At 41.6% G+C, this 485,297-nt stretch overlaps 4 protein-coding genes and 1 pseudogene across 6 annotated transcripts; 2 read left to right on the top strand and 3 right to left on the bottom strand.

The window, feature by feature from the left end:
- Positions 1-22,360: 22,360 nt before the first annotated feature.
- pcna (proliferating cell nuclear antigen) lies at positions 22,361-25,274 on the bottom strand. Its single transcript, XM_034170677.1, has 6 exons — positions 24,918-25,274; positions 23,734-23,831; positions 23,576-23,643; positions 23,296-23,490; positions 22,886-23,009; positions 22,361-22,804 (listed from the first exon to the last, which is right to left on the bottom strand). Exons 1-6 carry the CDS (start codon positions 25,136-25,138, stop codon positions 22,728-22,730), a joined length of 783 nt encoding a protein of 260 aa, XP_034026568.1. The 5' UTR covers positions 25,139-25,274; the 3' UTR covers positions 22,361-22,727.
- Positions 25,275-31,320: 6,046 nt separating this feature from the next.
- zgc:152830 (uncharacterized protein LOC767682 homolog) lies at positions 31,321-47,940 on the bottom strand. Of its 2 annotated transcripts, XM_034170675.1 has the most exons (16): positions 47,855-47,940; positions 40,416-40,457; positions 40,238-40,328; positions 37,290-37,438; positions 37,098-37,206; positions 36,358-36,485; positions 36,184-36,283; positions 36,023-36,098; positions 35,815-35,900; positions 33,581-33,685; positions 33,248-33,323; positions 32,937-33,055; positions 32,772-32,855; positions 32,629-32,686; positions 31,756-31,937; positions 31,321-31,643 (listed from the first exon to the last, which is right to left on the bottom strand). In XM_034170675.1, the coding sequence occupies exons 1-16, from the start codon at positions 47,872-47,874 to the stop codon at positions 31,509-31,511; spliced, it is 1,560 nt and encodes a 519-aa protein (XP_034026566.1). In that variant the 5' UTR covers positions 47,875-47,940; the 3' UTR covers positions 31,321-31,508. The 2 variants fall into 2 exon arrangements, with proteins under 2 accessions (XP_034026566.1, XP_034026565.1); XM_034170674.1 differs by lacking the exon at positions 47,855-47,940 and having other exon boundaries at positions 40,416-40,551.
- A 410-nt stretch (positions 47,941-48,350) lies between these two features.
- On the top strand, positions 48,351-115,420 carry fahd2a (fumarylacetoacetate hydrolase domain containing 2A). 2 transcript variants are annotated; one of them, XM_034170672.1, is made up of 8 exons: positions 48,351-48,469; positions 88,000-88,262; positions 96,768-96,984; positions 100,748-100,807; positions 100,881-101,043; positions 101,202-101,310; positions 114,766-114,853; positions 115,016-115,420. In XM_034170672.1, exons 2-8 carry the CDS (start codon positions 88,000-88,002, stop codon positions 115,076-115,078), a joined length of 963 nt encoding a protein of 320 aa, XP_034026563.1. In that variant the 5' UTR covers positions 48,351-48,469; the 3' UTR covers positions 115,079-115,420. The 2 variants fall into 2 exon arrangements, with proteins under 2 accessions (XP_034026563.1, XP_034026564.1); XM_034170673.1 differs by having other exon boundaries at positions 48,392-48,469; positions 88,054-88,262.
- Positions 115,421-115,974: 554 nt separating this feature from the next.
- gpat2 (glycerol-3-phosphate acyltransferase 2, mitochondrial) lies at positions 115,975-290,303 on the bottom strand. Its single transcript, XM_034170671.1, has 22 exons — positions 290,205-290,303; positions 289,329-289,421; positions 282,064-282,137; positions 281,836-281,946; positions 281,309-281,431; positions 272,537-272,642; positions 262,176-262,309; positions 260,775-260,874; positions 248,853-249,032; positions 247,537-247,635; positions 247,039-247,121; positions 245,602-245,729; positions 245,429-245,499; positions 245,023-245,183; positions 238,001-238,104; positions 234,055-234,239; positions 233,490-233,567; positions 180,316-180,444; positions 157,445-157,565; positions 149,178-149,246; positions 148,776-148,831; positions 115,975-116,459 (listed from the first exon to the last, which is right to left on the bottom strand). The coding sequence occupies exons 1-22, from the start codon at positions 290,274-290,276 to the stop codon at positions 116,343-116,345; spliced, it is 2,394 nt and encodes a 797-aa protein (XP_034026562.1). The 5' UTR covers positions 290,277-290,303; the 3' UTR covers positions 115,975-116,342.
- A 122,575-nt stretch (positions 290,304-412,878) lies between these two features.
- LOC117509971 lies at positions 412,879-466,081 on the top strand (annotated as a pseudogene).
- The last annotated feature ends 19,216 nt before the right edge of the window (positions 466,082-485,297 follow it).

The raw sequence follows: 485,297 nt of genomic DNA, 5'->3' as shown, positions 1-485,297 counted from the left end.
TTTTCCCAGTGAATACTGGCATTCATCAGGGATGTGTTCTGGGTTCTGCACCAGTGGCGCCCCCCCCCCCAATAATTCTGCCAATAATGTGAATAGTGACTGACATATTTATGGATCTCAACTGCAGTTTTGTGCTGAGAATGTCTCAATATTGCGTAACTGAGCAAAGTGATGAATGCAATCATTCTAAGTAACGTGTGTGTATTGATACCACATTTTAGAGGAGCACAGGTGACTAAAACATATACCTTGGTATTTATAAAGCAATTTACTATATATTGTTCATTTCAGCAACATTTTGTGGACCCCCTCTAACTTTTACCCCAGCTCCCCCTTATCCCCCCCAACAAAAATTTCCTGGCGCTGTCACTGTTCTACACTGATCAATAGTTTCAGTACTTCCAAGATCCGAGGTAGATGTGGATGGTGGTTTGGCCCAAGTTTTGCACTGGATGCCCTTTATGAGCAACTCCACACTGGAGAGCGGGCAGTGGTGGACTTGAACCGGCAACTTTCCACACTGGAAACAAGTTCACTTGGCCACCACCCCTAACATGTAAAAAAAAAAAAAAAAGTTTTTCCACATCATAATTTTATTGTTGTTAAGAGACCGAACAACTAAAATAATTTAGATAAATAAATAAATCTGAAAAAAAAACAAGTCACAAAACAGGTTGTCAGTTACAAAACAATACTATTTCATATTTTAACAGTTTTTCCCAATTGCTAAAACACATTTTTTGAAACCTCCACCCAATTTCTCAAACCCCTAAACACAATCCAAAAATTAAAACTACATTCACAAAACCCCAGACTCTTCTATCAAAATCAAATGATTACCTCACAATTAGTTATTCCGATTGTTTACACACAATTTGCAAAATTTGGCTCGCTGTGTCAAAAATCTACACACAAGCAAAATAAGACACAACACTAGTTGTAAAACACCTCACAGCTCTGTCAGAATGAAACCCTACAATAAAAACCAATCTCTTCTAAAAATGTCATTCTAGCAACAAATTGATGCACACGTGCACCATATTGAAACACTTTCTAATCAACAGCAACACACTGATGTGTTTTACACAAAACACTGAATCAATATTATTTTTATTTACTTTTTCAAACAACAGTTTAAAGTTAGTCGTTAGCAACAAAAGTGTCATTTCCCTGTTTTTTTTTTTTTTTTACAAAAAATAGAAATTTCTTTTAAATACCTAAAGAAAGACAGAGTACTGTACAGTTCAAATTCAAAACAATGAAAACAAGTGTTTACAGTGCTGTAGTTTACATACACTGTACAGTAACATCAGAATGATATTGCACTTGACAGTACTACTATACACTGTGTGGCGGCTGAGGTTTGAGTTGTTGACCCTTTGTCCACACTCTAAAAAATGAACCGCTGTCAATGAGAAAAAGTAATGTAACAATTTTCATAGATTTTCTTAAGTTATTTTACTGTAACTTAACTATGTCAAGTTATTTCAACTTACATAACTAGAGAAGTCTTGTGGCACTATGAAATAACTAACTAAATTGTTACATCAATTTTTCTCATTGAGACAGCACCTTTTTTAGAGTGCAGCTTCCCTCAGTGTGAGGCCGTGGATCATCACATGGTCCACCGAAGTTGCTTGAATTTTATTTGAAACATTTCTCCTTCTTGCTCTTCTTTATCCTTGTTCACATATCTCTCTTTGTCTTCCTTGTCTTCTTAAATAAATGATAAATGGACTGCATTTAAATAGGACTTTTCCATCTGCATCAGATGCTCAAAGCACATCAATGCCTCACATTCACCCCGATGTCAGGCTGCTGCCATGCAAGGTCCCTACTACACACCGGGCTGGGATTTGCACCAAGGATCCTCTGGTCTCAAGCCCAACGCTTTAACCACTAGACCATCACCTTCTTCCTCTTTCTGTCTTATCACCTTCATGATTGCAGATTTGATTAAATGTCTTACCTGAGCTCTATTTGTAGTGCCAAATGCCCTACTGATTGGTGGTGAGTTTTCTGTGTGAATGTTTTCAGATGTGTGCATAAGTGTTTGCAATTACCAGATGTGTTTTTCATTTTTATTAAAAGTGATTTCTTGTTTGCCTCTACTGGTGGTTGGCTGTCACTGCGGTATTGTATCACTTCCTGTTCTGGAGCACAGCGGTGTTTTGCTGTATCTGTTAGCTGTTTAATCTGCGCAGTTAGATTGATCTAGTTAACTAGATAACGATTTGTTTCACAGTGTAATCTTCACGTGCCTTAACTAAAACACTCCCTCTGCTGAATCACCTCTAAATTATTTACACATTATTCACTTTGTGTGTTTTTAGGAATCCGCTAGCTTAGCGCAGCTACTAGCTCTTAGCCGATTTAGCATGGCAGCTTCTCCTGTCTCTCCCGCACTTTTCTGCTCTGGGTGCGAAATGTTTAGTCATTCCTCGGCCTCCTTTAGCAGTAATGGTACTTGTAATAAGTGTAGCTTATTCGTAGCTTTGGAGGCCAGGCTGGGCGAATTGGAGACTCAGCTCCGCACCGTGGAAAATTCTACAGCTAGCCAGGCCCCTGTAGTCGGTGCGGACCAAGGTAGCTTAGCCGCTGTTAGTTTCCCTCTGGCAGATCCCGAGCAGCCGGGAAAGCAGGCCGACTGGGTGACTGTGAGGAGGAAGCGTAGTCCTAAACAGAAGCCCCCTGTACACCGCCAACCCGTTCACATCTCTAACCGTTTTTCCCCACTCAGCGACACACCCGCCGAGGATCAAACTCTGGTTATTGGCGACTCTGTTTTGAGAAATGTGAAGTTAGCGACACCAGCAACCATAGTCAATTGTCTTCCGGGGGCCAGAGCAGGCGACATTGAAGGAAATTTGAAACTGCTGGCTAAGGCTAAGCGTAAATTTGGTAAGATTGTAATTCACGTCGGCAGTAATGACACCCGGTTACGCCAATCGGAGGTCACTAAAATTAACATTGAATCGGTGTGTAACTTTGCAAAAACAATGTCGGACTCTGTAGTTTTCTCTGGGCCCCTCCCCAATCGGACCGGGAGTGACATGTTTAGCCGCATGTTCTCCTTGAATTGCTGGCTGTCTGAGTGGTGTCCAAAAAATGAAGTGGGCTTCATAGATAATTGGCAAAGCTTCTGGGGAAAACCTGGTCTTGTTAGGAGAGACGGCATCCATCCCACTTTGGATGGAGCAGCTCTCATTTCTAGAAATCTGGCCAATTTTCTTAAATCCTCCAAACCGTGACTATCCAGGGTTGGGACCAGGAAGCAGAGTTGTAGTTTTACACACCTCTCTGCAGCTTCTCTCCCCCTGCCATCCCCTCATTACCTCATCCCCGTAGAGACGGTGCCTGCTCCCAGACCACCAATAACCAGCAAAAATCTATTTAAGCATAAAAATTCAAAAATAAAAAATAATATAGCACCTTCAACTGCACCACAGACTAAAACAGTTAAATGTGGTCTATTAAACATTAGGTCTCTCTCTTCTAAGTCCCTGTTGGTAAATGATATAATAAATGATCAACATATTGATTTATTCTGCCTTACAGAAACCTGGTTACAGCAGGATGAATATGTTAGTTTAAATGAGTCAACACCCCCGAGTCACACTAACTGCCAGAATGCTCGTAGCACGGGCCGAGGCGGAGGATTAGCAGCAATCTTCCATTCCTGCTTATTAATTAATCAAAAACCCAGACAGAGCTTTAATTCATTTGAAAGCTTGACTCTTAGTCTTGTCCATCCAAATTGGAAGTCCCAAAAACCAGTTTTATTTGTTGTTATCTATCGTCCTCCTGGTCGTTACTGTGAGTTTCTCTGTGAATTTTCAGAACTTTTGTCTGACTTAGTGCTTAGCTCAGATAAGATAATTATAGTGGGCGATTTTAACATCCACACAGATGCTGAGAATGACAGCCTCAACACTGCATTTAATCTATTATTAGACTCAATTGGCTTTGCTCAAAATGTAAATGAGTCCACCCACCACTTTAATCATATCTTAGATCTTGTTCTGACTTATGGTATGGAAATTGAAGACTTAACAGTATTCCCTGAAAACTCCCTTCTGTCTGATCATTTCTTAATAACATTTACATTTACTCTGATGGACTACCCAGCAGTGGGGAATAAGTTTCATTACACTAGAAGTCTTTCAGAAAGCGCTGTAACTAGGTTTAAGGATATGATTCCTTCTTTATGTTCTCTAATGCCATATACCAACACAGTGCAGAGTAGCTACCTAAACTCTGTAAGTGAGATAGAGTATCTCGTCAGTAGTTTTACATCCTCATTGAAGACAACTTTGGATGCTGTAGCTCCTCTGAAAAAGAGAGCTTTAAATCAGAAGTGCCTGACTCTGTGGTATAACTCACAAACTCGCAGCTTAAAGCAGATAACCCGTAAGTTGGAGAGGAAATGGCGTCTCACTAATTTAGAAGATCTTCACTTAGCCTGGAAAAAGAGTCTGTTGCTCTATAAAAAGCCCTCCGTAAAGCTAGGACATCTTACTACTCATCACTAATTGAAGAAAATAAGAACAACCCCAGGTTTCTTTTCAGCACTGTAGCCAGGCTGACAAAGTGTCAGAGCTCTATTGAGCCGAGTATTCCTTTAACTTTAACTAGTAATGACTTCATGACTTTCTTTGCTAATAAAATTTTAACTATTAGAGAAAAAATTACTCATAACCATCCCAAAGACGTATCGTTATCTTTGGCTGCTTTCAGTGATGCCGGTATTTGGTTAGACTCTTTGTCTCAGATTGTTCTGAGTTATTTTCATTAGTTACTTCATCCAAACCATCAACATGTCTATTAGACCCCATTCCTACCAGGCTGCTCAAGGAAGCCCTGCCATTATTTAATGCTTCGATCTTAAATATGATCAATCTATCTTTATTAGTTGGCTATGTACCACAGGCTTTTAAGGTGGCAGTAATTAAACCATTACTTAAAAAGCCATCACTTGACCCAGCTATCTTAGCTAATTATAGACCAATCTCCAACCTTCCTTTTCTCTCAAAAATTCTTGAAAGGGTAGTTGTAAAACAGCTAACTGATCATCTGCAGAGGAATGGTCTATTTGAAGGGTTTCAGTCAGGTTTTAGAATTCATCATAGTACAGAAACAGCATTAGTGAAGGTTACAAATGATCTTCTTATGGCCTCAGACAGTGGACTCATCTCTGTGCTTGTTCTGTTAGACCTCAGTGCTGCTTTTGATACTGTTGACCATACAATTTTATTACAGAGATTAGAGCATGCCATAGGTATTAAAGGCACTGCGCTGCGGTGGTTTGAATCATATTTATCTAATAGATTACAATTTGTTCATGTAAATGGGGAATCTTCTTCACAGACTAAGGTTAATTATGGAGTTCCACAAGGTTCTGTGCTAGGACCAATTTTATTCACTTTATACATGCTTCCCTTAGGCAGTATTATTAGACGACATTGCTTAAACTTTCATTGTTACGCAGATGATACCCAGCTTTATCTATCCATGAAGCCAGAGGACACACACCAATTAGCTAAACTGTAGGATTGTCTTACAGACATAAAGACATGGATGACCTCTAATTTCCTGCTTTTAAACTCAGATAAAACTGAAGTTATTGTACTTGGCCCCACAAATCTTAGAAACATGGTGTCTAACCAGATCCTTACTCTGGATGGCATTACCCTGACCTCTAGTAATACTGTGAGAAATCTTGGAGTCATTTTTGATCATGATATGTCATTCAAAGCGCATATTAAACAAATATGTAGGACTGCTTTTTTGCATTTATGCAATATCTCTAAAATTAGAAAAGTCTTGTCTCAGAGTGATGCTGAAAAACTAATTCATGCATTTATTTCCTCTAGGCTGGACTATTGTAATTCATTATTATCAGGTTGTCCTAAAAGGTCCCTGAAAAGCCTTCAGTTAATTCAAAATGCTGCAGCTAGAGTAGTAACGGGGACTAGAAGGAGAGAGCATATCTCACCCATATTGGCCTCTCTTCATTGGCTTCCTGTTAATTCTAGAATAGAATTTAACATTCTTCTTCTTACTTATAAGGTTTTGAATAATCAGGTCCCATCTTATCTTAGGGACCTCATAGTACCATATCACCCCAATAGAGCGCTTCGCTCTCAGACTGCAGGCTTACTTGTAGTTCCTAGGGTTTGTAAGAGTAGAATGGGAGGCAGAGCCTTCAGCTTTCAGGCTCCTCTCCTGTGGAACCAGCTCCCAATTCAGATCAGGGAGACAGACACCCTCTCTACTTTTAAGATTAGGCTTAAAACTTTCCTTTTTGCTAAAGCTTATAGTTAGGGCTGGATCAGGTGACCCTGAACCATCCCTTAGTTATGCTGCTATAGACTTAGACTGCTGGGGGGGTTCCCATGATGCACTGAGTGTTTCTTTCTCTTTTTGCTCTGTATGCACCACTCTGCATTTAATCATTAGTGATTGATCTCTGCTCTCTTCCACAGCATGTCTTTTTCCTGGTTCTCTCCCTCAGCCCCAACCAGTCCCAGCAGAAGACTGCCCCTCCCTCAGCCTGGTTCTGCTGGAGGTTTCTTCCTGTTAAAAGGGAGTTTTTCCTTCCCACTGTCGCCAAGTGCTTGCTCACAGGGGGTCGTTTTGACCGTTGGGGTTTTTACGTAATTATTGTATGGCCTTGCCTTACAATATAAAGCGCCTTGGGGCAACTGTTTGTTGTGATTTGGCACTATATAAATAAAATTGATTGATTTCCCAATGATAACAAGGTATTTTATTTTTGATTTCAGTGTCTAATGTAGGAAACTGTGTGTAATGTTCTGCAACAACTGTGTTAAATAATTGCAAGCAAAGTGCAAAGCAGAAAATGTGTTTAAGATATTGTCACATTGTATTTTAGCTATTGTTACAAGAAGTTTTGGATTTGAAGTTTTAGTATTTGCTATCAGATATGATATGACTATGTGATATGATATACGATATGACTATGATTTCACACAAAGTGCAGCAACAGTGAAAATGAAACATTCTTAAACAAAACAGTAATAATATCACACTCATTTTGCACTCATCATAAGGTTAGGATACTTTGCCCTCCAAAAGTATTGGAACACTTGGTATTTCACACATTTTAATTTGTTTATGCCATTTAAAGACAAGAAACACAGAAAAATGTAAAGAATAAAAATTTCTAAAATTCTCGACCTCAAATTTCAAACTGAAAGCAAATCTCTACAACTTGATAAATCCTGTAAATAATAATAAGTTTTATTGCCAGTTTTCTTTAGATAAGTCAGGGGATGGAAACACAAACATGTCCAAGTCACTGAATATGTCTTGGACTTTATTTACATCAATTATTAAGAAATAGAAAAGTTTTTTTTTTCACCAAATATCAAATCTAGGCTTTCATCTCAAATGTACTTTCTGGCACCTTGTTACCTTTTGGTTCCTTAAAATGAGGGACCCTGCGTTCCTGCATAGTTCACCTCATTGGGATATATCATGAAATTAAATGTCAGAGTGTGAAAGGCTCCTTTCAGTTCCAACATGCTGTCACTGGGGGGGAAAAAAAAGCTTGTGAGTGTCCAAATATTTGTGGGCCTGAGTGTATATATTGACTCTAGCAGATCTGCTTCTCTGTTGAATGAGGTTACAGTGTGAATGAATGAGAGAGAGATACTGGTGCAGCAATCAGGCCGGGTGGAGCTTCCTCACACATCAGGCTGACTGCATAATAGCAGCCAGAAATGTAAATAATCCGCAGGCCGAAACAGAAAACAGCAAACTGTGTTACCTCAGCCAAACACACCTTTCCACGTAAGCATTACAGCATTTCAAATCCACTGAACGAGAGAGACAGGAGATCCTTTACCTGCCTTATCCACATAGCGAACAATGACAGAGAGTTGAGCATGGCAAGCTATATCAGTTGTTTCATCCACCTGCCATGCAAAAAAGGGAGCAGCCTGGATTTCATCCTTGATCTCATCAGAAACAGTGGCTGAAAGAGCAGAGATCAAGTCATTTTGGATTGCATGGGACATACCAGAAAACACAGCTGAAATTGTGTGGCCAGGACAGAGTCATATTTAGCTAATGTTTCATTAAACTCCCTGTAATTCCCCTTGTTGGATGATTCAACACTCTCATCATGCCCCCTAAATGACAGCCAAGCAAGGAAGTCACATCAATAAGGTGGTTTAGGAAAGCTCTCTTTTGTTTAACTGCTTCATTATGTTTTACCACTTGAATGCGAGCGCCTTCATTGATTGCATGCTCAACCCTGACTCTGCCCAGGCAACTTAACCTTGCACATGCACTCACATGTTCATTGCTTTTTTGATACTTTTTGTATGCCCTGTCAAAGTTGGACAGATCCCCAAAACCCACTTTTGACTAGACAACACATCCCTGAGATGGTTTCATCAAGAAGCATGGCCAACAGTACATTTTATTTGTTACAGCACTTCCAGTCAGCCAGCTCACTTTGTCATACCAGGACAGCTGAAAAGACGTTACTTTTCCCCAACTTTTGCACCAAATTAATCTGAGGAGTTGATCTGCCCTGCTGTTTAAGTTTTTCTTCGTAAGGAAGACTATCAAATGGCTTTGCCAAAATCCGGTCCACAACATTCAAATTGTCTACCATTATGTGCAGCTTGCTACCTAGCTAGCTCACTAGCTGGGACTGGCGCAAGGCTAGTGTGAAGTTTGTCCGCCTGTGAGTGCTTTGTGACGGTGGAGGGGCTCAGCAGCACCCGCTGCTCGGTAGGGACAGAAACTGCGATAGAAATCAGTCTCCAAACACAAGCAGCTACAAAAAACCCCCCACCAGAAATAGAAGCTTGATTTGTCGCTAGTCGTTTTTAACAAAGAAAATGCCGCTAAGAGTATTAAGAAAGTCTCTGGTTCAACTCAGAACAGAATGAAAATGCTCCCACGGATGTTTACACCAAAAGATCGCTGATTCGCTCATTTCGCTGTCAATCAAAAAGGGATTCAGCCTCAGACACATCATCGAATCATCATGCAGAAGCTGAGCGTCCGGGCCAGCCGAGGCCAGCCCACTGCCCCATAGACCCCCAGAGACGCTGAGCGTCCAATGGGCGGGACAAAGCCCAGCATTTATCCAATGACTCGTTTCGCTCCATGCTTTGTGTCGCTATTGAACTCTGTGGACACTCAGCGTTCACACTGTTTAAAGCACTGTGAAGCTGCGGGTTTGAGTGAGAGGAAAGCCGCGTCGTTACCAGTGATAAGAAGCTGATTCTGAACAAAAGTTGAGCGCGTTGTAGCGCATATTTAGTCAGTGACATGTACACACAACAGTATATATTTGATCACTTATTTTTTGACATTTTAGGGGAAGCTGAGCTTCCCTTGCAGTCTTAGAGCAATCACCTCTGGTGTGAATACTTATTGACATGTGATTTCTTAAATTAAACAAACAAACTTTTTAATGTTGTCATTATGAGATGCTGTGAGTAGAATTTTGAGAGAAAAAATACATTTTCTCCATTTTGGCAAAAAGGCTGTAACATAACAAAATGTGGAAAAGTGAAGTGCTATGAAAACTTTCCAGATGCACCGTACCTTAACGATTTTCCTGCCTGATGGGAATCACACCAAGGATGCTCTTTCACAAGCCCATCCCTCTAACCTCCAAGCTATTACCTCCCCAAATGTGGCTTATGTGGAATATGAAAACCTTGAAACCTTCAGGAAATCTTCCACTTTATAAAGATAATTAACCACTCGAAGACATAGAGATAACATTATGAATAAACTGCACGTTACCTGAGAATTTGTCAATCCCATATTTCCTTTTCCTGTCCAAGAAAATATAAAAGATTTTCAAATTATACCTAAAGTCTAGTATAACTCATCCAGCTATGAAACAGCTGAAGTAGCTTCAGGAAGGGAGTGCTCGTAGTGTGCATGTTGCAAAGATCGAGTGCATCCTGCGGTCGGTCTCTGGCAGCAGTAACTTTTACTCTACTTCATTTCAGATCAGAGTGTTGAAACCTTGCACGTGTCCTTGTGAAAGAAAATGGGAAACCCATTGAACAAACCTTGTTTTTTGAAAATGTATTCGTTATCTAATTGTGTCTTTGTTTCAGTGCAGCTGAAATGAGATACAGTTTCATAATATTTGTATCCTGATTATGTATCTCATTACATGCAACCTCATTGACACCCCCCCCCCCCATTTCCGATGTTTTTTTTTGTTTTTTTTTTTTACTATATTACACAAACTCAGAAACCTATTTATTTGAACACAGCATGGGAAAGAACCCACAACATTCTGGGAATGTTAATAAGGAGCAGATCCTGTATTGTATTTAAGAAGAATACGAATAACAATGTGACAGAGAAGTTTTTCTAGTTTGCCGTGTCTGACTTCAGCAGGGCACCGGTTTGCATCAGATTTTGAATAATCCTCTCAGCTGCAGGTTGTATCACATGGCCAGAAAACAATAATTATGTTCCGACACTCAGGTTGTGTGCGCAGCATCTCATTTTGCAACAGCTCACAGCTCGGCGAGGAAGTTATTATTTCAAGGACATATGAACAATCCAATTTATTTGTAATAATTCAGTGTTGGACAGGAAGGTTGAGAGATTTACAGAGAGTGATCTCTGAAGTAATTTTTAATGAAGTGGTGTTTTTAACCATCTCAAAACTCCTCCCAACATACCCTTCCTTGTCTCTCCTGTTCTCTCCATCAGAAAGTGAGTTTTTAAGTGCACATGAACATTTGGGATTTGTTTTCCTCGAGGGAGGACAGTCGTTATCAGAAGGAATGGCTCAGGGGAAATACAGTCTGAAGGCTCCTCCCTGATGGAAACAGCTGGCTAAAGACTGATCGGCTCCCTGATCTCACTGGATTTCAGTTGGATGTGCAGCTCGTTTGTTTCATGGATCTTGTTTGCTAAGAAAATGTCAGGCGGACATTCCACACTGTACTGTACAAGCCCACATAAGCAGAAAGGCTGCCTCATCACTCTGCACATACTGTGAGTGGCAACTTGTAGACACATTCACTGTTCTCAGCAGTGACGATCGTGTCTCCAGGTCCTCTGCCTTGCACAGGTCACTGGACAGGAGAACGAAGGTCCTAGTCTTCAGAGTTCTCCTTCCTGTCCAACTTGGATGCAAATGAATGTTGATTAAAGATCGTCATGTACATTTTGAAGGAACATCAACTACGAAATTTTGGCCACATGGTGCATTTCTTAGTAGATGATCCAACACATATGTGTCTTGGTGATGAGGACAACAGCTGGAGAAGACCAAGGGGATGCTCATGTTTAACCTGGCTCTTGCAGATGGTTATTTTGAAGGGTGGGGATGGACCATTTGCCTGCCTGGATGATTGCCATCTAGGACCCACACTGCAAATTATTTGGTTCTTTTTACCAAGTAAAAAAAACCCTTAAATTTAGAACTGTTAGATCATTTTTCTTGTTTTAAGCATTCATTTCTTAAGTGTTCGACATGCTTATTTCTAGATTTAACTATCTTAATTCAAGAATCTTGTCAAGTGAAATTATCTTGCTTCATGGACAAATAATTTCACTTGTTTTGAGCACGTTTTCACTCCGATTTAGGGTCTTTATCTTGTTTTAAGACACCCCCTTTTTTGAAGTACAGGGTGGTTCCATAGTGTGGTAGATGCAGCAACATGCGGTGCCAGTGCATGCTCCTAGACCTTACACTGAGTTTGTCCAATTACTTACAGCCTCTAAAAATGGATTGACTGTGTATGAAAATGGATGTAATTCTCAAATGATTAATGCTATTTTTTTGTTGTTGTTGTTACATCGCTTGAATTACATCTTTATCCTTTTGATACCTTTTTGGACAGTGTAGGCTCTTCCCTGGCTTATAAGGCTGACCACTCCATTAAAATATATTAATGTCCTTCTGAGATATCCTGCTGACAAATATCCAGACAAACACATAAACAAACACATTACCTCCTTAATGGAGGAAATAGTCTGTTAGAATAGAATCAGAAGATCTTTGCCATTTTTGGCAGTTTCTGTTGAGAAAAGCCAAAGTAAGAGTTTGAAGTTTCATGTTGTCTTCCCACATCATCTCTAGACAATGTTCTTCTCCCACAGCAGCAGATTAGCTGTGGAGTCACTGTGAACTAATGTGCACGAATCTGCACCAGCACGAATCTGTCGGATTTCATCTCATCAAGGTGACACATTGTGTGTGTGTGTGTGGGGGGGGCCTCACAGGCAGGATGATAATGATGATACGGACACTAATTCACCATGATGGGGAGCCAGAAGATTAAGATAAACACATGCACACAAACAAAATATTAATATAATATATAATTCAATGTATCTTCCTGTGGTTTCTTTTTTCCCCCCTTTTCTGGATGTCAGAGACCATGCATGAGTGACCGTGCACGTGAGAAATGTGCACACGCTGAAGACAGTGTAATGTGTCTCAGTGACATCACTTCTGAGGTGATCTCTGACACGCCGGACCAGGTGAAGAGGACCTGGCTGATGTCATGTCCCATGATCACACATAGAGCGAACATCCAGGAACATCACAAGCATCCGTCTGTCCACACGCAGTGCCACACCGCCCCTGTCCAACACGAGAACAATTTATTAAAGCTGTGGCTCATGTATGATACATTTACCAAACACGCTGAGCCATGAACATGCCACTCGCCTTTTGGAAGTGGACACAGTGGAGCCCAGGGACACTTTTTTGCAGAGGCGAGGTGGAGGTGGGGGTGGGGGGGGTGAGACAGGGAGCAATTTTGTAGCCATGGAAACAGTTGCTAAGTAGCACAGAAGGGATCCCTGGACAGAGAGGGGCGAAGGGTGCAGAGACAGATAGGTTATCCCAGCATGCACTAGAAGCGAGGTGGAGTACACACACACACACACACACACACGTACATGTGCAAATTTAAATGTACATTTATTACCTTTATATAGCACCAAATCACAACCAAGTTGCCTCAAGATGCTTCCCATATGGAAAAGTTTAATGGAAGAAGTATATAAATTTCATGTTTTAACTGATTTATATGTTGATCCTATATGGTGTAAAATATATCCCTATACAAACTACACAAGTTTTATGTATTTTAAAAATAACTTGTTTCATACATGTCAAAATAACATATATGACACGTATGTGTTTTATATATATAAAAGTCTATTGTACCCTTCATAGAGTATCAAATATATAGGGGTTCTCAAAGTTGTCAGACCGGGTCTCTTAAAATGTTCCTACAAACAAATGAATTGACCCCTACTGTGATTTCAAGTAAATATATTTTTGATTAGTGACCAGTTTCTACTTCTTTTGATAGGTAGAAAATAGTTCCTGGGTCAAAAGTCTACATTGACAAGCTGGTTTGGGCTGCGGCACAAAATGCCAACTCTGCTTCGTGCTATATAAGGACACTCCTTATGGCTGTCTTTCCCACTGAAGTGCTTCTTGTCAGCAATCTAGGAGGAACATCCAGAGAATGCTTGGGGCCATGTCGACAGGCGCTTGACAAAAATAAAGTGGATGCTGTCTACAATAAGTATTGTAACTGTTTACACATACTTAAGGGTTGTTTCCATGTACAGTTAAATTATTTTGTTAAAAAATAACATTTGATCTTCTTTTTTTTTTCTTCTTCCAGGAGCAACATTAGAAAAATGGCCTCACGTTGTATCATCGCACATTGGCGCTGTGACCAACTCAAAAGTTACAGAAATCAAGGGAAAGAATAAACAAAAAAAGCTGGTCACAGAAACAATCTTGTCAAAGAAAAAAAGTACAATCTTTTCAATTTTGAAAATTTTATAAATTTTAAGTATGTATGTTTCATTTATAAAGTGCTACATGGACTAGCCCCACCTCCAATGTCTACCTTGTTTAAACCTAAGATTTCATGTGGCCTGAGAACCAGGGCCTCCTCCAGAGGAGACTGTGAGGTCCCCCACAGGAGAACAACTTTTGGACAGAACACTCTCTCTGTGAGGGCCACTAACATCTGGAACAGTCTTCCTCTACACATACGGGAGAACCCTACATTGATCAGGTTTAGAGCTCAACTCAAACTATGGCTGAAAACAAACCAGTCATCTGACCACTAGACTTTTAACATTCCCTTGTGTTGTTTATTTTGTATATTATATTTTCTTTCTTATGTGTTTGCCTGCCTAGGGACTACGGATGAAAACTATCTTTGTAGCTATAATCCGGCATATTTACATTTGTTTTTATACTGATGTTCATTAATGTGCATTGTCCTTATTCAAATAAATAAATAAAATAAATAAATACATAAAACACTGATGCTGCTTGGATGTTCCAGATGTTTCTTAGTGAAGCTTGAATTGTCAACTGGACTAGATTTATGGAGTTGAGAATGTTTCACTTCCATCACAGAAGTGCTGTCAGCTTAGATTAGTCTTCAAATTAGTCTTTTGAAACTATTTGAAGTCGAGTCTGAGGTTGGTTTGTGCTCAAATGCCAAATGGCATTTGAGCACAAACCAACACAATGCAGTGCATTACAATGCAACATAAACATTGAAAACAGTCAAAAACACACACAACTGGGTATAATTTATCACTTTTGGGTGACAAACTGATAACGGCCTGTTTTAAAATGTCACAGAAAACATATCACAATGTTGTGCCATATCAATTATTTCTGCCACCTCTGCCAATTATGCTCAGGTGTGACTGCCATGTTAGTTCACTTCCCTGCAGCTGCACTCCTCCATCGCTGCTGTGAAACCACACACACACAAAACACAGGGACACCATTAAAATGCTAATCCATGCAGTCACGACTTTAACATGCTCGACACTGTCAGAAACACACGTGGTGAAGCCCGCCGTGGAAGATCAACACAAAGTGTGGAGGCTGATATTGTGAGACGTGTTGATGAGGCAGGGGAGGGAGTCCCTTTATCCTCACATCTCCAAAGCAATCAAACATTTGCAGCAGATGGAGCTGTGCTCCATATGTTCAGCACAGGATTATATATATAGTTAGGTTATTTCATTTATTTATTTGACACAGGAAGGCTGGTGAATCACTCACCATGTGTGACTATGTGTCTCTGTCAGCATCAATAATCCATGGAATCTGCTCATGTGGAGACACACCGGGGGTTTATGTAAGGAAGCAGGTCTGACTGCTGGGGTCGAGCCTCCAGAAGTGACAAGAAGAAGACAGCAAGGTATCCAATTATGCATGTAAACTCTGATTATAATGATGCAACTGTCTTTAGTTCATTCTGCAGTGTTCATGCATTCATATCTGCTCAGGAACAAGCATGCACAGAAAGTTTTTCCACACTCAGCCCAGCTCATCGCACTGGTGAAGATTCCAAATAGGTTTGAAAAACGTCACCCATGCCTCTGGGCTCCTCTGCCTCACTGACCCGAGGATAAGTGAGTACATCATGCTCTCCCTTCTTCATTGAATAAACCATGCTTATAGACTCAGCGTGCCTCGCACAGATAGACAGACTGTTTCAACCCATTCTTCTTATCTCCTAAACCCCCTGCCTCCAGAAAGCATTTTAAAGGCCAGAGACTGAAGACAAAGCAAAGATGCAGATTGCAGAACCCTGGTGATAATGGACTGAAGATCAGCTTCTCTTGAATACACAACAACAGGCTGCACCAACAGTAGCAGGACACTGAAAAAAAAGCATGAAAACATAAAGCACAATATTTTAAAGAAGCGACATGCTTTACTCTGCATTCATGACATGCCAGCAAGAGGGACATTACGAGCACCAACTCTGACAAAATTAACTGAACAATAAGTCTGGTTGGATTTTTTTGCTCTGAAACCGATGTAGAAATTCAGTGCTCCAGTTTATCCAGCTTGATGTCATAACAGCTGCAGTCAACCTCCATCATGACTGCTAAAATCAGTACCTCTGACGAGGAGGTAATTTCACTGGTGTGTGTTTGTTTGTCTGCCTTTTAACAGGATAACTCAAAAACTAATTAACAACTTTCAAAAAATGTAGTGAGCAGATACATATTGTTTCAGGAAATATGTGATTTAGAATTTTGGAGGTGATATGGAATATTTTCTATGACTGAAATTCAGAAGAATGTTTAGCATAAAGGAACATTTAACCAAGTAGTATGATTCAACGTCCCAAATGAGGTACTCTTGGAAGAACAAGTTGCAATTCCTTGACTGGCCTCTTGAGGCTGGCTCCAAAAGAGTCCATGTTAAAATGTGCAACTTTAGAGCAGGAATAAACATGTTTCTAGAGTGGTACAAAAACAGTTTTGGTCTCTATAGCTACAGTGTATCCGGAAAGTTTTCACAGCACTTCACTTTTTCTGCATTTTGTGATGTTACAGCCTTATTCACAAATGGAGTAAATTCTATTCACAACACCCCATAATGACGAGATGAAAAAGGTTTTTTTTTTTTTCTAAATTTATTAAAAATAAAAATCTAAGCTTGGTATGGCTATAAATTTATCTTTGAATACAGGGCCACTTTCCAAAAATACGAGGTCTGTGATAAAACTAACGTACCTTTTTATTTTTTTCAAAAACTATATGGATTTGAATCACGTGTGATTACATCAGACAAGCTTGAACCCTCGTCGGCATGTGAGAGTTTTTTCACGCCTGTCAGTTACATCATTTGCCTGTTAAAAATAAAAAGGTACGTTAGTTTTATCACAGACCTCGTATTCATTATGTGTGGATTATATACAATTTCAACTAAATGCACTGTACTTTATAGAAAATTTACATTGTAAATCTAAAGTGAAATTTCAACACAATAAAAGTTCAATTTAAATTTGATCAACTGTAAGTTTTTAATTCCAGAGAGCTTGTGAAAGAGCCATTCTAAAGAATCGGATCGGTCATGAAGGACACAGCACGATCACTCGCAAAGCCAGAGACAGATGGAAGGAGCTTTGCTGTGCTGCATCTCTGTTTATTTGTGCTTTACAGCTTAACTACTGTGAAATAAACAAAATAACGGTTTATTGCATCTGATTCACAGTTTTGCTTGACTTGAAGACAGTAACATTCTGTGTGCTGCAGGGACTCGATGCGTACCCACTCTGACGAGGGAAAAATGCAGCCAAAATCCAAAGCTCCACACGGTGACGGTGCTTTTGCAGTGATAGCAAAATCTATTACATGCCGTTGAAACTTCTAGTTAGGAGTACTTTGTTAACGCTGCTATTTATGGAGACTAAGATGAGGAGTATCACTTACATTGTGATGGAGCATCAGCTGGCTCCAGCCACCCTGTGACCCTTAATTGGAGTTAGTGGTTGAAGATGAGTAAGAAGTGAATTAATTTACCATGAAATTTAGTGAAAGAGAAATGGGAGGCACTCAAACACAAAACCAGTGAGCATAAAAACTTTGGCCAAAAATCCACTTCATATCACACATACACAAACAAAACAAAACAAACAAAACAAAACATACATTTAAGATATTTCTATGGAAGTTACTAAAGCAAATTACATCTCGTAGCAAATGCTCTTCACACTGCCATGAACACTGCCATCTACTGGCCATGCGTCAGGGGAGCATTAGCATGGCTGAAACCCTTCAGCTTCTGGGGGAGCTCTGCCCCCCCACACCCTCCCCCTGTTTGTAAGCATTTTTCTTTTTTTTTGCCTTTCAGCTGACCTCCCCTCCCCCCGCCAATATAGCCCTCTTAACCCCCCGCCACTTTAAGCATTTTTTTTATGTAGATGTAAATTAATATTAAAAGTTTTTAGCTAGTTGACAGTAAGACTGTACAATATGGGCAAATTATATCTTAATATTGTCATATCAGTACGATATGAAAATGGTTTCACACAAAGTGCAGAAACAGTGAAAATTAAATATTCTTAGACACAACACTAGCAATACACCACACTCATTTTGCACTCATCATAAGGTTAGGATACTGTGTCCTCCAAAAGTATTGGAACACTTGGTATTTCACACATTTAAATTTGTTTATGCCATTTCAAACACAAGAAATACCAAAAACAAAAATAAATAAAATAAATAAAAAATCTAAAATTATCTTCCTCAAACTCAAACTGAAAGCAAATCTAAAACTTGATAATACGTGTAAATAATAATCAGTTTTATTGCCAGTTTTCTTTAGACAAGTCAGGGGATGGAAACATGAACATTTCCAAGTCACTGATTATGTCTTGGAATTTATTTACATCAGTTATGAAGAAATACAAAAGTTTGTTTTACCAAAACATCAAATCTAGGCTTGCATCTCAGATGTACTGTTTGTATTGTACTGTACTATCTGAGACTGTGGCTACAATTTTGGCAATAAATAAATAAATAAATAAATAAATAAATAAAATACGCAAATTGTTGCAGACTGAATGCCCCCCCCCCCCAAAAAAATTGGTCTGCCCTGCCTTCATTGTGCATTATTTGGGATCACGGTAGCTTGTCTGAGAGTCTCTACACCCAAAGCAATCAAGGGGAATAATGTGATTATTAACCATAAGATGACAAATTAAAACCCCATTGAGTTAATAGGGTTTTGAAAAGAAATAATTTGCATCATATGTTAGTTATCAATATTACCACGTAACATTGATAACTAAGCATGACTAGTTATCAATGTTACGTGGTAACATATCCTCCGCACGTCTTTCATTACAAAATCTCCTGTAACAGTGGAATGTGCCGCAAAAATGCTATGTCCAGCTCTCTTGCCATTTCTGTGGTAGTCACATGATGTCCCGGATCAACACAGCGTTCAGTTTGGAAATGATCTGGTCGATCCAGCCTGTCGAATGGCCGCTCGCCGCGCCGCGCGCCCTCCACCGCTGTGGGCCATCTTTAAAAAGGTTTTAACAGTCCATAATCCGCATGACGCCGACAGAATCCTCACCGATATCCAACTGAATCTTTCGAATGGTTTCCAACTGCCTGTCTCTAACAGTTTCTGAAAAAAAATTCATGGAGCAAAGCGGCAGTCTCTTAGCAAGTTCTCAGACAAAAGAAATCCGACGGGAGGGGTGGACCAGTACTCACTCAAAGCCTGCCCACAGGTGAATGACTCAACTGACAGGCGTGGAAAAACTCACGCATGTGCACGAAGGTTCAAGCTTGGCTGATGTAATCACACGTGATTCAAATCCATATAGTTTTTGAAAAAAATTAAAAGGTATGATACTTTTTGGACAGACCTCGGAACATAGAATACTTTTCAATGTGATTGGAGCATTTTTAAATTTTGACCCCTGTCTAATTTTTCAATTGACCCCTACCTGGCCTTCTGCTTTTTCAAAAGAGTAATGTCTAAGGAGTATTTGTTCCTGTTTTGGTGCTTGCATCACCATTTGAAGGATTCCTCTGTAAATTTTCTCTTATCTGCTGCACTAAATCATTTAGTGCCGAGTAGACTGGTTTTTAACATTTTCAGACCCATTTTAAAATTAGTGTTACTGAACCAGTTTGAGCCAATTAAAATACTGGTTAATAATGATCCATTTAAGGCTGTGTAACATGACAATATGTATCTTAAAGTAGTAAATATATTTTGATATATGCTGCAGCTAACATGCTAGGCTACATTGTTTAGCCTAACAAGTTAGCTAAAGATTTCCAACATTATTCCTCTTTACATGTAAACTGTCCATCAAAAACTGAAGTTTATGTCAGCATTTATAAAATACAGGGCACAATATTTAACTCATTTGGTTATAAACAAAAAGACTACACCACATTTTATTTTACTGTTGCTGATCAATTTCTTTACAGCTTTCAAAAGTGTGCATAACATTCAAGACATGAAATGATCCAAGAAGAAATTTATTGCAACAGAAAAAATAAAAGAAAAGGGGGCACCTTATTAAGTGGCAAAATGTTTTTGTTCTGGAAATTTTAAAAAATATTAAGTTTCTGTTTTTAGTTGTTTTATTTGCAGTTTTTGTTCCGTAAACTGCTTCAAACATGTCATCTTAAAACCATTATTTATTGGCTGCTGATAGATGAAAATCAAGTTTGCAGTAATATTCTCAATTGTCATTATTAAGGGAAACTATTAACACTGACACTGTAATGACTTCTACTGTGAGGACATTGCTTGAAAGAGCGATGGAAGGTCTACTACACATTAATTAGCAGCTCCTTGAGTTTAGTAAAACAACTGACCACTAAAATGGAACAACATATATTGTATTACTGACCTGGATATGCCCAAAACTGTAATGTAATGCATTATGCATCAAAGAATGTTGCACTGTGAAGAAGTGGACAACTCAGTAGCAGAAACAAACCTCAGATTTAACTGTTTTTACTAGTTTGGGGAAAGTAATTCATCTTAACCCAGATGATCGAAGTTGATTAAATATTGAAGCATCTTAAATTGCTTTGGTGTCACTCTGCTACACCGGTCACTTGTAAAGGTGAAAGTCTTTTTGTGTATCTGAAAACCTGTGTCAAACTGTGGTGTTTTGTAAAAATTAAAAAAAAAAAGAACAGACTGCCACTGCTTTGTCAAGAGCCACATTCAGTATATGAAACTGGAAAGGTCTAAACACTTCGAAAGTACATACAGATTTTAGGAATCGCGTTAAGTATTGTATATATGCAAATCCACAATGTAGGGACGTGGGCTCATGAGTGCTGAAGCCTTTCAGATGATGAATTTTAATATCTCAGAGGAGTCTGGGATTACACTGACTGCAATAATCTGCTCAGATTTAGGATGCTTTAAACCTTTTGTTATTCAAACCGAAAGGTCAGTTGAGAACAAAGCTCTGGAAAATTAGGTCCTTTTTGATGCAAATGAGGTAGAAATAAATTAGGAGTTGATTGATGGATGGAGAAAATGATGGTACCAGAAAAGGAAATGTAGCTTCCCACTATGGTGTGTCTGTGGAGACTATTGCCAGAGGTGGTTGAGAGATTAAAGCTTTGTGAGGATTAAAATTCTTCAAATGCCACACATGGAAAAACAGTGAACGTCGTCCGCGGCTGACTGCTTGTTTTGTACAGGACAGCTTCATTCCAGTTCACTGCACGAGATTATAATTAGCGCAGTGTGAAAGCCCAACATAAAAGCAGATGATTTGCAGGTAGGTGTCGGCCCCTGGTGGAATACGAAGGTACTGCAGACGAGCAATGACAGTTCACAAAGTAAATAAAAACTCCCAATTTTATAACGAAGTTTTCTTTTTCTCAAAAAATTTATTAAGTTTTAAAATCAAAAATAATTAAAAGACAATAGGTTAAAATATTTGCCATTTATCTGATCTAGTTTAATCAACATTGATCAACTAGGTTTGGGTGGGCCCAAGAAAGTTTTTAGATTTGAAAGTGGGGCCCAACGTTCTTAAATTGACGATCAAAACTACGGTTTGCCAAATCAGTATCTAGTAGAATGATTAAGGTGCATCCAGATATCTACAGGTCATCTCTGGCTGTGTTCATATCTGAACAAAATTTGAATTTCTAAAACCACTCAGCTCAGATTTAAACTTTGTGACATCACAAAGTCCATCAGCTTTTCACTGTTCAGACAGAGCAGTGACTCAAGAGCACTTTCATTTGTGCAGAGGTTTTCGCATGTTTTACCTATTGCAATAAACAAAATGGACAATCTAATAAAACTTGGTCAACCTCTGTACATGCAATTTGCAGTCCAGTTACTCAGTTTTCTGAATGCAGTCAGTTCAATTAAACAGAATGACTCAAGACAGTAAAAATCTGGAAAATACCCTTCAACTCCAGAGGGCTAAGGGTCATGGCAGAACTGGAGCCTATCCCAGCTGTCTTTGGAAAACAGTGACCCTGGACACGATACCATGCTACACATGTACAAACTCATTCACATGCCCATCTATGGCCGCTTTAGAGGCAAGTCCATCTATCCCCCCATGAACACATCAGGTCAGAACCATTTTCCAAAATGCTCATCTCTCCAGTGTTCTATCATTAGATATTTCCAGCTGGCTTAGGAGGAACATCTGCCACAATTAATCAGTTGTTAGATAATCAAGGAACTTTTGTCACCCTAAAGTTCATGTCACGAGGCAGCAATTCAACCCATTTACAGCCACCTGAAAAGATCTGATCAGAATAAATTTGCTTAATGTACATGTTCATGTTGCACAATGAAGTTTCATTGAAACACCAGTTTGAAATGTTAGAATTCCTATACACCCCTAATTTCTGGTGTTTATTATGTTAAATGTTGTAAATACGTGTTACAATTTGAACTGATGAAGCAGTTTTGCAATGTCATTTGACATCACAACACTTAAAAAGAGGGAAGATCAATTGTTGTAGTAGACCAACAATTTAAAGACAGCACACCTGCACAAGTATTTTGGAAAAAACAAAACTGGATTTATTGTGGATTGCTGAACCCATGAATACAAAAAGAAGTGGGGTTGACCAACAATGCTACACCACACAAAGTATTTACAAATTCATATCTACAGTTGGATTCTTGAAATTGGCTTTTCCAAAATGGGCCCAAAGGAAACACCACACAGGAGGCGTGAACAGGAGAAGTGCTGAAGTTTGCCTTGAGCCACAGTCAACATCGATGAACACGTCTTTAGAGTCAGAGCTTCACCTCTATTAAGACAGACACTCAGGAGGGCAGGTGCCTCCAAGTGATGCCGTCAGCTCAGCTATTTCCTCACTCGACAAGTCCTGCATGCCGCTTCCCCCTTTTGGTCTGCTATGAACGAAGTTTAAGAAGCCTCTTCATCAATCTTCGGTGCCAAATAATATTTGATGTGTCCCATATCTGCAATCTTGTATTCAACCACTGTGGAAAGAAAATTCAAGTTGTCAAATTTGAGGAGACAGGTGTTCTATCCAAGAGCTGCAGTATGACCGGCATGCTTACCGAGGGGAATGTCTGCAGACATGCTGAGGGTGACAGTCTTGGACAGAGGAGTGGCCTTGGTGAAGAAGTTCAGGTAATTAAGGGCAAAGATGAGCTGAACAGGCTCATTCATTTCAATTGTGACCTAAAAAAAAACAAAAAACAACAAAAAAAAAACAGTCAGAAAAGATTAATTGCACGACAAAAACAACAGTTCCTCAGCAGCAGCAAACTTTGACCCAACATTGTAATTTTGTAGTTATCAAAGCCAAAGGCAATGCCCTAAAACCATTTACACAATGCAATCCACAGTCCAAAAACTGTCAGTGCTAGCAAAAGGTTTACTTCATACTGTGAGTAATGTATGCTGCAGTATATACCTTGGTGCTACAATGATCTGGCATTTGAACCTACATGAAACTCTTACTCACCGCCTCATCCTCTTTGTCCACGTTGCTGGTCTGGGACAACTTAATGTTTCCGGTGCCCAGCTCTCCTGAAGCAGAGAACTTGACCCCATCCTTGGCACAGGAGATCATGACAGCATCTCCAATCTGAGACAGGTCACGGCAAATGCGCGCAAACTCTCCAGAAGGCATTTTGACCACACAGCTGTACTCTTGCTCCTGGGAAATGATGCAGATAAGATAAACAATGTGCACGCCAAAGATCTTTGGTCCATGAAGGAAGGACCGTCTGTCAGCCACTTACTGGAATGCCAAGCTGCTCCACATCCAAATCCATCAACTTCATCTCATAATCTGAGACTTTCTCTTGGTCTGTGGATGATGATCATCAATAAAGACGGTGTTTAAACAGAGATGACCATTTAAAAAAAAAAAATCTGAATACAGGCAACACAAACTCACTCAGTGTCTCAAAGACGAGAGCGAGTGTGTCCGCATTGTCTTCAGCTCTGAGCGTGATGATGTCTTCATTCCCTGCACATTTCAGGATCTTTGACATACTAGCAAAAGAAAAAAAAAGCGTGAAATGAAAAACATGCAAGTTAATGCTACCATTGCTGATTATGCAAATCAATTTTGCATTTTACAGCTTGCATTGTGTAGTTCATTCAATCTGTGTTTAGCTAAATAACATTCAACACAACAGAAGGCATCCTCTGGGCTCTGAAAAACCTTTCATAAAAATGTAATTGACATTTTATGAACCCAAGAACAAAGAGTAATCTGTTGATTATCATCTTGACGAATCAATTATGGAACCTTAATTTCTCTGAAAGAGTCTTCCCAAGGGATCAAAGTTCCATCTAATCTAAAAATAGTTGTAGCCTTAACCATGAAATGTATGGATAACACATCTGTCTTAGTAATGAACAAAGACCAACAGCTGTCATACTGCCTCCTTACCACTGAAACTGAACTCTCTGGCTATTAATCAGATATGACATGGTAGTGCAGTTTTCCAGCATGCCTGAACAGCTAAAAATAATAAAAAAAAAAAACAGCACCCGTGAATCAGCTACAGAAATCCGTTACTCTGATGTGATTAAATGAATTAGCATCCGCTACATTCAATTCATTCAGAATTTAGTCCATGAAAGAAAAAAACGGATGTGACACACAATAGGAAGTGGAAGTTCCCGGGTTTAGAAAACTCCCGCCAATCCCCCACCTCAGGATTTGGCGCTCAATTGACGTCGCGGCTAATGTCAAATCAGCAGAGTAACTGTGACAAACGCCTCAACTGCATAATACTACGTTTTTACGTCTAATTTTTTTTTTTAGATGGCATACGCGTCTTAAGAAGAGTTAACCAAGACCACGTGATCTATCAGTAAAGGCATGCCCGGGCAACTGCACCAAAATGGCGCCCTTCTTTTTGTAGCTAAAAAGCTAACAAAGGTAGACGCCGAGCACAAACTAAAATTAAACTAACATCTAAGCTAAAAATATGAGTGCTTACATCGACTTCGCCACACCAGCGAAAAAGTCACCGCACAGCAGCTTTGCAGCTCGAGTCTTTCAGGCGGTGACGTCATATGATGAACAGTTTATTAATTTTTTTCCCCGCACGTTCCAGCGGTTTTTACCTGCTGAGGTTGACTCCCATAGCCAGGTTCCTGTCGCAGCGGTAGGAGTCGAAGCCGTCACTCCGCAGGGTGAGTTGCACCAGGGAGACGTGAGAGGAGTCCATACTCTGCAGGGAGATCCCGGAGGAGCTGACGTCCCAGCAGGCCTCCGTAATCAGATCCTTCAGCGCCTCCAGAACCTTCTTCAGAATGGAGCCTTGGACCAGCCGGGCCTCGAACATTGTTGCTGCTACGGAGCGAGCGGTTTGAGGAGAAGACGGAGTCCTAAAAACAGTTACAGCACCTCCGCTGTTGCATAAATGTACCACCGGCAGGACAGAAAAGATCTGATTCGTAAGCGCGCACTCGCGTCTCTTTTTAATAACTCGGTGACCTCACGTCTTTCCGGTACCGCCCACCCGCAAAGATGTCTGGGACTTGGAGGATAACAGCTGTTTTCGGTCTCCAACAAATACAAGCATTACCCTTTATCATACCGGTTCAGTTTGCACAGTCATACTACAGTAACTTATATTACATATGACTAAATTAGTTAATTTTGTTTTATCTTAAATGACTTACACATTTAGCATTCATTCATTTTCTGCTGACACCAGGGCCACCAGGTTGCAGTGCCAGCAGATCCTTGATTAATCCCGAGTTAGGGTTGATTGATTGATCCCGACATTCCTAAAACAGCTGGGAGATATCTATATTCTAGTCTATTCTATGTTAATAATTGTTAGTGTACACAGTGCATCCACAATGTATTCACCTTTTCCACATTTTGTTATGTTACAGCCTTATTCCAATGTGCAGTAAATTTGTTTTTTCCCCTCAAAATTCTACTCAAAACACTCCATAATGACATGAAAAGTTCTTTTTTTAAATTTTTGCAAATTTATTAAAAAACAAAAAACAAATCAAGACCAGACACCTAAGTGGCTCTACTCTTCTCTTTTCTACTCTATTTTACTCTTCCTTTTCAGATATTTAGATATACCTTTATATACTAGCATAGTTCCACCTTAGAATTGGAATATAATATATAAGATATACCTTACTGAATTTTCATATAAGTATTCACACCCTTTGTTCAATACAGTTAGTTGTCCACTTCTGGATCACTTTTTTGAAAGTCCCGCTATACGGAGCCATAATGCAACTGAATGTCCTTTATTGTGTATTGTTGTATTGGGTATGTGGATGTTATTTCGCTGAAAAAGTCTTGATGGAGCAGCCCTTCTACTTAAAGTGTGAATCCACATTATGTGTGGTGCAACTATTTGCCGGAAATGGATCACGACACTCTGTCACTTTGGGTTCATTCCTGGCATCTGGCTGGAGCCCTTCTAATGCAGAATGATACACACTGTGCCTGAGAATGTGTTTTGAACACAAAATGATATCAATTCTACTTATTAAATGAGAATTTACTTAGTTTCAAAAGGCACTGTTATACGTTTTAACGAGCAAAAAATTAAATGTGGAGGTGAGATTTCTCCTGAATTAAAAAGTAAAAGCCCCCACATTCATGCCCATTCGTGATGTTGAGATGAGCCCCAAAGTCCACATGACTCACTACAGACACGAGGCTGCTGCTTCAGTGATCCACCACCGGAAAATTTTTTGCGTCAGACATAAATGCGCGCAGCAATTAAACAGCAAGACATAACACACTGACATTTTCTACCCAAGTAAGTATGTATTTTCCCACTCTAGAACCAAAAACACAGAACGGCTAACTCACCTTTGCTACTTCTTAGAGATCGTCCACTTTCACACTTGCGCGCGCACCACGGAGACCAGATGTTTTGATTCCTCTGCTGATCACAAAGATGGCTGGATCCGGTCGAGCTTGTGGTCGTTTGTAGACAAAACAGTCTTTCCATTGGTACCAAGTATTATCTTATTCACGCTGATTATGAGAAACGGCGGCGCAAATACTACAGCAGTGATCCGGAACCGGTAATGATCCAGAACTGGGCAAGTGACTGCACATTGTTGATGCACCTTTTGCAGCAGTTACAGCCTCAATTCATTCATTCATTAAATTCTTCTTGAATATGATGCCACAACGTTGGTGCACTGCACATATCTTCGGGCAGTGTTGCCCATTCCTCTTTGCAGCACCTCTCAAGCTCCATCAAATTGGATGGAGAGCGTCGGTGCACAACCACTTTCAGATCTCTCCAGAGATGTTCAACCAGATTCAGGTCTGGGCTCTGGCTGGACCACTCAAGGACATTCACAGAGTTGTCCTGAAGCCACTCCTTTGATAGCTTGTTGAGGAGGAGTTGTAAATAAATAGAAAAAAAGACATCTGTATGATGCGTGGTCATTATTTCATTGGACCAGCGCAGCTACCGTTAGTTTAACAGAGGATACTACTAGTTGCATGTACATTAGCAAAAAATAGACATATTCATCTCATGTTTACAGTTTGAAACAGCAGACACATCCATATTTGTCATTTCTGCATCTTTTCAGGTTATGACTTATGTTTTGAGATGCCACTGATAAGTTTCCATGATTACAGTACAACCAAGATGCCGTTACATTATTCATTAAGAGCATTGATTGAAAACAACCTCTTTAAAATTAGGGAAACCAGCATTACTTTGAGTTTGTTCATTGTTCTGGCAACAGACAACTATTAAACCTCTCAAGAGGTGCAGTTTTTCCCCCCTCATGTACTTCCATTTTTTGGGCTTTGTTTGTATAAAATCCACTGTCCAGTATATTTTGACAAACATTACTTTAGGATTAATTAAGAACAAGAACACATGGGCAAACATTAATAAGGTTACCATTGACAAGTGACACTTTTCTGCAGAAGGCTTTTACAAAGTACAGTTCAGTGATTTTGACCTCAAATTCAATAGGCTTCTTAGGGTCATTATGCGTAATGCATACAGGAAGTGTGATGGCAAAGGGGCAGTACAACTGAAGTAATGGACTGTATTTACATAGTGTTTTCCCCATCGGAATCAGACACTCAAAGTGCTTTACAATGATTCCTTGGGTACGCACATGCATGACAGGGTGCTGCCATGCAAGGCACTCACATCAGGAGCAACTGGGGGATTAAGGACCTTGCCCAAGGGCCCTCAGTGATGTTTGATGCTGGTGGAGTTTGAACCAAAAGTCCTCTGCTCTCAAACCCATTGCATAACCTTTAGACCATCACTTTCCTGACATAATCTTGCTCAGAAGTGAAATGTCTCAACTGCATCATACAGACAATTCAAAGCGCCTCTCCACCCCTCCTGTAAAAACTCATCCCAAAAAAGGGGTGCACAGCAGCCCATTTTTTTCCCCCATTCTACCAATAACTAAAGGCTGCATGTACAACATGCAAACTAATGCAAATATAAGTTAAATGGAAAAAGCATATTCCACAGTAGGTGTTGAAAATGTGCTTTTATTTATTTTGAAGTTGCATTTCATTTGACTGCATCGTAGAACTGGTCCACCCCCGGTTTCTCACATACAGACATATACAGTAGTGTTCAGAATAATAGTGCTATGTGACTAAAAAGATTAATCCATGTTTTGAGTATACGAGGTCTATTAGAAAAGTATCCGACCTTATTTTTTTCAAAAACCATATGGATTTGAATCACGTGTGATTACATCAGACATGCTTAAACCCTCGTGGGCATGCAAGAGTTTTTTCACGCCTGTCGGTTACGTCATTCGCCTGTGGGCAGTCTTTGAGTGAGGAGTGGCCCACCCTCTCGATTTTTTCATTGTTTAGGAATGGCTCAGACTGCTGCTTTGTTTGATCAAAATTTTTTCAAAACTGTAAGGCACAACTGAGTGGACACCATTTGATAAATTCAGCTGGTTTTCGGTAAAAATTTTAATGGCTGATGAGAGATTTTGGTGTGCAAGTGTCGCTTTAAGGACGGCCCACGGCGCCTTACGGCGATCTGCGCTCCGAGGCGTCGTCGTCTCGCTGTTTCAAGCTGAAAACTTCCACATTTCAGGCTCTGTTCACCCAGGTCGTCGTCAGAGAACAGAGAAGTTTCAGAAGAAGTCGGCATGAGGAGTTTATGCGGACATTCCACTGTTAAAGGAGATTTTGTAATGAAAGAACGTGCGGGCAGATTTGCATGTCGGGCCGGACCCAACTGCGGGGGGTCGCGACAGGAAAAACACGTCCGTTGGAAACCTTAACGGACAAGTTGGAACATGCCCAAGCTGTTAAACAATTTCTCAGATACTCACTTGTTGAAAGCCATCAAAAGCCGCCTGAATTTTACAAATGGTTTTCAACACGGTTTTCCTGTCGCAGCGCAGACGGATTTGCGTCGTCGTCACGGAAACGACTCTGCGAATTTGTGACGTCACCCCACAACTTCTCAATTGGATTTAGGTCCGGGGGATTGGGCAGGCCACTCCAAAACATTAATTTTGTTGGTTTGGAACCAAGATTTTGCTCGTTTACTAGTGTGCTTGGGGTCATTGTCTTGTTGAAACACCCATTTCAAGGGCATGTCCTCTTCAGCATAAGGCAACATGACCTCTTCAAGTATTTTGACATATCCAAACTGATCCATGATACCTGGTATGCGATATATAGGCCCAACACCACAGTAGGTGAAACATGCCCATATCATAATGCTTGCACCACCATGCTTCACTGTCTTCACTGTGAACTGTGGCTTGAATTCAGAGTTTGGGGGTCGTCTCACAAACTGTGCGGCCCTTGGACCCAAAAACAACAATTTTATGCTCATCAGTCCACAAAATATTCCTCCATTACTCTTTAGGCAGTTGATGTGTTCTTCGGCAAATTGTAACCTCTTCTGCACGTCTTTTATTTAACAGAGGGACTTTGCGGGGGATTCTTGCAAATAAATTAGCTTCACACAGGCATCTTCTAACTGTCACAGCACTTACAGGGAACTCCAGACAGTCTTGAGCCTTTGCCATTCTGGTTATTCTTCAACACCCCCTTTTCTACTTTTTTTTTTTTTTTTTTTTTTTACTAACAGCCCAATTTCATAGCCTTAAGAGTGTGCATATCATGAATGCTTGGTCTTGTTGGATTTGTGAGAATCTACTGGTACCTTGTTTCCCATGTAACAATAAGAAATATACTCAAAACCTGGATTAATCTTTTTAGTCATGTAGCACTACTATTATTCTGAACACTACTGCACAGTGGCTTGCAAAAGTATTCAGCCCCTTGGTATTTCATACATTTTAATTTGGCATTTCAAATACAAAAAGTAAACCAGGCTTCTCAATATAAAAAATTCTAAAGTTATCTTTCTTAAATTCAAACTGAAAGTAAATCTCTACAACTTAACATAAATTAATTAAAAAATATATAAGCCAAGATAATGGGTTGCATAAGTAATCAGCCCCTTTGGTATAATATCTGTAAATAATCAGTTTAATTGCCAGTTTTCTTTCAGAAAAGTCAGGGGATGGATACATGAACATTTCCAAGTCACTGAATATGTCTTGGACTTTATTTACATCAGTTATGAAGAAATACCAACAGTATGGCACTCTATGGTAAATCTGTGTGGAGTAGACAGTTCTCAAAAACTGAGTGACTGTGCAAGAAGGAGAAGAGTGAGCAAAGCCACCACGACATCTAGACAACCCAGAAGAAGTTATAGGCTTCTGTGGCTGTGATAGGAGAAATTGTGCAGTGTAAGTTTCGGATTTTATATCCCCACTTATACAGCTTCATGATGAAGTGGAGCAGAGAAGGACTGTCTTGAAAAGAAGACCTGAAAGTTCACCTACAATTTGCCAGAAGGTACATCTGAGATGCAAGCCCAGATTTGATGTTTTAGTGACAGAAGACCCGCGTCTATACCACTTCATCATGAAGCTTTATAACTGGAGGCACAAAACGCAGAATTTGCACTGTGCACAATTTCTTCAATCACAGCCACAGAAGCCTAAAACTTTTTCTGGGTTGTCTGGGTAGCTTTCCTCACTGTTCTTCTTGTGCAGTCACTCAGTTTTTGAGAACTGTCTACTCCACACAGATTACCATAGAGTGCCATACTGTTTGTATTTCTTTATAACTGATGTAAATAATGTTCAAGACATTCAGTGACTTGGAAATGTTCATGTATCCATCCCCTGACTTGTCTGAAGAAAACTGGCAATTAAACTGATTATTTACAGGTATGATACCAAAGGGGCTGATTACTTATGCAACCCATCATCTTGGTTTTTATATTTTTAATTCATTTATATCAAGTTGTAGAGATTTACTTTCAATTTGAGTCTAAGGAAGATAATTTTAGAAATTTTTTATATTGAGAAGCCCGATTTACTTCTTGTATTTGAAACGCCATAAACAAATTAAAATGTGTGAAATACTAAGGAGCTGAATACTTTTGCAAGCCACTGTGTATATATATATATACTTAAAAACAGGGTCATTTAACCCGTGGAGAACATGGGACATGCTGTCGATGGTTCTTAGAAAAGCTAAGATACAGTACTTTCTTGCAGACTCTGAATCTGATTAAACATTTCATGTTTTGCATCATGTGTTGGCAATGTTAACATTTCTACACAAAGTAAAAACAATTTTGTTGAGATTGTGCAGAAACCAGAATCTGGATCATCTGATTAGGTGCTAAATGGGATGTAGTTCACAGCCATGGCCAGGATGGGTGCTCCTGTTGGCATGCCGGGGAACGGCCCACTGGACCCAGCAATGTCAATGTGGGAGTACGGCAAAGGCTTGTCAGAATCCACACCGTGCTGCAGTGGAAGGTCAGGTGGGAGAAGAAAAAAAAAAAAAAAAAAAAAAAGCAGAACGCATTAATCACTGCACCTCTGTCTGCAGGCAAACATTCTGAGAACATGCCGTTACCTTGTCTAGACCAGATGTCATGATGAGGAAAGCGGCTGGTGTCTGATGTCCTCGAGGAGTAGCCGAGGACGGCAGGTTATTGCACTGCAGAATGTCCTCGTACTCAGATTTGCCCTTATGGAACTCATAGTCCTCTCGACGAATCCTGGACACCTCAAACACATCACCCAACACGTCTCCAGCTGCATGACAAACAAATACCACATGGTGGCGCCATTTCTACATTTTAGTTATTCATTAAAAAAAATTAACAGGGGTGAGGGAGACAAGACAAATACCCTACAGAGGTTACTGAACCTCATAGTGAATCAAAGCATGTTTAGCTTCATGCAAACTGTTGTCATAAGGCAGCTGGAACAAGCAAATGGTTGGTTATTTACCAAAAAATGTTAAACCACAAATAATTTATTGTAAATCAAAAAAAAATTTGTCTCCACCTATTCTCTTCACTTCCAAAGACATGCAGGTTAGATGGATTGGAAACTTTAAGTAGTCCGTTGGTGTGACTGTGTTTATATGTGGCTCTGACAGACTGGCATCCCGTCCAGGTTGTACCCTACCTGACGCCCTATGACTGCTGGCTCCAGCACCCCCCACGCCAGACCCTTGATTCAATAAGCAGGTATAGAAGAATGAAAGAATTGCACAAATCTGTGTGTTTGGTTAAAGATTGGGTTAAACTTTACAGTACATTTAATCCTGTAAAAAATAAATAAAAGTAAATCAGTGCACACAGTAAAGTCAATAGCTATTCATTGGTGGACACAATTAATGGATGATGTATTTCAGTGTCAGGCTGTTTGAATATTGAACTAACATGTAAAAGGCATTTCAATTATGTTTCTTGTGATGGGTTACATTTTTAAGTCTTACCTTTCTGCCACTGAGCGGCGTTTCCGTTGCTGTGGGCCAGTCCATTATCCATAATGATCTACAAAAAGAAAGTGAAAAATTTTTAGTGTTTAAAGCACAATGCGTCCAAGTAAGTTGTAGTTTTGTGTTTCAGCGGGACTCACAGAGTACTCAGGTCCCATGGCCCTGATGGCATGACCGGTCAGAGTAGCAATAGTGAAGAGTTGAGGCGAAACTTCATGCACCGCCTGCACCGATAGAGGACACAGTCACAACGAGAAGGAGCGTGAAGACACATTAGTCAAGAGCTGGTAATAAGTTATTCTGACCTTCTCCTTCATTTCACAGAGCAAGTCGACCATCACCATGCGCCCCTCTGCATCAGTGTTTCCCACACGCACTCTGCGACCCGCACGAGAAACCAGCAGCTCATCGGCCACATAGCAGTCTGAAAATAAACACATGAAGGTCCAACCTTTAAAGCCAAGCCAAACCTAGGCACATCCCATCCTGCTTAGACATTTCTATTACAGAAAACAAAGCTACTATCAGTGTCTCATCACAGAACCAACACATTTTTACCCAAGAGAAGGCTCAGCATCAAAGGTTCCTGTAAAACCAAACACTGGACTACACTGACCTGCGCCCACGCTGTTCCTCACCATCGCCATTGAGCCGACAACTTTCAGATGTTTTGGTTTCAGCTTGGCTAAGATCTACACAGCAAGAAGGACACAGAGTCAGTGAAGCTTTCTTACTCTTGCAAAGTACGTGAACCTGAATATCTGACATCTTCTAAAGTTATCTGTAGATCTGATGTACCATTTACTATTTCCAGCTGCTGTGAGTCATAAAACAGGACAGAAGTCCTGACATAAATGTCACCGTACTTACAGAACCCTTGCTTGCGCTGCTTATTAAATCTTTCTGAGGTCTTATTACTCATCTGAAAGTTTATTTTTTTTCCCTCTACCTGGAAGAATCCAGCGACAGCAGCAGCTCCACACTTGTCTCTGTGCATCCCTGCCATGAACCCACCAGCCTTGATGTCCGCTCCGCCCGTGTCATACGTGATACCCTGGAAGTGGTGGAGACACACAAATATCAATCTTAAATTGAAGGGAGTCAGTTTTATGCAAATATTTATGCAGCAGAATGTCCAAAACAACACTGTTACTACAAACAATATTCTTGCATATTTAATATGCAACAATAACTATGAAAACTGCACAGTTACTTTCACAAACTTAAAGTATCCTATTGCATCTTAATTTAAAGTGGACTTCAAAGGCCCACTTCCCACAGATCTGTCTGGTCACTGTGATGTCCACTGGTCTGTGCAGCAGTCAGTACCATGAGGTCATTGGTGGTGGAGGTGGACATAACGGTGTTATACACTGTGGATCACTCATGCTGCCCGTGCCCTACTGACTCGAAATGGACGTGCTCCTGCAGCCTGCCGTGGTGACATTCCACCAAAAAACCATGACAAATGTCCTTTCTCTTTCAGTTGGGTGTAAATTGTGCCATTGATTTTTGTAAAAATGACGCACAGGGGTATTTAATGTGGTTCCCAGTCTTCATAAAATTACAAAATAATTGGGCAACAAGTAATATAGAATCATAAGAACCTGTAAACTGAACACACTGTGTAAAATGTACTACGCTCAAGTTTCTTGGTGTACAAAGAACCGCTCTAAAGAGTTCTCAATACACAGTGAAATAATGACTTACAATCAATATATGTGCTTTAGCCAATCCGTGGAAAGAGTTTTACTTTGGTATTTGGAAGATTTGCTGAAGGAATAGGCTGATATAAAAAAATGACACATCCTCTATATTCCCCTAAATGTGCATAATGTTTCCTCAAATAAATAAAAATTTCATATCCATCTGCCTTTATAGAACTCTACTGAATTGTTACATTAAAACACACACTCCTCACTACAGTATTAAATAAAAATTCTGGCTATCATATCATGTTATGACAACAGGTGCCCAGAGTTTGAGCCCCCTCGCCAGTTAAGAAAAATGAATCCACCAATTTTGCCATTATACAGGATTACATTTATTTCAGCCTTTAATAGGATCCAACAGCTAATGTTTTAAAAAAAACAGCTGGACTTCAGAGTCATGTGCATTTCGTACTGTTTACTATTTGTTGAGGCAGATTTAAGCTTGAACTTTGGGGATTCCTTCAGTAATTTTGTTTTTCCTACCAACAGAGGCAACCTGAAAACAAAGTCCCCTTTATAAACATTTCTACTCGTAAGTTACCAACAGATGTCTGGTGGCCTTTTCACATTTAAAGGAGGCATATAGTCTCTTCATTTATCACAAAATGGACAGCTTATTTTGTGTTAAACTCTAGTTATTATAAAGTAGCTTTATTTCTGCTGTATAACCACAAAAATACAGCCAATTATTGCTGGCATAATATTTATTTTGGGGGAAACAACCAAGGACATGAAAGAGGTGGCACGTGCAAAGATAAAAGCTCATGGTGCATTTGAATGAAATTTGGAACTCTGAATTTCAGTTTTCAGAGTAGGAAAAATACAGCTTATAATTCTCCTCACTGACTCAATTGGCAAACAAATTAAAAATTATTTCATATTGTCAGCTGCTACAGCAGATCTATACGAGCATCATCTTACCTGTCCAGTGAATAGCCAGCAAAACTTTCATGAGAAATCTGTCCATATTTTAACCGGTGTTCGTCCCAACAGATCTCTGGCGGCCTATGTTTATTAGTGGTGTCCATTGCTGTCTTTCTCTTTCCATTTTATTTTGTTCTTTGGCACTTTCAGTTCCAATTTAAGATATGCTGCATTTCTTCAGCTCCATGGAGGCTGAAGACATACTACACTCGCATATACTGCAAAGTACTGCCAGTGGAGGCCCAAACAGCATGCCATGTCATGAAGTCTGTTCACTGAATTTTAAATTCATGTAGGTCAAAATCAAATATAGTTAACAGAAAAGGTGAATTTTGATCATAGTGGTGATACAAGATTGTGAATCCTTTATTTACTAAGGAACAAAATGATAGTGGTGGAATGAGCTGAAGAAAATAATTTTTATGACTTAGATGGTTATAATCTTTAATGACATTTAGGAGTGGCTACATTAATTTTAATAAGTTGGGACTTCCTCTGGGTTTACAATAAGCTTCAACATAAAATGGATGGATTTTTTTCCCCTCACCTTGCCCACCAGCATGAGAGTTTTTTGGATCGGTCCCTCTCCAGAGTACTGCAGCTTGATAACTCTGGCCTGGTGACGAGGCACAACTACATGCAGACAAAAACGTAATTACATCTTTAAAATATCGACATTTAAGAAATTTAACACTATCTTGTGTAGCTCAAATACACATGATGCATGAGTAACTTTTAAAAAGACCTTCTCCTACCATTGGCACAACGGTTGACTGCAGACAAACAGGGATACTCCTTCTCCAGAACCTTCAGGTCGCTGATCACTTCAATCTAGTACAGAACACACACACACCTTAGTCTTTTAAAACTTTTGCTTTCTTTAAGAGATCAGATTAAGATGTGTAATTTTTCACACCGTCACAGGGCTGTCCTTGAACAGTTCCTGGACATAATCAGCCACACGAGGAGCAGCCATACGCTCGGGGTCTGAGCCGCCAATATCACGGCACGCCAGTCTGAGGGGAGGAGACAGGAACACTGAGGAGGAGCGACACGATGTGGGACATTTCAGATGAAGCTGTTGACTCACCTGCCACTCTCCAAAGCCTCTGCCAGTCGCACCAGTTTCTGTCCCTCTGAATCCTCTGCCACCCACAGACCCAGAACATGCACTTTGCAGTCATCAGGTTTCACTTTCAGCTCCCTCAGTTCCAGCGGCTTTTGAGGGTACAGAAATAACTAATGAGTTCATACTTTTCCATCCCCAGTGTCTAGTCATAAACAGTTTGTCTGAAATCTACATTAGGAATAAAATAAAAGCAGAGAAACCACACACACCCACAGCCAGTCTTAGTGCAGACGGTTCGGCATTGTTGCGTAATAACGCTGTTGAATTATCCATAATAGTAAAGCTGTAATACAGCATTTAGTATATCTTGTAATGTGCAAGCTTTGGAAGGACTGGATGATAGAAGGTTTGAACATAGAGGGATTCAACCAATCTACATGGGGCTGGTGTTTATCCCATACTGTAGTGGTGTCCAAAGTGTTCCAGAAAGGGCCGAGGGGGTGCAGGTTTTCTTTGCAGCCACTGACTCCAGCAGGTGATTTCACTGAACTCATCCCATCTGCTCAAAGTGATGTTCATCAGTGAAATCACCTGCTGGAGTCAGTGGCTGCAAAGAAAACCTGCACCCTCTCGGCCCTTTCTGGAATACTTTGGACACATTGCTGTAGTATATCCATCACAGGTTTACTTCCTCAGCCAAGACTAGTACACATTTTCTTGCATAGGACTTTCTTTTATTTAATGCAGCAAACCGTTCTCACCATGTACAGAGCATGTAGAGCCCCGAGAGCAGCCACCAGTGTACTCATCTCATAGGCCGGGTGAGGAGGGCAGATCAGCAGGGGGCGCTGCATGCCTGCTTTCAAAGCCCTGAAATCACACACACACACACACCTCAGAAAGCTGCTAAGAAACAGAAAAAAAAAAGCTACCATTAGTTACCACTTACGCACCGTTTGATGCCTTTTTCCGCTGCATCACTGAAACGCCTGACATCATCATAGTCTCTGTTTACTGGGCCGGTGGAAGCAAACACCAGTCTGTTACCAGATATGCCAGGCACCTTCAGGACCACCACCTCCTCCCCGAGACCGCTGTCCACCTACAGAGAATGAAGAGAGTTTTTTGTGAATGTCTGCTTTTGTATTTGGGAGTTTACCTTCAGTTGAGTTCCTCTCTGAGGTCTTCAAATACTGATTGAGGAGAACCACAATCACTACCACTGCAGAGAACATTGAAGCATTCGAGCAGCAGCACGGTGTGTGCAGCAATTACTGCGTTTTTGGTAAAAGCACTGTGTGCAACACAGTTCTACGCACCACGTGCATGCTCTGCAGTAGTCAGTTTCCCCACTTTTTGCAGCAAAGTTGCTTTAGATGCAAAATAAACATGCTCCCCCCCCAAAAAAAAAAAATTAAATAGACCAAATACTTGTACTCAACTGGGTATTTAGAGTTATGAAACTAACTTAAGTTACACTGTTTTAGTTCCTGAACCATATTACTCATTATACAACGGCTGAGTGGATCCTTGTCATTTGATTGGTGCTTTGTATGTCACATGACATGGATTATTCATCCCATTTGTGTTGCATTGCATTTAGAGTTTCTGTTAAAAATTCTTGAAAGGGTAGTTGTAAAACAGCTAACTGATCATCTGCAGAGGAATGGTCTAGTTGAAGAGTTTCAGTCCGGTTTTAGAATTCATCATAGTACAGAAACAGCATTAGTGAAGGTTACAAATGATCTTATGGCCTCAGACAGTGGACTCATCTCTGTGCTTGTTCTGTTAGACCTCAGTGCTGCTTTTGATACTGTTGACCATAAAATTTTATTACAGAGATTAGAGCATGCCATAGGTATTAAAGGCACTGCGCTGCGGTGGTTTGAATCATATTTAATAGATTACAATTTGTTCATGTAAATGGGGAATCTTCACAGACTAAGGTTAATTATGGAGTTCCACAAGGTTCTGTGCTAGGACCAATTTTATTCACTTTATACATGTTTCCCTTAGGCAGTATTATTAGACGGCATTGCTTAAATTTTCATTGTTACGCAGATGATACCCAGCTTTATCTATCTATCCATGAAGCCAGAGGACACACACCAATTAGCTAAACTGCAGGATTGTCTTACAAACAAAGACATGGATGACCTCTAATTTCCTGCTTTTAAACTCAGATAAAACTGAAGTTATTGTACTTGGCCCCACAAATCTTAGAGACATGGTGTCTAACCAGATCCTTACTCTGGATGGCATTACCCTGACCTCTAGTAATACTGTGAGAAATCTTGGAGTCATTTTTGATCAGGATATGTCATTCAATGCGCATATTAAACAAATATGTAGGACTGCTTTTTTGCATTTGCGCAATATCTCTAAAATTAGAAAGGTCTTGTCTCAGAGTGATGCTGAAAAACTAATTCATGCATTTATTTCCTCTAGGCTGGACTATTATAATTCATTATTATCAGGTTGTCCTAAAAGTTCCCTGAAAAGCCTTCAGTTAATTCAAAATGATCCAGCTAGAGTGCTGGCAGGGACTAGAAGGAGAGAGCATGTCTCACCCATATTGGCTTCATTGGCTTCCTGTTAATTCTAGAATAGAATTTAAAATTCTTCTTCTTACTTATAATGTTTTGAATAATCAGGTCCCATCTTATAATAGGGACCTCTTAGTACCATATCACCCCAATAGAGCGTTTCGCTCTCAGACTGCAGGCTTACTTGTAGTTCCTAGGGTTTGTAAGAGTAGAATGGGAGGCAGAGCCTTCAGCTTTCAGGCTCCTCTACTATGGAACCAGCTCCCAATTCAGATCAGGGAGACAGACACCCTCTCTACTTTTAAGATTAGGCTTAAAACTTTCCTTTTTGCTAAAGCTTATAGTTAGGGCTGAATCACGTGACCCTGAGCCATCCCTTAGTTATGCTGCTATAGACTTAGACTGCTGGGGGGTTCCCATGATGCACTGAGTGTTTTTCTCTTTTTGCTCTGTATGCACCACTCTGCATTTAATCATTAGTGATTGATCTCTGCTCCCCTCCACAGCATGTCTTTTTTCCTGGTTCTCTCCCTCAGTCCCAACCAGTCCCAGCAGAAGACTGCCCCTCCCTAAGCCTGGTTCTGCTGGAGGTTTCTTCCTGTTAAAAGGGAGTTTTTCCTTCCCACTGTTGCCAAGTGCTTGCTCACAGGGGGTCGTTTTGACCGTTGGGGTTTTTCCGTAATTATTGTATGGTCTTGCCTTACAATATAAAGCACCTTGGGGCAACTGTTTGTTGTGATCTGGCGCTATATAAATAAAATTGATTGATAGAGTGCATTTTGGTTCTATTTAGAGTGAAAATTTGGTTGCATACGTTTGGTACCATTGCACTCTGCGCGCGCACACACAGTAAACCGTCTGGATGCATGAAGAGCTGATCAGATGAAAAGCTGAAGTTATTTTTGGCTGGACTGAAGACCTACACAGTTTTTTTTTTTGTTTTTTTTAACAGAAGTACGAAGTCAGTGCACTGCAAGACCAGACTACACATTACAATTTAAAGTTCATGTTGGACCTTAGCAGCAGTGGAACACCAACTTTTCTGTTGTTTATAAATTAATAAAATATCAAATGACAAAGATCTATTTTAACTGTTATATAAAACAAATGATGAATGTTTTTACTTTTTTTTTTTTAAATGGAACAAGTAGTTAATTCAGTGAAAGCTGGAACAGCCCATTCAACGAGGTGAAGCCGAGTTTAATGGTCTGTTCCAGCGTTCACCTCTTGAAATATTCGTATCACTGAACTCAAACATTCATTATTTGTATTATAGAAGTCTGCTTTTTGACAGGCGTATTTCTGCGTGTGGATGCTTGCTGCAGCTGCAGGAAAGAATGCTGACAGACACGTACAGAGCTGTAGTCCTGCAGAGGACCTTTCAGACACTGCAGGTTGGAGGGCAGCGTCTCATGGCTCTGGGTCACCAACACAATGCCATCAAAACTAGAGGGAAGAGGAAATAATCATCTAAGTATTGGTGCCGGAGAAGGTGTAACTCAGCTGAAGATGAGAACTTGTCCTGATACTCACTTCTGATTACTGCAGTCAGTAGTATATTCAATTGGCTGGATGCTAGACAGACAAAAACAAAAGTAAATTCTTCTCATATCCAAGTTTACACTGTATCACAGGCTGAAATTACATTAAAGTAATTAAATGATAAAAAAAAATTGATTGATTGATTGATACAAGATCATATAAATAATGTAAAACATAATCCATGCAATGCTGACTCTGATGACATAATCGGTCAAAGTAACTAAATCTGTAAGACCTTTTTGAGTGCCGCTTCAAAGATTGATTGATTGATTAGAAATTAACGACACTACCAACACATAAGTGTCAAACAGTTGACAAATATTTACCTGGTACAATAAACACAAAATTCACCACAATGTCATGCATTACAGGTTAAACAGCAAGCTATCAGTAGTTTAGGAATGTGACTACTTCACCGGGATAAATCCCAACTCTTTACAACAAACGAAGCAGGTTTGTTAGCGCACAAAAGGTGAGTCTCCCTTACACGGGCCTGATGGCTGAAAGTCTCCTCCGAAAGACTAGGCAATAGGAACAAAGTACCTTGCCCAAAGGGAAAACTGTTGTGAATGGGACTCAAAACAAGTACCAACTTAAAATCTAATAAAAAGATTAAATCTCTAAGAAAACTTAATGCGGGAGCGTGAAACATCTCTAAACAATGTCCTAAGATCAGGAACGTCATAAAAATTCACCCGAATGTGAGCAAAATCAACACCTTCAAGCAGGATATGTTTCACTGTAAGTACGCAGTTACACAGTAAACAATAAAGCAGGGCGCCTGCTGCAAGTAAATATGCATGTGTCAAGTGTGAATGACTATACGAGCGCGGGTCAACACAATGTCTTCCTGTCGCTTAGCTAGCAGTAGAAGACTAAGCAATTTAATGAGCGGTTGATGTTAATTATTGGGATAGAGATCCCATAACGTTTGCCATATGTTTTTAAAATAATTGTTAATTTTTGGCTTTAGATCCATGTAGGGTAAGTTTATTTCTGTAACATCCATAGCAAGAGCTTCTTTTGCCAACGGTTTCATTCCCCTTAATGCCTGTATGACTAGGGATCCAAGCAAATATTACTTGCTTACCTAATGTACTGATGTTATACAAAGTTTCCAAAAGCTGAACAATAAACGAATGTTTATAAGTTTTGCCCTGCAAAGCTGTTACACTAGGCAGAGAGTCTGTATAAATAACAAAACGTCTGTGGGCAGTGTTCTCTATAACACCCAAAGCCATTTTCAGGGCAAACAACTCAGCTGTATAAATAGAAGAACTGTCTGGTAATCTTATTTGCCATTGAAGAAGGCCACTTGCAGAAGCTGCACCTACTTTATTCTGGTCTTTCGACCCATCTGTATAGATCTCACAATAATGTCTGTATTTATACCTCATTTCTCCAAACTTGGTCAAAAAGATTAAATCATTGGTGCAATTCTTTTTAAATGGCCGTAATGATAAATCAAGTACTGGGTCAACGAGCATCCAAGGTGGAATATTAGGAATGCGGAAAGAAGCTATAATAGTAGTACTGAGTATGCGCAATAGAGCTTCTTTATTACGTAAACCAAAAGATTTAATAGCCGACGGCTTCCAAGCAGCCGCTTCAAAGAAAAATGTTACCACTTCTTTTCTTTCAGTGCAGCACACTCTGCCAGACTTTGTACCGAACGTGCACTTTAAAGTGAGTGTTACATCATCTTGTTAATCTCTGTATGAGTAAAACATCTTTGTGCACCAGTGTAGTAGAAGTAACAAAACCACAATGGAGAAAAATGTCTGCTGCAATAACAGGATGCATGATTTTATTTTGCAGGCACATATCATTTAGCCTTATTCCAAAATGGAGTAACTTAATTTCCCCCCTCAAAATACCCCATAATGACAACATGAAAAAGTGTTTTTTTTTTTGTTTTTTTTTTTTTAACAGGGTGGATCCATAATTTTATTTTTCAGGCAGGTAACATTTAGATTGTCAAACACAAATATCTAATTTCATTTACACTGAATTTAAATATCTAAAGTCTATACTCATAAATGTGATTAACAGATTAAAAAAAAAAAAAAAAAGATACCAAAGCTGTGACCCTAAACTGGAGGAAGTTGGACTTTATTTTAAAATTCAATAAGCTAACCCACAAAAGGCATAACTTTAGAAAATGAGTCATTTTGGTCAGCTCCAAAACTTCAATTAGATTTTCAGGTTTTCCTGTTGACAAACCGTTTGTGTCATCACAGAATATTTGAAAAGAAGTGAAAGCATTTTAAAACTCAAAGCAGAGTAAAAACAGGTGTGGTTGAATAGCAGCCTTTATATAACACCTGAATAGCTCCTTGTCATTTGACTGGTGGCTTGCATGTTACGTGACATGGATTATTCATACCATTTGCCACTGTGTTCCATTTACCGTGCAATTTTGGTTCTCTACATTTTGTGCTATTGCACATCGCTATGCGCTCACACTAGTGGCGACGGCACTTAGCCTAAGAACAAACGGCGGCCCGACACAGTGCCCAGACTGCTGGGTAATGGATGGGAAGGCTGGATGCACTGAGGGAGCTGGAGTGTGAGTCGGGGGGGGGGGGGGGGGGGGTCCTGAGAAAGCAGTGTTTGCTGGAGGCAGAGCTGCACAGGCCGAGTTGGCTCCTCTGCAGCTCGACGCTTGCAGGGAGCCACTGGGGCACAGGAGGCTCCATGAGAGGGCACCTGGGTGAGACAAGGCATATCTGTCTTGCTACAGAGCTTTGGGGGACACTGCAGGACCAGGAAAGGCATAAGTCCTTTTTCTCTTGTTTATAAATTATTAAAATATCAAATGACAAGGATCTAGTTTAGAGGTTATATAAAACAATGTTTTTTTCATTCATTTAATGGAAAGATTCTTTCCATTGAACGAATGAAAAAAATATTCATTATTTGTATAATATAGGTCAAGCAGTGTGGGCCAATTAGTGCCGACAAGGTACAAAGGGTAGGCTTAAAACACTGCAACAATGGTTTTATTTTGAGGTGAGGTCAGAAACTATTTAAAAATCATCTACAAAATATCAGTTTCAATGATTAGGGAAAAATTCTTTGTACAGATTGACATGCTTATGTTTCTTTTCGAAAGCCACAAACGAAAACTTGTTTTGTGTGTCAAAATTAAGTCCATTTCAGACATCAAATTTTGAGGGTACTCTGATTTATAATTTCTTTTTTTTTTTTGCTCTGGGACACCATACTATATACTGTATGAGCCAAATGTTGCTTTGGCACAAGCTTTACACCGGATGCCCTTCCTGACACACCTCCAGATGTACACAGAGAATGAGGTGCAGGTGGGCTCAAACCCAGGACCTTCTATTTGTGAGGCACTAACTACAACCCCTGGCAATAATTATGGAATCACCGGCCTCGGAGGATGTTCATTCAGTTGTTTAATTTTGTAGGAAAAAAAAAAAAAAAAAAAAAAAGCAGATCACAGACATGACACAAAACTAAAGTCATTTCAAATGGCAACTTTCTGGCTTTAAGAAACACTATAAGAAATCAAGAAAAAAAGATTGTGGCAGTCAGTAACGTTTACTTTTTTAGACCAAGCAGAGGAAAAAAAAATATGGAATCACTCAATTCTGAGGAATAAATTATGGAATCACCCTGTAAATTTACATCCCCAAAACTAACACCTGCATCAAATCAGATCTGCTCATTAGTCTGCATCTAAAAAGGAGTGATCACACCTTGGAGAGCTGATGCACCAAGTGGACTGACATGAATCATGGCTCCAACAACAGAGATGTCAATTGAAACAAAGGAGAGGATTATCAAACTCTTAAAAGAGAGTAAATCATCACGCAATGTTGCAAAAGATGTTGGTTGTTCACAGTCAGCTGTGTCTAAACTCTGGACCAAATACAAACAACATGGGAAGGTTGTTAAAGGCAAACATACTGGTAGACCAAGGAAGACATCAAAGCATCAAGACAGAAAACTTAAAGCAATATGTCTCAAAAATCGAAAATGCACAAAACAAATGAGGAACGAATGGGAGGAAACTGGAGGAAACTGGAGTCAACGTCTGTGACCGAACTGTAAGAAACTGCCTAAAGGAAATGGGATTTACATACAGAAAAGCTAAAAGAAAGCCATCATTAACACCTAAACAGAAAAAAAAAAAACAAGGTTACAATGGGCTAAGGAAAAGCAATCGTGGACTGTGGATGAAAGTTATATTCAGTGATGAATCTCGAATCTGCATTGGGCAAGGTGATGATGCTGGAACTTTTGTTTGGTGCCTTTCCAATGAGATTTATAAAGATGACTGCCTGAAGAGAACATGTAAATTTCCACAGTCGATGATATGGGGCTGCATGTCAGGTAAAGGCACTGGGGAGATGGCTGTCATTACATCATCAATAAATGCACAAGTTTACGTTGATATTTTGGACACTTTTCTTATCCCATCAATTGAAAGGATGTTTGGGGATGATGAAATCATTTTTCAAGATGATAATGCATCTTGCCATAGAGCAAAAAATGTGAAAACATTCCTTGCAAAAAGACACATAGTGTCAATGTCATGGCCTGCAAATAGTCCGGATCTTAATCCAATTGAAAATCTTTGGTGGAAGTTGAATAAAATGGTCCATGACAAAGCTCCAACCTGCAAAGCTGATCTGGCAACAGCAATCAGAGAAAGTTGGAGCCAGATTGATGAAGAGTACTGTTTGTCACTCATTAAGTCCATGCCTCAGAGACTGCAAGCTGTTATAAAAGCCAGAGGTGGTGCAACAAAATACTAGCGATGTGTTGGAGCGTTCTTTTGTTTTTCATGATTCCATAATTTTTTTCCTCAGAATTGAGTGAGTCCATATTTTTTTTTCCATCTGCTTGGTCTAAAAAGTAACCATTACTGACTGCCACAATTTTTTTTTCCTGATTTCTTATAGTGTTTCTTAAAGCCAGAAAGTTGCCATTTGAAATGACTTTAGTTTTGTGTCATGTCTGTGATCTGCTTTTTTCTACAAAATTAAACAACTGAATGAACATCCTCCGAGGCCAGTGATTCCATAATTTTTGCCAGGGGTTGTAGTACAGGCTGAATAACTAGTTTCATTTCAATCCTTTATTTTAGTTATCAAACAGTATATATATATATATATATATATATATATATATATATATATATATATATATATATATATATATATGTGTGTGTGTGTGTGTGTGTGTGGCTTGCAGTCGACTGTCAGCAAGTTGAGCAACTGCTGAAATAACATGATCTTGGAAAGTTGGAGAAGTGTCATATGACTAGAAGTAAAAGCTCAGCTTAATTTGTAGGTCATAAAATGCAGAGGATGTGAAAGTGGAACTAAGCACATGCTTGTACAACCCCTGGCAAAAATTATGGAATCACCGGCCTCGGAGGATGTTCATTCAGTTGTTTAATTTTGTAGAAAAAAAAAGCAGATCACAGACATGACACAAAACTAAAGTCATTTCAAATGGCAACTTTCTGGCTTTAAGAAACACTATAAGAAATCAAGAAAAAAAAGATTGTGGCAGTCAGTAACGGTTACTTTTTTTAGACCAAGCAGAGGAAAAAAATATGGAATCACTCAATTCTGAGGAAAAAATTATGGAATCACCCTGTAAATTTTCATCCCCAAAACTAACACCTGCATCATATCAGATCTGCTCGTTAGTCTGCATCTAAAAAGGAGTGAACACACCTTGGAGAGCTGTTGCACCAAGTGGACTGACATGAATCATGGCTCCAACACGAGAGATGTCAATTGAAACAAAGGAGAGGATTATCAAACTCTAAAAAAAGAGAGTAAATCATCACACAATGTTGTGAAAGATGTTGGTTGTTCACAGTCAGCTGTGTCTAAACTCTGGACCAAATACAAACAACATGGGAAGGTTGTTAAAGGCAAACATACTGGTAGACCAAGGAAGACATCAAAGCATCAAGACAGAAAACTTAAAGCAATATGTCTCAAAAATCGAAAAATGTACAACAAAACAAATGAGGAACGAATGGGAGGAAACTGGAGTCAACGTCTGTGACCGAACTGTAAGAAACCGCCTAAAGGAAATGGGATTTGCATACAGAAAAGCTAGACGAAAGGCATCATTAACACCTAAACAGAAAAAAACAAGGCTACAATGGGCTAAGGAAAAGCAATTGTGGACTGTGGATGACTGGATGAAAGTCATATTCAGTGATGAATCTCGAATCTGCATTGGGCAAGGTGATGATGCTGGAACTTTTGTTTGGTGCCTTTCCAATGAGATTTATAAAGATGACTGCCTGAAGAGAACATGTAAATTTCCACAGTCATTGATGATATGGGGCTGCATGTCAGGTACTGGGGAGATGGCTGTCATTACATCATCAATAAATGCACAAGTTTATGTTGATATTTTGGACAACTGAAAGGATGTTTGGGGATGATGAAATCATTTTTCAAGATGATAATGCATCTTGCCATAGAGCAAAAACTGCAAAAACATTCCTTGCAAAAAGACACATAGGGTCAATGTCATGGCATAGGGTCAATGTGCAGATCTGATTTGATGCAGGTGTTAATTTGGGGGATGAAAATTTAGAGGGTGATTCCATAATTTTTTCCTCAGAATTGAGTGATTCCATATTTTTTTCTCTGCTTGGTCTAAAAAAGTAACCGTTACTGACTGCCACAATCTTTTTTTTCTTGATTTCTTATAGTGTTTCTTAAAGCCAGAAAGTTGCCATTTGAAATGACTTTAGTTTTGTGTCATGTCTGTGATCTGCTTTTTTTCTACAAAATTAAACAACTGAATGAACATCCTCCGAGGCCGGTGATTCCATAATTTTTGCCAGGGGTTGTATCAATAAGTGGGCAAAATACTGCAACACACAGATATGCGTTACAGAAGTGACAGAATAGCAATAAGTTAATCTTCTCAAAGGTGAAATACGTAAACATTGATATAGTAAAAACTGCAGGGATATATTTAAAAAACACACACAACCTCAAACACGATTTCCTCTTTAAAATGGACTGGATTGAATTTATTTTGGTAAAATTCATATCTCAGTAACAACAACAATAAGTCAAACAGAGGATAACACATTAAAGTATAAACACTTATTTCCATTGTGGTTCTCAAATAACACAACTCGTCCAGAAAGTATTCACAGCGAAAGCGTTATTCCAAAACAGATGAAATTCTTTTTTTTCTTCACAAAATTCTATACACAACACCCCACAATGGCAATGTTAAACCCCCCCCCCCCCCCCAAAAAAAACACAACTTTATATATATACGTATGTGTGTGTGTGTGTTAAAAAAAACTCAGCGTCCTGACAAATTCAGGTCACCCCATTTATAATTTACACAAAAATCACAGTTAAGAGTTTCACAAATACCGCACGAAGAGTAAAAATGAGTCTGACCAGGCGAACATCGTCGTCATCGTCTCCTCCTCAGCTAACAGGCTGCTACTCCTCAGAAAGCTCCTCTCCACACTGTATATATCTGCTTCTCCTGGTCACATGATTTACATCCGCTTGTGCTGCCTTCACATACTCCTCAAAGCTCGAAAAATTAAAGTTAATGGAAAATAAAACTCTTCTACGATCCATACGTTTTCAGGGTTAATATGATACTATCACTGAGAAGTAATTATATTATTTTCTGGTAAAAGATACCGATGATTTGACTAGTAGTTTGACAATTTGGTTTACGGATCGTATATAGCCAAATTCCAATAGTTTTGAACACAACGTGAGAGGCCGTTCCTGGGAAATGTAGTTTATAACGCACATTCCAAGTCAGGCGAAAACAGCATTAAGATCACCCTAACAATTTATTTTAGCAACAGCTTTTTTTCCCATTACATAATACCTGCAGCAGTCGCTACACTTTGGGGTTTGCGTTCGTTTAATTTATCTCATTTTTGATAGGACTGACTGACCACGCGGACTACAATCACCACCCCGGAAGTAGTGAAAAGTACCAAAGTCTAATTTAAAGAAGAAAGACGGTCCAAAGATCATCGAGAGGAACAAGTAAGCGTGACACTCTTACTGATATGACGTTAAATCAAGGTATTCTGCAGTGATCGGAATGCAGATGTTAAGCCGTTATCAGCGTTTTACTTTCTGTGCAGATGTTTCTTCTTATCTGTAATTTACAGCTCTGTTATCAAGTTACAGCAGAAATCAGTTTATGTGGCTGTTTACACTGCAGCTATCAAAGCTGACACCGTGCACACATCCACCACTACTATTACTTTTAGGTACAGACAGTTACCCAGTTCTGGATCACTTTTTTTGAAAGTCCCGCTATACGGAGCCATAATGCAACTGAATGTCCTTTATTGTGTATTGTTGTATTGGGTATGTGGATGTTATCTAGCTGAAAAAGTCAGGATGTGGTAGCCCTTCTACTTAAAGTGTGAATCCACATTATGTGTGGTGCAACTATTTGCCGGAAATGGATCACTTTGCCCGGTTCTGGATCACGACACTCTGTGTCACTTTGGGTTCATTCCTGGCATCTGGCTGGAGCCCTTCTAATGCAGAATGATACACACTGTGCTCGAGAATGTGTTTTGAACACAAAATGATATAAATTCTACTTATTAAATGGGAATTTACTTAGTTTCGAAAGGCACTGTTATGCGTTTTTACAAGCAAAAAATGAAATGTGGAGGTGAGATTTCTCCTGAATTAAAAAGTAAAAGCCCCCACATTCATGCCCATTCGTGATGTTGAGATGAGCCCCAAAGTACACGACTCACAAGTCCTGACACGAGGCTGCTGCTTCAGTGATCCACTACCGGAAAATTTTCACGTCAGAGATAAATGTGTGCAGCAGTTAAACAGCAAGACATAACACACTGACATTTTCTACCCAAGTAAGTAAGTATTTTCCCACTCTAGAACCAAAAAGACCGAATGGCTAACTCACCTTTGCTACGTCTTAGAGATCGTTACTTTCAAACTTGCAGGAATGAGTGAGTCAGAAAAAGCTCACACACCGCAGACACCGGGATGTTTTGATTCCTCTGCTGATCACAAGAATGGCTGGATCCGGTCGAGCTTGTGGTCATTTGTAGACAAAACATCAGTCTTTCCATTGGTACCAAGTATTAGCTTATTCGCACTGATTACGAGAAACGGTGGCGCAAATACTACAGCAATGATCCGGAGCTAGCAGTGATCCGGAACTGGGCAAGTGACTGTACCAAAAAGCCAGTTCAAAATTTTGAATGCACTTGTGCAGAACCCAAGCTCAAGGCACATTTATAAAAGCATGTGTGACAATGGCAACTAAAGGGTGAATTTAACAAGAACAATCCGAGATTTCTGACGTCCGCCAAGGGTGAGGAATCAAAATAACATCGTGACCCGGACTCTACCTGGATCCGGATTTCACAACACAATACAGACCCTAAACTGGAATAAGGTGGCTTTATGAAATTGATGGATGAAATATAGTCTAGTTGGACTTTATTTTATTATTACAAAAAAAGGCTCAAAGTATTTACATGACTAACATTAAACACGCTGACCTACAAAAGGCATAACTTTAGAAAATAATAGTTGTTTCGGTCAGCTTCAAAACTTTAAGTAGAGTTTCAGGTTTTCTTGTTGACAAACTATTTCTGTCATGTCATCACAGAACATTTGAGAAGAAGTGAAAGTATTTTAAAACTCAAAGCAGAGTCAAAACAAAACCTAATGCAAGATGCACCTAGATGAACCTAATGCAGTGTAGACAGGGTAACAAGGGGTGAGGTTAAAACACTGCAAACAATAGTTTTATTACATGTGCCAGTGAAGTTGGGTGGAGGTTGTGTTTTCACCCCTGTTTTTTGTTTGTCAGCCTATAATCCACAATTTTTCATATGTCATTATTAATTTTTTACAGTGGATTCATTTCCTGAAGGCAAGAACTGATTCAATTTACAAGGTGGTAGGTGAAAGTCAGGAAAAATCCTGGAAAATGGGAAGAATCCCTATGTTTTAACATTGAACGAATTTTGCAAACATTCATAAATGACAAAAAAAGATTGAATTTCTTTCATATTTGAGAGTGCTATGTAGGACATTATCCTATATCAACTGACAAAGTGTAATCTGGATCTGATCCAGATTGTGGTCATTTAAATTTAACATTGAAATCCCCATTTAATGTATATTTTACATTATATCTTAATCAAACATCAGGGATGTGACTTTTCTGGCCATTTGTGAGATCAATGTAAATCCGTTGAGTAAGATTTGGGGGGGGGGGGGGGGGTGTAGCGCGGGTCATCCGTGCAAATTAAATCTTTCTTCATATGCATGGGAACCATAATAGCGCTGCCGAAACTGCAAGATAAAACACACAACATCATTGGTTATTTTTTCTACAACAGCAAACTTTCAGCCAATCAGAATCTCTGTAATATCTAAAGTCACTGAAAGTACCTGGATGTGGACATTTTGAGTTTCTGCAAGTTTGGTCTGTCGAGCTGCGTCTTTAACACGGTCAAAATTACAGAGAGAGAGGACGAAGACCGTGTTAAAGACACCGATAGTGGTGTGAAAAAAAAGGTTTAAGTGGACATGTTTGGAGCGGGAGGTGGACGTGGACAAAGGCAAGACTTGGTGAATCTGTCCGCAAGGTTGAGCTCCCCGGTAAATCCCTCTGCACGCTATGTTCAGATTTCATCAACAAAACCTTGGCAGAACACTGCAAGATGAAGAAACGTGTCATCAGATTAATATTAAACGGACTAATCTTCCCAAGTCCAGAGTGCGGAAGAGGTACAGTGAGCCCCAAAGCCCACAGCACTCATACCGGTCAGTGACCGAACATCCAGTGCTCAGGTGCATGACCACTAATTCTATTCATGCAATTAAAATGTGTTTACAATCACAGTAATTTTTAAGTGTGGTGCAGTTACTGTGCACGTACTGAAGTGCAATTCAGTGCTGCAAAACCAGCATTTGTATATGGATTTTTTTGTCAAAATTTGTTTCCATGTTCCGTTTATTTTGTCATATAAAACCGCTAACTTAAAATATATGTATTTTATGGCTTTATTTTGACACAAAACAAAACCAACAAACCCTTCTTCTTTTGTGGCGTATAACAGCAGCCAGCATCCTTATTGTTACATTACTGCCACCTGCTGCATCAGTCCGTTATAGCAGTACTAAATCCTCTCGAGTCCAGTGTCTTTCAAGTATTTAAAAAGCAAACACTTCCCCTCTCACTTGACCTTATGGCTAAAATACTTCATACAGAAACTTCTTCAGGCCTTACAATTGATTTCCTTCTGTTTTTACTCTTTAATAGATAAACCATTCAAAGGTGTAATTCATAGACTGTGGTACAGCTGGTGCACAGGATGTGTGCTTTTTAATGATACTATGCTGTATGTGCCTGTGGGGTTTACCTGCTGACTGACATACAGTGAGGAAAATAAGTATTTGAACACCCTGCAGTTTTGCAAGTTCACCCACTTAGAAATCATGGAGGGGTCTGAAATTTTCATCTTAGGTGCATGTCCACTGTAAGAGACATAATCTAAAAAAAAAAAAAAAAAAATCCGGAAATCACAATGTATGATTTTTTAATAATTTATTTGTATGTTACTGCTGCAAATAAGCATTTGAACACCTACCAACCAGCAAAAATTCTGTCTCTCACAGACCTGTTAATTTTTCTTTAAGAAGCCCTCTTATTCTGCACTATTTACCTGTAATAATTGCACATGTTTGAACTTGTTACCTGTATAAAAGACACCTGTTCACACACTCAGTCAATCACACTCCAACCTGTCCACCATAGCCAAGACCAAAGAGCTGTCTAAGGACACCAGGGACAAAACTGTAGACCTGCACAAGGCTGGGATGGACTACAGGACAACAGGCAAGCAGCTTGGTAGAAGACAACAACTGTTATGATTATTTATTAGAAAGTGGAAGAAACACAAGATGACTGTCAGTCTCCATCGGTCTGGGATTCCATGCAAGATCTCACTTTGTGGGGTAACGATGATTCTGAGAAAGCTCAGAACTACACAGGAGGACCTGGTCAATGACCTGAAGAGAGCTGGGACCACAGTCACAAAGATTACATTAGTAACACATGATGCTGTCATGGTTTAAAATCCTGCAGGGCAGCAAGGTCCCCCTGCTCAAGCCAGCACATGTCCAGTCCCGTTTGAAGTTCACCAGTGACCATCTGGATGATCCAGAGGAGGCATGGGAGAAGGTCATGTGGTCAGATGAGACCAGAATAGAGCTTTCTGGAATCAACTCCACTTACCATGTTTAAAGGATGAGAACAACCCCAAGAAAACCATCCCAACCATGAAGCATGGGGGTGGAAACATCATACTCTGGGGGTGCTCTTCTGCAAAGGGGACAGGACAACTGCAGCGTATTGAAGGGAGGATGGATGGGGTCATGTATTGTGAGATTTTGGCAAACAACCTCCTTCCCTCAGTAAGAGCATTGAATATGGGTCATGGCTGGGTCTTCCAGCATGACAATGACCCCAAACACACAGCCAGGGCAACTAAGGAGGGGCTCTGTAAGAAGCACTTCAAGGTCCTGGAGTGGCCTGGCCAGTCTCCAGACCTGAACTTAATATAAAATCTTTGGAGGGAGCTGAAACTCCAAATCTGAAAGATTTGGAGAAGATCTGTATGGAGGAGTGGACCAAAATCCCTGCTGCAGTGTGTGCAAACTAGGTCAAGAACTACAGGAAATGTTTGACCTCTGTAATTGCAAACAAAGGCTAAATGTACCAAATATTAACATTGATTTTCACAGGTGTTCAAATACTTATTTGCAGCAGTAACATACAAATAAATTATTAAAAAATCATACATTGTGATTTCTGGATTTTTTTTTTTTTTTTATGTCTCTCACAATGGACATGCACCTAAGATGAAAATTTCAGACCCCTCCATGATTTCTAAGTGGGAGAACTTGCAAAATCGCAGGGTGTTCAAATACTTATTTTCCTTACTGTAAGTAGTCGGGGTGCAAACTCATGTGGTGTGATCTCAGAATTTATTATGGGGCAATAATTTGTAAGCATACATTTCACATGTAAATATTAATAAAGTCAGTTTTATACCACAAATGTTGTTTTTATAGGTTTAATCTCTTTAAATGATGTACACATACACTCAACAAAAATATAAATGCAACACTTTTGGTTTTGCTCCCATTTTGTATGAGATGAACTCAAAGATCTAAAACTTTTTCCACATACACAATATCACCATTTCCCTCAAATATTGTTCACAAACCAGTCTAAATCTGTGATAGTGAGCACTTCTCCTTTGCTGAGATAATCCATCCCACCTCACAGGTGTGCCATATCAAGATGCTGATTAGACACCATGATTAGTGCACAGGTGTGCCTTAGACTGCCCACAATAAAAGGCCACAGCAGGCTGACAGCAGGAATGTCAACCAGAGCTGTTGCTCGTGTATTGAATGTTCATTTCTCTACCATAAGCCGTCTCCAAAGGCATTTCAGAGAATTTGGCAGTACATCCAACCAGCCTCACAACCGCAGACCACGTGTAACCACACCAGCCCAGGACCTCCACATCCAGCATGTTCACCTCTAAGATCGTCTGAGACCAGCCACTCAGACAGCTGCTGAAACAATCAGTTTGCATAACCAAAGAATTTCTGCACAAACTGTCAGAAACCGTCTCAGGGAAGCTCATCTGCATGCTCGTCGTCCTCATCGGGGTCTCGACCTGACTCCAGTTCGTCGTCGTAACCGACTTGAGTGGGCAAATGCCCACATTCGCTGGCGTTTGGCACGTTGGAGAGGTGTTCTCTTCACGGATGAATCCCGGTTCACACTGTCCAGGGCAGATGGCAGACAGCGTGTGTGGCGTCATGTGGGTGAGCGGTTTTCTGATGTCAATGTTGTGGATCGAGTGGCCCATGGTGGCGGTGGGGTTATGGTATGGGCAGGCAGGCGTCTGTTATGGACGAAGAACACAGGTGCATTTTATTGATGGCATTTTGAATGCACAGAGATACCGTGACGAGATCCTGAGGCCCATTGTTGTACCATACATCCAAGAACATCACCTCATGTTGCAGCAGGATAATGCACGGCCCCATGTTGCAAGGATCTGTACACAATTCTTGGAAGCTGAAAATGTCCCAGTTCTTGTATGGCCGGCATACTCACCGGACATGTCACCCATTGAGCATGTTTGGGATGCTCTGGACCGGCGTATACGACAGCGTGTACCAGTTCCTGCCAATATCCAGCAACTTCGCACAGCCATTGAAGAGGAGTGGACCAACATTCCACAGGCCACAATTGACAACCTGATCAACTCTATGCAAAGGAGATGTGTTGCACTGCATGAGGCAAATGGTCACACCAGATACTGACTGGTATCCCCCCCCCCAATAAAACAAAACTGCACCTTTCAGAGTGGCCTTTTATTGTGGACAGTCTAAGGCACACCTGTGCACTAATCATGGTGTCTAATCAGCATCTTGATATGGCACACCTGTGAGGTGGGATGGATTATCTCAGCAAAGGAGAAGTGCTCACTATCACAGATTTAGACTGGTTTGTGAACAATATTTGAGGGAAATTGTGATATTGTGTATGTGGAAAAAGTTTTGGATCTTTGAGTTCATCTCATACAAAATGGGAGCAAAACCAAAAGTGTTGCATTTATATTTTTGTTGAGTGTACTTGCATGAAGTTTCAGTATATTTCAGAGCTCATTGCAAGTTAAGGAAGACACTTGAAGAATAGTTTTGGCAAGTTCAGTGATATCTGTCCAATGCTATGGCATTTATACTAAGTACATACAGTATGTTGTAGCACTAGGCATGTATCACTGAAAGAATTTCCACAATCTACATACTGTAGACAGATTCTTTTATTACAGTAAGGTTTCCACATACCCCAACATACAAAAAATATAAAATGGAAATTCACGAAATTAGATCTCTCTAGTGGCCCAGAAATGCACAAAACCTGTGGGCCCCCACCAGGGACGCTGCCCCTGGACCTTGCTGGGGGCCTATGGTGACCCCCAGGCCCCGCTGATTTTCAGAGTTTTTTTCTTTTCCCATTCTCATCCCTGAAACATGCTCCAATCACTCTCATATTTGAAAGTGAGGTGCAGACTGGCACTCACTATCACCTGACAAAATATGATTTGGATCTGATTGAAAAGCCCATTTAGTGTACATTTTGTATTATATCTCAATCAGAAGTTCCTCAGTCACTCTCATTCTTCTCTTATGGATTCACCTACACCACCAAAATTGGATGGAGGTTCCAATTTTTTGTCACTTCCAGTTATCAGTCAGAAACCCAGTGCCAAAAAGCAATGAGAAATTGTGCAATTCAAGTGCATGAACTAAATACATACTCCTGACATTTGATCACATCTAATTTAGCTTATGAAAAGTCACTTCTAACAGGACTTTGACCTTGAAAGTTTTTTCCATGGTATACTAATAAAATACATTGTGTCAAAATTAAGACATTGTGACCATCAGACCATCAGACATTGTGGGTAGTATAAGTCACAGTTGTTTTTCCCCCTTCAATTTCCTTTTGTCTAGTTTGGGAGATCCTGCAACTTATATACACAAAAGGGGTGGGGAATATATATATATATATATATATATATATATATATATATATCTTCACTGTTTCTGTTTGTTATGTTACATTCTTATTCCAAAATGGAGTAAATTCATTTTTCCCCTCAAAACTCTACTCACACCCCATTAAAAAAAAAAAAAAAATAGAAATCACATGTACATAAGTATTCACACCCTTTGCACAATGCTTTGTTGATGCACCTTTGGTAGCAATTACAGCTTCAAGTATCCTTGAGAACTAGTCTCCCAATTTTCCAGGAATCAAAGCACAAAAACAAAATAAACTAATAATAAAAGAATAAATGCCTATAATAAGAAAACTACAACAGTGAACACTGCATGTAAAAAAAAAAATCTCAAACAGCTGATAATACAGAAAAAAAGGTGAGAATTCAGTGCAGCTATACATCAGAAAATAAGGTAATTTATTTTACTTTCTCCTTTTATGTTTTGTTTTTTGCTCTGGGTTACCACAGCAGATCCTGCATAAATGTAAATGCTACATTGGCACTTTTTACACCAAATGCCCTTCTGGACACACCTTCAAATGCACACAGAATGGGGCACAGGTGCACTCAAACCCAGAACCTTCCGCCTGGGAAGCAACTCTACAGTACGAACCAGTACAAGCTGAATGACTAGTTTCATTCCAATCTTTTTCCCCTGTTATCATTAACAGTCTTGTTTCAGTCTTGTTGTTTTGACCGTTGGGGTTTTACATAATTATTGTATGGCCTTGCCTTACAATATAAAGCGCCTTGGGGCAACTGTTTGTTGTGATTTGGCGCTATATAAAAAAATTGATTGATTGATTGATTGATTGATTTCAGTTTCAGTTTATTTTCATTTATATAGTGCCAAATCACAACAAAGGTGCTTAACACAAGTAAGGTCTAACCTTACCAACCCTCCAACCCCTAGACCTCGTTCTGTATGCGCAGGTGTGCATGTGTTTGTGTTTCACTTCTTGCAGTCAGTCAGTAGTATATTCAACTGGTTGGATGTTGGACAGAGAAAAAACAAAGTAACTTTTCTAATATCAGTGAGTCAACACTGTATCACAGGCTGAAATGACATTAAAATAAATAAAAATGATGCAACACTGTGCTGCTAATCCATGCAGTGCAGACGGTGATAACACCATAGGACAAAGTAACAAAATCTTTTATTAGCAGTAACAAAATTTTTTTTTTGTTTCTGCTACAGCAAAGAATTCATGACCACATATTTTCTTTCAGTGTAGCACACAGTGGCAGGCTTTGTTCCAAACGTGCACTTTAGGGTCAGTGCAACATAATCTTGTTAATCTCTGCAAGACACTGTAGCAGGTTTTACATCAATTTGCTTTTTCTGACATTATTACAACATAACTACTTGAAAACTAAGTAAAACATTTTTGTGAACCAGTGCTGCAGAAACGGTGGTTACATGATTTTGCATCATTTAGATATTCACAAACACAAATATCCGATTTCATTTACACTGAATTACCGATTAATTTCGGTGTCTAAAGTCTTTACTCATAAATGTGATTAAATAGCTTAAATAAATAGATAGTACAGATAAATAGTTCTGTTTCTAATAAAAGCACCAGAGTATTATCCATTATCTCATTTTGCTTGAAATATGTTCAGGCAATTTCCAACCTCAGAGTGTTCCTCAATGTCCTGCTCAGATTTTTTTTTTTTTGTCTCCACACCTTCACAAAAAAAAAAAAAAAAAAAAAAAAAAAAAATCCCAGTAAACACCATACACAATTTGGGCCTTATATCTTTATTGGTTTTTGAGATATTGGGGTGTGACACTGATTTCATTTAGGGGAATAACCCTGTTGTGTCTGATGATTTGCGGACGTTCATGCTGGTTATACGGTCGCAAATTAAGGTTTACCGGCGAGAGCGGTAAAATGGCTATTTGCGGTCGTATAACAGCATGAACGTCTGCAAATCATCAGACACAAGGGTTTTTTCCCCATTCTAATTCAACTCCATTGTTTGCACGGTTTATTTTTCTGTAGCTAATTCGGTTGGCAAGGCTTACCGTCAAGCCGAGGCAGCATCGCTCCAACAGCAGTCAGGGCACGGAGTGATCCATGAAATGTGAAAATCCATCAAATGTAAAATGGTAATTCTGTATCAGAATCCACATCAATAATTTTGTATGGTAGCTTAAATTCACCCATTTCGGCGGAGGTACGTGTGTTTCTCTCGTTCTCAGCTAACAGCGCCAGTGGCTAGCAGCGTGCACAGCGGTGTTCTGTCAAATTGTGTGTCTTATCACATAAATCGACAGTTCCGCGTTGCACGGAGGACAGGAATGACATCTCTTGAGAACACTGGTAAGGGCGCGGAGTAATAGATCCAAATGTGAAACGGTTGAATATTTTGCCACCGTTACCCTGATATTATACGGTCTGAAATCTCACACGCTTAACCAATCAGATTCGCAGAATAAATGTAATTGGATTAGAATACAAAAAGAAGTGGTACAAAAAACATACTAAATTCAATAAGTCATTACTTTTTAACTGTTCATGCTAGATGGTTAAAATTTTCAGTTGTTCTAAGATCCGCAGTTGCATGTGTGTAGTATGTGTCACTTTTGAGGCCACCAGTGACTCCAATATCATCTAACCACTGGGATTGGCTCCAGGTCCCGAAACCCTAAACTGCAAAAGGGTTGTTTTACAAAATTAATGGATGTAATATAGTCTGGTTGGACTTTGTTTTATTACAAAAAAGGCTCAAAGTGTTTCCATGATTGGAATTCAACATGCCAACCCACAAAAAGCATAACTTTAGAAAACAAGAGTCATCAGGAGCTGACGCACCCCATCACAAATCAGTAATGGAAAGCGTTGGGGCATCTCCCAAGTACACTCTTACGCTACAAATTAATGAAATTGGCCAGCTGGTTCTTGAGATATCGCACTAATAAGGGTGGCAGTGACAATATCTTGAATAACTCACTGCAGCTTTAAAATTGACCCCATGGTCACTGTAATCAACTGGTGTCCAAATATTTGAAAAGAAGTGAAAGTAGTTTAAAACTCAAAGCAGAGTCAAAACAAAACTTAACTGTGTGATGTTGAATAGCATTGTCCTTGTCAGTTGTCATTTGATTGGTGATTTGTATGTCATGTGACTTGGTTATACCATTTGCCATTGTGTTTCAGTTACGGTGCAATAGTTTCAATTTCAGTTTTCAATTTATTTTCATTTATATAGCTCCAAATCACAACAGAGTTGCCTCAAGGCACTTCACACAAGTAAGGTCTAACCTTACCAGCCCCCAGAGCAACAGTGGTAAGGAAAAACTCCCTCTGAGGAAGAAACCTCAAGCAGACCAGACTCAAAGGGGTGATCCTCTGCTTGGGCCATGCTACGGACATAAATTACAGAACAATTCATAGAACAATTCAGAAAATGAATATACAGGAAATGCTGTTGGTGCACAGGACAGGAGGGTCTCCAGCACAAATACAACTCCCATCTCTGGATGGAGATGCACCTTAAACACAGAGAAAAAAACAGAATCAGGCATCAGAAAGATAAGAAATACAGTATAATTTGCCAGCATTAAACAACAAAAGAACAAAAGAAATACTAAGGTGATCGCCGGCCACTAGCGCTAAGCCTCACTAAAAGACACAGAATTTAGGTAAAGTTAAGGCCACGGCACGCTCAGTTTCCTAATAAAATGAATTAAAAGAGTAAAAAGCATAAAACAAAACTATACCAGTATGCTAGCCATACAAAAGGGAAAAGAAGTGTGTCTTAAGTCTGGACTTGAAAGTCTTCACAGAATCTGACTGTTTTATTGATGCAGGGAGATCATTCCACAGAACAGGGGCAGGATAAGAGAATAGTGCTATTTAGTGTGCAATTTTGGTGCTATACAATTCAGAACAAGAAATATGCAAGAAGAAGGTAGCACAGTCCACCACTGAGCAAGTCTTTCGCAGAGGAGGTCCCCATGGACATCTTGATTGATTGAATGCTGAATTGGGCAGCAAGGTGGATTAGTGATTAGCACTGTGCCTCACAACAAGAAGGTCATGAGATTGATTCCCACCTGTGGCCTTCTGTGTGGAGTTTGCATGTTCTCCTCATGTTTGCGTGGGTTTCCCCCACATTTACAGACATACAGGATAGGTGAACTGAAAACTTTATAATTGCCCTTGCAAAAGAGCTCTTGATCTGAATGGGACTAACCAGTGGTGGGCACACTTCTGATAATCCGATAGATAATTATCGAAGATAATGTTTTCATTATCGGATTATCTTTTTAGATAACTTTAAAAACCATCATCTGACTAATTATCTTCCAATGAATTGCCGACCGATAACTTTTAGACCGATAACGTAGTAAACCAAGCTGAACAGTGAAAAACATTTTTAAAACTTAAAAGCAGTTGAGACCTACCTGTTGAAAGTTTCCTAAAAGGTATATTGTTCTATCCTCTGCAAACAGAAGAGAGCTGTTTTCAGAAAAACTACGCTATCCTCTGTAGGCAAAGGAGAACTTTTTTTTTACAAATTAAGTTTAAAAACAAAACAACAACAAAAAACATTACAAGACAGCTCTGCGGTTGGATGCTTTGTAGCTCTTCAGCAGCAGGAGGTGGTCGTGAGATGTTAAAGCTTGTTACTCCACTACACGATGCAGGACGCGCGATTAACCTGAAAGTCGGTCCAAAAAATTCTCGCACGAATGAAAAATCATCTGAAAAATGACCTAAACACGCACAGTGTAAAGCCAACATTTATGTGTCAAGATAAGGCTTTTCAGAACTGACCAATTGTTAACCTTGTCCTTTGTTTTATCTATGTTTTTATTACTGCATTTTAACCTGTGAAGTGCTTTGTGACTTATGTCTGTGAAAGGCACTATATAAATAAATTTACTTACTTACTTACTAATATTGAGTGCACGTTTTACATCATAAAACGTGTGCACATCATCAAACATTCTCTCCACATGCAAAACATTTTGCGATGACACTTCCAGGGCTCCGTAAAAATGCCTGTTTTTACAAATAAAAATGGAATATTTTACAAAAGCACATTTATCTTTAAACCAACACACGACACACGTCACATTAACGTGTTGGTTTACATAATGAATGACTGAACCAATCAGTGTTTAGCAGAGGCACTTTTACCCAGAATGCTTTGCAGTCTGTGTTTGTTACAAAACCTCAGAATTAGTGCATTATTCAACATTAAAAGATATATGTTATATTTTAATTTTGTACAAATGACAGAATTGACATTAATGGAGTTATTCTATCAGTATTTTCACAAAACCATAAGTTAGTATGACTTTATTTTTCAAGACCTCCGCCTGACCGGAGCATTATGATTAGTAGAGAGCTCATTTTGTGGGTGCTCTCAGGGTTCTTCTGTGCAGCTTCCTACAGGGGGCAGCATGGTCAAACATGGAAATACTGGCTCATTCTTTGGGTCTTTTGTTGCTTTTGATGCTTTCAAAAGCGATCGTGTTAAAAGTAGTGATGGCAATTTCGAGGCCTCATGAACCAATGAGCCACTTCAACACAACTGGCTGAAAATCGACACACTGCTTCGAGGCGTTTGATACAGTTTGAAGGGTGACATTTGCTGGATTGTTTTGAGAATTACCATGAGCGAGTGCTGTGACAAATGTTTGCAGTAATTCATGACTGATGTGGTTTGTCCTTGAAAAATACTAATAAAAAAATGTCATCTTCATTATTGTAATAAATAGTCCCTACAGATGCACACATACTGGTTATGAAAGCCTTTATTGTAGACTATATGTAGATTTATCAGTCCTCAAACAATATTTGGATGGAATGTGACGGGAAAAGTGAGAAAGGCATGTGCTTCTGCAACTTGTGTGTTGGGAAGGTGTCGTAGCACGGACCCACAACAGGGGGCGCAAATGAACGGACAATGAGTAAGCCAAAAAGTAACAATTTAATGTTGTGATAATACACAACTAAATGTACAGAAATTTGCACAGTCAATAAACACCAGGTGACGTGTGGGCAGGCTCGAAGATAGAAGACCCCTGACGAGAGAGAAGCCGCGTCCCACACGGCTTCCACCACCAACGGTCTGAAGAACACCGGAGCTGCCAAGTCCCGAGTCCCCAGGTGGCCTCTGTCTTCGGCTGTCGACCCTGGTACTGCTGGCAGAAAGCAGAGATAAGATGTATGAGTGTGAGTCCGCACACTCAGTAATTCACAGTCCATACACAGTTAGGAGGGAGCACCTCCACCTCCAATCACACACTCGTACAGCTCCTGGTTCAACCACTTATCTGGGTTGGGGTGTGAGGCGAAGCCGTCGCTGTCACACCAAACGCCAATCCTCCAGATAAGGCAACACTCCAGGAAAACGGCTGCAATAGAAGTTCAGGTTATTACACACAAAGTGTCTGTCAGCAGAGAAATTACCTTTGTAATGGTAGTCGATTTCTCGGCGGGGAGGTGGAGTTGCAGTCCGGCTTAAGTAGTGGTGTAGATGAGTGACAGCTGGTGTGATGAGTGACAGCTGTCACTTCCTCTGGGTCTGGCGCCCTCTCGTGCTTGGAGCCCGCACTCCAAGCAGGGCGCCCTCTGGTGGTAGTGGGCCAGCAGTACCTCCTCTTCAGCGGCCCACATTACAGGACCCCCCCCCCAAAGGGCGCCTCCTGGCGCCCGACCTGGCTTGTCCGGGTGTCTTCTGACGGACAAGCCAGACGGACGTCCATGAGCCTGTGGACTGGCCAAGCAGGCTCCCCGTCGATGAGCCGGGCAGGAGGCGGCGTAGGTCCAGGTGCACAGAGGGGCGAGGTGTGGTGTGGCTTGATACGGGACACGTGGAATACAGGGTGGATCCACAGTGAAGCTGGGAGTTGGAGCTTCACTGCGGCCGGGTTGATGATTTTGAGGATTGTGAATGGTCCGATGTACCTGTCTCGCCCGGGCCTTCAACAGGGCAGAGCGGGCGGCCCGCCACACCCGGCGGCACCTCCTGAGGTGGGCCTGGACCGAGGGCACACCGACCTCTCCCTCCACCAGTGGGAACAATGGGGGCTGGTACCCCAAACATGTCTCAAAAGGTGAGAGGCCGGTAGCAGACGAAACTTGGCTGTTATGGGCATACTCAATCCAGGCCAGATGGTGACTCCAGGCCGCCGGGTGCGCGGAGGTGACGCATCAAAGGGCCTGCTCCAGCTCCTGGTTGGCCCGCTCTGCCTGGCCGTTTGTCTGGGGGTGGTACCCGGACGAGAGATTCACGGTGGCCCCCAGGTCCTTACAGAAACTCTTCCACACCTGCGAAGAGAACTGGGGACCACGATCTGAAACGATGTCCGATGGTATCCCATGCAGCCACATGACGTGGTGGACCAGGAGGTCTGCCGTCTCCTGGGCCGTCGGGAGCTTCGGGAGGGCCACGAAGTGGGCCGCCTTGGAGAACCGGTCCACTATCGTGAGAATTACGGTGTCGCCCTGGGACGGCGGGAGGCCCGTGATGAAGTCCAGGCCGATGTGAGACCAGGGGCGATGAGGCACCGGCAGGGGTTGGAGGAGTCCCGTAGTCCTCCGATGGTCTGCCTTGCCCCTGGCGCAGATGGTACAGGCCTGGACGTAGTCCCGGACGTCGGTCTCCAGGGACGCCCACCAGAAGCGCTGCTGGACTACTGCCACGGTCCTACGCACTCCGGGATGACAGGACAGCTTGGACTCGTGACAGAAGTCCAATACGGCAGCTCTTGCCTCTGGTGGGATGTACAGTCTGTTCTTGGGGCCGGTCCCCGGGTCCGGGCTCCTTGTCAGGGCCTCCCGGACGGTCTTCTCCACGTCCCAGGTGAGGGTGGCCACGACAGTGGACTCGGGGATGATGGTCTCGGTGGGGTTCGACAGCCCCGCTTTGGCTTCTTCTTCGTGCACCCGGGACAATGCATCTGATTTTTGGTTCTTGGTCCCGGGGCGGTACGTGATCTGGAAGTCAAAGCGCCCGAAGAACAGAGACCAGCGGGCTTGCCTGGGGTTCAGCCGCTTGGCGGTCCGGATGTACTCCAGGTTCCGATGGTCCGTGAAAACCGTGAAGGGCAACGATGCCCCCTCCAGCAGGTGTCTCCACTCTTCAAGAGTCTCCTTCACCGCGAGGAGCTCCCGATTGCCGACGTCATAGTTCCGTTCAGCTGGGGTCAACCTGCGGGAAAAAAAAGGCACAAGGATGGAGAACTTTATCAGCCTCCACGCTCTGGGACAGCACGGCTCCTATCCCTGAGTCAGAGGCGTCCACTTCTACTATGTACTGGCGATCAGGATCAGGCTGCAGTCGAGAACCGGCGTTTCAACTCCTGGAATGCGGCTTTGTACCGATCCGACCAGGCGAAGGGGACCTTGGTGGAGGTCAGGGGGCTAACTACCTGACTGTAACCTTTAATGAACCTCCTGTAGAAATTTGCAAAGCCGAGGAACTGCTGTAGTTTCCTGCGGCTTGTTGGTTGGGGCCAATCTCTCACCGCCGCAACCTTGGCCGGATCAGGGGCGACGGAGTTGGAGGAGATGATGAACCCCAGGAAGGACAAAGAAGTGCGGTGGAACTCGCACTTCTCGCCCTTCACAAACAGCCGGTTCTCCAACAACCGCTGTAGGACCTGACGTACATGCTGGACATGGGTCTCAGGGTCCGGGGAAAAGATGAGTATATCGTCCAGATATACGAAGATGAACCGATGCAGGAAGTCCCGCAAGACGTCATTTACCAAAGCTTGGAACGTCGCGGGGGCGTTAGTGAGGCCGAACGGCATGACCAGGTACTCATAGTGACCTAACGGGGTGTTAAATGCCGTCTTCCATTCGTCTCCCTTCTGGATCCGAACCAGGTGGTACGCGTTTCTAATATCCAATTTCGTGAAAATTTGGGCTCCATGCAGGGGCGTGAACACTGAATCCAACAGAGGTAACGGGTATCGGTTGCGAACCGTGATCTCGTTCAGCCCTCTGTAATCAATGCATGGACGGAGTCCGCCGTCTTTTTTACCCACAAAAAAGAAACCAGCACCCATCGGGGAGGTGGAGTTCCGGATCAGCCCGGCAGCTAAGGAGTCCCGGATGTAGGTCTCCATTGATTCGCGTTCCGGACGTGAGAGGTTGTACAACCTACTGGACGGGTACTCAGCGCCCAGGACCAAATCGATGGCACAATTGTACGGTCGGTGCGGGGGAAGAGTGAGCGCCAGATCTTTGCTGAAAACGTCAGCAAGATCATGGTACTCTTTTGGCACCGCCGATAGATTGGGGGGGACTTTGACCTCCTCATTAGCCGTCGTGCCGGGAGGAACCGAGGATCCTAAACACTCCCGGTGGCAGGTTTCGCTCCACTGCGTCACAACCCCGGACGGCCAATCTATCCGGGGATTGTGCTTCACCATCCATGGAAAGCCCAAAATCACTCGGGAGGTAGATGGTGTTACATGGAACACGATCTCCTCCCTGTGATTCCCAGACACAACCAAAGTCACTGGTTGTGTCTGATGTGTGATTAATGGAAGCAGGGTGCCATCTAGTGCTCGCACCTGCAATGGTGCCGGCAGAGCCACCAGGGGGAGCCCTACTTCCTTTGCCCATCTGCTATCCAGCAGATTCCCTTCCGACCCCGTGTCTACCAGTGCTGGGGCGTGAAGGGTTAAATTCCCACAAAGGATTGTTACTGGGATTCGTGCAGATTTGCGGGGTTTCCCCGCGTGCGTGTTATGGCCCACCCTTAGCCCAGTTTCTAAGGACGGGCGTTGTAGTTTGACCGTTTGGGGCAGTCCTTCTGCCGGTGCTCACAAGAGCCGCAGATAAAACACTCCCCGCGGGCCAGCCTCCTTTGTCTAATGTTTGTTTTCACTTTGGCCCTGCTCGTGTCCATAGCCTCCTCAGCAGGGGGAGCTGTAGCCACACGGAGCTCTCTGGCAGTGAAGCGTGGGGACGACGTCACCTTTTCGGAACCGGAAGGGGGAGGGACGGCTCGTGCCCGGTCACGCCCCCCGGCCTGCTCCCGACGATGCTCGTTTAAACGGTTGTTTAAGCGTATAACTAAATCGACAAGCCCGTCAAAATCCCGCGGTTCCTCCTTAGCCAGTAGGTGCTCCTTCAGGACCGGGGACAGTCCATTTACGAAGGCGGCGCGGACCTCGCTGCCGCGATGCGGAAGTTGACTGCATACTCGGCTGCGCTACGGAGCCCCTGTCTCATAGACAGCAGCACGTTCGAAGCGGTCTCACCTCTGTTGGGATGGTCAAACACTTGTTTGAACACCCGTACAAACCCAGTATAAGACGTTAGGAGCCGTGAATTCTGCTCCCAAAGCGCCGTAGCCCAGGCGCGTGCCTCTCCTCGAAGCAGATTTATAACATAAGCCACCCGGCTGGCGTCTGACACGTACATGACAGGGCGCTGTGAAAAGACGAGCGAACACTGCATGAGGAAGTCCGCGCACGTCTCAACACAGCCCCCGTATGGTTCCGGAGGGCTTATGTATGCTTCAGGGGACGGTGGGGGGGGTCGTTGAACGACCAGTGGAACGTCTGATACCGGCCCAGGACCAGCCAGAGGAGTGGCTGCAGCAGCGCCCTGATCGCGCGCTTCCACCCTGGCGGTGAGAGCCTCCACCCTCCGGTTAAGGAGGACATTCTGCTCGGTCACTAAATCTAACCGAGCTGTGAAGGCAGTTAAGATCTGCTGCAGCTCACTCAACACGCCTCCCGCTGACGCCTGCGCTCCTGGCTCTTCCATTGGCTGTTCAAGCTCGGGTTGACACCCCTCGGGATCCATGACGATGGCCGAGAAATCCTGTTGGGAAGGTGTCGTAGCACGGACCCACAACAGGGGGCGCAAATGAACGGACAATGAGTAAGCCAAAAAGTAACAATTTAATGTTGTGATAATACACAACTAAATGTACAGAAATTTGCAGTCAATAAACACCAGGTGACGTGTGGGCAGGCTCGAAGATAGAAGACCCCTGATGAGAGAGAAGCCGCGTCCCACACGGCTTCCACCACCAACGGTCTGAAGAACACCGGAGCCGCCAAGTCCCGAGTCCCCAGGTGGCCGCTGTCTTCGGCTGTCGACCCTGGTACTGCTGGCAGAAAGCAGAGATAAGATGTATGAGTGTGAGTCCGCACACTCAGTAATTCACAGTCCATACACAGTTAGGAGGGAGCACCTCCACCTCCAATCACACACTCGTACAGCTCCTGGTTCAACCACTTATCTGGGTTGGGGTGTGAGGCGAAGCCGTCGCTGTCACACCAAACGCCAATCCTCCAGATAAGGCAACACTCCAGGAAAACGGCTGCAATAGAAGTTCAGGTTATTACACACAAAGTGTCTGTCAGCAGAGAAATTACCTTTGTAATGGTAGTCGATTTCTCGGCGGGGAGGTGGAGTTGCAGTCCGGCTTAAGTAGTGGTGTAGATGAGTGACAGCTGGTGTGATGAGTGACAGCTGTCACTTCCTCTGGGTCTGGCGCCCTCTCGTGCTTGGAGCCGCACTCCAAGCAGGGCGCCCTCTGGTGGTAGTGGGCCAGCAGTACCTCCTCTTCAGCGGCCCACATAACATTGTGCTTATGATACTGTAATTTGTAAATTAGAATAGAGGGGATAGGAGACGGTGATTGTGCAACTATCAACAATTTTTATTCAAAAAAAGAATCATTTCAACAGTGCTGGGCTTTAATCAGCTCCTCTTCTGCCTCACCACCTCTGCAGCTTTGGAGAAGACCCGCTCGCAAGGCACTGATGTTGCTGGCATCAACAAATATTTTTTTGCCATTCTATGTAAATTGGGATAGACCGTGGCTCGTGTTGCCCAGTACTTGAGCGGGTCCTCTCCTCTGGAGAGGTAGGGCTCTGACAAGAAGCGTTGAACCTCCACTGTGGCATCTGCGGTCGCACTCTGTGTTCTTTGGGTTGCGCCTACAATAAAAAGGAACAATAAATTATCCTTTGAACATTTCTTGACATGTTTCTATCATTGAATGATACAAACCAACTCTGTTGTCCAGTAGTTCCCACAGGCTGTCTCCGCTCTCCTGCCTCTGCTCCTCCTGTGGTGCAGCCTGATAAAGTTGATCATATGTTAGATGGAAGTATACGTAACAAAATAATAGAGTTTATCAAATGACAGTCTACCTGTGATGTAGATGGCATCCTGTCATGTCGAACTGCAGAAGCACATTCAGCTGTTAGTCTGTTTACTGCATCCTGGGCATGTGATTGGTTTCCAAATGCCAACGTTTTGAAACGCGGATCGAGAATTGTTGAAAATGCAAGAACCCTCACTGTTTCCACATTGCATCTGGCAGCCAAGAGATGTTGCAAGTGATGAGTGAGTTCAGTAGCGGTGCAGTTAACCAGTCCTGCAGCCTTTGTTGCCAGTTTATGTTGAACCATTCGGATGAGAGGGATAACCTTTGAAGCTGATACAGTTTTTTTCCGCCGACAGCTCGGTTGTGGCCATATTAAATGGTGCCAGTACATCCAGGCAATCACTTATGGTGTCATACTCATTGAATGAGAGGGGAGGTATATCTGTGGTGAGGGATGCAAGGGCTGCTCTGACTGGTTCACACTGCTCATACAACCTCTGGAGCATGGAAAATGTTGAATTCCAGCGTGTGTCCACTTCTTGTATTAGTTTGTGTTGTGGCTTCTGTAGCTGTTTTTGAATGTCACTGAGTTTCTCTTTTGCTTTGACACTGGTTTTAAAATATGTCACAAGCCGACGAGCTTTTAGTCTTATGTCTGCAAGAACTGAAGTTGAATCCAGAGCTTTCTTGACAACAAGGTTGAAACTGTGTGCAAAGCATGGCACATTGCGCACGTTTAGCAATTGAGCACATCGAATCATATTTGCAGCGTTGTCTGTGATTATACAGTGGACTTTCTGTCTCAAGCTCCATTGATCAAGTTGCAGCTCCATGGCATCCCTTAAATGCTCTGCAGTGTGTGACAGGGTGAAATGTCCCACCCCCAGCAAAACACTTGCTAGCTCAGTGTTGTTTTCTTTTATGTAGTGGCAGGTGACCCCAAGATAGGCATCCATGTTCATCGATGTCCACATATCAGCAGTCAGACTTACTGACTCTGCCTTTTCCAGCTCAGCCATGGCCTTCTTTTTGTCCTCTTCGTATTTCTTCTCCACCATACATTTTAAAGTTTGGCGAGAAGGCAAGGCATATGTTGGGTCAAACCTTTGTAGTAAAGCCCTGAAGGCTTTGCTCTCCACTATACTGAACGGTTGTGCATCTTGCACAACATAGTCCACCAGTGCCTCATCCAAATCAGCTTGTCTGCTTTTAATGGAAATACAGTATGACATGCTGAGCTATTTTTGTTTATGAGTATGCTGTAATCTTAGATAAAGAATAAAATATAGCTTACATGGCCTGATTCCTGCTCCAGGAGCAGCAGGAGTGGCACCAGACGCAGCAGCCTCTGATGTCGCAGGATGTTTGGACCTCAGGTGTCGCAGCATTGTAGACGTATTGTTACTGTACGTCAACTCTTGTGCACAAATCAAGCACTTGACCTTTTTGGGGCTTATTAGATCAAAGTGCTCCCAAGCAATTGATCGTGCTCTTTTTGGCACTGGCTCCGCCATGTCCCTTCCTCACCACTACTCACACACACACACACACACACACACACACACACACACACACACACACACACACACACACACACACACACACACACACACACACACACACACCTTTCAAACACTTCGCCAAAATCACAGCTCTTCAGTCACTCAGCTCAGTCTCTGATCTGCCTATGAATATATAGTCTAACCTATAACCTATGTTGATGTACTGTGTGGATAAATGTTGTATATGAATGGATGCCTGTTGTGTGTGGTGTGTGTCTGTCTATGTTAGGTCCTATGTGTATGTAGCTAACTATACTAAATGAACTCTAAACTAAATATAAACTAATGCTGTCCCTGTCACGTGGTGATTGGCAGTAACACTGTCGCTAGCAGTCTCCTCCTCTCACAAACCCACAGTTTGTGCCGCGATTCAGATCTCATTTAAATACTTGGTGGGTCGTATTGACACGCCCAGATTATTCGACTTTCCCGCGAAGCTCGACACGTGGTGTGACGTAACGAGGCCTCGCTCGCAGTGGTCACGTGATGGGGGCGTGCTCGAAACGCTGCTCACCGACACTTCTGGTTCACAAAGCTCGATGCTGTGTCGAGCAGACTGACTCAAGCTTAACATCACTAGTTAAAAGTCAATTTCAGCTTCTTAGTAATTACAAATGTACCAGAGCCAATACTGGAATTTATCGGCTATCGATTATCTGTAACTTACAATACATTTTTGGGTGGTTTATCGGTTTATCTTTATCAAAGATAACTTTTCAGTTATCTGATTATCTGTTATCAAAGTTCATTTTTTGGTTATCTGTGCCCACCACTGGGACTAACCTGGTTAAATAAAGATTAAATTAAATTAAAAATTCAGAAATTCCATATAAGACGTACAATAAAATGACATACAATGAGATGAAGACCTCGGAATACACCGCTGCTCAGGGAGAAACATCTGGAGGCTCGCCTGGCCTTTGCTAGAGGTAATCTAAAGCTAGATCCCAGCTTTTGGTCAACCATCCTATGCTCTGATGAGACAAAGTTGGAGTTATTTGACCATATGGATGCTGAATACGTGTGGCGGAAGAAAGGAGAAGCATACAAGCTGAAGAACACTGTGCCCACCTTCAAGCATGGTGGGGGAAACATAATGCAATGGGGATGTTTCTCTTCCAGTGGCACAGGGAACCTAATCAAGGTCCAGGGAATCAAGAGAAAGTTGGATTGAATGAATGAATTTATTCAGCACACAGACTCAACAATAACAAAAAAAATCATAAATAAGACAAGTTAACAGTGAACGTGTGACCAAAAGAGTGTGGGCAGAAGCAAAGCTTATAAACGCCCGCCCCTTTTGTTTATATATATATATATATATATATATATATATATATATATATATATATATATATATATATATATATATATATTGTTGTGTAAAATGTAAATAAAAACAGAATACGATGATTTGCAATGATTTGCAAATCCTCTTCAACTTATATTCAGTTGAATACACCACAAAGACAAGATATTTAATGTTCAAACTGATAAACTTTATTGTTTTTGTGCATATATTTGCTCATTTTGAAATGGATGCCTGCAACACGTTTCAAAAAAGCTGGGACAAATACACTTAGATTTACCAAAAATTTGTTTGAATCGGGGGGCGCTAGTGAACACCTGATGGAGTAGACGTTTCTTGACAGAGCTCCTCTGACCCTTGCTGCATTTTGGTCACTATTCGATGTAATTGACTCAGTGTTTGATCCGACTGGTACGCACCTTTCATGTAACATCATCAAGATGACGAAACCAAGAAGTGAAAGAGGAAAGAAGCTTGAAAAACCTAACAATGAGAGCGATACTGAACCACCTGCGCTAGCCGAGGACCCTGAGCTAACTTCTGCTACAGCTAGCAAGTTGGACGATGAGGAACCGACAGACATCCTTTCGGCCATTCGCGGCTTACAAAATAGGATGGATGAGAGATTCAACACACTTGAGGCCTCTCCATCGGCTACCCGGGCGTCCGTGGTGAGTCTGGGTGCCTGGGTTCAAGATGTTGAGAAGGCTGGCTGTGACTACGAGCGACGTATAAAGCTGGTTGAGAATGCTCTTGACACGCTTCGAGCCGAAAACGAAAGGCTGGGTCATAAAGTGGTGGACTTAGAAGCTCGTTTCAGGAGACAAAATATCAAGATAGTGGGAATTCCTGAAAAAATGGAGAAAGGTCAGATGGAGTTCCTCCCTGAGCTGCTTGGTGCAGACAAGTTTGAAAAGCCAATAAAAGTAGACCGAGCGCACCGGCTGGGTGCTCGCGTACCTGGAGAGGGTGAGTGTCCGCGCATAATCATCGCTCGTCTGCATCACTATTTCATCAAGGAGAAGATATTGCGGCTGGCACGTGAGGCATTCCTGCTCTACTACAATGACAAGCCGATCTTCATCTTTCCAGATCTCCCAGCCGAGGTGGTGAGGCAGCGCCAGGTCTTTGGGGATGTGCGTAAGCGTCTAATGGCTCGCGGCGCAAGGTGTGGATTCATCTATCCAGCCCGTCTCCACGTGTCTTTTGGATCGAAGTATTCTCTTCGCTGCACGACGCGGAGGTCTACGTGGGCACTCGGGAAGAAGGCTGATCTGTTAAGCTTGGTGTTTCGGAGGTGTGTTCTCAGGATTAAAGGTGACTTTTTTGGTACTTTCTTTGGACATTCGTTCTTATCCAGATGGCTCGGAGGGGCTCTATAGCGCGGTTGTTCCATCTATCCCTACGTGAATATGTGGGCTATGCATTCTCACTTTGTTTGGGAAAGTGGGAAGGAGGGAGGGGGGTATATGTTTTTATGTGTTCTTTTATTTTTGTGCTTCTTTAATGCGTAGTTACACTGCAATTTTCTTTTTGTGGGTTTATCCCTGAGTCATTAACACAGCAAGGTGGTTTATCAGTTTATCAGTTTATCAGTTTGGAATGTGCATGGTCTGGGACATGTGTTGAAAAGAGCTAAAGTTTTTTCGCATTTAAAATCATTATCTGCTGACATAGTTTACCTTCAAGAAACGCACATTAGACCAGCTAAAGAGCAATTGCTTAAATGCAGCTGGGCTAACCAGATTTTCCAATCTACCTTTTCAAGCAACGCGAGAGGGGTGGCAATTTTGATTAAAAGGACTGTACCTTTCAGGCATATTTCCACTGTCAAAGACCCGAATGGTCGTTTCCTTTTGGTAACCGGCTATATTCACTCATTTCATGGCACACTTTTAAATGTTTATGGCCCTAACTATGACAATCCCTCTTTTTTTCGTAAATGATTCCCAATCTGTCTGAGACCCATGTGATATTTGGTGGGGACTTTAATTGTGTGCTAGATGCACATTTCTATAAATCCTCTCAAATTTCTCATGTGATGGCCTCGTTCAATTCAATTGAAAACTTTAATGAGTGCGAACAACTTGGTTGATCTATGGAGATTATGTAATCCTACAGTAAGGGACTATTCATATTTTTCACAAGTACACAAATCTTACTCTAGAATACACTATTTCTTGTTAGATTCCAAATTGTTACCCTATGTAATCTCCACTAAATATCACAATATTCTTATTTCAGATCACTCCCCAACTTCAATAGTTTTAGATTTACACTTTTCTAAGCAGGCATGTAACAGGCGGTTTAATCCACATCTTTTGACTGAAAAATCTTTTCCACAGTTTATTGCGGATAAAATCTTAGAATTTATAGAGTCCAATGATAAAAATGATGTGTCTGACTCGGTGCTGTGGGAGACTTTTAAAGTAGTGTTAAGGGGGCATATTATATCATTTGAAGCTTCTTTAAAGAAGAGACGTCGACAGCGTTTGCTAGATATAGAAGCTAAGTTAGCAGAGCTTGAACAAGCACATAAGGCCTCTCCCGGCTCAACTGTCCTGCAGGATATCCTGAAGTTAAAATATGAGTATAATTCCATTCTATCAACCAAAGTAAGTGAACAACTCATCAGAATTAAACAAAAGCATTTTGAGCTTGGTGAGAAACCCAATAATCTTCTTTCACGACAATTGAGAGGAATCCAATCTAACAGGGCAATACATAAAATAAAATCTAAATCTGGGGAAATTATAATAGACCCTAAAGCTATTAATGACAGATTTAAAGAGTATTATGAAGAACTCTACAGGTCAAAATCCAAAGGAGGCATTTCAGCCTGGCTAGACAAGTGGGATCTCCCAATTTTAAATGATGCATCACGTAATGCTTTGAATGCTGAAATCACCATTCAGGAAATAGTATCAGCAATTAAATCCATTCCCAATGCCAAGGCTGCAGGTCAGGATGGCTTTGGCATTGAAATTTACAAAAAGAAATGCTGAAAAAATTGCCCCTTTGTTACTTAGGATGTTTAAGCATTCATTTCAAACTAAGGAATTCCCAAGAACATTATATGATGCCAACATTTCATTATTACTGAAGGAAGGGAAGGATGAAATGGAACCTTCATCCTACCGCCCCATTTCCTTATTAAATACCGATTTGAAAATATTTACTAAGTTATTGGCAAATAGATTAAATAACCACATTAGCTCAATCATTCATCCTGATCAGACTGGGTTTGTACCTAATAGGTTTTCTTTTTTTAACATTAGGAGATTAATGAACATCATGTATCATCGACATTGGCAAACTCAAAAAGTCGCAGCTGTTATGTGTCGACGCGGGTTGAGGAGCGGACCTGCGTCAGACGGAACCCAGCGCTACAAATAACCAGAAAAGCGGTTCCAAAAACAATATATTTATTTCACCCGCTGTGCATAAAAAGTGTAAAAACAAAAATAGCGTCCTTCTGGTGGAGTGACTGTTGGCACGCTCTCCAGCGCCCACAAGGATCAAAGCCCGGCGCTCCTGGACCCACTACCACCGCCAAACACCCCCCAGGTGGACACGACAAACTGACTCTCTGTGAAGCAAAGAAGAGGTGAGGTAAGTCAGCAGTTACAACAATAACTTTCAAAAGACACACGCTATCAGCAACACATTCAGGTCTGTATCTTTTTTAACTTTATGCAAATGAGCAGCTTCTCACAACAGGTGTAGGATCACTTATCCGCACGCCACAGCAGTGAGAAGCAAGCTGCACAATTCTCATCACAATTCAAGTATACTGTGTAACAAAACACCAAGTTACTATCAACAATTAGTCAAACACTTAATCACCTTTGATGTGTGCTGACAGCATGTGTCCTCACCCTTCCTTGCTTCACGGGCTCGATGTGTCAAACCCAGGCGTGGTCCTCAGCGTCTCACAAACGAACATCACAAGGTTGAGTTCCCGGCAGTTCTGCTTGAATCACACATGACTTAAATGCAGAACGCCATCCAATTATCTGCTTCAGCTGAAAGTCTTTAAGGTTGAATGTGAGCACCAGTCACAGGTGCTGCACATGATGTTGATGAGGGTGAAGGATTCTTCAGCCAGCACCTTCTCCACAGACAAATCAGTTTCCATGCCACCTGAAGAGCAAAGAAAAGAAAAGAACACCAAAATATCCAGCCACACCCCCCAACACACAACAGTACCCCCCCATCAACGGGAAGCCTCCCGGCGACCGAACAGACCAGGCCCGAGAACAGCACCTCCCTCCGGGGTCCACGTCAGGAAGCAGACAGCACCACGCTCCCAAGGTCCACCACAGACAGCAGGACAGGCACCGCAGCTGGAAGGCCGGCTGGCATCAACAAAAGCCCCAAAACATTCCCCAGTACCATTCAACACATAGGAAAAAACACAAAACCCACCCAAAACCTCCCCAGGGGACCGTCCCATCAAACCCCGGGAAGAAAAGAAAAACACCCAAACGCAAAAACCCAACACAGCCCCACAAACACAATACAAACATAAATGCATAAAAGAAAAATAACAAACAACCCCCCCAGAACGACCTGCAGAGCCCAACCCCCCCCCAGAAGGCCTTTACCGCCAGTTCCAGGAGGAACAGCCAGAACCAGAATCCCACACAGGTCCCCAGGTATACATGGAGCAAACGGCGCCCCCCAGAGGACCGTACCATCAACCCCAGGAGGTACCCTCCCCACAACCCCGGAACCCCAGACCCGGTCACACTTGGCTAGTTGGCCCCAAGCCAATTCCCCCCCCCCCCCCCCCCCCCAGAGGACCGTCCCATCAACCCTGGAGGTGGAACCCGGAAGGAAACAGAACAAAATCAAAAATCAACCCCCGGAGGACTACCAAAAACAACCCCGGGGGGATATAAAACGACCGTAAACCCTGTTACCCTCCCGGCACCCCGAAAGACCCCGGGTCCCTCCCAGAGCCCCTCGGCGGCTCAACTTTGGCGAACGGCTCAAAACATTAAGCCGGAGAAGGGAATAGGAAAAAACTAACCCAGCTCCAACCCCAAGGCGCAGCGGAGAACCGGAAACACGTCCGGTGCCCCAACTCGACCATACCCCAGCCTCTCGGGAGGGGTGGAACTACCGAAATGGCGAACGGCAACAGATCGGCCCACCCCTCCGACTGAGGTAAGTCTCCGCTGCACCACACCCCGGCAACACCAATGACGAACGGTACAAAGGCTCACCGAGGCTGGAGTGGAACCGGGCCCTAACCAAACCAAGAAAAACGCCTCTAACACCCCCCCCCAGGTGCAGAGGTCTTCTGAGAATGCTCAGTGTGACCAACCTGCACCACCCCACAACCCACAAGACAAACGGTCTTGGGGCAAGTGAGGTTGGGGTTAGGGTTGTAGAGTAATAAAAAACAACAAAATAAAACGACCCAACAACCCAAACAGAAAATACCTAAAAACACATAAAAATTAACAATGACGTGAGCCCAGGCGGACTTCTAACCGCCTAACAGTCACTCCACCAGATACGCCTCTGACTCCCCATACAATTCTAACCCCTATTTAAAGAAAACAAAACATTTACCCGTGCTAGATTTTTTTTTTTTTTTTTTTTTTTTAATGTGTGTTATTTTGCCTGTCCCAGAACACTTGGAGATACGTCACCATTATTTCTCTTGACGCTTACATGTCGGGGCAATACAGTAATCTCTGCTCGTCCGAGCTGCATGGGCTCGTCAACAGGAGGAGCCAGAGGTCCCGTCGGAGGAGCTTCAGTGGGGCGAAGAAGAGGTGGCCCAGATCTGTGTCGGGGAAAGCCCCGAGACGAAAAAACCCGCTCTGATGGGCATCCTCTCTCGCGTCCATGCTCCTTCATCCGATCATCTAGACGAATCACCAACGATATTAGCTCATCGAAATCGTTTAGCTCGTCACGGACTGCCGGCTCGTCTTTTAATGACTCATTTAACCCATCTACAAACATTCCTCGTAAAGCTGCGGCGCTCCAACCTGACTGAGCAGAAACCAGAGAACATTGCATCACCGCACAAGGCTCCAGACGACAAACAATCGGTTCGGACGCCGAATCTCTGGGTGACGGAGTTATTTGCACTAGTATCGATGATGCCGCAATCATCGATACTAGTGCAGATCGTTCCGCTTCCTGGAGCAGCAGGAAGTGGAACGGCTTGCGCTGCAAGCTCCGTAACACGGGCATCTGTTTGTTTAATTTGGTTTGCGAGATGCTGTAATTGCTCCCATATTTTCTCCAAGTGTTCTTGAACTTTTTCGGCAAAAGGAACCGCTTCTGCCGCTGGGTCCATTATGGAATGGCCGGGAACTACTGTTATGTGTCGATGCGGGTTGAGGAGCGGACCTGCGTCAGACGGAACCCAGCGCTACAAATAACCAGAAAAGCAGTTCCAAAAACAATATATTTATTTCACCCGCTGTGCATAAAAAGTGTAAAAACAAAAATAGCGTCCTTCTGGTGGAGTGACTCTCCAGCGCCCGCAAGGATCAAAGCCCGGCGCTCCTGGACCCACTACCACCGCCAAACACCCCCCAGGTGGATACGACAAACTGACTCTCTGTGAAGCAAAGAAGAGGTGAGGTAAGTCAGCAGTTACAACAATAACTTTCAAAAGACACACGCTATCAGCAACACATTCAGGTCTGTATCTTTTTTAACTTTATGCAAATGAGCAGCTTCTCACAACAGGTGGAGGATCACTTATCCGCACGCCACAGCAGTGAGAAGCAAGCTGCACAATTCTCATCACAATTCAAGTATACTGTGTAACAAAACACCAAGTTACTATCAACAATTAGTCAAACACTTAATCACCTTTGATGTGTGCTGACAGCATGTGTCCTCACCCTTCCTTGCTTCATGGGCTCGATGTGTCAAACCCAGGCGCGGTCTTCAGCGTCTCACAAACGAACATCACAAGGTCGAGTTCCCGGCAGTTCTGCTTGAATCACACATGACTTAAATGCAGAACGCCATCCAATTATCTGCTTCAGCTGAAAGTCTTTAAGGTTGCATGTGAGCACCATTCACAGGTGCTGCACATGATGTTGATGAGGGTGAAGGATTCTTCAGCCAGCACCTTCTCCACAGACAAATCAGTTTCCATGCCACCTGAAGAGCAAAGAAAAGAAAAGAACACCAAAATATCCAGCCACACCCCCCAACACACAACAGCAGCTTTATGTTTAGACGCAGAAAAGGCGTTTGATCAGGTGGAATGGGCCTATATGGTGGTAGTATTAGAAAGATTTGGTCTGGGTGACCAGTTTATCTCCTGGGTGAAGTTATTATATAGGCATCCATCAGCTTCCATTTTTATCAATCAATCAATCAATTTTATTTATATAGTGCCAAATCACAACAAACAGTTGCCCCAAGGCGCTTTATATTGTAAGGCAAGGCCATACAATAATTACATAAAATCCCCAACGGTCAAAACGACCCCCTGTGAGCAAGCACTTGGCAACAGTGGGAAGGAAGAACTCCCTTTTAACAGGAAGAAACCTCCAGCAGAACCAGGCTCAGGGAGGGGCAGTCTTCTGCTGGGCCTGGTTGGGGCTGAGGGAGAGAACCAGGAAAAAGACATGCTGTGGAGGGGAGCAGAGATCAATCACTAATGATTAAATGCAGAGTGGTGCATACAGAGCAAAAAGAGAAAGAAACACTCAGTGCATCATGGGAACCCCCCAGCAGTCTAAGTCTATAGCAGCATAACTAAGGGATGGTTCAGGGTCACCTGATCCAGCCCTAACTATAAGCTTTCGCAAAAAGGAAAGTTTTAAGCCTAATCTTAAAAGTAGAGAGGGTGTCTGTCTCCCTGATCTGAATTGGGAGCTGGTTCCACAGGAGAGGAGCCTGAAAGCTGAAGGCTCTGCCTCCCATTCTACTCTTACAAACCTTAGGAACTACAAGTAAGCCTGCAGTCTGAGAGCGAAGCGCTCTATTGGGGTGATATGGTACTATGAGGTCCCTAAGATAAGATGGGACCTGATTATTCAAAACCTTATAAGTAAGAAGAAGAATTTTAAATTCTATTCTAGAATTAACAGGAAGCCAATGAAGAGCGGCCAATATGGGTAAGATATGCTCTCTCCTTCTAGTCCCCGTTAGTACTCTAGCTGCAGCATTTTGAATTAACTGAAGGCTTTTCAGGGAACTTTTAGGACAACCTGATAATAATGAATTACAATAGTCCAGCCTAGAGGAAATAAATGCATGAATTAGTTTTTCAGCATCACTCTGAGACAAGACCTTTCTAATTTTAGAGATATTGCGTAAATGCAAAAAAGCAGTCCTACATATTTGTTTAATATGCGCTTTGAATGACATATCCTGATCAAAAATGACTCCAAGATTTCTCACAGTATTACTAGAGGTCAGGGTAATGCCATCCAGAGTAAGGATCTGGTTAGACACCATGTTTCTAAGATTTGTGGGGCCAAGTACAATAACTTCAGTTTTATCTGAGTTTAAAAGCAGGAAATTAGAGGTCATCCATGTCTTTATGTCTGTAAGACAATCCTGCAGTTTAGCTAATTGGTGTGTGTCCTCTGGCTTCATGGATAGATAAAGCTGGGTATCAATCAATCAGTCAATCAACTTTTTTCTTATATAGCGCCAAATCACAACAAACAGTTGCCCCAAGGCGCTCCATATTGTAAGGCAAGGCCATACAATAATTATGAAAAACCCCAACGGTCAAAACGACCCCATAAAAACGACTCCATAATTAACCTTAGTCTGTGAAGATTCCCCATTTACATGAACAAATTGTAATCTATTAGATAAATATGATTCAAACCACCGCAGCGCAGTGCCTTTAATACCTATGGCACTTTACTAACCAAGAACAATCAGCACCTTTCCCTTTGCATCAGGGTACTCATCAGGGTTGTCCCCTAATCCCCCTGCTTTTTGTAATTGCAATTGAGCCCCCCATAGCGATTAGGAACAGTCCCTCCGTTAACCCAGTCCAGTTAGGTAGAGTTGATCATTCCATATCACTGTATGCTGATGATGTGGTTATCTTTTTATCTAATCCTGAAAGCTCAGTTCCAGCTTTATTAGAATTGGTAAAATCTTTTGGGGAAATTTCTGGCTATACCATTAATTGGCAGAAAAGTGAATTTATGGTTCTGGGGACTGATCTTGACGTAGATTTTTTAGAAAATCTCCCTTTTAAAAAAACGGACCAGTTAAAATATCTAGGTGTTACCTTGCCAAAAAATCCTAAGTTAATTTTTAAGTATAATTATCTTGATAAGATTGAAAAATTAAAGCAGGATATTGAGAAATGGAGAAGCCTTCCTATTTCTATGGTAGGTCGCATAAATGCAATAAAAATGGTCTCACTTCCAAAATTTTTGTACATTTTCCAAAACTTGCCCATTTACTTGACAAAGCAATTCTTTAAATCGATAGATTCAATAATTCTTCCTTTCATTTGGGGCTATAAAGCCCACAGAATAACTAAGGCTCATTTATGTAAGCCCAAATCAATGGGGGAGCTAGGTTTGCCCAACTTTCAACATTACTATTGGGCGGCACTCTGCCGCACGTTGGTCTACTGGCAAACGGAGTACACATTGGACTCAATGCCTGACATTCCTCCTTGGGTGGCCATTGAAAGTGAAGAGGTTGAAAATAGTTCTCTCCCTGCCCTCCTTTTTTTTGCCTCCTAGTCCAAATATTAAGGTGCACAATTTTGTTGTCTCAAACTGTATAAAAATGCTCAGTCAAATTAGGAAAAAATATTCCTTACCAAATACAAATATTCATACACCGATATCACGTAACCACACTTTCCCCCCATCCTTGTTAGATGCCTCGTTTGACAATTGGAAGGAAAATGGAATTGTTTCTCTTAGGGATTTATATGTTGCTAGACAGTTTGCCTCCTTTGCTCAACTAAAAGATAAGTTCTCTCTGCCTGCAACGCATTTTTTTCGATATCTGCAAGTTAAGAACTTTGTTCGCCAGAATATCCCTGAATTTGAGTCCTTACCTGAGGAGGTGCCAATTTATAAGCTTCTCTCGAGTTCACCTGAATCCAAAAGGTTGGTGTCTGGGTTTGTTAATCTCTTTTTAGTTCAGTGTAACTCTTTACCCTTGAAAAATGCATGGGAAGGGGAGCTGGGCTTACAGATAGAGGACGAGGAATGGGAGGAGAGCCTGAACAAAATCTGGTCCTGCTCTATAAATGCAAGGCATCAATTAATTCAGTTTAAAATTTTGCACAGGCTGCACTACTCTAAGACTACATTGCACAAAATTTTTCCTTCCACCTCTCCTTTATGTGACCGTTGTAAATGTGCGGAGGGCTCTCTGACCCATTTATTTTGGTCTTGCACAAAACTGCATAATTTTTGGCTAGAAGTTTTTCAGTGGTTTGAAGGTATGTATGAGTGCTGTTTAACCCCAGATCCCAAAGTAGCATTGTTTGGGTTATCTCGATCTCTTCTGTGCCTCAGCTCCTCTGAACGATACACAATTGAATATGGTATGATTATAGCAAAAAAGATTATATTAACTTTATGGAAAACTGATACGGTACCCCAATTCAAAATGTGGTTGTCTGAAATCATAAACATCTTGCATATGGAAAAGATCCGGTATTCCCTTCAGGATAAAGCGGGTAAATTTATCAAGATTTGGCAACCTTTTCTGGACTATTTAGGAAAACATAGAACTGTTTCATAGCAGCTGTTCAAGATGCCACCGAAAAATACGCATACATGTTCATATTTCTCTGTCTTAAGAGAAAAAACGTGTAGCAGTGTAACAATGTTGGTCCTTTTTTTTTTTTTTTTTTTTTTGTGTGTGTATGTGATTTGATTTCTGTCGCTTTGTTTGTTCGTTTGTTTGGTATACTTGACAGGAACATTTGGGGGTTCCTTACTGTTCAGTTGTTATTACTGTTTGTTCACCTTGTATATAAATTTGCAAAACTTTAATAAATACATTTGGTAAAAAAAAAAAAAATTGTTTGAATCAAACCATTGTTTAAATTTCTTTAATTCCTTCTCCATCATACCCAAAAGCTGTCCCAAATGACCCCCACTACAAAATAGTTGTATCATCAGCAAACAAAATCCAAGTCAGGGACTTAGAAACCAAACATATATCATAGATATACAAAAGAAAGCTTACATCAGGATCCGTGATGGAAATGTAAAGGTATCTACTGATAAACTCCAGCTCAGCCATAACTGGAAGTACCAGCAGAACAATGGATCCGAAACAAGGTAGTGAATAAATGGTTCAAGAATGTCAATGTCCTAGAATGGCCAAGAACTGACTCAGATTGAGGCTTTCACCAAGGAAGAGTGGGCCAACATTCCACAGGGGACATGCAGGAAGCTTGAACAAGAATAGTCTACAAGCAATTATTTAAAAAAAACAAAGGTTATGCTATTGGCTATTAAAGAAAGATACTGGACTTGGTAAACCTCGGGTATGAATAATTTTGAACATGGTATTTTTTTGAAGATCCATGAATAAAATACCCCTGAAATGAAGAATTTCTTGAATTGTGTATTATTTTTATTCTTTCACTTGTTGGTCACATGTAAGTCATAAGCAAACTTGCCAAAATGCATTCATTTAATCATAATAATGATTAAAAAAAAAAAAAAAATCACAAAGTTAGCAGGGGTATGAATAGTTTTTTCTGTGTGTATGTGTGTGTGTATATGTATCTCTCGCTCTCTCTCTCACACACACACACAAAAACTACCATTCTGTATGTTCTGTACATAGCTTTTTTAAGCGTTCCTTTTTGTTTTATTATAAAACAAAAGAATTCAGGAGTATAAAACTTTTATACTCCTGAATTCTTTTCTGATTATGCGGTTGTGACAAGTGAATTTCCCCAGCGTGGGATCAATAAAGTCTTATCTCTTATTCCGTAACTTGAACTTTAAGGATAATCATCAGCGTAAATGCTGAGTGGCGTGCATGCTATTTGTGTACCTTGAACAAATCTAGTATGCATGCTCACTCAAAACTACAGTGGCTTATTTCATAAGTTGACCATAAAAGCGTTGTTTGAATTTCAACACCTTTTGTGCATTTCAGATAAACCTCGATCCATTTAACAGAAAATGATTTACAAGGTCACTAAGCAGTGCGCTTACATATTGTAAATAAAGCCTGTTCTGCAAGCACAAAAAACTCTAATTTGGTTCAACTTTCCCATATTGCACACAATATTCAGCTGGAGGTCTTATCCACAGCAGACAGCAAGTGGTATGGATGTAAATTAGCATGAATCAACAGCTCGTACGCCTGCTCCATCTCCTGTAGTGACATCAGCAGGGAAGTGGAATATGGCTGAAATTACTGTACTGCTGATTTCATGGTTAAAAAAAGATATTCTAATTGTTTTCAATGAGAGGACACTAGTATGATCTGTGGAAAATTGAAAAAATAATACTTAAAATTTTGATTTCTGCAGTGGTAACCATAAAGCGGATGTTGATTTATCATTGACAATTAAGAACTTGGTTTTAGATCACGAACACTTGTGTGACATGACAAAGAAATTATACCGTAAAAAGTTAACTTTTTAAGAAACGAGAGGTAAGCGGTCAGTGTGCTTTCCATCTCGAACAGAAGGTCCTTGGTTCAAGGCCACCTGTGCCCCATTTTCCATGTACATCTGGAGTTGTGTCATGAAACCAGCCCAGTCTCATGCTTTTTCATGCCCCTCTCATGAAAAGTGCCCCACTTTCATGACTTTTTTTAAAAAAACTATTTATCATCCTCCCCCTTCTAACTCTAACCACAACCATAATGAAGTGTCTGCTTTCCCCTACTCCGCCCCATAGTTCTTGCCTCCCTCACAAAAAAATGGCCTATTTTTATGACGGTATCATGAACCCATAGGTTTACTTTTTGTAATGCCATCACAAACTGCCGGGTTACTGAAGTAAAACGACATGATGCTTGGGTTCCTTCACTGGGGATTGAGGTTTACTGACCTTGGCGCCACAGATGTTGTTGTCTTTGTGTAATCAACAAATGCCTGGATCAGAGGATCAGATGGTGCAGTTTGTCAACTAAGAACAAGAAACTGCGGCTTTAGTGTGGACACTAGCTCACCAGCAGTGATGCCGGTAACGCGTTACTCTAATCTGACCACTTTTTTTAGTAACGAGTAATCTAACGTGTTAATCTTTCCAAATCAGTAATCAGATTAAAGTTACTTCTCCACGTCACTGTGCGTTACTATTATTTTTGCATTGTGGGTCGATAGCAGCATTAAACTTGGTCCGTGGGCAGGAGGTCGGGGTTCGACTGAACTGCCCACTTTAAGCGAACTGTGAGCTTTTCATCTGCAGTTTTCTGCAGCAGCTATGACTCGTCTTCACCTCTTAAAGCACGGTGACAACAGCACACCTGTACTGAACTTTACAAAGACATTTTTATGCCTTTTTTCTCCTTTATTTAGAATTCTGAGCTGAGCTGCTCCGTATCTGCTGCTAAAAACAGCTGATCCTCTGCGACGTGTCAACAACTAACACTATTTTCCACTCAAATGCACCTAAACTCTCTTTCTGAGGACCACATGATGTGAAAATACAATAAAACTTTCTTACCTGTAAATCTGGTCATGTTTTCTGCATAAATAAATGTTATCCATTCTTTGTGCTCAAACGCCAAAGCAGGGGTGAATCCAGATGGAATGGGGGCGTGGGGCAAGGATGTGCCCCCCTCCCCCACAACACCCCTAGATTAAAGGTCCAGTTTTGAAGCCTTTTTTTTAACTACAACTACTAATATTACTTAAAATAATAATACTTTTGACAAGTAAAATGTTTAGAGAGAATTTAAATGTTAGAAAAATGTTAGAAAGAATTTAATAGTTACATTTATAAACAATGTAGGTTAGAAATTGCAAGTTTTACTGTTACAGTGCTGTCATCAGTTAACTATGAGGTCAAGAAAGAGGTCTTTATTTTACTTTTTAGAAAACAAGTATTTATTTTCATTGAAGTCAAGAAAGGGTGACTATAAAGTGAGTTTTGGCAAAACAAGTATCATTGTCATGTTGAGGTGGCAGAGGGTTGGTGTCGGCAGCTGGGGAAAGTAAAAAAGTAACTAGTAATCTATCTTAGTTACTTTTCCAATTGAGTAATCAGTAAAGCAACTAAGTTACTTTTTCAAGGAGTAATCAGTAATTGGATTACTTTTTCAAAGTAACTGTGGCAACATTGCTCACCAGAATTCTACAATGGAAAATGGTGCTTGGTCTGATGAGTTGCTGTTCCTGCTGTGACATTCAGATGGTCATAATTTGGCATAACGGTGATTCTTTAACTACGGCAGTATTGGCCTTGTAAATGTAATTTCCACCACACCATTGCCTTACAATATAAAGCGCCTTGGGGCAACTGTTTGTTGTGATTTGGCGCTATATACATGTGCTCTGATGTCACTGTTTATCTCCATAGAAACTACCCAAACAATCTTTCATACAAACTGTTTAAAGGGACATTACAGTGTTGTGGTGGAAATTACGGCAATAGTGTGGGACAACTACATTTTGTTTAAAAAAATCACAACAGTTGTATGACATTGAATACCCCAATTATGTTTTGATTATTTTACTGATATTTTATTCAGAGATATTTTAAAACATTAGAAAAAACATTTTTTTACCATTCATTTTTATCATTGAAGATCAAAAGTCTGGGTGTGGGACAAGCACAAAACTGCAATATTTGCATATAATGATGCTGAAAAAAGGTGAAAAAGTCATCATAGACTACTAGAACAAATTTCTTAAAACACTTTCGTTGTCAAGATAACTATAAAAGTGTGAAATTTCCCCTTTTTTTCTGTTTTTCATACAATATGATCAAAGGACATAAGTGCCCGTAGTCTAAGAATCACCCATAAACAGCACGAAGGCAACAATTCAGACTGCTGCTGGCGGTCTTATTGTGTGGCAACTGTGTGACAATATCAAGACCATATTGACCAAAACCTCTGAGGAACATTTCCAGCACCTTGTCAGCTCTATGCCATGAAGAAAAAGGGGGTTGCAACTCAAGACTGACGGTATACATTAGGCATGAAAACTTATTTGTTTGTCCCCCTGTTTTGCCATTAAGACATTGTGAGATGTCTGATTGTGTGGTGAGATTTTGGCAACTTCAGACATGATGCTGTAAACATGAGAATGCTGTGACATTTAAATAATCACCAGTTGAAGTATATCATAAAATTCCATGTCTTGATTTTAAAAGTAAGAATTTTCAAAATTCAGAATTACTTGTTCATGAAGTATGAGTGATCCTTCATTTACAAACTGAATCATGCAGCCTGCAATACTTCCTGTTAACAAGAAGAAAAATAATATTGAGCAATTACTTTCAGGAAAAGGAAAAAAATATAAAAAAAATTCAAAACATCCATTCTCCTAGCAACATAGGACTGCCTCTTAGTTGAACCCGACATTGTTTTTCAGTTCAGATCTGTACAGCTTTAGATTCTAATCTAATACATGACAGCATAAATGTTTGGACCGTAGGTTCATGGCAGAATGGCATTTTGGAAATACTGATTAGTCTCCTACAAAGTAACACAAACTAGTTCACAATTATCAGTTTTCTTTTAATAACCAAATTCCACATACAAAATTTCAAAAGTAAGAAAAGTAACAAGAATTTGGCAAACAAGTTGAACCTTATTTCTTTTTAAAGTTGTAAAAATGTGTTAATTTTTAAAGCATTAAGACTATTTTAAAAGCAATGGATGATTTTCAAGTTGCTGCTAGAGCATTGCCTACGCACAAACGAGATGACATCACAACTCTTTCTGGTAAGGAAGATGTGGTTTGCCGCTTTTCTTTATGTATGACAACATTGCTTTTCGTCCCACACATGGACAAGTCAGGTTCAGCTCATCGGATCTTTAGTTACTGATCCGTTCAGATATTGTCAATGTTCGTGCAAGAAGTCAGACTTGGGAGGTTGGACGAAGTTGGACTACAACAGAATGCTGACGGTACGGGAACTACGCAAACGACGAGGAACTGTCAAGACAGAAAGCAAAACGGAATACAGATGAATTGAGGTTGTCGTCGGGATTCGTTCACATTTTTCAACAGTTTGAAAATTCTGACAAAGCGCCAGCTGCAGGAACAAAGCTGGGCAATGGTTAAAAGATTTCTACGAAAGTCAACCCAAGTCCAGATTTCTTTTGTTGTTTTAGCTTCTGTGTTTTTCTTTAGTGCAGTGTGACTGCGGCTTTACATCAACATTCACACCACTGCAGCACTAATTCTCCTTCCTTGTAGGTTAACAACAACAAAATAATGTACCGTACGTTGTGGAATTTGCCTCCAGTGGCCACTTCACTCCCTGGAAATCTGACAGCTGAGCTGTTGTTTCTAATGATGCCTGACTCGCGAGCGAGCGGCTCCCTAACCAGAAGTCTCAGTTTCAAGATGCTAGCGCAACTTGAAAATTAACCATTAAACAATGACTGCATGATAGTTTGTTTGCTCCACGTTGTGGTTTGCACTGGTATGTCAGTTTTGACGCAATTGATTTCATGTGCTGCTGTGACTTTCTCGTGTCATTTGAAAATAAATATATCCAGCCTCCCTAGTACTGAAAAGTTTCAACAATGTAATCTGCACTTTTTGTTTTATGATTTTGTAAATTCCAAAGGGAAACAAAACCCATGAATCACACACTTGGACAAATTACATACCTCTTCAGATGTTCTTAAAGTTACAAAATTGCAATTGAAACAAAAGGACTGAAAACATGAATAATAATAAACACACACATTCTGTTAAATACTTGTTGCTAATCAGCCTGGTTATAAAATGACGACAGCAGTCACAAATGTATTATGTTTATTTTTGCTTCTTTTGTCCTGAGACAGATGAGAGTTCTTCTTCACTCCTTGCAAGTCGTCAGGAGTTTGTCTTATCGACAGCTGCCAAAACCGGCCTGGCGAGGTCTGTGTAGTGCAGTGATGCGCCTGGTGCAGTTTCATTGTCATGGCGACGAAGGATCAGTCAGAGTGGGAGTGGAGCACAGCGATGGGCTTGGCGTGGTGGATCTGACAGCGTTTGACCCCTCCATGCCCTCTACAATGAGAGGCCTTCTGGAGCTTGGAGACAAGGGCCTGGAATGTGCGCAGAGGTATCAAAGCCACATCACCCATCAGTCCATCATCTGCCAGTGTCTGTTTCTCTGCAGCTCTCATTTGCCTCAGGATTACACTCATCATCATTTCCTTATGGCCATTAACCCTCTAAACATCCTTTTTTCCCCACAGTGAATATCATCTTCTGGAAGATGAGGGTAGAAGATTGATGTCATGTGTTGAACATCATTGGTCATGTTTTAAAAAAACAAAACTTTATTTTAGTGACCTGAAATCATCAATCCATTTGACTGAATAATGTTGTTCATTCATAAACATAATTTCATTAACTTCCTCTTCTTGAAATACTTCTTTCTAATGCATCACTTTTTCAGAGATTAAAGTTTTCCAGTAATTTCTGGAATTCCTTTATTTAGTTATTTTATTGGCAGGTCAAGGTATTTTTCTGGAAAATAGAGAACAGTTCTCAGTTTACGACAGCGGTGTAACAGATTATAGCTGATCCGTGCACCCCCCCACCCCCCAGTTTATAATTGCCATAAGAGTTATTTGTGCCATGGCGACTTGTTTCTAAAGTGATAACTACAGTAATTTCGAGGCATTCGCGGTGGTGTGAGTGGAGGTTAAAGCAGTGGCGCGAGCATTTTGTTCAGTCGTGAACACAGTTGGCCAAAAACAGCCTCGTGCGGCACTTCAGTGATGTGATTCTGTGGAATGCAGGTTTTCTGCATACATTTCCCCTAAAGCCTCATTGATAAATCCGCTGTGCGTCCTTTTGACAAACAGATAAAAACTCTCACCAAATCCAATAAAGCAGGGTTAGAGAAATATTTTTTGCGCCTACTGGTCAGGACCAGTAGCACTAATTTTGTAACTGGTAGTGGCCCCAGGTATTTGGAAGCTCAGAGCCTCCGACGGCGAGCCTCAGTGTAGCATTAATCATCACATCAGGCGCATGTATTCAATCGATATTGTATTTGTAAATCTATAGCATAATAGAACGTAGGCAGGCATATTTGACTCTCCATTTTTTTTTTTTTTTTGAAAATGGAGCCCCTGTCACACATAGCAAGAATGTGCTGGAAGCACACCCGATACGGCAAATATTGCCATAACCCGACGCGGTTGGGAGGAAAAGAGGCGTGGTCTGCAGTGTTGGAGCGTAGACAGACCTGCCTTGTCCACACCTGTCAGATCACATCCAGAGCGTATGTAGACGACACAGACTGGTGTCAGATGGCCATAAAAGGTGCTGCAGACTATCCGATCTCCAAATTTCTGGATGGCAAACACAGACCGGAGCGCTGTACTCCTCCCTTTGCATAGGACCTGTACTGGACATCAAAGAACAACCAACGTGTGGGTGATTCTTAGACTACGGGCACTTATTATGTCCTTTGATCATATTGTATGAAAAACAGAAAAAAGGGGAAATTTCACACTTTTATAGTTATCTTTACAATGAAAGTGTTTTAAGAAATTTGTTCTAGTAGTCTATGATGACTTTTTCCACCTTTTTTCAGCATCATTATATGCAAATATTGCCATTTTGTGCTTGTCCCACACCCAGACTTTTGATCTTCAATGATAAAAATGAATGGTAAAAAACGTTTTTTCTAATGTTTTAAAATATCTCTGAATAAAATATCAGCAAAATAATCAAAACATAATTGGGGTATTCAATGTCATACAACTGTTGTGATTTTTTTTTTAAACAAAATGTAGTTGTCCCACACTATTGCCGTAATTTCCACAACACTGTAATGTCCCTTTAAACAGTTTGTATGAAAGATTGTTTGGGTAGTTTCTATGGAGATAAACAGTGACATCAGAGGACATGTATATAGCGCCAAATCACAACAAACAGTTGCCCCAAGGCGCTTTATATTGTAAGGCAGTGGTGTGGTGGAAATTACATTTACAAGGCCAATAGTGCCCGTAGTTAAAGAATCACCCATGCACTGGACTCACCATATATGTCCATCCCTGTGGTCACCCACTCCCATTCAATCACTCTTTCGCTCGTCCTCTTTTCCCCAGGCTCACTGACCTCATGTGTATGTGTGCGTAAAAGTGCTGACATGAGGAAATGACCGCTCAGTGTGTGTGTGTTTTCATAATAAGATGCTGCGTGTGCGCGCACATGCACGCATGTGCTCAGCTGGCAGTCAAAGGACACCTTTACTTAAAGTTTGCAGTGAGCTTTCCCACTATATTCGTGGCAGCAAACTTACTTTCTCCCCCCACAACGCAACTCTACATCTGGTTGGATTATCCGATGGGATTTATGTTTATCCTCATTTCCATTATTCTACCATAGGCTGTGTGGTCTTGGCTCCTGGCGCATTGCGCTGCAGAATGCTCCTGGACGCGAGATTCATGTTTCATATGTTGTCATGGCGACACAGTTCCACGTCCTATGTCCGACAGAATTAAATGTGATCAAGCAATAATTTGTTTATTACAGTGGTGAGATCTGTTCAGCTCTGAGCCTCTGACGTGAGGTGCGACAGCGTGCAAACTGCCCGCCAGCTGCTGTGGTGTCGCAGATCTGATGGGCACAATATTTCACATTATTTATGTTGCCCATGGGGAGGAATATTATCCGTACTGTAAGGTCTATTATGGATACAACAGCCTGTCCAGCTCTGCAGCGCCATGCGCTGCGTGACACATTGACCCACAGTGGATACGGTGCTTTTGGTTTGTTTGCACAGTGTTCATTTTAATGTGATGATGGAATTCATCCTGTTTTTTTCCTCCTCCTCAGTAATCTCCAGATGGCTCAGCTATTTAAGGCGCAAGTTTGAAAGAAAAACAAAAAAACAAAAAAAACAACAACATTGGACTTGTGAACACTTTTAATCACAAGACTGACAAGATTTTTAACTAGACATCAATCAATCAATCAATTTTTTTATATAGCGCCAAATCACAACAAACAGTTGCCCCAAGGCGCTTTATATTGTAAGGTAAGGCCATACAATAATTATGTAAAACCCCAACGGTCAAAACGACCCCCTGTGAGCAAGCACTTGGCTACAGTGGGAAGGAAAAACTCCCTTTTAACAGGAAGAAACCTCCAGCAGAACCAGGCTCAGGGAGGGGCAGTCTTCTGCTGGGACTGGTTGGGGCTGAGGGAGAGAACCAGGAAAAAGACATGCTGTGGAGGGGAGCAGAGATCGATCACTAATGATTAAATGCAGAGTGGTGCATACAGAGCAAAAAGAGAAAGAAACAATGCATCATGGGAACCCCCCAGCAGTCTACGTCTATAGCAGCATAACTAAGGGATGGTTCAGGGTCACCTGATCCAGCCCTAACTATAAGCTTTAGCAAAAAGGAAAGTTTTAAGCCTAATCTTAAAAGTAGAGAGGGTGTCTGTCTCCCTGATCTGAATTGGGAGCTGGTTCCACAGGAGAGGAGCCTGAAAGCTGAAGGCTCTGCCTCCCATTCTACTCTTACAAACCCTAGGAACTACAAGTAAGCCTGCAGTCTGAGAGCGAAGCGCTCTATTGGGGTGATATGGTACTACGAGGTCCCTAAGATAAGATGGGACCTGATTATTCAAAACCTTATAAGTAAGAAGAAGAATTTTAAATTCTATTCTAGAATTAACAGGAAGCCAATGAAGAGAGGCCAATATGGGTGAGATATGCTCTCTCCTTCTAGTCCCCGTCAGTACTCTAGCTGCAGCATTTTGAATTAACTGAAGGCTTTTTAGGGAACTTTTAGGACAACCTGATAATAATGAATTACAATAGTCCAGCCTAGAGGAAATAAATGCATGAATTCGTTTTTCAGCATCACTCTGAGACAAGACCTTTCTGATTTTAGAGATATTGCGTAAATGCAAAAAAGCAGTCCTACATATTTCTTTAATATGCGCTTTGAATGACATATCCTGATCAAAAATGACTCCAAGATTTCTCACAATATTACTAGAGCTCAGGGTAATGCCATCCAGAGTAAGGATCTGGTTAGACACCATGTTTCTAAGATTTGTGGGGCCAAGTACAATAACTTCAGTTTTATCTGAGTTTAAAAGCAGGAAATTAGAGGTCATCCATGTCTTTATGTCTGTAAGACAATCCTGCAGTTTAGCTAATTGGTGTGTGTCCTCTGGGTTCATGGATAGATAAAGCTGGGTATCATCTGCGTAACAATGAAAATTTAAGCAATACCGTCTAATAATGCTGCCTAAGGGAAGCATGTATAAAGTGAATAAAATTGGTCCTAGCACAGAACCTTGTGGAACTCCATAATTAACTTTAGTCTGTGAAGGAGATTCCCCATTTACATGAACAAATTGTAATCTATTAGACAAATATGATTCAAACCACCGCAACGCAGTGCCTTTAATACCTATGGCATGCTCTAATCTCTGTAATAAAATTTTATGGTCAACAGTATCAAAAGCAGCACTGAGGTCTAACAGAACAAGCACAGAGATGAGTCCACTGTCTGAGGCCATAAGAAGATCATTTGTAACCTTCACTAATGCTGTTTCTGTACTATGATGAATTCTAAAACCTGACTGAAACTCTTCAAATAGACCATTCCTCTGCAGATGATCAGTTAGCTGTTTTACAACTACCCTTTCAAGAATTTTTGAGAGAAAAGGAAGGTTGGAGATTGGCCTATAATTAGCTAAGATAGCTGGGTCAAGTGATGGCTTTTTAAGTAATGGTTTAATTACTGCCACCTTAAAAGCCTGTGGTACATAGCCAACTAACAAAGATAGATTGATCATATTTAAGATCGAAGCATTAAATAATGGTAGGGCTTCCTTGAGCAGCCTGGTAGGAATGGGGTCTAATAAACATGTTGATGGTTTGGATGAAGTAACTAATGAAAATAACTCAGACAGAACAATCGGAGAGAAAGAGTCTAACCAAAAACCGGCATCACTGAAAGCAGCCAAAGATAACGATACGTCTTTGGGATGGTTATGAGTAATTTTTTTCTCTAATAGTTAAAATTTTGTTAGCAAAGAAAGTCATGAAGTCATTACTAGTTAAAGTTAATGGAATACTCAGCTCAATAGAGCTCTGACTCTTTGTCAGCCTGGCTACAGTGCTGAAAAGAAACCTGGGGTTGTTCTTATTTTCTTCAATTAGTGATGAGTAGAAAGATGTCCTAGCTTTACGGAGGGCTTTTTTTATAGAGCAACAGACTCTTTTTCCAGGCTAAGTGAAGATCTTCTAAATTAGTGAGACGCCATTTCCTCTCCAGCTTACGGGTTATCTGCTTTAAGCTACGAGTTTGTGAGTTATACCACGGAGTCAGGCACTTCTGATTTAAAGCTCTCTTTTTCAGAGGAGCTACAGCATCCAAAGTTGTCTTCAATGAGGATGTAAAACTATTGACGAGATACTCTATCTCACTTACAGAGTTTAGGTAGCTACTCTGCACTGTGTTGGTATATGGCATTAGAGAACATAAAGAAGGAATCATATCCTTAAACCTAGTTACAGCGCTTTCTGAAAGACTTCTAGTGTAATGAAACTTATTCCCCACTGCTGGGTAGTCCATCAGAGTAAATGTAAATGTTATTAAGAAATGATCAGACAGAAGGGAGTTTTCAGGGAATACTGTTAATTCTTCTATTTCCATACCATAAGTCAGAACAAGATCTAAGATATGATTAAAGTGGTGGGTGGACTCATTTACTTTTTGAGCAAAGCCAATAGAGTCTAATAATAGATTAAATGCAGTGTTGAGGCTGTCATTCTCAGCATCTGTGTGGATGTTAAAATTGCCCACTATAATTATCTTATCTGAGCTAAGCACTAAGTCAGACAAAAGGTCTGAAAATTCACAGAGAAACTCACAGTAACGACCAGGTGGACGATAGATAATAACAAATAAAACTGGTTTTTGGGACTTCCAATTTGGATGGACAAGACTAAGAGTCAAGCTTCATCAGTCTAGCAGGGGAAATGATCTACTAGACATAGGCCAAAAATTACTGGTCTGTGACCTCGATACCAGTGGATTTGTCTACCCCTGAAAGGCAGGGTTTTTTTAGTCAGTTAAATTTGAATTACCAAAAAAGTGTGCCCTTCCTCAGTCTGCGAGGATCAGTGTTTTATCAACACACTGCTTCACTTCAGATACACAATTCGCCCTATCGAGGTTTCAAATCTCAAAATTTCAGAGTTCACCACTCTGCGAGATGTCAATAACTTTGACAGTGGCATTGAAGGGCGATTCTTTAACTACGGGCACTATTGGCCTTGTAAATGTAATTTCCACCACACCATTGCCTTACAATATAAAGCGCCTTGGGGCAACTGTTTGTTGTGATTTGGCGCTATATACATGTGCTCTGATGTCACTGTTTATCTCCATAGAAACTACCCAAACAATCTTTCACAGAAACTGTTTAAAGGGACATTACAGTGTTGTGGTGGAAATTACGGCAATAGTGTGGGACAACTACATTTTGTTTAAGAAAATCACAACAGTTGTATGACATTGAATACCCCAATTATGTTTTGATTATTTCACTGATATTTTATTCAGAGATATTTTAAAACATTAGAAAAAACGTTTTTTTACCATTCATTTTTATCATTGAAGAGCAAAAGTCTGGATGTGGGACAAGCACAAAAGGCAATATTTGCATATAATGATGCTGAAAAAAAGGTGAAAAAGTCATCATAGAGTACTAGAACAAATTTCTTAAAACACTTTCATTGTAAAGATAACTATAAAAATGTGAAATTTCCCCATTTTTGTTTTTCATACAATATGATCAAAGGACATAATAAGTGCCCGTAGTCTAAGAATCACCCTGAAAAACACTGATAAGGCTCCAATTTAATCACTGCACATGAACAACAGCATTAACATCGCAAGGTAAAAACCCTTTGTATATTGTGCTTAAAACGTTTGTGAATATATTATCTCGGTTTATAGATGTTATTACTGTGTTTGTTTTATGTAAACATGTGAGAAGCTCAGGTTGTTTATCTGTTATTTACAGTGGGAATTGCCGTGAGCCATGATCACTTCCTGTTCATGTCATTGTGGGGGAAAGTGAAGTTTGCTCTTTAATTCCCTGCTTATTGTCTTTTACAACACTGTTTGTCCTGTTTTTTCCAGAGTAGGTGTTAATCCCCAAAACTCTTGATCTTGATTGCAAACCCTATCACTGCAAAAAATGATTTTTTTTTTTAATTGTTTTATTTTTGGCGTGGGGGTGGGGATCACAACACCCAGCGAGATCTCGCTTCTGGTGTCAAGCGCCTGACCTCGCTGGGTGTGTCCCGCTCCAGGGACAGTGTCAGGTGAGGTGTTTGACTGGGACAGTCCACCTGTCAAACGGTAACAAAGGCATCAAACTCAGGGAGGAGAGAAACCTCTTCCTGTGGTAAACGGCTCAATAATCTTAAGAGAAACGTAGAAAAACAAACACTAGTTTCTAACCTCAGGAAGATAGACAACGATCTATAACCTTATTTTTATCCATATGAGTCATCCTCTGAGCTGGAAAAATATTTGCCTAAATGAGTAGACAGCGGAGACACGGAAGCTTAGGGACCATCTACAAAGTGCAAAAACAAGACATCAGAAAAATATTCAATAAACTCAGGTGTGGTGTCACCAAAATCACTGAACACATCAGTGGACTCCTGCTGGTTCATGTGGCTGTTCTGCAGCTCGCACTGGTAGTTTACCGTCTCAGTGGTTTTTGATTGAACTCTTACATAAAACCCTCTATAGAGGAACCTCCCTGTGCTGCTGGAGTTGGTTTTTGTTCAGCCAAAATTAAATCGCACCAAGAGCCGTCAGATATGATGTGCTGCACTGACTTTACCTGCCATAAAGACATTACAAATGAGCATGATGAAATAAGTTATATAATGAAGTCATTTTCTGTAATGATTAAAGATATGTAAGGTTAATAAGTGTTTACTTTCTGAAGACATCCTGTAAATTGTTGTGAAAGAGAGTAACTGACACACAGATGTTCTCATTCTGCTGTTCTTGTTTATACACATCTCACAAAGAATATGGTCAAATCCTTGTATTCATATCCGTCACAGATGTACCATTGTGTTGTAAAAGACAATAAGCGATGGCAAAAAAATTCAGTAAAGTTATAACCGTATTTCCTTGAGATTAATATATTTGAGCTACAGAATGACAACACCTGCATACTCAGTCCGTTGTTGTATGTGCATCTATGAGAGGTACAAATACTCAGAATTGATCAAACATTTGGCCCTATTTCTCTGAGGGTTTTATTTTTTCACTGATTTTGAACTGAACATGTTCACAAACATTTGCTGCCAAAGTGCACCAGAATGCACCACAGAGCATGCAGATTTAAAAAAAAAAAAAAAAAAAATCACACGGTCAAAGTGCATCTCCCACAAATATCTACAACAGAAAGTTTTGTTTTTCCAAACCTCATCACTGTTTATACAATAAATGCATTTTTGATCAACTTCTTTAATTTCCATCATCGTCGTCATATTCTATACCATCATCGTTCTTTACAAATGGTGAATTTCAGTGTTCCTCCTCAGAGCCTTGTCGTCTGGTCAGTGTGTGGTGCAGCAGTCGGACATCAGGTTGCTGTCTCCGGTGTTGTCTCCAGACAAGGTGGTATGTGTGGGGCTGAACTACCGCGACCACTGCTTGGAGCAGAACGCCCCAATCCCGAAAGAACCCATCATTTTCAGCAAGTTCCCCAGTGCCATCACAGGGCCGTATGATGACATCACTCTCCCGTCAGACAGCAAGGTGAGAGAGCCTGTGTAGCAGCTTGCTCTGCTGTGTTTGGCTCCTCCCACTCTCTCCCTACCATATGCGACTCTTTCTGGCCGCCATCACTCCTGCACTAATGCGTAAATATAGGAGGGAGTTTTGTTCTTATTATACGTGTATGTCAGTGTAGGAGTTCCAGAAAATTTGGAGTGTTGCAGCCTAGTCGGGTTCTGCACTGAATTAAAAAACAAATCAAAATGCGGAAACAAAGTCTCACACGCACTGACAAGTGAAGCATTTTGTGGATTACATCATCAGCACCAGGGCCAGTGCTAGCCATTTGGGTGCCCTAAACACAAATGCTTTGTGGTGCCCCCTCGGAATGAACAATAATTCAGAATTTGTTATTTCCAAAACAATGTCTCAATACTCAAATTAATACTGAGTTATTATTTTAATAATAATTTATCAGTGTTTTGAAAACGGCGCAAATAATTTTTGACCTCGCAGGGTCATTTCCTCGACCCTGCGAGGAAATGACAGTCGCACTTCCCCACGATCCTCAGCCGCTGGTTACCACCTGACTGCTGCAGTTCTCCGTGCGCCCTCCCAACATAATACCAGCCAAAACACAGCGCAATGACATCACCTCCAAAATGTTTGAAAGGGAAAGGGAAAATGCAATCCGATCCTCTTATTTATTTTTCTTAAATGTCAAAAGTTTAAGCAGTTTCCCTTAATGCAGGGAAAAACATGCAAGTCTCTTCGGTTTGTGCAAAAAGAGAGAGAGAGGGAGAGAGAGAGTGAAAGAAGTCTGAGGTAGAAGAGGTGCAGAGATCACCACTTTGTGAAGAATAAAAGTTAAACAGGCGCACTGGGAGACGTGTTTACCACAATCGCACTGACAGATCGAGTCCAGATTCAACAACAACAAAACAAACAAAAAAACCCTCTACTGCTTCTCTATTTCATTCACAGGAGATAACGGAGACAGGCGCACGTTTTTATCCATTTCTGATTATGCCGATCCAGAAGCTTGATTTTTTTTTGGTGTCCCCAGGCAGTTTGGTGCCCTATGCGCAGTGCATGATGCACGTGTGCAGAACAACGGCACTGATCAGCACTACAGTTACTGACAAAGGCAACATTTGCACGCTTGTCACTGTGGTCATGGAGCAGATTCCCTGACAGTTCCCAGTATTATCCAAAGATCACACAGATTTAACAGTAATTTATCCTCTGGTCAGTCCACTTTGTGATGACACTAAAAGAAAACCCACTAGATCTGCATGGGATATAGATCACCTTTTCTAAAGCAGTGGTCTCCAACTGATTCTAGAAAGAGTGCCAAGAGTTTACAGTAAATCAAACTCTTGACACAGACTCCTCCAGGTGAATTCACAGATTCATAGATCCTGTGTTCAAAAACTTGAATACAGTAGCTTTAATTTGTAAGCAGCAGAGCGCTCTGTCTGCCACCTTAACACTGTGAGACAGTATAAACTTTTTTCATTACGTTTTTTAATTGGATTATAGCTCGTCATTTACATTGGATGAATTTTCTCTGTAGTACATTTTTATTTTTGACTCATCCTACTACGTGTTGTGCCATACTGCCATCAGTATTTTGTCAATTTTAAGTTTTTGATTTTTTTTTTGCGTAAATAACAGCTTGTCATGAAGCATCACTGTGTACAGATTATAATCATGAGCAGCGTTGCTATTCTCCTGGGGCGAGTCACAGATTTGCAGTGGCCTTGCATTGCTCTGAGGGGGGGCACTTTTTTTAGGCCAGAAGTGTAAAATCCTATTTAATCGAGGGTTTCTCTCCCTGGATATTTAAAAAATTAAACTATTGAATATGCAATTGTAACATAGTTTTAGATGGAAAGAGCATATTGGGCTACTGATTAGGATTTTAAAAACTTAAAAACGTCCTTTATGCACCAAATGTATGTATAGGCTAAAAATTCTATAAAGTATTTATTATTGTTACCAGCAGGACAAACAACTCGTACCCAACGTGAGATATCTGCAAGTGAAATTCACCAGTTTTTCTCACTCTCTTCTAAGAGTGAAGTCTCCATGATCGTTCATTAAAGAAATGCCGTATATAAATCTTTTAGTTTAGCTTAGATTTTTTTCACTTCTCATTCTTTCACAGCTAGGTCCAGTAAACAAACTCTGCACCTATTATTTTCGTTTTATGTTTCCGTTTTACTCAGATCATTTCATGAACCAATCAAATTATTCACAATTCTTTTAGTAAAAAATACATAAAGCATGGTGTGTTTATCAATATAATTATCAATCATCTATATTGGAAATTTGTACAAATTGTAATCTGGCAGCTTCATTTTTTTTTTTTTTTTTGTGGTTGGTAGGTGAGTGACAGGCTCATTGGTCCAGGGTGGTCCCAACTGAGTGACTATTCAGCGAACATCCCATCTGAAATTTTACAGCAATTCATATATGATGTCAGATCTGTAATAAGTTGGTGTTGTCTTAAATGCAGCTGCAGCTTGGTCTGGTCTCATACGTGAACAGTGATTCAACACAAATGTGGATCTGTACAATTTAGCTTTTCGGTTCCTAATTTGGGATTAAAAAAGTAAGGCAACAAATTCTATTTATTTTCCTAAACTTTCTGGATGGAGTGATGCAGCTGTTGTACACCGTCCTCTCTAGTGCCCCTCACAGACAGAGCAGGCTGACTCTGCCTTCTGCAGAAAGGAGACGGGAACAAATGCAGCGACTCCCTGAAATGTTAGAGACTGGGTTTACTGCAGTGATGAGAAACAAGCAAAAACAGAGACAATGTTATTTTAAAAATCAATTGTTGAACATTTTGAATTGAATGTGAATCGTTAGTAAGAACCGGAACCCCTAGTGGACACCTCTGGTAATATACGGGTGGGGCACTTAGGGAATAACCCTAACGTGTAGCCTGTAAAACTCAATTTGCGACCGTAAAATCGAGCATAAACGTCCACAAATCATCACACACAACAGTTATTCCCATTCTAATCCAATTCCATTGTTTGCGTGGTTTATTTTTCTGTAAGTAATTCGGTCGGCGAATTGTTGTGATAGAGTGTGGTTGGCTCATCAAAGCTTACCGTATCAACAGCGCGTTCATGCCAAACTGGAAATTCTGTGAGCAGACCCACAGATTTCTCCATCTCGTCAGCTGCATTGAGTTAAATCCATTAAATCCACACATTGACATTGTTGTCGCTGCACTAGTTTCTGTCTGTCTCAGCTGGCAGCACCATCAAATGTGAAACTTTTAATTTTTTTCCCCCATCCACACGATATTTTTTATAGTCTGAAATCTCACATGATTAACTAATCAGATATGTGGAAAAAATGTATTTGGATTAGAATTAGCCTTATTTGGTATTTTTGGGGGCATTATTTACAGTACTTCATTCTTGACTGTGCGCTTATTTACAAACAAGCAGAATTCATCGCGTTTGCTGAATATGCTGTGGCACAATTGTACAAGAGGAAAAACTAAGACATTTGACATAATTTTACTCAAATATTCTTGCATGAGGCCCAGGGAGTATCAAGTTTACTTTAGAACATTGTAAATAGCCTGAAACAAAAAGTCAAAATCCGTTTCAGTTATTCTGGAAAATTCACGTTAAATTTATCATAAATGAGTAAAAACATTCAAACCCACTGGCAGGCTTACAGTTTTCAGTCAAATACAGATTTGATTTCTATATTTGTGTCATCTGTAGGTGTTGCTGAGATCTATCTGATGCCTTATTGTGATTTTATGTGTTTAAAGGAGGTGGACTGGGAGGTTGAGCTGGCCTTCGTGATTGGACGACGGGGAAAACACATCAAGGTACCATCACATCACACACACGTGAGGGGAGCTTCTGCAGTATTGTATCAGACTGTCACTTCACGTTGTTCAGGAGGAAGATGCTCTCTCCTACGTGGCAGGATTTACTGTGGCCAATGACGTCAGTGCGCGTGACTGGCAGTTGAACCGCAATGGGAAGCAGTGGCTGCTGGGAAAAACATTTGACAGCTTCTGTCCTCTTGGTCCCGCCTTAGTAACAACTGCAGCTGTGACAGGTGAAACAGAGAGCAACACTACAGGGAGGGTGACAGAGGAATGTGAATCATGCAGTCACCATGTGAACAAGCTGCAATTATCTGAAAAGAAAAAATGTAGTCTGAGCACCACAAACTGTCAACAAACAGGATTGTTTAAATATTTTTTCCTCCTGCAGATCCTCACAGCCTGGGGATCCGCTGTCTTGTTAACAGAGAGAGAGTCCAGAACAGCAACACTGATCAGATGATCTTCAAGACTGAGGCATTGGTTGCCTGGGTCTCAAAGTAAACACATCCAGATGTTGCTCATGATAATGGTGTTTTTGCATAAAGCAGTTTGCAGAGACACTGTCTCCCCTTACCAAAAAATAGTACTGATAAGTATAGAAAAGTAAACTAGAAGTATACTTGAAACATACTTGCATATACTACTTTTTGGTAAGGGTCCAGTTCACAGTTTCACATCAGGGCCCGGTTTCAAAAAGCAGTCTAATCTTGTTTAGTCAACTAAACTTAGTCGATTAATCTTTTGACGTTAGTCGTTGCACAAAGCGCTTAGTTGGCTAAAGTTTCACGTTAGCCGACTGAAGTGTTTAGCCTGGTACAGAGGAGGTTAATCTTATTTTAGTCAACAAAACGTCAGCATCGTACCACAAAAATGCCGGCTATCATGTACCACCACTTGAAGGACCAGAAAGGAAGGAGAGCCTTGCGGTGGGAGCGGGTGTTCGGGACTGGAATAATCCACTGGAGATGTTTACGGACGCCAAGGTTCAACAGTGATACTGCTTCCGCCCGCCTCGGCCATGGTTGTAGCAGATGATATTCTGGAAGTAAACAAAACTCTCTCGCATTGGAGGCGTTTCTTGGCAGCGGTACTCGTGAGGCTACTATGCGAGTGAAAATCGTAGACTATCATAAAATGACTAATCTACCAGTTTAGCCAAAACAGAGATTAGACAGCTAATGGTGGGCGACTAACCTTAGTTGACTAAAAGATTAGATTGCTTTATGAAACTGGTGCCGACTGAATGGTCCCCCCTAAAAATTGGTCCGCCCTGCCTTCACTGCGCATGTATTTAAGACTGACGCTCCCCACCCAAAGCGATCAAAGGGAATAATGTGATTATTAACCATCAGATGATAAAATAAAACCTCTTAAATCATTCTAAAATCAGTTTTATACAGAAACAAAGCCGTTTTAAGCAGAAACAAGGCGATAATTGGTGAATCACTACTAGCGCTCAGAAGCAGCATGTCAGACTCAGACGTGCTGTTGTGGTGCTCTGATATGTCCCCCGTATTTTGATGAATTATTTAACGGCTGAGTGGATCCTTGTCATCTGATTGATGCTTTGTATGTCACGTGACATGGATTATTCGTTCCATTTACTGTGCAAATTTTGTTCCATACGTTTTGTACCATTGCACACTGTGAACACTGCCCACGCACACACTAGTGGGGGCAGTGTATAGCTAAATATGGCAGAGTTTGTTTTGCTGATGGACGATTTGAACAAGCTAATTGACGGTGCCAATTATTTTAAAACAAACACACACAAATCCACTACGCCATAAGCCATCTGAAGGCATGAAGAGCTGTTAGGATGAAAATCTGGACTAATTTCTGACACGATCTTTTGCTGGACTGAGGAAGTACAGTCTTTTTTTTGGGAGGGGGGAGTATCACAGACTCATCACAATTATTTTTGAACCAACTGTTTTTGCAAGTTGACTGAGAACAGTTTTGTACTCCTATTTAAAGTTTGTGTTGGATTGTTGATGTCAAAGGACCAGAGTCCCTTTTTCTTGTTTATAAATTAATAAACTATTAAATGACAAGGATCTATTTTAGCCGTTATTGTTAGGGAAAAAACCCACGGGACAGTAGTTGGACCCAAAATGCAGAAAACAGGCCTAAGTACCAAAATATAATGATTTATTGAGAAGTATTGTAGATAGTTTAAACCTGGAAGCCAGGCGCTGGAGAAAGGAGAGACCGCTGGAGCACACAGGAGGCACGAACGTCACACCCCAACACAGTTCATCCAGAACCAGCTCAGAACAGGACCAGGTGGCAACAGAACCAGGAGCACTGGGAACACAAGAAACACTGAGTTAGTTCACAGCGTAGAAACCAGGACAAAAAAATGCTGCAGAGACGAGGCCGAGGAAACCTGGAGACAACTGTAGTTTCCAGCGTCTGAGAGTGTGAAGAGAAGCAGTATTTGTACAGGTGGATCCAATCAGTACCACAGGTGGCTCCAGCAGAGACAGGAAGGGAGGGGTAGTGAGGCAGATCCAGCAGCAAACAGCAGCCCCCCCCCCCCCCCCCCCCCCCTTCAACGGGAGCCTCCAGGCGACCTATCAGGCCGACCCGGACGAGCCCGATAGAATTCAGAGATGAGGGAAGGGTCCAAAATAAGGCCCTGTGAGACCCAGGAACGCTCCTCTGGGCCATACCCCTCCCAGTCCACCAGATACTGGAAGCCCCGGCGATGAACGTCGAGAATACGGCTCACCATCCAGGCAGGATGGCCATCCACCATCCGGGTGGCAGGAGGAGGAACGGCAGCTGGACACAAGGTGCTGGAACAGACCGGTTTAATATGAGACACGTGGAAGACATCCATCCATTTGATGGATCCTGAGGGTCCGAGGCAATTTGAGCTAACGGCTGCAGGGTTGACAATGTTCTCGATAATAAACGGACCCAGGAATTGAGGAGCCAGCTTCTTGGTAGTTGCCTTAAGATGCACATCCTTGGCAGATAACCAGACCTTCTGGCCAGGCCGGTAGTGGGGGGCCGGGGCACGATGCTGGTCTGCATGGTGAATAGTCTTCTCCCTCGTCCGGAGAAGGGCGGAGCGGGCGGTCTGCCAGACAACGCCGCAGATGGACCTGGACTGAAGGCACTGAGAGGTTTAATTCCTGAGCAGGGAATAGAGGAGGTTGATAACCCAAAGAACACTCAAACGGCGTCAGGCCGGTGGCTGAGCTCACCTGGGAATTATGTGCATACTCAACCCATGGCAGGTGAGTACTCCAGGAAGATGGGTGGGAGGATGTGACACAGCGAAGGGCGGCTGCCAATTCCTGGTTAGCCTGCTCCACCTGCCCGTTGGTCTGGGGATGGAATCCAGACGAGAGACTGACTGAAGCCCCCCAAGGCCGCGCAGAAGGCCTTCCAGACCTGAGATGTAAACTGGGGGCCTCGATCCGACACTATGTCCAGGGGGATGCCATGCAACTGGAACACATGGTGGACCAGGAGGTTTGCAGTCTCCAGCGCCGAGGGTAACTTGGGCAGGGCCAGGAAGTGTGCTGACTTTGAAAACCGGTCCAGGATGGTGAGGATAACTGTATTTCCATTTGAGGGAGGTAATCCAGTGACGAAATCCAGGCAGATGTGGGACCATGGTCGACCAGGTGTGGGAAGCGGATGAAGAAGACCAGATGGCTGTTGGTGAGAGGACTTATTTCGGGCGCAGATGGTGCAGGCGTTGACAAATTCACAGGTATCTGCTTGGAGAGTTGGCCACCAGAAATGCTGCTGAACAAGGTGTATGGTTCTATGAATACCGGGATGACAGGAGAATTTAGAGGAATGAACGAATTGTAGGACATCAGATCTGACTGAGGGAGGCAAAAACAGCCGGCCAGGAGGTCCCCCTCCAGGGTCAGGAAGAGTTCTCTGGGCCTCCTGGATGACTTGCTCAATGTCCCAGGAGAGAGCGCCTACAACCATGTGGCTGGGAAGGATGCAGTCTGGTGTAGGGGAATAGTTCTCAGGAGCAAACTGATGGGACAAGGCAATGGGTTTAACATTTTTGGAGCCAGGTCTGTAGGTGAGGGTGAAGTTAAATCAACCGAAAAATAAGGACCACCTGGCCTGTCTGGAATTGAGTCTCTTAGCATTTTGAATGTAAGCCAGGTTTTTATGGTCAGTCCAAACAACAAATGGAATTGACGTACCTTCCAGCCAGTGTCTCCACTCCTCCAGTGCCTCCTTCACGGCCAAGAGCTCCCGGTCACCAACATCGTAGTTGCACTCAGCAGGAGAGAGCCGCCGGGAGAAAAAAAGCACAAGGGTGCAATAGATTGTCGCCCTCAGTCCGCTGGGAGAGAACGGCCCTGATCCCGATGTCGGAGGCATCGGCCTCCACAACGAACTGGCGGTCCGGATCGGGTTGAATGAGGACAGGAGTAGTGGTAAACCTATGTTTAAGGGACTGAAAAGCTCGTTCGGCTGCAGTGGACCACTGAAAACTGGACTTGGAAGAAGTGAGTGTATGGAGAGGGGCAGCTACTTGACTAAAGTTACATATGAAGCGACGGTAAAAATGAGCAAATCCTAGGAACTGTTGAAGTTGTTTGCGATCGGAGGGAGTCGGCAATTTCACTACAGCAGAGACTTTGGCTGGATCTGGTCTAATCTGTGTTCAAATATGAATCCCAGGAAGGACACAGAGGTTTGATGGAAGGCACATTTCTCGGCTTTGACAAATAGACTGTTCTCTAAGAGACGTTCCAGAACTAGACGGACATGTTGAATGTGTTCAGGCAAGTTCTTAGAAAAAATGAGAATGTCATCTAAGTAGACAAAAACAAAACAATTAAGAAAGTCCCGGAGGACATCGTTAACCAAAGCTTGAAAGACGGCGGGAGCATAGTGAGACCGAAGGGCATAACGAGATATTCAAAATGCCCTAAGGGTGTGTCCGTATCTCCCTCCTTGATATGGACTAGGTGGTAGGCATTTCTAAGATCAAGTTTGGAAAAGATGGCTGCTCCCTGCAGAGAGTCGAATGCGGAGTTTAACAGAGGCAAAGGACACCGGTTACGAACAGTTATGGCATTTAACCCACGGAAATCAATACAGGGACGGAGGGTCCCGTCCTTCTTCCCCACAAAAAAGAGGCCTGCCCCTAAGGGTGAGGAGGAGGGACGAATAAGACCTGCTGCCAGGGAGTCTTGAATGTACTGCTCTATCGCTTCCCTCTCCGGGCGCAACAGATTGTACAGGCGGCTGGAAGGAAGCTCCGCACCCGGAAGCAAATCGATGGAGCAGTCATACGGTCGGTGAGGAAGCAATGATAGTGCACGGCTCTTACTAAAGACCTCTTGGAGGTCAAGGTACTCTTTAGGAACTAAAGAGAGGTCTATGGGAGGAATGATTGACTCCCTGGACTTCTGGGTGGGTGGAACAGACGAATGGACACAACGGAGGTGACAGGCTTCGCTCCACCGGGAAATGGACCCGGTCGGCCAATCAACATCCGGATTGTGTAATAATAACCAGGGGTGCCCTAAAACAATCGGTGGAGTGGATGTGTAAACAAAAAATTGATTAGACTCACAATGATTACCAGAAACTAGCAATGACACAGGAACTGTCTAATGAGTTATCGCGGGGAGCGGAGTGCCTTTAAGTGCTGAAACTTGGATGGGGAGGGTAATTCAACCACAGGAATGTGGGCCTGGATCCAAAAAATTGGCGTCAGCACCAGAATCTAAAAGGGCCTGGAGTTTTAATGACTGATTAGAAAAGAACAGTGTGACCGGGATCTGGGTACGTGAAGCATTGCCCACTACCAAACGAGTGAGGCTCACCAATAGCCTGGGGCCTATTGGCGATCGTTCTCTTTTGGCCAAACCGGGCATTCGCGAATAATATGTCCCCGGGCACTACAATACAGGCACTCCCCGGCTGACAAGCGCCGTCGACGCTCTTCAGGTGTCAAACGAGCCCTGCCGAGCTGCACTGGTTCCTTGGCAGGGGGCGCTGTGAGCGCGGGGAGTGCGTTCCTGGTGGAACGTGAGGAAGAAGGAACAGGATCTGCCTGCGGAGGGATCTGAGGGAAAGCCATGCGCGCCGCCCTTTGGCTTCTCTCCCACCGTCTTTCCCTTAAACGATTATCTATTTTAATGGTTAAAGAGATGAGGTCATCGAGGGATGAGGGAAGATCGCGGTCCGCCAGCTCATCTTTAAGCGTCTCGGATAATCCATTGACAAAAACGCTTCACAACGTGGCGGTGTTCCAGCCCGATTCAGCTGCCAAGATGCGGAACTCAATGGAGTATGCTGCCACACTACGGTTCTCCTGCTTGAGGGCCAACAATCACTGGGAGGTCACTTGCCCCCGCATCGGATGATTGAAGACCGTCTGGAACTCCTGCTTAAACTGGCAAAAAGAAGCTAACACTGGTGACTGCTGCTCCCATAATGCGGTTGCCACTCCAGGGCCTCCCCCCGAAGCAAGCCAACCAGGTAAGCTATCGTATCCTTATCTGTGGTGTACATGGATGGTCTTTGAGAAAAACAAGTGAACATTGAAGCAGGAATGAAGCACATTTGTCTACTGAACCGGTGTAAGGGTCGAAGTGACAAAGGAAAGGTTCTTGACGCTGAGGTGTTAACGCGACTGTGGTGACGCTAGCAGCAGCTGGCTCAGCTGACGGCGCTGTTGCTGGGGCGGCTAAAGCTAAGCTATCTGTTAAACGCTGAGAGAGTGCTGGTGCATAGCTGAGATACCTGTGATTCAAGGGATTGCTGTTGATTGGATAAGGCGGACAGAAGTTGCTGTTGTTGCCCGAGTAATTGTGCCTGCGATCTGAGGGCCAGGCGAAGTTGCTCTGCTTCCGCTGAGTCCATTTGGTGGCCGGAAACTCCTGTTAGGGGAAAAAAACCCACGGGACAGTAGTTGGACCCAAAATGCATAAAACAGGCCTAAGTACCAAATTATAATGATTTATTGAGAAGTTTTGTAGATAGTTTAAACCGGGAAGCCAGGTGCTGGAGAAAGGAGAGACCACTGGAGCACACAATCAATCAATTTTATTTATATAGCGCCAAATCACAACAAACAGTTGCCCCAAGGCGCTTTATATTGTAAGGCAAGGCCATACAATAATTACGTAAAAACCCCAACGGTCAAAACGACCCCCTGTGAGCAAGCACTTGGCAACAGTGGGAAGGAAAAACTCCCTTTTAACAGGAAGAAACCTCCAGCAGAACCAGGCTCAGGGAGGGGCAGTCTTCTGCTGGGACTGGTTGGGGCTGAGGGAGAGAACCGGGAAAAAAACCAAAAGAAGGAAAGAAGGAATCATATCCTTAAACCTAGTTACAGCGCTTTCTGAAAGACTTCTAGTCTAGCCTCTACTGGTGGTTGGCTCTCACTGCGGTATTGTATCACTTCCTCTTCCGGAGCACAGTGGTGTTTTGCTGTATCTGTTAGCTGTTTAATCTGCGCAATTAGATTGATCTAGTTACCTAGATAACGATTTGTTTCACAGTGTTATCTTCACGTGCCTTAACTAAAGCACTCCCTCTGCTGAATCACCTCTAAATTATTTACACGTTATTCACTTTGCGTGTTTTTAGGAATCCGCTAGCTTAGCGCAGCTACTAGCTCTTAGCCGGTTTAGCATGGCGGCTTCTCCTGTCTCTCCCGCATTTTTCTGCTCTGGGTGTGAAATGTTTAGTTATTCCTCGGCCTCTTTTAGCAGTAATGGTACTTGTAATAAGTGTAGCTTATTCGTAGCTTTGGAGGCCAGGCTGGGCGAATTGGAGACTCGGCTCCGCACCATGGAAAATTCTACAGCTAGCCAGGCCCCTGTAGTCGGTGCGGACCAAGGTAGCTTAGCCACCGTTAGTTACCCCCTGGCAGATCCCGAGCAGCCGGGAAAGCAGGCCGACTGGGTGACTGTGAGGAGGAAGCGTAGTTCTAAACAGAAGCCCCGTGTACACCGCCAACCCGTTCACATCTCTAACCGTTTTTCCCCACTCGACGACACACCCGCCGAGGATCAAACTCTGGTTATTGGCGACTGTTTTGAGAAATGTGAAGTTAGCGACACCAGCAACCATAGTCAATTGTCTTCCGGGGGCCAGAGCAGGCGACATTGAAGGAAATTTGAAACTGCTGGCTAAGGCTAAGCGTAAATTTGGTAAGATTGTAATTCACGTCAGCAGTAATGACACCCGGTTACGCCAATCGGAGGTCACTAAAATTAACATTGAATCGGTGTGTAACTTTGCAAAAACAATGTCGGACTCTGTAGTTTTCTCTGGGCCCCTCCCCAATCGGACCGGGAGTGACATGTTTAGCCGCAGGTTCTCCTTGAATTGCTGGCTGTCTGAGTGGTGTCCAAAAAATGAGGTGGGCTTCATAGATAATTGGCAAAGCTTCTGGGGAAAACCTGACCTCTTGTTAGGAGAGACGGCATCCATCCCACTTTGGATGGAGCAGCTCTCATTTCTAGAAATCTGGCCAATTTTCTTAAATCCTCCAAACTGTGACTATCCAGGGTTGGGACCAGGAAGCAGAGTTGTAGTCTTACACACCTCTCTGCAGCTTCTCCCCCCCGTAGAGACGGTGCCTGCTCCCAGACTACCAATAACCAGCAAAAATCTGTTTAAGCATAAAAATTCAAAAAGAAAAAAGATAGCACCTTCAACTGCACCACAGACTAAAACAGTTAAATGTGGTCTATTAAACATTAGGTCTCTCTCTTCTAAGTCCCTGTTAATAAATGATATAATAATTGATCAACATATTGATTTATTCTGCCTTACAGAAACCTGGTTACAGCAGGATGAATATGTTAGTTTAAATGAGTCAACACCCCCGAGTCACGCTAACTGCCAGAACGCTCGTAGCACGGGCCGAGGCGGAGGATTAGCAGCAATCTTCCATTCCAGCTTATTAATTAATCAAAAACCCAGACAGAGCTTTAATTCATTTGAAAGCTTGACTCTTAGTCTTGTCCATCCAAATTGGAAGTCCCAAAAACCAGTTTTATTTGTTGTTATCTATCGTCCTCCTGGTCGTTACTGTGAGTTTCTCTGTGAATTTTCAGAACTTTTGTCTGACTTAGTGCTTAGCTCAGATAAGATAATTATAGTGGGCGATTTTAACATCCACACAGATGCTGAGAATGACAGCCTCAACACTGCATTTAATCTATTATTAGACTCAATTGGCTTTGCTCAAAATGTAAATGAGTCCACCCACCACTTTAATCATATCTTAGATCTTGTTCTGACTTATGGTATGGAAATTGAAGACTTAACAGTATTCCCTGATAACTCCCTTCTGTCTGATCATTTCTTAATAACATTTACATTTACTCTGATGGACTACCCAGCAGTGGGGAATAACTTTCATTACACTAGAAGTCTTTCAGAAAGCGCTGTAACTAGGTTTAAGGATATGTTTCCTTCTTTATGTTCCCTAATGCCATATACCAACACAGTGCAGAGTAGCTACCTAAACTCTGTAAGTGAGATAGAGTATCTCGTCAGTAGTTTTACATCCTCATTGAAGACAACTTTGGATGCTGTAGCTCCTCTGAAAAAGAGAGTTTTAAATCAGAAGTGCCTGACTCCGTGGTATAACTCACAAACTCGCAGCTTAAAGCAGATAACCCGTAAGTTGGAGAGGAAATGGCATCTCACTAATTTAGAAGATCTTCACTTAGCCTGGAAAAAGAGTCTGTTGCTCTATAAAAAAAGCCCTCCGTAAAGCTAGGACATCTTACTACTCATCACTAATTGAAGAAAATAAGAACAACCCTAGGTTTCTTTTCAGCACTGTAGCCAGGCTGACAAAGAGTCAGAGCTCTATTGAGCCGAGTATTCCTTTAACTTTAACTAGTAATGACTTCATGACTTTCTTTGCTAATAAAATTTTAACTATTAGAGAAAAAAATTACTCATAACCATCCCAAAGACGTATCGTTATCTTTGGCTGCTTTCAGTGATGCCAGTATTTGGTTAGACTCTTTCTCTCAGATTGTTCTGTCTGAGTTATTTTCATTAGTTACTTCATCCAAACCATCAACATGTCTATTAGACCCCATTCCTACCAGGCTGCTCAAGGAAGCCCTACCATTATTTAATGCTTCGATCTTAAATATGATCAATCTATCTTTATTAGTTGGCTATGTACCACAGGCTTTTAAGGTGGCAGTAATTAAACCATTACTTAAAAAGCCATCACTTGACCCAGCTATCTTAGCTAATTATAGGCCAATCTCCAACCTTCCTTTTCTCTCAAAAATTCTTGAAAGGGTAGTTGTAAAACAGCTAACTGATCATCTGCAGAGGAATGGTCTATTTGAAGAGTTTCAGTCAGGTTTTAGAATTCATCATAGTACAGAAACAGCATTAGTGAAGGTTACAAATGATCTTCTTATGGCCTCAGACAGTGGACTCATCTCTGTGCTTGTTCTGTTAGACCTCAGTGCTGCTTTTGATACTGTTGACCATAAAATTTTATTACAGAGATTAGAGCATGCCATAGGTATTAAAGGCACTGCCCTGCGGTGGTTTGAATCATATTTATCTAATAGATTACAATTTGTTCATGTAAATGGGAATCTTCTTCACAGACTAAGGTTAATTATGGAGTTCTGTGCTAGGACCAATTTTATTCACTTTATACATGCTTCCCTTAGGCAGTATTATTAGACAGCATTGCTTAAATTGTCATTGTTACGCAGATGATACCCAGCTTTATCTATCCATGAAGCCAGAGGACACACAGCAATTAGCTAAACTGCAGGATTGTCTTACAGACATAAGGACATGGATGACCTCTAATTTCCTGCTTTTAAACTCAGATAAAACTGAAGTTATTCTACTTGGCCCCACAAATCTTAGAAACATGGTGTCTAACCAGATCCTTACTCTGGATGGCATTACCCTGACCTCTAGTAATACTGTGAGAAATCTTGAAGTCATTTTTGATCAGGATATGTCATTCAAAGCGCATATTAAACAAATATGTAAGACTGCTTTTTTGCATTTACGCAATATCTCTAAAATTAGAAAGGTCTTGTCTCAGAGTGATGCTGAAAAACTAATTCATGCATTTATTTCCTCTAGGCTGGACTATTGTAATTCATTATTATCAGGTTGTCCTAAAAGTTCCCTGAAAAGCCTTCAGTTAATTCAAAATGCTGCAGCTAGAGTACTGACGGGGACTAGAAGGAGAGAGCATATCTCACCCATATTGGCCTCTCTTCATTGGCTTCCTGTTAATTCTAGAATAGAATTTAAAATTCTTCTTCTTACTTATAAGGTTTTGAATAATCAGGTCCCTTCTTATCTTAGGGACCTCATAGTACCATATCACCCCAATAGAGCGCTTCGCTGTCAGACTGCAGGCTTACTTGTAGTTCCTAGGGTTTGTAAGAGTAGAATGGGAGGCAGAGCCTTCAGCTTTCAGGCTCCTCTCCTGTGGAACCAGCTCCCAATTCGGATCAGGGAGACAGAAACCCTCTCTACTTTTAAGATTAGGCTTAAAACTATCCTTTTTGCTAAAGCTTATAGTTAGGGCTGGATCGGGTGACCCTGAACCATCCCTTAGTTATGCTGCTATAGACTTAGACTGCTGGGGGGTTCCCATAATGCATTGAGTGTTTCTTTCTCTTTTTGCTCTGTATGCACCACTCTGCATTTAATCATTAGTGATTGATCTCTGCTCCCCTCCACAGCATGTCTTTTTCCCGGTTCTCTCCCTCAGCCCCAACCAGTCCCAGCAGAAGACTGCCCCTCCCTGAGTCTGGTTCTGCTGGAGGTTTCTTCCTGTTAAAAGGGAGTTTTTCCTTCCCACTGTTGCCAAGTGCTTGCTCACAGGGGGTCGTTTTGGCCGTTGGGGTTTTTCCGTAATTATTGTATGGCTTTGCCTTACAATATAAAGCGCCTTGGGGCAACTGTTTGTTGTGATTTGGCGCTATATAAATAAAATTGATTTGATTTAGATAATAACATGGATGGATGCCGCCTCTCCTAACAAGACCAGGTTAATCAATCAATCAATTTTTTTATATAGCCAGCAGTTTAAAATTTCCTTCAATGTCGCCTGCTCTGGCCCACGGAAGACAATTGACTATGGTTGCTGGTGTCGCTAACTTCACATTTCTCAAAACAGAGTCGCCAATAACCACAGTTTGATCCTTGGCGGGTGTGTCGTCGAGTGGGGAAAAACGGTTAGAGATGTGAACGGGTTGGCGGTGTACACGGGGCTTCTGTTTAGAACTACGCTTCCTCCTCACAGTCACCCAGTCGGCCTGCTTTCCCGGCTGCTCGGGATCTGCCAGAGACAAACTAACGGCGGCTAAGCTACCTTGGTCCGCACCGACTACAGGGGCCTGGCTAGCTGTAGAATTTTCCACAGTGCGGAGCCGAGTCTCCAATTTGCCCAGCCTGGCCTCCAAAGCTACGAATAAGCTACACTTATTACAAGTACCATTACTGCTAAAGGAGGCCGAGGAATAACTAAACATTTCACACCCAGAGCAGAAAAGTGCAGGAGAGACAGGAGAAGCCACCATGCTAAACCGGCTAAGAGCTAGTAGCTGCGCTAAGCTAGTGGATTCCTAAAAACACACAAAGTGAATAATGTGTAAATAATTTAGAGGTGATTCAGCAGAGGGAGTGCTTTAGTTAAGGCACGTGAAGATTACACTGTGAAACAAATCGTTATCTAGGTAACTAGATCAATCTAACTGCGCAGATTAAACAGCTAACAGATACAGCAAAACACCGCTGTGCTCCGGAACAGGAAGTGATACAATACCGCAGTGAGCCAACCACCAGTAGAGGCCACACAGGAGGCAGGAACGTCACACCCCAACACAGTTCATCCGGAACCAGCTCAGAACAGGACCAGGCTGACACTGAGTTCACAACATAGAAACCAGGACAGAAAATGCTGCAGCGACAAGGCCGTGGAAACCTGGAGACAACTGTAGTTTCCGGCGTCTGAGAGCGTGAAGAGAAGCAGTATTTGTACAGGTGGTTGATGAGTGTGAACAGGTGACTCCAATCAGTACCACAGGTGGCTCCAGCAGAGACAGGAAGGGAGGGGTAGTGAGGCAGATCGAGCAGCAAACAGCAGCCAACAAAGAAAGCACAACAGTTATATAAAACAAATAATTGTTTTTACATTCTTTCAATGGAACAAATATTTAATTCTGTGAAAGCTGGAACGTACCGTTCAACAAGGCGAACATACCATTTACCTCATGAAATATTTGTACCATTGAACTCAAACATTCATTATTTGTATAATAATGCTAAATTTACATGGAAATGATTGTTGTACAAAAGCTTCAGATATCTGTCGCTGACATAGATGATGACTGGAGTGCAGTTTTAAGCAGAAGCGAGGTGATAACCTGTCGACGCTCCGAAATGACTTATGCGCAGTGAAGGCAGGGTGGACAGATTTTTTTTTCCGGGGGGTTCATCTGTAACGCCAGGACCTGGGGTTGACACACCCTCCATGACTCAGGAATTCAAATAGAGTACACAAGCATTTCATTTAATTATGTAAATCTTGCCAGAAATATATACAAGTAATCATAAAAAAGCAGCCCAATGCCAGAAATTTCCACTAACGCTTTAGCAGAAATTACATGCTTCAGTTCTGACTCACCCACCACAGCTGGCACTCTTTTGGCTTAAGGTGTTCTGACAGACTGGAGTTCTCTTTGTTGTGGTACTGTGCATAAAAATAATCCCTCACTTCCCTGATGTGCTGGTGACACAGTCTCATTTAGCCATTCTGACTCTGCACAATTGTGTAGCTCCACTGGGATAATTAGGTGATAATTTGTGTGCACATACAGTAAAAAGGATTTATTCGTGTGCAGCAGTCATTTTGATGCTGTCATGTGCAGTTCATCTTTCCGAATCTGGGCTTTACATGTTTCTGCTCTTCATGCCAGGTTCGTGACATTAACTCCCGGTGATGTGTTCTTGACAGGAACCCCTCCTGGTGTGGGTGTGTTCAGAAAGCCACCAAAATTCCTGAAGGTGATTTAAGAAGCAGAAAACAGAACCAGTTTGCAGACCAGTTTCCCTTTCACTTCATACACCAGAATCTCTCAACGGCATAAATATGTGCATGTTTAGTGAAACTGAGGAAGACTGTACATATTGTACTGAAGTGTCTGCTGTCTTTGTTTCCCCCCTCAGAAAGGAGACGTGGTGGAATGCCAGATAGACCAGCTAGGATCTATAATCAACAGAGTGGTCTAAACTGTGGGACAAACTGCTCAGAACACCAATTTCTCACTGAATCATCAACTCATCTGTTAAAATACACCAACTAAAAATAATAAGTAGCTTTGATCACAAACTATTATTCAGAGAAAGCTTTCTGTCCTAATCACGGAGGACCAACTGAAGATATTTTAAGCAACGTGTTTCACATTTCTTCCATAATTGTATGGAGTGAGTGTGTGACGTTGTTACTCTTTGATGCAGTGTATAATTATGTGACTCAACAGGGTGTTTGTAAACTGTTGTTTACTCATCACCGGCTCTTAAACACCCTGTCAGGAACTACCCATTTACGTTCTATAGTAGAAACCTGCTGGTTAATTTTAAAATCAGTAACTGTGATTCAGAATTTGTGACTAATATGCAGGATTACAAATGGCAACTAATGGCATCTTGGCTACATTAGATTTAGATACTCTCAGGAAGTGATGCATACTGCAGTTGTGTTGTTTGAGGAGTCGATATTACATGTAATGCAGAAAGCTGTCACACAATGACTACAAATAAAACATATTAAATATGAAGTGAGGTGATTGTGTTGCTTGTATTGAGGATTCAGCAGTACCTGCAGTCCAACACTGGGCGGCACTAGAATTTCATGCTAATCTGCAACAGCTTTGACGCAAAACAGCCACGCTGACTGTACAAATTCATAACTGTGAACCTGAAAATGTTATGCCTGCCAGACAATGCTCAGTGCTTTTCAAAGTGAAGCACTGATTTGTATCTGCATCTTGAGAGTCAAGAGGTTTTTGTAGCTGAGGCCTGACTCAGACTAAATCCTGACTCAGGAGAGGCAGAATGAGCAAAATCCTGAATAATCGTCTTGGAGAGAGAGAAAAAGATTTGTACTTAGTTTTTAATGCAACCACTAAAGAACTACAGTATGTGTTGATCAACAAAAAGAACCTGATAACCTTGTGGAAAACTAAAACATGTTTAGACTCAAACACTTATTTCCAACATAAACACACAAACCCACATCCGAAAGCAAATCCTCACAACTGATTACAGGGACTTCAAAAGCCACATCTCCTGTGGCTTTATGCTAATGCCATTACTAAAGATAAACTTAATATCACTTTCTCATCAAAGATGAATCAAAATGTAATTAACCTAGAGGTGGAAGCGCCCCAACACAGCGAGCATGTTTTACACTTAACTGACAGGCAGGAAACAAGGTCATGTGCACCCTAACAGTGTAACGTGGAGGCCTTGCTGTTCACAGAAGCATGTAACTCTAATTGTAGAGGTATTGCGAGATAAATCGGTGCAGCTTCTGACGGTTTTCTGATAACTGGAACAAAGGGCTGACACCCAGGAAAATGCCTCCACTCTGCCGCTCCTCCAGAAGCACCTGAGTAAACACAAACAACATGGTTGCAATGTTTTCTACTTTGTAACCTTTATTCGAACAGAGCACTGCAATTGTCTCCTCAACTTGCACATTCCGAACAAGACCAAACAAATATCCTGCACAAAGAAAACAAAGATAAAAAAAACAAAACAGGAAAGGGTTTTAAAAAATGAAAATATATTGCATATATAACACAGAACTATTTGGCTGACACTGCGAGGTCTAAAATAATAAGGTGATGTTCAATATATTTGTTGTTTTCCACTTGCATGAACATTCCAAGCAAAATCCTAATTTGATAAGGAAACATAATAACCAAGAGTTTAACATCAAGGAATGGTAAATAAATGGACTGGATTTATATAGCGTTTTCCATCTGCATCAGATGCTCAAAGCACTTTCCAGTTATGCATCACATTCACACAAACATATCGATGTCAAGGTGCTGCCATGCAAGGTGCTCACTACACACCGGGAGCAACTCGGGGATTAAGGACCTTGCCCAAGGCCTTTAGTGATTTTCCGGTCAGGCTGGGGTTTGAACCGAGGATCCTCTGGTCTCAAGCCCAATGCTTAACCACTAGACCATCACCTCCCCTGGAATTAGTTATCAAATCCAACATAAAAGACGCCAGATTTTAAATGGTAACATTAATAAGAAAGTTCCTAATTGTCTCTTAAGCCCCTTGCTGATAAATGGGTCAACACTATTTTTAAGAAGAGATTTCCAACCCTCAGCCCGATGGAGATTGATGGGTGCACACTGCCTCATAACATGGAAGACAGAGCACTAAATTACCTGGAGTGCTTTAAAGGATCATTTCATGTTTTAGATTTCTGCCAACAGTCTTTCCACTTTTTCTTTTTCTAAAACCATTATTCCTTGCCGTTGTTTACACAGTGCATGTGTTGATAACATGTCTCATATTCCTGTCTGGAAGACAAACCACTTACTGCCTTGATTCCTGCAGTGTTTGGGGAAAAACAACTTTCATATACTTGAAAATCGCACCTGCTTGACAATACATCACAACAGTGCCAGTGACTCTTATCTGATGGAGTCAAAGCTTCTCTTTCAGTCCTAGTTTGCCTGATGCAAGTCATTTTATACCAGCTAACCAAAGAAAAATAAGTGCCTTTACAAACATTCAAATGATATAAAAAAATTTGGATTAATGGTCATTGTTAGTCTGAGCCGTACTTCAAAATGCAACAAATTTTAAGGCAGCCTTGTTTCAAGTTTGGGCCTTTCAAGGTACAACACAAATAAGCAATAATTTAGTGTAAATAATATTTAAGATTGAAAGCATTTAATAGGTTAGTCACTTTTTAAAATCCACACATTAGTCATGTGTCACATGCACTATAAAGTGAATGCGACACATGCATGGATGCCGAGGAGAAAAAAAAAGACAGCAATGTGATTGATCTATAATATTCAAGACAGCAAAAGTTACCCCGAACGCCGTAGGTGTTTGGAAACCTAAGGGGGGAGTTGCCCCCTCCTGGAAATTTTGATAATATAAGTGCCCTGTGGTGCATTCTTTGGACTAAATTTGGACCTGAAACAGCGTTAAATTTCTGTTGTGATCTAATGCAGGATGGCACAACGTGGCTTTTGAATGCATGTTGTGCCATCCTGTAGGAGCATGTACAGATTATAACAATAGTTTACAAATATAGCTAAATCTTGATGAAAACTTTAGTTACTTTGTTTTTGATTGGGCCCAAAGACTAGGCAATTAAAAATCATAACTCTCAACTAACATGCTATAAATAACTTCATAACTGCTTTCAGACTAGGTAAAGAGATATCATAATATCATATAATACTGAAGCCACTCAATTACGATTATTCATTCAATAATGCACAACAATAAAATGTTAAATTTGTTTAAATGACCCATCTCAGTCTAAGCCCAAACACCTCTAAGAATCTGAACCTGAAATTTTTTTTCGATTTTATACAGAAATTTATTGATTTTCTTTTTCAACAGGGGTTTACCCCCAGTGTGTGTAATTTGTTTCATGTTTTTCAATACAATATGTATTTCTTAAGGAAAGAGGCTAAATAGGAACTATTTAAGCTTGTATCAAAGAGTCCATCAATTTGGCAGGCGATTTAACAGTTTAACAACCAAAAATAAAAGACACGGCCACATACGAAAATGTGTGGTGGATGGTGCCATTGGTGGTAACAAACTTCTATGATTGCCGTGCTTTACTCCCTAAGCATTACATTTATCATAACAATACCAAAATATCACAGAATTTACTTGTTTAAATGATATCAGCGTTACATTATTGCCATACCTGTATTTATCTTGTCTAATATTGGAAATAAACAATGAGAAACTGACGAGGTAGAAAATTGGTTGAACGATGCTATGAGATTTGGCGCGGGAAGCAGGCAGGAAATTGCCTGGAACACTGAGACATTGTTGCACATTTATTACCTTCACAAGAGAGTACAATGAAAAGCGATTCCGCGTGGAGAGTCGCTGTCACCCCTCGCTCACACTGCCTCTGCAGAGAATCCAAGTCATTAAAAAGATACAAACCTCTCTCAGTGGCCACGGAGCTCTGTGGCTGCGGTTACTGAGACCCTGTGGCGCAGAGGATTTTTCCGCAAGAAGTCTATCCCTGCGGGCTGCCGGAGTGCTCCGCATCAAAACAGAGGTGTTTCCATGCCCGCTCGTGTAGAAATGTTCGAGCAGTCTCTGGACCTGTTGCTGGAGATGGCCGCAGCTCCGCACAGCAGACGGGAGCGTTGTGAGTGTCCCGCTGCGGCGCTTACTGAGTCCACAGACTCGGTAAGCACATTGGAGGCAGTGAGAGTGAGGCCTCATTTCTCCGGTAAACAAATCGCTTTATGATGATCGATTTCAAAGGCATTTGGGCATTTTACGGCAAAATATTAGTTTGTCGATTTGAAGAAATAAAAAATAATGTTACGCTATTTCTTTCAGACAGCAAAAATTTACAAAAAGACAGAAAACTGTACAAAGATGGCGAATAAACATCCCTGCACAAGCTTGTTCTGTAGTCACATTTTTGGAGACCAACATATTTTAGTTTGTGCCACATTATATTCAAAGAAAGATAAGGTCAAAGTGCAGATGTTTAGCTTTAAAGCTACAGTGTGTAGGATATGGTGTCACCTAGTGGTGAGGCTGCAGGTTACATAATGCTGTTGATTTGTTGTTGCAGGTAATTAAACAATAATGAACAGATGGTTATGAATGCCAACTAACAAATACCACTAAATCCTACACACTGCCTCTTTAATTTAGAGTCATTTGCATGCAAATCAGGCCACCAATGTAGGTATTACAATAGTTTGCGCACATCACTTCCCTTTTGAAAAGAGAAAAAGTCAGTCAGGGACTGCTTTAAGTCCTGAACCCAATCAGATGCTAGATTACTTCTTTGATGGTACTCTGGACATTTTGCCCTCAACACATAAAATACTCGTACATCATCCTTTCTCTTCATGCTGATGATGTGGCCATTACAGAATATCCCACTTTGCCTTAAAAAAAAAGCTTTGGCTAGCTTTCACAGTAATACCATTGATTATTGGCACTGAAATAACCACCGACAAGTTTTAGAGCACTTGGCTGAGTGTCAGCGGATAATGCAGTCTTAAAACACTTCAGAATTCAATCTGGTGCCTTTGTCAGGAGTCGCATCATCAATAAACACCAGGAAACCACTTCCACTGGCAGCCATCCACACCCACGCCGGAACACAACCACCATCATGCTTCACAGATGAATTAATATGCTCGTCAACTTATTCACTTCAACACACTCCTCTTTTCCCATCATTATGGAACAAGCTGACCTTTGTCTCAGCTGTGTGTAGGAAGGTTCCACAGACCTGTACGTGATTTTGAAGCTTACTCATTGTTAATATGTTGCAGTAAACTCTATTCTTGGTTACTTGGGTAAAATCTTCTCTTGATTGTTGATGGCGACACAGATATTCATACCTCCTGGGGATTGCTGTCAATCTACCTCACTGTATTTTTGTTTTTAATCACACTTGTTACCTGTATTCTGCTGAGCCAATTGGTGTTCCTGATTAATTCCGCATCATTTCTGTTCTACTTTGATTCTGCCACAAAAATCACAACTCTGATCCACCCACCTGATCTGTTCCTACATGTGCCTTGCTGATTGCAGATAATTACACTAGTCTACAGTCTAATTTCTGCTTAAAATATATAATTACACTTGATATAAGACATTATCACTAAAATAAGATCAAAATTCATTTCTCATTTTATTTTCGGGAAGTGTTAGGTAAAGGGTAAAGAGAAGGGTCTTGGGAGCATGACGAACCAGTCTACATGTGATTTGTGGACTTGGAAAAGGTGTATGACTGGGTCCCTCGAGGTAACCTGTGAGGGGTGGTGCAGGAGAATGGGGTACTGAATTCGCTGTATCGTACAATCCAGTCACTATATGACCAAAGAAGGAAGTCTGTCTGCATTTTCACCATTACAGCAGACCATTACAGAAACACCTCCGTGTTGATAGCCATTCGTAAAATTCAGGCGGCTTTCGATGGTTTTCAGTCGAGTGAGTATCCGAGAAACTGTTTAACAGCTGGGCATGTTCAAATTTGTCCCGTAACTCTTCCAATGGAGGTGTTTCTCTGTGGCGCCGGGCCATGAGCGGCTGCCTGCCGACGCGCGAATCCATCCGCACATCTTTCATTACAAAATCTCCTTTAACAGTGGAATGTCCGGATAAACTGCTGATCCCGACCTCTTCTGAAACTTCTCTGTTCCCTCACGACATCCTGGGTCAACAGAGGCTCAAATTTGGAAGTTTTCAGCTCAAAACAGGCTGACGACGGCGGCTTGGAGTGCGGCGCGCCCTCCGGCTCCGTGGGTTGTCCTTAAAGCGACAGTAACACTCCATAATCTCTCATCAGCCCTTAAAATTTTTACCGAAAACCAGCTGAATTTCTCGAATGGTGTCCACTCAGATGTGCCTTACAGTGTCTGAAAAAATTTTGATCAGGCAAAGCGGCAGTCTCTGAGCCATTCCTAAACAATGAAAAAATAGACGGGAGGGGTGGACCACTCCTCACTCAAAGCCTGCCCACAGGCGAATGACGCAACCGACAGGCGTGAAAAAACTCACGCATGCCCATGAGGGTTCAAGCTTGTCTGATGTAATCGCACGTGATTCAAATCCATATAGTTTTTGAAAAAAATAATAAGGTCGGATAGTTTTCTAATAGACCTCGTAGTTGTATAACCACAGTTTTTCATGATTTCTTCACATCTGCGAGGCATTAATTTTGTTGGTTTGGAACCAAGATTTTGCTCGTTTACTAGTGTGCTTGGGTCATTGTCTTGTTGAAACACCCATTTCAAGGGCATGACCTCTTCAAGTATTTTGACATATCCAAACATCCATGATACCTGGTATGCGATATATAGGCCCAATGCCATAGTAGGAGAAACATGCCCATATCATGATGCTTGCACCACCATGCTTCACTGTCTTCACTGTGAACTGTGGCTTGAATTCAGAGTTTGGGGGTTGTCTCACAAACTGTTTGCGGCCCTTGGACCCAAAAAGAACAATTTTACTCTCATCAGTCCACAAAATATCCCTCCATTTCTCTTTAGGCCAGTTGATGTGTTCTTTGGCAAATTGTAACCTCTTCTGCACGTCTTTTATTTAACAGAGGGACTTTGCGGGGGATTCTTGCAAATAAATTAGCTTCACACAGGCGTCTTCTAACTGTCACAGCACTTATAGGTAACTCCAGACTGTCTTTGATCATCCTGGAGCTGATCAATGGGTGAGCCTTTGCCATTCTGGTTATTCTTCTATCCATTTTGGTGGTTGGGGTCTGTTTTCTTCAGCATAAGGCAACATGACATCTTCAAGTATTTTGACATATCCAAACTGATCCATGATACCTGGTATGCGATATATAGGCCCAATGCCATAGTAGGAGAAACATGCCCATATCATGATGCTTGCACCACCATGCTTCACTGTCTTCACTGTGAACTGTGGCTTGAATTCAGAGTTTGGGGGTCGTCTCACAAACTGTTTGCGGCCCTTGGACCCAAAAAGAACAATTTTACTCTCATCAGTCCACAAAATATCCCTCCATTTCTCTTTAGGCCAGTTGATGTGTTCTTTGGCAAATTGTAACCTCTTCTGCATGTCTTTTATTTAACAGAGGGACTTTGCGGGGGATTCTTGCAAATAAATTAGCTTCAAACAGACGTCTTCTGTCACAGCACTTACAGGTAATTCCAGACTGTCTTTGATCATCCTGGAGCTGATCAATGGGTGAGCCTTTGCCATTCTGGTTATTCTTCTATCCATTTTGGTGGTTGGTGTCTGTTTTCTTCCACACGTCTGTTTTTTTTTTTTTTGTCCATTTTAAAGCATTGGAGATCATTGTAGATGAACAGCCTATAATTTTTTGCACCTGCATATAAGTTTTCCCCTCTCCAATCAACTTTTTAATCAAACTACGCTGTTCTTCTGAAAAATGTCTTGAACGTCCCATTTTCCTCAGGCTTTCAAAGAGAAAAGCATGTTCAACAGGTGCTGGCTTCATCTTTAAATAGGAGACACCTGATTCACACCTGTTTGTTCCACAAAATTGACGAACTCACTGACTGAATGCCACACTATTATTATTGTGAACACCCCCTTTTCTACATTTTTTTTTTTTACTAATAGCCCAATTTCATAGCCTTAAGAGTGTGCATATCATGAATGCTTGGTCTTGTTGGATTTGTGAGAATCTACTGAATCTACTGGTACCTTGTTTCCCATGTAACAATAAGAAATATACTCAAAACCTGGATTAAACTTTTTAGTCACATAGCACTACTATTATTCTGAACACTACTGTACAAGCAGTAGAAATAATATTTCTCCATTGGGTATCTGGGCTTACACTGCTGGACAGGGTGAGAAAGGGAGGTGTTCCAGCCACATCCAATTGGGAGGAGGTCCTAGGGAAGACCCAGGACACGCTGAAGGGATTATATTTTTCAGACGGCTTTGGAATGCCTCAGGATCCCCTCAGAAGAGTTACTCCACAGTCACATTAGCTACAAGCAACAGCAAAAAAAATTGAGGCAAAGCAACAAGCTGCCGTTTATTTCAGGGCTGTGAAATGAAAATTGTGAAATCTGAGGGCCCGTGGGCCCCAGAAACCAAACTAATTTTGTATTTAATGATACATTTTCAGCATCTCCTGGAAGAAAAAAAGTCAAAAGAAGTGCATATTTAAATTATCCTAGACTCAATCTTTCATTTGAACTGTCAATGTTAATGATGAAATAACAGAATATGACGTGGAAGTAGGACCTGGAATGATTTTCCTTTTAATCGTAAACCAAATTATGCATTAACTCAGAACATTAAACTACATGAAGACTGAAAAGACTGTTAAAGGATTTCAAAAACCACAGCTAAAGCTTGTAGAATATTTTAAAAATCAGGGTAAAATATCACTAACATACCTTATTTGTAAAAATGTGACATGTTGTGTAAATTCCTGTAAATCCACAATGTCTTTTTTCCCCATGAAAAAAGTCTACATTAATAAAAACTAATTTATATCCTTGTGCAAATTCCTTTAAATCCATTCAAAGCCACAATGTCTTTTTTCCAAATGAAAGAAAGTCTAGATTAATAATAAAAAAGTCACATCATCTAGTCTAAAATCCTGTTTGAACAGCACAATGTTTATTTTCCAGGGAGAGAAAAATTGTTACCGTGTTTCTTGATGGCACAGTTCGCTTTTCCCGTTTATCTTTCAGGTGTGTTTATGAAGCCAGCGACAATTCCACGGATTCTTGTCCTTATCAAACGGTCTTTCTCTCCATCTTCGCTCTGTCTGATGTCGCTCCGTGACACAGACATGCTGCAAAATTCTTCTTTTAAAAAGTTGAGAGCACAGATCAATATCTGCGGACTTAGAAAACTTGCACGATGTCATAAAAAAGTAAACACTTTGTGACAGGCATTTTAAAAACTCAGTGATGATCACAATTAGAGTACAACACTAACACCCCCCCCCCCCCCCATGATGAAATCTGTGGAATTCCTCGGATCCGCGGAGTTTTCACAGCCATGTTATTTTCAATCCGTGAATGCTTTGCAGCAACAAGAGACAAAGGTCCCTAACCCACCAGCTTGGTGGGGCCAAAATAGTTGAGAAAGAAGTCTATTTTTTTTGCAAATTCTGAGTGATGTGACACAGCGACTGGCAATCAGAGGAAAAATCTGCATGACATTAGCTGGTTGCTCACTCGTACAAAATAACTCAAGATGGCAGAATGTGCTCCGAAACAGCTGTATTTCTGTATAAATCTGTTTGCCATTTTTCTACCAAAAACTACCAAAAAATAAAACTAAAAACAGTGTATTTTTAACCACATAATATCTCTCAAGTGATATACAAGACATCTTGTGGCGATGTCAGCATGCTAACTAACGATACAGGAACCTTATTATGAACAAGAGTGCTTTGAGAGTGCAATATGCCCCGTTGACAAATTGGTAGAAGTGCTTGCTACATTCAGATAACATTTCAAAGACTTGAATGAATTTTCACAAAATTCATCTGAAATATGTGAGTTGATTTCAGAATGCAGGCACCAACTCATGAAACTGGCAGTGTCCATGTTTGTTAATCAAGGGCCATAACACTGCCAAAATGTGTCAATCTTGTACAATATTACAATATGCATATTAATCCTCTCCCTCCCAACTCTTCTGTACTTTTTCCATCTCAAAAAGTGTGGGAGGAGTTGATTTCAGAACAAAAGCACACAAGCATGAAACTGATGGAATCAAGCTTTGTTAATCAAGGTCCATAACTCTGGTAAAATGAGCCCAACTCGAATAATATGATGATATGTGTATTATCAACCTATAACAAGGACTTGTACCAAGTTTCATGAAATCCTTACTAAAGATGTGAGAGGAGTTGATTTCAGAAGACAGGCACCCACTCATGAAATTGATAGAGTCTAGATTTGTTAATCAAGGGCCATAACACTGTTAAAATAGGTCCAACTCAAACAATATGATATGCATATTACCAAGCTATAACAAGGACTTGTACCAGGTTTCACAAAATTCCTCCTAAAAGTGTGAGATCAGTTGATTTCAGAATGCAGGTACCAACTCACGAAACTGACGGGGTCTAGATTTGTTAATCAAGGGGCGTAACTCTGATAAAATGGGTCCAACCCCAACGATACGATACTATGCATATTACAAACCTATAACAAGGACTTGTATCGCATTTCACAATATTCCTGCTCAAAGTGTGCAAGGAGTTGATTTCAGAATGCAGGCATCCACTCATGAAACTGACAGTCTAGATTTGTTAATCAAGGGCCATAACTCTGGTAAAATGGACTAGTGTTAATTTCGTCAGACGAAACAAGATGAAATATGTTCATCAACAACCGTTTTCTCCATAACTAAGATGAGACGGTGCCAATGTTCTAAAAACACTGACTAAAACTGTGTAAATGTGTGTTATTGTTGACAAATAAAAACGAGATGAAAATGTTTTGCAAAAAATTAAAAAAATAAACAAAAACTCCTTCCTCATTTTTGTCTACTACACAGGAAGAAATGCAACATCCAGTCCAGCTGTCATGTTTGTGCCAGCAGTTCTTCCACTGTACTGTCAGCTACGTTACGTATCCTCACGCTGCATGATTCTGCGACGATCGTCCACCGCTTCACATGGACAGTTTTTTTTTTGTTATTAATGTGCCTTTTTTGTGGGGCAGCCAATGATGCGGATCTCTGCCGTGGAATGGAACATTAATATCTCCTGCCTCTCTGGTTCGTAAACTAAAGTTACTGTCCCTCATGAAAATAATAATAATAATAATAATGATAATATCACCCGCTCCGTGTCTGTGTGTTGTGGGAGGTGTAGGGTATGATGATTTTAGAGGTGTAGGGTATGATGATTTTAGAGGTGTAGGGTGTGATGATTTTTGAGGTGTAAGGTATTATGACTTTCGAGGTGTCGGGTATGATGATTTCAGGTGTAGGGTATGATGATTTCAGAGGTGTAGGGATTTAGAATTTTAAGGTAAGGTAATAAGATAATATCACCCGCTCCGTGTCTGTGTGTTGTGGGAGGTGTAAGGTATGAGAATTTTAGAGGTGTAGGGTATGATAATTTCAGAGGTGAAGGGTATGATAATTTTAAACATGTAGGGTATGATGAATTTTGAGGTGAGGGTATGATGATTCTTAAAGTGTAGGTGACTGTCAGGACTCATGGTGGGCTGAAACTGGAAGCAGTAGGAGACCAGTGCAGACTCACAGGCATGGTTGTTTTAGATGAATAAAAGGCTTTATCTTGAAACCAGGCATTGGGTTCAGTACACAGGTAGTCAGAAATGGGAGCAGAGGTATCAGACATGGTACAGGCTGGGACATGGTCCATAAACCAGGCAGGGTTCATTCACACGGCATTGAGGTATAAAGCAGGCAAAACAAAGGCAGAGTCAAAACACAGTTCAGGATACGGCAAGGCCAAGGTCGGAGCACAAAAACAAGGTCAAAACACACAAGAGCAAACTAGAAAAGAACGAGAAGTGAGAAAGTGATAGTAGTCAACAATTGGGCAGTAAGCTGTGGAACTGTGAGGGTTTTAATAGGAGCAAACTAATCGGGGTGATGTGAAGCAGGTGTGTGGAAGGTTCTGGAAAGAGGTGTGGCTTAGTGAATGAAGAAGACGGAAGAAAGGCAAGAGAGTGCGGGAGGGCAAAACAAAGTGGTGCAAAGCAAGATAAGTAGGTGACAGAAAAACTGAATAACGTGACGTGTTCTAGACAAACAATGCGTGAGCATAACAAAAAGGGGCAAAAGTAAGAAATGATGTGACTCGTCTAAAGAGGGGAAAAAAACAAGGAACTAGGACGAAACGGCTACTGGCTGAGACAAAAGAGAATACAATAACTGATGAAGGCAAAACAAACTATTGGTTAAACTGCAAATAAACAAAACCTGGTGAATACAGAATAATGCAATAAATAAAACAAGATAACATATGAACAGAAAATGCAATGAATAACAAATGGGACATAATCAGATAAGCAACACTGAAGATATAGTCCAGCGGATAAGGGAAAAATCGTTCAAAATGTGATAAAAGCACCAAAATGGGCAGAGATGTTCTTTAAGATATGGAGATTAATTTAAGCTAGGGACCCACATCAAAATCTACCTTGGTTAGTCAGACCAGAGAAAAACAATTTTAGGCCTAAAATAGCAAAATTGTGAAAATCGTGCAAATTCCAGGAGGTGGATAGGTTTCAACAATAACTTGTAACTGACTGTTACAACCAAATGAAGTGTCCAAATTAGCTATTTGTGTCAAAAATATCCAAATATACTAAAATATACCAACTAATTTTCCATTAAGCCTTGGATAAGCGGTTTGCTGGGTTTGATAAGGGGTACAGGAAAAGATCCCTAACAAATTTTATGATAGAGTGGATTGCATTTCAAAACTTCATGTTGTGACCAGATAATTGTGTGTAATCCCAGAAAGTACCTAATAAATTTTCTACCTCTTTTTACTGTAATAATAACAGCCATCTATAACAACTGTAAAACTACCTAAAAAGTGCCATGTGTCACTGTAATTAAGGGGTAGGGGTGATATAATCCTGTTCTGAATGAACATGTATAAATATTTCTGGACAAATGATATATCAAATAAATACTGAGATTATGTATGTTTATTACATAAATTATTAATGCTGATTTCTGAACTATTAAGTCAATTCTAACTGCTAAATTCAGCAAAAATAGGCTTATGGGCTTGTCAAGAAATAATACAAGGGGCACATATCCAAGTGACCACTCTGGTCATTCAAGCATTGAACTGGTTTTTCAAACAATTTTAACTCTTCCATTGAAAAACATCAGAGGATGATACCAACTCAGTTGTGGAGGGTCAACTGTCAAACAGCAATGGTGATATTATAGTAATTTAGCCCTGATGGCAGCTACCACTACAAAAGCAAAGAGCAGTGCATGGTAAACTTGCTCTATAGCATTTGCAGAGGCCCCTGCATGCTTTCTTGCATCCACATTTAATCAGCTCCTGGCAAGCTTTTGAAGCTTCTTGTAATGTGGTCCACTTTGGAGTCCATCTTTCATCAGTGAGTTGCCATCCCCAGTTTTGTGGGCTAGGTAGCTGCTGTAGTGATTGTAGGCACTGTCCCCAGATATGCCCACCTTGATATGCAGCTCTCTTAAGGTGTTCCTGAAGAGCATCTTGAGTTGGTGGTATGTTCTCAATGGTCCGGGCATCATGTGCAAATAATGTTTGTCGGGCCTTGTTTACACTGGTATCAGGGCTGGTCCTCTTGTACAGAAGGACTACAAATCTTTCCAGCAAAGATAGATCATCACCTTGTATTAACTCAGGACATGCTGACAGACCAGAGAAGACAGGAGTGACAGCTGGAAAGACTTTCCAGGTCTCGAAAACAGATTTCTTCCCTCTTCCAGCAAAAGATGAGACAGTGTCACACCCAGTGACTGCATGGAAAAATGGCAATGATAGACATGTTTTATGCCCAAGAATGCCAGCAATTGTGAGCTGGTATATACCGTTGGTGTTTTCCAACTCCAAATGCAACCCAAAGCTCCTGTACATGCAAGCGGTGCATATTTGCTATGACAAGAGATCAAGTGTAGACACTGGTGATATAATATTTTACCTCCTTGCCTTTAAAATGGCTTTTGGGCACCACAATCATGTGTATGAGCATGCTAGAAGTAACTATATTTGAGAAATGCGTTATAGTATTATGATATTTTGGCAAAAATTTGCGGTATATATTCAAATCCATATAATTGCCCTCACAAGCAAGATCCAGCTGGGGTCTTGATTTTATATGAAACCTAATACCCTAAGCTACTTCTGTACCAAATCTGGCACTTTTATCACAATGTGAACGATTTCGCCAAAACATGTCCCTTAACTGCTGGACTAATAAACAATGACAAAAACCTGTGACCAAGCATTATATAACCCCTGGCAAAAATTATGGAATCACCGGCTTCGGAGGATGTTCATTCAGTTGTTTAATTTTGTAGAAAAAAGCAGATCACAGACATGACACAAAACTAAAGTCATTTCAAATGGCAACTTTCTGGTTTTAAGAAACACTATAAGAAATCAGGAAAAAAAATTGTGGCAGTCAGGCAGTCAGTAACGGTTACTTTTTTAGACCAAGCAGAGGGAAAAAAATATGGAATCACTCAATTCTGAGTAAAAAATTATGGAATCATGAAAAACAAAAGAACGCTCCAACACATCACTAGTATTTTGTTGCACCACCGCTTGGCTTTTATAACAGCTTGCAGTCTCTGAGGCATGGACTTAATGAGTGACTAACAGTACTCTTCATCAATCTGGCTCCAACTTTCACTGATTGCTGTTGCCAGATCAGCTTTGCAGGTTGGAGCCTTGTCATGGACCATTTTCTTCAACTTCCACCAAAGATTTTCAATTGGATTAAGAGCCGGACTATATGCAGGCCATTTACATTGATCCTATGTGTCTTTTTGCAAGGAATGTTTTCACAGTTTTTGCTCTATGGCAAGATGCATTATCATCTTGAAAAATGATTTCATCATCCCCAAACATCCTTTCAATTGATGGGATAAGAAAAGTGTCCAAAATATCAACGTAAACTTGTGCATTTATTGATGATGTAATGACAGCCATCTCCCCAATGCCTTTACCTGACATGCAGCCCCATATCATCAATGACTGTGGAAATTTACATGTTCTCTTCAGGCAGTCATCTTTATAAATCTCATTGGAACGGCACCAAACAAAAGTTCCAGCATCATCACCTTGCCCAATGCAGATTCGAGATTCATCACTGAATATGACTTTCATCCAGTCATCCACAGTCCACGATTGCTTTTCCTTAGCCCATTGTAACCTTGTTTTTTTTCTGTTTAGGTGTTAATGATGGCTTTCGTTTAGCTTTTCTGTATGTAAATCCCATTTCCTTTAGGCGGTTTCTTGCAGTTCGGTCACAGACGCTGACTCCAGTTTCCTCCCATTCGTTCATTTGTTTTGTTGTGCATTTTCGATTTTTGAGACATATTGCTTTGGGTTTTCTGTCTTGACGCTTTGATGTCTTCCTTGGTCTACCAGTATGTTTGCCTTTAACAACCTTCCCATGTTGTTTGTATTTGGTCCAGAGTTTAGACACAGCTGACTGTGAACAACCAATATCTTTTGCAACATTGGGTGATGATTTACCCTCTTTTAAGAGTTTGATAATCCTCTCCTTTGTTTCAATTGACATCTCTCATGTTGGAGCCATGATTCATGTCAGTCCACTCCTTTTTAGATGCAGACTAACGAGCAGATCTGATTTGATGCAGGTGTTAGTTTTGGGGATGGAAATTTACAGGGTGATTCCATAATTTATTCCTCAGAATTGAATGAGTCCATATTTTTTTCCCTCTGCTTGGCCTAAAAAAGTAACCGTTACTGACTGCCACAATTATTTTTCCTGATTTCTTACAGTGTTTCTTAAAGCCAGAAAGTTGCCATTTGAAATGACTTTAGTTTTGTGTCATGTCTGTGATCTGCTTTTTTTTCTACAAAATTAAACAACTGAATGAACATCCTCCGAGGCCGGTGATTCCATAATTATTTCCATGGGTTGTATAATAAATGTGATAAACAGAACGAAACTAAGACTAAAGTAACTTAAAGGACCCAGAGTGAAGGAATACACTAACCAGCTACAAAATAGATGATAACCAAAGAATGTGGCAAAGGTGCAAAACAAAGAAAAGCAATAAACAGAACCAAACTAAGATGTACATGAGAAAGTATAAACATATGAAAACTAAAACCAGAAAACCATAGAGGACAAAGTCGAAAATCCGGACCTAAACCCCAAGCCAGGGTCAAGCATGACAGTGACACGATATGTAATGTTTAATTTGTCTGAAATGCTAAAAAAAAACCAACCAAACAAAAAAACAACAGTTTGAAATGAATGCTTTCCCAGTGTGCAGTTACTGAAGAGATAAATATTCAGTTTTTCAACTATGCGCCACTAAAAACCAGGAACTTCTAGGCAAGTCACGAGAAGGAGGAGGAAGTGACATCAGCGGGAGAACTATTGTCTTAGCAGTTCCATTTGTTTTGTTAGTGATCAAACGTATTTCTGTGTGTAAGTGTTTCATTTCTGGAGTTATGCCGGCTCGATGTATTGCAGGCTTTTGTTCGAACACCCGTGCAGACAGAGTCAGCTTATTTAAGTTTTCTAAGGATCACGTGTGTCGGAATGAGTGGATTAAAGAAGTTAAGTGGGTCACCGAGCGACTCGCCCGTCCTGTGCTCCGCACATTTTGACACTTTCCCATTGAGGAGGAAAGAGCTTGGTTTCATGTTCAGCATCCCAAAATACTGCTGCTGCCAGTAGTGCCGAGTATTTTTCCACCGGGGACTCAACAGGCTGAGACTTCAGCTGGAGCCAGAAGTTTGACAGCTGTGGACCAGCTGGCTAAACATGCAGTACGTATATCGCAAGATGGCCTTCTCATTAGACCCCATTTAAAAAAATAAACAAAACATTAGTTTATTATCCCTGCCCGTATACCAAAATCGGCCCGCATAATTTTTTTATTTTTATTTTTTCGAGAATTTCATCGACGGCAGAATCAATCAATCAATCAATCAATTTTTTTTTTATATAGCACCAAATCACAACAAACAGTTGCCCCAAGGCGCTTTATATTGTAAGGCAAGGCCATACAATAATTATGTAAAACCCCAACGGTCAAAACGACCCCCTGTGAGCAAGCACTTGGCTACAGTGGGAAGGAAAAACTCCCTTTTAACAGGAAGAAACCTCCAGCAGAACCAGGCTCAGGGAGGGGCAGTCTTCTGCTGGGACTGGTTGGGGCTGAGGGAGAGAACCAGGAAAAAGACATGCTGTGGAGGGGAGCAGAGATCGATCACTAATGATTAAATGCAGAGTGGTGCATACAGAGCAAAAAGAGAAAGAAACAGTGCATCATGGGAACCCCCCAGCAGTCTACGTCTATAGCAGCATAACTAAGGGATGGTTCAGGGTCACCTGATCCAGCCCTAACTATAAGCTTTAGCAAAAAGGAAAGTTTTAAGCCTAATCTTAAAAGTAGAGAGGGTGTCTGTCTCCCTGATCTGAATTGGGAGCTGATTCCACAGGAGAGGAGCCTGAAAGCTGAAGGCTCTGCCTCCCATTCTACTCTTACAAACCCTAGGAACTACAAGTAAGCCTGCAGTCTGAGAGCGAAGCGCTCTATTGGGGTGATATGGTACTACGAGGTCCCTAAGATAAGATGGGACCTGATTATTCAAAACCTTATAAGTAAGAAGAAGAATTTTAAATTCTATTCTAGAATTAACAGGAAGCCAATGAAGAGAGGCCAATATGGGTGAGATATGCTCTCTCCTTCTAGTCCCCGTTAGTACTCTAGCTGCAGCATTTTGAATTAACTGAAGGCTTTTTAGGGAACTTTTAGGACAACCTGATAATAATGAATTACAATAGTCCAGCCTAGAGGAAATAAATGCATGAATTAGTTTTTCAGCATCACTCTGAGACAAGACCTTTCTAATTTTAGAGATATTGCGTAAATGCAAAAAAGCAGTCCTACATATTTGTTTAATATGCGCTTTGAATGACATATCCTGATCAAAAATGACTCCAAGATTTCTCACAGTATTACTAGAGGTCAGGGTAATGCCATCCAGAGTAAGGATCTGGTTAGACACCATGTTTCTAAGATTTGTGGGGCCAAGTACAATAACTTCAGTTTTATCTGAGTTTAAAAGCAGGAAATTAGAGGTCAGCCATGTCTTTATGTCTGTAAGACAATCCTGCAGTTTAGCTAATTGGTGTGTGTCCTCTGGCTTCATGGATAGATAAAGCTGGGTATCATCTGCGTAACAATGAAAATTTAAGCAATGCCGTCTAATAATACTGCCTAAGGGAAGCATGTATAAAGTGAATAAAATTGGTCCTAGCACAGAACCTTGTGGAACTCCATAATTAACCTTAATCTGTGAAGAAGATTCCCCATTTACATGAACAAATTGTAATCTATTAGACAAATATGATTCAAACCACCACAGCGCAGTGCCTTTAATACCTATGGCATGCTCTAATCTCTGTAATAAAATTTTATGGTCAACAGTATCAAAAGCAGCACTGAGGTCTAACAGAACAAGCACAGAGATGAGTCCACTGTCCGAGGCCATAAGAAGATCATTTGTAACCTTCACTAATGCTGTTTCTGTACTATGATGAATTCTAAAACCTGACTGAAACTCTTCAAATAGACCATTCCTCTGCAGATGATCAGTTAGCTGTTTTACAACTACCCTTTCAAGAATTTTTGAGAGAAAAGGAAGGTTGGAGATTGGCCTATAATTAGCTAAGATAGCTGGGTCAAGTGATGGCTTTTTAAGTAATGGTTTAATTACTGCCACCTTAAAAGCCTGTGGTACATAGCCAACTAACAAAGATAGATTGATCATATTTAAGATCGAAGCATTAAATAATGGTAGGGCTTCCTTGAGCAGCCTGGTAGGAATGGGGTCTAATAAGCATGTTGATGGTTTGGATGAAGTAACTAATGAAAATAACTCAGACAGAACAATCGGAGAGAAAGAGTCTAACCAAATACCGGCATCACTGAAAGCAGCCAAAGATAACGATACGTCTTTGGGATGGTTATGAGTAATTTTTTCTCTAATACTTAAAATTTTGTTAGCAAAGAAAGTCATGAAGTCATTACTAGTTAAAGTTAATGGAATACTCAGCTCAATAGAGCTCTGACTCTTTGTCAGCCTGGCTACAGTGCTGAAAAGAAACCTGGGGTTGTTCTTATTTTCTTCAATTAGTGATGAGTAGAAAGATGTCCTAGCTTTACGGAGGGCTTTTTTTTTTATAGAGCAACAGACTCTTTTTCCAGGCTAAGTGAAGATCTTCTAAATTAGTGAGACGCCATTTCCTCTCCAACTTACGGGTTATCTGCTTTAAGCTACGAGTTTGTGAGTTATACCACGGAGTCAGGCACTTCTGATTTAAAGCTCTCTTTTTCAGAGGAGCTACAGCATCCAAAGTTGTCTTCAATGAGGATGTAAAACTATTGATGAGATACTCTATCTCACTTACAGAGTTTAGGTAGCTACTCTGCACTGTGTTGGTATATGGCATTAGAGAACATAAAGAAGGAATCATATCCTTAAACGTAGTTACAGCGCTTTCTGAAAGACTTCTAGTGTAATGAAACTTATTCCCCACTGCTGGGTAGTCCATCAGAGTAAATGTAAATGTTATTAAGAAATGATCAGACAGAAGGGAGTTTTCAGGGAATACTGTTAAGTCTTCTATTTCCATACCATAAGTCAGAACAAGATCTAAGATATGATTAAAGTGGTGGGTGGACTCATTTACATTTTGAGCAAAGCCAATAGAGTCTAATAATAGATTAAATGCAGTGTTGAGGCTGTCATTCTCAGCATCTATGTGGATGTTAAAATCGCCCACTATAATTATCTTATCTGAGCTAAGCCCTAAGTCAGACAAAAGGTCTGAAAATTCACAGAGAAACTCACAGTAACGACCAGGTGGACGATAGATAATAACAAATAAACAGAACAGCTGATGTTGCTGCGTTTCACTCACACAGCATGTTTATCACGCTACTAACGTACAGTACACTGACTGTATTCAAGAAGGAAACAAGCTTTATTATAAAAACAGCTGATATTTTCAGTCCCTCACAGGTGCTTGTGTGTCATTTTTCAGTTTTGAAATGCAAAACCTGTTTCTAAGAAAAAAAAAAAAAAAAAAAAATCAAATAAAAATCTGCACATCCTCATCACTTTTTCTGATGTCAAGGATGGTAAACTAACATTTTTTTAATGGGGCCTTTAATGGGGTTGATTATGACCAAATAGCTGGCAATAAAAAAAATAAAAATAAAGTTCATCACCCCCCCCCACCCCCCAATGCAGAAATCAGCCTGCATTGATTATTATTATTATTACTTTTTGTTATAATCACTATTCTGTGTTCTGAACGCTGCCAATATTGTCACTGTTGTCAGACTGAAGGTCTTCCTCCAAGGTTTCTTCTCCCTCATGGTCGTCTAAATAAGGCTCAAAATGATAAGGCTGTATCCCCACAACTTCTTCAGAGACATCTTCAGAATCACCTTCAGACTGGACTTCACAAAAGAAGTCAACAATCCACACTAGAAAAAATTGCCTGAAAACAGTTCAACCTCCGCCGTGTTTACAATCGATTTTAGTGCAGCGGATAACTGAAAAAAATGCTTCAAATGGTGATGCAAGCACTAAATTTGGCACACATACTCCTTAGACATTACTCTTTTAAAAATGCAGGGTACCCACGTGAACTTTCAATAAGCGGCCAAGAAGGGGTCAATTGAAGTATTACACAGGGGTCAAAATTTAAAAATGCTCCAATCATATTGAAAGGTATTTCATATTATTTGTCTGATCATAAAGATTCCAAAAAGGTATAGTTTGGACTATCTGTGAATGAATGGTCTGGAGTTATGGGGTAAAAACAGCAAGAACACTGAGAAAGGTCAATTTCAGTTTGTACAGGGGTCAAAAGTTAATGTTGCTCCAATTTTGGTAAAAAGTGGTGCAAATTACTGGTTGAGCTAATAGGATTAATAAATAGAATAGTTTTGACTGTGTTGCGTGCTTGGTTTGCAAAGTAAAGGTTAAACAATATCAGCATCCATTGGATTCTATGACATGTGACATATGCATATAGGCATTTTTAAAAGAGTAATGTCTAAGGAGTATGTGTGCCAAATTTGGTGCTTGCATCACAATTTGAAGGATCCCTCAGTAAATATTCACTTATCTGCTGCACTATTTGGGCTTAAATCAGCTGGTCATGTCTCTCCTGATGATGTAGCAACAACATGGCCACAGCTGACACCTGCAATAGAGCGCAGGCTTCAGACAGCTGTTATTAAGATTTACCTTTCACCAGCGCACTTATCAACTTTTATTGTTCAAGATTTTTTAAAAATATCAATATTTCATCATTTTTAGTAGTTATTTCTGCACATTTTTCTGTGTCACCTACTCTTTAAGGTGGGGGGTATGATTTTTGAGGTGAGGCTATGATGATTTTTGAGCAGTATGTTATGATTTTTGAGGTGTAGGTTATGATGATTTTTGAGGTGTAGGGTATGACGATTCTTGAGGTGAGGGTATGACGATTTTTCAGGTGTAGCTTATAATGAGTTTTGAGGTGTTGGATATGATGATTTTTCAAGTGGGGTATAATGATTTTTCAGGTGAGGATATGGCGATTTTTGAGGTGTTGGATATGATGAGTTTTGAGGTGTTGGATATGATGATTTTTCAGGTGAGGATATGGTGATTTCTGAGGTGTTGGATATGATGAGTTTTGAGGTGTTGGATATGATGATTTTTCAGGTGGGGGTCTATTGAGTTTTGAGGTGTCCGTTATGATTTTTCAGGTGGGGTATAATGATATTTGAGGTGGGAGAATGATGAGTTCTGAAGTGTCGGTATGATAAATTTTCAGGTGGAGGTATGATCATTTTTCAAGTGGAAGTATGATCATTTTTGAGGTGAGGGTATGATGAATTTTGAGGTGGAGGCATGATGATGATTTTTGAGGTGTAGGGTTATGAAGATTTCAAGTTAAAATTACTCAAATTGCTCAGACGTGGCACACAAAAAAGCAGGCCGCTCTGAAGAAAGACAGGGTGAGGTGTTATATTTACAGTATATTTGTCTGCTTGCAACTGCATAGGCTTCATTCTAATTTGGAACAATTGGAAAAAAGACGCTGGCATCATGACTCTATGGATACCAAGTATAGGTTGCCACATTATGTCATAATACACATGTAAAGTCAATTGGATTGTGGGATTTTCTTGCTGCTGTTAGACTTTTGCTGTAATTTCATTTCAATCATGTATTTAACTCATTAACCCACTTCTGTGTTGTGATCATTTAAATAAATCTTATTCTTACACTGCAAGAAAATGCATGATCTGTGCTCATGGATTTGACAAAATAATGTTGCCAAGTGCATGCTTTCTAAACAGAAAAAAGATAAAGTTGATACTGCCAGAAGAACTAATGTTTTTGTTCAGCCTCCAATGGGTCTGTTTAGGTTTTTCAGACTAGTACTGGCTTGCTTTACTGGCAGCAGCATCACTTTGGACTTCAGATTGTTGGTTAACAGCAATAATTTCCAAATGCTAATGCATCCCTTGAAATCAACTCTCACTGTTAATTTGTTTACTTGGAAATGAAATAATCAGTCCAGGCAACATTACAAAAAAATTACTGTGAGCTAATTATCAACATTTATGCAGAGCAGAGACCAGTAAGGGGTGTCTCCCCTTCTTAGATAAAACTAATAGAATGCAATGGTGTATTTTCTTTCTTTTTAATATTTATATTACATCATTCTGTTAAAAATGTTTTGCTAAATATGACAACATATAGTTAAAAAAATTTCAGCTGTGCATTTACTCACATCTTTTATATAGGCTTCAGCCATGCTCTGTTCTCAGCTTATTTACTTCAAGTTTCAGCTTCCAAACTGTAGAAAACCTCTGTGCTCACAAGCACTTCACGTCTACACATCTCGGCTGTACTTTGTCACACATGATGAAATGTATTACATATGTGCAATGTTTTTCACAAACATGACAAAACATATTAATACTGTTGACATCTTTTTAAGAATGTTTTGTCTCATTTTATATACAGTGGGGAAAATAAGTATTTGACCCCCTGTCAGTTTTGCAGGTTTTCCCACCTACAAAGAATGGAGAGGTCTGTAATTTTTTATCATAGGTACACTTCAACTGTGAGAGACAGAATCTAAAAAAAAAAAAAAAAAAAAAATCCAGAAAATCACATTGTATGATTTTTAAATAATTAATTTGCATTTTATTGCATAAAATAAGTATTTGATCCCCTACCGACCAGCAAGAATTCTGGCTCTTACAGACCTGTTCATTTTTCTTTAAGAAGCCCTCTTATTCTGCACTCTTTACCTGTATTAACTGCACCTGTTTGAACTTGTTACCTGTATAAAAGACACCAGTTCACACACACTCAATCAATCACACTCCAGCCTGTCCACCATAGCCAAGACCAAAAAGCTGTCTAAGGACACCAGGGACAAAACTGTAGACCTGCACAAGGCTGCAGTGAACTACAGGACAACAGGCAAGCAGCTTGGTAGAAGACAACAACTGTTATGACTATTTATTAGAAAGTGGAAGAAACGCAAGATGACCATCAATCTCCCTCGGTCTGGGATTCCATGCAAGATCTCACTTTGTGGGGTAAGGATGATTCTGAGAAAGATCAGAACTACACAGGAGGACCTGGTCAGTGACCTGAAGAGAGCTGGGACCACAGTCACAAAGATTACATTAGTAACACATGACGCTGTTATGGTTTAAAATCCTGCAGGGCAGCAAGGTCCCCCTGCTCAAGCCAGCACATGTCCAGGCCCGTTTGAAGTTCACCAGTGACCATCTGGATGATCCAGAGGAGGCATGGGAGAAGGTCATGTGGTCAGATGAGACCAAAATATAGCTTTTTGGAATCAACTCCACTTACCATGTATAGAGGATGACAACAACCCCAAGAAAACCATCCCAGCCGTGAAGCATGGGGGTGGAAACATCATACTCTGGGGGTGGTCTTCTGCAAAGGGGACAGGACGACTGCATCGTATTGAAGGGAGGATGGATGGGGTCATGTATTGCGAGATTTTGGCAAACCTCCTCCTTCCCTCAGTAAGAGCACTGAAGATGGGTCATGGCTGGGTCTTCCAGCATGACAATGACCCCAAACACACAGCCAGGGCAACTAAGTAGGGGCTCCGTAAGAAGCATTTCAAGGTCCTGGAGTGGCCTGGCCAGTCTCCAGACCTGAACTCAATAGAAAATCTTTGGAAAGAGCTGAAACTCCAAAGCTGAAAGATTTGGAGAAGATCTGTATGGAGGAGTGGACCAAAATCCCTGTTGCAGTGTGTGAAAACTTGGTCAAGAACTACAGGAAACGTCTGACCTCTGTAATGGCAGACAAATGTTTCTGTACCAATTGTTAAGCTCTGTTTTTCTAGGGGGTCAAATACTTATTTTATGCAATAAAATGCAAATTAATTATTTAAAAATCATACAATGTGATTTACTGGATTTTTCTTTAGATTCTGTCTCTCACAGTTGAAGTGTATCCACGATAAAAATTACAGACCTCTCCATTCTTTGTAGGTGGGAAAACCTGCAAAACTGACAGGGGGTCAAATACTTATTTTCCCCACTGTATTTCTCAATTTCACAATAAAAGAATTTAATCTGTAGTTGCTAGGTACACACAAAGGTGCTGTATTTCACCCTACCGCATATAGGAAAATGGTGACCCAGAATGCACTGCATCATCAACATTGTTTTTTGTTTGTTTTGCTGACAGAAACACTTCCTGCAGCACTGAAATGGAATGGTGAAGATTTTCGCTTAACCATGCCTGTCTGATTTACTGCATTATTTAAAATTTTTTTAGCGTTTGTTTACCATTACTTTCCACATGCATTAGCTAGAAGTTTGCGTGCATTAGCTAGAAGTCTGGCGCTATGGAGGAGCATGACAATGCAGGAATATGACAGGAGCACAGTTGAAAAAATTTCTTGCAATAAGTAGTATAATTTAAGCAATAAATGTTTTTATTTAAAATCCCTCAAAATCTTGTTTATCTATGACATACAAATACAAGCAAGCCCCCCCAAAAAACCTCAACAACTGGCTCTGTGGGTCTGACAGGGACGGGCTCTGCTTGTGCCTTCACAGGCGCCTCTGGTGTGGGCTCTGAACCAGCGAAGAGCACCCCAGAGTCTCCCGTGCGATCCAGATCTGTAGAGCAAGGTTATTTAATCCCAGCCTATCGAAAACTGCGTGGCGAGGCTATTTAATCCCAGTCGACTGAAAGCTGTATGGCGAGGTTATTTCCTCCCATCTGACCAGCAGCTGTGCGGTGGTGCCATTTCCTCCTGGCTGATCGACAGCTGTGTGGCGAGGTGATTTAATCACAAATGACCGAAATCTGTGTGGCTAGGTGATTTAATCACAGACGATCGAAATCTGTGCGGCGAGGTGATTTAATTCCGGTCAATTAAAAGTTGTGTGGCAAGGTTATTTCTTTCCAGCAGATCGACAGCTGTGCAGCAGCATGTCTTGGTCGCCCTTACGTTGCAGCAGCTTTTGCAGTCTTCAGGGAACTTTAACCAACTGACAAGCATGGGTATTTGGATGGGTTTTTCCTCTTCACATCATGTGACCAGCACAGGGAAGCCTCATGGCAGTAAACCATGACGCTAACTCATGAATAAAAATAACAGTAATCTGTCATCTTAAATCCAAAAATAAATGAACACAACATGTTTCTATACATTAGTGCTAGTTTCTTTTTTTAACATCGCAGGTTACAAAGGCAGTGGAGGCAAAAATGCGTTTGTCCTCAAACCTTGTAATATATATATATATATATATATATATATATATATATATAAACTGGCTGAATTCTTACACCATTCACGTGATTTATATGTACATTTTTCAAATTAAGCTGCAGTTCATACTTTTGAGCTCATGTTCTTTAGTTTTCACATTCATCTCAGTGTGCTGTGGTAGGTAATAATATTAAGGGTGTTATTGAACATGTAGCTGTGAAAAATGTTAGTATGGGCCTTTTGGTTTGGTACTGAATGAATACAGTTACTGCACGTGCAGACTTTATTCTGTGTGCAGAATTCACTTTCTCAATGTTTCCCCCAAGCAACTTCAGCAAAGAACCGTATGTTATTTCAGCCCATGCATGCAGCCTTGCTGTTTGGGAACACTGCAGTTCCTCATTTAATAATTATGACAATGGACAAAGACACGCTGATTTGGCAAAAGCTATTTTGCAGCATTGGTCTATAGTTGGATATGGAGTTGTTTGCACATCAAACATCAACCGAAGTAAACATGAGCAGTAGAAGAAAAAGGTGCCGCAGCCTGTGAAGGCAAAAACCTGGGCCTGTGAGGAGTTCGGGGAGGCCATGGAGTTGGACTATCGGTCGGCCTCAAAGAAATTCTGGCAAACCATCCAACGCCTCTGGAGGTGGAAGCAGCTCTCCACCAAAACTGTCTGAGCTGTTGACCCTAACTGGGGATGTTGTCGGGCGGTGGAAGGAATACTTCGAGGATCTCCTCAATCACATCGTCATGTCTTCCAAAGAGGAAGCAGAGACTGGGGACTCAGAGGCGGACTCATCCATCACCCAGACCGAGATCACCGAGGTGGTCAGAAAGCATCTCAGTGGCAAGGCTCCTGGGGTGGATGAAATCCGTCCGGAATACCTTAAATCTCAGGATGTTGTGGGACTGTCTTGGTTGACACATCTCTGCAACATCGCGTGGCGGTCGGGGACAGTGCCTCTGGATTGGCAGACCGGGGTGGTGGTCCCTCTGTTTAAGAAGGGGGACCGGAGGGTGTGTTCCAACTACAGGAGGATCACACTCCTCAGCCTCCCCGGTAAGGTCTATTCCAGAGTACTGGAGAGGAGAATTCGACCGATAGTCAAACCTCGGATTCAGGAGGAGCAGTGTGGTTTTCGTCCTGGTCGCGGCACACTGGACCAGCTCTACACCCTCCAATGGGTGGCTCGAGGGTTCATGGGAGTTCGCCCAACCAGTCCACATGTGCTTTGTGGATCTGGAGAAGGCGTTCGACCGTGTCCCTTGAGGTGCCCTGTGGGGGTGCTCCGGGAGTACGGGGTCCAGGGTCCTTTGTTAAGGGCTATCCAGTCCCTGTACGACCGCAGTAGGAGCTTGGTTCGCATTGCTGGTAGTAAGTCAAGCCTGTTTCCAGTGCACGTCGGCCTCTGTCAGGGCTGCCCTTTGTCACCGGTTCTGTTCCTTACCTTTATGGACAGAATTTCGTGGCGCAGTCAGAGTGTAGAGGGGGTCCGGTTTGGGAACCACAGAATCTTGTCTCTGCTGTTTGTGGATGATGTGGTTCTGTTGGCTACGTCAAATTGACCTTCAGCGTGCACTGGAGCGGTTTGCAGCCGAGTGTTAAGCATCCGGGATGAAAATCAGCACCTCCAAATCCGAGGCCATGGTTTTCGACCGGGAAAAAGGTGCTGTGCCCTCTTCAGGTCGGTGGAGTGTCCTTGCCTCAAATGGAGGAGTTTAAGTATCTCAGGGTCTTGTTCACGAGAGAGGGACGGATGGAGCATGAGATTGACTGACGGATCGGTGCAGCATTGGCAGTGATGCAGTTGCTGTATCGGACCGTTGTGGCAAAGAGAGAGCTGAGCAGGGGGTGCAAAGCTCTTGATTTAGGGATCGATCTACGTTCTCTCCCTCACCTATGGTCATGAGATTTGGCTCAGAACAAGATCGCGAGTACAAGCGGCCGAGATGAGTTTCCTCCGCAGGGTGCCTGGGCGCTCCCTTAGAGATAGGGTGAGGAGCTCGGTCACTTGGAGCTCAGAGTCGAGCTGCTGCTCCTCCATGTTGAAAGGAGCCAGCTGAGGTGGCTCTGGCATCTTTTTCGGATGCCTCCTGGACGCCTCGCTGGAGAGGTGTTCCGGGCATGTCCCATCGGGAGGAGGCCCCGGGGAAGACCCAGGACATGCTGGAGGGACTACGTCTCGCAGCTGGCTTGGGAATGCCTCGGGGTTCCCCCGGAGGAGCTGGTGTGTGTGGATCGGGAGATCTGGGCAGCTTTGCTCGAGCTGCTGCCCCCGCGACCTGACCTCGAATGAAGCGGAAGAAAATGGATAGATGGATTTGTGTTGCATTGCATTTAGAGTGCGATTTGGTTCCATTTAGAGTGCAAATTTAGTTCCATACATTTGGTACCATTGCACTCTGCATGCGCACACACACCCACACACGCACGCAAATGCGTGTGAGTGCGCACGCACACACACAAAACACGCACACACACCCACACAAAACAAATCCACTGCACTGTAAGCTGTCTGGAGGCTGTTAGCATGAAGTTAGAATGAAAAGCTGGACTCATTTCTCTAATTTTTTTGCGGCACTGAGGAAATACAGTAGTGTTCAGAATAACAGTAGTGCTATGTGACTAAAAAGTTTAATCCAGGTTTTGAATATATTTCTTATTGTTACATGGGAAACAAGGTACCAGTAGATTCAGTAGATTCTCACAAATCCAACAAGACCAAACATTCATGATATGCACACTCTTAATGCTATGAAATTGGGCTATTAGTAAAAAAAGTAGAAAAGGGGGTGTTCACAATAATAGTAGCATATGCTGTTGACACTACAAACTCAAAACAATTATGTTCAAACTGCTTTTTTAGCAATCCTGTGAATCACTAAAGTAGTATCTAGTTTTGTTTAGTTTTTTAGTATTTCAATTTTGTTGGTTTGGAACCAAGATTTTGCTCGTTTAATAGTGTGCTTGGGGTCATTGTGTCGTTGAAACACCCATTTCAAGGGCATGTCCTCTTCAGCATAAGGCAACATGACCTCTTCAAGTATTCTGACATACCCAAACTGATCCATGATACCTGGTATGCGATATATAGGCCCATATAGTACCTTTTGTTTCCACTGCAGTGACAACATATTCAAATCCACGGCACAGGCCAAACTGTGATATTTGTGTACCACTACACCCCTAAATATTACAAATGTCTGGGAATACTGGTCCATTGATAGACACAATTTGATTTTGTTTGCAGTTAATTTTATGCCATTTGGCATTGTGTACATTTATTTTCCTTCCATCTAATGGAGGAAATGCTGATGAGGCACTGATAATATTAACAAGAGTCATTGGGTACGTATATCGCAAGATGGCCTTCTCATTAGACCCCATTTAAAAAAATAAACAAAACATTAGTTTATTATCCCTGCCCGTATACCAAAATCGGCCCGCATAATTTTTTTATTTTTATTTTTTCGAGAATTTCATGGACGGCAGAACAGCTGATGTTGCTGCGTTTCACTCACACAGCATGTTTATCACGCTACTAACGTACAGTACACTGACTGTATTCAAGAAGGAAACAAGCTTTATTATAAAAACAGCTGATATTTTCAGTCCCTCACAGGTGCTTGTGTGTCATTTTTCAGTTTTGAAATGCAAAACCTGTTTCTAAGAAAAAAAAAAAAATCAAATAAAAATCTGCACATCCTCATCATTTTTTCTGATGTCAAGGATGGTAAACTAACATTTTTAAAATTAGGGGACACCTGATTCGCAAATTTAGTTCCATACATTTGGTACCATTGCACTCTGCATGCGCACACACACACGCACGCAAATGCGTGTGAGTGCGCACGCACACACACAAAACACGCACACACACCCACACAAAACAAATCCACTGCACTGTAAGCTGTCTGGAGGCTGTTAGGATGAAGTTAGAATGAAAAGCTGGACTAATTTCTCTAATTTTTTTGCGGCACTGAGGAAATACAGTAGTGTTCAGAATAATAGTAGTGCTATGTGACTAAAAAGTTTAATCCAGGTTTTGAATATATTTCTTATTGTTACATGGGAAACAAGGTACCAGTAGATTCAGTAGATTCTCACAAATCCAACAAGACCAAACATTCATGATATGCACACTCTTAATGCTATGAAATTGGGCTATTAGTAAAAAAAAGTAGAAAAGGGGGTGTTCACAATAATAGTAGCATATGCTGTTGACACTACAAACTCAAAACAATTATGTTCAAACTGCTTTTTTAGCAATCCTGTGAATCACTAAAGTAGTATTTAGTTTTGTTTAGTTTTTTAGTATTTCAATTTTGTTGGTTTGGAACCAAGATTTTGCTCGTTTAATAGTGTGCTTGGGGTCATTGTGTTGTTGAAACACCCATTTCAAGGGCATGTCCTCTTCAGCATAAGGCAACATGACCTCTTCAAGTATTCTGACATATCCAAACTGATCCATGATACCTGGTGTGCGATATATAGGCCCAACACCATAGTAGGAGAAACATGCCCATATCATGATGCTTGCACCACCATGCTTCACTGTCTTCACTGTGAACTGTGGCTTGAATTCAGAGTTTGGGGGTCGTCTCACAAACTGTCTGTGGCCCTTGGACCCAAAAAGAACAATTTTATTCTCATCAGTCCACAAAATATTCCTCCATTTCTCTTTAGGCCAATTGATGTGTTCTTTGGCAAATTGTAACCTCTTCTGTACGTCTTTTATTTAACAGAGGCACTTTGCGGGGGATTCTTGCAAATAAATTAGCTTCACACAGGCATCTTCTAACTGTCACAGCACTTACAGGTAACTCCAGACTGTCTTTGATCATCTTGGAGCTGATCAATGGGTGAGCCTTTGCCATTCTGGTTATTCTTCTATCCATTTTAATGGTTGTTTTCCATTTTCTTCCACGCATCTGTTTTTTTTGTCCATTTTAAAGCATTGGAGATCATTGTAGATGAACAGCCTATAATTTTTTTGCACCTGCGTATAAGTTTTCCCCTCTCCAATCAACTTTTTAATCAAACTACGCTGTTCTTCTGAACAATGTCTTGAACGTCCCATTTTCCTCAGGCTTTCAAAGAGAAAAGCATGTTCAGCAGGTGCTGGCTTCATCCTTAAATAGGGGACACCTGATTCACACCTGTTTGTTCCACAAAATTGACGAACTCACTGACTGAATGCCACACTACTATTATTGTGAACACCCCCTTTTCTACTTTTTTTTTTTTTTTTTTTACTAATAGCCCAATTTCATAGCCTTAAGAGTGTGCATATCATGAATTCTTGGCCTTGTTGGATTTGTGAGAATCTACTGAATCTACTGGTACCTTATTTCCCATGTAACAATAAGAAATACAAGTATACTCAAAATCTGGATTAATCTTTTTAGTCACATAGCACTACTATTATTCTGAACACTACTGTACCCAGTTCTTTCTTTGGTAGTACACGCATGCACAAGAGCATCCCTTTTGTGTGAGCGTGCTTGACAGAAGCAAGACCATTTAATTGAGCTAACTGACGGTGCTAGTTATTGTAACTAACACACACACACACACACACACACACACACACACACACACACACACACACACACACACACACACACACACACACACACACACACACACACACACACACACACACACTCCGGAGCTGATGTGATTTTTGGCTGGACTGAGGAACTACACACTTTTATGGAAGTCCAAAGTCAGTGCACAGCATCATGCACTACATGTCACAATTTGGACTTTAGCAGCAGTGGAACATCAAAATGTAAGTCCCTTTTCTGTTGTTTATAAATTAATAAAATATCAAATGACAAGAATCTATTTTAGCTGTTATATAAAACAAATAATGAATGTTTTTAAATTCTTTCAATGGAACGAATATTTAATTTGGTGAAAGCTGGAACATACCATTCAACTCAGCTTTGCTTGCTTGCTGAAAGTCGAGTCCCATTACGTGGAATAAAAAACAAAAAAACAACAACAAGCAATTTAATGTTGTACCTTTTGTTTCCACTGCAGTGACAACATATTCAAATCCACGGCACAGGCCAAACTGTGATATTTGTGTACCACTACACCCCTAAATATTACAGATGTCTGGGAATACTGGTCCATTGATAGACACAATTTGATTTTGTTTGCAGTTAATTTTATGCCATTTGGCATTGTGTACATTTATTTTCCTTCCATCTAATGGAGGAAATGCTGATGAGGCACTGATAATATTAACAAGAGTCATTGGGAGATGACATATCCCCCCGGTCCCCACAAAGCAGTAATACAAAGTGTCAGGGGATCACCCAAACACACCCTCATGCTAAACATGAATGAAATTGGTCAACTGGTTCTTGAGATATCACACTAACAAGGGTGGCAACAACAATATCATTTATATGTCACTGTGACCTTGAAATTGACCCCAAGATCACCATAATTGACTGGTGTCAGGGAATCACCCAAGTACATCCTTTTGCTAAACATGAATGAAATTGGTCAACTGGTTCTTGAGATATCGTGCTAACAAGTGAAAATGGATGAACCAGGGGGATAATAAAAGGGTTTTAAAGCCTGCCGCACACGGAGAGAAAGTGGCTGCATCCTAAGCCACTTATGGCTGGGGGCGCAGCCAATTCCTCTATGTGTGCAGCGGTGACGTTGCTGCACCATGATGTAGTGTGTTTGATTTTTTTCAGCCACGCCAGATCAGTGGAACAGTGTGTGCGCAGGTTGCACGTCCTCTGCCCTGTGCCGTCTGCGTAGCTGACCAATAGTGGCGGTTTCCAGAGGTACGTAATTTTAGCATGTCGTAACCTTATCAATTATAATCAGCTTGGTCAGTTTTCAGCATGTTGCACAACTGTGAATAACATAACATTTCTGTGAAATCACGTGCTTATACATGTGGTGCAACAACATCACCTCCGCACATGGACAGGAATTTGCTGCACCCCCGGCCATAAGTGGCCGAGGATGCAGATGATTTCTCTCTCGCATGCAGCAGGCTTTAGTCCGCATGACACACAAATTCTCTTGACAAACCAGACTTAACTTGTGCAGCACGGTGAGCATAGTGGTTAGCATTGTTGCCTCACAGCAGGAAGGCCATGGGTTCGATTCCCACCTGTGGTCTTTCTGTGTGGAGTTTCCATGTACTCCTCGTGTTTGCGTGGGTTTCCTCCAGGTGTTCCGGCTTCCTCCCACATCCAAAGACATACAGGTTAGGTGAACTGGAAACTTTGTAACTGTCCAGCTCTCCCTTGTAAAAGAGATCCCAATCTCAATGGGACTAACCCCGTTAAATAAAGGTTCAATTAATTAAATTAAACGTATCACATGAACAACTTCACTGTGGACAACAACTGTGGACAAAGAATAACTCTTCCCTTTTATGACTTTTAATAGATTTTGGCCCACTGAGTAATTGTTGTTGGCTTCCTGTTCACAGTGAGCCTGGGGCTCGAGTCTGTTATTAGCATTTGACCTTTTCAATTTTAGAATTTAGTTGGATTAAAGCCTCATTGGAACCAGACTGCTCTTGAAACAGAACTTTTCAGAGTGCTCAAATTTTCTGTCCTGAACTGCGGTTTCAATCTGCATTGGCTTTTCCATGGATTTAAATCACACACAGAGTCTGTCACTCACCCCCAGGTCTATTAGTGTTCTAACGGCGCTGTGTGCAGTCTCCTCAGAGCAGCTCTCTATAAGATGTGACACAAAGACACACACGCATCAAAAGAGACGGATATCCAATATAGAAAAACCAGGTCACCAGAAAAAGAGAACAAAGCCATTACCAGCGGGAGCATTGAATTCAATCTTTATACTGTCTTTTACTGAAAAGTGCCATTTGTGTAGTTTGACTGTCTTGAATGTTTCCAAGAAAAAAAACTGCATGTGATGTGAAAAAGGTAGCTGATCAGGGTTTTTTTTCCCCTCTGTACCTCTCACATGTACTGATTTAATGTGACAAATTACGTTTTTAATGCCACGGTGCAGAAAGAAATTAATCCTGTGTGTGGATGAGAGTACGTGTTGGTTGCTTACCGTACTGTTGTTTGTTCTTACTTGCTGTGTCACACAGATAGGAGTGTACTTTAGTTAGAAACTCAGCCTCTGCAGGAGGAAACATGAAAATGGGGACACGTATTATACTTTAAGAACAGTGGGGACAAAACCTACCAAGATGTTACATGGACTTCTCTTGGTTTAATGACAAACCAACAAATGTGTATAATTAAAGGTCCATTTAGGATGTCACTGTAAAAGGTTTAGGGTTAAAAATATACAAGAAAAAGAACAAATAAGTTGAAGAGGTATTCTTTTATTCTGAAGAAGAGCCTGGAGAACAATGCTTTTTATAAGGATCAAATTATAATGTAATCACATATAAGTTCAAGTCAAGAAACGTACAAATAACGCTAGAGATTTGTGATCATGCACACGAAATGATACTCTTCTCATTCACTGCTCTACCACTGAGTGTATCAGTGATTGTAAATTATCTGTGAATAACTGATGTGAACTAAAAATAAATAAATAAAATAAATAATATCATCCATCTAGGCTTCATGGTTGTTGAGCTATGCAAAAAAGTTTTTTGGATCACATTTTCCTTGCTTTTGACCTCTGACCTTTGATCAAACCACTCCAAAATCTAATTACCTCTAGATATCTATTCAAGTAATTGTTGCACCAAGTTCGATCCATCTAGACTTTTGGTTCTTGAGTTGCACACACACACAAAACTGTTTTTCAGACAATGTTGTCAGATTTAGGTCCTGTTTATGTTCCAGTCTATTTGTCCTCTTTTCTTTTCCCACTGTCTGCTCCGGTCTTGGATTAATAGTCATTTTATTTTTGTTACTTGTTAATTCTCATCCTTATTTGGTTCTCATTATTCTTTTTGTCCGTTGTTTTTATTGTCTTCTATGGTGTCAATTTTTGTATTATCCTCCATGTTGCCTTTTTTGCAACTTTATTTTCTTTATTACTTTTCATACTCTAGTCATTGTTCAGCCCTGTCTAGTTTTGTCCTGCCAACCTGTGTCTTCATTGTGTAATCATTAGTTTAGTCACTGGTTATCATATGTTGAATTATCTGTTTATTGACTTTTATCATTAGTGACTTCTGTTCTTGTTTGGTCTTAGCATTTATTTACTGGTTGTTTCCTTTTCGGTTTTTATCGTTGTTTCTTGGTGCAATTCGTTTCATATTAGTATTTTGTTCCGTCTTGGGTTTTTGATTTATCTTTGGTTGTCATGTCTCTTCATGGCTGTCATCGTGCACTTGCTCTGGTGACTTTGTGTCTTTCATCACTTTACTCTGGTTCTGTCTGCTTTGTGTTTTTCCCACCTCACCCTCTTTCACCTGCACTGCCCTGGCCCTCATCTTTCTGCCATGCCCCCTTTCTAGATCCTTTTCTCACAGGTGCGTTTCATTATCCAATCACTGCCTTCCTTTTTTAAGCTAAATGGTAAAATGAACTCAAAGCGATTTACAATAATGCCTCACATTCACCCCGATGTGAGGGGGCTGCCATACAAGGCGCTCACTACACACTGGGTGCAACTAGGTGATTAACCACCTTGCCCAATGGCCCTTAGTGATTTTCCGGTCAAGCTGAGATTTGAATCGAGGATCCTCTGGTCTCAAGCCCAACGCTTTAACCACTAGACCATCATCTCCCCCACAAGCTCTTTCAGTTCACTCTTTCCTTGCTCGTTTGTTGACCTTGTTCACCTACCAGGTCTTCATGTCAGTTCTGTTTTTGCCAAGCCGTGTCTTGATTCTGCTCTGCTTTTTGGATCTCACCTTTTGCCTCAGCGCTGATAACCCTGTTGGCTCATACTACCGAACTCTGCTTGTTTTTGACCGTGTCTTTTTGCCTCACCCCTGCCTGTTACCTTTGCCCCGTGGACTGCTTACCTATGTACCGTACCTTTGCATACATTAAAGATCCAGCTCTTTTTATCCACATGCCTCACCTGACAGTCTGCATATTGTGTCCAGCCTCTGTCTGTGCCTCACTTCCTCTCAGCCTGACAAATGTTTTCCTTAGTCTTATCACCTCTAGATATCTACGATCTATCTCGTATTTAAGTAATATTCCCCCTAAGTTTGAAGGATATGATTTGAGCTGTGTTTTTAAGTTATCTTGTCCATAGACACACGGACACACAGACACATGCCACTGAAACCAATACCCTCCTCACCACTTTACCAACACGCAGGGTAATAAAAATATAGCCGTGGCCAACTCATAAATGGGGAAAGAGGTGGAGGGGGGCAAAATCAACATGACCTGGGTGGGACAAATGAAGCCCAAATGCACCACCATCTCGTAGCTATCAAGAAAGCTAAGGCTAACAGGTTAACGTTTATTTGGGTGTTTTATTAACGCATATTTATGCAAGCTGAATGGTGATTTTCTTAACAGGTGGCTTGGGTACAGACATTAAAAACTGTGACTGGCATATTGCCTCAGCAATTGTGATACCATCAGTTGAGCTAATGACACAAAGGCATTGATATCTGCTAATGAAAGCAAATGGTGCTAACATACAAATTAATACTAAAACCGTACTCAAGGGAAATACCGGGGCACTAATATTTGAACTTCTCACCCTGTTCCTAAAGTCTAAGCCTGGATACCCCTCCTTAATGTGATGGAAGGATTTGTGAGCGCCAGTGATCCTGAGCGATCCTGAGTGTCTGGAGCATTGGCTCCTGGTGGGGGTTCCAATGCAAAGTGGTCCCAGGTGAGGAGACAGACTTAAGCCAGGCACCCATTGCTCAAATTTGACACCTGACTGTGTATGTTTTTGGCAAACAAACAACAAAAAAAGCTACTCAATCAGGTGAGACGGAAATTTTTTACATCTCGCTGGATCAGAATTGTTTTCCTTCATGCACTAATCCTATGGTGTTCCACTACTACATGACATTTTGTTGAAATCCATACACCAATGGAGTTGTGCTTACAAGACTCAAGGACAGACAGACAGGTGGATGCACACTGTGATCACTAAATACTCCCAAAACATCTACTTGGGAGAGGTATAAAAATACAGAGTTTAAACCCAACACAGACAGTGAATTAACTATCAACCAGTTCTGTTCCTACAATGGCTTGTTACTCTGATTTTGACTTATAGGCTGCTTCACATCAGTGTGCTACAGAGTAACTCCGTTTTCAGCATGGCTGTACATACAAATGTTACTCTGAGGTCTGTGGTTGTTGTTGGCACATCTGCTGTTAATGCTGTGATCTGTGATGAAGTAGTATAGAGGCAAGAACTGAACAAAATTGGAAAAATCTGAATTTTTAAAAATCTGCTCTGTTTCTCACTAAAATTGTAAACCTACAATTTCAAATAGCATTGCGTGAAATTAAGTTAATTTTGCACAATATGTAACATTCCAAAAATCAGGATGATTCTGTAAAAAAAAAAAAAAAAGAAAAAAAAAGTAATTCCTCATGCTGAAAACTGTTATACCCTCATCACGCATATGCCAATTGAGGCCAAATGGCATCAGAAAGACACATCCGGTCACAATGTGGAAATATTGAGGTGCAGTCTGAAGACCAATGGATGGCAGTCTGTGAACATCTACATATTTGGTCCCATTCGCTCGACTGTCCCGAGTGTGTTGCACATGATCAAAACATTCTTGGCACCACTGAGATGCAACGCACATCTGACGGCGGTCTACATACAGTTTTTGCATCATTTGATCGCAGTCTACGAGGTCTGTGAGAAAAGTAACTGACCTTTTTATTTTTTTCAAAAACTATATGGATTTGATTCATATGTTTTTACGTCAGCCAAGCTTGAACCTTCGTGCGCATGCGTGAGTTTTTCCACGCCTGTCGGTTGCGTCCTTTGCCTGTGGGCAGGCTTTGAGTGAGCACTGCTCCACCCCTCTCCTCGTTGTTTCATTGTGAGGAAATGGTGGAATGATTTGGGCTTTTTTCCATCAGAATTTTTTCAGAAACTATTAGAGACAAGCAGCTGGAAACCATTCGAAAAATTTATCTGGCTTTCAGTGAAAATTTTACGGGCTTCACAGAGAATAAGGACTGTTACTACAGCTTTAAGGACGCCCCACAACGGCGCACGGTGCGCCGCGCTCCGAGCCGCCATCGAGAGGCAGAAAACACCACAAATTATTAAAAAAATCATACATTGTGATTTCCTGATTTTTTTTTTAGATTATGTCTCTCACAGTGGACATGCACTAAGATGAAAATTTCAGACCCCTTCGTGATTTCTAAGTGGGAGAACTTGCAAAACCGCAGGGTATTCAAATACTTATTTTCCTCACTGTAAATCCCATGTGAAGTGCCGTTCCGCACCGATAATCCAACTGCAGTTGTGTTAAGATGCGTATCAAGTAAAATGACCACAAAAAAGAGTTAAAAAAAAAGAGAAGAAAAAGTCCACTGGCTGTGTCCAAAGAATGTTGCATACATTTGGGAAGTTGGCGCACTGCCAGCACAGTTCAGCAGCAGCTAGAGAGTCCAGCTGGACAAATAAAATCCAGCAATGCAAGTATATACTGATCAAACACGTAAAGGCACACGATCACTGACAGGTGTCAGCCTTTTTGTGCGCTCTCTGGATGGACAGCTCCTGTGCTTGCACACACACGCATGCACACGTGTGCCCCATGTGTGCACGCAGAGTGAATGGCACAGCCTTTATGAACACACTTACACACAGCTGAGCGAACATTTCAGCCACACACTCGCACACTGCTTTGATAACCTGTTCTACGCAGGCGGGCATGTGCGCATAGCGGCTCGTTCAGCCTTTATGAATACACACACACAGCTGAGCGAACTTTTCATCTGGCCACACTCAAATGCTGCTTGGATCACTTGTGCTATGCATGTACACACACGCACTCCATCATGTGAGAAACATACACTCCTGCCAGCGCACCCTCCTCCTGATGAGAGGTCAGTTTAGCGCTGGGAATGTGAGGATGAGCGAAGATTTGATTGAGTGGGTGAGTGAGTGGGTGGGTGGGTGAGTGACAGCTCCAATGTCTGTGCCATCTGACAGCAGTCTGTGCCATCTGATTGTTGTCTGAAATATATTTGGGCTGCATCCTGCAGGTGTGCACGAGGCAGTCTGGATGCGTTCTGACATGGTTGACCACGCCTCTTTTCCTCCCGACTGCATCCGGATTATGACCAGATTATGACCATATTTGCTGTGTTGGCCTGGTTCCTGCACATTCTTGCTATGTGTGACGGGGGCTTTAGTTAATGCAACTTAAGCTAGATGTAAGCAAGACCCTCTCTCCACCCGAGACACTTCTTTAAAACAACGACTGGTGTTGGTTTTTGTCTTTTTGACCATAATTACTTCAACAAAAATCTGATACAGAAGCAGAAGTAGTCAGTCCTCAGACTCAGACAACTTTATTGATCCCTGAAAGGGCAATTTATTTCACACCCAATTACCTCAGACAGCAATTAATCCACAGTTATTACAAGTTGAACGTAATAATGGCACACATTAGAATTGAAACAACCGCACATATACATTTAATTGTTTATGTATGCTAAACTGGGCAGAACGGTGGATTAGTGGTTACCACTGTTGCCTCACAGTGAGGAGGTCATGGGTTCGATTCCCGCCTGTGACCTTTCTGTGTAGAGTCTGCATGTTCTCCTCGTGTTTAAGTGGGTTTCCTCCCACATCCAAAGACATGCAGGTTAGGTGGATTGGGATCTTTAAATTGTCTGTAGGTGTGCGGGTGGGTGTGAATATGTTTGTTTGTGGCCCTGTGACAGACTGGCGTCCTGTCCTGGGTGTACCCCGCCTCGCGCTCTATGACTATTGGGATAGGCTCCAGCCCCCCGTGACCCTTAATTGGATTAAGTGGTTGAAGATGAGTGTGTGTGTGTGTGTATATATGCTAAACTTTGAAACAGTATGTCATCCGAATTGAAGAAATGTGGGGGGGGGGGGGCACAGCAATGCGTGGTAGCACATACAGCTTGGGGGGGGGGGGAGTTGCTGCAACTAAAGCCGCGCTGCGCCCCGGAGGGGGAAGGGAGTGGTTTGAGTCGGGGCCAGGATGGGGTGGGGGATGAGAACAGGAACACAAAGGAGGGGTAGGGGGTGGGAGCATGCGTATCAGTCACTGTCCATGTGTGAGTGGCAGATGAGTTAATTTTATGTCAGTTTCTGTCCGTGTGTGCTGGAGTTGCAAAGGATAAGAAGGCAGCTGAATGGATCACCAAGGCCGTAGAAATTCTTCTGGAGGAAAACAGCAGGGCATTTTGACCTTCAGAGGCTGATAAGCCTGCCATGCTTATGGTTGAGCAGAGAAAACACATCTGCAGCTCTCATGAAGAACCAAATCCAATTTGTGAGTATTCTCTGGTCTCCGACATTCTCCTTTGCAAGGCGTACATTTGCTCCGAGATGTTATCCAACTTACGTCTAAGTTCAAGGACTAACGCAGTCTGAGAATGTATCGCCTTGCCCAAATCATTAATCATGACGGACAAGTAAGGTGTCGTGGTTCTGGTGGCAGCCATCTTGCCAATTCTCCGGTAGGTCAGGGCACCACATAAACAAGAAGTACCAGCCCTCCTATGATAAAACCAAATATAAATAAATCTTCGACATCCTCCACAGAAAGTGGCACCAAGCATGCGACACTCCATTTCTCCCAAAGGTCAAGAACATAGCCCACAGGGTAGGTTCCATCTGGGCACGCAGGGCCCCCCATTCCTGATTTCCTTCTTGAAAAAATGGCATCAATAGCGTTCTGAAACCAGATGATCAATTCCATGGTTAATCCAATATAGTTTGAAGAATTCACAGTCCAGTGAAGTAGGGACTTTGAAGGTTGGAGGAGAGAGGAGGAGATGTGACCACCCTTACCGGAGTCTCAAGCACAAAAGGCTTGGGACACAAAAAGGCCTGTCTTGGCCCTGAAGTACACACCTGAACCTTAACCTCAGTCAATATCATGTGCTGGTAAGATGACAGAGCTAACTGCTCAGATACAAAAAATACAAACAAATATAAAATCTCTCCAGTCTTTTGTGAGATTTCACATTGTTATATAATACCCCATTCTCCCATCACAAGGCCCAGGGCTCTCCATGTGAAATTCTGCCTGAAGATGCACGAGCTTGGCCAGTATCATGTAAATCGGAATGCCAATTTCAATAAAATATCTAATTTCATCACAAATAAAAAATATATCACAAATAACTCACCTGATTGTGTCCATGTTTGTCCTTTTCCGTGTAATTATATCCACCAAGGACGTAATAAAATTATTGGTGTTTATTTATTTATTTGTCCGTGTGTCTGTTAGCAGGATTATGTCAAAACTACTGCACCGATTTGGACAAAATTTTCACCAGATAGATATTAGGGCAAGGAAGACTCCATTAAATTTTTTAGGTGGTTGAGATCCGGATCCAGATTCTGGATCAAGTTTCAATTTATATAGGCTTTGAAGGATTACTGTTAGCAGGATTACGTCACAACTATTTCACAGATTCTCAGCAAATTTGCACCACAGATAGATATTAGGGCATGGAAGACTGTACTGAATTTTGGAGGTGATCCAGATCCAGATTCTGGCTCAGGATTCCACTTTATAGGCTTTTAAGGATTACATCAAAACTACTTCACTGATTCTCACCGAATTTGCCCCACAGATAGCTATTAGGGCATGGAAGACTCCACTGAATTTTGGGGGTGATTTGGATCCAGACTGGCGGATGTCAGTAGTCAGGCTGCTCTTGTTTAATTTAATTTCAGGTGGGAGTTTAAACAACTTTCTGCAAAAAAAGGGGGCTGATGCTTGGCCCTGGGGCATATCCAATACTGAGACATGCTTTCAATATGTGTGCCATTTTAAATTCTTCAAGACTTGAAGAACCTGTCAAAACTCCGTTCATAGCTTATTGCCTATTCTTTCTTTAAACATTTCCTTAATATTCTCTATAAAATAAACTGAACAAAGTCAATGAGCTCTGCTGCCTCAGCTAAGGAACAGACTACTTTTTACAAATCCATCATCTCAGCATTGAAGGCGCCTCAGAATTTTTAAACTTTCACACAAATATTTCACACCAGTATTATGCATAACAGGCTTCAAGCAAACTAAAACCATTTTAGCATAAACACCTCACCTATTCATCTTTGCACTGTATTGAATAAGTTAGGTGTCAGTCACAGTATGCACAAATGAAGGAGTATCTAGAGGTTCCCTGTTCATGCTTTAACCACAACACTAATCAAAGATAGGCTCTCTGCCTTTCACATACTTGGCAGAGGTGTGTGTAGGAGGTCGAGGCAAGCGGTGGTGCGGCACAGTGCACTGAGATATCCAGCCAACATACTGCAGAGAAAGAAGAGCATCTCTGGACACTGACTTGGCTGGCTCAACTAGAAGAAAGTGCAAGAAAGAATAAGTGTAAAATATCATGAATAGGAATATAAAACTGTGCATGCATGCATGAACTACACCTTAGGCATTTCCTCAGTCAAATCATTAGAAACTTAGAATGTTAAATGGACTGCAGTTCTACAACACTTTCCCATTTGTTGCAGACACTATAAGTGCTTTACAATGGTGCCCCCCCTCACATCATCTACAAGAAACAACATTCTCTGTCCTTGGATCTACATAACCGATGAGACCTTCACAGACAGAAGTGTATTATTGCTGAAATGAGCTCAGTGTCCTTTTGTGGCTTAGAGCAGAAGGCCCGTGTCAACAAGAGGAGAGTACTGCCTGTCTCCTCGAAGATGAAGGCCAAGCATCAGCAACCCCTCCCTAACAGGGGTCAACGACCTTCCACTGGACAGATTTGACAGTTAAGACATGGTGGGAGGGAGAGCTGGAGTGAATATGAGGAAAGAGAATAGCATTTGGTGAAAGACACAACTGGGTAGGAAAAAAAAAACATTTTAATAAGCTGAAGGCATTAAAATAGTTTAATACAAGGTCTGTCAATAAAGTATAGGTCCTTTTTATTTTTTTCAAAAACTATATGGATTTCATTCATATGTTTTTACGTCAGGCATGCTTGAACCCTCGTGCGCATGCGTGAGTTTTTCCACGCCTGTCGGTGACGTCATTCGCCTGTGAGCACTCCTTGTGGGAGGAGTCATCCAGCCCCTCGTCGGAATTCCTTTGTCTGAGAAATTGCTCAGAGACTGGCGCTTTGTTTGATCTAAATTTTTTCTAAACCTGTGAGACACATCGAAGTGGACACGGTTCGAAAAATTAAGCTGGTTTTCGGTGAAAATTTTAACGGCTGATGAGAGATTTTGAGGTGATACTGTCGCTTTAAGGACTTCCCACGGTGCGAGACATCGCGCAGCGGTCCCAGGCGCCGTTGTCAGCCTGTTTCAAGCTGAAAACCTCCACATTTCAGGCTCTATTGATCCAGGACGTCGGGAGAGAACAGAGAAGTTTCAGAAGAAGTCGGTTTCAGCATTTTATCCGGATATTCCACTGTTAAAGGAGATTTTTTTTAATGAAAGACGTTCGGACGGATTGCAGCGTCGGCTCGCAGCCGCTGCGACGCTCCGCCACTGGAAAAACACCTCTGTTGGAAGCCTTAAGGACAAGTTGGAACATGTCCAGCTGTTAAACAATTTCTCATATACTCACTCCACTGAAAGCCATCAAAAGCCGCCTGGATTTTACAAATGGTTATCAACACGGAGGTGTTTTTCCTGTGCCGCCGCACCGCGCCGGCTGCGTCCCGACGCGCGGACCCGTCCGCACGTCTTTCATTAAAAAAAATCTCCTTTAACAGTGGAATATCCGGATAAAATGCTGAAACCGACTTCTTCTGAAACTTCTCTGTTCTCTCACGACGTCCTGGATCAATAGAGCCTGAAATGTGGAGGTTTTCACCTTGAAACAGGCTGACGACAGCGCCTGGGACCGCTGCGCGACGTCTCGCACCGTGGGAAGTCCTTAAAGCGACAGTATCACCTCAAAATCTCTCATCAGCTGTTAAAATTTTCACCGAAAACCAGCTTAATTTTTCAAACCGTGTCCACTTCGATGTGCCTCACAGGTTTAGAAAAAATTTTGATCAAACAAAACGCCAGTCTCTCAGCAACTTCTCAGACAAAGGAATTCCGACGAGGGGCTGGACGACTCCTCCCACAAGGAGTGCTCACAGGCGAATGACGTCACCGACAGGAGTGGAAAATCTCACGCATGCGCACGAGGGTTCAAGCATGTCTGACGTAAAAACATATGAATCCATATAGTTTTTGAAAAAAATAAAAAGGACCTATACTTTATTGACAGCCCTCGTATACTCTGGCAGCAGAGGCTCATGCATTATTAAGATAGCATAAATGAGAAGACGACATGTTTGAATCTCAGCATGCAGGGAATAATGACGACAGGCCAACCAATGTCATACAACACACTGGGTGCCGCATGCTATAGGTAGAAACAATGTCGTCTACACATGCAACATAATATCAATCAATCAATCAATCAACTTTTTTCTTGTATAGCGCCAAATCACAACAAACAGTTGCCCCAAGGCGCTCCACATTGCAAGGCAAGGCCATACAATAATTATGAAACACAGTCTACGTCTAAAGCAACATAACCAAGGGATGGTCCAGGGTCACCCGATCCAGCCCTAACTATAAGCCTTAGCGAAAAGGAAAGTTTTAAGCCTAATCTTAAAAGTAGAGAGGGTATCTGTCTCCCTGATCTGAATTGGGAGCTGGTTCCACAGGAGAGGAGCCTGAAAGCTGAAGGCTCTGCCTCCCATTCTACTCTTACAAACCCTAGGAACTACAAGTAAGCCCGCAGTCTGAGAGCGAAGCGCTCTAATGGGGTAATATGGTACTATGAGGTCCCTAAGATAAGATGGGACCTGATTATTCAAAACCTTATAAGTAAGAAGAAGAATTTTAAATTCTATTCTAGCATTAACAGGAAGCCAATGAAGGGAGGCCAACACGGGTGAGATATGCTCTCTCCTGCTAGTCCCCGTCAGTACTCTAGCTGCAGCATTCTGAACCAACTGAAGGCTTTTTAGGGAACTTTTAGGACAACCTGATAATAATGAATTACAATAGTCCAGCCTAGAGGAAACAAATGCATGAATTAGTTTTTCAGCATCACTCTGAGACAAGACCTTTCTGATTTTAGAGATATTGCGTAAATGCAAAAGGCAGTCCTACATATTTGTTTAATATGCGCTTTGAATGACATATCCTGATCAAAATAACTCCAAGATTTCTCACAGTATTACTAGAGATCAGGGAAATGCCATCCAGAGTAACGATCTGGTTAGACACCGTGCTTCTAAGATTTGTGGGGCCAAGTACAATAACTTCAGTTTTATCTGAGTTTAAAAGCAGGAAATTAGAGGTCATCCATGTCTTTATGTCTGTAAGACAATCCTGCAGTTTAGCTAATTGGTGCGTATCCTCTGGCTTCATGGATAGATAAAGCTGGGTATCATCTGCGTAACAATGAAAATTTAAACAATACCGTCTAATAATACTGCCCAAGGGAAGCATGTATAAAGTGAATAAAATTGGTCCTAGCACAGAACCTTGTGGAACTCCATAATTAACTTTAGTCTGTGAAGAAGATTCCCCATTTACATGAACAAACTGTAATCTATTAGACAAATATGATTCAAACCACCGCAGCGCAATGCCTTTAATACCTATGACATGCTCTAATCTCTGTAATAAAATTTTATGGTCAACAGTATCAAAAGCAGCACTGAGGTCCAACAGAACAAGCACAGAGATAAGTCCACTGTCCGAAGCCATAAGAAGATCATTTGTAACCTTCACTAATGCTGTTTCTGTACTATGATGAATTCTAAAACCTGACTGAAACTCTTCAAATAGACCATTCCTCTGCAGGTGATCAGTTAGCTGTTTTACAACTACCCTCTCAAGAATCTTTGAGAGAAAAGGAAGGTTGGAGATTGGCCTATAATTAGCTAAGATAGCTGGGTCAAGTGATGGCTTTTTAAGTAATGGTTTAATTACTGCCACCTTAAAGGCCTGTGGTACATAACCAACTAACAAAGATAGATTGATCATATTTAAGATTGAAGCATTAAATAATGGTAGGACTTCCTTGAGCAGCCTGGCAGGAATGGGGTCTAATAAGCATGTTGATGGTTTGGATGAAGTAACTAATGAAAATAACTCAGACAGAACAATCGGAGAGAAAGAGTCTAACCAAATACCGGCATCACTGAAAGCAGCCAAAGATAACGATACATCTTTGGGATGGTTATGAGTAATTTTTTCTCTAATAGTCAAAATTTTGTTAGCAAAGAAAGTCATGAAGTCATTACTAGTTAAAGTTAATGGAATACTCAGCTCAATAGAGCTCTGACTCTTTGTCAGCCTGGCTACAGTGCTGAAAAGAAACCTGGGGTTGTTCTTATTTTCTTCAATTAGTGATGAGTAGAAAGATGTCCTAGCTTCACGAAGGGCTTTCTTATAGAGCAACAAACTCTTTTTCCAGGCTAAGTGAAGATCTTCTAAATTAGTGAGACGCCATTTCCTCTCCAACTTACGGGTTATCTGCTTTAAGCTACGAGTTTGTGAGTTATACCACGGAGTCAGACACTTCTGATTTAAAGCTCTCTTTTTCAGAGGAGCTACAGCATCCAAAGTTGTCTTCAATGAGGATGTAAAACTATTGACAAGATACTCTAACTCCCTTACAGAGTTTAGGTAGCTACTCTGCTCTGTGTTGGTATATGACATTAGAGAACATAAAGAAGGAATCATATCCTTAAACCTAGTTACAGCGCTTTCTGAAAGACTTCTAGTGTAATGAAACTTATTCCCCACTGCAGGGTAGTCCATCAGGGTAAATGTAAATGTTATTAAAAAATGATCAGACAAAAGGGAGTTTTCAGGGAATACTGTTAAGTCTTCTATTTCCATACCATAAGTCAGAACAAGATCTAAAATATGATTAAAGTGGTGGGTGGACTCATTTACTTTTTGAGCAAAGCCGATAGAGTCTAATAATAGATTAAATGCAGTGTTGAGGCTGTCATTCTCAGCATCTGTGTGGATGTTAAAATCGCCCACTATAATTATCTTATCTGAGCTAAGCACTAAGTCAGACAAAAGGTCTGAAAATTCACAGAGAAACTCACAGTAACGACCAGGTGGACAATAGATAATAACAAATAAAACTGGTTTTTGGGACTTCCAATTTGGATGGACAAGACTAAGATACAAGCTTTCAAATGAATTAAAGCTCTGTCTAGGTTTTTGATTAATTAATAAGCTGGAATGGAAGATTGCTGCTAATCCTCCGCCCCGGCCCGTGCTACGAGCATTCTGACAGTTAGTGTGACTCGGGGGTGTTGACTCATTTAAACTAACATATTCATCCTGCTGTAACCAAGTTTCTGTTAGGCAGAATAAATCAATACGTTGATCAATTATTATATCATTTACCAACAGGGACTTAGAAGAAAGAGACCTAATGTTTAATAGACCACATTTAACTGTTTTAGTCTGTGGTGCAATTGAAGGTGCTATATTATTTTTTCTTTTTGAATTTTTATGCTTAAATAGATTTTTGCTAGTTATTGGTGGTCTGAGAGCAGGCACCGTCTCTACGGGGATGGGGTAATAGGGGGATGGCAGGGGGAGAGAAGCTGCAGAGAGGTGTATAAGACCACAGCTCTGCCTCCTGGTCCCAACGCTAGACAGTCACAGTTTGGAGGATCCCAAAAAATTGGCCAGATTTCTAGAAATGAGAGCTGCTCCCTCTAAAGTGGGATGGATGCCGTCTCTCCTAACAAGACCAGGTTTTCCCCAGAAGCTTTGCCAATTATCAATGAAGCCCACCTCATTTTTTGGACACCACTCAGACAGCCAGCAATTCAAGGAGAACATGCGGCTAAACATGTCACTCCCGGTCTGATTGGGGAGGGGCCCAGAGAAAACAACAGAGTCCGACATTGTTTTTGCAAAGTTACACACCGATTCAATGTTAATTTTAGTGACCTCCGATTGGCGTAACCGAGTGTCATTACTGCCGACGTGAATTACAATCTTACCAAATTTACGCTTAGCCTTAGCCAGCAATTTCAAATGTCCTTCGATGTCGCCTGCTCTGGCCCCCGGAAGACAATTGACAATGGTTGCTGGTGTCGCTAACTTCACATTTCTCAAAACAGAGTCGCCAATAACCAGAGTTTGATCCTCGGCGAGTGTATCGTCGAGTGGGGAAAAACGGTTAGAGATGTTGACGGTGTACACGGGGCTTCTGTTTAGGGCTACGCTTCCTCCTCACAGTCACCCAGTCAGCCTGCCTTCCCGACTGCACGGGGTCTGCCAGGGGGGAACTAACGGCAGCTAAGCTACCTTGGTCCGCACCGACTACAGGGGCCTGGCTAGCTGTAGAATTTTCCACGGTGCGGAGCCGAGCCTCCAATTCGCCCAGCCTGGCCTCCAAAGCTACGAATAAGCTGCACTTATTACATGTACCGTTACTGCTAAAAGAGGCAGAGGAATAACTAAACATTTCACACCCAGAGCAGAAAAGTACGGGAGAGACAGGAGAAGCCGCCATGCTAAAACGGCTAAGAGCTAGTAGCTACGCTAAGCTAGCGGATTCCCAAACAGGGAATCCGACACTAGACAGGCTGTGGAGCAGCACAGGTAACGCACGACAACAGTGCTAAAATAAAATAAAAATCCACTAGACAGGCTGTGGAGCAGCACAGGTAACGCACAACAACAGTGCTAAAAAATAAAATAAAATAAAAATAAAAATCCACTGGACAGGCTGTGGAGCAGCACAGGTAACGCACGACAACAGTGCTAAAATAAAATAAAAATCCACTAGACAGGCTGTGGAGCAGCACAGGTAACGCACAACAACAGTGCTAAAAAATAAAATAAAATAAAAATAAAAATCCACTGGACAGGCTGTGGAGCAGCACAGGTAACGCACAACAACAGTGCTAAAAAATAAAATAAAATAAAAATAAAAATCCACTGGACAGGCTGTGGAGCAGCACAGGTAACGCACGACAACAGTGCTAAAACAAAATAAAAATCCACTAGACAGGCTGTGGAGCAGCACAGGTAACGCACGACAACAGTGCTAAAACAAAATAAAAATCCACTAGACAGGCTGTGGAGCAGCACAGGTAACGCACGACAACAGTGCTAAAACAAAATAAAAATCCACTAGACAGGCTGTGGAGCAGCACAGGTAACGCACGACAACAGTGCTAAAACAAAATAGAAATCCACTAGACAGGCTGTGGAGCAGCACAGGTAACGCACGACAACAGTGCTAAAACAAAATAAAAATCCACTAGACAGGCTGTGGAGCAGCACAGGTAACGCACAACAACAGTGCTAAAACAAAATAAAAATCCACTAGACAGGCTGTGGAGCAGCACAGGTAACGCACGACAACAGTGCTAAAACAAAATAAAAATCCACTAGACAGGCTGTGGAGCAGCACATTTGAGGTAATATCTACCTCAAATGGTCAGATTTCTTAACGTTAAAAAAACAAATATAAACAACAACTGCAGATTATTTTAAAGTGACAATACAGATTCAGTGAATTTGTTACTGCGCATGCAACACAACAAGTAGGTATTTTCATGACAGTGAAATTCACCCTACACATCTGTTCACTATTTTTGGGGTTAATGTGGCATGCATAGGGTTGGGTATCAAGAACTGGTTCTTTTCTGGTATCGTCAATAAATGATTCGATCCACCGACATCAATAGCCTTTTTGCTTAACGATTCCCTTATCAGTGCTTCAGAGCAGCCTTTGGTTTTGGGGGTGTTTGTCGAGAAAATGATCATGTCTCTTTGTTGATTACAGAACCCCTGCAGGGTCTGTAATCAACTGTTTCTGCAGCGCGGTTCTTCTTTGAGGCTTGAAGCAATGAAACATTGATCCGATTCACTGCTTCGTTTTATTAGTTGGATGGATGGATGGATGGATGGATAGATAGATAGATAGATACTGTAGTGTTCAGAATAATAGATGTGCTGTGTGACTAAAAAGATTAATCCAGGTTTTGAGTATATTTCTTATTGTTACATGGGAAACAAGGTACCACTATATTCAGTAGATTCTCACAAATCCAACAAGACCAAGCATTCATGATATGCACACTCTTAAGGCTATGAAATTGGGCTATTGGTAAAAAAAAAAAGTAGAAAAGGGGGTGTTCACAATAATAGTAGCATCTGCTGTTGACACTACAAACTCAAAACTATTATGTTAAAACTGCTTTTTTAGCAATCCTTTGAATCACTAAACTAGTATTTAGTTGTATAACCACAGTTTTTCATGATTTCTTCACATCTGCGAGGCATGGAGTTAACCAACTTGTGGCACCTTTCAGCTGTTATTCCACTCCAAGATTCTTTAACAACATTCCACAATTCATTCACATTTCTTGGTTTTGCTTCAGAAACAGCTTTTTTGATGTCACCACACAAGTTCTCTATTGGATTTAGGTCTGGGGATTGGGCAGGCCACTCCAAAACATTAATTTTGTGTGCTTGGGGTCATTGTCTTGTTGAAACACCCATTTCAAGGGCATGTCCTCTTCAGCATAAGGCAACATGACCTCTTCAAGTATTTTGATATATCAAAACATCCATGATACTTGGTATGCGATATATAGGCCCAACACCATAGTAGGAGAAACATGCCAATATCATGATGCTTGCACCACCATGCTTCACTGTCTTCACTGTGAACTGTGGCTTGAATTCAGAGTTTGGGGGTCATCTCACAAACTGTCTGCGGCCCTTGGACCCAAAAAGAACAATTTTACTCTCATCAGTCCACAAAATATTCTTCCATTTCTCTTTAGGCCAGTTGATGTGTTCTTTGGTAAATTGTAACCTCTTCTGCACGTCTTTTATTTAACAGAGGGACTTTGCGGGGGATTCTTGCAAATAAATTAGCTTCACACAGGCGTCTTCTAACTGTCACAGCACTTACAGGTAACTCCAGACTGTCTTTGATCATCCTGGAGCTGATCAGTGGGTGAGCCTTTGCCATTCTGGTTGTTGTTCTATCCATTTTTGTGATTGATTTCCATTTTCTTCCACACGTCTCTGGTTTTTTTGTCCATTTTAAAGCATTGGAGATCATTGCAGATGAACGGCCTATAATTTTTTGCACCTGCGTATAAGTTTTCCCCTCTCCAATCAACTTTTTAATCAAACTACGCTGTTCTTCTGAACAATGTCTTGAACGTCCCATTTTCCTCAGGCTTTCAAAGAGAAAAGCATGTTCAACAGGTGCTGGCTTCATCCTTAAATAGGGGACACCTGATTCACACCTGTTTGTTCCACAAAATTGATGAACTCACTGACTGTGTTGGGAAAGTGTAGTGACACGGACCCACAACAGGGGGCGTAAATGAACGGACAATGAAAGAGTCGAATATGAACACTTTACTGCTGTGAATGAGCACAACCACAATACAGAGGAATGTGAAATTCTGCAAATAGTCAATCACAAGGGTGACGTGTGGGCAGGCTCGAGGATAGAAGACGTCTGTCCTGAGAAGAACCGGAACCACACGATTTCCTCCGCCACAGAACCCGGAGAATACTGGAGCCGCCAAGTCGAGTCCCCAGGTGGCCACCGTCTCCGAATGTCGGATCTGGTACTGCTGGCAAGGAGCAGAGACAATAAGATGTGGGTGTGTGCACACCCAGTAACAACAATGATGGAGAGTCCACCTCCACCTCTAACACACACTCGTGCAGCTCCTGTCTCAACACTTATCTGGTGGGGGTGTAAAGCAAAGCTGTCGCCGGTCACGCCAATCTCCAGATAAAACACTCCGCAGGAAAACAACTGCAAAAACGAGTTTACTAAACAAAGTCAGTACGGCACAGATCAAGGCTGAGAATGTTACCTTAACAGGTCGACGATATCTCGGCAATGAGGTGGAGATGACGTCCAGGTTTTATGGAGTGAGATGATGAAGCGTAGATGGGTGACAGCTGTCAAGAGATAATGAGTGACAGCTGTCACCCCCGGCTGTGTCCGTGGCGGAAGCGCCCTCTCTGCCTGAAGCCCGCACTTTAGGCAGGGCGCCCTCTGGTGGTGGGCCAGCAGTACCTCCTCTTCTGACGGCCCACACAACAGACTGAATGCCACACTACTATTATTGTGAACACCCCCTTTTCTACTTTTTTTTACTAATAGCCCAATTTCATAGCCTTAAGAGTGTGCATATCATGAATGCTTGGTCTTCTTGGATTTGTGAGAATCTACTGAATCTACTGGTACCTTGTTTCCCATGTAACAATAAGAAATTTGGATTAATCTTTTTAGTCACATAGCACTACTATTATTCTGAACACTACTGTAGATACTTTATTAATCCAGAAGGAAATTATGTGGCGGTCTGTTGCTCCCATTCACACAGATAAAACACACATATTAAAATTACATATAAAAGTAACAATATATAACACAGCACAATAAAATTCAAATAAAAAAGTAGAAGGAGTTTAAGGCCCTACATGGGACATTTACAGCATTTCCGACTCACATCTCCTGCTCCTGACTGAAATGGTTGCATTATACAGCCCAATAGCGCGAGGGACAAATGAGTTCTTCAGTCTCTCCATGGAGCATCTCACTGATAGGAATCTCACAGTGCTTCTCTGGTGAGAGAAGACCGAGTTCAGTGGGTGGTTCTGACTGGACAGGATCGCCCTGTTCGTGGAGAGCGTCCTGTACTCCACCACCTTCTCCACAGAGTCCAGACCCAGTCCAACCACAGAGCCCGCCTTCTTAATGAGCCGTTTCAGCCGGAAAATGTCTTTTTTTCTTAAAACTGCCCCCCAACACACAACACCATAAAAAAGGACACTGGACACAATGGACTGATAAAACATGTACAGAAGGTTCGGCCTGACACTAAAAGAAGCCAGCCTTCTACGAAAGTACATCCTGCTCTGCCCCATCTTGTACACAGCGTCCATGTTGGCTGTCCAGCTGCAGCCCCAGGTACTTGTAGGTGGAAACCACCTCCACCTCCAATCCATCAATAATGATGGGCTGCAGAGAGGCTGGCCTCCATCAGAAATCAAGTATCACCTCCTCCATCTTGGTGGTGTTCAGCAAGAGCTTATTCTGCTGACACCACCTCCCAAAATCCTCCACCAAGCCCCTGTACTCCCCCGTCACACTCCTTAATACATGCCACAATTGCAATGTCATCAGAGAACTTCTGCATGTGGCATGTACCTGAGTTGCACTGAAAATCAGCAGTATAGAGGGTGAAGAGAAGGGACGAAAGCACCGTGCCCTGAGGAGTTCCAGTGCTGCAGATCAATGTGGAGGACCTACAGCCTCCAGCACGAACAAACTGTGGCCTGTTTGTCAAATAATCCGAAATCCAGCGTACAAGGTGAGGGTCCACAGCCATGATGTTAAGTTTGTCCTGCAGGAGGCTGAGATGGATTGTATTAAAAGCACTGGTGAAGTCAAAGAACAACATCCTCACAATGCACCCCCCCCCCCCCCCCCCAACATCCAAGTACATAAGTGCACGGTGTAGGAGATAGAGAACTGTATCCACAACACCCACCTTCTCCTGGTAGGCGAATTGGAGGGGGTCCCTCCCCATCTGTACCTGAGGTAGTACGAGCTACAGGACCAGATGCTCCAGTACTTTCATCACGTGCGACATAAGAGCAACTTGCCTGTAGTCCTTCAGCTCCTGAGGCGGACCCTTCTTTGAGACTGGAACAATACGTTTTCCACAGTGAGGGAACACTCCCCAACCACAGACTCAGGTTGAAAATGTCCTGCAGAGGGTCTCCCAACTCAGCAGCACAGGCCCTCAGAAGCCGTGTACTGACCAGGTCTGGACCTGCGGCCTTCCTAAAATGGAGATGATGCAGCTCCTTAACCACCTGATCTGCCCTGATGGAGGGAGGAGTCGAGATGGGAGTGGCAGTCACTTGCAAGAGAGAGAAGCACATGAAGGAGGAGCAGGAAGACGATGATCAGAGGAGCCAGAGGGAGACTGTGGGGGCAAGCAGGTGGTCTGGGGGAACTGAACAGGTTAAAAAAAGTGTTCAGCTCCTCAGCTCCTAGCTTATTTTGCTTTATCTTAATTTTTCCTAGCTAAAACCCCAAGGAGAATATGTATGTGATTAATATTTACCTTTTTATGTTAAACTGACCTGTTATGGTCTTCTGAAACAGTTGATAGATGTATTTTATAACTTAAAAACGGGACCGATGCTGACCAGTTGAACATATCAGACAAAAATATAAACTTAATTGGGACTCAGAACAAATCAAATACTTAGGGATTTATCTGACAAGAGAAAACAAAACATTATTTGAGGCTAACTATGATAAAATAAATGAGGTAGTATACAGAGACCTGACAAAATGGACAAACTTAATTTTGGACATTAGTTCCAGAATTGAGGTAATTAAAATGAATGTTTTGCTCTGTCTATTATATCTTTTCATCTCTTTACCAATCCAAATACCAGATACACAATTTGTAAAATGGGACAAACAAGTGAGCAGTTTTATTTGGAAGGGAGCAAAACCTAGGGTGAGGTATAAAACACTCCAACTGGGTAAAAACAAAGGAGGACTCACCCTTCCAAATTTTAAAGAATATTTTTTAGGAGCCCAATTAAGATATATTGTTTTTTGGTGTTCTCCAGAATACTATTCTAAATGGAAAAGCATTGAAACTAATTATAACACACGCAAACCTCAATCAAGACTGGGTGACAAAGTCAGCCCACAGCCCAAAGAAAAGAATCAAATAATTGAATTCTCTATTAAGATTCGGTGGGACACAATAAACAAATTCAAATTAGAAGGAGACTGTAAATTATTGACATGGCCTTCTCTTTCTCCCAACTTCAGAAGTGGCCAAATGGATTGTACATTTAAAAGTCAGTGTGCAAACAGAGGGGCCGGGTGTGTTCAGGGGCTAACCGTCATCATACATGTGAAGTTTCAAGTCAATCAGGCAAAGCATGAAGGAGTTATCATGATTTGATGTTCCATTGCAAAGGGTCAAAATGGAGGCACCATAGCGGCCACAGCCTTCAACATAGAGAAAAGCTTACGATAACTTTTGGTCAGTATCATCTTTGGATGTTGTCAAAGAAATTTGAAGTGCATTGGTCAAAATCCCTAGGAGGAGTTAATTCAAATACAACGTGAGGAAATGATGGCAAAATGACAAGAAAATTAAAAATGGCTGACTTCCTGTTTGGAGTAGACAAATGGTGCAAGAGACTTTTTTGTAAGTCTATGCAAGGCAGACATGTGTACCAATTTTCATCTCCCTAGTACAAAAAACCCCTATGGGGAGGGGTTTTTGAAAGTTTTAAGGGGGCGCTATTGAGGCATTTTGCCCCGTCCACGGGCAACGCCCCTATGAATTGTAAGAGGTTGTCATGCTTGACCTGTGTATCAATTTTCATGATGATATGACAAAATTAAAGCCATCAAAAGGAAGAACGTAATTTCATGGCGAAAGGGCAATATTCGGTACGCCACCACACAGAAGCCGTTACTCGTAAGTTCATGGCGATCATCGCTTATGTTCACCAAGTTGTTCAGCATGTTTTAGAAGTGGAAGGAAGTTGATGGTGTTAAGTATGTGACATCAGGACCTGTTTAAGTATAATGTTCCATGGCGAAGGGTCAAAATGCCGGCGCCATACCGGCCACACCCTTAGACATAAAGAAAAGCTTTCACTAAGTTTTGGTCAGTATCGTCTGTGGGTGATGTGGAAGAAATTTGAAGTGCATTGGACAAAATCCCTAGGAGGAGTTCGTTCAAATACAACATGTGGAAATCACGCTAAAATGAGAAGAAAATTCAAAATGGCCGACTTCCTGTTTAGAGTAGACCCATGGTGCAAGAGACTTTTTTGTACGTCTATGCAAGTCACACATGTGTACCAATTTTCATCTCCCTACTCCAAAAAAACCCCTATGGGGAGGGGTTTTTGAAAGTTTCAAGGGGGCGCTATTGAGGCAATTTGCCCCGCCCATGGGCGACGCCCATATGAATTGTAAGAGGTTGTCGTGCTCGACCTGTGTATCAATTTTCATGATGATGTGACAAAATTAAAGCCGTCAAAAGGAAGAACGTAATTTCATGGCGAATGGGCAATATTCGGCACGCTGCCACACGGACGCCATTACTCGTAACTTCACAGCGTTCATCGCCTACGTTCACCAATTTGTTGTGCATGTTTTAGAAGTGGAATGAAGTTGATTGGGTTAAGCATGTGACATCAGGACCTCTTAAAGTAAAAATAGGACATTTCCCGCCACCACCGGGGGGGCGTTATGGTGCAGGTGGGAACTTAAGATATGTAGACGTTCAGGGTGGAGCCCTCATCATGTTCAGCAAGTTTGAAGGATCTACGATGAAGTATGTGGGCGTGACAGCCGTTCGAAGTGAAATGGCGTGCTCCGAAAAGGTCGCCAAAGTTTGACGACCCCTAGCAGCCACGCCTTTTGACTTAATTAGAATCTTTTGATAACTTTTGATCACCATTGTGTTGTGATGATTTTGACCAAATTTGAAGACAATCGGATGAAATCCCTAGGACTAGTTTGTTCAAATGTAAGTAGTGGAAATTTGGTGAGTTTTTGAGCATGGGAAGAGGCCGAAATTTCGATTTCAAAAGTGAGAATAATAATAATAATAATAATAATAAACAGCACAATTACAATAGGGTCCTCGTAGGACGTTGCCTACTTGGGCCCTAATAATAAATAATAATAATAATAATAATAATAAACAGCGCAATTACAATAGGGTCCTCGTAGGACATTGCCTACTTGGGCCCTAATAATAATAATAATAATAATAATAATAATAATAATAAACAGCGCAATTACAATAGGGTCCTCGTAGGACGTTGCCTACTCGGGCCCTAATAATAATAGCAACAACAATAATAATAATAGTAATAATAACTAATAATGTACAATACAATTTTAGAGAAAGAGAAAAAGAACCTGATTAAAAACACAACAGAAAATATAAAACCAACTAACAATGAACATAAATAAATAAATAAATAAATATAGAAATAAATAACTGTTTCCTGTGAACATCTAGTGACTCTTACACCTCCACTTCAACCCTGTTTTATTTTTTAATGACAATTTGTTTCGGTCAAACCATATTTGTGTTAATTTCCTCAGTGATTTCCTCCAGAACTTCCTCAGTGATTTCCTCCAGAACTATCTGTCAAGCTGGAAAACTGCTGCCTCTTAGTAAGAGCAGAATACTACTGGAATGAATTTTGAATAAAGAAAGTTGGGTTTTTTTTTCTCACCAAAATGGATGTTGCACTCGCTGCGCAGCTCTCTGCCGAGTCAAGTTAGAACGATAGAGTCCAGTCAGAATTAATAACTTCAAAGCAAAATGCCATTTAAATCAATTGACACCTCTTTCCAAACACTGTAATAAAAGCAAACTGCCTCTGCTGCATTTTTGTGGAAATTTGAATACTAAGGTCTGAGTTTTACTTCTGCGATTTTTGCATTCTGTCTTGACAACCATGCACAAAGATATACTCCAATACTGGAACTTCTTGTGGCACTTTAAGTACTTTGTTTCACCTCCAGTCATTTATCAGTATTTTTGCTCTATTTCTTCTCTGTATTTAGCTTCACTAAAGTTACCTGATTGCTCCATGCTCCCAAGCAAGAAGACCCAAAATGTCACTTATCAGCAAAGACTTTATTGATCTCACAGTGGAGAAATTTACATTACATTACAGTTACGTCAGCTCTTAATAAACACACAAGCAAAGTACTCCAGGAGTAATTAGTGTGACTACACCTTAACCACAAACAGACACAACCATGCTTTTCCAAGCACGGTCAATTTCCCAATAAAATGATGATTCTGTAAAGCTGTCAATATAAACTCTTGCTGGAATGTACAACAATTACCTAATGATTCTTTTAAAAGAAGAAAGATTCAAAATAAGAAGCATTCTTTACTGTGACTCTTCACTATGAAGCAACTCGGTGAACCATAATTGGCAATGCCATGTAAAAGCCACGACAACAGATGCCACTGTCTCAGATGATAATGATCATTCACCACACCCTCTGAATGATATTCATGTTCAGCCATATCATTTACATATTATGCCATTGCAACCATATCTCCCAAAATAGCAGGTATGCTTGGAGAGTCCTATATAATGACTTTCCCAATAAAACAAAGACACAGCACCCAAAAAATGTGTTTTGTTGAGAAACAGAAAGACACTATAAAAACTGCAGAGAGATGTGCAAACCCTAGACTGTACTACAAGTTGCACCAGAGTGACTACCTTAAACGTGAATGATTCCATGCACTGGCGCTGTTTGTGTACAATTTTCCTCCTCTTTTTCTACTCTGGGGTATATGTGTGTTTTGGGGGTTGGTGTGTTAAAGTATGAGCATTCATATGCAAAAACTTTTAAATATATTTTTGTGAAAAATGCATTAGTTCTAAGGTTGCAACCGATCCGATCCAGCATCGGGATCGGCTTCCGATAGTGATGTAATTCAGTACCGGGAAACACCGATCCAACCCACAACGTTTTCCGATACCGGAGAAGAGCCAATGTTAATCCTCTCGAGTGCTGTTGGTGGCTCTCTGCTTTGTGTGCTGTTGAGGCCGAGGAGAGGTTGAGGGGGAGGTTTCTGAAGCCAAGCTGTTAAGTTCATCAAGCACAGATTTTCTGAAAAATGAACTGAATTGTTGCTGAAAATGTGTCAAACGCAGAGCACATCTGAGGAGGACAGTTGAAAAGAGATTCTGTCCGCTGAAAGGGGGGTCCTTCCTTCAGTATTAATCCAGTGTTCGTTGCATAAGCGTCGCTGTTTTAGAAATTCGCGGTTTATTTTCCAGTTGAAAGGCTTCATATTTTCAAAAAGTTCAAAGTTTGCTCTTAGCAGGAAAACAGCAAGAGACAGAGAAAGAGCGAGTGAGAAAGAAAGCGAGAGAAAGAAAGCGAGAGAGAGCAAACGAGACAGAAAGGGAGACAGAGTGAGAAAGAAAGAGAGAGTGAACAAGACAGAGAATGAAAGGGAAAGAGAGGACTTAATTTTTACTCTTAACACTTGCTTTGACAATGTAAACATATGTCTCCCATGTCAATAAAGCTCCAATGAAATTGAGGAGAGAGAGATAGAGAGACAGAGAGGGAGGCAGGCAGACAGACAGGGAGAGAGACAGACAGGGAGAGAGAGAGACAGAGGGAGGGAGGGACAGACACAGAGAGGGAGAGACAGACAGACAAAGAGGGGACTTAATTTTTACTCTTAACACTTGCTTTGACAATGTAAACATGTCTCCCATATCAATAAAGCTCCATTTAAATTTAAAATTGAGGAGAGACAGATAGACAGACAGACAGACAGACAGAGAGACAGAGAGAGAGAGAGAGAGCGAGAGCGCTGTCTTTTCTCTGTAAGTCTGTAAAAATAAGGCAGAATAGTCTATAAAAAAAATAAAAGCACTCAATTCTTTCACCAAAACATTAAATCTAGGCTTTCATCTTAGATAAACCTTCTGGCAAATTGTAGCTGAACTTTCAGGTCTCCGGTTAAGAAAATCATCATATAAAATCAACAATAATGATGATAAAAATATTAAAGCAAACAGAACTCCGGTAATGGATCGGAAAAGTATTGGTATCGGCAAATATCCAAATTCAGGTATTGGGATAGGATCAGAAGTGAAAAATTACGGTGCATCCCTAATTAATTCTTACGACTTCAGCACCAAGTCCGAGTTGCAGGAACAAAAATGGCATTCCAGAGATGCCTGTAGCGCGGAAAGAAAATGTTGCACATTTCTCCTTCCAAAACAATCTGATATGTTCAGAAAAAGAAAAAAGAATGGTGTTCTTGATGGATATGAACAACTGACTATGTCCTAAAATAACTGATCCTACTGAAGAAAGGACCAAACAACATGGTTCAAATCAGATTTATGAATTATTTGAGAAGCCGGGTCACACTTTAAGCATATGTTTTAATTCAGCAGGAAAAAAAATTTCAATAGTTGATATGTGTGGATCAAAGACTCGTATACTAATAATCAGTCCTCAAAAGTGTCAGCCTAGTCCTTTCTCTGTGGGATTTGCAAGTTCTCATGTTCGTAAGGGTTCCCTCTGGGTGATCTGGCTTCCTCCCATTTCTAATGCTGCGTTTACACATAACGACGACAAGTCACGAATGCCACGAAGTACACATTCTTGGCCGCTGATCACGAATGTGATTATTCGGGGCAGAGGCGTCAGGTGTCCCCAGGAACTACTACAACCTGTTACCACACGTTACGATTAATGGCATGTGTTGCTGGAGAATTATCAGGAACCATTACGCACGGTCAAGAATAGTGTTCCGCGTTGTTGCACGCTATTGCGCATAACAGCGCATCGTTAAGTTCTGTCACGTTGTGAATGAGGTGAATTGTCTCCACACACACACACACCCATATTCATCCAACTGAATTCAGATCGCTCCAGTTTTTCAGAAGAACTTTGTGACTGCATGCATAGTTGGGCTCTGTGCCATGGAGTGGTGCAGAGAAGAGGAGGAGGACAGAGCCAGATGTGACTGGAGGAGATGCAGAGATGTCTGGCTGCATGTGACTCTCCTTTCGCTCCTCTGGTTCCTCTGGCTCAGACTTGTCCTCCCGCTCATTGGTTACAACAGCAGGTGGAACACCTGCAGGAGCGTCCTGAGGAGCTTCAGCAGGAACTGTGGAATGACACTTGGAGCTGAGTTTAATTGTGCGCAAGTGACAGAAAACTGATTCGTCCTGGCGCGCAGTGAAATGTGACGCCACGTTGCAAGTCGTGTCAAACGTGACAGTTTCTGTGTCACTTCGTAATAACGCATGACAGTTTGGGCTCCAAGAACCATCACAGGAACCACTACGAAAGTTGTCACGTTCTATTAAGGATCACTACTCATCAAGACGGATCAATACGCTCAGTTGCGACCTCCATGACGTGAGATGAAATGAGGGTGGTGTGTGACATTCGTGGAAAAATTTTTTGACAGTCAAAAACATGCTCCACGAATATCAAGAATATCACGCACCAACACGCACTATTAAGAAACCTATTCAGATGCGTTAAGTCACATTAAGAATGTTAGGAATGTGTCAGGAATGACAGAAAAATGACATTCATAATGCGTCTTGGTTATGTGCAAATGCACCTTAAAGAAATGTGGGCTAGGTGAATTGGAACTCTGAAATTGACTAATACATATATTTTCCTTTCACCTCTTTTATTTGTTTTATACAGTGGGGAAAATAAGTATTTGATCCACTGTCGATTTTGCAAGTTTTCCCACCTACAAAGAATGTTGAGGTCTAAGTTTTATCATAGGTTCACTTCACTGTGAGAGACAGAATCTAAAAACAAAATCAGCAAAATCACGTTGTATGATTTTAAAATAATTAATTTGCATTTTATTGCATGAAATAAGTATTTGATCACCTACCAACCAGCAAGAATTCTGTCTCTCACAGACCTGTTAGTTCTTCTTTAAGAAGCCTTCTTATTCTGCACTCTTTACCTGTATTAATTGCACCTGTTTGAACTGGTTACCTGTATAAAAGACACCTGTCCACACAATCAATCAGACTCCAACCTGTCCACCATGGCCAAGACCAAAGGCTGAGATGGACTACAGGACAACAGGCAAGCAGCTTGTTGAGAAGACAACAACTGTTGGCATCATTATTAGAAGATGGAAAAAACACAAGATGAATGTCAATCTCCCTCGGTCTGGGATTCCATGCAAGATCTCACCTGGTGGGGTAAGGATGATTCTGAGAAAGCTCAGAACTACACAGGAGGACCTGGTCAATGACCTGAAGAGAGCTGGGACCACAGTCACAAAGATTACATTAGTAACACATGACGCTGTCATGGTTTAAAATCCTGCAGGGCAGCAAGGTCCCACTGTTCACACCAGCCCATTTCCATGCACGTTTGAAGTTCACCAGTGACCATCTGGATGATCCAGAGGGGGCATGGGAGAAGGTCATGTGGTCAGATGAGACCAAAATAGAGCTTTTTGGAATCAACTCCACTTGCCATGTTTAGAGGATGAGAACAACCCCAAGAAAACCATCCCAACCGTGAAGCATGGGGGTGGAAACATCATACTCTGGGGGTGCTCTTCTGCAAAGGGGACAGGGGACTGCAACCGTATTGAAGGGAGGATGCATGGGATCATGTATGGTGAGATTTTGGCAAACAACCTCCTTCCCTCAGTAAGAGCATTGAAGATGAGTCGTGGCTGGGTCTTCAGCATGTCAATGACCCCAAACACACAGCCAGGACAACTAACAAGGGGCTCCGTAAGTAGCATTTCAAGGTGCTGGAGTGGCCTGGCCAGTCTCCAGACCTGAACTCAATAGAACATCTTTGGAGGGAGCTGAAACTCCAAACCTGAAAGATCTGGAGAAGATCTGTATGGAGGAGTGGACCAAAATCCCTGCTGCAGTGTGCAAACTTAGTCAACAACTACAGGAAATGTCTGACCTCTGTAATTGCAAATAAATGTTTTTGTACCAAATGTTAAGGTCTGTTTTTCTAGTGGATCAAATACTTATTTCATGCAATAAACTGCTAATTAATTATTTAAAAATCATACAATGTGATTTTGTTGATTTTGTTTTTAGATTCTGTCTCTCACAGTTGATGTGTACCTACGATAAAACTTACAGACCTCTCTATTCTCTGTAGGTGGGAAAACTTGCAAAATCAACAGTGAATCAAATACTTATTTTCTCCACTGCATACCAGCATGTGGCAAAGTCATCATCAAGAATGATTTATTGTTAAATTTGCTGATGATTTTGTCATTGTGCATCTTTTAAATTCAGATGACCAAAATCATGGCCCTGTGGTGCCAGATTTTTCAGATGGTGTAAGATAAGACTTTATTGATCTCACAGTGGAGAAATTCATGTTACGTCACCTCTTAATAAACACACAAGATGAGTGCGAGTGGAAGAAAATGTGCATCAAACAGCGTTTGCAAAGATAAGCAATAATAATAATACTTGTAACAATACAATAAAATAAGAAAATGAAGTAGAAATAAAATATATACATATATAAGTATATATGCATATATAAACATGATTGGAATTAAAAAATAGGAGCATCTTATTTACAATATGTGAAGTGGAGTTTAGATGTGATAAGGATTTGCCCTTTTCAGACATCAATGTGAACAAGACCAAAGACATGATAATTGATTTTAGGAAAAAACAGGATGTCATCTCCCCTGTAGTTATTGATGGTCTGGTTGTGGAAATTGTACAGAATTATAAATACTTTGGGACTGTTATTGACAACAGACTAACCTTCGAGCATCAGATTGACCAGGTATGTAAGAAAGCTCACCAACACGTATTTTTATCGCAAACCCAGGCATTTTAATGTGGACAGCACTTCAATTTTCAATTTAATTTCAATTTATTTTCATTTATATAGCGCCGAATCACAACAGAGTTGCCTCAAGGCGCTTCACACAAGTAAAGTCTAACCTTACCAACCTTTAAGAAACCTCATGCAGACCAGACTCAAAGGGGTGACCCTCTGCTTGCGCCATGCTACAGACATAAATTACAGAAAAATTCACAAAACGAATATACAGTAAATGCTGTTGGTGCACAGGACAGGAGGGTCTCCAGCAGAAATACGACACCCATGTCTGGATGGAGCTGCACCTTAAACGGAGAGAAATAAAAAAACAGAATCAGGCATCAAAAAGACAAGAAATACAGTATAATTTGTCAGCATTAAACAACAAGAAAAACAGGAAATACTACGGTGATCGCTGACCACTAGCCCTAAGCTTCCCTAAAAGACCAAGAATTTAGGTAAAGTTGAGGGCCGCAGCACACTCCGTTTCCTAATAAATGAATTAAAAGGGTAAAAAGCATAGAACTATACTATGCCAGTATGCTAGCCACATGAAAAGGAAAATAAGTGCGTTTATTGAAGCTGTTTTATTGTTTGTTTTATTGAATCTGTTCTTACATTTTCTTTTATCTGCTGGTATGGGTTTTTAACTTTAAAAAACAAAAAAACGTCTGCATTGTCTTACAAATGAGTGTAGCAAGACTGCTGGTGTTACTTTAAATGATGTGCCATCCATATATAAAAACAGAGTCATTAAGAAGGTGTGGTTGATCCTGGATGATCCCAGTCACCCCTTGTACCCAAGTTTAAACTGCTTCCGTCTAGCCATAGATTTGTGTCCAACGGGTGTAAGACCAATAGATAAAAGAACTCTTTCCTACCTACTGTCACACGTTTTATGAACACTATCACGTGAGTGTTTTTAACTATTGTGTTATGTTGTTTTTATTGTATCATGTTTTTATGTTGTATTATTGTCCACTGTCTGCTGACTTTCAGGTCATATTTAAGTCTATGTATGTATGAATGTGTTCTCTCTGCTGGCTGCACAACAAATTGCCCCATTGAGGATAATAAAGACACCTTGATACCTATACGTTTGACTGATTGTGCTTGTTAGCCTGTCCAGGGTTTACCCTGCATCTTTCCCAATGACTGCAGTAGGCATCAGTCCCCCATGACACTTAATAGGATTAAGTGGATTCAGAAAATTAATTAATGAATTAATTAAAAGTGCTAACTTACTGTTTACCAAAAAGAAACAGTACTTAAATGTAGGATTGTGGTCATGAAAAATACACATTAATAAAGATTTGAATAAAATTTAACAAAGTGCTAAATATAATGAGCCGTCTTTCCAGATATAAGTGGAGGTGGCTTGTCATGCCAATTTAATAAAAGCCATGAAAATTAGACCAATTTTAAAGATGACACATCACAGTAATTACCATTTAAGTTCCATGATTTATCCCTGCAGGTGCTTCTGTGATGGAGATAATATGACTTCAAAGTTCTTTTTCATGTAATTCACTTGTTTTTGCACATCATCTTGAGGCCCCTGGGATGCCATGTCGGGAAGGGCAACATGTTCCCTGCTAAAATAAGCTCCACTGCTGTCCTTAAACCCAGAATCTACATCGTGCAAATGAGAGATAGCGACACCATACCTTGTATTGCATGTGGTTTCCTGTCTTCACAGTCAGAGTCACTCTGATATGGGTCATCAGTGGTGGTCCATGACAGGACCCCTTCCTTTTTCCAGAAATCACACATGGGAACAGCTCTGGGAATCTACAAAGGACGGAGGTAAGAACAGACAGCAGCATGTCACCTTATAACGTAACAAGCTTCTGTAAGGGGAAATTTAAAAAAATTATGTCTACAATAAACTCAAAAAAGCCACATTTGTAGGAACACCTTCATCCAAATAAAGTTACAATAAAAACTCACACTCACAAAGTGTCAACATCATCAATTACATTGATTCAGTACAGTGACTTGTAAAAGTATTCAGCCACTTGGTATTTCACACAATCCTTGTCTATACCACTTCAATCATGAAGCTTTATAACTGGGGATACAAAACGCAAAACATGTCTGGGTGTCTTGGTGGCTTTCTTGCACACTCACTCAGTTTTTGAGAACTGTCTCCATGCAGACTGACCATAGAGTGCCATACTGTTTGTATTTCTTCATAACTGATATAAAGAGTCAGTAAAGAAGTAAAGTCCAAGACATATTCAGTAACTTGAAAATGTTTATATATCTATCCCGACTTGTCTGAAGAATACTGGCAATAAAATTGATTATTTACAGGTATTATACCAAAGGGGCCCATTACTTATGCAACCCGTTAATTTAATTTATATCAAGTGGTACAAATTTGCTTTGAGTTTGAATTTAAAGATAATTTTAGAAATGTTTTATATTGAGAAGCCTGATTTACTTTTTGCATTTGAAATGGCATAAATAAATTAAAATGTGTGAAATACCAAGGAGCCAAATACTTTTACAGTTCCTTCACTGTAAATATGTACATTTGTGAGGAATGCCTGTGTGCATCACACTTGAAGCTGGGAATAATTAATAGGTCCATTCTTGTTCTTTTTTCCTTTGCTTGTTTTCACCTCCAAATAGATCTGTAGTGTATTCTAAGTGCGTCAGTGCATCCATCTTTAGGTCTATATGACGCAGGCTGAGCAACACACATGCACAGAGCAAAGTGGACACAGCAGAAGCAGTGCGTAACAGCACATCATAAAGTTCTGTCACGCTGTGAATGAGCTGAACACGGAACATTATTCTTGACCATGTGAAATGGTTCCTGATAATTCTCTTACGATTAATGGCAACATCAATCAATCAATCAATTTTTTTATATAGCGCCAAATCACAACAAACAGTTGCCCCAAGGCGCTTTATATTGTAAGGTAAGGCCATACAATAATTATGTAAAACCCCAACGGTCAAAACGACCCCCTGTGAGCAAGCACTTGGCTACAGTGGGAAGGAAAAACTCCCTTTTAACAGGAAGAAAACCTCCAGCAGAACCAGGCTCAGGGAGGGGCAGTCTTCTGCTGGGACTGGTTGGGGGCTGAGGGACGAGAACCAGGAAAAAGACATGCTGTGGAGGGGAGCAGAGATCGATCACTAATGATTAAATGCAGAGTGGTGCATACAGAGCAAAAAGAGAAAGAAACAATGCATCATGGGAACCCCCCAGCAGTCTACGTCTATAGCAGCATAACTAAGGGATGGTTCAGGGTCACCTGATCCAGCCCTAACTATAAGCTTTAGCAAAAAGGAAAGTTTTAAGCCTAATCTTAAAGTAGAGAGGGTGTCTGTCCTCCCTGATCTGAATTGGGAGCTGGTTCCACAGGAGAGGAGCCTGAAAGCTGAAGGCTCTGCCTCCCATTCGACTCTTACAAACCCTAGGAACTACAAGTAAGCCTGCAGTCTGAGAGCGAAGCGCTCTATTGGGGTGATATGGTACTACGAGGTCCCTAAGATAAGATGGGACCTGATTATTCAAACCTTATAAGTAAGAAGAAGAATTTAAATTCTATTCTAGAATTAACAGGAAGCCAATGAAGAGAGGCCAATATGGGTGAGATATGCTCTCTCCTTCTAGTCCCCGTCAGTACTCTAGCTGCAGCATTTTGAATAACTGAAGGCTTTTTAGGGAACTTTAGGACAACTGATAATAATGAATTACAATAGTCCAGCCTAGAGGAAATAAATGCATGAATTAGTTTTTCAGCATCACTCTGAGACAAGACCTTTCTGATTTTAGAGATATTGCGTAAATGCAAAAAAGCAGTCCTACATATTTGTTTAATATGCGCTTTGAATGACATATCCTGATCAATAATGACTCCAAGATTTGTCACAGTATTACTAGGCTTGCCTCTACTGGTGGATGGCTCTCACTGCGGTATTGTATCACTTCCTGTTCCGGAGCACAGCGGTGTTTTTCTGTATCTGTTAGCTGTTTAATCTGCGCAGTTAGATTGATCTAGTTATCTAGATTACGATTTGTTTCCCAGTGTAATCTTTACGTGCCTTAACTAAAGCACTCCTGCTGAATCACCTCTAAATTATTTACACATTATTCACTTTGCGTGTTTTTAGGAATCCGCTAGCTTAGCGTAGCTACTAGCTCTTAGCCGATTTAGCATGGCAGCTTCTCCTGTCTCTCCCGCACTTTTCTGCTCTGGGTGTGAAATGTTTAGTTATTCCTCGGCCTCCTTTAGCAGTAACGGTACTTGTAATAAGTGTAGCTTATTCGTAGCTTTGGAGGCCAGGCTGGGCGAATTGGAGACTCGGCTCCGCACCGTGGAAAATTCTACAGTTAGCCAGGCCCCTGTAGTCGGTTGCGGACCAAGGTAGCTTAGCCGCCGTTAGTTCCCCCCTGCAGATCCCGAGCAGCCGGGAAAGCAGGCTGACTGGGTGACTGTGAGGAGGAAGCGTAGCCCTAAACAGAAGCCCCGTGTACACCGCCAACCCGTTCACATCTCTAACCGTTTTTCCCCACTCGGCGACACACCCGCCGAGGATCAAACTCTGGTTATTGGCGACTCTGTTTTGAGAAATGTGAAGTTAGCGACACCAGCAACCATTGTCAATTGTCTTCCGGGGGCCAGAGCAGGCGACATTGAAGGAAATTTGAAACTGCTAGGCTAAGGCTAAGCGTAATTTGGTAAGATTGTAATTCACGTCGGCAGTAATGACACCCGGTTACGCCAATCGGAGGTCACTAAAATTAACATTAAATCGGTTGTGTAACTTTGCAAAAACAATGTCGGACTCTGTAGTTTTCTCTGGGCCCCTCCCCAATCGGACCGGGAAGTGACATGTTTAGCCGCATGTTCTCCTTGAATTGCTGGCTGTCTGAGTGGTGTCCAAAAAATGAGGTGGGCTTCATAGATAATTGGCAAGCTTCTGGGGAAAAACCTGGTCTTGTTAGGAGAGACGGCATCCATCCCACTTTGGATGGAGCAGCTCTCATTTCTAGAAATCTGGCCAATTTTCTTAAATCCTCCAAACCGTGACTATCCAGGGTTGGGACCAGGAAGCAGAGTTGTAGTCTTACACACCTCTCTGCAGCTTCTCTCCCCTGCCATCCCTCATTACCCCATCCCCGTAGAGACGGTGCCTGCTCCCAGACCACCAATAACCAGCAAAAATCTATTTAAGCATAAAAATTCAAAAAGAAAAAATAATATAGCACCTTCAACTGCACCACAGACTAAAACAGTTAAATGTGGTCTATTAAACATTAGGTCTCTCTCTTCTAAGTCCCTGTTGGTAAATGATATAATAATTGATCAACATATGATTTATTCTGCCTAACAGAAACCTGGTTACAGCAGGATGAATATGTTAGTTTAAATGAGTCAACACCCCCGAGTCACACTAACTGTCAGAATGCTCGTAGCACGGGCCGGGGCGGAGGATTAGCAGCAATCTTCCATTCCAGCTTATTAATTAATCAAAACCCAGACAGAGCTTTAATTCATTTGAAAGCTTGTCTCTTAGTCTTGTCCATCCAAATTGGAAGTCCCAAAAACCAGGCTTTATTTGTTATTATCTATCGTCCACCTGGTCGTTACTGTGAGTTTCTCTGTGAATTTTCAGACCTTTTGTCTGACTTAGTGCTTAGCTCAGATAAGATAATTATAGTGGGTGATTTTAACATCCACACAGATGCTGAGAATGACAGCTCAACACTGCATTTAATCTATTATTAGACTCTATTGGCTTTGCTCAAAAGTAATGAGTCCACCCACACTTTAATCATATCTTAGATCTTGTTCTGACTTATGGTATGGAAATAGATACACTTAACAGTATTCCCTGAAAACTCCCTTCTGTCTGATCATTTCTTAATAACATTACATTTACTCTGATGGACTACCAGCAGTTTCATTACACTAGAGGTCTTTCAGAAAGCGCTGTAACTAGGTTTAAGGATATGATTCCTTCTTTATGTTCTCTAATGCCATATAACAACACAGTGCAGAGTAGCTACCTAAACTCTGTAAGGGAGATAGAGTATCTCGTCAATAGTTTTACATCCTCATTGAAGACAACTATGGATGCTGTAGCTCCTCTGAAAAAGAGAGCTTTAAATCAGAAGTGTCTGACTCCATGGTATAACTCACAAACTCGTAGCTTAAAGCAGATAACCCGTAAGTTGGAGAGGAAATGGCGTCTCACTAATTTAGAAGATCTTCACTTAGCCTGGAAAAAGAGTCTGTTGCTCTATAAAAAAAGCCCTCCGTAAAGCTAGGACATCTTTCTACTCATCACTAATTGAAGAAAATAAGAACAACCCCAGGTTTCTTTTCAGCACTGTAGCCAGGCTGACAAAGAGTCAGAGCTCTATTGAGCTGAGTATTCCATTAACTTTAACTAGTAATGACTTCATGACTTTCTTTGCTAACAAAATTTTAACTATTAGAGAAAAAATTACTCATAACCATCCCAAAGACGTATCGTTATCTTTGGCTGCTTTCAGTGATGCCGGTATTTGGTTAGACTCTTTCTCTCCGATTGTTCTGTCTGAGTTATTTTCATTAGTTACTTCATCCAAACCATCAACATGTTTATTAGACCCCATTCCTACCAGGCTGCTCAAGGAAGCCCTACCATTATTTAATGCTTCGATCTTAAATATGATCAATCTATCTTTGTTAGTTGGCTATGTACCACAGGCTTTTAAGGTGGCAGTAATTTAACCATTACTTAAAAAGCCATCACTTGACCCAGCTATCTTAGCTAATTATAGGCCAATCTCCAACCTTCCTTTTCTCTCAAAAATTCTTGAAAGGGTAGTTGTAAAACAGCTAACTGATCATCTGCAGAGGAATGGTCTATTTGAAGAGTTTCAGTCAGGTTTTAGAATTCATCATAGTACAGAAACAGCATTAGTGAAGGTTACAAATGATCTTCTTATGGCCTCGGACAGTGGACTCATCTCTGTGCTTGTTCTGTTAGACCTCAGTGCTGCTTTTGATACTGTTGACCATTAAAATTTATTACAGAGATTAGAGCATGCCATAGGTATTAAAGGCACTGCGCTGCGGTGGTTTGAATCATATTTGTCTAATAAATTACAATTTGTCATGTAAATGGGGAATCTTCTTCACAGACTAAAGTTAATTATGGAGTTCCACAAGGTTCTGTGCTAGGACCAATTTTATTCACTTTATATATGCTTCCCTTAGGCAGTATTATTAGACGGTATTGCTTAACTTTTCATTGTTACGAAGATGATACCCAGCTTTATCTATCCATGAAGCCAGAGGACACACACCAATTAGCTAAACTGCAGGATTGTCTTACAGACATAAAGACATGGATGACCTCTAATTTCCTGCTTTTAAACTCAGATAAAACTGAAGTTATTGTACTTGGCCCACAAATCTTAGAAACATGGTGTCTAACCCAGATCCTTACTCTGGATGGCATTACCCTGACCTCTAGTAATACTGTGAGAAATCTTGGAGTCATTTTTGATCAGGATATGTCATTCAAAGCGCAATATTAAACAATATGTAGGACTGCTTTTTTGCATTTACGCAATATCTCTAAAATCAGAAAGGTCTTGTCTCAGAGTGATGCTGAAAAACTAATTCATGCATTTATTCCTCTAGGCTGGACTATTGTAATTCATTATTATCAGGTTGTCCTAAAAGTTCCCTAAAAGCCTTCAGTTAATTCAAATGCTGCAGCTAGAGTACTGACGGGACTAGAAGGAGAGAGCATATCTCACCCATATTGGCCTGTCTTCATTGGCTTCCTGTTAATTCTAGAATAGAATTTAAAATTCTTCTTCTTACTTATAAGGTTTTGAATAATCAGGTCCCATCTTATCTTAGGGACCTCGTAGTACCATATCACCCCAATAGAGCGCTTCGCTCTCAGACTGCAGGCTTACTTGTAGTTCCTAGGGTTTGTAGAGTAGAATGGGAGGCAGAGCCTTCAGCTTTCAGGCTCCTCTCCTGTGGAACCAGCTCCCAATTCAGATCAGGGAGACAGACACCCTCTCTACTTTTAAGATTAGGCTTAAAACTTTCCTTTTTGCTAAAGCTTATAGTTAGGGCTGGATCAGGTGACCCTGAACCCATCCCTTAGTTATGCTGCTATAGACGTAGACTGCTGGGGGGTTCCCATGATGCACTGTTTCTTTCTCTTTTTTGCTCTGTATGCACCACTCTGCATTTAATCATTAGTGATCGATCTCTGCTCCCCTCCCACAGCATGTCTTTTTCCCTGGTTCTCTCCCTCAGCCCCAACCAGTCCCAGCAGAAGACTGCCCCTCCCTGAGCCTGGTTCGGCTGGAGGTTTCTTCCTGTTAAAAGGGAGTTTTTCCTTCCCACTGTAGCCAAGTGCTTGCTCACAGGGGGTCGTTTTGACCGTTGGGGGTTTTACATAATTATTGTATGGCCTTGCCTTACAATATAAAGCGCCTTGGGGCAACTGTTTGTTGTGATTTGGCGCTATATAAAAAAAAATTGATTGATTGATAGAGCTCAGGGTAATGCCATCCAGAGCAAGGATCTGGTTAGACACCATGTTTCTAAGATTTGTGGGGCCAAGTACAATAACTTCAGTTTTATCTGAGTTTAAAAGCAGGAAAATTAGAGGTCATCCATGTCTTTAGTCTGTAAGACAATCCGGCAGTTTAGCTAATTGGTGTGTGTCCTCTGGCTTCAGGGATAGATAAAGCTGGGTATCATCTGCGTAACAATGAAAATTTAAGCAATACCGTCTAATAATACTGCTAAGGGAAGCATGTATAAAGTGAATAAAATTGGTCCTAGCACAGAACCTTGTGGAACTCCCATAATTAACTTTAGTCTGTGAAGAAGATTCCCCATTTACATGAACAAATTGTAATCTATTAGACAAATATGATTCAAACCACCGCAACGCAGTGCTTTAATACCTATGGCATGCTCTAATCTCTGTAATAAAGTTTATGGTCAACAGTATCAAAAGCAGCCTGAGGTCTAACAGAACAAGCACAGAGATGAGTCCACTGTCCGAGGCCATAAGAAGATCATTTGTAACCTTCACTAATGCTGTTTCTGTACTATGATGAATTCTAAAACCTGACTGAAACTCTTCCAATAGACCATTCCTCTGCAGATGATCAGTTAGCTGTTTTACAACTACCCTTTCAAGAATTTTTGAGAGAAAAGGAAGGTTGGAGATTGGCCTATAATTAGCTAAGATAGCTGGGTCAAGTGATGGCTTTTTAAGTAATGGTTTAATACTGCCACCTTAAAAGCCTGTGGTACATAGCCAACTAACAAAGATAGATTGATCATATTTAAGATCGAAGCATTAAATAATGGTAGGGCTTCCTTGAGCAGCCTGGTAGGAATGGGGTCTAATAAACATGTTGATGGTTTGGATGAAGTAACTAATGAAAATAACTCAGACAGAACAATCGGAGAGAAAGAGTCTAACCAAAAACCGGCATCACTGAAAGCAGCCAAAGATAACGATACGTCTTGGGCTGGTTATGAGTCATTTTTTTCTCTAATAGTTAAAATTTTGTTAGCAAAGAAAGTCATGAAGTCATTACTAGTTAAAGTTAATGGAATACTCAGCTCACTAGAGCTCTGACTCTTTGTCAGCCTGGCTACAGTGCTGAAAAGAACCTGGGGTTGTTCTTATTTTCTTCAATAGTGATGAGTAGAAAGATGTCCTAGCTTTACGGAGGGCTTTTTTATTAGAGCAACAGACTCTTTTTCCAGGCTAAGTGAAGATCTTCTAAATTAGTGAGACGCCATTTCCTCTCCAACTTACGGGTTATCTGCTTTAAGCTACAAGTTTGTGAGTTATACCACGGAGTCAGGCACCTTCTGATTTAAAGCTCTCTTTTTCAGAGGAGCTACAGCATCCAAGTTGTCTTCAATGAGGATGTAAAACTATTGACGAGATACTCTATCTCACTTACAGAGTTTAGGTAGCTACTCTGCACGTGGTTGGTATATGGCATTAGAGAACATAAAGAAGGAATCATATCCTTAAACCTAGTTACAGCGCTTTCTGAAAGACTTCTAGTGTAATGAAACTTATTACCCACTGCTGGGTAGTCCATCAGAGTAAATGTAAATGTTATTAAGAAATGATCAGACAGAAGGGAGTTTTCAGGGAATACTGTTAAGTCTTCTATTTCCATACCATAAGTCAGAACAAGATCTAAGATATGATTAAAGTGGTGGGTGGACTCATTTACATTTTGAGCAAAGCCAATAGAGTCTAATAATAGATTAAATGCAGTGTTGAGGCTGTCATTCTCAGCATCTGTGTGGATGTTAAAATCGCCCACTATAATTATCTTATCTGAGCTAAGCACTAAATCAGACAAAAGGTCTGAAAATTCACAGAGAAACTCACAGTAACGACCAGGTGGACGATAGAAAATAACAAATAAAACTGGTTTTTGGGACTTCCAATTTGGATGGACAAGACTAAGAGTCAAGCTTTCAAATGAATTAAAGCTCTGTCTGGGTTTTTGATTAATTAATAAGCTGGAATGGAAGATTGCTGCTAATCCTCCGCCTCGGCCCGTGCTACGAGCATTCTGACAGTTAGTGTGACTCGGGGGTGTTGACTCATTTAAACTAACATATTCATCCTGCTGTAACCAGGTTTCTGTAAGGCAGAATAAATCAATATGTTGATCAATTATTATATCATTTACCAACAGGGACTTAGAAGAGAGAGACCTAATGGTTAATAGACCACATTTAACTGTTTTAGTCTGTGGTGCAGTTGAAGGTGCTATATTATTTTTTCTTTTTGAATTTTTATGCTTAAATAGATTTTTGCTGGTTATTGGTAGTCTGGGAGCAGGCACCGTCTCTACGGGGATGGGGTAATGAGGGGATGGCAGGGGGAGAGAAGCTGCAGAGAGGTGTGTAACACTACAACTCTGCTTCCTGGTCCCAACCCTGGATAGTCATGGTTTGGAGGATTTAAGAAAATTGTCCAGATTTCTAGAAATGAGAGCTGCTCCATCCAAAGTGGGATGGATGCCGTCTCTCCTAACAAGACCAGGTTTTCCCCAGAAGCTTTGCCAATTATCTATGAAGCCCACCTCATTTTTTGGACACCACTCAGACAGCCAGCAATTCAAGGAGAACATGCGGCTAAACATGTCACTCCCGGTCTGATTGGGGAGGGGCCCAGCGAAAACTACAGAGTCCGACACTGTTTTTGCAAAGTTACACACCGATTTAATGTTAATTTTAGTGACCTCCGATTGGCGTAACCGGGTGTCATTACTGCCGACGTGAATTACAATCTTACCAAATTTACGCTTAGCCTTAGCCAGCAGTTTCAAATTTCCTTCAATGTCGCCTGCTCTGGCCCCCGGAAGACAATTGACTATGGTTGCTGGTGTCGCTAACTTCACATTTCTCAAAACAGAGTCGCCAATAACCAGAGTTTGATCCTCGGCGGGTGTGTCGTCGAGTGGGGAAAAACGGTTAGAGATGTGAACGGGTTGGCGGTGTACACGGGGCTTCTGTTTAGAACTACGCTTCCTCCTCACAGTCACCCAGTCGGCCTGCTTTCCCGGCTGCTCGGGCATCTGCCAGGGGGATAACTAACGGCGGCTAAGCTACCTTGGTCCGCACCGAATACAGGGGCCTGGCTAGCTGTAGAATTTTCCACGGTGCGGAGCCGAGTCTCCAATTCGCCCAGCCTGGCCTCCAAAGCTACGAATAAGCTACACTTATTACAAGTACCGTTACTGCTAAAGGAGGCGAGCGGAATAAACTAAACATTTCACACCAGCGCAGAAAGTGCGGGAGAGACAGGAGAAGCGCCTGCTAAATGGCTAAGAGCTAGTAGCTACGCTAAGCTATGCGGTTCCTAAAACACGCAAAGTGAATAATGTGTAAATAATTTAGAGGTGATTCAGCAGAAGGATGTGCTTTAGTTAAGGCACGTAAAGATTACACTGGGAAACAAATCGTCATCTAGATAACTAGATCAATCTAACTGAGCAGATTAAACAGCTAACAGATACAGCAAAACACCGCTGTGCTCCGGAACAGGAAAGTGATACAATACCGCAGTGAGCCAACCACCAGTAGAGACAAACAGTAAATGTTGTGGTGATAAAACATGTGCCATTAATCGTAACGTGTGGTAACAGGTTGCAGCAGTTCCTGAAGACACTTGATGCCTCTGCCTCAAATCAGCAGCCAAGAATGTATACTTCGTGGCATTTGTGACGTGTCGTCGTTATGTGTAAAACGCAGCATTACAATTATGCCTCACATTCACCTATTCATACAAACACACTCACATATAATGCAAGATGCTCACTACACACCAGGAGCAACTTGGGGATTAAGGACCTTGCCCAAGGGTCTTTAGTGATTTTCTGGTCAGGCTGGGATTTGAACCGAGGATCCTCTGGTCTGAAGCCCAACGCTTAGCCACAAGACCAACACCTCCCCAAAGGTGGTGCAACCATGTCTATCTATGGTTTCAAATGTAACGGTGTGAAACAATTGGAACTACAACATTTTATTTATTATTTATTTTTTGTCTGACTCATTGCTGTTTTTCCCCTGTCAGTTTGACTGTTTAGCTCTTGCTCTCTTACTCACTGAGCTGAAGGGTTGGGCCAATCTTAAGGCCCAGTCACACGGCACTTAACGAAGGGCAACGAAGCTCAAACAAAACAAGAAATCTGGACTTTCATTGACTTTCCTTGGCATCGTTTAAACTTTGCTCAGCTTCGTTCCTGCAGCTGGCGCTTCATCAGGATTTTTCAACTGTTGAAAAATGCCACTGAAAACCTCAATTCATTCATGTTTCGTTTTGCTGTCGTTCTTGGCATTTTTTAATGGTTTGCTTAGTTTTTGTAATGGTAGGGTTTTGTTTGACTTCCTTCGACCAGCTGAACGTTTTCACACAGTACAGAAGCTGTTTCTGAGCACTGCTGCTGCTGCTGCGTTCATGTACGGTCGGAAATTACATGGGAAACCCAGCCTGTGTGCTTGGATTTTTTTTTATATGGGTGGGGGGTCAGCTTCACTGGGCTCAGGCACCTTATATAGGCCGGAATTAATCTTTTGTGTGGATACAATTAATTATTTTGCCACAAGCAACTGCTGAATTTGAAACAACAAAGAAGTTGTGTAATTTCCAATGGTACTTGAATGCAGCAGCTTCCTTCTGAGGAAGAAACCTCAAGCAGACCAGACTCAAAGTGGTGACCCTCTGCTTGGGCCATGCTACAGACAAAATTATAGAATTCACAACAACGAATATACAGGAAATGCCGTTGGTGCACAGGACAGGAGGGTCTCCAGCACAAATACCACACCCATCTCTGGATGAAGCTGCACCTTAAACACAGAGAAAAAACAGAATCAGGCATCAGAAAGACAAGAAATACAGTATAATTTGCCAGCATTAAACAACAGGAAAAAACAGGAAATACTAAGGTGATCGCGGCCATAGCCATAAGCTTCACTAAAAGACCCAGAATTTAGGTAACAGTTGAGGCCGTGGCATGCTCCGTTTCCTATAAAATGAATTAAAAGAGTAAAAAGCATAGAAATCTGATCTCACTGGGACAGGAAGCCAGTGAAGAGATGCCAAAATGGGGGTAATATGGTTGAACTTTCTGCTTCATGTCAAAAGTCTTGCTGCAGCATTTTGAACCAATTGGAGAGCCCTAATGCTGGTAACCAGAAAACAGAAAAATGCAGTAGTCCAATCTAGAAGAGATAAACGCATGGATCAGGGTCTCAGCATCAGCCATAGATGGGATGGGACGAATCATAGCTATATTTCGCAGGTGGACTTCAGACAACTTTATTGATCCCAAAAAGGGCAATTACATTTACCCAGAAAGCTGTCCTCGTAACATTTCTAATGTGGAGGTCAAGGACAACGTAGGACCAAAAATTACCTCGAGGTTCCTCACTTTGTCATTGTGATGTATGACACACACAAGCCTAGGCTAAGCGTTAACAGGTCAAATTGATGCCGATGTCTCACTGGACCAAGAACCATCATTTCAGTCTTACAGTTTAAAAGTAGGAAGTTTCAAGACATCCTGCTTCTCACTGATGAAAGGCAATCTTCTAAGGATTTTATATCAATGAGATTACCAGCAGTTATCGGCATGTACATATAACTGAGTATCATCAGCATAGCAGTTAAAGGTAATCCCAAAACGCCACAATATGTGCCCAAGGGGTGCTATATAAAGGGAGAAAAGCAGGGGGTCTAAGATGGCCCAAAGTGGAACCCCAAATTTCATGTCACTAAGGTTAGAGGTAGTGTTACTGTACAAAACACAGTGAGGACTCGTCAAGTATGACATCAACCATACAAGGGCACTCCCAGTAATCCCAAAATGATTTTCCAGCCTATCATGATGAATATAATGATCCATGGTATCAAATACAGCACTGAGATGGAACAGCACCAGAACTGTTGTGGTGTCTGACTCCATTGCAAGCAGAAGATCATTCACCACTTTAGTGAAAACCAGTTTTATTTGTTGTTATCTATCGTCCACCTGGTCATTACTGTGAGTTTCTCTGTGAATTTTCAGACATTTTGTCTGACTTAGTGCTTAGCTCAGATACGATAATTATAGTGGGCGATTTTAAACATCCACATAGATGCTGAGAATGACAGCCTCAACACTGCACTGAATCTATTATTAGACTCAACTGGCTTCGCTAAAAATGTAAATGAGTCCACCCACCAGTTTAACCATACTTTAGATCTTGTTCTGACTTATGGAATGGAAATTGAAGACTTAACAGTATTCCCTGAAAACCCCCTTCTGTCTGATCATTTCTTAATAACATTTACTTTAATGGACTACCCAGCAGTGGGGAATAAGTTTCATAAAGCAGATAACCCGTAAGTTGGAGAGGAAATGGCGTCTCACTAATTTAGAAGATCTTCACTTAGCCTGGAAAAAGAGTCTGTTGCTCTAGAAAAAAGCCCTCCGTAAAGCTAGGACATCTTACTATTCATCACTAATTGAAGAAAATAAGAACAACCCCAGGTTTCTTTTCAGCACTGTAGCCAGGCTGACAAAGAGTCAGAGCTCTATTGAGCCGAGTATTCCTTTAACGTTAACTAGTAATGACTTCATGACTTTCTTTGCTAATAAAATTTTAACTATTAGAGAAAAAATTACTTATAACCATCCCAAAGACATAACGTTATCTTTGGCTGCTTTCAGTAATGCTGGTATTTGGTTAGACTCTTTCTTTCCGATTGTTCTGTCTGAGTTATATTCATTAGTTACTTCCTTCAAACCATCAACATGTCTATTAGACCCCATTCCTACCAATCAATCAATCAATCAATCAATCAACTTTTTTCTTATATAGCGCCAAATCACAACAAACAGTTGCCCCAAGGCGCTCCACATTGTAAGGCAAGGCCATACAATAATTATGAAAAACCCCAACGGTCAAAACGACCCCCTATGAGCAAGCACTTGGCCACAGTGGGAAGGAAAAACTCCCTTTTAACAGGAAGAAACCTCCAGCAGAACCAGGCTCAGGGAGGGGCAGTCTTCTGCTGAGACTGGTTGGGGCTGAGGGAAAGAACCAGGAAAAAGACATGCCGAGAAGGGGGGCAGAGATCGATCACTAATGATTAAATGCAGAGTGATGCATACGGAGCAAAAAGAGAAAGAAACAGTGCATCATGGGAACCCCCCACAGTCTACGTCTAAAGCAACATAACCAAGGGATGGTCCAGGGTCACCCGATCCAGCCCTAACTATAAGCCTTAGCGAAAAGGAAAGTTTTAAGCCTAATCTTAAAAGTAGAGAGGGTATCTGTCTCCCTGATCTGAATTGGGAGCTGGTTCCACAGGAGAGGAGCCTGAAAGCTGAAGGCTCTGCCTCCCATTCTACTCTTACAAACCCTAGGAACCACAAGTAAGCCCGCAGTCTGAGAGCGAAGCGCTCTAATGGGGTAATATGGTACTACGAGGTCCCTAAGATAAGATGGGACCTGATTATTCAAAACCTTATAAGTAAGAAGAAGAATTTTAAATTCTATTCTAGAATTAACAGGAAGCCAATGAAGAGAGGCCAACACGGGTGAGATATGCTCTCTCCTGCTAGTCCCCGTCAGTACTCTAGCTGCAGCATTCTGAACCAACTGAAGGCTTTTTAGGGAACTTTTAGGACAACCTGATAATAATGAATTACAATAGTCCAGCCTAGAGGAAATAAATGCATGAATTAGTTTTTCAGCATCACTCTGAGACAAGACCTTTCTGATTTTAGAGATATTGCGTAAATGCAAAAAGGCAGTCCTACATATTTGTTTAATATGCGCTTTGAATGACATATCCTGATCAAAAATGACTCCAAGATTTCTCACAGTATTACTAGAGATCAGGGAAATGCCATCCAGAGTAACGATCTTAATCATCGGGTTAGACACCATGTCTTCTAAGATTGTGGGGCCAAGTACAATAACTTCAGTTTTATCTGAGTTTAAAAGCAGGAAATTAGAGGTCATCCATGTTCTTTATGTCTGTAAGACAATCCTGCAGGTTTAGCTAATTGGTGTGTATCCTCTGGGCTTATGGATAGATAAAGCTGGGTATCATCTGCGTAACAATGAAAATTTAAGCAATACCGTCTAATAATACTGCCCAAGGGAAGCATGTACAAAGTGAACAAAATTGGTCCTAGCACAGAACCTTGTGGAACGCCATATTAACTTCAGTCTGTGAAGAAGATTCCCCATTTACATGAACAAACTGTAATCTATTAGACAAATAATGATTCAAACCACCGCAGCGCAGTGCCCTTAATACCTATGACATGCTCTAATCTCTGTAATAAAATTTTATGGTCAACAGTATCAAAAGCAGCACTGAGGGTCCAACAGAACAAGCACAGAGATAAGGTCCACTGTCCGAAGCATAGAAGATCATTTGTAACCTTCACTATGCTGTTTCTGTACTATGATGAATTTAAAACCTGACTGAAACTCTTCAAATAGACCATTTCCTCTGCAGGTGATCATTAGCTGTTTACAACTACCCTCTCAAGAATCTTTGAGATTGGCCTATAATTAGCTAAGATAGCTGGGTCAAGTGATGGCTTTTTAAGTAATGGTTTAATTACTGCCACCTTACAAGGCCTGTGGTACATAACCAACTAACAAAGATAGATTGATCATATTTAAGATTGAAGCATTAAATAATGGTAGGACTTCCTTGAGCAGCCTGGCAGGAATGGGGTCTAATAAACATGTTGATGGTTTGGATGAAGTAACTAATGAAAATAACTCAGACAGAACATCGGAGAGAAAGAGCTAAACCAAATAACGGCATCACTGAAAGCAGCCCAAGATAACGATACATCTTTGGGATGGTTATGAGTAATTTTTTCTCTAATAGTCAAAATTTTGTTAGCAAAGGAAGTCATGAAGTCATTACTAGTTAAAGTTAATGGAATACTCAGCTCAATAGAGCTCTGACTCTTTGTCAGCCTGGCTACAGTGCTGAAAAGAAACCAGGCTGCTCAAGGAAGCCCTACCATTAATTAATGCTTTGATCTTAAATATGATCAATCTATCTTTATTAGTTGGCTATGTACCACAGGCTTTTAAGGTGGCAGTAATTAAACCATTACTTAAAAAGCCATCACTTGACCCAGCTATCTTAGCTAATTATAGGCCAATCTCCAACCTTCCACTTCTCTCAAAAATTCTTGAAAGGGTAGTTGTAAAACAGCTAACTGATCATCTGCAGAGGAATGGTCTATTTGAAGAGTTTCAGTCAGGTTTTAGAATTCATCATAGTACAGAAACAGCATTAGTGAAGGTTACAAATTATCTTCTTATGGCCTCAGACAGTGGACTCATCTCTGTGCTTGTCCTGTTAGACCTCAGTGCTGCTTTTGATACTGTTGACCATAAAATTTTATTACAGAGATTAGAGCATGCCATAGGTATTAAAGGCACTGCGCTGCGGTGGTTTGAATCATATTTATCTAATAGATTATAATTTGTTCATGTAAATGGGGAGTCTTCTTCACAGACTAAGGTTAATTATGGAATTCCACAAGGTTCTGTGCTAGGACCAATTTTATTCACTTTATACATGCTTCCCTTAGGCAGTATTATTAGAAAGCATTGCTTAAATTTTCATTGTTACGCAGATGATACCCAGCTTTATCTATCCATGAAGCCAGAGGACACACACCAATTAGTTAAACTGCAGGAATGTCTTAAGCCCCGTTTACACATAGACGGTTTTGTCGGCGGGTAGTACGTAGACTGAAGTTCGCAGTAGTTCCGGCTGTTTTCGCGGTGGAAAGGGGCAGAGCATTTCGCCGGCGTTTTGACCGCCGTACTAGCCGCAAATACAAGGATAAAACGCAGGCGTTTTGACCGCTGTACTAGCCGCAAATACGCGGATAAAACACCGCTAAATCCGCCGAATAAAGCGGCGTTTTGACGCCGTAGCATCCGGCACACGTCAGGCAACGGGGGTTAATACCCAGTTCTATCCTTTACAATTGTAGGTTAACGCGCGTGAGAACGGCGGTGTTCTGCTGCCGCCGATAATGCCCTGTGTACCGCTGGATTTATTCAGGCAAATCCTGCATTACTCCAGGAACTTTTGCATATAGGCTCCGCCCCCAGAGTATAATAGGCTGAAGCAGCAGGAATACATGCCTCTGTCACTGCAGGGGGAGGGAGCTCATACTCAGCCTTTTCTTCTCTTTCCTTTTTCCCCTCCTCAACGTGTTGCTCCGTCTCCACCACAGGGCTACCCTCTGCTTCTGAACCAGACCTCTTGGTAAGTCCTTACCGCTGCCAATTTTCTTTTAGGAGGCATACTGGAGCTTCTCTGCAAAAATATCTGCATGTAGAGCGCTAGCGTTTTTATATTGACTGCCGCCTATCGGCTGTTTGGAACGCTGTTAACCGGGAGGTGGCGTTTAGAACGGCGTACTGTCCGCAAGCACCGCCGTTTTGTCTGCCTCTGTCACCGGTTAAAACGCCCTTGATGACATCGATTGGCTCTATCGCAATTTTACACCCGTTGGTTAGGGATACAACGCCGGCCGCCAATTACGGCGGTGTATACTACAGGAAGGGGCAGGATGAAACGGTGATTAAAAAGTATCAACGCCGTTTGTTACGCAGGTGTCTCTGTTTTCACGCTATTCTCCGGGAGCGCTCCCGGAATATTCGACATGTTGAATAATTTTTTCGCTGAGTCCCGGTAAAGCCGGAACTAAGCCAACGCCCCCTAGTACCGGCGTTAACAACGGCGTGTGATCCTTAGACGGCCAAAAACTCTTCCGGGACGGTTCTGGGAGCTCTTACCGTCTATGTGTAACAGGGCCATACAGACATAAAGACATGGATGACCTCTATTTCCTGCTTTTAAATTCAGATAAACTGAAGTTATTGTACTTGGCCCACAAAAATTCTTAGAAACATGGTGTCTAACCAGATCCTTACTCTGGATGGCATTAGCCTGACCTCTAGTAATACTGTGAGAAATCTTGGAGTCATTTTGATCAGGATATGTCCTTCAATGCGCTATAAGTAAATAGGTAGGCTGCTTTTTTGCATTTTGCGCAATATCTCTAAAATTAGAAAGGTCTTGTCTCAGAGTGATGCTGAAAAACTAATTATGCATTTATTTCCTCGAGGCTGGACTATTGTAGTTCATTATTATCAGTTGTCCTAAAAAGTTCCCTGAAAAAGCCTTCATTTAATTCAAAATGCTGCAACTAGAGTACTGACAGGGACTAGAAGGAGAGAGCATATTCACCCATATTGGCCTCTCTTTATTGGCTTCCTGTTAATTCCTAGAATAGAATTTAAATTCTTGTTCTTACTTATAAGGTTTTGATAATCAGGTCCCATCTTCAGGACCTCATAGTACCATATCACCCCAAAGAGCGCTTCGCTCCTCAGACTGCAGGCTTACTGTAGTTCCTAGGGTTTGTAAGAGTAGATGTGGGAGGCAGAGCCTTCAGCTTTCAGGCTCCTCTCCTGTGGAACCAGCTCCCAATTCGGATCAGGGAGACAGACACCCTCTCTACTTTTAAGATTAGGCTTAAAACTTTCCTTTTTGCTAAAGCTTATAGTTAGGGCTGGATCAGGTGACCCTGGACCATCCCTTAGTTATGCTGCTATAGACTTAGACTGCTGGGGGCTTCCCATGATGCACTGTTTCTTTCTCTTTTTGCTCTGTATGCACCAATCTGCATTTAATCATTAGTGATTGATCTCTGCTCTCTTCCACAGCATGTCTTTTTCCTGATTCTCTCCCCTCAGCCCCAACCAGTCCCAGCAGAAGACTGCCCCTCCCTGAGCCTGGTTCTGCTGGAGGTTTCTTCCTGTTAAAAGGGAGTTTTTCCCTTCCCACTGTCGCCAAGTGCTTGCTCACAGGGGGTCGTTTTGACTGTTAGGGTTTTTCTGTAAGTATTGTATGGCTTTTGCCTTACAATATAAAGCGCATTGGGGCAAACTGTTTGTTGTGGATTTGGCGCTATAGAAATAAAATTGATTTGATCTGATTTGGATTAATGTTACCCTCCCTGTAGAGCTCTATCTATGTTCGCAGACAAAGATGCGGGGCCTACTCCAAGTATGGTGAGGCTGTCCGGCATCAGCAAGCCACAGTGGCCCCAGAACGAAGGCCAGTTATCATAAAGCTAAAGCCTTGCTGTCTCCAAAATGGGCTAGCCACCTATTTAACAATGTCAGCCTGCTAAACGCCTCATCAGTACCCCCGGGAGGGGAGGGACCATAGACTATTAATCGATGCACACATATTTCTGGCAAGGTCACAAGTCCTCTCTATGTCCATTTTTGTGACCTCTTAATGCTTCATCCTGACATCATTGATGCCGACGTGAATAACTATGTGACTATATCTCATGTCATGTTCCTTAGTCTGTCTTCTCTTCTGCAGCGTCAGCACCCTAAGATGGATGCAATGTTGGGAGCTCTGGCCCCAGGAATACATTTAATGCCAGCCGGCATCTATAACCTGACTTTGCGGGTGATACAATCCCCATCACTAAAGTCTGGCGTTTCGACTTGGAGACAGGAGTGGAAGTTACTCATGCGCTCAGAGAATTCACATCAGGCAAATCCAAGGGGGAGAACTGATTCAGTGGCGACTGTGATCGGGGTACCACAAATGGTCACCAAGCCCTACGGGGCTTCCTCCGCCTAGCCACAGTCCGAAAGCCGTCCTCCACATCCGGTGTTTTCTAGGCTGATGCTAATGGGCTCGCTAGCCCGGCCCAACACTAATGTCATCTGGAGTGCCCGGAACATCTAACTCCACTGGGCTAAGAAGCTGTTCTAACTTACGGACATGGCTCTCTAAAGAGCCACCCTATCTTCCAACATCACGTAGGATTTATGGAGCGTGTCAAGTAGTGTACTTTGTGCACTAGGAAATTCAAGAGCATAGCCAAGCAAGCACGAGCTAACCAATAATTGAATAAGCTAAACACTCCTAAGGCTCACAAGCTCGACCGGAATCCAGCCGTCCTTGTGACCAGCAGAGGAATCAAAACATCCCGGTGTGCTTGCTTTTTCTGACTCACTCATTCCTGCAAGTTTAAAGTAACGATCTCTAAAACGTAGCAAAGTGAGTTAGCCGTTCTGTGTTTTTGGTTCTAGAGTGGGAAAATACTTACTTACTTGGGTAGAAAATGTCAGTGTGTTATATCTTGCTGTTTAATTGCTGCACGCATTTATCTCTCCGATGCGAAAATTTGCCAGTTGCGGATCACTGAAGCAGCAGCCTCGTGTCTGTAGTTGTGGAGGCTTTTACTTTTTAATTCGGGAGAAATCTCACCTCCACACTTCATTTTTGCTCGTAAAAACGTATAACGGCGCTTTTCGAAACGAAGTAAATTCTCATTTAATAAATATTATTTCTATCATTTTGTGTTCAAAACACATTCTCGGCACAGTGTGTATCATTCTGCATTATAAGGGCTCCAGCCAGATGCCAGGAATGCCCCCAAAGTGACGCAGAGTGTCGTGATCCGGAACTGGCAAAAGTGATCCATTTCTGGCTAATGTTTGCGCCACACATAATGTGGCTTCACACTTTAAGTAGAAGCGCTACTTCCACCCAGATTTTTTCAGCTAAATAACATCCAAATACCCAATACAACAATACACAATAAAGGACATTCAGTTGCATTATGGCTCCATATAGCGGGACTTTAAAAAAGGTGATCAGGAACTGGGCAACCGTCTGTACTAAGCTAAAATTCACAACGTTACACTAAAAAACTAACAGAAGTATTAAGAAACGGGGGTGGGTGTTGACTAGCTAATGCAAGCTAACTGCTAACGGAAATGCTAGCCACTCCTAAGATTTACACAGGAGTAAAATAATGACACTAAAATTCACAGTAGTTACACTGAAAAACTAACAAAAGTATTAAACAGGTCCAAAAAGAAATAGCTATAAAAGTAACACCGGAGGTGGAAGTCGACCTAGCTAGCGAAAGCTAACCACTAGCGATTCACAACAGGACTGTAGTTAAATAAGATTCACAGTTAGGGTTGCCAACTCTCTGAAAAATAAATAAGGGACACCTCACTGGCAGGGCTGACCGGCCCATGGAAATATAGACTGGAATGGACAGGGCGCGCCTCTATCTATTAGCGTCACTCAGGACAGGAAGGCGCCATTACTAAGGGTGGAAATGTGCAGCTCATCAATAATAAACTGACTGCTTTTTTTGCACTAGCGTCACTATTTCTTAATGGATTTTAATAAATGTAGGCTTGTTTCAAAGCCCTTTGAAAGCTCTTTCCAATGCACCTATGCATGTGTGGGTGAAAAAAAAAAACTTTTATGTAAAATGCAGAAATCTGGGGAAATTACAACAAACTGTGCTGCTTTTCTCACTTTATTGTTGCTATTTGTTAACAGATTTTAATAAAAGTAGGCTTGTTTTAAAGCCTTTTAATTGTTCTTTCTAATGAACCCATACATGTCTAGGTAGAAAAAAATGTTTTATGTAAAGTGTGGAAATTTGTGGAAATATTCCATTCTGTTCATTTACTGTGATTTTTTTTTTTCCTGTCATCATAATTCTCGATGGATTTTTATAAATGACGCTTGTAAGGTTGTATTCATGCTAACGAACACATACATGTCTGGATAAAAAAATCCTTATGTATTAAAATATTAATCTGAAGTAGGCCTTGCCATTGTGCTCATTTACCTTGCTGCTTTTTCCACTGTAATATGACTGCTAGACTTTTAATGACAACAACATATAATGATTTTACTAACATTTATTACAAAGTAGATATAAAGCCATAAAGAATTTATGACTTTTGACCCTCAGTCAGGGTAAAAAGTACCTCCTCCATCCCCTCCAACCACACTGTTAAAATTTAAATGCCTCCTGTGACCACCATGTACATATCATATTAAACAACAGCTGCAAGTATATATATAGACATAAATATATTTAAACATTTTTGTTTCCGCATGTGAACGCAGCTTAATGAAAAGAACTTATGGCGTTGAGTTATAGTCTCAGTATACTGACATTAAATTGCGGCATAACGACTTTAAAATAGACATTTGTTTTACATAATTACATTAAGGCTCTTTACAGTTCATTTTAGTACTGGAGAATTTGTTTTTGTGGTTCGTGGCAGTTGATGGTGGAGCACTGGCTGCCTTTTTTCTCCTCATATCGCTTCTGTTTAACAGGATCAAGGTCTCTCTCCACCCTCAGTAATGGCCACCGTGGGGCACGCCGCTAGTCACGTGACGTCCATTCCAGGTCTCTATTTCCATGGACCGGCCAACTGACCATTGCCTTCACCCTTCCCAGCGTGTGTGTGAAATGATTTTTAACCATTTGACTATTGACTTGACCCTGAATTTAAGTAGATGCACACATGCATTTGTTATGATATGAATATGCAGAAAACAAATTATTATTTAGCAATTTATTTGTAGTGCAAAATAAATTTTCACTCACAATTTCAATATGAGCATCCTGTCCTGCTTCAAAATATAAAAAAAATTTCTTTAAAAATAAATCTTTCTCTGTCGTGTTATTGCTTAACTTAAAAGTGTATAAATTAACAAAAAAATATCATTACAAAACAATGTAACAGTGAAAGTCTGAAAAAGTAAACAATACTTACAATACTTATAGCTGTTGTCGCGCACCTTTTCCACCTAGCCATTTTCCTTTTCCCCATTTGCCCATGTAGTTTTGCTTTCGTTTTTCGAGGAGGAGTAACGACATTACAGACATTGCTGTTCGTTAGCGTATCTGCAGTGCCAGTGTCGGTGTCTGTGTCGGTATCAGCCAGGCTGATTTGTCATGGTCGTCCGACGACGGTCGTCGGCTCATGATTCTCGTCCGGGATCTTCTTGCGAGCAGATGTCCCCTCAACCAATGAGATAAGAGTGATTCTGTATCGTCAACTCGTGTCCTGTCAGCTCATTGGTGAAGAGCAGGAGAGAGGCTGGGGATCAAATTTACCGTAAGTTTCCAAATAAAGCGCAAGTCAATTCCATTGACATTTTACAGACTTTGATTCTCACAGAAATACGGGACAAAACTGCGTCCCGTTTCAGGTCATACGGAACGCACACTTTTATTTCCAATAAGGGATGATTCCCGTTTTTCAAGGGACGGTTGGCAACCCTATTCACAGTACATTACACTTAATCCAGAAGAGTGCTAAACAGCAATAAAAGAAACATATACAACCGTGTAAAGTTCGGAAGAGCGTCACAACAGCAAACAATCCACTGGAAGCCACTGGTACGGTGGCTGGGAATTGCCAAAAGGAGACAACTTTAGCTAAAGGACTTTAACCTGCTTTCTCCTGCAAATGTATTGGCATTGCCAAACACCTCTATCCAGTAAACTCTTGACTTCATAAGCTCTTCCAGGCATCACTTGATCTCAAAAGCAGAGAACCCAGAGAAATGAATGTCCTGCCGAGATAAAGGACTCTCTCTACAAGTTTGACACTTTCACTGTGTGCAGATGCACTGCTGATCACTGAGTCAGGGAAGTCAGTGAAAGCCTGGATCTTCAGGTGCCTTGACACATGTATGCATTTAACCCCTGCACTTCCATGCAGTTCGTTGTGACATTAGACAAATTCGTTGTGGTCCCAGCTGATGCAGCAACTTTGTGCTGCTGGATGGTGCGTATATAAAATAATTATTTTGTAGCAGATTAGTCATTTCTCTCAGAGTTTGACTGATTAAAACACCTCTAATTGCTTCTAGAATCACAGAGGTCTCTCTCTCTCTCTCTTCATAAGGTGGAGAACGCATTGGAATAGTCTAAAAAAGGGGTTTTCAAAGTGTGGGAGAGTGAGCCCCCCTCAGAGAGCAATCAATAGCTGCGCACCCCCCCACCATGACACACTTTCGACATCTTTTTGTGTTTCTTCTGCTGCAAGAGGCCTGCAACAACTCTCAGAAGCGCAAAGGATTATGGGATATCTCAATACTTAGGGCAAATACTGCCATGAACACTACCAGCCAGTAGATGGCAGTAGAGAACGTGGAAAACTTACCAAAACAAATATTCCAAATAATCCGCGTGCAACGTTTAATCTGCATGGAATTTAATAAACGTAACCGAATTTCAGACATCTTTTATATATATTACTCTGGAACAAAGATGACAAACAGCGCTGTAGGACAATAAGCAGAACGTTATGAAGCAAACAGGAATTGATTGCAACTCACAGTGATTCCAAATGAAAACAATGGAGAAGCAACCTGAGCTGCTTCTGGCATTTTACATAAAACAAACAATAACAATGTTTATAAACCCAGAGAATATATTCACAAGAGTTTTAGGCACAATATACAAAGAGTTTAATGCTGTTGTCTGTGTGGAGCCTGATCAGGGCGTCTCAAATGCATTTCTCCTGCCGTGACTGTACTGAGATTACCCATAATGCACCTGGACACTGCATGTCCACACTAAAACCTTCAAAATTAGTGCAATACTTTAAAACTACAACATATAGCTGATATTTTCACTTTATAAACTTCAGAAGTCCCGTTAATTAAATAACATGTCCGAAATTAGTTTGGTTAAAATTTTAACCGTAAGTTAAAACTGAATGCCTCTGGATGACTTGGGTGATACTGCCGGTGGTTTAGCATGGTGTCAAGAGCAATGATCTTGTGACCAGCTTTTCTCCAACTGCAGAGTATAGAGCAGTTTCTCCTGAAACCAGCTCTCCGCTGTTTACAGAGAATAGAGCTGTTTATCTGCTACAAAACATTTAACAGGTAGGTACTCAAATCTTTGATATCGGACTTCATAAATGTTTTTAACTGTTAAGCTTTATTCACTACACCTGCAAAAAGATGTTAACGATCTAAAAATTATCGGAGCAAAACTTATTGGAAGATAATTGGTCCGATGATGGTTTTCAAAGTTATCTGAAAAAGCTAATCCGATAATGAAAACATTAGCTTCAATAACTAGCAGTTAGCGGATTAGCAGAACTGTGCCCACCACTGGGCAGTGGGGCATCTTCTTAACTAGTCCACGAAAATCCTAACTTTAAATAATCATTGTCATTCTTCTTTTTTGGTCGACCCAGACTGTCTTCTCACTAGTAGATTTCTGCACTAAAAATGTATCCATTTTGCTCCTGGCATGTAGCTAACAATGTTTTCTTTTTTCCCCCCTTCTTTTGTTGGTTAACAGTATACACTTATCTTTTTGAGCTCCCCCGAAGAACTCTGCCCCCCCCCCTTGCCTCACAGTTTGAAAACCACTGGTGTAAAAGGTAATTATTTGTAATATTTATGTTGTAATGGCTGGTAAAACAGTTGCATGTTCATTCCTTCTTATGAGTATCTGTAAAATTATGTTTATGCTAGATTTAACATCTCGTCATAATCGTTCAGACGAGCTGCACTGTGGTGCGGTGTGCTGACACAATGTCTCACACTCACACTCAGTGTTTTTTAATTGTTTGTGCAATGTTCATGTGAGGTTCACATAATTAATCCATGACAGAGATTTTGAACATTTCAAAATTTTCCTCACGCACAGTTCCTATTCCTATTTTAAAATCAATATATTTTATTAAATAAAATAGCAAACACAAGAAATGAACAAAATCTAACCCCAAAAACCAAACCAAAGGAAAAAACAAAACCACAAAGATAAACACAAACACAGAAGACCAACAACTAAAAAAAAAACAAAAAAGCAACAACAGTGGCTTCTGCAACCTTGTGACTAGCAGACAGGCAGATGGCAAAGCACAACCAAGACCCCCAGAGCACGATTACCCCAATTTCACTCCGCTACATTACAGGAAGATTCCCCAGGTGAGAGATGCTTCACATAATATCACAGTGGCGGCAGAACGTATCAGAGGAGCCTCTGAGTGTATACATAATTTTTTTCCAGTTTCAAAGGGGGCAGCCACAAATAGCAATGTGCGGATAAGGACAGACTTTCAAATGCAAACATCTTTAAGACTGTATCAAAAAGGGACTTCCGTTATGGCGTTTAGAGATTACACTCATATGCCCATCGGGTTACTGCGAAGACTTTGCGTCCACCTGTCTTCGCTGAGCATAAAGTCACCACTTGCACAAATTTGAATCCCCGCACTGCTGCACAATTTGTCATGGCAATGCGACCCCGCTTTGTCCGGCTGGATGCCTCGCTGTGTCCCGTTCGTGCCACATATATAAGAGAGATCATTTCGTACCAATGACACATTTGCTCATCAGAAGTTGACTGATGAAAACCATCTACTCATCGCTCCCAGAATCACAGAGCATTTAGAAGTCTTATATTAATACCACACAGGAAACCATCTCTGTTTCTGCACCTATACATGGTGAGTTTAGTTGTCGCGGGACTTTAAGCCTTCTTTTGAAAGTTGTTGTCCAAGCTGGACAGTGTCCCATTCTGCGTGTGGTGACCACAGTTGACACAGTAAGTCTCTTGAATCCGCACAAATTTAATTTGGATCAGCGTTTGGACCAGCTCAAGGCCCAATACTCTGCACTCCAAAAAGACAACAGTGGTTAAAATCCAAGATGGCAGACGCGAAAAGGTCTGAAGGTGCAGCCCATTTCATTTGGGGAAGGGGACCAACAGGGGTGGTGGGGGTGTTCTGGCCTGAATGTGTGTTTGGGTATAGTTTTTTTAGTTTTTGTTTTATCTCTTTTCCCCCGATACTAATTTGTTTTTATTTGGTTTATTGTGTTTTTGTCTCTTTAATGCCCTTGATACTTAAGGTGACCCATGTTTGTATCGCCTTTTTTCTGTCAATATGTGACCCATAACCACACTGTAATACTACTGGGAAACGTGTGCATATGGCTGACTGTAGAACTATGGGTATCCTCAATTAGATTCTTATCCTGGAATGTGAAGGGTATAGATGGTCCTGTAAAGAGGTCGAAGGGTTTGTCTTAAACAGATGTGATTTTTCTCCAGAAAACTCATTTATGTACTGGAGATCATAACAGGCTACAAAAGCTGTGGACAGGCCACATCTATCACTCAAATTTTGACTCCAGAGCAAAAGGGGCTTCAATTTTAATTAGTAGAAAATACATTTCTTACGTTCTAAAAATGATCACAGACACAAATGGAAGATATGTTAATTATTGTAGGAACTATTGTGCACAATCAGGCTTTGTTATGGTGAATGTTTAATGGCCAAATTTTGATAATCCCAGTTTTGCTGATGACATTTGGGGATGATCCCAGATGTAAATACACACCTTCTGATTTTGGCGGTGATCTAAATTACCATTATTGATCTTTTACTTGATAGATCTGCCTCCAGCAGAAAAAAAAACCCCTCTGCTATATCCACATCTTTTTCAGACTTTATGACCCAAAGGGATACATTGATCCTTGGAGGTACATTCCTTCTTCTACTGACAACATTTTAGTTACAAATAAATCTGATGCTAACCTGCTACCTGAATACTTTATTAATGTAATACTTTATTGGGAGGACCATTTCTGGAAACAGGATGCACCTTAGCTCAATTCTGAGCTTCATGGCATAGAATAAGGCTGTAACATAATACAATGTGGACAAGAAGTGAGCGCTGGGAATACTTTCCAGATGCCCATAATAAGTGTTATAGATAAAATTCTAACAGACTTTCACAGACCTTAAGAGTTTAATGCCCAAATAAGGCAATAATAGTAATTGGAACTGAAAAAAAAACACAATTGTATGAGGTCTGTCAAAGTATAGGTCATTTTTATTTTTTTCAAAAACTATATGGATTTCATTCATATGTTTTTTACGTCAGACATGCTTGAACCCTCGTGCGCATGCGTGAGGTTTTCCACGCTTGTCGATGACGTCATTCGCCTGTGAGCACTCCTTGTGGAGGAGTCATCCAGCCCCTCGTGCGGAATTCCCTTTGTCTGAGAAGTTGCTGAGAGACTGGCAGCTTTGTTTGATCAAAATTTTTTCTAAACCTGTGAGACCATCGAAGTGGACACGGTCGAAAAATTAAGCTGGTTTTCGGTGAAAATTTTAAACGGCTGATGAGAGATTTTGAGGTGATACTGTCGCTTTAAAGGACTATCCCACGGTGCGAGACGTCGCGCAGCGCTCCCAGGCGCCGTCGTCAGCCTGTTTCAAGCTGAAAACCTCCACATTTCAGGCTCTATTGAGCCAGGACACATCGTGAGAGAACAGAGAAGTTGTCAGAAGAAGTCGGTTTTCAGCATTTTATCTGGATATTCCACTGTTAAAGGAGATTTTTTTAATGAAAGACGTGCGGACGGATTGCAGCGTCAGCTCGCAGCCGCCGCGACGCTCCGCCACAGGAAAACACCTCTGTTGGAAGCCTTAATGACAAGTTGGAACATGTCCAGCTGTTAAACAATTTTTCATATACTCACTCCACTGAAGCCATCAAAAAGCCGCCTGGATTTTACAAAGTGGTTATCAACGACGGAGGTTCGCACGTCTTTCATTAAAAAAATCTCCTTTAACAGTGGGAATATCTGGATAAAAGTGCTGAACCGACTTCTTCTGACACTTCTCTCTGCTTTCTCCTCACGACGTCCTGGATCAATAGAGCCTGAAATGTGGAGGTTTTCAGCTTGAAAATAGGCTGACGACTGGCGCCTGAGAGCATGCGCCGACGTCTCGCCCCGTGGGGAAGTCCTTAAAGCGACAGTATCACCTCAAAATCTCTCATCAGCCGTTAAAATTTTCACTGAAAAAACCAGCTTAATTTTTTGAACCGTGTCCACTTCGATGTGTCTCACAGGTTTTAGAAAAAATTTTGATCAACAAAGCGCCAGTCTCTCAGCAACTTCTCAGACAAAGGAATTCCGACGAGGGGCTGGACGACTCCTCCCCACAAGGATGCTCACAGGCGAATGACGTCACCGACAGCATGGAGAAAACTCCGCATGCGCACGAGGGTGTCAAGCATGTCCTGACGTAAAAACATATGAATGAAATCCATAGAGTTTTGAAAAAAATAAAAAGGACCTATACTTTATTGACAGCCCTCGTATATAGGGCATTAGAGTAAAAATTGGGTATGTTTGGGAAACAAGTAATGTTTTCATACTTCTTCCATGATCAGATGCCACAGCGTACCAGACTTGTCCAACCGCATCCAGAGCAAAGCTCAAGGATGAATGACAGGGCTGCAGAGAAAGAAAAGAACTTCAACAGTAAAGCAGGCTTAGATGCACAACCAGCTTCAACTCATCACATATCTTTCCGAACTGCAGAGGGAGACAGCTGACAGACAGCATAAGGTGTGCAGCAGAAATGTAGTGGAGATCAGAGACGGTGAATAAGAGACGGCCAGCAGGAGGATGAAAGAAGCAAAGACATTTTTCAGTGAGAAATACGGCAAAGAAATGAGAAAAAGCTGCTTGCTGAATTAAAAGGTGGGCAAACCCAGACAGAAATCGCATTTCTGGTGAGGATTTCAAGCCCTTGAAATCAGTCTCATGCAACATCCACATCCACAAACGCACACTAACATACGTTATATCACAATCCAGGATCTCTCACTCTTTGAAAGTAAAGGAGGCAGCACTGCATTATAAGTGGTTGTTCAGTCTCCATTAAACATCCATGAATGAGACTGTGGGTATGTGTGTGTTTGATATGAATGCAAACCTACGGGCTAAAGCCTGGAGGCAATAGATGGCAGAGGTCGCAGTGCTCTCTCAGTCAACTCTGATTGACAAAACACCACATCAAACTCCATGTCACCTCTGACCTTATCTCCATCCCTCCATCACCTGCGCACGCTGCTGCTGACACCACTGCCAGCCACCTCGCAAAGCATGGCTGACACAGCACAAGCTGATGGAGAGGGAAGTATAAGAAAAATACATTACAGGACAAAGTTTATCACCTCTGGTACCCATGCCTTACAACATTTAATGGTATTATTAAAAAAAAAATAAAGATAGAGCATCTGTGAAGCCAGACAGTGACTGCAAAAGGGTCTAGTTGTCAATCTGATTGTTTTACACTTCCCTCGCCTGACTGGAAAATCACTAAGGGCCCTTGGGCAAGGCCTTTAAATCCCCTATTGCTCCCTGTGTTAGTGAGCGCCTTGTATGGCAGCACCCTGACATCGGGGTGAATGTGAGTCATAATTGTAAAGCGCTTATGACGTCTGATGCAGATGGAAAGCGCTAGATAAATGCAGTTCATTTACCATTTACACTCTGTAAGGTGTCCAAACAGGTGTAATGTAAACAGTGTAACTTCTGTTACCTCATCAACATTAATGATGACGAACAGCGCTGTGGGCTACAGTGCGTCAAGTTATCTGTTTCAGCTTCCCAGCAAACCTTTCCTTACGTTTGTAAGGACATGGTGAAAACATCACTTTTTCATCACCCAAACCTTACATAACGGCTTTTGTCAGTGACATAATTGTGCAGACTGTGCTACATCGCACTATATCATGGAGTGCGTGTTGTGACCATTATACAATCAATGTTAATTTGGCACAAGTTTTACACCGGATTGCCCTTCCTGACGCCACACCACTAGAGTCCCTTTTTAGAGCACAGTCAACTGAACATGGCGCCATTTTGGAGCCAACTGTGCTGAACGACTGAACTTTTTATCAGTTAACCCACATACAGCAACACATCCAGGTACAAGTACTATCAAAATAAATATAAAAATATGTTAAGTTTTCAAATTTACATGAATGCACAATTTATGATGATTTATTTAATGAATTTAAAGCCTGATTTATGCTTCTGCAACTCTGTAACTGACGTTGACATACGTGACAGTTTTAAAGGTTTCCGTCGCTGCATTATGCTTTATTCTGGACTAATTTGTCCCTCAACAAGCTTTTCTTTCTATAATCATCACCTCCAATTCAAAGGTAAGGTGTACAATTTCCTCTTTTACTACTCTGTGTTGTAAATTTGCAGACTTTTCTGATCCATTTGTAATCAGTGTGGGCACTGAAAAAAGTATATAAAAAAGAGGGAAAGCAGAAAATGGTCAAATCACAACCTTTTGTGGTGTCTGATTTAACAGGTGCACATCCAGGCTGCAGGTCAGAGTCTGAGCAGGGGTTGAAAAAATAAACAGTCGGGCTTTTAAATCACGGAAATAACTCGGGTCCCACTTTCTGCAAATCTCTGAGTATCATCGCTGAACTTAATTCTGTACCGGCTGGTTACTGTCCACGTCCATACTGCTTCTGTCCGGTACATGTGAGGAGTTTTTAATGGATATACATTGTGATCAGACGGACATTTTAATCCGATGTGAACGAAAATCGATTAAACAAAATCTGTTATATACGGTGTTTATTAACATGGAAAACCATACAAAAGATATCCGTTTATACGATTGATGGTTTAGGTGAGTTTTATTGTACATGGGACTGAACAACAAATTTACCTCTCAAAACTTTGACTATGAGACGGGTGACTTTATTTTCCAAAATTTTCTTCTGTTTGGATCTGAAGGGAATCTCTACATCTTGAAACCCTTGTTGTGTCTATTTGTGCATCCAAATGCACAGCAACCCGCATTTTCAGCAAATAAAAAAATACCTGGATTTACATGCAGAAAGAATTATCAGCGAATGCTATTTTTGGCCTCAAGATGGCACCATGAGTCCGTGACCTTTTTTTTTTCCGGCTCATGTCGCTACCTCTGAATAAAAGGACTCTAACACACTACATTGTAAAAACCATCATGTATGAACTTCAATTACAAAAACAGACCCTGCCAGCTATCTACAATATTCCTGCAAACTGATTACTATTTTTTCCTTCAGGAACGATGCACTGTAAACCACAATTTCCCCATGCCCTATTATTTATTTGTTAACAAAAATACAGACCAACAACCAATATTTCTGTAAGATGCCATGTATGAATGTCACAGGATGCTCTACAAAATAACACCCAAATGATGTGGTAGCACAATGTCACTAGGATGTCCTGATTTGACTCAATTTGGCTATAAGGCTATACCAGCACTGCAGAGAGGACGCCAGTGGACCTCAGTCTGCAGTTCAATCTCCACCTTAAAGACACTAACCCACACGTCTGAGGACAAGGAAGTTAAAATATTAGCCAGAGAGAAGAAATGGTTTGAGAGAGGGGTCAAGGAGGCATTCTTTGTGAAAACGTTTGAAACCCAGCCTTAACCGGGGAGGGTGTCTGAGACAAACGCTTTAATCCCTGTTGTTCAATGGGGTACTCAGGTCAAAGCAGTTTCAGTCTTTTGTTCATGGTAATGAGGTCATTCACCGGTCATCAGCAGAGTCGTCAAGGGAGCCATCCATGAGAGGGTCCTTCCCATCATTAGAGCGACAGCTTGCCCTGTCATTAGGACGGTGCTAACTAGAGCACAATAGGTGCTAATTAGAGCTATTGTTTAGTCACTAGCTTAATAGCAGGTCCTGCCTCTCGGTAGGAGGGGTCTGGTTAGGTTTAAAACTTCAGCTTTGTGTGACTTCTTGAATTATTCTTCTCTACAAGAGTCAAGACAGAAGTCAGAACCACCATAGCAAAATTATTAGCTGAGGAAGCTTCTGCGATTTGAAGCGAAACGTCTTCGAAACCCAGTCCAGTCGAAGATTCAATCTTCTCTACTATCAATTTGTGACAAAACCTGATGTTACCTGACCGTCATACGTCTTTGTTGTGTTTATCCTAAGCACATGAGTGCGAGCAAGCACACAACTGAATGAGAGGAAATTAAAATGTTTGCAATTTGAATGTGCAAGATTAGATGTTGAAAATTCATCATGCTACTTTAAAGCTTTTGTTTGTTTTCAAAAGCACACACCTCATTGGTCCCCTAGATGCATGTCCTATACAGGCCAAAAACAACTCAAATAAATACATAAAACTCACTGATCAAAAATGACGAGTATGACTTCTAAAAGTTCAAATAAAGCATATCAAGAACTGTCACTCTAATGAACTCAACGTTATTATGATTAAAAGTAGAGTAAAAGTCTGAAAATAAGAGAGAATCAAAATGAGAACTCTGCCTAACACCTGTCCCACAAAACAAAATAAAACAAAAAAAAACCCACAAAGTTTCTATAGTAATTCCCATCTGTATTTAGAAACACAATGAAGAAAAATTAATGTAAATCATTTTTTTGGTTTACCGTTTCTATTATCAAAAACAAATCATGGAAAAAAAGGCGCCTTCCCCTTCCCCCCCTTTTTTTGTTTACGTACATAAGAAATAAAAAAAGAAAAAAAAAGGAAATTGTCCTCTTTTTTCCATTTTTGGTTTTCTCATTTCAAAAGTAAAACTGGAATCTAGCTGCACTCCAGTTGAATGCCTGGATGGGCTTGTGCGTACACTTTCTTCATTTGGTGCTGTGTGCAAAGTGAAATAAAATATAAAAACAAGCTCCCTTAAGGGCAAACACCCCGTAAATAACATGTAGGTGAACTTTGAAAACACATGGACCTGCAGTGTGAAGGAGGCAGTGAACAGATAAGCTACAAGACTACAGTATCCTAACAGTAGATGTATCAGCCAAAACCTCCAATGCAAAATATAGTGCTGAGAGAACACAGGGTCTCAAAATGACATTTAAACTTAATTGCTAACACAAAACATGTACAGTCACTCACCCACAACAGCCTCCATTATGAGAAGTATGTGTGACAATCTGGGCATTGAGAGTGAGGTGGAGTGTAGCAACAAGAGAAGGGGCGGGGAATAACAACAGGGTCTTTCCTGGAATGAAGGAGGGAAAAAGCAATGGGGAAGAAATTATAGTTATGAAAAATTCATATTTTAATGCCAGGGAAACAAACTGCAGTATTCCTTATGTAGTAAGACGTACTAATGGAGCTAAAGTCAACAAACTTGAAATCAAATTGCCACTAAAGCATCTTGGGGAGGGTGAGGAATCTTACACATGCAAAAGATGACAAATGTTTCAGATGTTTTGCAGTGTTTTTTTAAAAATATTTGAACCAAACAATCATAACACCATTAGCTGCCTCTTGTTCTGCTTAGAAAAAATTACACAAACTACAAGTGCCCTCGGGTGCTCTGCGCTCTATACCTGCCCCAGACATAGAGAGAATCACCATTTAAGACAAAACACAAGCAACTACTCAAACTAACATTACTAAAACCATAACAAAACTTATTTAGCCAATTTACTCACTCACTCATCTCAACCACTTATCCGGGTTCGGGTCGCGGGGGCAACAGCTCCAGCAAGGGACCCCAGACTTCCCTTTCCGGGCCACAGTGGACAACTCTGACTGGGGGATCACGAGGCGTTCCCAGGCTAGTGTGGAGATATAATCTCTCCACCTAGTCCTGGGTTCTCCCAGGGTCTCCTCCCAGATGGATGTGCCTGGACACCTCCCTAGGGAGGCATCCAGGGGGCATCCTTACCAAATGCCCGATCCACCTCAGCAGAGTCCTTTCAATTCAAAGGAGCAAGCGGCTCTACTCCGAGCTCCCCACGTGAGGTAGATAGATAGGGTGATACCCTATCTACCTTGTGAGGCTTCCTGATCTGTCTGTAAGATGGTGCCGTTGTATGTGGCCTGCTGTCGGCACTCGCTTCTTTTAGTGTCGTTTTTATTGTTTTTACACTTTGTTGCATGGAATGTGTCACCGCTCCTGGTGTATGATCGCCAGACTCTATCAGCGTTCGGGCTTCGCTGGAGAATTTCGCTGTTCCTGGCTCGGGTGGAACGGCCAGGGATGCGGCTGCCCCCGCCCGCCTGTCTTAGCGTCCGTACCCGACTTTCTACGCCGGCCGCTTGGCGTGTTACCCTCGGCGTCTGCATCGCAGAGGACGTGGGAAGAGAGGAGGAGTTCCTGTTTGGCTCAGAGTGTGCCTGGCTGTTTCCTGCAAACATGCTCCACGACAATTCATAGCTGGAGTCTTCACACCATATGACGGCTATGACGTGCGGCGTTCCCTGACTTTTCGCTATCGGTGGCTTCCGCCGGTTGTCCAGGGTGCCGGGTCTCCACTTCCGCGTCGCCGTCCTGTGAGGAGCTGCAGTCGTGGGGCTGCGTGCAGGAGAACCTGCGCCCGCTCAGTTGTGTCTCCCAGCAGACTGACGTGCGCTCGAAGTCCGTGTGGCGCTTCATCAACACAAGGTCACTCACAAGTAAGACTTTCATTTTTAATGACTTTTTCTCCAGTCGTGATCTGGACTTTCTCCTGTTAACGGAGACCTGGTTGAAACCAGGTGAAAATAGCGCCTTTTCTGAGCTCCTCCCCCCCGGCTGCTCGTTTTTCAGCTCCCTGCGAGCATCAGGTCGAGGCGGGGTGTGACCACGGTTTTTAAAGACAGTTTTAAATGCCGATTTTTATCTTCTAATGTCTACTCCACTTTTGAACTTCAGTTGTTTTGATGGAGTTCGACTGTCCTGTGCTCTGTGCTGTTGTTTACCGTCCACCAAAATTTAATAAGGATTTTATCAGGAGTTTTCTGAGTTTCTGGCAGATTTTATCCCAAAATATGACAAATTTTTGGTCTGTGGTGATTTTAATATTCATATCTGTTGTCCTTCTAATCAGCTGGCTGATGATTTTAAAAGCCTCCTGAACTCTTTTTGGTCTAACACAAGTTGTGGATGGACTAACACAATCTTGGACACACCTTGGACCTGGTTTATTTCTTTTGGGCTCTCAGTTTCACTTAAGGACATATCAGACATTGCTATTTCAGATCACTTTCCTGTTATTTTGAATTTATTGCTCCTCCATCTGCTAGTAAGCCACTTGTTCCTGTCTCTCGCCGCCGTTTGGTCACATCCTCGACAGCGGGGGACTTTGCTGCTGCCTTCATGGACTCTCAGTTTTATTGCCATGAATGGACTGGTTTCTCCATTACTCCCAGATAACATCTCTCTTCTTTCCACTCTACAGGCACAGTAATTTTGGACTCTGTTGCAAATCAAATCTCTGTTGCAATCAAATCAAATCAAATCAAAATCCGACCCCTGGTTAAATGCCACGACCCGTGCCCTCAGGCAACGCTGCAGACAGGCGAACAGAAAATGGAAAAAGGACAAACTACAGGTGTCTCTGGGTTTTCTGAGGGACAGTCTGACTATCAGAAGGCTGTGAAGGAGGCAAAAAGCACAATATCTGTCTCATATTATTTCGAGCAGTTGTCATCGTCCCAATGTGTTAGTTCAGACTATAACTCAGTTGTAAATCCACACACACCTTTGTTTTGATGGACGCTACAACCACAACCTTGAGGAGTTTCTTCAGTTTTTTATTGATAGGTTTCATCAGTCAGACAGAACGCTGATCAGAGCTGTAATGTTGAGTTGTCTGCTCCTCGTGCACATTCTGTTGTGCTCGAACAGTTTGAGCCCATTTCTTTTGCATCTCTCGCTGATGTTGTAAAACACATAAAATCTACAAGTTGTCCTTTTGATGTTGTTCCAGCTAAGATGCTGAAGGAGGGTTTTTAATACTGTTGGGGGCGGGTCTCCTAACTTTTATCAATGCTGTCTTAGATCAGGTCTGTTCCAGCTGCTTTTAAACATGCTGTGGTTCGACCTCTTGTTAAAGAACCTCACCTGGACTCATCAGTTTTATCCAATTTTAGACCTGTGTCTCATCTTGCCATTTCTATCTAAGGTTTTAGAAAAGGTTGTCTTTTTACAGTTACAATCATTTTTAGAAGACAATCTCATCCTTGAAAAATTCCAGTCTGGGTTTAGATCGCGACACAGCACTGAGTCAGCAATTTTAAAGTTCATAATGATATTACTCTGTCGGTGGATGCAGGGAATCCTGCTGTGCTGGTTCTGTTGGACCTCACAGCGCCTTTGATACTGTGGATCACACAGTACTTGTTTCCCGGTTGGAACATTTTATTGGCATTCATGGTACTGCACTTAAGTGGTTTAGATCATATTTGGCTGAAAGGAGCTTTTCTGTCATGATTGGGGACCTTTCCTCATCAACTGCTCCTCTGTGCTGTGGAGTGCCGCAGGGATCCTGTCCTTGGGCCGATTCTATTTTCTTTGTACATTCTGCCATTGGGGTCAATTATAACCCAGCACAACCTGTCCTTTCATTGTTATGCAGATGATCTGCAAATCTATCTGCCTGTGAGGACTAATGGGAGTGATGCTTTGTCATCATTATTTAATTGTAGTTGCAATGTAAAGCAGTGGCTGTCCCAAAACTTCCTTACCTGAATGATGGTAAAACTGAGATCATGGGTGTTTGAGCGCTCTGGCATACCAAATGTGGTAACACCAAATTTTGGTGCTTTGGCTAACTATGTAAAACCAGCTGTCAAGAATTTGGGAGTGATATTTGACAGCTGTTTGAGGTTCGATCAGCAGATAAATTCTGTTGTCAAAGCTAGTTTTTCCAACTTCGCCTTTTGGCTAAAATAAAGCACTTTCTCAGTAGACGTGAACTTGAGACGGCCATTCATGCTTTCATCAGCTCCAGACTTGATTATTGTAATGCACTTTATTCGGGCATTAATCAGTCGTCTCTTGCACGTCTCCAGTTGGTGCAGAATGCTGCTGCTCGTCTTTTGACAAACACTTTTAGACGTGAGCATATTACGCCCGTCCTGTACTCACTCCACTGGCTTCCAGTTCGTTTTAGAATTGATTTTAAAATTTTAATGTTTGTTTTTAAAGCTATTATGGCCTTGCACCTCCCTACTTGTCTGAAATTTTAACTTTGCGCACCTACAGTAGGACATTAAGGGCGTCTGGCCAGCTTTACTTAGATGTTCCAAGGTCAAGATATAAATGCTGGGGTGGTCATGCTTTCGCGGTAGCTGGCCCGAGACTGTGGAATGAGCTACCTCTTGAGTTACGTACTATTCCTGACCTAGCACTTTTTAAATCTAAGACTTATTTATTTAAACTGGCTTTTAACACTAGTGGGGAGGTGACATGTTCTGTTATTTTTATGTTCTTTTTTTATGTGTTGTTTTAAAATTTTTATTTTATATGTGTTTTATTTTTGTAAATTTGTGTTTTAATGTTAAGCACTTTGGACACCAGTCGGTGCTGTAAAGCGCTTTATAAATAAATGTTGATTGATTGATTGATTGATCTCTAAGGAGACACCAGCCACCCGCCTAAGGAAGCCAATTTGGCCAATTGTACCCGCGATCTAGTTCTTTCGGTCGTGACCCAACTCTCAGGAGCATAAGTGAGAGTACGAACAAGATTTACCAGTAGATCGAGAGCTTCGCCTTTTCGGTCAGCTCCTTTTCATCACAGCAGTACGGTAGAGCGAATGCACACCGCCCTGCTGCACTGATTCTCCAGCCAATCTCATGCTCTACTGTCATGAACAAGAACCCTGAGGTACTTGAACTCCTTCACTTGGGGGCAACACCGCAATTCCCTACCCGGAGTAAGCAATCCATCGGTTCCTGATGAGAACCACAGCCTCAGATTTAGAGGTGCTGATCCTCATCCCAGCCACTTCACACTCGGCTGAGAACCGATCCAGTGAGTGTTGGAGGTCACAGACTGATGAAGCCAACAGAACCATATCATCTGCAAAAAGCAGCGATGAAACACTGAGCCGTCCAAACTGGAACCCCCGACTACACCTCGATATCCTGTCCATGAATATCACAAACAACAAGGCGACAAGGCGCAGCCCTGGCAGAGGCCAACCTCCACCGGAAGTCTGACTTCCTGCCAAGAACCCGAACACAGTTCTCGCTTTGTGAGTACAGAGATTGGATGGCCCTGAGAAGGGATCCCCTCACGTCCATATCCCACAGCACCTCCCACAGTATCTCCCGGGGTGTACCCGATCATACGCCTTCTCTAAGTCCACAAAACACATGTAGACTGGATGGGCATACTCCCAGGCACCTTCAGGATCCTTGTGAGCGTGAAGAGCTGGTCGGATTGTTTCCACGACCAGAATGGACCTGCATTGTTCCTCTTCAATCAGAGGTTTGACTACTAGCCGAACCCTCCTTCCAGCACCCTGGAGGAGACTTTGAAAGGGAGGCCGAGCAGGTGATGGCCCCTGTAATTGGCACACACTCTGTTCCCCCTTTTTTGAAATATGGGGACCACCACCCAAGTTTACCGCTCCTTAGGCACTGTCCCAGACCTCAAGGCAATGTTGAAGGGATGTCTCATCCAAGACAGTCCCTCCACATCCAGAGCCTTCAGCATTCTGGAAGATCTCATCAACCCCCGGGGCCTTGTTTGACTACCTTAGGACTTCTACCAGGGAAATTCCAGCTTCCAGCTCTGGCCCCTACAATAGAGGGCCCTCCGGTCTGCTGTAGGAGTTCCTCAAAGTGTTCCTTCCAGCACCAGATTACATCCTCAGTTTGAGGTCAACAGAGTCCCATCCTTACTGTAGACAGCTTGGATGGTTCCCCATTTTCACCTCCTGAGGTGCCTCACAGTCTGCTGGAAGCGGCTTGGTGCCGACCGAAAGTCCCTCCATGGTTGCTCCGAAACTCCTCCCACACCCGCTGCTTTGCCTCCCAACAGCAGAGGCTGCTGCCCTTCAGGCCTGTTGGTACCTTGCAACTGCCTTCGGAGTCCTTCCGAGTTAACATATCCCGGAAGGACTCCTTCAGTCGGACGGCTTCCCTGACCACCGGTGTCCACCACAGTGTTCGAGGGTTGCCTCCCCTCGAGGCACTTAAGACCTTCAGGCCACAGCTTCCCACTGCAGCTTCAGCAATAGAATCTTTGAACATTGCCCATTCTGGTTCAATGCTGCCAACCTCCATAGGGATGCTAGAAGAGCTCTGCCGGAGGTGTGAGTTTAAGATCATTCCTCCAGATGCTGCCAGTTCACCCACACTATCCGTTTGGGCTTACCAGGTCTGTCCAAAGTCCTCCCCCCATCCTCTGATCCAACTCACCACCAGATGGTGATCAAGTTGACAGCTCTGCCCTTCTCTTCACCCAAGTGTCCAGAAAATTCAGCCTCAGATCAGATGATACAATCACAAAATTGATCATTGATCTTCGGCCTATGGTGCTCTGCTACCATGTACACTTATGAGCATCCTTATGTTTGAATATGGTGATTGTTATGGACAGTCCGTGACTAGCACAGAAGTCCAATAACAAATGAACATTCGGGTTGAGATCGGAGAGGCCGTTCCTCCCAATCACGCCTCTCGAGGTGTCTCTGTCATTGCCCGTGTGTGCGTTGAAGTCCCCCAGCAGAACAATGGAGTCCCCCACGGAGCCCCCATACAGGACTCCATTCAGGGACTCCAATAAGCCGAATACTCCAACTGCTGTTAGGTGCATACGCACAAACAACAGTTAGAGTTTTCCCCCGCACCACGGGGAGGCGATCTTCTCATCTACCGGGGTAAACTTCAATGTAGCGTGGCTCAGCCGGAAACTTGTGAGTATCCCCACACCTACCCGGCGCGTCACACCCTGGGCAACTCCATAGAAGAATAAGGTCCAACCTTATCAAAGAGAGTGGTTCCGGAGCCGAGGCCGTGCGTGAGGTGAGGCCCACCAGATCTAACTGGTAGCTAATTGGTCAATTTAGCCAATTTAAGAAAATAAAAATAAAAAACAGATCATAACTACTAAATGTTAAAAACTCCAATGAATAGCTGTGACACTCCGTATATGTTCTCACTTGTTGTATTTTAAATAAAAGAAAACCAACCTGGACGGCACTGCAGCTACGATGATATGAGGGGCGAGCAAAGACAGAGAATAGTGGATCACCTCTGCTAAACTTCCCCCAAAGCCAACGTCTTTGTTTCTGAACAAGAGCTCCTCTGTTAGCCAGTTCACATCCTGACACAGTGCAGACATAACACACCCTGTGGAGCAGGACAAAGAAGATCCATTCCAAAATCAGACACACACATTAATCATGTGATGCGACTGTCTAACAAACTACCTTGAAACTCAATGGTGCTTATAAGCTTATGATCTCAACCATCTCTATCCATTAATACTAATTAATGGATAGAAATGTTTGAATGGATTCTACGCTGACATCACTGAGTCCAAACCTGCTGATCAAACAATAGCATACAAAGCCGCTTACAGACAACAGATATACCTGACCGCCGTACTAGCCGCAAATACAAGGATAAAACGCGGCGTTTTGACCGCTGTACTAGCCGCAAATACTGCGGATAAAACACCGCTAAATCCCCGAATAAAGCGGCGTTTTGACGCCGTAGCATCCGCACACCAGCACGGGGGTTAATACCCAGTTCTATCCTTTACAATTGTAGGTTAACGCGCGTGAGAACGCGGTGTTCTGCTGCCGCCGATATGCCCTGTGTACCGCTGGATTTATTCAGGCAAATCCTGCATTACTCCAGGAACTTTTGCATATAGGCTCCGCCCCCAGGTATAATAGGCTGAAGCGCAGGAATACATGCCTCTGTCACTGCAGGGGAGGGAGCTCATACTCAGCCTTTCTTCTTCTCTTTCCTTTTTCCCCTCCTCACGTGTTGCTCCGTCTCCACCACAGGGCTACCCTCTCTTCTGACCAGACCTCTGGTAAGTCCTTACCGCTGCCAATTTTCTTTTAGGAGGCATACTGGAGCTTCTCTGCAAAATATCTGCATGTAGCGCTAGCGTTTTTATATTGACTGCCGCCTATGCTGGCTGTTTGGAACGCTGTTAACCGGGAGGTGGCGTTTAGAACGGCGTACTGTCCGCAAGCACCGCCGTTTTGTCTGCCTCTGTCACCGGTTAAAACGCCCTTGATGACATCGATGTGGGCTCTATCGCCATTTTACACGCCGTTGGTTAGGGATACAACGCCGGCCGCCAATTACGGCGGTGTATCTACAGGAAGGGGCAGGATGAAACGGTGATTAAAAAGTATCAAACGCCGTTGTTCGCGTTGTCTCTGTTGTCACGCGAATTCTCCGGGAGCGCTCCCGGAATTATTCGACATGTTGAATAATTTTTTCGATGATTCCCGGTAAAGCCGGAACTAAGCCACGCCCCCTAGTACCGGCGTTAACAACGGCGTGTGATCCTTAAGACGGCCAAAAACTCTTCCGGGACGGTTCTGGGAGCTCTTACCGTCTATGTGTAAACAGGGCCATACAGACATAAAGACATGGATGACCTCTAATTTCCTGCTTTTAAATTCAGATAAAACTGAAGTTATTGTACTTGGCCACAAAAATCTTAGAAACATGGTGTCTAACCAGATCCTTACTCTGGATGGCATTACCCTGACCTCTAGTAATACTGTGAGAAATCTTGGAGTCATTTATGATCAGGATATGTCCTTCAATGCGCATATTAAGTAAATAGGTAGGACTGCTTTTTTGCATTTGCGCAATATCTCTAAAATTAGAAAGGTCTTGTCTCAGAGTGATGCTGAAAAACTAATTAATGCATTTATTTCCTCTAGGCTGGACTATTGTAATTCATTATTATCAGGTTGTCCTAAAAGTTCCCTGAAAAGCCTTCAGTTAATTCAAAATGCTGCAACTAGAGTACTGACAGGGACTAGAAGGAGAGAGCATATTTCACCCATATTGGCCTCTCTTTATTGGCTTCCTGTTAATTCTAGAATAGAATTTAAAATTCTTGTTCTTACTTATAAGGTTTTGAATAATCAGGTCCCATCTTCAGGACCTCATAGTACCATATCACCCCAATAGAGCGCTTCGCTCTCAACTGCAGGCTTACTTGTAGTTCCTAGGGTTTGTAAGATAGTAATGGGAGGCAGAGCCTTCAGCTTTCAGCGCTCCTCTCCTGTGGAACCAGCTCCCAATTCGGATCAGGGAGACAGACACCCTCTCTACTTTTAAGATTAGGCTTAAAACTTTCCTTTTTGCTAAAGCTTATAGTTAGGCTGGATCAGGTGACCCTGGACCATCCCTTAGTTATGCTGCTATAGACTTAGACTGCTGGGGGCTTCCCATGATGCACTGTTCTTTCTCTCTTTTTGCTCTGTTGCCACCAATCTGCATTTAATCATTAGTGATTGATCTCTGCTCTCTTCCACAGCATGTCTTTTCCTGATTCTCTCCCCTCAGCCCCAACCAGTCCCAGCAGAAGACTGCCCCTCCCTGAGCCTGGTTCTGCTGGAGGTTTCTTCCTGTTAAAAGGGAGTTTTTCCCTTCCCACTGTCGCCAAGTGCTTGCTCACAGGGGGTCGTTTTGACTGTTAGGGTTTTTCTGTAAGTATTGTATGGCTTTTGCCTTACAATATAAAGCGCATTGGGGCAACTGTTTGTTGTGATTTGGCGCTATATAAATAAAATTGATTTGATCTGATTTGATTAATGTTACCCTCCCTGTAGAGCTCTATCTATGTTCGCAGACAAGATGGCGGGGCCTACTCCAGTAGGGTGGAGGCTGTCCGGCATCAGCAAGCCACAGTGGCCCCAGAACGAAGGCCAGTTATCAATAAAGCTAAAGCCTTGCTGTCTCCAAAATTGTGCTAGCCACCTATTTAACAATGTCAGCCTGCTAAACGCCTCATCAGTACCCCGGGAGGGGAGGGGACCATAGACTATTAATCGATGCGACACATATTTCTGGCAAGGTCACAAGTCCTCTCTATGTCCATTTTTGTGACCTCTTAATGCTTCATCCTGACATCATTGATGCCGACGTGAATAACTATGTGACTATATCTCATGTCATGTTCCTTAGTCTGTCTTCTCTTCTGCAGCGTCAGCACCCTAAGATGGGATGCAATGTTGGGAGCTCTGGCCCCAGGAATACATTTAATGCCAGCCGGCATCTATAACCTGACTTTGCGGGTGATACAATCCCCATCACTAAAGTCTGGCGTTTCGACTTGGAGACAGGAGTGGAAGTTACTCATGCGCTCAGAGAATTCACATCAGGCAAATCCAAGGGGAGAACTGATTCAGTGGCGACTGTGATCGGGGTACCACAAATGGTCACCAAGCCCTACGGGGCTTCCTCCGCCTAGCCACAGTCCGAAAGCCGTCCTCCACATCCGGTGTTTCTAGGCTGATGCTAATGGGCTCGCTAGCCGGCCCAACACTAATGTCATCTGGAGTGCCCGGAACATCTAACTCCACTGGGCTAAGAAGCTGTTCTAACTTACGGACATGGCTCTCTAAGAGAGCCACCCTATCTTCCAACATCACGTAGGATTTATGGAGCGTGTCAAGTAGTGTACTTTGTGCACTAGGAAATTCAAGAGCATAGCCAAGCAAGCACGAGCTAACCAATAATGAATAAGCTAAACACTCCTAAGGCTCACAAGCTCGACCGGATCCAGCCGTCCTTGTGACCAGCAGAGGAATCAAAACATCCCGGTGTGCGTGCTTTTTCTGACTCACTCATTCCTGCAAGTTTTAAAGTAACGATCTCTAAAACGTAGCAAAGGTGAGTTAGCCGTTCTGTGTTTTTGGTTCTAGAGTGGGAAAATACTTACTTACTTGGGTAGAAAATGTCAGTGTGTTATATCTTGCTGTTTAATTGCTGCACGCATTTATCTCCGATGCGAAAATTTGCCAGTTGCGGATCACTGAAGCAGCAGCCTCGTGTCTGTAGTTGTGGAGGCTTTTACTTTTTAATTCGGGAGAAATCTCACCTCCACACTTCATTTTTTGCTCGTAAAAACGTATAACGGCGCTTTTCGAAACGAAGTAAATTCTCATTTAATAAATATTATTTCTATCATTTTGTGTTCAAAACACATTCTCGGGCACAGTGTGTATCATTCTGCATTATAAGGGCTCCAGCCAGATGCCAGGAATGCCCCCAAAGTGACGCAGAGTGTCGTGATCCGGAACTGGCAAAAGTGATCCATTTCTGGCTAATGTTTGCGCCACACATAATGTGGCTTCACACTTTAAGTAGAAGCGCTACTCCACCCAGATTTTTTCAGCTAAATAACATCCAAATACCCAATACAACAATACACAATAAAGGACATTCAGTTGCATTATGGCTCCATATAGCGGGACTTTAAAAAAGGTGATCAGGAACTGGGCAACCGTCTGTACTAAGCTAAAATTCACAACAGTTACACTAAAAAACTAACAGAAGTATTAAAGAAACGGGGGTGGGTGTTGAACTAGCTAATGCAAGCTAACTGCTAACGGAAATGCTAGCCACTCCTAAGATTTACACAGGAGTAAAATAATGACCTAAAATTCACAGTAGTTACACTGAAAAACTAACAAAAGTATTAAACAGGTCAAAAAGAAATAGCTATAAAAGTAACACCGGAGTGGAAGTCGACCTAGCTAGCGAAAGCTAACCACTAGCGATTCACAACAGGACTGTAGTTAAATAAGATTCACAGTTAGGGTTGCCAACTCTCTGAAAAATAAATAAGGGACACCTCACTGGCAGGGCTGACCGGCCCATGGAAATATAGACTGGAATGGACATGCGCGCCTCTATCTATTAGCGTCACTCAGGACAGGAAGGCGCCATTACTAAGGGTGGAAATGTGCAGCTCATCAATAATAAACTGACTGCTTTTTTTGCACTAGCGTCACTATTTCTTAATGGATTTTAATAAATGTAGGCTTGTTTCAAAGCCCTTTGAAAGCTCTTTCCAATGCACCTATGCATGTGTGGGTGAAAAAAAAAACTTTTATGTAAAATGCAGAAATCTGGGGAAATTACAACAAACTGTGCTGCTTTTCTCACTTTATTGTTGCTATTTGTTAACAGATTTTAATAAAAGTAGGCTTGTTTTAAAGCCTTTTAATTGTTCTTTCTAATGAACCCATACATGTCTAGGTAGAAAAAAATGTTTTATGTAAAGTGTGGAAATTTGTGGAAAATATTCCATTCTGTTCATTTACTGTGATTTTTTTTTTTTCCTGTCATCATAATTCTCGATGGATTTTTATAAATGACGCTTGTAAGTTGTATTCATGCTAACGAACACATACATGTCTGGATAAAAAATCCTTATGTATTAAAATATTAATCTGAAGTATGCCTTGCCATTGTGCTCATTTACCTTGCTGCTTTTTCCACTGTAATATTACTGCTAGACTTTTAATGACAACAACATATATATGATTTTTACTAACATTTTATTACAAGTAGATATAAAGCCATAAAGAATTTATGACTTTTGACCCTCAGTCAGGGTAAAAAGTACCTCCTCCATCCCCTCCAACCACACTGTTAAAATTTAAATGCCTCCTGTGACCACCATGTACATATCATATTAAACAACAGCTGCAAGTATATATATAGACATAAATATATTTAAACATTTTTGTTTCCGCATGTGAACGCAGCTTAATGAAAAGAACTTATGGCGTTGAGTTATAGTCTCAGTATACTGACATTAAATTGCGGCATAACGACTTTAAAATAGACATTTGTTTTACATAATTACATTAAGGCTCTTTTACAGTTCATTTTAGTACTGGAGAATTTGTTTTTGTGGTTCGTGCAGTTGATGGTGGAGCACTGGCTGCCTTTTTTCTCCTCATATCGCTTCTGTTTAACAGGATCAAGGTCTCTCTCCACCCTCAGTAATGGCCACCGTGGGGCACGCCGCTAGTCACGTGACGTCCATTCCAGGTCTCTATTTCCATGGACCGGCCAACTGACCATTGCCTTCACCCTTCCCAGCGTGTGTGTGAAATGATTTTTAACCATTTGACTATTGACTTGACCCTGAATTTAAGTAGATGCACACATGCATTTGTTATGATATGAATATGCAGAAAACAAATTATTATTTAGCAATTTATTTTTAGTGCAAAATAAATTTTCACTCACAATTTCAATATGAGCATCCTGTCCTGCTTCAAAATATAAAAAAAATTTCTTTAAAAATAAATCTTTCTCTGTCGTGTTATTGCTTAACTTAAAAGTGTATAAATTAACAAAAAAATATCATTCAAAACAATGTAACAGTGAAAGTCTGAAAAAGTAAACAATACTTACAATACTTATAGCTGTTGTCGCGCACCTTTTCCACCTAGCCATTTTCCTTTTCCCATTTGCCCATGTATTTTTGCTTTCTTTTTTCGAGGAGGAGTAACGACATTACAGACATTGCTGTTCGTAGGCGTATCTGCAGTGCCAGTGTCGGTGTCTGTGTCGGTATCAGCCATGCTGATTTGTCATGGTCGTCCGACGACGGTCGTCGGCTCATGATTCTCGTCCGGGATCTTCTTGCGAGCAGATGTCCCTCAACCAATGAGATAAGAGTGATTCTGTATCGTCAACTCGTGTCTGTCAGCTCATTGGTGAAGAGCAGGAGAGAGGCTGGGATCAAATTTACCGTAAGTTTCCAAATAAAGCGCAAGTCAATTCCATTGACATTTTACAGACTTTGATTCTCACAGAAATACGGGACAAACTGCGTCCCGTTTCAGGTCAATACGGAACGCACACTTTTATTTCCAAATAAGGGATGATTCCGTTTTTCAAGGGACGGTTGGCAACCCTATTCACAGTACATACACTTAACCAGAAGAGTGCTAAACAGAAATAAAAGAAACATATACAACCGTGTAAAGTTCGGAAGAGCGTCACAACAGCAAACAATCCACTGGAAGCCACTGGTACGGTGGCTGGGAATTGCCAAAAGGAGACAACTTTAGCTAAAGGACTTTAACCTGCTTTCTCCTGCAAATGTATTGGCATTGCCAAACACCTCTATCCAGTAAACTCTTGACTTCATAAGCTCTTCCCAGGCATCACTTGATCTCAAAAGCAGAGAACCCAGAGAAATGAATGTCACTGCCGAGATAAAGGACTCTCTCTACAAGTTTGACACTTTCACTGTGTGCAGATGCACTGCTGATCACTGAGTCAGGGAAGTCAGTGAAAGCCTGGATCTTCAGGTGCCTTGACACATGTATGCATTTAACCCCTGCACTTCCATGCAGTTCGTTGTGACATTAGACAAATTCGTTGTGGTCCCAGCTGGATGCAGCACTTTGTGCTGCTGGATGGTGCGTATATAAAATAATTATTTTGTAGCAGATTAGTCATTTTCTCTCAGAGTTTGACTGATTAAAACACCTCTAATTGCTTCTAGAATCACAGAGGTCTCTCTCTCTCTCTCTTCATAAGGTGGAGAACGCATTTGGAATAGTCTAAAAAAGGGGTTTTCAAAGTGTGGGAGAGTGAGCCCCCCTCAGAGAGCAAATCAATAGCTGCGCACCCCCCCACCATGACACACTTTCGACATCTTTTTGTGTTTCTTCTGCTGCAAGAGGCTGCAACAACTCTCAGAAGCGCAAAGGATTATGGGATATCTCAATACTTAGGGCAAATACTGCCATGAACACTACCAGCCAGTAGATGGCAGTAGAGAACGTGAAAACTTACCAAAACAAATATTCCAAATAATCCGCGTGCAACGTTTAATCTGCATGGAATTTAATAAACGTAAACCAATTTCAGACATCTTTTATATATATTACTCTGGAACAAAGATGACAAACAGCGCTGTAGGACAATAAGCAGAACGTTATGAAGCAAACAGGAATTGATTGCAACTCACAGTGATTCCAAATGAAAACAATGGAGAAGCAACCTGAGCTGCTTCTGGCATTTTTACATAAAACAAACAATAACAATGTTTATAAACCCAGAGAATATATTCACAAGAGTTTTAGGCACAATATACAAAGAGTTTAATGCTGTTGTCTGTGTGGAGCCTGATCAGGGCGTCTCAAATGCATTTCTCCTGCCGTGACTGTACTGAGATTACCCATAATGCACCTGGACACTGCATGTCCACACTAAAACCTTCAAAATTAGTGCAATACTTTAAAACTACAACATATAGCTGATATTTTCACTTTATAAAACTTCAGAAGTCCCGTTAATTTAAATAACATGTCCGAAATTAGTTTGGTTAAAATTTTAACCGTAAGTTAAAACTGAATGCCTCTGGATGACTTGGGTGATACTGCCGGTGGTTTAGCATGGTGTCAAGAGCAATGATCTTGTGACCAGCTTTTCTCCAACTGCAGAGTATAGAGCAGTTTCTCCTGAAACCAGCTCTCCGCTGTTTACAGAGAATAGAGCTGTTTATCTGCTACAAAACATTTAACAGGTAGGTACTCAAATCTTTGATATCGGACTTCATAAATGTTTTTAACTGTTAAGCTTTATTCACTACACCTGCAAAAAGATGTTAACGATCTAAAAATTATCGGAGCAAAACTTATTGGAAGATAATTGGTCCGATGATGGTTTTCAAAGTTATCTGAAAAGCTAATCCGATAATGAAAACATTAGCTTCAATAACTAGCAGTTAGCGGATTAGCAGAACTGTGCCCACCACTGGGCAGTGGGGCATCTTCTTAACTAGTCCACGAAAATCCTAACTTTAAATAATCATTGTCATTCTTCTTTTTTGGTCGACCCAGACTGTCTTCTCACTAGTAGATTTCTGCACTAAAAATGTATCCATTTTGCTCCTGGCATGTAGCTAACAATGTTTTCTTTTTTCCCCCCTTCTTTTGTTGGTTAACAGTATACACTTATCTTTTTGAGCTCCCCCGAAGAACTCTGCCCCCCCCCCTTGCCTCACAGTTTGAAAACCACTGGTGTAAAAGGTAATTATTTGTAATATTTATGTTGTAATGGCTGGTAAAACAGTTGCATGTTCATTCCTTCTTATGAGTATCTGTAAAATTATGTTTATGCTAGATTTAACATCTCGTCATAATCGTTCAGACGAGCTGCACTGTGGTGCGGTGTGCTGACACAATGTCTCACACTCACACTCAGTGTTTTTTAATTGTTTGTGCAATGTTCATGTGAGGTTCACATAATTAATCCATGACAGAGATTTTGAACATTTCAAAATTTTCCTCACGCACAGTTCCTATTCCTATTTTAAAATCAATATATTTTATTAAATAAAATAGCAAACAACAAGAAATGAACAAAATCTAACCCCAAAACCAAACCAAAGGAAAAACAAAAACCACAAAGATAAACACAAACACAGAAGACCAAACAACTAAAAAAAAAACAAAAAAGCAACAACAGTGGCTTCTGCAACCTTGTGACTAGCAGACAGGCAGATGGCAAAGCACAACCAAGACCCCCAGAGCACGATTACCCCAATTTCACTCCGCTACATTACAGGAAGATTTCCCCAGGTGAGAGATGCTTCACATAATTAATCACAGTGGCGGCAGAACGTATCAGAGGAGCCTCTGAGTGTGTACATAATTTTTTTCCAGTTTCAAAGGGGGCAGCCACAAATAGCAATGTGCGGATAAGGACAGACTTTCAAATGCAAAATCTTTAAGACTGTATCAAAAAGGGACTTCCGTTATGGCGTTTAGAGATTACACTCATATGCCCATCGGGTACTGCGAAGACTTTGCGTCCACCTGTCTTCGCTGAGCATAAAGTCACCACTTGCACAAATTTGATCCCCGCACTGCTGCACAATTTGTCATGGCAATGCGACCCGCTTTGTCCGGCTGGATGCCTCGCTGTGTCCCGTTTCGTGCCACATTATATAAGATAATCATTTCGTAGCCAATGACACATTTGCTCATCAGAAGTTGACTGATGAAACCATCTCTCATCGCTCCCAGAATCACAGAGCATTTATAAGTCTTAATAATTAATAACAACACAGAGAAACATCTCTGTTTGCTGCACCTATAACTATGGTGGAGTTTAGTTGTCTGCGGACTTTAAGCCTTCTTTTGAAAGTTTGTTGTCCAAGCTGGACAGTGTCCATTCTGCAGTGTGTGACCACAGTTTACACAGTAATTCTCTTGAATCCGCACAAATTTAATTTGATCAGCGTTTGGACCAGCTCAAGGCCCAATACTCTGCACTCCAAAAAGACAACAAGTGGTTAAAATCCAAGATGGCAGACCGAAAAGGTCTGAGGTGCAGCCCATTTCATTTGGGGAAGGGGACCAACAGGGTGGTGGGGGTGTTCTGGCCTGAATGTGTGTTTGGTATAGTTTTTTAGTTTTTGTTTTTATCTCTTTTCCCCCGATACTATTTGTTTTTATTTGGTTTATTGTGTTTTGTCTCTTTAATGCCCTTGATACTTAAGGTGACCCAATGTTTGTATCGCCTTTTTCTGTCAATATGTGACCATAACCACACTGTAATACTACTGGAAACGTGTGCATATGGCTGACTGTAGAACTATGGGTAGTCTCATTAGATTCTTATCCTGGAATGTGAAGGGTATGAATGGTCCTGTAAAGAGGTCTAAGGTTTTGTCTTAAAACAGATGTGATTTTTCTCCAGAAAACTCATTTATGTACTGGAGATCATAACAGGCTTACAAAGCTGTGGACAGGCCACATCTATCACTCAAATTTTGACTCCAGAGCAAAAGGGGCTTCAATTTTTATTAGTAAGAAAATACATTTCTTACGTTCTAAAATGATCACAGACACAAATGGAAGATATTTAATTATTGTAGGAACTATTGTGCACAATCCTGTTGTTATGGTGAATGTTTATGGGCCAAATTTTGATAATGCCCAGTTTGCTGATGACATTTGGGGATGATCCCAGATGTAAATACACACCTTCTGATTTTTGGCGGTGATCTAAATTACATTATTGATCTTTTACTTGATAGATCTGCCTCCAGCATAAAAAAACCCCTCTGCTATATCCACATCTTTTTCAGACTTTATGACCCAAAATGGATACATTGATCCTTGGAGAGTACATTCCTTCTTCTACTGACAACATTTTAGTTACAAATAAATCTGATGCTACCTGCTACCTGAATACTTTATTAATGTAATACTTTATTGGGAGGACCTTTCTGGAAACAGGATGCACCTTAGCTCAATTCTGAGCTTCATGGCATAGAATAAGGCTGTAACATAATACAATGTGGAAAAAGTGAAGCGCTGGGAATACTTTCCAGATGCACCATAATAAGTGTTTATAGATAAAATTCTAACAGACTTCACAGACCTGAAGAGTTTAATGCCCAAATAAGGCAATAATAGTAATTGGAACTGAAAAAAAAACACATTGTATGAGGTCTGTCAAAGTATAGGTCATTTTTATTTTTTTCAAAAACTATATGGATTTCATTCATATGTTTTTACGTCAGACATGCTTGAACCCTCGTGCGCATGCGTGAGTTTTTCCACGCTTGTCGATGACGTCATTCGCCTGTGAGCACTCCTTGTGGGAGGAGTCATCCAGCCCCTCGTCGGAATTCCTTTGTCTGAGAAGTTGCTGAGAGACTGGCGCTTTGTTTGATCAAAATTTTTTCTAAACCTGTGAGACACATCGAAGTGGACACGGTTCGAAAAATTAAGCTGGTTTTCGGTGAAAATTTTAACGGCTGATGAGAGATTTTGAGGTGATACTGTCGCTTTAAGGACTTCCCACGGTGCGAGACGTCGCGCAGCGCTCCCAGGCGCCGTCGTCAGCCTGTTTCAAGCTGAAAACCTCCACATTTCAGGCTCTATTGATCCAGGACATCGTGAGAGAACAGAGAAGTTTCAGAAGAAGTCGGTTTCAGCATTTTATCTGGATATTCCACTGTTAAAGGAGATTTTTTTAATGAAAGACGTGCGGACGGATTGCAGCGTCAGCTCGCAGCCGCCGCGACGCTCCGCCACAGGAAAAACACCTCTGTTGGAAGCCTTAAGGACAAGTTGGAACATGTCCAGCTGTTAAACAATTTTTCATATACTCACTCCACTGAAAGCCATCAAAAGCCGCCTGGATTTTACAAATGGTTATCAACACGGAGGTTCGCACGTCTTTCATTAAAAAAAATCTCCTTTAACAGTGGAATATCTGGATAAAATGCTGAAACCGACTTCTTCTGAAACTTCTCTGTTCTCTCACGACGTCCTGGATCAATAGAGCCTGAAATGTGGAGGTTTTCAGCTTGAAATAGGCTGACGACGGCGCCTGAGAGCACTGCGCGACGTCTCGCCCCGTGGGAAGTCCTTAAAGCGACAGTATCACCTCAAAATCTCTCATCAGCCGTTAAAATTTTCACTGAAAACCAGCTTAATTTTTTGAAACCGTGTCCACTTCGATGTGTCTCACAGGTTTAGAAAAAATTTTGATCAAACAAAGCGCCAGTCTCTCAGCAACTTCTCAGACAAAGGAATTCCGACGAGGGGCTGGACGACTCCTCCCACAAGGAGTGCTCACAGGCGAATGACGTCACCGACAGGCATGGAAAAACTCACGCATGCGCACGAGGGTTCAAGCATGTCTGACGTAAAAACATATGAATGAAATCCATATAGTTTTTGAAAAAAATAAAAAGGACCTATACTTTATTGACAGCCCTCGTATATAGGGCATTAGAGTAAAATTGTGTATGTTTGGGAAACAAGTAATGTTTTCATACTTCTTCCATGATCAGGATGCCACAGCGTACCAGACTGTCAACCGCATCCAGAGCAAAGCTCAAGGATGAATGACAGGGCTGCAGAGAAAGAAAAAGAACTTCAACAGTAAAGCAGGCTTAGATGCACAACAGCTTCAACTCATCACATATCTTCGAACTGCAGAGGGAGACAGCTGACAGACAGCATAAGGTGTGCAGCAGAAATGTAGTGGAGATCAGAGACGGTGAATAAGAGACGGCCAGCAGGAGGATGAAAGAAGCAAAGACATTTTTCAGTGAGAAATACGGCAAAGAAATGAGAAAAAGCTGCTTGCTGAATTAAAAGGTGGGCAAACCCAGACAGAAATCGCATTTCTGGTGAGGATTTCAAGCCCTTGAAATCAGTCTCATGCAACATCCACATCCACAAACGCACACTAACATACGTTAGATACACAATCCAGGATCTCTCACTCTTTGAAATAAAGGAAGGCAGCACTGCATTATAAGTGGTTGTTCAGCTCCATTAAACATCCAGTGAATGAGACTGTGGGTATGTGTGTGTGTGATATGAATTCAAACCTACGGGCATAAAGCCTGGAGGCAATAGATGGCAGAGTCGCAGTGCTCTCTCAGTCAACTCTGATTGACAAAACACCACATCAAACTCCATGTCACCTCTGACCTTATCTCCATCCACTCCATCACTGCGCACGCTGCTGCTGACACCACTGCCAGCCACCTCGCAAAGCATGGCTGACACAGCACAAGCTGATGGTAGGGGAAGTATAAGAAAAATACATTACATGACAAAGTTTGATCAACTCTGGTACCCATGCACTTACAACATTTAAATGGTATTATTAAAAAAAAATAAAGATAGAGCATCTGTGAAAGCCAGACAGTGACTGCAAAAGGGTCTAGTTTGTCACTCTGATGTTTTACACTTCCCTCGCCTGACTGGAAAATCACTAAGGGCCCTTGGGCAAGGCCTTTAATCCCCTATTGCTCCCTGTGTGTAGTGAGCGCCTTGTATGGCAGCACCCTGACATCGGGGTGAATGTGAGGCATAATTGTAAAGCGCTTTGAGCGTCTGATGCAGATGGAAAAGCGCTATATAAATGCAGTTCATTTACCATTTACACTCTGTAAAGGTTTCCAAACAGGTGTAATGTAAACAGTGTAACTTCTGTTACCTCATCAACATTAATGATGACGAACAGCGCTGTGGGCTACAGTGCGTCAAGTTTCTGTTTCAGCTTCCCAGCAAACCTTTCTACGTTTGTATGACATTGTGAAAACATCACTTTTTCATCACCACAACCTTACATAACGGCTTTGTCATGACATAATTGTGCAGACTTGTGCTACATCGCAACTATATCATGGAGTGGCGTGTTGTGACCATTATACAATCAATGTTAATTTGGCACAAGTTTTACACCGGATGCCCTTCCTGACGCCACACCACTAGAGTCCCTTTTTAGAGCACAGTCAACTGAACATGGCGCCATTTTGGAGCCAACTGTGCTGAACGACTGAACTTTTTATCAGTTAACCACATACAGCAACACATCCAGGTACAAGTACTATCAAAATAAATATAAAAATAGTTAAGTTTTCAAATTTACATGAATGCACAATTTATGATGATTTATTTAATGAATTTAAAGCCTGATTTATGCTTCTGCAACTCTGTAACTGACGTTGACATACGTGACAGTTTTAAAGGTTTCCGTCGCTGCATTATGCTTTATTCTGGACTAATTTGTCCCTCAACAAGCTTTTCTTTCTATAATCATCACCTCCAATTCAAAGGTAAGGTGTACAATTTCCTCTTTTTACTACTCTGTGTTGTAAATTTGCAGACTTTTCTGATCCATTTGTAATCAGTGTGGGCACTGAAAAAAGTATATAAAAAAGAGGGAAAGCAGAAAATGGTCAAATCACAACCTTTTGTGGTGTCTGATTTAACAGGTGCACATCCAGGCTGCAGGTCAGAGTCTGAGCAGGGGTTGAAAAAATAAACAGTCGGGCTTTTAATCACGGAAATAACTCTGGTCCCACTTTCTGCAAATCTCTGAGTATCATCGCTGAACTTTAATTCTGTACCGCTGTTACTGTCCACGTCCATACTGCTCTGTCCGGTACATGTGAGGAGTTTTTAATGGAGATACATTGTGATCAGACAGGACATTTTATCCGATGTGAACGAAAATCGATTAAACAAAATCTGTTATATACGGTGTTTATTACATGGAAAACCATACAAAAATATCCGGTTTATACGATGATGGTTTAGGTGAGTTTTATTGTACATGGGACTGAACAACAAATTTACCTCTCAAAACTTTGACTATGAGACGGGTGACTTTATTTTCCAAAATTTTCTTCTGTTTGGATCTGAAGGGAATCTCTACATCTTGAAACCCTTGTTGTGTCTATTTGTGCATCCAAATGCACAGCAACCCGGCATTTTCAGCAAATAAAAAAAATACCTGGATTTACATGCAGAAAGATTATCAGCGAATGCTATTTTGGCCTCAAGATGGCACCATGAGTCACGTGACCTTTTTTTTCCGGCTCATGTCGCTACTCTGAATAAAAGGACTCTACACACTACATTGTAAAAACCATCATGTAATGAACTTCAATTACAAAAACAGACACCTGCCTAGCTATCTACAATATTCCTGCAAACTGATTACTATTTTTTCCTTCAGGAACGATGCACTGTAAACCACATTTCCCCATGCCCTATTATTTTATTTGTTAACAAAATACAAGACCAACAACCAATATTTCTGTAAGATGCCATGTATGAATGTCACAGGATGCTCTACAAAATAACACCCAAATGATGTTGTAGCACAATGTCACTAGGATGTCCTGATTTGACATCAATTTGGCTATAAGGCTATACCAGCACTGCAGAGAGGACGCCAGTGGACCTCAGTCTGCAGTTCATCTCCACCTTAAAGACACTAACCACACGTCTGAGGACAAGGAAGTTAAAATATTAGCCAGAGAGAAGAAATGGTTTGAGAGAGGGGTCAAGGAGGCATTCTTTGTGAAACGTTTGAAACCCAGCCTTAACCGGGGAGGGTGTCTGAGACACGCTTTATCCCCTGTTTTCAATGGGGTACTCAGGTCAAAGCAGTTTCAGTCTTTTGTTCATGGTAATGAGTCATTCACGTCATCAGCAGAGTCGTCAAGGGAGCCATCATGAGAGGGTCCTTCCCATCATTAGGAGCGACAGCTGCCCTGTCATTAGGACGGTGCTAACTAGAGCACAATAGGTGCTAATTAGAGCTATTGTTTAGTCACTAGCTTATAGCAGTCTGCCTCTCGGTAGGAGGGGTCTGGTTAGGTTTAAAACTTCAGCTTGTGTGACTTCTTGATTATTCTTCTCTACAAGAGTCAAGACAGAAGTCAGACCACCATAGCAAGAATTTTAGCTGAGGAAGCTTCTGCGATTTGAAGCGAAACGTCTTCGAAACCCAGTCCAGTCGAAGATTCAATCTTCTCTACTATCAATTTGTGACAAAACCTGATGTTACCTGACCGTCATACGTCTTTGTTGTGTTTATCCTAAGCACATGAGTGCGAGCAAGCACACAACTGAATGAGAGGAAATTAAATGTTGCAATTTGAATTGTCAAGATTAGATGTTGAAAATTTCATCATGCTACTTTAAAGCTTTTGTTTGTTTTCAAAAGCACACACCTCATTGGTCCCTAGATGCATGTCCTATACAGCCAAAAACAACTCAAATAAAATACATAAAACTCACTGATCAAAAAATGACGAGTATGACTTCTAAAAGTTCAAATAAAGCATATCAAGAACTGTCACTCTAATGACTCAACGTTATTATGATTAAAAATTAGAGTAAAAGTCTGAAAATAAGAGAGAATCAAAATGAGAACGCTGCCTAACACCTGTCCACAAAACAAAATAAAACAAAAAACCCACAAAGTTATCTATAGTAATTCCCAATCTGTATTTAGAAACACAATGAAGAAAATTAGATGGTAAATCATTTTTTTGGTTTACCGTTTTCTATTATCAAAACAAATCATGGAAAAAAGGCCGCTCCCCTTCCCCCCTTTTTTTGTTTACTTACATAAGAAATAAAAAAGAAAAAAAAAGGAAATTGTCTCTTTTTTCCATTTTTGGTTTTCTCATTTCAAAAGTAAAACTGTGAATCTAGCTGCACTCCAGTTGAATGCCTGGATGGGCTTGTGCGTACACTTTCTTCATTTGGTGCTGTGTGCAAAGTGAAATAAAATATAAAAAACAAGCTCCCTTAAGGGCAAACACCCCGTAAAATAACATGTAGGTGAACTTTGAAAACACATGGACCTGCAGTGTGAAGGAGGCAGTGAACAGATAAAGCTACAAGACTACAGTATCCTAACAGTAGATGTATCAGCCAAAACCTCCAATGCAAAATATAGTGCTGAGAGAACACAGGGTCTCAAAATGACATTTAAACTTAATTGCTAACACAAACATGTACAGTCACTCACCCCCAACAGCCTCCATTATGAAAGTATGTGTGACAATCTGGGCATTGAGAGTGAGGTGGAGTGTAGCAACAAGAGAAGGGCGGGGAATAACAACAGGGTCTTTCCTGGAATGAAGGAGGGAAAAAGCAATGGGAAGAAATTATAGTTATGAAAATTCATATTTTAATGCCAGGGAAACAAACTGCAGTATTCCTTATGTAGTAAGACGTACTAATGGAGCTAAAGTCAACAAACTTGAAATCAAATTGCCACTAAAGCATCTTGGGGAGGTGAGGAGATCTTACACATGCAAAAGATGACAAATGTTCAGATGTTTTGCAGTGTTTTTTTAAAATATTTGAACCAAACAATCATAACACCATTAGCTGCCTCTTGTTCTGCTTAGAAAAAATTAACACAAACTACAAGTGCCCTCGGGTGGCTCTGCGCTCTATACCTGCCCAGACATAGAGAGAATCACCATTTAAGACAAAACACAAGCAACTACTCAAACTAACATTACTAAAACCATAACAAAACTTATTTTAGCCAATTTACTCACTCACTCATCTTCAACCACTTATCCGGGTTCGGGTCGCGGGGGCAACAGCTCCAGCAAGGGACCCCAGACTTCCCTTTCCCGGGCCACAGTGACCAACTCTGACTGGGGGATCACGAGGCGTTCCCAGGCTAGTGTGGAGATATAATCTCTCCACCTAGTCCTGGGTCTTCCCCAGGGTCTCCTCCCAGATGGATGTGCCTGGGACACCTCCCTAGGGAGGCATCCAGGGGGCATCCTTACCAAATGCCCGATCCACCTCAGCAGAGTCCTTTCAATTCAAAGGAGCAGCGGCTCTACTCCGAGCTCCCCACGTGAGGTAGATAGATAGGGTGATACCCTATCTACCTTGTGAGGCTTCCTGATCTGTCTGTAAGATGGTGCCGTTGTATGTGGCCTGCTGTCGGCACTCGCTTCTTTTAGTGTCGTTTTTATTGTTTTTACACTTTGTTGCATGGAATGTGTCACCGCTCCTGGTGTATGATCGCCAGACTCTTATCAGCGTTCGGGCTTCGCTGGAGAATTTCGCTGTTCCTGGCTCGGGTGGACGGCCAGGGATGCGGCTGCCCCCGCCGCCTGTCTTAGCGTCCGTACCCGACTTTCTACGCCGGCCGCTTGGCGTGTTACCTCGGCGTCTGCATCGCAGAGGACGTGGGAAGAGAGGAGGAGTTCCTGTTTGGCTCAGAGTGTGCCTGGCTGTTTCCTGCAAACATGCTCCACGACAATTCATAGCTGGAGTCTTCACACCATATGACGGCTATGACGTGCGGCGTTCCCTGACTTTTCGCTATCGGTGGCTCCGGCCGGTTGTCCAGGGTGCCGGGTCTCCACTTCCGCGTCGCCGTCCTGTGAGGAGCTGCAGTCGTGGCTGCGTGCAGGAGAACCTGCGCCCGCTCAGTTGTGTCTCCCAGCAGACTGACGTGCGCTCAGTCCGTGTGGCGCTCATCAACACAAGGTCACTCACAAGTAAGACTTTCATTTTTAATGACTTTTTCTCCAGTCGTGATCTGGACTTTCTCCTGTTAACGGAGACCTGGTTGAAACCAGGTGAAAATAGCGCCTTTTCTGAGCTCCTCCCCCCCGGCTGCTCGTTTTTCAGCTCCCCTGCGAGCATCAGGTCGAGGCGGGGGTGTGACCACGGTTTTTAAAGACAGTTTTAAATGCCGATTTTTATCTTCTAATGTCTACTCCACTTTTGAACTTCAGTTGTTTGTGATGGAGTTCGACTGTCCTGTGCTCTGTGCTGTTGTTTACCGTCCACCAAAATTTAATAAGGATTTTATTCAGGAGTTTTCTGAGTTTCTGGCAGATTTTATCCCAAAATATGACAAATTTTTGGTCTGTGGTGATTTTAATATTCATATCTGTTGTCCTTCTAATCAGCTGGCTGATGATTTTAAAAGCCTCCTGAACTCTTTTGGTCTAACACAAGTTGTGGATGGACTAACACAATCTTGGACACACCTTGGACCTGGTTATTTCTTTTGGGCTCTCAGTTTCACTTAAGGACATATCAGACATTGCTATTTCAGATCACTTTCCTGTTATTTTTGAATTTATTGCTCCTCCATCTGCTAGTAAGCCACTTGTTCCTGTCTCTCGCCGCCGTTTGGTCACATCCTCGACAGCGGGGGACTTTGCTGCTGCCTTCATGGACTCTCAGTTTTATGCCATGAATGGACTGGTTTCTCCATTACTCCCAGATAACATTCTCTCTTCTTTCCACTCTACATGCACAGTAATTTTGGACTCTGTTGCAAATCAAATCTCTGTTGCAAATCAAATCAAATCAAATCAAAATCCGACCCCTGGTTAAATGCCACGACCCGTGCCCTCAGGCAACGCTGCAGACAGGCGAACAGAAAATGGAAAAAGGACAAACTACAGGTGTCTCTGGGTTTTCTGAGGGACAGTCTGACTATCAGAAGGCTGTGAAGGAGGCAAAAGCACAATATCTGTCTCATATTATTTCGAGCAGTTGTCATCGTCCCAATGTGTTATTTCAGACTATAAACTCAGTTGTAAATCCACACACCTTTGTTTTGATGGACGCTACAACCACAACCTGTGAGGAGTTTCTTCAGTTTTTTATTGATAAGGTTTCATCAGTCAGACAGAACGCTGATCAGAGCTGTAATGTTGAGTTGTCTGCTCCTCGTGCACATTCTGTTGTGCTCGAACAGTTTGAGCCCATTTCTTTTGCATCTCTCGCTGATGTTGTAAAACACATAAAATCTACAAGTTGTCCTTTTGATGTTGTTCCAGCTAAGATGCTGAAGGAGGTTTTTAATACTGTTGGGGCGGGTCTCCTAACTTTTATCAATGCTTGTCTTAGATCAGGGTCTGTTCCAGCTGCTTTTAAACATGCTGTGGTTCGACCTCTTGTTAAAGAACCTCACCTGGACTCATCAGTTTTATCCAATTTTAGACCTGTGTCTCATCTGCCATTTCTATCTAAGGTTTTAGAAAAGGTTGTCTTTTTACAGTTACAATCATTTTTAGAAGACAATCTCATCCTTGAAAAATTCCAGTCTGGGTTTAGATCGCGACACAGCACTGAGTCAGCAATTTTAAAAGTTCATAATGATATTACTCTGTCGGTGGATGCAGGGAATCCTGCTGTGCTGGTTCTGTTGGACCTCACAGCAGCCTTTGATACTGTGGATCACACAGTACTTGTTTCCCGGTTGGAACATTTTATTGGCATTCATGGTACTGCACTTAAGTGGTTTAGATCATATTTGGCTGAAAGGAGCTTTTCTGTCATGATTGGGGACCTTTCCTCATCAACTGCTCCTCTGTGCTGTGGAGTGCCGCAGGGATCTGTCCTTGGGCCGATTCTATTTTCTTTGTACATTCTGCCATTGGGGTCAATTATAACCCAGCACAACCTGTCCTTTCATTGTTATGCAGATGATCTGCAAATCTATCTGCCTGTGAGGACTAATGGGAGTGATGCTTTGTCATCATTATTTAATTGTATTTGCAATGTAAAGCAGTGGCTGTCCCAAAACTTCCTTTACCTGAATGATGGTAAAACTGAGATCATGGTGTTTGAGCGCTCTGGCATACCAAATGTGGTAACACCAAATTTTGGTGCTTTGGCTAACTATGTAAAACCAGCTGTCAAGAATTTGGGAGTGATATTTGACAGCTGTTTGAGGTTCGATCAGCAGATAAATTCTGTTGTCAAAGCTAGTTTTTTCCAACTTCGCCTTTTGGCTAAAATAAAGCACTTTCTCAGTAGACGTGAACTTGAGACGGCCATTCATGCTTTCATCAGCTCCAGACTTGATTATTGTAATGCACTTTATTCGGGCATTAATCAGTCGTCTCTTGCACGTCTCCAGTTGGTGCAGAATGCTGCTGCTCGTCTTTTGACAAACACTTTTAGACGTGAGCATATTACGCCCGTCCTGTACTCACTCCACTGGCTTCCAGTTCGTTTTAGAATTGATTTTAAAATTTTAATGTTTGTTTTTAAAGCTATTTATGGCCTTGCACCTCCCTACTTGTCTGAAATTTTAACTTTGCGCACCTACAGTAGGACATTAAGGGCGTCTGGCCAGCTTTACTTAGATGTTCCAAGGTCAAGATATAAATGCTGGGGTGGTCATGCTTTCGCGGTAGCTGGCCCGAGACTGTGGAATGAGCTACCTCTTGAGTTACGTACTATTCCTGACCTAGCACTTTTTAAATCTAAGACTTATTTATTTAAACTGGCTTTTAACACTTAGTGGGGAGGTGACATGTTCTGTTATTTTTATGTTCTTTTTTTTATGTGTTGTTTTAAAATTTTTATTTTATATGTGTTTTATTTTTGTAAATTTGTGTTTTTAATGTTAAGCACTTTGGACACCAGTCGGTGCTGTAAAGCGCTTTATAAATAAATGTTGATTGATTGATTGATTGATCTCTAAGGGAGACACCAGCCACCCTCCTAAGGAAGCCAATTTTGGCCAATTGTACCCGCGATCTAGTTCTTTCGGTCGTGACCCAACTCTCAGGAGCATAAGTGAGAGTACGAACAAAGATTTACCAGTAGATCGAGAGCTTCGCCTTTTCGGTCAGCTCCTTTTCATCACAGCAGTACGGTAGAGCGAATGCAACACCGCCCCTGCTGCACTGATTCTCCAGCCAATCTCATGCTCTACTGTCATGAACAAGACCCTGAGGTACTTGAACTCCTTCACTTGGGGCAACACCGCATTCCCTACCCGGAGTAAGCAATCCATCGGTTTCCTGATGAGAACCACAGCCTCAGATTTAGAGGTGCTGATCCTCATCCCAGCCACTTCACACTCGGCTGAGAACCGATCCAGTGAGTGTTGGAGGTCACAGACTGATGAAGCCAACAGAACCATATCATCTGCAAAAAGCAGCGATGAAACACTGAGCCGTCCAAACTGGAACCCCCGACTACACCTCGATATCCTGTCCATGAATATCACAAACAACAAGGCGACAAGGCGCAGCCCTGGCAGAGGCCAACCTCCACCGGAAGTCTGACTTCCTGCCAAGAACCCGAACACAGTTCTCGCTTTGTGAGTACAGAGATTGGATGGCCCTGAGAAGGGATCCCCTCACTCCATAATCCCACAGCACCTCCCACAGTATCTCCCGGGGTACCCGATCATACGCCTTCTCTAAGTCCACAAAACACATGTAGACTGGATGGGCATACTCCCAGGCACCTTCAGGATCCTTGTGAGCGTGAAGAGCTGGTCGGTTGTTCCACGACCAGAATGGACCCTGCATTGTTCCTCTTCAATCAGAGGTTTGACTACTAGCCGAACCCTCCTTTCCAGCACCCTGGAGGAGACTTTGAAAGGGAGGCCGAGCAGTGTGATGCCCCTGTAATTGGCACACACTCTGTTCCCCTTTTTGAAATATGGGGACCACCACCCAAGTTTACCGCTCCTTAGGCACTGTCCCAGACCTCAAGGCAATGTTGAAGGGATGTCTCATCCAAGACAGTCCCTCCACATCCAGAGCCTTCAGCATTTCTGGAAGGATCTCATCAACCCCCGGGGCCTTGTTTGACTACCTTAGTGACTTCTACCAGGGAAATTCCAGCTTCCAGCTCTGCCCCTACAATAGAGGGCCCTCCGGTCTGCTGTAGGAGTTCCTCAAAGTGTTCCTTCCAGCACCAGATTACATCCTCAGTTGAGGTCAACAGAGTCCCATCCTTACTGTAGACAGCTTGGATGGTTCCCCATTTTCACCTCCTGAGGTGCCTCACAGTCTGCTGGAAGCGGCTTGGTGCCGACCGAAAGTCCTCCATGGTTGCTCCGAACTCCTCCCACACCCGCTGCTTTGCCTCCCCAACAGCAGAGGCTGCTGCCCTTCAGGCCTGTTGGTACCTTGCAACTGCCTTCGGAGTCCTTCCGAGTTAACATATCCCGGAAGGACTCCTTCAGTCGGACGGCTTCCCTGACCACCGGTGTCCACCACAGTGTTCGAGGGTTGCCTCCCCTCGAGGCACTTAAGACCTTCAGGCCACAGCTTCCCACTGCAGCTTCAGCAATAGAATCTTTGAACATTGCCCATTCTGGTTCAATGCTGCCAACCTCCATAGGGATGCTAGAAGAGCTCTGCCGGAGGTGTGAGTTTAAGATCATTCCTCCAGATGCTGCCAGTTCACCCACACTATCCGTTTGGGCTTACCAGGTCTGTCCAAAGTCCTCCCCCATCCTCTGATCCAACTCACCACCAGATGGTGATCAGTTGACAGCTCTGCCCTTCTCTTCACCCAAGTGTCCAGAAAATTCAGCCTCAGATCAGATGATACAATCACAAAATTGATCATTGATCTTCGGCCTATGGTGCTCTGCTACCATGTACACTTATGAGCATCCTTATGTTTGAATATGGTGATTGTTATGGACAGTCCGTGACTAGCACAGAAGTCCAATAACAAATGAACATTCGGGTTGAGATCGGAGAGGCCGTTCCTCCCAATCACGCCTCTCGAGGTGTCTCTGTCATTGCCCGTGTGTGCGTTGAAGTCCCCCAGCAGAACAATGGAGTCCCCCACCGGAGCCCCATACAGGACTCCATTCAGGGACTCCAATAAGCCGAATACTCCAAACTGCTGTTAGGTGCATACGCACAAACAACAGTTAGAGTTTTCCTCCGCACCACGGGGAGGCGATCTTCTCATCTACCGGGGTAAACTTCAATGTAGCGTGGCTCAGCCGGAAACTTGTGAGTATCCCCACACCTACCCGGCGCGTCACACCCTGGGCAACTCCATAGAAGAATAAGGTCCAACCTCTATCAAAGAGAGTGGTTCCGGAGCCGAGGCCGTGCGTGGAGGTGAGGCCCACCAGATCTAACTGGTATCTAATTGGTCAATTTAGCCAATTTAAGAAAATAAAAATAAAAAACAGATCATAACTACTAAATGTTAAAACTCCAATGAATAGCTGTGACACTCCGTATATGTTCTCACTTGTTGTATTTTAAATAAAAGAAAACCAACCTGGACGGCACTGCAGCTACGATGATATGAGGGGCGAGCAAAGACAGAGAATAGTGGATCACCTCTGCTAAACTTCCCCCAAAGCCAACGTCTTTGTTTCTGAACAAGAGCTCCTCTGTTAGCCAGTTCACATCCTGACACAGTGCAGACATAAACACACCCTGTGGAGCAGGACAAAGAAGATCCATTCCAAAATCAGACACACACATTAATCATGTGATGCGACTGTCTAACAAACTACCTTGAAACTCAATGGTGCTTATAAGCTTATGATCTCAACCATCTCTATCCATTAATTAGTATTAATGGATAGAAATGTTTGAATGGATTCTACGCTGACATCACTGAGTCCAAACCTGCTGATCAAACAATAGCATACAAAGCCGCTTACAGACAACAGATATACCTTGCGGTGTCTATACAGCAAAAGACTGGACACCAGACTCGTGGACATCACAGCCATGCAGGAGGTGGCAGCTATAAAAAGGAACAGTTTCCAATACAGTTTGAAAAACTTTAAAACAAAGTCTGATACAGATTTATTTGTAATTCAGCAGAGGTACATAATGCTTGACATACAGAAGATAAGATGAAGGATGATGCCGATGCTGAGGTCTCTTTCTGCCTGAGGTTGCTTTCTGAGTTCACCAACAGATTGGGAAGGCAGAAGCCATGACATCATTCGCTGGCCGTACACACTGGCAGTTCTTCAGATAAGAAGACAAAAATACCAGGTTGAACTTGCGTGAATTATTCTGCTTCCTGTCAAATTGCGAAGGAGTGCATAACCAATGATATAAAGCACTCACTGATGCTGTTATGCTATTAGAAATATGCTGCAGTACATTAAAATTGCATTTAAATTACAATATAAGCAACATTTAGACTTCCTAAAAAAAAAATAATAAAAGAAGCTAATTCCATTATGGTATGTGAAATTTCTCCCAATTGATCAATTTACATTCATCACAAAATTTGTACAAAATGGCAAAAAATATCTCTAGCTGGATCTCAACACAACCCTTAATGACTATTATGAGGCCTCAGTGCAAGATTTAACAACATATTTGTCGTAAAAGATGAAAGAGTGTGACTGGAAAAACAAGATGAGATTGGGCACTGCGGATGAATGCAAAGCATATATAATTGCAGCTATATCAATGAACTGAAAATGTGTGTTGTATTTTGTCAAATGCTTATCTGAAGTTATGCTGAAGTGAAATTAGTTTTATCCACACAGCTTAGCTGTGCTAGCGTGAAATTAACTGTTGTGTAGCAGAAAGTGAAGTGTGAACTCCTGCCTGTGATAAAAGGAACTATAGAAAGAGATTGCTCATTTACATCAGGATTAAGACCTGAATACATGCACCTCTGTGAAATTATTGTAGGTGGCAATGGCACCTATGGCAACTTCAGAAACATTAGTACATGGTGCTACAATGCTATACACACATCTGAACAAAAACAAGGTTTTAAAAGATTAAAACATTAGTGGCAGAGGTCAAGAATGAGAATGGAAGAGACTAAGTGTTAAGTACTATTAAAGCATGTTAGTGATTTGGGCATGCACAGAACCCGATAATCCTTTCCATCATTTATCTTTTTTCATGTGCCTCTTGCCAGCTCTCTGAATTATGCTGTTTTAAATGGGCCTGCTCTCTCAAAAGAATAAAAAATGTGTAAGCAGAGGTTTTTCAGCTCATCAGAAACCATACTGAGGCTGAGTAAGGACGCCCCCCCCCCCCCCCCCCCCCCCCCCATCTTTTTCACTGGCAGACTGTGCAATGTTGACAGTAACTGGACCGAGTCTAACATGATGAGATCTCCTCAGGAACTGCGCCATATCTGTGTCAAACTTAAGGTTTACGTGTGAAATTAGCAGCACACTTACAACTAAAGTTTATAAGAAATTAATTAAATTTTTTTTTAAGAGATTACACTCATTATGGAAAGCTCACCAGGTGCAGTCACCCTGCTGCACACAGACATGCAAACATGCACAGGTGCTTTGCTTACCTTTTGTTGAGGATAACAGGCAGTAACAGGTCCTGTAGAGGGAGCCATCCATCCACCCTACACCTCCCTGTCTCACATGTCTCCTACACACAAAAGAATGGACATACATACTGCAAAATGTCATTTTTAAATAATGCTTTCATAACATTCTAAAAAACATTTGCTTTTAAACGTTTCACTTTGTACTGATTCATCAGTAGTCACTACATTCACAGATTTCTGGCTCTAAATAGCAATTACTGTTGAATGCCAATCATCTGTTATGATTGCCACAAGTTGACCTTTAGCCAACCTTCCTGTTGTCACTGAATGAATATAAAATTTAAAAAAGATCAATCCTGGCTAGGGTGAAGCTAAAACAATTTCTGATTTATATAAGCTAATTTGTGAATCAAATTCAAAAGGTCAGTGTGACATAGGACAAGGAGTAATCTTTGCCTTTGTACTTCTCAGAAGAGATAAGCAGGTCTTTGGTATTAAGCTTTTGCAGCTGTTCACCTTGAGAGAAAATGGCTTGGCGAAGTGAATCCTCACAGTTCCTTCTGATTTCTTCCAGAGACGAGACCACATCCACAGCAATAAAGAACTTAGGTCAGCCTGTGGAGATATGCAACATATACACACAAACTCGTAACAGTGCTACACACAATGAGTTTGTGATAACATCATAATGAGGCCTTGCCTTTAGGTGGGACATTACAATTGCAATACCACTAATGACCATAGTTTATGATGAAAACACTAAGATTAACAGGCAATCTGAGGGTGTAAGCGTGTGAGAACTGTGTGTACTGTACTCTGCATTGCAATGACAGAACAAAATGTTGAGGTGAGGACCCTATTATTGCACTTAACTATAAACAACGCCCACTCTCCAGTATTATCTCAAAGTGCAATACTAATGGAGACTAATAGCAATCATGATCGCCAAACAAAATACCGTATTTACTCTATTAAATGCCCCAGGTGCATACAACTTTGGAAAAGGGGGTGTTTATTAATGATCTTTTAAGTGCGCGTGCTTGCATGCATGCTGTACACAGTACAGCCTAACTGGCCTTACAGTCCGGCCTTATGGGCATGCATACTGCATGCCAGAGAAGCAGCGCATACTCAAATAGAATATTTTTCTGCATGCAGTAGCTGCCACACAATCACATAAAGTGGCTCTGTGCACACGTTAGTACTCAGCAGTGTTCAAACTAAAAGTTGTGAAAGAAGTGGAAGAAAAGGGGAAGCGCCATGCTGCTCGGATTTTCCTAGTCAATGGGAAATGCATCTGGGAGTGGTGTAGGAACAAGGATTAGCTTGCAACTCTGGCCAAACAGGAAAATGGCTGCCTGGTGGGGGAAGGGAAGTGCATTATCGGGACATTGAAGAGGAGCAGATAAAATGGTTCCATGGAAGGCGTCCGCATGACAGGTAAGAGTCTGAAATCTAAGACACTACAGCCGCAGCAGCAATGAGGTGGAACTATTTCATTTTACTCTGTTCTCTCAGGAATTCACAATTTCACTATGTGCAATTTGCTGAAAAAGCCGGGGAGGGGGTGTTTAATTGGGTGGAGGCCCTTAATGGAGTAAATACAGTAAAAACCAATTCTCACCTAATCAACTAACATCCAGCAACAATTTAGACAATAAAGTTGTGTGGTGAAATCCTCAAAGCTACAAACTGTGTCATCACTGGCAATTTAGATTTTCCTCTGAACCAAACCTGCTCACTTACCCCTGAGGACATCACAGTTACAGATGGCTCTTATTAAGTGGTGTTTGTGTGTTCTTGCCACTGTGTATGTGTCCATACGCATGCACCTGTATGTTAGACTTGGGAACACAATCATAAGAGATGCCCACAGGGACAAGACTGATGTCAGTCAAAGATCCCTCTTTGATGAGCTGTCTGAGGTGAGCCAGCCACTGGCCACCTTGGCCAGATGATGATAGCACACCCACACTGATGGCTTGGCCCTCGTGTAGCAGCTCCTGTACCAGCTGGAGACAAAGAGAGAGAAAAAACACTGTATTTAAAATCTTGGAAATATGGGAGGAAATTAATTATAATGCCTGGTGTGCATTTCAAAAATGAAAACAACTACCAGGCCAGACCATGTAGAAAAACCACAAACATGAAAACAGAGCACAGAGTCTGCTGGAAAAAAGAGTCAAAATACAGAAAGAGATAAGGATAAAGAATAGAGATAAAACGGACTGTGGGGGACAAACACTTCATGACATTCAGAGACACTTCCATTGCCCCAAGTACTGGTTTGCCAGGACAGACATGGTAGATTCAATTACTGTTGTGCAGCAGCTAAGCAGGCCTACACTCAAACAATAAAGATCTATTAACACTGAAAGATATCCACTAAAGAAGCCTGCTTTCTAAAATACATCCAATACACTCACTAATATAAATAGTCAATAAAAGGAAAAACAAACCCTACTTACTGTGTCACTCATAAACAACCTATTTATGTTGATGATTCATCTGAACTGTTCTTTTTCTGTTGCAGAATTATTGCACACGTACATTTTGAATAAATAAATAAGTGAACCTCTACCAAACCCCCAATAATCTGGTGCACCAGTTTCAATTAATTTTGGGCTTTCTCAAATTAAATCGTGAGGGGCTATGGGTGTACTTTTCCTTTGTTTCATAAACTTTCAACTAATACATTTTTCCAGTTTGCTCTGTGAATTCATTTTGGGTCAGTTTTTGGGTGCAAATTTCTCTGCAACATATGACACACAGTACAATGGAAAAGTCCAAGGAGCTCGTGCAGATGTGAGAATGAGATAATAGTCAGGAATGCCTCTTAAAAATGGTACTGATCAGAGTCTCACTAAGCAACAGTGTATTGAACACAAACTCATTTCCACAGTACCAAAGTATTCTCCAAAAACCTCTAGTACCAAAGACATCTAGTCATCACCTGAGGTCACTGGTTATAGTCTTTCAATCATCCAGTATGATAGGACGTACAAGGCCCTTAAAGACTTGGACGTTTGTTCCCCTACAAAGGCATCAACATCACCAATCATCTCTGTCCAGGGACGTCATGACTATATAAGTGCCTCTATGGTTTCTCTCAGTCTTAAAGGTAGATAACTACAAGTTTGGTTCCAAGCATCTCCATGTCAACCAGTGACATGTGGTCAGGGGAGGCTGCACCACACCTGTCATCATGGAAAGAAAAAAAATGTAAAATAAAAAAATTAAATTGTATTTATCCGGTGATTTGTACTATAAAGTTATTTACTTTTTAACTTCATCAGTTTAAGATTATTTTTATTCAAAATCGTTGAATTTTCACATTTACCATTCAAATACTGAGAAATACGAGCCAGCTGTGCCTCACAATGGATTGTGCAATCACTGGGCTAACTGCTGGCATGCTACACATTGAGACTGTCTTGCTGTTTCTCTGTATGGCGCTATTAAAACAGTCAAACACATTGGCTATATGCTAGCGGATTAGCTTTTCAGATAAGTTTTAAAACCATCATCGGACCAATTATCTTCCAATAAATTTATTTCCGATAACATTCAGTCCGATAACATTTTTTTTTGCTGGTAAAGTGAGCAAAGTTTAACGGTCAAAAACATTTGTAAACCCTAAAATCAAACATTTTAGTCCATCTGTTGTGTGTTTATAGCAGACTGGCTGTCACTTGCTGATGGCGTCATCATTAAATGCAAAACGTGATTGGCTGGTCGATGCAGAGAGCATTGCGGGTAGTGTAGTTCAGGTTCACTTTGGATGTTACAGTGTTTCCGTCCCTTGTCCCTTGGAAATCTGCTGCAAAACCAAATCTGCTGCAAAACCCATCACACATCGTGCAAAAAGAATTATTTAAATATCTAAATAACACTGGATTACTTCATCGCATCTAAACAAATGACTATGGCTGCCAGGAGTTAATGTTTTGTAAAATCTCAGCGATCAGTCACTCAGCGATCAGTCAATCAGTAGGTGGTGGTAAATACACCTTAAACTGGTGCTGTCCACCACTGGATCCGAAAGAAGAAGTCCACTCGACACAAACACAAAACGGACTAATTTTGACATTATTTTTATTTTATTTCTTTGTGGCTGACGGTATTGCCAAGACTCGTGGGAGAGAGGAGCTCTCACAGCTCAGCTGTGTACAGACTGGGACATTTCTTCACCATTTATACCATTTTGGATAATCTAAAGATGATGATTTCTTCAGATGAATCTCACTGAAATGAACAGGTAAGAATTTATATTTATTACATGTATTTTACTCTGCCAATCAATGCATTAAAAATGCATGGACGTATTTCGGTTGTTTAAGCCGCAGGGTTAAAACAGTGTGAAAAAAGCGGCAGTACTTAGCTCGTAAATAACGGTGTATCTAATGCCGAGATAAACTGTGACTTCTAATACTGTGTTTTACTGCTTTTGAAAGATGATGACAGTGTTTGGGGTTTTATTTTTTTATTCACTCATTTTTCGTGCATTCTTGTGTGTTTGTGATCCTTGAATTTGCCCAGCAACTCCTGCAGCGCTTAAAGTGAAACTGGTTTATCAGAAGCCGACAGTGTAATCTGATGTGCCCGCATCACAATACTAAAAGTTATCGGTTATCTGTAATAAAGATAAATTTTTTAGCGGTTTATCGTCATAAAAGATAACTTTTCAGTTACCTGATTAATGGCTATGGAAGCTAACTTTTTGGTTAGCTGAGCCCCCCACTGGTTTTTTTGTCAACAGCTGTATGTGTGTGTAACGTGTTTCATGTACTGAGTGATCATAGATTGGCTACAAAAGCACTAAGTGAGGCATGCAGTTCGCCTGCCTCATGTTAGGGGGCACTAGTGATCCCAGGGATTCTTCTTGCAGCAACTCCTCAGCTGCAGAATAAGTGACAGCAAGGTACAAGAGCAGCCATTCATTTATTTTTTCCTCTCGCCTGGCCTTTAGTTTCAGAATGGAGGATTACATATCCAAACAAACAATTTTTTAATCTGGACTTTTAATCGAAGAAGGAAGGAATAATTAAAGGAAGGAACACCGGAGCTAAAAGGTTTGATTCAGACTGCGGTACAGAAGACCCGCTCTTTTCAAAAGAAGCGATACACACGTAAAGTTTGACTGTGTGGATGTCCAGCAAGAAACTGCCTTTTCTGCTTTTCCTGCCTTCTTTTCTCAACTTATGACACTCAACTTATGACAATATCCTATCTGGACTCAGATAGGATATTGTGAGCTGAAAAATTTCCAATGAGTCATCAAACACGAGCGGTCGACCACTCACATTCAAAGCCAGAAAAGGCTCAAAACAGAGTCGGAACAGGACTGATCAAGGATGACTTTCTTCCCTGGCAGTGATCTCTGCTGAGACAGAGAGACTTTTAAAACTGAAGGAAGATAAGGAAGACTTCTACAAACAAGTCATTAATGCTTTTGTTCAGAAGGAGTGGCACATGGACTTCATTTATACAGTGGGGTAAAAAAGTATTTAGTCACTCTTTGATTGTGCAAGTTCTCCTACTTAGAAAGATGAGAGAGGTCTGTAATTTTCAACATATACTTCAACTGTGACAGACAAAATGAGAAAAAAAATCCAGGAAATCACATTATAGGATTTTTAAATAATTTATTTGTAAATTATGGTGGAAAATAAGTATTTGGTCCATAACAAAAGTTCAACTCAGTACTTTGTAACATAATCTTTGTTGGCAATCACAGAGGTCAAACATTTCCTGTAAGTCTTCACCAGGTTTGCACACACTGTAGCTGGTATTTTGGCCCATTCCTCCATGCAGATCTCCTCTAGAGCAGTGATGCTTTGGGGCTGTCACTGGGCAACATGGACTTTCAACTTCCTCAACAAATAATTATCAATTCCTCAATAATAAATATCAATTTTATTTATATAGCGCCAAATCACAACAAACAGTTGCCCCAAGGCACTTTATATTGTAAGGCAAAAGCCATACAATAATTACAGAAAAACCCCAACGGTCAAAACGACCCCCTATGAGCAAGCACTTAGCGACAGTGGGAAGGAAAAACTCCCTTTTAACAGGAAGAACCTCCACCTCCTCCAAACACAACGAGTTGAGTTTTTACCAAAATGTTCTATTTTGGTTCCATTTGACCACATGATATTCTCCCAATCCTCTTCTGGATCATCCATATGCTCTCTGGCAAACTTCAGACAGGCCTGGACAAGTACTGACTTAAGCAGGGGACACACCTGGCACTGCAGGATTTGAGTCCCTCTCTGCATAGTGTGTAGCCTTTGTTACTTTGGTCCCAGCTCTCTGCAGGTCATTCATCAGGTCCCTCCATGTAGTTCTGGGATTTTTGTTCACCGTTCTCATAATCATTTTGATCCCACGGGATGAGATCTTGCGTGGAGCCCCAAATCAAGAGAGATTATCAATGGTCTTGTATGTCTTCCATTTTCTTACAATTGCTTCCACAGTTGATTTATTCACATCAACCTGCTTGACTATTGTAGATTTACTCTTCCCAGCCTGTTGCACATCTATAATTTTCTTCCTGGTGTCCTTCAACAGCTCTTTAGTCTTGGCCATGGTTGAGTTTGGAGTCTGATTGTTTGAGGCTGTGGATAGGTGTCTTTTATACAGATAACGAGTTCCAACAGATGCCATTAATACAGGTAACAGGTGGAGGACAGAAGAGCTTCTTAAAGAAGAAGTTACAGGTCTGTGAGAGCCAGAAATCTTGTTTGTTTGTGGGTGACCAAATACTTATTTTTCCAGCATAATTTACAAATAAATTCTTTAAAAATCCTACAATGTGATTTTCTGTATTTTTTTTTTCTCATTTTGTCTCTCATAATTGAAGTGTACCTATGATGAAAATTACAGACCTCTCATCTTTCTAAGTAGGAGAACTTGCACAACCAGGGGCTGACTAAATACTTTTTGGCCCCACTGTAAGTAAAGGTAAGTTCATAATAATGCTTTTTGTGTATGCTACAGTTTGTGTGTGTAAAGAATGCTGATATGAGATTTTAAACATTATCCATTAACTGCTGCCAATCAAATGGAGAATAAGCTACTCTGTGGGGTTCATGTTTGTAAATCTGATTGTGATAAAGTCAGTGCCTCACCAGCCATCAACCTCACTGCACGTCACTGATGTCAACCCAATGTGACTTTTGTTTTGAGAAACAATAATGGGGTACACTGAAAGGTTACTAGGTGTAGCCCTATTCAGATGAGTTTAGTTTTATATAAGGAGGTCAAGCAATGTAATATTTGTTCTGACCAAATTGCATGGAATAAAGAAAGCTCAATATAAATGAAACACAGGTGTGGCTACTAAACAAACAGGGCAGATGCACTGCCGTCACTCCTCCAAAAAATAAAAGTCAAAAATTACCAAGCTTCTGTATTAACTTGCATGTAAAGCTGAGTGTCATCAGGAAAAGTAATTCCATATTACTGCATTGCAGTATCTGTCCAAGAGGTGCCATGTAAAGAGAAAATAGCAGAGGGCCTAATACAGAACCCCATGTACCCAATAAAGTTTTTTTTTAACCAGAGTGAGCTTCAAAGTAATGTTATTCACTGAATTCAGTTAGATAAACATGATGTCAACCATGACACAACCTGAGCTATAATACCAAAATAAGTCTATCCAACAATATACAGTGATAAACTCTATTGAACACTGCACTGGGATCGAGAACTCTACACTACACTGGTATCTGGTACCATTGCCAACAGAAGATCATTCACCACTTTAGTAAGGGCTGTCTTTATGGAGTGATACATAAGTGCTAAATACTGACTACAGTGCCTCAGAGAGATCATTATCAGCAAGATAAGCTTCAAGCTGTTGTGAAGTAAATTTTTCAAGAATCTTTGAGTAGAAATGTAGATTTGATACTGGTCTATACTAAGCCAGTGAACCTGCTTCTAGGTTGTTTTTTTGTGAATAATTTTCATCACTGCAGATTTAAAGCATGTAGGAACAGTACCGGCTGTAAGTGACAGATTAAAATTTTTTAGCTTCGTTGGTCCAAGTGAAGACCACAGGTCCTTAAACAATTTAACTGGCAATAGATCAAAGAGATGAGTAGTACTTGGTATGCAACAACACACCAAGCAAGATCATGTCAAAATTGGTAAATATCGGTTTTCGATCAGAGTTAATGAATACTTTATAGTGGGATCACTCAGTCTGACTAAAGTTTGCTGGAGTATTTTTTGACCCAATACCCTAGATTTCCTTTTCAAAGTAAGCCAAGGCCTTTGCAACTTGAGAAGATGAAATTTCACCATAAATGGAGCAATCAAATCTATTAGATGAGTAAGTGCTCTATTCAGGCTATATGCAATACTGCCACTGACTGAGCGTATTCAGAAAGAGACTCCAGAATCTCAGGTAATCCAACACTAAATTCAGTTATGGTAGAGGAACTAATGTGATGGGTAGACGATGTACAATCATCTAGTCTCATCGGCAGGACAGTAATAATTCAAAGACAACGAGTGAATAACCAAAAAATTTTCAGAATACTCAAAAACACTTCGCTGAGGGCATCCAAAGGCTTATTAACACGGATCTTAAAGTCAAATCAAGTCAAGTCTGGGAGCATGACCTGGTGCTACAATTTGCCACACTTTACCTTGGGCCCTGGATGGCAACCAGCCAGACAGACAACCGGTCCATTCCGACATCTCTAAAATAACCATACAACTAGGTGCAGCCAGGTGAAACGTGGGTGTCCCCTTGCCTTTATCTTAAAGTCACCAACAATAAAGAACTTATTAGCATGAGTCCATGAATCAGAAATTAAATCACGTAATTCATGTAAGAATTTGGAATAAGGTCCAGGAGGTTTGTATACAATGACAAAATAACATTACTAAAATCCAACAGGATCATCATAACTGTTCCTAGCAGCCTGAGAAGGGCAAAGAATTAAAGCTTTGAATGAGTTAAATTTTGCAACCCTGTGAGCCATTAAACTAAAAAGAGATTAAAAGAGTAAAGCAACACTTCCACCTTGTAGTATCACGGGTAAAATGAGTAAATGTGTACATGGGTGGACAAGCTTACTTAAAGGCAGGTGTACATTTGGCTTTAACCACATTTCACATAAATTAGGCAAAACTAACCCTTTCTCACAGATAAAGGCAGCAACGCTTCAGAACCCTACCCAAGACTCGGTCTATGCAAGCACAGAAGGGAGTAGGAGCTAGAACACATCCCTGATGAATGCCAGAATTCAATGCGAAAAAGTCAGAGATCAGGGGGCTCATATACAAAGACTGGTGTGGATTTCCAACTGAAACATGGCGTATGCTAAAACCCACTGGCATAAGCACAAAAATGTCCAGATGTATCAAAGTGGCATACGTAGATCGTGTGGCTCCACGTACGTGGATCTAAGCATGTTCCGTTTGTACAGCCCACTGAACGTGGAATTGAGCACACATGCAGACATACCAAACTGCTCCCTCTCCATACCCCTATTTAAATATGCAAATTCATGTAAGCAGGCCCTGGGACATGGGATTTCCCTCTGTTCGATCATTCCACATGAACAAAAAGAAATTACACAGTGTGTGCTAAAGATGACTGTAAATGACAGGGAAACACGCGGGGATAGTTTATTTGGGTCCCTGTCAAACGGAATAAACATGAAATGGAAATAAAGTTAGTGGGAGCGTGTGTGAGGCCGTAAATGCTGTGAGCTCAGAGCGGCACACACACAATAAAATTAAAACAAATAAGGTGCGCAGTGTCTAAAAGTATGTGACCATTCACAACTTTACACACGCAATTACTGACAAATACTGAACACAGGAAGACAATCGAGGGCCTTTATAGAGAAGCTTGAATCTTCGACTGGACTGGGTTGCTTGACGCGAGGACATTTTGCTTCAAATCGCAGAAGCTTCTTCAGCTAAAATTCTTGCTCTGGTAGTCTGACTTCTGTCTTGACTCTTGTAGAGAAGAATAAACAGAAGCCACAAAAGCTGGAGTTTTAAACCTAACCAGACCCCTCCTAAGGAGAGGCAGACTGTGTGTCTCCTTAGAAGGGGTCACTAGCCTATAGCAGTCTGCCTCTCGGTAAGAAGGGTCTGGTTAGGTTTAAAACTCCAGCTTTTGTGACTTCTTGATTATTCTTCTCTACAAGAGTCAAGACAGAAGTCAGACCACCAGAGCAAGAATTTTAGCTGAGGAAGCTTCTACGATATGAAGCGAAACGTCCTTGCGTCAAGCAACCCAGTCCAGTCGAAGATTCAAGCTTCTCTGCTATGGAAACCACCTGGACAACTGAGAGCCTACACAGAAAAATCGAGGGCCTGTTAAGAAGCACTGCAGCTCTAGTTTCACCATCAAGCAAAACAAAAAGACATTAATGCTAATGACAAAAAACATGTTTGAATGTGCATATGCCCAAATGTGCCCACGCTGATTTTTTGTACAGAACAATTACACGAATAAACTATATACTCACTAAGCAGCCACCGATCGTGCACCGTGCCAGCTCCTAGCCTGTTCCCAACCTAACACAGTGCATTTGCGCATCACATATGATATGTACATTGATGGAATGAAATTGTTTCATATTGTGTGTACAGCCAATAGCGCCGATTACATCAGGGAAACCGGCTCTCACTGCAAATTGTGCTCTAATGTTGGAATGTGATGTACCTGGAAGACATTCAGATGATTGCGTTCCACAAAGCTGGTATGGCTCGACTAAAGGTTGACTGGCACACTCCTGACCGATCGGCCAGCTCCCGCTGGAATGCCCCTGTTGCCAGGAACCCCAGCATGGTCAGGACCTGTGTGGGCACACACAACCCCTGGCGCCTTGCCGTATTGCGCTCTAGGGCCGACCGCAGTTCTGTGTGCAAATCCAGTAACTCCAGTAGTGGCCTTGGTAATTGAAATCGGCTTATGAGCCAATTATTGTCATTTGCAAGTAAATCCTTTCCTTCCCTCAATACACACTCATGTCAGATTGCACCATTTGCAAGATCCTCTAACAATGCTAATGCAGCCATTGCTGATGGCATTTTCCTCAACACTTTACACATGCTTTTATATCCAACCATATAACTGCAAACTTGTGGGTGTGTTAATTGCTCATAAGAGTGTCTCTGATGTGCACATCACTCCGATGACTTCATGTTTTCACACTATTAACAGTTTCCCAGCATCACCTTTACATGCCGCCGTTTAATGAGATGGTGTCATTGCACAAAATCAAAAAACTTTACAAGGCAGTCTGGTATGATGTTCAAAGGAGAGTAGCACCTATCGCCAAACACAGCATCTTTAACATATATTTACACTCTTATAATACCTTTATAATGAGGCAGTGAGCTAGATGTTCACACCAAAAATCACTCAGGCGGACTTACCATACAGCATTATCAATTTGTCAATGATGTAAGAGGGAGTTTTTCCTTACCATTGTCATCTGTGTAATTGCTCTAGGGGTTGAGTAAGGTGCTTCACATCAGTAAGGTTAGACCTTACTGATGTGAAGCGCCTTGAGGCAGCTTTGTTGTGATTGGTGCTATATAAAATGAAATCAGTGACGGAACGACACACAGACTTCATTCGACCACTTCCAAAAACTTCAGTGTCTAGCCTACTGTCTTAATTTCTGCTCTAGATCATCTTTGACTGACAGCCAATCCCGAAGACACTGTTAGATACAAACAACTTAACTACAGCAATTTAACTTATCCTTTATTTAACCAGGTTGATCCCACTGAGATCGAGACCTCTTTTGCAAGGGAGACCTGGGCAATTATAAACTTTCCAATTCACCTAACCTGCATGTCTTTAAATGTGAGAGGAAACCGGAGCACCTGGAGAAACCCCCCGCAAACATGGGGAGAACATGCAAACTCCACACAGAAAGGCAACAGGTGGAAATCAAACCCATTACCTTCTTTCTGTGAGGCAACAGTTCTAACCACTAAGCCACCATACTAATTAAGTCTGATCAAGTCATTGACTGTTTTGTAAGTAGCAATGAATGATTGTTCAACAGTATAGTTATTGTTAGCAGCTATATATCTGGGCTGAGGAAAAAATCTGTATTGCTGCTGTAAACGTATATGTAGCTATTTAATGTATTTAAATGGCTGTGAATTGCATTATACTATTTGTTTAACTTGCCTCATCTAACCTCATTGAGACAGTACAGATGAAATGAGTGCTAATTTGAAAAGTAGATTGTCTTTTCCATCTAAAGATAGAACATTAACCCAAATAGACTGACAGAAAGACAGATAGATGCCGTAGGTGATTTTGATACCCTTCTGGAAGTTCTTTATTTGAGAATAAGGATAAACTCTGGGAGATATTCATGATAAAAATAGAGCAATGGCCAATACCAGAGAGTACTAAGAGAAGTCCCAGGTGGATCTCATAAAGGATGTGAGCACACACCACTGGCATAATTAAAATCAAATTACAAAATACATTACAGAACATTGTGTGGGCATAAACCTAAGCACAGCTAATGCGTAATCTTATCACTCTGGCTCCATTCCCTCATTGCTTCATCTTTGTGATATAGTCCAAAGCAGCAATTTCTTTAGCAAAACTCAAGCTCTTTTGTACATTTGAGAATGAATAGGAAGTTAAGAATTAGAGAGCAGAAGGAGAAACAGGCTTTATTTTGACTGAAGAGCTGACTGTGGTAAGTCTGGTATGTATTCATTGCATGTACAGCAGCAATGAAAAGTGTGCTAAAAAAGTTGTGCTTATGCAAATCAATTTGATTTGAACTGAATACACTTATGTGACACCCAAAATACAAAATGGGCATCTTAGCTTCAGTGAAATTTTCTATAATGCTTTGGTCTCTATTAAAAAAAAAATCTTGCCTGCATAATCCATTACCTATACATTTCTGTGATTCATGACTATTGCTTCTTTTCCATACAGGTGAAGAAACAGTTTTACAAGCCACTCATGCAGTCCTCCAACTGCCATGTTGGATTAGTTTGTATTTGGATATATAAATGTGTGACAGGAGTGGGCCACACCATAAAATCTGATTTCAACTGATACCAAATAAAACTGGGCCAGAGTCACTGATATTGAGACAGATAGATTACTTTTATTATTAAACATGACATATGATCTTTCATGTAGGTTTAGAGCAGTGTCACGATTTACAGCCCTGTCCATAAGTATTTGGACAGTGGTTTGCGTGTGCAATTTTGCCTGTGCTTGTAGTGTAGACTTTTAGCTTAAATTTAAAAGGTTTAACAAAAAATACAGAATTAATCATTTAAGAATTATAGTTATTTTTAAACAGATTTTTGGAGGCTGTAAGCAATTAGACAATTAGTTTAATAGCAAACTAAAGCAAAGAAGGATTTTCACACAACAAAACAGGTCAAATCTAGATTTAGGTTTCCCATTTACCTTCTGGCAAACTTCAGCTGAAATTTAACATTTTATTTTCTTTGTACCATGAGGCAATGAAACTGTAAAGTGGTAATGCAACAGACAAAAGTTGCACTATGCAGTTTCTCCAGTCATAGCCACAGAAGCCTGTAACTCCTTCAGATGGAAAATTGCAATAATTGTGTTCCTCCTACTCAAATGCTTACTTCTGTAGCTATGCTGAAGTAACATAAATCTGGTTTCCCTTAAACTACCAAAATAATCAGAGATATTAAATGCATTCTACTCACTCTACCTCCCCACCACAAAACAACCAAAATGTGAGACTTACAGAAGCCATGACAGTTGAGTAAATGCTGTCCATCTCAGCATCCTCCTCTGTCAGTGCAGAGCGTGGCAGCAAGACCACGCCCACTTTCCTCAGGACTGACCTGGAATAAAGAATATTTAAAGGAAACGTATGGATGATACTGCATAATCAGCAGGCTAATACGAGGTCTGTTAGAAAAGTAATGGACCTTTTTATTTTTTGCAAAAACTATATGGATTTGAATCATGTGTGATTGCATTAGCCAAGCTTGAACCTTCGTGCGCATGCGTGAGTTTTTTCACACCTGTCGGTTGCTTCATTCGCCTGTGAGCACGCCTTGTGGGAGGAGTGGTCCAGCCCCCTCCTCGGATTTTCATTGTCAGGAAATTGGCTGATCGACTGCCGCTTTGCTTCATCAAAATTTTTTCAGAAAGTGTGAGAGACAGCCAAGTGGAAACCATTTGGAAAATTCAGATGGCTTTCGGTGAAGATCTTATGGGGATCACACAGATTAAGGGCAATTACAACTGGATTAAAGACTGCCCACAGCGGCGGATGGCGCGCAGCGCACCGAGCGGCGATCGACAGGCTCAAATGAGCAGATCATTTCCAAAGTGAACGCTTTGTTGATCCTGGACATCGTCTGACTACCAGAGAAATGGCAAGACAGCTGGACATAGCACTTTTTCAACACATTCCACTGTTACAGGAGTTTTTGTAATGGAAAGAGGAGCGGAGAAATTCGCCACGGAGCCGCTCATGGCGCGGGACGAAAGCACCTCCTTGTTGGTCTCACAGGACAAGCCCTAACATTCGCAGCTCTTGCACCATTCGGAAAATTCAGACGGCTTTCGGTGGCTTTTCAGTCGTGTGACTATCTGAGAAACTGTGGACGAGCTGGACATGCCACATGTCCTGTGAGGCTTCATCACGGCGTTGCTTTTTGTTCTGTGCCCTGCGCCTCCGTCCCGACGCGCGAATCCCCCTGTGATCCCCATAAGATCTTCACCGAAAGCCATCTGAATTTTCCAAATGGTTTCCACTTGGCTGTCTCTCACACTTTCTGAAAAAAATTTGATGAAGCAAAGCGGCAGTCGATCAGCCAATTTCCTGACAATGAAAATCCGACGAGGGGGCTGGACCACTCCTCCCACAAGGCGTGCTCACAGGTGACTGACGCAACCGACAGGCGTGAAAAAACTCACGCATGCGCACGAAGGTTCAAGCTTGGCTGATGCATCACACGATTCAAATCCATATAGTTTTTGCAAAAAATAAAAAGGTCCGTTACTTTTCTAACAGACCTCGTATCAGATGATACCTGCAGTGATGACGTGTCACTATCGCAGAAATAAGAATTCAGCATTTTGTTCAGCTCAGATTGAGCATTTACATTATTACAGTTTGTTTGCGTACACGTACCGGAGTAATGAGCTGCTAATCTGAAAAGGACAGAAGGTGTACGGGACTCTCAGGTTGTGACAGAAAAGAACCAGGGGGATGAGTGCACAGTCCATGATGCTCTGACGCACATGCACATAAACCAGCAGAGAGCCCTGAATTTAAGAAGACAGATTCATGGAAAAATTCGTCACACTGTAATTAATGAAAGCAACAACAGTTAAATGATGATCATGTTATGGATACTGCTCCTTTAAAACCATGCAGTGTCTCATTATCCCATGGCAGAAACCTAATGCATTTATGCATGTAGACATGGTAAAAAGGACCTGATAGATTTCAAACCAAGTAACAGAATGAGGAAGAAAATTGATTTAAAAGACTCACAACATGGCATGGTCGTTAGCATCAGATGGACTGGTTTGAGTGTTTCCATAACTACTAAGCTATTGAAATTTTTATCATTACCATGAACAAAAGACAAACTGCTTTGACCTGAGTACCCCATTGTAAACAGGGGACAAAGCATGTCTCAGACCCCCTCCCCGGTTAAGGCTGGGTTTCAACTGTTTCACATAGAATGCCTCTTTGACCCCTCTCTCAAACCATTTCTTCTCTCTGGCTAAGTTTTTAACTTCATTGTCCTCAAACGTGTGGTTATGTCTTTAAGGTGGAGATGAACTGCAGACTGAGGTACACTGGCGCCCTCTCTGCGGTGCTGGTATAGCCTTTTGTGTAAAGGTTGCTTAGTCTCACCTATGTAGTGTTTGTTGCAGTTTTCCTGACATCTGATAGAATAAACTACATTGCTCTGTTTGTAACTAGGGATCCTGTCCTTAGGGTGAACTAATTTCTGTCTTAAGGTGTTAACCGGTTTAAACTGGGATTTTGTGCTGCCTGAAGATCCTCTGTAGTTTTTCCCCTACTCCTGCTAAATAAGGGAGAGACACTCTTCTTCTTGTCTCCGTTTCCTGTCTATCTGGTCTCTTTGTTCTCTGGGACTTCTGCACTTTGTCCAGGGACCATCGTGGGTATCCACATACTGTGAGGGCTTTCCGGACAAGTTGTTGTTCTTTAGCCCTTCCCTCTGCAGTTGTGGGCACCTGTAGGGCTCTGTGCTGAAGAGTCGTGATCACCCCGAGCTTGTGTTCAAAGGGGTAGTTTGAGCCAAGATGAGATATTTGTCAGTGTGAGTGGGTTTTCTGTAAACCCCTGTCTGGAGCTGCCTGTTCTCTACATTCGTAACATCACAGTCCAAGAAGGCTAAATGGTTGTTTCTGGCATCCTCATGTGTGAACTTGATATTGGAGTCCACCGAGTTGATGTGTTCTGTAAAGTCCTCAACCTCCTGTTGCTTGATTTTAACCCATGTGTCATTGACATATCTGAACCAGTGACTAGGAGGGATGCCCGTGAAAGATGTCAAGGCTGTCTTCACTCGCTCCATGTACTGATTGGCCACAATGGGGGATACCGGAGACCCCATCGCACAACCATGGATCTGCCTGTAGTAATTCCCCCTAAACAGGAAATACGTGGTGTTGAGACAGATCTCTAAGAGTTGGCAGATGTGGTCTGGTGTGAGTTTGGTCCTTTCAAGTAGAGACACATCCTCCAGCAGTCTCTGCCTGACAGCTGAGACGGCCTCAGCGGTGGGGATGCAGGTGAACAACGATGCCACATCAAATGACACCATAGTTTCATCTGCCTCCAGGTGCAGGTCCTTGATCTTGTTCACAAAATCTTGCGTGTTCTCCACATAGTGGTCTGAGTTACCCACTAGAGGAGCCAAAATCCACTTGAGGTGCTTGGCCAAATTGTACGTGATGGAATCTGTGCTACATACAATAGGCCTGAATGGCACATCCTGTTTGTGGATTTTGGGCAGTCCATAGATGCATGGAGTGGCGCCCCCAGGGTACAGTCTGTAGTATGCCTGCCTGTCGATGAGTCTCTCTTTCTCCAGGTTTTGGAGGTAGCTAATGATTTTCTTCTTTTTGTCGCTCTTGGGGTCTCTCTTCAGACGTTCGTATGTATTGGAGTCACTGAGCAAGTTGTTGATCTTGGCCTCGTAGTCCGATGTTTCAGGACCACCGTGCATCTGCCTTTATCCGCTGGCAGGATGATGATACTTTGGTCCTTCTGCAGTCCTTCACTGGTTCAGATATGTCGATGACACATGGGTTAAAATCAAGCAACAGGAGGTTGAGGACTTTACAGAACACATCAACTCGGTGGACTCCAATATCAAGTTCACACATGAGGATGCCAGAAACAACCATTTAGCCTTCTTGGACTGTGATGTTACGATTGGAGAGAACAGGCAGCTTCAGACAGGGGTTTACAGAAAACCCACTCACACTGACAAATATCTGCTCTTTGGCTCAAACCACCCCCTTGAACACAAGCTCGGGGTGATCAGTACTCTTCAACACAGAGTCCTACAGGTGCCCACAACTGCAAAGGGAAGGGCTAAAGAACAACAACTTGTCCGGAAAGCCGTCACGGTATGTGGGTACCCACGATGGTCCCTGGACAAAGTGCAGAAGTTCCAGAGAACAAAGAGACCAGATAGACAGGAAACGGACACAAGAAGAAGAGGAGTGTCTCTCCCTTATTTAGCAGGAGTAGCGGAAAAACTACAGAGGATCTTCAGACAGCACAAAATCCCAGTTTACTTTAAACCGGTTAACACCTTGAGACAGAAATTAGTTCACCCTAAGGACAGGATCCCTTGTTATGTGAAACAGTTGAAACCCAGCCTTAACCAGGGAGGGGGTCTGAGACACGCTTTGTCCCCTGTTTACAATGGAGTACTAAGGTCTTTTGTTCATGGTAATGAGTCACTCACGTCATCAGGAGAGTCGTCAAGGGAGCCATCAGGAGAGGCGTCCGTCGCATCATTAGGAGGAACAGCTGCCCTGTCATTAGGAGGGTGCTAACTAGAGCACAACAGTTGCTAATTAGAGCTATTGTTTAGTCACTAGCCTATAGGAGTCTGCCTCTCGGTAGGAGGGGTCTGGTTAGGTTTAAAACTCCAGCTTTTGTGGCTTCTGTTTATTCTTCTCTACAAGAGTCAAGACAGAAGTCAGAGTACCAGAGCAAGAATTTTAGCTGAGGAAGCTTCTGCGATTTGAAGCGAAACATCCTTGCGTCAAGCAACCCAGTCCAGTCGAAGATTCAAGCTTCTCTACTATGGAAACCACCTGGACAACTGAGAGCCTACACAGAAACATGCTCCTGACCGTCTTGTCCTCTACAGTGTATGGACAAGTTTTGAATTATGGTTTTGAATACAGAATAGACTGTGCAGGTAACAACATGGAGTTAGATAATGCCAACAAATGACCAGCTACCAGCACAACACAGATCCCAATGAACACTGAACAAACAAAAGGTCTTATCTGCTGAAGGCTGCCAAGTTAAATGGGAATCTGGTCAACATAGACATGGCATTGAAAAACAGACAACTAGTTTTGGAGAGCAAAACAGACCCCAAGCTGGCTTTCATCCTACTGGACAGGTAAGCTAACCTAAGTGAAAAGCATGAATATCGTGTGTTTTTATGTTTTTGTCATCACAAGTTCTGCAAAATTAGCTTGCCTGCTAATCAGACAGCCAGTGAAATTGTGAGTACAAAGGGGTGACCCCATCTTAAAGAACAGATCAGACAATTTTAGTCCACAATTCTTTATTCAGTAACAGTTAAACAGTCCAAGGTTATTCAGAGATAGACCGTTAATACTGAGATGCTGCTACCCAAACAAGTTGCTGGACATCATGTCCAGCCTGGACACAGGTACTGAGGACTGTACAGCACAGTGGGCGGAGCCTCGGCCTTCAAGTTACCCATGGTATTCATCAGAGATATGTTCTGGTTCCTACTGTGTTCAGTCCCTGCATGGACCAGGTGTGAACTTTGCAGACTCAATGGATACCCTGACTCCAGTGCTTGAATTACAGTGTCTGGGTTTGTGATTGTTTTGGATCCAGACTAAGATCCAGGCTTTCAGTGACTTCCAGTGAAAGTGTTGAACTTGTAGAGACCTTCACTTATCTCAGAAGTGACATACATGTCTCTCGGTACTTGTCGTCGACATCCAGAGATGCCTGGAAAGAATTTATGGGGTCACGAGGTCAAAGGTCAGAGGTCTTTGGCGATGCTAATGTCTTTGCAGGCAAACAGATGTCCAAGTCTTTAGGGTCCTGGTGCTTCCCATCAGACTGTATGGTCATTAGTCATGGACTCTAATTAGTGACCTAAGGTGACACATGGCTGTCTCTGGTACGTACCAGGTCTCTGTAGAGGATCTTTGAGTATCACTGGAATGACTGTGTCAAAGGAGAGGTTACTTAGAGACATTGTGAGGAAACATCAGCTTAGGCATTTTGTCTGTGTGGTGTGTTTTCTGGTCATGATCCAGAGAAACGCAGTTAGGAGGTGATGGTCGAGTGGTTAAGCAGTGGGCTTGAGACCAAAGAATCCTGGGTTCAAACCCCCGTTTGGCCGGAAAATCACTAAGGGCCCTTGGGTAAGGTCTTTATTCCCATAGCTTGTCGTGGTGTGTAGTGAGCGCCTTTCATGGCAGCACCCTGACATCGGTGTGCGAGTGTGTGTGTGTATGTGTGTGTGTGAATGGGTGAATGTGAAGCATCACTGTAATGCGCTTTGAGCTTCTGAAATAGATGGGAAAAGCACTATATAAATACAGTCCATTTACTATGATCCAGCATGCAGGTGCTCCAGTGTTGAGGACCCCAGTGGCTGGTGAAGGTCAAGGACACGCTAAAGTTTCACCTGGCTACAGCAGAGAGATTGTTACTTTGACAGGTGGTGATGAACCAGTGGTCTATCTAGGTGGTTGCCATCCAGGATCCAAGACAATTCTGTGTTGTGGTGGATGCTAGTTAGCATGCTAACATCTCCGTACGATGTCTTGCATATCACTTCGGAGGTGTTATCTGGTTTAGATTTAGAGGTGTTTATATCTCATCAATTTTTACAAAATATCAAATGCAGCTGTTTCGGAACATTTTCCTCCATCTTGGCTTATTTTATTTGATTGAGCAGCCAGTTGACGTCACACTGGCTTTTTTATTCGGACTGCCAGTCACCATGTCACGTCACTCAGCTTTCATATGAAAATAGGATTCTCATCTACTTTGGCCCCATCTAGCTGGCTGCATAACAACAGGTGTCTCTTGTCACTGCAAAGTGCCTACTCTGATTGAAATGAATGGCAAGTCGGCCCTTTACCTGTAGCTTGTAACTATTGAGGCTGTAAAGTAAGAGATGGCGTGGATGCTTAATAACATCCGTGCAGATTGGAATGCTAGCCATGTTAGTGATAACTGAGGTGCTGAGAGGTGTTGCAGCTGTAATGAATATCTGGGGATGTGCTGCACAGATGGTTGAGACACTGAAGGGTGCCATTTACACTGAGGCGTCGCTAAGAGCAGCAAAAGAAAGTTGGTGCTAAAGGCTGCAGAAACGATAGAGGCCCTGCTGAAGGTGGCAATTACGTCCTAAAGCCTAGGTTACACAGAGACGGTTTTGTCGGCGGGTCGTACGCAGACCGACGTTCGCGGTAGTTCCGGCTGTTTTCACGGTTGAAATGGGCGGAGCATTTCGCCAGCGTCTTGCCCGCTGTACCAGCCACAAATACATGGATAAAACGCCACTAAATCCGTCGAATAACGTGGCGTTTTGATGCCGTAGCATCCGGCACACGTCAGGCAACGGGGGTTAATACCCAGTTCTATCCCTTACAATTGCAGGTTAAGACGCGGGTGAGAACGGCGGTATTCTGCAGCCGCCGATAATGCCCTGTGTACCACTGGTTGTTACCCAGGTTTTAACAGGCAAACAGGGAAAATCCCGCGTCACGCCAGGATCATTGGAATATTGGGCACCGCCCCCAGAGTATCCTGTATAATGAGCTGGTTCTACACACATTTTCATCATTCTGGAGTTGCTAGCGTAGCTGTAGAAGGAGCACCATGGACTTCAACTTCGACATGGACATGCCCATGGACATAGATGAAGCTGAGGCCTTGCATGAGGCAACAGGCACCATGCTGGAACTTGGTCGAGGTGTACTCCACATCGTACAATTATACAGAGAGCTAATAAATCAGCATCAGCTGGATAGGCAGGCAGCAGCTGAGGAGAGGAGGAGGACAAGGAGAAGGCAGAGGAGATGGTAGGTCAAAACTTGGCTGGCACGAAGGGTGGACCAGGGACATTATGACAATTTGATGAAGGAGCTTGAGCTGGAGGATACTGCGGCATTCAAGAACTTTATGAGAATGGAGCCTGCAATGTTCCACGAGATTCTGCAGAGGATCACACCTAGGATAGAGAAGCAAGACACCTGGAGGAAAGCACTGGAACCTGGAGTCAAATTGGCTGTCACCATCCGCTTCCTGGCAACAGGCGACTCGTACAAGTCCTTGATGTAGAACTTTCGAGTGCACGCCTCCACCAACTGCAAATTCATCCAGCCAGTCTGTGAGGCCATCATAGCTGAGTATAGCAGCGAACTGGTGTCTTGTCCTCTAGGCTGGACTATTGTAATTCATTATTATCAGGTTGTCCTAAAAGTTCCCTAAAAAGCCTTCAGCTAATTCAAAATGCTGCAGCTAGAGTACTAACGGGGACTAGAAGGAGAGAGCATATCTCACCCATATTGGCCTCTCTTCATTGGCTTCCTGTTAATTCTAGAATAGAATTTAAAATTCTTCTTCTTACTTATAAGGTTTTGAATAATCAGGTCCCATCTTATCTTAGGGACCTCGTAGTACCATATCACCCCAATAGAGCGCTTCGCTCTCAGACTGCAGGCTTTTTTTTCCTTGAGAATGTTGTGTAATTTTTGCAATTTAGTTTACACATGTTATCTGGTGATGTTAATGTGTAAATAAAGTATATAAATACAGTATGTTCAATGTACATTTCATACAGCTGTGTGTGTGTGTGTGTGTGTGTGAGAGAGAGAGAGAGAGAGAGAGTTTGTGTGTGTGTGTGTGTGTGTGTGTGAGATGGGGATGACACTTTTCGCAGTATTTCACTGGGCATGACAGCATTTCAGAATGTTTTTCCCTCTACTTTTTCACTTGGGATGACACTTTTTCATCAATAATTTTTGTCACAATCTCTTAACATTGATTACTACATATACTTTAATAAGTTTTCAAAAATATTTTAATAAATAATCAAGAAAAAAGCAATTACATATAACATAAATAGCCCATAACCCCCCCCCCCCCCAAAAAAAAAAACAGCAATCACAATTTACAAACAATAACAATGAACAAATGACAAAAGTGTAGAAATGTCACTGGGAAGTGGAACTGAGATTCAGCCCCTTGCCGATATCCTTCAACATGTTTTCCACGCCGGAGGTGGAAAACTCAGGAATGTCAAGGCTGTCATTCTACGCGCTGGTGGATGCAGCCGACTGGTTCGATGTGCCGGGCTGGGGCTGGGACAGTGTGGGCCGGTGTGTAGACGCCACATTGTGGAGGGTATGGTACTGGGAGTGGTGCTGCTGGCCGTGGGTGGGTGGTGGTCCGGCGTTCCAATAGCCCTTGTAAGGGCTGGAGTACCTGTATGTTGGGCCCCCTTGACTCGCGTAGTACTGCGGGTACGGGTGTGGTGCAGTGAGTGGGGGGTGGGGTGCTATGGGTGACGCCGGTGGTGCTGGCTGTGGAAGCTGCTGCATCGCCTGCCACCTGCGGAACTTGTGCAGCTCAGCATTCACCACCGCCTCCAAATCCAGGAACTGTATGTCGTCCATGGTTAAGGACTGCTCGTACCAGGACTTGAAGATGGCCCACCTCATCCGCGACCTTTGGTCCACTGGGTTCTGGGGTCCAACTCGGGCATGGGCAGCCTTCAGGGACTCCATTCTGCCCATCATGTGGTCAGTCAGCTGTAATAACACAACGAGAAAGTAATATTAGTATAATATAGAGATTTGTGTGTGTTTGTGAGAGAGAGAGAGAGAGAGAGAGAGAGAGAGAGAGAGAGAGAGAGAGAGAGAGAGAGAGAGAGAGAGAGTGTGTTGGTGTTTGTTTTGTGTGTGTGTGTTTGTTTTTGTGTGTGTTTTTGTTTGTGTGTGTTTGTTTTTGTGTGTGTGTGTGTGTGTGTGTGAGTGAAAGATGTGTGTGTGTCCACAAAGGGAAAGTGGAAAATGCATTATCGAATTGAAAATGCAACAAGCGGAAACCCAGGTGGCAAGTGGAGGAAGGAAATGAAGGAATGTTTGATACTTACTTTGCCCAGTAGCTCCTCAGTGTCCGACACCCTCTTCCTTGACTTGAAGGGCCCTCCCTTGCTGGTCCTCTTTGGGGTGGATGCATCCGACACCTCGTCGTCTTGGAAGACCTGCAATGGTGCAGACTCATCATCGCTGTGATGGGCGAAGGTGGGGCGGCGCGCTTCCTGGAGGTCGAGCCAGAAGCAGAGGGTAAATCCTGCAACAGAAGACCAATTGGCATGTAAAAGCTGCAACAACATAGTAATAACATATGGCAGATGTACAAGGCAAATTTGTCGCAAATATTTACCCCAACCTTCCTCCCTTGGCGTTTGATCTGCTTCCCACAGCAGCTGAAGTTCCTCAATATCCATGCCTCCTTCTCCTTGACAGCTTTCCTTTGGGCGCCGGAGGGAGGGGGCTTGGACAGCTTCCCAAATGCTGTCCTCATGGACTCAAGCCAGGTCTTCAGCTGCTGGGCCGTGCAGGTGGTGGCGAGGGTCCCGGCGAGGTCTCCCAGCATGCGACCTTTCTGCTGGGTGTCCCTGTTTAACAGAAATCAGAAAATGCATTACTGAAAAGTGAAAGTGCAGTGGAGAGACATGATAGTAACAAGATATGAAAAATATGCTGAAATGTGCTCAGACACTCACTTGTAGTCTTTGTGGGCTTTGTCCCAGAACACGGGATGGCTGTTGAAGAAGTCTGCAACCAACTGTTCGTCCTCCTTCATCAGCTGCAGTTTCTCCTTCTTGGCCCGGACGTGGACTTCCTCCCCAGCAGGCTGCTCTGTGGATTCACCTGGCTTTACAGCAGGAGCAGCTGGAGCAGCAGGAATACAGGCCTCTGGAGGGGGAGGGAGATCATCCACAGCCTCTTCCTCCCTTTCCACCTCCTCAACATGTTGCTCCACTGCTTGTGAAACAAACCTCTTGGTTCCCTTCTTCAACTCCTTGCCGCTGCAAACTTTCTTTGGAGCCATCTCAGAAAAAATCAATTGGAGCCTCGTTCTCTGCAAATTTATCTGTAGCGTCGGTCTTTTTTCTGCCTAAAAAAACTGGAGCGTCGTTTTTTCTCTGCCGAAATATCTGTAGCGTCGTTCTTTTCTCGGTCTAAATAACTGGGACCTCGTTCTTTCCTCTGCAAAAATATATCTGGAGCGTTGTTTATCGATGCAAAAATACCTGGAGCGTCGTCCTTCTTCCGTCTTCTTCAGCGCGCTTCCGTTTATATACTGACCGCCGCCTGGCGAACCGGGGGGGTGGCGTTTAGAACGGCGTAATGTCCGCTAGCGCTGCTGTTTGGTCTGGCTGTGTCGCCGGCTGAAACACCGTTGTGTACACCGATGTGGGCTCTATCACCGTTTTATACGCCGTTGGTTAGGGATACACCGCCGGCCGCCGATAACGGCGGTTGAAACTGCGGAACTACAGGAAGGGGCAGGATGAAACGGCGATTAAAAAGTATCAAACGCCGTTGTTCGCGTTGTCTCCGTCGTCACGCCAATTCTCCGGGAGCACTCCCGGAATTATTCGACATGTTGTATAATTTTTTCGACGATTCCTGGTGAAGCCAGAACCAAATCACGCCCCTGTGCGCCAGCGTTAACAACGGCGTTTGATCGCTAAAACGGCCCGCAGGGGCCAAAATCTCTGCCGGGACGCTTCCGGGAGAGCTTATCGTCTATGTGTAAACGGGGCTTAAGTGTGAAAGGCGGCAGAGGAGACTGAGATGTTGGCACTTCAGGAAACTCTGGAGAGGATGCAGTTACTGCATCTGCAGGTCCCAATCTGACCACTGAAGCTTGAAGCACTCCTGCCCGGGCAGAAGGTCAGCCCACCAGCCTGACTAAATAAATCATTTTTTTTTCAGAATATGCTGTTTTAATTTTAAAAGGTGTTGTAATAGATGTGAAGAAACAGTATAACTCTGTACACTTTCACAGTACAGAGAAGTACAACCTTACTTTGCATCCTCAATTGCATCACACCAAAAAAAAAAAAAAAATCACAAGTGATGCTTCCTGAAAAGATAGCCTTAATCTTCTAGGAAATGCTGACACTGTATGGGGTTGCATATATGAGCATTGTTTTGTGTATGAGTGAGTCAGTATGTGGTCACCTGTACCTCTTTTGAGGCACTGTGCAGCGCTGACAAATGGCTGAGGTTAACTTGAATACTTCCAAGTATGGAGGAAAATATCTTCAGCATTACCCAGCCCATGAACCTAGACAGGAGTGGATAGTAGGTGACGACAGAACAGAAGAATGAAAGACAAAATATAATTAATGGAATGACAGAGGAGAACCTTACAGTGGAAAGAAGCTAGGAATGTCCTGGTGACCTGGTCAGTTTTTTTTTTTTCCAATTCCATGCCAATCTAAATCATTTTCCTAGATGTTGCACTTGCACAGATCACACTGCAAGCACTAAGCCATCAATTCCGACAGTATTGCATTAATAAGATTAATGCTGCATACACATCGATGGAAGAAAAACTCTCATTGGGGATTATAGCAGAATTCCTGTAGGTGATGGCATGAGGCACAGTCATTTTTCAATGCTAACAACACATACAATAATTTACTTAATTGAAAGCTACATGCTGGAGGGACTACGTCTCTCAGCTGGCTTGGGAACGCCTTGGGGTTCCCCCGGAGGAGCTGGGGGAGGTGTGGGTGGATCGGGAGGTCTGGGCGGCTTTGCTTGAGCTGCTGCCCCCGCGACCCGACTCCAGATAAAGCGGAAGAAAATGGATGGATGGATGAATGAAAGCTACAGAGTTTTTGCATTTTGCACAACTTTATAATTAAAACAGGAAGCATTTGCTCTGATGACAGCTGATTCCTCCCTGTAATGCCACACAAATTATTCACCTTTAACCTGTTTAAAATCGAGTGACTCTCTGCACTTAAATTATATCTCTTGCAGTCTGTTTGTCCTCCTTGTTAAAGATAATAAAAGATTATTAACTGAGCAAGTGAGGTTAATAATTTATTTACTATATGGGCATTATATATGAAGAGTTCAGATGCAAAACCCAGTATTTTTTTTAAATGGAGAAAAATGCAGTTGAAAATGGAGATTTAAAGGAAACCATATTTGGAAATGCACAGACTTTCATCAATAAAATGAAAACAGCTTGTTCAAATTCTTTCTTATTTTGCACACTGATGGTCCCCTTGACAGCCAAATACATGTCGGCTTCAACTAAAAATTTATGGTTTTGGACATACTGGGTTTTTCATCTGAACTCTTCATATATAAACATGCAAACTTACGGTATCACCGGAATATGAAAGCTGCTTTGGGTCGTAGTCAGACCTGTTCGCTTTCTTCACCTCCGTGAGGAACTTGCTTAAAAGGTGGTCAGGACAGCATGTAAGCTTTCAATCTGTGTGTTTTTTTTATGCTGTTTAGATATTTATGGAGTATGTCCATGTCTGACTTGGTTTTTCTAATTGTGTATTTAGCTTTCTGGTTTGTAACAAATGTGATACTCGATCTGGACCGACTGTCATGGTCACAGTCTGATATGGGAAAATATCAGACTGGAAATAAGCCAATCAGAGCTCGCATAGCGTCATAGCCATATAATAAGATAGCATCCAATTTGTCCTTGTCCCTGTGGCAAGTGGCAAAAGATGAAAATCTTTAACTTTTGATGGCATGTGTCATTGCTGTGCACAGCTGCTGTGGTCATAGCCACAGGTGGAGAATTTGTTTCTGTCGACGTTTCACTGAAACAATGTGCAGCAAGGTGAAGTCCGGATTGGAAAGATGTTTCCGCTAGCTTGGCTAACGAGGAATTCCCCTTTGGCTGACCTCACCGACATATGAGCTAAATATTGCTTTATTTAATTTTTGTTCTCTGTATCTGCAAGAAATATATGCATTTTATATCTGTTTTTAAATAAATTTTTGCATTAATATGCACAACATCTTGTCATTTTGAAACTTTTTGGAGTGTAAAACCATGCAGCAACCAACCAGCAAGTTGTTGCTTTGAGATGTGTGTGATTTACAATGTGATCAATGTGCGATCACTCCAACACTGGAAACAATGTGACACCTGCCAGTTGAAACCATGGACAATGAATGTTGTCAGTCTCAGTATATAGGCACTCTAGGTCTGATTTACAGGTGGGTGAACTGGGACAATGCAAATGAAACATCTGGTCCTAAAACACAGACAGTCTGAAGTACGAGGTCTATTAGAAAAGTATCCGACCTTATTATTTTTTTCAAAAACCATATGGATTTGAATCACGTGTGATTGCATCAGCCAAGCTTGAACCTTAGTGCGCATGCCTGAGTTTTTTCACGCCTGTCGGTTGCGTCATTCGCCTGTGAGCAGGCTTTGAGTGAGGAGTGGTCCACCCCTCTCGTCGTTTTTTTCATTGTTTAGGAATGGCTCAGAGACTGCCGCTTTGCTTGACCAAAATTCTTTCAGAAACTGTGAGGGACATCAAAGTGGACACCATTTGAGAAATTCAGATGGTTTTTGGTGAAAATTTTATGGGCTTCAAAGAGATTATGGAGTGTTACTGTTGCTTTAAGGATGGCCCAGAGCGACTAGTGGTGCACCGCGCTCCGAAGCCGCCATCGACAGGCTGAGCGACCATTTCATTTCTAAACAGATGGCTGTATGGATCCATGACCATCGTGTGCAATTTCTCTGGTTATCACAAGAGCTGGACATCAACCATTTTCCGGCAGATTTCACTTTTAACAAGAGATTTTGTCATGGAAAGCCGAGCGGAGGCTTTGCGCGTCACGATGGATTCGCTACTGGAACGAGACAAAACCACCTCCGTTTTGGTCTCACAGGACAGCTTTGAGATGGCGTTCAGACAGCTGTCGGTGGTTTTTCCATCGAGTGATTATCCGAGAAATTGTGGATGTGCCTGGACATACCAGAACATGTCCTGTGAGGCTTCATCACGATGTTGCTTTTAGCCATGCAGCACCGCCGCGACGCGCGAAATTCCTCTGCACGTCTGTCTCAATGTGCCGAAAAAGTGCTGATGTCCACGTCTTTTCACAATTCCTGTGCTAGTCAGATGACATCCCGGATAAAACACAGCATCCAGCTTGGAAATGAACGGCACATTCCACTGTTACAGGAGTTTTTGTCATGGAAAGAGGAGAGGAGGCTTCGCGCGTCGCGGCGGTGCCGCATGGCGCAAAGCAACGCGTGATGAAGCCTCACAGGACATGTTCTGGCATGTCCAGGCACATACACAATTTCTCGGATAATCACTCGATGGAAAAACCACCGACAGCTGTCTGAACGCCATCTCAAAGCCATCCTGTGAGACCAAAACGGAGGTGGTTTTGTCTCGTTCCAGTAGCGAATCCATCGTGACGTGCGAAGCCTCCGCTCGGCTTTCCATGACAAAATCTCTTGTTAAAAGTGAAATCTGACGGAAAATGGTTGATGTCCAGCTCTTGTGATAACCAGAGAAATTGCACACGATGGTCACGGATCCATACAGCCATCCGTTTAGAAATGAAATGGTCGCTCAGCCTGTCGATGGCGGCTTCGGAGCGCAGCTCGCCACCAGTCGTTCTGGGCCATCCTTACAGCGACAGTAACACTCCGTAATCTCTTTGAAGCCCATAAAATTTTCACCAAAAACCATCTGAATTTCTCAAATGGTGTCCACTTTGATGTCCCTCACAGTTTCTGAAAAGATTTTGATCAAGCAAAGCGGCAGTCTCTGAAGCATTCCTAAACAATGAAAAAAACGACGAGAGGGGTGGACCACTCCTCACTCAAAGCCTGCTCACAGGCGAATGACGCAACCGACAGGCGTGAAAAAACTCAGGCATGCGCACGAAGGTTCAAGCTTGGCTGACGCAATCACACGTGATTCAAATCCATATGGTTTTTGAAAAAAATAATAAGGTCGGATACTTTTCTAATAGACCTCGTATACACACCTGGAATCATACCCTGGTCTATATAATTATACATTATTATTTATTATCTATTTATACATTACTGTACATACCCATCTCCTATTTGTCTACCTCACTCCTAATTGTACGTATTTGAGTGCATTTGGCATTTAATGCTTTTCTGCACTTCTGGTACCTGTATTCTGCACAATGACAAAGTTGAATCTAATCTATTCTAATTTTGTCAGTCCAACTCCTATTCCAGAGAACCACTTGGTCTGCAAAAAGCCAAGTGTTCTACAAAATATGTGTCTATGCATGCTGACAAGGAGGAGATATTAACTACAAAGCTAATATACAGTAGGCTGTCAATCACACACTAGATTTTTTTTGTGCCGTCTTGCGTGGCGTGATGCTATCTTATGGTCCAGTCACACGGCACACGATGATTCCTGAACTAAGGGAAAAAGTAAAAAACGTCACAATTTGTTGAGAAAAGGTGGACGAAAGAGCTTTTATCACAGAACAGTCTGTGAAACAAGAGCGCAAAAGGGACGAAAGAGGAACTTAACAAAACCAAAGCTCACAATCTCGACGCTTTAACGAAACGCGCCTGGAGCCACAGCTGGAGCAGAGTGTGTGTGTGTCTCTGCGTTCCAGGACTCGGCGCTGGGACGGAGCTCACAGCGCCTGATTCCTGGAGAAACTGCAAACAGAAGCTGTGAAAATCTGTGTGCACGTCGGTGGACCACCTGCTCTGGTTCCTCGTCCAGAACAAAAGAGGGATCATCTCCAACATTATCAGAATCCTCACTGTCTGTTGACACGCTGCGCACTCCGTCTTCCTCCAATAAAAAAAAAAAAAAAAAGTGCAGTGGTCACTGCTGTATCCCTGTATGATGTTCTAAGCCATATATATTGATTTATAACAGAAAACTGTCAAAAGGGAGAATAAATATAAATATAATTGTAAAGATGATTGACTATATCAGAGCAGTAAATTAATCAGTGCGTGTGAACACACGCATTGACACGTGCGGTTATTCCACCAGCTGATCACTGATCCACAACGTGAATTCTTCCTTCCAGAACAGCTCTTTATATCATCATTTTGATTCATCTACCTGTTGCCACATGTACAGAAGGAATGGATTGTTATTCCTACACTCATATTGTTATATTTAATACAAAATAATAAGCGCACGCAGCAGCTTCTGCTGCCGCTGATGCTGCATTCAAGTACAGTCAAAAATTACACAACTTTTTTGTTGTTTCAAATTCAACAGTTGCTTGTGGCAAAATAATTAATTATATCCACACAAAAGATTAATTCTGTCTTATGTAAGGTGCCTTTAGCCCACTGAAGCTGTCAACCCCCCCCCCCACACACACACAGACACACAGATAAAAAAATCCAAACAAGCAGGCTGAGTTTGCATTGTAATTTCCAACGGTACATGAAGCAGCAGCAGCCTCAGTGCTCACAAACCGGCTTCTGCACGGTGTGAAAACGTTCAGCTGCTCCAACAAAGTCAAATTAAACAATAACGTTACAAAAACTACACAAACAATTAAAAAACATCAAGAACAGCAGCAAAACGAGACACAGACGAATTGAGGTTTTCCCTGCCCTTCGTTCAAATTTTTCAACAGTTTAAAAATCCTGACATAGCGCCAGCTGCAGGTACGAGGCTGCGCGAAGGTTAAACGATGCCAACGACAGTCAACAAAAGTCCAGATTTCTTGTTTCGTCAGGGCTGCGTCACCCTTCGTTAAGTGCCGTGTGACTGGGCCTTTAGACTATAATAAGCAAGCATTACTGGCAACAAAGTGGACCTATTACTCTGATTTGATCAACAAAAACAAGCATAACTCTAAGTTCTTGTTTGACATGGCAGCAACACTTATTCATGGACAACCACCTGTTGTTTGCTCTCCTTTTGCAGCACAAGATTTCCTGGATTACTTTGAGACCAAAATAGAAGACATTAGGTTAAACATATCCCAGCATGCCTTAACCCAGCCACTACACCCTACTACTGAGGTAGGTGCCATTACTGAGGTATTACCTAGATTTATAGAATTTGATAGTATCTCTCTAGGCATGCTGACAAAACCCGTAACGTCAACACAAAGCACAACCTGTTTAACTGATCCTATACCAACAAAACTATTTAAGGACCTGTGGCCCACTCTTGGGCAGACTGTGCTAGAAATTATTCATCTTTCTTTAACTTCTGGATCTGTTCCTAAATGTTTCAAATCTGCAGTGATTAAACCATTACTTAAGAAACCTAATATTGACACTTGTGTATTGAAAAACTATCGGCCGATATCAAATCTATCATTTTGCTCTAAAATTCTGGAAAAAGTGGTTTCACTGCAGCTCGTAGACTATCTCACTGAGAATAATCTCTTTAGCAGACTGCAGTCTGCTTTTAGAAAATACACTCCACAGAGACGGCTCTCACTAAAGTGGTGAATGATCTTCTGCTTGCAATGGATTTGGACACCACTATAGTTCTTGTGCTGTTAGATCTCAGTGCTGCATTTGATACCGTGAAATGGTAAATGGTAAATGGACTGCATTTATATAGCGCTTTTCCATCTGCATTAGACGCTCAAAGCGCTTTACAATTATGCCTCACATTCACCCCGATGTCAGGGTGCTGCCATACAAGGCGCTCACTACACACCGGGAGCAATAGGGGATTAAAGACCTTGCCCAAGGGCCCTTAGTGATTTTCCAGTCAGGCAGGGATTTGAACCCATGATCTTCTGATCAAGCCCAACACCTTAAACACTAGACCATCACCTCCCCTCACCGTGGATCATCATATTCTACTTGACAGGCTGGAAAATCATTTTGGGATTACTGGGAGTGCCCTTGCATGGCTGACGTCATACTTGACCAGTCGTTCTCACTGTGTTTTGTATAGTAACACTACCTCTAACCTTAGTGACATGAAATTTGGGGTTCCACAGGGGTCTGTCTTAGGCCCCCTGCTTTTCTCCCTTTACATAGCACCCCTTGGGCACTTACTGTAACGCTTTGGGATTACCTTTCACTGCTATGCTGATGATACTCAGTTATACATGCTGATAACTGCTGGTAATCTCATTCACATAAAATCCTTAGAAGACTGCCCTGCATCAGTGAGAAGTTGGTTGTCTAGAAACTTCCTCTTTTAAACTCTGATAAGACTGAAATGATGGTTCTTGGTCCAGTGAGACATCTGCATCAATTTGACCAGTTAACGCTTAGCCTAGGCTCATGTTCAATGACAAACTGAGGAATCTTGGGGTAATTTTTGATCCTACATTGTCCTTTGACCTCCACATTAGAAATATTACGAGGACTGCTTTCTTCCACCTGCGAAATATAGCAAAGATTCATCCCATCCTGTCTATGGCTGATGCTGAGACCTTGATCCATGTGTTTATCTCTTCTAGATTGGACTACTGCAATGTTCTATTTTCTGGTTTACCGCAGTCCAGCATTAGGGCTCTCCAACTGGTTCAAAATGCTGCAGTCAGACTTTTGACACGAAGCAGAAAGTTCGACCACATTACACCCATTTTGCATTTGATACCATGGATCATCATATTCTCCTTGATCTTCACTGGCTTCCTGTCCCAGTGAGATCAGATTTTAAGGTTCTGCTGCTAGTCTATAAAATTGTTCACAGACTGGCACCTCCCTACCGAGCTGACCTAATTAAACCTTACATATTGGTCCGGGCTTTGCATTCTCAGGGTGCAGGACTACTTTGTGTCCCTAGGGTGAATAAGAAGTCTGCAGGTCATAGAGCTTTCTTTTATCCTGCCCCTGTTCTGCGGAATGATCTCCCTGCGCTAATAAAACAGTCAGATTCTGTGGAGATTTTTATGTCCAGACTTAAGGCGCACTTTTCACTTTCGTATAGCTAGCATACTGGCATAGTGTCATTCTATGCTTTTTACTCTTTTAATTCATTTTATTAGGGAACAGAGCATGTCATGGCCTCAACTTTATCTATATTCTGGGTCTTTTAGTGAAGCTTAAAGCTAGTGGCTGGCGATCACCTTAGTATTTCCTGTTTTTCTTGTTGTTTAATGCTGACAAATTATACTGTATTTCTTGTCTTTCTGATGCGTGATTCTGTTTTTTTCTCCCTGTTTAAGGTGCAGCACCATCCAGAGATGGGTGTGGTATTTGTGCTGGAGACCCTCCTGTCCTGTGCACCAACAGCATTTCCTGTATATTTGTTTTGTGAATTGTTCTGTAATTTATGTGGCCCAAGCAGAGGGTCACCCCTTTGAGTCTGGTCTGCTTGAGGTTTCTTCCTCAGAGGGAGTTTTTCCTTACCAATGCTGCTCTGGAGATTAGTAAGGTTAGACCTTGAGGCAACTCTGTTGTGATTTGGCGCTATATAAATGAAAATAAATTGAAATTGCAGGCTGCATTCTAGTAATATTACAATCAACCAGTTCTAGCATAGTGAAGGTCTTGCTACATGCTAAAGCAGTACAAAATTAAATAGCCATTGATTAGTTCTAAGCAAAGAATTTCTGTATCTACATCAAGAAACAAACCAATTCTATCTGGTGGGGACTATTTATAAAGATCAAAGATAAAATTTACAGAGCACAAAAGACATTTGACTGGCAAAGGAAATAGTACAATTTAAGGTAGGTGAACAAGTTACCAAAAACTTTTGTGATGAAACTGCGTATCTGGATCATGGGTTATGAGCTGCAAGAACTTTTAAATTTAATCAATCATACAGTTGTTTCATAGCTCTGTAGCTCCGTAAAGCTCTGTAGTCTAACACTAGGCTTCTGCCATCGAACACTTTATTTATTCTTACCTGTAAAACGAAAGACTGCATATTACAGATTTACACAGTCTTCTGTTGCTTTAAATAATAAATACACACGCACACACACAAATCATTGACTGCCAATTAGAATTTCACCTTAACCCATCAAACACACACAGGCACACACCTTACAAGGCCAGGAGAGATACAGGTGTTAATGAGTTGGTGGAATGGTGAGAGGAGATTGAGCTGGCCTTGGCCGTCTCCCCCTTCTGGTGCTTTTTGTACTGCTGTGAGAGCCTCCTTCACCCTGAGAGACAGTCAGAGAACAGCAGGTGTTTTTTTTCACACAACACAAAGCTTCTTTTTTGCTGCATACAGATGATCACACACCTTCCAGAAAGGCAACATTTTTGAGTAATGACATTATGAAAAGGTTAAACTCAATTATACCCAAGGAAGAAATACAACTAATATAAACAAAACACTTGGGGGAGGGAGAGAAAGTGTGGTAACAGTCCCACATTCCTCATTCACTCTGCAGACTCCACAATAGCTTTCATTTTCGGCACATTTGCGCCCTTTATCTCCTCTTGTCTTTTCTCTTTCCCTTCATCCAGAACAGCAGAAACCCATTTCATTTTCAGTATCTCTGCCCTTCATTTATTTACTCTCCTCTTGCATAATTTCCATCCCTCCTCCACCCTTAGGTACCTATTGCTCTGACAGACTCTCTCCAGTCTCTTGCCAGCAGGACTTGCATAAACCTTCCGTCCACTCACAAACAGCACACAGCATATCCTCCTGACGAGCCATCCTCGGTACCTAAAATACAAAACACACAGTGCACACAGGTGGAAAAAGTAAACAGCTTCTTCTGTCGTACTGCTGGGTACATGACTATAATGAGATCATTTGAAGGTGTTAGTGTGGATTCTGCACCTGGTGTGAGTCTCACTGACTCTCAAAAGATTCTGGAAGCCAACACAAGCGGAGTTATGTCCAAGTTTCTTTCTCTGCGTGAAAAATAGACAATCACAGACAATCAGTGTTATCTCCAGCTGACATGGGCATTAATGTAAATGGAAATTGAACTCTTCTGAATGTACAAGGGCAGGAGGGTACTGAGTGTGTAACAATTAATTGATATAGACTGAAAATTTATGTTACAGTAACAGGTATGACCACAACCATACACAGACTGGTGAATCGATATAAATGTACTGTGAACCTGTCAATGACTCAATTGTAATCAATCAATCAATCAATCAATTTTTTTATATAGCGCCAAATCACAACAAACAGTTGCCCCAAGGCGCTTTATATTGTAAGGCAAGGCCATACAATAATTATGTAAAACCCCAACGGTCAAAACGACCCCCTGTGAGCAAGCACTTGGCTACAGTGGGAAGGAAAAACTCCCTTTTAACAGGAAGAAACCTCCAGCAGAACCAGGCTCAGGGAGGGGCAGTCTTCTGCTGGGACTGGTTGGGGCTGAGGGAGAGAACCAGGAAAAAGACATGCTGTGGAGGGGAGCAGAGATCGATCACTAATGATTAAATGCAGAGTGGTGCATACAGAGCAAAAAGAGAAAGAAACAGTGCATCATGGGAACCCCCCAGCAGTCTACGTCTATAGCAGCATAACTAAGGGATGGTTCAGGGTCACCTGATCCAGCCCTAACTATAAGCTTTAGCAAAAAGGAAAGTTTTAAGCCTAATCTTAAAAGTAGAGAGGGTGTCTGTCTCCCTGATCTGAATTGGGAGCTTGTTCCACAGGAGAGGAGCCTGAAAGCTGAAGGCTCTGCCTCCCATTCTACTCTTACAAACCCTAGGAACTACAAGTAAGCCTGCAGTCTGAGAGCGAAGCGCTCTATTGGGGTGATATGGTACTACGAGGTCCCTAAGATAAGATGGGACCTGATTATTCAAAACCTTATAAGTAAGAAGAAGAATTTTAAATTCTATTCTAGAATTAACAGGAAGCCAATGAAGAGAGGCCAATATGGGTGAGATATGCTCTCTCCTTCCAGTCCCCGTCAGTACTCTAGCTGCAGCATTTTGAATTAACTGAAGGCTTTTTAGGGAACTTTTAGGACAACCTGATAATAATGAATTACAATAGTCCAGCCTAGAGGAAATAAATGCATGAATTAGTTTTTCAGCATCACTCTGAGACAAGACCTTTCTAATTTTAGAGATATTGTGTAAATGCAAAAAAGCAGTCCTACATATTTGTTTAATATGCGCTTTGAATTACATATCCTGATCAAAAATGACTCCAAGATTTCTCACAGTATTACTAGAGGTCAGGGTAATGCCATCCAGAGTAAGGATCTGGTTAGACACCATGTTTCTAAGATTTGTGGGGCCAAGTACAATAACTTCAGTTTTATCTGAGTTTAAAAGCAGGAAATTAGAGGTCATCCATGTCTTTATATCTGTAACACAATCCTGCAGTTTAGCTAATTGGTGTGTGTCCTCTGGCTTCATGGATAGATAAAGCTGGGTATCATCTGCGTAACAATGAAAATTTAAGCAATACCGTCTAATAATACTGCCTAAGGGAAGCATGTATAAAGTGAATAAAATTGGTCCTAGCACAGAACCTTGTGGAACTCCATAATTAACTTTAGTCTGTGAAGAAGATTCCCCATTTACATGAACAAATTGTAATCTATTAGACAAATATGATTCAAACCACCGCAGCGCAGTGCCTTTAATACCTATGGCATGCTCTAATCTCTGTAATAAAATTTTATGGTCAACAGTATCAAAAGCAGCACTGAGGTCTAACAGAACAAGCACAGAGATGAGTCCACTGTCCGAGGCCATAAGATCATTTGTAACCTTCACTAATGCTGTTTCTGTACTATGATGAATTCTAAAACCTGACTGAAACTCTTCAAATAGACCATTCCTCTGCAGATGATCAGTTAGCTGTTTTACAACTACCCTTTCAAGAATTTTTGAGAGAAAAGGAAGGTTGGAGATTGGCCTATAATTAGCTAAGATAGCTGGGTCAAGTGATGGCTTTTTAAGTAATGGTTTAATTACTGCCACCTTAAAAGCCTGTGGTACATAGCCAACTAACAAAGATAGATTGATCATATTTAAGATCGAAGCATTAAATAATGGTAGGGCTTCCTTGAGCAGCCTGGTAGGAATGGGGTCTAATAAACATGTTGATGGTTTGGATGAAGTAACTAATGAAAATAACTCAGACAGAACAATCTGAGAGAAAGAGTCTAACCAAATACCGGCATCACTGAAAGCAGCCAAAGATAACGATACGTCTTTGGGATGGTTATGAGTAATTTTTTCTCTAATAGTTAAAATTTTGTTAGCAGAGAAAGTCATGAAGTCGTTACTAGTTAAAGTTAATGGAATACTCAGCTCAATAGAGCTCTGACTCTTTGTCAGCCTGGCTACAGTGCTGAAAAGAAACCTGGGGTTGTTCTTATTTACTTCAATTAGTGATGAGTAGAAAGATGTCCTAGCTTTACGGAGGGCTTTTTTATAGAGCAACAGACTTTTTCCAGGCTAAGTGAAGATCTTCTAAATTAGTGAGACGCCATTTCCTCTCCAACTTACGGGTTATCTGCTTTAAGCTACGAGTTTGAGAGTTATACCACGGAGTCAGACACTTCTGATTTAAAGCTCTCTTTTTCAGAGGAGCTACAGCATCCAAAGTTGTCTTCAATGAGGATGTAAAACTATTGACGAGATACTCTATCTCCCTTACAGAGTTTAGGTAGCTACTCTGCACTGTGTTGTTATATGGCATTAGAGAACATAAAGAAGGAATCATATCCTTAAACCTAGTTACAGCGCTTTCTGAAAGACCTCTAGTGTAATGAAACTTATTCCCTACTGCTGGGTAGTCCATCAGAGTAAATGTAAATGTTATTAAGAAATGATCAGACAGAAGGGAGTTTTCAGGGAATACTGTTAAGTGTTCTATTTCCATACCATAAGTCAGAACAAGATCTAAGATATGATTAAAGTGGTGGGTGGACTCATTTACTTTTTGAGCAAAGCCAATAGAGTCTAATAATAGATTAAATGCAGTGTTGAGGCTGTCATTCTCAGCATCTGTGTGGATGTTAAAATCGCCCACTATAATTATCTTATCTGAGCTAAGCACTAAGTCAGACAAAAGGTCTGAAAATTCACAGAGAAACTCACAGTAACGACCAGGTGGACGATAGATAATAACAAATAAAACTGGTTTTTGGGACTTCCCTATTTGGATGGACAAGACTAAGAGACAAGCTTTCAAATGAATTAAAGCTCTGTCTGTGTTTTTGATTAATTAATAAGCTGGAATGGAAGATTGCTGCTAATCCTCCGCCCCGGCCCGTGCTACGAGCATTCTGACAGTTAGTGTGACTCGGGGGTGTTGACTCATTTAAACTAACATATTCATCCTGCTGTAACCAGGTTTCTGTTAGGCAGAATAAATCAATATGTTGATCAATTATTATATCATTTACCAACAGGGACTTAGAAGAGAGAGACCTAATGTTTAATAGACCACATTTAACTGTTTTAGTCTGTGGTGCAGTTGAAGGTGCTATATTATTTTTTCTTTTTGAATTTTTATGCTTAAATAGATTTTTGCTGGTTATTGGTAGTCTGGGAGCAGGCACCGTCTCTACGGGGATGGGGTAATGAGGGGATGGCAGGGGGAGAGAAGCTGCAGAGAGGTGTGTAAGACTACAACTCTGCTTCCTGGTCCCAACCCTGGATAGTCACGGTTTGGAGGATTTAAGAAAATTGGCCAGATTTCTAGAAATGAGAGCTGCTCCATCCAAAGTGGGATGGACGCCGTCTCTCCTAACAATACCAGGTTTTCCCCAGAAGCTTTGCCAATTATCTATGAAGCCCACCTCATTTTTTGGACACCACTCAGACAGCCAGCAATTCAAGGAGAACATGCGGCTAAACATGTCACTCCCGGTCTGATTGGGGAGGGGCCCAGAGAAAACTACAGAGTCCGACATTGTTTTTGCAAAGTTACACACCGATTTAATGTTAATTTTAGTGACCTCCGATTGGCGTAACCGGGTGTCATTACTGCCGACGTGAATTACAATCTTACCAAATTTACGCTTAGCCTTAGCCAGCAGTTTCAAATTTCCTTCAATGTCGCCTGCTCTGGCCCCCGGAAGACAATTGACTATGGTTGCTGGTGTCGCTAACTTCACATTTCTCAAAACAGAGTCGCCAATAACCAGAGTTTGATCCTCGGCGGGTGTGTCGTCGAGTGGGGAAAAAACGGTTAGAGATGTGAACGGGTTGGCGGTGTACACGGGGCTTCTGTTTAGGGCTACGCTTCCTCCTCACAGTCACCCAGTCGGCCTGCTTTCCCGGCTGCTCGGGATCTGCCAGGGGGGAACTAACGGCGGCTAAGCTACCTTGGTCCGCACCGACTACAGGGGCCTGGCTAACTGTAGAATTTTCCACGGTGCGGAGCCGAGTCTCCAATTCGCCCAGCCTGGCCTCCAAAGCTACGAATAAGCTACACTTATTACAAGTACCGTTACTGCTAAAGGAGGCCGAGGAATAACTAAACATTTCACACCCAGAGCAGAAAAGTGCGGGAGAGACAGGAGAAGCCGCCATGCTAATCGGCTAAGAGCTAGTAGCTACGCTAAGCTAGCGGATTCCTAAAAACACGCAAAGTGAATAATGTGTAAATAATTTAGAGGTGATTCAGCAGAAGGAGTGCTTTAGTTAAGGCACGTAAAGATTACACTGGGAAACAAATCGTAATCTAGATAACTAGATCAATCTAACTGCGCAGATTAAACAGCTAACAGATACAGAAAAACACCGCTGTGCTCCGGAACAGGAAGTGATACAATACCGCAGTGAGAGCCAACCACCAGTAGAGGCAAGCAATGTAATGTTACAAATCAACTGAGTTAAACTTGTTTCACTGTTAGTTCCGCGACGCGATAAAGCTCAAAGCTTAGCACAAGATTCTTGTAAGACTGGTCACAAGAATGTTTAACTTGGTGGGGTAACAACAAATTCAATGTGAGATAGTTGACTACATTTATCAGTTATACCATCGACCACTATGCCAAATGGATAAATATATTCGTTTGAACTTTGTGTTCGGGTCACAATCTGTGAGTACTATCATAGTGGTGCAGAACAGGAAAGATATGCTATACTATTTATGAAATGCTAACAGCTGGCTTCTTCTTCTAGGCTTCTTTTATGCTGCAGTTTCTGATACTGTGTGCAGTGATGCCCCCATTGGTGAACAAAAGGTGAACAGAGGCAGTGCCAGTGTGCTCCAGCACAGAAACAAACACCAGTAGAAGCTAGCTCTGGTTTTTCATGAACTATGTATTTGAAAGGAAGTGATGCTATTCTTTGTCTTCTAATTTATCATGTGAATCAATGTTTATATTAAACAAAGAGAGTAACACATTGCACTGAGTAGAATTACTCTATATCGAACCATAATGAAAAGTACTGTATAAATCACATCATAGCCATATAGATGGATCAAATTAAAATGAAATAGAATCATATAACTATTGATAAACAGGAGAAAATAAACAGGATTTAAGGATTAGCCTTCAAAGCTTGAGTCAAAGTGGACTTTCAAATGTCACAGGAGCACAGCAGAGAAAGGCTCTGATGTCTGCTGACTTCTTTTTAACTCTGAGGACACAGAGGAAGTCAACACATAAGGCTTAATTAAATCAACAAGATAGGTGGGTGAATGTTTATTGAAAGCCTCATCTGTTTGTTAAGTGGTGACGTCACGCTGCCTATGAATTTACGCTCCAGATCCAAACAAACACACATGCTAAATGCGATCACAGCAATGACTGAGCAGCAACTCTGTAAACTCTCTGCAGTCAAACAGGGTCTTCCCCCCACCCCCCAAGGCAGATGGAATATTTTCATGTGTCCTGTTCAGATCTGCACATTTAAGTGAAACACCCGATTATTACTTTTTATAGCAGCTTGATCTAATAACCATCATAGAAATATGTAAAGTGTGGTGGTGGTGGGGTGTTGTTTGTTTTTTTTTGTTTTTTGGTGTGTGCACCAGACTTTGTGCTTAAATGCTTATTAGACCTAAAATCATGCTTAACTGAAGAGCCGTGGATGTCCTTAATGTGAAAAAAACATCTGTGTGGAAAAATTCATGTGAGAGAAGGAAGGAAGAGAGGAGAGTGGGACGCACAAACACAATGGGATGGAGAGACAGAGTTTAATGTGATTTTTGCCATCCTGTAAAGTTGTTTTTTTATTTGATAGATGAAAACAATAGAATAAAAGTTGAGCTCATGTTTCAGATCTTCTCTTACAGTCAGAAACAACATTCAGGCATTTCCACTTGCTGTATTCACACAATCTATAACAAATATAATAACAAATCACCATCAAAACAATGGGAAACAAAGCATGCAAACTGTTCTTTGTCCTCACACTCAACAATTTAACACTTAAGTAGATATTTCAGCAGCAAAACCTTGTTATCTTCTCTTACAGCCAAGCCAGATGAGGTGTGATGTAATTAAATCTTCTGATTTTAGTCTAAGCTCTTGCAGCAGTATTCTGAACTGTCTGCAGACATATCACACACTTTAGTGGTAATCCAGAAAACCCATGCATCACAAAAATCAAAGTGGAAGACATAAAAGCATGAACCACCATGATCTACCATAGACATGATCGGCCTAATCACTGCAATGTTACAAAATAAAAATTGGCCATCCTAACCACCTCCCTAATTTGCAAATCAAAAGACAAAAATATATCAAAAGAGTTTTAACTTTTTGTCCTGTCCATGCAACCAGACACGTGTCTTTGAGCTTTTAAAGTCACCTCATAGGCCTATACTAGGCCTACACTGTAAACACTGTTACTGTAGTATTGTTACATTTAGCCCTCAACGGTGCTAGTGTCCCAACTCAATGCCGAAACAATTGCCATAGTTTTTGTTCCAAGTAAAAGGTTTAACCTAAAAACAACTAAAAATGTGGCCCAGACTGAAAAATTCCAGCGTTTCCCCTTTAACTCAAGAATTTCAGATTCTTGAAAAGGACACATTTGGTGGATGTTGTACAGCCTGACTGTGGTTTTTTTTGCCGTCTTTGTTCTATTTTCTTTCTGATCCTTCCATCTCTGCAGTGACACTCTCAGACCTGATCTGTGTCTGCAATGCAAACTCACCAGACTGTCTGGGGTACACTGATGGCAGCACTGACCCACGCTGGGCCTGAACTTGCCCAGACAGGGTGGCACTTTCTTCAGCATTTTCTTCAGCTTCAATGCCCAAAATAGTCACAAACAGAAAGAAGATCCACAATATTATTCTGGTATTAGTACAACAGGTTTAAAATGGGTTAAGCAATAACTTTGATAATAATGTCAGAGAGGGACTATGCAGTAAATATTAAAACAGACCTGCATGAGACCCAGAATTATTCAATTAGAGGATACCAAGGATGACATGACTACAGGACAATCCAGACAGCGCATTCTATATTCATCACCTTGTTGCAAGGTGAGCGGCACTTAATCCTATAAAAGTGCAATGATTATAAACAGTAATAATATCTGTGACTTATTAAGATAACGGGTGTTACTTTGTTCATTCGGTGGTAATTAAAAATTCAGATGAAATTGGCCATTTCAAAGAAATACTTGCTGACAGATTTTCTAAAAATCAATGACCCTTTATCTATGTTAAATGATGATAATGGATTTGAGCAAGATCTGAAAACTAATTACATAAATTTTTACCATAATGACAAAAAACTCTGATTACAATATCGATAAATGAAATTACTATAGTCAACAAAACAAAGTCCAAAAGAAATGAGAGACAGAAGGTCACTTAAATGTGCAAAAATTTAATAAACCCAGATTATAGAATATGTAAATAAAGACATATTCCAGACACACTGTAAAAAAAAAAAAACGTGAGTCCAGTTAAAAATGTAACACAACCAGCTGCGGGGTCATGGGCAGAGGTATTCTGCTGGATGTCAAAGCAGGGCAGAGTGGGACGAGTGAAGGAAAGAATGACATGAGCAGTGTTCTTACACCAAGTCTTTTTTGCTGTTCTGGTGGAAAGGCCATCTTTTTGTTTTGGCTGTCATTCTTCTCTGGCATCATAGTGAGCCCTCTGTAGATTTCTATCAACAGACCTGCTAAAGAAAAGATGGGACTTAATAGCATACAACAAAGATAAAAACAATACACATTTGGTGTGCAGCACACACTGTGCCCAGCCCACACTGTGCACACAAATGGAAATGGAGGTGGGTGGATTGTAATCTCTTTAGTCGCTTCAAGACCACGATACAAGCCCAATTTTGTGCCTTCAGAAAACACTATATTACCAGTTACAGAAAAGAACACATTCACACTCAAACTCACAGTATCTTTCATTTCTACCTAGAGTCCCCAGCAAGGGAAGCTTGGCAGCACTCACTAATCCATCACAGGGTGCCCACAGCTACAATTTTACCCATTTAACGAGTGCATCTTACCCTCTACTCTCACAGTTCCTCTCAACCTTTTAACCTTACTTTTACATTTTCCAAGTAAAGAGGAAAAATTGTCACTTTTTGCTGCCAGTGTGCCTTTGTTTTCTCACAATGGTGGAAAACTTCAGCGTGAAAGTTTTGTGCTTATTGTCTGTATACAGGACTGAATAAAACATGTGCAAAATACCATTAAGAAGTTTGAGACAGGCAGAGACAAACGTGATGGTGTCTGCATATAGGTGAAGCAGAGAAGATTCTCATTTGTAAGTTGTAGAAATCACTACCGTGTTGCCCATGGGGATCCACAGGCTCTAGATTGGGTAGTGTTTATAACATAGGTAGACAACATTTTTCAAGGGTGGTAATAAATTGTGCAAAGTTTCTATAATGAGTTGGAATGGCGTGTGAGTCCAGAATGTTTTTAGAACATTAGACCTCAACAGTTTTTAGAAGAAGATCATCATCATCATTATTACCATTATTATTATTTTATTATTACTTCTATTTTGTCATTTGATTTTTTAAATGGACTACAATGGAAATAAAGAGTTTTCACTTTCTTGTGTCATCTATGTATTTTTAATGTATTTACAATTAGCTGGACAACAATAAAAAAAATTTAATTGCGATTAATTGCATGATTTCCTCAATTAATCATGATTAATCACATCGTTATACGCAAAATCCAAAAATGAATTAAAAAGTAGTGTATAGCACAACGTTATTTTAAATGTTCTGCCATATGAATGAAAGCATGGGAGATGCCATGGGGGTGCTAGACCTCCCCCTGGATTTGTCATAGCACCCCCAAGAAAATAATTCCTCATTTATTATTTGAATTTAATTTCAGCCCTTGTTTTTAAGGCCTTGTCTACACTGAAACTGAACTTCTCCTATACAGTCTTTTTCTTTGTCATTTTCAAAAAGGGTTCCATTCAAGAAATGTCTCTGTTATCACAGATCCACTGAAACCGCATGAAAATGCTGTAGTACATATGTAACGCTTCTACAAAAAATGGAGAAGACGATGTGGGGCTAGCAACAAAAGCTAAAACTTTAGAAGCCGGCTCACGGATTAAATAAAGTCTTTTAATCTGACCTGTTCCCAGGATTCATCATCACAGATGAAAACTGTTCTCCACGACACCCTTGTTTTGGAAGATGACGTCTGGAAATGCGTTAATTCCTTATGATGGAAGTTACTTGTTATGGGTTTTTAAAATGGATTTTTAAGAAGTTCCTCAGTGTCTGTCTGCTCTGGGTGAGTTTATCAACTTGCTTTGTCCCACCACCAAGAAAAAACAAAACAAAACAAACAATACACTGTAAAATTACGTAGTGATATCCAGTAGTCCCCAGTGAGAGCAACAGCAGGTGCACGTTGTAAAGTTGTGGCTTTTGCAGTCCTCTCCTTTATGGTGTAATTTGCTGTGATTCTCAGAATGTCTCTCAGACCGACGTCTTCCACAACATTAATTAGCCTGCAATCTGTAGCAATTCATTTCGCTGTCGCATTTGCGAGCTTCTCTTGCCTTTGTTCATCAATAGTTGTCCCATACGCTGCAGCTAACGTAGTCTGCTGAAGCCTTGCGCTGCAGTGTGCTTCGTTGAATGATTTGCTGGTATCAGCTGTGTGTGCTGCATTTAGGTGATATTTAAGACTTGAAGTACTCCGCTGCTAAAAAACCCCAACTGCATTAACATGCGATAAACAAAAATAGTCAGCGCTAATTAGTTAATGCTTCAATGAGATAATAAAGCGTTAACTTGCCCAGCCTTAAAGTAGACCTGCATTGAAATAAATGTGGTCAGATTTCAGAAAGAAATAGCTGATATGTATTTATAAGACCCTTGTGAATGCAGTAAAGTAAATCTGTAAGCCCAAATTTGTAATTCAGCGGAGAAATCTTCGTTGAAAAATGACAAATTTGCAGCTAAAATTTAGCCCTCTGTGAAAACAGTTTGTACAGCCGTATCATTTCCATGACGTCAGGGACAAGACGATGCGCTCCCGCCTTCAGTCCGATCCCGCACTGAAATTGATTTTATCTGTTAGTAATGTTACTTATACACGTCCTGGTTTCAACATCCAAAAGTAAGCTGCAATGAATGTGAGATACAGATCTGTGTGCTCAGATCAGCAACGACATCGATAAAAGAAATGTGTACTCACCAAACGTGCCGCAAGACAATATGAAGTTTTAAAAAAAGTAGATCCTTCTGTATAAGACAAGAAAAAGGTGCAGATGCAAACTGACGTAAATCCACAAATTACAATTGGCGTAATGCATGCTGGGAGAGGGTCTTGTCCATGACGTCTCGGCAGCGTCCATGATGAGAGGGACAGTTTTGCGGAGGGCTAAATGTTAGCTGTAAATTTGTAATTTTCAAATGAAGATTTCTCAGTTGAATGACAGATCTGGGCTTGCAGATTTACTTTACTACATTCAGAAGGATCTCGTGTAAATGCAAGTAATTTTTTGTTCAAAAAATCTGACTGCATTTTTTTCAATGCAGGTCTCCTTTAACAATTACCTTATGTACTTAACATTGAATTTCAATTTATTTAATTTATATAGCACTAAATTACAAGCGCTTCACACAAGTAAGGTCGAACTTTACCAACCCCTAGACCCCTAATGCCAACTAGAGTGCCGCATAAGCATCATGAGGATGTTTTCTCCTCTTGTATGCTGGTGCTTCGAGCCAAGTTTGGACACAAACACTTCAGTTCCCATCAGCTGGTGGCCAAAGAAAGTGACCATGAAGACCCAAAAATAGAAGCCGACTTCCCAGACTTTGGCCCTATTGGCGCTCTATAACCTTGACAACAATGAGACAACAATACGGCTATCAATCAGCTGTGAGTTGACTCCACCCATCAGTCAACTCAGGGTCACCAGCTAGTCCGAGTGTAGCACAAGTTTCAGTGACACCATTTTTTTTTTAGATTCTTCTTTCTCAGATATAAAACGAGTGTTATCTTTAAATTATCTGTTGGTTATTATGTTTGTTTATAGTAAACCAGTGTGACAAAAATGCGAAAAAAAAAAGTATTTCAAGAGTGTCTTGGTTACCATGTTCCATCCATCCATTTTCTATACTCTCTTACTTCCATTAAGGGTCACGGGGGGCTGGAGCCTATACCAGCAGACACAGGATGTGAGGCTGGGTACCGGTTTTCTGTACTCCTACTATAATTCTACATCCTCTGTGGCTATGCTGCCCCTGCTGTCGAGGAGGATACTGTTGCTTGAGTTGCATGAAATTTTAGAGGATGCCGCAAAGAATGTAAATGAGGATGACACAAATGGAAAAAACACAAACACAGAAACCGTGTGTATCAATCCTACAGCACAGAGCTGCACAAGAAAGTCGTAAATTGACAAAATGGTCACAAACACAAACACATTTAACTGGCAGCACGCCTAACATTTGAATGTGGCAATGTGTCAGCAGTGAAGGCAAGGAACATACACAAAAACAGACTCACTGCAAAAGAAAGACAATGGAAGTGTGACCGACACAGAAAGACTCACTGACGGACGAGTCAACAAATCACAAATACCATCCAAAATAAAATGAAACGTATAGTGCAAAATAATCAACAAGGCAAATAAATAAACTTACTGAGCTCGGCCATCCACGTGCACGCTGCAGCCCGGTGATGATGAAGTGCCGTCATGGACTGAACAGTTCATTGGTAAAAGTCCTCCGGGCAGAAAACCCTTTTGTGTTATTTGAGATTCTCTCACTTTGAGACTATGTGTAACATGTTTCTTGTAAAAAAAAAAAAAAGGTACATGTTCAAAAACGCTGGGTGTGGCTGGGAGTCAAGAAAAATGGTGCAAATGTGCCAATGTTATCAGTTGGAACCTGTGCTGCTCGAGTCTTCTCATGTGTAGTGAGGGTATGTCCGCATCAACATTTTGGCCATATGGTGTGTTTCACTGTGCATAATGCACATTGTGACCAGATGTGGGCCACATCCAAAAGAACTGCTCACCTGATTGAGTTGACTGTACCATGGGAGGATAGAAGCGCATGAAAGAAAGAGTGCAAAATACTCTGACCTGGTCGTGGAATGCAGGGAGAGTGGATGGAGTACAAGACCCTTTCCAGTGGAGACTGGAACAAGGGGGTTGTGGGTACATCTACAACCTATCTGCTGAAGGAACTGGGACTGAGGGGTAAGGAGCTACACAAAGCTATCAGGGAGCTTTCAGTGGAGGCAGAGAAAGCAAGAAAGCAAGCTTTTGGCTCTCGTTGAGGTGACGGGACAAGTTATGGGGAGCCAGCAATTCCTGAGACAGGGTAGCTGTAGGAAGTGACTGGGAGACGTCCTTGTTCACTGCCCCGCCACCAGGCGATGTTCCGGGTTAAGGGGCGAAAGATCTGTGAATGGTGGCCCCCCGACTGATGACCCCACAGCTAGCCTACTGGGCACTGTTGGAGGTGTGGCAGGCCTACTGTAGAGCCTAGCAGTTTATGGGAGTAGGTCTCTTGGTGGGTGAGTGTGTGTGTGTGTGTCCATGGGTCTTTGCAGTATGTATGGCCCAGGGTAAGAAGCTGTTTGTCAGCCTGCTGTTGACCTGTAGCGTCTCCTGGAGGGCAATGGGTCAAACAGGGTGTAGGCAGAGTGTGATAGTCTTAGTTCTCCTAAGAGAACAGCAGGATGTGGCGATGTTTCCCAGGTTGGGCAGAGGACAGCCTCTTTAGGGCAGTGTTCATGACCATCTGCACCGCCTTTCTGTCCCTGGCTGTGGCCTGCATACCACACACCCAGGCAGTATGTCAGTACACTCTCCACCGAGGAGTGATAGAAGGCCAGCAGCAGCTTTGTGTCCAGGTTGTTCTTCCTGAGGACACACAGGAAGTGTAGTGACTGCGGAGCTTTCTTAACCAGAGCCCTGATGTTGGAGGTCCAGTTGTGGTCTGCAGAGATGTGGGTGCCCAGAAACCTGAAGGTGGTGACAGTTTCCACGTGGTCTCCATTTATTGGGGAGGTGGGGGGTGGGGAAGTGGTAAATGGTAAATGAACTGCATTTATATAGCGCTCTTCCATCTGCATCAGACGCTCAAAGCGCTTTACAAATAATGTCTCACATTCACCCCGATGTGAGGGTGCTGCCATACAAGTTGCTCACTAAACACCGGGAGCAATAGGGATTAAGACCTTGCCCAAGGGGAGGTCTTAGTCAGGCTGGGATTTGAACAGAGGATCTTCTGGTCTCAAGCCCAACACCTTAATGACTAGACCATCACCTCCCATGGTACTGTTTGTTTTTCCTGAAGTCCATGATGAGTTCTTTTGTCTTATGAACTTTAGGGTCAGGTTGTTCTCTGAACACCAGAGCGATAGTTCCTGCACCAAGTGGCCCTGTACATCGTCTCTTTCCCGTTGCAGAGCAATCCAACCACTGCAATATCATCTATTTATTTTATAATTTGGTTGGTTGGGTGGGTTGGAGGTGTACAAGGCATACAGTCAAGCACTCAGAACATAGCCTTGAGTGGAACCAGTGCTGAGTGCGAGTGTGGAGAAGTGGTGGAGGCCGAGTCTCACAGACTGTGGGCGGCTCATCAGAAGGTTTTTAATCCAGTTACAGTTGGGGAGGGGTATCTGTAATTTCAGCAGTTTGGTGATGAGAATGCCCAGTAAGATGGTGTTATACACTGAGCTGTAGCCCCCGAAGAGCATCCTCACATAGCACTTCTTGTTCTCTAGGTGGCTCAGCACTGTGTGCAGAGTAAGGGCGATGACGTCCTCCATAGACCGGTTTGCCCTGTAAGCAACCGGTAGGGGTTGAAGGAGGAAGTCTCTGATGTGCTGGTCATGCCAGGCACTTCATGATTACAGACATCACGGCAATGGGTCTGTAATCATTCAGGCTGTTTACGGCAGGTTTTTTGGGAATGGGGATGATGGTGCAGGCCTTCAGAGATGTGGGGGAGAGGTTGAAGAGTTCAGTGAGGATACCTGCCAATTGGTCTGCACATGCTTTAGTCGATAAATCTTAAGTGTTCAGTGATGCACAAATGTCATGTTTTATTTTACAAATTACTCATGCACCTTAGACAAATTTGTAGGTCTATTGGTCAAACTGGGTGTGGGTGTATATGTCCAAAACTGAACAATTTTGGACTGAGTGCATCAATCACACTGGCTGCTTGGGCTCTGTGGCTGGGCTGGCCAGAGAGTCTGCACGGCCTCAATGAGGAACAGTTGCCGAAAAAAGCTCGTCCCAGTAGGGTGACGTTCGTCACTCGTTCTGCTTTTTGCAGCTAACCTTGTAGTTATGAGTCGCAGACTATGTGCTTCGCTTTTTACTTAATTCTTTTTCGGGAGCACACAAGTCTACACAAAATGGTGACTTTCAGACTTGTTGAACCTCGGGCACAGAAACAACAGTGATGTAGAACACTTTGCCTCTAAGTGTATTCTGCGCATGTGGACATGGAAACTTGCGTGTGCAATGTAAAGGCTGTTAATTCTGTAACTGTTCTGAGCATTGCTTTCCTGATTGCGAGTGGCCGATTAGTAAAAATAAGTAAATCCCTGTTTTCACTTGGATGCACCCATGGTAAATGTGGCAATGGTTTGGCTAGGCCACATTGATACCACAAAAGACTACGGGACAGAAAGATCTCATGGGCTGAGTTATGGAAAGCTGAGCCTTATCGCATCAGGCTTTTTTATCCAGTCAGTATATGACATGCTGCCAAGTTAATCTAACCTCTTCTGTTGGTGCAAGACAGGGACACCAACATGCACCGTGTGCCAAGGAAGAGGAACCCTGGAACATATATTTAACAACTGCCCAAAGCAAACAGAGAAGGCCGCTACCGTTGCCGTCATGACCAGGTACTGAAGGCAATTGCTGAAGCCATCTGCAATGCCAACTACAAGAGTAAATACCTCCACCAGCAAGACAATGGGTAGCATTCATCCGAGTAGGAAAACCACCCAAGTCCCAAGCAACAGCTCAAGCAGGCCTCCTGGGAACAGCTTGTGACTAGCAGATAAGGATGGATCTTGGGAAGCAACTTGAATTCCCAGAAACCATCATTGAGACAAGCTGCAGACCAGACATCATGCTGTTCTTGGAGAGGTCCAAACAGGTGGTCATGCTTGAAGTTATAGTGCCCTGGGAAGAGAGGATGGAGGAGGCCAGTGGAAGGAAGATGGAGAATTATGCAGATTTGGTGGAGGATTTCCGCAGTCGGGGTGGCATGCACAGTGTATGTTCATCAACATGGAGAGCAGGGGCTTTGTGGGAAGATCATTATGCAAGGCCTACAGGCTCCTGGTAATCACTGGGGCTTGCAAAAGGAAAGCCATCAGCGAGGCCTCAGAAGCTACAGAAAAGGCCTCAAGGTGGTTGTGGATCAAGCAAGACGAGAAGTGGCCAAATGCGGCTTGATCACTCCTGTCGAGTCACCTGGGTGAGGGGGTCTGAAGTTGAAAAACCTGAAACCCCCTACAACCCCAGGTACTTCACTGACGATGTGTCCAAGTGCATCAAAAGATGTATCTCTCAGTAATAATCAGATTAAGATTGCATTTGATAAAATATGAGATTGATGCAAATAACACTGATGGGTGAAGATGTCTACATAAATAGGTAAACAGCTGAAGAAAAAAAAAGTCAAATTTGATCAAAAAAGTAAATAAATGGCAGGTGTTTTTCAGGCAAATCTATCCTTGGTGTGATAAGCATCATCTTTTAAAGTGTTCTAAAATATTGATAACCCGGAAAGTGCACAAATGAGTCATTTGTGGTATGGTAAAGGTCATGACTCTACAGCAGGGGTGGCCAAGTTCGGTCCTTGAGAGCCACATTCCTGACACTCAGTCTCCCTGCTCCAACACACCTGAATCCAAGAAAGGCTCATTAAGTCTGCTAAAGAGTCTTTCATTGGATTCAGGTGTGTTGGAGCAGGGAGACGAGAGTGTCAGGAATGTGGCTCTCGAGGACCGAACTTGGCCACCCCTGCTCTACAGGTATCAAAACTATGCCTCTCTCTCAAACTAGTTTCATACATTAAACACAAAATATAAAGTAACAGAAATGAGACAGTTATTGAAATCTGGATGTTTCACCATGCTAAGTTCTTCATTTTGTCTGCATTTAATTGATCATTACAGCCTTTAATCAAATCTTCGATTATGTTCCATAACTTGCTGATGTGGTAGCCCAGTCGTTATAAATCAGAAGCCATTAGTATAGCTGCCATGTCAGATTACACTGAAGATAATTTTATCAACTAAACTGATGTTGATTGCACATCTTAATCTATTCCACAAGTGGTGTGATTAGTGAGGCTGTCCAACAATGGATTGTATTTAGAAAGAAAAGAAGAAAGAAAGAAAGAAGAAAGAAAGAAAGAAAGAAAGAAAGAGAAGAAAGAAAGAAAGAAAGAAAGAAAGAACGAAGAGAGAGAGAGAGAGAGAGAGAGAGAGAGAGAGAGAAGAGAGAGAGAGAGAGAGAGAGAGAGAGAGAGAGGAGAGAGAGAGAGAGAGAGAGAGAGAGAGAGAGAGAGATTTCCGGCTGGATATGATTTGTTTTCAGCGGTTCAGCCCATCAACATGCACATGCAATATTAAATAGTGTCTCACAGTAATGAGAACACATATTTTGCATCATATTGTATTAGGCATGAATTTATGATATTATTGTCTGAACCAATGTCAAAAATATGACCAATATAGTGGACATGACACTTCAGATGTGGATGATTTAGTTTTATTTATCTTCTTTTTGCAGCCATATCATTATTATAGTTACACTGATAAAAGTAAATATTGTTATTATTTCCATCAAACAACAAAGAAGTGTGATTATGTGACCACCGCTGACTGTTTGTGGATGCTGATAGACAGTTTGTGAAATTTTGAGGGGATGATCTTGCCTTCATAAAAAAAGTTAAATTTTGCTGGTGCTGATGATGCAAACTGAGGCAGTGGTGTCAGACACGCCTATCAACGAGCACATTATGAGGCTCAGACTTGTGCATTCTTTGGGTCTTTTGTATGCTGTCTCAGTCTGTGCTCTGAATCCGGTGGGGGATGTCTCAGTGACTGAGACTTTTAAATTTCATCTGCACATGGTGACTGACACCTGCCCCAAAGATGACACTCTCCTGGTCATGGGTGATTTCAATGCGACCACGGGCTCCGATAGAGCTGGCTACGAGTCCTGCATTGGCCCTCGACTGTGAAAAAGTTAGGGATTAAGACTTTTGGAGCCTGGTCTCAACATCCAGAGGCCACACCTCTGGATATTCATTCATTTGTTGCCACATATCCAGGTCTTGGTCATTGTGGAAGTAGATCAAACAGCTCATCCCACATTTCCCTATTCATGGCCATATCCTCTGACACTTCCCAAGCCACCAAGGAAATATATTCCCCCCAGCTTGTCCTGGGACTTCCCCATGGCCTTGTACCAGATGGATGTGCCTGGAAGACCTTCCAAGGGACATGACTAGTAGTGCAACAGATAACAGAGTATTTACAGAGGAATCATTGAAATGGTGATGTAAGCGCCAAACTGGGCACAAATACTCCTTAAGCCCCTTTCACACTGGGCCTGCATACAGTTGCATATGACATATGACAGTTACATAGACTTTTTTAATACAATCATAAGAGAACTCATGAGGAGGTGCAGCCAGGCTGTGTGATTTATAGCTCGGCAACAATGGAGCACAGCAGGAATCATAAATTGATGTCTAGTAGCGTTATATTGCGTGGATATGGCATCCAGTCACGTTAAGTCGGCTGCCGCGCATAGAGCGGCCAGCGCACAAACTGTTTAAAACAAAACAAAAACAAACAAACAAACAGACTGCTTTGCTTTAAATGCACAGTAAGCTATTTCAGATGATCACCGTGGACCGTCTTTTTCCTAAAAGGTTTTATTTCCCTCTGTTTGTCGCGTTGGAAAGCTGTAGCTTTTGTGCTAATTTGATTAGCGCTTGCTGTAGTCTTCTTCTGTTTGTTTTTCTGGGGACATTACAGTGCCACACACAGGCCTGGCATATGTACTACAACGTTAAACGAAGCTTCGAGGCACAGAATTTGCCCCGAACATTTTTTGTAATCGAATTATTTGAATTACTCGACTAATCGTTTCAACCCAGTTGCATACTGGTTTCTCCATACAGGAGGTGTCTTGAAGCTGTCATTACCAACAAAGGCTTTTGTACGAAGTATTAAATAAATTTCAGTAAGTGTGTTCAATTTTTTTCCTTCACATAATTAACTTCTGTACTTATTTGTTTTGGTACTTTGGAGAACACATCACCATTTCTGATGGTGATGTGTTCAATAATTATTCTTCCTGCTGTACCTGTCCAAGGAATCTCATTTCCACTGCTTGTATTCACAACCTTGTTTTCTCATTATCCAAAGCTCATAACCATAGGGGAGGATGGAAGTGTAAACTGGTAAATTGAGAATTTTGCCTTCTGGCTCAGCTATTTCTATACCACAACAGTCTGGTATAGTAATCGTAGGACCTCAGACACAGCCCTAATCAGTCTGTTGATTTCATGCTCCATCTTACCCCACTTGTGACCAAGATACCGTAAAACATGGAATTCTAATACTGGCGGTGTTGCCAAGGACACTGACCAGGTCCTTAAGGGGAAAACACTGGAGAATTCTGCCTATATTGTAAATTCACAGCACAGACATGTTATGGCGTGAATGACTTGATGAAAATTCTAGGATGTGCAGGGAGCTAAGAAAGTGGGCTGTGATGGCTGCTTGAATAGACAAGGATGGGTCTGTTAGATGGACTTGTGTGATCAGGTGACTCACCATCTGTGGACTTGTGACCTTCAGGCTGATTAGAGAGAATCAAATCACTTAGTTCCTTGCCAATTCTCCTGTCAACTGTGCTGTGAATGATCTGATGACGAGGAAAGCTTCAGGGATCTGTAGTGGACACACTCTACACCTGGAATTGATAGCTATCATCCCAACAGACCAAAAAAAAAAGTACTTGTTGCCCCACTCTGAAAAGAAAAGCACAATTGCCTGGACTGCAGTAACTATAGGGGTATTATACTGCTCGCAAGGAATATTCTGTACAGGATTCAGTTAAAGTTATTTGCCAACCGGAACAGGCTTCATGTCCAAGAAGTCAAACCATCGACTGTATCAGAGTTCTGCGAGTACTCACTGAATGCAAGTACCAATATTGGCGGTGTTTCTTTTCAGCCTATATTGATTTTCACACGTTTGGTTCAATTGACTGGGCTGCTCTCTGGGACATCCTGAGAATTTCAGAGATCCCAAAAAGTTGCTGGACATCACAGCCAAGCTAAACAGAATTACTCTGTGTCAGCAGAATGCTTTTTTTTTTTTTCTGTTACTTTTCCCCCTGTTGTTTTCTTTCCTGCAATCATTATGCCAGTACATGTAGCAATACACCTACACAAAGCTCTTGCTTTTTTGTTTTTCAACAGTCCTACTTTTAGCTTGACATCGTTATACAGCATGTGACATAAAATTCTGGCATGCTGTCAACAACCCAATTAAAAAATGCTATCAATAGACAGACATACATATGGTTTTGAAAGTATATAGACTGCAAACCTCCAGCCTGCAATGAAGCTGAGTAAAGACTTCTCACTTTTATGCCGCTGCACAGAGAAAATGGCTACTTACACATATGGAGCAGATGGTCCATTCAGTTTTGCATTCAGCTACTATGACGTTGCAAAGTGACATTTGGATTTTGATAATTACTTTATTGCTTATTATGTGAATGACAGAATACTACAAGTGCTACTACTACTAATGCAACTAATACTCATTCATTTTCTGCTGTTTATCCAGGTCGTGGTGGCATCAGATTAAGCAGCTCCTCCCACACTTCCCTATCCACAGCCAAGCCTTGTAACTCTAATCAGGGGATCCCAAGGCACTTCCAAGCCAGCTGGGAAATATAATCCCTCCCGTGTGTCCTGGGTGTTCCCCGGGGCCTCCTCCTAGTTGGATGTGCCTGGAAGACCTCCCGATGGAGACAACCAGGGGGCATCCTCACCAGATGCCCAAACCTCAATCAGCTGGCTTCTTTCGATGTGAAAAAGCAGTGTCTCTATTCCAAGTCCCTCCCGGATAGTTGAACTTGTCACCCTGTCCAGGAGTGTAAGCCTAGATACCTGATGGAGGAATTTCATTTCTACTGCTTGTATCCGCAATCTTATTCTTTCAGTCATTACCTGAATTTCATGACCACTGGTGTGGACAGGAGTATAAATCAAATGGAAAATTGAGAGCCTTGCCTTCAATCAGCCATGCCTGCTTCACCACGACAGCCCGGTACAGTGTCCGTAAAACTTCAGTTGCACTTCCAATCTTTCTATCAATCTCACTGTCACAGCCCCCTGCGGTTGTCCTAATGTGTTTGTTGTGTGTTCTGAGGTCCTGGCCACCAGGAGGCACTGGTGTTGTCTTCTGCCTTGGGCTATAAAAGGAGGGGCTTTCGTCTTCTCTGTGTGCGCACTGCTTCCTCCTCCTCTGGATTGCGGCTTGGAGAGCGGCCGTGGGCGTTTGGTCCTGGTTTGTTCTTCTGGCTGGTTCATCTCGCTACGCCTTCCTTTTCTTTTTATACTTTTAATAATAAATATTTGTTATAGGTTTTAAAAGCCTGTCTGTTCCCGTGGGTGCCTCATGTTTTGTTGCGGCTTTTGAGCCGGGCCGTAACAAATGGGGGCTCGTACGGTAACAAATGGGGTTTGTCCAAACAGCTTTGTTGTTTTGCTTTCCCTAGACTCGTGCAGTGACACGAGGTAAAGTTTGAGGGTTTTGCGCGTTTTATTTTTTGCAGCTGGTGCTCATTTAGCTGTGATCTACTGTTGAGAGGAGCAGGTGTGGCCGGTGTGGGCTGTGGATGCTCGCCGTAGGCTGCAGTGAGGATGCACGGGAGCATGTTTGGCGTTCTTTTTTTTTTTTGGATGGCGTGTTGTGTTTTGGTGGACACAACTAAGGAAATATAGGTGAGTGAAGTGTTGCGGCTTGTGCACGAGTGTTGGGCTCTGTTTTGTGGCTGTGTCTCTTGGTAAGGAGAGAGGCTTCACTGCTTAGTAGGTATAGAATAGAGAGGACACGGTTGCATTGGGCATTGTGCTGTGCACATGTTGGTACTTCAATTTGCAGTGTATTGACTCGGTTTGTGTGTGATCACGTGGTGCAGTGTGTGCGCGTAATTTCGGCTAGTCATGGACGCGGAGTTGGAGAGTTTTGTGGCTAATCCCACAAGGGAGAAGTTTAATGTTTTCGTCAAAGATAATCTGCCGGCAACTGCGGCTCATTCCAGTTGCAAAATGGGATAAAGAAAAAGTTATTAAACAACAAATTGTTAACCCGTTGGTCGCAAAGGGTGTGTTTTCTGCTGCTGCGTCAGTGGTAACTCAGGTCGCAGCTGGGATGGCTGACGCTGATTTGCACAAATTAGAGCTGCAATTGGAAATGAAACGTTTGGAGATGAATCTGCGAGAGCAGGAAATTCAGTCTAATCTTAGGGAGAAAGACATTCAGTTATAACAACGTAAATTGGATATAGAAGAGGATGTGAGGCGGTGCATCTGTCTGCCGTGTAGACTGTTAATCCTGTGGAAACAGACTTGATGTAACAAGTGTAATCGATTTATTCCACCGTTTACCGAGAGGGACGTGGATAAATATTTTGTTTTGTTTGAGTGCCTGGCGTCGATGTTAAAGAGGCTGAGGGAAGTTTGGCCATTGCTGATGCAATGTGTGCTTACAGGCAAAGCTCAGGAAGTGTATGCTTCGTTGTCACTTGAAGATAGTTTGGTTTATGACAAAGTGAAAAGCGCTGTGGAGACAGCATATGAGCTTGTGCCAGAGGTATATAGACAGATATTTTGGCATTACAAAAAACTTGATCATCAAAATTATGTGGAGTTTGGATGTGATAAAACTGCGTTGTTTGACCGTTGGTGTGCTGCACAAAATGTTAAAAAACTTTGATCAATTGTGAGATCTGATTTTGATGGAAGAGTTCAAGATCTGTGTACCAGAGAGGATTGCATCTTATATTAATGAGCAAAAGGCTGCAAATGTTTCGGATGCTGCTCTTTTGGCGGATGAGGTCTTTTTCACAAAACTCCAAACCTGTCTTGGTTTCATTGTGCCAAGAGAGGGGTGCTCTGAGGGCCTTGGTCGGTCCAGTTGGGTGAAACAGGGGGAAGTAAAGAATTGTTTTGTGTGCTAGTGATCGGGTGTGTCACTATTGTCACAGGCGTGGGCACATTAAAGCAGATTGTGTTCTGCTAAAGTCAAGGACGTCTCCTGTTAAGCCCAAAGAAGTAGGATTGGTTGCGCCGGTGCGTAACGCTGTGGAACTTAAGGCGGAAAACAAGAGCTCTAAACCATGTGACTCGTACTTGCCTTTCATTCATGAGGGGTTTGTATCATTGGTGGGAGTTGATAAAAGGTGCGTGTCAAAATTTTGCGTGACACAGGGGCATTTGACTCGTTTATCTGAGCTGATGTGTTGCAGCTGTCTGTGGAGTTGGAGACAGGCATGCGGGTTGCAGTTTGAGGTATGGGTCTTAACGTGCTCTTTGTGCCTTACCATAAAGTGTCACTTGAGTGTGAACTGTTCAGCGGGGAAGCAGTTTTGACTGTTCGTCCTGCATTGCCAGTGGAAGGTGTATCCGTTATCTTGGGCAATGGTTTGGCTGGTCCGCGTTTGTGGAAAGACGTGGGTCAGTCAGCAGGACAGAAGGAGGCGGAGCCAGTTTCTTCCTTACTTCCTCAGACTGATGAGAGCAGTAAACAGTTCCCCCAGGTGTTTACTGCGTGTGCTGTTACTCGGGCTATGGCATGGAATGTTAAGAAGGAGCAATGTGAAAAAAATGTTCATGTACCTCTGTCTCATTTTCCTGTGTCCTTGTCTCGCAGTGAGCTGGTGGCGGAGCAACATGCTGACCTGTCTTCAAAAAGGCCTCTTTGATCAGGTGTGCCCAGTGAGTGATGTTTTGGATTGCGCGTGTGGGTACTTTCTTCAGGATTCACTGTTGGTGAGAAAATGGTTGTGGGCATTGTCGGTGATCTGGTTGTCGGTATTGTCGGTGATCCTGTATTTCAAATGGTGGTGCCCAGTAAATTTCGCGCTGCTGTGTTGAAAGTCGCACATGATGAGTCTGGACATTCCGGAGTGACTAAAACGTATGACCGGGTCCCGAGACATTTTTTTTGGCAGCATCTAAAAAGGGACATTTCTGCATATATTAAGACATGTCATGTGTGCCAGCTTACTGCTAAGCCTAATCAAGTGTTGAAGGCAGTTCCATTGAGTCCAATCGCAGTTGCATCCGAACCATTTGAGCATTTGATAATTTATTGTGTTGGGCCTTTGCCTTGTTCAAGGTCTGGATCATCATATTTACTCACAGTGATGTGTCAAGCTACACAGTATCCGGTAGCTTATCCCTTACGGACAATAACTGCTAGGGCAGTGGTGCGGGTGCTTACTCAGTTTATTTCTGTGTTTGGCATTTCAAAAGTCATACAATCGGATCAGGGCAGTAACTTTACATCTCATCTGTTTGGCCAGGCTGAAGCAGCTCAGAGTGCGGCATAGCAAAGCGACGGCTTCCATCCTGAGGTCGCAAGGCGCTTTGGAATGTTCCACCAGTCCTTGAAGTCACTGTTGCATGCTTACTGTACTGAGTTGGGTTGCGACTGGGAAGAAGGTTTTGCCTTGGTTTATGCTGGCTGCTCGTGAGGTTACTCAAGAGAGTACTGGATTCAGCCCAAAATTAGTTGGTCTTTGCACATACAGTGAAAGGTCCTTTGGCTGTAATGGCAGAGAGTTTAAAGGAGCCAAATCCATCTAAAAATCTGACAGATTACATCAATGGGTTTAGATGGCGCTTGTATGTTGCAAAGATTTGGTCAAGTTGAAAATGGCTGCTGCAGCAGAATAAAATTAAGTCTCTGTTGACAGGCATTGGAAGTGCGTTTGTTTTTGCCTGGTGATCAAGTGGTTGGCCCCTTTGTCCGGTTATCACGTCACCTTTTCAAGCAAAAGTTCAATGGTCCTTACACTGTGCTTGAACAACTTTCTGATCAGAATTATTTAATCTCAATGCCCGACGTAGGAAAAAGCAACAAATGTGTCATGTTAATTTGTTACAACCTTACTATTCCTGGGAAGTGTCACAGCAAATGGAGGATGCTGAGGCTTCTGCGTATGTATGGCAAGTAGACACTTGACAGTTCTGGTACATTGGACAGCTCACTGCCGCCGGTCAGGGGAGCGACAGCGAAGCTGGTACTTTGGGACAGTGCTCTTACACAGGGGCGTCTTAAGAACTCAGACGTTTTGTCAAATTTGGATGTGTTGTTTGGTCATTTGCCTAGGTGTCATGCTGAACAGTTGCGTGATCTACTACATCACTTTTCACGTTTGTTTTCAGATGTACCGGGGTGTACACATCTCATTGAGCATGATATTGATGTGGGAGATGCTAGGCCGATTAAGCAGCACTTTTACAGAATCAGTTTGGATAAACGCAAGCATCTGGATGCGGAGGTAAAATACATGTTGGAGAATGGCATTGCGGAGCCAAGTGCGTCGAGTTGGGCGTCTCCATGTATTTTAGCTCCTAAATCAGATAATACCTCACGTTTTTGTTCTGATTTTTGTAAGTTTAATGTGGTTACAAAACCAGACTGTTTTCCTTTGCCGAGAATGGATGATTGCGTGGACCAGGTGGGTTCTGCTAAATTTGTGAGTAAATTTGATCTCTTGAAGGGCTACTGGCAAGTGCCATTGTCTAAGCCTGCACGTGAAGTGTCTGTGTTTATTACTCCGTCAGGTTTGGTTTCTTACACAGTGATGCCGTTTGGACTTAGAAATCGCCCGCTACGTTCCAAAGGTTGATGAATGCTGTTGTGGGCGATATGTCTGGTTGCACGGTGTACTTGGATGATGTGGTGGTTTATTCTGACACCTGGGAAGAGCATTTGGAGCACATGGAGGAGCTTTCCACTCGTCTGGCAGGGGCGAGGCTGACTGTCGATCTTGCAAAGTGTGAGCTTGCGAGGGCAACTGTTACCTACTTGGGTCATGGAGTTGGTCTGGGGGAACTCCGCCCTGTTGCAGCTAAAGTTCAAGCTGTTGAAGAATTTCTGGTTCCTAGTACTAAAAAAGAACTTATGCGTTTTCAGGGACTGGTTGGTTATATCTGTGTTTTTGCAAGAACTTCTCCTCAGTTGTTGCGCCATTAACTAATTTGTTGCGCAAAGATGCTAAATGTCTGGTCTTCATTGTCAGCAGGCATTTGAGACCGTGAAGAAGCTCCTCTGTGCGGATCTGGTGTTGGCTGCCCCACGTTTAAACAAACCATTTCAGCTGTATGTGGACGCAAGTCACGTGAGGGCTGGAGTGGTCCTGATGCAATCGGATAATATTGGTTTGGATAGACAAAGAAAGATCAAGAAAGATCAAAGAAATTTGATAAACATCAGCTAAATTATTCAACTGTTGAAAAAGAGACACTTGTGTTGATTTTGGCCTTAAAACATTTTGAAGTTTATTTATGTGGCGGTGCCAAAATTACCGTTCATACTGACCATAATCCATTAATGTTTTTGGCCTCTGTTAAAGTGGCTAACCAGCGTTTGGTTCGGTGGTCTTTGTACTTCCAAACACATAATTTGAACATAAAACATATTAAGGGAGCAGGAAATCTGGTAGCGGATGCGTTGTTGTGTGCCCCTCTATAGGAGCCACACGGCACAGGGTCCTGGGGGGACCTGTGTTTTGTATGGGGGTGAGACGGCCTCCTGCGGCCATTCTAATGTGTTTGTTCTGTCATTGTCTAAATATGTGTGTTTGTGTTCTCAGGTCCTTTCCACAAGGAGGCGCTGGTGTTGTCTTTTGCCTTGGGCTATAAAAGGAAGGGCTTTCGCCTTCTCTGTGTGCGCTCTGCTTCCTCCTCCTCTGGATTGCGGCTTGGAGAGCGGCCGTTTGGTCCTGGTTGGTTCTTCTGGCTGGTTCATCTCCCTAGGCCTTCCTTTGGTCCTGGTTTGGTCTTCTGGCTAGTTCACCTCACTACGCCTTCCTTTTCTTTTTCTTTTTATACTTTTAATAATAACTAATAAATATTTGTTATAGGTTTTAAAAGCCTGTCTACTCTCGTGTGTGCCTCATGTTTTGTTGCAGCTTTTGAGCCGGGCCGTAACACTTACTCTCCAACTTACCCCCACTTGTGAACACACCCTGAGATATTTAAACTCCTCCACTTGAGGCAATAACTCTCCTCTGAACCAGAGGGGACAATCGAAAGTTTTCTAACAAAGAACCATGATCTCAGACTTGGAGGTGCTGATTCTCATCCCAGTTGCTTCACACTATGCCTCACACTTGCTCAGTGTGTATCAGAGGTCACTACCTAATGAAGCCAACAGAAGCACATCATCCTTGAAAAGTAGAGATGCAACTCTGAGATCACCAAACTGGACACCCGCCGGTACCTGATTGAGCCTTAAAATCCGATCCATGAACATCACGGACAGGACAGAAGCCCAAAATCCACTGGGAGCAGGTCCGATGTAATGTCAAGAATGTGGGCACAGCTTCTAATTTGATCATACAGAGACCTGCTTGCATGTTGCAGCGAATCCAGTACCCCATTCTCCCACTGCACCCTCCCACAGGATACCTCAAGGGACCTGGTCATTTTCCAAGTCCAAAAACACATGTAGACTGGTTGACATACTCCAAAGACTCTTCTAATATCCTTGCAAGGGTAAAGAACTGGTCCACCTGCATTGCTCCTACCGAATCTGAGGTTCAATAAACTGTCTAAGTCTCTTTTCTAGTACCCTGACATAGGCTTTCCCAGGGAGGCTGAGAAATGTGATTCTATTACATCTGTGATGGTGACTTGGACTGAAATGAACAGGTCAGATTTACTCCGCGTGTGAATGAAACAGTTTGTCCGCATGAGGACTGCAACTTTCAGCCAATCAGTGGCCAGCATTAATGGACGGATTTAGACTTCTGAGTAAATTACAAGAAACTTGTGCCTGGTCAATTATGATTGGTGTTTCCCAACTCTTGATTGGCTGAACACACATGACTGAGGTGCCCTCCAGGAGCAGGATTGGAAAGTCCTGCCTTAGACCTTCAATCTTCTGTTTTCCTAAGCTAGTCTACATCCTTGTAACTTGTACTTCCTTTCCTTCTAGTGATGCACAACATTTGCAAAAAGTATACACCAATAGGACTCATTAATTCCAAAGCCTGACATCATAAAAAGATAAAAAATAAAGAAAAAAGTTCAAAGATTGTGGGAGAGAGCTATCATCCATATAGACTAGCAAGGACTTAAAGAAGACCTCTAGTGCAGAACCTTTCAAGCTTCTCTGTCGGGGTTGGTGGGTGCCACAATGTAATTTACCACCAGAACAGTAGAGGGGACCAAAATCTTTCATGAAGACTGGCCTGCTATCCCTTGAATGTCACTGATTGTGAAACTGGAAATGTGAGATACCATAAATGATGTAGTTCGCAAACCAATCACAACCCATGTGGTCTCAATTATCTGTGGGAAATCAGTTACAAATTTTGGGAGGTGCACCTCAGGCTAGGGGTTCGCAATGATGCAGAGGGTCCTGTGTGTTTGCAGAGTTGCAGATACGGAGTAGCATAATCTGGGCTTCATGTTTCTGAGCCAGAATCAGTGTATTCTCATACTACTTCTAACATGATAGCCCCTTCTCCGTCATGCACCATCAAACCCATTGACACAGCAGAATATTTAATACTTATTAAGATAAATAAAAAACATATGCATGTGGTTCCCCAATGGCCTGGCACAACAATGTTGGTTTGGGCTTTCTTTCTACATTCCTCTACAGATCATAATTATGTGTGATATCAACTTGATCCCTTGATACAGGTCCAAAGTCCTTAAACGTCTTTCTCCTTACAGATATGCACAATCACTTTGTTCTCCATTCCTCTGGCATTTTCTCCTGCTCACAAATCTTCTGCATCAAATCCCAAAAAATATTTTTCCCTCTTGTCCTACACATTTCCACCCTTCCACTAATATTTCAAAAGTTCCAGATTACAACTTATTGAATGAGTCATTTCCTTCTTCCAAAATATTTTTGTCAATGCTTCACTTAAGATTCCATCTTCTAATACCATCTTTATATTTTCATCATTCAGGCAGGGGTGGTGGCCAAGTGGTTAGTGCACTTGGTTTTGGTGTGGCAGGTTCCTGGTTTGAGTACCCTCTCTGCCACATTTCTCGATGTAATGTGGAGTTGTGTCAGGAAGAGCATCCGGCATAAAATGTGTGCCAGTCCAACATGCAGATCCACCTTGGATTTGCTGTGGTGACCCTGAGTGAAAACAAGGGAGCAGTCAAAGGGACTTATATTTTCATCAATCAAGATTCAAAGGTCTCACTGGCATTTGTACATGTACATGACAGGACAGGTACCCTGGAAAACTAATATATCAGTTACAAATGGCAAGGCTTATAAAGCTGACCCCTTTTTAATTTTACGCAATGTTATGGGCATGAAATCAATCAATTTGTAGTGCATCCAGAAAGTATTCACAGCACTTTTGTCACATTTTATGTTACAGCCTGATTCCAAAATGGAGTAAATTCATTTCTCGACTCAAAGTTCTACTCAACACTCCATAATGACAACATGAAATGTTTTTGTTTATTTTTTTGCAAATTTGTTAAAAACAAAAGTCCTGGGGATCTGAACTTTTTCCATGTACGGCTGATGGAGGCCACTGTGCTCAGTGGGACCTTCAAAGCAGAAGAAATGTTTCTGTACCCTTCCCCAGATTTGTGACTCAAGATAATCCTGTCTCAGAGGTCTACAGGCTATTCCTTTGACTTCATACTTGGTCTGTGCTCTGACATGCACTGTCAACTGTAGGATGTTACATATAGACAGGTGTGTGTCTTTTCAAATCATGTCCAATCAAATAAATTTACCCCAGGTGGACTCAATTAAGCTGCAGAAACATCTCAAGGATGATCAGTGGAAACAGGATGCACCTGAACTCAATGTGAATACTTAGGTACATGCAATTTATTTGGTTTTTAAAATTTTTAATAAGTCTGAAAAAAAAAAAAAAAAAAAATTTCTTCACATTGTCATTATGGGGCGTTGTGTGTAGAATTTTGTGGCAAAATAGATTTCATCCATTTTGGAATAACATAATGTAATGTAATATTAAAAAAATGTGGGAAAAGTGAAGTGCTGTGAATAGTTTCTGGATGCATTGTATATTATGTAAAAGCTACTGAGGAATAGACACTTCTAAATCTAAAAACAATGTTCTTGTAACAAGACAACACCTCTGAAGTGATTTACAAGACATTTCACGGACATCAGTGTGCACGCTACATGTGTGCGCATCACCCAACTTCCATTCTTTTCAAAAACACATGCAACACATGAGCAAACACATGAGCTGTAATTTTACAAGACATTTCTAAAAATAAACTGACATTATAATGCTTGGATTTTAGTAGAAACTAAATTTTGTCAGTTTTGTGAAATTTGGGTGGCCTTCTAGCTTTAACGAGTAATGAAAATAAGGAACTTTTGTCTGTGGTCCAGAAAGAAAACACGATGTCCAGTGTTTTACAGAATACTTCAAAATACTTTTAAAATAATTGTTAGATTAAATTGTAACATGAAAAATATCAGTGAATACAAAAATGATCTGAGATTATAATTAACTTTTTCTTTATTTTTAACAAGAGATGAGGATGTCCAAAGGCAGGGGTGGTGACCAAGTGGTTAGTGCACTTGGTTTCAGTGCGGAAGGTTCCCAGTTCAAACCCCACCCCCGCCACATTTCTCCATGTAATGTGGAGTTGCATCAGAAAGGGCATCCAGTATATAACATGCCAATTCAACATGCAGATCCATCTCGGTTCTGCTGTGGCGACCCAGAGTATAAACAAGGGAGCAGCCAAAGGGACTATTTTTTTAGATGAGGATGTCCACATGGTCTGGTGAGAAGGTGACAATACAAAGCTGATTTACAACCCTTTCTGGATAAATACAGTCACCCTACTCACTGAACAGAATTCATTCAGATCAGAGGTCTTGACGAGCAGATGCTTGGAAACAGTTGGGAAAACTTTGTATTTTCTAGGGTTATAGCTTTTCCAGCCAGTTTGGCTTATACATGCACTTTGAGTGTGATGCTCAGTTCACTGGGTTCACAGCGGCACAGGGAAGAGACGACAGTCACTGTTTCCTTAACATTAACAGGTATTTTTTTTGTGCTGTATTCAGAAGTGTTGAGGCAGCTGATCTGCTCTGTGTAAGCCTGATCTCGTCAGATCTCAGGCGCTAAGCAGTGCGGGACCTGGTTAGTACTTGGATGGGAGACCTCTTTGGAACACCAGCGGCTGTGTGTGTGTTTCTCCAGGTAACACTGGAGTTGCGTCAGAAAGGGCATCCGGCGTAAAACATGTGCCAAATATCAATGCAGATCTGCTTGTATACTGTGGTGACCCCGAACACAAAACGAGTGCAGCCGAATGGACAACAACATTCAGAATTGTTGAGCCTGTTGTTTATGTGGAGCTTTTTAAGCAAGGTGTGCAAGTGCAGAGCAGTGGCATTTCCACTACTAAGTGCCTTCACTCATGATCACCACAGCAGATCCAATGTTGATCTGCATGCTGATTTGGCATAGGTTTTACACCGGTTACCCTTCTTGACACACTCCACATTACATGGAGAAATGTGACAGGGGCTGGAATCGGAATTAAGAAAACAATCATGATAAATCTTAAACTTGAATTTTAATGAAGTTGTTGCTCTATTTATAAAGAAGTCGTAGTCAGAACCATAAAGGCCATATAGGATTTGTGGCATCAAGTGGATAAGACTATGATTCCCTGTGGATGGGATGCCACACTGATGTAGATTACTTCCCCAGCAGAGACCAGAAGTAATTTGCAACAAGACAGACAGGCAGCATGAACTGGGATCGAATCCAGGTCTACAGGCTGGGATGCCAGGTCCTTATCCACTCAGCTCTCTGCTAATAAATCCACTTGATTATTTTCCCATTTCATATGTAATTTGTCTGCAGGCACAAGTCCATGCAGCAACAAATACAGAAATGAATGAATGAATGAATGAATAAATGCATAAATAAATAAACGCAGAACCCTTTATTTTTAAGTTTGACACCATAAAAGCAGGGGTCGAAATACATTTTTTAACCTACTTGCACTGGTGCTAGTAACAAAAAAATTACTTGCACCAAAAAAAGTTACTTGCACAACCAAAAGTCAGTCTTATATCAACCTTAAAACTCCTCCTCTGATGTGTCAGACTGTTCCTCTCTGGGGAGAGTTTGAGGGGAGATCAGCAACAGCAGCGGCAGAGTTTTTTTTTTTTCCACATGCGTGAACAAATCATCCGTGAAGATTATTTTATTTATTAACTACACAGATGTATAATAAAACAAATGGTGACTGGTTTATAACACAATTATGACAGAGTTTGAGGTGAGAGAGAGCGAGGAACTACGGCGCCCTGGAAATATCATCGCAAAATGTTTTGCATGTGGAGAGAATGTGCACACGTTTTATTATATTGTATGCTCATTTTGTTATATTGTGCGCATGTTTTAAGCACTGTTTGAGTAAAACAAGGGCACAATCTTAAACGTGGCCACAATTGGTAAAACATGCACTCAATTATTCAATATTGTCTTGACACATAAGTGTTGACTATTAGTCAACAAACCAGCAGACAGTGTAATACATTTCCCCATTAGAAATGGATCTGGTCAGGGTATAACATGGTTTGGGCACACAAGGACATACAGAGAACTCCAGCTGCCCAGCATGGCATCATCTGGAGTTTAAGCACATTAAAAAGGATGCTGAGGGCGAAGCGTCTCCCCATCGGGAGGATGACAGTTTAGCTCATATTATGGAGTTCATTCTGAACAAAAGGAAAACGTGCGCATGTTTTATTAATTTGAGGGCTCAATTAAAGGAAAACATGGGCTCATTTTATTAATTTGAGGGCTCAATAAAAGGAAAATGTGCACACGAATTATCACGGCCAGGAAAACGTGCACACGTTTTATTAATTTGAGAGCACATTTTATTAATTTGTGGGCTCAATTAAAGGAAAACATGCGCACAAATGATCATGGCCAGAAAAAATTATCACTAAGTGACATCTCCCGGGTTCCGTAAGGAACCGCAGCAGCAGCCATTTTTTTTTCACGTGCGCACGCGAACTAATCGTCCGTGAAGATAATTGTATTAACTACACAGATGTATAAGAAAACAAATGGTGACTGGTTTATAACACAATGATGACAGAGTTTGAGGGGAGAGAGAGCAAGGAACCACAACAGCAGCCAGTTTTTTTTTCTTTTGCTTACATGCTTGTAAGCCTCTTGCTTGCCTCTACTGGTGGTTGGCTCTCACTGCGGTATTGTATCACTTCCTGTTCCGGAGCACAGCGGTGTTTTTCTGTATCTGTTAGCTGTTTAATCTGCGCAGTTAGATTGATCTAGTTATCTAGATTACGATTTGTTTCCCAGTGTAATCTTTACGTGCCTTAACTAAAGCACTCCTTCTGCTGAATCACCTCTAAATTATTTACACATTATTTACTTTGCGTGTTTTTAGGAATCCGCTAGCTTAGCGCAGCTACTAGCTCTTAGCCGATTTAGCATGGCGGCTTCTCCTGTCTCTCCCGCACTTTTCTGCTCTGGGTGTGAAATGTTTAGTTATTCCTCGGCCTCCTTTAGCAGTAACGGTACTTGTAATAAGTGTAGCTTATTCGTAGCTTTGGAGGCCAGGCTGGGCGAATTGGAGACTCGGCTCCGCACCGTGGAAAATTCTACAGTTAGCCAGGCCCCTGTAGTCGGTGCGGACCAAGGTAGCTTAGCCACCGTTAGTTCCCCTCTGGCAGATCCCGAGCAGCCGGGAAAGCAGGCTGACTGGGTGACTGTGAGGAGGAAGCGTAGCCCTAAACAGAAGCCCCGTGTACACCGCCAACCCGTTCACATCTCTAACCGTTTTTTCCCCACTCGACGACACACCCGCCGAGGATCAAAACTCTGGTTATTGGCGACTCTGTTTTGAGAAATGTGAAGTTAGCGACACCAGCAACCATAGTCAATTGTCTTCCGGGGGCCAGAGCAGGCGACACTGAAGGAAATTTGAAACTGCTGGCTAAGGCTAAGCGTAAATTTGGTAAGATTGTAATTCACGTCGGCAGTAATGACACCCGGTTACGCCAATCGGAGGTCACTAAAATTAACATTAAATCGGTGTGTAACTTTGCAAAAACAATGTCGGACTCTGTAGTTTTCTCTGGGCCCCTCCCCAATCAGACCGGGAGTTACATGTTTAGCCGCATGTTCTCCTTGAATTGCTGGCTGTCTGAGTGGTGTCCAAAAAATGAGGTGGGCTTCATAGATAATTGGCAAAGCTTCTGGGGAAAACCTGGTCTTGTTAGGAGAGACGGCATCCATCCCACTTTGGATGGAGCAGCTCTCATTTCTAGAAATCTGGCCAATTTTCTTAAATCCTCCAAACCGTGACTATCCAGGGTTGGGACCAGGAAGCAGAGTTGTAGTCTTACACACCTCTCTGCAGCTTCTCTCCCCCTGCCATCCCCTCATTACCCCATCCCCGTAGAGACGGTGCCTGCTCCCAGACCACCAATAACCAGCAAAAATCTATTTAAGCATAAAAATTCAAAAAGAAAAAATAATATAGCACCTTCAACTGCACCACAGACTAAAACAGTTAAATGTGGTCTATTAAACATTAGGTCTCTCTCTTCTAAGTCCCTGTTGGTAAATGATATAATAATTGATCAACATATTGATTTATTCTGCCTAACAGAAACCTGGTTACAGCAGGATGAATATGTTAGTTTAAATGAGTCAACACCCCCGAGTCACACTAACTGTCAGAATGCTCGTAGCACGGGCCGGGGCGGAGGATTAGCAGCAATCTTCCATTCCAGCTTATTAATTAATCAAAAACCCAGACAGAGCTTTAATTCATTTGAAAGCTTGTCTCTTAGTCTTGTCCATCCAAATTGGAAGTCAACACTGCATTTAATCTATTATTAGACTCTATTGGCTTTGCTCAAAAAGTAAATGAGTCCACCCACCACTTTAATCATATCTTAGATCTTGTTCTGAATAATGGTATGGAAATAGAAGACTTAACAGTATTCCCTGAAAACTCCCTTCTGTCTGATCATTTCTTAATAACATTTACATTTACTCTGATGGACTACCCAGCAGTGGGGAATAAGTTTCATTACACTAGAAGTCTTTCAGAAAGCGCTGTAACTAGGTTTAAGGATATGATTCCTTCTTTATGTTCTCTAATGCCATATACCAACACAGTGCAGAGTAGCTACCTAAACTCTGTAAGGGAGATAGAGTATCTCGTCAATAGTTTTACATCCTCATTGAAGACAACTTTGGATGCTGTAGCTCCTCTGAAAAAGAGAGCTTTAAATCAGAAGTGTCTGACTCCGTGGTATAACTCACAAACTCGTAGCTTAAAGCAGATAACCCGTAAGTTGGAGAGGAAATGGCGTCTCACTAATTTAGAAGATCTTCACTTAGCCTGGAAAAAGTCTGTTGCTCTATAAAAAAGCCCTCCGTAAAGCTAGGACATCTTTCTACTCATCACTAATTGAAGTAAATAAGAACAACCCCAGGTTTCTTTTCAGCACTGTAGCCAGGCTGACAAAGAGTCAGAGCTCTATTGAGCTGAGTATTCCATTAACTTTAACTAGTAACGACTTCATGACTTTCTCTGCTAACAAAATTTTAACTATTAGAGAAAAAATTACTCATAACCATCCCAAGACGTATCGTTATCTTTGGCTGCTTTCAGTGATGCCGGTATTTGGTTAGACTCTTTCTCTCAGATTGTTCTGTCTGAGTTATTTTCATTAGTTACTTCATCCAAACCATCAACATGTTTATTAGACCCCATTCCTACCAGGCTGCTCAAGGAAGCCCTACCATTATTTAATGCTTCGATCTTAAATATGATCAATCTATCTTTGTTAGTTGGCTATGTACCACAGGCTTTTAAGGTGGCAGTAATTAAACCATTACTTAAAAAGCCATCACTTGACCCAGCTATCTTAGCTAATTATAGGCCAATCTCCAACCTTCCTTTTCTCTCAAAAATTCTTGAAAGGGTAGTTGTAAAACAGCTAACTGATCATCTGCAGAGGAATGGTCTATTTGAAGAGTTTCAGTCAGGTTTTAGAATTCATCATAGTACAGAAACAGCATTAGTGAAGGTTACAAATGATCTTATGGCCTCGGACAGTGGACTCATCTCTGTGCTTGTTCTGTTAGACCTCAGTGCTGCTTTTGATACTGTTGACCATAAAATTTTATTACAGAGATTAGAGCATGCCATAGGTATTAAAGGCACTGCGCTGCGGTGGTTTGAATCATATTTGTCTAATAGATTACAATTTGTTCATGTAAATGGGGAATCTTCTTCACAGACTAAAGTTAATTATGGAGTTCCACAAGGTTCTGTGCTGGGACCAATTTTATTCACTTTATACATGCTTCCCTTAGGCAGTATTATTAGACGGTATTGCTTAAATTTTCATTGTTACGCAGATGATACCCAGCTTTATCTATCCATGAAGCCAGAGGACACACACCAATTAGCTAAACTGCAGGATTGTGTTACAGATATAAAGACATGGATGACCTCTAATTTCCTGCTTTTAAACTCAGATAAAACTGAAGTTATTGTACTTGGCCCCACAAATCTTAGAAACATGGTGTCTAACCAGATCCTTACTCTGGATGGCATTACCCTGACCTCTAGTAATACTGTGAGAAATCTTGGAGTCATTTTTGATCAGGATATGTCATTCAAAGCGCATATTAAACAAATATGTAGGACTGCTTTTTTGCATTTACGCAATATCTCTAAAATCAGAAAGGTCTTGTCTCAGAGTGATGCTGAAAAACTAATTCATGCATTTATTTCCTCTAGGCTGGACTATTGTAATTCATTATTATCAGGTTGTCCTAAAAGTTCCCTAAAAAGCCTTCAGTTAATTCAAAATGCTGCAGCTAGAGTACTGACAGGGACTAGAAGGAGAGAGCATATCTCACCCATATTTGCCTCTCTTCATTGGCTTCCTGTTAATTCTAGAATAGAATTTAAAATTCTTCTTCTTACTTATAAGGTTTTGAATAATCAGGTCCCATCTTATCTTAGGGACCTCGTAGTACCATATCACCCCAATAGAGCGCTTCGCTCTCAGACTGCAGGCTTACTTGTAGTTCCTAGGGTTTGTAAGAGTAGAATGGGAGGCAGAGCCTTCAGCTTTCAGGCTCCTCTCCTGTGGAACCAGCTCCCAATTCAGATCAGGGAGACAGACACCCTCTCTACTTTTAAGATTAGGCTTAAAACTTTCCTTTTTGCTAAAGCTTATAGTTAGGGCTGGATCAGGTGACCCTGAATCATCCCTTAGTTATGCTGCTATAGACGTAGACTGCTGCGGGGTTCCCATGATGCACTGTTTCTTTCTCTTTTTGCTCTGTATGCACCACTCTGCATTTAATCATTAGTGATCGATCTCTGCTCCCCTCCACAGCATGTCTTTTTCCTGGTTCTCTCCCTCAGCCCCAACCAGTCCCAGCAGAAGACTGCCCCTCCCTGAGCCTGGTTCTGCTGGAGGTTTCTTCCTGTTAAAAGGGAGTTTTTCCTTCCCACTGTAGCCAAGTGCTTGCTCACAGGGGGTCGTTTTGACCGTTGGGGTTTTACATAATTATTGTATGGCCTTGCCTTACAATATAAAGCGCCTTGGGGCAACTGTTTGTTGTGATTTGGCGCTATATAAAAAAATTGATTGATTCAATCAATCAATCAATCAATTTTTTTGATTGATTGATTGATGTGTGCGTGCGAACGGGACAGGAGGTCCTTAAACTGGAACTCCTGCAGCTCCAGTTATTTGCTGCAGCTACTGAAGCAAATAATGAAAGTCCCCGAATTGGGAACATCTCATGAGGATGTTGTGAACCCAGGGACGGCGCCACTGACGACGTTTGTCAACTTTCCACAACAAATAGAGCACAGCAACTCGCTCCGTGTGTGAGAGTCATAAATCACAGGGAAGACGAAGACAACACACTGGAAATTGTTTTTTTCCTTATTTAATCCTTTACTGGTTTATTCCACTGGTGCTTATAGTTGATAAAACTTGGATAAAGTTATTGCACCAGTGCTAGTGCAGTATAAAATTACGTGCACAGCTCTAATAATACATGCACAAACTAGTACATGCACGTACTGATTTGACCCCTGATAAAAGTCAAACTTTTCATAGATAACTTTCATCTTGTTCAAACCAGATCACTTTTAGACCAAAACAAAGTTATACTCTAATTCATTCCACTAAATTAAAAAATTTTGTTCAGAGGTAAAATATTTAAAAATGTGCATGCAATGAAATGAATGTTTAAATATCGCCCTTTGTTTGGGAAATTAGATAATCTACAATGAAAATTAATCGTGATCACGTAACTTGTATGCTGATCATTTGTTGCATGAAGCTGAATTAATACTGGAACTCGGCAGTTGGAGCTTGTGCACGGAACTGTTGGCACTGCACACAAAACAAAGAGATATGTTATACAAAAGCATCACTGCTCAGTGAGTTGCTGCGATTATGGTTAAGAATTTAGCTTTAGGCAAGCAAAAGAAGTCCAAAAATAAATAAATAAAAATACTTTTGATTGGCTAATCAAAACTGTGCTGCCAAGGATCTTTTCTTACACAGTATCAGAGTTTTTATTTATTTAGCCACCATACAGCAAACACTGAAAATTATGTTTGTGGGACAAGGTGTCTTTTTAATAATATTTAATTTGTAAAAGTGATTTGATGTTCTGCAAACATCTAGTCTCAACATATACTTCTTGGTCCATGTTCACATGGTTACCAAGTGCAGGTGACACCTATACTCTGTAGTGGGATATGCCTCATACTATCTCAATCAGGACTTTTTCTTTTTTCCCCACTATGGCATTGTAATTTGCTGCATTTAATTTTCCATAAAGATCAGACATCCGTATGTACATGCAAGTTTGTTTGTTTTTTTTTGGGTGTGGTGGGTCATCACTGAGTAATGTGACTGCTCTCCTCTATTGTTTGACAGATATAACACCAGGATTGGACATTATTTCTCTGTTGTAGTGTTACAGACTATGAATGGTGTTCTACTTAATAACTGCACATCTCAAGCCATGCGATATTTAATTTAACTTCATTTATGACTTTAAAACCAATATGTTTATTACTCGATTCACTTTACTGTTGTAATATCTGATGTGGTTGGGTCTCATTGCCCTGTGTATGAACCTACCTAACTTCAGTAGTTGGAAAAGACCAAGCTTAGACAGGAAAGTTTCTGACAGATGGGGAGAATCAGGCACAGAAAAATAGAAACAGAATTTCTGAAGCTTCTGATGTTCTTTTATGACAGCATTAAAGGCTGGGGAAAATGTATGAGATAAAATAAAGGGAAAGCAGGTGGATAAGTGATGAGTGGAAGACTGGTAAAAAGAACAGATTGTTTCCAGCTAATAGGATCTGATGATAATTACAAAGATCATCATGTTTCTGATTCGCAGAAAGAGATAATTACACTGATCACTGAGTCATTTTGTCAGAAAATTGCTTTCTTTGACTTCATGCAATCATAAAAATTGGATTATAAAGTATACTTCAAGATTTTGTTTATTTGTTCCCCCTCCGTCTCCACATTTCTCCCTCTCATCTAATGTAAAGCAGACATAATGTTTTATTAATTACTATGGGATAAAAACATGTTAGCCAGCCTTCATGTTGGAACAGACTGAGGCAAGAGCAAGAAGCATGATACAGTACATCTACCGCTGACTTCTTTCACCTAATTTGGGACTGCAACACTCTGCATATTCTGTGCTATTGTGCTTCTCTAAGCACACCTGATCTTGTGAGAACTCAGAAGTGATTCAGATTAGGTCTTGATTAGTAGATCTCTGGGAGACTGAGACTAGGGTCTGTGTGTGTTTCTCTATGTACAACTAGAGTTGAGTGAGGAAGTACACCGAGTCTGAAACTTGTGCCAAATCCCAATGCAGATCTCTCCTGGATCCACTGTCATGACCCTTAAAAACTGGATGCAGGCAAAAGAACAACTGTATTCTGCAATAGGCATATAGTGCAAGATTTATAATGAACAAACATTTGATCAGATCCAAGTGCAGAATTATTGAATTCCCAGAAAACATAGGACAATCCAGGGGTTTAGAGAGGAAAAAAAACAAACAAAAAACTAAAAGCAATGGCAAATTGGTCTCATATGGTAGCCTATAAAAAATGATGAGTGGTGTAATGGACACAGTTGATCCATGATCCTTACCGACAGCCCCTACATGGTTCAGATGCATGTGAACCACGGGTTAATTGCAAAGTTTACGTAAGGGTGAGTTTGTGGACATATTTTGTAGCAAGAAGACAGAAGTAATTTATTCCCTGTGATTAGCAAAGCAACTATAGGAGTGGGTCTGCAAAATTTCCATTAATAGCTCCATTAAAAATATTAAATAGTCAACTCTGAAAATTTGAGTACATCTAGATACAGGTGAGCACCAGTGATCCATGTTGGCTTTTTTTTTTAACATGCACAATCATCAGAACATAAGATAAAGACAGGCATGGTATCATGTTGCTTGTGAAGCCTCGCTAATCACAGGATCCTGGTAGCCAAGAAGGCTAATATATCTGAGACTATTTTTTTTTTTTTTTTTTTGGACAGAAGGTGAAGGTGGATATCTTGTGTGGCCAGCCAGACTCACTGACCAGGGTGGAACAGATATGCAGGTCTATGGTAACAATCTGTGTTGGACAGGATGCTCAACAATGTTCAGACTACCACAGGACAAACATTTTTCTGCAAGTATCTCATTTACTCTGCATAGAATATCAGGGCACAACAGAGTTGCAGTGGTTCCAACTGTTCTTGTGATGACCTTGTGGCAGTTTGTCAAAATCTTGGCTGAACAGGAATTAATATAATTTAACTGGGCAACCTGGACGTAGCTTTCAATAGTCTTAGATTCTTCTTGGCAGGTTATTTCCCACTGCAGGAATGGGTGGAGTGAGCCTGCTGGTATGCCAGAAATAAAGCAGGCTCACTCCACCCATTCCTGGGAGCAAGAATGTGGAAATCAGTCACATAGTCCATATGCATTGTGCCATCTCCAATAGGCAGCTTCCCACATCTTGACCGGCTATTCGCTGTTTCACAGTTGTGAATCTTGCGCCATTTCACGGTCTGTGACTTTAGGGCACAATGTAAACACACCTAGAAGTATGGACAACAACATAACATTGGGGTACAGCAGAAGTTCATCACAGGTGCTACACCTCCTCTAGATAATCCTCTTAACTTGAGAGAACGTCTCCTCATTATAACAGCTTTTAAACTCATTGAATCGGTGCCATCCACATAGTCACTAGCCATTGGTTACATGGCTTTGAAACACCGGAACTTTGCTGGTGCCGCGGTGCATTCTGGGAAGTGCAGGGGGATTATGGGAAATGTTAACTTACCAAATTAGATAATCAAACATGGAGGTAAACACTGCACAAAACCCGTTAAAACAAGACAAAAACAATAAATTTTCTGACTATATAAAGCAATTGCTGATAATCTGACTTGGCCATGAGTACAAAAAAATATAGTTTAGCATTATCGGAGTCAAAATGTGGGTGATAAATGCAGATAAAACTACACCTGGCAGCACTCCTCCGCAGATCCATCATAATGCTCTGCCGGTGAAAAATTCTCTGAGACAGAATTCCCCAGAGCAGATGTGGGGGCAGGAGCTGTCGTTAAATGTGTGAATAAAGTGTACAGAGTATGCAACACTTCGGCCATATCCTATGCAAGGGGCCTGTTCGTGTCACCTCCAACTGCTCCCATAGCAGAAAGGGCCACATTATTTCACTCCAGGGAGGATGTGATGGTTTCTGCTGGATTCATTATCAAGTGAGCTGTTCAGTAATAAAAATGGCTTTCATCCAAGTCCAGAATTAGTTCCTTCAAACCAAACACAGGGGCAATCCAAAGACCTCTGGCATATAGGTCAGAAGCAAAAGAGATTATAAACCAGGCAGACAAAGCAGACATGGATAAGGCAAAGACAAAAAAAAAAAAAAAAAAAAATACAAAATGAGAAGCAAGATTAGGTCACCAGAAATAATGACTACAGGAAAAGGTTCTTAGGCAGTGGGCAAAGGCAGATTTGATCAACAACAGACATAGAACTGAATAACTGTCAGGAAAAAATAATGTCCAAGGAGGTACATCTAATATTCTGCTGATTGAGACCAGTGGGAAAGACTGCTAGAGTGGAGTAGGAGGTGTAATTGGAGTCACTTACATTATTCATTCATTCATTCTGCAGTCCAGACCTGTTGCCCATTGAAAATGTGTGGTGCATTATTAAGTGCAAAATACGACAACGGAGACCCCGGACTGTTGAACAACTGAAGTCATACATCAAGCAAGAATAGGAAAGAATTCCACCTACAAAGCTTCAACATTTGGTGTCCTCAGTTCCAGTGGTGGGCACACTTCCGATAACATAATTATCGAAGATAATGTTTTCTTTATCGGATTATCTTTTTAGATAACTTTAAAAACCATTATCGGACCAATTATCTCCCGATTAATCTTTGTCCGATAACTTTTAAACCAATAAACAAAATAAACAAAGCTTAACAGCGACAAGCATTTTTAAAATTAGTTTAGCACTCACCTGTTAAAGGTTTGTAACAGATGCACAGCTATAACCTTTGCAAACAGAAGAGAGCCAATTATATAAAAAGCATCTCAATCCTCTGCAGACAAAGGAGAAACAGCCCAAAAGAAAAAAAAAAACATGTCCTTTAACACCATACTGATATGCTGGCGATATCACCTAAGTCATCCAGAGGCATACATTTTTAACTTATGGTTCAAATTTTAACCAAACTAATTTTGGACAAGTTATTTAAAATTACTGTCATGTCTGAAGTTTTATTAAGTGAAAATATCAGATATATGTTTTAGTTTTAAAGTAATGTGCTAATTTTTAAGGTTTTGTGAGCACATCCTGTGACCCGCAATGCATTTTGGGTAGGATGATGTAATCTCAGTACGTCACGACAGGACAAATGCATTTCAGACACTCTATTCAGGCTCCACGGACAACAGCATTAAACTCTAGTGCCTAAAACTCTCTTGAATATATTCTCTGCGTTTATAGATGTTGGTTTTATTTGCGTTTGTTAAATTCCACGCATTTTAAATGTAGCTGACAGGGATTACTGTATCTGGAATTTTGTTTTCAAGGCCTCTACTGCCATCTACTGGTCAGTAGTGTTCACTAAGCGTGTGGGAACCAGTAGATAGCAGTGTTCTATTTATTTTGACCCCGGTTATGTCAGATGATTGTCAAATCAACTTTTTGGCTTTGCAAATAGCTTTTTTTGTGTGCAATGAATGTATACATTATACAAGTTTCACTTTTTTAATGGAATTACAACCTTATTTCTTTTTCAAATTCTCCCATTTTTTGCATCCAGCCTTATTTCCTTTAGAAATTTCCTTGACAAATAATAGTCTATTAGGACGTCAGGTTATGTTACACATATACATGTGTGTGTATATATTTTCCAACTTATTCCCATTGATGAAACTTTTCATTTTCTGCCTGAAAGCTTATAAGATGAGTGTGTTCAGGGCTCTGTTTGTTTACAAAATACACACACGTTACACACCTTGAAATCCAACAGCAGGGATTGATATTATCCAAAGATTTATGAACATACAAATTAACGTGCTTACACTTGATCATGATTTTCTCCGTTGTAAGATATAAAAGTGTCTTATCGTATCATTCGTGTGTATATGCATTATAACGCAGCACACGAGCGACGTTACGATATTCTTCAGAATGACAACATACGCAACATGCATACAGCAGCATACACGTTGCTGTCATAGACAACTGCCTGTAAAGTTTTTTGGCAAGTTATAACTTTCTAAACAGCGTAATTTGTAATGAAAGCCGCTTCATTTGTACGGCTCTTTCGGCGCCATGTTTGTTTTTTCAGAGACAGCAGTAGGTTCCTCCTACCCCTCCAAACGGAGGGATTTGTAGCCCTTCGCCTTCTCCTCGGCCTCGCTCCAAAAAGAGAGACTCAACCAGTGTTTAGCAGAGGCACTTTTACCCAGAATCCTTTGCGATCTGTCTGTCTGTTACAAAACCTCAGAATTAGTGCATTATTCAACATTAAAAGAAATATATTATATTTTAACTTTGTACAAATGACATAATTGACATTAATGGAGTTATTCTATCGGTATTAATGTTATTTATAATCAAAATCATAAGTCAGCATGACTATTTTTCAAGACCTCCGCCTGACCGGAGCGTTGTAATTGATAGAGAGCTGGCTTTATGGCTGCTCTCGGGGTGCCTCTGTGCTGGGAGCGCTGTAGTAAACAAGAGCTTCCAGCAGGGGCCAAATGTTGAAAGAAAAGTGTGGTCTCATTGTTGGAGTCTGTTGTTATTTTTAATATTATTATAAGCTATTAAATTTGTTTTATTAGTAGTTGTAGATGGGTCAGAGGTAATATTGGAATTTATTTGTTATCGGTTATCTGTAACTTCCGATACATTTTTGGGTGGTTTACTGTTTTATCTTTATCGAAGATAACTTTTCAGTTATTTGATTATCTGTTATCGAAGTTAATTTTTTGGTTATCTGTGCCCACCACTGCTCAGTTCCCAAACGCTTACTGAGTGTTGTTAGAAGGAAAGGTGATGTAACGCAGTGGTAAACATACCACTGTCCCAGCTTTTTTGAAACGTGTTGCAGGCATCCATTTCAAAATGAGCAAATATCTGCACAAAAACAATAAAGTTTATCAGTTTGAACAATAAATATCTTGTCTTTGTGGTGTATTCAATTGAATATAGGTTGAAGAGGATTTGCAAATCATTGTATTCTGTTTTTGTTTACATTTTACACAACATCCCAACTTCACTGGAATTGGGCTTGTAAAAAATAAAAAGTGTATGCAGGAGGCATTCAAGTACTGTGGGAAATTACACAACTTTATTTGTTTCAAATTCAGCAGTTGCTTGTAGCAGGAGTGTGGTTTTAATTTTCATTTTATTTTTGGTAAAATAATTCATTATATCCACACAAAAGATAAATTCTGGCCTACATAAGGTGCCTGAGCCCAGTGAAGCTGACCCCCACCCAGATAAAAAAAAAAAATCCAAGCAAACAGGCTGAGTTTGCCCTGTAGTTTCCGAAGGTACATGAACGCAGTGGCAGGAGTAGCGCTCACAAACCGGCTTCTTCTGTATGAAAACATTCAGCTGGTTGAACGAAGTTGAACTAAACACTGTCACAAAAACTAAGCAAATGATGATAAAAAAAAAAACCATCAAGAACTACAGCAAAACAAAATACGGATGAATTGAGGTTTTCTGCAGCATTTGTTCAAATTTTTCAATAGTTTAACAATCCTGACAAAGCGCCAGCTGCAGGAACGAAGCTGCACGAATGTTAAACAATGCCAACGAAAGTCTAGATTTCTTGTTTTGTTTGGGCTTCATTGCCCTTCATCAAGTGCCGTGTGACCGGGCCTTTAAATTTTTGGAAAGTCCCAACACCCCAGGACTTTCCAGATATGAGTCATGGCACTTTCCCAATGCAGGGCATTTCTGTACATTTTTTAAAAATAATTAAAAACATCTAATTTTTTTTTTTTTTTTAACAAATCACCCTTGCTTTTTTCCACTCTTATTGCCATGATTGGTTCTGTGGGGGTTTATTGTTTACTGTTTTGGGTATGCTGTTAGTTTTTGCACTGGAGTTTGGTGGCTGGATTTCTTTGGTGTTGTGCGCTTCCCTCCTGTCTGCCCTTCCTGTGGGCCACGCCTCTTTGTTTCCTCACACACCTGCGGTGCATTTACCCTGATCACATCCCCTGTATTAGTCACACCTTCCTCTCTCACTTGCGAGATTGTTGTGCCTTGTGCCTCTTTCGAGCGTTTGTCTTCAGAGTTTTCACAGTCCTGTTTTTGCTTGACCATGTATTGACCTGTCTGCCTGTTTCTGGAACCTGTCTCTGGCAAATACTTTGGTTACTGTTGCTATTTTTGGACTGTCTTTTTGTGTACTGACTCACGCAAGTCCTGACATTAAACTCTGTAAAGCTGAGACCTGAATCCTGCATTTGTGTCCGACCACTTGGTGCCGACTGGCCTGTCACTTATGTTTGGTTTTGTTCTAGGGGAGGTGATGGTCTAGGGGAGGTGATGGTTTAGTGGTTAAGGTGTTGGGCTTGAGTCCAGAAGATCATGGGTTCAAATCCCCGCCTGACTGGAAAATCATTAAGGGCCCTTGGCCTTTAATGGGCCTTTAATTAATTAAAGGGCCTTTAATCCCCTATTGCTCCCGGCGTGTAGTGAGTGCCTTGTATGGCAGCACACTGACATCGGGGTGAATGTGAGGCATAATTGTAAAGCGCTTTGAGCATCTGATGCAGATGGAAAAGTGCTATATAAATGCAGTCCATTTTACCATTCTAATTCTATTTTTTAAATTTCGTCTCAATTTTTCCCCTTTGTTTCTGAATTCTTTTGTGTGGTATTTTTTTAAAATACTGTATTTCTTCGCCTCAGCTCTGAATTTTTTTTTTTTACCATCATGACAAACAGAACTTTTATTTCCAATATTTACAATGTAGAAAACATACAGTATTTTCCAGGGTATAAGTCACCTTGGTCAAAAAATGGCTCTTTAAGGGGAAAAAAGTATATAAGTCGCACTGGACTGAGTATAAGTCGCATTTATTACTTCATGCAAGAACAAACAAAATGGATTAAATTGCTGGAATATTCATTGATAATGGCACAGACGTTGTAAAGGAGCATAGCTAGCAAGCTAATTAATGTCAGCATAAGGGCACAAAATGCGAGTAATCTGCTTCTTTCAGCCACTGAACAGACAAAATCATATGTCAGCTGTTTAGGATTTTTCGTCTTCCTTGTTTAACAACAGCTTATCAAACGAACTTTTTGAGCCTAGTGCTGGCCTCTTGTGGATTACTTTCCACTTGGAAGATTTCCCAAATTGACAGAGCGGTCCAACACAAACTTATGGTAAATTCAGTTTAAAATCATCTCACAGCAGCAATTATCTGTTTACTGTTCACGTTGTTGCTCTGCTGTGGAAATGAATGTATTTTCATTTGCACCATAACAACACACACAGACATGAACGTTTTGCTTGTTTGTGCTGCAACAGCACACCGCACACGCACAGACACTAATATCTGTTCCTGTGCCTTTTTACATAAGCCTAAAGTGCATTGAAATGATGCCTCGCAATTGTACACACACACACACACACACACACACACCAATGCCGGGGTGTTGCCCTAGATGCAAAACTGCACACTGGAAGCAATTGAGTGATGGGGCCCTAAGTGATTTTCCAATCTGGTCAGTCAGTACTATGATGTATCAGTTCTATGAATTCAAAATGAATTTCAACAGCACTTTTGACAAGCATGCATAGATACACAGATGCACAGGAGAAAAAAAAGAAAAATGCATTAATGTAGCATATGTGATGCAATGTAGCTGGACCTGCTGTGAGTACTGTGCTTTGTTTTTTGTCTCTGATATTGGAAAGTAAGTCAAGGTCACTCAACAAACTCACCTAATACTAATGTGTGCAGAAATGTCCTTACTCGCTGCATAAAATAAGTGTGTGATCAAACTCAACGCCAGACTCATGTCATGTGCAGACCAGACAATTTTGCTCTCATGCGTACATTTGTGAATCAGAATCATTATAAACCGACAGGGACCTTGCACATGGGATGCAATCTACATATTGCCATGACTGTTTCTCTATATAAGGACATTACTTTGGGATGCCATGAAGAACAGCACTGTATGGAAAAAAGGTGAAACAAGTTGGCGATGAATAAGTAACGGCCCCAAAAGTTCATAAAACATAAGAATTTCAGCGGAAAGTGAAATAACTGTGGTTATATGCTGTATAAAACTTTTTATTGTTTACCCTATTTAATTTACTTTTTCAAGCAGCAATGCTATTTTCAGTGCATATACAAGAAATTACAAATATTATCTTCATAATTACAAATTGCCTCTAGGTGACCTTTCTTGAGATACTGTCACTCTCTCAGTCACGCCAACAAATGCCACTTAATGACGCAACCTCCTGTTTATAGTTATTCTGGTCTGTGATTCATCTATTGTCAGTAACTTTGTCAACGCTGTTGGAACCTCAGGGGACAGAACATTCAGCTTTTCTTGCGTCAGTTTGGGCTTCTCTCTTTTTTCTTTTTTTTTTAAATAAAATCACTGGACAAAACACTATGGAAAGAGTGCCTTTGTTTGCCTCCACCTACAACAACTTCAGTTGTTCAACAGTTCGGGGTATCCGTTGTCGTATGTTGCTCTTCATAATGCACCACACATTTTCAATGGGAGACAGGTCTGGACTGCAGGCAGGCCAGTCTAGTACCTGCACTCTTTTACTACGAAGCCATGCTGTTGTAACACGTGCAGAATGTGGATTGGCATTGTCTTGCTGAAATAATCAGGGACATCCCTGAAAAAGACATTGCTTGGATGGCAGTATGTGTTGCTCCAAAACCTGGATGTACCTTTCAGCATTTATGGTGCCATCACAGATGTGTAAGTTGCCCATGCCATGGGCACTAACCCACCCCCATACCATCACAGATGCTGGCTTTCGAGCTTTGCGCTGGTAACAATCTGGATGGTCTATTTCCTCTTTTGTCCGGAGGACATGACGTCCATGATTTCCAAAAACAATTTGAAATTTGGACTTATCAGACCACAGCACACTTTTCCACTTTGCGTGTGTGCATTTCAAATGAGCTCAGACCCAGAGAAGGAGGCGGCGTTTCTGGATGTTGTTGATGTATGGCTTTTGCTTTGCATGGTAGAGTTTTAACTTGCACTTGTAGATGTAGTGACGAACTGTGTTAACTGACAATGGTTTTCTGAAGTGTTCCTGAGCCCATGTGGTAAGATCCTTTACACAATGATGTCGCTTTTTAATGCAATACCACCTGAGAGATCGAAGGTCATGGGCATTCAATATTGGTTTTCGGCCTTGCCGCTTACGTGTAGAAAGTTCTCCAGATTCTCTGAATCTTCTGATTATATTATGGACTATAGATGATGGAATCTCTAAATTCCTTGCAATTGAATGTTGTTCTTAATCTGTTGGACAATTTTTTCAAGCAGTTGTTCACAAAGTGGTGATGCTCACCCCATTTTTGCTTGTGAACGGATGAGCCTTTTGGGGATGTTCCTTTTACACTAGGACTGCAGCTATCGAATATTTTTGGAATAGAGTATTCTATCGATTATTTTATCGATTAATCGAGCTCTCCCTAAGCAATGGCACAATGCCGCTGTGCTATCCTGCAGATTTTTAAGTTTATGATGTTCCCTCTCCCTCTGTTTTCACAGGTAATTATTTATTTTTTTCACATTATTAAGTTTTGGAGCTTTGCCAAACCATACGCCCAGGCGCTCTGTGAAATCTTCAGTTTGTGGACAGGGCATTCTTTTTTTTTCCTTATTGCACATTTCATTTGCACTTTTTATTACTGTGATTTATTCAGTGTTTAGTGTATATTTCTACATGCCGTACAGAGCAGCTCAAACAGAAGTCAAATTCCTTGTTCTCTGTGGATACTTGGCGAATAACAAAGCCTTTGAAAAAACGGCTGTGGAGTGCAACGTTTCCACAACAGCTGCACTGATAAATTAACTCTACAGCCTGTTGATAAAAACTCTTATCAAATCTGAAAACTTTTTTTTTTGAATAGTTAAACATGATTAATTTAAAGTACGCTTCCTTTCGCTTCATCTGCGGAGGTGGAGAGCAGCCAGTGGAGCAAACCACGTTTAAAAAAAATATATATATATATATTAGGGACTATAAGTCGCACCTGAGTATAAGTCGCACCAGCCACTTTATCCATTATAAAGAAAAATAAACCATAAATAAGTCGCACTGGACTATAAGTCACATGGACATACATGTATTTTAACTTAACATGAAAAGTTCAGATGATAATATTGTGACGGCTACCATTTTCGGATGCATATTTCACCAGTCGCAACTTGTAATCTGCACAGTATTATTTTCTTTTTGGTGGCATTTTTTCGGGCCTTCTCCATTGTCTTGTTAAGTTAACAGTAATGTTGAAGTTTTTATTTTTCTATGGTAGTCAGAAGTCGCAGGAACAGTCACACAAGCCTTGAGTGCCCTCTTGTGAGCTGCATTTTACCTACGGATATGTTTGTATTTTGCGGACCACACTGTGAGCCGAACCATAACCTGCACCATCGCTGAACGGTTCTTTTCTAACATATAACCCGCTATGGACCACAATGCACACCAGGTGTCAGCTGCCAATGTTCATGTAGCACCTACCTGCACAGCTCATGACCTCCCCGTGGTGTCGACGCCAGCTCCTTCAAAGTGCAGACGCTAATCCTCCGCCGTCACTCACCCAGTGCTCCCATGCAGCTCTTAGCGTCAACTTAACTGATATCCAAGGGCTGAAGCTGTTTTGTTAGCCCTCCCGGAATAACAGCAAGCACCGTGTTCGTCTGCTTCACACGCTGTTTCACAATCATTGTCTGGGTGAGGTGAGGAATATGCGTCCAATGTTCTGTTCTCTGATTGGTTATCACGACCAGCGTGACCTATAGGGCGGCTGCCATACTACAGTGCCCATGATGCATTGCATTTCCGTTTCCGGTGGCCATTTTAAAACATACAGCGACTCTGTCATGTAAAATTGTTTTATTACGGTAAATTAATTGAGAATCTGCCGGTATATTTTTCATTTATAAGTCGCTCTGGAGTATAGGTCGCACCCCCAGCCAAAAAATGTAAAAAGTGCGACTTATAGTCCTAAAAGTACGGTATATAAACACACTGCTTCACTTTAAATGCATAAGTCTGTTTCAGATGATCAGCACAGACCCTTTCTCTTAAAAGGCTTTATTTTATTCAGTATGTGGCTTTGTAAACTTGTAGCATCGCCTGCTACATTGATTAGCGCTTACATTAGTTATGGGCATGCTCTACGGTCTTCGTCTCGGTTTTTTGTGGGAGCGTTACAGTACCACCTACAGGACTGGCATATGTACTACAGCTTTAAACGAAGCTTCGAGGCAAATTCTTTGCCTCGAACATTTTTTGTAATCGAATTATTTGAATTACTCGATTAATCATTTCAGCCCTACCAATTATGACACTCACCTGTTTCCAATTAGGTGTTCTTTGGGCATTCTTCAACTTTCCGATTCTTTTTTTTTGCCTGTCCCAACTTTTTTGAAATGTGTTGCAGGCATCCATTTCAAAATGAGCAAACATTTGCACAAAAACAAAAAAGTCTATCAGTTTGAACATTAAATATGTTGGCTTTGTGGTGTATTCAACTGAATATAGGTTGAAGAGGATTTGCAAATCATTGTATTCTGTTTTTAATTTACATTTTACACAACGTCCCAACTTCAATGGAACTGGGGTTTTGTACAATCTGTGTGGAATGTCTCAAACCTAAACCTACTTCCAGGCATCTTATATACAATAGTGTTCAGAATAATAGTAGTGCTATGTGACTAAAAAGATTAATCTAGGTTTTGAGTATATTTCTTATTGTTACACAAGGTACCAGTAGATTCAGTAGATTCTCACAAATCCAACAAGACCAAGCATTCATGATATGCACACTCTTAAGGCTATGAAATTGGGCTATTAGTAAAAAAAAAAAGGAGAAAAGGGGGTGTTCACAATAATAGTAGCATCTGCTGTTGACGCTACAAACTCAAAACTATTATGTTCAAACTGCTTTTTTAGCAATCCTGTGAATCACTAAACTAGTATTAAGTTGTATATGTTTTTCATGATTTCTTCACATCTGCGAGGCATGGAGTTAACCAACTTGTGGCACCTTTCAGCTGTTATTCCACTCCAAGATTCTTTAACAACATTCTACAATTCATTCACATTTCTTGGTTTTGCTTCAGAAACAGCGTTTTTGATGTCACCCCACAAGTTCTCAATTGGATTTAGGTCTGGGGATTGGGCAGGCCACTCCAAAACATTAATTTTGTTGGTTTGGAACCAAGATTTTGCTCGTTTACTAGTGTGCTTGGGGTCATTGTCTTGTTGAAACACCCATTTCAAGGGCATGTCCTCTTCAGCATAAAGCAACATGACCTCTTCAAGTATTTTGACATATCCAAACTGATCCATGGTATCTGGTATGCGATATATAGGCCCAACACGATAGTAGGAGAAACATGCCCATATCATCACCACCATGCTTCACTGTTTTCACTGTGAACTGTGGCTTGAATTCAGAGTTTGGGGGTCATCTCACAAACTGTCTGCGGCGCCTTGTACCCAAAAAGAACAATTTTACTCTCATCAGTCCACAAAATATTCCTCCATTTCTCTTCAGGCCAGTTGATGTCTTCTTTGGCAAATTGTAACCTCTTCTGCACGTCTTATTTTTAACAGAGGGACTTTTCGGGGGATTCTTGCAAATAAATTAGCTTCACACAGGCGTCTTCTAACTGTCACAGCACTTACAGGTAACTACAGACTGTCTTTGATCATCCTGGAGCTGATCAATGGGTGAGCCTTTGCCATTCTGGTTATTCTTCTACCCATTTTGATGGTTGTTTTCCATTTTCTTCCACGCGTCTCTGGTTTTTTTGTCCATTTTAAAGCATTGGAGATCATTGTAGATGAACAGCCTATAATTTTTTTGCACCTGCGTATAAGTTTTCCCCTCTCCAATCAACTTCTTAATCAAACTACGCTGTTCTTCTGAACAATATCTTGAATGTCCCATTTTCCTCAGGCTTTCAAAGAGAAAAGCATGTTCAACAGGTGCTGGCTTCATCCTTACATAGGGGACACCTGATTCACACGTTTGTTCCACAAAATTGACGAACTCACTGACTGAATGCCACACTACTATTATTGTGAACACCCCATTTTCTACTTTTTTTTTTACTAATAGCCCAATTTCATAGCCTTAAGAGTGTGCATTTCATGAATGCTTGGTCTTGTTGGATTTGTGAGAATCTACTGAATCTACTGGTACCTTGTTTCCCATGTAACAATAAGAAATATACTCAAAACCTGGATTAATCTTAGCATGGAGTGGTGAGTACCTGTCTTCGACGTGGAGGAGCTCCTCCTCGTCGAAAGGAGTCAGTTGAGGTGGTTTGGGCATCTTTTCTGGATACCTCCTGGATGCCTCGCTGGAGAGGTGTTCCGGGCACGTCCCATTGGGAGGAGGCCCCGGGGAAGACCCAGGACATGCTGGAGGGACTACATCTCGGCTGGCTTGAGAACGCCTTGGGGTTCCCCCGGAGGAGCTGGGGGAGTGTGGATCGGGAGGTCTGGGCGGCGTTGCTTGAGATGCTGCCCCCACGACCCGACTCCGGATAAAGAGGAAGAAAATGAATGGATGGATTAATCTTTTTAGTCACATAGCACTACTATTATTCTGAACACTACTGTATGCTACTCTGCAAACACCCCTAAATCCAAACAGTCCAACTGTCAACCCCACTGAGGTCCTTAGTCTGGGTCTCATTAACCCCGTCTAAGCCTGTATATGCCATCGATGAGAAATTTCACTTTATATTTGTGAGATACTAAGCCAAAATGAGGTGGGTGGTAGGGGGTTAACATAAGATCACTATCCTCAAAATCGCTGTTGATTAATAATCTAATTACGGATCATCACTTAGATATGATCAAGTTATGTGAAACCTGGCTTAAACCTACAGCCGTCCTCCCCTTAAATGAGGCCTGCCCACCAGCATACACATTTAGTCACGTCCCTCGTAATGCAAAGTAAGGCGGGGGTGTTGCTCTTATTAATTAATCTAGGTTTACTTTATTAGCTGTTGGGGTCACAAATGTAACTCGTTTCAACATCTGATTCTCCGCTCTGCCCACGATGCTAGATATCAGCCGTATTAGTTTGTCACTGTATATAGGCCCCCAGGCCCATACTCTGAATTCTTAGATGAATTTGGTGCATTCATCACTAACTTGCCGGCTAGTACAGATAACATTCTGATTATTGGTGACTTTAACATTCATATAAATGTTCCCCTCTGCAAATTATTTATGGAAATTGCAGATGCATTAGGATTTCAGCAATGCATTCAGGATTCAACGCACATTACTGGAAATACCCTGGATTTGGTTCTTGCACGTGGTACTGCTGTCACAAATATTGACATCATGCCTCTTGCATCAGTGGTCTCTGATCACTCACTTATTAGGTTTACAGTTTCGCTGCCGTGCTTAGTGGAACAACAACCTCATTTATCACTGTGGCGATGCATCAACGCAGTCTTGTGGATAGTTTACTCAGCGCTCAAAACTGTACTTGGCATGGTTGAGCCACCTAAATTAAAACCACGCCTCCCCAAAACACAGTCACCTTGGTTCAATGATTACTTGCGTGACCTCAAACATAAGGCTAGAGGTTTAGAACAAAAATGCCGTAGTTCAAAATGATAAGTATTCCACTTTGCATGGGGTGATGCTATCTTAGACTATAAGCATGCATTACTGGCTACAAAGCGGACTTACTACTCTGATTTGATCAACAAAAACAAGCATAACTCAAAGTTCTTGTTCGACATGGTGGCAACAGTTTTGCATGGACAACCACCTGTAGTTCGCTCTCCTTTTACAGCACAAGATTTCCTGGATTACTTTGGGAAGAAAATAGAAGACATCAGGTTAAACATATCCCGGCATGCCTAAATCCAGCCACTACACCCTGCTACTGATGTGGGCCCCACTACTGAGGTATTACCTACATTTACAGAATTTGACAGTATCTCACTAGCCATGCTGACAAAACTCGTAATGTCAACAAAAAGCATAACCTATTTATTTGATCCTATACCAACAAAACTGTTTAAGGACCTGTGGCCCACTCTTGGGCCGACTGTGCTGGAAATTATTAATCTTTCTTTAACTTGTGGATCTGTTCCTAAATGTTTCAAATCTGCAGTGATTAAACTATTACTTAGGAAACCTAATCTTGACCCTAGTGTATTGACAACCTATCAGCCGATATCAAATCTATCATTTTTCTCTAAAATTCTGGAAAAAGTGGTTTCACGGTAGCTCGTAGACTATCTTACTGAGAATAATCTCTTTGAGCAACTGCAGTCTGCTTTTAGAAAATATCATTCCACAGAGACGGCTCTCACTAAAGTGGTGAATGATCTTCTGCTTACAGTGGATTCGGACACCACTACGGTTCTGTTGCTGTTAGATCTCAGTGCTGCATTTGATACAGTGGATCATCATATTCTACTTGAGAGGATGGAAAATCATTTTGGGATTACTGGGAGTGCCCTTGCATGGCTGACGTCATACTTGACCAGTCGTTCTCACTGTGTTTTGTACAGTAACACTACCTCTAACCTTAGTGACATGAAATTTGGGGTTCCACAGGGGTCTGTCTTAGGCCCCCTGCTTTTCTCCCTTTATATAGCACCCCTTGGGCACATACTGCGGCGTTGTGTGATTACCTTTCACTGCTATACAGATGACACTCAGTTATACATGACGATAACTGCTGGTAATCTCGTTCACATAAAATCCTTAGAAGATTGCCTTGCAGCAGTGAGAAGTTGTATGTCTAGAAATGTCCTACTTTTAAACTCTGATAAGACTGAAATGATGGTCTTGGTCCAGTGAGACATCGGCATCAATTTGACCAGTTAACACTCAGCCTCGGCTCGTGTGTCATACATCACACTGACAAACTGAGGAACCTTGGGGTAATTTTTGATCCTTCGTTGTCCTTTGGCCTCCACATTAAAAATATTACTCGGACTGCTTTCTTCCACCTGCGAAATATAGTGAAGATTCGTCCCATCCTGTCTATGGCTGATGCTGAGACCCTGATCTATGCATTTATCTCTTCTAGATTGGACTACTGCAATGTTCTATTTTCTGGTTTACTGCAGTCCAGCATTAGGGGTCTCCAATTGGTTCAAAATGCTGCAGCCAGACTTTTGACACGAAGTAGAAAGTTCGGCCACATTACACCCATTTTGGCATCCCTTCACTGGCTTCCTGTCCCAGTGATATCAGATTTTAAGGTTCTGCTACTAACCTATAAAATTATTCATGGATGGCACCTCCCTACCTAGCTGACCTAATTAAACCTTACATACCGGCCCAGGCTTTACGTTCTCAGGGTGCAGGACTACTTTGTGTCCCTAAGGTGAATAAGAAGTCTGCGGGTCACAGAGCTTTCTCTTATCGTGCCCCTGTTCTGTGGAATGATCTCCCTGCGTCAATAAAACAGTCAGATTCTGTGGAGACTTTCAAGTCCAGACTTAAGATGCACTTATTTTCCCTTTCATATGGCTAGCATACTAGTACAGTTTTGTTTTACGCTTTTTACTCTTTTAATTCGTTTATTAGTAATTGGAGCGGGCCGCAGCCTCAACTTTACCTAAATTCTGGGTCTGTTAGTGAAGTTGTAGAGCTAGTGGCCGGCGATCACCTTAGTATTTCTCTGTTTTTCTTGTTGTTTAATGCTGGCAAATTATACAGTATTTTTTTGTCTTTCTGATGCCTGATTCTGTTTTTTTCTCTGTTTAAGGTGCAGCTCCATCCAGAGATGGGAGTTGTATTCGTGTTGGCGATCCTCCTGTCCTGTGCGCCAATAGCATTTCTTGTATATTCGTCCGTGAATTGTTCTGTGAATTGTTCTGTAATTTATGTTTGTAGCATGGCCCAAGCAGAGGGTAACCCCTTTGAGTCTGTTCTGCTTGAGGTTTCTTCCTCAGAGGGAGTTTTTCCTTACCACTGTTGCTCTGGGGGTTGGTAAGGTTAGACCTTACCTGTGTGAAGTGCTTTGAGGCAACTCTGTTGTGATTTGGCACTATATAAATGAAAATAAATTGAAATTGAAAATCATCAGAGGGAGTTTTTCCTTACCACTGTCACCTGTGTGCTTGCTCTAGGGGTTGATAAGGTTAGACCTTACATGTGTGAAGCGCCTTGAGGCAACTTTTTTGTGATGTGGCTCTATATAAATAAAAATATATTGACATTTAGTTAAAAGGGTGTGTTTTTATACTTTCTAAGGCAACTGTGCTTTCATTATTTGTGTGTACGCATGGTCTGAGGATGTTCGAAATGTGTTTGCAGAGTGTGAAAAATTTAGCTAAGAACTTAATGAATCCCAGATTTGTGTGCCAAACGTGTGCATACATTTTGAGCACAGATTTGTACATACACACTGTTTGTGAATGAGGCTCATTATGAATACTGTGTTTTTCTTTTTTCTTGTTCTGTCAAGAGGTGTATTTGGTGTAAATCTGGTGTCCCTATACTCAGCCTGTGGAAAGTTATTGTGAGTAGTGCATTTCAGTTTTTTTGCTCAGTGACTTTGAAAATTAGATCAAGGTCACTCATTATCGAACTGAACAAAGGTACTCAAGAAGTACATACAGCAGGTCAAATAAATTTTGAACATGCCACCATTTTTCTCAGTAATTACATTTCTAAAGGTGTCATTGTCATGAAATTTTCAGCAGATGTCAGCAACAACTCACGTAATCCATACATGCAAAGAAACCAAAACAAATACGAGGTCTGTTAGAAAAGTATCCGGCCTTTTTTTTTTTTTTTTTTTTTTTTTTGCGAAAACCTGATGGATTTGAATCAAGCGTGCTTGTATGAGCCAACCTTGTGAACCTTTATGCGCATTCGTGAATTTTTTCACGCCTGTCGAATGCGTCAGTTGCTGGCAAGCAGCATTTGTGTGAGGCCATGTGTTGTGCTCTCGGCAGTTTTTCATTGCAAGGAAAATGACGGAACGACTGGAGCAGTGCTACTATATCTAATTTTGCCAGAAACTGGGTGACAGCCAGGTGGAAACCATTCGGAAGATTCAGACGGCTTTCGGTGACGATGTTATGGGCATCACACAGATTAAGGAGTGGTACAATCGGTTTAAAGACGTCCGCACAACGGTGGAGAGCGAGCCACGCTCCGGTCGGCCATCAACATGCTGAAATGACCAGGTCATTGGTCATTGGTCAACGTTCATAAAGTGAACGTTGTGGTGATGCGAGACCGCCGCGTGACTATCCGAGAAATTGCGGAAGAGGTGGACATCAACGCTTTTTCGGCACATTCCACTGTGACAGAAGATTTGGCCATGAAAAGAGTGGCGGAAAAAATGCAATTCAGGCAACTTATTATTTTTTGATTTCAAGTTAGTTCCTTTGTCAACTTAAAAATTATCGCAACAGATTTTGTTGTTCAATTATTTGTTTCATTCTTTCATATCTGTTTTTCTAATTTTATTTCCTCATGAGCCTACATTTGCCTGCTTCTTTGTCTCATGCAGGTTATTTCTCCTCCAGGAGCCAATCTAGCTGTGATTGATCAACTCATCTCTTCTGCATTAGTGCACCAGAGGAAGAAAGCACAGAAGTAACAACACAAATAAAACTGATGATGGTAATAAAGAACCACACTGGCATTATCATAACTACTGCATAATGAGAGAGAAATCTTGAATGGATCTCTCTGTGTAAAATGCTCCTTCAGATACACTGCTGAAATAGGCACATTGCAATATATTTAAGAAGTTAATTTATGTGATAATATGGTCACGAATTTCTAATTCACAAAGCTTCCTTCAACAGAGAGCCAATCAAAGCATCTTGAATGACTGCAGCTATCCAGTGTCAGCAAGATTCCAAAGAACTTGCTTGGTCTTAGAAAAAAGCTGACTGGCAGCAAAACAGATGGTCATAAGTAGGGTTGGGTCTCGAAAACTGGTTCTTTTTGGGTATCATTAAGAAATGATTCGATCCACCGATAAATAGTCTTTTTGCTTAACGATTCCCTTATCGGCCCTTCAGAGCGGCCGTTGTTTTTAAGGGTGTTTGTCGGGAAAATGATAATTTCTCTATGCTGATTACAGAACCTGCAGCGGCTCTGTAATCGACTGCTTCTGCAGCACGACTCCACTTTGAAGCGTGAACCAATGAAGCAGTGCTTCGATCAGCTAGCTCGTTGGTACTTTGATTCGCTGCTCTTCAGAAGCGGAAAGTACACTTCTTAACCCCCTCTCAAAGTGATTAAAATGTCCTGAGTAACTTTTGTGTGGATTCAAGTCACTAACTGGGACTCATGTCTTGTTCCAATCAAGAAATGAGAATTGTCCTCCCTTCCGTTGGCACAGCTCCAAATGCTGCACGGCTCTCTGCTGAGACAGAATCAGGTCAGAATTAACTTCAAAAGGAATTGCCGCTTTAAATAAAATGACACCTCTTTCCAAACGCTGTTATACAGACAATGAACTACAATTGACTAAAACTTTTTTCCTCCCAAAATGAGACATCCTGCATTCTTTATGAATTACATCCTGACAAGCAGCACAGCCGACTGCAAGAGCTCAGCTCAGATTAATGCCAATAGCCAATAATGTCTGAAAGGAAATGCATTTGATAAAAACTACAGATTTTGTTCATTTCTATTCATGTCCAGAGATCAAGGATCCACCATGTCGAGTTTATTATTTGCACACTTATCAAAAATCTGCTGCTACAAACTGGACTGTCTGCACTATCTCACTTTTACTACATCAGACACTACACTGCAAATACTTGTGCACTTTACTGTTCTTACTGTCGAAATGTCTTCTCCTGTCATCACTGAGGGAGGTGAGAAATGCAACTTCGATTCCTTATATGTCTAGTACATGTGAAGAATTGACAATAAAGCCGACTTTGACTTTATGTCCAGAGTTTAAGGATCCAGTGACCAATTTCATGTACGAGGTCTATTAGATAATAAACCGACCCTTTTATTTATTTATTTTTTAACTATATGGATTTGAATGACGTGTGATTACACCAATCATGCTGGACCCTCATGCGCAAGTTTTTTCATGCGTGTCGGTGACGTCATTTCCCTGTGGGCAGGCCTTGAGTGAGATGTGGTCCCGCCCTCTCGGCTGAATTCCTTTGTTTCACACGCTGCTCGAGACGGCGCGCGTTGCTTTATCAAAATTTTTTCTGGACCTGTGAGGAATAGCCGAGTGGACACTATTTGAGAAATTAAGCTGGTTTTCGGTGAAAAGTTTAACGGCTGATGAGAGATTAAGGGGGGTTTCTGTCGGTCTAAGGACTTCCCACGCAGCGGGACGTCGCGCAGCGCTTCCAGGCGCTGTCGTCAGCCTGTTTCGACCTGAAAACATCCTAATTTAAGGTTTAATTCACCCAGGACGTCGTGAGAGAACAGAGAAGATTCAGAAGAGGCCGGCATGAGGACTTTATGCGGACATTCCACTGTTTAAGGACATTTTGTAATGAAAGACGTGCGCGCAAATTCGCCGAGTCGTTTTTGTGACGACTCGGCGAATCTGTGTGCGCCGCGACAGGAAAAACACCTCCGTGTTGAAAACAGAGCCTGAAATGTGGAAGTTTTCAACTTGAAATGGCCTCGCAGTGCAGATCGCCGTGGGCCGTCCTTACGGCGACACTACCAGACCAAAATCTCTCATCAGCCGTTAAAATTTTTACCGAAAACCAGCTGAATTTATCGAATGGTGTCCACAGTTTTGAAAAAAATTTGATCAAACAAAGCAGCAGTCTCTGAGCCATTCCTAAACAATGAAAAAAAATCGACGAGAGGGTGGGCGATTCCTCACTCAAAGATTGCCGACAGGCGAATGACGTAACCGACAGGCGTGAAAAAACTCTTGCATGCCCACGAGGGTTCAAGCATGTCTGATGTAATCACACGTGATTCAAATCCATATGGTTTTTGAAAAAAATAATAAGGTCGGATACTTTTCTAATAGACCTCGTATATTTACTTTAAGAATCAAAAGAATTTTGTTGACATAGAAAACCTGTAAAGCCTACTTTTAGTACACAGAAAATTCACAAGAGGTATTGCTAAGGGAACTGATAAGGAATCGGATCGATAAGTGGAATCAATAGATAAAATCTTATAACTACTCGTTCCAAGTCATCAGTATCATTGAAAGGTGTCAGGACTTGTGGTGGCTTGACACAGGCAGCAGTTGGAGACACATGCAGACTCATATGCATGATTGGTTGAGATAAATAAAAGGCTTTATCTCATAACCACGCATTGGGTTCAGTACACAGGTAGTCAAGTATAGAGGCAGATGTATCAGACATGGTACAGGTTGGGACGTGGTCCAAAAAAACGAGGTGAGGTCATGCAGGTGACAAAGACCATGGAAAACTGACAGAAAACCACAAAAGATGCCCATGAAGCTGGTAACGGTATGGCGGAGGACCCCCAACAAAAATATGGGGGACAGGAGACACGGGCCTAAATGAGCAACAAGAATCAGGAAGCTCACCAGACAGATGACTGTATGGCAGACCGAGGGGCAAGGGAACACCAGGGGACTGGTCTGGGGGTCTAATGTGGCCCATGGGAGTCAGGAGGATGACCACTAGGCCAATCAGGATGCAACGGTATATCAGGAGGTCTACCAGCAAAATGGGTTGAAACCGAGGTGGGACAGGGATCAGGAACCAGACAGGACAAGCTAGAAGTACAAAATCAAGAACATCTTGATATGGACAGGGCAAATATGACCTAATGACCCACGCAAGGAACAGAGTAAGGCGTAGGCCTGCTTGGCCACCACACGCACAAAATGGGGGACACAAGGAGCAGCCAGCAAAACGCAAACAAACCCAAAAAAGAATGGAGGGACTGACGACAGACACAGAAAATAGAAACCAAATAGTGCCAAGAACAATTAACCAAGACCCAAAATGCCCACGGTTACCAAAAGAGAAGAACCAAAAAATAACTAAAGAAAATTGAGGAACAAAATAAAAAAGTCCAGAAACTGACTAAGCTTATGCAGAGGCCAATCATCCATCGAAAGTTCAAAATTGTATCTGGAGGAGACAATCATGGCCTGAGGACTTGGAGAGACAATTTGGTCGAAACATGCACTGTGTGGGGGACAGGGACCCAAAACTACCCAAAACCAGCATAACAATGACATAAGCACCACTAACAGGAGGGCATATGTATGAGGGAACCAAGCCGGGCTGAGATATAGAACTCCAACGAGTTTAAATTGCTGGCACTTCCTGAGGAGCAGAATTTGCCAGCCGAAGGCGTATATAGACTGGGGAATTTTACTACGATGTGCAATGTCCAAACTATGAAAAACAGATAGAGTGGCAGTAGAGTTACATGAGGGACTAACCAAATCCACTGGCCTCTTATGGACCCACATGCCAGTGCCATGTGATGCTGAGTAAAACTGCACAACACAGCTCCCCCGACGGACATGGAAAATAATGCAACAAAGAAATAAAATAAAAAATTCAGTCTTGCTGATCATGGCTGAAACAGTTCTTGATGGGTGGAACCCTGGTGATCGGGTGAGTGGTGGATGAGATGAGGAGAATTTCGGCGTTGGGCATTTCATTGATGTTTCATCTGGCGGTGCTGAGAACTGAGGAGCAGCACTCGCTGGGGCTGTCTCAGCTGGTTCAGCAGACGATCGTGGAGGGGCGTGCACAGTGTCAGAATCCACTGGCTTGGCTATAGACGGAGGCGTTTGGCGCGCTGCTGCAGAATGTGGCTTGATGTGCTCAGTGTCGGTAATACAGTGAGGAAAATAAGTATTTGAACACTCTGCAGTTTTGCAGGTTCTCCCACTTAGAAATCATGGAGAGGTCTGAAATTTTCATCTTAGGTGCATGTCCACTGTGAGAGAAAAAAATCCGGAAATCACAATGTACGATTTTTATAATAATTTATTTTTATGTTACTGCTGCAAATAAGTATTTGAACCCCTACCAACCAGCAAGAATTCTGGCTCACACAGACCTGTTAATTTTTCTTTAAGAAGCCCTCTTATTCTGCACTATTTACCTGTAATAATTGCACCTGTTTGAACTTGTTACCTGTATAAAAGACACCTGTTTACACACTCAATCAATCACACTCCAACCTGTCCACTATAGCCAAGACCAAAGAGCTGTCTAAGGACACCAGGGACAAAACTGTAGACCTGCACAAGGCTGGGATAGATTACAGGACAACAGGCAAGCAGCTTGGTAGAAGACAACAACTGTTATGATTATTTATTAGAAAGTAGAAGAAACACAAGGTGACTGTCAATCTCCCTCGGTCTGGGATTCCATGCAAGATCTCACTTTGTGGGGTAAGGATGATTCTAAGAAAGCTCAGAATTACACAGGAGGACCTGGTCAATGACCTGAAGAGAGCTGGGACCACAGTCACAAAGATTACATTCGTAACACGTGATGCTGTCATGGTTTAAAATCCTGCAGGGCAGCAAGGTCCCCCTGCTCAAGCCAGCACATGCCCAGGCCCGTTTGAAGTTCACCAGTGACCAGCTGGATGATCCAGAGGAGGCATGGGAGAAGGTCATGTGGTCAGATGAGACCAGAATAGAGCTTTTTTGAATCAATTCCACTTACCATGTTTAGAGGATGAGAACAACCCCAAGAAAACCATCCCAACCGTGAAGCATGGGGGTGGAAACATCATACTCTGGGGGTGCTCTTCTGCAAAGGGGACAGGACGACTGCACCGTATTGAAGGGAGGATGGATGGGGTCATGTATTGCGAGATTTTGGCAAACAACCTCCTTCCCTCAGTAAGAGCATTGAAGATGGGTCATGGCTGGGTGTTCCAGCATGACAATGACCCCAAAGACACAGCCAGGGCAACTAAGAAGGGGCTACGTAAGAAGCATTTCAAGGTCCTGTAGTGGCCTGGCCAGTCTCCAGACCTGAACTCAATAGAAAATCTTTGGAGGGAGCTGAAACTCTAAACCTGAAAGATCTAGAGAAGATCTGTATGGAGACTCATGATGTAGGTGCAGGAGACGAAGCTTGAGGTGAGACAAGTAGTGACGTTATGAGCTGTTCCGCTTGTTTCTGTGGTATGAGCGCCATAGAAGTCTCAGCAGGTGCAGCAGTGTGCTGAGGAGGTGTGATCTTTCCCGATGACCCTGCGAGGCCTTAGTCCACACAGAGGGGTTTGGACAACATGGGGACTTTGGTTCCCGTGAGATTGAGGTGGCTGCAGGTTGGCACCACCAGAGAGCAGCACTGGTGCCTGACAAGATGGGACTGGTTTTGTAGTAGGATCCAGTCATGGATGCGATTCCCCGGATTTATTTTGCTCCATCAGCTTTCTTGAGGATGACCTTTTATACTGGATAGCTCAGGGAAGGCAGTGACCATTTTGACCATTTCAGGCATGGCGAGAAGAAGCTGTTCCAGCGTATAAAAAATGCAGCGCTTGCTTTGTTTGCCTGGACTGCCTCTGAACTCAAAAATAAGTCCTGTACCTTAAGTCCTGGGGTGATGACTCCTCCGACTCTGAAGAAGAATCATCGTCCAGGTCGATTCACTCAGTGTCATTGTCTAGTGGCAGGCGAGTGGTTTGCAGACTTAACTCAGGGTGCTTCACCCAGTCGGGCAGCCTCTCTGCAGCAAAAAAAAATCGTCCAGCTCTTCTAGGTCTGGGAAAAGGCTGTAAAGCCAGGTGTTTGCTTGAAACCACCTCCCAAGCCTGATCTAGCTGGTCAAATTGCTCTCTCGGACAGTAGGCATGGTGGAAACAGGTAAAAAAAGAAGTTTATACCTCTTTAATTACTGACATGTTCAGTTCTTGATCTGAGTCCGCGGCCTCCTGGTACTTACCCAATTCTTTCATCAGGACTTGTGGTGGCTTGACACAGACAGCAGTTGGAGACACATGCAGACTCATACGCATGGTTGGTTGAGATAAATAAAAGGCTTTATCTAGTAACCAGGCATTGGATTCTGTACACAGGTAGTCAGGTATAGAAGCAGAGGTATCAGACATGGTACAGGCTGGAACATGGTCCAAAAAATGAGCTGAGGTCATGCAGGCGGCGTCAAGGAATATAGCAGGCACAAATAAAGGCAGAGTAAAAACAAGCTGAGTTCAGGATAAAGGTGAGGCGGTGGTCGGAGCAAACAAGCAAGTTCAAAAAACACTATAGAGCCAATAGGACGAAAATGAGAGGTGAGAGAGTGAACAAGGTCAACAATCAGGTGGTGAGCAGTGGAACTGTGAGGGCTTAAATAAGGGGCAGACTAATCAAGGTGTAATGAGGTGCAGATGTGTGGAAGGCTCTGGAAGGGGGAGTGACCGGGGGAGACAAAGGTAAGTGCAAGAGAGTGTGGTGAGAGAAAAACAAATTAGACCTAACCAAGAGAAGAAGGAGACAGAAAAATACCAATGGTGAGGAACACGATGTGAAGAAAACAATAATTAACGTGAACAAAAAAAGGGGCAAAACTAAGAAATAAAGTGATGAATTAAAAAGTGGAAAACAAGAAAACTAATGATTATAACCAAAACTCAAACGGAGCTGATACTGACTGATACAGAAAAGTGAATACAATAAAAGTGGCAAAACAAACTATTGGTTAAACAGTGAAAAAATGAACAGAAAACAAAACCGATGACTACAGAATAATGCAATGAATAACTGAACTCACAGCAAATAAAATAAAACCCATGACTAACAGAACACAACCTGACAATAAGACACTGACGATAAATAAGAAGTAAGTACCCACGTTTACTGAAAGCAACATCATGTGAGGGCTGATTGCTCTGCTGTCACTCACAATTTCACACCCCTCTCAATCGAAGCCACGCCCTCCCACGCCAGAACGGGGCCAAAAGTTTGAAACTGAAAAAATAAGATCTGAAAGTGAAAAAAAGATCTGAAGGTGAAAAAAAGAAATATGAATGAAAATAAATTATTTGATTAAAAAAATTAGAGCTGAATCAAAAATTTATTTAAACTGAAAAATATATATCTTACACTTATTTTTATTTTGATAATACTTTTTAAATTATAAAATTCAAGAATAAACATTAAATTTTCAGTTTCAAAATTTATTTTTCAATCTTTTTTTTTATTTTCAGATTACAAAACTCTAATTTTCAGTTTCAAAATTTATTTTTTCAATCTTTTTTTATTTTCAGATTACAAAACTTTTGGCCTTGATTTAGCTCCATAAATCTAAACCCCGAGCCGGGGGAAGAACCTGACAAGAGGCAGCTCAGTCACCTCAGCTGTGCAGATTTCATCCAACAGGTTCAAATCAGTAAAGTTCAGGTCATGACCAGTTTTGGCCGCACCTCATCAATTTGTCTACCTAAAATAATAATTTCTTCCCACTGCTGGCAGTCACAACAAAGTCTTCATATAATTATCTACTGCACACTTAAGATTGCTGAAATGAAGCAGCAAAGATGCGTTATGTGAAGCAAAGGCAGCACATTTGCATTTCTACTATTGGTTCATAAGATTCAAAAATTCATTATCAAATTCTGTCTCCAACATTTCTTTAGCAGTGATACTCAAACTAAAACACATACAGTACTACTAAACCTACCCAGTGGTGATTATAAGAGGTGTTAAAAAGTAAGTCCTACATATACATCCCGAGTTTCAAAAACTCAGCACTCATTACTAGCAGGCGTGGGGAGTAACGGAATACATGTAACGGCTTTACGTAATTAGGATACAAAAAAAGGTAACTGTATTCCACTACAGTTACAGAAAAAAAAGATGTATTCAGATTACAGGTATATTTAGTAAAAATGGGGATTACGTCGCAGGATTACAATTTTAATGCATTTTATAATATTATCCAGGGTTCTTGCTAGCTGCAAGAGCTCAACTCATAGGAATGGAAATACATTCATGCCAATAATAATGTCTGAAAGGAAATGCTTTTGACAAAAACTAACAGATTTTATTTCTGTTTATGTCCAGAGATCAAAGATCCACCATGTAGAGTTTATTATGTCCAGAGTTTAAGGATCCAGTAAATAATTTCATATTTATTTACTTTAAGACTCAAAATGTTGTTCAATTTCAATTTAATCAGCTTATAAAGCGCCAAATTACAACAAAAGCCGTCTCAAGGTGGCTCACACAGAAGAGTTCAACATAAAAAATGTAAAAAATGTAAAAAAAAAAAAAAAAAAAATACCTAATTAAAAACAGAAGTAAAAGAATAAAACATAAAATAAAAACTACGCATAAGAAAGAGAATAAAAATAGGTTTTAAGTCTTGACTTAAAAATGTCTACGGACTCCGACTGCCTCACTGAGGGCCATGTACTGGCTAACCCAGAATGAGACTGCCCACTCAACAAACTTGCCCAGCCTTTTGGACATGATGAAGGGACTTGGGCTGTCGTACCTGGCTTTTCCCATTTGGGTACCCCTAGAATGGCCAATTTTTAGCTTCAATTTTCAAAAGCTGCGCCCCTTCCGCACCCCCCCGGTCGCTTTGCTCCCTCGACATTACCACTACGCTTCATGAACAGCGACATGACAGCTCCTAACCGGGCAAAATATTGATGAAGTACACGTATGTTAATGCATTTTCAATGGAGATCTGCAACTGAACACACTCAGAAAAATGCTCGCAAAATACGTGTTAAAGAATGCCATTTTGACCTGGATATTGAGCCAGTAAAATTAAATTACATTAAATTATGTCAGGAAAGTATTAAACTTACTCTGACACACACATTCCCAAATATTAGTGTTGAGAGTTACACGGATCTGCGCTATGCAAGGTGCTGAGCTGAGGCATCCTGATGCTGCTATTCAACGCAGCTCCTAAAACCATTACAATACATTTATATACATATTATATTTTTACACAATTATCCTTTATTGACCGAGTTTCATTCATGAAGTCAGTGGTGTGTGTACACATCTCTATGTGTGGGTGTAACTGTGAGCGGCACAGTGCGCGGGTCATTACAATCTCATTATTTTAAGGTGCAAATTAAAAAAAAAATCCTCAGTCTCGAACAATTTTAATCACTAACGACAAGTATTTTAACTAGACATTGGTCTAGCAGTGGAAAATATCAACTAGACATAAGTGAAGATTTAATGGTCCGTGTCATTGGGCGACACAGGTACGGCAGGAGACATACAGCTGTTTATCATCCAATATCACGGACAAAGTGACAAGAATAACCAAAACCACTTACTTATGGAAGGAAATATTGTCTCCCTTGTTCCTCCGTTTGTGGCTTTGCCAACATGCACAGCTTTCCGGCATATTCCACCTGTTTCTTGAACTTCTATGCACACAAATCACTAACTTGCTCAGAATTAAAATGGTGACCACGCCTCCTTACTGACAGGATTTACTTAATGGTTTTCATTATGCTTTTGTTCTTATTTTGAAAGTTCAATAAGTGGACTGATATGTTAAACATGGTGCAAATTTACTGAACAAGTAGTAGACTTTTTTTTGTTTTGTATATTGTTCTGCAAGCCACTTTTAATTACAAATTCATCTGCACACGCCTGAGTTTTCATTATCATTCATTTGTTTGGCATTTTTTTGTTGAAAATTTAGCAGGTGAACACTGGGTGTGTTTAAAACAATATTGTGGCGCTCTTAATTCATAATGTGAAGTAAAACAGAGCATGCCATGTAAAAGAAAGTTTTATTTTTGCTTAATAAACTGTAATATGTAGTCAAGACTATTTCTATTTAGTTTCTTTTGTCTGTATTCGCATATTTGATATTGGAGTAATCCAGAAGTAATTGAAAGTAATCAAATTACATTACTTTAATATTATGGTACTTGGATTACGTTACTGATTACATTTTTCAACAGGTAACTAGTAACTGTATCGGAATACATTTTTAAAGTAACCCTCCCAACCCTGATTACTAGAGACCACAGCAATGGGAGAAGAGTGAATGCTAATGAAGCGTCTTGATTCAGGATGAGGATACATCAGGAAAATATCAGGATCGGTTGATAAATGATTTTTCAATTTTAATTCATTTTCATTTATATAGCACCAAATCACAACAGAGTTGCCTCAAAGCGCTTCACACAGGTAAGGTCTAACCTTACCAACCCCCAGAGCAACAGTGGTAAGGAAAAACTCCCTCTGAGGAAGAAACCTCAAGCAGACCAGACTCAAAGGGGTGACCCTCTGATTGGGCCATGCTACAAACAAATTACAGAACAATTCACGGACGAATATACAAGAAATGTTGCTGGCGCACAAGACAGGAGGGTCGCCAACACAAATACAACTCCCATCTCTGGATGGAGCTGCACCTTAAACAGAGAGAAAAAACAGAATCAGGCATCAGAAAGGACAAAAAATACTGTATAATTTGCCAGCATTGAAATGCTTAAAGATTTAATCACTGGTATCTATAAATATGAAAATTTGTGCCATCAAAACTGTCCGATAATGTAACGCACAGAAGAGTAGGTATAATGTCGAAGGGTTGTCATTATTTTCAAGACACAAAACCAGCAAACTGCATTGTGATAGCAGGGGAAACAATACAGTGGGGCAAAAAAGTATTTAGTCAGTCCCTGATTGTGCAAGTTCTCCTACTTAGAAAGGTGAGAGAGGTCTGTAATTTTCAACATAGGTACACTTCAACTGTGAGAGACAAAATGAGAAAAAAAATGCAGAGAATCACATTGTAGGATTTTTAAAGAATTTATTTGTAAATTATGGTGGAAAATAAGTATTTGGTCACCCACAAACAAGCAAGATTTCTGGCTCTCACAGACCTGTAACTTCTTCTTTAAGAAGCTCTTCTGTCCTCCACCTGTTACCTGTATTAATGGCACCTGCTGGAACTCGTTATCTGTATAAAAGACAACTATCCACAGCCTCAAATAGTCAGCCTCCAAACTCAACCATGGCCAAGACTAAAGAGCTGTCGAAGGACACCAGGAAGAACATTGTAGACCTGCACCAGGCTGGGAAGAGTGAATCTACAATAGTCAAGCAGGTTGGTGTAAATAAATCAACTGTGGGAGCAATTGTAAGAAAATGGGAGACATACAAAACCATTGATAATCTCTGGGGCTCCACGAAAGATCTCATCCCGTGGGGTCAAAATGATCATGAGAACATTGAACAAAAATCCCAGATCTACACGGAGGGACCTGATGGATGACCTGTAGATAGCTGGGACCAAAGTAACAAAGGCTACACACTACGCAGAGAGGGACTCAAATCCTGCAGTGCCAGACATGTCCCCCTGCTTAATCCAGTACGTGTCCAGGCCCGTCTGAAGTTTGCCAGAGAGCATATGGATGATCCGGAAGAGGATTGGGAGAATATCATGTGGTCCAATGAAACCAAAAGGGAACTTTTTGGTAAAAACTCAACTCATTGTGTTTGGAGGAAGAAGAATGCTGAGTTGCATTCCAAGAACACCATACCTACTGTGAAGCATGGGGGTGGAAACATCATGCTTTAGGGCTGTTTTTCTGCAAAGGGGACAGAACGACTGATCCGTATTAAAGGAAGAATGAATGTGGCCGTGTATCGTGAGATTTTAAGCCAAAACCTCCTTCCATCAGTGACAGCATTGAAGATGCAACGTGGCTGGGTCTTCCAGCATGACAATGATCCCAAACACAGTGCTCGGCAACAAAGGAGTGGCTTGGTAAAAAGCATTTCAAGGTCCTGGAGTGGCCGAGCCAGTCTATATGTCAACCCCATAGAAAATTTGCTGAGGGAGTTGAAAGTCTGTGTTGCCCAGTGACAGCCCCAAAACATCACTCCTCTAGAGGAGATCTGGGTGGAGGAATGGGCCAAAATACCAGCTACAGTGTGTGCAAACCTGGTGAAGACTTACAGGAAACATTTGACCTCTGTCATTGCCAACAAAGATCATGTTACAAAGCATTGAGTTGAACTTTTGTTATTGACCAAATACTTATTTTCCACCATAAGTTACAAATAAATTCTTTAAAAATCCTACAATGTGATTTCCTGGATTTTTTTTTCTCATTTTGTCTCTCACAGTTGAAGTGTACCTATGTTGAAAATTACAGACCTGTCATCTTTCTAAGTAGGAGAACTTGCACAATCAGGGACTGACAAAATACTTTTTTGCCCCACTGTACATGGTAAAAGTGTGGGAAATTATGGAAATGCAGTTTTAGAAATGCAGTGTTATGGGGGAGCCGGGTCCCCACGCCCCCTTTCCGTCTGGATTCACCCATGGTTTGCCCTTTGAAGAAGAAGATGGATAATTTGTATTTACGCAGAAAACACGACCAGATTGACAGGAAAGGAAGTTTTACTAGCTTTTTTTTAATGACATGTCGTCCTAAGAAAGAGAAATTAGGTGCATTTTGGTGGTGAAACAAAAAACCTTAGTGTTCAGTGTTTGCAGGTCTTCAGCTGTTTGTAGCAAAGAGACAAACACAGAGGGGCACAGAATTTTAAAGAAAAAAGAAAAACCGTAAAAATGTCTTTGTAAAGCTCAGTGCAGGTGTGCTGCCGTATTGCACAAAACAGCAGATGAACAGCTCGCAGGATCAAATACAAAGGAACGTTACAGCAGCCGAATCCCCGACCTCCCCCTGCCCAGCCATTTTTAATGCTGCGACAGACCCACAATAAAAAAATAATAGTAACGCACAGTGACTTGGAGAACTAACTGTAATCTGTTTACTGATTGGAAATGCTTTAGATTGCTCGATACTGAAAAAAATGGTCAAATTAGAGCAGGCGTGTCCAAAGTATTCCAGAAAGGGCCAAGAGGGTGCAGGTTCTTTGAAGTCACTGACTCCAGCAGGTGATTTCACTGATTAACATCACTTTGAGCAGTAGATGAGTTCATCAGTGAAATCAGTGGCTGCAAAGAAAACCTGCACCCTCTTGGCCCTGTCTGGAATCATTTGGACACCCCTGGATTAGAGTAACACATTACTGCCATCGCCGGGAATGAAGGACGAGTCTTGTTTCTTTCTCGCAACAAGACAAGAGCCCCAGTTAGTGACTTTAATCAGCACAAAGGTGACGACTGACATTTTTAAATTACTGAGGAGGGTTAATGAAGAAATTGTGGACCTGCTGCTTCTGAAAACTGTGAAGCAGAGAACCAGCGAAGCAGCGAGTCACAGCGCTGCTTCGTTGCGTCAAACTTCAAGCAGACCCACTGAAGTGACACATCTAAAAGCTGCAGTACACCGGCCATCAAGGACTGGAGTTGAAGACCCCTGTGCCAGGTTTCATAAAGCAACCTAATCTTTCAGTCTACTAAACCTTCTAAGTAGACTACAGTTTTCATCATCCGTCTAATCACTGTTTCGCATTGATGGCTAAACTTGTAGATCAGGTGTCTTACCTTTGTCGACTGTTTTCATAGGCATAAAGGCCTCGCGCGTACCACTGCTGAGAGACGGCTCCATGCCCAACAGTTTTGTTTACTTACGGGTTGGTCGGTGTCATTAACTATCCAGCCTTCGTTTCGTTAAATGGCTTTATTAACATTTACGGACCCATACGAACAGCAGAACGACATGCTTAGCACTTAGCCTAGCAGTTTCACTCTTCAGTGTCTTCTTCTACATTTCAGCCAAGCCTTTTTGTGCCCACAACACTGCTTAGTGTAATAACGATGCTCCGTGGCTAATGTGAGAACTGCCACAAACACACCATGACAGCTGTCTGCTACAACCATGGCCAAAAGCAGAGGAAGCTCTCTCCTTTTGAAAGAATACCAGCGATGTAGGGGTGCTTTTGAGTGTTCCATCAAGTGATGGTACATGGTAGCTGCCATTGAGGTAAGACACTGAAGTTTTATAGACTAAAATTTTGCATTTACGCAATATCTCTAAAATCAGAAAGGTCTTGTCTCAGAGTGATGCTGAAAAACTAATTCATGCATTTATTTCCTCTAGGCTGGACTATTGTAATTCATTGTTATCAGGTTGTCCTAAAAGTTCCCCAAAAAGCCTTCAGTTGGTTCAGAATGCTGCAGCTAGAGTACTGACGGGGACTAGCAGGAGAGAGCATATCTCACCCGTGTTGGCCTCTCTTCATTGGCTTCCTGTTAATTCTAGAATAGAATTTAAAATTCTTCTTCTTACTTATAAGGTTTTGAATAATCAGGTCCCATCTTATCTTAGGGACCTCGTAGTACCATATTACCCCATTAGAGCGCTTCGCTCTCAGACTGCGGGCTTACTTGTAGTTCCTAGGGTTTGTAAGAGTAGAATGGGAGGCAGAGCCTTCAGCTTTCAGGCTCCTCTCCTGTGGAACCAGCTCCCAATTCAGATCAGGGTGACAGATACCCTCTCTACTTTTAAGATTAGGCTTAAAACTTTCCTTTTCGCTAAGGCTTATAGTTAGGGCTGGATCGGGTGACCCTGGACCATCCCTTGGTTATGTTGCTTTAGACGTAGACTGTGGGGGGGTTCCCATGATGCACTGTTTCTTTTTGCTCCGTATGCATCACTCTGCATTTAATCATTAGTGATCGATCTCTGCCCCCCTTCTCGGCATGTCTTTTTTCTGGTTCTTTCCCTCAGCCCCAACCAGTCTCAGCAGAAGACTGCCCCTCCCTGAGCCTGGTTCTGCTGGAGGTTTCTTCCTGTTAAAAGGGAGTTTTTCCTTCCCACTGTGGCCAAGTGCTTGCTCATAGGGGGTCGTTTTGACCGTTGGGGTTTTTCATAATTATTGTATGGCCTTGCCTTACAATATGGAGCGCCATTGTGGCAACTGTTTGTTGTGATTTGGCGCTATATAAGAAAAAAGTTGATTGATTGATTGATAAAATAAGATTAGCCTCCTCTGAACCATGCTAAAAACTTTAGTCAGGTAACATGAAACTTCAGCCAACTAAGCGCTTTGTGCAACAACTAATGTAAAAAAAACTAGTCAACTAAGTGAGGTTATTCGACTAAACAAGATTAGACTGCTTTATGAAACTGGGCCCAGGACTACACATTGCTACCTTCTACTATGCCAATCTGTGGGACAGCAGCCTTCAGTACTGATAGGCTGAACTTCTCTAACAAATCAAGGAGAGTTGTGGGCGGGACTTTGCTATAAACTAGAAAGCAATGATTCATATTTTAAAAGAGTGTTCTTTTTCTTTCAGCTGCTCCTGTCAGGGGTCACCACAACAGATCAATTGTTTCCATCTCACCCTGTCCTCTGTAACTTCTTCTGTCACACCAACCACCTGCATGTCCACCCTCAGCACATCCATAAACCTCCTCTTTGGCCTCCCTCTTCTCCTCCTGCCTGGTGTCTCCATCCTCAGCATCATTCTCCATAAATACCCTGGGTCCCTCCTCGGCACATGTCCAAACCATGTTAATCTCGCCTCCCTGACTTTGTCTTCAAGCTGTCCCACCTGAGCTGTCCCTCTGATATGTTTGTTCCAAATCCTATCCATTGTCATCACTCCCAAAGAGAATCACAACATCTTCAGCTCTGCCTCCTGTCTATTTGCTAGTGCCACCGTCTCTAAGCCGTACAATATAGTTGGTCTCACTACTGTCTTGTAAACTTTTCCCTTCACTCTTGTTGATATTCTTTGGTCACAAATCACTCCTGCCACCTTTCTCAACACACTCCACCCTGCCTGCACTCTCTTCGTCACCTCTCCCACACGCTGCATTACTGTGGACAGTTGACCCAAGTATTTCAACTCATCTACTTTCACCACTTCTACTCCTTGTAACCGCACTAAGTGACAAAGTGACAAAGTTTTTATTCGGTACACAAAATAGTCAAATAGAAAAAAATGAACAATTCCACAAACGCATAAACAAAACTAGTGAGTCCGAAAGGGTGTGGGCTGAAACAAAGCTTATTAGCGCCCACCCCTGCTAGTAAAAGTCCATCAATTTTAATCAGTCATATTTACACAAATACAAATTCACTACTACATGTCGACACACAGACATACACATCAATATACTATTCACTTAATTATATTTATATAGTACCAGATCACAAGAAAGTCAAATCAAGGCACTTTACGCAAGTAAGGACTAACCTTACCAACCAACCCCCAGAGCAAGCACTAGGCAACTGTGGTGAGGAAAAACTCCCTATAAGGAAGAAACCTCAAGCAGACCAGGCTCTTGGGGGTGACCCTCTGCTTGGAATGTGCCATATATACCTATATACATACGTATATACTTTACATACATAAATATATACATATTATATACATACATATACACGGTCACTTATATACATACAAGGTCTGTTAGAAAAGTATCTGACCTTTTTATTTTTTCAAAAACTATATGGATTTGAATCATGTGAACTTGCATCAGACAAGCTTGAACCTTCGTGCGCATGCATGAGTTTTTTCACGCTTGTCGGTTGCGTCATTCGCCTGTGGGCAGGCTTTGCGTCATTCGCCTGTGGGCAGGCTTTGAGTGAGCACTGGTCCACCCCCCTCGTCGGATTTTTATTGTTTAAGAATGGCAGAGCGACTGCCGCTTTGTTCCATGAAAATTATTTCAGAAACTCTGCCAGACAGCAAGATGGAAACCATTTGGAAGATTCAGATGGCTTTCAGTAAAGATTCTATCGGTATCACGCGGATTAAGGACCATTAAAACTGGATTAAAAATGGCCCACGGTGGCAGAGGGCGCACCGCGCGGCCATCGACAGGCTGGAACTAGCAGATAACTTCCAAATTTAAGGCTCTGTTGATGCAGGACGTTATGTGACTAGCAGAGAAGTTTCAGAAGAGGTTGGGATCAGCACTTTATCGGCACATTCCACTGTTAAAGTTGATTTTGTAATGAAAGACGTGCGGACGGATTCGCGGGTCGCGACGCAGCCGCTCATGGCACGGGACAAACAACACCTCCGTGTTGGAAGTCTCACAGGACAAGTTGGAACATGCCCAGCTGTTGTACAATTTCTCGGATACTCACTCGACTGAAAAGCCACCGAAAGCCGTCTGAATCTTACGAATGGTTTCCAACACGGAGGTGTTGTTTGTCCCGCACCATGAGCGGCAGCGTCACAACGTGCGAAACCGTCCGCATGTCTTTCATTACAAAATCTCCTTTAACAGTGGAATGTGCCGATAAAGTGCTGATCCCGACCTCTTCTGAAACTTCTCTGCTAGTCACACGACGTCCTGCATCAACAGAGCCTTAAATTTGGAAGTGATCCGTTTGTTCCAGCCTGTCAATGGCCGCTCGGGGCGCGGTGCACCCTCCGCCACCGTGGGCTGTTTTTAATCCAGTTTTAATGGTCCTTAATCCATGTGATACTGATAGAATCTTCACCGAAAGCCATCTGAATCTTCCAAATGGTTTCCATCTGGCTGTCTGGCAGAGTTTCTGAAAAAATTTTAATGGAATAAAGCGGCATTCGCTCTGCCATTCCTAAACAATAAAAATCCGACGAGGGGGGTGGACCAGTGCTCACTCAAAGCCTGCCCACAGGCGAATGACGCAACCGACAGGCGTGAAAAAACTCACGCATGCGCACGAAGGTTCAAGCTTGTCTGATGCAAGCGCACATGATTCAAATCCATATAGTTTTTGAAAAAAATAAAAAGGTCGGATAGTTTTCCCAGAGACCTCGTATATACATATACACCTACCCATATCTATATATCTACATAGGCATATACATACCCACACATTCAAATATACAATAAATCCCACTTATAAATTGAACATTCCCTATAAATCAAATTATATTTGCTTCTTTATGATATTTAGACATGATGTTCTTTTTGAGTAGTTTCTTAAATCTTACTAAGGTACCACTCATTCTAACCTCTGTTGAACATTCGTTCCATTTCTTCAACCCAACCACAGACACACAAAAACCCTTTACATTTGTTCTTACTGGTGGTTTCATAAAAATTGCAAAACCTCTTAAACTATATCTGGATTCCCTCAATCTGAACAGACTCTGGACATGTCTCGGTAAGGCTTGGTTTTTCGCTCGAAACAAAGTTTGAATTGTAATGTAATCGACCAAATCTATGAATTTTAATAAATTTAAAAGACAAATAGAGAATGAGTTGGTTCACGATAATGTTTATTGCAGATGATTCGTATGGCTCATTTTTGCAAAAGGAATATTGGATTGGTGTTTGATTTGTAAGTGTTTCCCCATGACTCAACACAATATGTCATATATGGTACCATCAGAGAATGATATAAAGTAAGTAACCCTTCTTGTGGCAGTACGTCTTTGGCTTTATACAAAATGACTATAGTTTTTGAGAATTTTGATTTCACATAATTTATATGTGGTTTCCAGCTAAGTTTATTATCAATTATAACACCTAAAAATGCATTCTCTCTTACTAACTCAATTTCCTTATTGTTTATAGTTAAATTTTTACATTTGGGTGCCTGTTTATTTCCAAATGTAATACATTTGGTTTTCCCAAGGTTGAGTGACAACTTATTAGCATCAAACCAAACATTAAATTTTTCCAGTTCTTTCTCCACTATGTCCAGAAGCTGTTCAAGATTTTCACCGCTACAGAACACAGTTGTATCATCCGCAAGAAGGACATCTCAGTGAACTTGACACCCAACTTATATAATTTATATAGATTATAAACAACAAAGGACCCAGCACTGAGCCCTGCGGCACCCCACATGTGACTTCCCTGAGTTCAGAATTTGTATTATTGAATTGAACATACTGAAATCTGCCTTGTAAATAACTAGTTATCCATTCATATGCCAGACCTCTGATTCCATATTTCTGCAGTTTAGTTAATAGTATTCCATGGTTAATTGTGTCAAACGCTTTCTGTAAAAAAAAAAAAAAAAAAAAAAAACACCTACTGTATATTGTTTATTGTCAGTTGCAGTTGCTATACTTTCCACAAAGTCCATCAAAGCCTGTGATGTAGGTCGAGAGCTTCTGAATCCATACTGTTCTTCACAAATGATGTTATGCTTCAGTAAATAATCATTTAATCTGTTAGCAAATATTTTTTCCAAAATTTTGGAAAATTGTGGCAGGAGTGATATAGGTCTATAATCAGAAAATGTGTGTTTGTCACCAGTTTTAAACAGAGGAATTACTTTGGCTATTTTCATGTGAGAAGGAAATTTACCAGTACTTAGTGACATATTGCAAATGTAACTGAACGGTTTTACTATACAATCAATAACTTTTTTTTAAGAAAGCCATATCCAAATTATTAAAATCAGTCGATTTCTTACTTTTTGAACCATGAACCAGATCAAGTATTTCCCTTTCGTGAGTACCACCAATGAACATTGAAACAGATTTGTTAAACATTGAATTATTTACCCAGAAGTTATTAGTTGATGAGTCAGTTTTACTGGCAAGATTTTTATTATATTCCACAGAGCTCCCTCTCATTCACACACATGTACTCAGTGTTGGTCCTATTGACTTTTCCAGGCTAGACTTAACCTGTTGTCAACTCTCATTGCAGATCACAATGTCATCTGCAAACATCACAGTCCATGGAGACTCCTGTCTGATCTCTGTCAACCTGTCCATCACCACTGCAAACAATAAAAGACTCAGAGCTGATCCTTGGTGTAATCCCACCTCCACACTGAATGAGTCTGTCATTCCTACTGCACATCTCACTGCTGTCACACTATCCTTGTACATGTCCTGCACTATACACACATACTTCTCTGCCACTCCAGACTTCCTCATACAATACCGCATCTCTTCTCTTGGCACTCTGTCAAAAGCTTTCTCTAAATCCACAAACACAGAGTATAACTCCTTCTGGCCTTCTCTATACTTCATCAGTATTGTCTGAGCAAACACTGCATCTGTAGTGCTATTTCTTGGAATGAAACCATATTGCTGCTCACCTGTTTTCTAAGCCTAACTTCGACTACTCTTTCCCACAACTTCATGTTGTGGCTGATCAACTTTATGCGTCTGTAGTTACTGCAGCTCTGCACATTACTCTTGTTCTTAAAAATAGGATCCAGAACAATTAGTCTCCACTCCTCAGGTACCCTCTCACTTTGAACGATTTTATTAAACAATCTGTTTAGAAACTCCACTGCCATCTCTCCGATACATTTTTTTATTATACTGATGGACATAGCATTTGCTCCCTTCTTAAAAATAGTGTCAGTGTTAAATTGTCTGATAGAGCTCTCTGCCTCACTAGATAAAAGTCAGTGTGTCAGAGTGTGAATGTAAATTTACACATAGCAGCCTTAATTCAGTGATGCAGAGAGCTGTGCCAGATGATTCAACACCACAAGATAGAGTGTAAATGTAAACACAGTAGCCTTTATCTAGTGAGGCAGAGTTGTGTCAGGCAGAGTTTTTCTGTCATCTTGAGAGTTTATATTATATATATATATATATATATATATATATATATATATATATATATATACGAGGTCTATTAGAAAAGAAACTGACAGTTTTATTTAAAAAAAAAAAAACTATATGGATTTGAATCACGTGTGATTACTTCAGCCAAGCTTGAACCCTCGTGCGCATGCGTGAGTTTTTTCACGCCTGTCGGTGACGTCATTCGCCTGTGAGCACGCCTTGTGGAAGGAGTGGTCCAGCCCCCTCGTCGGATTTTCATTGTGTGAGAAGTTGCTGAGAGACTGGCGCTGTGCTTGATTGCAGCTGGTTTTCGTGTAAATTTTAACGGCTGATTAGAGATTTTGGATTGTTTCTATCGCTGTAAGGACTTCCCACGGAGCAGGACGTCGCGCAGCGCTCCGAGGCGACGTCGTCATCCTGTTTCAAGCTGAAAACCTCCAAATTTAAATCTCTGTTGACCCAGGAAGTCATGAGAGAACGGAGAACTTTCAGAAGAGGTCGGAATGAGCAGTTTATCCGGACATTCCACTGTTAAAGGAGATTTTTTTTAATGAAGGACATGTGGACGGATTGGCGTGTTGGCTCGCAGCCGGTGCGGCGCGCCCGCCACAGGAAAAACACCTCCGTGTTGATAACCATTGGTAAAATCCAGGCGGCTTTTGGTGGCTTTCAGTTGAGTGAGTATGTGAGAAATTGTTTAACAGCAGGGCATGTTCCAACTTGTCCTTAAGGCTTCCAACGGAGGTGTTTTTCCTGTGGCGGGCGCGCGGTACCGGCTGTGAGCCGACGCGCCAATCCGTCCGCACGTCTTTCATTAAAAAAAATCTCCTTTAACAGTGGAATGTCCGGATAAACTGCTGATTCCGACCTCTTCTGAAAGTTCTCTGTTCTCTCATGACGTCCTGGGTCAAATTAGGCTTAAATTTGGTGGTTTTCAGCTTGAAACAGGATGACGACTTCGCCTCGGAGCGCTGCGCGACATCCCGCTCCGTGGGAAGTCCTTACAGCGATAGAAACAATCCAAAATCTCTCATCAGCCGTTAAAATTTTCACTGAAAACCAGCTGAATTTCTCGAATGGTGTCCACTCGGATGTGCCTCACAGTTTTTGAAAAAATTTTGATCAAGCACAGCGCCAGTCTCTCAGCAACTTCTCAGACAAAGGAATTCCGACGAGGGGGCTGGACCACTCCTTCCACAAGGCGTGCTCACAGGCGAATGACGTCACCGACAGGCGTGAAAAAACTCTTGCATGCCCACGAGGGTTCAAGCTTGGCTGATGTAATCACACGTAACTCAAATCCATATGGTTTTTTAAAAAAAATAATAAGGTCGGATACTTTTCTCACAGACCTCGTATATATATATATATATATATTATTTTTGAGTGGGATTGCATTACTTTTTTTTTTAACAATATAACCCCTTATACAATAGCTGAGTGGATCCATGTCATTTGATTGATGGGTTGTATGTCACATAACATGTATTATTCGTACCATTTGCCGTTGTGTTTCATTTACCGTGCAATATTTCTTTTTTAGTGTGCAATTTTGGTGCTATAAGAAATGTGCTATTGCATGCCCCGACCACCGTGGACGCTCACACTACCGGGGGCGGCGTTTAGCTAAACATGAAGGCTTTTGTTTTGTTGGCGGATGACGATTTTAAGGAGCTAATTGAAAGGTGCTAATTCTTCTAACACACACACGCAAAAACAAATCCACTATGATTTAAGCCATCTGTAGGCATGAACAGCCGTTAGAATGAAAAGCTCAACAAATTTCTGACATGATTTTTCGCTGAGTTAAGGAACAACACAAAGTTTTTTTTGGAAATACACAAAGTCAGTGGACAGCATCACGGACTACATCGTCAGAATTTTAGACTCCACTGTATTAAAGTTCCTGTTGGACTGTTAAGCACCAATGGAATACCAAAATGTAAGTCCCTTTTCTCACTCACTCACTCACTCACCTTCAACCGCTTATCTGAGATTGGGTCACGGGGGGCAACAATATCAAATGACAAGGATCTATTTTAGCTGTTATATAAAACAAATAATGATTTTTTTTTTTACATTTTATATAAAACAAATATTTAATTTGGTGAAAGCTGGAATGTACCATTCAATTCCCTTCCATCTTTTACCTCATGAAAATGTTGTACCATTGAACTCAAACATTCATTATTTGGATAATAATAATTGTGTTATTTGAACAAGAGCTGAACCTGGACTAATTTCATTTCATTATAAACCTGCTCTTTAAATGATACAATGTGGATGAAAACTTTCTGAATCATAGTTTTTTCACACTTTCCTGTTTGACTAAGTGAGTCTGTGAGCTGAAGACTAAATGCACCTTGACACTTGCATGAATATATTCCCCGCAGTGGCACCCAATCTTGCATGCGAATGAGTAAACGTGTCACAAACTGCTGGAAACTATGCATGAACTGTGCACGGCTGCATGCCAGTGTGCAAAGAAAATTTTGAAATGCTCAAAATTTGACACATTAATGCCATTCCACTTGCTTGAACTAGTCATGAACACTGCACAACCTACTCGAAAACACTGTGTGTCATTGCGCGCAGGGCATCTGAACAATTATGACAAGATGTTCCATCTATAATAAACACAACTTTACAGATACATTAGCCAAGTCATGACAAGTAACGAAAATGCAACTGTTTTACCAATCCATTACAATATATATATTATAAACTAGTGTGTTGTCGTGATGATCCATGGCTCTTAAGTGGGTCATGTTTATGACAAACATTTATCCTATCAACTACCCATTTTTGCAGGTTTCATTCTTGACCCAAAATACGAGGTCTATTAGAAAAGTATCCGACCTTATTATTTTTTTCAAAAACCATATGGATTTGAATCACGTGTGATTGCGTCAGACAAGCTTGAACCCTCGTGCGCATGCGTGAGTTTTTCCACGCCTGACGGTTGCATCATTCGCCTGTGAGCAGGCTTTGAGTGAGGAGTGGTCCAGCCCCCTCGTCAATGTTTCATTGCCAGGAAATGGCGGAATGATTTGGGCTTTTTTTTCCATCAGAATTTTTTCAGAAACTGTTAGAGACAGGCAGCTGGAAACCATTAGAAAAATTTATCTGGCTTTCGGTGAAAATGTTACGGGCTTGGTAGAGAATAAAGAGTGTTACTGTCGCTTTAAGGACGGTCTCCAGCGGCTGTGGGGTGCGCCGCGCTCCGAAGCCGCCATCGACAGGCTGAACGACCATTTCATTTCTAAACGGATGGCTGTCTGGATCCGTGACCATCGTGTGCCATTTCTGTGGTTATCACAAGAGCTGGACATCAACCATTTTCCGGCAGATTTCACTTTTAACAAGAGATTTTGTCATGGAAAGCCGAGCGGAGGCTTCGCACGTCACGATGGATTCGCTACTGGAGCGAGAAAACCACCTCCGTTTTGGTATCACAGGACGGCTTTGAGATGGCGTTCAGACAGCTGTCGGTGGTTTTTCCATCGAGTGATTATCCGAGAAATTGTGGATGTGCCTGGACATGCCAGAACATGTCCCGTGAGGCTTCATCACGGCGTTGCTGTGCACCATGCGGCACCGCCGTGACGCACGAAGCCTCCGCTCCTCTTTCCATGACAAAAACTCCTGTAACAGTGGAATGTGCCATTCATTTCCAAACTGGACGCTGCATTTTATCCGGAACGGCGTCTGACTAGCACAGGAATTGTGAAAAGACGTGGACATCAGCACTTTTTCGGCACATTGAGACAGACATGCGGAGGAATTCCGCGCGTTGCGGCAGTGCCACATGGCACAAAGCAACGCCGTGATGAAGCCTCACAGGACATGTTCTGGCATGTCCAGGCACATACACAATTTCTCGGATAATCACTCGATGGAAAAACCACTGACAGCTGTCTGAACGCCATCTCAAAGCCGTCCTGTGAGACCAAAACGGGTGTGGTTTTGTCTCGCTCCAGTAGCGAATCCATCGTGACGCGCGAAGCCTCCGCTCGGCTTTCCATGACAAAATCTCTTGTTAAAAGTGAAATCTGCCGGAAACTGGTTGATGTCCAGCTCTTGTGATAACCAGAGAAATGGCACACGATGGTCACGGATCCAGACAGCCATCCGTTTAGAAATGAAATGGTTGTTCAGCCTGTCAATGGCGGCTTCGGAGCGTGGCGCGCCCCACAGCCGGTGGGGGCCGTCCTGAAAGCGACAGAAATACTCCTTATTCTCTACCAAGCCAGTAACATTTTCACCGAAAGCCAGGTAAATTTTTCTAATGGTTTCCAGCTACCAGTCTCTAACAGTTTCTGAAAAAATTCTGATGGAAAAAAAGCCCAAATCATTCCGCCATTTCCTGGCAATGAAACAACGAGAGGGGTGGACCACTCCTCACTCAAAGCCTGCTCACAGGCGAATGATGCAACCGACAGGCGTGGAAAAACTCACGCATGCACACGATTGTTCAAGCTTGTCTGACGCAATCACACGCGATTCAAATCCATATGGTTTTTGAAAAAAATAATAATGTCGGATACTTTTCTAATAGACCTCGTACATAAGCATACAAAACGGCAAATATCAACTCTCCACGGTTTCTGCATGATCTAAGCCATACACACAAACTCGGGTGGTCCCCTACAGTATGCCAAAAATAAAAATGTGTCTTTCTTAAGGTGCTACCTGACTAAATTTTTCATCTTGATGAGAAAATGTTTTGTGCAAAATTTTATTTATTTTGATATGGCTATTCTAACTAATGCCGCACGCGGGGTGGAAATTTCAATGGTTGAGCATATTTGTGCAAACCAGCAATAGTAATGTACTTGTTCACAAATGAAATACAAATTGAAACAACAATCCTTTGTCCTTTAACTGGTCATTAAAGAGAGATAAAAGAAGTAGTACTCAACTACTCAACTTGCAGCAGGTATTGGTGCTGCTGTTCATCCCTCGTTAATGGGCCAGTCACACGGCACATGACGATTCCTGAACGAAGGGAAAAAGTAATGGCCCAGTCACACGGCACTTAAAGGGTGACGAAGCCCTGACGAAACAAGAAATCTGGACTTTCGTTGACTGTTGTTGACATTGTTTAACCTTCGCGCAGCTTCGTTCCTGCAGCAGGTGCTTTGCCAGGATTTTTAAACTGTTGAAAAATTTGAACGAAGGACAACGAAAACCTCAGTTCGTCTGTGTTTCGTTTTGCTGTCGTTCTTGACATTTTTTTAATCGTTTGTGTAGTTTTTGTAACGTTATTGTTTAATTTTACTTCATTGGAGCAGCTGAACGTTTTCACACAGTGCAGAAGCCGGTTTGTGAGCGCTGAGGCAGCTGAACGTTTTCACACAGTGCAGAAGCCGGTTTGTGAGCGCTGAGGCTGCTGCTGCTTTCATGTACCGTCGGAAATTACAGGGCAAACTCAGCCTGCTTGCTTGGATTTTTTTTTATCTGTGTGTGTGTGGGGGGGGGCAGCTTCAATGGGCTCAGGCACATTACATAGGCCAGAATTAATCTTTTGTGTGGATATAATTAATTATTTTGCCACAAGCAACTGTTGAATTTGAAACAACGAAAAAGTTGTGTAATTTCCGACGGTACTTGAATGCAGCATCAGTGGCAGTAGGAGCTCCTGCGTGCGCTTATTATTTTGTATTAAATATAACAATATGAGAGTAGGAATGACAGTCCAGTCCTTCTGTACATGTGTCAACAGGCAGATGAATCAAAATGATATAAAGAGCTGTTCTGGAAGGCAGAATTCACGTTGTGGATCAGTGATCAGCTGGTGAAAATAACCGCACGAGTCAATGTGCGCGTTCACACGCACTGATTAATTTACTGCTCTGATATATTCAATCATCTTTACACTTATATTTATTCTCCCTTTTGACAGTTTTCTGTTATAAATCAATATATGGGTGATTCTTAGACTACTGGAACTTATGTCCTTTGATCATATTGTATGAAAAACAGAAAAAAGGGGAAATTTCACACTTTTATAGTTATCTTTACAATGAAAGTGTGTTAAGAAATTTGTTCTAGTAGTCTATGATGACTTTCACCTTTTTTCAGCATCATTATATGCAAATATTGCCGTATTGCCAGACTTTTGATCTTCAATGATAAAAATGAATGGTAAAGAAACATTTTCCTAATGTTTTAAAATATCTCTGAATAAAATATCAGTAAAATAATCAACATATAATTGGGGTATTCAATGTCATACAACTGTGATTTTTTTAAACAAAATGTAGTTGTCCCACACTATTGCCGTAATTTCCACCACAACACTGTAATGTCCCTAAACAGTTTGTATGAAAGATTGTTTGGGTAGTTTCTATGGAGATAAACAGTGACATCAGAGCACATGTATATAGCGCCAAATCATAAACAGTTGCCCCAAGGTGCTTTATATTGTAAGGAAATGGTATGGTGGAAATTACAAGGTCAATAGTGCCTGTAGTTAAAGAATCACCCATATATATGTCTTGCAACATAATACTGTGATACAGCAGTGACCACGGTTCACTTTTTTTTTTTTTTTAAATTGGAGCACGACGGAGCGCGCATCGTGTCGACAGACAGTGTGGATTCTGATGATGATGGAGACGATCCCTCTTTTTTTCTGGACAAGGAACCAGAGCAGGTGGTCCATTGATATCTCCACAGATTCTGTTTGCAGTTTCTCCAGGACTCAGGAGCTATGAGCTCCGTTCCAGCGCCAAGTGCTGGAGCAGACACGCTCTGCTCCAGCTGTGGCTCCAGGCGCGTTTCGTTGAGATCGTGAGCTTCGGTTTTGTTAAGTTCCTCTTTCGTCCCTTTTGCACTCTTGCTTCGCAGACTGTTCGGTGATAAAAGCTCTTTCGTCCACCTTTTCTCAACGAATTGTAACTTTTTTACTTTTTCCCTTCGTTCAGGAATCGCCGTGTGCCGTGTGAGTGGGCCATAAGATCTGATTGTAATCCTGAATAAGTGCAATGTCTTGCTCAGCAAAATCATTAATAGCAGCAATGTTATCCAGGACCCGCTGTAACAACTGAACCGATGGGTTGTCCTCCCACTCTGAGGGGTCCTTGATGAGGAAGTCCATGTTGATGTTGAATGCCTCTTAAATGTGACCTGAGGCAGATGCAACAAAATCTGCCACTAATGAACTAATGTGTCCAGTCCATAACTCAAAATGTCATTCGCACATCACAAAAACAGGCGCCGGGCAGCAGTGGTTAATATTTTTCAAATCTCATGAAATATCACCAAATTTATTTTTCCCCTAAAGGCACCAAAAAATGAAGAAGCACCTTGAAAAAGTTAAAGTTTGTTTGTCTGGACCACCCTAACACGAATGAACCCATGCACACAGAGGCCACTTGGCTATAATATAATTACCTTTGAGATAACATTCCAAATGCATTCTCCACCATACGATGTGCAGGGGACAACCTGTAGCTGTAGAAAATTTCTCTGTGATTATGATGAGAGAATGGTTTCATCAGCAAAGTTCTGAAAGCAAATGCGTCATCAGCTACAAAATGATTATTTTATATAGAGCGGCATGAAGCAGGACATGATTTACCTTACAATATGATGCATCAAGTGAAAATAAAAATTTAATTATGTTTCCTTGAGAATATCAGACCATAATTATTTTCCAAATGATATGGTGTGATCATCCTTCATATGGTTTGTTATGGCAGCACAGTGACTAGTGGTTAGCACTGTTGCCTCATAGCAAGAAGGTCATGGGATCACTTGCCGCCTGGTCCTTTCTGTGGGGAGTTTGCACGTTCTCCCCATAGTTGCGTGGGTTCCATCTGGGTGCAGGTGAGGTGAATAAGTGACTCGACATTGACAGTAGGTGAGCGTGCAGGTGTGAATGTGTTTGTCTGTATGAGCCACTGCAACAAACTGCTGTCTTGTTCAGGGTGCAGCCCGCCTCATACCCTCTGACTACTGGCATAGACTCCAGCTCCCCCGTGACCCTGGTTTGGAGTAAGGGGGTATGGAAAATGAATGAATGAATAAGATAAACTTTATTGATCTCACAGAGGAGAAATTCAAGTTACGTCAGCTCTTAAAAAAACACACAAGATGGGTGCAAGTAGAGAAAAATGTTCAAACAGCGTGTACAAAGATAAGCAATAATAATAGTACTTGTAACAGTACAAGACATAAGAAAATGAGGTAGAAATGGAATATAGACACACACACACACACACATATATATATATATATATATATATATATACACAGACACATATGTATATATATATATATATATACCAATAACCAGACTACCAATAACCAGCAAAAATCTATTTAAGCATAAAAATTCAAAAAGAAAAAATAATATAGCACCTTCAACTGCACCACAGACTAAAACAGTTAAATGTGGTCTATTAAACATTAGGTCTCTCTCTTCTAAGTCCCTGTTGGTAAATGATATAATAATTGATCAACATATTGATTTATTCTGCCTAACAGAAACCTGGTTACAGCAGGATGAATTTGTTTGTTTAAATGAGTCAACACCCCCGAGTCACACTAACTGTCAGAAAGCTCGTAGCACGGGCCGGGGCGGAGGATTAGCAGCAATCTTCCATTCCAGCTTATTAATTAATCAAAAACCCAGACAGAGCTTTAATTCATTTGAAAGCTTGTCTCTTAGTCTTGTCCATCCAAATTGGAAGTCCCAAAAACCAGTTTTATTTGTTATTATCTATCGTCCACCTGGTCGTTACTGTGAGTTTCTCTGTGAATTTTCAGACCTTTTGTCTGACTTAGTGCTTAGCTCAGATAAGATAATTATAGTGGGCGATTTTAACATCCACACAGATGCTGAGAATGACAGCCTCAACACTGCATTTAATCTATTATTAGACTCTATTGGCTTTGCTCAAAAAGTAAATGAGTCCACCCACCACTTTAATCATATCTTAGATCTTGTTCTGACTTATGGTATGGAAATAGAAGACTTAACAGTATTCCCTGAAAACTCCCTTCTGTCTGATCATTTCTTAATAACATTTACATTTACTCTGATGGACTACCCAGCAGTAGGGAATAAGTTTCATTACACTAGAAGTCTTTCAGAAAGCGCTGTAACTAGGTTTAAGGATATGATTCCTTCTTTATGTTCTCTAATGCCATATAACAACACAGTGCAGAGTAGCTACCTAAACTCTGTAAGGGAGATAGAGTATCTCGTCAATAGTTTTACATCCTCATTGAAGACAACTTTGGATGCTGTAGCTCCTCTGAAAAAGAGAGCTTTAAATCAGAAGTGTCTGACTCCGTGGTATAACTCACAAACTCGTAGCTTAAAGCAGATAACCCGTAAGTTGGAGAGGAAATGGCGTCTCACTAATTTAGAAGATCTTCACTTAGCCTGGAAAAAGAGTCTGTTGCTCTATAAAAAAGCCCTCCGTAAAGCTAGGACATCTTTCTACTCATCACTAATTGAAGAAAATAAGAACAACCCCAGGTTTCTTTTCAGCACTGTAGCCAGGCTGACAAAGAGTCAGAGCTCTATTGAGCTGAGTATTCCATTAACTTTAACTAGTAATGACTTCATGACTTTCTTTGCTAACAAAATTTTAACTATTAGAGAAAAAATTACTCATAACCATCCCAAAGACGTATCGTTATCTTTGGCTGCTTTCAGTGATGCCGGTATTTGGTTAGACTCTTTCTCTCCGATTGTTCTGTCTGAGTTATTTTCATTAGTTACTTCATCCAAACCATCAACATGTTTATTAGACCCCATTCCTACCAGGCTGCTCAAGGAAGCCCTACCATTATTTAATGCTTCGATCTTAAATATGATCAATCTATCTTTGTTAGTTGGCTATGTACCACAGGCTTTTAAGGTGGCAGTAATTAAACCATTACTTAAAAAGCCATCACTTGACCCAGCTATCTTAGCTAATTATAGGCCAATCTCCAACCTTCCTTTTCTCTCAAAAATTCTTGAAAGGGTAGTTGTAAAACAGCTAACTGATCATCTGCAGAGGAATGGTCTATTTGAAGAGTTTCAGTCAGGTTTTAGAATTCATCATAGTACAGAAACAGCATTAGTGAAGGTTACAAATGATCTTCTTATGGCCTCGGACAGTGGACTCATCTCTGTGCTTGTTCTGTTAGACCTCAGTGCTGCTTTTGATACTGTTGACCATAAAATTTTATTACAGAGATTAGAGCATGCCATAGGTATTAAAGGCACTGCGCTGCGGTGGTTTGAATCATATTTGTCTAATAGATTACAATTTGTTCATGTAAATGGGGAATCTTCTTCACAGACTAAAGTTAATTATGGAGTTCCACAAGGTTCTGTGCTAGGACCAATTTTATTCACTTTATATATGCTTCCCTTAGGCAGTATTATTAGACGGTATTGCTTAAATTTTCATTGTTATGCAGATGATACCCAGCTTTATCTATCCATGAAGCCAGAGGACACACACCAATTAGCTAAACTGCAGGATTGTCTTACAGACATAAAGACATGGATGACCTCTAATTTCCTGCTTTTAAACTCAGATAAAACTGAAGTTATTGTACTTGGCCCCACAAATCTTAGAAACATGGTGTCTAACCAGATCCTTACTCTGGATGGCATTACCCTGACCTCTAGTAATACTGTGAGAAATCTTGGAGTCATTTTTGATCAGGATATGTCATTCAAAGCGCATATTAAACAAATATGTAGGACTGCTTTTTTGCATTTACGCAATATCTCTAAAATTAGAAAGGTCTTGTCTCAGAGTGATGCTGAAAAACTAATTCATGCATTTATTTCCTCTAGGCTGGACTATTGTAATTCATTATTATCAGGTTGTCCTAAAAGTTCCCTAAAAAGCCTTCAGTTAATTCAAAATGCTGCAGCTAGAGTACTGACGGGGACTGGAAGGAGAGAGCATATCTCACCCATATTGGCCTCTCTTCATTGGCTTCCTGTTAATTCTAGAATAGAATTTAAAATTCTTCTTCTTACTTATAAGGTTTTGAATAATCAGGTCCCATCTTATCTTAGGGACCTCGTAGTACCATATCACCCCAATAGAGCGCTTCGCTCTCAGACTGCAGGCTTACTTGTAGTTCCTAGGGTTTGTAAGAGTAGAATGGGAGGCAGAGCCTTCAGCTTTCAGGCTCCTCTCCTGTGGAACCAGCTCCCAATTCAGATCAGGGAGGGACAGACACCCTCTCTACTTTTAAGATTAGGCTTAAAACTTTCCTTTTTGCTAAAGCTTATAGTTAGGGCTGGATCAGGTGACCCTGAACCATCCCTTAGTTATGCTGCTATAGACGTAGACTGCTGGGGGGTTCCCATGATGCACTGTTTCTTTCTCTTTTTGCTCTGTATGCACCACTCTGCATTTAATCATTAGTGATCGATCTCTGCTCCCCTCCACAGCATGTCTTTTTCCTGGTTCTCTCCCTCAGCCCCAACCAGTCCCAGCATAAGACTGCCCCTCCCTGAGCCTGGTTCTGCTGGAGGTTTCTTCCTGTTAAAAGGGAGTTTTTCCTTCCCACTGTAGCCAAGTGCTTGCTCACAGGGGGTCCTTTTGACCGTTGGGGTTTTACATAATTATTGTATGGCCTTGCCTTACAATATAAAGCGCCTTGGGGCAACTGTTTGTTGTGATTTGGCGCTATATAAAAAAAAATTGATTGATTGATTGATATACACACATATATGTATGTATATACATATATATACATACATACATACACATATATACATATACATATATATACATATATATACATACATATATATACATATATATACACATACATATATATACATATATATACACATACATATATATACATATATATACATATACATATATACATATATATACACATACATATATACATATATATACATACATACATATACATACATATATATACATACATATATATACATACATATACATACATATATATACATACATATATATACATACATATATATACATACATATACATACATACATATATATACATACATATACATACATACATATATATATATATATATATATATATATACATATATACACACACACAGACACACACATATACATACAGTAGAGTTCAGAATAATAGTAGTGCTATGTGACGAAAAAGATTAATCCAGGTTTTAAGTACAACCCCTGGCAAAAATTATGGAATCACCGGCCTCGGAGGATGTTCATTCAGTTGTTTAATTTTGTAGAAAAAAAGCAGATCACAGACATGACACAAAACTAAAGTCATTTCAAATGGCAACTTTCTGGCTTTGAGAAACACTATAAGAAATCAGGAAAAATAATTGTGGCAGTCAGTAACGGTTACTTTTTTAGACCAAGCAGAGGGAAAAAAAAATATGGAATCACTCAATTCTGAGGAAAAAAATTATGGAATCATGAAAAACAAAAGAACGCTCCAACACATCACTAGTATTTTGTTGCACCACCTCTGGCTTTTATAACAGCTTGCAGTCTCTGAGGCATGGACTTAATGAGTGACAAACAGTACTCTTCATCAATCTGGCTCCAAGTTTCTCTGATTACTGTTGCCAGATCAGCTTTGCAGGTTGGAGCCTTGTCATGGACCATTTTGTTCAACTTCCAAAGATTTTCAATTGGATTAAGATCCGGACTATTTGCAGGCCATGACATTGACCCTATGTGGCTTTTTGCAAGGAATGTTTTCACAGTTTTTGCTCTATGGCAAGATGCATTATCATCTTGAAAAATGATTTCATCATCCCCAAACATCCTTTCAATTGATGGGATAAGTGTCCAAAATATCAACGTAAACTTGTGCATTTATTGATGATGTAATGACAGCCATCTCCCCAGTGCCTTTACCTGACATGCAGCCCCATATCATCAATGACTGTGGAAATTTACATGTTCTCTTCAGGCAGTCATCTTTATAAATCTCATTGGAACGGCACCAAACAAAAGTTCCAACATCATCACCTTGCCCAATGCAGATTCGAGATTCATCACTGAATATGACTTTTATCCAGTCATCCACAGTCCACGATTGCTTTTCCTTAGCCCATTGTAACCTTGTTTTTTTCTGTTTAGGTGTTAATGATGGCTTTCGTTTAGCTTTTCTGTATGTAAATCCCATTTCCTTTAGGCGGTTTCTTACAGTTCAGTCACAGACGTTGACTCCAGTTTCCTCCCATTCGTTCCTCATTTGTTTTGTTGTGCATTTTCGATTTCTGAGACATATTGCTTTAAGTTTTCTGTCTTGACGCTTTGATGTCTTCCTTGGTCTACCAGTATGTTTGCCTTTAACAACCTTCCCATGTTGTTTGTATTTGGTCCAGAGTTTAGACACAGCTGACTGTGAACAACCAATATCTTTTGTAACATTGCGTGATGATTTACCCTCTTTTGAGAGTTTGATAATCCTCTCCTTTGTTTCAATTGACATCTCTCATGTTGGAGCATTGATTCATGTCAGTCCACTTGGTGCAACAGCTCTCCAAGGTGCGATCACTCCTTTTTAGATGCAGACTAACAAGCAGATCTGATTTGATGCAGGTGTTAGTTTTGGGGATGAAAATTTACAGGGTGATTCCATAATTTATTCCTCAGAATTGAGTGATTCCATATTTTTTTCCCTCTGCTTGGTCTAAAAAAGTAACTGTTACTGACTGCCACAATTATTTTTCCTGATTTCTTATAGCGTTTCTTAAAGCCAGAAAGTTGCCATTTGAAATGACTTTAGTTTTGTGTCATGTCTGTGATCTGCTTTTTTTCTATAAAATTAAACAACTGAATGAACATCCTCCAAGGCCGGTGATTCCATAATTACTGCCAGGGGTTGTATATTTCTTATTGTTACATGGGAAACAAGGTACCAGTAGATTCAGTAGATTCTCACAAATCCAACAAGACCAAGCATTCATGATATGCACACTCTTAAGGCTATGAAATTGGGCTATTAGTAAAAAAAAAAAAAAAGTAAAAAAGGGGGTGTTCACAATAATAGTAGCATCTGCTGTTGATGCTACAAACTCAAAACTATTATGTTCAAACTGCTTTTTTAGCAATCCTGTGAATCACTAAACTAGTATTTAGTTGTAAAACCACAGTTTTTCATGATTTCTTCATATCTGCGAGGCATTAATTTTGTTGGTTTGGAACCAAGATTCACATTTTTTGGTTTTGCTTCAGAAACAGCATTTTTGATGTCACCCCACAAGTTCTCAATTGGATTTAGGTCTGGGGATTGGGCAGGCCACTCCAAAACATTAATTTTGTTGGTTTGGAACCAAGATTTTGCTCATTTACTAGTGTGCTTGGGGTCATTGTCTTGTTGAAACACCCATTTCAAGGGCATGTCCTCTTTAGGATAAGGCAACATGACCTCTTCAAGAATTCTGACATATCCAAACTGATCCATGATACCTGGTATGTGATATATAGGCCCAACACCATAGTAGGAGAAACATGCCCATATCATGATGCTTGCACCACCATGCTTCACTGTCTTCACTGTGAACTGTGGCTTGAATTCAGAGTATGGGGGTCGTCTCACAAACTGTCTGCGGCCCTTGGACCCAAAAATAACAATTTTACTCTCATCAGTCCACATAATATTCCTCCATTTCTCTTTAGGCCAGTTGATGTGTTCTTTGGCAAATTGTAACCTCTTCTGCACATGTCTTTTATTTAACAGGTGGACTTTGCGGGGGATTCTTGCAAATAAATTAGCTTCACACAGGCGTCTTCTAACTGCCACAGCACTTACAGGTAACTCCAGACTGTCTTTGATCATCCGGGAGCTGATCAATGGGTGAGCCTTTGCCATTCTGGTTATTCTTCTATCCATTTTGATGGTTGTTTTACATTTTCTTCCACGCGTCTGTTTTTTGTCCATTTTAAAGCATTGGAGATCATTGTAGATGAACAGCCTATAATTTTTTGCACCTGCGTATACGTTTTCCCCTCTCCAATCAGCTTTTTAATCAAACTACGCTGTTCTTCTGAACAATGTCTTGAACGTCCCATTTTCCTCAGGCTTTCAAAGAGAAAAGCATGTTCAACAGGTGCTGGCTTCATCCTTAAATAGGGGACACCAGATTCACACCTGTTTGTTCCACAAAATTGACGAACTCACTGACCTGAATGCCACACTACTATTATTGTGAACACCCCCTTTTCTACTTTTTTTCTAATAGCCCAATTTCATAGCCTTAAGAGTGTGCATATCATGAATGCTTGGTCTTGTTGGATTTGTGAGAATCTACTGAATCTACTGGTACCATGTTTCCCATGTAACAATAAGAAATACAAGGGCTGTCAAAGTATAGGTCCTTTTTATTTTTTTCAAAAACTTTATGGATTTCATTCATATGTTTTTACGTCAGACATGCTTGAACCCTCATGCGCATGCGTGAGTTTTTCCACGCCTGTCGGTGACGTCATTTGCCTGTGAGCACTCCTTGTGGGAGGAGTCGTGCAGCCCCTCGTCGGAATTCCTTTGTCTGAGAAGTTGCTGAGAGACTGGCGCTTTGTTTGATCAAAATTGTTTCTAAACCTGTGAGGCACATCGAAGTGGACATGGTTCGAAAAATTAAGCTGGTTTTCGGTGAAAATTTTAACGGCTGATGAGAGATTTTGAGATGATACTGTCGCTTTAAGGACTTCCCACGGTGCGAGACATCGCGCAGCGGTCCCAGGCGCCGTCGTCAGCCTGTTTCAAGCTGAAAACTTCCACATTTCAGGCTCTATTGATCCAGGACGTCGTGAGAGAACAGATAAGTTTCAGAAGAAGTCGGTTTCAGCGTGTTATCCGGATATTCCACTGTTAAAGGAGATTTACCCGTCCGCACGTCGGGACGCAGCCAGCGCGGTGCGGCGGCACAGGAAAAACACCTCCGTGTTGATAACCATTTGTAAAATCCAGGCGGCTTTTGATGGCTTTCAGTGGAGTGAGTATATGAGAAATTGTTTAACAGCTGGACATGTTCCAACTTGTCCTTAAGGCTTCCAACAGAGATGTTTTTCCAGTGGCGGAGTGTCGCAGCGGCTGCGAGCCGACGCTGCAATCTGTCCGCACGTGTTTCATTAAATAAATCTCCTTTAACAGTGGAATATCCGGATAAAATGCTGAAACCGACTTCTTCTGAAACTTCTCTGTTCTCTCACGACGTACTGATCAAACAAAGCTCCAGTCTCTCAGCAACTTCTTAGACAAAGGAATTCTGACGAGGGGCTGGACGACTCCTCCCACAAGGAGTGCTCACAGGCGAATGACGTCACCGACAGGCGTGGAAAAACTCACGCATGCGCACGAGGGTTCAAGCATGTCTGACGAAAAACATATGAATGAAATCCATATAGTTTTTGAAAAAATAAAAAGGACCTATACTTTATTGACAGACCTCGTATACTCAAAACCTGGATTAATCTTTTTAGTCACATAGCACTACTATTATTCTGAACACTACTGTACATACACGCATACACACATGCACACACATACCTATACACCTACACTAGGGTTATGACTACAAAACGTTTTTCAAAACTTTAATTTTCCTGATGCTGCATTTGTTGAACTTTTACCCATAGTTCACTTTTTGAATTTTATTTCATTGGATCATGAGAAAACCTCCCACACCTAGCACCACATCACTTTTAAAAAACACGAGTTTACACAATACTATTTAAAATAACGTAACAAGAAAAGAATTAAAAAGTATCAAGAAATAAGAAAATATACACAAATAAAATATATACAAAAAAAATTTGTCTGCAATTTGATGGTAAGAAAATTGACAATAAGGAGTACCAAGTTGTGTGCTTGAAAAATGAGATTTTGGAACAGTATGATGATTTGCAAAATGCATACATGGGCACAGAAGGCATTTTCAGAGTATGAGAACCTTGGCTGGAGAGATGATTTTAAATTCCTTTTTGAGCTTTGTGAAGCATACAAGTTTTACAAAACGGAGGAAAAATGGTCTCGCATCAAATGGCACAAGCTGCCATCACTTCACAGGGCCAGGTAGAACTCACGAGGAATTTTTGACCTGTTGCATTTTTCCTTCTTCCAAATTGCCGAGAACAGCTGAGGGTAACTTGCGATTTCATTGCAACAACAATGGTCGCGGGCCTGGTTTTATAACCAACACTATTCAGAGACGGATTATGAATACCTGCTGTCAGCAATATCCAAACTTAAGTGTCCCAAAGCTGTGAAATGCTTCTCTACTCACTGGAAAAAGAAACCATCTACTTGCAAAACAGACAAATATCTTAACAGCAAATTTATATTTATATATTATTTACACTGATACACAAATCTGAAACACTATTAAAAACACTACAAATGCTATATGTACTCATTTTCATGTATTCCTCATGTGTATTGTATGTAAAATTGACATGTTATAATAAAGAGTGTTTGAGCCTCGAGGTGTTTTAATGTGAAATATGAAACTGTCTTAGGTGCGGGAGGTTTTTTCAAGATGTGGCAAAACCAAAGTCATTTTTGTGAATTTTAGGTAAAAGTTCATCATTTATAACCCCAGGCTAATAAATTTGAGATTTGTCATAACCCTAACCTACACATATACATATGCATATATATAAACATGATTGGGATTGAAAAAGAGATAGGAGCATCTTATTTACAATATGTGAAATGGAGTTTAGGTGTGGTAAGGTGACAGTGCAGGGATTTGAAAACGAGTTATTGCACATGATTTGTGGACATATTAATATTGGACGTAATTGTGGACATATTATTGCATGTGGTCATTTCACAGTGTTATTGTACAGTCTGACAGCAGCAGGGAGGAACGACCTGCAGTATCGTTCCTTCTTGCACTGAGGGTGCCTCAGCCTGTCACTGAACGAGCTGTTCAGCTCCACTACAGTCTGGTGCAGAAGGTGAGAGGAGTTGTTCATGATGGATTTGAACTTGGTTAACACCCTCCTCTCAACCACCTCCTCCAGAGAGTCCAGAGGACAGCCCAGGACAGAGCTGGACTTCCTGACCAGCTTATTCAGTCTCTTTCTCTCCAGCTCTGTGCTGCCCGTGGCCCAACAGACGACAGCATAGAGGAGAGCAGAGGCTACAACAGAATCATAGAAGGTCTTGGAGTTGTAAGTCTAGTCCAGTTTGCTGTTAAGGTGAACAACCAGGTATTTGAAAATGTCCACAGTCTTTATGTCCTCCCCCTGGATGTTCACCGGTGGGTGAGGTGGTGGTTTCTTCCTGAAGTCGATCACCATCTCCTTTGTCTTACTGTTGTTGGGACACAAGTGGTTGCGCTCACACCAGTCCACAAAGTCTGTGATGACTGACTGGTACTCCAGCTCGTTCCCCTCAGACACGTGATCCACAATGGCAGAGTCATCAAAGAACGTCTGGAGGTGGCAGCTGTCCGTGTTGTAGGTGAAGTCCGAGGTGTAGAGAGTGAAGAGGAAAGGTGGACGCTGCCCTGGGGGGCCCCGGCGCTGCACCTTACCACCTCAGACTGACAGCCATGCAGCCGCACGTAGTGCGGGCGGTCAGTAAGGTAGTTGATGGTCCAGGCGGCGAGGTGTCCATCCACACTTGCATCCTCCAGCTCCCCCTGCAGCAGCGCCGGTCTGATGGTGCTGAAAGCGCTGGAGAAATCAAAGAACGTGACTCACAGCGCTCCCGCCGTTCTCCAGGTGGGTGAGTACTCGCTGCAGTAGGTAGATGATGCTGTCATCTACCCCGATGTTGGGCCTGTAGGTGAACTGAAATGGGTCCAGGATGTCGCTCACCACGGTGCGGAGGTGAGACAGGACAAGCCGTTCCACGGTCTTCATGAGGTGGGAGGTCAGGGCAAATGGTCTGTAGTGGGCTGGTTCCTTGGCGTATGGTGTTTTGGGAACCGGGACCACACAGGAGGTCTTCCACAGGATGTGGACCACCCCCAGGCTGAGGCGCATGTTGAAGATGTAGCTGAGGACCTCACAGAGCTCATCTGCACAGGTTCTCAGCAGCCTCGGGGAGATCCATCAGGTCCTGTTGCTTTCCTCTGCTTCACCTGCGGGAGCTGGCCTCTCACCTTGGTTGGAGTTACAGTGAGGGGGGAGGGAGGGGGAAGCTGAGGTGTGAGCTGAGGTGGGCTGGTGATGAATACAGCCCCAGGGGAGGAGGGACAAGGTCAGGGGTGCAGTGGAGGTGACTGGGGGGTAGAAGTTGTGGGGTCAGAGGGACTGGAGGGCTGACCGCTGGAGACATGTGGAGAGCCGGGAGCAGGCAGGGGGGAAGGTGTGGAAGAGCCACAACGGTTAAAGTAGCTGTTTAGCTCCTCTGCGAACCGAGAATCTCCATCTGCAGTCCTGCTGGCACTCTGCCCAAATCCGGAGGCGGTCTTGAGGCATCTCCACACGTCTTGTTCCGGGCCTGCTGCTCCTCCATCTTCCCTCCATACACCTTCTTGGCTGCACAGATCTTCCACTGGAGCTCCCGTTGGACTCTACGCTGCTCCTCTCTGTCTCCCGAGTTGAAAGTCCTCTTCTTCTGGTTCATCAGAACCTTCAGCTCGGGGGTCACCCAAGGGTGGTTGTTGGGAAAGCACCGTACCCTCCGGGTGGGCACAGTGCTCTCCACACAGAAGTTCATGTAGTCAGTGACACACTGGGTCAGGCCGTTGATGTCTTCACCATAAGAGTTTTGAAACATGTTCCAGTCTGTGGTTCTGAAACAGTCCCTCAGCTTCTCAGTGGCCTCTTCAGTCCAGAGTTTCAATGACCTTTTGTGTATTGGTTCTCTTTTCACCCTGGGTGTGTATTGGGGGAGCAGATAGACGAGATTGTGATCCGAGCGTCCCAGCGGGGGGAGGGGGGTGGAGTTGTAAGCGTCCTCCACATTGGCGTAAAAAAGGTCCAGTATTCTATTGTCCCTGGTTTTACACGTGACGCACTGGGTGAATGTGGGGAGGGTGGCGTGGTTAAAGTCCCCGGTGATGAGGAGGAGCGCGCGTGGATGTTGTCTCTGTAGCCGCGTGACTGTACTCTGGATCCGCTCACAGGCAGCGGCGGCATCTGCAGAGGGAGGAATATACGCGCAGAGCGTAATCACACTTCCAAACTCCCGTGGGAGATAGTACAGCCTCATGCTCACCGCGAGTAGCTCCACGTCCGAGGAGCAGATCTGATCTTTGACGTGAACATGAGCTTCGCTGCACCATCTCTCACTCACATAAACGGCGAGCCCCCCTCCTGTCTTTTTTCCACTCTCTGCCAGCGTCCTGTCCGCGTGGATGAGTGTAAAGCCATCCATGTTAATGACAGAGTCCGGTACATGTTCACCCAACCACATCTCCGTGAAGCACGTGTTTCAAACGTGAAACGTTTCAAACACATGTGAACACATGTAAACATGAAACGTGTTAGCGCTGCTAGCTCCGTGGTCTTGTTGTGGAGAGACCTTACAATCCCCATGACCACAGACGGAATATAAGTCCTTCTCTGCTTTGTCCGTCTGCCCCTGCAGCCTCTCCGTCTCTTCCGTATGTCTGCAGGTATGTCCAGGTGCTCAGCATAGCGGGAACCCGGCCCACTGTACATTGAGTCTCTTAGTCCAAGCAGCTGATCTCGGCTATAAACAATGGGACGTCCGGAGCTGGAAACAAAGGGATTTCCCCGCGCTGCCTCAAACAGTGACAAGAGCAGCATGAAAATAATTACAAGAGTAACAAAAGTGGGTTTCCCATGTGCATACATGCACAGGGTACCATCCACTGCAAATAAAGACAAATAAGCACTATTAAAAAGTATTAAAAATAGCAAAAGTAGGAAAGGAGGGGGTAGAGCTGAAAAAACAGGCAGCTGCTTCGGCAGCACCATCTTGGAAAAAAAAATGAATGAATGAATGGTGTGGTAGCACTGGGTGTACTTTCACTGAACTCTACCAACCAGTTTAGGAGGAGTTGCGCATACAAGACTCATGGACAGTCAGAGGTTGAGTCTAGTATTTTTCCACACGTTTGCTTGCAGGGTATAAAGTTTCAGTGTCATAGTCTTCTGGTTAACAAAAAAGAAAAAAAGAAAAAAAAAAGTATAAAAGAAAAAGAAAAAAAAAAATCATATAGGTCATGTTGGTCCACACATTGTCAAAATTGTATTAAAAAAGCACACAGAAAATATACACTCTCTTCATCTACAGAATCAATATTTCTCAACGCAATGTAACTTCATGGTCCTTATTTGCATGTATGTGTCATTTTTAAGGCTTAACAGTTAAAACACACTGTTGAAAGTTAAAGCTTTCATTTAAAATAAAGTATTTTTAAGGACACTTGAAGGATCCTCAGCCCATTGTATAAAACTCTTTTTCGTGCATGTGTTTGTTCATTTCAGTCTATCACTGGGTTAACAATATCATAAAACTCCCGCTTCTTCCCTGCAGATAAACAGTCACTGGCACTCAGATTGATTGGGCCAATAATTCTAGAAACAGCTCATTTGGATTAGACGGGACTCTATGCTTCCCGTCTGTCACCCAGCCTCTCACCTTCAGTCGTTCTGTGAATCTAATTTCATTTCTTTGTAAGTCTGGGAAAAGTCAGAATGGAAGAATGGCATGAATGCATCACATCAAATTCACACAATGATGGGTCAAACAACTGACGATGGATTTGATGAGAAGCACAGGGTACACCCATCAATTGTATGTCATTTAGCTTCCCCATTGTTGCATATTGACAAAAAAAAAAACATGATTCAATCATGTGATGAGTTTGGCATCACACCCATGCTGACCTAACATACAAAACCACTGTAAATGTACTATACAGGTAGGTCCATAAGTATGTGGACAGTGACAATCTATATTATAACAGCCAAGTGGCCTCTGTGTGCGTGCATGTGTTTATAGCTTTGATCACAGAGAAACTGGGAAGACGGGGTTCTCCCCATAAATTTTTAGTATAGCAGAGCTGTTGGCAACTATCACCTGAAGCGGCACGCAACGTTTCCACTCGGGGTCTCATCCAACCTTGTCCTAAAACAAAAATGACAATCTTTTAGTACTCTTTTGGTCTTTGCAGCTGGTTTTACATAAGTAGCCAGAGGATCAAAGCTTGATGTTACCGCATTCGGCATGCCAGAACGTCGAAACACAATTGTCTCAGTTTTACCACCATTCAGGTAAAGGAAGTTTTGGGACAACCACTGTTTTAGATTAAGAATACAATTAATCTCCCATCTCTTCTGTACTTTGCTGCATGGTGAAACTGTCTGATAAGACCGATGATTAAGTTGTGCACATATCATTCATCACAGAACCTACTGTGGACGAACTGTATCTGCATGAATTACTGACCAATTCCCATTTAAATCAAAATGGGAGCCTTCCTACTGTCAAGACATGAAGTTTGTAAAATGTGTAAAAAAAGATTATAATTTTGCCTGGGCTGAAGAAGATTAAATAATGATGACAAAGCATGACTCCCATTATGTCCCATATCGGTGCGACATGTCCTTTAAAACAAAGAAGAATGTAAATCATGCACGCCACTATCCACCACCAAAATCGCCAAGAATTTCAATTTCTGTTCTGCCGTTTTCATCAGAAAGGCCTCCTTGTTCCCTGTCACAGTGGCCGCAACATTCTTGTTAGCCTTCAATCTGGATGATCCTGCGGTAGATTGAGTCAGCTGTGCATCGGCCTCAGCCTCCGTGTTGCTTCTCCCTGGACGGACCATCGATCGCAGCGCTCTGAACGTTGGGACATTCTTCTGGCTGCTCCTCCTCGGCTACACAAGCTGTGGTCACCACCAAAACAAAACAAAAAATGCAAAGATCATCCTCTGATCGTCAGGCTTCATGTAACACTTGCATTTTGTCATGGTTTGTATCCTCTGGATGTGAACAGGATAAAATAAAAAGCTGAAGTTGTTTATGTAAAATTTCCCTGCAAAAATGGGTTTGCACGCAGTCAGATTCCCACCAAGTCTCGCGCTAAAACATTGTGAGATGATATTACAGTATAGCGGTGCTGCAGTGGCAGTATAACTGCACAGTACTGTTATACCATTGTCTGGGGAGAATCCTGGAAGAGCAGACATTTGCCGTTTGGTATGCTTATGTATTTAGCGTCAAGGAAGAACGCTGCAAAAATAGAAAGTTGATAGCAGTATATTTTTGGAGAAATTAGCAATACCTGCTAACAACAGCGATGAATGGACATTGTGCAGCAATGCACCATGGGAGTTCAGGATTTTAAATGTTATTGTGGTTCATGTCAATTTATCAGTGTTGTTAGTGTTATTGATTTGTGTTTTTGAGTCCAGTTGGTTACGTCAGTTTAATTAAGTGTCATGTTGCTGTTACCATGAGTGAGTTGTGTCATGTTGTCGTTACCATGAGTGAGATGAATATAAGATAGTGTGTTTGTTGAACACTGAACAATAGCCATTGATATTTACATTCTGGACTCACCACAGATATAGCAGGGGTGGTAAATCATCTATATATTAAAAGCGTGCATGCATGATTTTATTTAGTAAGTTCAATGTAAGTAAATAATATAATTGTAAATACATTAAAAATACATGGATGACAAGAAAGTGAAAACAGCTATTTCCATTGTGGTCCATTTAAAAATCAAATGACAAAACAGAAGTAACAATAAAATAAAATAAAAATAATAATAGTGTGTATATGATAAGAACCTAAACAATTTATAAATACATTAAGATAGTAAATTACCATAACAAATTATGTTTTTAACAGGAAATAAAAGGGTTGAGTTCTTCCTCTCAGCTTTGTTAAAAACCTCATAATTATTAGCATAGCCTAAACAGTGGGTCACCCCTCTGAGTCTGGTCTGCTTGAGGTTTCTTCCTCAATATCATCAGAGGGAGTTTTTCTTTACCACTGTCGCCTGTGTGCTTGCTCTAGCGGTTGGTAAGGTTAGACCTTACTTGTGTGAAGCACCTTGAGGCAGCTTTGTTGTGATTTTGCTGCTATGTAAATGAAATAAATTGAATAAATTAAATTGAATTTAAAAAGCTTCCTTTTTACATTGTGTGAACCATCAAACATGACATCTAATGTTACTCGCTTTTCTAAAGTTAGAAAACATATTCTTATGCGTAATGATGTACAGTCAGTAGGACTCTATATCATTTCTCAAAATGACAATATATATCATTCGACTTCCGATACGCGATATGTATCATGATACCGATGTTTTAATGTTATTGGTAAAAGACTGACTTAAATGTTGCTTTGAGTTGGTTTACTGTGATGTCTTCTATACCTGCAAAAGAAGGAATATTACAATGTTTCAGATTTTGTCTCAATATACAGTATTTTCTTTTCAGTTAAAGTAAGTCCCTTTGGCTACTCCCTTGATTTCACTCGGGGTCACCACAGCAAATCCAAGGTGGATTTGCATTTGATTTGGCACAGGATTTACACCAGATGCCCTTACTGACGCAACTCCACATTACATGGAGAAATGTGGCAGGGTTGGGGTTTGAACCAAACGCACTAACCACTTGGCAACCACCCCCTTGTTTTCTTTTCAGTGAAAAGCATAAATGCTGATTCCTGTGAAAATGTCAAAAAAGTAGGTTGCTTTTTTAATGTAAAAAAATGTCAATTTTTATGAAAGCATAAAATGCCCCCAAAAGTACCAGAATGCACCAAAACCTATTTTGAAAAGTTTTCCAAGGCAGCTTGGGCAACTATTTGGGGTAACTCAAACCTCTCACAGATTAAGAAAGCAACACTCTTTACAACACTTCCTGATATTTTCAAGATATGTGATTGTGAAAACTGAAATCATGCATGTGTCTAGCCAAAAAGATGTAATCATTTGGGACTAATTAGCGATTTATACTGCATCTTTGTCCATACATACTTTCAATGAGCTTCTGCAGATGGTATCAGTCAGTAGTCTCCTGCTGTAATTAAAGACTTGACAAAAAACAGATAGCAACCAAACACCCCTGACACACAACACACAGGGAAGGTGACACAGGGACGGTGACTGTGCTCGGGAGGAAGAGTGAGTTGTCCAAGAATTTGCTTCTACTCCTGTTTGTGTGGCAAAGTGACCTTTTTTATCATACTGGTTGGAAACAGCCTCCCAAACAAATGTGTGGACAATTTATATCTATCTATCTATCTATCTATCTATCTATCTATATAATGCTCAACATTCAGACACATTTACTTAAGGTGTAACTGCAATTCTAACCTTTTTGTGTCACAGTCAGACTAAATTTCCAAGTTACTCAAAAGCTGTGGCCAGCCAAAGTTAAAACACCAGCAACACTGAAGGACAGGCACACACAGACAAAGAAAGAATTCAAAGTTTTAACAAACATTTCTGCTTACAGCTCACAAAATTCAGATGTGGAGTAGATGCTGGTATTAACTCGCATTCATTCAATTGCTTTCTGTGATCTTACATTTTCCAGTAGTGTGCAGAGTCTGTATAAAAAGCTGACATGGCCAGATACTAGAGGAAACTAAATTAGCTTGGCTCACAGGCAATACTGAGTCACTTTATATATATACTCAACAAAAATATAAACGCAACACTTTTGGTTTTGCTCCCATTTTGTATGAGATTAACTCAACGATCTAAAACTTTTTCCACATACACAATATCACCATTTCCCTCAAATACTGTGCACAAACCAGTCTAAATCTGTGATAGTGAGCACTTCTCCTTTGCTGAGATAATCCATCCCACCTCACAGGTGTGCCATATCAAGATGCTGATTAGACACCATGATTAGTGCACAGGTGTGCCTTAGACTGCCCACAATAAAAGGCCACTCTGAAAGGTGCAGTTTTGTTTTATTGGGGGGGGAGATACCAGTCAGTATCTGGTGTGACCACCATTTGCCTCATGCAGTGCAACACATCTCCTTCGCATCATCCGTGAAGAGAACACCTCTCCAACGTGCCAAATGGCAGCAAATGTGAGCATTTGCCCACTCAAATCGGTTACAACGACGAACTGGAGTCAGGTCAAGACCCCGATGAGGACGACGAGCATGCAGATGAGCTTCCCTGAGACAGTTTCTGACAGTTTGTGCAGAAATTCTTTGGTTATGCAAACCGATTGTTCCAGCAGCTGTCCGAGTGGCTGGTCTCAGACGATCTTGGAGGTGAACATGCTGGATGTGGAGGTCCTGGGCTGGTGTGGTTACACGTGGTCTGCGGTTGTGAGGCTGGTTGGATGTACTGCCAAATTCTCTGAAACGCCTTTGGAGACGGCTTATGGTAGAGAAATGAACATTCAATACACGAGCAACAGTTCTGGTTGACATTCCTGCTGTCAGCATGCCAATTGCACGCTCCCTCAAATCTTGCAACATCTGTGGCATTGTGCTGTGTGATACAACTGCACCTTTCAGAGTGGCCTTTTATTGTGGGCAGTCTAAGGCACACCTGTGCACTAATCATGGTGTCTAATCAGCATCTTGATATGGCACACCTGTGAGGTGGGATGGATTATCTCAACAAAGGAGAAGTGCTCACTATCACAGATTTCGACTGGTTTGTGAACAATATTTGAGAGAAATGGTGATATTGTATATGTGGAAAAAGTTTTAGATCTTTGAGTTCATCTCATACAAAATGGGAGCAAAACCAAAAGTGTTGCGTTTATATTTTTGTTGAGTATAGATCATGTACAAGGTATTGAAGTCTAACTCACCCACTCACTTGCTCACTCACTACTCAAGCAAAGAGTCTATTTTTCTTTCTTGATGTGCTGACAGACTGTGGCAGGATTACAGCTTTATTCCATGCTATCTTCAATGCAGGAAGTTGTTCATGTGTTTGCTGTGGCCTCTTGGTTGTGCATGGCACTAGTTCTGGTGCAGTGCATGGCACTAGTTCTGGTGCAGTGCATGCAATCTCCAACGTCGACACTCTATGCCACGTGGTGCTTGCCATAGTCTTCGTATAGCCCCTTGTCACAACTCCAGTTTTGGTGCTCGGTGGCATTCATGCAACTCCTCACAATCATTCATGTTATGGCAGATCTCATTACGTCTATCAGACATAGAATTATTCCGTTCACTCACAAGTACACACATATACATTCATTTAGTGCTGCAACAAATGTTTATATTCATAATCTACAATAAACAAGTAAAGGCTCTGTCACACCTTGACGATTTAGCCAGCGTTTGCCGACCGTATCAAAAACGCTGGCATACGCTGGCGTACGTCTAATATGTTATGGGTATCCAACACAGGGTTTAAGGCAGCCAGCCGTCCAGCTGTCATTTGGACGGTCAATTTTCTAAAAAGACGGTCGAAAAATAGCGGGAGACTTGCCCAAAGCCGTCTAAAATTAGGACTGGGGCCATTAGTGGGAGCCGTCTGTGTGTGTATGAGTCGGCTGGCTGATAGGAGATGAGGGTGAGGGGTATGAGCCATTTCAGTCAGTGCAGAGAAACAGAATGCGCTGAGCAGAGAGATTGAAGCAACATCTTAAGAAAATACAACTTTGGCGCTGCCTTTATTTCTGCCTGCACGGGTCTGACAGTACGTCCTGTTCACACCGGGTGCGCGTCGATAACAGTTATACTGAATTTATGAGATAAATCAAAAGGTCAAAATTCCTAAAAAGATATTTATGAGCTTCATGTAGTTGTTTCATGTTCAAGGACAAAATGTGACAGGAAAAAAAAACGGGAAATGAATTTGAGCCAGAAAAAAAATACAAGCTGCTGATTTTTATGTTATTTTTCAAAGTTATTAGGCTGCAGCTATACATTTTATTTATTTCAAACTAAGTTACCTCTTATTTATTATTATTCTCAGAAAACATGGGAGTCAAATCAACTTGCACTGTTCAGTTTTTCCTGCACGTCTGTGTATTTTTTCCTTCTTTATAAGAGTTTGGTGTTTGCGTTTGTTCTACCAAGTTTTAAAAAACAATAAAATGTTAACACTTTCCTTTATACCAGTTCTGTAATTTCAGTAATGCAACAGAAACAACCACAAATCATAAAAAGTTGTGACTATGTGTAAAATGAAGATAAAAATAAAAATGTTGCACTATTCCCAGTTTCTCCACTCACACCCACAGAAGCCAACAATTCTTCCAGAGCAGGCCAAGCGTGCCGCAGCCCGTGCGGTCGCAGAGGCAAAAACTCGGGTTTGGGAGGAGTTCGGGGAGGCCATGGAGGAGGACTATCGGTCGGCGTCGAAGAGATTCTGGCAAACCATCCGACGCCTCAGGAGGCGGAAGCAGCTCTCCATCAACACTGTTTATGGTGCGTGCGGGGAGCTGTTGACCCTGACTGGGGATGTTGTCGGGCGGTGGAAGGAGTACTTCGAGGATCTCCTCAATCCCATCGTCACGTCTAACGAAGAGGATGCAGAGACTGGGGACTCAGAGGCGGACTCATCCATTACCCAGGCCGAAGTCACCGAGGTGGTTAGAAAGCTCCTCGGTGGCAAGGCTCCTGGGGTGGATGAAGTCCGTCCTGAGTACCTTAAGTCTCTGAATGTTGTGGGACTGTCTTGGCTGACACGCCTCTGCAACATCGCATGACGATCGGGGACAGTGCCTCTGGATTGGCAGACTGGGGTGGTGGTCCCTCTGTTTAAGAAGGGGGACCGGAGGGTGTGTTCCAACTATAGGGGGATCACACTCCTCAGCCTCCCCGGTAAGGTCTATTCCAGAGTACTGCAGAGGAGAATTCGACCGATGGTCGAACCTCGGATTCAGGAGTAGCAGTGTGGTTTTCGTCCTGGTCGCGGCACACTGGACCAGCTCTACATGCTCCATCGGGTGCTCGAGGGTTCATGGGAGTTCGCCCAACCAGTTCACATGTGTTTTGTGGATCTGGAGAAGGTGTTCGACCGAGTCCCTCGGGGCACCCTGTGGGGAGTGCTCCGGGAGTACGGGGTCCGGGGTCCTTTGCTAAGGGCTATCTGGTCCCTGTACGACCGCAGCAGGAGCTTGGTTCGCATTGCCGGTAGTCAAACCTGTTTCCAGTGCACGTTGGCCTCCGCCAGGGCTGCCCTTTGTCACCGGTTCGGTTCATTATTTTTATGGACAGAATTTCTAGGCACAGTCAGGGTGTAGAGTGGGTCTGGTTTGGGAACCACAGAATCTCGTCTCTGCTGTTTGCGGACGATGTGGTTCTGTTGGCTTCGTCAAATCAGGACCTTCAGCGTGCACTGGGGCGGTTTGCAGCCGAGTGTGAAGCATCCGGGATGAAAATCAGCACCTCCAAATCTGAGGCCATGGTTCTCGACCGGAAAAAGGTGCTTTGCCCTCTTGAGGTCGGTGGAGTGTCCTTGCCTCAAGTGAAGGAGTTTAAGTATCTTGGGATCTTGTTCACGAGTGAGGGACGGATGGAGCGTGAGATCGATAGACGGATCGGTGCAGCATCTGCAGTGATGCGGTTGCTGTATCGGACCGTCGTGATGAAGAGAGAGCTGAGTAGGGGGGCAAAGCTCTCGATTTACCGATCGATCTACGGTCCGATCCTCACCTATGGTCATGAGATTTGGCTCATGACAGAAAGAACGAGATCGCGAGTACAAGCGGCCGAGATGAGTTTCCTCCGCAGGGTGGCTGGGCACTCCCTTAGAGATAAGGTGAGGAACTCGGTCACTCGAGAGGAGCTCAGAGTCGAGCCGCTGCTCCTCCACGTTGAAAGGAGTCAACTGAGGTGGCTCGGGCATCTTTTCCGGATGCCCCCTGGACGCCTCGCTGGAGAGGTGTTCCGGGCACGTCCCATTGGGAGGAGGCCCCGGGGGACGACCCAGGACACGCTGGAGGGACTACATCTCTCGGCTGGTTGGGAACGTCTTGGGGTTCCCCCGGAGGAGCTGGGGGAGGTGTGTGTGGATCGGGAGGTCTGGGTGGCTTTGCTTGAGCTGCTGCCCCCGCGACCCGACTCCGGATGAAGCGGAAGAAAATGGATGGATGGATATATATATATATATATATATATATATATATAGTTGAACTGCATATAGTACCGGCTGACACCTGCTGGACCGACTTCGTAGAGGGAGTCGACAACCAGATCACTGGTCAGACACTCCTCCAAATCACTCATCCTCTTCCACTCACACCCCGACCGACTCATCTCTGCAATGAAGAACCCACGCAGCTGGGATGCACACATCTGTCCCCAACGGAGTGACGGCGCCGCCGTGAGGACGGACTCTGCTACTACTGTGGACAATTAGGACATTTGATTTCGAATTGTCAGGCCAGGTGTGCCACCGTGCGGTAGAGGCCGGAGTTACGGGTGAATCTCAATTCCATCTCTTCTGTCTTGGCTCAAAATATAATCCCAGCTAAATTATTTTCTGATCACTCCACCATAGCCATATCGGCTTGTGTTGATTCTGGTTCTGATGCCAACTTGATTTTCTCTTCTTTTGCCAGGTCCCTATGCCTTAAGATGTATAAGCTTTCGCATCCTCTGGTGGCGCATCCTGTGGATGGCCATGAATTAGGTCAAATCACCCACCGCACTCAGTCTGTTAAAATGATTATTTCCAAGACTCATTCAGAATATGTAAACTTCCACGTTTTGGATAATATGACTCACCTGATGATTCTAGGGCACACCTGGCTACAACAACATGGGCCAAATTTAGATTAGACGAAGGTCGAAATTATTTCCTGGGACCTCACTTGCAATAATGTATGTTTATCTAAATCTGAATGCACGCCACTGGGTTTGAATCCGCATCTCGTAGGGGTGTTACCATGATCTCGCAGCCGTTTCCAGCAAAGCTAAAGCTAAATCTTTATGACCGCATCGAGAATACGACTGCGCTATTGAGCTCCTCCCCGGTGTGAGTCTGCCGTGGACAAGACTTTTTTCATTGTCGGCTCCTGAACGCAGCGCGATGAATGAATACATACAAGAGTCACTTGCAGTTGGTTTGATTAGACCATCGTCATCGCCCGCAGTGGCGGGGGTTCTTTTTTGTTGAAAAAAGGATCAGTCCCTCCATCCCAGCATTGATTACCGTGGCTTAAACGACATCATGGTAAAGAACCGTTATCTGCTGCCACTTATCTTTTCTGCATTTGAGTTGTTAGAGGGAGCCAATTTTTTTTTTTTTTTTTTTACAAAACTCGACCTATGCAATGCTTATCACTTGGTCTGGATAAAACAGGGAGATGAATGGAAAACGGCCTTAAATACGCCTACTGGACATTATAAGTATCTGGTAATGCCGTTTGGAATCACAAATGCACCAGCCATATTCCAGAATTTAGTCAATGATGTGTTTCTGTGATGGCTCTCAGTTGTCCAGGTGGTTTACATAGTAGAGAAGCTTGAATATTCAAATGAACTGGAAAAATCCACAAACAGGACATGCCACTCAGGCCTATTGTATGTAGCACAGATTCCATCACGTACAATTTGGCCAAACACCTCAAGTGGATTTTGGCTCCTCTAGTGGGTAACTCAGACCACCATGTGGAGAACACACAAGATTTTGTGAACAAGATCAAGGGCCTTCAGCTGGAGGCAGATGAAGCTATGGTGTCATTTGATGTGACATCGTTGTTCACCTGCATCCCCACCGCTGAGGCTGTCTCAGCTGTGAGGCAGAGAGTGCTGAAGGATGCATCTCTACTTGAAAGGACACTCACAATATGTGGGTACCCACAATGGTCGCTGCATAAACTGCAGATGTCTCAGAGAACAAAGAGACCAGACAGACAGGAGACGGAGACAAGAAGAAGAGTGTCTCTCCCTTATTTAGCAGGAGTAGGGGAAAAAACTACAGAGAATCTTCAGACAGCACAAAATCCCAGTTTACTTTAAACCCGTTAACACCTTAAGACAGAAATTAGTTCACCCTAAGGACAGGATCCCTAGTTACAAACAGAGCAATGTAGTGTATTCTATCAGATGTCAGGAAAACTGTAACGAACACTACATAGGTGAGACTAAGCAGCCGTTACACAAAAGGCTATACAAGCACCACAGAGGTGGCACCAGTGGACCTCAGTCTGCAGTTCATCTCAACCTTAAAGACACTAACCACACGCTTGAGGACAAGGAAGTTAAAATCTTAGCCAGAGAGAAGAAATGGTTTGAGAGAGGGGTGAAGCAGGCATTGTATGTGAAACAGTTGAAACCCAGCCTTAACCGGGGAGGGGGTCTCAGACACGCTTTGTCCCCTGTTTACAATGGGGTACTCAGGTCAAAGCAGTTTCAGTGTTTTGTTCACGTAATGAGTCATTTACGTCATCAGGAGAGCCATAAGGAGAGGTGTCAGTCCCATCGTTAGGAGGGACAGCTGCCCTGTCATTAGGAGGGTGTTAACTAGAGCACAATAGTTGCTAATTAAAGCTATTGTTTAGTCACTAGCCTATAGAAGTCTGTCTCTCGGTAGGAGGGGTCTGGTTAGGTTTAAAACTCCAGCTTTGTGGCTTCTGTTTGTTCTTCTCTACAAGGGTCAAGACAGAAGTCAGACTACCAGAGCAAGAATTTTAGCTGAGGAAGCTTCTGTGATTTGAAGCGAAATGTCCTCGTGTCAAGCAACCCAGTCCAGTCGAAGATTCAAGCTTCTCTATTACTTCAATGATGTGTTGTGGGAGTTCCTTAATAAGTTTGTCGTTGTTTACCTAGATGGCATCTTCATCTTTTCCCCCGATCTGGCGACTCACACCCGTCACATACATACTGTACTGCAAACCTTACTGCAAAATGATATCTTTATAAAAGCTGAGAAGTACGAATTCCACAGAGCCACGGTGTCCTTCCTGGGCTTTGTCATTGCAGAAGGGGAAATTAAGATGGATCCTGAGAAGGTTGTGGCAGTGTGGTACTGGGCCATTCCCACTTCTTGTAAAGAAATACAACGATTCCTGGGTTTTGCAAACTTTTATCAGAAATTCATATGTAGTCACAGCTCCTCTATATCAATCAATCAATTTTATTTATATAGCGCCAAATCACAACAAACAGTTGCCCCAAGGCGCTTTATATTGTAAGGCAAGGCCATACAATAATTACGTAAAAACCCCAACGATCAAAATGACCCCCTGTGAGCAAGCACTTGGCGACAGTGGAAAGGAAAAACTCCCTTTTAACAGGAAGAAACCTCCAGCAGAACCAGGCTCAGGGAGGGGCAGTCTTCTGCTGGGACTGGTTGGGGCTAAGGGAGAGAACCAGGAAAAAGACATGCTGTGGAGGGGAGCAGAGATCAATCACTAATGATTAAATGCAGAGTGGTGCATACAGAGCAAAAGGAAAAAGAAACACTCAGTGCATCATGGGAACCCCCCAGCAGTCTAAGTCTATAGCAGCATAACTAAGGGATGGTTCAGGGTCACCTGATCCAGCCCTAACTATAAGCTTTAGCAAAAAGGAAAGTTTTAAGCCTAATCTTAAAAGTAGAGAGGGTGTCTGTCTCCCTGATCTGAATTGGGAGCTGGTTCCACAGGAGAGGAGCCTGAAAGCTGAAGGCTCTGCCTCCCATTCTACTCTTACAAACCCTAGGAACTACAAGTAAGCCTGCAGTCTGGGAGCGAAGCGCTCTATTGGGGTGATATGGTACTATGAGGTCCCTAAGATAAGATGGGACCTGATTATTCAAAACCTTATAAGTAAGAAGAAGAATTTTAAATTCTATTCTAGAATTAACAGGAAGCCAATGAAGAGAGGCCAATATGGGTGAGATATGCTCTCTCCTTCTAGTCCCCGTTAGTACTCTAGCTGCAGCATTTTGAATTAACTGAAGGCTTTTCAGGGAACTTTTAGGACAACCTGACAATAATGAATTACAATAGTCCAGCCTAGAGGAAATAAATGCATTAATTAGTTTTTCAGCATCACTCTGAGACAAGACCTTTCTAATTTTAGAGATATTGCGTAAATGCAAAAAAGCAGTCCTACATATTTGTTTAATATGCGCTTTGAATGACATATCCTGATCAAAAATGACTCCAAGATTTCTCACAGTATTACTAGAGGTCAGGGTAATGCCATCCAGAGTAAGGATCTGGTTAGACACCATGTTTCTAAGATTTGTGGGGCCAAGTACAATAACTTCAGTGTTATCTGAGTTTAAAAGCAGGAAATTAGAGGTCATCCCTGTCTTTATGTCTGTAAGACAATCCTGCAGTTTAGCTAATTGGTGTGTGTCCTCTGGCTTCATGGATAGATAAAGCTGGGTATCATCTGTGTAACAATGAAAATTTAAGCAATGCCGTCTAATAATACTGCCTAAGGGAAGCATGTATAAAGTGAATAAAATTGGTCCTAGCACAGAACCTTGTGGAACTCCATAATTAACCTTAGTCTGTGAAGAGGATTCCCCATTTACATGAACAAATTGTAATCTATTAGATAAATATGATTCAAACCACCGCAGCGCAGTGCCTTTAATACCTATGGCATGCTCTAATCTCTGTAATAAAATTTTATGGTCAACAGTATCAAAAGCAGCACTGAGGTCTAACAGAACAAGCACAGAGATGAGTCCACTGTCTGAGGCCATAAGATCATTTGTAACCTTCACTAATGCTGTTTCTGTACTATGATGAATTCTAAAACCTGACTGAAACTCTTCAAATAGACCATTCCTCTGCAGATGATCAGTTAGCTGTTTTACAACTACCCTTTCTTTCAAGAATTTTTGAGAGAAAAGGAAGGTTGGAGATTGGCCTATAATTAGCTAAGATAGCTGGGTCAAGTGATGGCTTTTTAAGTAATGGTTTAATTACTGCCACCTTAAAAGCCTGTGGGAAGTCACCTCGTCCCTCCGTCCGTTCATCTGGACGTCAGAGTGCGACGAGTCGTTCAGAGTCCTAAAACATCAATTTAATGTGGCCCCCGTGCTGCTCCTTCCTGACCCCGCTCGTCAGTTCATGGTCGATGCTTCTAATGTTGGAGTAGGAGTGGTCCTATCACAGAGAAATCCTTCAGACAACAGGCTGCTGCATCCGTGCGCCTTCCTGTCAAAGAAACTGACTGCTGCAGAGCGCAATTATGGCATTGGGGATCGTGAGCTGTTGGCTGTTAAAGTGGCCTTGGAGGAGTCGTGGCACTGGTTGGAGGGGGCACAAATTCCGTTCAGTGTCTATACTGACCACAAAACCCTTGACTATCTACGCACTGCAAAATGTTTAAATTGCCACCAGGACAGATGGGCCATATTCTTTAGCCGATACAACTTCACACTGTCCCACTGACTGGGCGCTAAAAATGGTAAACCAGATGCATTGTCTCCTCAGGGACAACCGTTTGACACGCCTGTGGATCCGGGGACCATCTTGCCCGCGTCTTATCATCATCTTATAATGCTCCAAATCACAACAAAAGCCATCTCAAGGCGCCTCACACAGAACAATATAAAAATTAAATAAATTATTAAAAATGAATAAAAAATTCAAATACATAATTAAAAACAGAAGTAAAAGAATAAAATGGATAAAAGAAATAAAAACTATTAATAAGAAAGAGAATATGAACGGGCTTTAAGTGTTGACTTAAAACTGCCTCACAGTCACAGGAAGACCGTTCCACAGGGTGGGTGCACAATGAGAAAAAGCTCTTTGAACCACTGGCATCATGCTTTGCGTCAGCATTAACCTGGGATATTGAGTCAAGGGTTAAATCGGCTTTGGTGAATGCACTAGTTCCCGCTGGTTATCTGTGGGGCAAACTCTTCGTCCCTTTAACTCTCAGGGGGAATGTGATCTGCTGGTGCCATGAGAGCCACATGTCGTGTCACCCAGGGATTAAAAACACCTTATTTGTTGTACAGCAACGATTCTGGTGGCCAGAGATTAAAAACACTATTTGTTCTACAGCAAAGATTCTGGTGGCCAGGGATAAATAAGAATGTGATGTTAATGCCTGTCATGTTTGAGCAATGCATAAACCGTCTAACTGCTGCCTGCGGGCTCCTTGTTACCGCTGGCAATACCTACTTGTTCGTGATCTCACATCTCCATGGACTTTGGATCCAGTTTGACTGTTGTTGACTGTCACTTAAGATGATTCATTTCATACCTTTACCAAGCCTTCTGTCGGCGAAAGAAACAGCAAAAGTAGTAATGATATCACAAGTTGTCAATCTGCAAAGGTTACAGCAGGATATTGTATCCGACAGGGGACCACAATTTGTGTCAACTTTTTACAGGGAGTTCTGCCATCTCCTCGGTTTCATGTCAAGTTTAACCTGGGGCTACCTTCCACAGGCCAATGGGCAGACAGAACGGTTAAATCAAGAGATAGAGAAAGGTCTCCGGGTTCTCACCTCACAACACCCAGCATCATGGTCAGCACAACTCCCGTGGATAGAACTTGTACATAATAGTTTACCCTCAGCATGCTCTGGATTCTCCCCTTTCCATGTAGTATATGGTCATCAGCCTTTTGTTTTTCTTTCTGTTAATCTCAACTCCTCTGTTCCCTCAGCCTCATCCTCATCCTCCAATGCCAACGAACCTGGGAGCGGGTGAGAAAGGCTCTGTTGCATGCCTCGGTCTACAAGACTGCCACTGACTGTAGGAGGTCCACCGCACCACCGTACACCCCCGGACAAAATGTTTGGCTTTCCATACACCACCTTGGGCTCAGAGGACAGCCCAGAAAATTGGCTCCCAGGTTCGTTGGCCCCTTTCCGGTGTCCAAAATTATTAACCGTGTTTCTGATCGTCTCTGTCTCCCCAGGTCCATGCACATTCATCCTCGTGCTTTGTGCCCTGCGGCTGTTCTCCTGCCACCCGCCCGGTGTGTGGGTGGTGGCCCAGTTTTGTACTGTGCGGAGGCTCCTGGACTCTTGCCACTGTGGCTGTGGTATCCAGTACCTGGTCAATTGGGAGGGTTATGGCTCCAAGGAGCGGTTGTGGATTCCCTCCCGCTTTCTGTTGGATCCCAGTCTTTTTCGCGACTTCCATGCCATTCATTCTGGTTCCTCTGGGCCATCTGGGGTTGGTCGTAGGGGGTACAAACTGTCAGGCTTCGAGATTTTGTTTGCTTGTCTGTTTTATTTTCATTTGGTCTGTTTTGGTATTTTCTTTTATTCATTGGTTTATGTGTGTTTATTCTCTTGCCGGGTTTTTCTGCTTGAGTCTGTCTGTTTCTATCTATGGACATGCCTTTGCTCTGGTGCTTTCTACGCAGACCTGTTCCTTATTTGCAGCACATCACCTGGGGTTATGTAAGCTCCCTGGGTATTGTTGTTCCATGCCAGATCGATGCGCCTTGTGCCTTCTCTCCAGCTCTCATCCTCGTGTTCCATAGTTCTGCCTGCCTCAGTGTGTTTCTCGGCCTCCTGCCCATTTTTCTGACCTTGCCAAAGCCTGATGATTTTTGTACTTCTGCTGTGTATTTTGGACAGCCTTTTTGTGTGCCAACCTCTGCTATCCTCTTCGCTAAAGCCTAAGCCTTTAGCAACCAGAGCTGTTTGTGTGAGCATCGCATTTGTGTCCAAACGTTTTTGACCAACCTGCCTGTCAAATGCAGGTCGACTATAAGTCCTCACATACGAATAACCAGCCAGAGAACATGTCCAGGTCCATTATAAGTCCTCACACATGGATTACCAGCCAGAGAACATGTCCAAGTGATTGTAAGTCCTCATGCATGGATCGCATGTGCGATTCCCGGCCAGAAAATAATGTTTGACTGCAGCTCTGCCATCAGCTTCTCAAGTTCTCTCATGACCCTGTCATGTTAGATAGAAAGTCCATTATCTCCTGAAAATAATGTATTCTGACTTTTTCCAAAGTAAGAAATATATCTGCGTGCCCAGGCAGCCTGTGAAAAACAGCATAGTGGTGACATTCCACGTCCATGTAAACCATTGTCCTGTGACACAAACAGCGAGTCACAACACGTTAGGTTCCACAATTCGACAGAGTTTAAAACAGTTAAGAGTTTTGGGGTGAAGTTAACCAGATCCTTACTGTGGATGGCATTACCCTGACCTCTAGTAATACTGTGAGAAATCTTGGAGTCATTTTTGATCAGGATATGTCATTCAAAGCGCATATTAAACAAATATGTAGGACTGCTTTTTTGCATTTACGCAATATCTCTAAAATCAGAAAGGTCTTGTCTCAGAGTGATGCTGAAAAACTAATTCATGCATTTATTTCCTCTAGGCTGGACTATTGTAATTCATTATTATCAGGTTGTCCTAAAAGTTCCCTAAAAAGCCTTCAGTTAATTCAAAATGCTGCAGCTAGAGTACTGACGGGGACTAGAAGGAGAGAGCATATCTCACCCATATTGGCCTCTCTTCATTGGCTTCCTGTTAATTCTAGAATAGAATTTAAAATTCTTCTTCTTACTTATAAGGTTTTGAATAATCAGGTCCCATCTTATCTTAGGGACCTCGTAGTACCATATCACCCCAATAGAGCGCTTCGCTCTCAGACTGCAGGCTTACTTGTAGTTCCTAGGGTTTGTAAGAGTAGAATGGGAGGCAGAGCCTTCAGCTTTCAGGCTCCTCTCCTGTGGAACCAGCTCCCAATTCAGATCAGGGAGACAGACACCCTCTCTACTTTTAAGATTAGGCTTAAAACTTTCCTTTTTGCTAAAGCTTATAGTTAGGGCTGGATCAGGTGACCCTGAACCATCCCTTAGTTATGCTGCTATAGACGTAGACTGCTGGGGGGTTCCCATGATGCACTGTTTCTTTCTCTTTTTGCTCTGTATGCACCACTCTGCATTTAATCATTAGTGATCGATCTCTGCTCCCCTCCACAGCATGTCTTTTTCCTGGTTCTCTCCCTCAGCCCCAACCAGTCCCAGCAGAAGACTGCCCCTCCCTGAGCCTGGTTCTGCTGGAGGTTTCTTCCTGTTAAAAGGGAGTTTTTCCTTCCCACTGTAGCCAAGTGCTTGCTCACAGGGGGTCGTTTTGACCGTTGGGGTTTTACATAATTATTGTATGGCCTTGCCTTACAATATAAAGCGCCTTGGGGCAACTGTTTGTTGTGATTTGGCGCTATATAAAAAAATTGATTGATTGATTGATTGAAGTGTGTCGTCTCCTGTCTGTATATCCTCTGTAAATACTCGTACAAGCAATCACTTGCGAATGAAAGCTCAGGAGCTTTGTTATCAGATGCAGCAGGTTCATTTCACTTTGTCAGTCATCAGGATGTTTCTACTTTTACTAAAATGTATGTCACACGCCGAGAAATGCTGAGAATTGCCAACTAAGACATTTTCCAGAAATGCACCTGCAAACACTCAGAGTGAGAGGAATAATTAGCAATAAAATACATGTGACCACTAATTATTAGCGCATGTGCATGGAGAGAATTACAATTTTGAGTACTTTTATATTGTTTTGCTAATTGTGATGTTAAATAATGTGCGACATGTCCTTTAAATAGTCTGAAGAAGTAGTTTAGAAGTCTTTAGTGTAAATGGCATAGCAGAAGTCTTTCATCTTGCATGGCGTGATGGTATTCTGGACTGCAATTGACTACAAAATTGGCCTACTACTACAATTTGATGAAAAAAAAAATGAGCATAATTCAAAGTTCTTGTTCGACACTGTGGCAACATTGTTCAAGGACAGCCATCTGCAAGCCACTCTCCATTTACTGCTCAGGACCTCTGAGATTATTTTGAAGAGAAATAGAGGATAATAAGTTAAATATATCCCAGCATGCTCTAGTTCCACCCCTGGATCCTGCTACTGACGTGAGCATCATCTCTGACAGGATGCAGAGACTTAACTCATTTTTAATTGCTCAAAACAATTAAGCAATTATCAATACAGTTGTCATGTAACATACCTTATGTTAAACTACATTTTTCTGTGATTACTGCTATTTTTACAAGCACCTCCAAGTTTTTTGTGTTTTCTTTCTTTGTTCTTCCTCACCATCTTCATTGGCATCCTCATTGTTACAAACATTGTTCTGTCGCTATTTGACATTGTCATCTTTAGTTTGTCAAATAGTTCTTCTGTGTATTACCCCCTTAATTTATATATACAGTGCACCCGGAAAGTATTCCCTTTGCATCTTTTCCACATTTTGTTACATAACAGACTTATTCAACAAAGCATAAAATTCATTTTTTCCTCAAACCTCTACACACAATACCCCATAATGGCAATGTGAATGAAGTTTTTTATATTTATTTTTTGCAAATGTATTAAAAATAAAAAATAAACTAAGAAATCGCATGTACGCAAGTATTCATAGCCTTTGCCATGAAGCTCAAACTTGAGGTGCATCCTGAGAAGCTGCATCCTTTTTCCACTGATCATCCTTAAGATATTTCTACAGCTTAATTGGAATCCACCTGGGGTAAATTCAGTTGATTGGATATGAGTTGGAAAGACACACACCTGTGTAAGTATAAGGTCCCACAGCTGACAGTGCATGTCAAAGCACAATTCAAAGGAATTGTCTGCAGAGGCTGCCTCAAGGCACAAATTTGGGTACAGAAACATTTCTGCTGCTTTGAAAGTCCCAATGAGCATCTCATCTCATCCCACCTCCATCATCCATACATGGAAGATGTTTGAATCCACCAGGACTCTTCCTAGAAGACTCTTCCTAGAGCTGGCTGCACGTCTAAATTGAGTGATAAATGGTAAATGGACTGCATTTATATAGCACTATTCCATCTGCATCAGATGCTCAAAGCCTCTGAAGCGCTTTATTATGCCTCACATTCACCCCGATGTCAGGGTGCTGCCATACAAGGCGCTCACTACAATACACTACAATAGGGGATTAAGGCCATTAGTGATGTTCCAGTCAGACGGGGATTTGAACCGAGGATCTTCTGGTCTCAAGCCCAACACCTTAACCACTAGACCATCACCTCTAACTGCACAGCTCCAAATGCGGCTCGGCTCTCTGCCAAGTAAAGTTGGAGATTTCAGTCAGAATTAATAACTTCAAAGCGAATCGCCCTTTTAAATCAAATGACACCTCTTTCCAAACGTTGTAATACAGACAATAAACTACGACTGACCAAAACTGTTTTTTATTTCTCCCAAATTGAAACGTCCTCAGTTCTTTGTGAATTACATTCATGTTGACTTGCAGCGCAGCCGGCTGCAAGAGCTCAGCTCAGGGCTATGGAGTTAAATTTGTCTCATTTATACATGAAAGGAAATGCGTTTGACAAATACTATAGATTTTATTTATTTGTATTTATGTCCAGAGATCAAGGATCCAGTGACCAATTTCATATTAATTTACTTTAAGACTCAAAAAATGTTGACATAGAAAACCTATAGTGCCTACTTTTAGTACACAGAAAATTCACAAGAGGTATCGACAAGGGAATCGATAAAGAATTGGATCATTAAGTGGAATCGATAATGGCATGAATATCAATAAAATCTTATCAATACCCATCCCTAGTCAGGATTGAGGGAAAGATGAATGCAGCAAAGTACAGAGACATTCTGTATGAAAACCTACTCCAGAGTGCTCTTGAGCTCAGACTGCAGCGACAGTTCATCTTTCAGCAGGACAATGACCCAAAGCACACAGCCAAGATATTAAAGGAGTGGCTTCAGCACAACTCTCTGTGAATGTCCTTGAGTGGTTCACCCAGAGCCCAGACCTGAATCCGATTGAACATCTCGGAGCGAGTCAGAGAGCGAGTCAGCGACCAGCAGTGAGCAAGAAAGCGAGCAGCAGAGCAGACAGTCGGTGTTTGTGCAGACGCCTGTACCACTTGCTACAGCCTGTGGCCACGTTCCGAGACCGCCAGCCAAGCCTGCAGCTGCGTCGGTGCCCCCATCCAGGCCCGTGGCTCATTGGTGTATGCCAGCTGGACCCGCGGCTCATCAGAGGCCGCTAGCCGGACCTGTGACTCGGAGGCCGCCAGCCAGACCCGTGACTCTGCAGCGGCGGAGGGCGCGACCACACTGGCAGTCAGCTTGTCATCCCTGCAGGGAAATTGCGACGCCACAGGCGAAGCTAAGCTTATCAGCTGGCATCAGGCCGAGACCGGCCTTCAGTGTCGGCCTCGTCGGAGGTTGCTCCAGCGACAGCTAACGATTCTACACGCTAGCGGGTAGCTTCCGCTGGCGGCTAGCTAGCAGTTAACTGCATTCAGCTTGGTTGACATTCTCACCCCCCCCCACCCCCGCCATTTTCCTTTATTACTGTTTTTACTAGTCTGATACTTCTGTTGGCTTTTCAGTGTATCAGCTGTGAAATTTAGGTTATTATTTTACTCCAGTGTGGATCTTGGGAGTGGCTGGCATTTTTGCTAGCGGTTAGCTTGCATTAGCTAGATCGACTCCCCCACCCCGTTTCTTTTATATTTGTTAGTTTTTTGGCGTAACTGTTGTGATTTTTAACTTATTGTTTCAATCTTGTGTCAATTTTAGAGATGGTTTACCTTTATGAGTTGTAGGAGTCTTAGGAGTTTTTACGTAAATCCTGCATGATGCTGGCAGAAAGGGTGGCTTTTTAGAGAGCCGTGTCCATAAGCTAGAGCTTATTACTTCAGTGGAGATAGATGCTATGGGCACTGCAGACTAGGTTGGTGTTGGGACGGCTGGTGTGCCCGCTGGCATCAGCCTAGAAATGCCGGCTGTGGAGGATGGTTTTCGGACTGTGGTTAGACGGAGCAAGTCACGTGGGGCTCGGCGCCCGGTTGTGGCACCCAAATGACTCTTGCCTTTGCAAACCGGTTTTCTCCACTGGATATGCTTGATGTGAGTTCTTTGAGCCCACGGATGACTTTCACTCCTATCTCCAGGACGAAACGCCAGGCTTTAGTAATAGAGGATTCTATCACCTGCAAAATCAGGTTACAGATGCCGGCTGACGTTAAATGTATTCCTGGGGCTAGAGCTCCTGTCATTGCCTGCCACCTCAGGGTGCTGACACTGCAGAAGGGTAGACAAACTAAGGAACATGACACGAGATACAGTCACATAGTTATTCACAACGGCACCAATGATGTCAGGATGAAGCACTCAGAGGTCACAAAAATGGGCACAGAAAGGACTTGTGAGCTTGCCAGAAAGATGTGTCGGCATTGATTAATAGTCTATGGTCCCTCCTCTCCTGGGGCAATGATGAGGCATTTAGCAGGCTGACATTGTTTAATAGGTGGCTGGCACAGTTTTGTAGACAGCAAGCAAGCTTTAGATTTATTGATAATGAGCCTTCGTTTTGGGGCCGCCGTGACTTGCTGATGCTGTACAGCCTTCACCCAACTGGGGAAGTTGCCACCATTCTGTCTGCAAACATAGATGGAGCTCTACAAAGAGGGCAACATTAGGATTTTACAGCAGGCTACGGAGCAGGGGATTAGAGACCCTGCAAGGCTTATGACAAATGTGGAGGTGGAATCCACTATCTTAGCAGGGAAAATAATGCAGAAAACCCACTGTGATGATGAAGGATTTTCAGGGAGGGAAATTTATCAAGTTGAGACTGTGGCCTGCTTCCGTGGACGTGTCCATAAAAATCATAAAGGTTATGTTTTGCAAACTTAATACCCATTACTACACTGGATGACAATGAAATTGAGGATGGCCCGCTGTCTGTTCCAGCAATATTAAATATTTTGTGCCTGCTACCTACAATCCGCATGGAATGTCTCAAACCTAAACCTACTTCCAGGCACCTTATATATACTACTCTGGAACCACAACTAAATCCGAACAGTCCAACTGTCAACCTCACCGAGGTCCATTATTTAGGTATCATTAATATAATATCACTGTTCTCAAAATCACTGTTGATTAATGATCTAATTATGGATCATCACTTAGATATGACTGGGTTATGTAAAACCTGGCTTAAACGTACAGTTGTCTCTACCTTAAATGAGGCCTGCCCACTGGAATACACATTTAGTCACGCCCCTCATGATGTGAAGCAAGGCAGGGGTCTTGCTCTTATTTATAAATCTAGGTTTACCTTATTAGCTGTTGGGGGGTCACAAATATAATTCCTTTGAGCATCTGATTCTCCGCTCTGCCCACGATGCTACATATTGCCAGGGTCAGAAGAATGGAAACCAGCCGTGTTATTTTGTCACGGTATATAGGCTCCCTGGCCCATACTTTGAATTCTTAGATGAATTTGGTGCATTCATCTCTAACTTCTCAACTAGTGCACATAACATTCTGATTATTGGTGACTTTAACATTCATATAAATAAGCCTTCTAATCCCCTCTGCAAATCATTTATGGAAATTGTGGATGCATTAGGATTCCTGCAATGCATTAACGCATTAACTCCTCAACTATGACTGAACTCAAAGCTAGACTGGTAGTTTAGCTTCACATTTGGAGAATGCCCAATCAGTAGACAGTCTTGTGGATAGTTTAAACAGCGCTCCAAACTACACTTGACAAGAGTGCGCCACCCCTATTAAAACCACGCCTTCCCAAAACACAGTTGCCTTACTTGCGTGACCTCGAGCAGAAGGCTAGAGGTTTAAAAAGGAAATGGCGTAGCTCCAAAGTAGAAGTATTCAACCTTGTGTGGCGTGATGCTATTTTAGACAATAACCATGCACTACTGGCTACAAAGTGGGCCTATTACTCTGATCTGATCAACAAAAACAAGTATAACTCAAAGTACTTGTTCGACACGGTCGCAAAACTTATTCATGGACAACCACCTGTAAGTCGCTCTCATTTTTCAGCACAGGACTTCTTGGATTACTTTGAGAATAAAATAGAAGACATTAGGATAAACATATCCCAACATGCCTTAACCCAGCCACTACACCATGTTATTGAGGTGGATGCTACCACTGAGGTGTTACCTAGATTTACAGAATTTGATAGTATCTCAGTCTACAAAAAGCACAACCTGCTTATTTTATCCTGTACCAGCAAAACTGTTTAACCCATTTTCTATTCACAATAAAATAATCTCAAATGTACTAATGCAATTTTTTTCACTCATAAAAATAAAATTTGGGCATAAACGGGTTAAGGACCTGTGTTTGATACTGTAGATCATCATGTTTTACTCAATAGGCTGGAGAATCATTTTGGGATTACTGGAAGTGCCCTTGCGTGGCTGACGTCATACCCGTCCAGTTGTTCTCACTGTGTTTTGTACACTAACACTATCTCTAACCCTTAGTGACATGAAATTTGGGGTTCCACAGGGATCTGTCTTAGGGCCCCCTCTTTTCTCCCTTTATATAGCACCCGTTGAGCATATACTGCGGCGTTTTGGGATTTCCTTACACTGCTATGCTGATGACACTCAATTGTACGTGCCGATAACTGCTGGTAATCTCATCCACATAAAATCCTTAGAAGATTGCCTTGCATCAGTGAGAAGCTGGATGTCGAGTAAATTCCTACTTTTAAACTCTGATAAGACTGAAATGATGGTTGATCCAGTGAGACATCGGCATCAATTTGATCAGCTAGCGTTTAGCCTAGGCTCTTGAAAATATAACATATCTTTTCATTTTTAAATAATGCACTAATTTTGTTTATATGTGTTATATTTTCACTTTGTACAAATGGCAGACTTGACATTAATGTAGTTAAACTATTCGGATTAATTTGGTTTATAAATCAAAACCATAAGTTAAACCTGCTTTCCTTTTGAGGACTTTGGCCTCACAGGTGGGCCACTGTATGGTGTAAAGGGTAATGACTTTTGTTTTAGTTTTTTTTTTTGTTGATGTTGTTGTAACAGCCTGGCAGCCAGGCCTCTTCTGCTGGGGTACAGCTGAGCTCAGCCCCTCTTAGCTGCCTCAATGCTGCATAATATATAGCAGACAGGAGCCAACAGGGTTTATAAATGTTTTTCACCATTAATAACTGTGTTAAAATAACGTTGGCCCTCTAAAAGTTATCGGAACTCAATTTATCGGAATCTAATTGGTAGGGATGTGAATCGTTTAACAACTCACGATTCAATTCGATTCCGATTCTTGGGGTGACGATTCGATTCAGAATCGATTTTCGATTCAAAAAGCACTGAGAAATAGTTATATTACTTAAAAAAATGTTTATTTTTAAGAAAATGCAGCTTTACAAGGTTAATCAAGTGATTCTAGATGTAAATTTACTTATCTGCTTTGCTCGTTCGGAGTTGGCTGGCAGTTTAGCGAAGTGCTGGTCAGTAGTTGGCAGATAACACTGCTCCCCTCTTTTAGCTCCGGGTGATGACGTAGCATGTGGGCTTGCGGATTTGAAGTGTTTCCGAAGTACTTGACTTTCATTTTGCAGATTCTGCACACTGCATAAGTCATGTCATGCTCCTTCTTACGCAGCAAATAATAAAATCCAAAATGTGCCCAAACATTTGCCTTCAGCAAAGACGGTGCTGGCTGAATTAGCTTTTGTCCGCCATGCTAGGCTACAGCCACTGAACTCTGCAGCTCATGAGTGTTTGAAGCACACCAGACCACCCCCCCGCCTCGCGGGGACACTGTAGTACGGAAGCCGTTGCCTGACAAACAGTACAAGCAGTGAGTAAGCAAGAAAATGTTTTAAAAAAATGCTTTTTAAAAATTGATTCTTGGACATTTTGGATCGATTCAGAATCATAATAAATAAGAAAAGTGAATCGGACGTGAATCGATTTTTTTCCGACACCCCTACTAATTGGTCCGCTGATGGTTTCTGAAGTCAGCTGAAAAGATAATCTGCTAACAAAAAAGTTAGCTTCGATAAATAGTGGTTAATGGATTAGCGGAACTGCGCCCACCACTGTCTAAAAGCAAAGAAAAGGTGAAAATGTGCAAAAGAAAATACTAATACAACACACATTAAGCAGTATAAGCAAACTATTAAAAAGCTGGGTTACATACAAACACCACATGCTGCAATTCATGCAGTCATTCAAATAGCCTTTATATAAGCAGTATTAAGCACAAAAATGTAACCATATCGTGATGCATATTCATCATCATCATCATCATCAAACTTTATTTCAGACACAAGGTCCATAATAACACAAAAGAACATACAAAAAAAAAAAAAAACAACAACAATAAAAAGACCAATTTCGTCCATGGCCATATAAACTGATACGCCAATGTTTCCACAGCCTAGAAGAAAACCTGACCGAGCTCTGTACAGGACTGGTCAGGATATGAATGATACTGTTTACACAATCTGTAAATCTGCACATACATCTGTACATGAAGTTTCTGAGCACAGCAGCACAAGTTGGAACACTAACATTTACAAACATCTGACTGGCACTACTCCATCTCGGCACCTTAAGCAGTATTCTCATGCCATCATTGTATGCAACCTGAAGTTTGTGCATACTGCTTTGTTTGAAATGCCGCCACAAATGGGCAGTGTACATTGAAGTGCAATATGCTTTAAAGAGTGAAATTTTAACAGATACAGAGCACATAGAGAACTTATGAGCAAGCATATTTGCTTGTGCATATTGAATACACCGCTGCCTGTACATATCTCTATCATCAGACAGGTCAGCAGTTATGTAATGTCCCAAGTATTTTACTTCATCACACACTTGGAGAATGCTGCCTGACAGAAAGAAAGCAGGAAAACACGATTTCGAGTCCTCCTTACTTCTGACAATCATGATGTTGCTCTTTTTTGCATTATATTTAATGTCAAAATCCAAACCATACTGTGAGCAAACCTTCAACAACTGCTGCAGCCCAGCACTACACGGGGAGAAAATTACAAGATCATCAGCGTACATTAGGTGGTTTATGGTTGTATGGCCAACCCCACAGCCCGTCCTACACTGATTCAGCAGATTAGATAGATCATCCATATACACATTAAAAAGGCAAGGTGAAAGAATACTACCTTGTCTTACCCCATTCCTCACATGAAAGGGGGAAGATACATAATTTCCCCATTTCACATACAGACTGGTGAGCATACCAATACACTAAAATTCTCAATAAATACTTCGGAACTCCTCTATTATACAATTTATAAAACAATTTATCATGATTTACATGATCAAATGCTTTTGAGGCATCAATAAAACACATAAAAATAGTAGTATTGCACCGATTATAAAAGTCTAAAATCTCCTTAAGAGCAAAAATGCACATATCAGTGCCAAGTTTTGACTTAAAACCAAATTGATTATCAGATGTCACCAAATACTTCTCCATTCTCTTAAGTATAGCCCTTTCCAAGACTTTGGATACAGTACTGGCTAAAGCAATAGGCCGATAGTTATCTTTATTATTTATTTTACCACACTTATCCTTAACAACAGGCACTAAGAATACAGAGAGTATAGAATTAGGTAAAATACCATGAATTAAAAACCCAGTGAAACAGATAGCCAACAAGGAAAACAATTTCCTGCTTGCCAATTTTAAATGCTCAGCCGATATTTTATCCACACCGCATGACTTATTACTCAAATTCATAACAATATCACTAATTTCTTGTGTAGAAATAACCACTTCCTCATGTTTATCTATACTGTTCATCACAAATGAATTACTTTTAATACAATTAAACAATTCATAATAATGATTCCGCCATAATTGAATAATTTCATCAAGACCATTTGCACAATCTATATTAGTTGGCAAGGATGTTTTTAAATTGTTCATTGTTTTTATTTCTTTCCAGAATTCGGTGGGACTATTCTGCAGAAGTTTCCTTGCAAGCGACTCAGATTTCAAGAGGTTTTCATTTCTCTTAATAAAACGCAAGGCATATTTAAAATGAGCATTTGCCCGTTTCTTATGTTCAAACACAGGACCATGTCTAGGTTTGCCAAATTTAACCCATGATTTAAAAGCCCTTCTAGCTTCAGCATGAAGCTCTTCTGCATACACATTCCACCCCGGCTTGGCTTGGAACTTTTTAGTTTTATACAAGGACCTACTAGAAATAAGAAGAGAATCTATAATTTTCTCATACAGTATGCACAATTCTGCGCCATGTTGTGCATTTTTACAATTCATGTCAGAACAAACCACTGCGCTTTTGGTAACTCAATATTACTTAACCCTAAATCAGACTGGATGTGATACAAGTTTAAATCCTGCGCGTTCAGCTTGTCCCAATAAATTTTTCCTTCTTGCGTCTCATTATTCATGGGCAAATAAGACAAGGAGAAAGGGACATGATCTGATATAGCAAATTCATAATTTATCCTCATAGCCTCTAAAGAGTCATGTGCATCCTCAGAGCAGATACAGTGATCTAGCCATGATGTTGTGTGCCACATTTCACTGATATAAGTATAGCTGTCCACTGGCAAAAGCATTTCACTAGAAAGAATCAAATCATTATTGGAGCAGAACTGCCTTAAGTGGTTACCAAATAAGGATTTACAGTCACTCACATCAGCATTCATATCTCCCAAGATATAAACACAAGTAGAAGGATTGTCTTGAATAAATGACCCAATGCAGGCTAACCTATTAAGGTATTCATCCTCATTATAAGGGCTTTCATAGGGTGTATATATATTCAGTATAATGAACTTTTTATTTCCACAACTGAACTCAATTCCTATGGCCCAGTCAACATCCAATCTTATCACTTTAATCAGCCGGTCCAATCTCTTATGCCACAACACTGCAACACCTCCAGAGATTCTACCCCGCACCAACTTGGTGCTGCAGTCAGTGGTAGATTCCCCTGCTCCATAAAAATCTGCATGCATAGAGTTAAGTCCTTCTAAGTCCTGCTTTGCCAAAAACGTCTCTTGAACGCACAGTACATCACACTTTTCTAACAATTTGTCCACCACAAGACGGCGTGATTTGTCAGTCTCAGTATGTCCCATGCGCAGTCCACGCACATTATATGACACAATATTAACAATCATTTATTTGAGGGTAGTTTTTTTTTTTTTTTCTTCTCTTCTTTTTTTCCTGTGCCGGGACACGGCTGCTCTCCTGAAACGCCAGGTCCGATCACAGATACAGGGCGCTGCAATTCCGCCTCACTTCCTGATCCAAGTGCCATGCTCCCAGCATTCACTCTGGGTTTGCGTGGCTCAAAGTATCGACGTACATAGGTCCCCGCTGGCCAAAGTTGTGGATCGTAAAGTTCAGACACTTCATTACACTCTGTCGTGACCTGAAATGAGCTAAATCGATTGCGACTGGAGACAATCTTCCGACACGTAACACACTTCCCCAGCTTCCCAGACAAATAAGAAGATAGGGTGTCAGCTTCCAGCTCAGGAGAAAACCGAGTGGCAAACACACTCACCAGTTTAGTTCTAATCACTGGGATGTCGTCCTCGGCTCCTGTACCAATTATACCAATATTCCTGCGCTGCTCCTTCTTAGGGCGTGCGTCCACTCTCACACCATTACACAGCGTCACTGCAATTGGAGACCTCGTGCGCTTGCGGGGCGCTTTCTTCACCACTGTGCTCCATGTTTGCGACGCCAGCAGCGCGTCCTCACTTTCTCCCGATGGCTCAGGTGCAAGAGACGGTATTTCCGCCTCCGCCGACGCTCCGTCCGACCACTCGGGCAAACCGCAGATACTCTCGACAGCCGCCAGCCAGCAATTCAAAGCCACTGTGCTCGCACCAAGGTTCTCATTAACATTGGCTTGAGTCTCCATAGCCGTTCTCAAACTCGACAATTCCCTGCTCAACCGCTCCACTCGACTGAGCAGAGCGGAAGCATCCAAACTGTCGAATCCGACAGGGGGTAACTCATCCAAAAAATGAGAAATGAACCTAGGAATATCCTCTCCACATTCGTTAAGCACCTTTAGGCAGTCTTTGATGTTATTTGCGTCCTTTTGGGGGCCTTTATTCCTGATGTAGCGTACTGAAGACGCGCACATTTCAAACAGCAGACGTTTAGACTCTTCAATCCACTCAAAAGAAAAATTGCTTGAGACTAGCAATACAATTTTGTCCTGCGTCAAAGTTCTCATTTTAATTACAATAAAATTTAAAAGTTCATCCTCTATAATCACTCTCCCATCTGCAGTTTCATACACAAAAATCTCAGATTTTGCTTGAGGGCCGCCAGCTCCTCCAGCACGCACTGCTACTCCTGCCGCCATCTTGAGTTATTATTATTATTATTATATTGAGTAAGGGACATCCAATTATACTTATCCAATTGTATCGACTTTTGAGAGACAATATAGAGCCTTAACATGTACACAGTGAAAACTGAGCTGAAGGTTAATTTTCAAGAATTATATCACAATATCTGTCATTAAAAAAATGCAATTAGATATTTTCAAAAATTGTTTAGCCCTAGTGCAGTGCACACAATGAGGTGGACGTCCAACTTTCTTTTATGTCGTTCAACTGAAGTCCAAATTTCACTTTTTTAACTTGCCAAAATTTGTGGAGTACATGTCAGAGTCTGAGGTCTGACATCTTCCACTGAAAGCTCTGGCTGTATCGATGTGGACAGCAGCAGGAGTTTTAATGCTGTGCTGCTGTCAGGTGATGCAAGATTATGATGCAGAAATGAGGGAAGGGCACGATGATTGAGCAAAATGGCATATGCAATAGACTGAATTTTGGAGCAGTGAGCAGAGAGTGGAGCAGCAAGCGAGTTGTAGCTGGCAGCAGGGCCAAGTCCGCCATCCAAGTCCGTGTCAAACTCACAGGCACATCCCGGCCCACGGTCCCTCGGTGGCCGGCGAACCAGCAACCCAGCCGACGATAGCCGTGACAGCGCCGGAGGCCCAGTTCGGCCTTGCAGCAGCGGCGTAGCAGATACGTCCCGCCTGCGGCAACCAAAGGCAGCCCCGCAAGTGTAGGAGGCCCAGCTCAGCCACGCGGCAGATTCGCGGATACATCGCGGTCCACAGCAGTGTAACAGACCACCTCGCATGCAGCACCTCAATTCGATGCCGAATCGAAGTCCCATTCCAGCCCAGGTGGAGTCAGAGGACCAGTACAGCGCTATGGCGGAGCAGGGGGTCGACCAGAAGGAAGCTCGCCGTCAGAAGTCGCCAACAGCCCGCAGCCCAGCAAAGACCATGAGCCGAGCCTGCGACTCGCCGGAGGCCGCAAGCCGAGCCAGCGGGCTGAGCGATGGCCGCAAGCCAAGCCCGCGGTCAAGCGAAGACTTTAAGCCGAGCCCACAACACTCCGGAAGCCAAACCGTGACTCGCTGCAGTGTCGGAGGACGGCACCAGCATCGGCAGCCGGTGTCCCGTCGAGATGAGGTGCATCGCGCTACTGCGGATGCGTGCGCATGCGCACATCGCTCTACCCCAGACTTGAAGATGTCACCCGTCGAGATGAGGTGCCTCGCGCAAGTGCATATGGGGAGATGATGTAACTCGCTCGACGTGCAACTGTGCATGCGCATTTTGTTTTTTTGTTTGTTTTTTGTTTTTTCCATCAAAGTTTTTTTATTTATTAATTGTATTCAATGTATTTATAGCCTAGTAAGTAAAACATTTTCTGTATTTTACGTTAGGAGCATAAATGTATGTATATGTATATTTTGCCTGTCGAAATAAGCTAACTCCAGGTTAAAAATACTTATCATTTTATAGTTAGTAGATTTTATACATTACTACATTGGGATGAACAAGTTATACATTTACTTGCCCATCAAAATAAGCTAACTTCGTCAAGTAATTTTTTCAGTGCACACGTGCAGTTACACGAGGCACCTCATCTCGACGACGCACCTCATCTCGACAGAACACCGGCTTCGAGTTCCTGCGGAGAAGTTGGGAAGGCACAAGCTAATCTAGGCTAGCTTAGCCTAGCCTACCATCCGTAAATCACCAGGCTGCCCACTGTCCATCATGCCACCTAAAAAGATAATAAGCGGAGAAGAACTAGAGGAGATACAACAGTCATTGAATTTTATGTTGGAAGAACTGAGTGTCATGGTCAGAAAACAGAACGAATTGCTGGGTCTGTTGAAGGAGGTTTGTAAAATGAGAAAATTGATGCAGTTAAAGTTGCTCCAATTTTGGTAAAAAGTGGTGCAAATTACTGGTTGAGCTAATAGGATTAATAAATGGAATAATTTTGAATGTGCTGCATGCTTGGTTTGCAAAGTAAAGGTTAAACAATGTCGGCATCCATTGGATTCTATGACATGTGACATATGCTACTCTGTAACATGATAACTAAGCATGATACATGATGCAAACTATTACTTTTTAAACCATATTCACTCAACTAATAATTTGCATTATTTTTTACCAAAATTGAAGCAACTTTAACTATTGACCCCTGTACAAATTGAAAGTGATCTTTGTCAACATTCTTGCTGTTTTTACCCCATAACGCCAGAACATTAATTCACAGATACTCCAAACTATACCTTTTTGGAATCGTTATGATCAGACAAATAATATGGAATACCTTTCAATATGACTGGAGCATTTTTAAATTTTGACCCCTGTGTAATTCTTCAACTGACCCCTTCTTAGCCGCCTACTGAAAGTTCGTGTGGCCACTCGGCATTTTTAAAAGAGTAATGCCTAAGGAGTATGTGTGCCAAATTTGGTGCTTGCATCACCCTTTGAAGCATTTTTCGGTTATCCGCTGCACTAGCAGGAATTACAACCTTTTCAGTACATTGAACATCATATACAAGATTTGGAATATGAGATAGACCCAGATAATCATTTTTTTCTTCTGTGAATAGTAAATGTCAGTATTATACTGAGGAGCAATACAATAAGTATACAATAAGTATAATAAGTACAATAATACAATAAGTGATGGGAAGTTCTCAATAATCCAATTTAACAGTAGGAGTTTGAACAAGAATTTTGGGATTATTAAAGATTACTTAAAACAATTCTGGCAACCTTTCAGTATAATTGCTAAAACGGAAATTTGGCTTGCTGACGATGATTTAAATTATGAATTGGAGGGTTATGAATTTAATTATCTGAATAGACATAGCAGAATAGGTAGAGTAGCATTGTATGTTGATAAAAGGCTTAAATACAAAATTAAAGATCAAGTGACAATATGTGTACGAGATATATATATATATATATATATATATCTATATATATATATGGCACGGCCCAAGCAGAGGGTCACCCCCTAGAGCCTGGTCTGCTTGAGGTTTCTTCCTAAGAGGGAGTTTCACCTCACCACAGTTGCCTAGTGGTTGCTGTGGGGGTTGGCAAGGTTGGTCCTTATTTGAGTGGAGTGACTTGGGCCAAGTTTGTTGTGATTTGGCGCTTTATATATACACTCAACAAAAATATAAACGCAACACTTTTGGTTTTGCTCCCATTTTGTATGAGATGAACTCAAAGATCTAAAACTTTTTCCACATACACAATATCACCATTTCCCTCAAATATTGTTCACAAACCAGTCTAAATCTGTGATAGTGAGCACTTCTCCTTTGCTGAGATAATCCATCCCACCTCACAGGTGTGCCATATCAAGATGCTGATTAGACACCATGATTAGTGCACAGGTGTGCATTAGACTGCCCACAATAAAAAGCCACTCTGAAAGGTGCAGTTTTATCACACAGCACAATGCCACAGATGTCGCAAGATTTGAGGGAGCGTGCAATTGGCATGCTGACAGCAGGAATGTCAACCAGAGCTGTTGCTCGTGTATTGAATGTTCATTTCTCTACCATAAGCCATCTCCAAAGGCGTTTCAGAGAATTTGGCAATACATCCAACCAGCCTCACAACCGCAGACCACGTGTAACCACACCAGCCCAGGACCTCCACATCCAGCATGTTTACCTCCAAGATCGTCTGAGACCAGCCACTCGGACAGCTGCTGAAACAATCGGTTTGCATAACCAAAGAATTTCTGCACAAACTGTCAGAAACGTCTCAGGGAAGCTCATCTGCATGCTCGTCATCATCATCGGGGTCTCGACCTGACTCCAGTTCGTCATCGTAACCGACTTGAGTGGGCAAATGCTCACATTCGCTGGCGTTTGGCACGTTGGAGAGGTGTTCTCTTCATGGATGAATCCCGGTTCACACTGTCCAGGGCAGATGGCAGACAGCGTGTGTGGCGTCGTGTGGGTGAGCGGTTTTCTGATGTCAATGTTGTGGATCGAGTGGCCCATGGTGGCGGTGGGGTTATGGTATGGGCAGGTGTCTGTTATGGACGAAGAACACAGGTGCATTTTATTGATGGCATTTTGAATGCACAGAGATACCGTGACGAGATCCTGAGGCCCATTGTTGTGCCATAATCCAAGAACATCACCTCATGTTGCAGCAGGATAATGCACGGCCCCATTTTGCAAGGATCTGTACACAATTCTTGGAAGCTGAAAATGTCCCAGTTCTTGCATGGCCGGCATATTCACCGGACATGTCACCCATTGAGCATGTTTGGGATGCTCTGGACCGGCGTATACGACAGCGTGTACCAGTTCCTGCCAATATCCAGCAACTTCGCACAGCCATTGAAGAGGAGTGGACCAACATTCCACAGGCCACAATTGACAACCTGATCAACTCTATGCGAAGGAGATGTGTTGCACTGCATAAGGCAAATGGTGGTCACACCAGATACTGACTGGTATCCCCCCCCAATAAAACAAAACTGCACCTTTCAGAGTGGCCTTTTATTGTGGACAGTCTAAGGCACACCTGTGCACTAATCATGGTGTCTAATCAGCATCTTGATATGGCACACCTGTGAGGTGGGATGGATTATCTCAGCAAAGGAGAAGTGCTCACTATCACAGATTTAGACTGGTTTGTGAACAATATTTGAGGGAAATGGTGATATTGTGTATGTGAAAAAGTTTTAGATCTTTGAGTTCATCTCATACAAAATGGGAGCAAAACCAAAAGTGTTGCGTTTATATTTTTGTTGAGTGTATATACATAATATACTTATACATGAATTGAAGTGTAATTGAATATTGAAGTGTATGTCTGTGTGTTATGTAGTGTGTTGCGAATTTGTGTTTATGTTATGACTGTTATAATTGTTGGACTTGTACTAGCAGGGGTGGGCATTGATAAGCTTTGCTTCTGCCCACACCCTTTTGGACTCACAGGCTTTGTTTATATAACATTCATGTTATTTGTATGTTTCTGTTCTTTCGGATTTGTGTGTGTGTGTGTGCTGAATAAATCCATTCATTCATTCACAATGGCCGTAGAAAATCTTCCGGAATGTATTACAAATGAAATATGTATGGGGAAAGGTAAAAATATGATTGTTAGCTGCACATAGAGGTCCGGGATCAAATATTGAAGAATTTCAAAATTGGATTGAGAAATATTTTTCACAGAGGGGTAATAAAAAGAGTATTTGTCTGTGGCGATATAAATATTGATCTCTTAAATCCATATCAACATAAAGGGACAGAGGATTTCATTAATACCTTGTACAGCTTAAATTTCCAAAAATTACTGGACCTTCAAGAATAACTTCTCAGTCAGTTACCCTCATTGATAATATACGAGGTCTGTCCATAAAGTATAGGACCTTCGTGTTGATAACCATTTGTAAAATCCAGGCGGCTTTTGATGGCTTTCAGTGGAGTGAGTATATGAGAAATTGTTTAACAGTTGGACATGTTCCAACTTGTCCTTAAGGCTTCCAACAGAGGTGTTTTTCCTGTGGCGGAGCGTCGCGGCGGCTGCGAGCCGACGCTGCAATCCGCCCGCACGTCTTTCATTAAAAAAATCTCCTTTAACAGTGGAATATCCGGATAAAATGCTGAAACCGACTTCTTCTGAAACTTCTCTGTTCTTTCACGACGTCCTGGATCAATAGAGCCTGAAATGTGGAGGTTTTAAGCTTGAAACAGGCTGACGATGGCGCCTGAGAGCGTTGCGCGACGTCTCGCACCGTGGGAAGTCCTTAAAGCGACAGTATCACCTCAAAATCTCTCATCAGCTGTTAAAAGTTTTACCGAAAACCAGCTTAATTTTTCGAACCATGTCCACTTCGATGTGTCTCACAGGTTTAGAAAAAATTTTGATCAAACAAAGCGCCAGTCTCTCAGCAACTTCTCAGACAAAGGAATTCCGACGAGGGGCTGGACGACTCCTCCCACAAGGAGTGCTCACAGGCGAATGACATCACTGACAGGCGTGGAAAAACTCACGCATGCGCACGAGGGTTCAAGCATGTCTGACGTAAAAACATATGAATGAAATCCATATAGTTTTTGAAAAAAATAAAAAGGACCTATACTTTATGGACAGCCCTCGTACTTACAAATGATACCGATACCAAAATAATAAGTGGTTTATTAATAAATTATATTAGTGACAACTTACCAATTTTTATGGTAACTGATTAAAATTTAAATAAAAAATGCAATGAGAAAATACAATATCGAAAACGTCTGCAATCTGAAGAAGCTATTATTGCCTTAAAAATTATTTACGTTTGCAGGAATGGAATTCCATTTATATGGGGAATGATGCTAATTTAGCACATGCCAAATTTGAAAAAAAAAATTCTTGATATATAGAACAAAAATTGTCCAATTACACCTTGCAGTGCAAATAATAAATATAAGGCTCATCCATGGATAAGAAAAGGGCTGTAAAAGGCGTGTAAGATGAAAAAGTAATTCAAGAGAGGCAGAGATTAAATTTAAGCACTATAAAAATAAATTACCAACCATTATGCATAACTGTACAAAAAAAAAAAAAAAAACTCACTTTGGAAAAATACTAAACAATAATAAAAATAAAGGAAACATGGAAAATATTGAATAGTATTTTAACAAATAAATCCAAAGCAAAGAACTACCCAACATAGTTTACTTATAATAACAAAGATGAATGAATATGACATGAACCAAGTGGTGAACAGTTTTAATACATTTTTTGCTGATGTTGGACCAGATTTGGCAGCTGACATTCCCCACATTACTTGGGTAAACCACCAATTAATTGATAGAAATCCATACACAATGTTTCTTGGCTCAGTTGATGATAGGGAAATTATTATGGTAGTCAGCACATGTAAAAGCAAACAGTCAACAGATCATAATGATGTACATATGGACTTAGTACAGCAAATAATTACAGAAATCGCTAAACCATTAACTTATATATTTAATAAATCATTTCAAACTGGAATTGTCCCAAATGGTATGAAAGTGGCAAAAGTGATACCTCTATTCAAATCTGGGGACAAACATCTTTTTACTAACTACAGGCACGTGTCTATATTGTCACAATTTTCTAAGATATTGGAAAAACTTTATAACAGATTGTATAAATTTATTGAACGACAACTTGCTTGAGGACAGTCAATATGGGTTCAGAGCGAAAAGGTCCACTGCATTGAAGATAAAACTTTATATGATTTCATTTACGACTGTTCAATTGATGTATAAAGCAAAAAATAAGCAATTACCAGTTAAAATTCAGGAATATTTTACGCAAAGAGAAGGAATGCATAATTTAAGGGGTTAGTATCATTTTAAAATTGCTAGCGCTAGGACAACCAGGAAATATTTCTGTGTCTCCATTTGTGGTCCTAAAAAAATGGAATAATCATCTCGAGAAACTCAAGTGATGTCCAGATATCAACCGGTTCAAATATTTATACAAAGAAATTGTATTCTCCAAATATGTATTAGAGGAAAGTAATTGAGTTGTGTTGTATGAAGGTGTTATACTTGAACTTTTTCTACTGAAATATGTAGATGGTAACCATCTTGTATTGGGAGATATTGGGATATTGTTAAATTTCTCTTGTGATCTGTACATGCTCCTGTAGGAGCATGTACAGACTATAACAACACAACAGTTTACAAATACAACCCCTGGCAAAAATTATGGAATCACCAGCCTCGGAGGATTCAAATAAATTAAATTAAATTTAAATTATCCATCTCAGTCTGAGCCCAAACGCCTCTAAGAATCTGAACCTGAATTTATTTTTTATTTTATACAGAAATTATTGATTGATTGACATACCTTGATTAACATAGCTTATAGTAAAAAAGCAACATATTCTTGTGTAAATTCATTTAAAGCCACTGTGTCTTTTTCCCATGAAAAACGTCTACATTAATAAAAACTCATTTACATTCTTGTGTAAATTCATGCAGCCTAAATCCATTCAAAGCCAGTCTTTTTTCCCCAATGAAAGAAAGTCTAGATTAATGAAAAAAGTCACAATCTTTTCTAAAATCCTGTTTGAACAGCACAATGTTTATTTTCCAGAGAAAGAAAAATTCTTACCGTGTTTTCTGAGGGCACAGTTCACTTTTCCCGTTTCTTTTATCTTTCAGGTGTGTTGATGAAGCCAGCGACAATTCCACAGATTCTTGTCCTTAGACTTTTTCAAACAATCTTTCTTGCCATCTTCTCTCTGTCCGTCGTTGGTCCGTGACAGAGACGTGCTGCACAAGTCTTCTTTTAAAAACTTTAGGGCTCTAAAGGTTTGAGATGTCCACATGCTACCTTTAGCTAAAGCTTTATGAAGGAGACACACAGCGTCGCCGCAGCAACCAACCAGTCTCACTTTACAACTGTCGCAACAGCCAGGCTTTTTTTTCCTCAGAGGACACTGATTTGTATCAGTGTCCGTGGACTGCCCAAGTGTTATAAAATTTGCACGATGTCGTTAAAAAAAAGAACACTTTGCGATAGACATTTTAAAAACTCAGTGACGCGGGTGTAACTGGTCGCACACCTGTGTCTCTCCGCCGAAATTGAACAAAAAGTATCATTATTCCCAAAAAAAAGGAAAATAAAGGGACGACACTTATTGTGGTATGGCAAGCTTGAGGAAGTCTGAAAGCGAAAACTTCAATGACATTCAGGCAGCCTAAACTGATGGACTCCAGCCTCCGAGAGAAGTTAGCCCCACAAGCTAACGTTAACATGACGGAGCCTATGTCTCCACACAGTGGACTCACGAATGAGGGTCCTCCTGCATCCGAGCTTGTGGCTGGGGAAGAGGCGACGAAAGATACGGCGCTGGACAAAATCATGGCTATGCTGGTTGAGGTCAAGGCAGAAATGGTGTCCATCAAAGCTGAACTAAAGACAGAATACAATGCGAGATTTGACCAAATTAACGCGGAGCTAAAAGAGCTAAAAGGAGACCTGGGCAGGTGTGATCAGCGCGTACCCGAGACGGAGCAATGTATTTCGGACAACACAGACAGGCTGACTGAGTTGAAAGCCGAGGTGAAATCTCTGCAGGCTGAAAACAATATCATGAAGAGGAAACTTCTGGATCTTGAATCGAGAGGACGCAGGGGGAATCTAATACTTCATGGGATCCCAAAATCTGAAGAAAGGGGAGAGGATACTGAAGATTTTCTCAAGCGCATTATCCCGAAGATTCTGATGGGGCTCCGAGTTACGCCCCCCACTTTCACGATAGAGAGAGCGCACAGATTTGGGCAAAAAAGAAGAGAAACAGGCCCACCCAGGCCACTGATTATGCGTTTCCTGAATCATCGGGACAGGGAACAAAAGACCTCTTTTACGGAAATGGGAGAGTTTTCTTCACGCCAGACCTGGCAGATGGAGTGCGCCAGAAACGCGCAGAATTTCGTCACGTCTGTGAGGAGTTTAAGAGAAGGAACCTCCAATTTGGCTTTGCATTTCCTGCTACTCTTTTGGTAACATTTGAAGGTAAAAAAATACTCCCTTAAAACACCGAAGGAAGCTGAGGAACTCGCTAAGAAGATACGGAGTTCAGAGAAGTAGAATGTGACTTTACAACCCAGCAAAGCGCACACATGGGCTCAGTTTGCTGACAAATTTGAAACTTGTGCCTGTTTTTTATATGGATAAGGTTACCTATGTAACATTTTTCTTTCTCAACTAAGTTACATTCTATGAGAGACTTAAAATATTTTCAATGTTACGCATAATTATATAGTGTTCAGCTCTTAAAAGTCTTTCTTTTAAACTGTCAGTTCAATTTAAGAGCTCCATGTTAATATCTAGAGACTAACCTAATAATAACTTGTTTCTGACCACTTTACACCAGTTCAAATGCTATATAAATTGGTTTGGGAATATATGAATGAAGTTAAGCGGTAATAGGCGGGAGAGCATAGCAGCTTAACATGTCTATCTCGGCTTTCAACGCTTACCAGTCCAGTAAGTATCAGTGAAATTGTGGAGAGCTGGACATGTCCAAACTTGTCCTCTGACACGCCAAAACGGAGGTGTTCCTTTGTCTCGCTTCCAAAGCGAATCGGTCGTGACGCGCAAAGCCTCCGCACAGCTTTCCATGACAAAATCTCTTGTTAAAAGTGAAATCTGCCGGAAAATGGCTGATGTCCAGCTCTTGTGATAACCAGAGAAAGAGCACACAATGGTCTTGTATCCACAGAGCCATCCGTTTAGAAATGGTCCGGTGGCTTGTGCTGCGTCGTCGCAGCTCGGAGCGTGGTGCGCCGAGCGTCCTTAAAGCTGCCCGTAAAATTTTCACCGAAAGCCAGATAAATTTTTCGAATGGTTTCCAGGTGCCAGTCTCTAACAGCTTCTGAAAAATTCTGATGGAAAAAAAGTCCTTTTCATTCCGCCATTTCCAGACAATGAAAATCCGACGAGGGGGCGGGACCACTCCTTCCCAAGGCGTGCTCACAGGCGAATGACGTCACCGACAGGCGTGGAAAAACTCACGCATGCGCACGAGGGTTCAAGCATGTCTGACGTAAAAACATATGAATGAAATCCATATAGTTTTTGAAAAAAATAAAAAGGGCTGTTACTTTATTGACAGACCTCGTACAATCTACTTTCGAAGATTATTATAAAAAACTTTTTTCCAAGATCTCTGCAGGTAAAGAAGACAAAATAAAAACCTTTTTGGATGGTCTCAATTTACCCTCCATGTCTGAGGAACAGAATAAAAAATTAGGAGCCGAAATAACAATATTGGAAATACAAAATGCGATTAAAATGTTAAAGAACAACAAGTCCCCAGGGAGTGATGGATTCACCTCAGAGTGGTACAAGGCATTAAAAGAACCACTTATACCACTGCTTTTAAAAACATTTAATTGGGAACTCAAAAAAATTCAAATCCCTCCTAACTGGAAAGAAGCCATCATCTCACTTATACCTAAAGAAGGGAAAGATCCACTAGACTGTGCTTCATATAGGCCAATTTCAGTTTTAAATGTGGACTATCGTATATACACCTCAATTATGTCCAAGAGAATGGAAAGGATACTGCCAAATTTAATTCATAATGACCAAACAGGATTCATTTATAAACGACAGACCCAAGACAATATAAGACGAACCCTGCACATAATGAATCACATACAAAAACAAAGAAATAAAGCAGTAATAATTACTTTAGACACCGAAAAGGCATTTGATTCAGTAAGCTGGCCATACTTATTCCAAGTGTTAAAGAAAATTCAAATAGAAGAAGCCCTATACGATAGTCCAACCTCAAGAATCAAAATTAATGGCTATTTGACAAACACACTGACTCTGGAACGAGGAGTGAGACAGGGTTGTGCCTGGTCCCCACTTCTATTCGCTTTATAATTGGAACCATTAGCCCAATATATTAGACAAATACAATCAATGGTATAGTAATTAAAAGTATAGAACATAAAATTGCATGTTATGCAGATGACGTCCTACTATTCCTGACCAATCCTAACACGTCTATACCCAATGTAATAGATTTCTTTCATAAAACTGGCCCACTATCTGGATACAAACGGAATATACAGAAAACTGAAATTCTTTCCTATTGGCAACCCCCTCCAGACTTCAGAAAAACATACCCCTTTAAATGGCAAACCACATCCCTTAAATATCTAGGTGTGGTGCTCCTTAAGGATCTAAATACAATGTTAACAAAAAACTATACTCCTCTTTTTAACAACATTAAGAAAGTTTTGGAAAAATGGAATCTTATCCCTTACTTGAGTCTAAGCCAAAGGATTGAAATTATAAAAATGAACGTCCTCCCCAGATTTCTCTACCTGTTCCAGACCCTTCCAATTTCTATTCCAAATCAGTTATTCGATGAGTGGGACAAAACAATTTCAAGATTCATTTGGCAGGGTAAAAAACCCTGTATTCGATTTAAAACTCTACAATTAACAAAAAATAAAGGTGGCTGGGGTTTACCCTGTTTAAAGAATTACTTCATCTCAGCCCAAATCAGAGCTCTGATATATTGGTGTGACTCAAAATACGAAGCTCAATGGAAAAACATTGAATGTAATATATTACCGGATGTTCATGTGCAGGCTCTGATGGCAGATGAAAAACAACTGGGCCAGATTGAACAGATTGAGAATCCCTGGATATATTCAGTACTTCATACTTGGAAAAAACTAATCAGAACACACAAACTTAACAAGGATGTGAAAATCATAAGCTGGTTTGCTTATGATAAAAGTTTTGTGCCAAATAAAACAGATTCAAGATTTAAGTTCTGGATAAGGAAAGGCCTAAAAATGTTTTATCAAATTGTTAAAGAAAATTACATAGAAAGCTTTGAAAAGATAAAAGAATCCTTTGGCTTAGAAAATAATGATTTTTACAGGTACTTACAAATAAGAAACTACTATAACCTAGAAATTAAACAAAGCAACAAGGACCGTAATCCCCTAATTGATCTTTTTATTAAGGCATATAAGTCAGAACTTTCTAGGGGGATAATATCTGAATTATATAACTCCATAAATAAACTGGACAATCATTATACTATCTACATTAAAAAATAAATGGGAAAATGAAGGTAATTTTGCTTTAACAAATGAGGAATGGGAAATGATATGTACATCTCAATGGAGGACCACCAACTCTCATACTTGGAAGGAATTTGGCTGGAAAAGTGTATCACGCTTTTTTTTAACACCATGTCAAAGTATTCACTACTCACAAGGAAACAGTCAGTGCTGGAGAGGATGTGGATGCCAAATGGCTCACCACTATCATGTGTTTTGGGAATGTCCTGTAATTCAAAAATACTGGATGGAGATTAATAATGCACTACAACGTATCTATAACACCACCATTCCGCGAGACTTCAAAACTATGTACCTGGGCCTGAACACTCAGACAATGAACAAAATAAACAAATATTTATGGAATATACTGTTGACAGCGGGAAAGAAAGCTATCACGAAGAAATGGATGACCCAAACGGCTCCGACTATCAAAGACTGGACTGAGTCATTGGAATCAGGCAGATGGAAAAAATAACTTTTGGGCTCAACCTAATCTTGGACATTTTCCATAAACTCTGGAACAAATGGGACCTGTACACATGATCACCTGGATGCCTTATTCTTTTATTTTTTCTTGTATGTTATTTATTTATTTTTTCATCTACATTCCACTCTGTCAAAATGTTCGTTATGTGATCTGTTTTGTTGTGTTTTGCTGTAAAAAAAAAAAACAAAACAAAACAGTGACAATCATGATTACAGAGTAAAACACTAACACCTCCCCCCCATGATGAAATCCGCGGAATTTCGCGGATCCACAGATTTTTCACAGCCCTGCATTTCTTTTAGATGGCAAGAATATACAAAAAGACGTAAAATCGTCCAAAGACGGCGAATAAGCATCCTTGCACACAACTGCAGGTATTTCAGGAACCCTGATTTAAATCTCCCATCACATCAACAGGATCTAATGTTAAATAACATTCTATGTTTTTCTATGCATCCAAAACATCACACACAGGCCAGCCTCACACAGTGAATCAATTTGGAGTAAATTCACATAATAAATCCATCAGAATCATCTAAAAATGAAATACAGACAATATCTGAAAAGATAAAACTTTACTTTTGTTTCCCCTGAAGATACTAGTCTGCCCTGTGTCGTTCATGACTATGTTTTATTTTGCTCTGCTTAACATTAAACATTAACAATATTTGTAGCACTCTGTGTGCACAATTATGCGTGCCAATAAGCATTATTGTGGGCCGTTTTAAAATAGCGGATTCTCTAATCATTAAAGTAAATTATCAACGCAAACACCCAGATATCAATACACACATCTACAATAAATAATAGCTCATTTCTATTCTGATAGAGAACATAATGTGTTCAGATGAGTGGATTATTCAACTGTAAAAGCTTCTCTCATCATTATGGCAGACCCCACACAATCTTCAATCATTACTCGAGAAATGTTTCATTTTACGATCTGTTATTTCTGTCATTAACTTTTATTATGGATGCAGTTAAAGTCAACGAGAGTAAAAGTCTGACTGTCGCGTTATATGTAATTTATCACCATTTCTTTCAGGGACAAGAACATTGAACTTTATAAATAATTTCTAGCGTTCAAAACACATCACAAACAAATTTTCTTCTTTAATACATTACTGAGTGACTGCTACTTTTTTTGTTTAGTTATTTTGCCGACAGTGACAACAATATGCCATTGAACTAATATTACACTGCTGCAGGTGACTGGTGACAATATGTGCAGGCAGAGTTTATGTGTTCTCTGAAGCTGCTTAGGTCAGGCATTTTTGATTGTCACGCTCTTTGTACCATGCTGTGTTCTGTGACACTTTTATAATATCCTCCTCCATTACTTTAATGCAACACTATGTAGAGCCCTGCTCCCAACCTGGGGCATGAGCCCCCCTTCAAGGGACACCAATGATCACGGGGTGCCCGAGGTTTTGTCTTGCATGATATCATCAAAATTAAGGGTACACATATTAAATAAAGTGATAATAACAGAAGTAGAGCGATGGAATGCCAACTTCTGATCTTGAGGGCTGAGGTTGTGCTGCACATGCGCGAGAGGACTTGGGGTTCTTCACTTCCGACCTTTTGCTCTGCAGCCAGTGCTTCATTCACAGGTATGGGATGGGATACCGTTATCGATTCGCTTATCGATCCAATTCCTTATCGATACCTCTTGTGAATTTTCTGTGTACCAAAAGTAGGCTTTACAGGTTTTCTATGTCAGCATTTTATTGAGTCTTAAAGTAAATAAATATGAAATCGGTCACTGGATCTTTAAAGTTTAATCATAAATAAACTCTACATGGTGGATCCTTGATCTCTGGACACAAATAGAAATAAACAAAATCTGTAATTTTTGTCAAACGCATTTCCTTTCAGAAATTATTGGCATGACTATCACTCCATTCTTCTGAGCCGAGCTCTTGCAGCGGGCTGTGTTGCACATCAGCATAAATGTAATTAATAAAGAACGCAGGGCATTTTATTTTGGGAGGAAAAAACATTTTAGTTGATTGTAGTTTGTTGTACGTTTGGAAAGAGGTGTCATTTTATTTAAAGTGGCGATTCCCTTTGAAGTTATTAATTCCGACCGGGGTCTAACTTGACTCGGCAGAGAGCGGTGCAGCGTTTGGAGCTCTGCAAACAGAACGGAGGACGATTCTTGTTTCTTGACTGCAACAAGACAAGAGTCCCAGTTAGTCACTTTAATCCACACAAAAGTGACTCACAATTGACATATTTTAATGGCTTTGAGAGGGGTTAAGAAGCGGACTTGTCGCTTCTGAAGAGCAGCAAATCAAAGAACCAACGAAGCAGCGGATCGAAGCACTGCTTCATTGGTTCAGGCAGACGTGGTTGATTACAGTGTCTGTAATCAACGTAGAGAAATTATCATTTTTCCGGCAAACACCCTCAAAAACAATGGCCACTCTGAAGGACCAATAAGGGAATCGTTAAAGCAAAAGGCTATTGATGTCAGTGAATTGAAATTTTTTTTAACGATACCCGAAAAAAAAACTGGTGTTTGATGACTTTTACATGTTTGATTACTATTTACATGCTTTATAGTGTTATATTTATGGGTTTTACTATGACGAATGATGTGTGGTTTTATTGTATTTTTATACACGTTTTATGAATAATTATTGATTATTGATCGTGATTTTCCTCCACAGTTGCTGACAGTCTGCATGCTCTTATCAATAATAGTAGCAAGTTTTGTCCTGAATTTGATTTAAAATCAACAAGAACTTCATTCACGTTACACTTTGAACATACTATGAGGAGATAACTTGCTGAAGATAGGGCAGAAAACACACAGACATGGTCCTTTACAAGCGCATCTGGTGTAACTGTTGGTAGCCATAAGTAAATTACCCTAACTCTTGAGGCTGAGTGGCTGAAATGAGGAAAGCCACCAAGACAACCCAGAAGACGTTATAGGCTTCTGCGGCTGTGATTTCAGAAATTATGCATAGTGCATGTTTTGCATTTTGTATCACCAGTTTCATGATGATTTCAGAATGCAGACACCAACTCATAAAACTGGCAGTGTGTAGGTTTGTTAATCAACAGCCATAAATCAATCTTGCACAATATTACAATATGTGTATAACCAACCTATAACAAAGAATTGTTTCAAATTTCCCAAAATTCCAACAAAAAATGTGAGAGGAGTTCATTTCAGAATGCAGGCACCCACTCATGAAACTGACAGAGTCTAGATTTGTTAATCAAGGGCCATAACTGGGGTAATGTGGCCCAACTTGAATGATATGATAATATGCAACTTATAACAAGGACTTGCACCAGGTTTCACAAAATTCCTCCTAAAACTGTGAGAAGAGTTTATTTCAGAACACTTGTACCCTTTTTGTGATGGATGGATGGACAGATCGATGGAAATTGCCACGGCATAATCTCCCTTCAGGCCTTCGAGCAGCAGGGGATAAAAACCGCAAATCTATAGGCCTAAAGGTCATTTGTTGTTATACATTTCTAGAAGCTATAAAAGCACATTAGTTTCTCATCTAATACAGCACAAGACTTTTTCCAAAACCATGGCTGGATAAATTTCTTCTTTCTCACATCTTCAATAATGTTTTGGACTGGCACATGGTGTACTTGGTCCTTTTCTTTCAAATCATTTTATTCCTTTGCTTTCATTTACCTTCTAAATATAAATCTCTACCAAGAAGTCAGGAAAGCTCACTGAAGTGCAGTAGTGCATGTACCATATTAACTAATTTTTAACAGACCATAAATTAACATCAAAATATATTCAACCAGACAGTCATAAATTTCACACGGCCACATACGTTCTTGCAACTTTCTGCTGTTAGAATGACACGCTCCCACGTAAAACATGCTCAATAACTAAATTCTTTGCTCATGTGCCAACAACAGCCTAACTGTTGACCACTGACTCATCACTATATTGAATGCAAATATATACAGTTCACATTTGATGTAAAACAGGAACCTTCACAACAATGGAAAAACAGTGTGTGCAGAGGTATGGTGTAATTCACACACGACCCCATTTAACACAGTTCGAACAAGCATCACAGTCCCTGAGCTTCTATTCCATTTGTTCAGAGACCTCCTCTGACCCTTTCTATTCAAAACAAACAAAAATGCAAATGGAGGAAAAAAAACTGCTGTTTACTTTTTCTATATTAAAATACGTGTTGCACAATAATGCACCATGGAGTGCTTTGTCCTACAAAATAAGTTTATCTGGTTGTGAAAATGAATTTGATTGGCTATGTTAAGAGCCCTCTTCAACACAGAACAGTATGTTCTTGTTAGCAGTGAAACTGAACAATGCAATCCTGTAATAGTCTTTGTAATAGGCACCCAGTCATCCATAATTAGGACAAGAATAATTATAAGTTCATGGTATTTTATGTAATTGAGTCTAAAATTTTAACAAATAAATGATCGACATTCAATTAACACAATATCCATGACACAACTGGAAAGCCCAAAATATGATGCAGCGGAACAGATCTCTTTTTACTTACTGTGTTAAAACAGCAGGTTATGACAAAGACCCCAGAACGGCCACCGCTGTCATGAATCCAGCAAGCCACTGACAAAATAAATACACTTGAATCATTAAAGTAAATAAAAATCAAAAACCTGTTTCTTCAATACGTATGCAAATAACATTATTTTAGACTAAACAGCTGAAAACACGTGTTGTATGCATTTGGTTGTTCAGTGACAGAGAAGCTACCATTTAATTGAATATAAGGAGTTAAAGCTGTCAAAGTTTCACTTGTGCCAGCTTATGGCTTTCATCAAGCTGTCATTTTGAGGCTACATCTGAACAAATTGAGTGGAGCTTACACTATTTTAAGTACTCCAGTGTTAAGCCTGACATCTTATTAAGGGGGCAGCCTTTTGTCCATTTTTAATATGCAATAAAATGCCTTTTTTGCAGCATATTTATGGACATGTCAAAACTGTAGGGAGGTGCTTCACTAGCTCACTCACACACACACACACACACACACACACACACACACACACACACACACACACACACACACACACACACACACACACACACACACACACACACACACACACACACACACAAAAGGGACCCATTTCGTCCTGGACCCATTTCCATCTGTGCTCGCGGTCGGCTGCATGACGTCTGACATGCCAGAGTGGTCCATGTCATATGGTAAGGTTCTGTACTCTTGTCTTGGCCCAACACACCAGCCACAGTAGTGATTGGATATTTAGCTGTGATCCGGGCCTCTGTGTGTGGATGGTTGCGTGTTTGTGGCCATCACCACAATTCGGTTTTTGAGTGCTCTTAAGGGGATTAACACTATGGTGTTCTAGATTAGGGTATGGATGCTCACTAATTAGACAAGAGACTGTTGCTGTCACTGTTTGTGCATGTGTGGTTGTTTGTCCTGGTATGTTGTATGAATGGGGTCCCGTCTCCTCTGTGTCTCTGTGCCATGTGAGTCTTCTCAAAACTGGAGAGAAGAGGAACAGAATCAAGCCTAACACTGCTGAAATATCTTGGTTTTAAATAAAAACCTTTGAAGCCCCAAAATCCCCTTCATTTTGTCATTTCATTATATATAGTATTTTAGGGTGACACAATCACACAAGTATATTATTAATGTTTTTAAATGAAAACAGTCAGTTTCATGATGCACACAGAACCTTTATTATTTAACATACATAACAGTGCCTGACTGTTTCACTGTTCCATGCAACTGCTATGTTAAATATCGGCCAGCAGAAAACAATTTTAAATTGTATAAAATGCTTTGAAACACAACCATATCAACTGCTTCACACTGATTCAGTGGTTCAAAATGCTTTGGTTTCTCCGTCACTTATATTAGCAATAAAATACATCAGCGACCACACATTTTTAGAGCATGTGCATGGATAGACTTACAATCATGAATACAGTTGAATGCAAAAGTTTGGGCACCCCTGATAATTTTCATGATTTTCCTTTATAAATTATTGGTTGTCTGGATCAGAAATTTCAGTTAAATATATCATATTACAGATGAACACACTAATATTTGAGAAGTGAAATGAACTTTCTAGCATTTATAGAAAGTGTGCAATAATTATTTAAACAAAATTAGGCAGCTGCATAAATTTGGGTATTGATTTGAATACATTTAGTACTAATTAGTGGAACACAAAATTGGTTTGGTAAAGTCACTGACCCTTGACCTCCTTACACAGGTGAATACAATCATGAGAAAGGGTATTTAAGTTGGCTATTTTCAAATGTTTCTCCTCTTTGCATTTCTTCTAATAAGTAGCAACATGGGAGCCTCTAAACAACTCTCAAAAGACCTGAAAAAGATTGTTCAACATCATCGTTAAGGAGAAGGATAGAAAAAGCGATCTCAGAGATTTCCACTGTCAGTTTCCACTGTGAGGAACATAGTGAGGAAATGGAAGCCCACAGGCACAGTACTAGTTAAGGCCCAAAGTGGCAGGACAAGAAAAATCTCAGATAAACTGATGTGAAGGATGGTAAGAACAGTCAGTCAACCCACAGACCTGCTCCAAAGACCTACAACATGATGTTGCTGCAGATTAGGGATGGAAGATATATCGGTGCCACCGATATTATTGGCCAATATATGTCATTTTAAAAAATATCTGTATCGGTCCGATGAGTAAAAATGTTCGCAGATGTTTTGTCTTGTTTGTAGCATCGCGTGACTCCAGTGTTCTGTGATTCCAAACACTCCTTGAATGCAACTGAAGAGATGCCCCATCACACATGCGCAGTCGACTCTCAGACAGGTCAATGGTAGAGTCAACATGTCTGCGATCTGGACATACTTTACTGTGTCCGAAGACAACAGCCACAAAGCAATAAGCAATTTGTGCAAAGTGAAGTCTTGCGAGGTGGAGCAAGCGCTTTACCACCTCAGACTGACAGCCGCGCAGCCGCACGTACTGCGGGCGGTCAGTGAGGTAGTCGATGGTCCAGGCATGTTTGATGAGATTTTGGAGGAAAGGCAGCGCTCAGAGCAGCACACACTCCAAATAAGCCCAGCAGCTGGTCAGGTAAGTCTTTTACATAAAGTACGTAATATAATTGTATTTTTAGTGATGCAATTTCGTTAATATAAGTACGTAGTGCACCCTTGTGCCGAGTCAATTTCATCTCTCCAGACCACTAAAGACAGTGATTTAAAATTAAACTACCAATGTAAAAGTTTGCAGTCCTTTTAATGTGTAAACAAAAAAAGAAGTAGCTTTAATTAGCATACTGCTTCTGTTTTAAGAGGTACACAACTATCTGACTGAACCATGCATATCCAGATCAGAAGATCCTCTCCTCTTATGGCAGAACAACTGTTCTTGCTTCCAGGCACTTGCCCAAGTTGCAAACAAGTACCTTTCAGCTCCCCCTAACAGAGTCGATAGTGAACGTCTCTTTTCAGCAGCATCACTCATTGTTGATGAAAAAGGAAAACACATTCATTGTGAAAAAGCAGAAATGCTTCTCTTTGTAAAAACAAAAACAGACTTTGTCAGGAATTAGTTAGTTTTCGGCCATTTAACAAATGATTGTTTCACTGAGTTAAGTTATTATTGTTTCAATTAGTTAAGTTTGAACTGAAACTCAAAGCTTGGTAGCAGATCCTATTAAATAAGTTTACAGACTGTCAGATAAGCTTTGTAAACAAATGAGGAACAAATGGGAGGAAACTGGAGTCAACGTCTGTGACCGAACTGTAAGAAACCGCCTAAAGGAAATGGGACTTACATACAGAAAAGATAAACAAAAGCCATCATTAACACCTAAACAGAAAAAAACAAGGTTACAATGGGCTAAGGAAAAGCAATCGTGGACTGTGGATGACTGGATGAAAGTCCTATTCAGTGATGAATCTCAAATCTGCATTGGGCAAGGTGATAATGCTGGAACTTTTGTTTGGTGCCATTCCAATGAGATTTATAAAGATGACTGCCTGAAGAGAACATGTAAATTTCCACAGTCATTGATAATATGGGGCTGCATGTCAGGTAAAGGCACTGGGAGATGGTTGTCATTACATCATCAATAAATGCACAAGTTTACGTTGATATTTTGGACACTTTTCTTATCCCATCAATTGAAAGGATGTTTGGGGATGATGATCATTTTTCAAGATGATAATGCATCTTGCCATAGAGCAAAAACTGTGAAAACATTCCTTGCAAAAAGACACATAGGGTCAATGTCATGGCCTGCAAATAGTCCGGATCTTAATCCAACTGAAAATCTTTGGTGGAAGTTGAAGAAAATGGTCCATGACAAGGTTCCAACCTGCAAAGCTATTCTGGCAACAGCAATCAGAGAAAGTTGGAGCCAGATTGATGAAGAGTACTGTGTGTCACTCATTAAGTCCATGCCTCAGAGACTGCAAGCTGTTATAAAAGCCAGAGGTGGTGCAACAAAATACTAGTGATGTGTTGGAACATTCTTTTGTTTTCATGATTCCATAATTTTTTCCTCAGAATTGAGTGATTCCATATTTTTTCCCCTCTGCTTGGTCTAAAAAAGTAACTGTTACTGACTGCCACAATTTTTTTTCCTGATTTCTTACAGTGTTTCTTAAAGGCAGAAAGTTGCCATTTGAAATGACTTTAGTTCTGTGTCATGTCTGTGATCTGCTTTTTTTCTACAAAATTAAACAACTGAATGAACATCCTCAGAGGCCGGTGATTCCATAATTTTTGCCAGGGGTTGTATTATAAGCATTTGTTCATGTTACTATTACATCCTTGCCTACATGTTTGTAAGCAAGGCTAGTGTGACTATTAAAATCTGAAATTTTCTATTAATTTTCATATCAGCAAATATCGGATATCGGCCACAACAGCAATACAAATATCGGATATCTGTATTGGCAGGAAAATTTCATATCAGACCATCCCTACTGCAGATAGTGTCTCTGTGCATCTTACAACTATACAGTGCACTTTGCACAAGCAGATTCTGTATGGGAGAGAAATGCAGAGGAAGCCTTTTCTGCGTACACGCCACAAACAGAGTCGCTTGAGGTATCCTAAAACACATTTAGACAAGCCAGCTTCATTTTAGAATAAGGTGGTGCGGACTGATGAAACTAAAATTGAGTTATATGGACATAACAAGGGGCGGTATGAATGGCTGAAAAAGAACACAGGATTCGAAGAAAAACACTCGCTACCTACAGTAAAATTTGGTGGTGGTTCCATCATGTTGTGGGGCTGTGTGGCCAGTGTAGGTACTGGGAATCTTGTTCAAGCTGAGGGTCACATGGATTCCAGTCAATATCAGCATATTTTTGAGAACAAGTTCATGAATCAGTGACAAAGTTGAAGTTGCACCAGGGCTGGATCTTTCAACAAGACAACGACCCTAAACACTGCTCAAAATCTACTAAGGCATTCATGCAGAGAAACAAGTACAATGTTCTGGAATGGCCATCTCAGTCCCCATGACCTGAATATTACTGAAAATCTGTGGTGGCAAGCGGGCTGTCCATGCTCAGAAACAAACCTGACTGAACTGGAGATGTTTTGTAAAGAAAAATGGTCCAAAATACCTTCAACCAGAATCCAGACTCTTATTGGAAGCTATAGGAAGTGTTTAGAGGTTGTTATTTCTGCAAAAGGATTATCTACTAAATATTGATCTATTTTTTCTGTTGGGGAGCTCAAATTTCTGCACCTGCCTAATTTTGTTTAAAGAATTATTTCACACTTTCTGTAAATCCTATGAACTTCATTTTACTTAAATATCATTGTGTTTGTCTGCTATATGATATATTTAACTGAAACTGCTGATCAAAACAACCAATAATTTATAAAGGAAAATCATGGAAATCATCAGGGGTGCCGAAACTTTTACATACAACTGTACTTGCCAAGCAGGCCATTAAATAATGTACGAGGTGCCCTTTAAATTACCTAGCCCCTACATATCACACGCCAGACGTTTCCAAATAGTTGAAGTCTGTAGCCTACTGTCTCAACACACAATTAGACTGATTACATTATGTCTGGAGTGACAAGGGACTAGGGCTGGGTACTGAACTTCGTTTCTTTTATGGCACTGACCGAAATGCTTCGGTAGTACAGAGTATCGAAACATGCCTCGTCTTTCAGTGCCAGGTTTCGGTACCTAGAGGTTATTCAAGTGCAAGAAGAGCGGTCCACAGCCGTCGTCCTCTCAGCATTATAGTCCGCCTGTCGATGTTACAGAGCACAAGCAGCTTGATACAAAATCTCCACCACCGGACTCCGCTTCATCTGAGAGTACCAACGACGTGCATCGCTTTGAAGCTTGAAGCACTGGTCCGACCTGCTGTTTCGGATCTTTGCTTCGCTGCCTTTCAGAAGCGGCAAATCCACTTCTTAAGCCCTCTCAGAGCCATTAAAATATGTCAATCATGAGTCACTTTTGTGGAGATGAAAGTCACTAACTGGGACTCCTGTCTTGTTGCTAGAAAGAAACGAGAATCATCCTCTGTTCCGTTCAAACAGCTCCAAACCCATGCATCTCTCTGCTGAGTCACGTTAGAAAGTTAGAATAGTCCGGTCGGAATTAATAACTTTAAAGCGAAAAAAAAAAGTGAATGTGGTGTTAACTCAAAATCAGCTTGTTAGTAGTTGGAAGTCTACCGGAGACAATACTGGAAGTTATCGGTTATCGGTCATCTGTAGCTTCCGATAAATTTTTGGGTGGTTTATCGGTTTAGCGTTATAAAATAACTTTTCAGTTAGCTAATCAGCTAACTTTTTTGGTTAGCTGTGCCCACCACTGGCTGTGGTTTAGTTTACTCTAATCTAGTCATCAACAGAAAATTAACAAGAGAAATTTTTATCTGGGTGTGACATTTCTTGTTTATGTGTGACAATGTGAGATTGATGCCGAAAGCAAGAGTGTCAGGCCAAATGCATGAGAGCTGGCAACCCTGTACTTGCTGGCACTCGTTTCATAATGGATTTTGAGTGACTGAACAATTTAATGCTTTCCAGCCTCTCAAAGAGGGTGGGTGTGGCGTGTTATTGACGTAAAGGGATGACTACACAATGAGTGAAGTTACATAGAGACTGTTCTGAACATGACCAAATCACTTGCCACACTGTGGCAAGTTCCAACAGCCCCATGGTGTTGAGTGAGGAGTTTGTGGCGCATAGTAGCGAGTTGGGAGGCTTTACAGTCAGGTCAGGGCTCAATAAGACTTGCCCAATTGCCCAGAGAAAGTAAAAGTGTTAAAAAACAAAAAGGATTACAGGGCATCGGGCAAGTTATAAGGCACTTCACTTTTTCCACATTTTGTTGTGTTACATTCCGCCTTATTCCAAAATGGGGTAAATGCTGCTATACAATGCCACTGGAACCTCAAATTCCTTTTTCCCTTTTTTTTTTTAATTTTTGCAAATTTATTAAAAATAAAAAAACTATGAAATCACATGTACAAAAGTATTAACAATACTTGTGCTCAATGTTTTGTTGATGCACCGTTGCCAGCAATTACAGCCTTAAGTCTTCTTGATTATGATGCCACAAACTTGGCACACTTATCTTTGGCCAGTTCTGCCCATTCCTCTTTGCAACACCTCTCCAGCTCTATCAGGTTGGATGGGGAGCATTGGTGCACAGCCATTTTCAGATCTCTCCAGAGATGTTCACTGTCCTGCTGAAAGATGAACCGTAACCCCAGTCTGGGGTCAAGAGTACTCTGGAGCAGGTTTTCATCCAGGATGTGTCTGTACATTGCTGCATTCATCTTTCCCTCAATCCTGACTAGCCTGCCGATGAAAAACACATGATGCTGTCACCACCATGCTTCACTGTAGGGATGGTACCTGGTTTCCTCCAAACATGATACCTGGCATTCACGCCAAGGAGTTCGATCGTTGTCTCATAAGACCAGAGAATTTTGTTTCTTATGGTCTGAGAGTCCTTCAGGTGCCTTTTGGCAAACTCCAGGTGGGATGCCATGTGCCACTGACTAAGGAGTCGCTTCCTTCTGGCCACTCTACCGTACAGGCCTGCTGGTGGATTAATGCAGAGATGTCTGTCCTTTTGGAAGGTTCTCCTCTCTCCACAGAGGAATGCTGGAGCTCTGACATGCCGGAGTGGTCCATGTCATATGGTAAGGTTCTGTACTTACCATATGACACTTGGTCACCTCCCGGACTAAGGCCCTTCTCCTCAATCACTCAGTTTAGACGGGCATCCAGCTCTAGAAAGAGTCCTGGTGGATCGGAACTTCTTCCATTTACAGATGATGGAGGCCACTGTGCTCATTGGGACCTTCAAAGCAGCAAAAATGTTTCTGTACCCTTCCACAGATTTGTGCCTCGAGGCAATCCTGTCTCAGAGGTCTACAGACAATTCCTTTGACTTCATGCTTGGTTTGTGCTCTAACATGTACTATCAGCTGTGGGACCTTATATGTAGACAGGTGTGTGTCTTTCCACATCATGTCTAAGCAACTGAATTTACCCCAGGTGGACTCCAATTAAACTGTAAAAGCATCTCAAGGATGATCAGTGGAAACAGGATGCACGTGAGCTCAATTTTGAGCTTCATGGCAAAGACTGAATACTTACGTACATCAGGCATAGGCTGGTATGAGATTTGGACGGTATGATAACCAGTTTCACTGTATTATGTACGTATTGCTTTAAAATGTGCTTTAACAACATTATGGCTATTTGCATATGAAGTGCGTGTGATTCAGGCAATATAATTGACACAATGTCTACCGCTACGAGTACTATACCACTAATAACTTTAGAGAAAATACCAAAATGATAGCCTCTCTCTTAGACATGTAGCATCTGCCCCGTGGGAAACATGAATTACTTGCTAAGGGAGAAACGTGGCTGGAATAAGGTCCGGAACTCAGGATGCTCAATGCTTGGCCCAGCTTCACCAACAAAGTGCTTGGAATAGATGTATTTGTCCTTCTTGACATGTTTGTGTGAGAAATTTGGTCGACCACAAGCCCAACTCGAGTCCACCACTTGTACTTCTCAGTGGTTTCAAAGATGGGATAAAGTTTACTAATTCCATGTAATCCTTTGCGGGTATCTTGAATCACTCCGGTTTCAACACAGGCCATAGCTACTGTGCTTTGTTGCCACCATTTTTGGTTTGAAGGGCTGTTCCACGGAAAATAAAACGAAAAAGCCGGTAACTTTTTCTATTAAATCGGTAGCCAAAGTAATCCCATACAGCCAACTTGATCCTTTAAGACAGAGGGAAATGTTTAGTGCAGGCTTCGCCTCCTTCAGCCATGATGTAGAGCTAGCTAACGTTAGCTGCCTGTTTGTAGACAGAGGTGCACGCCAGGGGGAAGGGCGGCAGTGGCCGCCTCCACTCTGCCTGTCAAGAATTCTCAACCTGCTCATACCGTAGGGACGGTATCAAAGAAAATTTTACGAAAAAAGTGAAGTGCTGTGAATACATTCCAAATGCAGTGTAAGCTGATGAAAATAAGTAACAGTGACACATCTCACTTCCTTGTCATCTTTGTGCACATGCGCAGTTCTATGTAGGTAAAGAAAAATGCTGATTTCTAAATGTATGAAGAGGTCTAAGTTGTATGGGTGGGAACCTTTTAATATCACATGATTCGATTCCATTTCATGGGGTCCTGATTCAATTCATAATCGATTTGCAATTCAAATCATTTTTGATTTTTGTGCAAATACAGCATGTCATAAAAATTATTGCGTGCAGCATCTCTATTTGGTGAACATTGTGTCCATGACATTTGACACCAAATCATATAAAATTTAAAATATGTAATAGGCTGGTGATGTTGTCTTCCTAAACTCAGATGCAGCGTGGTCTTCTCATACGAGGACAGTGATTCAACACAAATGTGGATTGGTACACACTGGGTTTTAGGTTCCTAAAATCCATTTCATTTTCCAAATGTTCTGGATGGAGTGATGCAGGCTGGTTCGCTGTTGTTGGCTGTCCACTCTAAGCGCCCTCACACACAGAGCAGGCTGACCCTGCCTCCTGCAGAAAGCAGTAAAGAGGGACATAAGCAGTGACTTGAAATGCTGGTGTTTACAGCAGTGAGGAGGAAAGAAAATGGAGACAATGTCATTTTAAAAATCTATTTTTGAATGTTTTGAATTGGTTGTGATTTGTGAAGGATTACAATCATGATTCAGATGTAAATCAATTTTTTTTTTCATCACCCCTAGTTAGCTGTGTTGAGGTAGAGGATGTGCACAAAAAGCTGACTATGTTTTAAGCAGTGTGTCCCAGGTTTGTGGATAAAACAGTCTGCAAAACAAGCACATCTTGATTGCTTATTTCAATTACATTGGTGTACGGAGGCAAAATCACAAAAAAATTATGTGAATGTCCAAGTACTTATGGGCCTGACGGTAGGTACCTCATGTTGAGGATCCGAGTAGCAGAACCAGATCAAAGGGAAACACAAAACTACAGTAAACAGATTGCTGTTTTTGGCCGACAAGAATGGATTGTAGGTCTGCTTGGGTGATTGCCAGAAGAGATCCAAAGTACTTCACGAGGTGGAGGATGCAGCAATAGCCCACGCTCCCAAATCTAACTTGTCAGAGATTGTATTTTAGCCATATTTAGGTAAAAATTTGTATTTTTAACAAGTTAAGCATTTCAATGGACAGCAGATAAGAGGATTATATCCCACAAGTCATCTTAGACAGTCAGAACTCTTTTTTCCAGCACAGCCAAATCACATCCATCATGTTTCTTGGCACATCATTGCAAAGTAAAATGGACTTTGAACTCATCCTGCCAAGCTGAAAAAAATTAAACATCATGTTTAATTTCTTCTGTCCTACGTGCGTAGGCCTCAGCATACTGCTGCGCAGGAAGCAAAAAACTCGGCGTAGAGCTGCTCAACTCGATTTAGACGGTACGCCACAAAACGCAGCTCTACGTTTGTGCTGGTGTGAAAGGGGCTTTACCATGCCGCTCTCACTCAATGTCTGCCTCATGTGACTCTACTGGTGGTTGGCTCTCACTGCGGTATTGTATCACTTCCTGTTCCGGAGCACAGCGGTGTTTTTCTGTATGTTAGCTGTTTAATCTGCGCAGTTAGATTGATCTAGTTATCTAGATTACGATTTGTTTCACAGTGTAATCTTTACGTGCCTTAACTAAAGCACTCCCTCTGCTGAATCACCTCTAAATTATTTACACATTATTCACTTTGCGTGTTTTTAGGAATCCGCTAGCTTAGCGTAGCTACTAGCTCTTAGCCGATTTAGCATGGCGGCTTCTCCCGTCTCTCCCACACTTTTCTGCTCTGGGTGTGAAATGTTTAGTTATTCCTCGGCCTCCTTTAGCAGTAATGGTACTTGTAATAAGTGTAGCTTATTCATAGCTTTGGAGGCCAGGCTGGGCGAATTGGAGACTCGGCTCCGCACCGTGGAAAATTCTACAGCTAGCCAGGCCCCTGTAGTCGGTGCAGACCAAGGTAGCTTAGCCGCCGTTAGTTACCCCCTGGCAGATCCCGAGCAGCCGAGAAAGCAGGCCGACTGGGTGACTGTGAGGAGGAAGTGTAGTTCTAAACAGAAGCCCCGTGTACACCGCCAACCCGTTCACATTTCTAACCGTTTTTCCCCACTCGACGACACACCCGCCGAGGATCAAACTCTGGTTATTGGCGACTCTGTTTTGAGAAATGTGAAGTTAGCGACACCAGCAACCATAGTCAATTGTCTTCCGGGGGCCAGAGCAGGCGACATTGAAGGAAATTTGAAACTGCTGGCTAAGGCTAAGCGTAAATTTGGTAAGATTGTAATTCACGTCAGCAGTAATGGCACCCGGTTACGCCAATCGGAGGTCACTAAAATAAACATTAAATCGGTGTGTAACTTTGCAAAAACAATGTCGGACTCTGTAGTTTTCTCTGGGCCCCTCCCCAATCGGACCAGGAGTGACATGTTTAGCCGCATGTTCTCCTTGAATTGCTGGCTGTCTGAGTTAAATGTGGTCTATTAAACATTAGGTCTATCTCTTCTAAGTCCCTGTTAGTAAATGATATAATAATTGATCAACATATTGATTTATTCTGCCTTACAGAAACCTGGTTACAGCAGGATGAATATGTTAGTTTAAATGAGTCAACACCCCCGAGTCACACTAACTGTCAGAATGCTCGTAGCACGGGCCGGGGCGGAGGATTAGCAGCAATCTTCCATTCCAGCTTATTAATTAATCAAAAACCCAGACAGAGCTTTAATTCATTTGAAAGCTTGTCTCTTAGTCTTGTCCATCCAAATTGGAAGTCCCAAAAACCAGTTTTATTTGTTATTATCTATCGTCCACCTGGTCGTTACTGTGAGTTTCTCTGTGAATTTTCAGACCTTTTGTCTGACTTAGTGCTTAGCTCAGATAAGATAATTATAGTGGGCGATTTTAACATCCACACAGATGCTGAGAATGACAGCCTCAACACTGCATTTAATCTATTATTAGACTCTATTGGCTTTGCTCAAAAAGTAAATGAGTCCACCCACCACTTTAATCATATCTTAGATCTTGTTCTGACTTATGGTATGGAAATAGAAGACTTAACAGTATTCCCTGAAAACTCCCTTCTACCTGATCATTTCTTAATAACATCTACATTTACTCTGATGGACTACCCAGCAGTGGGGAATAAGTTTCATTATACTAGAAGTCTTTCAGAAAGCTCTGTAACTAGGTTTAAGGATATGATTCCTTCTTTATGTTCTCTAATGCCATATACCAACACAGTGCAGAGTAGCTACCTAAACTCTGTAAGTGAGATAGAGTATCTCGTCAATAGTTTTACATCCTCATTGAAGACAACTTTGGATGCTGTAGCTCCTCTGAAAAAGAGAGCTTTAAATCAGAAGTGCCTGACTCCGTGGTATAACTCACAAACTCGTAGCTTAAAGCAGATAACCCGTAAGTTGGAGAGGAAATGGCGTCTCACTAATTTAGAAGATCTTCACTTAGCCTGGAAAAAGAGTCTGTTGCTCTATAAAAAAGCCCTCCGTAAAGCTAGGACATCTTTCTACTCATCACTAATTGAAGAAAATAAGAACAACCCCAGGTTTCTTTTCAGCACTGTAGCCAGGCTGACAAAGAGTCAGAGCTCTATTGAGGGGAGTATTCCATTAACTTTAACTAGTAATGACTTCATGACTTTCTTTGCTAACAAAATTTTAACTATTAGAGAAAAAATTACTCATAACCATCCCAAAGACGTATCGTTATCTTTGGCTGCTTTCACTGATGCCGGTATTTGGTTAGACTCTTTCTCTCCGATTGTTCTGTCTGAGTTATTTTCATTAGTTACTTCATCCAAACCATCAACATGTTTATTAGACCCCATTCCTACCAGGCTGCTCAAGGAAGCCCTACCATTATTTAATGCTTCGATCTTAAATATGATCAATCTATCTTTGTTAGTTGGCTATGTACCACAGGCTTTTAAGGTGGCAGTAATTAAACCATTACTTAAAAAGCCATCACTTGACCCAGCTATCTTAGCTAATTATAGGCCAATCTCCAACCTTCCTTTTCTCTCAAAAATTCTTGAAAGGGTAGTTGTAAAACAGCTAACTGATCATCTGCAGAGGAATGGTCTATTTGAAGAGTTTTTAGAATTTGAAGAGGTTTTAGAATTCATCATAGTACAGAAACAGCATTAGTGAAGGTTACAAATGATCTTCTTATGGCCTCGGACAGTGGACTCATCTGTGCTTGTTCTGTTAGACCTCAGTGCTGCTTTTGATACTGTTGACCATAAAATTTTATTACAGAGATTAGAGCATGCCATAGGTATTAAAGGCACTGCGCTGCGGTGGTTTGAATCATATTTGTCTAATAGATTACAATTTGTTCATGTAAATGGGGAATCTTCTTCACAGACTAAAGTTAATTATGGAGTTCCACAAGGTTCTGTGCTAGGACCAATTTTATTCACTTTATACATGCTTCCCTTAGGTAGTATTATTAGACGGTATTGCTTACATTTTCATTGTTACGCAGATGATACCCAGCTTTATCTATCCATGAAGCCAGAGGACACACACCAATTAGCTAAACTGCAGGATTGTCTTACAGACATAAAGACATGGATGACCTCTAATTTCCTGCTTTTAAACTCAGATAAAACTGAAGTTATTGTACTTGGCCCCACAAATCTTAGAAACATGGTGTCTAATCAGATCCTTACTCTGGATGGCATTACCCTGACCTCTAGTAATACTGTGAGAAATCTTGGAGTCATTTTTGATCAGGATATGTCATTCAAAGCGCATATTAAACAAATATGTAGGACTGCTTTTTTGCATTTACGCAGTATCTCTAAAATCAGAAAGGTCTTGTCTCAGAGTGATGCTGAAAAACTAATTCATGCATTTATTTCCTCTAGGCTGGACTATTGTAATTCATTATTATCAGGTTGTCCTAAAAGTTCCCTAAAAAGCCTTCAGTTAATTCAAAATGCTGCAGCTAGAGTACTGACGGGGACTAGAAGGAGAGAGCATATCTCACCCATATTGGCCTCTCTTCATTGGCTTCCTGTTAATTCTAGAATAGAATTTAAAATTCTTCTTCTTACTTATAAGGTTTTGAATAATCAGGTCCCATCTTATCTTAGGGACCTCGTAGTACCATATCACCCCAATAGAGCGCTTCGCTCTCAGACTGCAGGCTTACTTGTAGTTCCTAGGGTTTGTAAGAGTAGAATGGGAGGCAGAGCCTTCAGCTTTCAGGCTCCTCTCCTGTGGAACCAGCTCCCAATTCAGATCAGGGAGACAGACACCCTCTCTACTTTTAAGATTAGGCTTAAAACTTTCCTTTTTGCTAAAGCTTATAGTTAGGGCTGGATCAGGTGACCCTGAACCATCCCTTAGTTATGCTGCTATAGACGTAGACTGCTGGGGGTTCCCATGATGCACTGTTTCTTTCTCTTTTTGCTCTGTATGCACCACTCTGCATTTAATCATTAGTGATCGATCTCTGCTCCCCTCCACAGCATGTCTTTTTCCTGGTTCTCTCCCTCAGCCCCAACCAGTCCCAGCAGAAGACTGCCCCTCCCTGAGCCTGGTTCTGCTGGAGGTTTCTTCCTGTTAAAAGGGAGTTTTTCCTTCCCACTGTAGCCAAGTGCTTGCTCACAGGGGGTCATTTTGACCGTTGGGGTTTTACATAATTATTGTATGGCCTTGCCTTACAATATAAAGCGCCTTGGGGCAACTGTTTGTTGTGATTTGGCGCTATATAAAAAAATTGATTGATTGATTGATGTGAAATCAGTTACGACTGCTTGCCCATTGGCATAAATGGTAAATGGACTGCATTTATATAGCGCTTTTCCATCTGCATCAGAAGCTCAAACCGCTTAACAATTATGCCTCGCATTCACCCATTCACACAGACACACTCACACACTGATGTAAGGGTGATGCCATGCAAGGTGCTCACTTACACAACAAGCAACTAGGGGATTAAAGACCTTGACCAAGGGACCTTAGTGACCTAGTTTTTTGGTCTGGCTGGGTTTTGAACAGAGGATCCTCTGGTCTAAAGCTCAACGATTAACCATTACAGCATTACCTAAAAGCAGTCCAAGCCAACTCGACTCAAATAATCAAATAATATACAACCCTATCGCAACCTTTTTTCAAATAATCAAATCTACCACGGTGTATGCCAAATAAATTAAACTGAATCCAGCCAGCATTGTTACTCAGGTCATGTTTTTCCATGTTATGTTTTCCAGCTGTCATCCTTGGTCTCGTCATTCATCTGTTGTTCCTGATTTCAGTGATATAGGATTCAAAAAATCTGCAGCATATCCAGCTTGACTGTATGTGCATTTGGGTTTTCAACTTTGCTGTATCATGTTAGTTCAAGCAATATTCCATTACACCTTACATAGACCCATGATTCTACATCTTCCCCAAGGCAGACAATATGCCCAACATAGCACCACAGTTTTTTTTTCAATTGCTAAAACAACTATTGTCAGAACCAAATGCTCAGTTGCCTGAACAAACTGACTGAATCCGACACTCTTTTGGCAAAGCCATAAGCACTTTTCAACTGTTTAGACACAACTTGCCAACACATTGTCATTGTGATGCACCCGTGTTGCATCATGGTGAGCAGAGGTGGCAAAAGTCAAACACGGTTAAGGCACTGGTGTCACCAGTTGAACACAACAACTCAAAATTGATCACACGTGTGGCCAATGATGTGAGGGAACATATACGTATAAGCCAGTTCAGAGAGCACTGGTTTGTGAGGCACTAAAATGGAAAGAAATCTGAGAGAAGGAGTTCGTGTGAGAGGTGGTCGAAGTGATAAACAAAGAAGAAGAGTAATATCTGATGAAATCAGAGCTACTGTGATTGACCATGTTGTTGTCCATGGTATGTGCATGGGTACAACCAAACATCAGTAGATTCACTGTGTCCACCATAATCCAATGATTTAGAGAAGAGGTCATTTACAGCAGTGAGGAATATGTAAATGTTGACAGGAATTACTGTATGACTATACTATATACTGTACCACAGTATACTGTAAGAAAATACATGTTTCAGTACATCACTGTGCCAATGTACTGTAGTATTGTTATGGAGGGTTAGTCTAACCATTTGTAGGCCTAATATTCCATGTACATTTTTGAACTTTATTTTTATGTAGGATTACTGTGTACAAGTGCTACAAGTGCTACGTGTAAATGCACAGGATTTCTGTTATTTGTACTTTTTGTTTTACTATGTATAAGTGCTAAATGCACAGGTTGTTTTGCAACATGCATTTAGCCTACAATGAATAATAAACATTTATTTCTATAGCTTCATGTCCTGAGCATTACATTTTCTATTTTTCTGTAGTGTTTAGAGACTGCTCAGTAGTGTTTTTAATTTTGGTTGACTCGGGGCACAATTTGGCAACATAGTTCAGTGCTGAGCACAGATTGAACTGTTTTGAGGTGAACGTTTGGTTTTGCAAGAACAGTCTGGGGTTTTGGGAATGTAGCTTGAAAACTGGATTTTGTGTTCACAGTTCAGAGAAAAGGAGAGCAGCTTTCGGGTAATGTGTCTTAGCAATTGAGAAAAAAAATGTAATATGCAGAGCAGTGCCATTACAATGTACAGATTGCTCGGTTGCTCTTCACTGTTCTGGCTGGGAAGAGGTCTGGAGAGTTTGCCAATTAAAATGATGCGGAGGGTCAATCATTTATGGGATATCAGAGGGACAGGGCCAATTCCCTTAAGCCCCAGTTACAGAAGAGTAAAAACATGGACACAACCTCCTCGCAACAAGGATAAAATGGTGGCGACGTGGTGAATGGAGTCAACTGTGTGATCAACCATTTCAATCTAGGGTTGGGTATCGAGAACCGGTTCTTTTTGGGAATCGTTAAGAAAAGATTCAATCCACCAACATCAATAGCCTTTCTGCTTAACGATTCCCTTATCAGACCTTCACAGTGGACATTGTTTTTTGGGGTGTTTGTTGGTCATCTCTCTACGTTGATTACAGAGCCTGCAGGGGTTCTGTAATCAACAGTTTCTGCAGTGCGGCTCTTCTTTGAAGCTTGAAGCAATGAAGCATTGATCCGACTCACTGCTTCATTGGTTCTTTGTTTTATTTCGCTTTAACTTATTTTTTCCCTGCTGAAACCCCAAAGAACATATGTCTGTGAGTAATATGTACCTTTTTTATGTTAAACCGACCTGTTATGGTCTACTGAAACAGTTGATAGAGGTATTTTATAACTTAAAAATGGGACAATGCTATCGCATTAGCATGTCTATGGTATTTTCAATGATAAAGTTAGCATTAAGATGTTCAAATCTCAGCACATTGGTGTGCATTCGTTTTCTGTATAAAAATTAATGGCTCAGAATTTGTTGTCATAAAAGAGTCAAATGGATTACAAATTGTAATATTTTTTACATTTATTTTTGTTTATATATTAATAATAATAATAGCAACAACAACAATAATAGCAATAATAACTAATAATGCTACAATACAATTTTAGAGAAAGAGACAAAAAGAACGTGATTAAAAATACAACAGAAAATATAAAACCAACTAACAATGAACATACATACATACATACATAAATAAATAAATGTTTCCTGTGAACCCCTAGTGACTCTTACACCTCCACTTCATCCCTGTTTTATTTAAGTTTAATAATTTGTTTTGGTCAAACATTATTTTCAATTTGTTAATTTCTTCAGTCCAGAACTATCTGCCAAGCTAGAAAACTGCTGCATCCTAGTAAGAGCAGAATGCTACTGGAATGAATTTGAATAAGGAAAGTTGGGTTTTTCCTCACCAAAATGGATGCTGCACTCACTGCAGTTTATTGTCTGGAATAGCCCCAGATTGCATTTCAGAGCTTCTAGAATTCAAACATTTTCATGGGGGTGGTGTTGGGGGTAGTTTTGGGTTTCAGCTATTTTTGTTTTTCACCACTTTCATCCCTGAATATGTCAATCGTGAGTCACTTTTGTGAGGATTAAAGTCACTAACTAACTCACTTCTCTCTTGTTACGAGAAAGAAGTGAGAATCGTCCTCCGTTCTGTTCACACAGCTACAAATGCTGCGCGGCTCTCTGCCGAGTCAAGTTAAAATGATAGAGTCCAGTCGGAATTAATAAACTCAAAGCGAAACGCCGTTTAAAATCAATTGACACCTCTTTCCAAACGTTGTAATACAAACAAGCTGCAATTGATCAAAACAGGGTTTTTTTCCTCCCAATATGAGATGTCCTGCGCTGATGTGCAGCAGCTGGCTGAGCTCAGAGGTATGGAGAGACATTCATGCCAAAATGTCTAAAAGGAAATGTTTTGACAAAAACTATAGATTGTTTATTTTTATTTATGTCCAGAGATCAAGGATCCAGTGACCAATTTTATATTTATTTACTTTAAGACTCAATAACATGTTGTTGATATAGAAAACTTGTAAAGCCTACTTTTAGTACACAGAAAATTCACAAGAGGTATCAATAAGGGAATCGATAATGGCCTCGATAGATAAAATCTTATCAATACCCATACCTATTTCCATCTCACCCTGTCCGCTGCATCCTCCTCTGCTTGGTTCAGTGGGCTCATGGCTGCACAGGGAAGAGACAACAGTCACTTTGTCCTCATGTGATTGGATCCAGAATTGCACTGAGCCTGTTGTCTATAGCAGAAGACAAGGCTGTAACAGGCTGTATGAGCACGCAGCTACAGTGGGAGCTACAGTCTGTATGCAAGGTCATTTGTTTGTTTGTTTTTTATTTTGGAGGGGGGGTTGACAGGCAGCTGCATTTCTTCCACTCAGACCTTTAGTGGTGCAGCTTAGCTAAAACTGCCATAATAATTGTGCAGTTTGTGATAAAAGCACCAAAACTGCGACAGATGTAGCCAAAGATATTTAAAATAAAAGTGGTTATTGAGCCATCATGAATTCTCATTATGTCACCCATGTCAGCCATTTTTACCAGATACCAGATTATGAATCATTACTTCCAACTCTTTAACTTGTGCAAGTCCTGATGTACCTGATAAAAATAAAAATTAGCCATAAAGTGTCTGAAAAATGCACACAGATTCAGAGCTATTTTTAGCCAAAAAAAAAAAAGGTGATGTAACCACAAGTGACTATTACCTGCCTGAGCGTCACTCCACCTGTGTCCAGTTCAGGACTTACTCCAGTACACACAGTCAATCTGGGTTGTTTTTTGTCTCCAAACGTAATATACGTAGCTTTAATTTGGCTGTCCTGTTAACAGCAGTAACTCATCATCAGATTCTTTCCGATTCTCTGATCACAGAAGCGGCTTCCTCAGCAAGACTGGCTGGTATCCTGCACGTAGCATCCTAGCTTACCATGGCGCGATGCCACAAACGTAGGCAGTTCCACTCTTTTGGGAGAGGAAACACGATTGGTTAAGAATTTTCTTCTGGTCACATGAAAGCAAAGAATAAAATCTGTGGTTAGTTCCATGTTTTGAAGATCATTCTCATACTGTGCTGGGCTTCACTTACTGCTGTTTGGCCGAGATGCACTATAAAAAAAAAAACTAACTTTCCTCCTCAAAATATTATCTTTAGAAAGTCTGTACACCCAATAATATACACTAGTCATTTTAGTGCATCCTTGTAATACACATATTTTAACCATTTTGATGTAGTCATCATTAAGGTCCACAAAATAAACACAGATTTCATACTGTAAGCAATTCCATTTTCCTACACTCATTTCAGTAAAGCAACATGAGAGGTGTGACCTGAGATGATGCCACCAAAGTTCATATTTCTGACAACTTGAGGTTCCTAACAGAGGCAGGTGAAATCATGCTAATTTTTCCATGTTCACGACTTAACTTTTCCGGGCAGATAACACCACAAAAATAAATAATTAAATAAATACATCAATATTTTCATAATTGTTTATTTATTGCCAACAGTCAGCTCATTTGACATTTTATTTACGAGTGATATGCACATTAAAGTTGCTCCAATTTTGGTAAAAATAAAAAAAAGTGATGCAAATTATTGCTTGCAAGAATAGGATTAATAAATGGAACAGTTTTGTCTTTGTCAAACAAGGTTGACACATTGGAAGCACAGGAAGCCACTTCATTGGCTTCCTGTTAATTCTAGAATAGAATTTAAAATTCTTCTTCTTACTTATAAGGTTTTGAATAATCAGGTTCCATCTTATCTTAGGGACCTCGTAGTACCATATCACCCCAATAGAGCGCTTCGCTCTCAGACTGCAGGCTTACTTGTAGTTCCTAGGGTTTGTAAGAGTAGAATTGGAGGCAGAGCCTTCAGCTTTCAGGCTCCTCTCCTGTGGAACCAGCTCCCAATTCAGATCAGGGAGACAGACACCCTCTCTACTTTTAAGATTAGGCTTAAAACTTTCCTTTTTGCTAAAGCTTATAGTTAGGGCTGGATCAGGTGACCCTGAACCATCCCTTAGTTATGCTGCTATAGACGTAGACTGCTGGGGGGTTCCCATGATGCACTGTTTCTTTCTCTTTTTGCTCTGTATGCACCACTCTGCATTTAATCATTAGTGATCGATCTCTGCTCCCCTCCACAGCATATCTTTTTCCTGGTTCTCTCCCTCAGCCCCAACCAGTCCCAGCAGAAGACTGCCCCTCCCTGAGCCTGGTTCTGCTGGAGGTTTCTTCCTGTTAAAAGGGAGTTTTCCTTCCCACTGTAGCCAAGTGCTTGCTCACAGGGGGTCGTTTTGACCGTTGGGGTTTTACATAATTATTGTATGGCCTTTCCTTACAATATAAAGCGCCTTGGGGCAACTGTTTGTTGTGATTTGGCGCTATATAAAAAAAATTGATTGATTGATTGATTGACACAGGTCACTGGGTTCTATGACAAATGACATATGTCACCCTGTAACATGATAACTAAGCATGACATGGTGCAGTCTATTCCTTTTTAAAAACCTGATTAATAATTTGCATCACTTTTCCAACTATGTGAGTTCCCTGTGACTGCATCAAAATGAACACAGCTATCACTTTAAAAACAAGTCACCAGGACACAAAGTCACACTTATATAAACTCTGCAATTGAGCCACAGCTCATGTGCATTCTAAAGTGTGGGGGGACAGTTCATACGGTTCACAATTGATCCACTGTGATCTTCTTACACATGGCGTGCCCAACCAGTCGATCGTAATTGACCGGTTAGTCGTGGGCTGAGTTCCAGTCGATCGCAATGAAAAAAATATCTGGACTCATCGAGAGGATTTAGTGATGCTATAATGGACTGATGCAGATAACCTGGTCTCACGGCAAGTCGTGCTTCAGCAGCACGAAATATACATTAATCTATTGGTTCGTGATATTGTGACAAAAAGCACCTCATTTTCGTTACAGCAGCACAAGTTCATTCTCATTCATTCCGTGATGGCTGCACGAAATTAAAAGTGAAGGGGGGGGATGGTGGTGGTTATGGTTAGGGTGGGGGGAAGGAGTAAGATTAGGTTATGGGTTAAGTTAGGGTTGGGAGTAGGGTTAGGAATAGTGAGTTTAAAAAAAAGCTCCGTCACGAAAATTTGACTCATTTCGTCACGGGAGCACAAAAAAACAAAACAAAAACATGAGACTGGGCTGGATGCAGAAGGTGGCAGCAATGTAACAATAAGGATGGCGTCTGCTGTTAAACTCCATAGAAAACGAGTGAGGGAATGCTACAATGGTGGAGGCTAAAAAAATGAAAAGTTATTTTCATTCAGAGTGAGAGGAAGATTATTTTTTAATTTATTCAAATGGAAAATCCATCTGTCTTAACTGCAATGCATACAGTAGTGTTCAGAATAATAGTAGTGCTATGTGACTAAAAAGATTAATCCAGGTTTTGAGTATATTTCTTACTGTTACATGGGAAACAAGGTACCAGTAGATTCAGTAGATTCACACAAATCCAACAAGACCAAGCATTCATGATATGCACACTCTTAAGGCTATGAAATTGGGCTATTAGTAAAAAAAAAAAATGTAGAAAAGGGGGTGTTCACAATAATAGTAGTGTGGCATTCAGTCAGTGTTTGTCAGTTTTGTAGAACAAACAGGTGTGAATCAGGTGTCCTCTATTTAAGGATGAAGCCAGCACCTGTTGAACATGCTTTTCTCTTTGAAAGCCTGAGGAAAGTAAGACGTTCAAGACATTGTTCAGAAGAACAGCGTAGTTTGATTAAAAAGCTGATTGGAGAGGGGAAAACTTATACGCAGGTGCAAAAAATTATAGGCTGTTCATCTACAATGCTCTCCAATGCTTTAAATGGACAAAAAAAACAGAGACGCGTGGAAGAAAATGGAAAACAACCATCAAAATGGATAGAAGAATAACCAGAATGGCAAAGGCTCACCCATTGATCAGCTCCAGGATGATCAAAGACAGTCTGGAGTTACCTGTAAGTGCTGTGACAGTTAGAAGGCGCCTGTGTGAAGCTAATTTATTTGCAAGAATCCCCCGCAAAGTCCCTCTGTTAAATACAGAAGAGGTTACAATTTGCCAAAGAGCACATCAACTGGCCTAAAGAGAAATGGAGGAATATTTTGTGGACTGATGAGAGTAAAACTGTTCTTTTTGGGTCCAAGGGCCGCAGACAGTTTGTGAGATGACCCCCAAACTCTGAATTCAAGCCACAGTTCACAGTGAAGACAGTGAAGCATGGTGGTGCAAGCATCATGATATGGGCATGTTTCTCATACTATGGTGTTGGGCCTATATATCGCATACCAGGTATCATGGATCAGTTTGGATATGTCAAAATACTTGAAGAGGTCATGTTGCCTTATGCTGAAGAGGACATGCCCTTGAAATGGGTGTTTCAACAAGACAATGACCCCAAGCACACTAGTAAATGAGCAAAATCTTGGTTTCAAACCAACAAAATTAATGCCTCGCAGATGTGAAGAAATCATGAAAAACTGTGGTTATACAACTAAATACTTGTTTAGTGATTCACAGGATTGCTACAAAAGCAGTTTGAACATAATAGTTTTGAGTTTATAGCGCCAACAGCAGATGCTACTATTATTGTGAACACCCCCTTTTCTACTTTTTTTTTTTACTAATAGCCCAATTTCATAGCCTTAAGAGTGTGCATATCATGAATGCTTGGTCTTGTTGGACTTGTGAGAATCTATTGAATCTACTGGTACCTTGTTTCCCATGTAACAATAAGAAATATACTCAAAACCTGGATTAATCTTTTTAGTCACATAGCACTACTACTATTATGAACACTACTGTATGTGGCTTGACCGAAAGAAAGGGAAATCGGAGCTGCATTTCAAGACAAGCCACAAGAAGAGCTATGATGCAAACTTCAAAAAGTCCAGGAATTGAAAAGTCAGCAAGCAGCACAATAGACTCTAAAGATGGAAGATGTGCTGGATGTGGCTAATAAGAATGCCTTAGGCTGTTTGGGCCAGAAGTCCGCAGAAGCTTTTATTTTGTGCACAGCTGCAGGAGATGTGCAGACACAGATCTGCTGCTGCAGAGGAACAGAGGAAAATTTCTGGAAAGGATTTCTGAATTGTTGCCTGAAATTAAACAATTTCTGAAAGGTTCAAACCATGCTGAATATGCAGAGCTGGAAGACAGTCAGTGGCTCTTAGATTTAGCCTTTCTTACCAATCTGACTGACAGGCTCAAGAACAAACATCATAAACAGGATCAGCTTCGTGAACACATTTAAAAGCAAGCTACACCTGCTATCAATCAGGTTGCACCAGTGTGACCTGTGGAACTTTCCACACATGGACACAGAACTTAACTTTTGGGGTAAAGACTGTGCGGAGCTTGATATTGTGCGTTATGATAATCAGGTGCAGAGCATCTTGTGAGAATTTGAGAGGCGCTTTACTGAGTTTTCTTCCATTGGGTACCGTAATCTCATTTGAGGGTGGGTACTAAAGGGTTAAAATCAAAGAGCATATGAGGCAATGAATGTACTTCCGGGGACAGCCCCATTATCGCCCAGTCTGTCTGATTTTTGGGGCAAATTACATAGCAAACAAAGTGCAAATGCAAAGAAAAGGTGAAGATGTGGTGGAAAGCGGACATGTGTTGTGGTTTGGTTATGACCCGGAGCTCAAATATGTCGAGGAGGTTGTGCAGGCGTTGAGAGACAGCAGCTACTCTCTCAAGCTGTGCAAATCTCGCTAAAACGTACCGACACAAACTCTCCCATTTGCCTCGTCTTCCCTTCTCCACTGGGAACTGAAAAAAATGCACTTTTTGCGACTGCTTCAGTTATTGCAGCCGAAAACAAACAGCACACCATTTTTGTCTTAAGTGGTGGCGTGTTTGTGCAGATTGTCCCCGGAGGTGGTCAAATCCCATGATATCACACAGGGGTTCAAATGAGACTGCGCTATTGAGCCTGTTGTCAGTTTTCTCTTTTTTCCCATTTGGGGAAAATATAGATGTGGATTGTTTAACACTGAAAAATGATAATGACCTCAAATCCAGAGCAACACTTGACATGAAAGTCCAATTCTGGAATCTAATGCAGAAGTACCTCAACCTCAGACAAACTGCACAGGATTTGACTGCACTTTTTCAATCAACATATTTGTGTGAGTCTGCCTTTTCACATATGAAAATCAAGTCAAAATACAGATCCACCATGACTGATGACCACCTTGTGGCCTGCTTATGACTGGTTCTCAGCTCCTACTATCCAGACTATGAAAGACTAGCTTCTTCCTCTCAGTGTCAGAAGTGCCACCAAGATAAGGAACAACTTGTCCAACTTGAATAAGGCACTGGATAATTTGGGTTGTTTGTTGTTGTATTGTTACAGGCCAGTCCTAAGACAACTTGTGCTTATTCTTTGCACCGTATACATTTACTTCAATGCTGTATTATTATTGTTAAAACTATCTTTGTGCCAGAAAAATGTGTTATTATATTGGTGCACAATTAATTGTGGTTATGCTATGACTTTTAATATGGCTTGGTAGATCTCGATACACTGTCACCTTTAAAAGTACATCTTGGTTCAAAAAGGTTGGGCACCCCTGTATGACCACCAGTGGTGGGCACAGTTCAGCTAATCTGCTAACCACTAATTATCGAAGCTAATGTTTTCATTATCATATTAGCTTTTCAGATAACTTTGAAAAGCATCATCGGACCAATTATCTTCCGATCAATTTTGGTCCGATAATTTTTAGATCGCTAATATGTTTTTGCAGGTGAAGTGAATAAAGCTTGAACAGTTAAAAACCTTTGTGAAGTCTGATTTCAAAGATTTCAGCACTTTCCTGTTAAAAGGTTTTGTAGTAGAAAAACCGCTATATCCTCTGTAAACAGAGGAGAGCTTGTTTTAGGAGAAACCGCTCTATCCTCTGCAGTCAGAGGAAATCTGGTCACAAAATTACTCCTGACACCATACTGACTCACCGACAATATCACCAAAGTCATCCAGAGGCATACAGTTTTAACTTAAGGTTAAAATTTTAACCAAACTAATTTTGGACATATTTAAATTAGTGTCACTTCTGAAGTTTTATGAAGTGAAAATATCAGCTATATGTTTTAGTTTTAAAGTACTGCACTAATTTTGAAGGTTTTAGGGTGGACATGCTGGTGCATTATGGGTAAATCACAGTACAGTCATCACAGGAAAAATGCATTTGAGACGCTCTGATCAGGCTCCACACGGACAACAGCATTAAACCCTTTGTATATTGTGCCTAAAACTCTCATGAATATATTATCTGGGTTTATAGATGTTGTTATTGTGTTTGTTTTAAATGTCAGAAGAAGTTCAGATTGCTTCTTCAATATTTTCCTGTTGCTCTATGGTCTCTACTGCCATCTACTGGCCAGCAGTGTTCATGTATAATGTTCATTTACAATTGTCATTGTGGATTCTGTTGTTTAAACTGCAGAACTCTCTGGCGCAAGTTTAAAAAAAACATGTACGCAAAGGATTATGGGTAAGGGTCTGGGTGCCAGTAGATGGGAGTGTTCTATGCATTTTGACCCCGGTTACATCAGATGGTTGTCAAATCACAGCTTGACTTAGTTTTGGCTTTAGCAAATGGCTTCTTTTTTTTTTTACATATAAATAAAATGGCATATTTTACAAAAGCACATTTAAATACCAACACACACGTCATGTCACATTAACGTGTTGGTTTTTACATAGAATGAATGAGTCAACCAATCAGTGTTGGAGATTGGCCTATAATTAGCTATATCTTAGCTAATTATAGGCCAATCTCCAACCTTCCTTTTCTCTCAAAAATTCTTGAAAGGGTAGTTGTAAAACAGCTAACTGATCATCTGCAGAGGAATGGTCTATTTGAAGAGTTTCAGTCAGGTTTTAGAATTCATCATAGTACAGAAACAGCATTAGTGAAGGTTATAAATGATCTTCTTATGGCCTCGGACAGTGGACTCATCTCTGTGCTTGTTCTGTTAGATCTCAGTGCTGCTTTTGATACTGTTGACCATAAAATTTTATTACAGAGATTAGAGCATGCCATAGGTATTAAAGGCACTGCGCTGCGGTGGTTTGAATCATATTTGTCTAATAGATTACAATTTGTTCATGTAAATGGGGAATCTTCTTCACAGACTAAAGTTAATTATGGAGTTCCACAAGGTTCTGTGCTAGGACCAATTTTATTCACTTTATACATGCTTCCCTTAGGCAGTATTATTAGACGGTATTGCTTAAATTTTCATTGTTACGCAGATGATACCCAGCTTTATCTATCCATGAAGCCAGAGGACACACACCAATTAGCTAAACTGCAGGATTGTCTTACAGACATAAAGACATGGATGACCTCTAATTTCCTGCTTTTAAACTCAGATAAAACTGAAGTTATTGTACTTGGCCCCACAAATCTTAGAAACATGGTGTCTAACCAGATCCTTACTCTGGATGGCATTACCCTGACCTCTAGTAATACTGTGAGAAATCTTGGAGTCATTTTTGATCAGGATATGTCATTCAAAGTGCATATTAAACAAATATGTAGGACTGCTTTTTTGCATTTACGCAATATCTCTAAAATCAGAAAGGTCTTGTCTCAGAGTGATGCTGAAAAACTAATTCATGCATTTATTTCCTCTAGGCTGGACTATTGTAATTCATTATTATCAGGTTGTCCTAAAAGTTCCCTAAAAAGCCTTCAGTTAATTCAAAATGCTGCAGCTAGAGTACTGACGGGGACTAGAAGGAGAGAGCATATCTCACCCATATTGGCCTCTCTTCATTGGCTTCCTGTTAATTCTAGAATAGAATTTAAAATTCTTCTTCTTACTTATAAGGTTTTGAATAATCAGGTCCCATCTTATCTTAGGGACCTCGTAGTACCATATTACCCCAATAGAGCGCTTCGCTCTCAGACTGCAGGCTTACTTGTAGTTCCTAGGGTTTGTAAGAGTAGAATGGGAGGCAGAGCCTTCAGCTTTCAGGCTCCTCTCCTGTGGAACCAGCTCCCAATTCAGATCAGGGAGACAGACACCCTCTCTACTTTTAAGATTAGGCTTAAAACTTTCCTTTTTGCTAAAGCTTATAGTTAGGGCTGGATCAGGTGACCCTGAACCATCCCTTAGTTATGCTGCTATAGACGTAGACTGCTGGGGGGTTCCCATGATGCACTGTTTCTTTTTCTTTTTGCTCTGTATGCACCACTCTGCATTTAATCATTAGTGATCGATCTCTGCTCCCCTCCACAGCATGTCTTTTTCCTGGTTCTCTCCCTCAGCCCCAACCAGTCCCAGCAGAAGACTGCCCCTCCCTGAGCCTGGTTCTGCTGGAGGTTTCTTCCTGTTAAAAGGGAGTTTTTCCTTCCCACTGTAGCCAAGTGCTTGCTCACAGGGGGTCGTTTTGACCGTTGGGGTTTTACATAATTATTGTATGGCCTTGCCTTACAATATAAAGCGCCTTGGGGCAACTGTTTGTTGTGATTTGGCGCTATATAAAAAAAAAAATTGATTGATTGATTGAATATACCTATAACTCAAAGATAGCATGATCAGTGTGAATCTGAGCGGCATGTTGATGAGTGACAGACCGTCAGCATCACTTTTGCTTATGCTCCCTGGGGATGAGTATGAAAAGAAGGAAATGTATGCCTTCTGGACTCAAATGGATGAAGCAATTTGGGCAATGGATGTGTGGCATTACAAAGCTGAACAGAATATCAAATTAGAAAATCAGAGACATAGTAAACACATGAAATTTGTAAGAAAGTGTGGAAAAGGTTTGCGAAGGTAGTCTGGACAGGTGATGAGAGGAGGTAATGAATAAGATGGTAAAAATATGGTGAAAATACAGGGAAAGAGGACAAGGACAGAGATAGATTGAATACGTAGAATAAGACAAAGACAAAGGGGCTGAGTGTAGAATCGGGCTGTGTGGAGAACGCTGATCAACAACATCGACCCCCACATAGATGGGAGAAAAGATGAAGAGAAAGAAGACGACTGCCAGAGTGGTGCTGATTTGACTCTGGTAACAGCCGCAAAATCAGCAGTTTCTAATGTTTTATTCAACTGCATTATGTTGGAAAGTAAATGCAACACAGCACATTTATAAGATATTCAGGTTATTTGTCTTTCTGGACTTCTACAATAATGATTAATGTACATGATATTTGTTACAAGCAATAATACAATATGAACTGACAATTACAAACAACACAAAACCCATAGTACAAATAGTACATTAGGCACTGTGTGCATATAGCATTTTTTTTTTTTACAGCCGAAAAGTGCATAGATAGTGCCCATAAACACTTCATTCCAGATGCTTCAGCATTTTCTGTGGGGAACAAAAATGCCTGCGCATTGGATTTGTTTCAATAACAGTAAACAGCTAATGATTAGCTTATACTGTTTGGCACTGAAAAGTATTCACCCTCAGCAAGAACCGAGGATTGGTCCAATCTTCTGTCACAGACTATTTTTTTTATCTCTATTTTGATCTATTTTGAGTGAGAAATAATCAAAATTAAACCTATCCTCATGGTTGCCCATAAAGGCGCTGCTTCTGCATCTTTCTGCAAAGTTCAAGGATTTTCAACTTAAAAGTGCTCAGGGGGGCTGCACAAAAAAGAGTGGAAAGCTTTTCTTTAAGTGGCTGTATATGGTGGCTGCCCCCCCGGTGGGCGCCAGAGTTCTTTGGGAGGGGGGGGCAAGGGACGGATTGAGAAATGGTTAGTTTCGAGAATCGTTAAGAAATAATTCAATCCACCGACATCAATAGCCTCTTTCCTTAACTATTCCCTTATCAGTCCTTCATAGCGGTCATTGTTTTTGAGGGTGTTTTATCAGGAAAATTATCACTTCTTTACGTTGATTGCAGACCCTGCAGAGGGTCTGTAATCAACCGCTTCTGCAGCTGTCCTTGAAGCTTGAAGCAACGAAGCAGTCCTCCGACCCACTGCTTCATTGGTTTGCTTCGCTGCTTTTCAGAAGTGGCAAGTCCGCTTCTGAACCCCTCTAAAAGCCATTTTAAAAATGTCAATTGTGAGTCACATTTGTGCGGATTAAAGTCACTAACTGGGACTCTTGTCCGAGAACCATCCTCCGATCAGTTCGCACAGCTTCAAACGTTGCGCCACTCTCAAGTCAGAGCCCGGCCGGAATTAATGACTTCAAAGCGAATCACCATTTTAAATCAAATGACACCTCTTTCCAAATGCTGTAACACAGACAACAAACTATAACAGACTAAAATGTTTTTTCCTCCCAAAATGAGACGTCGTGTGTTCTTCATGAATTACATTGATGTTGACTTGCAGCACAGCCGGCTGCAAGAGCTCAGTTCAGAGGTATGGAGTGACATTCATGCCATTAATGTCTGAAAGGAAATACTTGTGAGAAAAACTACAGATTTTGTTTATATTTATGTCTACAGATCAAGGATCCAATGGCCAGTTTCATATTTATTTACTTTAAGACTCAATAAAATGTTACTGACATAGAAAACCTGTAAAGCCTACTTTTAGTACACAGAAAATTCACAGGCAGTATTGATAAGGGAATCAATAAGGAATCGGACTGATGGCATCGATAAAATCTTATCAATATCCATTGTTGAAGTTGAATTATTATTTGTTAAAATGGGTTAGTTATGCCAAAGATATTTAAAAACATACAGATATGTTTAAATGTTTAAAAAAAGATGTTTAAAATATGACAAAAGGTAAACACAGAAGAATAGAAAGTATGTTAAAAACACTTTTAAAATGTTTACAAAGGCTGTAAAATGTGTAAATGCATAGACAGTTCATTAAAAATGGACAAAATGCACATACTTTTAAAATGTGTTTAAGATGTGTAAAAGAATAAAAAGAAACACATGAAGATGTTGAAATTGTGTGCATGTGTGTCAGTGGTGGGGGGGGGGGGGGGGGGGGGGGGGGGGGGGGTGGGTTGGGCAGTTATTCATTTGTTCTCTAAGGGGGAGCTCACTCTCCCATACTTTGAAAACCCCTGCTGTATTCTCATTCAGAGTTAAAAAAAAAAAAAAAAAAAAGATGACAGAGGGACATGGGGTCTCACACTGGCTTCATTCAGCATTACGAACAGAATCTATTGTTGGAAAAAATGTTATTTTACTGCAGAGATGAAAAAAAAACCTTAAGGGTAATAGCACGGAAATGTGTACAAATTCTGGCAAACCATGGGTTAAATGGACTACATTTATATAGCGCTTTTCCATCTGAATCAGCCTCACATTCACATTATGCCTCACATTCACCCGGATGTCAGGGTGCTGCCATACAAGGTAGCTCACTACACACCAGGAGCAATAGGGGATTAAAGACCTTGCCCAAGGGCCCTTAGTGATTTTCCAGTCAGGCGGGCATTTGAACCAAGGATCTTCTGGTTTCAAGACCAACACCTTAACCACTAGACCATCACCTCTATATATATATATATATATACACGTCTATTAGGAAAGTATCCTACCTTTTTATTTTTTTAAAAAACTATATGGATTTGATTCATGTTTTTACGTCAGCCAAGCTTGAACCTTCGTGCGCATGCATGAGTTTTTCCAAGCCTGTCGGTGACGTCATTCGCCTGTGAGCACGCCTTGTGGGAGGAGTGGTCCAGCCCCCTCGTCGGATTTTCATTGTCTGAGAAGTTGCTGAGAGACTGGCGCTGTGCTTCATCAAAATTTTTTCCAAAACTGTGAGGCACATCTGAGTGGATATCATTCGACAAATTAAGCTGGTTTTCGGTGAAAATTTTAACAGCTGATGAGAGATTTTGGATTGTTTCTATCACTGGAAGGACTTCCCATGGAGCGGGACGTCGCGCAGCACTCCGAGGCGACGTCGTCAGGCTGTTTCAAGCTGAAAACCTCCAAATTTAAGCCTCTGTTGACCCAGGACGTCGTGAGAGAACAGAGAGCTTTCAGAAGAGGTCGGAATCAGCAGTTTATCCGGACATTCCACTGTTAAAGGAGATTTTTTTAATGAAAGACGTGCGGACAGATTGGTGCGTCGGCTCGCAGCCGGCGCAGCGCGCCCGCCACAGGAAAAACACCTCCGTGTTGATAACCATTTATAAAATCCAGGCGGCTTTTGGTGGCTTTCAGTTGAGTGAGTATCTGAGAAATTGTTTAACAGCATGGCATGTTCCAACTTGTCCTTAAGGCTTCCAATGGAGGTGTTTTTCCTGTGGCGGGCGCGCTGCGCCAATCTGTCCGCACGTCTTTCATTAAAAAAAATCTCTTAACAGTGGAATGTCCGGATAAACTGCTGATTCCGACCTCTTCTGAAAGTTCTCTGTTCTCTCACAATGTCCTGGATCAACAGAGGCTTAAATTTGGAGGTTTTCAGCTTGAAACAGGATGACGACGTCGCCTCGGAGCGCTGCGCGACGTCCCGCTCCGTGGGAAGTCCTTACAGCGATAGAAACAATCCAAAATCTCTCATCAGTCGTTAAAATTTTCACCGAAAACCAGCTTAATTTGTCGAATGGTGTCCACTCGGATGTGACTCACAGTTTTGGAAAAAATTTTGATGAAGCACAGCGTTAGTCTCTCAGCAACTTCTCAGAGAAAGGAATTCCGACGAGGGGGCTGGACCACTCCTCCCACAAGGCGTGCTCACAGGCGAATGACGTCACCGACAGGCGTGAAAAAACTCTCGCATGCCCACGAGGGTTCAAGCTTGGCTGATGTAATCACACGTGATTCAAATCCATATGGTTTTTTAAAAAAATAATAAGGTCGGATACTTTTCTAATAGACCCCGTATATACACAACCCCTGGCAATAATTATGGACTGCCACAATTATTTTTCCTGATTTCTTATAGTGTTTCTTAAAGCCAGAAAGTTGCCATTTGAAATGACTTTAGTTTTGTGTCATGTCTGTGATCTGCTTTTTTTCTACAAAATTAAACAACTGAATGAACATCCTCCGAGGCCGGTGATTCCATAATTATTGCCAGGGGTTGTATATATTAGGGCTACAGCTATCGATTATTTTACTAATCGAGTATTATATCAATTATTCTGGCGATTAATCGAGTAATCGGATAACTAAGTACTTCTGCGTTTTTAAACATCAATAGTCCAGGGCTCTCCCTAAGCAATGGCACAATGCCACTGTGCCAAAGTGCTGACATTTTGCTGAAATGGCGATGGGATGTGGCTTTGTTTGTTTTCTCCAACTTGTAAAATGTAACCATTTTTAAGTTTTTTTTAATAAAGGTTGATGGACTGGTCCCTGATTTTTTTTTTTTTATCCCTTTTTCTCTGCAATTCAGCAGATGCATTTCAGCTGGAGGTTGAACATGCAAGCCTCAGTCAGTTTTTTTTAATTATTATTATTTTATTTAAGTTACAGTGTTTGTGAAGTGTTGTGTATTGCCCAAAAAAGCAAAAATTAAAAAGTCAAACACTCAGTGTGAGTCTGAGGGAAACACAGAAGAAAGAGTGAACTTCTGCTGTTTGTCAATGTAGCCGGGGACAGAGCTGTGACTCGCCTGGTCTGAGAGCCCCTCACACTAGGTCGAGAGAGACAGCAGCTGGCCACCGGGTCCGTGTGTTTTTTAAAAATACACAAACACACTGCTTCGCCTTAAATGCACAGTAAGTCTTTCTCTTAAAATGCTTTATTTTACTCTGTCACGTTGGAAAGCGGTAGCTATCATTGCTATTTGATTAGCTGTTATGCTCCAGTCTTCTGTTTGTTTTCCTGTGGCCGTTGCAGCGCCACACACAGGCCTGGCATATGTACTACAACGTTAAACGAAGCTTCGAGGCACAGAATTTGCCTCGAACTTTTTTTGTAATCGAATTATTCGAGTTACTCGATTAATCGTTTCAGCCCTTGTGTGTGTGTGTGTGTGTGTATATATATATATTTCAGTTATCAGTTATATATGTTATCAGCTATGCCTCAGAAAGATTTGGGCAGGTGGACAAAGGAAAATCAAAACCCACTTCCTACACAATGAGCCGAAGGTCCACCCGGATACATCATCTGCGCCAGGAGCTTCGTACCCTCAAGAAGCAGTACAAGGCTGCATCTGAGGAGGAGAAGCAACCCTTAGCAAAACTGAAAAACATCCTGCGCAAGAAGCTGATGACTCTTCGCAGAGCAGAGTGGCACGGAAGACGGGGAGGGAGATGGCAAGGAAGTGAGCAGCTTTCATCGCCAACCCCTTTGGTCTTACCAAACAACTGCTAGGGGACAAGCGCAGTGGCCAGCTTGAGTGCGCTATAGAGCAAGTAAACCGCTTCCTCCAGGACACTGTGAGCGACCCTCTGAGAGACCTGGAACTGGAGCCCAACAAAGCTCTCATCAGCCCAGATCCCCCAACAACAGAGTTCAACCTGAAGGAGCCAAGCCTGAAAGAGGTTGAGTGGGTCGTTAAGGCGGCCCGCTCTGCGTCACCACCAGGCCCCAGTGGAATTCCTTATCTGGTCTACAAGCGCTGCCCGGAGCTTCTACGGCACCTGTGGAGGATCCTGAAGGTGATTTGGAGAAGGGGAAAAGAGGCCGACCAGTGGAGGCATGCTGAGGGAGTTTGGATCCCCAAAGAGGAGAACTCACAAGACCAGTCAGTTTCGATCCATCTCACTGCTGAGCGTGGAAGGGAAGGTGTTTTTTTAGCATCGTCTCACAAAGACTGACTGAGTTCCTCCTCAAGAAAAGCTTTTTTGACCCATCAGTACAGAAGGAAGGGATCTCTGCTCCTGGCTGCTTGGAACATACTGGGGTCATCACGCAACTCATCAGAGAGGCCCATGAGAACAAAGGCGACCTAGCTGTGCTGTGGTTGGACCTGGCCAACGCCTACGGGTCCATACCACACAAGCTGGTTGAGCTCGCTCTCCAACTCCACCATGTTCCCAGTAAGATCAAGGACCTCATCCTGGATTATTACAATAACTTCAGGATGAGAGTTACTTCTGGGTCAGAGACATCGGACTGGCATCACACTGGGAAAGGGATAATTACAGGCTGCACCATCTCTGTTGTCCTCTTCTCTCTAGCCATGAACATGGTGGTCAAGTCAGCTGAGGTGGAATGCAGAGGGCCCCTGACCAAGTCAGGTGTACGACAGCCCCCCATCACAGCCTATATGGATGACCTCACCGTAACAGCCATGTCGGTCTCAGGGTGCAGGTGGATCCTGCAAGGGCTCGAAAAGCTCATCACCTGGGCAAGGATGAGCTTTAAGCCCTCCAAATCACGATCCATGGTGCTGAAGAAGGGGAAGGTGAGTGACAAGTTCTGCTTTTCCATCTCAGGAACTGTGATCCCAACCATCATAGAGCAACTCGTGAAGAGCTTGGGGAAACTCTTTGACTCCACCCTGAAGGACTCAGCAGCCATCCAGAAGGCCAGCTTAGAACTTTGAACCTGGCTCACCAAGGTAGACAAGTCTGGCCTGCCTGGTAGGTTTAAAGCCTGGATCTACCAGCATTCAATCCTGCCCCGCATCCTGTAGCCCCTGTTGATTTATGCAGTCCCAATAACAACAGTTGAGTCCCTAGAGAGGAAGATCAGTGGCTTTCTTCGAAAGTGGCTGGGACTTCCTCGCAGCCTTACCAGTGCTGCCCTGTACGGAACGAGTAACATCCTGCAGCTTCCTCTCAGTGGTCTCACAGAAGAGTTCATGGTGGCACGCACCAGAGAAGTTCTACAGTACAGGGACTCAAAGGACTGCAAAGTGTCAGCAGCCGGCATCGAGGTGAGGACAGGAAGGAAGTGGAAGGCATGGGAAGCAGTGGAGCTGGCAGAGTCACGCCTAAGACAGAAGGCATTGGTGGGCACTGTGGCAACAGGCAGAGGAGGCTTGGGTTACTTTCCAAAGATCCTCATCAGCCAGCCCCGTGGGAAGGAAAGGCACCACCTGATCCAGGAGGAAGTCAGAGTGGGTGTGGAGGAAGAGCGGGTGAGCAGGGCAGTAGGACTACGGCAACAGGGAGCATGGACAAGGTGGGAGAGTGCACTACAGCGCAGGATCACCTGGACAAACATCTTGCAGCCAGATTTTCAGCGGGTCCGCTGCTTGGTGCAAGCTGTCTATGATGCTCTGCCAAGTCCAGCGAACCTCCATGTGTGGGGGAAAAGTGAGACACCTTCCTGCCCGCTGTGCTCTGGTAGAGGCTCTTTGGAACACCTCCTCAGCGGCTGCCCAAAGGCTCTGGCAGATGGTCGCTATCACTGGCGCCATGACCAGGTGCTTAAGGCAGTCACTGAGAGCGTAGCCTCAGCCATCAGCTCCAGCAAGAACGATCATGCTCCAAAGAAGGTAATCTCCTTTGTTAAAGCTGGAGAAAAACCCAGAGCAAACCAACATGCGACATCAGGACTACTCCACACAGCATCTGACTGGCAGCTGCAGGTCGACCTGTGTAGGCAGCTGAGGTTCCCCCAGCATATCGCAACAACATTCCTTCGCCCAGATATGATCATGACCTCTCAGTCTTCGAAACAGCTGATCATACTGGAGTAGCCCTGGGAAGAAAACATCGAGGAAGCCAATGAGAGGAAGAGGGCTAAGTACCAGGAACTGGTGGAGGAGTACAGGGAGGGAGGCTGGAAGACAGTCTACAAGCCCATAGAGGTAGGCTGCAGGGGATTTGCAGGGCGGTCTCTGTGCAAGGTCCTCAGCCGCCTGGGCATCGTAGGTGCGGCAAAGAAAAGGACCATCAAGTCCGCAAATGAAGCCGCCGAAAAGGCCACCAGGTGGCTTTGGATGAAGAGGGCAGATCTGTGTGCTGCTACTGGGACGCAAGTCGGGGCTTGATCACCCCCGGCTGGGTCGCCTGGGTGAGGGTGTATGATGTTGCAAGACCCGAAACACCCGATGACCCCAGGATACATCACTGATGATGCGTCCCAGTGCATCCATGAGGTGTATTTTGAATTATATATATATATACACACACACATACATACACACACACACACACACACACACACACACACAGTGGTGGGCACAGTTCCGATAATCGATAATTATCGAAGATAAGGTTTTCATTATTGGATTATCTTTTTAGATAACTTTAAAAACCTTTATCAGACTAATTATCTTGCGATAAATTTTTGTCCGATAATTTTTAGACCAATAACATGGTAAATAAAGCTGAACAGCTACAAACATTTCAAAAAAATTTAAATCACTTGAGCACCTACCAGTTAAATGTTTTGTAGCAGATGTGTAGTTCCACCCTCTGCAAAACAGAGGAGAACTGCTTCTAAAAGAAACCGCTCTATCCTCTGTAGACAAAAGAGAACTGGTCACCAAAAAAACCTAATTTATTTTAACCCCATACTGATACGCGGGCAATATCACCCAAGTCATCCAGAGGAATACATTTTTAACTTATGGTTCAGATTTTAACCAAACTAATTTCAGACAAGTTATTTAAATTAACGTCACGTCTGAAGTTTTATAAAGTGAAAATATCAGATATATCCATCCATCCATTTTCTTCCGCTTTATCCAGTCGGGTCGCGGGGGCAGCAGCTCAAGCAAAGCCGCCCAGACCTCCCGATCCACACACACCTCCCCCAGCCCCTCCGGGGTAACCCCAAGGCGTTTCCAAGCCAGCCGAGAGATGTAGTCCCTCCGGCGTGTCCTGGGTCTTCCCCAGGGCCTCCTCCCAATGGGACGTGTCCGGAACAGCTCTCCAGCGAGGCGTCCAGGGGGCATCCGGAAAAGATGCCCAAGCCACCTCAACTGACTCCTTTCTGATTACTGTTTAGTTTTAAAGTAATGCACAAATTTTTAAGGTTTTAGTGTGGACATGCTGTGTCCAGGTGCATTATGGGTGATAGGGTAATCTCAGTACGTTCACAACATGAGAAATGCATTTCAGACACTCTGATCAGGCTCCACGGACAACAGCATTAAACTCTAGTGCCTAAAACTCTCGTGATATATTCTCTGGGTTTATAGACATTGTTATTGTGTTTGCGTTCATTAAATTCCACGCATCTTAAATGTAGTAGATACGGATTATCTGGAATTTTGTTTTGGCATGTTTTTACAGTCTCTACTGCCATCTACTGACCAGCAGTGTTCATGGCAGTGTTCAAACTGAAGCTGGGCAGACACTATGGTATTTTCAATGACTGTACTCGGTTCTAGCTCAAATTGTACCACAGAACCGCACGGTGTAAAAGTTCAGAGCACACGGTTTAAGTTCTCACACACATTGTACATTCAAAAACCACACGTTAGACTCGTGTTTCCAGAAGCAAAACCTAAACAGTTCTAGCTTTTTTTTTTTCAAATTTAACTTACATTTCTTATTTTTTACAAAAATAAGATGGGAGACATCAAAGTTTAAAAAAAAAAGAAAGAAAAAACATTACAAGACAGGTCTGCTGTGTTTGCACATGCACAATGCGAGAGGTTGGATGCTTGTTGCACTTCAGCAGTGGGATACCCTCACAACGGCCGAACAGAATATCAAACAGGTTTGATTTTTATCTGACCATACGATGGGCGATCAGGAGGTGGCCGTGAGATGTTAAACGCAGCTCATTACTCCATGTATACTAAACGATGCAGGAAGCGCGATTAACCTGAAACTTGGTGCGATCCAAAAAAAATTCTCGCATGAATGAAAAATCAGCTGAAAAAGGGTCAAAACTCGCAGTGTAAACTAGGGATGTCCCAATGCGATCACGTGATCGGAAATCAGGCCCGATCACATGGTTTCAGACTTGATCGAAATCGGACGTTGTATCCCGATCAGGAATCCGATATAGAGTTTATGATCATTATTTTGATCAGTGCTATTTCAAGCTCATTATTGCAGATTAATGGGCCTTTCACTGCGTCAGAAGCATCAGAGGCATCAAGAATCGGTCTAAAAAGCATTATTTTCAATGAGACGCGTTGCTTTTTAGAGGCGTCAGAAGCATCGTGTCAAAAGCCGAGCTAAAGCGACGCTTCTGACGGGAGCGCGCACTGCTGCTTGTCGGCAGGCTGACGCGGTCAAAGTTCAACCCAATCTTTTTTTTTTTAACAAAAGACAAAACATAAGTTCAACCCAATCCAACTTTCAATGCTTTGAGCTGTGACGTAGCTTTGCGCTGTCCAATAGGAACGACGCGTCGGGCCAAAACACGGAAGACTAGTGGCAGAAACCACTGATCTGTACAAAACAGATCAGAGCAGAAACCACTGATCTGTACAAAACAGAAACGTGTCACAGGACTGCTCATTTATAGAGCAGTTTTCTGAAGAAAAATCCTTGGAAATGTTTTGTTGTTGTTTACCTCAAAATTTCTGATTACTGTTTAAAAAATGTTTAGAACACTTGTAATTAAAATAGCTAAATCAATAAATGGCTGTTTTTAAACCTTTCATCTGTAAATTAAAACCACCTGTTATTTCAGATAAGATAATTTCTTGTTTAACATAAGCAACCTTGGACATTTATTTTTAGACAAATAAAATAACATGGAAATTTGTACAATTTTGAAGTCTGGTAGATTATTACTTGTTCATGCTACCTCAAGGAGAAGTGCACTGTTTATGTGATAAATAATAAAATAAGGTGATTAAAATGAAAATACTAGATATTTAGCCTTTGTTCATTGTTCATTCAGTTTTTTAAAGTATCGGATCGGGACTTGGTATTCGGCAAATGCTCAAAATCAGATGACTCAGAATCGGATCGGGGCCAAAAAAAAAAAACCTGATCGGGACATCCCTAGTGTTAACCCAGCTTAAGTACTGAACGTCTGGCACCAGTAGAACATGGCCGTGTTCTATTTATTTTTGACACCGGTTATATTAGATGTTATCTAATTACAAGTTGGCTTTTTCTTTTTTTTTGAAAATGCCTGTTTTTACAAATTAAAAAAATGGAATATTTTACAAAAGCACATTTATCTGTAAACACCAACACACGACACACCTCACATTAACGTACTGGTTTACATAATGAATGACTCAACCAAATCAGTGTTAGCGGAGGCACATTTTACCCAGAATCCTTTGCGATCTGTCTGTTTGTCACAGAACTTCAGAATTAGTGCATTATTCAACATTAAAAGATATGTTATATTTTAACTTTGTACAAATGACAGAATTGACATTAATGGAGTTAATCTATCGGTATTCATTTTATTTATACACCAAACCATAACTCAGCATTGCTTTATTTTCCAAGACCTCCTGACGGCAGCGTTGTGATTGAGTAGAGAGTTGAGCTTTGTGGCTCCTCTCAGCTTGCTTCTGTGCTGGAAGCCATGTAATAAACAGGAGCTTCCAGCAGGGGGCAAGATGTTCAAAGACAGAAGTGCTGGCTCATTGTTTGGGTCTGTTGTCGCTTTTGATGCTGCCAGAAGCAATCGTGTTGTTAAAACTCAAAATCAGCTCGTTAGTAGTTGCAAGTGTACCAGAGACAATACTGGAATTTATTGGTTTTTGGTTATCTGTAACTTCTGATACATTTTTGGGTGGTTTATCGTTTTATCTTTATCAAAGATAACTTTTCAATCATCTGATTATCTGTTATTGAAGTAAATTTTTTGGTTATCTGTGCCCACCACTGTGTGTGTGTGTGTGTGTGTGTGTGTGTGTGTGTGTGTGTGTGTGTGTGTGTGTGTGTGTGTGTATACACTCAACAAAAATATAAACGCAACACTTTTGGTTTTGCTCCCATTTTGTATGAGATGAACTCAAAGGTCTAAAACTTTTTCCACATACACAATATCACCATTTCCCTCAAATATTGTTCACAAACCAGTCTAAATCTGTGATAGTGAGCACTTCTTTGCTGAGATAATCCATTCCACCTCACAGGTGTGCCATACCAAGATGCTGATTAGACACCATGATTAGTGCACAGGTGTGCCTTAGACTGTCCACAATAAAAGGCCACTCTGAAAGGTGCAGTTTTGTTTTATTGGGGGGGGATACCAGTCAGTATCTGGTGTGACCACCATCTGCCTCATGCAGTGCAACACATCTCCTTCGCATAGAGTTGATCAGGTTGTCAATTGTGGCCTGTGGAATGTTGGTCCACTCCTCTTCAATGGCTGTGCGAAGTTGCTGGATATTGGCATGAACTGGTACACGCTGTCGCAGGGGCGTAGGTTTGCATATGGACCATAGGGACAAGTCACAACCAATATTTTGGCATGGCAAAATAGTCCCTACCAATATTTAGCATTTTTGTTTATATAACAAAATCATTCACTATTTTTTTGCGAACTCGATACTATAATTTTAGTCGTCACGTTTTGTGTTTTCGACGTGCCAGAATGACAGGGTTACCCATGTTGCAATTTCATTGGCTCACGTTCTTCTCACATGGACGTAACAAAGCGCATCTCGTGGCAGGCAGTGCTTCATTTGTAAAGTGGGAGGTCCCGGAGCGCAGAGGATGGGTGGCTCTGGTGCAGTGTTGCCAGATGTACGATAATTATCGTATTTGTACGATAGTTTTGCCATCTGTACGATGTACGATCTATAATGGGAAAAAAAACTATGTACGATAATTTCAGTTGGTTGCCCAAACACGCATCTCTCTCTGACACCCAAGAATCATTTTGCAGGCGTTGCACTCAGGCGGCATCAAAGACACAACACACACAGGGCTGCTGCTGGCTTTGGGCTGCCGGGACAGTCATTTGAAAGCCCGCCCCCTCCCCATACAAAGTAATGAGTTCCCATCCAATCTCTGCAGGACAGGAAGATTCCCCAACCATCTTTTTTTTTTTTTTTCGAAACTGTATTTCAACAAATGCAATAACAAACGAACAAAACAAGAGCAAAGAGATATACAAGAAAAAAAAAAAAAGTTCAAGTTCCTTATGGAGGTGTCAACATTTTTTCTGTGTTCAACAAAATCTGCACAAGTGGCCATGGCATCGGATGACGACAGCGACCTCGAGGTTGAATTCGACTCTTTCTAGTCTGGTAATTAACACGTTTGTGTTACTTCACAGTCTGGTAGTGCATTTGCTTGTGCATTTGCGTTCTTTTTGTGCCATAGTTTCCCCATTAATATAATTACTGTTTAAAAATGTGACATAAAATTCTTTGTAAATTAAAAAAAAAAAACGCTAAAATAGCTACGTTGTATGCGTTTTGTTTGTGTACGATAATTTCTCCCAAAATACGATAATTTTGAGGTTTTGGTACGATAGTTTCATATTTCATATCTGGCAACACTGCTCCGGTGCAGAAAAACAAGAAGGGCGGGGGGGATGGGTTGAGAACAATGCTGTGCGCCACACTTAAAATAAACTGCACACCCACACAAACACGCACACACACCTTCACAAATGACACTAACATCCTGCCTTTTCCTCAAAAAATACTACATTTATGTTTGCTGTCTGTCTATGTACTTTTCTGTCACTTTTGCGCTCTTTTTCATACTTTTCCCTCGTTTCAAGTCACCGAACGCACTTTACTGTAATATATGCAACATATAGCACACTGTTGGAAAGCACGGGTTCTTGGCTTGCTGTCAGTGTTGAAATTTTTCAGAGTGAGGGCTTACATGAGAACTTACGGTAATGAGAATCAGCGGCGCACTAGTGTGAAACTTCCGTGTTTTTTCCTCTGTGTTATGACATCACAGGCTTACGTTTACCGTAATACACCATATATATCATTGGAAATCCCTTTTTTTTGGCAAATTAGGTTGCCAGATACCTACAACTGCATTATTGATAAAGAGAATAGATTATACATCTTGTTTGCAAAAACGTTTTTTTTTTTTTTTTTTTTTTTTTTTTTGTTACCTCCACAAGTATTTTTTTTTTTTGTTGTCTTGTTCTCTCAGGTGTAGGCCTATAGAATAGATTCGTGATTTTGGGTGCAATTTTGTTATTTAAGCTATTTGTTTGTTTGCCTACACACTTAATATTGTAAATAAAGTGTTAAATTATTCAGCATTATGTCGTCATATGTTATGTATTATGCTGTACTTGTGCGTCTAATGGTATGAGTGGGTTAGGGGGTGATGGTGGTGAGCAGGGGGGCCGGGTGGGGTGTGTGGTATTGTCCCTACCAAAGCTGAGACCAAACCTACACCCTTGCGCTGTCGTATACGCCGGTCCAGAGCATGCCAAACATGCTCAATGGGTGACATGTCCGGTGAGTATGCCGGCCATGCAAGAACTGGGACATTTTCAGCTTCCAAGAATTGTGTACAGATCCTTGCAACATGGGGCCGTGCATTATCCTGCTACAACATGAGGTGATGTTCTTGGATGTATGGCACAACAATGGGCCTCAGGATCTCGTCACGGTATCTCTGTGCATTCAAAATGCCATCAATAAAATGCACCTGTGTTCTTCGTCCATAACAGACGCCTGCCCTTACCATAACCCCACCGCCACCATGGGCCACTCGATCCACAACACTGACATCAGAAAACCGCTCACCCACGCGACGCCACACACGCTATCTGCCATCTGCCCTGGACAGTGTGAACCGGGATTCATCCGTGAAGAGAACACCTCTCCAACGTGCCAAATGCCAGCGAATGTGAGCATTTGCCCAGTCAAGTCGGTTACGATGACGAACTGGAGTCAGGTCGAGACCCCGATGAGGACGACGAGCATGCAGATGAGCTTCCCTGAGACGGTTTCTGACAGTTTGTGCAGAAATTCTTTGGTTATGAAAACCGATTGTTTCAGCAGCTGTCCGAGTGGCTGGTCTCAGACGATCTTGGAGGTGAACATGCTGGATGTGGAGGTCCTGGGCTGGTGTGGTTACACGTGGTCTGAGGTTGTGAGGCTGGTTGGATGTACTGCCAAATTCACTTAAATTCAGCTGGTTTTCTGTGAAAATTTTAACGGCTGATGAGAGATTATGGACTGTTGCTGTCGCTTTAAGGACTGCCCACGGAGCGGGACGTCGCGACGTGCCCTGAGCCGCCGCTGTCTGCCTGTTTCGAGCTGAAAGCTTCCAAATTTAAGCCTCTGTTGACCCAGGACGTCGTGAGAGAACAGAGAACTTTCAGAAGAGGTCGGGATCAGCAGTTTATCCGGACATTCCACTGTTAAAGGAGATTTTATTAATGAAAGACGTGAGGACGGGTCCGCGCGTCGGGACGCAGCCGGCGCGGTGCAGTGGCACAGGAAAAACCTCCGTGTTGATAACCATTTGTAAAAACCAGGTGGCTTTTGATGGCTTTCAGTTGAGTGAGTATCTGAGAAATTGTTTAACAGCTGGACATGTTCCAACTTGTACTTAAGGCTTCCAACGGAGGTGTTTTTCCTGTGGCGACGCGCGGCACCGGCTGCGTCCCGAAGCGCGGACCCGTCCGCACTTTCATTACAAAATCTCCTTTAACAGTGGAATGTCCAGATAAACTGCTGATCCCGACCTCTTCTGAAAGTTCTGTTCTGTCAAAGAGATTCCGACGGGAGGGGTAGACCACTCCTCACTCAAAGCCTGCCCATAGGCGAATGACGTTTCCGACAGGCGTGAAAAAACTCTTGCATGCCCACGAGGGTTCAAGCTTGTCTGATGTAATCGCACATGATTCAAATCCATATAGTTTTTGAAAAAAATAAAAAGGTCCGCTTCTTGTGTCCGGACTCAGCAGGTCAGTTGAGCAAATTAAAAAACCGCTGGGAAGCTGCGAGCGCTTCTACAAGGAGAAAGTTAAAATGAACAGAAAGCAGCGGAGCAGCTCCAACCAGCTTCTGTGTTATTATTATGAATTAATGGAGAAATAATTGGAAGGCGACCGCTCTTCAAGGAGGACACTGGAGTAGAAGTCGGTTTTCCAAGAGAGCCCGGAGGTAAGTCCTGCTACAATCACGCTAACGCATCATTCCTCTTTTTTTTTTTTACTACATATGACGTACTTTTAGCCAAATGTGTGGCTTTAGTTCAAGTTAATGTTGGGGATTCATGTTAAGTTATCCCAGGAATTTATTAGCGGAGTAAAGTGCATGAACACAGTCATCGAGTTAGCAACACTCTTTATCCTCATTCACGTTAGTGCATCACATTAATTACTGCTCTCATATACAGATGATTTTAACAGCACGTCTGAGCAGATTGATGACAGCAGCTCTCCACAACCTGAAGACGACACAGTGGAGGGTGCAGCCAAAAAAAATGTTTTTTAAGGAGTAATATGCTGCTTAAAAAAACAAAACAAAAAAAAAACTGATTTCTTTAAATTTCCTGTAGAGCTTGTTGAAAAAATAGCATACAACAAAGTCATTGCATATTTATTTATTGATTTGGAGTGCTTTATTTTTTAGAAATGGTAATATTACAAAGTTCCAGCAGAATAATACAGTTAATGTCGTTTAGACAGTTGAGGCATAAACATATATTCATTTCTATTTTGTTTTCCTGTTTTGAGCTTTGTGAAATAAAAAAAACTTTGTGGATGAGTTACAACATATTTGAATACAGAAGCAGGATGATTCTTTGGTATAATACACGACTGTGATAGAACCACAAAAAGAAAAATAAACATTTTTCTCTTTGCTAACTGAAATTATACATTCTTTCTAGAACAAAAGCCATCATCTGGTGATGCCAAGCTCCTGGGTGATCGGCCAGCAAGCAGAGATGTTTCCAATATGCAACAGCAGCACAAGATTAATCTGAAAAGAGAAGAGAGGCTTCTTTCCAGGTTTATGGAAGAAAGTACCCGCTCAACTGAATGCATTATAGGGCAACTGTTTGATGGTCTTTGGGCTCTCCTTTCTCATTCCTACTCTTCAGCTCCACATTTACATGAACAAAGTTAGTCTATGACCTAGCTGAGACATGTATGTAACAGCCCAAAAATTACCACGCCCTAGTGTTACTTCAAATACAGCTCTATTTTATAAACTGCAGAGGCTATAGATTTTCAAAGATACTCATTATGCTCAGAATGACCAGTACTTGTTTAGAAGGGCCATAGAAGAGTGTAAAATTTCTCATTTTGATATTGTAAGAAAAAAACATGACAAACATGACTTACGACTTACTAAAAATTCTGGAATCGCCACATATTAGTATCTTAATCTTTCTGTTGTGGATGCTCCCTGATAATCTTTAAAACATTTAAGATCTCTAGATACTGCTGTCTGCCAAAGAAACAAGGTTTGTTTTGTATTTTCCACTTTAAATGCATTTTGCATTGATAGCAGTATGACTGAAAATAAAAATGTTCATTTTCTTTCGATGTGTGGTCATATGTTGACCCACTTATTTTCTCTTAAAATATCAAAATAGAAATTTTACACTTTTCTTTGACCCTCTTCAACATGTTCTGGTCATTTTCAACATGTATAACACCTTGGAAAATCTATAGCTGCTGCCGTTTAGAAAATACATCTGTATTTGAAGTAACACTTAGGATGAAAAAGGGTGTGGGCATTTTGGGCTGTTTGTCCTGGATACAGATTTTGGCACATATCTCAAGTTGTTCACTGGGGTCATATTAGTCTGGAACAGGTGAGTTAACCTCTCCTAAATGATGTGCACACATCTCAGCTAGGTCCTCTACTAAGTCCATCACCAATCACAGCAAGCCACCTGACCACCCGACCCAAGTTCCCACCTGCCACATCTGCACACAGAATAATCAAAATGTGGAAACTTTGACTACAGCCTACACAACATGTAGAAATTGAATATAAGAAATTGGTCGTGATGTTTAGTTTCTTCCAATTTTTCCTGGCAGTATGTCATTGTGGTGACAAAAAGAGCTGCCTTTAGGCTTTGGTTTTATGTTCTGACATCACAGTAATGCCAGTTTAAGAAGTAATGCCAAGCTCTGACGTAAGTGAATAAACGTTTTTAGCACTATATTTTATTTTTAAAAAGATTGTTGTGGTCCTGCCAGGTTTTTATTTTATTTATGTGTATGGAAGAAAGTTGTATTCACTTTAATTGAAAAAAAAGAGAAAATGTGTTTGTCAGTTTTTTTTTTTTTTTACTGTTATTCTTATTATTTTGTTAATGCCGATGACCATTTCAGAGAGGGAAGTGATTGAATATGTATTCCTTCAATGCCATCTTTGTCCTGCTACCACCAGACCTGCTCTGCATCAAGACTTGTGGTCCAGGCTGAGGAAGGATGCCATCAAAGTGTCCAGCGTTCTCCGACCAGTTGTTGCTTGCGTTGTTCCTCTCATTTTGACAGAAATTATGAAGTGCGCAGCAGAATGCTATCACAACTAGTGAAAAGGTGAAGTGAAAATCGCTTCTCTTCACTGGCACCCTCCACCTCAACTTCAAAATCCCTGAAGTGGTTTCTACTGCTACACAGAGTGAGCTGAGGTTCGCATTAAGAGATTTCTTCCCTGGTGTCATGTGTACAATTTATGTAGCCTTTCAGCGAACAGTCAAGGAATTGATCTGCAGGGCCACCACTTATTTGTGGTCATACGTCTTCTCCCTCAGTGTTTTTCACACCCTAAAACAGAAAATGGTTGTTTTTTAAACTTCTTATGTGTAATGAGTAATTATATCCTTAAGTATAAATCAGGGGGAAACTACAGACATTCGTCACGAAATGCCTCACACGCAGTACTATTTTCCATGTAAAGTGCAGTAATATGTACGTGTGGGGTAGGTATTTGGTTGAACCCTCGTGTTTGATGTAAACTGGGATACACAGTGGAAAAATTGGAGTTTGACATTTATTTAGAGGATGTGGCCAACAGTGACCATAAAAAGCCAGTAGCCTTTGAACAAATGCAACTATTGATAATTTTTTAAAAGTCGGTCAAGGTCACCGGCCTTCGAACCCATGCGAAGTACTCCTCCAAGGCATGTACCCACCAAATATGAAGTTTTTGCAAGCAATAGCTGCCGAGGTACATTGCGGCGAAGGATTTGACAGTTGTGACCATTGGTGACCTTGAAAAGTAGGTCAAGGCCACCGACCTTCAAACCCATGCGAAGTACTCCTCCAAGGCATGTACCCATCAAATAGGAAGTTTTGGTGAGCAGTAGGTGCTGAGCTACGCTGCAGCAAAGGATTTGACAGTTGTGACCATTGGTGACCTTAGAAAGTAGGTCAAGGTCGCCGGCCTTCAAGCCCATGCAAAGTACTCCTCCAAAGCATGTACCCACCAACTATGAAGTTTCTGCGAGTAATAGGTGAAGAGCTACGTTGCGGCAAAGGATTTGAGAGTTGTGACCACTGGTGACCTTCAAAAGTAGGTCAAGGTCACTGGCATTTGAACCCATGCGAAGTACTCCTCCACGGCATGTACCCACCAAATATAAAGTTTTTGTGAGCAATAGGTGCCGAGCTACATTGTGGCGAACGAATTGCGGCCGGACGGGCAGACAAACGGACGGACAACCCGGATGCTATATGCCTCGCCTCACGGTGCAAGCGCTGCATGGGGCATAAAAAGTACAGGGTGTAGTGGATATGTCTCTTTTTTCCTCTTAAAAGTTTGAAAGCTACCTTTGGCAGGAGATGAGCTCTCAAAAAGGTCTGAATGGCACAAAACGTTGGAAACTTATGCGTTTCCAGGCATTTTGCAACTGATGCTACAAAATCTAAAAGCAAACAACTTGTTTTAGTTGAGTAAAGTAAATAGGAAATGTAAAAAGACCTCACACACAAGGTTTGTTTCATTTATTCATGAAACTGCTTTGTCATTTTAAAATGGTTCATTGTGAGATTTCATAGTGTGCTCTACCTAAAAGCCACAGAAAAAAAATAGAAGTCATAAAAGTGGTAGATGTGGTGTTACTGATTGTGGGTAAATGAAAACGCCAGACGTTCAGAAATAACGTACTTGCATGTGGCTGTGTGTCCCGTCAGTTAGTTCCATTGTTTGAGGGATACAATGTGTTTCCTCAAAGCTCCGAGTGATCTCCAAGGCTTCATTTTCATTTGGCTCCTAAATCAGCTGCTTAATCTGTCGGTCCTTTCATTACATGATGTAACTGTGCTGTGTACCACATTGCTTAAAAAAACATTCCGCCACGCTCGTCTCTTTCTGAACAAGTCCTGAAGAAGAACCATGTTCCTCTGATGCTGCAGTTTCAAAAGAAACAGGCAAAGAATAACAGTAATCTTGATTACCGGTACTCCATCTAACAAATCCATTGTTTATACGGGCGGACTTCCGGGTACAACACATTTGCATATGTCACAAACAGCAGACTTCACAACGCAAAGCATTATGGGATTGCTCTACTGACTGAATTGGATCATAATCACGGTAAATGTAAACACGCACAGCAAGCGGATCACTTTATGGCACGTTCATGTAAACAGGGCAATCTGATCCATCAGTCGGATAGAATTCGATCAGATCAGAAATAAAGTGTCCATGTAAACGTGGCCTCTCTCTCGCTCTCTCTGCCATCCTTTCTAATTTTGGTTTTGTAATTTATTGTTTGCTTGATTCAGTCTTGCTGTTGAGCAGTGTTCAGCATTTAGCACCGTTAGCACCGTTCCCTCACTCCACCAAGTCTCATCCATCTCGCCAAGTCTCTCCTCACACTCGTCCGCAACCCTCTTTATATCCAAGGCCCAGTTGTCTTTGGAGATCTTCTCCTCCCCTTCCTCATTTGTCTCAGCATACATAGCTTCATCGTTGGCTTCCATCACCTTATCGGCATCCAGTGTAACCTTATTGAAGGCTTCCACAAGTTCTTCTGCTGACATTTTTGAACATGACTTCACTATTGAGTTTGCCAGCCGAGAGAGCCTCTGCTTGGCTGTCGTCCTTTCACGCTTCAGTTGTTGCAAAGACTTTAACTCAGCCATCTTCCTTCTCATTTGGGCCAAGCTTGTGTTAGACCAGGGGTGGCCAAGTTCGGTCCTCGAGAGCCACCTTCCTGACACTCTTAAGCCACTTTTCCACTACAAAGCACCAGCACTACTCGGCTCTACTCTACTCGGCTCTACTCGGTTTGGTTCCAAGCGCGAGCTTTTCTACTGCAAATAGTACTTCTTCAACGTGGGCGGGGTCAGCAGAGCAAACTGCAGTGACATAGTTTTATACGCGACACAAACATAATGGTGAACTCCGTGTGTTTACTGCTGTGAGTTTAGAAAGTTGCTGGTGGCGAGAAAAACACGCTTGAGACATACAGAAGACTTTGGGAATTCATATGAAGATGAAGACGAGAAGGTACAAGCTGCTAGAGATGAAGAGGCAAAGCATGACGGTAAGCTAACTGTTAGCTTCCTAAGTAGCTCGTAAATAATTAATAACTGTAGGCTCTCGCTATTAACTATTAAAATTGTGGCTGTCAAAATAAAGTGTTAATTTAGATTCATTACAATACCTATCAGGCCTTCAGTCACACTTTGCTCCATTTTGTTTTGACGTCAGTGACTCGGTCTGTAAATAAAGATGCGTTTCTGAGCAATAAACGTGTTAATGTCCATACTTTTTTTTTTACCAAAGTAACTTGCTTTGATAACTTATTGTTAAATATCAAATGTGGGAGTTTGTGCATTTACTGACGTTCACGCACAAAATGTTGATTCGGTTTTAATGACCGTTAATTAACGTCGTCACTGAACTCGAACAGGCTTAAAACACATTAAAAACGTTTGTTTTTCATCCGGATTTTAATGTTCAATGGACAAATTTAAAATATGAACTCTAATAAGATAATTATTAAAGGAGTCATATTGTGCAGAAAGAATCAGCCTCCAAACTCCCACAATTCTGTTTTTATAGACATTCTTTATAATATATCCTTTTGTCATTGTACACAAATACAATGAAATTTGCCTGCATTTAACCCATCCAAATTACACTTAGTTCTCCCAATTTAAGACCAATTTACAGCTTGTTTAATACCTCCTTGATATGTAACAAAAATAATCCTGATCCTTTTTTACCTGATTATTAAATGCCCCAAACACACACAGATCTGAGTTTTTTTTTTTAATATACCTGCAATTAAATGATTCATTTAGATTAATCACAAACCCTGTAATCAATTACATTATTTTTTTAATAACCTGACAGTACTAATTAAAATATGTATGCTGTGTGTGTGTTTCAGATGGTTTTCTCAGAGTCACCGCTGCAGACATTCATGCCACGGAATGGGACACCTTTGTCATCATCATGTTATACACCAGTTATGTTTCACTGTGAATTTTGAATAAATTTTTGTACTTTTTGCTAAAATGTCTCCACTTTTGTGTAACATCATTTTGATTTGTAAAAGTTACCAAGGTTTACTGATTTAAAGGCTAACAATTTGAAAAGCTGTTTAAGCATAATCCAGTAGTAAAATAAGTTTTACATTTAATGGGGTCATAAATGTAAATGTAACAGACAGTAAAACTGGTTGTTCAAAATTCCTTGATGTAATGGTGCCTTCACTGAAGGGACTAAACCTTTTTGTTTGTTAAATACCATTTGGTAAAATCTCAGTTTGTGATTATTCCAGCATCTGTGTAAAGATTCAGCCAGGTGTAGTTGTGCAGTGTCTTCTGGAGTGGCAAAACCCAAATTAAAAATTCTTAGAAATGAACCAAAATGTTTTTTACTGTTGACTCAGAATGAAATGACAAATTATGATACAGTCACATGAGTCAAATTGTTTACTGCAACAAAAAAGGGCAAATAAACACACACAAAAAAAAAGCAACACAAAACTGTACAAAAGTTTCATGTGTCTGTAGTCTGGGGTGGGGGCGCAGGTCACATGCCCCAGTCATGCATCGTGTGCACAAGGTCACCCAGCATGCCAAGATATGCCTGATTAAATGCAGCTTCCACCACCGTTGCTTCCTCAAGGATCAGTCGGATGTGTCGATCACACTAAAACCAGTTCAGCTTCAGCCTCAACGTCACTCAAGATGGTGAGATTCTCCTGCTGGAACAGGCTCCCTTTATCTCTTGCCTGGACAATAATGAAGGTAGAAATGGGAAAAAAAGTTTAAAAGAGTTTCAGTTATCTTGGTCACTTTGCATAAAAATTATGTTCTTTCAAACTTATCCTCCAACAAATCAGATCATTTAGAGCATCATTTTGAAAGAACACGACTTTTATGCAAAGCGATCAAGATAACTGAAACTTTGGGAAGGTCCAGCAGACCTTTGTGGGATTTCTGACAATATTTAACAATATTTATGGGTTCTGGATTTTGGGGGGGGGGGGGGGGGGGGTCACCCTGTATATATCATATTTGGGAAAGTTAAGGTGATGTGAGACACGTTATTCTTACCTGTGATGACATGTTGCTGTGTGGTGCTGGACGTTGATACAGATGTTGAAGCTGGTGTTCGAACCCTCCTCGCTTATGGAACTGGATTCAACAAAAACACAAAATGGCGACATGTCAAAAAAAAAAAAAAAAAAAACACCACCGTAATGGCACTAAATGAGTCAAATGTACACGTTTGTGGTCTTGCTGACTTGAGGTGTTTTTCTGTCAGAAGTTAATACTTTAAAGCGGAGCACGGAGTTAGCTAGCTCGCTAGTTAGCAGTCAGCTAGCTCACCGTGTCCACGTACATGAGACAACGATGTTACTTTAACACAAGTTTAGACTCAATCTTCGTTTGTTAAAGTGTGCTTCCCACCAATGGGATAAGGAACGTTAAACGGTGCTTTCAAGCAGACTACAGTCACAAAAACACTTACCATCCATCGCTTCCAACAAAGCCGAGTCGCGGTCATCCTGCCTCCCGTTGCTCGCCGGTCGGTGTCCGTAAACAGCGTTCCTGCGGTCGAACCGTTTCCAGCCCTTACGGTCCGACCTACTCCGGTCATTGTGGTCCTTTAATCACTTTTAAGCTTTTTCAGCTGTTCTCTGAGTTGCTGTAATGTCCGGTGAGGCGAGTACGGCCTCTTTTCGGATCGCTTCATCCACCTCTCTGTATTCTCTCCTCCGCCACCAAACAAACGTCCGCAGCTTTTCCACAGACCACGGTGTGGTTTTGTGCGAGTAAAAAAAAAAAAAAAAAACACTCGCCGTGAAACGAAAGAAAACGACGGTCACTGTAACGCCACAGTGACTATTTAAAAATGGCGGGTTTTGATTTTCCTCTCGGACGGCGCACTCATGACTCGTCCAGTGACGACATTCTCTGACCAATCAGTGGCCGGCAGCCTGTTGACGTCACATTTTAGTATTGGCTCGGCTCGCTTGGAACCGCTCCCGAGCAGGTACTAAAAAAAAGGACCCGGTACCAGATACTACCGTAATGGAAAAGCAAAAAAAACGAGTAGAGTCGAGCCGAGTAGTGCTACTTTTGTGAAGTGGAAAAGCGCCTTTAGTTGTCTCCCTGCTCCAACACACCTGAATCCAATGAAAGGCTCATTAAAAGTCTGCTAACGAGTCTTTCATTGGATTCAGGTGTGTGAGCAGGGAGACAACTAAGTGTCAGGAAGGTGGCTCTCGAGGACAGAACTTGGCCACCCCTGGTTTAGACGTTACAGCTGGAGCTTTCGGCAGAGGGTATAGAGCATTTGGCTGGGAGGCTGGAGCTGGAATTTTGAGCTTGAACGTCTTTTTGGGAACATCCTTGTCAACCAGCTTGAGCCGGTTTTTCACTGTTGCGCGGTGTTCAGCATTTAGCACCGTTCCCTCACTCCACCAAAGATTCTTGCTGGGAATCACTCCCAATAATGAGACTCTTTAATTTCTTTTCCTCGTTTATTTCAAGTACAGGTGAAAATCTGTTAACACAAACACCAGTGTAGGTTTCCACAATTTAAAAATACAATAAATTTGTACACTAAATTATACACAACAAAGCTCAACATTTATGCTTAGCTCATAATTAGAATTAGGATAATCTGGCCAGATTTGTAATTTGTTAATTCATTGTTACTATCCATAATTCATTTTCACTTAACATTTAAACACACTATTCCATAATTTCATATTTGCTTAAATTGGCAAGCATACAGATTTAATTTTCAATTAATTTTCCTAAGTTTCTAGAACTACCCCAACTAATCATTAAACCCAAACTTCCCAATATTTACACTGAAAGTGCACATGAAGCCCATATTTACAGAGCACACCTCAAACGCACCATCAAACAATGACAGGAATAAGTCCGAGGGGAGAGATGGAGAAAAGCGCTGCTTACCGGGCAAAGAAAGAGAGTCCACACTGATCATCTGAAATAGACTGACTGAGCATTTAAAGTGAAGCTGTGTGTTTGTCTATTTGTAAAAAAACACATGGTCCGCTTGACATGGGGAGTGACTATTGACTGGGCGGCTGACTGCTGTCTTGGCCTGGTGTGAGGGACTCTCAGGACTCCCCTCACTCCGGACGAGTCACAGCTCCATCCCCGGCTACACTGACAAACAGTTGCTGAAAGATCCTGTCAGCAAAAGTCCACTCTTTCTTCTGTGTTTGGCTTTTTTGGGCAATACGCAGCACTTCACAAATATGGCAACTTAAATAAAATAATAATAATAATAATAATAATAATAATAATAAAAACTGACTGTGAGGCTTGCATGTTCAACTACCAGCTGAAATGCATCTGCTTAATTGCAGAGAAAGAGGGATTTAAAAAAAAAAAAAAAAAAAAAAAAAAAAAAAAAAAAATCACACAGGGACCCAGTTCACCAACCTTAAAAAAAAAAAAAAGTTGTGGAAAAAACAAAACAGAAACCACATCCCATCGCCATTTCAGCAAAATGTCAAGATTTTGGTGCAGCTACTATGCTATTTGTGTCCAAAAAAAGCGTTTTGCATGTGTGTATTTTTTGATCCAGCACGCCTTTTATTTACACATCTTGGATGTCTCTTCTAATTTACTAAGATTTTGGCACACAGACATTGTGCCATTGCTGAGGGAGAGCCCTGGTCTATTGGTGCTGCTTAAAAAAGCAGAAGTACCTTTTATATGATTTACTCGATTAATCGCCAGAATAATCGATAGAGTATTACTAAAATAATAAATAGCTGCAGCCCTATATCAGACCTTGGTGTTTTTTGCACGTACTGTCAGTAACGTACTGATATTTTCCCATGCAGACCTCGCACTAGAGTAATAGTGCTGTGTCATCACAGCACACTTTTTGTATGTGCATGTTCAAAAATTAGTCCCTGCCAGAGCATACCAAATGGTAGATTCCATATTGTGCCCTTAAAATATATTTTTTGTCTATTTTGATTGCTTGATACTAAACCACATCATTTCAAGTAATTTCACTGTTTATTCTCATTGTAACTAATGCATTGGTAGATGGAGGTAGTGCTTAAAACACCACAGTCACATCTGTTGAGGGTAATGTTGCCACCACTGTCTGTAGTGATGCATACCACCCTATCTCCATGGGTTTTCAAAAAATTATACTGTAGACAATTCTTCGCGAAACTACTCATTTTCACTGCAGTAGTGACACTCACATGGCTCTAATCTGTGGCATGGTGGTAAGCGCAGCATTTGTCATGTCTTAAATGCTCATCTGCTTTTCTCTGCATTGTGTACAGCTCAGACAACACAATTCTTGGGGAAAAAATAGATGAACCAAACTGTTTAGGTTCAGGTTCTTCCTTTTACTGAAATGGAAGCCACAATTGACCGTTACTTTGCATTTGTGGTTGGGTGGCTTTAGCCTTCAATCAGGCAGCTTGGCGCCAGCTTGAGTGCCAGCACGATCACGTTATGATCATTATACAAGATGGAGTTTCTACTGAATATCATTTGTTGTACACAAACCAGTCACTACGACTCTATTGTGCAAATGTGCCACATGACATAAAAAAAAAACAAAAAAAACAGCATTTTAGCACCCTTGAATCATGATTCAGTGTGAACATTGACTAATATACCTTAAACCCGTTTTGTCCCACTGGCAACAATTGTTGCTGGAGTGTATCACTGTCATTTTCTACTCACAATAAAAAAATCTCATAGGTACTATCACAACTTTTTCCACTTATAAAAAAAAAAATATCTGGGCATAAACGGGTTAATGTGCTCCTGATTTTCATGTGAATGTACTCAGTTACAGTCCTCACATATTTACGTTCAACTCCAATACATTTTGGCAGACAGTCTCACACACACACACACACACACACACACACACACACACACACACACACACACACACACACACACACACACACACACACAGTAAAAATTGCATATAATGGATTCAGGTGGACCAGCTAATTTTGTCCGTTATAATCAAAATCCGTTATATGTATAAAACTGACAAAAAT

The sequence above is a fragment of the Thalassophryne amazonica genome, chromosome 5 (genome assembly GCF_902500255.1).
Source record: "Thalassophryne amazonica chromosome 5, fThaAma1.1, whole genome shotgun sequence".
Lineage (NCBI taxonomy): Eukaryota > Metazoa > Chordata > Actinopteri > Batrachoidiformes > Batrachoididae > Thalassophryne > Thalassophryne amazonica.
Note: the sequence above shows the minus strand (reverse complement) of the source record. Positions and strands in the feature narration are given on the sequence as shown.

Excerpts from the sequence above, each read along its gene's own strand:
- gpat2 (XM_034170671.1), bottom strand. The coding sequence starts at position 290,276 with ATGATGCCAGAGAAGAATGACAGCCAAAACAAAAAGATGGCCTTTCCA. Across the intron at positions 247,636-248,852 it reads TTCCCAAGTCTAACATACAG|GCTGACCTAAGTTCTTTATT; the intron begins GTGCATGCGTAT and ends ATATCTCCACAG. Across the intron at positions 180,445-233,489 it reads GCATCCTGATCATGGAAGAA|ATTCCCAGAGCTGTTCCCAT; the intron begins GTATGAAAACAT and ends CGTCCTTTGTAG.
- zgc:152830 (XM_034170674.1), bottom strand. The coding sequence starts at position 40,492 with ATGAGAAGAATTTACTTTTGTTTTTGTCTGTCTAGCATCCAGCCAATT. Across the intron at positions 40,329-40,415 it reads ACTGACTGCAGTAATCAGAA|TTTTGATGGCATTGTGTTGG; the intron begins GTGAGTATCAGG and ends TCTTCCCTCTAG. Across the intron at positions 33,056-33,247 it reads GAGGAACAGCGTGGGCGCAG|ACTGCTATGTGGCCGATGAG; the intron begins GTCAGTGTAGTC and ends GTTTATTTTCAG.
- fahd2a (XM_034170672.1), top strand. The coding sequence starts at position 88,000 with ATGAGAGTTCTTCTTCACTCCTTGCAAGTCGTCAGGAGTTTGTCTTAT. Across the intron at positions 88,263-96,767 it reads GGCCTGGAATGTGCGCAGAG|AGCCTTGTCGTCTGGTCAGT; the intron begins GTATCAAAGCCA and ends GTTCCTCCTCAG. Across the intron at positions 101,044-101,201 it reads AACAACTGCAGCTGTGACAG|ATCCTCACAGCCTGGGGATC; the intron begins GTGAAACAGAGA and ends TTCCTCCTGCAG.
- pcna (XM_034170677.1), bottom strand. The coding sequence starts at position 25,138 with ATGTTCGAGGCCCGGCTGGTCCAAGGCTCCATTCTGAAGAAGGTTCTG. Across the intron at positions 23,832-24,917 it reads ATGGGAGTCAACCTCAGCAG|TATGTCAAAGATCCTGAAAT; the intron begins GTAAAAACCGCT and ends TTCTTTTGCTAG. Across the intron at positions 23,010-23,295 it reads TGGACAAAGAGGATGAGGCG|GTCACAATTGAAATGAATGA; the intron begins GTGAGTAAGAGT and ends GTTTTTTTTTAG.